The following is a 576,716-nucleotide window of genomic DNA, read 5'->3' as shown; positions in this document are numbered from 1 at the left end:
ATGTTGTTAACCTGGACTGGAGTTCTGGCCTCGGAGCTGAAGCCACCCTTGGCTTCACTAAAAGTATTGAACACTGTAACCTGCCCAGAAGGTGTTTATAATTTTGCATCATCCACATTCTCTGAATGGCCCAGGTCCATGTTACACCTAGAGGTGGTCATTATCGAGTTCCATCCCTTAGCAGTGGGGTAGCGGTTGAGTTGATGTTGGTGGGGAACTGACTTTAAATTGCATGATGCTGGGGGGATGAAGAAATCTCAGCGGTTGAATTTCTTCTTCCTCTGTACTTCCGTCCTTCGCTGTTTATTTTAAAGAAAGACTTTGGATGAAATGCAGTTCCCTGCTATTTGTCTATTTTAACGAATATTTTGTTACAGCATAGGAGGAAGCCTGTTGGCCCTTCAGGGTCATTCCAGATCCAAGCAGAGCAATCCTATCAATCTCATGTACACCGTAGCCCTGGGACTTGTTCTCTCTTCTTTTTGATGAACTCCCTCATTCGGAGACATTCATTTTAACATTGCAGCTCTGTTCAGAGTGCCAGCTCCTGGTATTTATGGTTCTACCAATGCTTGATGCTGAAACCCAGCCAAAGGGAGGGCAATGGTAGGTCATGATCTGTCTGGATTCACGGTAATCATTCTCTGAAACTGACTTCCACCTGCCCACGGTCACTAGTGATCTGCTGCTCCTCCCTAGGCTGTGCTGTCGGCAACCTACCTTCCTACAATCCAGCCAAAATCATAAACTGACAATCTTCGGGTATTTGTGAAATATCCTGTCGATTTCACACTTTGTTGTAAGGTCTAAGTGAGTATTTAGTGGCATACAAAGCCATAATTACTGATTAGCTATCTTATCCTAAAAGAACTAATTTTCCGTGCATTATTCCTTCATAAATAGTTCAATGTATGGGATTTTATATTTTGACAGCTTCTATCCTGCTGTTATCAGACTCTTGAACAGACCTCTCGTACAATAAAGAAGAACTTTTGATCTCCCAATCTACCTCGTCCTGGCCCTTGCACCTTATTGTCTGCCTGCACTTTTCCTGTAACTGGAACACTATATTCTGCACTCTGTTTTCTTCGTACTACCTCAATGTACTTGTGTATGGAATTATTGGTCTGGATGGCACACACAACAGTTTTTCCATGTGACAATGTACCAATATCAATTATTTATTTGTAATACTTCAGTTACTATTTTAGTCATGTGAAGGGTGCAGTATTTGCTTAGCACTATAAGATTTTGAAAAGGTTGCTGACTGAGAGTTTTTAATGTCTTGTTACCTAACTGGATAGGATCAGAGCTGCTGAGTGCCAGGGGTCCTGTGGAAGTGAACCGATGCCCAACTGCAACAAACATTAGAGAAGGGAAAGTTTCTGCTACTGCAATCACGGCGCCGGTTTGGAGAGGTTTCTTTTGAAGTCTGTGCCGAGCACATTGTGAACAGTTCTGGGCCTACGTCTCCTCAACCTCTTTGACTGTCTTTTTTTTTTATTTTGACCATTTCTGCTCTTTATTTATTCCATCCCATATCACTTGACAAGTCTCCCCCTTTCCCCTGCTACCCATTCCGACCCCAACTACAGGAGGAGAACGTATGACTACAGGGATTCTGTGCAGCGGAGGTGCATGTGAAGCAGCAGCACATGACTGTTCTTTTCGAGGTGTTAATGCATCTGAGATGTGATATGCCCACACCCAAAATTACAAGCCAAAAGATGGGCAGTCGTAGGAAGAAGGTGCAAACTCCACGCGCAGTACCCAAGGTCACTATCGAACCTGGGTCCTTGCAGCTGTAAGGCACTAACCACTGTGCCACCCTTTTGTAATGTCGGGCTCTCTGCAAACAATTCATGCACAGCAAGCTCCCACAAACAATAAGGTACTGATCAGCTAGTCATTTTGTTCTGTAATGTTGGTTAAGTGATGAAGGTTGGCCATGGATCCTTGGACTCATATATGTGGATGGTAAGGGTGTTGTGGGGGGGGGGGGGGGTGGAGGGTGGAAATCTGATTTGGAGGAGGTTTGCTCAGGATAGCTGTAGTGTGACCCCAGGTAGAAAGTGCAGGTGTGTTTAGTGCTGGGTACGGAGAGGATGGGGCTTGGTAGCCTCTATTCACTGATATTGACCAGCCTGTCAGTTCAACAGCTTGAGTTGAAAGTCCAGCCACTTGTACAGCCATAGGTTGTCTGTTGTTCACAGAACAATATGCCAGTGTAAATCAACACTTCAAAGGAAACGGAGAAAAAACAAAATGGGGAAACAAATAAAATGTCACAAAAAAACCTCAAAGCATACTTCGCAGCATTGTAATCTCACTAATTATTACTTTTATGATTGGAGGTAACAGAATGGATTTATGTAGTGGCAGCTGCAAAGGAAATGTACCAGAGTTGTCTGAGAACAATACAAACTTTGAGTGCTGAGTGTCCTGCTGGCTAATTTTAGTTTTAAGTAGATTAAGTTGCTTTGTCTTTCTCATTTAATTTTAGCAGAGGCGGGAAATCGAGAGTACATCTTTCTGTCAAGTCTGCTTCAATTATTTAGATTGGGTCATAACAAACTTATATTTTGCCTAATGAGCTGCTTCCGATTGGCCCATGCATGTGTTGATGTAGGTGGATGTTTTGGGCGCAATCCTTGGCTGAGGAAACTGTAAAATGTGAATTCAAAGGAGGGTTTGTATTCTCTCCGGAGACGTGTGGAGGAGTCAGACTGGTGAATTTTATGCCAGGTCGTACATCTATTAGCAGTGCTCAGGAATGAGATCATGCACACTACCCACTGATGGTTTAGCAATGAAATGGGGTGAAACTGACTCAAAATGGTCTTCCTCTCACCATTAAATGGCAAAAGGAATAAAAATGTATCCTGTTCTCCTTTTTTTTGTCATTAAGCTCCAATTAACTTGCTTGAAACTTATTTGCAACCCTAAATAACTGTTTTACTGTCTTTTTGACTTGATTTGAATTTGAGACAACTCGAACCATTTCCAAAGCTTTGAAGACTCCTCGCATCAATATCTAGCAATGGTAATGAGGTCCGATCTCTGTAGCTGGGAAATTTTGCATAAATCAAGGTATTGATGTTTGGAATGAAACACTTTCCGTTTTTGGCATCCAAAGTTAAATCGAGGTCTCACGATCAAATGTAAACCAAGTCAGCATCATGCAATGTTGATGGTAAAATAAAAACAGCAGATGCTGGAAATCTGAACTAAAACCCAGAAAATGCTGGAAATATTCAGCAGGTCAGGCAGCATCTGTGGAGAGAGAGAGAAACGGGTAATGTTTTAGGTCAGAGACTTTTTGTCAGAACTAGGAAAGGGAGAGCACAAGTTAAATTTGAGTCGCAGAGCAGGTTGTGGAGGGAGGGATAGGACAAAGGAAATATCTGTGATGATGAGACCAAGTCAAATGTGTTAATGGGGCAGTTGGAGGGTGGTTATGCTTTGTGTTGCTAATAGCAAAGTGTAATGCCGGTTTTTGATCTGCCTTGGAATGTTACTGTAGATCATGATATATCTTCCATTTCAGCCATCATGTGGTCTCTCTGGGACAGTGGCAAGTTGGAGAAGACTGTACACCTTGTCCCTGGGAATTGGACTGAGACTTCATCAGTTATATTTATTAAGACTTGAACAAACTATCAGCTCCATTGTGCTAAGCTTTGCACACCCAAGGAAAACATTTAATAACTGGTTATTCCATGGTTCCTACTGTCCTCTTGGTTGGATGTTGTGTGAGATATCAGCTTCCAGCTAACTTTCTCCTGTGCCAGGCTGGAGGCAGGAAAGGGATAAGCACCTGAAAGAGTTTGTAGGGCTACAAGAAGACTGTGGGGGAATAGGACTAGCCTGATTGTTCCTGCATAGAGCAATTATGTACTTAATGGGCCAAATGGCATCCTTCTGTGCTATAACTTTTTTCTATTTTAAACAGCTGGAAATGTGTGTGAGTAAACTACATATTTTTAAAAAATTGAATAGTGACAACACTTGATAATTCACTGTGGAAGCTTTCATACTTCACACCAGAGACCACACTTCAAAGGTACATCCCCAGACCTGATCTGAGGTTGTGAAATGCAAGTCCTCATTTGCTTTTGTCTCACTTTGCCAATTCAAATAGTGCTTTGAATTCTGGATTCAACACCTAATCGGATTCTTCCAGCCGCCGACGTATGCTCATTCTACTCAAGTGAGTGACTTGAAGAAATGAGCTTTGTTAGAACATTACTCTGGCCCAGAACCAAGGGCTATGTTAGAATGAGGTACATGTTATAGAGAGCTTCATTAGCAATCACCAAGGGTGCAACAACTTGGTCTGCACTGAACTTGCAGCAGTGAGGGCTGTGGCTGTTGTCCAGCTGGCTCCAAATGCGATGTCGCTGGCTCCTGTCACTTAACCCGCTCTATTCAGCAGTTGACCCAATTGTTTGTAGAGAACTGATGACTACTGCCTGATGCTGGCGCTTGGCCTGCGCGTGCACTCTGCAGTCGTTCCTTGGCCGCGACAGCCGGGGATGCAGTGCTGGTGATCTAAGCAGTTACGCAAAGTTTGCCTTTAAATTATCCAGCACTAAAACGACCACTGAATGGAAAGGGAAAGCCGAGGCTGTTTTATAAACCTGTGGCCTCCTTTCCCTGAACTACTAGTTTGAATTCCTCCAATCAACTTTTGCCTCCCTACAGAAAAGGGCTCCTGTCGATGTCACTTCTGGGATCCTGTGTGACTGTGACGAAGGTGATCTATCTCTCCTTGGGAGCACTGTCCCTTTACTTATCCATGCTAAACCACTCACGGTCTTGTCCGCCTCAATCGAACCTCCCCTCATCCCCCTTTGCTCCATGGAGAACAACCGCAGCTTCCCCAGTCTAAACCTGGAGCCGAAACCACTCATCCCTGGAACTGTTCCAGGAAATCTCCTCTCCACCCTCTCCGGGACAGTGACCAGAACTGGAAGCAAAATTCCCGTGGTAACCCAGCCAGTGTTGTGTACAGGTTCAACACAACATCCCTGCTTTTGTGCTCTTTACCTCCTCCTGCTGAAGCCCAGGGTCCCACATGCTTCACTGACCCCTTTCTCAACATACCCTGCCACTTTCAAACACTGATGCACATTTACATTCGGGTCCCTTTTGTTCCCTTTACGATATAAACCAAATAGTGCAGTTATCTCTTCTGTCAAAATGTACTACACCACACTCCTTTTTACACTAAAATTCATGAAGTCGTATTCTACAGGCCCTTCAGCCCACCATGTCTATGCTGACCAAGTAGCCATGCATACTAATCCTGTACTTGGTCTGTAGCATTCTATGCTTTAAAATGCATCACTTTGCACTCATCAGGATTAAGTTCCATCTGCAGTTGCTCTGCCCCATTTACCAGCCGACAGTATCTTTGTGTAGCCTGAGATGACCCTCCTCACTATCCTCAAAACCACCAATTTTTGTCACTGTTGCCACTTGTTCTCTCTGTTAATCCTGAAACGTTAACTTTGTTTCTCCTTCCCACGGATGCTGTCTGACCTGAGTGTTTCCAGCACATTCTTTTAATTTTAGATCTCCAGCATCTGCAGTTTTTGTTTTTGGTTTATTCAAACATTCCATCTTTTTATGTTAAACACTTGTTGTCAGATGGTTTCTTCCAGGGGAATAGTTGCTGCTGACACCACGCTGTTATCTTGCATGGCCAATTCTGGCTATTCGAACCAGAGTATGTTATTTGCCTACCCAGTCAGGGCTTCCTGAGCATCTAATTCCTGCAGTCTGTTTCCCAGAGTCTGAACTCTATCGATGCTTTGTTCTTTTTCTTCTTGCTCCTGACCACATCCAGTGACTCCTGAAAGATAACAAAATGATTAAGGTGAGTTGTGATGGCTCCCTTGGTCAAACGACCTGTCAACACTCATCCTGAAGAATAGTCGGGTGAGTAAAGTGACAGCTATCTGGGCACTGTGGTTTAATGAGCAGCTAGCACATGGGCAAGGTGATGAAGTGTCAGCATGTATACCTGGCAGGGCGAGTGCCCCCAGGAGGGCAGAAAACTTTATTTCAGGAGGAAACGGCTCTTTGTGGACGTATTTGCTGCAAAGGTCACAGTGCAGTTGAACTACTTCACCGTTGAATATGTGCAAGCTGTAGTTGTCTTGTTTTCAAACCCCTCTGGCCTTGCCCCTCCCTGACCTTGTGATCTCCTCGACCCCTTTGAGATATCAGTATTGTTCCAATTCTGGCCTCTTGCTCATCCCCAAATTTATTTGCTTCACCATTGGTGGCCGTGCCTTCGGCTGCCAAAGTCCTAAAGCTCTGGAGCTCCCTCATTAAACCTCTCCACGTCTCAACCCATCCTCCTTTTTAAGGTGGTCCTTTACAACCAACCTTTTGATCATCCGCCTTAATATATGCTTAATAAATGAAAATCAATAAACTGTAGATGCTGGAAGTCTGAAATAAAAACAAAGTTGGAAACACTCAGCAGGTCAGGCAGCATCTGTGGAGAAGAAGATTGAGTCAATGTTTCAGGTCCAAGAAGCCCTTTGTTCGATCTGAAATGTTAACTGTCTCTTTCCACAAATGCTGCCTGACCTGCTGAGTGTTCTAAGCATTTTCTGTTTTTATTTAATCTATTCTTCTGTGACCCTGATGAATATTTGATGATGTTTCCCTTGAAGTCCCTTGTGACCTTCCATTACATTAAAGTCATTACCTCAATACAAGTTGTAAATTTAAGGAATGTGAATTGGTTAGAATAAGGATGTTGGTATTCGATAGGCAGGTGAAGCAAATTTGTTTCTTTTCTTTTGTCTCTAAGATACGGATTAATGTAGCTGCCAGCTTTATGGGTGTAAGTTGTCCGGAGATCTAACTGTTGATAAGATCCATGCAAAGTAAGGTTGCAGTTTATTCTTTGAGCTGGTTTTGTGCCAGTACAGTGCAATATGTCTTTGGCCTCAAACAGGACACAGGTCTTTGATCTTACCTCTTGCTGCAAGCAACAATGAACTTGAATGAGGTGACCAAGTTGTCACTCTGGCACCTCCACTGCGTGCCAACAAAAAATGACTTTTAGTAGTCCGTAACAATACAAGTGCTATCAACCTTGGAGCAGGGTTAGTGGGATCATGCCAGATGCCAACAGAAACACGATAGTGTCTTGCTACAACGGTATTAAGAGGAATAGATAGTGGACAGCCAGCGCCTCTTTCCCAGGGCACCAATGCTCAATACAAGAGGGCATAGCTTTGAAATAATGGGTGGGAAGTTCAAGGGAGATATCAGAGGAAGGTTTTTTACCCAGAGTGGTTGAGGCATGGAATGCACTGCCCGGGGCGGTGGTGGAGGCAGGTACATCGGTCAAATTCAAGAGGTTGCTAGATAAGCATATGGAGGAATTTAAAATAGAGGGATATATGGGAGGAAGGGGTTAGATGGTCTGAGGCGAGGTTTAAAGGTCAGCACAACATTGTGGGCCAAAAGGCCTGTATTGTGCCGTACTGTTCTCTGACAGTGCTTTGACCCCATCCACCCATGTGAACATCGCGTTTTTAGTGCTATACCATTGTACCTCGTGCTTAAATTGGATTCTTTGCTAGCCCATAGAAAAGAGTAGCCATCTGAACCCTTAGTTGAACACTGCATGGTCAAGGGTTACTGAAAGCAGTGCCAAATCTCCAGATGTGTTGGTGTGAGATCCAGCAGGTACCAGCCAGGCCTGACCTCCCTGATTCAGAAGTGAATTTGGAGAGGTGAAGTCTCCAGCTGTGGGGTGTAAATGAAGCAGAAAGCCCCAGGGAGCCACGTGCGACGTAAACACACTAATGATCTCCTTTTGCTCGTGAGACTGCACCTTGTGACACCACTGGCCTTGAGGTTGGTGCGTTTGAGCGCAAGACGCACTGGTTTTATTGGACAAGAAGCAGTGGATCGCTCCTCCGGATAATGCCAAGCTGTAACCACGTTTGGTAGCAGAATGGTTAACGGTGTAAGATTTTGGGTCATCTTTGCTGCTGTGCCAGCTGAACTTTGACAGTGTTGGACCAGGAAATGAGCTGTCAGTAAGGACTTGATTCACTTGGTAACCTGGAAAATGATCCGGAGGAAGCGATTTAGCTGCTCATCTTATCACGGCGCAGGCAATTATCAGAGTAAAGTAGACTCCAGCATGAGGTAAGCAGAAGTGATTCAGATGAGTGGACAATGTGGCTGATGATTTTAAAATGTATAACATCCACTCCCAAATCCGGCCAAGGAGGATGTAGTCTGGTAACGAAGAGGTAATGTTGCTTATGTTGTAGTCGGAGGTTCGATGTGCCAGAGGCTGTGACGCTGTATCTGCTTGGTGTGTATGGTTAACTTTATCGGTTTGTGTGAGAAGAGGCTGTTTTGTTTCTGGAGTGTTTAGCAATGACCCTGAATGTTTGCGGGTGGAGAGTGACCTCCAGATTAAAGCGAGCACTGAGAGACAAGCCCACAGGATTGAATTCATTGTATTGTCTATCGAAAAATTGTAATCATTTTACCATATCAGATGCTAAAAGCAAGTCCTTTTTTTTTGGACCTTGTTACCAAGACAGAAAAAGAGAAATAAATGATCCCTTCAGCTTTTTAAGATGCTGGAGGATTCCTGAATCATTCTGGAAGACCAAGAACGCATTTTCATCCGGGGAAGAAATTACTTTAATATCTGTAATTGGAGGTGCCTGGAACAGTCTTCCTTTTTGTATTGGGCTTGTGCTCCTTCACTGTGAGGGATGTGATTCTTCACCCCTCTGGTAAATGTGCCTTTCTCAGCAAAGTGTCCCCTACTGCGCCCGTTTGCAATGTCCTTTCTAATCCAGCTGTCTTCCTCGCAGCCTCTGGAGCGAGTTTGCTAATTCAGTGTCAGTTAGCACTCCAACTGTCGATCCACACTCAAGAGGAGTTGGACTGTAAACTGCCTCAAGCTCTTTTCACATGAAGCTCTTGCAAGCACCAAAGATTGTAAATCCCTCTGTCTGGGCTGGATTTGAACTGAATTAAAAGGTCAATGTGCCAATCCTCTTTTTATTTTAATAAAATCAAAGCTCCCCAAGTACAACATATTTAAAATTCTTTCCCACTATTAACTGTATCGAGTCCACAGAATCTATAAAATGAGTAACAAGTGCAGGGCAGTGAGGAGTGTCATGGTGACATCGAGGTCTCATGGTGATGATGTATCAAAGTAGCATCACTTTCCCTCAGTAGCCCAACAAAAAGGTTGGTGGACCATCAGTCTCCTACCTCGCACCAGTCCGACATCCACGCCTGGCAGCAATGGCGGCTGCGCTCACAAGTCGAAACGCGGTCTGACTTCTCGCTCTTTCCCCCTCCTGCCCACCGTCCTTTCCGCCTGGTACCCAGAGACCAAGTGTCCAGTCGCCCTCTGCCACGAGCACCTATCCAGGGCTAATTCCTTATGGGTTCCAACCATCCCGCTGTTCAAGCAGTGTTTCCTGTTGGTAATGGATGGTGCTGGAGAGTTTGGAGCATTGCGTGGGTGTAAGGAGGTGTTGGGAGCAGGATAAAGCAGCAGGGAATTGGCTTTCCCAGTGCTGGGATCTCTCACAATGAGGGAAACGGAATTGATTTGAGAGTATCTATTGATGGTAATGTTTTGGAGGTGAGGGCATGGTGTAGGACTCAAGCACCTGGTATTTTATACAACAAGTAAAGTCAATTTACTCTGTTCAAAGAGCAGGGGAAAACAGAACCTGCAGCAGCTTCTCCCAATGAAGCTCGGTGCAGCCCAAGGGGCAAAGGCTCTGTGGGGAAGGACCGCAGTCTGGGCTCCTTCCGCTACCCCAACGGAGGCTCTGATCAGGTGGGGAAGCCCCTGAAAGGGTGCATCACCCCAGGGGGCCACATGAGCAGCAACAGTGCTGTGGGTTTAAAAAGATTAACACTACTGAATGTAATGACCATGAATGTAAAAAGGTTTGCTCTGTTTATTCTTTTGTGTGTGTGTGTGTATATGTATATGTGTATGTATATATGTATATATATAATATATTATATAATATATTTATTACTTTTGAAAATTAAAAAAGCAGCTTCTCCCAATAAAAACAGGGGAATTCCTCCAGAAAAGTGCAGTGAGTGGAGGATTATTACATAACTTATGTGCATTAAAATAAAATCGCACTTACAGCAGTATGCCCACCAGGTTGAATTGACTGGGGAGTGACCCAACCATTTCCATTCTGGCTGTGGTGTGGTCACTGCATGCAGCTGTTAATTGCAAATGTTAAATTAGTCAACGGTCTCTTCCAGTTACATGGCCAATAAGCTGCTCCTCTAGTGACCTAGTTGGCAAAGGCATCAAGTGCTGCAATGCTCATGGGTCTGAAGGGACTGTACAGAGTTAGCTGGGGTTTGGCAATAAGAATGCCACCACTGGCCTCGTGCACACACAAACCTACGGAGTGCCTGCTGTCAGCCACTCGCCATCCAATGTTCTCTGCTGCCAAAGGTGTACCCTGGGACGTGTGTTGAGAATAAGACCTTGAGAATGAGACTCTGCCACTCTTTAGTGTGGGGCAGCTGAACCACACCGTCCAAACACTGATGTAGGTTGATCCCTGGAACAAATAGCCAAGGTGTAGACGAGTTGGGCTGAAGGGCCTGTTTCTGCGCTGTGTGACTCTATAACTATGCCCCTGGAAAAAGGATCAGGTGTTACAAAAGAGGGCAGTGAAGTGGGTGTAGTTTGAGGAGAATTATTTTTTTTAAAAATAAGTGTTTGTTGGGGGGGGTGGGGGGGGTGTTGCATGTTGAAAGCCAGCAACTGGCCCACGCTCAGGCACAAGGCTGCCGGTGGAGCTCAGCCTTGTGGCTGCCGCTGTTGTAAGGCCTGAGCTGAAGCCGCCTCACCCACACAATGAGGTGTGAGCGCCTGTCTCTCATGCGAGTCTGTCAGCCGGTTGGAAACAGTCTTGGGAGCCAAGTTGTATTCACATCCTGCCATTTCCTGTCACAGCAGCTCATAACTGTGATTCAGAGCCTTTCTCTTGCTGTGCTGGGCCCCCACCCTTTTCCCCCTGTGCCCCCACCCCTCCCTCCCCACACGAGTTGGAATCAAACATGTTTGCATTACCGGGACAAGATGTTGTCATGAAGCATGCTGATTTATTGGATGTCGGCGGAAAGAAAATCGCCAATGATTTCTGTGTGGGGAAAGCAGCCACTACCTGCAAGAGATGGGGACAAAGCCACACCCTGCGGACCCCACAGCTGCCCCTGTCAGAAATCGGAGCAAAGACGATGCGGTAAGCAGGGGCCCAGTGCCCCTCTCCCTTGGAATGATCTTTAACATTTTTTTTTTGGAGAAGTAAATGTAAACTAGATACAGAGATTGCATTTCCTGCCTTCCTTTTCCTTCCTTAATGAACACGTACTTCAGAAAATAAATTGTACTGTTTTATTTGTCTTTTATTCTGCTGTATTTTAACCCCTTGTGGACAAGGCAACTGATTTAGTTTCCAAAAACGAGCAAATAAAATGCACCGTGGCAGCTCAAAGATGGGGGTTGGAGGGGGAAGTCACGTGACTCTCCAAGACATTGCCACGTTTTTAATATTCATTCAAAGGATGTGGGCTTCGCAGGCTGAGCCAACATTTAATTGCCTGTCCCTAGTTGCCCTCGAAGGTGGTGGTGGTGGTGGTGAGCTGCCGTCTTGAACCGCTGCAGTCTGTGAGGTGTGGGTATACCCACAGTGCTGTCAGAGAGGGAGTTCCAGGACTTTGACCCAGTGACGGCGAAGGATTTGCTCTACCTTTATTGGCGTTGGAACTCCTCTGCTACCTTGTTCAGGTGGTCAGGTCTGTATGGGAATATCAGTGCGGTTTTGGAGTGTTTGGTCGAACCTAGTCCTTGCTCTGTGTGTGTATGTTCATGGACAGTGGGAGCCATGCTATGGATCTGATCCCTGATGTTTCCCACTGGTAGCACACTTTCCTGGACTCCATCTAAGTGCGGATGGAACCCGGCACCAATGCCTCATGGACCATGGTACCACCCTATGCAATGTCATGCCTTTGCACATCAGTTCTTTGCTGTTATTTTTGTCTTTATGCTCTGTATAAGGGGAAACCAGACACGTTCAACCACTTTCGGTTCATTTAGAAAGTTGGCGCACCCCTGGGTACCACTGGCTCATTAAGCACATTTATTTTAATCTGTTCAAATATTCCACGCAGAGCATTTCCACCCTGACTCCAGTCCGACTGCAAGTGGAGCTTGGCAGTCAAAGCAAAGTTTTGCGTCACTTGGGTGCTTTGTATTTTTAGCACCAGTCTCCCAAAACACAAGTCGTCTCCTCCTGCATGATCCCTGTTTTGCCGTGCTCCGTTCTGCAGCATGCACAGTGAGGCTGCGTATCTCTAATCGTGAGATAACTATTGTTGTTCTGTAAATTTTCTCCACTAACAAAGGTCTCTCGAGATGAGAAAAAAGACCAAAGTCCATCCAGTTCTCCTCCTGTGGTCACACAGTCTAACATTGATAGAGTTGTTGACCAATCATTGCAATCTGTCTCTCTCAATTCACCTACAACCGAGGCAGACGTGACAAAGGGAAGCAAACCCCCAGAGATGGAGAGCTCTGGGAACCACAGATCCAAGTCACCTGCTCCTTTGGAGCTTTCTGCACTTTGCACTTGTGTCGCAAATTAAGCTAATCATAGAGTGTGTCCCAGAAAATTATTTCTGAAAGAGATCTACCTAGTCTGCAGTTGTATGAATCCCCAACACGTTCTGTGTCCACTGTCTCTCTGGGGTGGCCTGGTCCAGAGACTGACCACTTGTTCAATGGACTGGCAAAAGCAAAACATTGCAGATGCTGGAAGTCAACAGAAAAACGCTTACCAGGCCAGCCAGTGTCTTTGGAGAGAGAAAGTGGCTGTTTTTCCAGAATCTATTGTATGGGTGGATTAACTTCGAACTCTCCAAGCACTGACCCTGCCCTCCGTCTCCTACCCTGATAAAAGTGATCCAGAGTGTCACAGTCAATGTTCCCCACTCTTTGGGAGTCCAAACAGTGGCAATCGTGTCACGTCTTTCCTTATCCAGTTGGACTGTTCCCAGTTTGAGCAATCATTTTGCATGACCCAATCTTTCTGGTTGTCCTCTGTGTACAGTACTGCAGCCCTGTTGGCCTGCAGTAACGCTGAGAGGAGAGAAGGGAGGACATTGTGTAGGTTGGGTGGGGAAGGGGATCAGGTGGGTTGGAAGGAAATATAGAAAACCACAACTCACTTGGGGGAAGACAACTTCTAGGAGTATGTCAGATTAAAGTTGACGTTAAATACTTTTGAATGTTTAAGACAAATACTTTAATAAGTTCTTCTGGATTGCCTACAGCTAACAGTAGGTGGCAGCAAAAGTGATGTGTGTGTGTGTGTGGCTGCTGGGAAGTGTGTGCCTCGAGCAGGTCTCCAAGGTTCACCTCGCACTGGCCATTCCTGGTAGTTGTGGTGTGACCAGAACAGTTCAACGCATTTGGACGTCCCTGATTACAACTTTCAAAGGTTCACGGAGAGAGCGTCTCAATTTGTGTCATGGAGAGAGGTCCAAAAACCCAACTTGGTTTAGGGCCCCTTGTGGGATTCGTGAATAGACACAGTCTCTGCTATCTGACTTCAGCAATTCCCGTTGTGTTTTGACATTGCCTGAATACTTAAATCACTGCTCCATTTGTCGTCATCACTGGGATTTGGGATTCTTCCTACTGGGAACAATCAGCTGACCTCTGGCCTTTGACCCTAGGTCCTATTCCATGTATGTTTTCTGGTCTCACTTAAGATCTCTTTATTAGTCACATGTACGTCGAAACACAGTGAAATGCATCTTTTTGCGTAGAGTGTTCGGGGGCAGCCCGCAAGTGCCGGCGCCAACGTAGCGCACAGCTTCCTGACCCGTACATCTTTGGAATGTGGGAGGAAACCAGAGCACCCGGAGGAAACCCACGCAGACATTTACATTTACTGTACTGACATCTGTCTAATCCTTTGAGAACTGCATTGGCATTCCTCCTCGTTTTATTTGTTGGGCTGAGATTGCTTTGTGGACAATTAATTTGTTGGAGCAATATCCCAGCAGTGTGTTAATAGTGTCCCACTCTGCTGCTCAAAAGCATTAATTGTGGTTGGCTTTCTGACCTTCTCTGCCTCCATAATGCACCTAAATATATTCTCAGGCTCCAAAGCCAATAGGAGGCATGACTGGCAAACAATTTGTACTGAATGTGTGTTGCCCTATTTAAGATTTGTATCATGCCAATAGATACTTGGGGTTAAGCAGGTTATTGGAATAAATCATGCTTTCTAACACTTGAACTTGCAACATTTTATTTGATTCAGTGGTTGAATCCAGAGCTTGGCGTGGTACCAAGCACGGTAGACGGAGGAGCTCCCATCTTGTAGCTGAACACACCTTAAGCCGCAGCAATGGTCAAGTTGTTACAATTGACATTTGTCTCTGGACTCTGCTGGGTTGGTCTCCTTTTGGAGCCTTTTCATTCCGTGTGTGTTTGAGAGCATTGGATGAAGACAGAACTCTGCCTGCGATGCTCTGTGTTAGGCCAATAGTCACGGGCTATCCAATGGCTGGTTACCAAAACCTCCTGAATCACAACCCTGCTTAAAACCAGGAGAGAAAAATTAACTTGGTTCACCTGAATGGGGAATATTGACTACAGCAGCCTCCCCTCCTGTGTTTTAAAGGAGCAACATAGTGTCACCTTGAGCTTGCCCATATAAAATCCTTTCACACACACGAGTCTATGGGCTGAATGGTAAAGTTTTGTGGAGTTGCTGAAATGATTTTCTGCAAATTGCACGTCTCTATCGGATTTGATTACTGTCTGAAATTGATGATTGATTTTCCTGATTATAACTGAAGAACTTAATAAAAATCATGCAATAACCCCTAATGGCAGAGGAAACATTGCTTAAACTCCCATCCTGAAAAAGTCCAGTGTCTTTAGAATGGATTTTGGCAATGTAACTATATTCCGGAATGTGGGAGAGGTGCACTCCGTTAATTGTACATTTACCACCAAGCAGAACAATTTTATTTTGATTTTGAGCATTGCATATCCCAACCCAGAATGTGTCACACTCTCGGCTATTTTTAACCCCTCAGCCAGGAAGTGGAGGAAACCGTGTTGCATTGCAGGAAGTTACATGCAAGGGGTTGTAATTTAGTCAGGAATTCACAAGCCAAGAATGATATCCCGGCCAGCAAATCTCTCGACCAGCAGTTATGCCACCTTTTTTAAAAACATTCCTGAAATATGAGAGAGAGTGACAGAGATTTGTTCAACATTAGTTTTCTGCTACCAGGTACAGAACTATTCAATTCTCTGATTGGATTCAAACCTACTTTCAGAGTTTTGTGGAAGGGATTTATCAGCTTATTGAATTGTAATTGGAAGTGAGCAAAAATGGTCCAGATTTTCACTCCTGTGTTGGACTGGACATTCCATTTTTTTTTATTATTATGAGCAAGGTGTCGGGTAACTTCTAACATGTAAATTGTCGGAACAGGGACACTGGGGGGGGGGGATTTGGACACTCATATCTAAAAGGTTGAGAAGACTATTTGAAAAAGCACTTCAGATCCTTGGCTTTGAGTACAAAAGTAGACCTTTAGCTAAACCTTTAAGATGCTTGCTAGGCCTCAGCTGGGGTCCTGTGCTAATATATTGGGCACCAATTTTTTTATGAAGGATGCCAAGGGCTTGGGGAGGTTGCAGAAGAAATGGAGTCTGGAGTCACGAGCAATCTGCTGGAGGAACTCAGCGGGTCAGGCAGCATCTGTGGAGGGAAATGGACAGTCGATGTTTTGTTCCTCAGTGAAACGTTAAGTGGAGTGTGAAGTAGTGACAGCACTGTGTACATTTGCATTTGCCTGTGAACCAAATAAATTAAATCCAATGTGTTGGATCTAGCAATGACGTATGAAAAGCATTTCTTTTCTAAGCATTTCGTCGACTGTCCATTTCCCTCCACAGAGGCTGCCTGACCTGCTGAGTTCCTCCAGAGCTCTGTGTGTTGCTCCAGAAGAAATGTACTAGTTACGTGGAGAAGCTGATAGACCTGATGGCTCCTTCCAATCTCGATGGTTTCAAGAAGACTGAAAGTTAGCTTTGTACAATAAAAATCTGTTTCCACCTTCCATCTGGTGGTACGAAGTGTTATTAAGAATATCATCAAGAAACCTTGGTAATTAGTAGGGCAATTAGTGATTTGATTTGGAGGCCACTTGCTGTTTCTGATCTGTAAGGTGCTATGTGACATCTTCCTACTTGCAGTAGCAGCGGAGCCATTAAAAATGCGAGTTGTTCCTTTGGTGTCTGATGGATTTTCATCACTCCTGGTCCAGCCTCTCTTTGGATTTGTAAAGTGTCCCTTTGAGAAGGGGTAGGGTTAGTTGATGGTTTCCTCAGTAAGACAATAAGCAGAGTGTGAAATAGTAACCACTGTGTACATTTGCTTGCGAACCAAATAAACTAAATCTAATGTTGGATCTAGTGATGGCATGTGAGAAGCATTTCTTTTCTAACTGGAGCATGAGAGCAGGAGCAATGAGCAGGTGATGAGGCTCATGACATCAGATGCAAGTATGAAGGATCTACCTAGTAGAGGCACTGAAGTAAATTTTCCTCATTCTTCAAATCTTTTAAATAAAAGTTCCATTCGCAATACCAATGTTTCTAAAGCATGAGTCTTGTTGACAAAATCTCATTTTAAAAACAAAATCACTCATTTTATTCCCCCTCTTCCTTTCTCTCCCCCCCCCCCCCCCCCACCATCTTCTCCATGAATTCTTTGTAGCATTGACATTGTATGACTGATTTGCCCTTCCTGTACCTCAAAGGAGCAAGTAATCGGGTGTGAGATGAAATTGAGTGGTGGGGAGGGCTGCTTACAAGTCTGATCATCGGGATCAGGCTCATGGGACCATTCCAACATGGACACAGTGGTGCTCTGGATCAGATCTAGCACCCAGTTGGTGTAGATTTGCTTCAAACTGGCCAGTGAACTCTCTAAGGCATCAAGAGCTACAAGTGATACGAGTTTCGAAGTCAATCTTTTGTACTGATGTGGTCGAGAAGGAAAGTTCAGATCTTTTAATTTCTTCCACAATGAATCTTAATGGAAAGTTGTAATGCTTTCTTTGTTTAAGGAGGCAAGTACTGTCCCTATGATTCACTGCTCTCGAGTGTATTCCGGAGTTTTTTTCCACCACAGGCAGTCCCCTCTTCACCTCGATCTTAAACTCTGGAATTCTCCCTCTAATCATCTCTGCCTCCCTCCCTTCTTTTAAAGTGCTTCATAAAACCAGCTCCTTAATGCATTTGCTCACCTGTCTGAATACTCTCTTGCCTTTACAAAAGCAAAATACTGCAGACGCAAAGGTCTTTGATGTGAAAATTGTGATATTTACTGTTTCTCCCTCCACAGATGCTGCCTGACCTGCTAAGTGTTTCCAGCACCTTCTGTTTTTATTTTGTGGCTGATGGTGAAAATTTGTTTGAAATCGTCCCAATGACATGTCTTGGAATATTTTGCTTTGTTCAAGTGTTATATAAATGCAATTTGTCGTGAGCGATGTCTGCAGAACTGCACTTGTGTTCATGCATTTGTGACGACAGTTGTGGCAATGACACTGCAGATTCCTGGAGAAGGGAATGCACGTCAGAACATGGAAATAGGAGCAGAAGTAGGCCACTCGGCCCCTGGAGCCTATCCCATCATTCAACATGATCGTGGCTGATCTGCCACAGGTCTCATCTCCTCTTCTGTACCAGTTCCCCATCGCTCTCACTTCTCTGGTCTTTCAAAAATTTATCCACCTCTTTAAATACCCCTAATGATCCCTCTTGGGGTCATTCCCTCCAGGAATCCTCTACCCCAGAGGGTTGTGGAGGCTAGATCATTAGGGGTATTTAAAGAGATTTGCCACCCTTTACAAGAAATTCCTACACAGCTCAGTTTTAAACGACCGTTTGAGACTCTCCCACTAGTGGAAACATCTCAACATTGACCCTGTCAAAATCCTGAGGATTGACCCTCATCATTGCCACCTCAGGATCTTGTGTCTCAATGAGATTGCCCCTCATTCTTCTGAATTCCAAGGAATACAGATCTAACCTCTTTAGCCACACATGATGGGACAACCCTCTCAGCCCAGGAATAAGCCTGGTGAATTTCTTCTGGACTGCTTCCAATGCCAGAATATCCTTCACTAAATAAGGGGACCAAAACTCTGGGTGTACTGTCCCTGGAGAGTGTCCAGAGGAGGCTCACAAGAATGATCCCAGGAACAAAAGGGTTAACCTATGAGGAGCATTTGATGTCTCTGGGCCTGTACTCGATGGAGTTCAGAAGGACGAGGGAGGATCGAGTGGACGTGGAAAAGAAGTTTCCATCAGTGGGAGAGTCTGGGATCCGAGGGCACGGTCTCAGAATAAAGGGGCGTCTCTTTAGAACAGAGATGAGGAGGAATTTCTTCAGCCAGAGGGTGGTGAATCTGTGGAATTTATTGCCACAGATGGCTGTGGAGGACAAGTCATTGGGTGTATTTAAGGCAGAGATTGATGGGTTCTTGATTGGTAAGGGGGTTAAAGGTTACAGGGGGAAGGCAGGAGAGTGGGGTCATTTATATATTAAAAATCGGCCATGATTGAATGGCGGAGCAGATGCGATGGGCCGAATGGCCTAATTCTGGTCCTCTGTCTTATGGAGAGCTGAATGTCCTCCATTTGTAGTTATCCTGCGTCACTTAATGTGTTGGCACGGTTAACCCTGGTGGTCCCCTAGAATTGGCCCCCTCAGCAACATCATCGAAAGACAAAGGGTCACTTCCTGCCTATACACTGACAACACCCAGCTTTGCCTCGTTCCACCTCTTTTTCTTCCCACCCACCCCCACCTCTACTATCTCTAACTTGTCAGACTGCTTGTCTGACATCTAATGATGAATGAGCAGAAATTTCCTCCAATTAAATAACTCTGCTTCCTGGCATCCAACTCCTGTTGGTAATGCTCTGAAACGGAGCCAGAGTGTTAACGTGGGCTTTGGATTTGACTCTGAGTTGACGAGCAACATCTATGGAGCAGGGTTAGGGTGTGGGGTAACTTTAAGTATGAAAATAGTTTTGAAACTAATGGATATATGATGTAGATCTTGTGGATAACCCTGAGTGAAGTTCTACCAATGACTGAATGATGTTGTATCAATGATCTTTCTGAAGCATTACCAATGTAAGTGAGATCTAAAAGTGCCCCTTCGTGTGGAGATGAGGCAAGAGGGACCCTGTGAAATTCATCAATACTGTGTTAAGATTGCAGACCAAGGGATGCCCTGGAATCTAAGGTTGTGTGAAGTTGGAGGATTGTGTGCAGACCCTCAATGTCCTCAAATAAAAATCACTGTTGCTTATTCCCCCACCTTCAGTTTTAACCTGGCATTCATCTGTTAATGTCTTCATTAAAGCAGTTCACAGAATGCTACCTAAGTAGGTTGTGTTCAGATATTACTAAAGCGAGCACGATCTTTTTTTGTCCTTATTTTTTTTAAGATTCATCGATTTAATTTCATAGGGTCCCTCTTGCCTCACTCCCACACACAGTCTGTCCTGCCAATCGAATGAAATGAGCTGATGAAATGACTAAAATTTCCCTTTTAAGATGTGAAATAGAGAGCTCTCCAACTTTGCAATGTGAGACAGTTAACAGTACAGACTTGAACGTTCGGAAGCAAAAGGGGTCCTTCTCCTTGAAGGATCAGTCTAAAGCATGGCCTGATCGTGGCCTCAGTGTGGTGTGGGCAGACCGCAAGTGGTACAGTTTGTCCAGCCTCCTATCACTGTGACCCTCGTTACACAGGCTGATGTGTATCCACCTGAAGCCTGCCATTTAGAACCAACACTGAATTGGGGAGCTGTATCTGCTCAATCATTTAATGTATCCAAGGCTGAGATTGATAGATGGTTGGGCAGTAAAGAAATCAGAGGACTGGATGGACAAGGGATGTGATCTTTTTGAACAGTCAGTCGTACAGCACAGAAACAGGCCCTTCAGCCCACCATCTATACTGGGATTGGTTTATTATTGTCACTTGTACCGAGGTACAGTGATAAGCTTGTCTTACAAACCGATCGTACAGATCAATTCATTACACAGTGCAGTTACATTGGGTTAGTACAGAGTGCATTGATGTAGTACAGGTAAAAACAATAACAGTGCAGAGTAAAGTGTCACAGCTACAGAGAAAGTGCAGTGCAATAAGGTGCGAGGTCACAACAAGGTAGTTCGTGAGGTCAGAGTCCATCTCATTGTATAAGGGAACTGTTCAGTAGTGGGGTAGAAGCTGTTCTTCAGTCTGGTGGTACGTGCCCTCAGGCTCCTGTGTCTTCTACCTGATGGAAGAGGAGATAATGTCCAGGGTGGGTGGGGGTCTTTGATTATGCTGGCTGCTACATCAAGACAATGAGAGGTAAAGACAGAGTCCAAGGAGGGGAGGCTGGTGTCTGTGATGCGCTGGGCTGTGTCCACGACTCTCTGCAGCTTCTTGTGGTCTTGGGCAGAGCAGTTGCCGTACCAGGCCGTGATGCATCCAGATAGGATGTTTTCTATGGTGCATCGGTAAAAGTTGGTGAGACTTAAAAGGGACAAACCAAATTTCTTTTGCCTCCTGAGGAAGTAGAGGCACTGGCGAGCTTTCTTGGCTGTGGCGTCTATGTGATTTGACCAGGACAGGCTGTTGATGTTCACTCCCGGGAACTGGCCATCAGTACCCTCTACTAACCCCATTTACCAGCACTTGGTCCATAACCTACTTGGCCTTGGTGGTTTAAGTGTTCATCCAGATGTTTCTTAAATGTTGAGAGAGTCTCTGCCTCCACCACCCCCTTGGGCAGTGTGTTCCAGATTCCAATTTCCCTCTTGGGGGGGGGGGGGGGGAGATTCTTCCCCCTCAGAACCCCTCTAGACCTCTTGCTACTCAATTAAACCTCTGCCCTCTGGTCTTAGACACCTTGCCACAGGGAAAAGTTTCTTCCTATCTCTTCTCTCATAATTTTGTGCACCTCCATCAGGTCATCCACCAGCCTTCTGCACTCCAAGGGAAACAAACCCAGTCTCTCCTCATAACTGAGACACTCCATCCCAGGCAATGTCCTGGTGAATCTCCTCTGCCCCCTCTCCAGCGCAGTCAGGTCTTTCCTATAGCAGATGGAGCAGGTCTGAGAGGCCAAATCACCTACTTCTGTTCTTAAGTTCTGTTCTTAATGCTGCAGACCTCTGAACAGAATGTGACGAAGGGTGGGCTGGCCAGTGGTATGAACAACATGGGCGCCAGAGAGGTTTTGATTTTTGAATGATCTGTTTTTTTTTGTGTGTGTTAGGGAAGAGAGAGAAGGGTAACTGAATAGATGGGGAGAAACTCGGCACAGTGCTGATGCTCTGATGTCCTTTATTTCACATGTAAATTACTTGCCAAATATCACTGCAAAGTTCTCAAGTTATGCCCAAAGGTTGAAGCATTGTCTTAAAAACAGCATTTGTTCACATCCCTTAATTTCTGTTTTGTTTCCATTTTTACCCAAGTCAATGGATGATCTCCAGCATCCAACACCCTGCATGGACTGGACATGTACCAGAAATTGAGCCTTGGCTCCACCTGAGCTATTTTTAGTGTTTAGTGAAGGTAGGATTGAACGTGAGTGCAATTCCCTCATCTCTTGTGTGGCCGTAATGTGCCATCTTATTACTTCGCCATTTGCTCTGCAGGTAATCACTTTAGGAAAAGTTAATGAGATGCAGGCATCACCACTGTGGCCAGCATTTATTCTCCGTCCTTAAATCCCCCTGTGAAGGTGGCAATGAACCATTTGTAGTGGAACTGTTTCTTGAGCCATTGCAATCCACATGAAGGTACTCCCACGGTGCTATCAGGAGGTGAATTCCAGGATTTTGACCCAGGCTGATGAAGGAGTAACAGTGTATTTCTGTGGTGGGATAGTACGGGACTGGGGAAAACTTCGAAGTGGTGTCATTCCCATGTCCTTGCCGCCCTTGAAAAATTCAATAACTTAATTCAATAACTAGGCAAGTGAAGGAGCCATTTGTAAAGTCTTAGATTTCACTATGATCTTACCAACAAGTGGGTGACTGATCAGTTTAGCAGAGTGTAGAGCCATGGAGCATAGAAACAGGCCCTTCAGCCCACTGAGTCCGTGCCAACCATCTATCAGCCACGCCCACTAATTCTTGTTCTCCCCACATTCCCATCAACTCCCCAAAGATTCTACCCCTCACCCACATACTGGGGTAATTTACAGTGGCCAATTAACCCACCGACCCACATGTTGGGGTGTGGGAGAAAACCGGAGCATCCGGAGGGGGAAAACTACACGGTCGTAGGGAGAATGTGCAAACTACGGGCACAGACAGCGCCCAAGGTCAGGACTGAACCCAGGTCTCTGGAGCTGTGAGGCAGCGGCTCCACCCGCTGTGCCACTGTAGGTTGAAGGAATATTGTACAAGAAAAACTAGGAAAACTTCTTCAGTGATGTCAACAGTCACTGGCTCCGGCAGGCAGGGATTCACTGACCGACAGCAGCAACGATAACGCACTGGAGCATCGATGTGGGGCAGGAGAGTGCTGAAGTTGGTCTTCTGTTTTTGGCAGATTACGTTTCTAGCTGAACCAAGCTGCTACTTGCAGGCTGCGTTTGCTGTCTTGGGCTCAAATTTGGCTCCAGGGAATTGGCGAGGTTTCAGGAGGACAAACCAGATTATGCTCTTAGACCAGAAGATAAAGGAGCAGTAATGGACCACTCGGCCCATCGAGTCTGCTCTGCCATTCGATCATAGCCGAATTTTTTTTTCAACCCCATTCTCCAGCCTTCTCCCTGTAACCCTCAACCCCCTTACCAGAATCAGGCTTATTGTCACTGACTTGTATGTCATGAAATTTGTTGTTTTGCGGCAGCAGTACAGTGCAAAGACATAAAAATCTATAAATTAAAAAATAAATAGTACAAAAAAAAGGAATAATGAAGTAGTGTTCATGGGTTCATGGACCGTTCAGAAATCTGATGGCAGAGGGAAAGAAGCTGTTCCTGAATCATTGAGTGTGGGTCTTCAGGCTCCTGTACCTCCTCCCCGATGGTAATAACGAGAAGAGGGCATGTCCCAGATGTGAGGGTCCTTAGTGATGGATGCCGCCTTCTTGAGGCGCCGCCTCTTGAAGATGTCCTCGATGGTGGGGAGGGTTGTGCCTGTGATGGAGCTGGCTGAGTCTACAACCCTCTGCAGCCTCTTGTGATCCCGTGCTTTGGAGCCTCCATACCAGGCAGTGATGCGAACGGTCAGAATGTTCTCCACCATACATTTTGTAGAAATTTGCACGGGTCTTTGGTGACATACCAAATCTCCTCAAACTCCTAATGAAGTAGTGCCACTGGCGTGCCTCCTTCGTGATTGCAGCAATGTGTCGGGCCCAGGATAGATCCTCTGAGATGTTGATGCCCAGGAACTTGAAGCTGCTCACCCTTTCCACCACTGAACCCTCAATGAGGACTGGTGTGTGTTCTCCCAACTTCCCCTTCCTGAAGTTCACAATCAATTCCTTGGTCTTGCTGACGCTGAGTGCGAGGTTGTTGTTGTGACACCACTCAACCAGCCGATCTGTCTCACTCCTGTACGCCTCCTCATCGCCATCTGAGATTCTGCCAACAACAGCGGTGTCATTGGTGAATTTATAGATGGCGTTTGAGCTGTGCCTAGCCACACAGTCATGAGCGTAGAGCAGTGGGCTAAGCACGCATCCCTGAGGTGTGCCTGTGTTGATTGTCAGCGAGGAGGAGATGTTACTACCGATCCACACTGACTGTGGTCTCCTGATAAGGAAGCTGAGGATCCAGTTGCAGAGGGAGGTACAGAGGCCCAGGTTTTGAAGCTCGTTGGTTAGTACTGAGGGGATGATGGTGTTGAACGCCGAGCTGTAATCAATAAACAGCAGCCTGACGTACGTTTTGCTGTTGTCTAGGTGCTCCAAAGCCAAGTGAAGAGCCAGTGAGATTGCATCCGCTATAGAACTGTTGTGGTGGGAGGCAAATTGCAGCGGGTCCAGGTCCTTGCTCAGGCAGGAGTTAATTCTAGCCATGACCAACCTCTCGAAGCACTTCATCACAGCAGATGTGAGTGCTACCGGGTGACAGTCGTTGAGGCAGCTCACCCTGCTCTTCTTGATCGATGTCCTTTTCACGCTGGTGGGAATCTCTGACTGCAGCAGTGAGAGGTTGAAGATGTCCTTGAACACTCCAGCCAATTGGTCGGCACAGATTTTCAGTAACCTTCCAGGTACACCGTCGGGTCCTGATGCCTTGCGAGGGTTCAACCTCTTGAAGGATGTTCTGACGTCAGCCTCTGAGACAGATCACAGGGTCACCAGATGCTGTGGGGATTTGCACAGGTGTAGTGTTATTCTCCCTTTCAAAGTGTGAATAAAAGGCATTGAGCTCGGAATGAAGCATCACTGCCACTTATGCTGTTAGGTTTTGCCTTATAGTAAGTAATGGCACACAAACCCTACCACAGCTGCCATGCATCTGATTTGTATCTCCAGTTTAAATTGGAATTGCGTTTCCCTCTCACGATGGCCTTCCATTGGTTGTACCTGGACTTCTTGTAGGACTCTGGATCGCCAATCAAGAACCTATCAATCTCTTGGCCTCCACAGCCGTCTGTGGCAACGAATTCCACAGATTCGCCACCCTCTGGCTGAAGAAATTCCTCCTCATCTCTGCTCTAAAGGGACGTCCTTTTATTCCGAGGCTGTGCCCACTGATCCTGGAATCTCCCACGGCCACTCTATCCAGGCCTTTCAATATACAGGAGGTTATTGCATCTAAGTCTTGCATCCAAGCATGTGCACTTTTCAATGTATTCAACAGCACTCGGGAGTGGATACCCTGGCATGCGGCAGGAAATATTCTGCCCCTTCCCTTGTAATTAGTGAACTAACTACTTGCTTGTATTCATCAAACAAAGGGAATTTACAGCTAACTACTTTGCCAACTGGTTCACAAACCCACTGAGCCATCAGGTGAGCTCTGTGAGCTTTGTTTACCATTTGTATCCCACCATGCCTCAACCCTCCTCCCTCGCTGTGGAGAATGGTCTATTACTGTTTATCTCTCATGGATTTTTTTCCAAGCAAAAAAAAAATACATCAGTAGATCTTGCAACACAGGGCAAAAGCTTGTTTACGCAGCAAAAGTCTGTCCTACCCATTCTTGCAATGGAATTGGGTTGATGAATGACCAGAGTCCCATTTCTCCTGTTTTGGGAGTGCCGTGGGAGGGAGGACACAATTGCAGGGGAAAAGATATTTACTACATCACATTACATTGGTGTGAAGTCCTGCAGAAATGCAAGTTCACTCTTTTTGCATTTGCTACTGGAGGTGTTCCACTGGAAAATAGCTTGGGTCAGAGCATGGTAGCATTAGTTAAAAAATGATTCCCCACCTTCTACAAAATAACAGCAAACCAGCTTGAGAAAATTGCTTGCACGACTCTACTTGTTTTGTCCATTTATCTGTAGGCTGCTTGTCTGCCTTTCTTCCAGTGATAACTTTTCCCAGATCGTTTCTCATCCTCTGTGCCGTTGGCACTAACTTACTGCAGAGGTGCAGCTCCACTGTCTGAGTAGCTCTTGCACGTGTATGAACTTTGGTGAATTAGTGAACTATTTGACTGTGCTGGGCACCACAATTGAAGGCAGTCCTGTATTTATTTATGTTTACAACACAGAGACACAAGGTGACAAACAGAAACTGAAACCTGGACTTAATTTCTTTTTCACTCTACTACCTGAGGGATGCTGAGGCCAGCTCTGTGGACACTGTTGTCCTCTGTCCTCTGCTGAATTCTGCTAACTCAGCACCAGGGACTGAACTTAATGCATTCCTCAGCTGCTCACTGGATGAACTCGTTAACAAATAAGGTGAAGAATCACAGGATATTTCAACTAATAGTTATATGTCTGAGACAATCCATCCATAACAGTTATCATTCAGATTATTCCTGTGTTGTGATCTGGAATCTCCGAAGATATGGAAATGGCCAACGTTAGTAATGATGTGACTGTTTCAGGACACATAGTGTTAAATATTTCAGGCACTGATTTAAAAAAAAATTCATTATGAAAATTGACAGTACTGTAGGAAAAGTTTGGGTGGAAATATGTAGAAGGAACACATTACTCGGAAGGTGGGTAACTTTGGCACTTTACCCTTAAGGATCAGTTCTAGTTTTGCAAAACAATGGCATAGATTGTACTAAAACTTTGCTGCTCATTCCAGGAGAATGACATAATGGCTTTTCAATTTGAATTTTATATTACCATGGCGCTGTCACACAGTCACTTGTGCCCTAGTACTGCGGCTGACACTGAGCAGTGAGAGATGGTGGAATTGCAATGGTGTGACAGTGCAGGATCAGTAACACAATGAGGCTGCATTGCTGATGGAGTGGGGTGGCATTTTGTTCAGTCTTGGTCATCGTAGAATGCAAGCAAGTTCATTCTTTATGTATTTTTGTTTAAATGGGAATATTAACCATTTTAAAAACAATCCTTCAATTACGTGCTGCATAAACCTACAAAATACTTCTTTAACTCTGTGTGTGAGACAAGATTCAATGTCATTTTAGGAGGTCCTTTCCAATTTTCAACCCGTCTTGCCCTACTGAATGCTGGGGTACATTGTGCAGGGACGAGTAGCAGAACCTGATTGAACATGACAATATGTGTCGGGTTCTGGTTAGGTTGGGTTTGGGTCGGCCAGATTCAATGCTCAAATGCCAGACTTTAGCAACTTCTGTTACCCTGCCTGCATTGCTGGCGGGGGGATGCACACTATGTTCCTGGATCTAGATTCTCTTGACAATAGCACTTACAGCGTTAGGTTGGATATGGGGGGAGAAAAGAATTAAAAGTCCTTGGGCTCAGGTCAAGCTCAAATTGGATGTGGATAGAACAGGTATTAATTTTATACCCGACCTGGTCACAAGCAAGTAGGTTCCCAGTGATTCACCTATGTGGTGTGATTCACAAGAGAGCCTAGACAATGAATGTCAGCCATGTAGTTGTGGTGAGTTAGTGCTACCTTTTTAACGTAGGCAGGCACGGTAGTGTAGCGGTTAGCGTAACGCTTTACAACGCCAGTGACCCGGGTTCAATTCCCGCCGCTGTCTAAGTTCTCCCCGTGTCTGCGTGGGTTTCCTCCGGGTGCTCCAGTTTCCTCCCACATTCCAAAGACGTACAGGTTAGGAAGTTGTGGGCATGTTATGTTGGCGCCAGAAGCGTGGCAACACTTGCGGGCTGCCCCCAGAGCACTCTGCGCAAAACGATGCATTTCGCTGTACATGTGACTAATAAAGATACCTTATCCCAAGGCTTTTCACAGGAGCATCGACGTGGCATAGTGTTGCTGCCTCGTAACTCCAGCATCCCGGGTTCGATCCTGACCTCTTGGTGCTGTCCGGGCAGAGTTTGCATATTTCCCCTGGGGGCTCTGGTTTCCTCCCATATCCCCAAGACCTGCTGAGAGGTTAATTGGCTGCTGTAAAATTACACTTAGGCTCAGGTTAATGGCACAAAGAAAAACCCAGTCAAAGGGGAGTTGATGGGCACGTGTGAGAGAACAAGCTGCAGGGGTACGGGGAAACAAGGAGAGGGAGAACAGACCCAATGGGATTGCTTTCCTGGGAGCTGGTGTGGGGGGCGGAGGACGGACAGGGGTATTCCAGAGCCTAGGCCCACACGGCTGGAGGTGGTGGGGCAAAAGAAGCTGGGCATATCCAACATTCACACACGTGCACTTTCCACTGGGGTATTCCCGGGCACTGGGGAAGTCAAGGTGTCCTGGCCAAAAATCACTCAGCCTGGCACAGCACTGGGAATGAATGTGAAATATTCTGCCCTCTCCGGTACAGTGCTACACCAAGTGGTATATTTGTTGTATAAGTTACCAGGAACAATACCGTATATTTAAGCAACACATTACATAACACTGTCCAAGGATATGAATGCTCCCTTTTGGTTCTTGACTGTCCTGTGTCTTGAAGGAAGTTACAACATAGGACTGGGCAGAGGCTTGGTTAAGTGATGAATTGTTGGTAAAAGTAGTTTCTCCTGGAGATTGCTTGATTACCATGGAGAATTCAGGTAACAATTTTATACCATCTCCCCAAATTGGCAATGGGCAATTTTCTCCCCCAGTAGCTGGCAGTACTCGTGGCTGGGAGGAGTGCCCACTAATGACAAGGGCACTAACAGAGTACGGTGTACGGTTTTAGTCACCCTGGTAAAGGAAAGAAGTGGTTAAACTGGAAAGAGTGCAGAAAAGATTTATGAGGATGTTGCCAGGACTGAGATATGACCTTTATAAAAATGTTTAAAGTTATGAGAGGTATAGATAAGGTGGCCGGTAACAGTCTTTTCCCCAGGGTAGGGGAGTCCAAAACTAGGGGGCATAGATTAAGAGTGAGAGGGGAAAGATTTCAAAGGGATCTTGGGGGCAACTTTTTCACCCAGAGGGTTGTGAGTATATAGAACGAGCTGCCAGAGGAAGTGGGTGAGGCAGGTACAATAGTGTCATTTAAGAAGCACTTGGCTAGGCACGTGGAGGGGCGGGGTGGAGGGATATGGGCTGAATGCAGGAAATTGAGACTAGCTGGGTGGGCATCGTGGTTGGCATGGACTTGTTGGGCCGAAGGGCCTGTATCCGTGCTGCATTGCTCTATGACTCTACAACAGGGTAACTTTTTCTCTCTCTGTGAATTCCTTGTTGTTCCAACAGTGCATAACTTGAAATGTACTGAAAGAGCAGTCTGCATTAACACAGTTTAAAAAGAAGTTAGCGGTCAAAAAGCAGTTTGATCTGGCTTTGAAATGATTTGGAAGTGAGTTGGTATAAACGGTTTAACTTAAGTGGATATCAGTCATAATAACACTGGGCTAGAAATTCATCTGCTCTGGTTTCCTGGTGTTAACAAGGCTCAATTGCCTGCCCCCCTTCCAGGGTTACGTCTGTGCCCGTGTGTCCCTGGGGAAGGAGCACACGGTGTCCATGGGTACAGTGGGAGCTTTCCGGGACCGGTGGGCACCACAGGGGCTCGAGTGCATTCTGGATAGAGATGACTGTGTAGTAATTTGAACCTTTTGACTGTAAATATTGTGGAATACTGTAGTGTTGTAACAAAGTGATGCTGTCATCACTGAATAAACCTCCTTTGGAAAAAGGTGGGGGTGGGGGGGGGGGGCGCGAGAAAAAAGGCTCGACTAACTTCCCTGATGCCTTTTCGAAAAGTTCTTCGAAAAGTTCTTCAAAAAGTTGGCAAACTTGGGTGCCTTTTTGAAAACCACTATCGGGCTCCCTCATGTAAAATTACTGTTTCAGGAATAGTGGGCCCTTCTGGTTGAATTTCTCACGCTATTAATGTGTATCCTCACAGCTCTGGCCTTGGGAAGCAGCCCTGAAAGGGCCACATAGCACAAGCCGCACTCTTCCAGCTACTGGAGAGTGTGGACAAAAATGAATGCGTCTTCCATTGATTTTGGGGGGGGGGGGGGGGGGGGTGGTGGCAGTCTTCCATGGGCCAGGAGTGGGTGGGGGGGCAGCAAAGGAATCTGCACAGGCTGCTGAAGAATAGTGCACCCAGAAGGTAGCCTGGGCCCTCCTGGCAGGCCGTTGTTAGGAAGGTGTCTGTAAGGTCATTGCCCACTCTGAATGCTTGCATTTCGGGGACCCCTGAGATGAAGCCAAGTGCACCTGCAAGCTCTGAATACAAATCACATTAAGCAAAAATCTCAAAGGTTCCGCATCATGACAGATGAGCTTTCTTGTTGCACTGAAGGCAAAGAGTCATGTGGAAAACATCAGCAAAGGTAGCTGGAGGATCCTGAGGCTAGGTTTCTCAGAGTTGGGGTGGCCTTGACCTTTGAAAGCAGTGCAGGCACCTACGTAAGTTTGCGCTGGAGGAGTTCTGAGGTCACCGATGTAAGTGCAGACCACTTTGTGGAAGGGTAGCCTTTATAGGCGTTGTTTCTGCAAGAAATGTTGATCAGAGATTGACTCGCTGTGAAGCCTGGCTGCGGAAGGTGTTGGAAGCCCCCTCTTCTGTCAGATGTTCTTTTCTCTTGTTGATCACCCATTTCTCATCTGATGAACAGAGAACCAGTTCTTTAGTTACAGGGTTACTTGCCATTTCTGACTTCTACATCCTGAGGGGGGGGGGGGCGGTGTGGAATAAGCTGTTGAAACTACCTGAGGGTATGGTGACTGGGGTCTCAGTTTGGGGTGGTCTACTTGAGATTTGTTTGGCAGGAGAGATGTGTCTGACCTTTTAGATAACACGGTGTCAGTAGAAGCTTGTTCTCTTGTGAGTGAATGGCACCTGTCATGAGTCAGACCAAAGCGGCTGAAAGTATCACTGGAAACGAATTTTGGGTGTTGCTCCAATTGATGCTATTTGGGCAAGGTGGACCCCAGGAAAAACAATATTAGGGTATGAGAGAAAAAAACCTACAAGATATTAATAATTGGCATTAATTCTCCCAGAAATGTTTGCAAAATTGCTCAGCTCTGTGATGACTTGATTTCTGTATGCACAGTGCCATTTTACCAGCGTCACACAGATGAATTTTTAAGCCCACTGTCCATTTTCTATTCCTACAAAGATATGGACTAAAATACCATATGGGGTAGATCTAAACTAAATGCCAGTGAGTGCAAGTCTAAGGAAGAAAGCTGCCCGTAATGTCACATTAAGTTGTCAAGAGGTTTTTGAACAGCTGATGTGGGAAAATGGCACAGTTCACTGTGGATTGTAATGTTGTTGATGTTGGATTAAGGCACATTGTTCCAAAAAGGTAGGAGCTTCACTCTGCCTCATCTGTCAGTGCTTGATGATGGTTTTTGGCTCAAGAAATTGTTCAGTTCCTCAGCAGAACATTCATCAATGTTGATGACCTCAAGATGATCACTAATAATATAAATCAAATTCTTTTAAATTGCCAATAGGTCTCGGCCTACATCAGCAAGAACTTCCACTCAACTAAATGAAAAATCAACAGAACTGCAGATGCTGGAAGTCTGGTGGAAACACTCAGCAAGTCAGGCAGCGTCTGTGGAGAGAGAAACAATTAATGTTTTAGGTCTGAGATCCTTTGCTAGGCAAGTTGAAGGGTCTCTGACCTGAAACGTTAACTCTATTTCTCTCTCCACTGATGCTGCCTGACCTGCTGAGTGTTTCCAGCATTGTTTGCTTCCAGTTAACTACCTTTCCTTGTACTATTCCCAGCTCTCCTCCCTCAATACCATCCCCCACGCTCCCCCCACCTCCCCCCCACCAACCATACTGGATTGCAATATGTCTGTGCACGTGTATGAGCCCACATTGCAGCCCCACTAAATTCATGCCTTAAACATTTGTGGAGCTTTCTTTTTGTATCAGATTGCAAATATTTTGTGGCGTTGGCTACCATTATTAGCAGTACGAGTTCCATAATATCAGCTCGTTGGAAAATGATACCAGTTCATAGCCTAAAACTGTTATTTTGTCTCATTAATAAGACTTGCAATGAACTCTGAGACCGAGAAACCTCCTGTAAACGGTGATGAGGTTTATTTGATCATTGAATTGCACTTGTTTCTGTTGGTGCTTTCAATGTAACAATGTAGATCTGGTTTACTGATTTTTTTTATTTAAGGGCTCCCTGGGCCTGATGCCATATTTAAAGTCAGCTGCAGGTATAAATTGCTGATGTGAATCTCCTGGGATGTTGTGTGGTAAAGGAAAGCCAAGTGCATGTATCAGACAGGTAATTTAATGCTGCCCGATGCACAAATAGAATCGGGGCAGAGGAGTGAATAACTGCTGCAAGAATACATTGAACTCAGCTCATCCTGATTATAACTTGCTGTAATGTGATAATGTAAATGTAGCCAGGGACAATAAAAATGGGAGTGGTTGCAGAGAGAAAGTTGCATATTGGGAACTCTGTGGAAATGTAGAACAAGAGACATGCGGGATGGTGGGTTAATTGGCCGCTGTAAATTTCCCCTAGTGTGTAGGTGAGGGGTAGAATCTGGGGGGAGTTGATGGGAATGTGGGGAGAACTTTTTTTTAAGAAATGGAATTAATGAAGGATTGGTGTAAATAGGTGGTTAATGGTCAGTGCAGACTCGATGGGCTGAAGGGTCTCTCACTCTCAATAGAATCAACCTATCTGGGCCATTGCACATTGGGTCACTGCACTGAGTAATCTGGACTTCATTTCAATCATTTTTTAAAATGTATTTTACTTTGTTAATTTTAACTTTGTTTTTACTTAATATTCCTCATTCATGAAAAAGGCCATAAAGTGAAGCAATAAATTGCTGGAGAGACTCAGCAGGTTAAGCAGCATCTGTGGGGGGCGGGGGCACAGGAAGGAATTGTCGACGTTTTGGGTCAAACCATAATGTGACAAATATCCATTGCTATTAGTTTCTTTACCCTGTCTGGACCTGAGAACGTGGTCCATTCCCTGGTAATGCTCGTGAACCCACGTAGATGTTACAGAAGCACCAACAACTGTTTTGGCTGTGGCTCTCCTGCTGCAAACTTCAATCATGCTCGGGGTCTTTGGCTCCTCTGAAAAGGCAGAGTCTGGGGGCTTGGGGGAGAGAGAGAGAGAGAGCGGTGTCCATCAGCCAGAGATCGAGGTGGTGTACCTGGGGCTGGGTTGCCAAGGAACAGAAGAGGTTCCTGGGAGTGGGGGAGATCTTCGAAGGCAAACAGGGCTACGAGAAGGGTTATCAATAAGGAAAGGAGCTGAAAGGAAGGTTTTTAGTGAGGAATGGGATCAGCAAGAGGGTCTTCAGAGGGGAACAGGTCTGGGGCGATGATCAGTTAAGTGGCCGGTGAGAATTGGAGATCACTGGGAGGAGGATCTTCAATGACAAGTGGGGCAGGGTGGAGGGTCTCCAGTGAGAGGCAGGGCTGGGAGGAGAGTCGGGAGATTGCTTTGGTCCTCGAGCGACTGCAGGATCATGGACCTAGGCAGATTACAGTCATCGAGTTCTACAGCATGGAAACGGGCCCTTCGGCCCAACTTGTCCATGCCGACCAAGTTGCCAACTTGAGCAAGTTCTATTTGTCTGTGTTTGGCCCATATTTCTCTTAAACCTTTCCTGTGCGTGTACCTGTCCAAATGTCTTTTGACATTTTGTAACTGTACCCACCTCTACCACTTCCTCTGGCAGCTCGTTCCATATACCCACCACCCTCTGTGTGGAAAAACTTGCCCCTCAGAATGCCTTTCAATCTTTCCCCTCTCATCTTAAACCTGTGCCCTCTAGTTTTAGACTCCCCTACCTTGGGGAAGGGGGGGTGGGGGGGGGGGAGATTTTATGAATTTCTATAAAGTCACCCCTCGGCCTCCTTCGCTCCAGGGAAAAAGTCCCCAGCCTCTCCTTTGGATGACGGGGGGGGGCTGGGGGGGGGGGTTGCTGCAATAACCCAACATGGTTGCTCCCAGGACAATATAACTATGTACCCTTGGAATGCTTAAAATTGAAGGTACTGCACAGGGAATTATGTAACCCTCTGTGCATCTGATACATAAATTGTGTCAGGTGTGCAAGGGTGACTGACTCCAGGATGTGTCCACCTAAGTTTCTGAAGTGATGTGAAATGACCCTGAAATTGTCATTGACATGTTTCACTCAGGGTGAAGTCCATTGTCAATCACGTTATTCTTATTCAAAATTGCACAACATTTTTGTTTTTCTAGGCCTTTATCCTTTGTACCTCAAGTCCCCAACACTGATTTGCTTATTTTATTTCTTTTATCACTCTCTCAGATGTCCTTTCTCCTTCTCTTACTCCCCTCTCTGTTACTACCTGAATATTGAAAAGCCTGGATAGAGTGGACGTGGAGATGATGTTTCCTTCAGTGGGAGAGTCTAGGACCAGAGGGCACAGCCTCAGAATAAAAGGATGTCCCTTCAGAACTGAGATGAGGAGGAACTTTAGCCAGAGGGTGGTGAATCTGTGGAATTCACTGCCACAGATGGCTGTGGAGGCCAAGTCATCGGGCGTATTTAAAGCAGAGGTTGATAGGTTCTTGATTAGTGAGGGCATCAAAGGTTACGGGGAGAAGGCAGGAGAATGGGGTTGAGGGGAAAAAATAAATCAGCCATAATCGAATGGTGGAGCAGACTCGATGGGCTGAATGGCCTAATTCTGCTCTTATATCTTATGGTCTCTCTCACTGTTCTTGACCTTTCTCCATTTTGTCCTATCCATAAGCATTCCGACCCCTTTGCCAGCATGTCTATCCTCCCACTTCCTTGTGAAGATGCTGTGAAAGATCAGGGGTCAATGTCAAAAGCTCCTGTTCCTTTGCATTGTGAAAATGGAGTGTATTTTAATGGACAGAATTGCATTTATTAAACAGTCCTGTGAAACCAATCCTCTCAGACGTTATAAAGCGTTAAAGAGAAGCTTTAGAAATGTCTAAAGGTGTCTAAAGAAAATAAGATTTTCACCTCATTAGAATGAAGTAGCAATTTTTAGATGAGATTGCATCTGCAGTAATGATTCTCATGGAGTCATGGTGCACAAAACAGGCCATTTGGCCCGTCAAGTCCATGCTGGCTGTCAGGCACCCACCTGCACTAATCCCATTATTTTTTATTCTCCCTACATTCCAAGTAACTAGCCCCAGATTCTATCCTTCGCCAACACACTAGGGGCAATTTACAGCAGCCAACTAAGTCACCAACCCACACGTATTTGGGATGTGGGAGGAAACCAGAACACCTGGGGGAAACCCACATGGTCAGAGGGAGAATGTACAAACTCCACACAGACAAGATCGAGCCTGGGTCTGTGGAGCTCTGAGGCGGCAGCTCTACTAGCTGTACTACTGTGGCACCTCAACTTGGTGAGTGGGATGTGTTAAAAGAGCAGGTGATGTAGATCCAAATTCTCAAATGGGTATTTCCTCTCTGATAAACCTGTTCCTAAAGGCAAAATTGGTAACATCCCCCTTCCTCAGTACCTGACAGGAATCAAGAACTTTAGTGAAAGGGGGCAAGCTATTTCAAACAGCTTCATTGCTCACCAATTTTCCCCGAAGTGAATTGCTATGAGAGATTGTGGAGTGACCGAAAAGATTAATGTTCATATTGGATCTACGCTGTCATTCCTGAGTCTTGATTTCTAGATGACGGGTCGCTGAGTGTTCCACAGCTCCTGCCTCTTCTATCATTTTGCAATTGTTCCTTCCCACTACTGAGCCTTCCCCAAATGAAAAGTCTGTTTTGACCAAATGAATCAATAAATGACTGAACAAAATCAATGCGCTTCAAAAGCACTGACCTATTTAAATTTCTTCATTGTTTATTCTGGAATCAAAAGGAACGAGGCCTTAAATTAATATAACAAGGATATTACTTTGAGAGCAAGACCCAAAAATTTAGTTTGCAAATTAATTTTAACTTCATCAATTGGCTCTTTTAGCTTTTTCATTTTGCTTCATTGCTTTTTGTTTCAAAGTTTCGCAGAATCTCAGATATTCCCACCTGTGAGTGTCTCCGAAACTTGTTAGTTAATATTCTGACCGCATAATATAAACTGGTATGCATGATAATTACAAAAGCAGTAACTTTCTACTGTATTTTTTTGTCTACATCCATTGTATTCGCTGCTGTTTCTTGGGCGGTTCAGCTATCTGATTATCTGATACCAGCAACTGGGATTGTGTTAACTGTTAACACAACAGAAATGTTTCTATATTGTACCTACCGCCCTAATTCTACTTGCATGTATTAATGTCAAGCCTTTACTGTGTATGTAAATCAGGGTCAGGCTTTGTGTACTTCAGCAGGTATTAAAGAACCATTGAATAAAAGAGATCGAGAGATTTTTGTTCCAACTAATAAGTTCCCAACATTTTCCATGATATCACAATGGAGGGTGAAAGGTCAATTCTCACTTCCATTGAAAGACAATGGCAGCTTAGTTTACTGTTTCTCTTTCAAGTCTCTGATTCCATGTTTTCTTTCACTGATACACCAAAAGCATTCTGTAGAGCAGATTAGTACGTATAAAGTTTTAAAGGGCCAGAGTGTGTCACTTTAAACACTGACATCATAAAAAAATTATACAACCACAGTGGTTAAAAGATGGCTCATTTTTTAGTCTTGAAATACTGTGCAGATTTTCTTAATCTAGTTATTCATTTGGGTCTGTATTGGTTGCTTTTGGATACCTTGTCATTTGCAGTTGATCCTAATCCACTTGGCCTGCATCTCCTCCTCCTCCTCCCTCCCTCCTCCTCCTCCTCTTCCTCCTCCCTCCTCATCCCTCCTCATCTTAGGCAGTCCCTGGAGGTAGAGGATGTTTTGTTTGCAGTTCCCTGGGTTCTGCGATGGCTGAAGCGTCCTCTGCCACAGGTGGGGTAGGAGGTGCTTGATGTGGGGTAGGTGGTTCGGGGGGGATGTGCACTCCATTGGTTAGTTATACGTGGCCTTTGAGTGTTCCTGTTGACCCAAGGTCGTCAGTGCTATCCTGATTTCGGCATTTCCCAGGAGTGGGTGAAGATGTTACAATTTTTCAAGGAGACTTTCAGAATATCTTTGGAGCTTTTTTTGCTGCCTCTCCTCCTGGAAGTCACTGTCCAGTGGTGGAGCTCGGAGCAGAGTGCCTGCTTTGGATATCTGGTGGCAAGCTTGCAGATATAGCCCACTCACTGGAGTTGGTCGAGCATGTCCAGAGACTCGATGCTGGGGTGGTTGTGGTAGGGTGGGAGGGAGAGGTGGGGGGTGATTGGCCTGGGAGAGCTTGTGATAGCAATGTTAAGGGTGACCTCCTAATTTCCCTGCATTGATCACAGATGTAGAAGCCAATAGAAGCAGCCTTTGTGGCATTGATCCCATTTAATTTACTGCAGATCAAGCCTGGGGCCTGTATGTCTGAGGCATGGGAAGAGCCACTTTGGCTTGTATCATACCCTTCAGAGGAAAATTATGTTCCTATGATCTAAAACCTTCAGCTACCCCACCATTTAATATTTAATAAATGAGCTTCACTGTGATGCATTTCCTGCAATGTTCCTTTCATGCATTAAATCTCCTAATAAAGACAAAACAATTAGAATTTTGGAGCTCTGTTGCATTCAAGGGGTGTAATGTATTATCTGTGCCACAGATGTGAGTGTAAACACTTCGAAATATTTAAAACTATTGTATTTCATAAGAACCAATACGAATCCAGTGACCTGCCTCTATTAGATGGCTTCAAGATGATTTAAATTGTTGCTGTAAACTTTCTAACCATTACAGCAAATACATTAATTTTAAAGTCAAAATACATTGACTCCATAAAAATGCTAATAATATGGTTTTTCGCCATATTACTTTTTTAAAAAAAGTTAAATATTTCCTACTTGTCTTATAAGAATCTATACTGTGGGAGTTTCAGTGAAGGCTGTACATAAAACATGAAGAACACCACCTGGGTCTGAGGTGACATTCCTGGTTGATCTCAAGCAAGGCAGCAGATTGGGGTGCTGAATTTGACTTGAGAGCAGCTGGGCAAGAGAGAGGTGAAAACCCACCCATTTTCCCATTTCTGATTACTGCACTGTGACTCCTACTGCATGTGAACTTGGGACAAGGAAGTTCAATGCCGTGTCTCAAGGCTCACCAAAATGCACAACCCAAGTTCAAGTGCAGGATATAGCCATGTGCACGAGGTGGGCAAAAAGAAATGATTCTCCAGTGTGAGTCACTGCCATTGGGAGCGAAAGTCTATTTTCTTCCTGTAGATGGGCTGTTTTGGAATCGGAAAAGGCCTTTGTATGAATTTTCAGTCAAACCATCATTATATAAATAAATGTTCATTTTCTGACATACAGTGAAAGTTTCAATATTCCAGCCTTTGTTTAACACTGGAACTATCTTTAAAAACAGATGTCCAGATTTGATTTTAAGCAGTTCTATTTTCTCTCTTGTAGAAACTGTAAAGAGCAATAGAGAGAAACCGCTTCAGTAATGACCCCAGTCTGTGTCCCTTTTGATAAATGTCAACACTTTTTCATGAATTTAAGTTAAATTGTTAAGATCAAGTGAGTAATGCCAGAAATTCCATTCACTGCGTACACTGTGACAGGATTCTCTACATGCTCCAATACCAATCTTTACTCTTAAGTAATGAGGGAAGACAAACTTGATGTGAATCTCCTTCAGGCCATTTATCTGGGTTCGGCATTAGATGTGACTCTGTAAACAGGCTTCATTGTAAAAGTGGCTTTTGGCAAAGTGCATAACATTTTAACAAAAATGTAACAAAGGGACTTTCACAAACACTGTAGACTAGGACATACAGGTAGAATTGGGTTTTAAAAAAAGAAAGAAGGTTCAAAAAAGATACAGATTATGTCTAAGGAATATATATTGACAATACACAGACTGCAGAAATAGAGACATTACAAAGATACATTATGTTAAGTATAGGACCCAATACATTGGAAATACAGTATAGTTGTGGCATTACGTGGTATCTTTCACAACATCCCAAAGTACTTTGTTGTGTGATTGGCTGTCATATTTTCCTTTATTGAAACAGTAAGCATTGTTAAAAAACGTAACTTGCCGCAAGTTATGTTTATCAAAGGTCCTCACCATTGTAAAGAAGTGAACTATGACAGCCAATCACACAACAAGATGCTTTGAACAGCCCTTAGATATATGACCTACTTTTTAGGTTGGTCAGTACAGTTGGAGAACTCCCCTGGTCTTCACATAGTTTTATGTTTACCTGAAGGAGAGCTAGGGCCTTAGTTTAACATCTTATCTAAAAAATGATTCTGGTTCCATTGGTACTGGATTAAAGTATCAGCCTGGGTCATGTGCTAAGGTCTTAGAGTGTGCTTGAGCCATTGACCAATTGACAGGACGGCAGCTATTACCGCCAGTTCTGCAATCTATAAATGATACTTGAAGTTGTATGTTCGCCAATATTTTCATGTTGATGAAGTTACGTTAGATATTTATGCTGTACAACTGACTGACCTGCCTATCATTTCTGGTGGTCTAAAGGAACATACACAAAGTGCTGGAGGAACTCGGCAGGTCAGGCAGCATCTATGGAGGGAAATGGGCAGTCGACGTTTTGGGTCGAGACCCTTCATCAGGAGTGACCGGCGGGGCACTTGCATCTGCCTGTCTTGTTTATATGTTTACTTTTAGTTGTGGTTGAATTGACAATCTATTCACCACACCCTTATTTCGGATTTGGTTCAAACGGTCTTTGTAGACAGGTGTACGCCTTCGTGCTATTGCTGCAATTATTCTCTTCATACAGTAAGGCGATGCGTGTTAAGTAATAATACTGTTGCGTTGGACAGGCTTGAGATTCACAGAGGAACAACAAAAAAATAGCAAGTCGGTGCAGCTTGGTGGTCCCCACGTTTAGTGTCACGTTAGGCGGGAAGCCTTTTCAGAGTTTCAGACCCCCATAACGGCATATATGATCCATATAAACCTAAGTAACTATGGAAGTGTTGTAAACTTCAAACATGGGCAAGTGCAGGCCGCGTTAAATATGAAAAGCTTCCCGTGTTTAGACTGCTGATCCAGAGAGACAAACCAAACATTAACTGAAGCAATGTAAGAATAGACCAGGGCGTCCTTACCCCCATGTTTACTTGTGGGGCCGGTTCCACGTGAGGCAGGGAGCGAGAATAAAGAAGGGAGATAATAAAATGAAATTAAGAGGTCACGGCTTTTCGATGAATGCTTTCGAAAAGCCTTTATCCTCTCCCAGATGTTTTGATACATAAATGTTTCAATAATAATGAAGTAGGGATGTGGATGGTTTTGTCAATTTGTAAATATGAATACAGTCTGTTCAGTTGTATCAGTATCCTTCACAATGACTTTTGGGCTGTTTTTACATGGGGCAAAATCGCGCATTGTGTCTGAAAACAGTTCCATAGAAAAATGGTTTGAATTAGTACCAACTCTTACATGTTGATATGTTTAATTTTAACTATAGATTTACTTAGCCTAGCCTATAAATACCAATTATTTGTTTATCAACCACCTATAACTCGGGGAGAGGATCATTAAAGTCACTTTTGATTCCCACTCCCTGGGCAATACAAAAAAAAGATTGTCGTTCAGTGAACAGTGCGTATTGAGGGGTTTGTAGGGGCAAAGCTGATGATTGAGAGGGGTGACAATTTTGCTTGTACTTTCTTTCTGTCTGTCTGTCTGTCTCGCACAAGGAGGTGACCAGGCGGGAACGCGCCGGATGAGGGACTGCCTCTCTTGGTGGCGCGTCGCTGCTTTATTTTTGTTCCATGGCTGTACCAGAGAGGAGAGGGTGTCTGTCTCCGGCAGTGTGCGCTAGTCCTCCGGGAGCAGCCGATTTCAAAGAGATCTGCAGCCGGCTAGAGGCGGGGAGATGCAGCCGGGCTTGGAATTAGCTCGCTTCGGTCTACTTTGCTGCTGCTGCTGTCTCCTTGTCCCGGTCCAGAGCTGTGGACCCGGCCGGGGTTACGGTAGGAGGAGACCGTCCAGAAAGCTCACTCCTCTTCTCTACAAACAATTCATCCCCAATGTTGCCGAGAAAACCCTGGGGGCGAGCGGCAGATCCGAGGGCAAAATCAGCCGCAATTCCGAGAAATTCAAGGAGCTGACTCCCAACTACAACCCTGACATTATATTCAAAGACGAAGAGGACACCGGGGCTGACCGTCTCATGACACAGGTAAGGTGAATTCTGCCATTCAATCAGGGACCAGCGAACAAGAATTAAAGCAGATCGGTTTTAATAGATCCTCGTTCTTTTTTTTACATATATATAGATGATCTCTAAATCGCAATAAATAATTAAAGAGATTATCAAATGGGAGGCATATCCAGAGCACCTTGAGATGGGGTTTAGACGCCGCATCCTTATCTTTTTATTCAGCCAGCGCCATTTAGAACGATACCATCGTATGTTTGTTTGTTTATTTATTTATTTGTTTTAACCCCCCCTCATAATTTTAAAGCATTGCATTTCTTTAATGGAACGGGGCGGGGGGGGGGGGGGTGTCTCTCATTCTGCCTTTAAAAATGTTGCTCTATAAAAAGGTTGGCTGGATTCTAATAGAATGCTCTTATTTGTTCAGCACGGGCCATTTAGAACGCCTTCATTTGGCACTTAATTGAATGAATTATTCCGTAATTTGGAAACCCCACATTTTGAGCACGACAGGGAATTTCCAGCACCCCCCTTCCGTGCAAGGTGCAACACTTCGCATTCCATCAGCACTGACCCTGCGCCATTCAAGAGGACTTTGTACATCATTTATTTTTGGAATAATTTGGAGACAACGTATGTTTTGATTAAAGCTAGAGGATAGTATTGGAAATGTATTATTTAATGAGAGATGCTGCGGGCTTCATCTCTTTCTGAGCTGGTGGCTTCTATATATAGACAATGACCATCAAACATAGCTTCAGTGAAGGAACAAGCCGGAGTGTAGCTTTAGACAAAACAATCACCCTGAAATATTTGTGATGCAGAGTTTGAAGGGGGAAAAAAAAGCTGCTGATCTTTGCTACCGCCTTTCTTTTCCCTGCACACAACTGCAGACTCTCTCTCTCTCCCTCTCCCTTTGCCACCTTTTTTCTCTCTCTCTCTCTGTCTTTCTTTCCCTTGAGCTATTACTGGGGTGACCTCTAGCCAGCCAGGACTGGCTGGCTGGAAGATGTTCAGGACTCGATACCATGGTGACTAGAGCCTGCATCCCGATGTTATGAAGACTGTGTCGGGATCAGACAGTCCTGCATCCCGTTGCTATGGAGATGGGGGCCGGGATGAGGGCCGCCTCAGGCCCCCTGGAGTGATCATCACGTCCTCTCCATCTCTGTCTTGTCTCACCGTCGTGCTTACTGCTGCACCATCCTGTCTTCCCCCACCCCCTCGCTTTCTGTTTCTCTGACCATCGATCTTACGCTTAGTCTTTCGCACTGGATGGACATTTCCAAATGTCTCGGATTCACGCATTTTGTGAGGTGGGGGGTGGGGGTGGCGGTGCTGTGCAGGAGTTTTTACAGCTCGCTTGTTTTCTGATGACCTTTAGCCACTCCATTTTCGAGCTTCGGTAGTGATAAGAAGATGGCTAGAGCGGTCGTGAGGTGGGGTGAGGTGAGGTGAGGTGGGGTGAGGTGAGGTGAGGTGGGGTGAGGTGGGGTGGGGGGGTGAAGAGTGCCTGGATAGCACCTAAACTAGAGGTGGCACCAGCCTCTGACCCGGCTGACACCTCTATAATGGACATCGAGATTTGAGTTATCAGATATGAAACATTTTTTTTAAAAAGTAACTTATTTTGAATTTAGTCACTCATGCATTGTTTTTTGAAATACCTAGGTCTCTTTACACATGAAGCCCTTGCTGCTTTCAATGTTTTCTATTTTGCAGAACTGGTAAATATATTTTGCAAAGTCTGGCTGGTGAATATTCCCTGCCCACCCACACGGACGCAGAACGGTTTTCCCGTGTAATTGTCAAAGGGATTCTAAACAGTGTCACCATTGTTGTTACCGAGTATGAGCTGATTAAAGATAGAGATTAAAAGGTTTCATTGACTGTTTAGTTCGAGTTAATAGATTATTTTCATCAAAGACCATTGGGGGTGACGTATTCCACCGGGAATAAAACACATCCCCAAATTCTGAAAACCAAAACAAAAGGTCGGTTACCAAGTTTCTGGAACCAGTTGGGAACTGAACAGAAGACGACGGTGGATATTCAATTGACCTAATGGACCAGCTGGTTTCATTCCCTTGTCATACTGAATTAGTTAATCTGAGCTAGGATGCAAATTAGCCTCAGCATCCTTGGACCAAGAAAAGTAAAGGTTGGAGGTGAGGAGATAACAGGTAGTGTTTCTGAATCTTGTCATCTGTCAGAAGCCCCTTATTATAGTGGAGCATGGGATTTCAACAGAGGAACAGTGATGGCCAAGCTGTGGTGATCACACAGAGCAGTTCTGACACTCAACCTCTTATGCAAAGGATAGCCACTTGGGTGACTATCAAAAGCATTTGGGATTGTATCCCCATATATTGTTAAATTTGATATGGGTGAATTAATCAAATAGGAGGCAATGTGAATAAATATTCCTTTTTTCTATGCCATCCTAAGACATTTATAATCTTGGCTCCACATTCAGTTTAGATTCAATTCAAACTCAATTTGACATGACTTCTCTTTGTGGGGATGGTTCTCCCTTCCTCAGTCAACCCTGCACTTAGAACATAGAACATAGAACAATTACAGCACAATTCAGGCCCTTCGGCCCACAACACTTAGGAAATTAAATTGAACATCTATGAAGGACTGACATTTGACTTCTAGCTGATTTCAATGTGAGAATCTCATCTGGTATTTCTACAGCCTGCTGCAATCTTTTCTTCCCATCCTATCTCTAACTGAGGCTTGGCAGTGGGTGTTTAGCTTGTGAACTCTGGAATGATCCTCTCTATACCAATTGCAAAATCGATTGTTCCAACTCTGCAATAGATTTGAATTTGCAACACAAAATCCAAAACTTGATACCATAATTATGGATAGGAATTTTCTTACTCGCGTAACAAAAGGTAATAATGTTTCTAATTAAACATGCCAATAAAACAGTGAAATCAAATGATTTCTTTTTAGGATAATCTCTTCTCTGACAACCTAGTGCTACAAATCAATGCATTACACAAACATACAATCTTAATCCAATTTTGCCTTTACAAAAATTTCCTCCTGGCCATGAATTAAATATGTGTGGCTGTCTGGATCAATCTGCTTCAATACAACATGATCGTTGCCTTTTGAATATTACAGCTCTATTACTTAATGGTAAAATGTAAGTTCAAGCTATTTGTTTTAGGATGAACAATAACTTTTTTTTCTCATGTTCCCTAGTTTTTTCCCTGTTGTCTTATGCCTATTCCAAAGTATGGGACATAATTCTATGGGCTCCCTTCTACTTCACCTGGGTTATGTTACGTCAGAGCCCTGATGGTACACATTAATAGACTCTTTTGTGATTGTGAACCCAATCCTAGTTTCACCCAGTGCCCTCGTATGCCCATTAGACATGCAGAACAACCTCAGTGCCTTTGTTATTGGTGCATCTGAAACTGTCAAGTAGCACAACACACATTTTGTGCCAAAATTATGAAGGGTTTTAAGACTTCAAAATTATAACTGTTTTTGATAAGTAAAAATAAATTGCTTTCACTGCCATGTGTGCTGATAACTGGATGACACAGATGTGTTCAGCAAATAAAAACAGGCGAAATTAGTATTTTTATTTTTACCGGCAAGTTATTGTGATCCAGATGCAATGACTGAAGATGAGATGGAAGCTGATTCAACAATAACCTTTTAAGCAGGAATTTAGTATATGGTTGCATAGGAAGAACCTGGAGGACTATTGGGAAACAGCAATGGAGTGGAGCTAATTTGATGGCTATTTCAAAGGGCTGGTGCAAGTATGATGGGCCAATGGCCCTCCCTCTGTGCTGTACAATTCTATGAATGGAAAACACAGCAGTACTAGTAGAGTCTGGAGTTTCTGTTGCTTGCTAAAATATATAATATACAGGAAGAATGGAAACATTACTTGCAATGGAAAACGCATTTGAACAATCTGTTCAGATCAATAAAAGCATGATGGCGTGATTCATACACTGTCTCTGTAACTGTTGCAAATTAAATGTAACAGTTAAGAATGTGTGGAACTGCAATCTTTCCAAAATTCACCGGGTAATAAATAAGCTTTGTTCAATGTATAAAGATGAACAGAAAAAGATGTGGCCCTCCCAGACAGGATGTTATTTTACCTTTACTGTTTTAAGGGGCTAATGTTGGCTGAGAATTCCTTTTGTTAACTCCAATGTGACTTTAATAATCAAGGTATGATTTTAAGAAAATATACAATATAACTTTGCTATTCACTGACTGGCAGAAGCCTGTCCCTTTGCATTTTCAACTTCCTTGTAGTACTGATTTTTTGTTTTGAAATTGGCTGCAACTTTTCAGAATTATTTAAATATTGTGGGAATTGTTTAAATGTCTGCTTTTCACAATTGCTATTGTTCCATTTACTAACCAGGGAAAGCAAAAGTGGGCAGCAAATTGGGGATGTTATAGTTTGTCAACTAAAACAAAATCTGACGTGGAGTAGTCCCACAGAAAACAACGAAGGAGGCAATGGGGGTGGGGGGAGCTTTCACATTATTTTTAAGGCTGGAAGTTGTTGTCAAGAAAATATCACAAAGCAGAGAATGAGAAGGTCCATAGATCTTAACAGTTGCACCAATTTTTCTTGCATTGCACTTGCCTTGCTCTTTCTCCAGACCACCAGCATCAAAACCTTATAAACTCAACTTAAATGCATTGAGAGATGCACACCACTGTATTTTTTTTTAAATAGCTTTAAGTCTTAAACTTAATACCATGCCTTACATACATCTTTATGACAATATTCGTATTGTCTTAAATGCATAATATACATAATGATGTTCACACTCTATTAAGTACAGGGTTCACACATAACATTTACAAATATGTCTTAATGTTTTGATAGCGAATTTAGTGACGCATTTTATGATTTTAGTTTTGTACCTGGCTGTATCTACAAAAATGTGACAGACATCTACACTCAATTAATTTTCAAAAGAGGAAACATGTGAAATCTGAACATTGGAGGGCAATTTCCCAATTACCTGTAACTATATGTTCTCTACATACAGAATCTAATTCTCTGTACCATTTTACCTGTTAAATTGGGAAATGACACGTAAATTAGGCTGTCAAGATCCCAAAAAGCAATAAGCATTCTGAAGAGGGACACCCAGCAGTCCATTCGATTAAAGTTCCATGATATAGAAAATCAGGCAGGGTGTAGTTTTGGCCACTGATGGGCTAGTGCACAAGACACCTTTCATTCCTATTATACCTAATTAGTAAAATCCCTACATAGACATTATTCTGCCAAGATATTATGATCTGGTGTAGCCTGCCTCAGCCTCTTCACCTCCATACTCCTCCAAACCCATCCCTTTGACTTTTGGCCTCATTTTCTAACAGCCCTTTCTTTGACTTGATGTACAATTTCTTTTGCTGATTCTTACTGTGTTTTTCCATATTAAAAAGTGCGGGAAGAGTGCAAGTTGTTATTAATGATCACTCATCCATTTGTAGGAAGCCCCAAACTACACACCAGCTTTCAAATTGCTTGCCGTGGATAGAATGTGGAAGTTGCAACCACAGGTAAAGGTTGGAATAAATAGCTTCGAGGTTTTTAGAAGAAACCAGGTGAGCAGTAGGAGGAAATAGAAAGACAGATTGAAAGGCTGAGATGAGGCGGGTGGAATAGGAGGAGACTCGTGTGGAGTATGGAGACTAGCACAGATTAGTTGGATCGAATGTTTTGTCTGTGTTGCTTATGCTGTGTAATTATTGCCGAGACCACATTTTTCTTCCAATTGATTTTGGGTTTGATTTGGAAAACTTCAGAACCTCTTCACAGGGTTGAAGCATTTTGTTCACAACCAGTTAAAATAAATCTTAACTTTTAATTGTGCTCTGTACCTAAATGCAGAATTGTTGCTGTTTTAGTTTTAATAATTAGTCAATTACAAGTCGGATTAGAATTACTTCACCAGCATATCTGAGTGTACGGTCTAAGTAAGGCAGTTACTGGGAAAATTAATTGTGGGTAACCCTATTCAGCTCTATGATGTGACAGAGAAAACATTTTGTTTTTTGTCTTTTTTTTCTTTTGGTTTGTTTTAAACAGCTTTTATTGTGAAGGCAAAACATGATATCAGCCACGATGTTATCTTGAGTCAGACACAAAACATGAAATAACCAACTGACAATGGCTGTATGTGTACCAAACAGTGCAGCGTACTTTTAAAGACCTGAACAAATTGTTCCTATGCTATTTCCATTGTGACAAAATTAAAAACCATATCTTCTATAGGTGTTACAGATACATTTATGTAATTGATAAATATCTGTAAAAAAGCAACTCCCTTTATAGGAATGGGTGGAGGCAAACAACAAAGGTATCATTGGGCAAACAGCAAAGGCATCATTGGGAAAAGGAATATCCAAACACCAAGTGACACCTAAAACACCATTACATTTCCCTTACTAACATTGCTTCTTGGAATAAGACTTACAACTTAGTGAGATTTTTGCATTGTCACAGAAACTCCAAGAACTAGACTGAGGTTGCCTAAATCCATTTGACTTTAGGTCCTTAAGGTTAGACAGAGGAAATGTGCCTCTTCTCAGTTTGGAATGGATTTAAACTCATAAATAAATTTTATTATCCAGTACCTCTGATGTTGAGCTTTGCAGAGCAGGTGTGCGTATTGCAAACTGGGGATGGGACTACTTTCTGCTGGGAATGCTAAACTATTAACATTTGTCCCTTCATTCCCAGATTCTCAGTTTACGTGCCATCCAGGCTCTGTAAAACAATCCCTATTATCACCCCTCCCTACCTTCACTTCCATGCATGGATCATACAATATTCAATTGTTGTATAGTGTATTATGCTATATTGCTGCCAAATAGTGAAGTGTAATAATTACTTTACATTCTTTTAATCAGTTGAACTGCATTGTCAGGAGTTAGGAAAGTATTACAATGGGATTTAAGGTTTGGAACAGAAATAGTCTTGTGCTATTGGGAATGACTTCACTTTGGATTAGGAGATCTGAATTTAATGCAAAAATAGCAAACGGGATTTGTTTGAACTATAAAGGTTTTGTGTTGCACACACATATAGTGCAGGCAGGGCTTTGAGAAAAGCAAAAAGAAAATTTTGCTGCACTGTAGTTGCTAGGAAATCATTTATAATTCCCTGGGCAATGTCTATAATTTTGCTGAAACAGGAGGTAGAGAGCTCAAGCTTTGGCATTATAGCAGGAAACCATTCACAGTATCAGCATCCAGCCTCACACAGGGGACAGATCAGTATGCTACCACAGGGCAATGTTGCTGTTGTATTTTTCTTCATTACTTATTGTGAAACATGCATTTCCAATTGGTTGTGTATCACAATATTTGATCACTTTAGCAGAAAAGATTATGTTGACACCAGGAGTACCGCATTCAAAGTGAAAAATCCAATATGAAATGTATATTCTGTTAAATGAGATTGCCAAACAGAAACCAACTATTGGAGGTAGTCATTACAATGCATTGAAATAATGGTATGGATCAGTCATAAAGCCTCCAAAAAAGTCTCTGTGTGAATAAATCTATTCATAACCAGGCCTTCAGAATTTTTCAATTCAAGTGTTTGATGTTTCTTAACTGAAGGAGCATAAAAAGATGATTCATTTTCCTCTTTGTGCTGAATTTATGTTGGGGACAGTTCCATGGTGATTGACTGTACCTTTATCACATGGCTATTGTGCTTTATCACATGGCTAGTGAGTGTTAATACGTTTTTTAAACTGTGCATGATATTATAGCCAAGCTTGCTTTAGTTTTCTCTCAATGGCTGTACATATGCACTTTCCAGTACTAGGTACTGCAGTTAACAGAAGGGGGAATACTGATTTATTTTTTAATTTCCCTGATCCCAGTCTAGAAGCACTGTCAGAAGTAACACACCACTTGCCACTGTAGCTTGGATCAGTTAACTCAACCCACATTGGGTAGTGATCTGACAACTGTATGATCCATTTCCATGTAGGCCATTTATTGCAGCACTGGAATCTTTGGGGACTCCTTAAGCAACTAACGTTAAGCAAATTCTATTTCTAATACATCTCCTGAGGCATCACTATTGCAAAGAGAAGGCAAATGTTGCACCTTCATCCAAGCTATTTCCTGTAGATAAGGCCATTATATTGTGAATTATTTCTTTTTGAGGTAGCAAAATAGTGGCGCTTCACTAAAGACATAAAACAAAATTGCTGTGTGTGACTTGATAGTTGAAATGGTGGGTTGATTCTATTTCAGTTTCTTTACATTTTACATTATTAATTTCTTCAAATACTTTTAATGCTCTTGCTGAAAATTGTAGAACGGTGTGCTGTGCTAACTCCATTAAGTAGTAGTTGAATCACATCAGTGCACTCTTCACTAATTGACTGATCAACTCAAAGATGCTACTCACTCAACTCCAAAGACGACTTTTCCTGAAGACATTGGTCCACAGCAAGATACAGTTCCAGGGATGCCAGTTGTCCACTGATACCACTCCCAAGCAGCTTCCTTCAAGAGAGAGTATTGATTGGTGTCTTGATTAATTGAGGGGCACCACAAGCAAATCCAATCTTGCTTTCACTCAACATCAACAAATGGACTCTTCCCAACTGGGGGTCACTGGAGAGTGATCAGCCATGGAAAATCTGGCTGCCTCCCTGATTGCAACCCCACCCAGCTCCCCCTTGCCCAACCCAATGCAGCACTATGGTATCTCGGCAAAGACTGGGAACCGGAAGATTGAATTGACATGTGGTGTCTTTTTCCATCTACAATCTGCAAGCTTTTCAAACCCCAAGCTGGTGATTCCCTAAACCTTTGCTTTTTGATTTATCTTCTACATTGAGTGGTGCTTTGCATTATGGGCCTTGGCATACATCTTAATTTCTCAATACAAAGGGAACGCCTTCAATTATTTCGAAAGCTACACTTGGATTGTTGACGGAGGATCCCTCTACACACTTCTCCCCTACTCCTCTCCTCACCATCCTCCAATAAAACATTAGCTTACTGAGATTGCTTCAGCCTCAGATAAGGGTGGGGTTGAAGCAACCTCAGTAAATGGTCCCCTCTCCAATGTTGAATGTTTCGGCTGGTATTGACTGTAATTATTTACTGATTTGTTCACTCGCCCTGAGTGGGCATTCTTTGAATAATATAGGCTGTATGTGACCATCAAAAAATATGCCAGTCACCTTGGCTTCAGCCACAACTTAGTTTCCATACTTATTCAAGAATAAGTAGAAGGTCTGAGGAAGACACAGTTGATGGCTGTCTGCCAGGTAAGGTAAAACTTCTGTTTTATTTGCTTATTGCCATCCATTTACCACACAATGTCTCCAATTGGTTTAACCTACTCTCTTGACAAGCTGCCAACCATTATGCCCATTAGGAGTTAATTTTCCTCACCTTCTCATCTTGTTCATCCTACTTCTCCCTTAAGTTCTTGTCAGATGAACAATCTCTATTTCATGCGGCCACAAACAAGGGCCTTAACATTCATTTGAATGATGGCACTGACTTCATGCCTTTGACTGAAACTTGGCATGCTGGTGACCTTTTGTTTCCTACAGGCCACACTGCTTGGCCATACCTCCCATCTACCACTTCGCCCCAGCTTTTATGTGGTGGTGTGGCCCTCATCACTGAAACACACCTTGGTTTGCCCCCTTGCTGCTCTGATACCTTCATTCCTTTCTTCTCTCTTATAAAATTCACATCCTTCAATCCCTCCCTCATTTCTACTGCCCCTTATATATTGTAATGTTATATTATGGACATAAGATTAGCTTATATTAAGTCTGCTAATATCCAACTGTCTCCACAACTTTAATTAACTCCTCCACTGCTTCAGTGTTGTCAAATTGCTACCGTATATGAATCCCATCTTCCTCCACTCACACTCACCAAAGCTTTAGCCTCTGCCACAAACTCTGTACCTTTGCTGTTGATTCCATATCCATCTCTGGCTACCATCACAGGCAAGTTCAGACTATATTTGACCTCGACACCTTAAATGATGCTTAACTGAGGCTTTGACCACATCCTCTGTGTCATCGTGACTGCCTACTTCCACTTTGAATATCCTCTGCCTCTATCCTTTCCTCAGCCACCTGATGCTAAAGCCATCGTGCATGATACCTGGCTGATGGACTGACTTAGCACCAGTCTCCCAGTATGCCCATGTCCCCTGGCAACTTGCGTCAAATTCTTGGTGCCTCCTCATCTCCCAATGCATCTGATTTAAGATTCTCATCTCGTTTAAGTGCCATTATGGCCTTGCTAGTACTTATCATTGAAACGTATTCCAGCCCCACAACTCCACCCCACCACCCTCACCCTGCCTGCCAACTCTTTGTTCCTCAATCACTAATCCTTTGTGCATCCTCTCCTCCCTTTGCCCAACCATTTGTAATTGTGTCCTTCATAAAATACCCCCTTAGATGTTTTGCCCCTTCACCCAACTCCTTTAAGACCCTCCTTGAAATCCGATGAGCTTTTGATTAACCCTCGTAACATCCATTTCGGCTTAGTATCCATAGCTCCTGATGAACATTGGGGTGCTTTTCTATATTAAGTGGGCTACATAAATGCATATTGTATTTTTAGAGATAAAATGGGATATTCGTGCAGTTAACAATTTAAGGAATCTTGTATTTAACAGGGAGTTAAATTTAAAAAAACAGCCTTAAGAAGGATTGCAAATACTTGGTGCAGTCATCACAGCCATACAGCACAGTAATCCAATGTGACACTTGTCTTGTTGGAAGGTTTTAGATTCCAATGATGTGGGAAGTTGACGGATCAATGTGCTATATTATAGAGGGATGGGTTGGATATTGACACTGACTATTCCATCACACAGTGAATTCCCCATCTTATTTGGGTTGCAAGGGAATGGCACTAAATAGAATAGAAATACAAAGCTTCCAAGGAAGGAAAACAAATTTTAAAAGTCTTAATGCAATCTTATACCTTTCTGCAATATTCAGCATTTCACTAGTTCTCGTGTATCAATGTGTAACTTGTTCACATGAAATTCCTTTGTCTACTGTTTTAGTGGAGATGATTTTTAAATGGGTTAACTTGCCTGACAGAATTGTGAACAAAGGAATGTCACTTGAATGTGTTAAGCCTTTGTGTGCATTATTCACAGAGAGTAATTTCAAGGTCATTGTCTATAAGAGTGATAATCAAATAGATTTTAGGCACTTTTATCTCATGAATCAGATTTTGGGAGAGCAATATTCAAAGACACTTTTGAGCACTTCCTGGCTGATGGCCTGACTTAGCACCAGTCTCCCTGTATGTCCATTGGAGAAAAGCTCATAAAGAGGACACCACTCTTCATGGGTATGTCCGTGTGATCTCATCACATCACAGCATACCACACATTGTTAAAACTTAACATTTTAAAAACTTACTTAAAAATACCGTGATGAAAATAGAATTCTTTTTATGTTAAATTCTTTAGAACAAATGAAGTAATAATTAAATTTGTGCCTGCAGTGGAGAACAACTGGAAAAAAAATGCTGCTTCCTTGGATATCCTAGTTATGAATAGAACATAACTGGTCAAGAGAGCTTACTCTATAATTTAATTATAAAATGTAATCTGCTTTTGCAGAAAATAAAATGAAGCAAGTGGAGACTTAGTTCTATCATAATTTGAGGAGGAGATTGTTGGTATTTTCTGGTAAACCAGCATTTGCATCAGTTGAAGGCAGCCTCCAGTCTCTAAAATCATACAGAACTGCTTGAACTTGTATGCCTAAATTTGTTTCAGAGCAAAAATTTTATTCAGTGATTTGAATGAAGGCAGAAGTACAGTATGTAGTTTAAAAATGATATTTTGCATCAAATGTATTCAAAGCCATTTATCACTTCAACAATTTATCTATGATATTTACATTCACAACAGTGAGACAACCATGCCTGTTCTCCTTGCGTTGAGAAAGATATAGTCTGGTGAATATTTCATGCGACATTTAAATGAGGTAATTCAGCCAGTGACTAGGTTATAGAAAACAAAGAAGGGATTTATGGACTAGGTATCATTAATTACATTCTTGTTACCAATTTGCCTCAAACTGAAGGCTGGAGTCAAGTCCACAGATATTAATCAACAACAAACTTGCATTTATGTAGTGCCTTTTAACAACAAAAATGTCCCAAGACACAACACCTGAGCGTTACCAAACAAAAGTTGACGCCAACCATCATATGAGGGCAGATGACTAAAAACTTTGTTAAACAGTACGGTTTTAATGGATGACTTAAAGGAAGAAAGAGAGGGAGAAAGGTTTAGGGAGAAAATTATGGCCTTGGTAATTAGAGGCATGGTCAGCAATGTGGGGTGATTAAGTTCACAGATAGTCAAAGGGCCAGAATAGAGTGACAGAGTTATGCAGCCTTTGGCTCACCATGTCTATACCAACCAGCAAGTACCTATCTATACTAAATCCCATTTACCAGTACTTGATCCGTAGCCTTCTATACTTTGACGATTCAAGTGCTTCTTAAATGTTGTGAAAGTCTCTGCCTCCACCAACCCCTCAGGTAGTGCGTTCCAGATTCACCTCAAGGTGGAAAAAATTCCCCTGATCTCTTCTAAACCTTTTACTCCTCACCTTAAACCTATGTCCTCTGGTCTCAGACACCTCTGCCATGGGGAAATGTTTCTCACTACCTACCCTGTCTATGCCTCTTATAATTTTGTACATCTCCATCAGGTCGTCCATCAGCCTCCTCTGCTACAAGGAAAACAGACCCAGCCATTCCAGTCTCTCCTCCTAACTGAAACGCTCCATCCCAGACAACATCCTGGTGAATCTCCTCTGCACCCTCTCCCGTGTAATTGCATTCTTCCTATAGTGTGGTGACCAGAACTGCACATAGTATTCCAGATGTAGCTGAACCAATGTTTTATATTACCGTACCAAGACCTCCTTGCTCTTATACCCTGTGCCCCGGCTAATGAAGGCAAGCATTCCATATGCCGCCTTCACCACCCTATCTGTGTTGCCACCTTTGGGGATCTTTGGACTTATACCAAGGTATCTTTGTTCTTCAATACTCCCTAGAACCCTAACATTCATGGTAAATGGCTCACTTGTATTAGATCCCCAAAATGTATCCCCTCAAAGTTATCAGGATTAAATTCCTTCTGCCATTGCCCTGCCCAATTTACCAGCTGATCTATATAATTATGTAGCCCAAGACTACCCTCCTCACTATCAACAACACCATCAAGTAGCACAGGTATCAGATAGGGATCAAGTTGGCTTTAGAGATGGGGAGGGGTGAGGCTGAAGAGGGATTTGAAAAGGATGACAATTATAAAGTGGAGGTGGATTCTTAACTGGGAGACAGTGTAGCCCAGCAAGCACGTGACATGCAGTGAGATAAGAATGTGGGTAGCAGAGTAATGCATGAGCCCTTTATGGAGGGTGGAATGAGGGGGGTTAGCTAGGAGAACATTGGAATTATTGTTTGAGTAACTAATGAGTTGAGCCAGGGTCCCCTTCTGTTACCTTTTGCAAGTTGCCACTATTCTTAAGTGAGCAGACCCACAAATGAGCTCACTTCTGTCCAGAATTTTCAGTTTTAGTTGTGAGTACACCAGAGTGTGTGTCCAAATGTGCTTCATGTCAAGCAAGAGGAAAACATAAATGAAGTCATGGGGAGAACAGTCATGGGGACAACGAGAGTGATGGTCATTGATGGCCAAGCCAGGCTTTATATTACCAGCTAAACATTGCGACTGGATACTGGATTCCAGACTACACATTAGCAATGCTAAGAGAGATTAGCCAATAATAATGAATTTTATTAATTTTTTTCTATGTTTAATGACTCTAAAGTGTTTCACACAGTAACTTAATTTTGAAACATGAGTGACTGTTGTTATGTAGGCAACGAAAACCAATGTCTGCAAAGAAATTGGAACATCAGAGATTGTCTCTATATTTGTAAGTGTACTGGATGGTGAAAAAGGCACACACCTCAATGTCCCTTGAGATAAATATACATTTATTGTGGAATGAAATCCACGGATAAATATTCTTAGTTCTTCTTACTTCTCAATTTAATTACTATGGGCATGTCTCAGCTATTCCCTTCTCCTATAATCGGTGCTTTATATTTGGTTATTTTAAACATAATAGAGTACATGGCTAAATGAGTGAAACTGGAAGCAAAGCTTATGGGCAACGTGGATCAGTGATTGGGCTGCAATATTGTAGTCGTGTCTTCCAAATCAAGCTTCTCCGAGTGCTGCTCTTCCTATCTTTTCATCTTAGAAAGGAACATTAACTTTGCCTCTTTTTTTTGTTTCTGACTTTCACCCATTCATCAAATTGGTGCAAGTTCCCTCCAGTTTGATTTGCCCTTCAAGTTCACTACACATGCTTGATGAGAACCAACCGAATGACACAGTAGTGCACTGATGGTGTATATCTTCATACTTCTTGAGCAGCTAATAAGCCGTTTAATTTCTCGTGACCTGTCTGCGAACAAAGCTGTACAGTGAAGAAACCAGAACCAATGATGGCTATTCGCAAGCCAAGGCCTTTTTGCCTGCGGCTTTATCCCTCTCCTTAATCAGCTGAATGAAAAGCAGGATGATCTTTTTCGGGCTGGACGTGGATTGCTAAGCACTGACTCAAACCCAATGGTCTTGGAAGCAGATTAGGGAGAAGCACCAAGGTAATGCAAAGAAAAATTAAATCAATTTCCACTGGCTTTAGTGTGGACTTTCAGCACGTACTTAAAGATGACTGCTCATCGCATTTCAACTTATGTATTACCTGGTTAAGTCCTTTTCTGACCAATATAATGGTACAAAAATGACATTTTACATTTGGAGGTTTTACAAAAAGATGTCATTAAAGTTGCTTTGTGCAAGGCATGGCAATACAGCAAAATCAAGTGCAGCATTATGTAGTTTAGCTGAACTAATCATTATGCCTAATGTTATGACTTTTAGTGTTGATGTCCGCTTCTCTTCATAGGAACTGGAAGGGCTATTCAACCCCTCAAGCCTGCTTGGCCATTCAGATCATGGTTGATCTGTATCATAACTTTTCATCTCCCTCGATACTACTAACCAACAAAAATCTATTGGAGAGAGAAATGGAGTTAGATTTTCAGATGCTGCTTGACCTGCTGAATATTTCCTGCCTTGTTTGTCTTTACTTCAAATGTCCACCATCTGCAGAAATTGCTTTTCAAAAAAATATCGATCTCTGAATGAAAGCTTCAATTGTTCCAGCATTCACAGCTTTCTGGGAAGAGTGCCTACCTTTTCTGAGAAAGGTGTTTCCTGATTCCACTCCTCAATACTTAGCTCTAATTTTAAGATTGTGTCCTTGTTTCTGATTTTTCCTACCAAAGAAAATGCTTGCAACATTTTAAACACCTTGATTGGATTAGCCTTCACTGCTTGGGTGAATAGGAGCAAATATTTGTAACCTGTCCTCAGAAGTTAATCCTCTGAGCCACTGAATCATTCTGCTGCATTTGCTCCAAAGTCAATATATTCTTCCAGAACTGTAGTCAGTATCTCAGAAGCAGTTTGACCAAGCCTCTATAAAAATGAAGCATTATTCCAGCAGCCATGAGATAAAGGCCATTAGCCTTTCTTCGATTGTTTTTTTTTGTACATGCTTTTTTTATGTTTGATGATTTGTGTACATGGACTCCTAAGTGTTTCTATCCACTTATGGACCCTATTTCCTTACCATTTAGAAATATTTCCAGTTTATCTTTCTTGGGTCCAAAGTGTATAATCTCACACTTAAAACCAGAGGTTCAGGGTAAGAGGTTAAGAAGGGGTCTGAGGAAGAACTTTTTCACCCAGAAGATGGTGGGAATCTGGAACGCACTGCTCGAGGGGGTGGTGGAGGCAGAGACTCTCACAGCATTTAAGAAATAATTAGATGAACACTTGATTAGCCAACATATTGGAAGACTACGGACCAAGTGCTGGTAAATGGGATTAGTATAGAGGGGTACTTGATGGTCGGCATGGACATGGTGGGCTGAAGGGCCTGTTTCCGTGATGTATGACTCTATGACTAAACCATACTGAGATCAACTTTCTATGGGTTTGCCCATTCACTTAATCTGACCACATACTTTTGAAATCTCTTGCTCCCATCTGCATTACCTACTGTCCATCCTAACTTAGTTTCATATTCCAATAGGTAGAAGGGAGGCACAAATCAGTTGGTAACAAAATTCAAGCTACCTTCTTCTGAATTGTACATTCAGAATTCTTCTTTTACATTGGGCTTTCCAGCTTATTCCATTACAAGGAAGCAGTGATTTGAAGAAATGTACATAACGTGTACTCTCTGCTGTCTTCACAGACTACGGTGCAGAAACCAGTGGTCTTTAGTGGGAATACGAACAGCAATACACATCATAACACTGAGTGTCACAATTCATATGGGCACTAAGTGTCAGCCCACAATCCAGCATTCTGAGATTTACAGTGAGTAAGGGGCACACTGAAGGAGTAGCACAGAAAAGTGTCAGAAAAGGCCAAAGGAAGTACAGATTGATGAGAGACCAGCAAGTATAGGGTGAAGGCCCATTGCAGTAGCTGCTCCTTGAGGTCTTCAGGCCAGCAGGCTTAGTGCTGCTGCATTCCAGCAGAGGCTTATTCAACAATGGACAATGTAGAGTAAGATTAGATTTAGTAAAGTTTTTCTCCACATAGTTATGCTGGATCAACTGGACTCTTAAAAGTCGATAAGCCTTTCTCTGCTAGTTCAATGTCAGTGCTACTTCCCCTTTTCCCCTGCCTCCTGCTTGCACAAAGCCTCCTTGTGTTGGGATTGATGCTCCTTTATTTTCCTTTGTTGGTTCTCAGTCTCGTTGTACTTGGGCTATTCATTTTCAGTCTCCAGTCGAAGCACTTCTAATTAGTACGCATGGTCCTTATTCTTTTCCTTTGCTGCTGTCAGACAAATCAATTCTAAACCTCAATTCACATTTTTCTGAGTTCTAATCAATAACAAATACTTGCTGCTTCGGTTCGTTACACTCATTTTCACCTTTTGAGTACCTTGCTTGGTCTGCAGGTAACACTTATATCACTTTTGACACAAGTTTGGCTTCTCCAACACTCCTTACTTAGCTCATAGTAACAAAACAGTTTCCCCACTTTCTTTGAATTGTTCAAATGAACAATAACACTGCTCCATGCGCAATCTGAAAAGTTGTAGGGAAGGCCCACTCTATTTCTAAGAGTTGCAAGAGCCAGAAAAGAAACATGCTGATCGACCAGTTATTGAAGGCTAAACTGTGAATCAGGCCTATTGTAAATCAGAAATTTATGCAGAAGCAAAATAAATCATGTAATGTAATAATATAAAATTCAATAGATATAGTCAGCTTTCGCTGATAAACGTTTTCTGAAGCGAAAAATAACATTTTTTTGGAGTCCTTTTTCAAGATCCTTTAACTGGTTCAAAGATTAATGGAATGTGAACGTTTCAATTTTCTTTTCTGCTGCACTAACATGATGTGACTCCAGTTTGGTTATGTAAACACAATACAGCCAAACAATATGTAAAATATGTTTGTTTCGACCAGTTTCCAAGCTTCAGATTAATATAGACTTTAGGTAGGTTAATGTTTCTGAAGATATCCCAAAGCATTTCACAACATTCTAGTGTCAGTATTGAAATAATTTCTTTCACCCAGATAAGTTGAAAGCACTCTGACTAGATAGTTATTAGTTAAGACTTGAAACAAAGTGTTTTGGGATATGCCTTCCTTTAAAGACTACAGTAATCACAGTTACTCAGTTCTTGTCTGTCATTATTCAGCCTACTCTACCTGCTGTGTTCAATACAAAGTCAAAGGAAATCCATGACTACAGTTTATAAGTCTCAGTAAGCTAACCTACCTACCCATGAAAAAATAAGACAAAGCAATAACATTAGCATTAATGCTGACACCAGAGACTGCAGATTCGGGAACCTGGAGCAACAAACAATCTGCTGGAGGAACTCAGTGGGTCAAGCAGCATCTTTGGGGGAGAAAGGGATTGTTGACCTTTTGGGCGGGAAACCCTGCATCAGGACTGATTCCTTTCCCTCCACAGATGCTGCTCAACCCATTGAGTTGCTTATTAGCACTGATGCTCGTTTGCCCTATCAATGTTTGGTCACCATCTTCTATGGCTAATTGAAATCAATTCTGATTGTGCTTTGGCAAATTCTAATAGGACAGGTCTTTTGCCCGATCACTGATGCATTATGATGGTGCAGCCTGGAGTCTTGTCTGTGGAACCACATTCTTCCCTCCTCCCAGGAGATGGTTACTTGCTGCTAACACAGGAACAACAAAAACCGTTGGTGGTATTTTCCTCATCGGAACTGTATGGATTGATACTGACAGATCTCTCCAGTTAAAAGTACTTCAGGAGATGCATCCTGCTTCAGTGTGCATATGGAGACACAGGAGCAGCCATATGACAGATGTTAGAGTAACTATGTCTTGCATGAAGGCATCTTATCCTGGCGGGTGTGGTGCGTGTAATGCCTCTGTATTCCTGTCCTGAAATTATCTCCATTATCTATCATCGCCCACCCATTATCTAGCCGTAATATTTTTACAGGAAACCAAGGACATCCTAAAATTCACAGGTTATCCTGATAAATATACTTCCTTACAGTCAGAAAAACTGCACTAGACTGCGTAACATGCCAATTATGCTCAAATGAAAGTTTTTGTTTGAACTTTTGAGCGTCCACTGCGAGAATCTGTTATCCTTACATTTAATTTGCAAAATATTCAAGTCAAACTCTTCAGCTGGGTAGCAAAGCCAATTTAACACAGTTTTGAATTATTCTTGTATGAAAGGTAAAGACTTGCCTGAGAAGAATGAATGGCAAGAGTGCAATTTAGGTGTGTACAGCTATTTTAAATGATAATTTATTCATGGATTTACATATTTTTTGCTTGTTACCACTTGGTAAGCTTACACTTGAGAGATTCACTGAAGTGGAATGTATGGTAGTACATTTCCAGTTCATGTTTCAACAGTAAGATAAGTTTGATGGATGGATGGCTTTATACAATTAGTCATGTAAGTGAGTAATGACAACTTATTTACCCAACTGGGTGATTTATGTTTTCCCCAGAAGTTTACCTCATCTTTCTCTCTCTATGTTGAGAAGGTACATCTGGCCTACAAGGAAAACATTGTACATTCTTCTCTTGAACTACATATTCATCTGCATTTTAGTAGGGTTTGTCAAAAGGGGGAGTGGTTGTGTTTGTTAGTGTAGGTCAGACTTGACAGTATGGGTCATAACTGACACCAAGAATCCTGTGCGAGAAGGGCGGTCATGTGGAAAGTGACAGTAACATTATTAACTGTATCCTGCTGACAACAGTTATCCTTTCAGTAGTATGTGCCAGAAGATCTGGGCAGATCTGACTGGATGAGAGCATCACCCCCAATCTTTTCAATCCAGCTAACTTTATTAATGTTTATTTCAAACATTACCAGGCAATTAATAAGCTCTTAACAGTTTTTATCTGTTTTGAATATTTACATCTCAACAGAAGGAAATTAGTGAAAGAATTCAATAGCAGAAAATATTCAAAAGTTATCAGCGTTCCTCACAGATTTTATTCAGCTCAGTTTTTAAATAGCTTGCATCATGAGGAAAAATATTCCATCATGAAAAATGTTTTTATGACGTTAAGGTTTATAATCTATCTTTTTATTCAGTGACACTTTTCGTTGCACATATAATTTGCAGGTCAGTGTAATCTGGATGCAAACTAACTCGCCAACTGAGATGCAAAAAAGACCTGTCCAGTTAGAATTTGCCAAAGCACAATCAGAATTGACTTCTATTAGCCAGAGAAGATGGTGATCAAACACTGTATTTGTCTGTACATGGCAAACTGCAATTGTTCCTTCTGTTGCTTTTTCAATGACTCAGCTGGTTTTGGCAGCAAGGAGCTGAGCCAGACAGACATTTAGTCACAGATGCATGGATTCCACACCCATCCTCTCAATCTAATCCTTCCTTTGGCTGCCATTTAAATTATTGACACCTCCCATTTTTCTGGATTCAAACATAGCAGCAACTTCATGTATAAAAATGTAATCAACTTTGTATTGGGGAAAAATGAAAGCAATCTAAGTTTGATAAGCGTTTTTCATTTCCAGGAATTGAAAGGGACAGGTTCCAAGGGCAATGATCAAGGATGCAGAAAGACCTTTGGAAATAACTCATTATTTTCCACCAGGTGATATTCACTTTCCCAGATTATATTCAAAGAAATTACATTAAGGAACACACTGTACTGCACAGAAAGATTCAGCATATACTGTATTTTGGACAAAATAATATTATTTCTAAATACCTATGATGCAGGCCTTTAGTAATGTATTGGAAAGCACTGACAGAACTCTGTCTTGGATGGTCTGTATATAAAAGAATATTAAATTGTTACCAACTTCCTTTGAATATTCTTTACTTGTAAAAAAAAGGTAATGCGCAATGGGTGTAAAATTTGTTGTTTCCTAGGAAGAAGAAAGCTACTGCTAGTTTGAGATCTTGGGAGACTGGAGTTTCTTGCAAAGTATAAATCTATCTGGAACGATTTTGGTTCTTTCCACAGCAATTACTTTAACCTATGTACTGGCTAGTTTCATTTTGAAATAAAGGGTGGCATCTGTACTTACTGATTTCTTATTTTCCTCTCATCTTTAGTGACAAAAGTAGTGTTACCTAGAAGGCACATTAAGTAGTCAGTTAGTGGAGGGCCTGTTGTTGTGAAATCCAGTAACGTAGACTGTTTGTGCACTTTGGAATAGGCCTTGCACATGAGGCCTTTGTATGCTTCCCCAGTTTGGAAATTGGGCTGAGTCGACAAGGTGGGGGTGTGGAAGGAAATGAGGAGGGGTAGGGGTCAATTGATGGACAGAAGAGTTGGCTGATGGGGTGCAGGATTTGTAGTTGGGGGGGAGGGTCATTAATTGGGGGAGGGAGCTGGGTCAGGCTGGGTTTCAGATTTGTGGGACTATGGATGGGGATACCTTAGGTGTTGCTCTGGATGTCGGGGGAGGGAGGGGAGTGGTGAGGGACAGGGTGTGGTGGTGGCATGAGCCGAGGGGCCCAAAGGAGAGTCGGATAAGGATGTACCTTAAAGGGGACATACCTGAGTTAAGTTCCCAGTGTCATCCTCAGATTTGTACTGGCAAGTCCTTTGTAAGTCACGGTGAACCAATATTCATACAGGCTATGAAGGCCTGCTTCTGCGTGAATGGCATTAAAGACAGCAGAGTGGACAGCTGTGCTCCTCAGTGCAATGCCCCATCAATTGCACGGAGAGAAAATAACAGAGTTCATGCGAATCATCATTTTTTTACTGAAATTGGATCAGAGTATACAAAAGTATGGCACTATGCAATCCAATTGAACAAGTGAGGAAATTAACTTAATATTTAGTCTTGTTTAAGCTTGTTAAGGGCACATTGACACTTCCAGTAGGCTTATTGAAGAAAGATTCCATGCAAGTTGTATTAATTTCTTCATGGTCCAATGTTAACTGATTTTTCAGAATATCAGATGAGATGACAAATTACTAAGGGAAGAGACAGCTACCATTCAAACCTGCACGTCATCTCCCCACGACTTATCCTTGACCTCAACCCCTCTACCAGTTCTGAACTCCAAACAGCTCTGACCTCATTCCTGCTACAGGCTCCATATTTGAACTCATTATTGTCCTGTATTCAAACGCCTATGACCACCTTCATGAAAATCCTATGACAAATGTCAAAGGATGTGTCATCTGTCACCTCCCAAGCTTAAATGAATAATATTACCACTGCCTTGATAGCTGCTGCATTTCTGCATCTAGCTCATTCATTGATTCCTTTCATTGGTATTGGTATTGGTTTATTATTGTCACTTGTACTGAGGTACAGTGAAAAACTTGTCTTACAAACCGATCGTACAGATCAATTCATTACACAGTGCAGTTACATTGAGTTAGTACAAAGTGCATTGATGTAGTACAGGTAAAAGCAGTAACATTACAGAGTAAATTACATTACATTCATGTGCTTTTGAAATTAACTTTTTGCCACCCCCTGCCCCAGCCAAAGTTATTGCTGTCTCTCCAATTAAGGATCTGAACTCAGTTGTATGCTCTTCAGTCCATTAGCTATTTTTCATTATTATTTTATCAGTATTAGTTCTAGAAATATATGGTTTTATGATAAATGAAGATCTGCATACTGAAATTATATAGTTGATGAATCAACCATAACTTAATTCACTTTAATACTTGCACTTTCATTGGCAACTTGGTTGGTGTTTTCCTAAGAACTGTTATTGGGCTTGAGTTCAAAGGCAGTAAGCACAGTTGACCTGATGGATTGTAGCAGACATAGCAAATATCTCAAACCCGGGTGAAGGTGCAGATGAGAACTGCACGATGCAATGAAGAAAAATGTGCATGTCTCAAGATGTTTAACAATTCTAAACTGGCACTTTAGTTTTTTTTCCTTGCTTTGCTGGAAATATTCATCATAATAGGGTCTACCTGTTAAGGGGATCAAGTGTAAAGCAAGCATGATGACCAGAAGAGTCAGCTTAGCTGTTTGCTGCTGATTGTCTTTAAAGATCTGTTCAGAGCAACCTGGACAAAGAGTGGGCAAAAAGAAAACACTAATCACACCCACACTTTTAATGTGAAACACAAATTTTCTAAATATGTAAATATGCATTTAGGGGGAAGCTGGAAAGGGTCATGAAGTATATTTTTAAAAATATTATATACCTCCAGACATCATGAAGCACATTACAGTCAATAAGTTATGGTTGATTCATTAACTATATAATTTCATTATGCAGATCATTCATATTTTTGCAGTGTGGTTATTGTTATAAAGTAGGAAATGTAGCAGCCAACAGCAAGGTCCCACAAACAGCAAGGTGATAATGATTTTGACACACTTTTTTAAAAGACGTTGATTGAAGGAAACTTTTGATAACCTCCTCTGTTCTTCAAAATAGTACCATTGGATTTTTTAATAATCTATCTGAGAGGACAGTCTGAATATTTCATCCAAGAAATGCCATCTCCAAGACAGCAACACGACTTCCTCCCCCACACCCCCTGTACTGTACTGGAGCATCATCCTGGATTTTCATGCTCAAGCCTATGGAGTAGGGTGTGAGTATACAACTTTCCGACTTGGACGGCAAAAGAGCAACCCATTGAGCCGTAGCTCACTAGAATCGTGACAAACAGGAATAAAATAAGCTGATGGAAGAGTTAGGTAGAATTAGGCAGAGAGGAGACTTATGTGGAGTAGAAGCACCAGCATAGACCAGTTGAAGTGAATGACCTATGAGTCTTGGTATTGATTAGTGTAAATGGGTGGTTGTTGGTCAATGTGGACTCAGCGAGTGGAAGGGCTTGTTTCCGTACTGTGTCTTACTATGTTTATGTCTTTGTCTAATTTCTATGTCAAAGCATGGTTTTCTTACTTACATGCTGAATAACTACTGTTACAAGCCCTTTCCTAATCATCATTCATAGTACAAAGTTTCAAACCTGAGAAATGAGTAATTTCAATAAACTAATTACCGCAAGAAAAGTTGTACGGTGTTTACAATAAAAATGATTTGTCATTATATTTATAATAGACCCATATAGGAGGAAACTTAAAGAAATAAGGAGGGCAAAAAGGGACCATGAAATGACCTTGGCAAGTAGGATTAAGGAGACTCCTAAAACCTTTTTAGAAGTATATTAGAAGCAAGAGGGTAGCTAAGGAAGGAGTAGATCCACTCTGGGACCAGAGGAATAATTTATATCTGGAGCCAGGGGGTATGAACGAGATCCTGAATGAATACTTCTCATCGGGATTCACCAGGGAGAAGGACGTGGAGGGTGGAGAGTTAAGGGAGAGGCACGCTGATATTCTGGAACACATCTGTATCAGGGAGGAGGAAGTGCTAGAAATATTGAAGAATATTAGGGTAGATAAATCCCCAGGGTCTAACAGAATCCATCCCAGGATGATAAGGGAAGCAAGGGTTCCGGTGGAGGTTTTTGCATCTTCGTTAGCTATGGACGAGGTACCAGAAGACTGGAAGATAGCTAATCTTGTCCCCTTGTTTACAAAGGGTAGTAGGGATATGCTTGGAAACTACAGGCTAGTGAGCCCTGCATCAGTGGTGAGGAAGTTGTTGGAGAAAATTCTGAGGGACAGGAGTTATGATTACTTGGAAAGGTAGGGATTGATTAGGAGTCAGCATGGTTTTGTGCAGAGGAGATCATGTCTCACAAATCTGATTGTGTTTTTTAAGTAGGTAACCAAGGAGATTGTTGAAGGCAGGGTGGTAGATGTTGTCCAAATAGACTTTAGTAAGGCTTTTAACAAGGTCCTGCATGGTAGGCCGGGTCCAGAGGGTTAAGGAACAAGGGATCCAAGGAATATGGGAAAACTGAACCCAAAATGAAATGGGTGGTAGGAAGCAGAATGTAGTGGTGGATGGGTGTTTTTCTGACTGGAAATCTGTAATGTGTTGGACCACAGGGATTGTTGCTGGGACCTTATCAGCTGGAAAGTTGGGTGGAATGGTGGCAGATGGAATTTAATCCAGATAAGTGTGAGGTAATGCACTTTGGGGGGGTTAAATTTTGGTAGAATGGATAGAGTAAACAGCAGGGGCCTTAGGAGTAGACCTCAGGACCTTAGAAACCTTGGGGTGCAAGTCCAGAGCTCACTGAAAGTGGCGACACATGTGGATAGTGTAGTGAAGTAGGCATTTGGTATGCTTGCCTTCGTAGGCTGTGGCATTGAGTATAAGGGTTTCGATGTTATGTTACAGCTGTACAAAACCTAACTGAATGAAAAGGAAGGACTTATTTCCCTTAGCAGAGAGGTCAATAGCTAGGGGGCATCGATTGGAGGTAGGATTAGTGGAAAGAGGAGAAGAAATGTTTTTACCCAAAAAGTGGCACGTGTCTGGAATTCGCTGCATGAAAGGGCGGTGAAGGCAGAATCCCTCATCTTTTACAAAGTATCTGGACGAGTGGAATCTACAATGCTTTGGACTGAGCTGGGACTCGTCTGAATACCTCTTTATCAGCTGGCATGGAATAGTGGATCGTGTGGCCTGCATTCATGTTATAAATTTCTGATTCAATGACAACTCCACTGTTATCCAAAATAGTGCCATGGGATCTTTAATGTTACCCAAGAGAGTAGACAAAGCTTTGTTTTAAAAGACCAATACATTAGACCATCCATCACTTTCACCCTGCAAGATGTGCTTCATCTCCATGCAATCCAACACCTTCTAAGTGAATCCTCTGATTCTCCCATCTTTCTTCAGGGAGAGTGACTTGGCTTTGCTTAATACTTCCAAGGCTGCCAAGAACCTGAGTGACTTAATAGGGGAGATAGATAGTGAAAAATAGCATCTACAGCAGTGCAGTGGTCTCTTAGCACAGCACCAGAGTGCTTGCTGAGATTTTTGTGGTCAATTCTCTACAGAATGGGACTCGAATGCATAACCTTTTGATTCAAAGGCAACAGTAATGTTAATTGAGCCACAACTGGCTGAAGTTCTCATGGAGTCATCTTCTGAATATTGATCCATGAAAAGGTCCTGAATTTATGAGAGTCCTAATTTCAACATTTCCCAAAGAGCAGTTTAATTGAAGCTTTGAGTGTCAACCAATCAAGACTGATCTAATCAGTTGGTTCAAATCCCACATAAACCACTTTTAAAATCCCCAGTTTAACTTCTTCAAGTACTTTGAAATCAGTCCAAGTGTAACTTTGAAGGAATCTGTTGTAATCTAGCAGTTTTCTAAAGGCTTCCTGTTTCAGATACTTAGACAAAAACACTGGGCATTAACAAGCATTTGCTGCAGTCTTCACAAAGGCATATTATTAGGTTAAGAGTGTGGAAAGCTAGCAAACGCATGATGGAGCCTGAGGCCAATTTTTTCCTTTTTTATTCATTTCTCCTCCCCCCCCCCCCCCCCCCCACACTTGTAACAGATTTGCACCTGTTCCATCTTAGCATTTCTCAGCTGCTAGGGTGACCTATTCCTAAGCCTCAGCCAGTACTATATCTAGCTAATGCAATTTAGACTATCCCTTGCTTTCCCTCTGGAGGATTGATTCATCTCCCATCCTTCAGGGAGAGTGATACAACTTCCCTTAATGTTTTTACCTGTACTACATCAATGCACTCTGTACTAACCCAATGTAAATGCACTGTGTAATGAATTGACCTGTATGATCGGTATGCAAGACAAGTTTTTCACTGTACCTCAGTACAAGTGACAATAATAAACCAATACCAATACCAATAGCTCTCGGGTTAACAAGATTCAGAGGAGCTTGACAGGGTAGATGAGCCTGTTTACCCCATTGGGACAGCTAGAAGTAGGGAACATAGTCTTAGGATAAGGAATTGGTCACTGAGATGAGGAGGAATTTCTTCAGGAGTTGAGTCCTTGGAATTCTACAACACCGAGGGCTATGGATGTTGAGTGATTGGCCTAATGTATACAAACTGATGCTCTGGATTAGAATTGCAATGGGGTGGCAACAATTATTTTGGACTTAGTTCCCATCTGGAAATTTATATTTTGTATCCAAAAAATATGCCTCCCAGGAATCAGTACAAGTTTTGGCAAGGTTCAAGGTGGAGGGAGTGGAGAAGGGAGGGTCTGTGGCCATGGGTTAATTGAGGTCTATGGTGTGGCTGAGGTTGGGGGATGTGGGGTGAAGAATGATTAAACCCTGTGATGTGGTCAGGAGGGTGGTGAAAGAATGATTGGGGCTGAAGATCCTGCCTGAAATTTAGGTAAGGGGGTGGTGAGTGATTGAGGCTTAGGGGGATTGTGGGGTCAGTGGTCAGGAGGATCGGAGGGACTTTGTGGAGGTGTAAGGGAAATTGGAAGGTCAGGACCTGGACCTTGGGGATGGATGGGGTCCAGAGCAATACCAGGAATGGTGAGGTAGGTGGGGTTCCGTGTCATGTTGGGGTGAGGACAGAGGTAAAAGGTAAGTAAGGGATTAACCCTACAGATATCCCAATCCAGCATTGTGATGTGGAGGTTCAGCTGTCTCAGGAGTGCCCAACAATGGTCACTCCTGGTTCATCAGCCTGAGTTCACCCAGAATTCTCCAAGAAGAGTGTTGCATGAGGAATAACATGTTTAGTGTGTAACTGATGCAGAAATCACATTTGGTGTATAAGGACAGCCTGCACCAAGATTGCCCGGTCGAATTCCAGAATGACACAAAATGCCCCAGCAACAGTCATTATTGCAGTTCATTATGAAAAAAAAATATTTTTCAGTTAATGCTGGAAATACAACATTACTGAATTGAATTCTTGGCAATTGTTTAAGCAAGCCTGAAACAGAGTTTTGAACTATGGGGAATCAAGCATGTGTGACATTGTAATAAATAATAATGTATTGACATGAGAACAATCATTTCTTAAAAACAACTTACAAGTATTGTACATGTCCAACTAGAGTTCTGATTCCAAAGTGGCCATCAACAACAGCCTGCATTTACATTGTGATGTAAAGGTCTCAGAAATTTAATCTGAAAAATTTAACAGTACTACAAGAGATATTAGTACAGATAATCAAAAGCTTGTCCGAAGGTGTATGTTTTAAGAAACATTTTGAAGGAGAAGAAAGAGTAAAGATGCTGAGAGGTATAAGAAGGGAGCTCCAGACCTTTGGACACAGGCAGCTGAAGGCATAACTGTCTGTGGCTGAAAAGTTAAAACTGGGGACATCCAAGAGTCTAGAATAGGGGAAATGCAGAGTTCTGTGAGGTTAGTTGGGTTGGAGAGATGGGAAAGGGCAAAGATGTGAAGAGAATTCAAACCTAGTACACGAATTTTAAAATCTAAACATCACCGGAAAAGGAGTCAATGTAGGTCAGCGAGCATAGAGGTGATGGATGAATGGAACTTGGTGCAAGTTAAAATAATCATTTTATTCAAGAGAGCAAAGGTTAATAGGTGATTCATGCCATCACTGTAAAACATGATTAACAAAACAAGATCTAAGGATTAATTTAAGTTTTCGTCAGCTCTTAGATATTAATATACATTATTTTTTCAAGGGAGGGTGGTTTCATTTAATAAGGATACTGCATTAGTAATTATCGCCTAATGCTAGTGCCTTATAAAATCAGCAAGAGCTGGTTGAAACCATCCCTATCAAACTCAGCTCACGTCCTTGGCGTTACTGCGTTTCTGATTCATACAAGTTTGCTTTTGTAAAAGTTTGAAAAGGGTCTTTGTAGTAAATGATGACTGGTGCTGTTTTTGTACATATTGGGAAAAGATTCAGAAATTCAGCATTCTCATCTATGTTGTGAGCCAAGTTATTTGCTGGTGCTTTTGGGAAAGTCTCATTGTGTCTCTTTATTACCAAAGTTCAGCTTTTATGACAAAGGTATAAAACCGAACACAATAATCTGTAGAAAATGTATAAACAGCTATGAAGCTGAATAACACAGAGGCAGGGAAGTGGGATACTGTTCTTGTTGGAATGCCTCTCTGCGCTGGTGGCCTGGGTTTAATAAGCATTAAATTAGTGTGAAAGGAGGCGGCTAATGAGCAACATGATCTGCCAGATTCAGAGTTAATCACTGAATTAAACACAAAAACCAACAGCCCAAGCACACGAGGAGGGAATTAGACACAGTGAAGGGGGAGAAACTGAGAGGATTACTGAAAAGCAGACAAAGAGAAAAAGGGGGAGCAGCAAATGTAAAAGAATGGTACAGATCGCGTGTGTGAAGGAAAGGAGAAAGAGATGGAAGGAGTGCAAGGAATGAAACAGAAAATATATTAAAATAATTTAAGAGTGGTTAAGAGCAAAGGATGAGAAAAGTTGATGCATTGTAAGAAAAGACCTTTGTTTCCAACTCAAAATTCAGATTTGTTCTGAAAATTAGTCTGTTCTTTTTACTGTGGCTACAGTGATTTTTACTGCTTCTAAACACAAAAACAAAATTGTCTCTGAGGATGAGGAAATTTCCTTGCACAGAAGGTTGTTGGAGCATGGAATACTTTGCCACAGGGAGTGGTTGAGGCAGAGACCATTGTGTCTTTGAAGGAAAAATTGATAAATGTCTGAAACAGAGGGCTGTGGGGAAAGAATAAAGCAGTGGGATTAATTTTGAATTGCTCCAGCAAAGAATCTTCAAACAGACAATGGGCCAAATGGCAGTCTCCTGCATGGCAAAATGCTATGCTTTTAAAATTTGTTTCCCATTTTGAAAGCCAATCTGTCTTCGATTGTGAAAGTATGTTCATTAATCAAAGGAGAGCTGAAGTGCTTTGAGCCAGTGTTAATATTGGGGCAGTAGATCGCACCGCTGGGAAATCATAAAATATGACTAATTATATCCCACCCATTAGCTGCACTACAAATCTCAAGCAGGAGGTGAAAGTGCAGAATTGAGCAGCGGTTAGCACTCCTGGTTTAGGGAGTGTTGAATCAATTAGCATTCCTATTCATGACTGCTTTCACGCATTTCCGCTGAAGTGAATCTGCAAGCTACCTTGAGTATAGTTCAGAGATCCAATCTGGGGCTTCCTGATTTTATGGTCTTAGCCAACCGAACCATTGCAGGATGACTGGGGGTTTTAGGAGTATATTTTTGTCGGTGTTTAATTACTAACGACAATTTTACGTTTGATCATATTACCTTGTACAAATATGTTAATTCTGACTGGGAGCAACAGTTAGTTATGAAAAGCCATCACAACCATATGTCAAATATTATGCTATGTGTTAAGCCATAGAGAATGGTCAGTTCTTCAACATGACTGTATTGCCACATGATTGTAAGGGATACTGCTTTGGAAGGCCATTGGAATGGCATTTTAAAAAAAACTTCCACATTCCAATCTGCGTCACTTGTAGTGTTCTGGAATTGCCTTCACAAATCTTTTCTGAAAAGCATAAAGATTCACTGGGATGGTAAAAGGCAGCATTTGCTTGGGTGAGAATTGTAACTTCCTGTGGCTTAGAACAGCCGGCATTTTTAACACTGGAGCCTGTCTGCATTCTGTCCAAATTTAGGTTTTGAGAATCTCCTTGCTCCGAGTGGAATAAGAGGGATAATGAGTGAGTTACTTCCACTTCCCAGGCACTGGGCATGAAAGCAGCAAAAGAAGATCCCAAAGAACAAATTACTTGTCTACTGACACCATTGCTAGGAACAGGACATTCTGTCACTTTTGTACTTGGTATCAGCATCAAGCACATTCAAATATATGCTGATTAAGGGAAAAGCTCTTTATTTTGTACCCCGGCAAAGTCCAATATCAGAAGAGTGACCACTTATCAAGACTATATTCCAGTTTCTGCACAGCTGTCCTTATATTCTATATTGATTTGTTAAGCCACAACTTTAGTCTGTAATGCCATTCATTTGGTACACAGGTCAGTTTGATTCAGATGGCAAAACCTTTGTGTCCAAAGATTATTGGGTCAAGCCCCACTCCAGCTTGATTGTGCTTATTAAGTGTTAGACAAATGTGGAGTTTGGATGAGATGTGAAGATTCCATAGGACTGTTTGAAGAGGAGCAGGGAGCTCCGGACATTCTGGCCACCCTAGAGCCAACTAAAACAAATTCATTGTTTATTTGATTCACTGCTGTTTCTGAGACTTTACTAAATGAATCACGGCTGTTGTGTTTGCTTACATAACAGCAGTCACTGCATTTCAAAGCATTTCATTGTAAATGAAACACTGAGACATTTTTGGTGCTATATAAACTTAAGAATTTTTTTATATAAATGTCATAGAGCTAAACCTTTCTCCACCCATTGGCTTCTTCACAGCAGAGAGCCATTGTGACAGTTTGAATCTGTACCCTAGAATCCATTATGTAGTTGAGTGTAACCTAATCATGTTAGGTTAATTAAGTTAGACTAGATAGTCTAACTTTTTCCAAAGCTCAGATGATTGATGTAGCAACAAAAATAGAAACGACTTATTACATTCAGTTTTGTGTTGCAACACCTGCCTGAGCTTTGAAAGAAACTAAAATAACTACTATCTGTGGCCTGTATAATCTAGACAGCACAATGAAGAGACTCTGATTGAGTGATTGAGATTGTCAATGGAGTCCAATTTAACTGCAAGCAGTTTTGTGCTGTGGATTTTGACCCATGAGTAGCTTGGTTAAGACTGCTTCTAAGTAAGCCACTTGCATCAATCAGTGTGAGCTAGATCTGAACCCATCAATCAGTTGTGCTGTTGCTGACCTTTATACTTCTCCACAACAATTGAACGTGCACAGCGCATTTTATAATGTTAGTGTTTCCCAATATTTCCTGTAATTATCAGGGAGAAATAGGGCCCAGATGTCTACCGCAATCAATGAAGGGAAAGGAGTGAATGAAGTGTTAGCAATATTTATTGGATTTGCAATTTTCATTGCACTTCCCTATCTTCCAAATTTTCTTCCCCTCTCTCATGACAACATTGGTTTGCTCTGCAATATCGTTCTTATTCTTCATGTAATAACCATGAAAAATGATATCGGAGTCTGACAGTATGTTGGCATTAAAACCATGCCACATCCTTTCTTGCCTAATGCTCACTTCCATGAGGTTTCTTTGGATAGTGATTTACAGGAATATCTTTAATTCCTCCTGTGACGTTAGATTACATGACTGGAAGAAAGCAATTGTGAAAAATTCTATAATCAAATAAAAATGACCTTTGCACAATCAGTGCTCCATTCACCACTATCAAAAGTCAAGAGCTTTTTTTAATTCAAGAACAGAAATGGAAAAAGAAACTGTTGCCAAGTCTCACCTCGCACATATGTTGGGCTCAGATTCATGGTTAAAACAGTCAGAGGAATAAAAACTTAATGACATAATATAGCAAATGCTGCACGTATTATCAATAACAAGCTATGGACAGGACTGATTAGAAGGCTTTAATCTAATCTTGGAAGGGTCAGCTGTTGTTCATAAACCACTCAAGTTTTGTTCCCATGATTTCTGACGCTATCTGAACCCCTTCAATTAGATTACAAACTTGTAATCCACTTGCTCCTGGCTATCTATTATATCCTGTATTTAATACAGACTGATTCAGGTAAATCCCAGTAATCATAGCAGATTACAATCAGTGGTAGGTTTTTATCCATGTCACAAGCCATCAGTTATTTTCCCCCAATTCATTGTGTTATTGCACCATTAAGGATATATAATGGGTGCAGTTGGCTATGAGTGCAAATAATATGTCTTTAAATGTGGAATTTTTGAACATGCACAAGCCGTATATAATATGAAGTTTAAACAGCTCAATCCTCAATTTCTCAGAAGCATACTTTGTCGCATTTTGCACTAAGAATAGTTGCATGGTGATTCAGAGAGAGCTAAATTCAACAGGGATTGTAAAACACGATTAGCCTGTGTGCATCGAATGGAGTGCAGGCAATATGCCAGCTTCATGTTGCTTGCTCACTATAACAATTGTATTGTCCAGCCAACGGCAACAATGCCGTTCAACAGCTGGATGCTTCATCAGGGTGCCAATATTGTGAGTGGTGAGCAGCAGGTAAAACCAGCCTGGACTGCTTAAAGCTGGACGCACCTCCTGAAAGGTAAGGTACATTGTGGCTGGGGCAGGGGTTGGATCCGCAGTCCAGGGGAAGCATTGAGGAATGGTACAACATGGGAGAGAGCAGGCTGGACAGGAGGGGGAGAGATGTCCTGTGTCCACAGGGAGTCGGGAGGTCCTTCACAGACACCTGTTCGGAAGGCAGTGGGAGCAGAGCCCTGGAGGTCACTGCCAGAGTGGGACCCCAACAACCTGATGCAGTCCTGCAAGGGATTCAATGACCAAACGTGAGGGGTCAAGGTCAGTGGATCCATCTCCATATTCCACATCCACTTGTCCTGGGCACTGCTCAATACACCACACCCCCATCAGTCAACTGCCAACAATAGCTCTCAATCAGGACTGCTAACATTCACATGCTCCACCTGACCCTTACCCACTAAACACTTCTCCAAGCTTCATATTCTTCTGTTTGCTCACAGTGCCAGTTATTCAACCATGATAGCTGGATCACCCAACACACATTGCACAAGACTCACATGCACCCTTCCCTCTCTCCTCCAGGGCAGCAGGAGTTAACCGGACAGGCTCAGGCACGCTAATGTGCCACAATTTCCTTGGAAGACACCGTGCTGGCCCACTATTGGGAAGCTTGATGCCTGACAACCTTAGCTATATCCTTCCATTTCAGACACTAATAGCCCCGAACTGACTTCTCAATGTAGGCACAATGAGAAGGATGATGTAGATTCACAATCACTTGGTGTTACATTTTGAGGATAGCATAGCGGGATCTGCACTTGGTGAGATACTGGCATGAATGGCCTGGACAGCCAGGCCAAGGGGAAGGGATAGCACAGGTGCCAAAGCAATGGGGAGTGAAGTTGCAAACAGGTTCTGCTACAGTCCATCTAAAGAAGGTGCATTTCGAATGCTTCTCAAGGCCAGCTGCAGTCTGTTCCACTGAAAGTCAGCAGCTTTGTGCCAGCTTTGCTGGAGTCCAGTAGCAATGAAAAGGAGTGTTAGAAAAGGCAAAGGTCCACAGAAGACACGGAATGGATGAAGCTCATTAGCTTAGCTTTGCATGCAGCATGGCGTGAATTCAAGTTGGAATATTTGTTTTATGGTGCCTTTTATTTTTCAATCTGTGGCCAAATGGATGCTGTGTTAGATAGTCAGTGCCAGAATAAACTAATGCTCTTTAACTAGCACAGGTGATGGTAAGGGTCCTTAGAACATACAACAATACAGTACAGCAACAGGCCCTTCAGCCTATGATGTTGTACCAAACTAATTAAGCCAGTGACACCAAACTAAACTAATCCCTTCTGCCTGCACATGGTCCATATCCCTCCATTCCCTGCATATTCATGTGCCGATCTAAGAGCCTCTTAAACGCCTCTATCATATCTGCTTCCACCACCACCCCTGGCAGCTCATTCCAGGCACCCACCGCTCTCTGTGTGTAAAAACAAAAAAAAATTTTTGCCCCGCACATCTCCTTTGAATTTTTCCCATCTCACTTTAAATGCATGCCCTCTAGTATTAGACATTTTGACCCTGGGAAAAAGATACCGGCTGTCTACCCTATCGATGCCTCTCATAATTTTATAAACTTCTATCAGGTCTCCCTTCATCCTCCACCGCTCCAGAGAAAACAATCCAAGTTTGTCCGACCTCTCCTAATAGCACCCTCTAATCCAAGCAGCTTCCTGGTAAACCTCTTCTGTACCCTCTCCAAAGCCTCCACGTCATTCTTATTATGGTTCTTCTATCAGCTGTGTGAGGCTAAAAGAGGGCTTGAGCTGGAATGTTTAGCCTGAAAATGGCACCACTGATGTCAAAGCAGCTTTGCATACACCTGGTGAGTGTTCACCCTAACACCCTCACCAATTCTGGAATCTAGTCCAACAAATGTGTATACATGCAATGGATCAGATTTTATAGGTCTACTCCTAAGCATAGACACCCCGTCCACTTCTCCCCTGAGCATAAACATGATACGTTATGGACAGAAAGAGTTAAAATTATGTAATTCCCTCATTTGAAGTGATTATGGCCACCTTAGAGAGATTACAACTTTATCACTGTTATAATATTTGAAGGGCTGTTTGCGCAACCTCAAAGAAAATGCCATAAATTTGAAAATCGGGTTAACCCGGAAAAGAGAAACTTATACCCGTTAGGAAATTCTTTTCAATTTTAGGTTGGAGGTCACTTGGTAGCATTCAAGAAGCATCTTCCTGAGCACAAATTGGCCACGTTTCTTTACAGCAGTGACTACACTTTAAAAGTAGCTCATTGGCTGTAAAGGGCTTTGGGATTTCCTGAGATTGTGCAAGATGCTGTATACATCAAAGTCCTTTCTTCTGCCCTGGTGCTTGAAATTGGCATGAGCTACAGTTCAAAGCATCAGCAAAAGCATCTGTTCCTTATTTTTTTGCACTGCCTAAATTTTGCCTATTCCCCTTCATCATATGCTGCAGACAGTGCTAACACCCACATCGATCTCCTGAGAAAAAAACTGCAAAAATCAGCCAAAAAAATTTTTTAAATAGCAGTATGGAGTTGTATGCACAGATTTATGCTCTAAAACAAGACCTGTGTGATTTCAGCTCACAGCTTAAAGTTTAAAGAACCTTACCCATGTCAGTCTGTCAGTCACAATACTGCTGTAGAAGAAGCTGTCACGGATATGAGGGAAAACACGGGAGAGGGGAACACAGGGCTCTCCAGTGTGTCTGGGCACCCCCAAGCTGTGCACTGTCCTGAGCAACCACTGTGCCATGAGTGGCCCCAAGCCACAACAAGCTGCAGGGTGATTAAAGGCCCAGTGATCACAGCGTGCTACTGATAATTGATTTGAGAAAAAAGGGCTGCAGTCAGCGAAGGGAGCATTGCTGATTAATTTTCCATATTGCTGACTGTAGGATACTGAGGCTGGCAGATGCTGTGTGCAAGACATTTTTGTGACAATGTAGACTCTTTCATTGTCATCTCCTTTCCTGGCCCTGTGCAATATGCTCCTTGGTTTGTGTAAGTGCACAACAAAGGTTATAGGTTGCCACAAAGCTCTGATTTCTGCTAGCAGTGCAGAAAATATACACAATACGACCCATGACATCATTAGGTGTGTGGCTGACCCTGCGTAAATGTCCTCCACGCCAAGGTGAGTCAAGTATGGAAGTGCCCTGGCCAGCTTTGTGATGGACACCATTTGACGGGAAAATAATTACTGGCATGATCTAACCCAGGCAAAATACTTTTATGTGCAATTTATGCATAAGAAATGTGTAAATGTGTCCAATTTCTAGGCATACATGGGTAAATTGTAATTGAGGACATTGATGGACTTGGTTGTGATGCCTTCCACATTCAAACAGCTTCTTGCCACTTAATGTTTTTGGGATCTAGCATGAATGACCACATTGATGATGCACCAATGTTCCTGGCACCCATGGACTTGCCCCAAGCAAAAGTCACCACAGTCAGGAAAGATGGGGAAAAAATTGGAGCCTTTTTGAAATAATGAATCTATGTCCTTTATTTCTACTGTTAATAATTATAAGATTTGTCAATGAAAATGAAGGAATCAGGACTTATTTAAGAAGGAAAATGAGATGCATTTTGTTTTGAACTTTGTACAATGAACATTTGAAATATTGAGCTATGTTCTGTGTGGACCCTTGGCTCCATCTAGACCCCTGAACACACCCTGATACCCATAAAGGAATCATACCAGCTACCGCAAGCCAATGATTAAATGTCGTTTCACACACTTGTGAATTTTACACTAATATGAAGCAACATTCTTACGGAGAAACATGCACACAATGTTCTCCAAAAAAGCTAAGGGTCATTGCTTTGCAGCCCACTGTACTGAAGAGGATGCCACCTGTTTCTCCAGGAGATAAAACAAATATGTTCTGTTTGTGACCTAGATTTATTTGTAACATTGGGATGTGTAGCACATAGAAATAGTTTCTGTATATCACTGATAGATGTGTGGTAGTTTATTTATGTAAAGGAAAAACTAGTGAATTTGAATTATTTATTATTACAACTTTTTTTTCTTCCTTTTGAGTTATACTGACGTACTGTTTCACAGGCACTAAATTATCCTCTTGTAATTCAATCGAGTGACTAATGTGTATGAATCTCAGCAGTTGGTACTGGCTGGCCATTCAAAGTTGCCTTTCGGACAAGCTCAATTCTGTCCTTCCACATTGTTCACAGGTGTATGCTCCAGTAAGGGTCACTGGACAGTGAATTAAGAGTGGGCAATGAAGACTTCCAACAACTGTCCACCTAAGGTCAGCTAGCTCTGCACAGACTAACACCTGAACCTGGGACCTTCCTGGTTTAGTAACACACATTTGACTGAATGCACCTAGTGGTAATGTCCCTAGTATTGCCCAGGCTGAGATCAGTGCAGGCAAAGAACTGAACCTTCTGTGGCTCAATAACACAATGGAGCATTGCACCAATGAACCTGTAATGCAGTGCTGAAATATTCTGGTGAAGTATTTCCATAGCACCAGATTTTCACCCGTATGTTTCTTATCAGCTTTTCCTTCATCCTGTTTTGTGTACACACCACGAATTAAATTCCTGTGTTAACTAGCTTAACAAAGTAATTATCCAATTATCTTAAACAGGTTAATAATTTTCTAGAAGTAGCAAACACAGGAATTTCACTCAAAGACCCTCAAGCAATTCATTGAAAATAACAAAGGGGGGAATTTCTCTATGAACGAAAACCAAACATGCAATTAAAGATTCCTTACTTTTACAGCCATCACAAGTAAGAGTTTAAGCCAAAGTTCCACCTTATTTGGTTCAATCTTTCAGTTTCTTTTTTTCCTCTATACTGTTGTCTTCTGCTCTTTGCTATTTTGGTGACACTTTGCTTTCTTTTCTTGCAGTTTTTGGGTCCATTTATTGCTGTGCTTTCTTTGCTGTATTCCTGTCTGCTCTATTATTCCTTCTCTATGCTGTTCCTGTTATTCCACCACTGCAGTCTGTGAATTTATGCTATCTCTGTGATTGTCTCTACTGACTTTCTTTTTGTTCTGTTGTCTTCTGTGAGTTTCTCTTAATTGTTTAGGTTGAATATCCAAGGATATTCTCCTGGTGAATTTCCATAATTTAAGTTTTACTTTGGCTTATCTGTTTGTAATTCATTTTCTAGTGCTTGTCTCTCTGCATATATTTTTCTGCCTGTTTTTTGCTCCTTTTTGTTGGCATTTGTTTCTTTTTATAATGGCTTTTTATCTGTGAAAGATCTATGCTCATTCTGCTATTGTCATTTCTACAAGTTTATATCTCTGCTCTTTTCGTGATATATTTCAGTAAATCAGTTTCATAGTTTTGTTCACATCTTCTCAATTTTATTTTGACAATATTTCTTCTTTCTGTCACTTCTACAATTCCTTCTCCTTGAAGTTTGACATTTTTTTCTCTCATTCTGCCATTTTATGTGACTCGTCCATTTTCTGTTTTTCTGTGACTATTGTGTTTACTTTGATTGATTCATTGTTTGATGTTTCAACATCATGTAGTGGTATATGAATAAAAGGAAATGTATATTGACCATACAGCAGTGCTATAAAATCTTTTGCCAAAAATTGTGTGTGCATTTGTCATTGATTTAAATAGATGAACAAGTAACGTACCCACAATCTTGCCAGTTCTTGCCAGTGATGTGTTCCTGCATAATTTATAGGCTATAATATTTTATGAAAAAGAAGAATTGTGTAATTTTACTTCAGAGAATCTTTGAATATTTTGATGGCCATTTTGAAAAATTGTGGGGAGGTTGGGATAGGGAGTGGGTGGTGGTGGAGAAGGATGCCTGTAGAATCAGCTACTTGCATGAATTGCGCCATATCAATTTACAACTTCAAGTCCTTGAAGATGACATAAATCTTGTGGAAATCAAAGTGCAGTTTTGGAACTATTGTTAAATCTCCAATAAGCCAGATTAATTTTGAATTCAATAAATGTTGTTTAAGGTTTGTAGTGTGCACTAGGAATGTGGAGGAGAATTTTGAAAATAGGTGTGTGATTAACCAGCCTGTCAGTTGACCTCTGAACCACAAACAAAAAATAAATCTTAAAGTTATCTGAAGCCCTATAATGATTAGATGTGATGTCCACTGTCCCATCACAGGCCATATATCTTGGTGACAGCCTTGCCTCTGAGTCAGAGGGCTGGATTCAAGTCCCACCCCAGAGATTTGAGTGCTTGATTTAGAGGGACAGCTTGCTATGATACTGAAGGAGAACTTCATTGTTGGATTCACTGCCTTGGAATGAGATATTATCTCCCATTCTTTTGGTCTTTAGAGATCCCATTGTGTCTTTTGAAGAATAGGAAAGGAGTATTTGCCAGTTTTTTGCAATTTGCATACTGTAAAATGTGGGGAATTCATGTAAGTTGCTCCCCATTTTTGAGGACTTCGATTTTTGGGAAAACATCTTTCATGCAAAATTCCTAGCATATTTTCACTGACTATTTTCTGTCCATATCACCAAGAGCTGTTTACTATGTACACAACACATAGTATGGGAAAGCTTGCTTCTCAGATCTCAAGATTTGAAAAGTTTGCAAACCACAGCCTGAAACCTGCCCCCAAGGCCACAGTCCATAGACATCAGTGCAGTAGGCCTTCACTTTGAAGGTAGCAGGAGAGGAGAGGCTGTCCAGCAGTGTGGGAGAGGAAGTCTGACAGCAGGAGTGGAGAGGGCAATTGACACATGGGGGTGGAAAATGGAGAATTCAGTCCAATAGCGGAAGTAGAGAGACCAGACTAGTAATGGTGGGCAAGAGGTCTGATGTCTGATGGTGATGCGGTAATCCACAATTTGGGAACACTTACTGATATACAAACGAGTATATAAATCATACCTGTGTGTAAGTTGCCACGATCACCTTTTTAGCTTCTTCAAAAAAATTCCCAGAAAATCAAGATATAGTGAAGATTATGGTAATTAAAACAAGAGCATCTAGATGTTTATTTCATTTCCATCTGTAAGGTCTTGCTATGCACTAATTAGCTGCAATGCTGCTTTCATTAGAACAGTGACTACATTTAAAAAGTACTTTATTGCTTGTAAAAGGATTTGGATCAGTCTCCAGGCATGAAAGGTGTTAGTGAAAAGTATTTTTCTTCCTTCGCTAACCGATTCTGGTTGTCTTTGAGTATGTATTGTAAACATATAGTTGCATATATTGAAACATTACAAGCACTTAACAGGAGCATTACCAAAACACAAGTGTGATACTGAATAATAGAAAGAACTACTGGAGGAGAAAGCACAGCCACCACTAATAGAGTGATTAAAATCAGGAATGTATGAGTGATCAGAAATGGAAGAGCATTGCAGAAATATAGAATCTAGGAGACTCATCGAAGGTGCTTTTGAGACAGGGGTGTGAGGTAGGTACGATGCAGGTCGAGGTAACAGAGGGACCTGAAAACAAAAGTTAGGACTTTAAAACTGAGACGTTGTCAGTGTAGATCAACAAGTACAGGCTTATGCACAAATAAAAGACGGAGTGAGTAAACATAAGGGTAATAGAGTTTGGGTGAGCACAAATTACCATAGGTCATAACGATGGATAGGTAATCTATCCCCCAGCCAGTAACCCAATCTTTTAATCTTTAACTAAAACCTACACTCCCTGTAAGTTCTCTAATTTCTCTCTTCAGTTTTCTATCTTGTTCTCCTGGGGAAAAAAAATTTCATTGCTGTACAATTGCACAGAAGGCAGCAGGTACCTTCTGGTACCTGTGTGACTTTTGACAGTGCATGCAAAGAGACTGAAAATCGGAAAATAAGACTGCAGATGCTGGAAATCTAACATAAAAACAAAAGATGCTGGAAACATTCAGCAGGTCAGGCAGCATCTGTGGAAAGAGAAACAGAGTTAAGATTTTAGATCTGAGTTTTTTCATCAGAACTGAACATTAACTATGTTTCTCTTTCCCCAGATGCTGCATGACCTACTGAGTGTTTCCAGCATTTTCTGTTTTTATTTCATACTGAAAAGTCATCGGTGGTTTCAGTTCAGACTTTTTCCTAATACCATTGCTCTTACAAATAGCCTGACCACAGGTCCTATGAACAGATGAAGATCTCCAATGCAATGAAGTAATAAACTGAATCAGTGTAGTCCAGATCTAACAATTAACCTCAATTGCAGTGAATTGTTTATTAGACAAGACAAGGAGGTCTCATAGGAAGGAAAATAACATACCATTATGACAATTTTATAGGCTAAATTGATGATGCAAATTTACTTCCAAATACAAAAATATAGGCATGCAAACAAAAAAGTAAAATGCTGTCAAACACAACATAAAAAGAGAACTAAAGTCAGTTCATGATGGGTTAACAGACTTTTTAGAAAGCTACCTTTTTACAGTTCTTGGAACAGAATGGAACAGGTTGCTTCCTTGGCATAGTGTCCACAGTCTTAAAGTACAGTTTTCAGGATAAGCTATTATACATAGATTATGTGAACTTCCAGCTTCAAGGAATTTTAGAACACCTGCATGAGAACACAAGGCCAGCAGCCAAGAACTAGATATTTACCCCTTAAAACCTTTTGATATGAAGCCATTTCTTTTGAATAACCTAGCAAACATAACTTTTAGTTTTCAAACGTTGTTGGACAATGAAATATTGGTTTTTAACTGTAACCTTCTCCATCTTAATGACCTGCTTGAATCAAAACCTGACAACAATGAGCAATTACACTTTTGTTTGACAAAATATTTGTACTCCCTAATAAATAAACTGCTTCAGCCATCAAAGCAAATCCTTTATCAGCTTCCTGGTTTCTACATTTATTCTGTCTCTTGACTCACCATTTTGCGTTTAGTGAAAAAAGTAGCTTCCATGTTAATCCTTCATTCTTGAAATGATTTTTATAAGATGGAGATTTGCTGAACACCCATTTACATTGCTAGTAGGGGCTACTGTGTAACCAAAAGGATGATTTTTTTCTGACTTTGACAGGGCTGAGATTAGGAATAGTATGAGATCATCCTTTAGAAAGGCATATTAATTAAGGACAGTCAGCATGGATTTGTTGGTGCAAGGTCACATATAACAAATTTGATTATATTTTTGAGGAGGTAATGACAAGGATCAGTAAACAGTGCAAGGAACCCCTAGAAGTTGGATCCAAAATGGCACAGTGGCAGGAAGCAAAGGTTGATGGCCAATGGGTGTTTTAGTGACTAGAAAGGTGTTTCTGGTGACATTTTATACAGCTCAGCTCCGTGCTTTAGACTTAAAAGAAGCAGATATGATTTAAGAAGTTTACAGATGATGCATAAACTGGCTGTGATTCACGGTCAAGAAACAAACCTGATTGCGGAAGACTTGTAGCTTGGCCTCTGAATGTCAGGGTCATTTGTGCATTGCATTTTAATGATTCCACCATACCTAAAGGGTAAAGAAAAAGTCAACCAGCAACTGAAGGATGAAGTCCAACAAAGAGTGCAGGTGATCCAAATCTCACTGATAATCACAATGTGAGATTCTTCAGTGCTGTCACAATTGTCTATGGCCCAAACATCCAAAGGCCCAAGAAAGAGCCAAGAAAGAAGAAGAGCTTATCAAAGGCTGAGAGGCAATTACTGCCACTGGATGGAACACTTTTAAGAACTCCTGAACTGTGATTCTGTCCATGATGAAAGTGTCCTTGTGTCCTTCCCAAAGCAAACTATTCACTCTGGTTCCAGACCAACAAGAAGATGAAAATATATCAACTGCAAAACAAGAAGGTCTTGGGAACAGATGGTATCCTTGTTGAAGTGCTAAAGCTTAGCAAAGAAGAAACTTCAGATACAAATTCAATGTCTCATCTCCCACATTTGAAAAGAGGAGGACATGCCAGGGAACCTCAGAGGCACTGTAATTGTGACTGTCTTCAGAAGAGGAGACAAATCTGATTGCAGTAACTACAGAGAGGTCTTCTTGCTGTCTGCTATAGAGAAGTTCATCACTAGAGTCCTCTTCAATCACCTTGACCCTGTGGCTGAAGAGTTGCTCCCCAAATCACAGAGTGGATTCAGTCCGTCTAAAGGCACAATAGACATGATCTTTACTACGTGACAACTCCATGAAAAATGCAGGGAGCAGCATCAACCACAATACATAGCCTTTTTGAGCTCACAAAAGTCTTTGATTAAGAGGGACTGTGGAGTATCCTCCTCAAGTTTGGTTAGCTGAGTAAATTTGTCTCCATCCTACACCTGCTACATGACAGGATGCAAATCATGATTTTTACCAGTGGGTCCACAACAAAACAAATCTCAGTGCAGATTGTTATCAAGCAAAGCTCCCTTGTTGTCTGAATGCTTTTTCCCAACCTTTCTCATCGCAATATTGCACTTCTCCTGCAGCAAGCTTCCCACTGCAGTGGAGTTAATCTATGGTCAAGTGGGAAACTTCTTTGGTTTTGGACTGGAAGGGACGAGACCAAGGAAGTGTGAGTTAATGAAATACAGGAGGGCAAACAAGGCAAGGGAATGCACAATAACTGTACAATGTCAAACAGTGTAGCCAGCTGTGAGGACCTAGGAATGAATGTCCACAGATCCTTACAGGTCAATAAGATGGTGAAGAAGGCATCAGGAATTTTTTTATATACGGTATTGGCTGAAAAACAGTAAGTTAGAATAAGGAGGTCATACTCAAGTTCTATAAAATACTTATTTGGCCACAGCTTGAGTGGGATATGATAGTACTCTGAAAGAGATCTGAGGATATTTGGATGTGTTGGAAAATCTTAGCTATGAGGAAAAATTGGTTATGCTAAGGTAGGTTTCTTTGAAAAGGAGGCAAGGCAAAGTTATAAGTTAGGTGCATAAAACGGCAGTGCCCGTCAATAACTAAGCCGCAGTGAGAAAAATCATGGACAGATCAGAGGATAGTTGAGGGTAATATTTTTCACTCTGTGGGTCTGGAACTTGCTCCTTCTCTCCCTTTCTGATGTGATTCTTGTCACTCTGGGTGATGTGGAGGCCAAAGTTCTGGCCTCCTTTGGAATGGCTGCGACAGCTCTCTGCTCTTGATCCTTCTGTCGTCTCTTTCCTTAGGCATGGCTGCATTTGCAACTTGGACAGATTTTGTGGAGGTGACGCACTCCCCCACAAGAGTTGCAACATTTGGCCCCTTGGCTCTCCTTCCTGTAAATTCGGTAAATTATTGCTTTGCAGCAAGGTGTTTCCTGTCTGGGCATCCCTGGTATTTTTTTTCGAAGATATACTTTATTCATTAAAATTAACAATTTTACAACGTACAAGAAATCTGCCCTCATGCTCCACAATGCTCCCTGTACAGCCTTGTAAAAATGTAACTAATTAAACTTGGTCCTTAACCCACATGAAATAATTTGCTCTGTCACAAAAAGCTGCACTCAATTGATCTAATCCCCTGAATTAACCTACATGTGCTCTTATTCATCTTTGAAAAAGATTGAATCATCCTAAAGGACTATTTTAAGAGATATCAAGCATGATAGCTCTAAATAGTGTTTCGAGTTCCCTGTAAATATTTTGTAACAGAAGCGATTTTAATCTGTTCAAGATTTAACTAAATTCTACCAGTCATATTATACAGATCGAGTTAATGTGAAGTGGCTTCCTCTCATGATGAAAACCATGCTGTGTAATTTTGAACTGAAGTGAACTTGAGGTGTATAGACTTGACACAACTGCAAATGACACAGAGCAATGTTTAAGTTGCCTCCAGGCGGTATACTGGAGTTTTTAAACTTTGGTTTAAATCTCTTTATTGTTAATGGAAAGCTGAGGAGAGTCCACTGTTTGCTAACATTAATATTCAATGGACATTCAGAGACCGATAAGTATGAGTTTTGTTCTTTGTTACTAGTATTGATTTCAAGAAACCAGCTGCACTTGCTGTGCTACAGCGTTTTGCATGTTTTGTGGTGCTCAGCTATGTGATGTGCTGGGAGAGAAACAACATGTTGGCTGTGCCTTTTTGCTGTAGTCAGTTCTGCGCTTGTGTGTGCACCTTTGTTAACGTTGTTTGATATTAGGATCGGGTTGGCTAGGGTGCTGTCCAAAATTGAACAGCCTGCTGACATTCACTATCTAGGCCTCAACGTAAGAATAGCCTCTCAAATGAGGTATGTGCCAATGAAACTTTAATCCTACAAGAGATAGTATATTTAGGAGAACAGGAGAGACCTGGGCCTTTGTTGCAACAATATTGATAACATTTGCCACCATATCCATAGCTGGTTTCAGATAATCCAACTCAATTTGTTTCTGATTTTAAGTAGCTTAAAGTTTACATTGGCAATTCTATCCACAATTTAGGATTGATATTTATAAAATGGTCCCTCAGGATAATGTAGTTCCTTTAACGGGTGAATGAAATCACTTGCAGGTTCGTTCACACCAAGTTAAATCAATCAAGAACGTTTCATTTTTATGATAAGGAAGCTTGCTAGAGGTGGGTAGGTACCATGCCTAATTATTTGTATTTTTACAATGTTATATAAGGAGCATTGTGGAGGATAAGAGCATCTCCATGTATTTTTTTATATAAGTAAAGATTGACTCCCATTTCTTTTGCAAGGAGGAAGAATGTACAGCAAAAAGAGGTACTCTTTGTATTATTGAATTGTGCCATGGGATCTCAAACATCACCTCACAAGGCAAATAAAAATTTGGTTCAATGAGTCATTTGTAAAAAATAATATTATACTTCCTTTTGAAAATTAAACATGAAAGCAAATAACAAAAAAAATTGTTTTATGTGTAATAGGAGCTAACAATAAACATAAGCATTTTGCAGCGCCTGTTAAATATCAGTTCGATAGATTAGTCCTTTGGGCCTCGTTAGCGTTGTCTGATTCAGCTTCTTTGTTATTAATAGGACGATGAGAGTGGAGCACCTGCGATAACTCTGCCAGCGACTGATGTCTTTGCTTTGGCTTGGGACAAAATTATGAAACCGATAAGGGAAATTTAATTTTCTTGTCCTAAATTTATAGCAAGTTCAATTCTGCTATGAACCGATTTTGGTTTCGCACAATTCTAAGGGAAGCAGTGGCATAAATGGCATTGTTGCTATCAGGGTTTGTGACTGGAATGGTCATCCAGAGACCTGGATATAGGATGAGAATTCAAATCCCACAATGGCAGATGGGGAATTTAAAATCTGCCAATACTGGCCACAAAAATTTTGGATCGCTGTAAACATTTGGACTGTTGAAACATTAAAAAGGTAGTCACAGTACTGAAGGTGAGTTAATTACAGTTTAATTCAAACAATAGCAGAATATCAATATTTTTAAATGGTCCTGTGTAAAAAGTTTTATTATAATGTCTAATAAGTAATTTACCTGTTCAGTGGCCCTAATTATGATGCACCTATCTTGTGAAACAATGTACACTTCTCATCCCTAATCACAGGAAGAAAATTATTATCCATGAAGATCAAATGCACATAATGTAAGGTCATTCTAAAAGAAAATTAAGAACTGCTGTTAAAGGATATAGGCTTTTTAGGAAAGAGGATAGTTTTGAGTTGATCGAACTGCAAGTTTTCAATCAATATAGTCAATGATAGGGTTGGACTTAATGCTTAGTCTGGTGAAAAGTTCAAAGACTAGAGATACAGTACAAAAATTGAGAATTATGAAGGAAGCTAAGCTATGAAAGGTGTCAAGGAGCTGAGCAGTGGCCATGACCAGAAGTACTCATCCCAGAATGCCATCATTTTTGGATTTTGCAAGACAAAAGCCTCTACTCATTGGTACATTTCCTTTCTAGTTTTCTCTCCTTTCTTCTCTGTTTCTTGCTCTTGTTCCATACCATCATCATGTTATATTATCTTAGATGGCTTTCCATTCACAATGACTTAAGATTAGCTCTTTCTTCACCATGCCAATTTAATTCTTCTCTTATTCTAACTTGAGGGGGGTGGGGGTGGGGGGGAGGGTGGTGTATGAGGCATGGTGTTGTCTCGTTGTCTGCTTTTCCCTGGCTATAAGAATCATACCTTTGGGCTCTGCACAGAATCCAGGTTGCCATAACCATCCCACATCTGTCAGGAACTTCACACAACCCTGTGGTGGATCAGACTGCACAGCACATCAGTAGTCTGTTCCATCCAACCCCATTGCTGCTGGTGCTGGCTGCTGCTTACAAGTATGATCAGCACTGAATTGCTTAGTTAAAAATGCAACACACCAGTGGTATGCAGAGTATTTTTTTAAAAAGGTATCTTTTAAGCTTTTTTTGCTCTTAACATGCATGATTAATATTTTTTAATAAATTATATTAATATAAATTTGCATTAATTGCACATGTTAACACCAATTGATTGACAGTCCTGGTAAAAACCATCTGGTCTTCAGGGAAAGAAATCTGCTGTCCTTAATGTGGTTGACCCTTGAAAAAACATATTTGTATCAAAATGCAGCAGTTCAAGTAGGCGGCACAGTAGCATAGCGGTTAGCGCGACGCTATTACAGCGCCAGCGATCGGGGTTCGGTTCCCGTCGCTGTCTAAAAGGAGTTTGTACATTCTCCCGTGTCTGCGTGGGTTTCCTCCGGGTGCCCTGGTTTCCTCCCACATTGCAAAGACGTACGGGTAGGTTAATTTGGGTTTAGAATGGGCGGCACGGACTCGTTGGGCCGGAAGGGCCTGTTACCACGCTGTAAATAAAATCTAAAAAAAAATAAATCTAAACACCACCACCTCAAAGGCAATTGGGAATGGGGTATAAATGTTGACATCAGAGATGTCCAACTTCTTTACTAACCATGGCTTCCTCCCTACTGTGGTCGAGAGAGCTCGCACCCGTATCTCTGCCATTTCCCGCACCTCCGCTTTCACCCCCGCCCCTCCCAGACCCAACAGTGATAGAGTCCCCCTTGTCCTCACGTTTCATCCTACCAGCCTACGTATCCAACACATCATTCTCCACCACTTCCGCCATCTCCAAAGGAACCCCACCACCAAGCATATCTTCCCCTCCCCACCCCTTTATGCCTTTCGCAGGGACCACTCTTTCTGCAACTCCCTAGTTCATTCCTCCCTCCCCACCCATCCCGCTCCCACCCTGGGGACTTCCCACTGTCCCTGCCTAGGTGTAACACCTGCCCCTACACCACCTCCATCCAGGGACCCAAATAGTCCTTTCAGGTGAGACAGAGATTTACCTGCACCTCCCCTAATATCATCTACTGGATTCGGTACTCCGAGTGTGGCCTCCTCTCCACTGGTGAGACCAAATGCAGACTAGGTGACCGTTTTGTACAGCACCTGCGCTCCATCCATAACCACGATCTGCATCTCCCCTTTGCCAGTCACTTCAACTCCCCCTCCCACACTGTACTGATATGTCAGTCCTCAGCCTCCTCCACTGCTGGGAGAAGTCCAAATGCAAACTGGAGGAATAGCACCTCATTTTCCGTCTTGGGACCTTACAGCCTAATGGCATGAACATCAAATTCTCCCACTTTAAGAAAATCAACCTCCCCCCACCTTGCCTGTTCTTTTCTTCTTTCCTAGCCTCTCTTTTTCCTCCTCGCCATTTTATTCTCTCTCCTTTTCCTCCCCTCCCCTCCCCTCCCCTCCCCCCATGCTACCTGCCTCCTTACCTTTGACCCATCCCCCGGTGGATCTGCTCTCCCCTCCTCTCCCGCACCTGCCCATCACTGTCTCTTAGCTGCATCTACATGTCACCACCTTGTGCCCACCCCGCCTCTCCTCTTTTGTCCACCTATCACTGCTCTGTTTTTCCCTCCTCTATATCGGGCTTCCCCTTTTCCTGTCTTCAGTCCTGAAGAAGGAAGAAGGTTCCTGACCCGAAACATTGATTGCCTGCTTTTCTCCACGGATGTTGCTTGACCTCCAGCATCTTGTTGTTTTTTTCATCTAGATTCCAGCATCTGCAGTCCTTTGTTTCTCTAAATGTTGACCTTGCCTACCAATACACACAATCTGTTAATGAGGTTTTACAAAGTTGTGTAGTATTGAGACCCAACCTGACGTTGAAATGAGAGATCTTCATCCAGGAATTTTTAAACTCCAATTTTTAGACTCTGAGTGGGTTGAATTTGCACTATAACATCAATGTCAGTGTAAAGCCCCATCATACCAATGCTAGTACAGTACTAAAGCACTTTGAATCTCACACTTGTATCAGTGTTCCTCTTTTGCACAAATGGTGGATAAACAGAGAGTAACACTTCCAGATGACTTTTGGTTTGTGTTGCACATGAGGTGGAAAATGATAAATTCACATTGAGGTAAAACTCCCAGAAAAATGTGCATGATTGAACACATACACCTGAATGTTTTTTATATAGCTAACTGAACAGAAAGATAGAGTAGAGAAGGAAAACATTTGGCCCTTCTTTCTTGTGCCCGCTCTTGGGAAGAGATATCCAATTAGTGCCAGTCCATTGCTTAGTCCCCATTGTCCTGCAGCAGTTTTCCTATTCTAGTATATAACAAATTCTCTTTAGAAAGTTACTATTGTACCTGCTTCCATTCACCCTGTCAGGTCATCATATACTGCATTAAAGAAAACTTTTCCTTCCCCTGGCTCTTTTAACAATTACCTTAACTCAGTGGCCTCTGATTATTGACCTTCCCGCCAACGTGGAACAGTGGGGTAACAGTCTTGAAGTTTGCGCCTGCAATTTCCCTTAGCGCGGGTTCCGTATGCTATTACTGCAAGGTTTCAAGGGCAGGCAGGTATCTTCCTGGGGGAAGGGATGGAAATGAGCGGATGATCCTGTACAACGTCTGACACATATTAGCCATTATCAGGGTATGATTGGTGGGAATGGAAAATCGGAGGAAGCGAGGCGTGGGAGAAGTTGAGAAAGGCAAAAGTATTTCACCTCAAATATTTGCTTTATAATGTTCTTAACACATAGTTAGCGGAGTTTGACACTAGAGGCTGCAAGTGTGTAGCACCTTGGCGATAGTCATCCAGACACAAGTTCGTTCTCGACTGGAACAAAGAGCATACATCAATTTTATCAAAAGGAAGAACTTTTCCGGATATCCAAACAAGCAAAACATGAGATTCTGGCTTCTGGTACTGTACACGGTTATCTGAGTAAATAAAGCATCATCTCCCACCTCATGCCATTTTAGCAGCCTTGCGGGGGTTGTTGTTGTTTTGGATGGACAATCCATTATCTTCAGGGAGGGGCTCATTTTAATTGAAACACAACACGTTAAACTAGGTGGCAATAATCCTGTTGTCATCCGATTCAGCGCCCCTCAGCAACCCCCACCCCAATTCTTTGCCCTGATTCGTGGGCAAGTCGTCAATCAACACGTTGACCCAGCGATGCCCGTGCCCCTGCGCTTGGAACCGGTGACAGTTGATGAAAGGCTGCACGTGGCGCGTTGGGGATTGCGCGCGCGAAAGCTTCTCAGTAGCTGCTCCACATCCAGGCACCAAAACACGATGTGCACACTTTTAAAAGACGCTGCAAAATCGATTGGGCCCACGACTGAGGCGTTTTGTTTTTGGTGTATAAAAGACAGCCGTCCATGTTAGAAATGAAAGATTGCACTACATTCCGGTCAAGTTTTGTTTGAAAATCACTCCTTGAGACGTTTAAGGCGTTGAGTGCATTGTTCCTTCGAGCATAAAGCCTTCGGTAGCACCCATTTAAAAGTGGTGTGGGTAGCTATGACCTTGCCCCTCCTTTCCTATCCTGAACTTTAAAAAAAGGTGTACTCGGTTTGCGCTTCGGAGTCCTGGAAGAGAAAGGAGTGATAACGAGCCATTGCCCTGGAGTCACTCTGCTGTGGAAGCGGCAGCACCGCTTTGACGGCTAAATAACCCCAGGAAACGCTGGAGAATGTCAGCACACATCGGGCAAAACATGAGGTCTGTTGATTTGGGTATAAACCTTTTCTCAGTATGGAGATCTGGTTACTAACTGAATGACGTTAAAATTATACTTTGCTGTGCAACTTACTAACTAACCACCCTGGTTACCAAACCACCCCTTCTTCCACCCTTTGAGTTTTATAATTAATTTTATGAAACAATATTTGAAAATTCATAAGATAGAGCCCTGCTTGTCAATTAAATGAAGCCAATAGTTTGACGTCAGTGCTGTAGTGCACGTTGAATGAAACGGTCAATAAGGACACAACAGTTCCATGAGCAAAAGTTCCACCACCGGTGAAAATTACTAGCAAACTCTGCAGTTTCTTTCCTCCAGGCCCAGGTAACAGTTACCGCCAGTGAAAATTACCGGCTGAGCTACCTTTTGAACATCAAAGTGAGAAAAAGAATGTCAAACATAAAACAAAGTGTGAAATACTATGACTAGGATTGTTTTTCACATCAAAGAACAATGTCTGATTTGTATCACATAAAATGACCTGCTACTGTTATATTAACTTCTGAGTGCTGTGTGACCTATGAAACTATTAAAATAAACCGTTTTATCATCTGTAGCAGTTAATTCAATATTGATTATTATAAAGTAGTAAAATCAGAATCTTATATTACAGAGGCTTGCAATGCCTGTGCCAGCTCTCTGAAAGAACTAATTTAGTCTCACACCTCAAACCTGCAAATTCATCCTTTGTAAAGGACTCATTCAATTGCCCTTTGAAAACTACAGTGGAATCTGATTCCATCACACTCTCGGGTGGTGCATTCCAGACTTTCACAGCATTCTGTGTGAAAGAGTTTCCTCTTTTCTCTTCCATTCTTTAAGAACTAGTTTCTCCTCGTTGCTCTATCGAAACCCCTCATCATTTTTAATACCATCATTCTGTTTCCCCTTAATTGTCTCTGCTCAATACCAGTCAGCACTGAATTCCTCCTCCTGATCATTTCTGCTCAATACCAGTCAACACTGAATTTCTTCTTCCTAATATTATCCTGGTGAGTATCCAAAAAATTCTAAATCCGATTTAGAATCTGCAGGTTTATTTGTTTTCAAAATCTGAGTTGTCAGACACAATCTTGCTTTAACAGATCCATGCCATTGTTCAATGCTTCTGCTAGTGAATCCCTGACATAGTCTGAAGTAGATTCCTCACCACTGATGTTTGACTGATTAGCCAGTTGTTACTTGGTTTGTTCCTCTTTGTCTTTGAATGGGGTTTAATATTTGCAATTCTCCAATTAGTTCGCGTCTTTTATCTTTCAGTGGCCTAGAATGCGTCTATTCTGGACTGTGTGACCTATTAACTTCAAGTAGTGCCAACCTGTTTACTATTTTATTTCAGTCACCAAATTGTAATAAAATTTATTTGAGTGTCATCCATCCAATTTGCCTCATCTGTATCCATCGGATGTACTTCCAGCACAGAACATCAACATCTGACAGAATGAGAGCGTGGATAATTTAAATAGTTTCACAATACCTAACCCCACAAAAGATCAATCCTATTTTTTTGTGCATTCTCCCTACTAAGGGCAGTTTCATTCCTAAATGTCTTCAAAATCTAACTGTCCTCCATCACCTTATCCAATAGCCATGTTATCTATGAGGCAGGAAAGTAAGGTGCTGAGAGAGGGGATGGCATCCGATATGTCTTTGCCGAATATTCATGTGTACACACCACCAGGTTGAACAGTAGTTAGGGTACAATGAGGACAGTTGTATCGCCAGCATCACCACTATGGTTTATACAGCATACAACAGTGTTGGCCATGGAACCTTCAAGTTCTGTGTACCTTGGCACCACATCACCTAGTATCAAGTACCTCTGGTCCATACAGGGATGCCAATTAAATCCAAACAATTGATGGTAGTAGCGATACATTTGTATCTTAAATAATTCCTCATCCACCTTGTAATACCCTGGCCCATCTTCCATAGCCCAGCTTACCTTCCATCACTCTTGTACCATTTTCCTTCACTTCTGCCTCTTCCATCAACATGCCCCAACCTCTGTACCCTCATTCCACTCTCTTTTACCATGCCTTCCTTTATTTATCCTTGAAAGAATGTTGACATATTAGATAGATATAAATATTTTTGAGACAATAACACATGGGGTAAAGAATAACACTTATTAATTTGTCATTTTTTGTGCTGTATTACTTTATTGTGTTTTTTCTGTTCCAGTACAGGACTGGCAAACATCCTAGTTGATTTTAAGTTCATACATTAACATTCAATTCAGGACAGTTGAACATAAATGAGGATCTTGTTACAAGTGTTTTAATACCTTACAGAATCATAGAAGAGTTACATCATGGAATGAGGCTATTTCATTCATGGCTGTATGTAAGAACAATCCAGCTAATTCCACCCTCCCACCCTCTGCCCATAGCCCTGCAAATTCTTTCCTTTCAGCTCCCTTCTGAATGCAGCAGTTGAATCAGTCTCTTCTACTCCTGGGTGGATTGCTGTATAAAAGACTTCCTAATGTCACTTTAGGTTCTTTTGCCAATCACCTTCATTCTGTGCTCCTTGGTTCTTGGTACTTCCACCTCTATCTACTCTGCCTGACCCTTCTTGATCATCTGTCAGAGCACCTTGCAACCTTAATTAAAGTTAACTAAAGTCCCTCAACCCTGGAATCTCTGCACCCTCTCTAAAGCCTTTATGTCCTTCCTAAAGTGTGGCACCAGAACTGAACACAATACTCTAGTTGTGGCTGAACCATTGCTTTATAAAAGTTCATCATGACTTCCTTACTCTTGTATTCTATGTCTCTATTTATAAACTCCAGGATCCCAGATAGTTTTTAACCACTTTCTCAACCTGCCCTGCTACTTACAATGAACTATGCACATATACCCCCAGATCTCTCTGGTCTTACAGCCCTTTAAGAATTGTGCTCCAGTTATATTGCTGCTTCTCATTTTTCCTACCAAAATGTAACACTTAGTATGTCACTGCATTAAATTTCATCCGCCACCAATCCGCCCATTCCAACAGCCTGTCTATATCTCTTCGAAGTCTACTATTATCCTCCTCACAGTTCATTGTGCTTCGAGGTTTTGTTTCATCTGTAAATTTGAAAATTGTGCCCTCTACGCCCAAGTCAAAGTCAATAATTTATATTAAGAAAAGGCACAGCCCTGGTACTGACCCCTGGGGAACTTCATTGTACACTTCCCTCCAGTCCAAATAAACCTTTCACTACTACTCTCTGTATTCCATTAATTAGCCAGTTTTCTATCATGCTAATGCATCCCCTTTTACACCATGGGTTTCAATCTTAATGACAGTCTACTCTGTGGCACTTAATCAAATGCTTTTTGGAAGTCCAGGTATCACAGGTATCAACTGATCAATTATTCACACAGCAATGTGGAGTATTTGACTGGGGCAAAATGTGGGCAGTCATTTTAAAAAGCTGCAGACAGAGCAGTTGCTTAAACAGAATCTGATAGCACTGATGAATAATCATGAATTCTATTGTACTGTGGAACTGAGGACAGGAGCCTGATTGAAATGTAGCCTCATTCTTCTGATCATCTTGCCTATCTGCAATTTCCTGGTACAGTAGATTCCATTTATTAATTCTATAAGTCAATGAAATAGCAGTGGGTTAAATACACCCAGACAGGAATCCAGAACTTCTCACAAAAAAGCACAAAAAATGTGTTTGTTAGAATAATAATTGGTAATATAATTATCACACATGCGTAGGATGTTACAAAATGTCAATGCATGTCATGCATATTAAGGAAAACTTGTCACAGAGTCTGGCAGCAATTGAAGTGTAGAGGCCTGTTTCTGAGCATTTTGCTTTAGAATAAATAGCATATTGTGTTTTTTCAAAATGTCATTTTATTAATTTTCTCCAGACCAGCTCAGCATGGCAACCCAACATGGACAATTCTACTTTATATAAAATGTGTACGTACAGCCTGCATGTACACTGATATTGGCCTTCTATTCTCTTTCTTACCCACCCCTTCCTTGCTGCTGGAGATCAACACTTCTCTGCATGTCGTCTCCCATCTCCACTCTTGCAGCTATATAGTCCACCAATATTTTCATTCCAGGTGGACACCTGCTCATTGGCTGATTTTAATTAGTGTGATTGAATTAAATAATTAAAAATATTAAAATATTTAGACCCGAGTCCAAAGATTTGGGTTCAAGTCCACATCAAGGACTTGTGTTCATTAACCAGGCTGACGCTCTAATGTAATACTGAGACAGTACTGCTTTGTCTACCAGAGGATGTATTAACATAGCCCTTGATATCCTTGTAGCTCAAGTGGAAGTTATCTTGTGGCGCTATTTAAATGTGAACATTTGAGTAGGAAATGCTCTTGCTCCAGGCCGATGTTCTTTTTTTTAAACTAATGGCTCCAAACAGATTAATTACTAATTCATCTAATTTGCTATTATCGTAATCTTGCAGTGCGCAAAATGGCTCCTGTATGCTTCTGAGAATTGTACTAAGGCATTATGTCAATGCAAGTCTTTCTATTTTTGAGCAAGGTACTCAAAGCAACTGGTCTTCTGGAAGTTCTCATGCAAAATGGAGGAGGAAAAACAGTTAGAGAAAAATCAATTACAGTTGACTAGTGAAAAATGAATACATGTGGTATGGTGAAGACTGCCTAGCCCCTCAAGGGCAAAATTACTTAATTTCTAAGAATGCTTTTTGGAGAAAATCAGGGAGTTGGGCAGTCCCATTTTATTAAACACAGCGACTGGGAACCCAGTAGGCAGGTTCCAAAGAAATAGCAGTAATGGAAAAATATGTCAGATGACTTAAATCAGAATTTGTCACTGGCTTTAATCTGTAGTAGTTCCTCAGTATCAATCAATATTTGTGATGGTGGTGGTGGTGGAAGGAGAGAATGGGTTTCTTCAATATTCACCAACAAAAGTCTAGAAAGTTCTCTTTGTACACTGTAAGTAGTGTCTATTTATAGATGGGGATTTTTTTTCAAATTGAGGGAGTTCTAGTCATGATTTTAAAAAGTTCGTTATGTCAGGAAAAAAACCCTCCAAGAATGAGATTTTTAAAAATCTCTTCCATGAGGCATTACGTTCTTCAAAGTATCTGTTTTGATCTTTTCATGCTTTTTTGGAGGACAATAAATTGGTTTACTTGATGATGTGATTGCATCTGGTCTAGATGTGAAGTATTGATTTTTTTTTATTTAAAGCTGTTCCAGATTATTGTTGTTAAGAAAGATGGACCCATATAACACATACTTTCATTTCAGTTTAATGGCTTCTTCCCTGCACTACACTGCACCGACAGCTATTTTTCACTTGCCTTGTGCAGAAGTGTTTCGTGATCTCAGTCCTGAACATGCATTTTTGCAATGAAATGTTTATTCCAAAATGCACAAAGTGTCAGAAATCATAGTTTTTCCAGAGGTTCAATATACCACAGGTACTTGCTGCCAAACTTGTCATATAGACTTACCTAGGTCCTTTTAGGCAATGTGGTGCAGGCTTTATAAAACCAATGGATCTGAAGTTTTAAAACGGCAAGACTTATGAACCAGGGATTATGAAGGATATCTGGAGGACAACAGCCTCTCAGCTTTCTAGTCAGGTTAAATAACAACAGACAAGCCATTGTTTTCACATGCTTTGTTATCATTTTAACTTAAAACAGCATTCAGATTAACATTTTTATTCCACTAACGTTTTCCATTCCATTTAGAATTTTATTTCATATCCCATAAAATATTTATTCCAAAATGCACAAAATAAACTGTCAGATACCAAAGGTTATCCAGAGGTTCTGTATGCTCCAGGTGCTTGCTGACAGATTTGTTATGTAGACGTGTCTTGGCCTCTTCAGGCAATGTGGTGCAGGCTTTATAATTCCAGTGGATCTAAAGTCTAAGACAGTAAGGTTCACTGACCATGGGTTATGAAGGATATCTGGAGGGGCAGCAGCCTCTCAATTTTCTAGTCAGGTCGAGTAACCACAGACTGGTTATTGTGTCAGTGACATTAGTTTCTACTGGCAAAGCTCATTACGCAGTGTCTTGACCTTGTCTGGGCCTGAGATTTTATGTTCTTACTGATTTTCAGAGGTTAACAAGGAAGCAGCTTAACTCTGTTCATTTGAGTAATCTCCCTATTGATTTTTAGAATTCGTATAAAGACACAAAATTTTAATACAACATAATTTGAAAACAAGAATTACGGAATCAAGTTCATATTTTTTTAAAGTATCTAGCCAGCGTTTCTCAAAACCTCTCCTGTTTAACAGCAAGATGGTTGACAACTATCAGCCTTTTAATTTATAGGTGCAAGCAGTAGGTATCTTTATTCTAAAATCTTCCAGAAATGCACTATTCGCACAAAATCAGAGGTTTTTAATTGTCGTGTTGAAGGCATAAGAGTGCTGTTTCACCAACTCAAAATATCTATGTAAATATTCTTGTGACATTCCCAAAATGATTTCCATAGAACATTATCAGTACTGATCTGGATGTGATTACTCTGTTGTAGAGTGATCCTGAATACAGTTTTAAGCAGTTTTTTGTCCTCTACCAGGATTACACTCTTTTAAAGAAATAGTTGGTGGAACTCACTATTTTCTCATTCTCTTTCATACCCTTATTTTGATACTTGGCTTAGTGGTCAGCATTTGTCTACAAGTCAGAAGGTTATGGTTTTAATCACCACTCTTAGTACTTGCCTGAGCCTGTGTTGTTAAAGATGGCACCTTTCAGATGAAGTGGTGCACCAAGCCCCTATCTGTCTCCTGAGGCAGATATAAAGAGTCCCAATGGCACTTTTTAAAAAAGGAGACATTATTGTGGCTAACATTCTTCCTTCAAACAATGCACAAAGAAACGATTTTTAAAATCTTGTTTATGCTATGGAATATTTCTCTGCGCAAAATGGATTTAACTAATCATTACACTTCATTGTGATTCATTGCATAGAAAATGCTATGAGACATTTCTGAGAGATATGATGAGGCATTTTGATAAATGCAAGCTCTTTTTTTTTCTCAGATGCTGACAGACCTGCTATGCATTTCCAGTGTTTTCTCCTTTTCAGTTGGCTCAGTGGGTTGATGTGCAGTCAGAGTCACACAGCATGGAAACAGGCCACTTGGCCCACCATGTCCATGCCAACCAGTGAGCACCCATCCGTATTAATCTCATCTTCCAGCACTTAGCCTGTAGCCTTCTATGACAAGGTGATTCAGGTGTTTGTCTAGGCATTTCTTAAATGTTGTCAGCGACTCTGCTTCCACCACTCTCTCAGGCAGCGCATTCCAGGTACTCCCCACACTCTGGCTGTAAAAAGGTCCCCCTCTAAGATATACCTTTAAATGAATGACTTGGTACGTTACTGAATCATGGAGATCAGATACTAGTTATCTGTGCTAACTTTGCCATTTTTAAAATCAGTTTAGGTGATACATGCATAATAATCTATGTGTCCCTCTATGGGCAAATCTCCTATTTGATTGGCCTCTTCTTTGGGGCTCACACATGAACAATGGGTGCTTGGGACTGGTATGGGATAGTCATCAGTGACCATAGAATAGTATTCCAACCTGAGTCAGTGTCAACAGGGGAGAGAGGATAAAACTGGAAAAAGGTTCCAGGGAACTGTTCCAGGATTCTAACGCTGAAAAAGGAAGTTGGTTAGCATTCCCACTCCTGATCACTGTGTGGTGACAGATACTCAGAAGTATCTGCCTGTGAGGACAAGATTAGACTCATCTGTGACAGCTACTGTGATGGGATATTCTACCAGATCTCATCATGTAGAATGAAGCATACAAAATTGTCACTTGAGCAAGGTATTGGGTAGTGATCTAGCTCAGTGGAATTGTAGCTTCACTGACTCATCTGAGGACTGAAGTTGAAGGGAAGCAACTCAGGGGAAAAAATGGATAATGTTGAAAGATTAGCTACAGTGCACAGAACAGAAGTTGACAACACGGGGGGTGGGGGGGGGGGGGTGGTAATCAACAAATCATGTCTGTGCCAATTCTTCACTAGAGGATCATTAAAAAAAAATCCCAGTGCCCCTACAGCCCTGTAGTTTCCCTTTGATACAAATACTTTTAGAATATCTTCCCTTAGAAGATGCAATGGTATTTTCTCTAACCACCAGCCCTCTAAATAATTTTCTACCAGAGTCTTTCCTCGTTCTTGTAATAAATTTTAAATTAATGACTCCTTAGTGCTAACTTTGGGTCATATATTTTACATTTAGAGAGGTGGACAAATTAAATCAAATGTTTCAAATACAGCCAGAGCTGTGAATTAAAAAAAATAACAATTTATAACAATCCTAATTTGGAACAAAAAGATACTGATTTGGAAAAACAGGATCTTTAATTGAGTGAAGGATGCATTCCAAACATGGTACATTTATTTCAATGAATTAAAGGGCTAATAAGAAACTCCTATTATTAAAGAAAAGCTGTTAATTAGCAGAAGTGGACGGAATGGGCTCAACAACTTTGTATGGAAAAGTACAGGACGTCCCCGAGTAATGAATGGGTTCTGTTTTCATAGATGTCCATAGTTCGATTTTGTCCACACGTCAGAAAATACACAGAAGTCACTCGATATGGTAACCATACCTCCAAAATACTGCAATGAATGGCATCAAAAACACATAAGACTGATGAGAAAGAAATTGGAGAGAGAGGAAACTAGTTCTGCTGTTCGTAGGACTGAACGTGTGGACATCAGACTTTTGAATTTAATAACATAGCTTGTTCATATGTAGGGAATGTCCATAAGTCGGGCAATCGTAACCCAGGGATGGCCTGTATCAGCAATTAACATCTTATTTGTAACTGGTTGAGAATAATTGAGCAAACTGGACAGATAATTGAATTAATTGATTGCACAGCTTGAGGCTGAAAAAAGTAGAGTTTTCATCTTAAATCCATGTGCAGAAATAGGAAACAAGAAAAGGAGTTCAAGTAATGCAGCAACATGGTAAAACTACTATACTCCAAAGCAGGCTGGAAGGATGATTGTGTCCATGATCTTTCAATCCATGGTCAGAGTTCCCTGTGAAGGGATTGGGGATGAATCAAATAGATGGTGAAGTCATCTGGAACTGTACTCATGCATTTTCTTCTGATTGATTTGGGAGTAGGGTAACATGGGGTAGGATAGAAGCATCCATTCCATCCTATTCATTGGGAAGTTGATACGTGTTGTGGAAACACCTGAGAAAGAGGAGGTGACAGCTCAGTATAGGTCATGAAGGTCCCAGGTTTGAGTTAGGTGAAGCTGTAGGGTTTCAACTGATCACAGTGCCCCAGTTCAAACCAAGGTTCCTGCTTCTGATTGTTCTAGTTCCACTGGAAAGTACTTGTGATGCCAGCAGGAGTCTGATGTTTTTCCTTTCACTAAAATATCATGTCTTTTCCTCAAGTTACCAAGCTGCTCGAGTTTGGAAATATGCAACTTACGTGTGCTGTTTCTGAGAATGCATTTCCATTAGCCGCAATGAATAAATAGCTTTACAATGCGCAATTTTTGATGAAAATGTCTGAACGCCAACAGGGATAAAAGCCAATTTAACGACAAAACTCTGCAAGCGCTGGTAAACTCAGTCCTTGAAAGTTGCAAGCACATTTCTGATGAGGGAAACCAGCTCCTAAACACAAAGAAGGCGCCAAGTGTCGCAATATTATCACTGCCAAAGTGAACATTCTCTCAACAACTGAAGACCTAGCTGAAGGTCTGGAGAAGGTGTCCAATTTAAAAGAAAATCACAAAGGTAAGGCATCAATATTACTGTAAAATAGCAATGCAGCATATTTTTTGGAAGTAAAGGAAAGCATTAGTTAAACATATATGTGTAAACTATACAGGGACAGAGAAATATTACTAAAGGTGCAGCAAGTGAAGCTGTAAAAATGAATATTGGTAGGTTTATGCAAATTGCATTAAAAGTGCCATGTTGGGGGTGAGGATGAGTGAGCAAATGTACTGCAGGAAAGAAATTCATTTGGCCAAGTTATCCTGTCTCAATCCCCACTGCTCTTTTGTTTTAAAGGCAAAACTGGCATATAACCGAAGGGCATGAAATGGAACAAGTGATGGACCCCCCAGACATTGAAAAACTCACTCCATATAAGGAAGCTTTGGTTGATTTGTTCGGGAGGGAGAGTTGGGACTGTGGAGATTGGAGGGGAGCGCAGAACTGCTGGTATGTACCGTATTAATCGTATATTCTATGATTGCACAATGTGTTACATCAACGTGTCCATAAGCACTAATTCTGCACAAGCGCATAATAGTGCATGCAATGGCAACATAGTACGCAACTGGATGTACAATCGCTTCATAAGCAGAGTACAAGGATAACCAATTGCACTAGAAGAACACCTGTGCATAAGTGTCATTACCACCTCTACTTGAAATGGACATTTGCACAGTTATATCCATCACAGAAGAACTGATACTGACCAGCAACCAAAAGGCACTGGTGAAGAGTGGACAGCAGTGATTGGGGAATCAACTGGTACAGTGCGGAGGACTAACATACAAACAGTCCCCTTGGGAGTTTCATGGAATTTCATTGAGCCTGACTTCAAGCAACACAACACTACATTGTGGACTGTGGTGCCTCCTTGCACTCCAAATTGGAAGATGATTTGAGTGAAATCTCCAACACCCAGAAAGGCACTGTTGTGTTCCATATCACTGGCATCACAGAGTGCATGTTGTGTATTCTGCAGCTTGTTATTGAGTAATGTCAATATTAACGGTGTCTGCAGAGTTGACTTCTAGTTAAGAATTCTTCCACTTTTGCTGTGGGCATTTTGGCATCAAACTTCCAAGATCCAGTCATTGCGAGTTTCCACCCATGAAGTAAATAGATAGTGGTAACTGTGATGAAGGTTTCTAAAAATTCCATTGATGCTCAGTGTTCTATACTCTTACAGATCAATGGGCATCATAAGGAGATTCACTCCACCGGTGTCATTTATGAAGTAGCTCAGGAACAACTGGTGGCATTTGTATGCTATCATATAGGCCTGCCCATATAACCGTGGGTGCTACTTCTGACAAATTATCCAATAGTGACTATGGCAAGAGATACTTGCTGCTGATGCAAGTCCATCAGAGTTGGTCACAAATTTACTTAATGGGCTAACTATACTCCCTAAAGCCCACCAGCTGGAAATGAAGCCACTCATCAATAATGATCTCACTTTGGGAGCACATTGTCAACTTGCTAAGAGAAGCTTAAGATACATAAGTGGTGAATGTAACTTGGCAAACCTACTGAGTGCACACACTAGTATTGCATTACTTGAATAAAATTAATTCACATTCAGTGTTGCAGTCTAATTATTTTGTTATGCACAAAATAGCCTGAAAGTTATTGAGCAAAATTACTTGACAGGGCATGATGACTTCACTGCTGAGGGTAATGTTTTGCAAATAGCAATCTGTCCCTGCAAGATCTTCATGGGTTGTTACTGGTCCTTGGTCAATAGGACTAGGTAATGACTATTGTGTAAAAGATAATGACTGGAGTCACCTCTTGAATTGTGCACCTTTGCTGTACTCCTGACCTACGCTCTTCTCTTCTGGTATGATGGCTGCCACACATGATCTTGCAGAAAACTTTGCTCTCTTCCACTGTAATGATATTTCTAGCTGCTATGCTTCATTAAGCTGCCTGAGGCCACAAATAACATGTAGTAAGACATTACTTTTCACTTTCACCCTGCATCTAGAGAATGGTTTGTGTTCATCATTAATGTTTAACAAAGTTTTACAAAACAAAAAAGATATAATTTTTGCACATTTTCAACATTTTTAAACTTCTTTGAAAAAAGGAAAAACGCAGAGCAATGTTGCTTCCTCCTAGAATTTACATATATAACATTACCAACTTTATTGTTTAATATTAACAAGCACAGAAAAGTCTCTCCATGAGTGATAACAGAATCATTCTGCTCTGATGTCCCCTAAATTCAAAGCCTATTGTTACTCCCTGTCAAGGGATGTAGGAAGAATATCCACCTACGCCTGAAGTACTGGGACGGTACCTGTGGAATTACTTCCTTAAGGGAAAAAATAAACTTATAATATGCTACTCTACTGGTAAATGCACTATTCATTGTGGAGCTGAATTATGCAGACAAGGAAAGTCTCATGCTTGATGCTTGGATTGTGTTTGAGATATTTGAACCATTTTCAGAACTGCTATAATTGATTTCTGTATCCATGGGCTAGGGAATAGGGTGTGGGCAATCTTGGCTCCTGCTGTTCATCATTATCAGATAATTCCTGCAGGAAAGTGCATGTAAGTAGGTATTGGGCAAGGAGAGATTGGTCTTGGCACTCATACAAACCTGGTGACTCTCCATGTCTAGAATAACAGTAGCCAAGTGGATGCTGTGTGAGATCCCAAAACCCAACAAGAATTGTGCTTTCCAGAAAGTAAACAGAGAAAGAAAGCAAATGAATAAATAGATTGTGAATTTGTACCGATTAATGTGATTATAGTGTGGTACATGAATTTCATATCTGTCCTTTTTCCAAAAAAAACTATAAACTGCAGAACTGCATACTTGCAAGATAGAAGGCAAAAGACTTCATTTTCTTCAGCTTCAAAGGCTGAGAATCTCTGGCCCTTGAGACTTTCTTCCACTATTTCTTTTAAATTCAGGTATTTTTTAATTAACAATGTCAGGTGTACTTGGCATTCTGCCATTTTAGTCACATGAATTTCCAGTCCCAGGTTGTACCATTCTGAAACTTGCACATCTGCAGTGAGTATGACATCAAGCTCGGTTTTGTTGTGGCAAACTGAAGTGCTTCCAACTGAGGAATGATGACATTGGAGAGGTCTTATTATAAAATACAACTAGACTAAACAAAAAGTAATCAGTAGCGAATGGATTGGTATATGGAATATGATGACTTGCATAATATAATACAGTAATGTATCTTGTATATTAACTGGCAGTTATTGGCATCTGGTGAAGCACAATTCTTATTCGGATGGGAATACCCATTAATGAGATTGGCTTTGAAATATAAAAAAAATTACAAGGGAAGCATTCTAATTAGCCTTGGGCAAGCTATCATTTACTTTGCAGACTTTTTCTCAATTGCCATGGGTGGATTGTGTACTTGGTGTTGTAGTTAAGATGTTGGTTTGATTTTGGGCAATGCATCAGTTGTGGTCTTTTTTTCGATTGGTTTAACTGTTAGCTTGTGTGTTCAGGCATCACCCAGAACTTGAATGTGTAATCCATATTCAATGGATGACTTTACCTTCCTGATTTTTGTTAAACACCTGGAAAAATAAGTTATTCTCCTGATATCTTGTTTGGCATTCCTTTTTCAACTAAAAACAGACTAACTGATTACTTATCTCATTCCTTGTTTTTGGCATCTTGCTGTGCGCAAATTGGCTAGTTAATGCATTTGCTGTTATGATGGCACTTTTGAAGTACTCTGGATAGTTTGAGATAAGTTATTCTTTAAATGCAAATTCTAATTTCCTTGTGTGTTTAAAATATATATGATTTTCACACAGTAAATATGAATGGATATAGGGAAATAGGCTTAGAATAACTATTTCCTGTGGGAATGATGTACATTGTTCTGTGATAAAATTTACTCGATAAAATGCAGAAGGCTGACTTTCAGCCCATGCCAGCTCTCAGGAGAGCAATCCCTGGTTTATGATTCTGTATATGGTAGAATATAGTAGTGTAAACTCGTTGGATTTTCAGTGGTGCAGCCTTTCATGCTAGAAAAGTATGTCTTAATTTCACCTGGTAGTTTGATTAGTCTGGTGAGGTATTAAGCTACACAGATGGGGAAAAGTGTAGGTTTAATCATCAGTCCATGCTGCTTTAGCTCGCCTCTGCTCAGGAAGTTATTAATCTGTAAATAAAAATAACATCAGTACCTCCTGGTTAGGGAGGGCAGGGGAATGTTCTATCTTGCGTGCTGGTCGATCACTGTTGCTAGAAACTGTGCATTAGGTGAATATTAGTTGGACACAAAACCACACTTGGTTCTGATGCCCTCTTCCTGCTTCTTTGACTGTTGAAGAGTCTCCTAAGAATTGCTGCACTTGGACTAAATGTGGGTAAAGTATCAATGGGCTCCCAGTACTCGTGAATTCACAATCTGATGTGAGTCAGCATCTTTGGAGGCGAAAAGTGGGAGAGGAATAAAACAAAACCATGTTGAGAGAAATTGTGTGTTAGATTGCCAGTATTTTGTGCTTGCACAGTGTCCTCAATCACAATATTCTTGTTCAAAAAGTGTAGTCCTGACCTTTCATTGTCCATGTGAATATTGAAGGTCTTTCTGAGCACAGTGAGTGATGGAGGAGGTTTCTGCTTTGTACATACAGGTATCCGTTGATTTACAAATGCTTCATTTAAGAAGATTTGGTAAAACACAATTGACTTTATAAGGTATGTGTCCTTGATTTAGGAGCTTTTTCACTATAATGAGTAATGCTTAATAGCAATAAACAGTAATTTAAATGCCAAGCAATTGAAATCCCAGTGGAGTGGAGAGCAATCTTTGTTGACACAACTGCTCAGCTGTGTCAACAAAGATCCAATCCATTTGACTCTCAGCTGCCTAAATGAGTTAGGGGAGTAATGGGGTAGAGAGAATGAGGGACTGAGGGGAAAGGGAGACTGAGGATTGAGAGGAAGAGAGATAGATGGGAAGAGCTGGGAGAGAGGGGAGTAGTGAGAGATGTGTGTTTCACTTGGTGAGTATCCACAATGGGTACATTATGAATTAATACATTATGTATTTTTCTGCTTATTTTAAGATTTATTTGTTAATAATATTTTATTATTTCAGCTACTTCTATTGATGTGTTTTTTATGTGCTTATGTGTTTTTGACTGAAATTCTTGAGCTCTGGAACACAGCCAGAGTTTTTAGATTGAAAGTAATGGCAAATGCATTCTTGGTTTACAAATTTTCACTTAGCACAACATTTTCCTGGAACATAACCGCTTCAGAAATCAAGGGATATCTCTATTCCAAAATATGGGAATGTACTTGGCATGATATGCATGTTGTAGTCTACCACTAAAATTCTGATTTGCCACCCAAGCTGAGCAATTGAACTGCATGTCGTTCCCTATACTTCCCTACGTACTATAATTTTTTAAAACCTGCTCATGACATTTGTAAGCCTGTTGAGGGTTTCAATGGGCTCTTTCACAGAGGAAGAAAAATGGGACTTTTTTTAATTTATTACTGAGTGTTGCGGCTACCTTAGATCAGCTGATGATAAAATACTTTAGCCTATCTGAGATCAATTGCTAGAGCACACATCCCCGTATGAGACAGGTTAAATGACAATGCCACCTTTCAGTGATAAGCAGATATTTTACCAAGCAACCAGAAATAAAATGTTATTTTGAGGGCATTCAAATCTGAAGAATTCAACCTAATCAGATGCCTTAGCATAGATAGGCCTTTGACAATCAGGCAGATACCATTTTGTGTCTGGTATTAGCTGCTTTCAGATCATCTGAGGCTCGAAGCATTAATTAGGCCCACATGGTGGTCTTGCATCTTATATCTTTTTTTTTCCTCCTCTGAATTCTTTCTTCAAAGTTATGTGCTCATTCCACAAACACAGCTTCCATAGTAGCTGATAAAGCCCATTCAAATGCCAATACTTCACGTGAAGGCTTAGACAATGAGCGTTATAGGGCTATCCATTCTAGGACATCACAGCTGAGCCCAAAACTGACTTGAGCCATTGAACCCCAGCAGCAGTTGTAGGAGAGACCACATGTGTAGTGCCTATGTGAGCACAATGACTGAAATCAGCTAACCTCGCAGGCCATGTTTTGAATATGTGAATTTGCAAATCCGTACATTTCAAACTAGGAAAACAATTGGAGATCACCTGTTGCAAAGTGATATCTCAGTTAGAGACTCATTACTTTTTCTTTATTTGGATACTGTGAGCTTTGAAATAACTCATCCATCTGAGGTAGACAAGACCCAAACTATACCACTTTGTTCTGCAATGCCAAGCAGATAATAACGAGTATATTTATTTCTGTTGAATTTCAGCGCTGTAAGGATAAAGTGAATTCACTAGCAATCTCTGTGATGAACCAGTGGCCAGGGGTGAAGCTCCGAGTGACAGAGGGCTGGGACGAGGATGGACATCATTCAAAGGAATCCTTACATTATGAGGGTCGAGCAGTAGACATCACCACCTCTGACAGGGATCGCACAAAGTATGGTATGCTGGCCCGCTTGGCAGTGGAGGCAGGATTTGACTGGGTTTATTATGAGTCAAAAGCTCACATTCACTGTTCAGTGAAATCAGGTAAGAGTCAGAGTTTCATCTGGGCTTCAAAAGGATTCAGATGTGGAATACTTAAGAGTGCTTTTTACACAAATTTATCAGATGAAATCTCTATCAATAGACAAATCTCATCAAAGAATAATTGAGTTGTTGGACTCCCCTCTGCCAAATGCCATTTTACAACATGGAGAATTGGCAATTAAGTAAGGTTCGAGAGACTATTGGGATGTGTGAAACAACATACATGGAGGGGAAAAATCAGAAAACTCGGGCCTGCTCTTGCTCCCAAAGTTCCCCCTTGCCTGGCTATGTCTAATTCTGAAAGGGGGAAGGGAGCCATATCCTCCCATAGTCAAGGAGCCAGGAATGATAAATTAGTTACCCAGAACTTCCATGGCAATATCCTGGGCACTCAGCTCGGTCATTTTGTGAATTGACCAATAATTTATAAATAGTTATATTAGATGCATGCAATCAGCAATTTTTTTTTTGTGGAGTCTGTACTCTATTAGCTGTAGCTTAATTGGTAGAACTCTCACCTCAGAGTTAAGGTCATGATTTTACAGTCTACTTCAGAAACTCGAGCATTTAATCTAGGATGATACCTAACTAATGAGGGAGAGTTGTTCTGCCAATCGCTTTCAGATCAGACTTCAAACCAAAGCCCTGTCTGCACTTTCAGATCGACATAAAAGTTCTCATAGCACCATTTGAAAGAAGAGTACGAGAATTTTTCCCAGTTTCCTGGCCAATACTTATCCCTCAACCAACATCAATAAAATCAGTATCTGATCTATATCATTGGTCTAAGTGGGACTTTGCTGTGTGCAAATTGACTGGGCCATTTCTACAATCCAAAGAGGTATGACACTTGAAACCTAATTCAATGGTTATGTTTGCTTTGGGACATGCTGAGGCCCTGAACGGCATAAGTATGTGATTTTTTTACCTCATGGCCCAAGGATATGGAACACACAGTGACTGCAGCTTGAAGGGTGGATAGGCGTTTCGTTTTCCAGTCACTAGGTGGTACCCAAGGGCAGCTCAGCTTTGAACCATTTAGATTTTATTTTGATTTTATTTGATCCCTGACTTTAGCCTCCCACTCAGCACCTCCCCATAAGAGCATTGCTGAGATTGGCAATTCAATAGAGTGGAGAACTTGAACCAGTCAACCAACACTCCACTGCACAGTGTGTTGGTGCTCTGACAGGCTGCTACACAATGGCAAATGTTATTTGGCTGGCAGTTACAGGTTCTATGTATACAGACTTGATTGAAAAGCTGTGCATGGCGGCAATAATCTAAATGCGATACGCAGATCTGTTGCTTCTTGACAATGTTTCTGAACACACAGTTAAATTTAATGCTTGTACTTGGTTGGAATCATGACATTTGTCTGAAGTTTTGACATTTTAATTATCAAGTTTAGTGTGCATTCACTTATTTTGTGTATTTATCTTATTTATTTTTGCATTTTTTTAAAAAAGCTCTTATTCTTATCTTGCTCTAGATCACATTCAGTTGAATCTAGCGTCATTCCATTTCAGTACAATGGTGAATTGATAAACATCCAGCAGTTATATTCTCCCGGGGTCCAGCAGACACCAAATTAAGCTGTCAGCTCTCACCCAATGTGTAGTAAATTTGCCTCTCAGTCAGAAGGTTCAAGGTCCTACTCAGAGAAATGAGGACAAAAACTTAAGGCTGACACTCCAGTGGTGAGGGAGCCATGCACTATCAGTTGTACCCTTTCAGATGAGACATTAAGCAGAGTCCCCATCTACCCCATGGCAGTGGGAAGGAGGAGGGTGGAGAGCAGGGTGGCTGCAGGAAAGATCTCATTGCCCTATTTCAAAGAAAACCAAGGAAGTTCACCCCACAGTTCTGGTCAGTAGTTATCCCTTTAACAATGGCACGAAAACAGACTACCTGGTCTTTATGTTATTGCTGTTTATGAGAGCTTCCTGTGTGCAAATTGGTTACTGTGTTTGTTACATTATAATAGCAATTGCAAATCAAAAGTACTACCTTGGGCTTAAAACACTTTGGGATGACTGAGATCATGAAATGTGGGATATAAATGAAAGCTCTTGTTCAAGATGGTTGGAATGGGAAAAGGGGGAAAATTCATTCTGGTCCACAAGTGTGCTCCTCTGGGGTTAAGGAACCTTGTTGAGGAAATCATTAATTTGGATTTCATACATTCTGATAGGTTTGAGTTCATAAAGACTTTGGGAGATTATACATGGAGAAGGGGATCTTGTTCTTCTATTTGTTCTTAGCTATGTGGTATAATTGGTAGCTGAATTTCATTTGACATCTTCCCAAATTTTTAAACCCCACTCATATCAGGTTCCCTGATGCTGACATGATTGAAAATTAATTTTTGATTTTTATGTTCCAGAGAGTCAAATAAAAATCTTACTGTGATCAGCTTGCTTGGAAACACTAAATTTTTTCCAAAATCTTTTTTGTCTCATAGCCTTCTGTTTTTCTTGACACCCACTCTGTTTATCTTATAAATTAATGAATCAAAAGCATGCATTCTCAAAGTATTTCATTTGCATTCTAATCTGGTTACAGCAAGGTGAGACTACAAAAAGATACTTCGAGATTACCTCCACTGTGCTTGTAATTGCTGATTTGTGATGCATGTTGGCTCTGAGAAACTTCATGTTGAGTTTATGAATGCTATGTGGTGCTGGTGATTTAAGCTGTCTGACGTTCATGGTATATGAGAATGTGGTATTGATTTATCCTTGATGTAAATAGAGTCGTACAGTATGGAAACAACCCTTTCAGCTCAACAAGTCCATGTCGACTATCAACCACCTATTTACACCAATTCTACACAAATCCCATTTATTCTTCCCACGTCCCATCAACTCCCAGGTTCTACCCCTCACTTACACACTAGGGGCAATTTACAGTGGCCAATTAACCCTGCATTCTGCCTGCCTTTGGGATGTGGGAGGAAACCGGAGGAAAACCAAGCAGTCACAGAGAGAACGTCCAAACTCCACACGTCACCCGAGGTTAGGAATAAACCCAGGTTGCTGGCGCTGTGAGGCAGCAGCTCTGCTTGTGTCCCTGTGCAACCCTGTTTGCCCTGACACAGAAATCTAACTCTTTGAAACTTCCACTGGTATTTCTCTTTCCAAATAAAAGCCTATGCAGTCAATGCCTGTTATGATCCACTTGAGAGCTGCTTCCCCTGGGTTCATGAACTTATCCAGTGAATAGCCATTTATCTCAGAAATGTTCCATTTTGGTTTCTTTTCAGCTTCATCTGGAGCAGTAGTGGAATATTAGTGGAGACATAAGAGACTGCAGGTGCTGGAATTTGGAGCAACAAACAATCTTCTGGATGAATTCAGCGGGTCGAGCAGCATCTGTGGCGGGGAGGGGTGGGGTGGACGATTTGGATTGAAACCCTGACCCAAAATGTCATCAATTCCTTTCCCCCACAGGTGCTGCTCTACCCGCTGAGTTCTTCCAGCAGATTGTTTGTTGCTTGCGGTGGAATATTAGTGCTGTTCTCAGCACCTTGAAACAGAGAGGAAAAAAGCATGAGAAATAAAGGAGCCCATTCCTGCTAACATGTACTCTCTGCTGAAAGATGCACGCACTCCTTCGGATGTTGGGTAAGCAGAGAATTCCACTTTGAATCTCTGACTTGCACCTGCTGGTCAAGAATTGGACTTGGAATTGCTTTTTTATTGTCACCTGTACCGAGATACAGTGAAAAGCTTTTGTTTACATGCCATCCATACAGATCATTCCATACATCGAGGTAGTAAAAAGGAAAGCAGAATGCAGAAGATAGTGTTACAGTTACAGAGAGAGTGCAGGGCAGGCAGAGAAGTAAGGTGCAAGGGCCACAACGAGGTAGATTGTGAGGTCAAGAGTTAATCATTTAGTGTATTAGAGGTCTGTTCAAGAGTCTGATAACAGCAGGATAGAAGCTGTCCTTGAGCCTGGTGGTATGTGTTCTCGAGCTTTTGTATCTTCTGCTCGACGGGAGGGGCGGGGGAAGGAGAAGAGAGAATGACTGGGGTGGGAGGGGGGCTTGCTTATGTTGGCTACTTCCTCGAGGCAGTGGGAAGTGTAGACGGAGTCCATGAAGGGGAGGCTGGTTTATGTGATGGACTGGGCTGTGTTCACAATTCTCTGCAGTTTCTTGTGGTTTTGGGCAGAGCAGTTGCCATACCAAGCTGTGATGCAACCAGATAGGATGCTATCTATGGTGGGTCTGTAAAAATTGGTGAGGGTCATCGGGGGCATGCCTGATTTCCTTCGGTTTCTGAAGAAATAGGGGCTTTGGTGTGCTTTCTTGGCCATAGCGTCCACGTGGAAATATGTTAACAATGATTGTGCAGATGAGGTGCTGGATAACAGCTAGTGTTTATTATTTAACAATGATTTGCCAATCTTCCACTGAAGCTAGAGTGGAGGGATTGGGGAAAACCTCCTTATCTTTACCTAAACCTTGAGTATTTAACTCTGACAAAAAAAAACTGCTCCAATTGATACCACTTATCGCTGATAGCTTCAAAATGAAGCAAGTTAAGTCACAATGGGCCAGGAGAGTAGAAGACAATATCATGTCCATGTGTTCCATTTATTGAGTTTCTGAGAGCAGGGCCTAGAAATTCCTTTGCATAATTCCAAAAAAGGAAAAAAAAGTAGTGTTGTATAATTCAAAATCAGCTTAACGCAGAGCAGAGTAATATTGCACCCATTTCTGGGTTTCTTAAAGACTGATGCATTTTAAGATATTCAGGGAATCATGGACTATGGGTTTAACGCAGAAAAGTGATGCAGAGGTAGAATAGTGGCTATGATTTTATTGTATGGTGGAGCAAGCATGAGGGACTGAATAGCCTACTCCTGGTCCTATTTCTTTTCTTATGTTATTTTCTCATTCCACTTCACCCCCACTGTCGAACAAAATGGTTATTCAGGCCTTTACCTCTGTCACAACTTTATAATGTATTTTTCTCCATTTCAGTGCTCTCGCCAAATTCTGTCCTTGGCTGATGTGGGAGTTTAGAATTCTTGCTGACAACCACTGACCATACTGCTGGCAGTCTTATCAAATCCAAGGAACTGTTGAGTACTGTTGTCTCTCTTATTTTGGGATGGGCTGGGGAAAGAGAATAAATTAAAAATATAAACAAGGAGATAAAATTCCAACCCATCCCAAAATAAGCGAGACAACACACTTGACAACTCCTTGTGCTCCACTATCCTGTTGTGTACTCATGACGTGATAAGATTAGACAGGCTGGAAGAGACCCTCCTGCAGAGGCAAGAAACCATAAAAGGAGGTGTGACTCTTTCCATTTGGCCATGTTCTCAGCAGAAAATTAGAGGGCTTAGATGGAGTCACCTTTGAGGAATTATAAATAACAAGAGAGGGGGCTGGGAAAAGAGGGGGGAAAGGGGGAATTAAAAGCAAAAAATAGCTTAACTAAAAGTGGCAATGAAGGAAATATATTTATTAGATGTCATTTTTACAGCTCTTATATGATGCAAATTGTGAACAAGGAACGCCATACTCAACATCAAAATTCTTAATTTAGCAATTTGTGCAATAATATGGTAAGTTTAAGATGGGTCTCATATTCCCACAACTAATGCTTTCCTTGCTGAAATAAAAACCTCCCAGATATTTGTTGGTGGGAGAAGAAGTAGGTTTACACACCAATTCAGGAAAATGTACAAGGAGGAACATTTGTAACTTTCCTTCTGTATAGCAAGACAATTCCTGGATGCTTTCTTTGGCAGATCTGTTGCTGTTTTCATTAGATATATGCAAGCTTTAAAAGCCATGAATTCTGTGGTTCAACCCAGTTAAGAGACTAACTTGTCCTTTTTAGGCAAGTATGAGGTGTTTTAATATTAGTGGATTTGTAGTTGGACATATTGCAAATTATTTGTGATTCTTTAAAAGAATTTAGATGATGTGTTGTTTGAATTCAACTGAAAACTGCTGCTGTTGGAGACTGCACACGGCCCACCCAGGAATGAGAACTAAGGCAGGTTGGAGCTATTGTATGTTCCTTATGACTTTACGAAGAATGGGAAGTATTGTGACTGAAAGGGGAGTGGGCAACCTTTTTTATTCATATGCTAAGACTCCTCTAACTTCCTGGCCTCTGGGAAGTGCATGAGAACTGTGACCCTCCCTCCTTTTGTGAAAGCACCTTAACTCTGCTCTCTGCCTCATGCAATAGTATCACTGTGGCAAAGTACTTACTAACAGGCATTAACTAGCATCCTGCATTTCCCCAGTGCATGTGATGCTATCATTGAGAAATTCTTCCAAGGATACTTTCTTCCCACCTTTATTAAAGACTCATACACATGGTGAGCTTTCAGAACAGCTGTGGTTATTTCTTTAAATGTGATCAGGGTTAGTAAGTGTTTGTAGGTTATTCAGTGACTGTAGTCTGTTCAGTGAATCAAACCTGAAAACTTGTGCTTTTTGTGACTTGGTTGTACAGTGATATCTTGCCCATTGAACCATTACTACTTATATATATTATTATATATATGAGAGAGAGAGACACACACACACACATTTCGTTCATTTAAGTCGAGAGAATTTTGATGGTGATTGGCGAAGTCAATGCTTAGGAGGGAGATGCTGAGAAACTATTGATGTTTAACAACTAAACTGTGCCTCCTACTGGTACAATGCATGAGTTGTGTCTGCCACTTGTACAGGTAGACCCACTGTAACTAACTGGGGCATTCACTTGCAGGATTCTCCAAGGTCCATTGTCAGGTCTTGTTCTTTCCCGATGCTGTTAGTTAGGCAGGGTAGCTGGCCAGTCATCAATAATGAAATACCATGGACCTGTCTGGTTCAGCTAACTCATTGCCAAGTCCATCACAAGTTGAATAGGTTCTGAATTTCCATGTTTAGAGATATTACCTTGAAGCCACCTAAACCCCAAACCCAAATGGGAATAGACAATAGTTAGTTGTTGGACAACTTAGAAGCATGGCATCAGATACCAGGAATATCTTTGACAAAGGCATAGTCAGCAGCATAATAAAATGTGAAATGTGTGAGCACATTGTTGCCACTCATCTGATTGTAGCATGGACATATACCATACTCCACTGAATTGTAGTTCTACCAGACTGGAGGCTCTACAACTAAATAATGGTAATCACCAAGCCTGAGCAATATAAGCAGGCTGATTCCTACCTGGTCTTCCAAGTAGTGTTTTCTAGCAACTGTCCACTCAAATTTATAACAGTTTGCCTTCAGTATTATAGAAGAACTACACAGCCAGATATGTTGCAGTGCATATAACAGGTTTTCTCAGAGATGGCTTCCTAGGAAAATACTGACCCAAGTGCAGTAGTAGAAGTGAGTCCAAGAGGACAGACCTAAAATCAAAGCCAGTCCTGCAGAGGATGGAAATCTAAATCTAAAGTATCCAAAACAAAACGCAAGAAGCATCTGAGGAGCAAAACAGACTCAATGTTTCAGGTCCAGGAAGAGTGAGTAAACCAGTGTGTTTTAAATGGCCGAGAGGGGAAGAGTGAGGGAAACAACTTAATTTCAGCCAAATTTTTGTTGAATAGCAATTATAAGTTTAGTTTTTTCTAAACCCCCACATCTGTCATCATACCCAATGTAAAGGCATGGGTAACAGTTGTAGACTCTGACCATGACCCAGTTGAGGTCACGTACCCTGGAATGTCGGGAATCACAACTGGAAACTGCTTAATCTGTTGGGGTCATTGAACCTTTTGTGGGGATGGGTGGTGGGGTGGTGGAACAAAATATTTGTTGAAGGATCTTTAAAAGATAAAGCAGTTACCACAGTAAGGGTGTCACTCCTGCATTGCATTGATAATTTAGTTTTAAGCTATTAGTGATCTAAAATGTGATTAAAATGGAATGTTGATTTAAAAACAAGCCAGGTATTTCTGTAGATATCCAGTTAGTAGAAATGGTTGGTGGTTAACAATGAAATCTGCCTGAATATTTGATGCTCTTAGATCTTGATAAATGGGTAACTAATTAGCCAAGAATGTTATTTTGGAGCAGTCTTTTAATGGAGAGTTTATAAAGAGCCATTTGTAATACTTCTACCTTGACCTATTTAATTACTCATGTCTCATTTACATTCAGCTATAACATTTTATTATATAAAATATTAACTTTAAACTGTGCTGATGAATCGGTTAGTTAAAGTCAATGAGGAACTGAGCACAGAAGTTCCAAGTTTGATTTCTAATCTTATTTGTGTTAACTAATTTTGGTAGTGGCACAATTGATTTCAGAATTTTGGGATTGGGGAGGGGAAAATCAACCGTTGTCCAGTGACACCCAATTCCTAATCAATTTGCCCTTGATGCTCACGCAGATTTCTCAAATTACTTAGCTTTTAGAATTGAGTGGAGCTCAGAAAATATCTGCCTATTGTCCGCTATATCGACGATTGCATTGGTGCCACCTCTTGCATCCGCACAGAACTCGACAGTTTCAGAAATTTCACCACAAATTTTCACCCTGCTCTCCAATTCACTTGGACTGTCTCTGACACCTCTCTCTCCTTCCTCAATCTTTCCATCTCCATCTCAGGAGATTCCTTATCCACCGACATCTTCTACAAACCCACGGACACCCACAGCTACCTCGATTACAACTCCTCCCACTTGCAAGGATACTATCCCTTTTTCTCAATTTCTCTGCCTCCACTGCATCTGCTCCCACGATGAGGCTTTCCACTCCAGGACATCCGAGATATCCAACTTCTTTACTAACCATGGCTTCCCCCCGAGTGTGGTTGAGAGAGCTTGCGTCCGCATCTCTGCCATTTCCCGCACCTCTGCCCTCACCCCCACCCCTCCCAGACCCAACAGGGATAGGGTCCCCCTTGTCCTCACATTTCATCCTACCAGCCTACATATCCACACATCATTCTCTGCCACTTCCACCATCCCCAACAGGACCCCACCACCAAACATACCTTCCCCTCCCCACCCCTTTCTGCCTTTCGCAGGGACTGCTCTCTTCACGACTCCCTAGCTCACTCCTCCCCACCCCCCCCCCCCCACCCATCCCACTCCCACCCTGGGGACTTTCCACTGCCCCCGCCATAGGTGCACACCTGCCTCAACACCAACTTCATCACCTCCATCCAGGGACCCAAACAGTCCTTTCAGGTGAGACAGAGGTTTACCTGCACCTCCCTTAATATCATCTACTGCATTTGGTGCTCCAAGTGTGGCCTGCTCTACATTGGTGAGACCAAATGCAGACTAGGTGACCATTTTGCAGAACACCTGCGTTCTGTCAATAACTGTGATCTGCATCTCCCCGTTGCCAGTCACTTCAACTCCCCCTCCCACACTATCACTGATATGTCAGTCCTCGGCCTCCTCCACTGCCAAGAGAACTCCAAGCGCAAACTGGAGGAACAGCAGCTCATTTTCCCTCTTGGAACCTTGCAGCCTAACAGCATGAACATTGAATTCTCCCACTTTAAGTAATCTCCACAACCCCGCCCCCCCCCCCCCAACACACACACCCCAACCATGCCTCTTCTTTTCTTCCCTTCCCTAGCCTATCTCTCTTTTTTCTCCCCCCACCCTTTTTTCTTCCTTACCTTTGACCCATCCCCTGGTGGATCTGCTCTCCCCTCCTCCCCCGCACCTGCCTATCACTGTCTCTTATCTGCATCTACCTATCACCGCCCTGTACCCACACTGCCTACCCTCTTTTGTCCATCTATCACTGCTCTGCTTTTCCCTCCTATATATTGGACTTCCCCTTTTCCTATCTTCATAAGGGTCCTGACCTGGTTAGGCTGCATCTGGAGTACTGTATTCAATTCTGGTCATCCCATTACAGGAAGGATGTGGAGGCTTTGGAGAGGGCGCAGAAGAGGTTTACCAGGATGCTGCCTCGATTAGAGGGCATGTGTTATAAGGAGGGTTTGGACAAACCAGGGTTGTTCTCTCTGGAGCGGCAGAGGCTGAGGGGAGACCTGATAGAGGTTTATAAAATTATGAGAGGCATAGATAGAGTAGACAGTTAGAGTCTTTCTCCCAGGGTTGAAATGTCTAATACTAAAGGACATGCATTTAAGGTGAGGGGGTAAGTTCAAAGGAGATGTGTGGGGCAAGTTTTTTTACACAGAGAGTGGTGGGTGCCTGGAATGCGCTGCTAGGGGTGGTGGTGGAGGCATATAACAATAGTGCATGTGCAGGAAATGGAGGGATATGGACATTGAGTAAGCAGAAGGGATTAGTTTAGTTGGGCATTTGATCACTAATTTAATTAGTTTGGCACAACATCATGGGCCAAAGGACCTGTTCCTGTGCTGTACTGTTCTATGTCCTAAATGATCCAAAACATACATTTCTTCTACATTCATAGGCAAAGTTTAGCACACGAGACTTCAAGCAGATTGACCCAAAATGTTATTTCAGTCAGCCTACCTCAGGTGTTTCAACAGGTTTCCCTCAAAAGTCAATAGGCAAGAAATCCTGCAAAAATAAATGGCTCCATATTCATCAAATCAGAGGCAAATAAGAAACAGGAGAAAGACGTATGACAAAGGAAGTGGCATCAAAATCCTAGTCCACCTTTCCTCACAGCTCTGATATCAGGAACCCTAACCCTTAAACAGGGTCACAATAGAAAAGAACCCAACAATATTCTATCTACTGGGAACAGTTGCCAGTGAATGTTGCGAGTTGGCAAGGTTTTTCAGAGAACTTTGAGAACAGTGCAGGCACTTAGCTGAGCTGGTACTATGGTCTTCAGAAGTCAAATATATGAATGAAGACAACCATGGACTAGTAACCTGCATAGACATTGCTCGTGCAGTAAGTGTTGATTGGAGTGTGCCTCATTGTGAAGCCCATGTGAAGAAGGTGATTGGTGCTCTGTCTATTGTCAGATGTCTTTGTGCTCATTTTTGATCTATTGAACGCAAAACCACTTCTTTCCAGCGGAATTTCTTCTGGTGTTTCTAGCCACTGAGTTTTGAGGATAAACCTGCCATAACTATTTGGGGATGTGGTGTTTGGATCAATCTATGTTGGGCTTGGTTTGCTAATTTATGCTTATCTAAAAACCAAAAGTACCAGCTTGCACAAGTGCCTGCACTGTTCTCAAAGTTAAGGTTCGTTCCCCTCACCTCTCCCTTTCAGAAACCTTGCTTCAGTATCCTTACAGGCTGACTCTGCTGATATATGTCACATATGATACTTTACTACTTCACCTGCATATTTTTGGGCTGTGGGAGGAAACCGGAGCACCCAGAGGAAACTCACACAGTCACAGGGAGAATGCGCAAACTCCTTACAGACAGCACTGGAGGTCAAGATTGAACCCGGGTCTCTGGCACTGTGAGGCAGCGGTTCTACTCACTGTGCCACATACAACGGCTGCACTGTAGGGCTCAAGACTTTACAGTTACCTCCCTGTCAACTTTTTGCCAAGAATACCCTTTGCACAAGAGGCTTCTTCATGGATGCACTGTTCTTCAGAAGCCTGGGTAGGGTTCTCAGCTCCCCTGGATGGATTCTACCACTCCCCTCCATCACATACAGTATGCACGCAAACTTTTTCTGGCAACACTCCCCAGTAGTTAGAACAGTGCTAGTTATTTGTGGTGTGACTCTTAAAATCCACTTGTGATGAAATGTCCCGCCAAAGCTGTAAATTCATTTAGTAATTCCTGTTGGTCCTGAAAGCAAAGCAGTGGCTCTGGAAAGCAGGAAAGAGGTGAGAATTCAGGGTGGGGTTGACAGGGGAGATGTGGGGATGATGTTCCCCTGGCTGGAGTGTCACAGAAGGTGAGGTCAGCCTCAAAGTTGGGGATCAGCCATTCAGGAAAGAGATGGGAAGAAATGTTGTCACCCTGAGCATAGTGATTCTTTGGGATTTTCTACCCAAGAAGGCTGCAGAGGCTCAGAAATTGAATACACTTTAAGAAGGAGATTAATAGAGTTGTGGATAGTTAGGCATACATGATTAGTACTGGAACATGAAACTGAGGTAAAGGATTGGCCATGATCTCACTGATTGGCAGAGCAGGTATGAGGGGCTGAATGGGCAACTCCTGCTTCTGTCTGACGTTCTTATGAAATGGGAGGAAGCCGACAGCAGGATTTCCAAATGGACACTGAGAAAATTTTGCAATTTTGTTTTTTTTTTAAGAGCTTTTTGAAACAAGTTTAGGGAGGTTGCTCACAAAATCTTACTGCTAGAAATTTGGCACAAATGTGTTTCAAGGCACATGAGTCGTCCTCTAGGACCCTCAGTTAATGTACAGGCATTCATATCTAGTGTTCCAGGAGCCAATGATTTCAGCTGAATTTTCCCCATTGCTATTGGAATTAGTTTCATATACCATTTTTCATTTAATAAGCAAATCAAAATTATATTAAAGGTGATTTATTTTAAAGGGATACAGGGATATGATGTGGGGGAGTAGAATAAGAATCAATCAAGCATGCAGTTCCCCACATGTTGAGCCCTGACCTTTTGCTTTGAGCAACAAATGGAGGACGTGTCTCACCACAAGAGAGAGAAAATCAAAAGATCACTCTGGCTCTTGTTTGGCATCTGGTACAATGGCAGTTGAATGGAAGCAGCAATTGATGTCCTTCAGACCTTTTTAATTTTTGGATATAATAGTTACTAGAAAGTTCACAAAATATCATCTAGTTAATGTATGAATAAAGGGCTTATTTTCCTTTTGGAGGGTATGTGGGCAAAGGAATTCAGATTTGAGAGATTTTACTCCTATGAGGTGAGTTGAGAGCTGACACTGTAGGTTAGTTGCCCATTATAACGACTGCCCAATTTTCCTTCCATTATATTAAACAGACAGTTCAATCCACAATGTCTGTTCTGTCCCACAACGATGAAGATTCCATTTAAAAAGGTTAGGTTGTGTTTGAGCTCATGAATAGGAATGTATACCTTGCTCTTTCCTATATTTTACTCAACTTCTCTCATTCATATTTTGTTAAGACTAAAACTGAATATTATGACTTGCACCAATGAAATGTCATTGCATCCTTTTGGACACAAACAAAAGTGTTGTCTGTACAGAAAATAAGTCCTGACTTTAGAATTGGCACGTTGCCCTACCCAACAATTGGGGGTTGAGGCAATGAATAAGGGAGAGATGCTGATAATAGATTCTATGGTTTGTGGCCCGGTGATATTCCTGTTCACTTGCCATCCCTGTAGGCTCTGGTTCAATACTGAGCCATTTACCTTTCCACACGTGTGAGAGTTGTTCGTTCATAGTCTGGTCACTCAGTGCAATTTTCTACAGTTGTTTAATTTCATTTGCTAAAGTAAGTCAAGCATTTTAGGCTTGTGCAACCATTCTTCCAGCTACTTCCCTCTTCTATATTCTACAGTACAGTGTTTAAACCTATCCAGTATGATTGAGATCCTTCCTTACTTCAGTCTGCTGGTTGGATCATTTGTTTCCTAGGCAGCTAGACTCCTGTGCCTGGAATTTACAGGTGGTCTCCCACCCAAGTACTGGCTAGGTCTGAGTCTGCTTAGCTGGATACTCACAGAGAATGTGATGAGAACATTGCTCCATTACTCCTCCACACTGCATTTTTCAAAGCCTAAGGTAAAAATTGCTGTGTGTGTTATTTTTAATGAATTGGTTCATGTGTTCACCTGAATTTCTCTGCTATTTTTAACTAATCAAAGCAGACAGAAGAATTCCAACCCCAGAAATGTCACTGAGTCTAATTTTAAGTTGATTTTAAATTTGGTTTAAAGAAAACAATTGTTTTCACCTCAAAACTAGATGCCCATGATGTTTTTTGTCTCTTGGGCAGATCGTAGAATGTCATGGTTTTCAGCTGTTTGGTCTTATGTTTGCCCTTTTAGTTTGCTCTCTTTTGTGCATTTATTTGAAACTTACACCAGCTTCTCTGTGGATAAGAACATGCTTGCTGTGTTACTGGGCTGTACAGGTTGATTATTAGTCTCAGCTGGAACAGTGGCAGGTGGTTTATAACTGTCCTGTCCCTGGACAGGATAAAGGTTGACATCTTCCAGTGTTGTAGCACTTAATTCACTTTACAACAAGAGGGACAATGAACCGTATGGAGAGCATGGCGCGCGCGCATGCGCGTACCTGTCAGTCAATTGCTCAGCGGGTCAATTGCGACAACACGGCAAGTACACATGCGTGCACCTGTCAGTCGATCGCTTGGCAGATCGATGACGCCCTCCTACGTGCGACATTACTTTTGGCGTGGGACTTCGGGTACTCATGCAGTTTTGTCTCCATCGGCCTCCTCGTTGCTCTCGAACTGTAAGTTGCTTAGTTTCTTTTCTTTGGTTAACGTGACTCAGTAAAAACATTTATTCCATGGCACCGTTGTCGTTCTTGCTCCGTGCATACGTAACAATTGGCAACAAAACAAGAATGGCCTCTCTACTTTAAGCACCCAATCCGTTTTGGGCCACAACTGTGGCAAAACCAACACCAGAAACCCGGCTACAATGGAAGAAAACCTTCCAGGACGACATCGAACTTCTACCAATTTTAACACCGATGGCAGAGCTGGAGGAAGCAATGAAGCTCAAGCTGCTTCGCATGCACTTGGGAGAACTCGGGCAGAAATACTTTGACGCTCTGCACTTACAGAACAAAGCTGAATTGGCCAGTGCATTTGAGGCTTTAGACACCATTTGGGGGATGCAGAACAATGTCTTTACGGCATGCTTCAGGTTCTCGCAGCTGCGACAGACCCCCGATGAGAACGTAGATAATTTCATCACAAGATTAACTCTGGCTGTGCAGGAACGCAAGTAAAAAGATATCCATCTGAACAAATTCGAAGAAGCGATGCTTATCCAAGTGTTGATTATCAGAGTCTATGATGAGAAGACACATGAGAACCTCCTGTACAGAAAGCATGACTTGTCCTGGGACAAAGCATGCTCCACAGCTCGTCACAGGCAGGCAGTCAAGGGAAGCCTTACACAGATTCAACCGACCTTAGCACCACTTATTCAGGCAGTTCTGGAGCAAGAGCCCCCTCCCGGAAACGTCAATGTTTCCCAGCATTTGCAGACCCGCAGCTTCCAGTCAAGATCACATCAGCCTTCACAGAGGTGCCGTCGCTGTGGTGAATGCCATGTCCAGTGGTCCGACTGCAAGCACCGGAAGACCGTCTGCAGGTTCTGTCAGAAGGTAGGGCACCTGGAGATGGTGCTTCGCAAAGCAACGCGGTGCGGGAAAATGACAGAATTGGACTATCAACTCCATGCAAGGAGATGGCCGGTGCGAAGAAGTGGACACTATTTTCCAAACCCAGGAAATGGGCAACCAGAACCAGCCTCCGTACTTGGTTACACTTACAGTGGACAACCAGCCCGTGAAATTTGAGCTGGATACTGGGTCAGCTGTCACCTTGGTAAGCGAATCATCTTTACACCAGATTCCAAAACTACAACCTCCAAGCTCGGTGTTTCGCGGCTACACCGGAGACAGTGTCGACATGCAGGGCGTATTCACAGCAGAAGTGGTCCACCACGGAGACCTGTTCCACTTACCAGTGCTCGTTGTCGGGGAGGCCAACGGCCTAACTCGCTGGGCAGAAACTGGATTAAAAACATTCCATCAGTGCTATCCTACATCAATGGTATTGGGGGAAACCCCACATTGAATCCTCTACTACAAAAGCACCAGCATGTATTCCAAGCCGAGGCTTCAGGTCAATACCGTGGTCTGGTGGCTAAGTTCAACTTGAGGGGAACTGCCAGCCGAAGGTTTACAAGGCCCACTCGGTGCCATGTGCTGTGGCCCCAAAGGTAGAAGAACTAGACCGCTTACAGAGAGCAGATGTGACACAGCGGGCTGCTCTGATCGTGCCCGTCCTCAGGTCCGATGGATCAGTGCACATCTGCAGCGACTACAAACTGACTGCAAGCCCTGTGACAAGACTGAATGCGTATCCACTGCCACGGATCGAGGACTTGTATACATCCCTGTTGGGAGGCCAACAGTTCTCAACACTGGACCTGGAACATGCCAACAATCAGGTCATCCTGGACGAAGATTCTAGGGATGTTACAACAATCAATACACACAGAGGCCTGTTTCGGTACAAGTAGCTGCCACTTGGAGTGAATTCTGCACCTGAGATATTCCAATGCCTAATTGATAATTTAGTGAAGGATATTCCTCATGTCTGTGCATACCTCTATTTTAGTAACTGGTACATCAGAGTCCCATCATCTGGAGACACTAGACAGAGTACTTTCCCGTTTAGAGGAAGCTGGCTTTACCCTAAAGAAGGAGAAATGCACGTTGTTGGCCGGCTCAGTCAACTACCTGGGCTTCAGAGTTGACAAAACACGTCTCCATCCGCAGGAGCACATAATCAAAGCCTTCAAAGAGCCTCCACGCCCGCGAAACGCGGTGCAGTTACACTCATTCCTAGGACTAGTCAGGCATTACAATCGGTTCCTAAATCAATCAGCTACAGTGTTAGAGCCCTTATTACTGACTACTCCAGAAGGACCAACACTGGGAATGATCAAGAATTGAGCAACAGGCATTGGAACAAATAAAAACCACCCTCAGTTCTTCGCCCTTGTTGGTGCATTATGATCCCGAAAAATATAGCTACGAAAGTGTTATATAGTCATGAAATGTGACGCCTCACCATATGGGGTGGGGGCCGCACTCCTACATCGAATGCCTTGTGGAACAGAGATGCCTTTTGCTTTCGCTTCAAGGACAATGTCTCAGGCGGAGAGGAATTAATCACAGCTCGACCGAGAAGCCCCAGCTATTATGTTTGGCATCAGGCGCTTCCATTTATACATATTTGGGCAGCTTCTTGAAATCCACACCGATCGTAAGCCTCTGCTGGGCTTAATAGGGGAGACACGAGGTATCCAACAAATGTCCTCACTGAGAATGCAACAATGGGCATTGACCTTATCCTACACAATGAAGTCGACGCCCGGAAACAAATGCCATTGCCGATGCCTTAGGCAGATACCAATTGTTGAGGGCACAGCATTCGGCACCCCCTCTGTTCGAGGTTGTTCACCTGTTTCAAAGCCTAGATGAAACACCAATCAAAAGTCACCTCATCAGGCAGCGGGCAGTCCGTGATCCACTCCTATCACAGGTAAAAAGAGCACTACAGGTCGATTGGCCCGCCAGCCCTTCACCCGAATTTCAACCATTTACAAATGGCCAACATGAACTGAGCTTACAGGATGGCTGCATATTATGGGGCAGTCGAGTAGTGTCTCCCCCCAAGGCTGCAAGCGCAGACTCCGCGATCTGCATGATGCTCACCCTGGGGTGGTCAGAATGAAGGCATTTGTGAGAAGCTGTGTGTGGTGGCTGAAAATTGACACCGACATTGAGAATGTGGTGTGCATCTACCCTATTTGTCAGAAGACACAAAAAGCATCACTAAAGACCCCCCTCAAACCATGGGCCTGGCCCAATTTCCCCACACTAAAACAGACAAAACTATGATACTCACACTGGGCCGTGAACGTTTGGTGCCGATGACAAGGTCTACACTCGACTCGAGCACGAAGAAAATTGGCAACCAGCCGTCGTCTGACATTGTAACAGTCAAGTTGCAGAACTTAAACTGACAGATGGACGAATTGTCAGGCAACATTTGGATTATATACGCTGGCGAACCAATGGAGAAGCCACAGAAGTGTCCCCTGCCGACGAAGCAACCATTCAAGCAGAGGAACCAACAGACGCTTCAAGGGATGAGGAGCTTTACAGCCCACCGACCTCGACATCAGCTAATCAGGAAGACGCTGAGAGAGAAACTGCCCCCCCCCCCCCCCCGCGGCGGCCCACGAGAGTGTGTCAGCTGGTTGACTGATACCAGGCAGGATAGTAGCGGAAAAATAATTTCATTGTTTTTCTATGTTCACCTAACTTATTTTCTTCCCCTGCAGTTCCCTTCTATAGGGGGGAGGGATGAACCGTACGGAGAACGCAGCATGCGCGCGTGTGTGCATGCCTGCCAGTCGATTGCCCGGCATATCGATTGCAAGAATGCGGCAAGTGTGCATGCGCACGCCTGTACACATGCGCGCACCTGTCGGTCGATCACTCAGCAGATCAGTGACGTCCTCCTACGTGTGACGTTACTTATGGCGCAGGACCTCAGGTACTCATGCATTTTTGTCTCCGTCAGCCTTCTTGTTGTTCTCGAACTGTAAGTTGCTTAACTTCTTTACTTTGGTTAACATGACTCAGTAAAAAATGTTTATTCTACTGCACTGTTGTCATTCTTGCTCCGTGCATATGTAACAGACAAGATAGCTGAAATTTGAACATTTAATGAGGAAAGAATCCTGCTTGTCTGTATTGATCCCTACTGTTGAATAGTCCCTCTCTGCATCTAGCCTCTCAAGCCCTATAAGAATTCAGTATGTTTTGATGAGATCTCCACTCATTCTTCTGAACTCCAGGGAATCATTTATGCCCACCCCAACAAGTGAATGATTCAATGATTTGGTTAAAAAAAAGAGTAGGTGTTATCAGTGCCCTGACCAGCATTTATCTTAGTACCAACATTACCTGATTATAAATTATCTGGTCAGTTTGTTTAATTTACAAACTATGGGTTCTTGCTGTGTATACACTGGCTGCTGTGTTTGCCTACATGACAATGATGACTGACTTCATTGGTTATTTAGCACTTTAGGAAATGCTGAGAATGTGAAAGATGGTTAAAAAGAAATGTAAACCTGTGTGATCCATAATGAAAGTGTTGGTAGGAGAACCACAAATGGGCTGCAGCTAGAAGGAATCCCAAAAGCCTTTACGGGTCCAAGGGGGTCACAGTGAGACAGATTAAGAGGCCAGATCTGATTCAGTTGGATGCTTGGTGATTTTGCTTTAATGCACAGATCTCTAAGTACATATTGTGTGCGCCAAGCAGTACCTTCTGAGAATGGAGCTGGATTTCTGCCACTGTACTGATTTTCTAGTATGTTGACATGCTTTGAAATGTTAAAAATGATTCTACCTTTTAGGATCTGAACTCCAGCTGCTTTTGGAAAGCTAAAATTTGTTTCACAAATCTAGACACATACTTCTTCCTATATCATGCATAGGCACCCATGCACATTTACAGTATGGGAGGTTTTATTTATCCCTAGAAACTGGAACAAATTTTACTGTAGGGTATGTTGACTGTAAGGACAGGTGCAAGATCCTATGAGATTAAAGTAGGATTCATTGCAAAGATTGCTCAAGGTTTTAGTGGTTTGAATCTTATTACCTTCCCCAGGTCTTGGCCAGCAGTCAGCAGATAAATACTGACAATGTTTAATTAGCCTCCTGCTGGTATCCACTGGGGACACTAAACTACTCAGATAGCAGAGACAGAGCTAGCTCACTCAGACATGCTAAATTACACAAACCCTATACAGTGCTTGGTGGTTTTACACCTCTCTCAGCTGCAGGACTGCATTTGTGTAATGCAGCCTTTTTATTCTCTCTGCCAACCTTCTTCTCCTTAAGAAAAAGATTTGCATTACATAGTCCACTACTTTACTCCAGTGATCATTATTCATATATCATTCACTCAAGCTATTTGAACATTGGAAGCATCACAACCAAGCGTCGGTTTGCTTTCACGTAACTGGATTTCATCTGGAAGCAGAAACACTAGTTGTGCCCTGCCCCCCACCCTCCTCCACCCCCCCCCCCCCCACCAACCTGTTCCCACTACCCTAAACTAAGATTCGCCATCTCAGTGCAAACTGGAGGTCTGAACCTTAGCAGAGCTACTGAATGGGAATACTGAGCGATTGGAGAAGCTTGTGTCATCCTCAGTGTTTACAAATTTGATCTCTTGCCAAACTGCATGAAATTTGAAAAATGCAATAACCAAATGTAACAAATTAAAGGACCATTGTCAAGCAACAAAATGTAGGCTAGGTAGTAATGGAGAAAAAAATAGAAAATACTAGTTGATACTTGTCAGATTTGACTGAAAGACCCTTCGTTGACTCTTAGCTCAAGTATTTCGTACTCCACCATAACTTGTCTCGGGTGCAGCTTGCTTTTGTTAATGTATTGGATGCTTCCTAGATAGTCCAGTGAGTAAATACTCTATTCAGTATGATGCAGAGCAGGAAGGCTGTAGGCTCGATCCCTGTTTTCTGCTCAATTAGCTGATACTAGTTAGAATAATTGTGCCATTCTTTTCCTAAGCCCTTCAACCTTGCTGAAATTCTCTCCACCTTCAAAAAAAAACCTGTTTGTTTGACCACAACTATAACTTGCCTCTTTAAACTCCTGCTTGGTGCTTGTTTTTGCCCACACCACTCCTTGAAAAAGTCATAAATGTGTTTAATATTCAATCTTTGCCAGATGTTCCTGCTCCATTTTGTCTAAACTTTAATCTTTTCAGACAAGTGCTGCAATATGATAACTGACTTCAGGGAGTGATTACAAGGCTATAACCTAATTGGGGAGTTCAAATGACATTATACATAATGAGAGAGGATTTCAAACTTATTTTAATTCTGTAACTGTTTTTATTATATTTTCTGCTGTTACCCTATCTTTATCTTGAGCCATACCCAGCACTCTGACAGAGATTGTATCTTATCTGGGAGATGATCAGGCAGCCTGCTCTCAAGCTTGTCCTCATGATGCTACGCGATGTTTTGTGTTCACTGCTAGTGGTGGGATCATTTATTTGCCAAACAAGTGGCTCCATCTCAAAAATCTGTTTGATAAGAACTGGCAGACATTGTGCCACAATGCCAGCAAACTACAACCAGCTCATAAACATTAATTATACTGTTTACTGAACCTGCACCTCTTATTGGTCCTACCACTAATGTGACCATTGGCAGCCTCGTACATGCCAGTAATTCATCCCAATCTAATATAGGTTAATGTAACTTTTTCCAACACCACCCCACCACAAACCACCTCTCCCTCCCTATTTGGAAGGACAAAATCTATAATCATATTATTGTTCCACATTTAAACTAGACGTAGTATAACTATTTAAGTCATTGCAAAGTTTGAATGTAATTAAATTTCTTTGTCTCAAAGTTTTCTAAAGTTTACTATTAATGCAGTCTAGCTTACCAATGTGCTGTCCTCAAGTACGTTTGTAGATCGTATGTATATATTCTTAGATGATCCTTTGATATTAAGGATGACTTGCTTGTACTCTAATTCTGTAGGTATGAGGTGGTTGCTGAGGCCAATGTGGACCCCACCACAGATGAGGCAGGAGGTGCCTGACAGAATGGGCGAGTGGGTAGTTTGGGAGGTGGTGCACTTCCTTCACCATTTCCACTGAGCTTCCGAGGCATGCTTTTGAGGTTCTTAGTTCCATCCCGAATGCTCCTGCTCAACTTTGAGTGGTCGTGGGCTGGGGATTCCCAGGAACTGGTAGGGATGTTGCATTTTCTCAAGGAAGCTTTGAGAGTGTCTTTGAATCTGTCCACCTGGTAATCTCTTCCTTTGACAGAGCTCTGAACAGAGGGAGTCTGGTGTCTGGCATGCAAGCGATGTGGTCTGCCCAACGGAACTGACTGAGTGCAACTAGGGCCTCAATGTTGGGGACACTGGTCTGGAACAGAACATTGATGTTAATTTGCTGAGTGGATTTGGAGGATTTTGTGGAGCTAGAGTTGGTGGTATCGCACCAGTGGCTAGAGATGCCTGCTGTAGGTAGTCCATCTCAGAAGCCTATAAGAGGATGGGATCACTGCTGCCCGGTAGACCATGAACAGTAACTTCAAGCACCCTTTTTATCAGTCAGCCAAAGGCTTTGTTGGCACATTGAAGGCTGTGGTATATCTTATCATCAATGTCTGCCTTTGTAGAGAAGTAGTTTCAGTGAATAAGTGATGATGACTTGGAGCTCGGCCTCCAAATGTGTGCAAATGCAGCCGTTGTTTGTGTTTTCCAGCTACATTATGACTGAGGTTGTGCTATTGAGATTGCTACTAATCCTTGTTTTCCGTCTTAAGAACCCACACAATTATGAAGGCTGCAAATAGTTCCCTAACAATGACCCAGCAAAGAGAGATTGCTTTTTTTCTAATTCACTCACAGGATGTAGGTTGCTGGCAGTACAAACATTTATTGTTCATCCCTCATTGCCACTGAATTGAGTAGGGGTTAAGAATCAATTGCTTTGGTGAGCCTGGAGTCACATAGGCCAGACTGGGTAAAGATGGCAATTTCCTGATGCAGGTCTCAACCCGAAACAGCAACAATTCCTTTCCTCCCACAGATGCTGCTCGACCCACTGAGTTCCTCCAGCAGATTGTTTGTTACTCCAGATTTTAGCATCTGCAGTCTCTTGTATCTCCATTTTATCTATTACGATGTGCAGTATTTGAGTGGTTTGCATTTCTTGCCAGTGTGCATCTCATAGTGTCTGTCCATTGAAACACCTGAATATTGCAATTATTCTTAATGGCTCGATGTGCAAGTGAACGCAGTCACCTGATGATGGCTTGTACAGATCAAGCTGGTCCTGGCTTTAATCCCATTCTATACCAGGTTACTTGATTTTAGCCATAGTAATGATGAGGATTGTATATTTGGACCAGAACTCTAGCCTGAGGCAAGTAATAATTCCCTGGGGTTGGCAATCCTGACTATTCTCTGGTGACCCCAATTGGCAAATGCACAGTTGCCAGATTTAAAACAGCTCTGAATTGGTTACATTGTCCTCTGTGGTCAAATAGCTTGCCAATACTCATGGTTCACATGTGGGGAAGGCCATAGTCAAGGTGTTAAAGGGCTGTGGGCAGTTATGGAACTGGTCCTCAAGAGCAAAGGTTTGTTCTTTGAGGAGAGGAGGGTAGGGAAGAGAAAGGCAGAGAGTCAGAAGGAACAGTAATGCTCGAATATTGCCAGCAAATAAAATGTAATGAATTCAAATCACCTACTTTATTAAGAATGGGAAATAGGAGTTACGGAATTTTTTACCAGTGATAAAATCCACTATTTACCAATCAGAAACTCATTGTAGTTCTTTGTAGGTTTCTGTAGTACAATGATATGAGAGCAGTTGAGCGTGATGTACATGGAAGGATGTTAAAGCGATTTGTGATCTCATTGTTGCAGGTTCACTGAGTTCTTACCTTCTGTTGATTGCGGGAAATGTCTTTGTACCATAAATATTCAGCATTCAGTACCCAGGATTGGTTGCAAGGCAGTGATATCATTGAAGGCCAAACAATAGGACAAACCTGGAGAGTTAAAATAGAATACATTGTTGAAATTGCTTCCATTTATGGGTCAATAAGGTGCGGCTTACTCTGCTTTGTGTCCTTGTCATTCGCAATGATATGGCAGATTGAACTAGTACATGCTCTTCCGTGTATCTTAATTCACAAGGATGTCACAGTTGAGGATTGTGACAAAATCATTACGTTTTCCAAGTGAGACTCTGTACTGGCAGTGATTATTGTTTAGTAATAGGTGCAGACTGATTATAACCTGTACTGCAATTGTAGTTTGACATTACAGCATCAATGACCTGAAATGGGATGTCCTCATATATCATGCATATATCGAAAGGGTTGGGAAAAGATTGTATTATTTGAGTATCTTAAAAGGACCGCTCTCAGTACCGATGATTTATTGTTACTTTACAGTAGGCTGATCGGACCTTGTGTGGCATGTGGTTGCCAGGTTTTCACATTTTAGTCTTAACATCTGGGTCATCCAGTCAGCTGGCCCTATTCCAGAAGGCAGCTTTGAAGATAATATATAGGGACCAAAGTTGTTGTGATGCTATTAGGTTGGGCAACTTAATATTTGCATGAAGAATCTGTTCTGGGACTAAATCAGATGTGAAACAGTATTGTTTATTCGTGAGAGATGGGTAGACATTAGATAAAACATAAGCAATTGTCAGGCCTACTCCCATGGACACCTCCCAGCCTGCACATGCAGGCATCTCCCAGTCTCCACCCAGCTAATAGGATTCACCTGCTGCTCATCCCAGACTCATCACCTGCAGCCTATTTAACCCCAGTTCTCATCCACAGTCCTTGTTCACTCACTGAACCAGCTGGTCCTAACCAGTTGCTCCCAGCTTTACTCTCCCTGCCTAAGGTTACCTTGTTGCCTGCGGTGTTTAGTTTCTATTCTCTCCTGTTTTGGAGCCCCTTGTGGCTTGTTATTTTGCAGTCTATTATTAAAGTCATCATTCACTGCTAAATCGTCTCTGCTGCTGTGCTTTTGGGTCAAACCTCCTCGACAGTTGTGACAGTAATGGCTGAGAAAGCTGCAAAGCTGATGTCCTGAACCAGAAGGGTGAACACAAAGTTTATGTTTGTCAAAAACCCATGAATGTTTGGCCTTGCTTTCCCCTGTGAAGCTTCCAATTCTTGATTATCTGCACTATGGCCCCCAATTTAATCATGTGATTTCCCTATACTTCAATGCATTTAGAGAAGTAAATCATATTTGTAGGGCAGAATATTCCCTAATTGACAAGGAATTGGGTACAGGAGTGAAATTCCATGTTGGTTGATAATACTTGGACTTTCCAGCAGTTTTCCCACTTGATCTATTACAAGCTAAATCTCTTTTGAGTCTTGGGGTCCAAGCTATTTCCCCTTATACTAGCTTGAATAGTTCAGTAGGTAAAAATACAGCTGTTTGTTGTCAACCAGGTTAGTTCCTGGTGCCTGTATCATTGAAGTACTGTGTCACTGAGCTCTGGGAGAGAAAAATGCTCTGGTGAGGTACTAGGTAGCTCCAGCTAGCATGTTTAGGCAACTTGTTGGAGAGGAGTGCCTGCAGAAAATGGCAAATAGGCTACCTGATTGTCCTCCAGTCTAGCTGCTGGTTCCATGAAAACAAAAGTTTTTAAAAAATGTCATGGGAATCAAAAGATCGGGAACTAGTGGCTGTGAATCCTGATCGTGTTTCTGGAGTAAGGTTTTATTGGTGGGGGGGGTATAAAATTGATTTAACAAATAGCTTGTATTGAAACAAAATATTGCATTCAGATCTTAGAGGTACTTAATTCTGCTGCATATAAGCCAAAGATCCCTGATATAATTGTAATTATATAAATAGGACTCTGTTCCTTCTACAGTTTATAGATTTGAACTGGATTTTTCAACCTCAACAGCAGAAGGTCTCTTGTCTCCTTTTAAGTTCTCAATAAATCAATGCCCAAACAGCAGGAAAAGGCCCTCCTGTGTCTAATTTTAACTTTAATGACCTAATTCACAGTGGCCTAAAGTCAGTTCCTGTTCAGTGAATAACCTGTTTCCACAAAATTGACTTCATCGGGAGTATTCAAGTAGGTTCCTTCAGTTTGTGATGAAGATGTTCACAGTTTTGGTGCTGGCATCATGTTGTGACTGTGCTGATCTAAAAATCATGTTTTCAGTTCACTGGTTTCAAACACTTGGGAATGTCCTGCATCTCTGAACAACAGTTTTCCACCTAAATCTGTTAACAATTTGATATTTCTTACCATCTTACCTTGGTGAAAGCGAACCTGTGTTGGCAACCCTCCAAAACCTGTGTTATTTTAACTTAAGTCCAGACAGGTGATTATGAGTGTTGCTTTTTGGCTGTGATGGGAAGCACTCCATGATCAGGTTCACACATAAAACCTTTCCAGAAGGATCCACTAGAATACGTTTAGGAATAAAACCTTGACTGATACTTTTTCTTCTCCATGTGTCCCATTCCTGCGGCTCAACTGTGCTGAGGTTAAGTATTATAGTTTCACAAAGAGTCTGTTGAATTGTTTGGGTTTTCTTTTCAGTTTCACTAAGCTGTGGAACTTAGTTGCATGAATAAGTTCTAGTTGTCTAATTCTCGACTCTTTCTCCTGCAGATAATTCAATGGCCACCAAAACAGGTGGTTGTTTCCCTTCTGAAGCCACGGTAACACTGGAAGATGGGCAGACCCGAGCTATGTCAGATCTGAATCCTGGGGACCGAGTCCTAACCGTGGATGCGACTGGCAAGGTGGTCCCCAGTCAAGTGTTGCTTCTGCTGGACAAAGAAGAGGAGATGAGAATCTCTTTCACTGTGCTGGAGACCGAGGACCCTCAACACCATCTAGAACTCACAGCAGCGCATCTCATCTTTGTTTCCGATAATAACACAGACAGAATGGAGAACTTTCGGCCGATGTTTGCTAGCAAAGTGCAAATAGGTCACTTTGTCCTTATGAAAGAGGTTGGCTCAAGCCATCTCCACTCATCTAGGATTAAAGCTGTCTATGTGAAAGAGGACATTGGTGTGTATGCACCACTGACGTCTCATGGCACGTTGTTGGTGAATAATGTGCTCACATCTTGTTATGCTGTGATAGAGAAACATCACTGGGCACACCTGGCTTTTGCACCTCTTAGACTCTTTCACTCATTGACTAATTTGCTACCATCCTTCCATTTTAGGCATGGCAATGCCACACAAGAGAATGGCATCCATTGGTACTGCAGGTTTCTCTACAGCCTGGGAGAGAAAGTCCTGGACAAAGAAAAGTTTCACTCTTTATGAAGAGTTGTGGGAGCAGGCCATCTTAGTCGGAGGGAGGTTCTGGATAGCAAGACAACCTTTGTGTATCTGTGATACACCAGGTTCATCCACATAAGCACCTACATATTTTTTCAGCTTTAAGTGGTATTGCGGACCTCTTGTTCTGTACAAGGGAACTCTGCTCCCCAGGGATAGAATTTATTTTATGTGTCAGTAAATATGCATCCAGAATATATTTTTCTACGTCACATATATAACTTTTAATTGTCCCTCTGAATGTGTATACTTTAAATACATTGCGTCGTTAATGTAATCTTGGTTAAAAGCAAACCAGTTTGGGGAATTATTATAAAGTTTATTTTTGTACTTCTGAATTGTAATATAATTTTTTTGGGATAAAGTCAATATTAATAGAGTTGTTGCAGTATTTCTAATAATCATTGGAGTATCTTATGTTTTGTTAATTTAATTTTGTTTTAATAGAACTAATGTCTCTCTGACTCTTCTGAATTTCGCATCTCTGCAGATACCTTGGCAGGAATTGGGTCAGTTGGAATTGCTCTCACTTGCAGTCTTGTATCTTTATGATTGGTTTTCCTGTGTGCATCTTTACATTTCTGCCATCTGTTTAACTTTGTTCTCTCTCCCTTTTCCACCTTTCCCATCTTCTGTCTTGCTTCCTGTCCTTCATTCTTTCTTCCTTTTTTTTGCCTCTCTTTCCCTCTCCTTTTCCCTCTCCTTCCCCCCCCCCTTCCTTTTTATTCTCTCTCTTTCATTCTCTTTCTGTTTTGTCTTTATATCTACATCGAGTCATAGAATTGTACAGCATGGAAACAGGCCCTTCAGCGCACTGTGTCTATGCCGACCATCATGCCTACCCATACTAATCCCACTTGCCTGCATTAATTCCATATCCCTCTGTGCTCTGCTCATTCAAGTACCTGTCCAGATATCTCTTAAATGTTCCTGTTCCTGCCTCCACCATATCCTCTGGCAGCTCATTTCCAGATACCAACTACTGTGTGAAAAATGTACCCCTCAGATCTCCTTTATCGTGAAGTGACAACATAGGGTTTTGATGTCATTGTGGAATGTAACCTGTATGAGCAGCACTTTCAGCAGCATCAAAGATTCAAGAAGCAGCACAAATCAGAAAGTGTACTGTTGCAAAACCACCTATAGTTCAATTTAAGGGTTGATCTTTTCTGTAGTGATGCTTGTCAATTGTAAAATTTACTAATCTTAGCTTCCCCACCATTTTAACTTTGTTCTCCAGTCTTGGTTCAGTATGTTTTACGTAGCCCTAACCCTCTGTGATCTCACCGCAGAAATGGGGAGCTGTGACGGGTCTCGGCTTTGCATTCTCACTGCCTCTTCCTCCTTTGGTGAATATCCATATTATTTTTAATTTTTATAAATAATCTGTTTATCTCTTGATCTTTGCCAATATCCATTATTGCCTTTGTATTTATCTTGTTTCTTGCATTTGTTTGGCCACTTTTCTCTTTGTCTCAAGTATTTGCTCTCCTAACTCTTATTGTGTTTAGAATTTAATTAACATTCAATAATTTTAATCTGAATCAGATTTGATCAACCTGTAGATTGCACTGTAGCCTAGCTGGGAACATGTCCATGCATACATTAGATTACTTTTCCATGCATTGTGTAAACTTCATGACAATAGTAGAGCAGGGAATCTTTCTCTGCACAACCCAGGTCAGAATCTATTTCCATTGCAGAGAGTTTATAAATCAGTCTAAGGAGCTGAGTGTTTCTATTACGAACTCAAGCTGAAACAAATATGAATTTGCAGAGCAAATCTTTTCGTACTGTGTGTTGTCTTACTAATTTCTTTGTTTCTCTCTCCTCTCTCAGACACGCACACACACCTACTTTTTAACTGAGTTTGTGTGTATATAACTGCTTTTCTACACTTGTGAAATCAGACTGACCTCCAGGTGCACACCTGCACCTTGTTGTTCTGTTCAGATAGGGCACAGTTTTTTTCTTGGAAAACATTAACTTGCTGCTGGCAAACAGCTTGGTGTTTCTGTGTAGAGAGCCTCTCCCAATGTTGCCAGTCAGAAAGTTACCACTTATCAATAAAATGTAATCCGTCCAGTTAATGAATAACTCAAACTTCGGATTTCCTTTTGTTGGCTTCCTTGTATCTTTCCAGTGGGTTTGTTTGCACACTTCTGTCTGTGTTTGAGGCTGTCTCATCTCAACAGAGGCCCTTGTTACATTTTATTGCACCCACAAAACTATGATCTAAAGTCCTGCACCATTCTGTATTCCACTTCCACTCTTCAATTTAACCCTTTAACCACCATGCATGAATGCAAACAGTTACCTGGCACTGTGGAAGCACTATTTGAGGAAAGTTATTGGGTAAATTTAAAATAATGGAGATATAGAACTTGTTTGCCTATCCTTCAGGGAGTTTGGAAAAATTGCTGTTTCTAAAACAAAACTCTCCCCTTCAATGATCAAGTACATATAGTAGCAGATAGAGTCCATGAATGGTAAATTCCCTGCTTAATGGAAACAGCATTAATTTTGTTCCATATTTTCTTATATTTTTTTCACATTCCAAAGACATGACTACATGTCGAAGAAAATTCTTCAAGGTGCTTCCCACCCTCTGGTATCTTGTCTACTATCTATATGAGCTTGGACAATGAATATTGGCAGCCTTTTTAAACATGGGAACGTCATTGTCAAACCCAATCCTGTCCTCTGTCAATGTGCATGTAATCATGAGATGTTCAGAAAAACAGAAGGCCATTCAGTCCATCAAGCCTGTTCCACCACCCAATTTGATCATGACTTAATCTCTATCTTAACTCCAGCTACTTGCTATGTTTCCAACTTTATTTATCAGCTGACCTTTTGTTAAGATCAAATGTAGCAATGCAACTGCTGCACTGACAAAGATCAGCCAACTCAGATCAGGGTTTGAACCTGGCCCTTTTTGATCCTGTAAGGCTCCATTCCACTTAAGGAACAGAAGCCACAAAATTAAAAAAAAGATAATTTAAAGAGTAGGATAAAAGGGGAGCACTTACTATTTGACCCAACTTAAATCTTTTTCTATTTTGTACTTGAGCTATCCATTTGCTTCAGAATTGGTCTGTCGTTCACTTTTCGCTAAGTTAGTTTGTATCACTCGCTGTGCTTGTTCCTTTAGGACCAGGGTTCTGATTGAATAGCCTGTGATTACTAACGTTCTGATCTTGCACATAAATAATCACATGAATGAGGAATGAGAGGGCACCAGTAGCACCTGCCCCAGCTTGGAGTAATACCTACAGGAGAGAGAGTGAGAACATTGGGGAAAGCTAATGTTACTTCTGTTTTCAAAAGGCATATATAGGGGATACTGTATTTCAAGTTGTGGAATACCATGTTTAGTCCAAGAATAAAGGAGACTGGATGTTGCTTATTAATTGTATGCGTCTCTTCCATGAGTGGAATAAACATTGTATTCAACTACTTTGTGTGCAGAGTTCTTTATTTGATATATCTATACAATTATGTTCTGGCTTTATGAATACAATCTTGGCCCAGTATGGTAAACGTTCTGGAAAGCAAAGTGCAATAATAAAAGGCTGAGAGATATACCCATTGAAGAACACTTATTGACATCAAAGATGCTGCATTGTCGCTTTATGCTAAACAAGGGTTTAATCACATTATCCTTTACTCCATATCATGCACAGTTACTACAAGGAGTTCTAAAATGGTAAAATCAGATGTGATGTAGATATTTAAGTGAAATCGATTTCTTGAACTTGGGAAATGAAATAATTTGGGCTGAATACAGTGAGATCAGATTCTAATTCTGTTACTAAGTTGTGCAAATTTGAATTCTGACCACTTAATGATCTATTTCATTGGAAACTTTGTTTCTGATGCAAAATTTATCAATCCATTTTCCAGGAATAGTAGAGAAAATATCTAACTTGTCAGTTAATAAAATTTTAGTAACTTCAATAGACCCAAACACAACTTTTTCTTGTAGAAATTTGAATGTTTTATTAACTTATAGGGTTGCAGTTTGAAGGAATGGTGAAATGATTCAGAAGAACTATACTTTCCTTGAATGCTATCATTGTACTGTCAAATAATATATACACCAATTTCTTCAAGTGCAAAAAGTGTAAGTGTTCGCTGCTGGGGTCTCTTTGAATCACAAAGTTCAAACAAATGTCTATCTTTCTGAATCACTAAAGTATCTGTCTTCTGATTTCCCTCCAAACTATTCCACTTGTTACAAGCTCAAACAAGATTTTCCTTTCAAAAATCCATATTTGCTAAGTGCCCTGTTAGGACTTCCTTAATAATAGATTCTAGCATTTTCCTTACTAATGTCAGGCTTACTGGCCTGTTGGTTCCCTGTTTTCTCTCTCCCTCCTTTTACATTTGCTACCTCCTAAGTCTGGGGACTGTTCTTTAATTCCTTGAATGTTGGAAGTTGACTACCAGTGCATCCATGATCTCCATTGCCACTTCCTTCAAAACCCTGGGATGTAGGTCATCAGACCCTGGAGATTTATCACATTTTAGTCCTGTTAATTATTCTAATGTTGATTCTTTACTAATGTTAATTTCTTTCACTCTGGACCTATTGTTTTCCACAATTTCCAAGAGGTGTTTTGCACCACCTTCCATGAAGACGGACACAAAATATTTGTTAAATTTCTCTGCCATTTCCTATTCCCCCATATAAGTTCTCCCCTCTCAGTTATCCATATTAACTGTTGCCAATATTTTACTTTTTACGCAACTTATAGAAGCCTTCACAGTCTGTTTTTTTGTTTCTTGCTAAGTTACTCTCATATTCTGTTTTCCCTTATCAGTGTCATGACCGTCCTTTGTAGAATTCTGAAATGTTCCCAGTCCTCAGGCTCACTGCCCCTTTTGGCAACATTACAAGCCTTCTGCTTTGATCTAATAAACCTGATGCCAGATTCAAGTTCTCAGTTATCTGGTTTGCACCAATATAGTGGTTGGGGTACTTTAATTGGCTTTGGTATCCTTACACCAGGGAGGGCAAACAAGTCAGATTTAGATAACCTCATTTTCTTTTAAGACCACTCCCCAGAACCCACAAATCAACCTTTTACAGTGTACAAAGGCCCCACAGTAATGCCAAGCATAACATTTTTTTCACAATATTCATTCGAAATATTCTAGGATTTGAGGTTTGATTTGCCTGGAAATTCAAATACAAACAAATAGCTATCCTGGATGACTTTGCAACAGGGCACAGACACCCTGCTCAAGGTTGTTAGTAGCACTCAAAGGCTAAGACGTCAGCAGTGCAAGAGGAGAGTCACTCTGGGAAGTGCTTGATCATATTTTGGGAGTGACACAAAGCAAACTGATTATTGTATTTCACTCTGGATAAAATCCACTTTCAATCAGAAACCTGAAAAAGCAGCATCTTGTGATTAAGATTCTGCAAAATTCAAGTTTAAATTAAATTAAGCACACATTTGGCAAAATTTATGGGAACATAACATCATGCTGCTCTACAGAGAGAGAGAGAGAGAGAGAAAGAGACAGCATCTGTAAGAGGATCAAGTTCTTTCTTTCTCAAGTCAATCCTACAAGCCTAGCTTGTTCAGATTGTCATAAAAGTCTTTATTTTACAAAAATAGTTTGTTTCAGAGAAAAGATTTCCATTGAAAAATATGTGCATATACAGCTCACAAGCACGAGAAATGTTTTACATATTAATGGTCAATGCATCTTTACATTACATTGTGCAATCTCATCCTTATAACAAAAACACTACATCGGCTGCGTCCCCTGGCACATCTTGTGCAAAGGAAGTCTGACGGGAGAGGCATTACACGGCGGCTTCCGCCATAGATGATCTTCATGTAGGTTCCACCTTGCTTGAGTGCATCTGAGATGGATATCAAAGCATCTCTCTCCATACCTTCCATACAAAGGGGGTCTCCAGCAAAAGAGGGATGACTATCTTTTCCTTGCCATAACCTCAGAGACAGTTCGCAGTGGCTGGAAGGAATGTCAGGGAGGGCCTTTCTCACTGTCTTCCAAGCTGCATCCTATTGCCTGTCAATCAGTTCCTGGCAATGAGTCATTTTGCCAAATGGCACCTACTGTGTGGTGAGAGCAAAGTCCAATTGGGTCCACCCTCCCATCTCCTCTCCTCTCCTCCCATCTTTCCTGCCATCTTAGAACTCTAAGCACATTCCAGGCTGACTTGCCCAAAAGTTTTATTGTAAAATGGATCCCTTGTCTCTGTTCAGCGTCTATGGTCACACCCAAACTTCATAGAGCGGGGGACGGGTAGAACCAGGTAGAATTGCCTTGTGATTGCACACCGGGGCTCTATGAACCTTCAGAGGGAGCCACACACAAGGTAGCCATAGGATTAGCACAGTGTTGGGAAAGCTCTTCCACCATCTTTTTCCGGGACCTTAAGCATTGGTCTCCCTGGTGAATCCAAAATGTTGAAACAAAAGTTTTTTCCAGTCTGCTATTTGTATGAAACAAGTTTGGATAGCCTCATCTGCTAATTAAAATTAATAAATTAGAAAAACACAAACTGGGCATGCACTATTTCATTCTATGCACTCCTGGCGCATAAAGTGGAGATGGGATTTAAGCGATGGGATCAGCAATGAAAAATGTCAGACTGAAATCTAAGCCCCTTTGAAGCTGGGGCTGAGATGCAATAACAGCAGAGAATAGAGGAGGCTGATTGTATGTTTAACCTACATGTCACCTGACCTGGGAATAAAGGAGTTCTCCTTGGTACTGCTGCCTTTCACCTTGATGAGTGTAAAATTAAATTTATATTTTTAAAAATTTGATTTGTAGGAAATAATTGGCCTTTTGGGATGATGTATGGAGTCTTTAGTGCTGAAATGATGCAAAATTATGCCTGATAAACAGCTTGACAAGTGTTTACCCATCTGTTCTTTCTAATGAGCATGTTCTCAATCAATCCAATCCTTGTGGCTTTTTTCCCCCTTAGATTGGTCTGAAATTGAATTAATCACCATGGTCCAGTGCTCTGTTGCAAGGTGTGGAGGTCTGAGGATTGTGGTTACAATGTCGCAACCTACAATGACATTGTTCTCTGGAGTGCTATTTTATCACTGGATTAAATAGCACTCAATATCACTCATCAATGCTGAATTTACTCTTAAAACTCAAAGAATGCGCAGTGTATTTTTCACTTCTGGTTCTGTGTTTGTTCTGGGTGTATGTGGCGTGTGGCAGGTGCCTTACCTAATCTAGTCTTTCTTCTAAGTGCTCTCTCTGTAGGAGGAGAAAGTGCAGTGGCAGTTTCCTTCTCTTTGGTAGGTGGTCTTTGATCCACGTGGCACTTTGAGTTGGGTATTGAGATGGTCCTCCAGCTCCACCAGCCAGTCAGCCTCCTGTTGGCTGGCTGCTCTGTTTGCTACCTGCCACTTCTTTCACCTTCTGAGGGGCAACTGGGCTGTATGCATGCGAAAAGGAGTTCTCATCCGCACCTCCTTCTGCTATTCCTTGGATGCTTGGTGTCCTATGGATGAGCTGGGAGTTCATGCCTGGTTTAGTTTGAAAGCTACCATCCAGTTTCATTTAAGCTGAGCTCCTGGTTTCTCAGAGTGAGAGCCTCTGTAAGTTGGAGCCTTAAGTTTTAGTGGTATTCAAAATCTATGGCTATGTTTTGGACCACTATCTGCAGGGATCCCACTTTTAGAAGACAGACATAGAAACACCGATGGCTGTGTCGGAGTACACTTGACTACTTTCTTTTACAGTGCTGTACTGAGGCAGGAATAAAATGTGCAGGTAATTCTCAAAGGAATCCATGTGGCGTTGTTTTCAATTCATTAATGAACTCCCTTTCACAAGCAGCCCCGGTAAGGTAAGAAGTCATTAGCCCTGCAGCAGAGAGACTTCTAAACTTGGGCCTTAATTCAGGGTCTTCCTGCTCCTTTTCAGCCAATTCTACTTTCATCTCCTGGCATCTCCCCAGGATCTTCCTCCTGGCCCTCTCTGTCCGATCTCTCAAGATCTGCCCCATCCTGTTGGCTTTCTGCACTCAAAATGCTGTGGTGCTGTCCAGAATCTTCCTTTAACAGGAGAAACGTTTTCCAAAAAGTTCTATTGCTCGGAGGTAATCTAATGCCATGGGTGTACAGCGCCAAGTTAGTGGGGAGGGGAGCAGAGGGGCGAATGCTTGATGGGGCTGAGAAGCAGAGGTTAGAGGACCACTCCAAAGCCTTGGAACCAGAAAGGCAAAGGATGAATTACTTCAGGTAACCTTCTGAAAATGGGAACCAAACCTCACTGCGTTAATAGTCTGAGTAATCTTTATATAACATTGACACCACTTTTACATTGAAAAGCAAGAATCTGGAAATCCGTAACAAAAACAGAGCGTGCTAGAAGTCCTCAGCAGGCCAGGCAGCAGCTGCGGTGAGACAAACACAGTTAACGTTTCAGATCAATGAGCTTTCATGAGAGATTTTACATCAATGGCTAATATGCTCTGCAAACACACCGTGGATCAAAGTTCCAGGTGATCAAGGTAAGTGCACCCAAACACAGTTATTAAAGAACTTTTGCTCATTTTGCTACTTCTGTGAAATGCTTCCCTGAAGCTTTAACGGAGCTGGTGAATGGCTGGATGTAGATCATGTTTGGATCCTCCGAAGAGAGACCCCTGGGAGCCTGAGACCCTGAGGTCCTGACCCAGTTGTTGCGGGAGCAGTTTGATCCAACCAGGCAGTTTTCAGGCATGCCTGTCAATCATTCTCATGAGCTTCGACTATTAGAATTAGCTGCTGATGACATGGTTTAACCACGCCACACACCCTCCCCACTCTCTACCCCTGCCGTGGGAATCTCTTAAAATTCCCTCCAATATTTTAATTCCAAATCATGGTCATGAACCTTTTAGTGCCCTTGCGAATTCTAACCTTACTTCTGCATATGTGGCATCCATCTGCAAAAATATCAGATGATGATCAATATTTAAGTTAAATGAATTATATCCAAATATTTAGACAATGTTACTTAAGAGGCCACATTATCTTTTCTTGTCAGTAACTGAAGATACCTACAATTAGTACCAAGTACCACAGGCAGAACATGACAATGTGAACATCATTTGTAGGAAATAAGTAGCTTGTTGAATATACTACTTTATCTCTAACTTGGAGGTCTTCAGCCATTTAAAAAATAGGAGGGGCAATTGTTATTCTGAGCACTATTCAGATGGGTGGGTTGTACATGGTGGTTGCCAGAGGTACACAGTGTAGGAGGCAGCTCATCATTGTAATGTTCGTGCAAAATGTGCCCTCCAGTTAACAGCTCAGAGAGCACCAAAGCGTTAAACTCAAAGAAGGCTTGATCTCGCTGTGAGGTAAGATATGAGGCGTGTTGGCCAATGGGCTTGCAACCGCCTCTTTAGAATAAATATAGAGACGTGTGGAATGAAGAAAAGCAGCAATTGAGAGCAGGAAGAACGTTTGCAGAGACAATTTTTAATTAATTCTTGTTGCTAGCAAGGCTACGGGCCTATCTTGGGCTGCCAATTCTTAATTAGTGCAAAAGTTCCATCCATAAGTGCGTCAGGTCATAGAGTCATACAGCACAGAGACAGGCCCTTCGGCCCGCCAAATCCAGGCCGGCCATCAAGCACCATTTTTCACACTAATGCCATATCTTTTATTCTCCTCACATTCCCATCAACTCCCCCTGGATTCTACCCCTCACCCACACACCAGGGGCAATTCACAGCGGCCAATTAACCCACCAACCCACACGTTGTTGGGACGTGGGAGGAAACCGGAGCACTCAGGGGGGAACCCATGCAATCACAGGGAGAACATGCAAACTCCACACACAGACAGCGTTGGAGGTCGGGATTGAACCCGGGTCGCTGGAGCTGTGAGGCAGCGGCCCTACCCGCTGTGCCACTGTGCTGCCCTGTGGTGCTGGAGAGGCTTACACTTTGTCGGTAGGTTAATTGGGTGCTGTAAGTTACTCCTAGTGTAGGTGGGTGGCAGGAGAAGCTGGGTGGGGTGGATGGGAATGTGAGGGAGAACAGGTTACAGGGAAATGTGGGGGAAGGGGGACTGATGGGATTGCTCTGAGAGCCGGCATAGACTCAATGGGCTGAATGGTGTCCTTCAGCGTCATAAGAAAAAGATATATGATACGATGAAATACACAGCACAAATGAGCAGCTAGCAGTGGCAGCTGGGGTCCACTCTCCTAGTTCTATGTAATAGGAAAGAGATGTGGATCCCCACAGCAGTCATGAAAAGAAAGACCACATAAAGGGACTGCAGCGATTAAACGGGATGTCGGCCTTTCAAAGACTTTGAGCACCATTTCTGAGAAATGGAGGTGTTCGCTTTCATTGTGTGTTGATTTCCCTCAAATGGAATTTCTGTTCTGGGAGCTACATTGAACCAAGTGGCTATCCCTAGTTTTTGTTCCCAGTGGGCCCTCAGCTGCAAATACATTTAAAAAAAAAGAGCCTTTACGATTCAAAGGCCATAGTCAACTGTCATGACAAAATGTCTCCCAGCTTTCCTCAACTGCGTTTAAGGATTTGTTTTTGTAAAAATGTCATCCTTGAGTTATGGGCATCACTGGCAATGTTGATATTTATTCCTTTGAGGGGGTTTGGACGGTGGTGTTCCCATGCAGCTGGTGCTCTTAGGCGTGGAGGTCATGGCTTTGCGAGTGTTGTCTGAGAGCGTTGGGTGAGTAACCGCAGTGCATTTTGTTAGTGGCTGAGGTACTGAATGTTAAAGAGATGTTCTGAAGATCCCTTTAACTATTACCGGAAATGGCCTCCTCCTGATTTATACGACCTGTGGTTGGTGAAGTGCTTCCTCTGACCCCTGACGTACATGTGTTCGGTTGGAGCTCAGATCACCAGAGTGAAGATGTGCACGGAAAATGGAATGAATGGCAACTTGGTTTCCACCTTTCGTGCAGTCTTACTCCTGGTACATTGCTGGGTGGATATGTAGAATAGCAAGGACTCAACCAAATTTCCTCGTATTTTTTTGCTGAGTAACTTTTTAAAATGTTTCAATTCTGCCAGCCAAAATAATTTGCATCATATTTTTACCAAAGCAATTCAATTGACAACATTTGGCCTGTGCTGAATATGCCACACAATTTGAGTTTACTACTTGTCGGACAAATAGATCTGATAAGGGAAGGGTTAAAAAGATAATGTTTCTCGTTATTTGTTGAACCAGTAACTTGATATATTAAAAAATAAATTGAGGTTGCTACTTATATAACTTCATAATTCTCATTTGTTGGTCTCTACAGAATATTAAAGTAATATCAAGATGTAAATTAAATTTGTAAAGAATTGGTGCACTGCATCAGAGAAGCATTTGTTTTACCTAGAGGTATCAGATGTCTCGTTCTCTCTCCACACATCTCCGATTAAGTACTCCAACCCCACAACTGCCGCTCTGACATCTTGAATCAATGCAGAGGCTTCCCTCTGCTGGTAGAACTCTGAATTACCAATACTTGGTGGCCCGTCCTAATCTGATTCTGAAGTGCCAGTGTATAGGGCTCAATCTTTCCATTCTCCAGACAGCCTGTGATGTTGCTCTACCTTCCCCACTGCTGCCCTGATTCAGATAGCCTCCTGACTCAGACCAGTCTCATACAAAAGGAATAGCCACCTTGAGGAGGCCTGGACAAATGATTGTCCATCTGGAGTCAAGAGAGGAAGAGAGCAGAAGAATGTGAGGGGATTGAGGTGTGGGGTTATGAGGAGCGATTATTCAAAGTGGGAAGGTTCTAATTGGAAAAAGGGAAGGTTGGAAGCTGATATAATTGTTGCTTGGACTCCAAAAGGAATGAAGAATGTCAACTGTGACACACTTTGTCCAGGGCAGTGGAATTGGAGGGCTGTGTTCAAAGAGGATACATTCAAAACTAATCCACTAATACAGTATTTAATTGAACAAGTGGTCAGTCTCTGGACCAGGCCACCCCAGGGAGACAGTGGACACAGAATGTGTTGGGGATTCATACAACTGCAGACTAGGTAGATCTCTTTCAGGAGTAATTTTCTGGGACACACTCTATGATTAGCTTAATTTGTGATACAAGTGCAAAGTGCAGAAAGCTTGAAAGGAGCAGGTGACTTGGATCTGTGGTTCCCAGAGCTCTCCATCTCTGGGGGTTTCCCTTTGTCACGTCTGCCTCGGTTGTAGGTGAATTGAGAGAGACAGATTGCAATGATTGGTCAACAACTCTATCAATGTTAGACTGTGTGACCACAGGAGGAGAACTGAACGGACTTTGGTCTTTTTCTGTCTGGTGACCCGTATGTTCCTAGTTCTCTGACTGGACATTACCAAGAGCCTGATTTTGCTCTTATTCAATCCCAGACATCTCCACAGTTCACTTTTTGACATTAGGCCACTACCTCATGATCTTGAGCAACAAGCGTTTCCTTTCCTTCCTCACCAAGAGACACATAAATCACTTTGGCTGTGATCAACAAACTTGTGCAGACTGGAAATTGAACCTGCAGTCTCCCTGGTTTGTGTGCAAGGGCAGTGCTTGTCAACCGAATCATCGTATCTGCTTTTTAAAGGCTTCTTTTTTTGAAGGTAATGTGAAATCTATTTTAAAAGCTTTGCTGCATTTAAGAGCAGCAAGTTAAGCTGATGATTTGTACTATGACCACTGGCCTTAGCACACCCAGACTAGGAACCCCGCAGTTGTAAGTTATCTTGTCATCGTGTTGGACATTATTTGAGGACAGGAGGAGATATGGTGGATATGCAACTACTGCCTCTGGAGACAAAGACAGAACCCTCCATTTATGGCAGACTGAGTATTCTTCCCACCATTGTGCATCCTTCCCTGTTGCCAACAAAGGCTGGTAACCAGCAAACAAAGTTGAGAGCAGCAACTTTAACAATTGTTTGCCTGTTGTTCTGGAATTTGCCCTGTAACGTAAACAGGGCAGATTCCACAGTAGTGGGACCCTCGGGGTGTATTACAGTAATATAAAAGCAGCATTAGGAACCATGACCTTGTCCTGACCTCAACCTCATCCAATCATTTTTGACTGAGATATTTCTAAAGTTGCCACTTTCATGCTTTGAGAGTGATTTTCATGGTAAAATTGTTACATTTCACAGGAATAATGAATCATTTATAAATGTTTAAAGTGAATTTTGAGACTTTCATTGACTTTGTGAATTGATTTTCCCACAAACACAGAAAATGATTGTGACTTTCCTCTCTGCTTTAATGTCCTATGAAGTATTTTCTCTAAGTCTGTAAAATATCCTTGTTTTGATGGTGGTGGTGCTGAGAGCAATGTCAGGGGAACTACTTTAAGGGAGCTACTGTCCTTTAGAGTGTGATGGAACTCAATTCACAGATACAAATTCAATGATAAAACCATTCACATCCCTTGAGTGCCTCTTTGCTTTTCCCCCCTCATGACTTGCCCCATAACTGCCCTTTTTGAAGGCAATCACTTCTGCTCAGGGGTGCAGTCTCATTAGGAGCCAAAAGCCTTGCACCTGTCTACATCAATGGTGCTGAGGTCGAGAGGGTTGAGAGCTTCAAGTTCCTGGGAGTGAACATCACCAACGGCCTGTCCTGGTCAAATCACGTAGAAGCCACGGCCAAGAAAGCTCACCAGCGCCTCTACTTCCTCAGGAGGCTGAAGAAATTTGGTTTGTCCCCTTTGACTCTCACCAACTTTTACCGATGCACCATAGGAAGCATCCTATCTGGACGTATCACAGCTTGGTACGGCAACTGCTCTGCCCAGGACTGCAAGAAACTGCAGAGAGTTGTGGACACAGCCCAGCGCATCACGGACACCAGCCTCCCCTCCTTGGACAGAGTCTCGCTGTCTTGGTGAAGCAGCCAGCATAATCAAAGACCCCACGCACCCGGGTCATTCTCTCTTCTCTCCTCTTCCACCAGGTAGAAGATACAGGAGCCTGAGTGCACATACTACCAAGCTTAAGGACAGCTTCTACCCCACGGTGATAAGACTATTGAACAGTTCCCCTATACGATGAGATGGACTATGACCTCATGACCTCACGATCTACCTTGTTGTGACCTTGCACCTTATTGCACTGCACTTTCTCTGTAGCTGTGACACTCTACTCTGTACTGTTATTGTTTTTACCTGTACTACCTCAATGCACTCTGTACTAACTCAATGTAACTGCACTGTGTAATGAATTGACCTGTACCATCGGTATGCAAGACAAGTTTTTCACTGTACCTCGGTACAAGTGACAATAATAAACCAATACCAATACCAATCAGTTCCATACAAGTATAGACAGTCAGTGTCAATAGACCAGCCGGCATTAAAAGTTTTAAAAAATTGATGCTTCTAATGCAGACAATGTTGGCAAGGCCATCAAATATTGCCCATCCCTGATTGCCCTTGAGAACGTGGTGGTGAATTGCCTTCTTTTACGGCTGCAGTCCTTCTGGTGAAGTGTCGCTGGGGAGGGAGCTCTGGGAGTTAGACCCAGTGACAATGAAGGATTGGCAACGTATTTCCAATTCAGGGTGATATTAAAGTGATGGCTGCCCTTGTCCTTCTTGGTGTAGGCTTGGGAGGTGCTGCTGATGTAGCCATGATCTACTTGAATGGTGGAATCTGTTCAGGGACGTGATGTATGACTTCCTCCTCTTCCTATCTTCCTCAGCCTCGTTGAGTAATTGCATTGAATTTTGTGAATGGTGTACACTGCAGCCACTGCACCCATCCAGCTGTGGAGGGGATGAACGTTAAACGTGGTGAATGGGGTGCCATTTGAGTGGGTGCTTTGTCCTGGATGGTGTTTAGCCTCTTCCATGATGTTGGTGCTGCACTTATCCAGGTAAGTGGAGGGGTTTCCATCACACTCCCTACATCCCTTGTAGATGGCGGAAAGGCTTCATTTGTTGAGGAGTTGTGAATGGAATTGAACATTGTGCAGTCATCAACGAACATCCTCAGATCATAGATAAAGCAGCTGAAGATGGTTGGACCCAGGACATTACCCTGTGGAATTCCTGCAGTGATGTCTTGGGGCTGGGATGAGAAGTCCTCTCAATTTTCACACTCTTACTCTTCGCAGTGGTCAGTGGACACATTACCAAAAGAGAGAAATATTATGACTGAGGTTTGTGGCTGAAAAGAATGAGACGAGATCGGAAATGATTGCTTCAATAGCATTCCTTGATTATCATTAAAAGTATCAGGAAAGTGGAACTTAAGAGTAGCAGCACCTTCCTTCTAAGCAAGCTTCATTTGTAAACAGATTTAATAGCAGTTTGCATGGTACATGTAAATGTAACTTTCCAAAGCTGTCAGATCTCCAGAGGTTGAGTCATTTACTCAACGAGTGCTACTGACAGTATTCGTACGATGTAATTGGCATCAAAAGGACTTCAGTTTACAATGGTCTTCAGATGGCTGTGGATGAGGGAAGGCTCATTAAGGGGCAAGGAAATGGTTAGTGAGGGAAATGGAGGCTTCAGATGGCATGGAAACAAAGTGGTCCTGTTTTCAAAATATAATCACATTTCCACCTTTAATACTTAGCTAATGACTCATGGCTTGGCTAGATTTTTATCAGCTATTTATCCTTATTCACACCGTCTTGTTCCTTATTGTAGAATACAATGTTAGTGGAATCATAATGTTATTGAGTGTTAAACATAAGACATGGGGGCTTATCTTCCTCTGCCGATGTAGATCAAGTTTTATGGTGTTGAGAGACACTGACTTATCCCTTCCTGGTCCCTGCGAGGCCCCACTAACCCAATGCTAGAAATAATGAAACGAACCTGATCCTGAAACATCAGTAGGGTTATACATTCATCATTTCACCATCTCCATCTGTCCCGCAGAGAAGGTGGTCACTGTTGAACTGCAATATATTGGCAGATCTATACATGTTGAAGAGAGAGGTAGGAAATATTGTTCATCAGGTGGACACCAGACAGTTCGGAGACAGAAGTAGCAGCTGAGACAAAGGAAGGCAGCCGAGAATCCTCTAAGGCCACCTCAGCTGGCTGACTTACACCACCAGGCAGGAAGGGAGTGGTAGAGAGAATGTGCTTTGTTTCAGAGTCTCCTCAAAGACTCACTTGAGCCAATGGTTGGAAGGATCAAGCAGGAGAGTGGTAGATGCAGTGTGAGCTTTAGGATTGAACATAAAGTGCAATTAACTGGATGATGGCATGCAGATCAGTTATTTTTTTATTTCAAACATAAACTTTATTCATGAAAATATATACAGGAAGTACAATACAATCAGTACGTGTGTTTCTTTACATTCATTGTACAAAGCACCAATGCCACTCATGTGGCCTCTTTGAACAATGCACCCTTTAAATGCTTGCAGAGCTGTTACACCAGATATAGCCACTCAGTGTCCAATGGCAGCAGGACCGTAGACTGCAGTCCTTACCCGTGAAGCCTTTGCATTGGCTTCGTGAAGCTTCAGTGTGTCCTTTAGCACATACTCCTGCCTCTTGGAATGTGCCACTTGGACTTACAGACATCTCAATGGACTGGAAGACCAACAAGTTTTGAGCAGACCAAGGAGCGTCTTTCACTGAGTTGATGATGTGTGTGTGTGTGTGTGTGTGTGTGTGTGTGTGTGTGTGTGTGTGTGTGTGTGTGTGTGTGTGTCTGGGAACAGCCCGTAGATCAGAGAGTCCTCTGTTACACAGCTGCTCGGGACAAACCTTGATGAGGACCTTTGCTTCATTTTCCAGACTTTCTTGGCAAATGAACAGTCCACAAAGGGGTAGGGAATTGTTTCAGATTGGTTAATTCACAGGTTCATTGAGGTCATTCCACTCAGCAAGTAATATGGCTGAGTGGTCAGGAGCAGCTGCAGCACTTTGAGGTGAGCACAAGTAGGGAAATTAGAAGCAACGGATTTTGCTGACATGAAGTAGGAAGGTTTTGCAATGTATTTTCCATTACTCATTAATGTTGGTGTAAAAATTAACGTCAAATGGAAACTGGGCATTGCCAATTTATGCTCATTTTTTAAATTTCAATTAGCAAATGGAGAAAGCTGGCCGCTTGAGAGTTTTCAAAGGTATGAGTGTGATAGAATCACAAATGAACTTAGTTAGGTGAGCAAGAGACATTTAGCCACAAAAGATCAAAGCTGGTTGGTTCAAAGGTGGTAAGGTAAACAATAGCAACAGCAGAACATACACTTGGAAAGAAAGACTTGTACTTCTATAGCACTTTTCCAGTCAATGACATACTTTAGAGGTGCAGTCACCAATGTCATGCACCTTCAATGGATTGGAAAGCAAAACAGAAAAGATGAGGGAGAAATCAGAGGAGTCAGATGGAAGTTAAACTTGGTTTTCAGCGAGTGGGCAAAGTCAGGATTCATGGAGCTACAATACATGTCTGAAATGGAGAAGTTGGTGAATAGAATAACTACACAATTTCCAATTTTTGAAGATCACATTAAGTTGTGAACCTTTGGATTCTTCTTTTATATTCCTTGTGATACTGAGGGACAGGGGAATGGATAAGGCATTCGCACCATTTGACAGCAGATATTGTGACATGATAATAACAGCTGTACAATCACAATCTGGCAGTGCAGCCATGTTGGGATTTTCACATACAAATCATAAAGCACCGACGATAGATTAATTGACCCAATTATCTGGTGATTGTGTTTGAACATACATCATACCTTCCAATAGGAGCAACCTTCCTGATGTCTCACACATCGTGAGACGGACGAGAAGGGCCAAGAGAAAAAACTGTACAGCAATCCAAAAGGATTTACAGAGGGATCTTGATCAGTGGGCTGAAGAATGGCAGATGGAGTTTAATTCAGATAAGTGTGAGGTGTTGCATTTTGAGGATAGGACTTTCACAGTGAACGGTAGGGCCCTGGGGAGTGTTGTAGAACAGAGGGACCTGGGAGTACAGGTACATGGTTTCCTGAAAGTGGCATCGAGGTAGACAGGGTGGTGAAGAAGGCTTTTGGCACGCTGGCCTTCATCAGTCAGGGCATTGAGTGTAGGAGTTGGGGTGTTATGTTGCAGTTGTATAAGATGCTGGTGAGGCCGCATGTGGAATATTGTGTTCAGGTTTGGTCACCCTGCTATAGGAACAATGCCATTAAGCTGGAAAGAGTGCAGAGGAGATTTACAAGGATGTTGCCAGGACTCGAGGGACTGAATTATGGAGAGAGGTTGAGCAGGTTGTGATTTTATTCATTGGAGTGTAGGAGAATGAAGGGTGATCTTACAGAGGTGTATAAAATCATGAGGGGTATAGATAGAGTGAATGCACGCAGTCTTTTCCCCAGGGTTGGGGAATCAAGAACTAGAGGACGTAGGTTTAAGGTGAGAGGGGAGAGATTTAATAGGAACCTGAGGGCCAACTTTTTCACCCAGAGGGTGGTCTGTATATGGAATGAGCTGCCAGAGGAAGTGGTTGAGGCAGGTACATTAACACATTTAAAAGGTAATTGGACAGGTACATGGATAGGAAAGGTTTAGAGGGAATATGGGCCAAACACTGGCAAACAGGACTGGCTTAGATGGGAATCTTGGTTGGCATGGACCAGTTGGGCCGAAAGGCCTGTTTCTGTGCTGTATGACTTTATGACTCAATGATACTTCAATAATGAGAGGAAAATAGTGAGACAATGCTCTCCGATGGATTGATGAGTTAATTCAATGAGCCAAAGAGACTAGAAACTTTTCAAATTCAATACATAGACTGTTCTGATTTAGTTGATAGCAGCCAAAGAGACATTATATTTAGCCTGGGAACCACCAGATAGGGTGTGGAAAACTGGGCTGTGCTCCTGTTCTCAATTCAGCACTCCTGATGAGGAAAAAGGATTTGCATATATCTAACACCTTTTAAATCTCTTTCAGGATGTCTCAAAGCAGTTGCAGTTAATTAAGTATTTTTTGGAGTGTTGTTGTTGTAACGTAGGAAACACAATAGTAAACGCCAGGCAAGGACAGGTTTGGCTATCACACCATTGGGGTTAATTTTGCTCCTTACAATCACTGTCAAGGCTCATATGTGAAAAGTGGTCACTTAGTAATGTATAGGAGGAATAGCTCCCATGGCAACACTGATTAGATTTTATGATTTAGCAAGTGCAACTATTGTTAAAACACAAAGAAAGCGTAACTCTGAACCCAACTTCCACAATCCACAAAAACATGTCTAATATCCTCTTCAGATTCAATGCTTTTTCGCTCTATAACTGTATTCAACCAAATCCATGTCATGTTTGACCTCATTATGGCTGAGAGGGCTTTTGTTCAATTACCAGTTTTTCTCAAAATTTGCTAAGGCAATAATAAACTCTTTTCAACATAATGGATTGGAAATTCCCAAGACCTTGAACATTCAACATACATTTAACTCCAGGCACACCTCAAGGATGCATGCTTAGCCCACTGCTCTACTCTCTCTACACTCATGACTGTGTGGCTAAGCACAGCTCAAACACCATCTATAAATTCGCCGATGACGCCACTATTGTTGGCGGAATCTCAGATGGCGATGAGGTGGCGTACAGGAGTGAGATAGATCGGCTGATTGAGTGGTGTCGTAACAGCAACCTCGCACTCGACGTCAGCAAGGACAAGGAACTGATTGTGGACTTCAGGAAGGGGAAGTCGGGAGAACACACACCAGTCCTCATTGAGGGGTCAGCGGTGGAAAGGGTGAGCAGCTTCAAGTTCCTGGCGTCAACATCTCAGAGGATCTATCCTGGGCCCAACACATCGATGCAATCACAGAGAAGGCACGCCAGCAGCTCTACTTCATTAGGAGTTTGAGGAGATTTGGTATGTCACCAAAGACTCTTGCAAATTTCTACAGACGTACGGTGGAGAGCATTCTGACTGGTTGCATCACCACCTGGTACAGAGGCTCCAATGTGCAGGATCGAAAGAGGCTGCAGATGCTTAAAGACTCAGCAGGCTCCATCACGGGCACAACCCTCCCCACCATCGAGGACATCTTCAAGAGGTGGTGCGTCAAGAAGGCGGAATCCATCATTAAGGACCCTCACTATCCGGGACATGCCTTCTTCTCGTTACTACCGTCAAGGAGGAGGTACAGGCACCATCAGATTTCTTAACAATCCATGAACCCATGAACACTAACTCATTATTCCTTTCTTTTGCACAATTTACTTATTTTTGCAATTTATAGATTTTTATGTCTTTGCACTGTACTGCTGCCGCAAAACAACAAATTTCACGTCATATGTCAGTGATAATACATCTGATTCTGATATCAGTTGATTTACAGATTTAAGGAAGTGATATTTTTATGAGTTTATGAGATAGGTAGGAAAGTAAGGAGTGAAGAGGACAAAAGGACCCTACAAAGGTTACATGAGTGGGCAAAGATCTGGTAAATAGAGTGGGAAAATATGAAATTGTTCATTTTGTCAAGAAAAATTTTTAAAAAGCATATGATCTAAATGGTGAGAGACTTCTGAGTTCTTAGACACAGAGGGATCAGTTTGTACTCGTGCATGACTTGTACAAGGCTGGTGTGCAGGTAATTAGGAAAGCTAACAGAATGTTATTTTTTCTTGCAGAGGGAAATGAATACCAAGGTAACAAGGCGACCGCTGTCTAATCTGCTCTATTATCTCCATCACCAGGCCCCAAGACATTAGCGTCAGCAGAAACATTCCCACCAGATCAATACTGAAGCTGTTAAAGATCCTACAAAGTATCTTTTCTCAGACAGCATCTGATGGACAACCTATAAACTCTCAGCCTACAGGAGCTGCAGAGTGCCCATAGTGTATGGGTTGTCCTGAAGCCCGCCATAATTGACAGCCATGAAGAAACTCTTGGCTTCTCTATCAAGAAAAACCAGGACTGGATTGATGAGAATGACCAGGACACCAAGGAGCTAATTATTGGTATCAGCTTATTATTGTCCCATGTACCGAGATACAGTGAAAAGCTTTTGTTTTGCGCGCCATCCAGACAGATCACACCATACGTAAGTACATCGAGGTAGTAAAAAGAAAACAGAATGCAGAATATAGTGTTCCAGTTTCAGAGAAAGTGCAGTGCAGGTAAAACTGCAAACACAAGGTGTTTCCGAATTGGAAGCTTCACTGTTCCTCAAAGGAAAAGAAATAGATCTACAGGCACCTGAAGGGATCCAGCAGAAAACTAGGATGGACAGCACGCAGGATCGTGAGCAACTCACTGACAGCCTTGACATTCTCCAGTGCTGTCAAGGCTACCCAAAGTCCCATCCCACTGAGAGGCAAGAATGGAGATGGACTTCTGAAGGACAGAGAGGCAGTAATGCCCGGTGGAAGAAACACCTCAAAGACCTAGCCGACTGCAACTCCGCCCTTGACGTAGCGAACTTGGCTCCATCCCCCAATAGCCTGTTTGAGCCAGCCTTGGGGTCACTCATGACCAACGAGAAATCGAAAAGGCCATATCCCAATTCAAAAATAACAAAACCTCAAGAGCAGACAGTATCCCCATTGAAATCTTAAAAGTTAGTGCTGAAGAACTTCAGTCATAAATTCACAATCTCATCATTCACCCTGGGAAGGGAAGAATATTACCAGGGACCTCTGAGATGCTGTAGCCATGAGCATCCTCAAGAAAGAGGACAAGTTTGACTGTGGTAACTACAGAGGAGTTCCCCTGCTGTCTGCCACAGGGAAAGTCATCACCAGGATCCTCCTCAATTGCCTCCTTCCAGTGGCCAGAGAGTTTCATGCTGAATCACAGCTAGAGATACAGTGGACGTGATCTTCACTGCCCAACTCCTGGAGAAATACAAGGAGCTGCACCACACACGGACTTCTGCAACCCCACTAAAGCCTTTAACTCCATCAAGTGGGATGGACTGTAGAGCATCCTCCTCAAATTTTGCTCCCCACAGAAATTGGTTTCCATTTGATGTTTGCTCCATGCTCACCATGTCCTAACCAACAGGTCTACAACAGAGCCATTCTCAGTGAAGGCCAATGTCAACCAAGGCCGTATCATTGTCAGAACACTCTTCTCAATCTTTCTTGCCGCAATGCTGCACTCCACCCCCAGTTGATCTGAAGCAAATCTTCGTAGCTAATGGGAAACTGTTCAACCCACAGCGATTACATTCCAGAAGCAAGGTCACCCAAACCTTGGTTGTTGAGCTGCAGATTGCAGACAATGCTTGCAGTTGCGCATGGAGGACAAGCACCATACTATCGTTGACTTGTTCACTGAAGCATATGAGAGATCAGACCTTGCACTCAACAGCTGCCTCACTGAACAACACCGCTCTCTGACAATAAAGGTTCATGGCGAGACCTCGGAAAATGTAGACCACTTCTCGGGAGCCGCCTCTCAGCAAAGGCAGACATGGATGATGAAATTCACCACCACCTTCAATGCACCAGTACAGCCTTTGGTTGATCATCAGTGTCCTCTCTCAAGCCAACATCCCCAGCATTGAGGCCCTGGTTTACATACTATCAGCTCTGTTTGGCAGGCCACATTGCTCCCAAACCAGACAGTCTATTCCGACCTTTGTCATGGGAAGAGATCACCAGGTGGACAGAGGAAAAGATTCAAGATGTGCTCAAAGTTTCTGTTAAGAAATGAAATGTCCCTGCTGACTCTTAGTCTCCAAGTGGAGAAGGTGTATTTGGGACAGTATTGAGAATCTCACATCCATGCATTGGGAGGACACAGAAGCCCTGGATAAATGCTGGAAGGAGCGCACCGCCTCACAAAGTCCCTACCCACCTGTCCCAGACGGGCACCTCCAGCCCCACACTGTGGAAGAGTCTGCAGTTCCTACATTAGCCACCTCAGAACTCACCAAACCAGAGTAGAAGCAAGCCATCCTCAATCCCAAGGGGCAGCCTAAGAAGAGAAGATTATTTATTGCTAGGGGAAATTAATATAAAATGTTATGCTTCAGTTATATAAGGCATTGGTGAGATCACATCTGGAACACTGTGTACATTATTGGCCTCCTTATATAAGGATACAGTTCAGAGGATGTTTGCTAGACTAATACCTGAAATGGGCAGGTTGTCCCTTGAGGAAATGTTGGGCAGGCTAGGCTTGTATTTGCTGTAGTTTAGAAAAGTAAGGGGGGACTTGATTGAGACATATAAGATCCTGAGGGGTTTTGAAGGGGTGGATGTCTCCTCTTGTGAGAGAATCTAGGGAGTCACTATTTAAAATTTAAGGGGTTACCCATCTAAGACAGAAATGAGGTGAATTTTTTTTCTCCCAAAGGATCACAAGTCTTTGGAGCTTTCTTTCTTAAAGGGTGGTAGAAATAGAGTCTTTGAATATTTTTAAGGCAGATTTAGATATATGCTTGATAAGCAAGAAGCTGTAAAGCTACCACAGGGTGGATAGTCAGATCAGCCATGATATTATTAAATGGTTTGAGGGGCCGAGTGGCCAACTGCTGGTCCAAATTTGGATGTCCTATTACGATTGAGATTGACAGTTTTTGTTTCATTGGTTTCCAAACAAAGAACAAAGGAGATTACAGCATGACTTAAAAGGGATGTTTAACATTATGAAGGAGTGGGATGAAGTCTATAGAATGTATTGTTTTCACTGATATATGGGTCTAGAACAAGAGATTTAGGAATAGAAGGACAACATTTCTTTTGTGCAGAAATGAAACATGGAATAAAGTGATAGGGCGGTACATCAGATTAGGAATATTGCTTGTGTGCTGTGTGAACACCAATACGGATTTAGTTAGATACGGTGTGTATGTGTTTAAAAAGTACTCATGGGATTTCACTGAAGATTCTTTAAACTTGGCTTCAGACTGCATCAAGTTATCCCCCACATAGTTCCATATTGCCTTCTCTGGGGGATTTTACATCTATCTCCAAAACAACATTTAACTGTCAAACAGCAACTGGGCTCTAAAGGAGTTAATTGTAGATCAAATTCTTCAGGGTATTATGAAAGTGGAGAAGGGAAAGAATAGCTAGTTCTTTTTTATAGACACAAGAGACTGCAGATGCTCGAATCTGGAGCAACACACAAAACACTGGAGGAACTCAGCAGATCAGGCAGCATCTATGGAGGGAAATGGACAGTTGATGTTTCGGGTCGAGACCCTTCAGTCCAGATGAAGGGTCTCAACTCAAAATGTCCACTGTCCATTTCCCAAGTTCTTTTTTTGTGTTCATCCACCTATTCAATTGAAGTGACAGGCACCTTTCAACTCTCACAAAAATCAAAAAGAACTGCAGATGCTGAAAATCTGAAATAAAACCAGCAAGTGCCGGACCTGAACCATTAACTCTGTTTCTCTCTCCACAGATGCTGTCTGACCTGCTGGGTATTTGCAGCATTTTCCGCTTTTACTTCACATTTCCAGCATCTACAGTTTCTTTTTAAATTTTGATTTACTGGAGTATTTCCAACATCCTGTTTTTGCATCAACACTCACAGTATGGCCTTGACAATCTCATCATTCACATCCACATCATCCCACCTCCAAATGTCCAAGAGCAGTGGGTCGATCAATATGTGCCGGACGGCCCCGTTCTCACAACAGTCTTAAGTCTCGGGGTGAACACGCTGAACCGCTCTTGGCTCAATGGGATGCGAAGATGGGGGGGGGGGGGGGTCGAGTTAGAGCCTTCCATATGGTCCATTATCTCCAACGTCACACCTGCCACACCTCCCGGCAGGTGCGCGGTTTCGAAGCGGACGGTTACCAAGGCACCACGCGCTGCCGGCTCGCTCTGATCTGCCCAGGAGGTGGCGCGCAAGAGGGAGGCGGGACTTGATGTTGAGCGACGGACAGGTAGTTCTTACGTCATGCTCCGCCTCAATCACTTTGCCGTAAATGATGTGAAGGGTTTGTTGTGTATGGGGAGAGGGGAAAAAATAATATATTAATAAAAATGACGCCCTCGTGAGCGAATAAGGGTTTCATAGCGCCGTGTAGAAAAAGGGGTCCGCAGTAAGATCATCTCACTTGGTTCGCGCTCTCCCGGTTATAAACACGCGTTTCAAAGCACCGTGGTCACGTGGTTGGTGCAAGCCCGGGTTGTTCAAATTTATTTGAAGATAATAGACTTGTCCTCCGGCAGGCACTTCTGTAGATGGCTCCGTTAAAGTTTCGGAAAATTGCAGTTTTGGGATATAGATCAGTCGGTGAGTGGCTTTACTTTTTTTTTGTGTGTTTGTCTCCCTGGGCAACGCCACACGTTTGAGTCTCCCCTCACTCCCCTTTGCTGGTTTTCCCCCCGACGTTATTCCTGTTCTTTAAAATAATTGACGTGAAATGTTGTAAATCTTCACGTAGGGATGATTATAAGCGCAGTTCTCTGCTCTAATATTCAAACATTTCCCATGTGTTCATTTTCATATCTCGCTCTCTCTCCCTCAAGGGAGGGGAAGAGAAGACGGTGAATTTGTTTTAGTAGGGGAAGAAAATAAATGTCCTTCATTTTGTTTTATTAGGACATGTTAAAACACTTCAAAATCTCCATATGAGAAGTGAAACGTTTTGGGATGTCATGAAAGGGGAATGAAATGTATTACATAAGTGCAGATCATCTTGTTAAATGACTCCCCTTCCTCCATCACCCCCGCCCCACCCCTCTGGCCGTTGCTTCATTGTATATCCAGCCCCAATTAGTAGAGGTTTTTTTTAAAGATAGAATTTAAAGCAAAACTTCCCCTGCCCTTTTTGTTTTGCGGGGTTGGGGGAGAGTGGGAAGCAAATTCCTATCTCGCTGTATTTTTAAAATGATAGTGAGTTGTTTGAAAACATGGCCTTGTTTGTTTGTTTCTCAGCTACAATGTGACCTGATGATAGGTTTAACTGGTACCCTGTTTGTTTGGTAACTGCTGGTTCCCATTGCTTATTTCTTGCCAAAGTAACTTTTAAAGGGATTGTATTAGCAATGAACTAGAAGCTGATATTTAGCCAAATAAAGCTTGTCAACAGAAAGCTGAAGTTTCTCTGGTGATTTGAATGTAAAAGTGTTCTTTTGGGGTTTGTTTTTAAGGGTTTGGTTGGGGAAGAAGAGGTACATGTTTCAAAAAAAATATTGAACTTTTTAAAACTTTAGAACACTAGCAGAAGCCTATTTGCTTTCCTTTTCTGGAAAGCCTTGTATTATCTTATGTAAGAAAAGACTCATAGTTCATGTGTTACATTTGAATAGAATGGTTATTAGTGTACAAGCAACTACGACAGTCACTTTTGTGGAGAGCAAGAGCCCACAGCAATGATATTAGTTTATTACTTTTGGTCAGAATGCTGGGAGAACACCCTGCTCCTCTTCCAAGAATGATCTCAAATTCTTATGTAAGTCAGTGGTGCAGGAAGGCAAAACCTTGATTTAATATCACTTCCTCAGTACTGCACTGGAGTGTTGGTATAGATGATTTGCCTCCCTTCTGGATATGGTGACGAATCCACAACCTTCCCAAAGGTGAGAATGCTACCAACTTAGTTACAGCTGGAACTAAGTTTTTTTACCACAAGTATGCCATTTAAAAAAAAGTCATGGTTTGGTGGTCACATGGGAATTTCTTCGTGTGTTTTTAAAAAAAAAAATTGTTTAAAGTGAGAGAACAAAATTAGAGCCATTGTTTTGTTTAGTGGTTATCAATCTTTTCAGTTGAGGGGTGCTTTCTGTGAATATTGATATGCTCCTGATAACCTATTTGTTAATTTACAAAGACAGATTATCATTTCTTGGATTGGGAGTTCATATTAACCCCAATGTTCTGTGCATTCTAGATATAAAATCCTTTTGGGTAATGCGATAGCTAACATGGTTTTTTAAATCTGATGACCAAGTAAGTTCTGAATTTGTTTCTGTTTCTTGAATACTACACCACTGGTATGATAGTTTGGGTGACAATGAACACAATCCTTCTGTGCAGGGGGTTCTGAATGGTTCTGGGATCTCTTGTATTTGTATTTGAATTTTTTTTTTGTGTGGTGCTTTGTCCTCTAGATATGATGTTCTTCACTGAATCCCATCTACTGATTCTGGGAGGTCACCAGCATTCTGCCCCTATAGTCTTTGGCTATTCTGGCTTGGTCAAGATGAGAAATGCTACGTATAAATAATTAGTTTTGCTCAACTCTCACTTTAAATATAGAGCTAGGTCTCAATCCTTTTCTGTTAGCTCTTAAACACTCCTCGGGTTTCTTGCTTTGCTTTCTGCTGACTTTTGCAAGTTGCCATAATATATAGAATGTAAATATTACTTTTCTGCAACTGGGCTGCAAATTTTTGAGTTCATCCTGTAATTTGGGTAGATTAACAGCAGAAAATGTTGGAAATCCATGGGTCAGATAGCACCTGTTTAGGTAGACGCAAAGTTAATGTTTTGGGTCAATCTTTCGTCAGCACCAGGGAAAAGTCAGAAAACTGGCATGTTTTAAGTTGCAGGAAGAGTGGAGAGATGTTGTGATGGGATAGAAACCAAGAGAGTGATGCAAATAGAGGGTGGTGAAGGCTTATTAATTTCAGATCTGTCTTGAGGAGATGTAAAGAGAAGGGGATGAATGAGGATGTGGGGTGGGGGGGGGGTGGGTGGGGTGAAGTGCTGGAACTGTGAAACACAGAGCAGGGCAGTTGCTAGAAACCCAAAGTGAAACAGAAAATGTTTAAAGTGCTTTAGTGATAATGACTTCAATATTTTAGCAGAAATAATTTTACTTTTTAAGGTAAGTGATGCAAGTACAGTTTGTGCTTGATGGTTGCTGAAAAAGCAATATTAAAAAACTTTGTCATTGTTCTTGCTTTGAATTCACTTTTGTAGGAAAGTCATCACTGGCGGTCCAGTTTGTGGATGGACACTTCGTTGATTGCTATGACCCTACAATTGAGAATAGTGAGTATGGTCTTTGAGATGTAATTATCATCCGTGGTGTCACAACTGAGCAAATTTAGAGTCGATCCTGTGATTGGGAGTGTATCAGCAGATTTCTTTAAACATTCTTCACTCCTTAAGATCCTGATGTGCTGGGCACCTGTTTAATTCATATGGGTTAATAGATAACAGTTGAGGGTTTGTTTTTTTTTCCTCCTCTAAGGGAACTGATAGTCATGGAGTTGTACAGCACAGAAAAAAGGCTCTTTTGGCCCATGCATGTCCATGCTGACCAAGATGTATTTTCAAGCTAATCCCATTTCCCAGCACTTGGCCCATATCCCTCTAAACTCTTGTCATCCATATACCTGTCCATATCCTTAAATATATCTAATGTACCTCCTCAACCACTTCCTCTGGCAGCTGGTTCCATATATCGAACACCTGCTGTGTGCCCCTCAGGTTCTTATTAAACCTTTCACCTCTAACCTTAAAACTATGTCCTCAATTTCCCAACCCTGGAAAAAAGACCACTCACCTAGTTATGCCCCTCATGATTTTGTTTACCTTGAAGAGATCACCCATTGGTCTCCTATGTCCCAAGGAGTAAAGGCCCAGCCTGTCTAACCTCTCCCCATAACTCAGTCCCTTGAGTCGTGGCAACATCCTTATCAATCTTTTTTGCACACTTTCCAGTTTAGTCGCATCCTTCCTATAACAGGGTGACCAAAACTGAACACAGTACTCCAAGTGTGGCCTCACCAATGTCTTATACAGTGGTACCTCTCAGCTTCTATATTCAGTGCCCTGACTGATGAAGGCCAGCATGCCAAAAGCCACCTTCACTGCCATCTACCTGTGACTCTACTTTAAGGGAACTATGCACCTGTACTCCAAGGTCCCTCTGTTCTACAACAGTACCCAAGGCCCTTCCATTCAATGTAAAAGTCCTACCTTGATTTGTCCTTTCAAAATGTAACACTTCATACTTATCTGAATTAAATTCCGTTTGCCATTCCCCAGCCCACATACCCAGCTGATTAAGATCCTGCTACAACTCTTGATGCTCCTCCTCACTCTCTGCAACACCACCTATTTTGGTGTCATCTGCAAACTTGCTAACTATACCTCATGTATTCCTTGTGATCTAGTTATCAACTTTGTGGTCTTTGTGATTGCTGGGATATTTATGGGAATTACTGTGACTTTTTTTCAAAGTACACTTTTTATTATAAACTGAGCAAGAGGGTGCAGAACCAATGAAGTATTTGACCAGACTCGCTGTGTGTATGATTGAAAATAACTTGCCTACAGTGCCTCTCATAAGTGGGATGTCCCAAAGGTGTTCAAAGGCAATGAAGTCCTTCTGAAATTGAGTCACTGTTGTTGGACTTGTTGCTGGCACCCATTTTGTGTACAGCAAATTGATAATGACAAGGTGATTTGTTTTGCATTGTGATCTAAGGAATAAACATTAGCAGCAGTGTAATCGCAAAATTCCTTATTTTAGTTCTGTAGTCTTTCATATTTATATAAGAAGCACATGATCTGTGATTTTAATTTTTCTTCCAAAAGATGACATCTGACAGTGCAGCACTCTTGGTATTGCAATGGACATTCACCCTAGTTTGTGCTTGACTCCTGGAGTAAGACTGCCTTTGATTTAAGTGAGTGCTACCACTGAAGTACAGCTGATCACTTGGGATCATTGCCTACAAAATATGGGTTTCTAATTTACTCTGGTAAACAATTGTGGACATGGCAAAGGATGCCATCTTATATAAGACTGACATCCTGGCTGTCTTTTACAATTTTCAAATTGATCAGATAAATGTGTACTTCTAAGCTGCTTTCACTGTAAGTTGATATCTGCTGGTTTCCCTAGAAACAGAGCTGCTTCTGTTTTTGTTTGCGTGCATTTGATTGATTCTTGAGTCAGCTGAGCTGAAATACTACACATTGTAGGATTATTGAGATTTTTGAATCAATGTAGTTACTTGCTTGTAGGGCCATTGATGGAACAATATGTAGCTTAAATACTGGACCTTGTCTGTAGGAGTGTTTTCTTTTTGGGGGGGGAGGGGGTGGAATATGCAGATGAAGTACACCACCTTGTAGAATTATTGAGACTGAATCAGAGCTGAAATACTGCACCTTGTTTGTTGGATTATTGATTGGATAGTGCAGCTATCACCTGCAGTACTAAACCTACATTGGCAGACATTCTATTCATGTGATTTCTTTAAAATTTTTTTTCAGCATTTAATAAAACCATAAACTTCGATGGACAAGATTTCTACCTGCAGCTGGTGGATACTGCTGGGCAGGTAAGGACTTTTGGGTGTATCATCTTGTAGAAGGGAAGTTTACAGTCTGATGGGTGGCAAATGCAATGTGATTTACTGTGGATGTTGTTTTTAAAAATAAAACAAATTTGCTATCCAGCAAAAACTGACTTGTCAATTTGTTTTAGTATCTGATTTTTGTGCTGCTGAATATGATATTAACCACACTTTTCTACTTCTCATAACTTGTATTTCACTTTCTTGCATTTTTTTCTGTTCCACTTTTAGGACGAGTATTCAATTTTCAGTCTTTCCCACACAGTGAACATTCATGGATATATTTTGGTTTACTCTGTAACATCAATGAAGAGGTGAGTAATCAATGTTAACTGATTCAGAACTAGATATGAGTAACTTTAATATCAAATGTGACCAGCAGCAACTATAAGCTGAAATTGCATAAAGGTTGATCTTTATGGTGGGATCCTTGGGAGTATTGATGTACAGCGGGATCTTCGGGTGCAAATCCACAACTCCCTGAAAGTGGCAACACGAGCAGCTAGTGGTAAGGAAGAGTATCTCTCTTCCAAGGTTGAAATGTGTAATAGAGGGCATACATTTAAGGTGAGAGGTGTTAAGCTCAAAGGAGATATGCGGGCAAGTTTTTTTTTACATAGAGAATGGTGGGTTCTTGGAATGCGCTGCCAGGGGTGGTAGTGGAGGCAAATACAATTTAAGAGGCTCTTAGATAGGCGCATGAATATGCAGAGAATGTAGGGATATGGACGTGTAGGCAGAAGGGATTAGTTTAGTAGGCTTTTGATTAATTTAATTAGCTCAGCGCAACATCATGGGCTGAAGGGCCTGTTCCTGTGCTGTAATGTTCCATGTGCAGCATACCTCCCTTCATTGGTCAGTCAGGGTGTTGAGTATAAAACTCAGTCATGTTGCAGTTGTATGAATCTTCAACTAGGCCACATTGTGTGCAGTTCTGATTGCCACATAAAAGGGTGTGGCGGCTTTGGAGAGGGTGTAGAAGAGGTTCACCAGGATGTTGCCTGGATTAGAAAGTATTGGCTATAAGGAGAGAGTGGACAAAGTTGGATTGTTTTCTCTGGAGTGTTGGAGGCAGAGGGGTGACCAGATAAAAATCTATAAAAGTTATGAGAGGTAGAGATAGGGTAGATAGTCGTCAGGATGGAAATGTCAAATACTAGAGGGCATAGCTTTTAGGTGAGAAGGGGAAAGTTTAAAGCGCATTTATGAGGCAAGTTTCTTTTTAAGAGTGGTAGGTACCTGGAATATGCTGTGATAGAAGTGAATACAATAGCAACATTTAAGAGATATTTAGACCACACATGATCAGGCAGGGAATGGAGGGACATAGACCATGTTCAGGCAGTTGGGATTAGTTTGGATTGGCATTGTAGTTGGCATGACATTGTGGGGGCTGAAGGGCCTGTTTCTTTGCCCTATTATATACATTTCTATGTTTGGTGAGAGCTGAGAGCAAATAATCTTGGGTACATGTATCCAAAAGCAAAGATTTTCTTTTGATTGAGTTCTGATTTTAGTGTGCATGGCTATTTGGGTGCAAGATACTGCTTTTCTAATGTAAGGTTAGCTAGCCTACTTTGGAGCCTTGTCTTTAAAGTAAATGGACATGCGCTTATGACGTTTCATTAATTCAGCTCTCCAATGCATTGGGCTGCTTTCTTTGAAATTGATGGGAGACTTTATGGCTTGGGGTGGAACCACAAGTGGAAGAGTTGAATCACTGCATCTCTTCACCATCACCAAAATGTCTTTCCGTGGTCTGGTCTGCCATTGATAAATTTTGATGCAGGTTGGTAGCCAAACCAATTGTTAACTTGCAGTGGAGGATATTGAATAACAATGCTTTTGTTTTCAGTCAAGAGGGTTGCTTGTCTTCTCTATTGGAGGTGAGAAAGGACAGAAGTTTTTTTTGCACTACCTTGTAGATGAGAGTAACTGTTCCTTTTGACTTTATAATCTTGTATTGTTGATGTCTGCCCTCTTGGTGTTTCTGCAGTTTTGAAATGATTAAGACAATTCGCAGTAAACTCCTGGACATGGTGGGGAAAATCCAGTAAGTATTAGTTAATATTCTTTTGGGGTGGGGGAGAATATTGTTTATTCTCCTCACTGATTTGAATAGTTCTGCTTAATCTTGACACTGCCAAATGTATGTTGCAATGGACACTTGATCTGTTGCTACTAGTGATCGATGCCGATTCCACTCTCTGTGCAATGGATGTGGTTGCAAATTTTGAGTTGTACTCATTTTCCTTTCTTGCAAATGTCTTGCGCCTAGAGGCTTGAGCTCTCCCCTAATAAATCTAATACAAAGATTTAAAGTTTTGTATGTTCTTCACAAGAATATACTAGAATAACACTCAGTAAATGGTGGGGGAGAAAGCTGGGGTTGGGGGGGGGGGGGGCATGGAAACAAAGTTATAGCTACAGTTTACCAAAAATACCATTGTTTGAGCCAAGTTTACCTTAAACTGTAATTTAAAAAAAAGTTGCTGGACACTCTTGGGTCAGGCAGCAGTGGAAGGAGAAGCAGTTAATGTTTCAGGCTGAAAACCCTTCATCAGAACTGGGAAAGACTAAGCAAATTATCTCTAAATTGCAGAGAAGGTAAGGGAGGGATGGATAGGATAAAGGAAATGCCTCTGGGGCAAGGCAGGGTTGCTGAGATGATCACACTGTTTAGAGCCATCTATTTTGACAAATTAATGACAGTAGTTAGAGAGAACAAAAGGGACAAACTGTGACATTGCAGGTCAGAACCTTTGATATCTGAAACTCGTGACGCCCTAGTCCACCCTTCCATCTTCACCAACCACCTTTTTTTTTAAACAGTACTTTGTTGTGCAACTGCATGAGTTGTAACACCTACCTTTTTACCTCATCCCTTTGAAGGCAAGCATGCCGTATGCTACCTTTACCACCTTATCCACTTGTGTTGTCACCTTTCAGGGAGCTATGGTCTTGCACCCCAAGATCTCTGTACATCAAAGCTCCTTGGAGTTCTTCCACTTGCTGTATACTTTCCTCTTGCATTTGACCTCCCAAAATGCATCCCCTCGCACTTGTCCAGATTAAACTTTATTTGCCATTTCTCCACCCAAATTTCCAACTGATCAATATCCTGCCGAATCCTTTGACAACCTTCCTTGCTCTCCACAACTTCCCTCTTTTTATTTACAAACTTGCTGATCAGACCACCTACATTTTCATCCAAATTGGTAATGTATATGCTACAAACAACAAAGGTCGCACACTGATTCTGGCAGAATGCTACTAGTCACAGATCTCCAGTCAAAAAAAAATGCCCTTCTATCACTGCCCTCAATCTTCTATGACCAAGCCAATTTTAGATCCAATTTATCAACTTGCTGTGAATTAAGGTTTCAATTTTTCCCCACTTCCATGGGGAAAAGAGTTGATAAGGTTCTGGCCAAGTTGGAGGATTTCCTAATTTTTTTTATTTTAAAATTAGGAACTTAATGTGAAGATAGTGAGTTACGGTTTTGGGTAGTTGACCATGTGTGGTTACTACCTGACTTGAGTATTTGCAGGTTTTTCTGTTTACTTTTTAAGATTTCCAACAACTGCAACATCTTAATTGTTGGTCATAAAGTTGATCTTATTTCAATAATCACCAACGTGAGGAAACTGGTAACAGTAGCTTGTATTTGAAAAACAGTGCTACTTTGTGCAGTTTAAGATCTTTTGCATAAGATTTTCTTTATTAGTCACATGTACATTGAAACACAGTGAAATACATCTTTTTGCGTAGTGATTTGGGGGGTAGCCCGCAAGTGTCGCCATGCTTCTGGTGCCAACATAGCATGCCTGCAACTTCCTAACCTGTATGTCTTTTGGAATGTGGGAGGAAACCGGAGCACCTGGAGGAAACCCACACAGACACTGGGAGAATGTACAAACTCCTTACAGACAGCGGCCAGATTTGAACCCGGGTCGCTGGCGCTGTAATAGTGTCACGCTAACCGCTACACTACAGTGCCTGCCTACTATGCTACTGTAAGATCTTCATATTGACTGCATAAACCCAATTGTAAGAGGTTGTGTGATTTTAAGCAGCTGGTATTTGCAGTCCTCTGTGTACTTCTGAAACTCCGCACCCCCACCCCCCTCCCCCCATGGCTACCATTGTGTATCTCCTTTTTTTTATCCCACTATAGATCATCCAGTTGTAACGGTCAAAATCACATCATGGGGACAGGATAAGAACAACTAGAATATAGTAACATAGTGCTTCATTTCAAGAAGTTTCACTCAAGGAAATGAGTAGGGGTTGTCTTCAAGAGACAACAGAAGGTATGACTGAAGAGGTGTAGTTAGTGAAGGATTTTTTAAGGAGGAGATAGAGGGTTGAGTTATTGGGCTTATCCAAAGGTACAGCAGGAAGGAGACCAAGATGTTCTGTTTAAAATTTGGATGCAAGTCTACTTGCATTTTTCTGGTTCAAGACCTTCAGTGGTACACAGCATACACAATAGTTGCCTGAGATTGGGCTCTTTTAGTTCTGTGTGTAAATTTCATAGTAATATGCTGGAACTGCAGCCTAACGGCATAAACATTTGAATTCTCCCAATTTAAGTAATTCCCACAACCTTTCTTCACCCCCCCCCCATGCTTCTCGTCTTCCCTTTCCTAGCCTGTCTCTTTTTCTACCCTTTTCCTTTTTTTCTCTCCATAGCTTTAACCCACCCCCCAGTGGATTTGCTGTCCCCTCCTCCCCTGCACCTTCCTATCACTGTCTCTTACCTGTATCTACCTATCACCACCTTGTGCCCACCCCACCTTCCCCTCTTTTGTCCACCTATCACTGCTCTGCTTTTTTCCCCTCCTATACATTGGGCTTCCCCTTTTCCTATCTTCAGTCCTGAAGAAGGATCCTGACGTGAAACGTTGACCACCTGCTTTTCTCCATGGATGCTGCCTGGCCTGCTGAGTTCCTCCAGCATCGTGTTTTTCATCTAGATTCCAGCATCTGCAGTCCTTTGTTTCTCTAATATGCTGGAACAATTAGTATACCAGAACTTCAATCAAAATTATTTTCTTGGTATGAAACGTTTGTGTGTGTGTGTGTGTTGTAAAGTTTTTCAACAAATTGTATCTGCAAACTGAACAAATTGTTAAAACAGATTTGAAGCTATCTTAATTGGATACTGATTTTCCTATTTTGGGGATGTGTACTTGACCAAACTCCTTTTGACCTTAGAGAATCAGTTACTACAGTCTGTGACACCTCGTAGTTATCCAAGAGAAACATTTTTGTATGACAAAGGCCTTCTATGCAAATGGTGTACAGATGTAAATTTTGTTGTACTGGTATTTCCTTTCCCACCATTAAGTGTTACAGGAGCTAATTGGAACTGTAACCTTTTCAAACAAATCACAACAATTGCATACCCTTTTTGCCCCCACCTCCATGAAGAAAATGCCAATCACTAAATTCGCTCTGATCTAGTAGCTAGGTGTTATAAAGATGTTGCATTCACTCTGAAGGTGGATGCATGCATAGAATAGGAATGTCAACTGAAACAGATGACCTCTAGTATTGGCTGTTACTGCCCTGGGGGAAAAGATGCTGGCTATCCACCCTGTCTATGCCTCTCATAATCTTGTATATATCTATCAAGTCTCCTCTTGTCCTGTGTCTCTCCAGAGACCAGAACTAAACACCATATTCCAGATGTGGTCTAACCAGGGTTTTATGGAGCTGCAACAAATTGAACTCAATCCCCCGGCTAATGAAGGCCAACGCACCATATGCCTTTCTAACCACCCTTTCAACTTGCTCGGCAACTTTGATGGATCTATGTCCTGGAACCCCAAGATCTCTGTTCCTCCACACTGCTAAGAATCCTGTCATTAACTATGTACTCTGCCTTCAAGTTAGGTCTTCTAAAGTGTATCACTTCACACTTCTTGGGATTGAACTCCATCTGCCACTTTTCTGCCCAACTCTGCATCCTGTCTATATCCTGTTGCAACCTACAACAACCTTCTGCACTATCTACTACACCACCAACCTTGTGTCATCTGCAAATTTACCAACCCACCCTTTCACTTCATCCAAGTCATTTATAAAGGTATTCAGAGTTATTTTGTTTACCAGACCTTTGTATTTGCCAATTAATTAATGGTTACGTAATTGTTTAATTGAGTCAGATACCTCCAGTCTTGGGCAAGCTTGTTTCTGACCCAAGGTATACTTACCCTGTTGCCAAGATTTCCCTTTGGCAACTCCTGGGAAGTATACAGATGACATGAGTAGTAATGAGAATTTCAATCAAGTTGAAGTGGAGGTCAAAGTAAACCATTCATGTTGAATTTGTTTAAATTTAAACAAAAAAGGGATATTTGGTAATGAGGCATAATCTTTCTCTTGAACCTCCTGCTCTTGCCCTCTCCTAGCAAGAATAAGCAATTAAACAAATATTTAAGTTGTCTTCACTGAAAAGACAGCACCTATATTTCCATAATGTTAGGGAAGGAAGAACCTAATGAAGGTAAGGAACTAAAGGTCATTTGGTAAGAAAATGGTGCTAGAGAAATTAATGGCACTCAAACTGATAAATCCCTGTGGCCTTTTAATTTGCATCCAGAGTATGAAAGGAGTTAGTCATGGAAATAGTGGATGTGTTGGTTGTCACTTTCCAGAATTCTATAGATCATGGAATACCTCCCATTGATTGGAGGATGGCAAATCTAACCCTACTACATTTTTAAAAAAAATAAAAGCAGGGAGAAAGAAAATGAGGAAACCTGTGGACCAGTTTACATCAGTAGTAGGGAAAATACTCAAGGCTATTACAAAAGATGAAGTAACAGGACACTTGGAAAATGTCAATGTGGATTGCTAGAAGGAAAGTTTGTTTGACAAACTTTTTTTTGAGGATCTAACTGGTATAGATAAGTAGATATGGTTTACTTGGATTTTGAAGGTTTTCTGAAGTTCCCACAAAGTTAGTGTTATATCAAAATGCATGGCATTGGGGGTAATGGCATGGATTGAAAATTGGTTGGTAGATTTGGTGGGGGGTGGGGAAGAGTAGGAATAAATGGGTGGTAACTAGTGGGATAGGACATGTATTTGTACTTGGGTCTCCTCTGTTAATATCAATGATTTGGATGAGGGAACAATGTAACATTTTGAAGAATTGTGAGGAGGATGCTAAGAGTTCAGACAGCTAGTGGGCAAAAACATGACACATAACAATGTGTGTAAAAGTGAAGTTACCCACCTCAGAAGGGAAAAACAAAGGCAGTATATTATTTGGTGTTGGATTGGAAAGTGCTGATGTAGAAAAGAGATTTTGGTGTCTTTATGCACCAGTCATTTAAAGCTGTAGCAAGTGCCTATGAATACAAGAGCAAGGATGTCTTGCTGCAATTATACAGGGCCTTGGTGTGACCACGCCTGGAGTATTGCATAGAGTTTTGGTCTCCTTGCCTAAGAAAAGATTAACTTGCTATAGTGCAGCAAAGGTTCACCAGATGGATTCTTGGGATGATGGGACTGTTGTGTGAGAAAAGACTAGGTCCAGTAGAATTTAGAAAAATGAGACCTAATTGAAATTGAATAAATTCTGACCGGGCTAGACAGACTGGATGTGTGATTGACCAATAAGTCTGAAAGTTCCAGGTTAAATTCCTAATCTCTGCTGCAGGGGAAAATAATGGTTCACGTTCTTTGTGGTTATCCAGAATGTCCCTACCAGGTTAGATGAGAACAGGAACTGGCTTGATGACTACTTTAGCAGCTGACAAGTTTACCAGACAAGATGGAGGATGGCCCTTGCCCATGGAATGTATGATGTGTTTTTTTTTAAATTTATTATTATATACATACCTTGAGAGATGGGTGGGGAGCCAACTGTTAATAATTTAAATTGTCCCACTCTATGAACTACTTGCATAGATCCTCAGATCTTTTGTACATATGTATTTCAGTTGTGATGTTTAACAGATTGTATTGTAATCATAAAATCTTGCTGCATTTTCGTTCTTGTGCACCCTGTGCTTGCACTTGTACAGGTTATGATGACTTCCATCTGCATTAATAGAGATCAGGAACAATCTGATGCAAATATCAGCTTTAGTAGGCTTTCAAAGTAAGCAGTTCACTTGCATGCATGAATCTTACTCTGATAATTTGGCTCTTTTATTGTGAAATCACACTTTAGTGTAACCATTACAGAAGAGAAATCTGGACTGTAGTGTGGAAACTAGTTTACTCCTTTTATTGTGTGCCTTCAGCTTCAAATGATCATGTGAAATCAAAAACAACATTCTGAGTGTCTTTTTAAATGTTGACTTGAGATTTCTTAGACTCAAAATAAATGATTGAGAGGAGAAAATACAACTGTGACCACTACTGTTCCTGGTAATCATCTTCATTTTGGATCTAAATGCACCTCCAATAGGTTTTCGAGCACTAAAATAGTTATTTTGGTACAAAGACTTTTGATGCATGGTAAATAGCTTAAATGAGGAACTGAGCTTGAGGGAATGGATGCAGAATGTCTGTTCCTTCACACCATCTTATTATAGAGCAGCACATGAAAAATGTATGCAGTCCTTTTTTAAAGGTGGTAATGGAAGTATGCTGTAAATGCAGTTTACTAAAACTGGGGAAGATGCAATCCACGGTTCATCTGTTCGTGTGTTTTCCTACTGTTTGGCAAGAGTAGCGATTTTAGTTACAACTTGAACAAATCTTCTGACATACTTGTAGCACAAGCAACTGCTGGAAGACCCTTCTAATAGTTAGTAATAACTCTCTTCATTATATATTTAACCCTCAGCCGACCATCATCTCCACATTATGCACCACCTTTTGAACCTCCGTGTTTTTGCCAAATGTGCAGGTGAGTAGTGAAGGCATGCATGCAGGTACTTCCTCATGTTCATTGGCCTGTGCCTTCTGTGTATGGAAGTATGTGAGAAGATTTTGATTGGAAAGCATTATAGACTAATGTTCAGTTATCACTCTACTGCAAATCTAATCCTTCACTCCCATTAGATGATTTTGGGGTAGGGATGATGGGTTGGTTAGGTGGTGGTGAAGTGTAACTTTCAGTATGTAGTTAATGGTTTTCCATTGTGATCTAAAGTCAAGGTCTCCACTCTCCAACTTGAGATGTTGGTTGAACTATTTGCTCTGTTCTTTGAGACTATTATTGCTGGTGCAAGGACCCTGACTTGTTAACTCTTTCTCTTTCCACTGATGCTGCCTGACCTTTGAAGTGTTCCCAGCACTTATAGTTTTTGATTTCTTTTTTTCCTTGCTCTTGCTCTCGTGTTAGTGCATTCTGTTGTTTTTTTTTTGGGATGTTTGGTTGGCGTCTTGAACTCCATCAGAGACCTGGAAACTGAAGGTAGAAAAAACATTCTTGGATTTGTCAGTGGCTATTATAAAAGTGCATTTCCAGTATGCATTATAATATACAAAGATAAATGAGACGATAACAACACTCCAGTGACTCCTGGTGTCCTTGGGCTTGCAGGCAGAAGATGCCATCTTTTAAGCATCCTGCATAAGGTGATGATGGTGGTTCTTCTGTTTTATCTTCTGATCTGTGTGCATCTTGCCAGCAGTTTAAAAATACATTAACAATCAGTGCTGAAATAATAACTTAAAACATTTTGTAGTTTTTGTTTTGGACTGAGTTGTTCATAAATTTTAAAAGGGTTACTTTACTGGCATCAAGAGCCTGGGCAATGATGTGGAACCATTACTTAGTTTTAAATATAATTTGGGTATTACAACAGAGAATAGCCTCTAGTATTGTTGAAATGCCTGGCTGCTGCACACTGCAGTCTCTGATTGAAGGTGTGGCAAGAAAAGTGCAAATATCACAATGTTACAAATACACTGAAATGTTCATGTCCTTTTTGAACAAGGTTCTATGTTAGTTGGTACTGTGAGGCTTCTATCCAAATGTGGCAGATGGTTGTAAAGTTATGTTACTGATCCAGTAATCCAGAGGATTGGACTAATGATGTAGGAATGAATTCAAATCCCACCATGGCAGCTGGGAAAATATTAAGTTCGATTCATTGAATAAATCTGGAGTAAAAGGCATCCATCAGTAATGGTGATTGGGGAAAACTACCAGATTGGCATTAAAATGCTATCTCATTCACTTGAGGCCAGGAAGTAAACCTTTTGCTTTTAGCAAGTCGGGCAGCAGTTGTGGGGAGAGAAACAGTTAGTGTTTCAGGTTGAATTGACCTTCAATGTTAACTCCATTTCTCTTTTCTACAGATATTGCATACCTGGTGAGTATTTCCAGCACTTAATGTTTTTAAAAGAAAAATAAATTCCAGCATCTACAGCATTTGATTTGGAACTCTGAGCTTGCATAGTCTGGTTTAAATGTGACTGGACCTATAGCACTATGCTTGATTGTCAACTGCCTGCCAAAATGGCCAAGAGGCCACTCTGCTGGAACACACCACTGCAACCAACTTGCACCATCCTTGGCACAGGATCTAACACAACAGCAATATGCTCTGAGCTCTGTCAACCCATGCAAAGCCATCCTTGAAGCTGTCAATTGAACCAATTGAGCAATGGTGATACCCAGAGTCCTACCAATTTCCAAACCTCCTATTGTGATTTTTGGTATGCCATCCCTGGGGCAGACAAATTGTAAGTAGCAGCCCAGTGGTATACATTAAGGAGAAAGTGGCCCTGGGAGTTTGATTCTGCAGCACACGAAGACTTGTAGTATCAAGACAAGCGCACAAAAGGAAGCCTCTTGTTGCCATCTACCTGCCCTCAGTAGATGAATTGGCACTCCTCAATGCTGAACATCAATGTGGAAGAATCACTCGTGGGTTGAGGACACAGAATGTAACCTAGGTTGGGAACTTCCATGTTCATCATTAAACTTGGATCTATAGTACTGATAGATCTATGAAGTTCTGAAAAGCAACTGCCAGATGGTGAGAGAAAACAGAAAAAATCTACTTGACCCATTTACTTGCTGCATGTGCATTGTCCACAATTGTGTTGTTGAATGACAACTGCACAGCCCTTGGGAAAGCCAAATCCTATCAGTGTTGCCCACCACTGTGCTGTGTGGCCCTACCACTGTACTGAATAGGATAAATTTAAATCTAGACCATTATCTCCAAAATGGATAGTTCTGAAGTGCTGTGGACCATAAACAGTAGCAGAATTGTATTTACCCTTCCCCCACACATCTGTTAATTATAACCCAATGTGTCCCTTATCCAGAAGAACATGCCATAAGTAGAATAAGGCCTGTCTTTACCAATTCAAATCCTTGTGATACAAAAAAAAATGGCAGAGCATGCTTGATTCAGCAAAGGTCATGCATTCTGACCACTTTCTAACTGTAATATGAACTTGTGCACAAAAACTAGTCATGCCTCTAGCCAAGTACAGATCAAACCTGACAGCAACTTTCAACATTGTAGGCCCAGGTATGTCTTGTCCACATAACCAATACAGCTAAGTGCTGCCTCTTGAATCATAATGATTCGGGAGTTGTTCAGTGAAATAATGGCACTTGTTGGCACCCTGCTCACTGGTAGTGCTTTATTGGTTCCTTCAGGACCAATGGACTCCAAGCCCTAATTTAAAGCCATGGTCCAAATGTGAACAAGAGCCAAAATGCCTGAGGTGAGGTGACTGTTTTGGGACTTGACAGTTGAAAGTGATGTTTTTTTTTACTTCCTTTTCCCACCACCCCCCCCCCCCCCCCAAATCCTTTAGAATACCAACAGTGCTGGTTGCAAATAAGAGAGATCTTTCTAAACAAAGGTAGGTAGTTTTCTTTTAATAGCAAGGTTTAATGTATAAAGCAGGGCTATATCAAAGGGTGTTGTTTTTTTAACTAATTACTTGGTCATAGGTGAGGGTAAAGAAATAACAAAGCAGCAAGGAAGATAATTAGTTCCTACCCTGTCCAGATGTGATTTCTATTTGGGATGTTTTTAGTCTAGCAACAAAAACCATCTTTTCTGGATCTGGCTCAAATGAATTGAGAGTAATATGTGAAGAAATATCTAGGGAAATAGAACATTGGGAAACACCTTTTCCTCATTCTGGGATCTTCATGGGGAACAAAAAAAATCTACTTGAGTAGAGGAAGAAAATTAAATTGGAAAGGCTTGTGTTGGTATGAAAGCCTAGTATGGAATTGTGATTTTTGTAAGCATGAAGAGCCAAGGGCTACCATTATAGTGTCTCCTACATTAAGGAATTACTTTGGATCAGCCACACGTGGCTATGAGCAGATCAAAAATGGTGTGTTCTGTGGTGAACAGCTTGCATCTTAACTTGCCAGAGCATTTTCACCAGTGATAATGGGTGTGTGAAGTACTCTCCATTTTTCCTAGATGAGTGCAACTTGTACAGTCCTTGCAACTTGGCCACCACCCAGGGTGAAGTAGTTAGCTTGACTGTCTGTAGGGTCATCCAGAGCGTGGGAACAGGCATCAAACACCCATTTATGCCAATTCTGCTTTTAATGCTTTCCTTCCCTCCTTTCCCTTTTTCTCTCCTTCCCCTTCCCACCACCACATCCACCCCCCCCCCCCACCACAAAATTCTTCATCTACACACCAAGGGCAATTCATGGTGGTCAAATAACCTACCAATCAACATGTCTTTGGGGTGTGGGAGGAAAATGGAGCACCTGGAAGAAACCCACACTGTCACAGGGAAAACATGCAAACTCCACACAGACAACAACATCCAAGGTCAGGATTGAACCTGGGTCACTGGGGCTGTGAGGTAGCATTTTTACTACCTATGCCACTGTGCTGCCCCTTTTATTAAATCCAAATACACTGTCTATTGGTTCACGTTCCCATCCCCATTCAATGTTTGCAAAGTTTCTATGATGCCATCTCCCAAACCTGTAATGTCCATCATTGAAGAATGAGGGCAGCAAGTACACCAGCAGTTTCCAAGCTGTACACAGTCCTGAATTGAACATGTAATTCTTCCTGCATTGACGAAAGATCAAAATCCTGGAACACTCTACCTTGCAGCACTTTTTTAAAACACGCAATAAATTACCTCCACAGCATTGAATATAGTGGTTGAGGAAGAGAACTTGCCCACCACTGGCTTAAGTGTTTGATATTAATTGTTGTCCTTGCCTATAACATCCAGAGAATAAGAATTAGTAGACCTTTACCAATTTCTTTTTTTATTGTAGAACATCCAGGAATGATAAATGTTTGTAAAATCATGCCTTCAATTGTGTCATTTTGACATTTTTGCTCTGTTTCCACAGAGTTGTACAAACTGAAGAAGGGAAGAAACTTGCAGATTCTTGGGGGGCTGCATTCTTGGAATCCTCAGCAAAACAGAATGATGTAAGTGATTGGGAAGAAGTTAATTGCCTGAATATTTGTCTCTTAAAGGAGGCAATACAATACTTAATCAGTGAGGGTGTTTAAACCTTGTGCTGGTACTCAGAAATCTGGATTCCAGACTAATGTTCATGAGATTGAGATTGTTCTTCCCATATGTCATAGAAAATTTAAATCAAAACTTTCTGGAAGAGGAGGAGGCCATTTACCCCATTGTCCCTGCCAGTAGGGAGAAAAAAAACACCCAACCTAATCCCATCTTTTCGGGACTTGATCCCTAGCCCTGTAGCTTGTTGCTCTTTAAGTACTTCTCAACTGCAGTGAAGGTTTCTGTCTGTACCACCCTTTCAAGCAATGAGTTCCAGACCCCTGCCAAGCTCTTGGATTTGGTGGGAGGAGGGAGGAAAGAGCAAATCTTTGTTCATCATCCTTCCTTAATCCTTCTGTCAATTACTTTTAAAGCTATTTCTCCTCTTTTCTCCTTTCACCACCTCCCCCACCCCTCTCACCTGCTGGCCAACCTTGGCTTTTTGACTCCTCTGCTAAGGGAAATGGTCTTTCCTATTTACTCTATTTGGGGCCCTCAAATTTTTTTTGTACATCTCAATTAAGTTTTCCTTCAGTATCCTCTTCTAAAAACAAATCCAACCTATCCAATATTTCTTTCCTCATAACTAAAATCTTCCAGTCCTGGCAACATCCTCCCTAAATCTGCACACATTGAAGTGAAATTGCACCTTTCCCACAATGCAGACACAATGTGTAGGAGGCCCAAGATATGGCCTCAAATGTTTTATACACTTCTCGCAAAATGTTCTTGCTCTTGTATTCTGTGCCTTGCTTAAAGGAAAGCATCTAGTATGCCCTTTATTTGACTTTAAGGATCTGTGGATATGCAGTCCAAGGTCCCTCTGTTCCTCCACACCATCCAATATCCTTCCACTTATAATACATGCCTTGCATGCATCTGGATTAAGATCCATTTATCATTTTTCCGTCCATCAAATCAAACCATTTGTATCTCCCTGAAGTTGAAAGCTTTGTTCCTCACTGTCACCCAGATGGCCAATCTTTTGTCTCATCTGCAAACTTTCTCGTCGTCATCTCTGAAGACTAAATAGATGCAACAAAAAATAAGGGACTATGTACTGAGCCATTTTAATCATAAACACCTGTCACCCTTTACCCTTTGGATCCAATTTGTCACTTTTTTTGACCAGCCTGCTTTATGGAATCTGATCCAAGCCTTGCAGAAATTTGTGTAGGTTACGTCAAATGCTCTGCCCTCATCAACCCTCTGATACTTCCAGGAAAAAAAATCAATTCAGTTAGTCAGACATGACTATCCTTGATCTGCTTCTAAATGAAGGTTTATACTGTGCCTCAGAATTGAGTTCAATAATTTGCCTGCCACATTTGGCCCATAATTACTTGGTTTATCCTTTCCTTCCTTTTTAAATAATGGTACAACGTTAGTAGTCCTTTGATCTTCTGGCACCATTCCAGTAGCTAGGGATGAGTGGAAAAATGATGGTTAGAGTCTCTGCACTTTCTACAGCCTGGGATATATTTCATCCAGGCCCAGTGATCTAACACCTTTCAAAGATGCCAAACCCTTTTTTAAACTTCCTCCCAGTATTTCTTGCAATATCCCTAACTACAATTTTGACATTGTCCCCTTTTGTAATGGATTCTACTCTTGGGTATCTTTTGTGATTTATAAAACATCTTTTGGACTTTTTTTACCTACTGGTGTTTTTCTTTTATTCCCTCCATTCCCTCTTCCTAATTTCCTTTCTTAATTTTCTCTCTCCATTCTTCTAGGCTTTCCACAAGTTTAAGTGCATAAAGCTCTTGATCTCTGACATGAGCTTTTTTAAATTTGCCTTTTCCTACCCTGTATGGACCTCGTCATCCAGAGAGCACTAGATTTGGCAGCCCTTCTCCTTTCCTCCTTCGGGGAGCATGTTTGCCCAGAACCTCTTGAATGTGTTCCATTACTTGGACTGATCTGCTGTCAAATAGCAGATTCCAGTCCTCCTCTTGCAGCGTCACTTCTCAGCCCAGTAAAATTTACCTTGCTCCAGTTTGGAATTTTTTATTCCTGGTTTATCTCTTTCCTTTTCCATAGCAATGCTAAATCTAACTGAATTATGATCAATACTGAAGTACTTTTTCATATTGACTGTATATTTTGGTTACTGTCCTTTTTGGTCTGAAAAGAATTAACAGAAATGAGCTCTTCAATTTTCCACAACTTAGTTTATTATAAACTCAATGGTGTGAGTGCCCCTTTTTTCTTTTACAACTGTTATAACCTTGGGTTGATCCAATTAATGTATAATGCCATCTCTCGGCTGTGATTGTGCTCTATGCTTGAAATTCAACTGGTATCCTGGGATGGGTGCAAAATTGACTCAAATTGTCCCAGAATCCAACTTAAAACGTTGCCAGTTGTGGGTATAGTTTACTGTCTAAATCGAGTGCAACAGAACAATGGTACTTTTGTCAGGTTATTAAACTGACCCTGACTGTCTTCCCTCAAGTGTAACTGCTATCACGTGTTTATGGGGAGAGGGGAAAATACTTGCCTACCATCCTATGTTGGGCATCTCTGGCATAGCATTTACACATTGAGTAGGAAATATTAAAATTATGTATGTTACTGAATTCTTTTTCAGACCACAGTGCAAATATTCAAAATGATGATCCAAGAAATTGAAAAACCAGCTGGGTATGTCCAGAACAGGAAATGCGATATGATGTAGTGAGCTTTGTGGCCCTGGAACTCTTCTAGTTGCTGAAGAATGAAGGCGGTTACCAGGCCTAACTATTTGGTTACCTGTAGCTGAAGTAACAGCATAAAAGTCTACTACAACTGTTCTGCACTAGTTGGTTTGATTTACTAGATCACTGAGTCGTTACATAAATTTTGTATTGTCATTTCTGATGTGCAAGTCCTCACTCAAACTTTGCGAAATAAGATTCGCTGAAAGGTATTCAGTAATAAGTTGGAAACCTGCCTATTTTACTATGCCACTTCAAATCAGCGGCTTGTTTTATGTTAATGAGCTACCTACTAAAGTACACTTTGGTGCCTAATGGGACTGCCACTATGTCCTAGCTTTTTTTAGTTTGATGTGGATTTTGTTTCCATAGTGGGAATGAATGCAGTCTTAAAAATATATTCCTTATTGTGATGGACTTTTAAATATTTTTGTTTTCTAGGGTCTGTAGCAAACTGAGATTGTATAAAGTTTAGATTGTATTAATGGAGTCCTGAACTGCAGTAATTCTTGTCTAAACAAGAATATTGTTTGTAATGGGCTATTTGAGCTGAATAGCTGGGTTTATGAATACAGAAAGTACACTTTGTAACTCGTTGCCAACTTTGCTGGTTTAAGAGACCCAATTCCTCAATTTACTTTGGTTCGGTATGATGCCAAAGATGCTTTATGGAATGGATCTTTATCTGATTCTTTTAAGAAACAACCAATGCCTCAATCCCTTTCCTATCTTTCCAGCTGAAGTTTTTCTTTTGGTCTTTCTATTGAATTCAGATGTGATGCCAAGAAAATGTTGCTGATAGATAGGAAGCTGTTTTGGGCTGGGTTGTGCAGCAATGTGAATTTGTTTTTTGGTAAGGGACAGCTAATTTATTTTGAGATATAATATTTAGGTCAACTGAGGTGTTTTTGTTTTATTGTTAAGTAACTAAGCTTTTCAGTTATTTATTTGAATGAGCTAATTCAGTAAGCTCAGACATGCTGGATATTCATGCTAAATTCATGACCATGTACTTGTAACTTCTGACAACTTCGATTTATAATTTACCTGCTAACTTCTGAAGCAATCACTTAGGCTTTGATTTAGGCATATTCTGGATTTAATCAAGTTGTGTGTAATCTGTCTGTTATGTAACAACTGAATGTCGTGCTGCAGCCAGGCTTTGCTGTTATCAGAGAGACTTGCTGATTCTAAATTGACTTGTTAAGTGGCCCTTGTGTTAATGCAATATTCTTGTGCAATATTCTTTTGGGATAAGCATACTCCAACAAATTTAAGCCAAAATTGCCTTGTCAAATTTGGTCAGAAACTGCTGCTATTTGGTCAGAACTGGTCTGAACATTTTGTGCTTAACTGGAGTAATTAGCGCCACCTTCAAAAGTGACGTTTGAAGTGCACTTTCAGTCACAGAAATTTGTAGTGAGTGAGTTGAGATTTAATTTTAATGTTTTCTGACCATTTGAAGTATTTGTATTCTGATAAAGTTGGTCTTTTCTATATTATTCCCCCTACACAAACACCCCCCCCCCCCCCCCCCGGGAAATTCAGGTAAAAGTGGGTAAAAATGTTCCTCAGTTGGGGCCATCTGTGTTGAGATCAGTTGACCCACATTGCCATTTGAAACAGTGCCTTGAATTTTGTTTAATCTGATCTTTTTTCTTGTGTAATATAAAGATATAATTGGGTCTTGAAATGTTAAGCTACTAAATGGCCAACAATTATCTGTTATTGTAATCTATAATCTGTAATTATCTTGTCTGAGTAGTGCATTACCCATATCAGCACTGAGTTTTGACAAATTAAGGGATTTTTTTTTGTGCAAGGTATTATGTGGAGCTGATTTGTAGGACTTCTGTTTATTAAAACACTATAATCACTTGACTTTGATCTCAAGTTTTCTTGATCATTATGAACAAAACAATGAACTTATAGAAAACTTCTTTAGATCAAAATGCTTCATCAACTAAATTGTTATACTAGCCATTTCATTGAGAGAAATAGCACAGAAATGGGCCCTTCAGCCCACTGTCCATGCCAACTATAAACCACTCATTTACACTTATCCTACATTAATCCCTCTTTCTCCTCACATTCTCATGATCTCTCCCAGATTCTACCACTCATTGACATACTAGAAGCAATTTAGTGGCCAATTAACCCACCAGCCTGCACATGTTGGCAACATGGGAGGAAACCAGAGCATCCGTAGCAAACCCGCACAGTCACAGGGAGAATGTGTAAACTCCACACAGACAGCATTTGTACTGAAGCGTGCATGGAGCTGAATAAACATGATGTATCTCTCGCTACAGGTGCTTTACCACTTAAAGCTTAACTGAGCAGTAAATTTTGGGAAATGTTTGCTCTAATTCCAGTTCTACATCCCTTTCCCATGTGTAAAGATCTTCAAAATTCCTATGATGGTTTCAAATATCAATTTACAATATTAACATAAAGAGCTCAAACTTGATAATGTGGTATATTTAACCTGAGCAGAATGCAAATTAATTGATCTTTAAATGTGGTCTGCTTCTGAACTGGCATTGACCCAAATGGCCGCCTCCTGTACTGTAACAATTCAATGAATTGTAGTAATTCTGGAGAACTTTACAGGAAGAATGAATGAGAATGGATTTGTCCCTTCAGAGATTTGGTTCACTTTGTATGAGAAAATGGTTAGCTGTAATCTGTATGTGAAGAATTGTCAGTAGTTGTAGCCAAATCATTTGTTTTAGTATGTAATCCCTGGGATCTATGAATGCTTCCATCTGTGCACACTCTAATTTTGGAGGTTGCACAAAATTTCTGAGGAAATGTAACGAGCTCATAATACGCTTCTGCTCACTTTATTCTTTGTAGGTTTACACTGTTTTTCCACTCTCCAGTCCTCTTTTAAAAACAAAAACTATACTGGAAATGCTCATTAGATCAGACAACATCTCTGGAGAGAGTAACAGAATTTGAGCTTGATAGTTGAACTGTCCCTTTTCTGAGGGATTCGAATAACTTCCCAATATTTTGTATTGACCAGACTTTTCCTGCCCTTTTTAAGTAATATGGTGATATTTGTGATGTTTCAATCAAATTGCATAATTCCTGAACTTTTTTTATTTAGTGAAGGCACTAAATTCCTGAAATTGAGAGCTTTAGAATAGAATACTGACCAGTATGTCTGGAATATCTATCAATTTGGGGAAAAACCAAGCTTTTTTAAATCAATATTTTCATAACTACAGTGAACAAAGCCATAACACTCAAAGTTCAGTGTTCAAGGTAAGTTTGTGAGCACTATCTAAATTGTCTCCACATAACTGTCTTGATAAGCCATGTAGAAATAAAAGCAACCATAAAACAAGAAACCTTTTAAGCCACTTAAAAACTATAAGCCCAGAAACTGAAAATGCTGGGGGTATTAAGTAAAACCAAAAAATGCTGCAAGTCAGGCAGCAGCATTGGAGAGACATTAAATGTTTCAAGTCTGATTGGCCATCAGAACTGGAGAAGTGAGAAAACAAATGTATTTAAGTGTTAGAGAGGGGCTGGATTGAGAGAACAGAGGGGTTATCTGTGATTGGATGATCTTAGTTTCCACCCAATGTGATAGGTACGGTTGGTATCATCTCAGGGAAAGTGTTGAATGCTTGTTGATCTGGCTGGAGGAGTGCAAATGGAGCGAGGTGACTGCAGGCAGTGAAGTGGAAAGAAACTGTTGGAACTGAGAATTAGAACACAGCAGTTGCTACAAAACTCCAAAAGAATGCTGGAAATACCCAGCAGATCAGGTAATATCTGTAGAAGAAAAACTGACAATGTTACAGGTAGATGGCCATGCATTAGAACTGGTCAGTTCTAACACAGACTGTATCAGAAATTGTTGAATTCCACATTGAGTCCTGAGGGCTTCAACCCTCATGGAATGGCACCTCATCTTCCTCAAACTACTTGGGCTCTCTTGGAATAATGCGAGAGGTCAAAAACTGAAGGTGAAGTGGGATGGAGAATTAAAGTGACGTGTAACTGGAAGCTCGGGGCCACGTTAGCAGATTGGATGGGAGTGTCCTTCAGAGCAGTCACCGAATCTGTGTTAGTTTTGTCCAATGTAGAGACCCAATTCTGACCATCAAATGCGGTATGCTAAATTGGAAGAAGTGCAAGTATATTACTGCTTCATCTGGAAGGAGTGTTTGGGTCCCTGGATGTCAGGAAGGGGTAAATTGCAAAGAAACTGCTCTGAACTGGGGAGTGGTTAGTGCAGAGGGAAGAGTGAATCAGAGTTGTGAAAGGAACAGTTCCTTTGAATGCTGGGAGCAGAAGATGTGTCAAATTGTGGAATATCATGGAAGGTGGTGGAAAGTACCAAGAATGATCCCTTGAATTTTTGTGGATGGAAGGTGAAGGAACACCTCCTTGTTCTAGCTGGGATGGTGAGAGTAGAATTGCAGGGATTTGGTTGAAAACTCTCAACTATAGTAGACAGAGGCATAGTCACAGAAAAAGAAACTTCCCCAGCACTGGTGTGGAAAGTCTCGTCATCAGAACAGATACAACAGAGGCAGAGAGCGTGGGGCAATGGAAGGGAGTCCTTGCAGGAAGCACAGTGGGAGTAATTGTTGTCAAGATTGCTGTGGGAATCTGTGGACTTGTAATGGATACTAGTTGCTAACCTATTTCCCCTGGGGGAGGGAGAGAGAGGGGTGGAGGAAGGGATGAGCCAGATACAGACTGTGGGGTGGAAGAAAGAGGAGTGACTCCATTCTGTTTGTTTTTTTTCTGACTTCAGTATGTTTTACAACAAAACCAGCTCATTTTCCCAGTTTTCCTGTTATGATGGCAGGTCATTGACTTGAAACACTAACCCTGTGTGTGTCTCCACCATTGCTGCCTGACTTGAGTTTTTCAATGGCTTCTGGCTTTATTCCATGCCTTCAGAAGCCTATTTCACCATATAAACCATGTGACATAGTGTATGGGCAACCAATTACGAACAGGTATATAAACTAGTTTTCCAATTGTCCCACTATTATAGCATTTTGAAGCAGCATTTTCAATCTGCTGCTTCAACTGGAAGGAATGTTTGGGTCCTTGGAGATGGGAAGAGGCCAAAGAGCAGGAGTTGCATCTCCTGTGGTTGTAGGGAAAGTTGCCTTGTGGCTCAATTTATCCAGTGAGCTGTATGTTCCATAAAAGCACAATCCTTGTTCTGAATTAACTGATCTTGCATGTGGTGGTTATAGAGATAGATACGTGAATGTTGGTTGAATACTGTGTTTGCTTATGTTGTGATGTCCTGTGGTTTTTTTTGCAAAGTACCATAAGACATAAGAGCAGAATTAGGCCATTCGGCCCATCGAGTGTCTCTGCCATTTGATCGTGGCTGATTTATTTTTCCCTCTCAACTCCATTCTCCTGCCTTTTCCATGTAACCTTTGACACCCTTATTAATCAAGAATCTATAAACCTCCGCTTTAAATATATCCAATGACTTGGCCTCCACAGCTGTCTGTGGCAATGAATTCCACAGATTCACCACCCTCTGGCTGAAGAAATTCCTTCTCATCTCTGCTCTAAAGGGACATCCTTCTATTCTGAGGCTGTGCCCTCTGGTACTAAACTCTCCCACTACTGGAAACCATCCTCTCCACGTCCACTCTATCCAGGCCTTTCAATATTCGGTAGGTTTCAAATGAGATCTGCACCCCCCCCCCCCCCCCCCCCAATCCTTTTAGACTCCAGTGAGTACAGGTCCAGAGTCATCAAATGCTCCTCGTATGTTAACCCTTTTAATTCCCAGGATCATTCTTGTAAACCTCCTCTGGACCCTCTCCAACACCGGCACATCCTTCCTTAGATATGGGCCCAAAAACTGCTCACAGTACTCCAAATGTGGTCTGACCAATACCTTATAAAACATCAGCATTACATCCTTGCTTTTATATTCTAGTCCTCTCGATGAATGTTAACATTGCATTTGCCTTCCTTACTACTGACTCAACCTGCAAGTTAACCTTTAGGGAATCCTGCACCAGGACTCCCAAGTCCCTTTGCACCTCAGATCTGAATTCACTCCCTGTTTAGAAAGTAGTCTGTGCCTTTATTCCTACTACCAAAGTGCATGACCGTACACTTCCCTACGCTGTATTCCATCTGCCACTTCTTTGCCCATTCTCCCAACCTGTCCAAGTCCTTCTGCAGACTCCCTGCTTCCTCAACACTACCTGCCCCTCCACCTATCTTTGTATCATCTGCAAACCTGGCTACAAAGCCGTCAATTCCATCATCCAGATCATTAACACAACATGAAAAGTAGCAGACCCAACACTGACCCGTGCGGAACACCACTAGTCACCGGCAGCCAACCAGGAAAGGCTCCTTTATTCCCACTCTTTGCCTTCTGCCAGTCAGCCAATCTTCTATCCATGCTAGTACCTTTCCTGTAATACCATGGGCTCCTAACTTGTTTAGCAGCCTCGTGTGTGGCACCTTGTCAAAGACCTTCTGAAAATCCAAGTAACAACATCCACTGACTCTCTCTTGTCTGTCCTGCCTGTTATTTCCTCAAAGAATTCCAACAGATTTGTCAGGCAAGATCTCCCTTTAAGGAAACCATGCTGACCTTGGCCTATTTTATCATGTGCTTCCAAGTACCCTGAAACCTCATCCTTAATAATGGACTCTAACAACTTACCAACCACTGAAGTCAGGCTAACTGGCCTATAATTTCCTGTCTTTTGCCTCCCTCCCTTCTTAACGAGTGGAGTGACATTTGTGATTTTCCAGTCCTCTGGAACCATTCCTGAATCTACTGATTCTTGAAAGATCACTACTAATACCGCCACAATCACTTCAGCTCTTTCAGAACCCTGGGGTGTAGTCCATCTGGTCCAGGTGACTTATCTAACTTCAGACCTTTTGTTTCCCAACCACTTTCTTCTTAGTAATATCGACTACACTCACTTCTGCTCCCTGACTCCTTCGAATTTCTGGCATGTTGCTGGTGTCTTCCACAGTGAAGACTGATGCAAAGTACTTATTCAGTTCGCCTGCCATTGCTTTGTTCCCCATTACTACCTCTCCAGCGTCATTTTCCAATGATCTGATGTCCACTCTTGCCTCTCTTTTACTATATAGATATATATCTGAAACTCTTGGTATCCTCTTTTATTATTGGCTAGCTGACCTTCGTATTTCATCTTTTCTCCCCTTATTGCTTTTTGTTTAGTTGCCTTCTGTTGGTTTTTAAAAACTTCCCAATCCTCTAGTTTCCCACTAATTTTTGCAATATTGTCTGCCCTCTTGCTTTTATGCTGTCTTTGACTTCCCTTGTCAGCCACAGTTGCCTCATCCTCCCTTTAGAATGCTGCTGCTGCTGCTTTGGGATGAACTGATCCTGCGTCTTCTGAATTACTCCCAGAGACTCCTGCCATTGCTGCTCTACCATCATCCCTGCTAATGTCCCCTTCCAATCAGCTTTGGCCAGCTTTTCTCTCTCTGTACCTTTTACTCAACTGTAATACTGATACATCCAATTTTAGTTTCTCCTTCTCAAACTACAGGGTGAATTCTATCATATTATGATCACTGCCTCCTAAGGGTTCCTTTACCTTAAGCTCCCTAATCAAATCGGGTTCATTGCACAATACCAAATCAAGAATTGCCTTTTCCCTAGTGGGTTCAACCACAAGCTGCTGTTTTTTAAAAAAAAATCTCACTGACATTCTGCAAATTCCTTCTCCTGGTATCCAATGCCAACCTGATTTTTTTTTTCCCCCAATCTACCTGCATATTGAAATCCTCACAACCACCATAACATTGCCCTTTTTACATGCCTTTTCTATCTCTTGTTGTAATTTGTACCCCACATCCTGGCTACTATTTGGAGGCCTGTATATAATTCCCATCAGGGTCTTGTTAGCCTTGCAGTTTATTAACTCTACCCATAAGGATTCTACATCTGATCCTATGTCACTTGTAAGCTACTAAGACTCTAATTTAAAGATTTATATCAATAATTGGTGATTTGGGTCAGGTGCTAGAGGGTGGTGCCATAGAAACCCATTAAAGTTATTTTGCCTTGAAGAAAGAAACACTGCTGTTTGGTAAAGAAGGTGGCCTAGCAATTTTGAATATTTTAGATTTGCTGTAACTTTCATGTAGCAATGTTACCATAACTTTCATTTCTCTTATTAATGATTTCAAGAGATTGCTTAATGTGTGCAAGTTTCTTTTCAATACAAGGAAACAATATAAATATTCCTTTCTCCCTCAGGCATTTGCAGCTGTAATTATTTAATGGTTGAAATATAGTTGCTCACAGCCTTACTGGATCTTTTGTTGGAACCATTTATAAAATGCACTGCATTTGCTCACCAAAGCTTCTATGACAGCAGAAGACAGTGTCTTAAACCAGAAACCTCGACTTGCCACTTGGAAGGTTGAGAGCTGCAGGCGTGTGCATATGCCGCCACCTAAATGTTCCCCTCCAAGTCATAAACAATCCTGACTTAAATATATTTATATTCCCTCATCACTACTGGCTTTAAATTTTGGAACTCCCTACCCAATGGCTTACTGGATGTACCTTCACCAGAAGGACTGTGGTGGTTCAAGAAATGACAAAAGGTCATTCACCTGAAATGTTAACTTGTTTCTCACTCCACAGCCACATGGCTGCGTATTTATTCTGCCTTACCACCATTCAGCTCTGCAGTATCATTCCTATTAAAAGTGACATGGTTGAATAAACTACATAGAGATATGGGCTTGTTGGCATTGTAACTAAAAGGCTTGAAACATTGCTGAATTCTTATTGAAGCTTTATGGATTTTTAATCTTTTACCTTTTAAGAGGTTGTTCCTTCCATTAAGCAGATGGACAATTAACTTACAATGAATTAGGCACAAATTTAAACCTTGATGTGTTGATGTGCTACTATCCATTTAATAGTAGACCTTTTACCTAATTTAAGTGAACTTTTTCTCATGATAAATATATTTAAGTTTGCTACAGAACCATTAAGATGTTTATGCAATGCAGGGGCCTTTTGGAATCATTGCAAGCTGTACATTGATTGAACCCCAATGTAACTTTTTAACTAATTTAGAAATCTTTTGGAGTTGTGCTGAAGAAATGAAGAGGCATTTGGTGCTTGCTTTGAAGTAACACCAATGCAGTTTAAGCTATGTTAGATCTTTCCCAGCCACCAGCTTGAAGCCAAAATCCTCTTGCCAATGGCATATTATGGCAGCCGTAGGACAGCAGTGAAGGTCAGAGATTTGTCCAAATGTTTTCTTTGGGCTAGAACTCTTACATGTATAGCAGAAGGACTTCCTTCAGTTCATGTGCAGGATCTAGGGTAAGCTGCAAGATGTGTGTGTGGTCAAAAGGGCAAACAGTTGGACAGAGGAATCTCCATTTTGTACTAATCTGTTGCTGAGCAGCTTGGAGGGACAAAGTCTGCTTGGCACACCTCTACTGTAATCTATTATATTATGTGCTGTGTAATCCAAGTCCTTGCAATCAGCCCTGGCATGTGCCATTATACATTGATATGTAGGACATTTGGGACAAACCTAATACCTCAGTTAACTCCTTTCTTTCAAACGTGAGTTGGTATTGACTTGTTTTGGCAGTAGTGATTTTAAAGCATTGTTCACAACTAGCAAAGCTTAATACAGTTCTATAATGGAGTTCAGTTGAGAATTATATTTTCTCATTGTGCAAAGGCTATAAGTATCAGTTCCTGCCAGCATGTGTCCCAGCCTGGCCAACATTGTAACTTGTGTGGGTCTGTGGTTACCTATTGCCTCTGTACTTTGGATGATCCAAAGACGATTGTTTTTTAAGCTTTCTTGTTCAAAGAACTTTTATTGTATTGCTGCTATAATGCATGAGGTCATGGAACGGCTAGATCAATTGTTAATTTATGCCCTCTCCTTATTGTCCAACTTTATACTGGAACTATAGACCCCTGCCAATGCACGTGCAAACAAAGACACACTCCATGCTAAGAGATATGGTGTCCTTAATCTTTAATGATCCATGTAATAAGGACTTCATTCTGCAAGGGTTATCAGCCTGCTTACTGGAAATTTCACAGAGCAAGACTACCCTTGGTTCATATATGCAGCCATTTCTTCTGTTTCAGTGACTAGCTTTTAATTTAATTTTTTTTCGACCTCTCGTATTTCATGAAGTTGGGCTTTGGTGTGTAGCAACAGTTTCATCTTGGTTCACAGCAAAATCTTGAGAACTGCCCACCATTAAGAGGTGCTCATTTTAGTTTTTAAACACAAGTAACACAGACAGATATTTTAAAAAAAAAGATAGAACAAAGGTGTCACAGAATCCATCCCAGCAGCCTACTGATTAGTGGAAGTTTCAATTGCAATTCCACATGTACAGTGAGAAATGCTAGAAGACATTTTCTGGAGGCCAGCTATGCATCTGTAGTCAGGGTTTGATATCTATTCCAAGTGGATTGCAAGCAGCAGGTGCCACGTGTGAAGATGTTCACTTGCAAATGGCAAGATCACCACTCAATGGTGCTGTTATTTCTGTGGTTTGGAGGATGGTAGCACTAATCACAATAAATGGTGAGCTGCACGGACTGTGAGCTCGTGTATATGTGCTATCAACTTTTTAAGGGCCACCAGTTCTCCTTGGTGGATGTTGGTTAGTGATGACTGAGAGCATTGTATTAGGAGCTAGGAATCTTTGTATTTCGTTCAGAACAAACGTTGCAAGCGAACATCTTAACTCGGTAGGGTGATCCTGACAAGGTGAGCAGGAGCGAGGACTTAAATTGTAAATTCCCAGATGTGGGGAGAGCAGAAACGGGACTGGAGTAAAGAGACTTCGGGTGAGAAAATATGCAAGAAGTGGCCTTTTAGAAAAAAAATCGCAAAAGAGAAAGAGGAGCCTTTCCAGCTATGCTCAGAACGCTGAAAGGCACACAAGACATTTTCTGGTACATTAGTAACGAGAGGACATAAACTTGAGCGCACAGCACGAAATACATTTTATGGTGTAAGCTGTTGGTACGTAAAGGACTTTGAACGGTGGTGGTGGAAGCAGAATTGACGAAAGTCAACTTCCCTATGTAAAATATGTTGAGCTCAAGGGGAAGAGAGACTTTGCCTTTTTCAGCAAGCCAGGACAGGCTAATTGTACCAAATGGCTCTTTGTCCGCTGTAAAATTATTAACTACCTGGGCAATTCGCAGTTGAACTCGAATCTTTGCACCTAAAACTGACTTCAGGAGATGAAAAGGGAAAGAAACATTTTTTTTACACGACGAGGTGGGTTGTCATTTTGCATTCACTTTTGTAATCACGTGAAATTCCTCCCACTTTCCACCACGGTGGTGGGTCCGATATCCAAAGTAATAACCATCAAACAGTTTACAGTCTGATAAGAAAACATTCAGCACACAACACATTACACACTTCACTTTATTTTTTTAAAAAGGTCTTTCACTATGTTTTAAAAATAAAGCAAAGGAACAACTTTTCCCATTGCATCTCTTTCAGAAAGTACTTTTAAATTGTTGTAAGTAACACCGAACAACACGTTTTATATAAACACTTCGCCAAACGGATGCTCTGATATTCCGCTTTAAATGCGAGATTTTAAACTCTGCGGATGATTATACGTAAGAAAGCTGCTGCAAAGAGATTAGGCTGCTCTCCGCCCTAAAGTAATATCTTTCCGCAGAATCATATTTTTTTAAAAAAAGATTCAACCCAATCATTAAAAAAAAACAAAAAATTGACGAAGACAGTTCACGTTTACTTTTTCTGATTAAATCTAGCCTCATCTCGAAAGAGAAGTGAAATCGAGTCCGCGGGATTATTTTCCTTTCTCAGGGCTTCCAAGATGGCCGTTCGCTTCAAGTATTTCTGCTTCCCGACAGGGATTTTATAGATTAAAAATTAAAATTACATTAGAAATTTAACCCTCTGCCTCGGAAACAAAGCAAGAGAATTCACAACAAACTCACTGAATATTGACGCGGAGTGAGCGAGGATGGAGTGAAAGTGAGTGTATTGGCAGTTAATTGGAAGCTTGTTTTTAAAAATATTTTTATATGGTGCCCAGAAGGAAGTGATGTGAGCGAATCGAAATGTCTGGTCGAGGATGAAATAAAGTACGAGTATAAGAGCATTAGGTGAATTTTAGATGTGTAAAGTAAATCATTTTGTCTCCTTTCTGGGCTTTGCGAGCCTTGGGGCGCGCGGGGCGGGGAGGGGAGGGGGGTGGTGCTGTTGTGAGGCGTTTACGGAGAACCCGTTAATTTAAAATTTATAAACACATCCCGGGAGTCAGCTACCGAGCAGACATGTTTGAGGAAAGCTTTGGACGATTTTTCGGGTATAGTTTGTCTGTAGAAAAATTGGATTAATTTTGAGGTAAATGCCGTGTGAGCGAGTGCGCGCGCGCGCTGGTTTGAGAGTTTCTAATGGAAATGGGGGAGGGAAGTTTATCCGGTTTGAATGCACGTTCTTCATCCTTAGTATGAAAAACGCCTTAAACCATCGCATTAAGCTTGTCCGGGAGCATTTTACTCGACTAATTCCACCTCCACCCCTCTAATCCCCAAATTACGGGCAGTTTCGGTGGGACAGGGTTCTCTATATAAAAAATGAAAACTCAAACAAAATGCATTGTGGATTGTGAAGGTGGCTGAACATTTGGCTCTCGTCTTCAAGTCGCTTGGAAAAATTATCTGGGTCCGTATGATATATTTGAGGCATTTTTAACGCTATTTTGAAAACGTTTCTCGGAGGCGAATTTACTAGCTAGATTTTTGAAGTTCCGGCATAAATAAAAACAACCGAACTGTTTATTAATCGCCTTTTAAAATAACCGAATATTTCAATAATATGCCGAAACAGCCAATAGGCAGCTTTTGGTTTTTAATTCATTATTGTATTTGTCTTTTTTAAAAAAAAGTTACCTAATTTTAGAACATCGTGGTTAGATGTTAAAAGTGAAAAACTGACTTCTGAAGATGTTTGCCTGGTGTTCAATTTAAATAATGCCCTTGCTTGCAGATATGTTTGATCCTAAATTTGCGGCAGCATCCCGTCGAGGTAGAAAGCTAAATAACTGGTAGATGGATTGCAACGTTGTGATTTCCAAAAGTCTCGAAAGTTTCTAGTTGTATTTTGCTTCCAAGTCGGAAGTGGGTTTGGGGGTGTGTCGTCTTGGCCCAGGAGTTGGAGAGAGACGCTACGTGGTTCACAATTGGAGACGAACAAAAGGTTCACTTGAATACAGTAATTTAATCCATTCGGATTAAACATAAAATAAATCGTTTTAAATTGTTTATTTCAGTCATTTCGTTTCCCACTGCCCGGACGAGCGAGCAAATAACCCAGAACCGAATACATTTGTTTCTGACGAAAATCAGGAACTGTTTTTGAATAAAGGGGCTGGGTTTGTAAACCACTAACGGGCTCCATTTAATTAAAACCTATGCAGCCCCATTCCCTGACCGATTTAAATTGGGGGGACTATGGAGAAAATCAATTTAATTAGCAACCTTAAAACTAAAATCCGTGAGTTTTTTTTTGTTCCTTTACTATAGAAATGCTCCTAACCACTTTTAAGAAATTAATGTTAGGGACCATTTTAAGTTCAGAAATCCTATTTGTTGGGCCCATGAGACTTGAGAATAAAACGTCAATAACCTGAGTGCACTGTTTTTGAAATGTTCTTATTCTGTCGAAAAAAAGGGCTTTATATAGTGTCTGTGGCATCATTTATGTAAAATACTACTCTTCTAAATATTTACAGTAAAATGATTATCAAGAATGCAACATGTTTAAAAATAATGTTTTAGGTTTAGTGTTAATTAAATGGGTTATATATGAACTCAGTAGTTTAATAACTGCTAATTCATTGAACTTTTTTTTCTTTCCCAGCACCCCTCCCCCCTTCCTCATTCTTCCCTGTAATAAACAGTACCTGTCATGTGGTGGTGCCCTGTAAATTCAGATTGACATTCTTGGTAAGATTTGTTGTACTTTTATTGTGCTACCAGGACTGAATTTGGAGCGCCTGATGTGTAATGGTCAGAGCAATAGAAAACTTGTATACGTACAATTAAGCGACCATGGGGGGAAATGTATGCTTGATAAATGGTACCTAATTAAAAGCTGTTGTTCAATCTAGAGGGGAGAAGTTATTCTTTGTCCACAATCAATTTTGAGTTTTACTTTTGTGGATTATTAGCTTTTAATTGTAGTTTAATAATAAATTAGAATACATTTTTGTGGGATAAAATGCTTGTCGGTAGATGGAGTCAATGCATGGATATCAATCTCCTACGATCTACAAGTGCCAGTGTTAAAAGCATTTCATGATCTAATAAGCCAAAAGATTTTGTCCTAAGATCTAGCTGCCTTTGTATCACAAACATTTTGCAGATGGTAAGTCTGATTTAACTTCACGTTTTAAAAACCTGAGTCATACTCTTCTCTCCTTTCTTGCTTTCATGCCAAGGTGTGCCATGCTGGTTACCCTTTACCTTCTCTGCCTTATTATTTATGTAATCACCTTGACAGGCAGTTATATTGCTGACCTGGTTATCTGCCTAATGGAGTTCATTGGGAGGCAATTTTAAAGCTGAAGTGTTACTAATTTACATGCTTACCTGCTAACTATACACTTGAAGTCTTTTGTCGTTAATTGTGACATTATTTTCCATTTTTAAGATAGAGAAGGAGGCCATTTGGCCCATCAGGTATATGCTGTTTCTGGGCAAAACTATCAGTCTAGTTTTTCTCCATTTATTTCTCTGTAGTCTTCTCTCTCGTCCATGCCCATGAACTCCATCCTGATTTTCCTACCACCCACCTCGACTAAGGATAATTTACAGTAGCTGATTAACCTGACATCCAGCCTGTCTTTGGGATGCATTGGGGACACTGGACCACCTGTGGGACACCCACACAGTTACAAGGAGAACATGGAAGTCAGGATCCAATCTGGGTTCCTGGATCTGTGAGATGGCCAACTCTCTGCTGTGCTACAGTGCTGCTCCATTCTCCACGTGGAATGCAGTTTTTAAAAACTTGGAGGCATTATTACTTGCAATGTGGAACGGTTTATGTTGAAGTGAATAGCCAGAGGCTATTGCCAATGGCAATCCAATGGCTGGTGCAGTGAGCAGAGCTGCTGCCTTTCAGCTTCAGTGACCTGGGCTCGACCCTGACTTTATTTTCCCTGTCTCTGTGTGGGCTTTCTCTTGAGGCTCTGGTTTCCTCCCACGTTCTAAAGACCTGCTGGTTGTTGGGTTAAATGGCTAGTGTAAATTGCCCCAAGTGTGTATGTATGGCAGGAGAATCAGGGCATTTGAGAGAGAATAGGTTGTGGGGAATGGTATTGATGGGATTGTATTGCAAACTGGCATAGACTCAATGGGTCAAATGTGAAATATAAAAATAGTCCTGATGAGTTCCTTCGGCTTAGTTCCCAAACAAACTAATGTAGCTCTGTGCTCAACTGCTTCCCATCATGTTCATCTTTTTATGGCTTGGTCCCCCTTTTACTTTTGTAACTTATTCCAGCCCTATTACTCTGTTAAGAAGCTCTAGCCTCTTGCATTCCTCCATCTTACCAACACCCTCCACTACCCCCCTATTCATTACAGGACATCCCTGTTTTATGAACACCTGGCTTATGGATACCCCTACCTACAAACAAGCTCCCATAATATTAAATTCAAAAGTCCGATGTATGTACATGCATTCGTTCGTATGAACAGCAGAACTAGTTTACTCTCTCCACTTTTAGCAATTGTTCTTATCAGTCTTGTGTGCTTTTTGATGCCATTCATTACAGCACTGTGGAGCAATATTACCATATCGAGTGATTTTTGTGTATTTTCTTACTGACAAAATTAACTTGTACGAGTCCACAAAAACGGAACCCATTTGTTGCCTGGGGACAGCCTGTAGTAGCTGTGTCCTCAGGTTGTCCGTTTATAAATTATGGGAAATGGAGTTCAGTGCGGACAAGTGTGAGGTCGTCCATATTGGATCGATGGAAAATAAGTCAGAATATTTTCTAAATGATGAGAAACTAGGGAGGAATAAGAGGATTTAACACTAAGCTAGTGGACAGGTAGAAAAGAAAATAGTCAAAAAGCTGAATGGTAATTTGGACCTCGTAAGGAAGCTGGAATGCAAAGGGGAGAGGTTATGTTTTAGTTAGTCTTGGTTCGATCTTAAATGGAACATGAAACTTCAGGAAGGATTGACATTGAAAGAGTCTGGGCAGATTCGTAAGAATTTGGGACTTCAAAAGATATAGTTATTGAGGATGAGTTACATAAATTTGGCTTTTATTTGCTTGAATTTGGAAAGGAGCTGCTATAATCGTGGTGATAGACATAATTCAATAGGGTAGATAGTCTTTTTCCTTAGTTGGGACTGTAAAACAAGGAGGGCACAATCAAAATTAGGCCATTTTTAGGAGTGAAATGGAAATGAACTTTTTCTGAAATCAGGAACTTGGCCTTCAAAAGATTGTGGATGCTGGGTTAATTTGAAACTTAAGACTGAGGATGATAGAAATTTGGTAGGTCAGGGTATCAAGGGACATGTAGTTACTGCATAATAAATTCATGATACAGTGTATTTCCTATTGCCTTGAATTCCCTATTAAACCTATCTGTCTCACTACTTGAAAAATGACTTTTTTTGACCCTTAACTCTGCTTTTATGCGTCTCCACTCTGTCAGTTTTCTTTGGGAGATTACAATTCTATCTAGCGACTGTTGACATGTTTTCTATATTAAAGGCATTATATAAAGTCTATTGCAGTAGAATAACTGGTTAATTCCCATTTTATGCTGATTTGGATTGAAACTGAGGCAATAATTTGTGGTACCAAAAGTAAAAACTGGAAATGCTGACAAGGAGGTCAGGCATCGTCTGTGGAGAGAAAAATCAATTAACATTTCAGATCATTAATCTGTTTCTGTCTCTACAGAAGCTACTTGACTTGAGCATTTCCACCATTTTATGTTTTTATTTCAGGTTTCCAATATCTGCAGTTTTGTGCTTTTTGTTGAGATACCACAGTTGGCTGAAGTTAAAAACCAGCTGAGTTTTTGAATCTTGATGGTGTTGACTTGCTGGAAAGTTTGCAAATGTAGATTTTGGGTGAGAATGCAATAAAGCTCTGTTGTAATTGAATAATCTGCAAAAAGCTAGAATGTGAGTTTCCATGTAAAGTTTGCTATCCGTTAGCTGCTTCAAGTTGTTGATGCTGATTTTAGCAGGATTAGCAAAAGAAGTGCAACAGTAAGGCTGAATTTAGGCTGGGAAGTAGGAACAAAAATGAGCCAGAGTTCCTGGATATGGATGAAGTGGATGGAAAAGGATTCTGGACTACCTGTGATGCTCCTGTGGTAATTTAGACTACTGAAACATGGCGCCCATTTTCATATATGATGCCTGAACAATTTTACTCCAAGAAGAGTTAAATAGGGTAGAAATTCATCATAGGTGGTGCAGAAAATTTGCAGAATCTGGTTATCTACATTGTAGATAGTACTCAGAATTTTGTTTCGTTGCTGTTGAACTAAATATTGGACACTGGATATTGCCCATTTTGTATCACCACCCACAACAAATTCCAACCCAGTGGAGAGGAAAAGAATAATGCTATTTAATAGAAAAATTCTAGGTAGCTTGAATTAGGATGCCAGTTATTTCCATGCAGGACTGTTTATGAAGATTTTGCACTTTACACAAAGCATTTATCAGCAAATCTTTTATTCTTGTTGAATGGATTTTGTGCAATTTATCTCACAAAAGAAAACCATTTTTGGAGGGCCTTGGAGCCTGTATAAGTGGTAGGTCTGGTTATAGAAAATTCAAATTAGAAAAATAACTCCTGTTGGTTATGTGGTTTATTTTTTAAAAACCCATACAGCTGTTTTTGCAGACAAGAATGTACTATTTGGTTTATTTATGAGTAATAACAATTACTGAGCAATGGCGTGCCAAAAGGAATGAGCTTTCTGCTTCTCTCCTGCAACTAGTTTTAATGTAGTTCCAAATAATCGTTCATTTTGTATGTGTTGGTATGCTGTTGGACTGCAGGAGATATTAAGCCAAGTCAGGTTCTGAGCTTGCTGGTTTTACCAGCACTTGGAGATTATTCAGAAGTGTGGACCCAGGTTGAATTTTCTCCCTTATTACCTTGTTGGTACTTATTACACAGCAGAGGTTGGGTAACAGCAGACTCAGAATGATCTTGGGATCTTTTTGGTCTTTGAGAGTCAGAGTCAGAACAACTGCTGGAAGTGTATTTGCAGAAGTGCTTTTTGGGCTGTTAGTATGTAGGTTTAGTGCTAGCTTTAAGTGAGGCACAATTACAAAAAATCCTTAGTTTATAGAAGTAAGTGCAGCTGATTCATCTGTCAAAAATTCAAATTTGTTTACACCGTTAAATGTCCAATTTAATTTGAGGTCAATGTAATGCAGTGGACTATATGACTCGGTGACCCTATGAAGAGGTGGCCACAGAACTTGGACCATTCAGTGGGATGTCCACAAATGAGGAAGTTGACTCCATTTTTAATACTGTGACAATAATCACTTGTGCCCTGCAAATCTACAGGAAGATTTCCTTGATGATTATTTTAAAGCAAGGATTGCGTGGTTTGTATATAAATAGCTTCAGAATTAAGTACTACTCTTCCATCTTAGTCAAGTATTAAGTAAATATAAGTTCTGATCAAAGGTTTTCAACCTAAAATGTTGAAGGTCTTCAACCTGTTTCTCATTCCACAGATGCTGTCTGAACTCCTGAGTGCATCTAACATTTTCTGTTTTTAATGTCAGATTTCCAGCATCTGCAGTTGTTGGTTTTCAATTAATTAAACATCTGTTATGTTGCAGGCAATGTTTGTTATATTAATATACAGTTCCTTGTGCCTGTTGCACCATTCAATAAGATCATGGCTGTTCTCCCACTTTCCTTCCTGATCCCTATAATCCCTTGATTCCCATAGTGCCCCCCCCCCCCAAAAAAAAATATTGATGATTGCCTTTAATATATTCTGCAACAGAGTATCTGCAGGCTAGTATTCTTGATGAACATATAGGGCATTGGTATATTCTCAGTTTTGCAGGCTTTTTCTAGCACCACCCAGGCGAGTTTGAATTTCCTTTTTGATTGCTCTATGGCTCTTGCCTGATCCACTTGGGATTGTATGAAGAGGACTAAACCATTAAACCCTTAAAACCTTTAACTTGGATCATTTGCTATTTGTGTTTCAATTTCATTTACCTGCTTTTGTTCCTTAGTCCTTGATGTCCTTATCTAACATGATCTATAGATCTCAGTTCTGATTTTTTTTAAAGTTCATCTCGTGTCAACAGTTTTTCTCAGGTGTGTGTTCCAGATTTCCAGAACTCTGCGTGTGGAATAAGTGCTTACTGGCATCACTCCTGAATAGCCTTCCTTTTAACTAAAGTTATACCCCTTGCTTTGAACATCTCTGGGAGGATGTTGTTTTTCTGTATCTATCCTATCAATTTCTTAAACTTATCTTAATTAGATCTTCCCTTAATCTTCTCAACTCGAAGGAATGTAAATCATGTCTTTGAAACCAATCCTTATAAATTAACTCTTTCACCTAGTGGTTTTCGGGTGAATCCACACTCAGAGTCCTCGAGGCAAATGTATTTTTCGCAAGATGAGATGCCACAACTGTATGCAATACTCTCATTGCAATCTAGCCAGAGCTTCAGGCAAACCTAACGTAGCTTCCACCCCTTTGTATTCCAGTCTCCTTGAAATAAAGGCCAACATTCATTGCTTATCTTTTCTGATGATTTTTCTACGTGGGCCCCTTAACCTCTGCTTCAGTTTCTAGCTTTTATCAATTAGAAAGTACCCTCGTGATTCCCTATGGTGCTCTCTAAATCTGAAACAGATTTGTCTGCTTGTTTAATTTACCAACGTTTCTTTCCATATTTCTACTCTCAGTGACACCAATTACTTTGCCACCAAACATGGGATATATGTCTTTCTCTTCCTCCTTGTAATTTATTGATAACAATGCCAAAAAAACAGGCTACAATACAGATTCCAATTAAATTGGGTATTGGGGTAAGGGAGTAGAGGCAGTATCAGCTACATCCTGTTTATTGGAATAGGTACACATTATCCCTACTGTTTTTTTTTGTCTCCCAACCAATTCCCTATTTATGTCTGGAGGTTGTTTCCAATTCCAGCTCTTTCATTTTTGGTAATTGGCCCTTGTGTGAACCTTATCAAATGGTTTCTGAAAGTCCATATAGATAACATCATGGAGAATGAATTACTTTTGCAGCATGTTAGTAATCTCCACAAAGAAAGAACTAAGTTAGTTGGAGCTAACTTGTTCTTTACAAATCCATGCTGGGTTCTGATTAGTTCAGATTTATCCAAATACTTAGTCATTCTATTTCTATTAACAGATGCTAATAACCTGTAAACATTGTTCTTACCCTACACTCAGGATCATAATAAAAAATGTTGGTCTATATAGTGGGGAATTGCAATAATGAACATCGAGGAATATTTCTCTGGTTTTGATGTTCTGTTGGTAGTAAGAAACATTTTATGATGAACTTAAGTATCTTAGTAGATTTCAGTTGATAATAAAGGCTGTGTCTAATGTGTTTCCAATCTGAACCAAAAGTTCAATTCTTGATTTGGTCTGCGCCTAAGTTGTGAACCTGAGCTGGGCAAGCAGTTGAGGTGTTAAAATTTGTGTGTGAATTACAGGGTAGGGATAATCAGCTGTGGTTGATTTTCATCTAGAAAACTAATGCACAGATATATGCAGCAACACACACAAAATGCTGGAGGAACTTAGCAGGTCAGGCAGCATCTATGGAAATGAACAGTTGATGTTTTGGGCCTAGACCTTTCATTAGGAGTGGGGAGAAAGAGGGCAGAAGCCAGAATAAAAGGGTAGGGGGAGGAGTACAAGCTGGCAGGTGATAGGTGAATCCAGGTGAGGGGGGAAGGTAGGTGGGTGGAGGAGGGGGGGAAATGGGAATGATGTGAGAAGCTGGGGGGTGATGGGTGGAAGTGGCAAAGGGCTGAAGATGATGGAATCTGATAGGAGAGTACAGTAGACCATGGAGTGAAGGGAAGGCAGTGGGGAACCAGAGGGAGGGAGGTGTGGGTGATGGGGAGGGGAAAGAGAAGGGGTAAAGAGGCCAGAGGGATAAGGGGAATGGGGGGGGGGGGGGGGGTGGGGAACAGAGGGGAGTGGTTACCGGAAGTTAGAGAAATTGATGTTAATGCCGTCAGGTTGGAGACTCCCAAGACGGAATATGAGGTGTTGTTCCTCTAATCTGTGTCTAGCCTCAACTTGGCAGTAGAGGAGGCCGTGGACAGACATGTCAGTGTGGGAATGGGAAGTGGAATTGAAATGGCTGGCCACTGGGAGATCCCCCAATCTGCGTCGGATCTCACTGATGTATCCTCCAGGAATCTGTGATTGACACTGACCATATTCTGCCCCTTAGTAACATCAAAGAGGTGAGATTAAGTTCCGCTACCTTGTTGCCCATATTTCAGGAAATGAGGGGAGATGATTTGAGGTTGGGGGGCAAAGTGTATAAGTTTACTTGGGTCTTAAAAATGAAGGAAAATGCACATGTTTAATAAGTGGATAAATATTGAGACATTTATAACATTTTAGTTCAAAACGCAAAGTTTAAATTTAGAGTGACCAATTAACAAAGCAGTAGAGGGGTTAGAACAGTGGTGACTTTTTATTTTTAATTCCCTCCTGATTGTGAAACTGCTATCTAGTATAAATGACAGTTTGTTGAACTGGCACATGGGTAATCTAGATATCCAGATTAGGTTACAGCTACTCTTTAAGTAAATGAATAAATTGAACTTGTGTCATAGCAAGATTCACAAAAAAAACAAATTGGGCAAATGGCAGTGCTTAATGATACTCAAGTATCTGAACTCATTTGATTGCATTGAATACTATTTAAATTTAAACAGTCTAATCTATGTCAGTCTACGGCATGGATGACTGGCATTTTGTGAGCATGCACAGATCATAGTTTTATTCTTAGTGAGTTGTTGGAAGTTCTGGCAAGAGAGTTTGTATGATGGAATTCAGTTTGTTAAAGGCCACCCCATTGCTCATCAAGATCTATGTACCTTTACCTTAAAGTATTCAAAGACTGCTTCCATCACCCTTTGAGGAAGAGAGTTCCAAAGACTCATGACCCCTTATTTTTAAATGGTGATCTGTTTGTATATGTGTGACATCTCCCACAAAGAGATGTGACTACCTCTGATATTCATTTCACAATTGGGGATAGGGGAGAACAAGAAATTGAATTGGAAAAGAGATGGAAGATATGGGTGTGGCCATTTTTCCATCCCAGTTACTCCAAGAGCAAGATTTTATTACAACTTAATGCTTCCACAGATTGGCCATTGTTCATAATCTTACAATGCTGAAGTTAGGACATTTCACATGGAGGGTAATCTGGATTAATAACTGTTTAAAGGGAAGAATGCAAAGAGGTAAACATGAGGACTTAATTTCACAATTAGTGGAAGAATTTTCAAACAATGCCATAAAGAGAAATGGGTTCGGAACCCCAGCAATCTGGCCCTTGTAGCACAAGAAACTCAATCCTACTTGTCCTTGTATTTCTTTTATACTAGTGTGCTGTGTTTAATTCATTGAGCCTGGAGACTCTGAGAAGGATGTTATTAGCACTGTTGCCTCATTGATAAAATTTTGAATTGGAGCACCAAGCTCATTTGGTACCAGCCATTTGTTAAATGTGAAAATCAATGGGAAAATGTATTTAAACTTTATTTGTGGCCTGGCTTGAGCTTCCCAAGTGCACTGTTGTGGTTTGAAGGTTTCAGTTGTATGTAAATGTAGGTATATTTTACCAGATGGGACTTGGACATTTGGGGCAGCAAATTTTCTAGTCTTTAATCCTGAGATGGATCGGCATGTTTGTTATGTAGCTATTGGATAAAGTTGCATTGACCCAAGCATCTGGAATTGCATTGGGTCCTGAAATTTTATCTCATCGATATTTGATGATGCAAGAATTGAAGAAGCAAATTTGATTAAAAAGAAATAACTTATCACAGACTGTTACATATATGAGTGAGTGTATGTGGAGGGGGCATATTGGGAGTTGATTGTGTGATTGCATTGGATAACTGTATCAGGAGTAACTGGGATGCTCAAGTTCTATTTCTAAATTATATTTTGTAGTACAATTCTGTGGTGCTCTGAAAGTGGCTTCCCCTTTGAAAATGCATTCTAGAGTTTGGATTTAGAAACCACAGTAGGGTTTAATAGGGTAACGGTTGACAGATGTTTTGGTCATCGGAGCACTGTTTACAGCAGGTTTTTGCAGGGCTCGGTGTGGTCTCTTGATTTTTCATAATGATTTTAGATGTAAATATAGGAGCAGTTATGGGGGGGGGGGGGGAAGGGGGTGCTCCTGGGCTATGGAAGACCTGTTTTATGAAAATCTGACTCTGCAGATTCTTTTAGACTCTGCTAGAGTACTCAAACCTCATTCCACCTGGTCTGTATTCAGATAAACATTTGTCCCAGTTCACTTGCTGGTAACGACTCCTATCACCTATGCAAACCTTCCCCAGTCTACTCTTTGCAAATCAGTCCCCAAGGGCTGTTGAGGCCAAAGATTTCACATTACGATACTGGGGGAAATTGTTTGTTTCTGACTAACAGAAAATTCAGTTTACGGGCAGTTCTCAAATATGCATAGTAATGAATGGAATGCATTCAGAGAAGTGTAAAAGGAAAATCAAGGGACTATGCAAGTAGAGGAATTGGAGACTTTGGCATATCCACAGATTCCTGAAGGTAGCAGGGCAATCGGGTAAGGTGGTTAAGAGAAACTGGATACTTGCTATCATGCTTGAAATGTATAAGATACTAAGTTTACAAAGATAATGCTGGGGTGAAAAATTTTTCTTATGGGGAAAAATTGGCTGGGTTGAGGTTTTTTTTGGAATGGAGAAGACTGATGGGAAATTGAATTGAGGTGTATTAAATTCAGAGGACTAAATGGATTGCCTGGAAAGGATCTGCTCTCCTTATTGGAGAGATCAGTGATCAATAAACGCAGATTTGTGGCTGTCTGGAAGTTACTACTTGAAAGGACGGTGGAAACAGAAGCCTTCATTGCATAGGTTACAGCACAAAGCAAGCATCCAAGGATATAGATCAAAAGATGGAAAGTGGGATTACGTTGAATGGCTCTGTGATGACGTCCTGTGCTGTAAATTTTTATGATACTAACATTGAACTAATTGTAGGTTTTATAAACAAGTTCTGAGATTCCCAATTTCAATGTTCAGATGTACTTAAAGTGTAAGAAAGCGACTCTTTGACAATCAAATCTTTTGAGGCTGAACTATTCAAACTAAATTCAGAAACGCGTTGTCAACAAAGATTCCTGCAAGATCAAAAGCTGAAAAGTTGCATATTATGGCAAGCCAAATGGGTGATAGTGAACTGTATATTTAGTATTGTTTATTAGGTGGACTACATCTGTTATATTGGGCAACATATGTTCTCTGAAGAAACATGCATTTGTTCAATTTGTTGCTGTATTGCTGTAGAAGGCTTCATGACCTGTTTTATTTCCTTCTGTGCCTACCTCCTGGCCAGCTATTTACTCATGCTAAGGTACAAGTGTCCCTTGAGATGTTCTTCAAATTTGAGTGCGAGCCTAGATGGTCAATGTTGGTAAGTTGTTGTGGGGAGCATGATAGTGAAACCAAATCCTGCACTTAACCGATGTTTGAGAGGCTCTGATTGGATAGGGAGTCTTGAGTGAAGCCTGAAGGGTTGTAATTTTCTACTCTCCTCTCCTGAAGGCATTCTTTCCTAACTTGAGGTACGATTCCACAGATGTCAGTTCACAGAAAAATGGAAAGAATAACAGAATATGAGCCCAACACACTGGTAAAAATCCCAGAAATGCTTTAATACAATGTAATAAAAATGGGAATTTGATTTTTCAGTCATTGTAAGTTATTGCCCCAAAGGTCAATAGACAAAACTTGAACTGTAATCTCCAAAACATTTGCAAAAATCTTGGTATCCCATGTAATAAAACCAGAATTTAACTTAATTGCGACTAACTAATATCATTGCTCATTAATGTACAGACCCTGAAGTTAAGATTTGACATGTTATCGGATGAGCAGAGTTTTTCCTTTACTTGCTTAAGGTGACATTTGCACACTTGTAACAGGGACCATTGATGGCAATTGAGAATACAAATCCTGCCCCATGTTACTTCTGAGCCAAAGGCACTTGCTAAAATCTGAAATCTATTAACATAAATTGGGGATCGAATCTGGTATCTTTAAATGTCTATTGCTTAGGTACTCTTAACCTAAAATTGATGAGCCATCTGGCTTGGCCATAGCTGCATTAATATTTTTCTTTCCGGACGTTCTTGAACACTTTGGATGTTGAGTATTGGCACTAGGTACTCCCTCATTCGTGTATTGCATTGACAGATGTGAAATAAGTTTCTTGATCCTGACTTAGAGATGCTACAAACAGTAATGGAAAATTCACATTGGATGCTCTTCCAAGTGATGTTACCCTTTTAAGCTGAATATTGTGTCTACAAAGGATTAGTCTAAAATTTGCTGAATTGATTTTGCATAGGGCCTTAAAAACCAGCAGACTGTAGTCTGAGGTGGATCTGAACCAGTATATCAAGGTGAAAGCAGTGTGTTAACAAACGTACCACACACTACTAATTTGCTGTGAAGGTAGAAAATGCATTTCAAAAATACTTCAGTAGTGTACTTTTGTAATTTTAATTTTGTTCTTAAAACGTCAGTTTGGGTTATTCTCTTTATTGTTGGTTCAGATCAAATATTGTTTCTCGTATTGTAATAGGGTTGGAGTGAGGCTGGTGAGGGTGTTGGGAATGAATTACCAGTAGGTGAAATTATCCTAAATGCTGTGAAAGAACTGTTGCCCAAGTTTCTGAATGTTATTATTGATACAGTCTCTTTCTATTTTGCCAAAGTTGCTGTTTGCTCAAAAAGGTTTGAACCATTCAGCAATTTGATTTGAGGAATTTTAACAAAACAGCATCAATTTTTTTAAAATTGAAAATCAAAGAAACAACAAATAACTCAATTTTGAACTGGAGTAGGCTATTCAGCTGCTTTAGCCCCTTATGTTATTTCATTTAACCATGGCTAATATGCATTTTAATTCATCTATCCACATTTGGTAGCTACTTCCAATTAAATGACAAGACTACTTCCACAGACCAGTTTCATTGAGAGGAGTGCAAAGTTTCACAACAAATAGACTAACAGTGAAAGGTAAATGGGTCTGAGATGTAAATAGGTCTGAGATGAGGAGAAGTCCACCAACAGTACTCTCAACTTTGCAAGGTGGTTTTGTTTCTCATCTTGTCTATGCAGTAAACTGGTTCTGCTGCAACATGATCGGGTAACGTTCATGGGTGATGCAACAAGTAGTACAGTTGCCTCAGCTCCAGCAACTTGGGTTAGATTCTGACCTCTGGTGCTGTCTTTGTAGAATTTACACTTTCTTCCTGTGACCACACAGGTTTCCCTGGGTTCTCTGGTTTCCTCTCTCATTCCCTAGACGAACTGGTTTTTGGGTTAATTGGCTATTGGGTGAACCTGGGAGGTGCTAATAGACGTGTGAGAGAACAGGTCACGGAAATTGGACTGGTCTGAGAACCAGCATAGGCTCTATGGGCTGAACGACTTCCTGTATCGTAAGGAAAAATGAAATATAAGAATGACTATCTCCATGACTAAGGGGTGAGTGTTTTGCAAGTATTAAAGGAAGAAACACATTGGGAGAATACCATTCAGCCCCGTAAAGCTATTGTGCCAAAAATATTAGATCACAGCTGATCTTTATCTTAATTCCATTTCCCTGCCTTAGTTTCATATCCTTGCATACTCTTGTATAATAAAAAATCTGTCAATCTCAATTTTGAAATATGCAATTGAACCCTATCTCAGCAGTTGTTTGGGGCAGAGTATATCAGATTTCCACAACCCTTTTTGTGAAGAAATGCTTCTTAACATCACCACTGAAATGGCATAGCCCCCTTGTGAACTTCCCACCAGAGGTTATTGTTTCTCTACCACCCCTTTAATCATTGTAAACACTCCAGTTAGATAATTCTTTAGTCCTGAGGGAATATAGGCCATATCTGTGTAATGTGTCCTCATAACTTTAGTCTTTTAGTCCTGGTATCATTTGGGTGAATCTGAATTATAACCTCTCCAATCAATCTTTCCTGAGGTACAGTCTCAGAAAAAAGCATTCTAGTTGTCGTAAGTGCTTTTTATAACTGTAGTATAACTTCAACCCCTTTAGAGATATCAGTCAACATACCATTAGCCCTTACAATTAATTTTGTATCTATCCACAGTTTTTAGTAATTTCTGTACATCAGCTTCTTAACCTCATCCCACCTAAAAAAAATCTCATTTTGTAAGTTTTCTGCACCTAGTAAAGATTGTTTTAGGTATTGCTCTTTCCATGGATCTACCCAAGTTCCATCTTGCACAAATTTCACCAAAACCAGAACCCTGCAAACCCCGTAATCCTCCAATGATGCAGTATTAAGTAAGTTTCATGTGTTGTTGTTTTGAACATCAACTGATGAGCTGACTTTAATGATTCAAGATCCAGAAATAAAATTTGTACCTCCACCTAAAACAAATTAACTAGTCCATAGTGTTATCACATTTTCTTACGTGTGTCATTGCATTGCATTTCAAAATAATTCATTTCTGTGAAATACTAGGATATTTACATAATGCACACCTTTTAATAGTGGTGGTTATTACAGGAACACAAAAGTTACAGTACAGAGGAAGCCCATTTGGCTCATTGAGTCAGTCCTGGCTGTATGTAACAGCAATTCAGCTAGTTCCACTCTCCCATTGGCCTGGAAAATTCTTTCCTTTTCAGATTCTTATCCACTTCCCTTTTGAACCCACATCCATCTCTGTTTACTCCCGAGACCCACGCCATCACAGAAGCCAGTTGCCAGCCAACTTGATTCACTCCAAGTTGTAATGAGAAACATCTGAAAGCACTGCATACAGTAATGGCGATAGGACCAGACAACATACCAGCTGTGGTACTGAAGACTTGTGTTCCAGAACTGGCTGTGTGTCCAGTTAAGCTGTTCCAGTACATTTACAACATTTGGCATCTACCGGATGTGAAAATAATTCCTCAGGTATGTCCTATTCACAAGAAGCAGGATAAATCCAGTCTGGCTAATCATCATCCAAGCAGTTCACTTAATCATTAGCAAAGTGATGCAAGGTGTCATTAGCAGTCCTATCAAATATCACTTACCAATAACCTGCTCGTTGATGCCTGGTTTGGGTTTAGCCAGAGCCACCTGGCTCTAAACCTGATCACAGCCTTGGTCCAAAAATGGACCAAAGAGCTGAATTCTGTAGGTTAGGCCAGAGTGACTGCCCTTGAAGTTAAGGCAGTATTTGACCAAGTGTGGCCTCAAGGAGGCCTGGTAAAATTGAAGTCAATGGGCTTCAAAGGGAAGACGCTCCAGTAGTTGTTGTGACTGAGTTTCCGGCCACTGTCTGTAAGGAGTTTGTATGTTCTCCCTGTGTCTGCGTGGGTTTCCTCTGGGTGCTTCGGTTTCCTCCCACATTTCAAAGACGTACAGGTTAGGAAGTTGTGGGCATGCTCTATTGGCACCGGAAGCATGGCGACACTTGTGGGCTGCCCCCAGGACACTCAGTGCAAAAAGATGCATTTCGCTGTGTGTTTCGATGTACATGTGACTAATAAAGATGCCTTATCTTATCAATCACCTGAGCCTCGGGACATCGATGCAGGAGTTCTTCAGGGCAGTCTCTTAGGCTGAGCCACCTTCAGTTATTGCTTTACATCATAAAGTCAGAAGTGGGGATTTTTAAAAAAAAGTTGCATAATGTTCAATTCCATTTGAGAACATTCAGGCTCGAGCTGATAAGTGACAAACAAGTTTGAAACATAAAAGTGCCACTAATGACCATTTCCAACAAGAGAGAGTTGAACCCCATATCCTCAAAATTCAGTGGCATTTACCATTGCCAAGTCCCCCACCATCAACATCCTGAGGATCATATTGCAGAAACTGAATTATATTGGTCACATGAATATTGGGTCAGAGTATGCTGCAGCAAGCAACTCACCTCCTGCTCCCTAATGTCTTTCCACTATCTACGAGGTGCAAGTCAGGAGTGTGATGGAATACTCATGTGAATGAGTACAAAATCAAGGCCAAAGCAGCCTGCTTGATTGCTGACTGAGAATCGCAAAACTGCAGATGCTTGAAATCTGAAATAAAAACAGAAAATGCTGGCAGCACCACAAATACTGCCTGACCAGTTGAGTAAAAGAAACCCCATCTGCCACCCTAAATATTCATTCCCTCCATCACAGTCAAACTGTGACTGCAGTGTGCACCTGCAGCTACTCACCATGGCTACTCTGACAGCACCTCTGAAATGCGCAGTCTCTGCCACCAAGAATTGCAGGGCCTTCAAGAGCATGGGACCACTGCCACCTGCAAGTTTCTCTTCAAGTTGCCCATCATCCTGACTTGGGGAATTGTCACTGTTCCTTCTTTTTGGCAGAGTGGAACTCCTGGAGCTTATAATAGCAATAGGATTGGGCAGAGCTAAGGGTTTATGAAAGGGAAATCATTTACGATAAATCTGCTGGAAGTTTTTGAACTTGCAGGAAAAGGTAAACTAGTTGATGTGTATTTGGACTTTCAGAAAGACTTGCATAAGGGATTGCACAAGAGATTATTAAACAAAATTATTAAACAAAAAGCATGTGGTATTTAAGGTAGCATGGATTGCGGATTGATAAACATAGAAAACCAGAGTAGGAATAAATGGGTCAGTTCTGGGTTGGGAGGTTATGACCAGTTAAGTGCTGCGGAGATCTGTGCTGTGGCCTCCTCTGTTCAGTGTCTACATTAAAGACTTGGATGTACAATATATCCAACTTTGACAATACACGGTGAAACGGCATTATGGATTGTGATTAAAAATGCAGGGAGGTTCCGGGGAATACAGGTTAACTGAATGGGTAAGGACCATGGCAGATGGAATACAAGATGGAAAATGTTACACCATCCACTTTGGTAGCAAAAACAGATGGTGGAGTAAGTTTATAATGGGGAGCGATTAAAACACCTTTAATATTCAGAGGGACCTGAATCACTGGAAGTTAACAAGTACAGCAAGGGATTAAGAAGGCAATTGGTACACTGGCCTTTATTGCAAGAGGATTTGAGTATGAGAGTTGAGATGTCTTGCTCCAATTATGTAGGGCCTCGGTAACACTGCATCTGGAATATTGTGTGCAGGTCTGGTCTCCCTAGCTAAGGAAGGATATTACTCATGATAAGTAGAGTGCAACGAAGGCTTGCCAGATTGATCCCTCAAATCGATTAAGCAGACTGGGCCTATACCCCTGTGTTCAGAAGAATGAGATGTGGTCTCATTGCAAATTAGAAAATTCTTGTGGGTCTTGACAGGGTAGATGCAGAGTTGATGTTTTCCCTGGCTGGGAAGTTTAGATATTAAGGGAATTGGGATATGGAGTTAGTACAGGAAAGTGGCACCGAGGTAGAAGATCAGCTATTATCTCATTGAATGGCAGAGGAGGCATGAGGGGCCAATTGGCCACCACCTGCTTCTAATGCCTAAAAGAAAAGTTTACAATACTGGTCAGTATTGGTTCAAGAAGTACTGTTAACGGGGGATGGAGGAGCTAATGGTGGGGTTCAAAAAGGAATGAAGGTGAGAAAGTTGTGACTGTGTCCTGTTGTCAGGATTGAGAAATTGATAGGTTAAGGCCGACAAGTGTATCATCTTTGAGACTAAGGCATATGAACTCATCATTTTTGTCTTCCATTAGTGAGGGTGAACGGGTTCAAGGAAAGGATTTTGTTTGAACAAGAAGGTATGCCACTGTGCCCACTGGCCAGAATGATTCTAAAGTAGTAAAAGTTGGCAGCAGAGAAGGGGAGGTATTGGTTTTTGAGGTGGTTAAACCAGTTTGGATGATGGAGAACCAGCCTAATTGTGTTCCAAGTGTACTTGAGCCTTTGGTCCCAGTACTTGAAACAAAAAAGTGCAGATGCTTGAAGTCCGAAACAAAATCGGAGAATGCTAGAAGTGCTCAGCAGGTCAAGCAGCATCAGTAGAGAAATAAACAGAGAGCATTGACTCGGAGAGCTTTCAGCATTTTCTGTTTTTTGCCCCAAAATTTGTGTTCATGGTACTTAACTGGAGAAGTGGGGAAAATTGGAGGCTGAGAGATCTGACAGGAGTAAAGATTTCAAAAGTGCATACAAGATGGTATCTAATAATGAAATGGCAGAGGGCTGAGAGATGCATTTGACAGTGAATCATTTGAGATTAACTTTGAAAAAGAGACACAAGGGATGATGCGTTGTTCAGAGTATTGGAGGGCCAAAGGAATAAGTCCCAAATCCATTGTTACAAGATCCATCACTGCTGTGAAAGGGAGCTGAAGATATGTGAAGCTGGCTGGAGTAGTCTCACCGGATGTGGAAGAGAATTACCATTGGTTTCAACCAGGCTGAATTTACCATGTTAATTTGTGGATTAGGTGAGCCTTATTAACATGTAAAAGGGTATAATGTGGCACATGAGCCTTGAGCAGTGGTAGGAAAAGGGGTTATTAATGTGGAATTTACAGATGAAGAGGTGGTGGTGAAGTGGGAGAAGGGAAAGTCATGGTGAGATAAAATGGGAGAGAATTAGCAAGTGATCTGGTCGTTGGGGCTGCCAGAGATAAATGGTACACACCAAAAAAAAGAGTCAGCTGAGTCTGGAGCTAATCTCTGTATGCAGATGGGCATAAATTATGAGTTAACAAATGAGGTTTTAAAGAATGACCTGAAGTATTTACTGAGGGTGAACTGTGAGAGGAAATGGATTGTGGGAGGAAGGGCAAGGCTGTGGATAGACTTGATGACAAGGATGTTAATTTGGATGTTTTGGGGGAAATGGGGAACTATTGCATGTTGGTGGTTGAATAACACTTAATGCAAGACAAAATGTGCCTGGAGGGAGGAATATGGAAGACGGGTGCTTACAGTATTGGGTTAATCAATTCTGAAAGTGACCAGTTTATTTTGGTCATAGAGATTTCTATTCAACCCAGGCAAGTGACTTGGGCAGAGGCTTATAAAACCAATGAATTATCAGAATTCTTGCTTCAGTATGCATTGGTGGTCATCAAATACTGAACAGAGGGATCATGGAGTTGCATTCTGAGGATTAAGCACAACTAGCTTGCAGAAAATGGAATTTGTGTATTTTTGATACCACTTTCTGTTATTTGGTTGATCCTGTTCATTCAACTGCTAAAGTGGCAGGTCTCAAGTCTCCTGAACTCTAGGTTTTGGTTTTTGCAAGTGGGATAGGTTGCTGGAAAACCTTAAAATATTTTGACAGTCCTTTGTTAGGTCAAACAAGTGTAAAGGTTTGTTTTTAAAAGCTTTATTTTACTTCCAGTACTGCATTCTAGGATTACTGAGAAGAGGAAATGTCCAAATTCTTTTACATATCTTTTTTTAAAAAAGTATTTTGAGTGATTTCCATTTGGTTATTTTTGTTTGCTGATTTTGCCATTTTTAATTTGTGATTTTCATTCCCTTGTCTCTCAGCTTTGCTCAATGCATTCTCTAGCTGTTCAGTTGCAAAACCTGAATTGTGAAGTTTGCCTGAAGTGTGACTAGCAATCCACATTGTAAGTAAGACTTCAGAAACAAAATACTGGTGGATGTGGTAGCCTCACAAATATGCTTGATGGGAACATTGTAAATATAAAGACTTGAGTGCAGTTTTGCTCGTGAATTTGAAACATTAAAAGGTAGCATAGTCTCTTTATGCACAAAATGTGGCTACGCGGTGAGCGACCCTTCCGCCTTTCTTAGCTCATGAATGTGATCAATGTTTGGAGGGTTATGCTCTTGCCACCAAGTTTTTGTGGGCATTGAAATATCCACAGTATGGCAGTGTGCTTTGACAAAAATAAATCAAACTCTGCAGTCAAGTCTTCTAAATGTTTCAGCACCTCCTGTAGGTGGTTACAGCTGGCTGCAGACCCAATTAACTGATATTGCAAATACCAAAGGAATCAAGGGAATTGTTTGCAGCTAACATGACATACTGATTTTTAATAGTTTCTGGAATAATGCATGAATGTGCACTGTTGGTTAGAAAATACTGTCACTCTTGTATGTTTCTAATATCTTGTTTGCTTACTTTTTTTGTTCTTTTGTCTTTCTTGCAAAGAGTCACCAACAACTACATTCTGTATTTGAAAGAGAGATTGTGGGATTAAAAAGTATCCCTGAGACTTCCCTTTTCCCCTCCCATCTTCCTACACTGCCACCAAATCACCTATTCTTTCTCGCTTGCTCCCAATCTATGTGCTATTCTCTCACTTCACTTTCTACTAATCTTTCTAATCACCCACTTCCTTGCGCTGCTGCCTCAAACCCTTTGAATTGCTCATTTGAACCCTGGACTATTCCTTCCCCTTAGTCTATTATCTTTCACCAAGAAGAACTTGCACACACTTCACGTGCTCAGGAGGTCCTAAAATGTTTTGCCGCCAGTCAAGTAATTTGTGTTTACCAAGGTTCCACAAATGGCGGTGAGATAAATGAGGGATAGATGTTGGATAGGGAACCATGTGGAAAATTAGACATATCGTATCTGCTCCTATTTTATAATTCGAATTTAAATCATGATAAAAATGTTCAGTCATTGAGATCTTGGACTTCAAAATGCAATTCAATATGTAAAATTATTTACATTATTGTGATATGTGTATTTGTTTATTATGTTTAAACCCTTATTTTTGAAATTAGAAAAATTAGAGGGGAAATAGGCAAAAGAAATATTTTCAAAAAAAAAAATTAATTTGTAATCAGAATTACTATTTTACACTCTCAAACCCCATGATAAATGTGGACTTGGGCATTTATAAAGTTAGTTGACAAAAAGCGTATGCCAAAAATGTGACTAGAAGAACCCATGTCATGGAGGTGAGATGTGTACCATATTATAGATGTTACAAACTTTAAAATGTTAAATTTCTTGGCATTGTGGAAATGTTGTAAAGTGTTTTCAGAAATTTCTTTGCTTTCCTTTCATTATTGATGTTTTGTTGCTGATGGCTCACAGTAATTTTCATTGTATATAGTTGTATTTGCTTTTGGTAATTTTTTTCATGTTCAAGTATGCTCTTTTGAAAATGAATTATGAGACAGTCAAATATGTACACTGCTACAACATCTCAAATGTAATGTCCCGAATCTGCATGAAATGTGGCATACTTTTAAATGCAATAATTTGTGGTATTGCCTATGGATAGGTTTAAGGCCTGGAGCACTCTGAATCTTCTGGTGCAAAAGTTGCCTACCCATCTTAAGACTGCTGCTTAGGATATGCTGAAAACAATGTTCCTACCATAACCATAGGGCCAGTTGGAGGTGAATTATCACACTCATTCTGTTTTCACCCTTGGCTCAGCTCATCACTTCTGAGAACTTCACATCCATTATTTGGTTGCCTCTTAAATGTGACTGTTCTAATGAACTCATGGCTGGTCTCCAAACTTGCACCCCCTCTCTTCATTTGCTTGCAAGCATCCTCTCAAATTTAAAAGAAACCTTCAATCCAGCAGCCTGTATCTCATCCTTGCATTATCTTCCTTCCCCAGGGTGAAAATATCAAAGACTGGAGGACATGGCTTTAATTGAGAGGGGGAAAGCTTGAAGGAGATATATGAGAAATTTTCTTTTTACAGAGTGGTAGGGGTCTGGAACATGCTGCCAGGGGAGGTGTGGAAGCAGACATGATAGTAATGTTTAAGAGGCACATGAGCAGGAGGGATATCGATCACGTGCAGGCAGATGTGCAGTTTGAATTGGTATCACGGTTGGCATAGACATCATGGGCCAAAAGGCCTGTTCCTGTGCTGTACTTTTCTATGTTCTAACCTTGTCTGTGCTTTCCCTCTTCTCCGCTCCGCCCCCCCCCCCCCCCCCCCCCCACACACACACACACAGTCTGACGTCCCCCTACTCTCTTGCATTTGTTGCAATAGCAGGATAATTTTTGGGCTACAAATTGTTCACCAATATATCTAAGAGAATATATATCTTGAGAATATTTTTAAGAAGTAACTTGCAGTTGCTTCCCCTTTTGCCCTGATGTACTGATTATGGCACCACTGGCATTGGTGGTTTTTCAAAGCCTCACCCAAGGTAGTTAGAATTTGAATATCGACCTGATGATCCAACCCTTGTGCCATGTGTGCATACGCCATTAAATAATTATCTGGTGTAGGGCTCTCATTGATATTTGTGCTGCCCCAAATTTGGTTGGAAACTGACTTGCACCTAATCAAGGGACAGTATTAAATGATGCCTACTATGTCAATACAGGGCTCCAATGGCATAACATTTGTTAGTCCAGGAATGCAAGAATACTCTGGGAAGTTGGCTTGTTATTGGTGGCTTAGATTAAATTTTATTCATCTCCAAGGTATGTTCCAAGATGTGTTTTAAGCATTGCCTTGCATCTACTTTTACTCTTGATTGTATCTTCTGAACCATACCGAGGTTACGGGTACATATCAATTCATAGGAAGCTGCTTTAGTTCTCTGCTTAATAGTGTTGTCTTAAAAGGCAGTCAGTGACTACTAATTTGAAACATTTTTCATTGCTCCCTTCCAATTTGTGTTCTGGCCACTTGGCTGCGTTATTGAAATTCTGTCATGATTATCATGTCAGTTTTCTAAAAATCTCTGTTCATTTTCAGCTTGTGGTTGATAAAAGTTCCCACTTGTTCTTTGTTATTCTCATTTCTTGCCTCTACCCATATTACGTTGACTGTTTTCATCATCCTTTTCATGGCTGTTATCTTTTATTATTAATACAGATGTTTTGTTTATGCAATTTGCATTCCATTGTAAACTTGAACTTTTAGCTGTGGTTTTGTGGATGACTGTTTTGAAATCTATTTGGTGTTAGAGGGAGCGCTAAATTTAGTCTATTTAGTGTGCATATTTTAACTGAGATTTGTAAAATAACTATTGCAGGTGTTGTTCCAGTTTCTGAACGGGTATATTTTTATGTCTAGATCAGATCAAGGCTTGACCAGATCTGACCCAGTGAAGATCTTTTTGCTGGCAGTTGGAGGAATTTCCCTACAAAACCCACAATAATGAAGAAAAGGAAGCAGCTGAGAACAGTATTTAATACCACATTAAATCTTGAAGTGCAGCATTTTGAAAACTTACTTATGCTCCTGAGATTTTACAATCCGTGTTTGACAAAATGCAAAATTAAGTAGCAGTTTAGAGAATTTTCTCATTTTCAGTTCTCTTTTTGCATTCCTCCTCCCCATTGTCCCAATGGGGCAGGAATTGGGGTTTTCCCCCCTCTATTGTTCTTGCTGCCCTAAATGGAAAATCATTCCAGAAAAGTGAGAAGTTATGTGATAAAATTTAGTAATTAAAAATGTTAAAAACTGTTTGCAGTTCTATGATACCTTAGAAAATATGTCGCATTGCTTCACAGAGTGTAACTGAACAAAAAACAAAACTGAACCAGAGAGAAATATTTGGACAGATGACCAAAATTTGGTCAGAAAGGCATGTTTTGAGGAGGGTTTTCAAAGGATATGAGAGAGAGAGAGAGAAGAGGTAAAGAGGATCAGAGGAGGGAATTTGAGCTTGTATACTAGATGGCCGAAGACTTCGTCAACTTTGGTGGGGCAAAGGAAGTATGGGGAAATCAGAGTTCTCTGAAGTTGTCGAGCTGGAGGAGGTTATAGAAATGGAAAGCCATGAGACCATGGAGGAATTTGAAGATAAGGATGAGAATTTTATAATTATGTTACTGGTCTGGAAGTCGATGTATGTTGGTAAGCACTATGATGATGGATGAATGGTACCTGGTCCGGACATGGAATCCAGTCAGCAAAGCTTTGGATAAGCTTCTGTTTATGGAAATTGGAACACTGGAGATAAACTAGAAGAGCACGGAAAGAGTGGAGTCTGGAGGTGACAAAATTAATAGGCTGAGCTGGAGGCAAAGAAGAACAATCGGGTTAAATGGGAAACGGTTTATTGAAATCAGGTTGCATTTGGCATGTGCGTTGACTGAGCTGTGCTGGAATTCGTAGCAATTTCACATCAACACAAGTTATTTATGCTGTTGAAATAGCTTTAAACAGATATTTAATTTTAACTCAAGTGGGGGGGGGGGAGGGAGAACCGATAAGAACACTCCTTGTAATGTACCACCTTTTAGACTGATTTTCGTGGCAGGTAAGAAATAGAGAAAATATCTTTTAGTTAAAAGTACAGTGATAGTTCGATATTAAGTGAGGAGTTTGTTAACATTATCGCAAGTATGATTTAAGTATCATTGCTGCTGAACTCTACGTTTTCATTTGATTTTAGAAATGGATACTTTGTGTTTACGGTTGAGTTTCAGATTTGAGCCACCGTTTCCAATCCGTCCTTTTGTTCGCTGGTACGCGATGCTTTGTGTTGCTTGGATTTTAGTTCATTGACGTGTTCCGCTGTTTAGTTTCAATTTTTTAGTACAAGCAGTTTTGGGCTTGTGTGCCACTTACTGCCAAAATATTGTTCAAACAGCTCGTAGAATAGATTTTCGTCGGGTGTGTTTAAATAATTTTTGGGATCCGTCTTGGAAACTGAGAACCTTCTCAGTTTTACTTCGAAACGGATGGGATAGGGTTTTCTGTCGGAACTAGGCATTTTATTGCATTGGCCCGTTGCTGTTTGTGTCTGCAGATTTTGCTATTGAATTGGATATTTAAGACGCCTTTCAGATACGCCCTCATTTCTTTGGTAACATTTTACAATAATTATCTCCGTGTTTTTGTTCAAAAATTTGCCTAAACTGGAACGAGCGTTTAGGAGCTACTGTTTCTAACCGGAACGGAAGTGATGACGTTTCCGTCGCTCCTCTGGATGTTTTTGGTCCTGTTCACTTTTCATTTTTCTCGTATTTTTTTCCCCTCTGTAGGTTTAAGTCAAGTCGGATTTTTCTTTTAATTTTACATTTACTCTTGAGTTTTGTGGAATGTTTTTAATTACTTCGTGACAGGAAACAGTGAAGCCGAACCCGGAGAAAGTGAGGAGTGGCCGGGGCCCGAGCTGGAGCCTCCTGCCCGAGGCCAATGTCGATCATAAAGCTTTCTATACAAGGAATAGGATCAGCCATGCAGTGGGGAATTTCCACCAGGATTTATGGAGTGTGGGGGGTATAGGAATAGGGCAAGCAATAAGGTAAATAGATTTTCGTCGGTATCGATGACTGATTTGGCGGTTTGTAATTTGTTAAATGTAAAATGCTGCAAATTAAATTTCAAGAATCTCATTTTAAAGACGGTTGTTAATAAAGTTATATGTTCATATTTCATAATTATGCAAATAACAATATATTCCTGAAGGGAAATGCATTGGAAATGAAGTTTAATTCAGATTGGCCTTCACAAAGCCATATAAGGTCAGGTCACTTACTTAGTGTGACCTTTTGTTGTTGCTGTTTGAATTATGAACAGTTCTGAAATGCTTGTACTTGTGTATTCAAAAGTAGTTTCACGTGGAAGATTTTTCCATGGAAGTGTCGGAGTTTATTGTGTGAGTGGCCAACAGAATGGGCATCTTTTTTTTTGTGTGGCAGCACAAGCTGTGTATAAGAGCATTTTTTTTCTGTAGGGATAGTCCAACATTTTTTATCCCTGTTTTAATTTGATTTTAGAGGATAACTTTGACTTGATACTGGTGATTGGTATAAATGTGTTTTTAAGTAAGATTAAAGCTCTTGAAATGTTACTTTAAAAATCCTAGTTTTTTTTTTGCAAAACAATATGGAGTAAAATATTTTTGTGTTCCACAGAAAATACATGCACTTTAAAGGCAATTCTTAGTTTAATCAATTTAAAGCCCAGCAAAACTGATCTTTTGTTTTTGTCACCTCATTCAAAAGAGTTATTCTATCCTTGTCTTTATTGTGGTGTTCGGATTTCATTTCAGGAGCATAATGTGATCAGATGTTCTACAATGCTTTCACTTTCTATTTAACAGATTTTCAATTATTTCTGAAGCTGAATTAAGCATACAATTATATGCAAATACACAAGAATTGGGGGGGCTTTGTTTTGTAATTAGGCATATTATAGTTATTCAATATGTTGATTTTGCTTTGATATCCCTGATTTGTGAGTAGGTTTGATAATCATTTTGGCTGTACTTTTGTTGGTAAATAGTATTAACTATTTAATTGCTAATAGTTAATGGCAATTTTTTTTTAGATTTAGTATTAGATTTAAATTGCATCAGTTCCCATTACTTGCAGTACCATGTAAACTTAATAGTTATATCAAAGGCAGAACTTGGTAGAAACCCAAAGTGCATTGGCACTGTGCATTTTGCCTTTTTCAGAAGCTGAAACGTGTAGTGATGGGGGTTTACATTGCAGCAGTATGCTGTAGTTTCATGTTATTCAGTTCTAGTGTCCCACATGACATTATACTGCTAAATCTGTGTGTTATGAAATGAAACGTTATCTATTTTAAGATCAACGTGTCTGTTTGAACCTTGATTTAAGAGGAGCAAAGAAATGAAGTTTACAGTGTGTTTGATCTTGTGTGCGTCCATGTCTTTTGCAGTAAATGATGTAGGCAAAAGATGCGGAAAAAGAAATAATTAACAAATCTTTTTGTCCCCTCCTACAATAATTGTTCTTAAAAGGCTGAACATTTTGGTGTTGAAATTGTTATTACAGTTCAAAAATACTACTATTTCCTTAGTTTTAGTGGACTATTAATGCTGTTGAAGAGATTTATGCCACTGTTTATGCCCTGCACAAGTCTATTTTGTATAGTTCTATTGGCATAGTACCTAGCATCATCTTAAATTAAACAAGGATATTGAATTCATCTAGGCTATTTGCCTCAGTTACACCATGAACTAACATACTCCACATTTTAATCTTTTATTAGTGATGGTCTCATTTAAAACCTCTAGGAAACATCTGCTCTATGGCTACACATTTGTGTTCTCTCACGCTCTGTTTCAATGGAAGACTGTTATAAAATTAGTAAGGCGGCATTTATAGCCTATCCCCAGTTGTCTTGAGAAGGTGGCAGTGAGCCACATTGAAGCCTTGGACAATACTTGGACGGTATTGATGGGCAGAGTTTTAGGATTTGGACCCAATGGCACTGAAGGAATGGTGATTATGTTTAAGTTGGTTTGTGTTTTTGTTGGTCCCAGGTGCTCGCTGCCCTTGTCGTGTTTGGTAGCATTTCCCAATGGTTTACCATTGTCCTTTTTAAAGATTTGGGAAGTGATGTTGAAATGGTGTTCTTGGGGCTACTTGCATTGTTTGGTGAGCATTGTAAGTGCGTCTTTTGACTGTTATTTCCACCTTTGTGCATCTAGTGTTAGCTTCATGCAGTCCCACCTAAGCTGGTTTGCCTTAATTGTCCCAATCATTCTTGTGGCCTTTGCATGTGACTGCAAGTTGATGTTGGATTAAAGCAAATTTTGTTGTATGGGCTTGTGCATTGTTTAATTATGCCCAAGGAGAGTAATTTTTCATTCTGGGTTGAATTTAACCTGATATCTCAGTGGTGAAGCATTGCTCGAAACCTATGGGTATGGATACTAGGCTATGGGTAAGCCTAGTAATACCTAGGGTAGAGACATGTTCGGCACAGCTTTGTGGGCCAAAGGGCCTGAATTGAGCTGTAATTGTTCTATGTTCTGTACAACCCAGATCACAAGTGTAAGATTCTTGGTGTATAATGCACTTGTGCAAAATGGGTTTGTTGTAAATATTTTTCATATTTGCTAGTTATGAGATCAGAAAGGAGGAGATTTCATAAGCTTTGTAAATCTGCAACTTAGAAACAAGTATTTATTTGGCAAACAGTTTTTAGTAACGAGCAGAGAGCAGTGTACATTTTGAACATTCATGCTGATTTGTATCAGTTTTGGAGAAAGACTACTTTTTTTTTCTCCTCTCCAATTGCATGTGCTGTGCAGAGTAGCAATTGATCTGTTTTTATTTACTACAGCCAATTTTTTTTTGTAATATGACAAGACACTTCTATAAGTTTGTTTTATTGTGAAGCAGCTTGTGCATTTCAATATGATTTAAATGAGATATAAGCAGGTGCAATAGGAGGAACTTTCATCTGTTCAGTTTGTAGCTGCATTTTAAATAAGTGTACAATGTGTTTATAATCCTACTCCAAACAGTGAATAGAATCAGAATGTTTGTGAATTTGATGACCCGAGTTATTTGGATAATTTAATTTTAGCAATGAATGCGAACTTCGTTTCAACTTTCTAGGCCAGTGTATACCCATCAAAATTTTTGTTTACCAGATTCATTCTGATGGAAGAGGGCAATTTACTTAGTGACACAAATGAAGAACCTGCTTACTGAGCCTTGTGTATAACTTGGGCTTTTTATATTTATAATCTTGACACTTGAGGCAATGTGACGTGCACAAACAGCTTGTATTGTACAGAACCATTTCAGGCTTGTGCATCCTTTGAAGTAATCTTGATAAACTGAATAACTCTGGATCATCCTTGGTGGGAACGTTTGTACAGGTCAGCATTGTGAAAACAGCTGGGAAAAATAGAAGCCTGTGGAAACTGCTGCAATTTTTGAATTGGTGGGAAGTGACAATAAATTTGGTAAAAGTGTAATTATGGACCAGTCAACAGGACTAAATGAATTAATGATCTGAAATCAGTACTAAGATTTTGCACTGTGGCATTGGTGTCAGTAATTTTTCAGATTTTTTTTTAAATCACTAGTTTTATACAGTTATTACCAGAGCTTTTTTGATTTATTTAATTTGGAATCTAATAATGTATTTTTTAATGAGTTGTTCTTAACTGTAAATTTATCCATCTTGGAATTCCATGTTGAATCCCACCCCTCTCCCCCCATTATTTTTTTTGCCCTTGCTGCAGTCCTGAAACTACAGAGTTACATAGCATCCTGTGTTACTGTCACAAAAGTAAACCTCCACCCTTCTTCTTAACCTATATGCAGCTTTTGATGTGGTTGAACACAACATTCTCCTTCAACACATCTCCACTGTTGTGCAGCTGAGTGGATCTTCAGTTGCTTGGTTTCATTCTTACCTGCCTGATCGCAGCCAGTGAATTACCTACAGTGGCTTCTTTCACAGTGTTATCTCCAGTCCTCTGATCTATCCTCGGCCTCTCCTATTTGTCCCCTAACTGCCGCATCTCAGTGACTTTGTTCTAAAGAATCCAAGGGAGTTGATGGGCACATGAGTGAGAGAGTAAGCTGGAAAGGAAGAGAGGGGGAATGAAATTGATGGGATTGCTGCCCTGGGAGCTGGCATAGACCTGATGAGCCAAATGCTGGCCCTTGGTGCCCCTATTAGGTAATGTCACATATATGCTGGCAACACTGAGCTCTCAATTGTCAAACTGCTTGTCCAGCATACAGCACAAGATGAGCAGAAATTTCATCCCATCAGATTGTTTTTGGTCCTCACCACAAACTCTGTTGCCTAGCCACTGATTCCGTTCCCTCTTCAACCACTTGGTCGGGGGCGAGTTACATTACTACGCAAGCAAGGTGAAACAGCATCTTGAAAGCAAAGAAATCATGTGTGCAGTTAGTGGGCTTATTGCTTGAAATTCATTACTGTCATTTACTTTTAAATATTGTAGCATATTGTTAAATTTTACACCCCTCACCACAGCATCGACTAAGCCTATGGCACTAATTTTGTCCCTTTAATTATATGTAGCTAGATGGATAGATAAGATATTCCATGATCTAATTGAATGTTGTAAGAAGCTAGAAGGGCTGAATAGCCTACTCCCTGTTTCTGTGAGCTGATTGCAGAACTTAATGTAAAAAAATACTGAATTTTTGCTGGATAAAGTTATTGTATCATGGTATTTGGCAGCTTCCAAGTTTATTGTTAGAATTACTCAATGTTGAGTACTCAATTAGGAAAGCTTAATATGGCATTTATTCATCGAGACTATGAACCTTCAACTAATACAGAAATTGCACTGCTATTCATCACACCTTTTTATGTTTTTTTTTAAATTACCTTGGGTTTCCTTGTAAGAATACTGTTCCCAATATATTTTTCAGGTGTTTCGGTAAGGCGTGTTGGATCTGGGAAAAGAGTTCAGTATGGATGGAATGGAATCGAACAATGAGGACAATTGCTCAAGTGCCACAGGTATGCCTCTTTGTATATGTAGCTTGTTTACATGCATTTCTACTAAATCTGCATGTAATTTAGTGTGGCCTGAAACATTGGCCTATCGCTTTTTAAATGCTTGGCAACTTATCTATTGTCACCTTCCATGTAGATGCTTCCAGCTTCACAGTCATATCTGTTGTCAGTCGATTTGACATTCAGTCATGCAGTCATTGGTTATTTACACCATATTTTTGTCCCTTATTCTGAGATGCAGGTCATACCATTCCTTCTCATCTTTTCCCCCAACCATCCTGACTCTAAGAAAACTCTAACTCAGGTTGTGACTTGCCTGAAACCTAAAGATGGAGGATTAAACTGAGAATCATTGTTTCATTTTACTTTGCCAGTTGTATCTGCCACTTGGCTTCCTCAACTTCAAAAGGGTGGACGAATGAAAACTATCAAACTATGGATTAGGATACAAGCTGGTTAGATTGATTGAACAATAACCAGATAAATAAACAATTAAGTAGAAGTAAATTTATAGTAATTGCAGAATGTCTGACTAAAATAAGGTGAACGCATGACACAAAAATGCTCACGAATACAGCTTGTTACTACTATTGCAGCTGGTCAGTGGAGTTTCCAGCCTGCCTAATTACTGTTCAGGTCAGAATGATTCCTGACTGAGAACAAGTCAGATATGCAATTCAATCTGCAGATGCAGAAAAACAAAAGAAATTGAAACATCTTGGTCAATTGTTTATATGATTGTGTATAAAGATATTTAATGACTCCCATTCAACCATCACTTGCAATTGGCTTCACAGCTATTTCTTAGTCTGTTTGTGTCCTGCTGAACTGTCAAGCTCACTAAATTGAACTGATCAACTTCTGAGCAAACATAGATATAGCAAATATCACTTGGGGAAAAATCCTTTGAACTGATTGTTTGCACATACAGTCATAATGTGTTCTCTGTAGCCATTTAATTGGTCAGATTTTCACATTTGTGCATCTATAAACTATACAAACTAAATGTCTTTTAATGAAGTAATGGATTATTATTCTTATTGAAAAATGTACTGATGAAGTTTACTGCATTGCAACATAACCTACCGATGCCGATGATGAGCTTTCAATTCAAATGTAAGTACAACCTGTTTTCTAATGGAGCCCAAAAGTAATTTTTAAGCTTTCTCTTGGACCAAGTCTGAATTTATGTGCTCAAGCACATACCAATAACATCCTTTAATCTTATTCCTGAAATTCTTATTATGGTAAGAACGCAAGAAATAGAAGCAGGAGTAGACCATTCAGCTCCTCATACGTGGTCAGTCATTCAGTAAGATCATGACTGATCTATTACCTCAGCCCACCTTCCTGCACTAATTCCAAATCCCTTGATATCTAAAAATCAGTTTCTGTTTTGAATATACTGCACCTCCACAGCAATCTTTGGGTAGAGAATTCAAAGGTTCATGACCCTCTGAAGGAATTTCTTGTCTTAGTCCTGAATGGCCAAACCCTTGAGACTGACCCCTGGATCTACACACCCCACTCAGGGAAACATCAACTCCATGTCAACCCTGTCAAACACCAAAGAATTTTGTGCATTTCATTGAGGTCCCCTCGTCTTCTTCTAAACTGGAACATAGAAGCCCAGTCTGCTTCATTTCTTCTACAACAAACGTGCCATCCCTGTTAAACCTGATCTGCACTCATTCTATCACAAGTATGTCCTTGCTTTTGGATCTATACACCACCTCATCAGGGCCTTGTATAATTGGATCAAGATGGTTCTACTCTTGTACTCAAATCTTCTTGCAATGAAGGCCAGTGTCTGTTTGCCTGATTATTTGCTGTACCTGCATGTGCTTCAGTGATTTGTGTACAAGGCCTCCCAGGTTCCTCTGCACACCAACACCTTTCCATTTCTATTTAAAGAATACTTTACCTTTTCTATTTTTTCTACCATTTTTCCATATTACTTTCCATCTGCCGTATCCTTTACCATACACTTAAACTGTCAATGTTCCCTGATGTCCCTCTGCATCTTTCCTTCGCCCACACTGATACCTAGCTTTGTATCATCAGCAAACTTGGATAAGTTAACGTTACACTTGATGCCCTCATCCAAGTTCTGAATATAGATTGTAAGCTGCTGGGCCCAAGCACCGATCCTGTGGCACCCCACTTATCACAATCTACCAACCTAAAAGTGACCCATCTTATTTTTACTGTTTTCTGTCCATTAACCAAAACTCAGTCCAATTGTGGTTCACTATAAGATTGTTTATTATCTCTTATCTGTGGCCTTCCAAAAGTTCAAATTCATGATGTAAATTGGTTCTCCCTTATTCTGCTGGTTACAACTTTAAAACAAAACTTGTAACACATTATTCAAATGTAATTTCACTTAGGGCAGAATAAATGTGGATCTGCCAATCTTGTTATTTTCTAAATGCCTTTTACCACTTCCTTAATAATACATTCCAGCATTTTTCCAGTTTCTGATATCGGGCCGTCTGGTTTATAGTTCTTGTCATTCTTATCTTCAGTAGTGGGGTTATGTTTTCTACCTTCCAACCTGTAGGAACCATTTAAAAATCTATGGAATTTTGGATGGTGACAGTTAGTATATCCATAGCTACCTCCCTCAGAACCTTAGGATTCAAGTCATCAGGTCCTGGGCATTTATTGGCTTTCAAGCCCATTAATTTCTCAAATTAATTTTCTACTGATGCCAATTATAATCATTTATTATTTTTGAGATGCCCCTGAACTGCGAGTGACAGATGCCACTCTCAAATCTGTGCCTCAACATCACGAAGAGAATCTCTCATTGAGCCTTCAACCATCGAAGATGTGCTAGTAATCGGACTAAGATCAACAGAATTGGAAGATCAGATGGTATATTGGTTGTTGGCATGAAGGGAAGTGATTGAGGAACTTCTACTAAAGTTCTTTACTCCATATTCAGAGAATGGTATTAATGAGGAAACCATAAGGAACTTAAGGAATGCCAGCCTCGTTTTTTTGTCTTTTAAAGGGGGTCAAGGCAGTGTGTGAAAGTTATCAAGGTATTGTCTTCATTTCCACAGCAAGGAAATCTCATGTGTATTCTTCTAAGCTGTCTCCTTCTTGTTGCTGAAGAAGTCTTGCTGGAATCTCGGTGGACTTTGCTCATTTCGCTGGACAAGTGACATGATTTTCATTTCCCAGTAGAGCAAGGAAAAACCTTGGTTACCATATCAAAGCTATAAGGCTTTTGTCGACCTGATGAAGACTTGTGACTCGAAATCACGGAGCTTTATAGAAGGTGCTGGATAAATTTGCTGTATAAAAATGATCAAATTTGTTGGGCTTCTGCTTGTTCAGTTGGACACTACCATTCTCTGTAGTGGTTTGGAAATGAGGTCAGCAAGGGTGCATCTTTTCTGCAGCCTTGTTTGCCACCTTAGCAGTCCTCCTTGTCCTGACCACAATCTACCTTCCTGCTGGAATTAACATTGAGTGCAGGTGAAAGGAGGGCTTTTTTTTAATCTTTGACATTTCTGTTCAAAGACCAATCGGTGGTTCTCAGACATCTGTCATTGACCTCTGACATGTTGATGATTGTGATGCCTGTGCACACACTAGACCTCGAATTTGTGCTAGATCTCTTTGAAAGTTTATTGAAGTCTGGAACTTTCACTCAGGTTGAAGACCATGATGATTTTTTTTTGATTTGTTCAAGGAGCTGCCAACTGCAATTTGCCATCGAGGAGACACACTCTGGAGACAGTCAAGCAAATTCCTTTAGTCTAGTAACAAATATTTCTGTTGAGGTTCAACACAATATCCAGTGTATTTATGCTGTTTTTAGGAAACTGCTTTAGTATATTTTCATTGAACATGACCTATCTAGTGACACCAGGATCCAGATAGTTATTCCCAATCTGCTATGTATGTGAAACTTGGGTGGACTTAATAAGATCACTTAAAGAGCTTGGAGAGGGACCACCAATGATTCATCTCCAAAATTCTACATATTAACTGGGAAGACCAGTGCATTAATAACTATGTTCTCACCGGTGGTAACATCACCTGCATTTGAGGCAGCAATCCTTGCACACTAATTCCATTGAATTGGTCACTAGGTGGCCAAAACAAATTTTATGCTCTTGGCTCAGTTTCAGCTAGAGATCCTGTGGTGGTCAAAGGATGCATGGAAGGCACATCTCAAGGAAACAGGAATAAACATAATGAACTGGGAAGAGAAGGCCACCAATTGGTCTTAATGGCTGAAGCTTACTTTTATGAGAAATGTTGTGATTTCAAAGCTGAAAAAGGAGAACAGAAACAAAAGGGAAAGAAATCCTGACCAGCTCTTCCATGTAGAAGCATTTGCAGTTTCTGTGAATTGATCTGTGGGCCTACAGTTGCATTACTGAGTTATCTTTTCACCTTTTGGTGAATCATAGTAAATACTATTCTTGAAGTGAGGGATTACCAGTTTAAATTAGTTTATTCATTGCCACGTGGGCATCCCAACTCGTAGCCTCTCCACCATTGCTTGATTTGGAAGAAAGTGTCTCTGACTGTGATTTTTGTGTTCTTCGTCATTCACAATTCTTACTGTTCCTGGGGAATATTGACTTGTCTAGTCATTGCAACTTGTACTTACAAACTACCTTATATTTACCATGATGCTACTGCTACTATCGGTCTGCTCAACCACTCCCTCTCCATCCTTGTCCCTAGTTAATGTTTTGCTCTTATTCTGGTTGTTCCCCTGGTATTGCTTCTGTCTTTGCTCTGTCATGTCCCTGAGATGTAAACTTGTTTGTTATCTGCAGTTCAATGATGAATCTGGATGGACCATGTAATGCACTCTCTGGCTCACTACTAAAACTGCCAGCTTCTCTGTGATACTCCTGTAGAAGAATTATTATTAGCTCCTTTTCTTCCCTACCAACTGCATACTTAAATCTGTGTCTCTGCCATCTGTTTTCCACCAGAAAAAAGGAATCATTAACATCTTCCATTCTCTTGGTATCCCTTGCCCGCTAAGCCAAATCTTTCCCCTGTCTAGCCCTGAATCTGTGTCCAGCTCTGGTTTCCCTCATTTCTGCTAGTGTCTTCTCCAAACTCATCTTGTCCATGGGTTGTTGACTGTTTCTCTCCACAGACGTGTGTAACTTGCTGAGTGCTTCTGCCATTTTTTTGTTTTTGTTTTTCAGATTTTTGGTATCTTTTTGTTTCAGGATCTACATCTTGTTGTCATGACCCCATCTGAATAATCTACTAACCACCCGAGTTCATTGTTAGCTCATGTTGTATGTGGTGTCCTCTCCTTGCCGTGTGTTCCCTGTACTTTTCAGAACTGTGTCACCACCCTTATTAAAAATTACACTTGTGACTCTTGGATTCTTTTGTTTTTGCTACCAATTTTCTTTTCCCAACTTCCCTTCCCTCTCTTGCTGGCTCCCAAATCTGTACCATTTTTTTTTTGTAAATCCCTGTTTGACTTTTCAATCGATTTTTGCCTGACAGAAAGCTCCACTCATAGTCACAGATATTATCCTCTGAAAATGTGTTTTTGTTTTTCTTCTCTTCTCTTCTCTTCCCTGCCACCTCCCCACACCCCCACACCCCCGATTCATTACAATACCTCTGCAACCTTTGAGATGGTTGACCTTGCCCTCCATTTCCAAGGCTTTGCAGCAGTTGTCCTGTTCATAGCTAGGCATTGAATTTTCCAATTTTTACTTTTGGGTTCAGCAGAATTGGTTTGTTTTAAAAACAAGTTTAGTTAGCAAGGAGCATCAACTTTGCATGTCTTTTGGTTTCTATAAGCACAACCAAACCAAAATAAAAGTCTGAATAATGATTCTGCATGCTACATGAAGTCTTTCTGTTGTTTGAAATCTGCTTATCCTGTGGAATGCATGCGTTTGACCCCTGCCGTTTGTTAAACTCAGTGATAAATTTGGCCTTAACACTGTTTTAAAGGAGGCAGTGGATTTCATCATTTATATTGATGGCTTGTTCAGGTATGTAGGGAATTGAAGCAAGCCTACCTTGTAGTCTGCCAGGAAGTTGGGATCAGCAGTCAGTGGTTCTGCCAGTTAGTGTCTCACTGGTTTTTGTTTACTAAATCTGTCAATCGCTTGGTTGAATGTTGAGGATTGTTCATAATATTTTTATTAAGCTTCGCAGTCTCTGAAACAAAATTGGTCACATTGAACAACTTCGTAAAAAATCTTCAATTACCTTTGAGTAATCACATTTTTTGTCTCCATTTTCAGCTGTGTTTTTACTCTTGCATTTTTTTGTCGCCACTGTATGCCATTTTTAAAGTCTAGTGCAGCATTTTGAAAGTAACATTTAAATTCTGCATGTTTGCCATTTTTCGTTGGTGCACTTTATCAGTGGAATAACCTAAATCTTCCAAGTGGACCTTTGGCCCATTTCTTAAAATTATGAAATCCAACCTTAATTATATTATTGGTTCTCCAACCTTGTATAAGTCCACAGAGTCCGCTTTAATATCTTTCAAGGAAGATGTTTCCCCAGTGGTGGGGTCTTGAACCAAGGGTCACAACCTCCGAATAGATGGGAGGCTATTCGGGACTGAGATGAAGGGAAACTTCCTCACTCAGAGGGTGGTGAATCTTTGGCATTCTCTACTCCAGGAAGCTATAGAGGCTCAGTCACTAAGTTCATTTTTGTATGTTTCGCCACATTTGATTGCTGAATGCTGGGGGTCCAGAATTGCTGGCATTTGCTCATTCAAATGGAAGCAAGTCTGGGACTTCTGTGTGTGTGTAGTTAAATGTGCAAGTTCTGAACTTACTGACGGATTTGGAATGCTGTATCTGTCTGTTCTCTAGTTCTTGAAGGCTCATTCTGTGACCTTTATCTGTGGTTAGTTACTTTATCTTGATAATGTATGTTTATACAAACTATTTGTGTGCATTAACTCATAAATGATGCTTCAGCACTGTTGGGCTTCAAGTTGCTTCTGCTATGTCTGCCCATTCCTGTGTCAAATTGGCACATGATGAAGTTTCTCCCAGGGCTGGCACAGTGGTGTGGTGGTTAGCGTAATGCTTCACAGCGCCAGTGACCCGGGTTCAATTCCCGCGGCTGTCTGTAAGGAGTTTGTACGTTCTCCCTGTGTCTGCGTGGGTTTCCTCTGGGTGCTCTGGTTTCCTCCCACATTCCAAAGACATACAGGTTAGGAAGTTGTGGGCATGTTATGTTGGCGCCGGAAGTGTGGTGACACTTGCGGGCTGCCCCCCAGAACACTACGCAAAAAATGCATTTCACTGTGTGTTTCGATGTGCATGTGACTAATAAAGATCTTATCTTATTTCTCATCCTTGCCGAAGCAATGACTTGTTTGGTGAGGTTCAGTGGAAGACAATAGTCTTTATATACCCAAGTTGGCATTCTCCATTTGTAAATGTAGTTGATTGTTAGCAAGATATTTATCCAGTCATATAACTAACATCCCCACATACTTTCCAGCACATTGCACTGAGTAGCTAAGGGGAGCTGGAATCTTGGGTAACTTGCCTTCCTAATTTATTTCCTGTCCTGGGGTATTGAGGCAATTTGTGTTTCTTGTACTGCCATTGAGTCATAGGTTAGCCATTTGGGCCAGAGATTAAACTGTGCTCCTTTACATAATGAATTATCTGGGTTGCTTGTTCATATTGTTATGTAAAGTACAGCAGTGATAGGAATGCTGAATTGATTGCCTAGTTTATGTTCTTTTTCTCTGAATCTCACTCTCATCCACCTTCTCTTCCCAGCACTGCCACTGCACACAGACAAATGTGCACACAAGGGACGCACATCTTAATTGTTAATTTAACCGAGGGTATATTTTTGGTTCCCTGTTTGTGTCCATGCAGAAAGTTAGAGATTTGTTATGGTGATCAGGATGATTGGAATAAGTTTGCTGACGTGGGAGATGATTCCAGATTTGGGTTTGTATACGTAATCCTGTGATTGGGCAAATTATAAATAGCCCCAAGTTAAAGGAAAGGTGGTCCCATATTTTTTTCTCTCTCACTTGTGTGATTTGTTTTTTTCAGAGAAAGGGTGGGGGGGGGGTGGAAGTAATGAACACTAATTGGGCTGTAGTTTCACATTTCAGCAAAGCACATGAATAAGTAGGTGATTTTTCTGAATCGATTAAATACAAGATGTTCAGATTAAATGGTTGGAACAGTTTCATTTTTCTATTGCAGCTATGAATGTTGACTCTGCTGAAACGAGTTGTTTGGCAGAAGAAGATGAAGGTGATCCGTCTGAATCTCATGGCTGTTCAAAGCAAGAAGGAGCATTGGAACCTGTCTTGAAAGAGCAACATCAGGACAAGTGCAGGTAAGAGGAGAAATACACAGAAGGTGTTCAGAGATTGGAGATTTCTCACCACCTTGCTGTGGATGGCACAGCTGACGCACATACAGCTTGGGAAGCATGTATGCATCACAAACACTAGCCTCTGAAATACCTCAGACTGCAGCAGCCTCTGTGATGTTTCGAATTATCTGCTGTATCCTTTGACAACTTTCCTCACTATCCACAACTCCACCAATTTGCATATGTACCAATTTGTCATCTGAAAACTTACTAATCAGGCCACCTACACTTTCATCCAAATCATTTATATATGTGTGTGTATTACAAACAGGGGTCCCAGCACTGATCCTTGCGAAATATCGCTGGTCACAGACCTCCAGTCAGAAAAACACTCCTCTACCACTCCTGTCTGTCGTCTATGACCAAGCCAGTTTTGGATCCAATTTACGAACTCACCGTGGATCCCATGTGCCTTAATTTTCTGGACCAGCCAACCATGATGGACTTTGTCAAATGCTTTACTAAAATCCATGTAGACAACATCCACTGCCTTGCCCTTATCAATCACTTGTTCACTTCCCCAAATGAATTTAATGAGTTGTGTTTTTCAGATTTCTAATCAATGTTACGTTTACAAGTTTTTTACTCAAATGTTTTTGTTTGAGTTACCAACAGCTTTATACTTGTCAATTTAATTATGGGAAACAGTTGAAAAGTAATCAAATATTTTTCTGAATTTGTGGCAAGTCTAGGATCAGCTGTATTTAAATTCAAATCAGTCTTTGTAAATAAGTAAAGATGAAAGCTATTAATATTGATAATGTGATTTTTAAAAAAAAATCAGTTATGAGAACTAATGTGTTGAGTCTTCCTTTTGACCAGCCTGGAGCAGAAGCTGTGCGTATTTTGTAACTGTGGAGAGCAGAGTTTACATGGACAAAGAGAACTGAAACAATTTGATCCATCAGTTGTGTTGACTGAACTTGGAAACGGAGGGACTAACAGAACTGAGAAGGAATCGTTGAGGCATGCGAGTGTTTTGGGGGTGGAGGAGCTCTCGGATGAGCTCGCACGAGTTGGCTTTGAGCAAAGTGCAACAACAGTGGCTCTCTTTGAGTCAACAGGTGAAAAATTATAATTACTTTCTTGTTTAGAGTCCCAACATTTTCCTAAGTTGTTCTCAAAACATTTAAGTATTAATGTTGAATGTTGTATTTTCATAAAACTGTTTCTAATCCTCTTTTCCCCAATAAATTCATGTTGAAAGATTACAGTTTTGATTCATTAAGTAATTTAAATCTGATACCTCTTAATGACCTGAACAATAAGTGTCTTTCTGGACAGCTTGGTGATAGGATACGGAGGGTAGTAGAGGAAGGATGCTTTTCTGATTGAAAGTCTGTTTCCCTGTGGTATAACGCAGGGATCAGTGCTGGGGCCTTTGTTGTTTGTGATTAAATATTAACGACTTGGGTGTGAATGTAGGAGCTATGATTAATAAGTTTGCAGATGACACACAAGTTGGTGGCGTTGTGGATAGCAGGGAAAGTTGTCTAAGGCTACAGTAGGATACAAATCAGATGGAAAGTTGGGCAGAGTGTTGGCAGATAGAATTTAATCCTGCCAAGTGCAAGGTTATGCACTTTGGGAAGTCAAATAGGGAAAGGACATGTACAGTAAATGGTAGGGCACTAAAGAATGTTAGTGAACAGGGACCTTGGGGTTCATGTCTGGAGTTCCCTTAAAGTGGCAACACAGGTCGATAGTGTTGTTGTCATAGGTCAGGGCATAGAATATAAAATTTGGGATGTTGTGTTGCAGCTTTACAAAACACTGGTTAGACCGCACTTAGAGCAGTTCTGGTCCCCACACTATAGGAAGGATGTGGTTGCACTGGAGAGAGTGTAGTGGAGATCCACCAGGATGGTGCCTGGATTGGAGAACTTTAGTTATTGTGAGAGATTGGATCGAATGGATTTATTTTTCCCTGGACTGAAGGAGGCTGAAGGATGACCTGATTGAGGTATGTAAAATTATAAGACATAGAGTCAGTCGTCAGAATCTTTTTCCCATGGTAGGATTAGCAAAAACAAGAAGGCATGGATTAAAGCTGAGAGGAAGGAATTTTAAAGGGGATTTGATAGGAGCTTTTTTTTTACACAGAGTGTGGTTGATATATGGAACTCGCTACCAGTAAGCTATGTAGTTAAACATTATGTAGTCTTCATGAAATATGTTGCAACAGAACCATGAGTTGTCTGACCAGCTAAGCTAAGTTTATCCTCCCTTGCATTCAAAGGTACCGTTTCAAAGAGGACACAAAAATTGGGGGCATTGAGGACAATGAGGAGATAATAGGATTGGTGGAATGAGATGAATGGAATTGTTCCCCTGGGAGCTGTCATGGCCCCAAGGGGATGAATAGACCCCTCCTTTCTTCTTCTGTATAAGAGAAGTGTAAAGTAGTAGTGGACTTCAAGGAGGTGTAGACAGGCTAATTCAATGCTGATAATTGCAGTGATACAATTTAGTTGGAAGAATGAGAAGACTGGGGGGCATAAGCCCCAGAGAAAGGTGCAACAACACAGATCTGGGGAAATATGTATGGTCTGTTGAAAGTGGCAGAGCATATTGTCAAAGTGGTTAAAAAGCATGCAAGATCCTAGACGTTATAAATGGAGGCACAGAGTTAAAGAGCATGACAAACCTTTATAAAACATTAGGGTCAGCCACAACTGGAGTATGGTGTCCAATTCTGGGTACCACACTTCAGGAAAGATTTAGAGAGTGTGCAGAGGAGATTGATGAGTTACTTTAATCATGGTGATAGGTTGGAGAAGCTGGAACAATGGAGATTGTGAGGGGACCTGATTGAGGTATTTGAAGTTGAGAAGATTGTAGACAGAATAAATAGAATCTTTTCCATTGGCAGAAGAGTCATGAATTGGGGCACCTAGAATGAAGGTAATTGGCAAAAACAAAAGTAATATGAGGAGAAACCTCTTCATGGAGTGAGTGGTTAGGTTTGGAATGCACTGCTGGGGTAATAGTTGGAGGCAGGTCCAATTGTAGCAAGCCAAAGCAAACTCACTTGTATATTGGAAAGGAAAGAATTTGCAGAGGTTTGTGTGTGGGGTGGGGGGACAGCAGGGTAGTGAGACTGGCTGGATTGCTCTTGCATGGAGCCATTTTGGACTTGGCAGGCCAAATGGCTGCTTCCTGTGCTGTAACCATTCTGTGACTTCTATCTCAATTGCCCGTTGGTGATCAGGAACAGACAATCTGGCTGATTTTGATTTCCTTCTTGGTCTTTTCTCATTCTTCTGACTCCCCAATACCACAAGCATCTTACAAGGGGTTGAAGTACATAGTATTATTTCCTTCTGATCTCTTTTGTTGTTCCTGACTACTGCCACTTTGGCTGCATTTGCTTTTCTTTTTTGTGGACTAGGTATCAAGTCAGAGAGACTCTCTTAGTCTCCATGTGTTATGTTTACCCAATTTGGCATTGTGGCATCTTCTAGTGTGTGATGATTGAACGGGGCACTTCTGTGTAGCACGTGATATTACACTTATTTTGGCTCAGTTGATAATTCATTCTTTCCTGAGTCAGAAGCTTGTTGGCTCAAAGCTCACTTCAGAACTTGAAACTCTTAATGTAAGACTGATGGAGTAACACATTTGAAAAGAAATGCTGCATCGTCTTTTAGATCAGATCTCATTTGTAGGTCTTACCTGCCTGTCTGAATTGTTCAGTTTAAAGATTATAAGACACAGTTTGAAAAGCAGATTTTTGGCCACAATCTTCCCTCAGCAGCACGACCAAACAGTCACTTAATTGGCCAATTTTGAGAATTTCGCTGCGCGCAAAATGGCTGTCGCATTTGCTTACGTAATTTGCTGCACTTCAAATAATAAACATTAATTGAAGCACCAAGATGCTTGAGTTCAGGCGCTAAATGCATTTTTTTTTTACCCTTTTTATGTCGAGGGACACTGCTGTGCAGCTGCCAAAAATAGTAATCATGTAAACATTTATTCTTGCATACAGACATCTTCCTCTGGTACTCTTGACTACTGCTGGCTTAATTGGTTTTCTATTATTTAAGAGTAACTAGTGTTACTGTGTAGGATGTGATAGTTTATATTAGGCTAGACCATGGGAAGGCAAAATGTTTGCAAATAGTATTTACACAAATGCACTTTTAGGTATACAGCTTGGTGCTGCTTTTTCCCCACTCATTTGCTTACAAGGCCTGGGTTTCAAGTTGGCCTAGATGTGATAGGTCTTCTTTCTTGAGGCCTTCGTTCACTCGCCCAGAGTATTCTACTGCTCAGTTAAATGCATTGAAGGCCGATGTCAATTTTTGAGCTCTAAGTGAATTGAGAGATGTGGGGATTTGGCAGGGCACTGGAATTGTGGTCCAGGATCAGCAGGCTCAAGGGGTTGTAAGGCTTGCTCCTCCTATTTCTTCGGTACCTACTTTCTAAGTTATAACGGCCTGAAAATAATTCCAAGTGGACATTGGTTCATAAAATATTAGTGTTCGTCAGTCGGAGCCAGGTGGAAAAAATGAAAAGCCAACTTGAGCAGGTATCTGAGAATGAGCTCCTTGAGCCCAGACAGTTGTTTCTCCACTCTTGCTGAGTATTCCATACTGTCATCAACACTGAATCAAACTTGAAATCAATACCTGAAAATCGGCCTTCCATCACTGGTCAAGTCTCTCATCCCCACCCTCACCAAATGTCTAGATAACACAGCTGCTATTGCTAACATTGAACCAAACTGAAAACTGACTCAGATAAAGTACTGAGCCAGATTGGCATTTTACAGCCTGACCCAAATCTGAATGATCTAACAGAGTGTAGATCCAATCTGACACACATTTGAGTCCCAGTGGGCTTGGGTTGGGTTGCCAGGCACAAACTCGTAGCGTAGCCTATCCTTTGTAACCATCTAATATAAATGGCTGAACTAGCTTGCAATTTGATTATTCTCTCTAAACTGCAGTAGTACCTTCAGATTGGGAGATAATCCATCCAAAAGTGTTTTAATTCACTCAAATGCATTTGAATGTTAATTTAATAACTTGCCAACAGATAAATATTCTGGATATTTATTTCCTTTTTGAATAAAGGGAAACAGGTTTGCTCTCCACTGGGTGTTTATTCTGGACATTTCTTTCCACAGGGCATTTCTGGGCTCATCATTGGTGTGCAGCCTGGTCACATGATGTTGAGCAGGGTGAGGGGCAAAGACTGGTCAATGTGGATAAAGCTGTAATCTCAGGTATCTCGCAGGTAAGAGGTTAACTATTGAAGTTCTTCATGTGATGGATTCTAAACTGTTAGAGGTCTGAGTAATTGTCTTTTATTACTGGCCTTGTAGGCTGCAGTCTCAACTTGCAGTAATGCTAAATACAATAACACAGCAAGGTGTGAGACAAAACTGTTTCTGCTTTCCACTTTTGACCACCGTTGACTGGTGAAGACGGAAACTAGTGCCAGTAGTTCTACTTCAATAGATGTGTGAAAGCTAGAGTGACCCATTTCTTAAAAGGGAGGGATTGTATCCTTATGATGGAATGATTGAGGAGGGTGGAGGGAATTATGATGCAGCCAAGGCCAAGAAAATGGGTCCAAAGGCAAAAGGCATCCATCCATCATTTAAGGACCCTTGCCATCCAGGACATGACCTCTTCAGGTTACTACCATCAGGGAGTAGGTACAGGAGCCTGAAGACCCACACTCAATGTTTCTGGAACAGCTTCTTCCCCTTCCCCCATCAGATTTCTGAACGGTGCATGAACACTACCTCGTTATTCCTCTCTTGCACCATTTATTTATTTTTGTAACGTGTAATTTTTATGCCTTGCACTATACTGCTGCCGCAAAACAACAAATTTCACGACATTTGTCAGTGATAATAAATCTGATTCTGATTGAAGTAGTTAGGAGTATCTCCTTTTCTGTAAGATGCAATTATAGACTGGATCCTCTGACTTGTTGACCAGCAGTTACTGAAATAACTGTTGGTGCTTGCTTTTATTTCTCGTCAGAAAGTGGCGAGTATCTGAAGTAAAATATTCTTATTGTTTAGTGGTTTCAGCAAAAACTGCACTGGTTTGTTGATGTGCAGTAGTGTCTACTGCTTGGTTGTAGATTGCAGCAAGTCCACACGAAGTGTGCAGTTATTTGACTCAACTTGCAAACTGAGGAGGGTGGAATTTTTTTCCTCGTACTGCATCTGCAGTTGTGTCATAGAGATGCAGCCTTTGGCCCATTGAGTCCACACCGATCATCAACCACTTAATTTACAGCGGCCAATTAACCTACCAACTCACGTGTCTTTGGGATGTGGGAGGAAACCCATTCAGACACAAGGAGAACCGTGCAAATTCCACGTTCAGGATTGAACCCAGGTCACTGAAACTGTGAGGCAGTGACTCTACTAGCTGCATCACTGTCAGAGTGCACCATTTGTGCAAGTGTTCCCATCTTGATGCTCTATTTGTAATAGTTATCTGTTGCAGTGAGTATTTGCCTGATACTGTTTTTGGCTAAATGTTGTACGAGAGTAATAACCATATATAACATTTTAAAAATATTGTTTGTATTTGCTTTCATAGAAATGCGAATATTGTAAACGGTTGGGTGCTACCATCCGATGCCAGATGGAAGGATGTTTAAGATCGTACCACTTTCCCTGTGCAGCAGCATCTGGATCCTTTCAGTCAATGAAAACCTTGACTCTTCTCTGTCCAGACCATACTGATAAAGCAGTGCAAATAGGTAGCAGAATACGTTTTTATAGAAGCTTGCATGTTCATGGTGTTATTCATATTGTGTAGGGAGTTGAATATTGCTAAATCTGGTACAAGAAAAAAATCTTTTTCATGCGAATGTAACTTGTTTGTGTATTTAAAGTGAGCATGAACCAATTCAGTGTGATTTCACTTTTGGTACCAAAAGTCTTTGGTTTCTTCCCCTCATCTTCAATTATCCTGGTCATTAAGTATCATGATCAGGCTGATTTACCTATCATAATCTTCAATAATCTGACTTGCTCAAAGGACTAAAGCTTTCTTGTGAATTTTTTTAAAATTTTCATGATGATAGTTTCACCTTTTACCAATAATTTAAAAAAATCTGAGTAGCAATAGAGAACACAACTCAGTTGAAATTTTAAAGCTGAAAAATATTTTTTGCTGCAATATATCATGGGGTAACTTTGGTTTGAATTCCACAATTAGTTGAGTGTTACTATAGCATTACCTTTGGGTCTGCCTATAGTCTAGGTACAACCTTATTAGAATGATAAGACTTTTATATTATTTGCCTCCAGTATATTAGAGTAAATAGTGACATTCATTTTGAGCTGGGTAGGAGGGTGAAATGATAATTGAACTGAAAATGGGCATGGGAGAGTTGGAGGGAGTAGTGAGTTCTCTTCAGTGGACCTGGTGTCTGCCTTGGAAATACTCTTCCGTGCAAGGGTAGGAGGTTGCTGATTGGTATTGCATCCACTTCGCCATGTTATATTGCACTCAGTGTCACTTAATGGAATTGAGAGATCCATATTTTTTACGGGGGTAATCAATGGAACCATTGGTATTCAGCTACTCCTAAGTAAATAAGTCTTGGACTTGTACAGACTTGCTGTATGTATGGGATGTGCTAAGTGATAAATGCTAGCACTTCTGTTACTCTGCTCTGCTGAACTCCATGTGGAATTTAGCAGCAGAGCCCGGTCATGCTGGGATTACCCAGCACATTGCTGGGGATGCAGATCTCTGATCCTCAGCCAATCAGACCTATGATAGGATTGGAGTCCCATACATTTGAATGGTAATTCCAAGCCCAGTAGGTAGATAAGAGGTGATTTTAGTTTTACTATTATTTTACTTTCTTTTAGTGATTTTAATTTTTTTTATTTTTGAAAGCACTCTTTACAGTTCTTAAATGCCTCTGGATAATAGAAACAATTAAAAGTTGTATCAAACAAAGTCTTTGTCTTGACAAGGTGAGGTTTCTCTCCCAGCTTTGCCTGTCTTCAAAGTTTGTTACGGTGTTCTAGGAGCAAGGCCCTTCGTATTACACTACCTGAGGTCAATTTGTGGCTTAGGGCTAGCTAGTTTAAGTTTATTGTCATAGACACGCATACCCAGGGTATAAATGCCATGAAAATTAATTTTTTTGCAGCAGCTGTACAGTACATTACAAACATAAGTTAACCTGAACTTAAATTAACATAAATTACACAACTTGCGCAACAAATAAACATAATGACACTAGTGCAAGTTGAGAGAGAGCAAAAAGAAACATAGCCCGAGCCAGTGTTAGGGTTTATCGGGTTGGTTCGAGAACCAGATGGCAGTGGGGAAGAAGCTGTTGTTGAATCTTGAGGTGTGGGTCTTAAAGCTCCTGTACCTCCTGCCTGCTGGCAGCAATGGGAAGAGGGCACGGCCCAGATGGTGGGGGTCCTTGATGATTGTCACCTACCTGAGACATCACCTCTTGTAGATGTCCTCGATGGTGGGGAGAGCTGTACCCGTGATGGAACTGGTTGAGTCCACTACTCTCTGTAGCCTCGTGTTCCTGTGCGTTGGAGATTCCATCCCAGGCCGTGATGCAGCCAGTCAGAATGCTTTCCACTGTACATCTGTGGAAGTTTGTCAGAGTCTTTGACATGCTGAACCTCCTTAAACTTCAAAGAAAGTAGAAGTTCACCCACGCTTCTTGGGTCCGAAGGAGGTGGCTTAGCCTGGGTCTGGACTGTCAGCAAAGAGTCCTACAGATTTTGCCTCAGTTATATTATTGATATAGTCCCAGTATGCATTACTACTGTCTGTTAGTGTAATACACAATAGGGCAGATTTTGTGGTGGTCGACCTCGTTGCAGAAATATAAAATGGTGGTTCTCCCTGTGGGAACTTGTCAGAACTGCTACATTTTCCAACACTGAATTGCAGTACTGTATTGATTCAGATGAATGAAGAAAGAATTGCATTTATAAAGTGACTTTCGCGATCTTGGGACATTGCAAAGTGCTTTACAGCCAATGAAGTTCTTTTTGAAGTGTTACCACTATTGTAGGATGCATGATGGCCAACTTGCACACAAACTCCCACAAGCAATGTGATGTTGACTGGTGGATAAATGGCGCTCACAACCATGGTTAGTCTCTGTGATAGACTTGGGATTTTTTTTTTCCCTCAGCAGCCAGAAAGACCTCCTCAGGAGGGTAACATGGGACTAGCTTGGTTTACAGATTAAGAAGATCACAAGGTGAAATGTGTTGGAAGATGATCTGTTCCAGTTTTCAATTTCTGTAAATTGACATTGGTCACCGACAACAAATTGTTAAAACCCAAGTCGTAATGTATTCCTGTTTTGTTTTTTTTCCATTTTAGCGAAGGATGAGGCAAATTGTGGTGTGTGTGATGCTCCAGGGGATCTCCTGGACCTTCTCTTCTGTACCAGCTGTGGACTGCACTACCATGGTGCATGCCTGGAAATTGTAGTGACGCCAGTTAAGCGCGCTGGTTGGCAGTGTCCCGAGTGCAAAGTATGCCAGACTTGCAGGTACGTAACTGTTTCTGGTAGACACAATCGGCATCAGTGATATGCTCATGTTAAGGGAAACTGAATGAAAGTTTTAAAAAGATATATTACGCAATTAGAATATTAATAGTTGCAGGAAGAAAAATCTAAACATAGTGGGTAATCAGTGTTCCCTTTGTCAAATCATTTTATTGTATTTTGATTTATTTATATAGTTTTACTGTAGTACGTAGGCAATTTTCTATTGGACTGTTTTTATGTAATGATGCTCATTAAGTAATGTAATACATTCCTTGGAAAATTGGTGTTTACATTTATGATGTGTCAACAAAATACAGTAATATCATAGATTTGTGTAGATGTGGTTGTAACATCTATTGCATCCATGTAGGCAGCCTGGTGCGGACACAATGATGCTCGTGTGTGATGCGTGTGATAAGGGCTATCATACGTTTTGTTTGAAACCAGCAATGGAGTCGCTGCCTACTGATAGCTGGAAGTGCAAGGTGGGTCTGTATGTGTATTCTTTTAGAAGCAGATATAGATGACACTGCAATCATGTTCATAGAGTGGTGTGCATGACAACTTCAGTCTGTTGTGTTTGTATGATTTACAGCTAGGTAGGTATTCCTTTAAAGCTCCATTGTCTGAACTTTTTCATGTACAATGAATCCCACCATAGTGTTTGAGAAATTGCAAAACTCTTTGCTAAGCTCACTTGCTTTTGACTATCAGGAATTCCGGGATATATTGCTTTACTTTCTTGGATGATGATTACACATAAGAAACAGAATCAGAAGTAGGCCAATTGAACCCTTCTGTTTGCTGTACCATTCAGTAAGATCGTGGGTGATCTTTTAACCTAACCATCACGTTCGTGCACTAACCTCATTTACCTTAATTCCCTCAATATTCAAAAATTTATCAATCTTTGTCTCAAAAATGTCAGCGACTGAACCTCCTACAGCCTTTGTGGGTAGAGAATTTGAAAGATTCATCACCCTCTTGGTGAAGAAACTACCTCTCATGTCAGTTCTGAATATCTTTATTCTGAGACTTTGACCTCTCGTTTTGGATACCCCAGCCAGAGGAAATAGCATCCCTGAATGTGACTTTTCCACCTGGTAAGAATTTTGTACGTTTCATCGAGATCACCTCTCATTGAAGGCATGAAAATCCAAGTACATCACATCCACTGATTCACCCTTATTATTCTGCAAGTTACAATCTGAAAAAAAAACGCTTAATAGATATGTCAAACATAATTTCCTTTTAATAGAATTCATGTTGACTCTTTCCAATCACATTAATATTTTCTAAGCACCCTGTTACTATTTCCTTACTAATAGATTTGAGCACTTTCCCTACTACTGACAACAGGCTTGCTGGTCTGCAGTTCCCAGTTTTCTTTCCACCTCCTTTCATAAATGGTGAGTTTTTTTAAAACCAATCCCAGTATGTCAGAGCCCTTCTAGAACCTATGGAACTTCGCAAGATGATGACCAGTTCGTCTACCAACTCCACCACCACTTCTTTCAAAGCCTTGTTATGAAAGGCATTGATATGAATGTAAAAGAAAAATTTAAATTTCTACCTATTCAATTTCATTTGTTTTCTTTTCATCTGTTTTTCTTTAAAAGAAAAGGATCATCATTGATGGAGTCTGTCTACTAAACTGTATTCTTGTGCATTCTTACTGGAAAATGAGATTTGTACATCTAGGCACTTGATGGTTGGCACGGACGCAGGGGCCAAAGGGCTGGTTTATACTGTATGACTCTGGGAATCTTTGAAATTTGCACTACAGAAAGACCAATCAGATCAGTGTCCTTGCAGGCCAAAAGAGGGGAGATTTTATAAATCCTACTTCCTAACTCTTTGTCCAGAGCCTTGTAGGTTATGGCATTTCAAGTGTTTCTGCTTCCACCTTTATGGGCCCATGTGTTGCCATCATTTTCCTGCTCTTTCATTTATAAAACATTGCTCTGATCTGGCAGCTCAAGCTGAGAAATGACTCGGCTGACCTCAAGATTGTCATACAACATTGACTATGTTTTCTCTTGCCATTACATGATTCATTAATGTGCCTAGATTGAATGAATCACTGAAAAATTGGATTATCTACTGTAGTTGTAGTGACTGAAGCTCAGTACTTTTATATAAAAACCACTCTACCTCTTTACCTGAAATTTTGGTATATTTTAAATCTGGCAGCCACCTTCCATCAAAACAATTGACTAAATATGAGGGTAAAGTATTGTTTTTTAGGAACCTTGTCAATGGAAGTTTTTTTCCCATATTTTACTACATAGGGGAAGGCCATTCAGTCCATCGAGTCTATCAGGAACTTAGCAGTCCCATTTTCCCACTTATTTCCCTGTAACTATTTTCTCTCACACGCCCATCATGGTATTCTTACCGCCCATCAACACTGGGGGTCATTTACAACAGCCAGCTAACCGACCAGCAGATCATCTTTGAGATGTGGTGGGAAACCTATGCGGTCACGGGGCTAATCTGCAAACTCCACGTAGCACCAAAGATCAAGGGTTACTGGAGCTGTGAGGCAGCAGCGCCACCTGCTGTACCACTGTGCTGCCCTAGTTGCCATTAACAGGAGAACAAAATTGCTCTTTTATTTTCATCTGGTGTGCTCAAGTAATAATGCATCCTATGAGGTTGCTTGATGAGGGAAAGGACTTAAAGATGTTTATTTATTTTGAAACTTTGTGTTGGGAATCTACTCCTTTGCATTCTAAGATACTATGTGACTTGCTCCCATTCTGTGCATGTGGAAAGTGGGCAGGTGGTTTGGTGGTAGGGTAGTTTGGGTTGACATGATTTGTGTTTCCTTTTCAGTATGACAATAGTGAGAGACAAAGTCCTGCGTTGGGCTTAGTTTTCAATGCAACTTGTGAAGCTGTTCCAATTTTTATTTTTCCTCATTGAGAAACTGCACTGGTTACTGTTAAGTCAAATCGTTAAAAGACTTGTTCTTTTCTGCAGAACTGTCGTGTGTGCAGTGATTGTGGTTCAAGATCTGCAGGGAAACATGCCAATACACAGTGGCATCAGAACTACTCAGTTTGTGAGAAATGTTACTGGCAAAAGAACAGGGATAGTACCGTGTGTACGATATGTGGTAAAACAAATGGACAAACAGATGACACTTTAAACTGCCATATCTGCCAAAAGTAAGTGGCTTCTGACAGTGGTTATTAATTTGGTCTGGAAAAACTGTTCTGCTAGCAGCAGCCATCATTGTCAATTGCTTCCATAATAAGTCACATCATAGTGTACGTACTTTCTCTGCAACGATATGTTTTTTTTCTTCCCCCTCTTATTTAGTGAAAATGTATTTGGATTCCAAAAATTTGGATTGGTGAAATTTAATATTTTTCAACCAAGAATGTAGATGAAGTCTTGTATATAATTTTCATTGCAGTAACCATCCCATTTAACCCAACTGTTCTCTGGTAGTGGTCATACTCTGCATGAACCTACTTCCACTTTGTTGATTTTTTAAAAAATATATACTCGCTTTTTTTATATTCACATTAACTGCTCTTGTATTCAGTCTCTTTCAATTAGTTTTAAGGGACATCTTGTTTTCTTTCTTGCGTCTTAAGAGTCCCTCAGTCCTTGAGCTAGAATTCTTATTTGGAGTGTCAGATCTGTCAGTGGTGCTTGTCCACAACTCTTCCTCTGCAGTGGGGAAAAGTTTGATATTTTTGTTATTCCAATTTGCTATCAGGCATTCAAATAATAATAGTGACTCTGAATAAGATTGAGTTGTAATGATATTCCTTTGAGTATTTTATTCATACGACTATTTTGCCAGTTTAAAGTTCTATATTTTTCATTCTCAGGTGGATCCATGCAGACTGTAGCCCTTCATCTCTCAATTTGCCAGGGCAACAGTACACATGTCCAATGTGCAAAAGCCCACTGCAAAATACAGGGCTTTCATCTCCTGAGCCTGTTGATGAAAGGCAATTAAAACTTGAGTCAGCGGCATCGGGTATGAGTTAATAGATTTACTTGTTTGCTCTGAAAAATGTAATTGCACTGGCCTGGCAACAATGAAAATGTTTTTGCAAGCTAAGTCACAAAGAATGTAAATATTTATACTCTTCTGCTGGTACCAAAGAGTTATTCAATCATGTGAGGCCATAGCAGGTGAACACCATACTCAAGACAATACAGATTGGCTTGTTTAAAGCATAAATAAAATCAAGAAAAACTCTGCACCAACCATTCCAGCAATGAACTGCTATTATTCAAGTGGACCAGGGAGGAGAGTGGCTAAAGACCAGGAACTCTGTACGTTTTATTTGATCACTTGGATGCTGTTGCACTGCAGACTTTAGCTTTCAGTAATAGCACTGTAACTTTGAAGGAATTGGAGCTGTGACTTTCAATGTATTGTCATGTGTAATTTTGTTGGCAATGAATGTAGCATAGTCAAAGCAACTTTTAGTCCTTCAGTCATTTGGATGAAATTTGGACCTACAACATTCAGCAATGTTGTGTTGTTGCTTCAATGAAGATTTCATTAAGGAGTTGTACTATCCTTGTGATGTCCATTCATTGGGGATGAGAAATTTCTGACATTTGACAGAATTCCCACCTTCCGGTTATTAAATTCCAATATTGTAAATGGCTCTTTGGCCACCCAGTTTACCATTATAGATGCAGCAAATGATGTATGGCCCATGGGCCACATCTGGCCCATTGGATAGGACCATCCAGCCCATGAGCTCTTACCATCCTTTTTGCCCTGTGAAGTCTCCTGTCCCATCTGGCTGCTTACTATGCGAGCTGCCCTTACCAAAGACTTGCCAACAGTTATCGGAAATCTGCAAGACAAACCCAACTCCTTAAAAGGATCACTATTTGACATTATTTGGCAGAAGCATGAGTTGACGAGGAGGATGTTGGGATCAGGAACCTGATGCCAGGCCTGGGAAGCATGGATTTGAGGATCCAGTCACATCTTCTGGATCTGAACCAAGATGGGTCCCTAGTCAGCTATAGATGCAGCTATACTGCACTGGTGGACGCATGTCTGCCAGTGTAGAACATTGGAGTACAGTAGGGTGGGGACGGGTCTCTTGGAGGCACTAGTTTCAGTTTTAGTGAGCTCTTTTTAAAGAACTGGTAGATGTAACTGTCTGTAAGATCCTTTGAATTTACCATCCATGGCCATGGTCTCCCTGACAGATTTTTCTTTTATTCCAGATTGGCATGTATGCATCAACTTGAAGTACAATAATTAGGACAGGAGAACAGGGAGGAAATGTGTTTAGCTTTTTGACTTATGGGACCCAAGAAATCTTTACTCTCTACCCTGTAAGGAAGGTGTGAACAGCTAGCTAGTTGGGGGGGGGGGGGGGGGGGGTGGAGGAGGAAGAGGAGAAGAAGAAGAAAAAGTTTTTTCTTGTTAGTAGGCCTTGGAAGTGTTTTGGACTGTAAATCTTGTCAAAGGCTCCTAAAGTGAGCTGCCACTCTCCCAGCCGAGTTCTGGAATGAGCAGGCATTCCACAGCCTGTTTGTTTGCACAATTTCCAATTGCACGATATCTACAGAGTTCCTTATCTTTGGCCACTCTCATCCCTGGTCCACTTGAATAATTTGGTTGGTGCAGAGTTCTTCATTTATGTTTTAACAAGCCCATCCTTATAGTTTTGAGTATGGTGTTCACTTGCTATGACCTCTCATGTCAAGATTTCACATAGCTCTTTTGTACCAGCAGAAGAGTATAAATATCTACATTTTATAGTGGTAATTCAATCTGTAAATGGCTAATTTTATGATGTGGACCACTTGCCAGGAGATGGCACTCTGGCACAGAATGAGTTACCCAGCTGCCACTTTTTTCTTCTCCTTGCCTCCACTGCTCCTGATTATTCTGTGTTATTCAGACTGCTTGCTCTTTTCTTGCAGCTTTTTTTGGATTTAATTTTCAGTATCCAATACATGCATTCCACTTGGTTGGCTGGTATTTATGACACCAAAGTAGAAGATTTAAGTAGTAAAGCATTGTGATTCTTAGGTGGAAGGTACTGTTTTGCACTTTTATCTGTTAATTCATAAGGACCACTTGACGTTTACTAGTCTACATTCTTAAAAAAAAATTGCAACTTCATTGCACGGTGAAGTACTTGAAGGGTTCAGTCTATAATCTATTTTGCAGCAGAATGAATGGCAGGCTGCTTTGCGTGCCATTCTGAGCTAACAAGTGAATTATAACAGAAGTCATGAGATGACTTTTGCATATCCTCGCCAGTGGTATTGTTTAGATCAAGAAATGAGGATTGAACTTGTCATAGCTTGTGGTATTGCAAATTCATGCTTTAAAAAGCTGCACTATTGTTACAATAATTTCTAAATCGAAAGACTTCTCATGAAATCTCTGGGCATATTTAAAATCATTATTTTAAACAACCTGAAATGTATTATTTTCTGCTGAGCAGAGAAAATGAAAGAACAAACTGAGTGGACTGGAAGCCAGCAAAAGGACTTGAAACCAGAAGAACAATTGATGAGTGAATGTGTTGCTGAAGACTCTTTGCACGAACAGGAGGGTGAGAAGTCTGCTTTTAAACTGAGGTTGTTTAATTGGTTTTGATGTGTTCTGCTGGCTTATAACTGTCATTTTTCATGTCCCTTTGTACAAGTGAATTTATTTCCATCAGAAAAGATCAAATGGTTTCAATGTCTTATTGCCCAAAATATCCATTCTGTCTTAGTTTTTGACCTACAATCCTTTTGATTGCACTTTCATGTTTTTGAGTATGAAAGTCCAGAATAAAAGAATAGGATGGTGCGTCGGTTGCAGAGGATGTAGCTTGGTTGTGATTTTTCTCCCGACCCTGCCCTCGGTACCCTGCTGATTTTCACCATTCAGACCATCTGGGATGATGTTGGAATATGACTATTGCTAGGAAAAGCAGAGAACAGTAGGAATTAATGCTTTCAGGTATGCATTAACTTGAATTGGGAGAAAGCGAAAGGAATTTGGTGTGGGTGTGTGTGTATGTGGAAGGGGGATAGAATTATAATCCTGGGTTAAATTGGCAGGCATTCTACCACTGTTTTCTCAAGTACCTATGTTTCTAAATTTATCTGAAGTTTTAGCCAAATGTTCTTTTTGAAATGTGTTATTAGATTATGCCACCTCACACAAGTTGTGACAGAAATTTTGAGGACTTACTACTACATCAAACCAAATAACTACTGTACTATGTACTTAGACTCCATTGATTTCAAGAACTCCTCTGCTCTTCAAACTCAGTTTATGATAATTTGACTTTTGAAAGTTATCAATGGCACATTTTTCAAGAATGTTGCAAAAGGAACAGAAGATCAATAATATTGGTATTGGTGATAGAGAGCTAACCACTACTGTACTAATTTTTGTTTTGTTTTGTAGATTCTATCAATACAGTTAGTAATGTGGAACTGGAAAATCCAAAACAACAAATATCAGAAGTTAACACTGTGGAACAGGTGGAATCTCAGTCTCTTGGTTCTTTGGAGGAAAATGGAGTTGGGGTCTCAACTTTACAGAAAGAATTTGAACATGAAAAGCCCACTGAGAGATTGCATTCTTCTCATAACACAGAGATTCATAAGACTTCCGAAACTGGGACACATGGTGCACAATCTGAGAGCATTAGAAGTTCAGTGGAGTCTCCCTCTGCAGAAAAAGAGCTTGCAGAACACTTTAGTTCAGAAAAGACAGACCAACCAGAACCCTTCTTACAGACACAGGAAACAAAAGTGGAAAGCTCAGTTTCTCTTCTAGACCAGGCAGAGGTTTGCATTAATGCAGACATTGATGCTGGTCCCAATAGTTCCATTCCACAGGAGACAAAAGCCAATCACTTCACCACAGACCCTGACCTGATGGATTCTGTCAGTATTTCTGCTGAAACACAGTTAGATGGTGCCTCCTTTGTTTTAATCAAGCAGGAGACTGACAAAATCCACAAAGATAAAACTGAACTCTGTGATATTCCTGCTGATTCAACTTGTGACTCTGTGGATAGAGGTGAAGTTTCTGACATGGTGTCCGATGGAATGGAGACCAAGGGAGATCCTGTTGAGATGGACATAAATGATGATGTGACTCCTATGGAGGTTGTACCTGCAGGAAATAGGCTGAAGACTGAGCAAGACACTCAGATGGAAGTGCAGGATGTTGCAAGTGCAGACCCTGCCTGTAACATGCTAATTAAATCTGAGATTGTGGAGGAAACGTCAAATCAAAGTCAAACTGACTCAAATAGCACCTGCTTGGAACCAGATTTTTCAAATACTTTGGACCGTGATGCAGGCTTGGTTCCAATGGATGTTTGTATGACGTCAACAGATGATATTTCTCCAAGGGTGGAAGATGAGGCTGAAAAAGTAAATTCAGACCTGCGGCTAACAGAAACAGAAGATTCCTTGCCAGCTGATCCTGGTATGATGAAGGGTGAATCTGGCAAGCCTGCAGTTATGAAGAGACGTTTCTCACCAGGTCGGCCTCGAGTCAAACAGGTGAGGGTGGGGGGGAAGGGGTTGTTTTGAAGCCAATTGTAAGTCAGCTAACGAGGCATGCTTGGGCATCAAGCAAGTGGTTGCATGCTCTGTGAAGTTTACAGAGCAGAAGGAAATCTATTCAACCTGCTGGGTCACTGCTGGAGTGATCCAAAACTAATCCCCAACTGCTCTGCTTCAAGTAGTTATCTGATTTTTCTTTCAAAACACAAGCATTTTTTTGCCTCTCGTCAGTTTTTGTGACAGTTCTAAATTAGCTTCTCATTGCAGAATCACTGAACTAAGGGAAATGGTCTTTCCCTGTTCACCACATCAAAGCTCTTTATAATTTTTGTTAGCCTCTAAGCTGACTTTGAGCCTTTTCTGTTGTGGTACAAATAGTATTAGTATATCAAGTAGCATCTTGTATCTATTGTTTCCTGTCTTTGGTATTTTCTTGCTGTACATTCTCTTTGGCTTTTGTGTCCTTTTAGTACATTCTTGCTGACTGTGGTCTAGCCAATGTTTGTTTAATCCATCATTACTTTTGTCTCCTAAAACGCTGCTATTTTTAAAAAAAAAAGTACTGTTGTCCCTTTATGGCTAGATCTACCAGCATTTGAACCTTTAAGGAATCGTATTTGGGCCTAGATCTGCTGTCCCATATTTTCATTCAGTATACAGGCAACTCCTGTGTTGCAGCCATTTACGTTATGGAACTTCACAAAACGCTGCCCAAAAATTTGAGACATGGAATAAAATTCACTCTCACGGAATTTGCGTGGACAAAAAAGTGAATAAATCAACACAATTTATTTCTCTTCATATTGCATTTCTTGACGCATAAGCAGATGATGCAGCTTCACATTATGGGAATTTGCGATACAGACCGTTTTCTCGGAGCGAAACCCCTCCTCCCCACCCCCAAATGCTGGAGTCACCTGTATTACCTCATACTAAATGATTCTACCACCTGTCACCCATTTTGCTTATTTGTCTGTCATCCTGAAATGTTTTGCAGTCCTCGTCTAATAATTCTCCTCCATTTCTGTCAACAACCGCTGCGTCCCCTGCTTCCCTAAACCAGTATCTTTCACGTTTATCTTTTCGTCACACTCTCTCCAACTCGTGTTATTTACAAAGCTCGCGTCCTGCTTGCTTGATCCCATTTACGTGAAATTGCTGCCTTCTGGCTCGTTGCTGGCAGACTATAAATGGTTCCTTTTTTTTGATTGTTCCCCAAAGTGACTATCATCAGCCCTCCTCCAAAAGACCCATCCTTGACCTCTGCTTATAAACTACTACTCCATCTTCAACTTCCCTTTCTTCTGCTTGAAACAAATTGCCTTCCACTGAGTGCTCATACTTCTGAGAGCATCGATTTTGAATATTTTTAATCAGATTTTTTGCCTCTGCCATAACAGTCAAATGGCCTGAATCAAACACACAAGCAAAATATTTCAGATGTTAAAAATCTGAAATAATAGAAGTATACAAAAGGTCATGGGTACTTGAGAGCAGAAGTAGGTCATGTGGCCCGTTGAGCTTGCTCACTTAGCAAGGTCATGGTTGATCTGGTTTTAGCTTTATTTCCACTTTCTTTCTGCCTGATAACCTTTCACACCCTGCTTATCAAATATCTATCTACCTCTGCCTTATTGTTCAAAGATTTGGCTTCCCCCATCTCTTGAGGAAGAGTTCCAAAGAATCATAACCCACTAAGAAAATTTTACCTCATTTAATCTTGTAGTTATTCTTTGTTGTTTTATATGTTCTGTCCAATCTCACCTGCCAACTTTTAAAGAAATTGCACAATCATGTGCTATTTCTTTGAGCTTGATGGTATCTTTAAATTTATTTAATTAACCATGGATGATAGGTCCTCCCCTTGGAGTTTTTATTTCTTGTTAGAATGTATCTATTCTTTGCATTCTGAAAGATCGCCTTAAATATCTGCATCTCAATTGACCTAATTTGCCATTTTGCCTATTGCAGATGTGTTCATCCTGGATCGCATTGGTGTCCAGGAGCTCCCACATGCTGCATTCGCACACATTGCCACCTGTCCTGTCTTGCTTAATTTATGAATCAACTAAATTATTTTACAATTATTTGCAGGAAAGCAGCGTCTGTATGGGAAGAGGGTGAGTTACTTTCAGCCTGAGGCTTACCACCCGAATGCCTCAAATCAGTGACCGTAATCAAAGTCACAGATGTCAATCATGATGACTCTGGGTTATGGAAATAAAGACTTGCATTTGTATTGCACCTTTCATATTCTCAATGTCCCAAAGCACGTTTATAGTTTGTTTTTAGCTATTTTGTAATATAGAAAGCACAGGAGGTGCAAACAGCAATAGAATGATGACCAGATAGTTCTGGGGAAAAAGTCCTGATGAAGGGTCTTGACCCGAAACATCCAGATAATTGTTTTTTGTTGTGGTATTCGTTGAGGGATAGATGTTGGTTGAGATACCAGTGGGATCGTTTGCATGCCTTATCAATTTAATTACACCTCCTAAAGTGCAGCGCTCCTCAATACTGCACTGGAAGTGATTGTAACTAATTTTCTTTTTGCTGCTTGAGCACATTTAATGCTGGAGCCACCTTGCTCGCTGTCCCTTGACAGCAATATCCACAGGTATAGGCTTATTATTTATGTGTATGCTGACAAAACTCAATTCTACGTCTCAAGCATCATCGCTGTATCCACTTCACTACTGCACTTATTAGAATGCTTGTACAATATTCAGCACTGGATGAGCCACTGGTCATTTGGCACCACAAATAGGATTTGTCAGTTTTCAATAATTATGTCCTGCTTTCCTAACTAAGCCACTTAAATAGTTGTAAGTCCTTTGGTATGCACCTGTGAGACTTAACTATATTCTATATAAATGGAAGTCTATCATTAAATTATTTGACATTGTGTGCACTGTCCTGTACTCATCGATACATAATACTAAGTGAATGATAAACTTTCTGCTGTAGGTTTCTGAGATTCAAAGCCAGAATGGCAGTACGGGGGAGTGATCATTTTGCTCAAGGCTATTTTGTGGAAGAAGATTCTTGCAGGCACTGCCCTATAAATGTTTCAATTTGTCTTGCCTGATTTTGCACAAATAATCTTGTGTACATAATATCACTCTTAGATGATATCTATCTTTAAACTCATTGGAAATGGTCTTTTTTTAAAAAAAAAGGCATTTTGCAAATAATAAATTATTCTGCTTCAACAGGGTCGTTGTAACAGTTTTCCAGGTAAAAAGCGACCACGTGGTGGTCATGTTGGACGAGGGCGAGGACGATCACGCTTGAAGTCTGTATCTGGAATCTTGGAGTCTTTGGGGGTAAGAAATTAATGGTTTGGGTAACAGTAGAGCAATGCTTACTGTAGTACCTAAAGATGATGCACATTCACCTTTTTAGGTGTGTGTGTGTCTATACATCATTGTTTCCTGCTGAAAATTGAGCCCAGAATACTAATGCATCACTTCCATGCTATTGCAGCAGGCACTATGCAGACTGTGATGTACACGCACCCCTGAAATTGATCTTGTATGAGAGAACCATGATGACATTTTATCCTGACAAATTCAGAATGTTTTTCTCAGAGTAATTCATGACCTTAAAAGAAATTCAGGGATTTTAACTGTGGAAATCATTAAAATTATCATTTAATGCAGATTTTCTAGTGCTGAACTGTTTGTTTCCTGTCTTAGTCTACAGGTGTAGATACATCTCCAAGTAAAGATGATGATGATGACGATGATACGATGCACAACACGGTGGTCCTCTTCTCCACTGAGGACAAATTTATTCTCCTGCAGGTAGGATTTCTCAGGATGATGATTAAGTGGTAATAAGTTGTCTAATGTAATCCAAAGTGAATAGGCCTCTGAACATTGGCACTCCTATTAAATTCACACATGATAATGAACAAATATTTATTGGGAATTTGGATTTAATTTTGAAAATCCATTTTTTTTCCTAATTTAAATTTTTTGTAGAGTCTGGCATCTTGTTCAAGAAAGGCAATTTGTTACCTGGATGTTCAGTGCCTGGTGCAACTTTTCTATCCATGTACCTGATATTTGGTTTCAGCAAGGGAGTTGAGGCTTCAGGGGTTGTATTATTGATGAGCTTTCCCAGGGTTTTTGCGTGCACTTGTAATCTTGAGTTTTGGGCTGACTAGTAGTATATGGTAATGGATGTTCCTGAGATGAACTATGGCAATGGAGTGTTAGAAGAGATCTCTTGAGGTATTAATTCAACACTGTAAACAATGCATGTTCTAATTGTTGATTTGGATTCTTGAGGAATTTGCTGGATGCCACATCAACGAGTGCATGAATTTTTGTGTATTGTGCTGAGAAAGAACAAGGAATAAAGCTTCCCCCCCCCCCCCCCCCCCCCCCCCCCCACTCATGACTGTGTAAAGTTCTAGTACACAATAAGTGTGCATATAAGCTAGTGGCCCTTCACGACTTAGAGCTCTGGAGTTTTTTTTTGACATCAGCAAGTTTACTAATCATTCTTCATGCATTCAAATCCAAATCATTTAATGTATAGGATAAACAGTAAGGGCCCCAGCACAGATCTGGTCACAGCCTTTCAATCACAAAAGTAACACTCCTCCATCACCCTCCTCCATCAGTGAGCCAAATTTGGATCCAGTTTACCAATTCTTTTAATCTTTCAGATATTGTATTGGTTAACAGTGTTGTTGGAGGTGGGTGTTCTGCGCATGTCGAGTTTCTGTATGTTGAATGGATGCTTGCCAATCGTTTGCTGGGGACTGATCTACAGGACTATTAATGCACATACATCAACTTAAATGTAATATGCTTTGAAATCTTGGGCTGACTGAAAACTTTCTTTGTTGATCTCAAAGTTGCATTCAGCATTGAACCTTGGCATGTTTTACAGTGCTGTGTCCTTCCTGTGTGTATTAATGTAATGTGTGCAGTCATACTATAGCTGTTAATAGTTGATTATGCATAAATGTTTTGGAACATTACAATTCTGTTGTAAACATGAACAATAAATAGCAGAGATGACATGTCAAATATGTTTACAGAATTGTAATGTCTGTATGTGTTAAGAGGAAATTTGTGGAGAATGACTTGTAATGCTATATTTGTGTTATTTCTCAGGATATGTGTGTGGTATGTGGGAGCTTTGGACGAGGAATAGAAGGACAATTGTTGGCCTGTTCACAGTGTGGGCAGTGTTATCACCCGTATTGTGTCAATAGTAAGGTATGGAAGAAGAGAAAAGGAGATGATAGTCGTATTTTTATGCATAAGATCTGTGGCACTACATAGACTAGTGGTTCTCTACTGATGCCAGGTACTTCTCCACAGTAAAGGAGAAAAACGAGCAAATTGTATCAGGTTGTAACTGCAACATGTTGATTTATGGCACGAGCACCCTTTTGGCAAGAGAAATTTCATATTTTAAGAAGTTCTAAAAGACATGAGCAAAATTACAATCCTTGAACAACAGCAATGGAAGTAATTTGAGTATACCAAGAATCACACTTCACATTTTGATTCTAGGACTTTAGTGTGGAGAGCAAATACAGTACACTTCATTTTTTAAAAAAAGCTTGAATTTTTGCAACTATTGACATGAGGGAATGAAACGCTCTTTTTGCATCCAGAGGTAGCACACAAGAATAGGCTAAATGCAGTTCTGAGTGCACATTTGCCAAAAAAAAAGGAAATCCTTTGTGCATCATGTCACACAACAGCAAAATTGCCTCTGTAGATTTATATTTATCTTTTTGTTGAATATAAAGTGCAGGGTAATTTTTCCTCAGCATGTTTTAATAAAGTTTGAAGAGTAACGCAGTAAAACTCTAATCCACTGTCTGACTTTATCTGAAATTCCAGTGGTGCGGCATGTGGCTCACCGAGGCTCTGGTTCCCACACTCCCTTCTCAGTCATCAGGGCCCTAGTTCCCACGCTCCCTTTAAATTTATCAGATTTACTGGAAAATTTATCATTGCAAAATACAACATGTCACAAAAAATAGTGAATTAAAAGTGTGGTGGAGCATTAATATGAATAACATCCAACAGTCTAGAAAATCTGCTGGTCCGGCATCACCAAAGTCCCAAGCGTGCCAGATTAACAGAATTTTGCTATACCACCTGCATCATTAACTTGGCAGTCTCTGTCAAGAATGATGATTTGAAATTTATAGAGTTTAACAAACTTTTATCAGAATTCTGTATGAAATATTGTGTTCTGATCATGCTGTTTGTCTTGCAGATCACAAAAGTTATGTTGAGCAAAGGATGGCGTTGCTTAGAATGTATTGTGTGTGAAGCATGTGGCAAAGCTTCTGATCCTGCTCGTTTATTGTTGTGTGATGATTGCGATATAAGTTACCACACATACTGCCTGGATCCACCATTGCAGACTGTGCCAAAGGGTGGTTGGAAGTGCAAGTGGTGAGTGCAGAATTCAATTATATGTGACCAGATACAGGAAAAGGAAATTTTATTTGAAAGTATATCTTTTACTTAAATACAGTTAACTGAGCAGCATTTATGACCACAAATCTTGAATGTTTCCCTCCCTTCTATCCCCCAACATGCCCTTAAATTAGCTTTGTTTACAGCCATTTGAACATCCTTATCAGAATTGGGAAAAATATCAAAAAATGTTGACTGAAACCTGTCCAGAATCTAAATACTCACGGGTATACAGGTATATACAGAGAAAAATAAATAATTGGGTTTAATGTTTACATTTTCAGTTTTTCTACTTGTAACCCTGTATATTAAGGAAATACGAAAGTCCAACTTCATACTTTGTCTTACAGGTGTGTATGCTGTACACAATGTGGTGCCACAACACCTGGTTTTCACTGTGAATGGCAGAATAACTACACCCACTGTGCACCTTGTGGCAGCCTTGTTACTTGTCCAAGCTGTAATGAAGACTATGAAGAAGAGGACCTTCTCATACAGTGTCACCATTGCGATCGGTAGGCCAGAGATTTGTATCTGTGCCATTAGTTTTATAAACCAGGTTTTCCTGAAATAAAGTGCCCAGACGACATCAATTGGTGTATGTAATTTGCATTGGTATAAGAAATACTTTTGTTTACCCACATTAAAATAATTGTATTTTGTAATCTCCATTGGTTTTAATGTAGTGCAGAATTTATGCAGGTAGCTGAAGTTTTCAAGTCTTGTTTTTTGGGGAAAAAATGCACTGGTTTGAAGATGAGGAAGGAAATTGAGTTTTGAATGAGTATTCCCATGCAGTGCAGTGGCAGAATTTATTGAAACCTCTTCACTCTATTTAATGAAAAGCCAGTATGCTTATGTGAAAGACCAGAGTGCTGATACTAACCAAGCATGGTAGCTTCAATTTATCTGTAATTTGGCTGGTAAAGCTTGCTTATGCTCCAATTATTCCCAACACTGAACTCAAAGTGTAGAATTGTTATGGATTTTAGAATAAGCAAAATGGTTTATCAGCCTTCATTTTAAATGAAGAGGATAATGGGAAGATTTAAAGTGATTAACTCATACATTGGTTGCCTGAATTATGCTTTCATAAATATAATTGGACTTGTTGCTTACAGGTGGGTCCATGCAATTTGTGAAAATCTTTTCACAGAAGATGAAGTGGAGCAAGCGGCAGATGAGGGCTTTGATTGTACTGCATGTGAGCCATTTGTTGTTCGTCCAGTTGGTGAGTGACAGTGTTAGCCACAACCAGTACTTTGAGGAATATAGTGACAAGTTTTTACTTAATTTGGAGATGATAAATAGATTGCAGTTCTAAAAAGCTTTATGTATATGTGCAACTTTTATTTGCTTTCTTCAGCCTCGTGATAAAAATAGTTAGTTGCCTTGTTTTGCAGGTGATGAGAACCTGCATGGCAGTGTGACCTATACACTGGATACTGCACCACAAAATTCTTCATGACTAATGGGAAGGATTGGTTGTCCTCTCTCATTGTCTCTTAACTTGAAAGGCAGTTCAATGTAGTGTCAAAGTTCTAGTTGCTTTATTGGGCGAGCCTCCAAGCTAACTTGAATTACTGACATGTCTGTGCCATTTCAAGATTTCACCTTTTAGTTTTTGGCATTTTGGCAAAAAGGTTCCAAGTTTTATTTGTATTTACAGTTCGAAGTGAATCCCCTGTGGTTACACCTATCATCAAAGTGAAGGATCCAGGTGAGTGCGTAGTTGGTATGAAGGGTTCATGTTCACACTGTTTGTTTTTATAGTATGCTAAATTTATTTTAGATTTAATTTATTCGATTGTAGAACCGCGGTTTTATAATCAGGATGGAGTATGGCTGACAGAATCAGGGATGTCACAGTTCCGAAGTATGGTTCTTTCACCGTCACACAAAAAAGGACCAAAGCCAAAACTAAAGAACAAACCTTCAACTCCATGCAGCGAGCCAATGTTGGTCAGTATAGATGGCTCATCTATAGAAATAAAGAAAGAAGAAGGTGATGGGGAGGAGGAAAAAGGTGAGAGAGATTATACAATTATAGTGAAAAGCGTACTGTTTTCCATCATATTTAAACCTTTTTTGCAAATTTTATTTATAAAACTTGTCCTCTAGTACAATCTATATGAACTTGGAAACACAAATAAAAGGCTGGCCAATTAAATTGTAATGCACAGTATTTCTGTGCAGTTCGTTTTTCGCAAGTAATTGATTTTTCGTGATTGTATATGCCCTTGTGTAATTAGTGGGATGTATAAATGTAATAGTACTGTTGCATGAAACTTGTAAAGTTTTATATTCATTGCTCTCACATGGCATTGGACAAAGAGTCATGGAAAAGTAGTCTTGGGTGAAAAATCACGAGGGAGCTGGGAAGCATTGAAACCAAACATTTTAACTGTAATTCGGTCTCAATTTTAAAATCATTGTTACTGTCCTTTTTGTAATGGAGACTTGTCACCCTGTAATTACACCTGGTTCATGATGCTGCAGCACTCTAGTGGGAAGAGAAGCTGTGTTAATTCTGCAGATCTTAATAATATTGTTTTGTAAACACAATATGATAGATCTTCAGGATTAAGATGCCTAAGACTGCCTGTCTGTAATTTTAATGTATTTCTCTCTTTCTCTGGTATACGAATTTTAATTAATGTTTCTCTTTAGCCTTGAGCTTTTCTAATTTTCAACAAAACTCCATTGAAGTGCTAAGCCAACTTAAAAGTCTAACATTCTTAAACAGAAATATTGCATGAAGAAAGCAATGTTTTCCTTTTTTTTTCTCCTGTTGTTTATGGAACACAGAACAAAAGTCACAATAAATGTGTGGTTAAAGCACTTTTATTCTGTAACACAGATCCAGTGAAATGCTGAACTTTGCCTTAAAACTTCTGAACTTTAAAGTTGTTTTTCCAGTTTTTTTTGAGCATAGCCTGTCTGGAAGCTAATTGATAACCCATACATAGTACGTTTCAGTTGGGAAATTAGATTCATTGAAGATTTTCAGATGGCAGAATCCAAATTCATCTTGCAGCATCATACATCTCGACAAAAATAGCAACACCAAATTCTTCCTTTTGGGAGAAGCCGAGGCCAAACAAAAACTTAAAAAAACAATTTCTTGTTTAAGTGAATTTCTTGTTAATTCACTTAAACAAGAAATTAAGTGGATAAATGTAACCCAAATTATTGTGAAATACGTAGTTTTAAAAAGTTTATTTTAGTTAAGTTATTTTGAATATTACACATTTGAAGGCCTGAGTGGGGAGAAAAGTGTGAAACCCTGCGGTGGCATTTCGTGATTGCATTGTGTTTTCCATTATAAACGTGAGCATCAAAATTTATAATTGAATATTGGATTTACAGAAGTTTATAATGGAATAAATGTGACTTACCACAAAAAGAGATGTGGATGTAGATGTGAATATTGATAAATACTCAGATTGAGATATTTTGTGATGATTTTGTAAAGGAGAAGAAGTAAAGGGGATTTACTATTCACATTGTAAATTTTGATTTTTGAATTGCACGGAATGTAATTTGTTGTTGGGTTTTAATTCTTTTAAAGCTGCCATGGAACCAGGTGAATGTGACATAAAACCTGATGCACCTGTCTGCCAGGAACATGATGTCTGTGCAATAAACAATGCTGGAAAAACAAGTGAGGAAACTGAGGAAGGGAAAAAGAGAAAGAGGAAGCCATATCGACCTGGTAAGTGACATGTTAAGTTGCAAAGAGGTTTTTTTAAAAGCAGCTTGATTTTTTCTACAAGCAGGTTGAAAAGCCTATTCAAATGTCCATTTATGTCCATTTGATAGCTCACATTATTTTTGAGGCTTCTATTTCTTCTCCTGGAAGTCCCAATCTATCTTCAGTAGACTTTTGTTCCTCTCAAGTTAATTAAAATCTGCAAGCAGATTGCATAATCCGGCATCAATTTTGTTTTGTTTTCCTTGTAAGCTTAATTTAAAAGAAGCATGCAACGCTCGCCTTCAAATCAGATTGCTGCATTTGGTATGGTTTCTTGCTGTGGTGACGGAACAGGTGATAACTCGACAGGAGAAAACTGACAGTGCATATCATGACTGCAGGTTGAACAAAGTGATCCATGTACACATTCTGGTCGATGTTTATTGGAATGTCTTTAGCCTGCAGCACCATGTCTTGACTGATGGGGCTGAAGAATAGAGGTGAATTGTGAAAGGGGAAGTAATGTTATAAATGAGAATAAACACGCTTCTGATTTTTTTTAGGAATTGGTGGATTTATGGTCCGTCAGAGGCAGTCGCGGATGAAGAATTTGAATAAAATCTCTGTGGCACAGCCTGGCATGTCCATTGACTGTCCAAATATTGAGAGCAACAAAGAAGAAGGTGAGGTTACATTTCTGTAATAATGATAGGCATTAAGTTGGTGCATGTTTGTATTATGTTTTGGTTGTTTGCACATTGATTTTTGCAGATGAATAATCTTTCAGGTCAAAGACTTTGTTCTCTTTTTAAAATCACTTGTTCTATGTGCTTAGCCAATATGTCAAGATAGACCTTGGGCTACATTGTATACTGATTTATTTTGCTTCTAAGGGTGGAAGGTTTCCTTAGTTGTGATATATCGCAAATGGGCCTTCCATCACACTTCTTTTCTGTATCTAAAATTTGATGGAAAGATGACCTACAAGGGTGCAGTGGGGGCTGTATATATTTTGGGAAAACGTAGACTGGAGAGTACGGGGGTTATGCAAAGTTTCTGCAACTAGAACTGCCCTTTAATCTCAGAACCATTTCCAATCTCCAAGCATCTGAGATAACTGGAGGGAACTGATGATTTGGTATCCTTGCCCATGGGAAATTTAGAACAAGTCATGAAAAGAGACGCATTTTGACTCCACCTCAAGTTTGCACTGCGTTGTTAGTGCAGATTGTGCCCAAGCCTTGATCTGGGATGGAAGTGCTGCTAATTGCCAGAACAATTAATATTCCATGTTCTAATTAAAGCATGAAGAAGGAATCATACACCTAAAACTGCTGTTTAGAATTAGTATAACCAGTTTCTAATTTTATTTAAATGAGAGCATTGGTGACTTAAGATGTTATTCAATCCAAAACTGAGGGCACTGAACTATTAGTGTGAAGGGCTGCTGTTAATCTAGAATTAGTTAGTCTCCATAATAACTCACTCTTGAAGCGGCTCCTTTGCACCGATTAGAAGCAGTTTGGTGAGCTTTCCTAATCCTTGTAGCATAAGTTGTTTAAAAAGATTCCGTATAAGTTGAAATTTCTAACTTTTGATTCGTGTAGGTACTCTGATAGAACTTCCAACTGAGAGTGCCAGTGATATACCTGTGATAGGACCAGATGTAGGTGAGAAAGCAAAGAAACGGCAGCGCCGAAAGAAAAGCAAGTTGGAGGATTCCTTTCCAGCATATCTGCAGGTACTGGCATCTTGCTGAGCACATAGGTAATTGTGCAACTCTGATGGCATTTATCAAAGAGAAAGATCTTGAAGATTAATTTACCATAATGCCAAATTTGTAGCTAAGTGATTTGTTCCTGCAGAATTGTTAATGTGTTTGGCCACTAAATCATCTGTGGGCCACATTAGCATTTCTGTATAAAATAAATTATTTCTCCTTGATCAAAATGTTGTGAATGTGAATGTGATTTGTTTTCTCAGTCTTAATCAAATGTTTGCAGGTATTTGGATGACTTTGTATAAAATTCAAACACGGGAGATTAGGGTTAATTGCATTTCCAATTTTGTTTACTTCTATTGCTACTGATCTTTCTTCATAAATTGATTTATTTTCAAACCTACAAAGTAATTGACATAATCCAGGCAGCATAGTCGTATTCTTAGCCAGACCATCAGATAGAATTATTCTGCTAAAAGATAAGTCTTCCTCAACAATTTCATATTTGTGGTGGTACATCTGGTCTTTGTTAAACAGCTCCTTCGAATGTTCTAGTTCCAACCAAGTGTGCTTTATTTCAAGGGATGCTTGTATGATCTCTCTTAAAATAGGTGGCATTAGACTGCAATCTTAATATCTTTGAATGTTAGTATGTGTTTCCAACTGATGCAGGTTACCTGAAAATTATTTGGACTTTTGTATTCTGTGTTTGGACTTTGGTATTCTTTGGGACCAGAATCCTCCTTTAAATTATATTTTGTCATTTTTCACATGTTGGATACCATACACTGCACATACATACACACAAAATGTGGAGAACATTTGGTGACCTATTTTAGTAATAAATGAGAATAGCTAGAAAACAAAGTCATTAATGTGGTTTGGAGCAGTGATTTGATGCTAGAGTTTAGTTGTTCTAGCCTTCTACAATTGTTTAATTTTACGGAAGCTTTAATGTGTTGAGTATTTTTTAGATTGGCAAATTTCAAAATTAATTTCCTATATCATTATTACAGGTTAATGAGGAAAAAGCATGCAGTTGTTCCTGGTTCTGCTCATTTTTTTAGATTGTTAACTGAAATGATGATATCCCTGTCATTGGTCTTTATAACTGCTTAGATACAAGGTCAAGGTAGACATTTCCAGTTTCAGCTTTACCCCTGTGACTCATCAGTGTATTGTTCCTTCACACTTTAATCAGCCTAATAATGTAACAATGATAATGAGATCCAAATGTACTATCGTCTATTCTTGTGAAGTCTTTTCTAATGGGTAAGTAATGAAAGTAGAAAATACCTAATTGCATTTCATAAAACCTTTGAATCTTGTCAAAATTTCTGAAGGGATATTCCACAAATATCTAAGCATTTGCACTGTTGTAAAAGGAGCGTGACTGGTTATGTGTATGCTCGGGATATCTGGTTGGTTCTATTGGCGCAAAAGTGGGTCGAACCAGTTGCACTGGTGCAAAAGTGGGTCGGACCAGTTGCACTGGCGCAAAAGAAAAGTCTGATTGCTTGCATTGGTGTAGAGCAGTCGGACCAGTTGCATTGGCGCAAAAGTGGGTTGGACCGGTTGCATTTGCGCAAAAGAAAAGTCTGATTGCTCGCATTGGTGTAGAGCGGTCGGACCAGTTGCACTGGCGCAAAAGAAAAGTCTGATTGCTTGCATTGGTGTAGAGCGGTCGGACCAGTTGCATTGGCGCAAAAGCGGGTTGGACCGGTTGCACTGGCGCAAAAGAAAAGTCTGATTGCTCACATTGGTGTAGAGCGGTCGGACCAGTTGCACTGGTGCAAAAGAGAAGTCTGTTTGCTTGCACTGGCGCAGAAGTGGGTTGGACCTGTTGCACTGGCGCAAAAGAAAAGAAGTCTGATTGCTTGCATTGGTGTAGAGCGGTCGGACCAGTTGCACTGGCAAAAAAAGGGGGGGGGGTCGGACCAGTTGCACTGGCGCAAAAGAGAAGTCCAATTGCTTGCATTGGTGTAGAGCGGTCGGGCCAGTTGCACTGGCGCAAAAGAAGTCTGATTGCTTGCATTGGTGTAGAGCGGGTAAGAGCAAATTGCATTAGCGCAAAATCAGGCTGGATTAATTGAATTGGCACAGCATTGCGCTGGGCAGTTTGCATTGGCGTGAAATTGGGTTGGGCCAGCTTGCATGGGCGCATAAAAATAAGCTTTGTTTAGGCATTGAGTATGGAGATGAGGTCAGCTCCATTATGACAAAATAAAAATTGGGCTTGCCAGGACAAGTTGCTGCTCTGATTTCAGAAGCCTTTTTATCTAAATGCTAGTTTGAATGTTCTTAATTGAGGGGAATTACTTTCTGTTCTTAGAGTGAATCAGGAAATCATAGTAAAAGAGAGAATGCATAAATCTTTGCCACCCTTTAGTGAGAATGGTGGTGTTTGTTTTACTTTTTGGTGAAAGATTGCTTCATTTAAGAGTTTGAATACTATACTCCACCACTTGTAAAGCAGTTTAATTCCTTGCTGTAGCCCTGCAGGTTCCATGGAATGTACTCAGCTTCAAAAAAGGACACTGCTCTGATCCTTAGTTCCATCAATCTAGTCTTTGTAACCGCGAGTGTTCTAAATGTTTTATTCATATTGTGAATTGATTTAGCACTCTGGTTACTGTTGTCCAAAAAGGATAAAACTCAACAGTTACATGACTTGTACATTTTTGTTTAGTCTTGTGTGTAGTGTTTAATCTTTTGAAACTTTTTTCCTCCCTCGGTCACCATCCAAATTCAGAGGCTCTTCGTGCTAAAAGTGTTAACATAGTTGTTACTTTATCATGTGTCTCAAATGTCTCAAAGTACTTTACATACAACAAATAACTGAAATATTGTGACTTGTGTTGCCAAATGCATTATCATTTGTGCTAATTATTCTCGGTGCACCAAGATCCCACGGGCAGGTTTGAGACAACTTTGGTGGTTTACAAGGGTAATGATGTATAATGAACATTTGGATTACAATTGGTATTTAATTTAAAAGTTATTTGTGGTAGCTATAGTGACTTTTCTGTCATGTTGCTAATTAATTGCATCTCAACAACTTTAGTACAATTTTGTATTAATATTTGCATATCTCCTGGAAAATTTTCATTGTTTATGTGCAGAATTGTTTCCACCACTGAATGTAATGATTATGAGTGGAGTGTTCATCCATTTACCAAAAATAAGTGAGTTTCATCAAAGCATTTGTATAAAGCATTGTTTTCTTATTTTAAACTGGTTATATCACAAAAGCATTACACTAACTTGAGACTTAATGTTGCAGCAGCCGTGAGACTACAACTGGCTTGTGTTAGCTTGGCCAGGTTAAAACAGAGTTGGGTTCCATCTACTGCCCCTTTGTTTAGGGTCTGGGTCAGATGAGCCATTCATTAAAGCTGCTTATTAAGCTGCAATGTAAAATTAAATTCCTTTTTTCCCTTTTGTTTGTATTCTTCCTCCTCCTCGTTTAAACACATTAATAATCTTTTTGAGTTTCTCTCTACAGTATTTCTGGTCAAAATTTGATACATCTATTTATTTTCATTTCCAAGTTAAATTTGAAAATGGATGAGGAAATGGCAATTCTGCTGATTTTCAGAGTTTGTCACCCTCTTTTTGTTTAAAACGGCTGAGAATTGTATCAGTAAATTCCCCAGACATATTATTTGGAGGAATTCAAATAGAGGTGTTCATGTGAATGAAGAAGGTAAACACAGTGAATGAAGTGAGGGCAAAAAATAGGTAGGACCCATTTACAAGGTAGGTTAGAGAATGGTTCGTTCCACCTGGCAACTCTGTCCTAAACTTTTAATGAAAGTCTGCTCTCTACTGTTTAAGACTTCAGAATTTTAAAAAATTCATTCATGAGTTTGAGTGTTAGTGGCGAGGCTGCAATTCATTGCCCATCTAAAATTATCCTTGAGGTGCTGTTAAGCTGTTTTGAACTGCAGCAACCCTTGTGGTTAAAGGTACTTCCACTGTACTTTTAAGTAGGGAGTTCCATGATTTTTGACCCAGCAACGAAGGAGGAACAACTATATACTGTATTTCCAAATCAGAAAGATGTGGGATTTCGGAGATGTTCTCGTGCCCCTGTCCTTTTGGGTAATAGAAGTGGTGAATTTGGGAGGTTCTGTTGAAACCTTGGTTAGTTGATTTAGTACATCTTGTTGACAGTTGAAGCTCTATATTCCATTTGGTTAATTATTGTGATAACTATTAAAAAATGTATATGACAAAATTGTAGATTTCTCTAAATTGAAAGCTGTGTATAGTTTATCTTTCGGGTTTTGCATTTTGATGGCACTTAAATTGATGTATTGAAGATTATATTGTAAGAAAGTGGCGCGGAGTGATTTTTTTTCATGAATTCAGCCTCCACATACAGATGAGTAATTATTCGCCCAAATGGGAAAAATCACAAAGATGGAATATTTTGAATTTTGGTGCAACCATACCAATGAGACTGCCCTATTCTAGTGGGGAGAGGTCGTATAATGTACGTAAGCTTTGCTCTGGAAGTATTTCTCAGTTTTCACCTTTGCTGTTAGTCCCAGTACAACTGGAAAGAAGGCTATTTTTAAGTTAAAGCTCTTGGTATCATTGCATGTCTTGGCCATTTTCTTTTTAAGTCACTGTGCAACTTTATTGTATAATGCTTGTCGGAGAATGCATTTGTGTTGCTTTGTGTATGTGTTTAAGATTCCTCTCGCAAATTTTACTCTTGCTTTTAACTTAAGTAAAACTTTTTTCTGGTTGTTTTCATGTTTTGCAGAACCAGCATTTGTCTTTGGTCCTGGAATATGCTCCATTATTTTAGTTATTCCTGTTTTTCACTCAGGATCTCTGTCACTGAATTGATATCAGAATTGTCACTGTTATCCTCAAAATTGTTTCTATTGCCTGCTAACTCATGGTTCCCAGGGCTGCTTAATTTAAATAGTAAGGACTGTTATAAGAGAACATTTCATTGGTAGGATATTATACTAAGTCCATTTGTTGTTTTCTCTTGAAACATGGCAGAAACCATGTGTTCCAACCTGTCATACCACAGCTGTAGATCAGATGATTGAATTCTATGTATGGTCCAAGGTAACCATGCTCTCAAGTTATGATCCTTGTTGCCTTATACAGTAGATCTGGGCCAATATGCATTCACTTCATCTGAAGCTATAGAAGTATTAATTGTTGAGATTCTCCAGGTTCTCAAATATCTTAGTTGTGTACCCAGTAATGTAATTTGAGATAGAGAGCAACAAACCTACATGTATAGTAACCTACTGGAAGTAATCTGACTAATGTCACCTTCAGTACTGGCCAATATAATGTTCCCAGATAGACACAGCATTTAGTTTTCTGCAGGAGCCAGCAATGGCTGATAGCAACATGTTAGTATTCTGGCTTCAGAAATAGATCTGGCTCTCAAGTTTTCTTTCATGCATGGTTTTCCCATTGACCCACTAATAAAGCTAAGTCATTGTGATATGGAAATTTCCAGGTTTGATCTCTGGATCTTGGGTAGGATCTTGATCAAGGTAGTCTTTATAGCACTGCTACATTTGACCTTACCACCACTAGTTTATGGGGAAGAAAATCTCTCCTGCTTTTGACTACCATTCAGAATCCACATTGTCATTATGCTAAGGTAGTCTGGGGCTCACCTGATATCTGATGGTTAATTAGCATTCACTGTTTTGGTTTGTCAATGAAGAATGACAGCTTGGGCAAGCTGTAGGAGGCTGGTGGGTACCCATGGAACTCTGCCAGAGCAAGCAGAGACCATAAAAATGTTTGGATTCAGAGTGCTCTTAAATTTCATTTTTTGGTCTTGCATTATGCAAGAATTCTGCAGTGCTAGGCCGTAGAATTGGGTGTTTTGGTGACTGATCAGGTGTTGCCAGTGCAGGACCCATCAACCCCATCTTAGAAGAACTTCCAGGGTTTTGTTCTTTGAAGCAAGTTTATTTCACCAGGATTTGTGGGAGGAAGCCCCTGTGCTAAATTGCACACGAGTTGGATGGTTATTAACTCACAAAAGATCATTTCTGTTGCTTCTTTTCAGTGTTGTGCCAATAAACATGAAAAAGGAAGACAATTAAGCTATTCGGTCTTTCAAACCCGCTCTGCTATTCAGTATAATCATGACTGATCATCTCTACCATAATCCACTTTCTCTTTCCATACCCCGGGATGCTTTTTGTCTTGAGAAATTTATTTCCTCCTCTAAATATATTCAGTGACTTGGCCTCTGCAGCCTTCCATAGTAGTGGATTCCATAGATTTATTACTCTTTGCATTATAAAATTAACTCCTCATCTCAGTCTTAAATCTCTTACACTGTGACCCCCCCCCCCCATTCTAGATACCCTAGCCAGGGGAAACGTACTTTCTGCATCCAGTCTGTCTAGCCCTCAAAACATATTGCACTTTTCAATGAAATCCCTTCTCATTCTTCTAAACTCATGTAATACAAATCTAGTGGACCTATTCTCTCCCTGTATGGTAATCCCGCCATCCCATGAATCAGTGTGGTGAACCTTTGCTGCACTCCCTCTATAGCAGATATACCCTTTCTTGGGTAAGGATAGTAAGCGGGTAACAGAATGATGCATTTTGATTTGATCATCCTTAAAGATGCTTGCATTGTAGTGGTTGAGTTGGTACAAAAGACCTAAAACAGCTAGTGTCTGGGAGGGGCATGTCATTGAGCTATATGAACAAGTACCAAAATAATTTGTTATCCCAAGTTATAGATAACATACCATTTGTGGCGAATTATCAGTCTATTAGAGAAGGTGATTGCTTGTTTAATTCTGATAATCACTGTCATTGACTTTGGTTAGATTTCATAAGAACAATGAGCAGGGATGAGCTACCTCAGCGTCAGTTTCCAGCACCATCCCTGTGACCCTTGATTCTCCTTATGCCCAGAAACCTATGACTTGTGTTCTGAATGAACAGTATAGTTTCATTGGCATTTTCCAATGTCATTGCTGGAGTAGCACAATAAAACTTCGGTCTTCGAGTCCCAGTTCTATTCCACCATAGGTGCTGTTAAGGGTAATGTGATTTGTTGCAGCAAGTTTAGTTTGACATTTTACTGGTCATGTTGCAGTGATGGATCCAGATAAAAGTCAGATAGTGTTTGAAGTACTTTAATTTATGGCTTATGCTTGGGTATCTGACTTTTGATGGAAGTGAATTATATTTGTCTCAGACTAAATGATTCTTATTGCAAATTTAACACTTTCTTTGGATGGATATCTGTAAGTCTTTAAAATATTTTTTTGTTCCAAAATGCCATCAAAATTCTCTGCATTGAATTCTATTGAATTCTAAGCCATAAATGATCTTTGAAGTTTATCTGACTAAACATTAATAACAATTACTTTTACAACTATACTTGGGGCAATGGTTACTATACGACAATTAAAGCATCAAAAAACCTTTTGCAGAAGTACTTGTCAGTCAGGAAATTTGCTCTGTCTGCCAGATGTAGTTGATTTGCCACTTAGTGATTGAGTTTTTGGATTCTGATTGCAATTGTATGGGCTCATCCCATTTTCTGCTGCTGAACTGCTTGCATGATCCTGAGTGAATTTATTTGAATTCGCAGTTACTTGTTTTCAAGGAAAGTGAAGGTATTTAAGTTAATGGCAGTTGAGTTACTTGAATTGATATTTGGTTTAACATTAATATGTAGAAGGTGTTTAAAGAAGAGTTCTGGTTGGAAGGTATTGATCAGACTTCTAGTGGCAAGTAACACAAACATTGTAGCCTCTCTGAATTTTTGATGTCCCCTTGGATAATCAAACCTATTGCAGCAATTGCAATATGAATTGCTTGTCAGTGGTTTCTTGTCGTGATGGTAAAGGTCAATTTATTGGACATTATCCTCTAAGAAAAGAATTTGTATGTGACAGGTTGGTATTTTTTCAGTATTTAGAGGCAGTCCCTATTATGGCTGCATTCTGATATGTCCAGACTTCAGAGCTTCCACAACCCTTGATCCTACTACTTACCCCCAATAAGTACCTTTGTGTTCTGTTCAGATAGAAATATCAGACATGCTCCTGTAATTTCTCTTCAGCATAGGAATTCATGGGACCAAATCAGACATTCATACTAGAAATAGTATTTTTCTCAGGATCCACAGTGAATAACTGGGAATTGTTTGGGAACATTGCAGCTTATTGCCATCGGATTTTTGTTTTGAGCAGATGTGGGTTTCTTTCAATGTTTGATTTTCTGTTGCATTGAAAGGAAGTATCCTTTCATTTATTGTCTTAGTTGTAACACTCTATGTAAATAAAACCAAATACCACCATTGTTCCACTCAGCTTTATTCAGTGATAAAGCATTAGTTAAACCCATTAAACCTAATAAGACTCTAAATTAAATGGACATAGTTTTCCCTTATTGGATACTAACAAGAATTTTATGAACTGATTATACTTGTGATCACATAAGCCAGGAGACAGCTTTCTTGTGACATTGCAGTGCTTTTATGAATTCTTGATAAGGCAGCTTGTGATGAGTGCCCTAACACTGCTGTGTTCTAAGTTGGTGTCAATATTCAGTCTGTGACCTCTTGTTAACTGCAACTTTTGTGTGTGGAGTTTGAACAATGAGGAAGAATGTTACATTACCTTCTTTTTGGTATGGTGTTCCTCATGCTACATTGTAGTTCAGCCTCCATATGCAAAGCTTCCTCCATCTAATATGGTGCAAACAAACTTCCTTTAAATCTGTATTTAACTCTCTGATTATCAACTCTCTAAATCTGCTGCAGCCTTCTTTCAAGCGAACTGAGGTATGCTCCCAGAATGAGGCCTATATATGCAGTGGAGTGGGGGAAGGTCACGTGACTGTCATAGCCATGTGTGGTGCCAAACTTTTAAAAGGTACACTGTTCTGGTATTTTTACCACCTCATTTCAGCGAGGACTTATTTGTATGTGGATTTTGAACTACCTTCAAAAATAAATGAGGATGATAGTACCCTAAGGTAGGTAATTTACATTTGTTGTAAATTACATCCACTTTTAAAAATGTTTCTGATATTAGACTTAATGAAAAGTAATTTTATTTGTTCACACATGGAAATTTTACTTTCCGTAACGATTTGCAGGTTAGCCGAGATTTTTTTCTTAACCTTCCATATCTGACAGGAAGCGTTCTTTGGAAAGTCATTGCTGGACAGCAGTCGGAAAGTTTGCCTCAGCTCAGAGGGTTTCTCTGACAGTGAAAGCACTGAGTTTCCACAAGGCACCTCTCAGTCGGACCCAGCACCTCAGCAGAAGGACCCAACAGATGAAAAGCGTGATGGAGCCCAGGAGAGGGGTGAGGACTTGGCAACAGTAATTTTTAATTGTGAATATATTTCAATTTTGGATATTGACATTTGTTGTGAAACATCAAATCTGGCAACTATTATAAAATGTTATAATTCTGAGGTAATACTTTTCATTTGTTTTGGGCCTCCTCTTGAATGGAATGACACCAAGTTAACATTGAACTGTTAATCAGTTATTTTAGTGATAAAATTCAGTATAAATTAATAGTAGGCAGGTGGACTGCATTTCATAAATAGTGATAATCCATTGATACAGATTTATAAAAAGTGGCTTGCTCTTCTGATATATTGTTGCACCCTGCAGAAGATAAAATCAAAAATTAAATATTTCAAGGTGTGCTGAAGAATTTTTTAATGAAGAGTAATTAGTATTTATACTACATGTATAAAACATAAATGCAAAACCCCTATCTCATTGTCCCTTCATTATCATCATTCATGAAGGAAATTGTTGGTTAGAGTTTGCACATAAATGTATTCCTTTTATAGTGCTAAGTGGATGAAGTTGAGTTTCTTGAAGAATTTTGAAAACTCCAGCTTGCTTATCAAACATTTTTTTTCTTGTTCAAATTCTGTTAGTGCAAAAGTGTATGAGTTTGAAACCCAGGAGGAACTAAAAACTAAATGATTGCTTGCTGGGAGTATTCTATTGCCGGGAGAGTCCCAGATGCAGTGCCCAGCAAACTAGGTTCACTTAATACACTGGAAATAACATTGTCTATGGTCCCTGATAACAAGCTGGATGAAGACCTTTGGACTGGTCATTTCCCATGTCAAGCTATTCTTGTCCATTTTAGAACAAAAAATGATAAATCTAATCCTGGCAATTACTATCCTGTTCACTTTCTAGTTGCTAATAAACTGGAGTTAACAGTGATCTCATCAATTAATACTGTCTTGTCAATAATCTGTCTGTTGTTCAGTTGCTACAACCATGTGGCTCCAGATGCGAATGCAAGAGGTTGAGTCCTGAAGGAGAGTTCAGAGTAGTTGGTCTTGTGTAAAGGCAGTATTTGAGTCTCAACAAAACTGGGTTAAAGAGAAAATGATCTAGCACTTGGAATCTCATCTGATTTACAGGAAAATGTTATGGCTGTCAAAAGCCATTTACAGACCCCAGAACAGTATCTGCTGGTATTCCTTGGGAAAGCATCCTGGGCTCAATCATCATCAGCTGCTTGTCACTGATTTCCCCTTATTGTTAAATCATGAGTGGGGCTCTTCACTGATGAGAGCAGTTCGTCTGATAATGAAGTCCTTGTGCATCGACAGGTAACATTTGCACGACATCAATGTCTGGTGCAATGGCCATCGAAGAGATCCCAACTATTTCCCCTTAACCCTCAACGACACCACTGTTGTTGAGCACTTTTATTTTGGGTAGGGCAGGATGTGGCTAACAGCATGGATATCAGATCAGGGCAGAAGCATCATACGTTGATAAGAGTGGGGCACTTCTTGACTCCTCAAAGTGTTCCCATCATCTACAAGATTAAAGTCTGATGGAATAATCAATACTGACCATTCACTTGCATGTGTACAATAATGCATGAGAAGCTCAATGTCACCTAGTTTGGAATAGTTCACTTGATTGGTTCCATTATTATGGGACTTAATATATCGCCTCAAAAAGCAAAGAACTGCAGATGCTGGATATCTAAAATAAAAACACAATACTAGTAATATTCAGCAGGTCAGCTAACTTCCGTGGAGCGGGAAACAGTTAACGTTTCCGGTTGATAATCTTTCATCAGATTGAGCAATAAATGTAGCATTCTAAGTACCTTCCACAAGCTAAAAATAAATATCAAATCAATCCTAACAACTTATGCCATTTAACTCAAAGAAGTGATGCTAATGTGTCACCTGAGGATGCAAAGTGATGAAATTTGTGAAGTGCCTCTCCTTTGACAATCAACGAATAATAAAAAGAGCTAGCAAATTAGAAATGAACCCCATGTGATAGCTAGTTCTTTTTCAAAAAGAAAGGTGATAGAATAAATCCAGTAATTACAATCCGGTGAGTTTTTCATTAATAAATAGTAGAATATAGTCTTGTATAAAAGGCTAAACAAAATTGCAGGTCCCAGTTAGAGGAATAGTTATAAGATGTTGTATACCCTGGTGATTAGTGTTGAGATCACTGTTGTTTTATTCTGTATAATTCATCTGGATTCAGAAAAATAATATTAGTTGGTCAGGTTTGTATACTTTGACGAAGTCAATGAATTATCTTAAAAAATCTTTTATTTTCCCTATTGACGGCTATTAAAGATTAATATTCTTGTATCTGTTACTGCTTCCATTTAATTTTGGCAGTTCCTGATGCAAAGACAATCCAAGGCCCCCTCGAACGTAATGGAGACCCAATCCCAGATGACCCACCTAAAACTGAAGAAACTCAGCCAGATGGAATCGGTAAGTCAAAATGTGGAGAAAATATTTAATCTTGTGACTGTAATTAATTGGTTTTCTTTGTAAGCTCTTGCAGCTCTATTTTCCTCATTTGGGCTTTTGGGTTTAGATAGCACCTTGTATTAAATCCCGAAGCAGATTGTGTTCTAATGGGATTTCAAGATTATAAATACAAAGAATCAGTGTACAATACAGAAACTTATGAATTAAATTTAAAATTAAATGAATTACCCCCTGATTTGATTATTGTAATTATAATGTCCATTGATTGTCTGTTGCACTGTAGCAGAATGCAGCCAGAATGTAGGGTGCTTGCTGATATGGAAAGGGAAGTTGTAAGCACTTACTAGAAATACATTTCTGAAGGTCTCAGTCCATATGTGTCTTGTAGTTGGGGATTGAAAGGTTTTGGAAAAAGCTCTGAATGGGTCAGCTATTTTGCCTCTTTTGTTTAGGCATGACATGCAGCACAGAGAGATTTATAGGGCCCATGGCATTATTGTAACTAAAAACTGTTTATCTAGTGCTCGTTTCCTGTCAGTCACACTCCAAATGTCCTACCACAAATTGAGTCCAACTTAATTTAAAAAAAACAAAAGACCCAAAACTCTTATAAATTTCTCCAGCAAATGAAAACTGACCTTGCCAATTGCACGTAATCCAAGGTAATAACTTGTAATCTGAAGAACAATTAAACTTTAAGATGGACAAGTATTTACTTAATGCTATTTATCTTTTGGAACCTTAAAGGAATGCAACTTAAACTTGTTAGCAGAATAATATGTTGTGATTTTCTGGATGAATAAGCAATGAAAATTTAAGTGTTGTGCTGTGATCAGCTACACTTGTTTCTAGTTTATAACATAGTCATACTCTGTGCAGTTTATAATGTAATAATACTCTGCAAGCGTGCAGGTCACAATATCTTGGATCTGCCAGTCTGTCCTTACATTTTCTGAGCTTGGGTAAGTGGGATGTATCGCTTTTAGGAAGTGTATGTAATATACATTGGACAAACAGAAACCCTAAGATGGGTGTAGAGTTTCCGTGAATCAAGGCACCAGCAGACCAAGGAAACAAGTATGTATTTTCAGTCCTGTTCCTGGTGGTCTCGACTACAGCCTTGTGAAGTTGGGGGCAGAAGCACAATATTGGAGCAGTGTGAAGGGAGTTTTGTTGTACCTTCATTGTGCTGTGTTTTTTCATGGCGCTGCGTGATGTTGACAGTGGGGTGTCTGAAATAGAAGCCGATTAGTTCCATAGTACTACCATTAATTGCTGTGATCACAAGGAATCATTTTAATATTTTTCCATTGTAGCTATATTTCTGTTTGGTTTAGTTTCACATTTTGACTAAACTTTTACTGACTTCTCATTGGGTCTTCACTTTTGATTACCATACGAGAAGCTGTTAGTATGTGCTTAGCTCTGGCACTTCATGGATCAGTTTTCAAAATAGGTAGCCAAGTGCCACCTGTCTTGGAGTGGGTAATACTGGTCTTGTTGCTTGCTTTCTGTACCTCGAGCTGCTACAACTCCACTCTTTTTTAAGCTCTTGACTTGATGTTGCCACAAACTGGCCTAAAGATCCTCAGTATTTTCATCATTCTAAAATAGTAAAGCTGCTGAAAATGGGGTTGAGGAACTTCAGGGTTTTTTTGTTGTAGATGAGGTGTTTGGACTATGAGAGGGAGATTTCAAGTCCTGTTGTGACTCAGTTTGGGGAGGAGGAGGCACTGCCGGAGACTCTGGTAGTGGTGTCCGGATTGGTTTCCTCAACAATGTGCTTGTGTGTGTTCCACAACTATTTTCACTTACTGATTCCAGGTTCACCATCATGACGTTCGGTGTACGTGACTGCTTCCTACTGCTAAGTGTTTCCTATGATTTTCCATCTCACTAAATGGAACAGCTGACTTTTATTTTCAAGCACTGTGTCTGATTTGTCTCTTTCTCCCAACCCCCAACCCTGTTTCTCTCCCATACATCTCCGCCTTTCTCTTTATTCTGCAGCCCTGCACCCCTACCCCCACCAGCCGGCCCAGCCAGTGCAGTGAGCATGAAAGAGAAATACAGAGATAGTAGGAGGTGTTAAGAGTTATAAAGTGCAGAGAAATGAGGCAAGGGACTGAGGGAGGCAAGGTTCAAGGAGCTGAGGAATGTAACATTCCTTTAGCAAACTCCTACATTCCCAGTTTCAAAAACCAGTTTTGCATGTAGTCCTACATTAGCTTGCTATTTCCTGTTCTATTCCCCTGACACCAAGATGGGTGGAGATGCCCTTCCTCTTGCTGTACAGTTGTCTTGTGCCTCATCATGTCCCCTATAAGATTACCTTTTATCCAGTGCACTCTTGCATTCGCTCTTCCATTTAATATCCTCTTTTATTTTCTATCCTCACTCTTTCCCCCTATCCCTACCAACTATCTTCATCCCACTTCCTCTCTTTTTTCTCACTTTTGCAGAAGAAAAGTTCAAAGTACTGCATCCAAATAGATTTACAAATTCCTTTTTCATCTTGATAAGCTTTTTAATGTAAATTTATTTTAATTTCTATGTAATCCTTCATTTTAGTCTGTTCTTTGCAACCTCAATGACACATAATGCATTTAATGAGGTTTATGTAAGGAAAAAATAGACACAGGTGTTGAAAGTATGGTTAATAATATTCTACAGTGAAAACATGGAAACATGGTTTATTCAGACAGTGCCCATCATTGCCGCCACCATTCATATAGCATGCATCGAGTCTCACTGTGAAATCCATGTGGTGTGTTCATAGCTCTCTTCTTGAGTTATGATGAAGGCGACTTTTTTATAGCATGTAACACCTGTGAATGGTTGAAATAAAAACAAAATGCTGGAAAAAGTTAACAAGTGAGGTTGCATTCTGTGGGGAGAGAAGTAGTTAACGTTTCAGGTCAATAACCCTGTTTGCTTGAAAGATGGGGGTAGAGGGGTGCATGGTGGAGACTTTTTTTTAAAAGAGCTATTTATGAACTGGAATTGGCTACCTGAAGGGGTAGTAGAAGCAGATTCACCAACAATTTTCCAGAGGAAATCAGATGTATATTTTAAAAGGCTATTGGGAAGGGAAGTGAGACTAACTGAATATCTCTTTTGAAAAGTCAACACAGGCTCAGTAGCCCTTCTATGTTGCATCATTGGAGCCCTCAGAACTGGAAATGTACTAATCTGCATATTGTAAGTGGGACTGTAAAATCAGCTGTCATTATTTTTAAAGGGGTCAATTAAGTTGCTGAAAATTATAAATTCTTAAGGCTGGCATGTTTTTCACTCAGCCATTTGACATTTATAAATTATAACATGTTTTTGTATAAATTATAAAAACAATTTGAAATGTATAAACTTTAAAAATTGTATTAGAAAATTGGTAGCTGTGTTGGGGGGAAAAATGCACTTTCCTGAGGCCTAAAGCCCATTTTGTGGTCTGGGATTTGGATTTGTTTTTGAAGCCTATCTTCTGCCCTGGAAATTTGACTCCTGGGACATCTCTCTCCTTTCCACATTGACAGTGAGGACACACCACCTTGTGTCTATTTGCTGATCTCCTGTTTCTGGTACATTTGCTCTGATCTGTTTGCCCTTAATATCAAATTATTTCTTCCCATCCCATAAAATGAACCTATCATAATGATAAACTTTCATTCTGCAAAATTTGTAAATGCATCAAAATCACGCCTGTGGCCTTGCACAAATCCCAAAGATGTTTTGTCTTTTGCATATTTGATATTGATGTCAATGAAGGAATTAATGATTTGATCAGATCAGCAACAAAACACAAAAGGAATATTGAGGAAATTTATTTTATGCTATGATTAAAAACCTGCAATGTTTTGTGCTAATCTATAGAGTTGAGTTTTCTAAGAGTTTTTGGTGTTTCTTTGAAGATGTATCTTGTAACATTTGTTAATTGCCTTTCACCAGTCTTGCTTCTAGTATATTGAATGTGGAAATGGAGACAGTGCTTCCTCTTGTGGGGGAAAATCTAGAACTTGTCACTGTTTAAAAATGAGGGATTTAAAAATTATGAGGTATAAAATAATTTAATACAGAGATGGGGTGACATTTTTCTCTCTGAGGATTGTGAACCCTTAAAACGCTCTTCCTCAAGGGGTAGTGAAATGGTTTTTTTGAACATTATGAAGGCAGAGATAGATTCTTGGCAAGCAAGGGGGTGAGAGGTTACTGAGGGAAGGTGAAGTTTACAGTCAGTTCAGCTGTAATCTTATTAAATGGCATAGCAGGTTCAAGAGTTTTTATTTCTTGAAATAAAAGTCATTCATTTCATCTGATTTTCTGGCCAAGGTGCAGTAACTTTGAAGCAGCCATAACTGTCCCATGATTAACTGGTAGAGTCTACAAGCCACAAACTGGATGTTTTGCTGGCTTGGACCATTTTTTTGAAAGGAGTATATAAGGGAATTGGCTTTGAAGGAACAAGCCACTTTAAAATTGTTCCATCTAAGTAGCCAGCCATCAGAAATATCGAGTGTTTGAAGCTGACCATAGGAGACCACCAAATATATACTTTAAGTGATCAAAATTCTGTAACTATTATGCACTCCTACATATAACGTACTTTCTGGAACATTTCCAATTCATATAGTTATATATTTTGAGAATATAGAAATAGGGTTCTAATCTAATGTTATGCAATTCTCTATTTTTTGCAAAACAACTTAAAAATTACAATAAAAACAAAATATTGGAAACACTTAGCACATCAGGCAGCCTCTTGGAATGAGAAATATTTAATGTTTCGAGTCAAAGACAATTTGTCAGAACTGGGGGGAAAAGATGCAATTGCAGAGGATTAGTGGGGGGGGGGGGGTTGCAAATGGATAAGACAAAGGGGATCATCTCTGATATGGTGAGGCCTGGATTGTGGTGGGGATAAACTGAAGATGAAGTCATCCAGTTGACAGAGAGTGCACGTGAACAAAGGAACATAAAAGCTGTGAAATGAGGGCAGTTAGGGAGAGCACAATAAAAGAATGTAAAAAGCTGCAAAATGCAAAGCTGTATGAAATGCCTGGCAGGTTAATCGATGCTAATGGACAGAGAAAAACTGAGCCAATGTTACAGATGGATTTGCAACAGAACTGAGCAGTTCTGATGCAAACAGAGTAAGTGAGTTATCTGAAGTTCTAGAGTCTAGAAGGCTGCAACATGCCTAGATGGAAGATGAGGTGCAGTTCCTCAAGTTTTTGTGCCTTGTTATAACAGCGTAGGGGGTCAGAGTGGGAGTGGAAAATTGGCACGGGCTTGAAAAAAGCTTACTGCAATGACTGACTCTTGGTGAGCAGTTATTTCATTTTAAATAGATTCGTTTCGAGCAATTTTGAATTTATCAAGCTTCTGATTCTCCTTATGTCTTCTCGCACACTCCAGTGTTTTCTACATTGTTGAAATGGTGCATGTGCCTATGGGAAGACAGGACTCATGAAACATTCGAACTGCCTTTGAAAAAAAATTAACAATCCATTGCATGTTACTCCTGGGGAATTAGTTGAAGGCATTGAAGCAGTAAAGTTATGCTGCTTTTTAATATTGTGTATCAATATTTACCTTCTGCAGTCTTTAATTCTTGCTTTAAAGTCACATTGTTTAGAAACAATAAGCACTTTATTTCAGTTAGCTATTTTTCTATTTCCTTAAAACATAAAGTTGATTACTAATGACCCTTTTCCAGGATGAATGTTCCCTGAAGTGGGCTATGGCCACGGTTATTATCATCCACCTTTCTATCAATTTGATTATAGAGGTTGGATTACCTTCAGTTTGCACTAGTATTGCAGCAGCGTAGATATCCACTATGGGCTTTGTAAATGTACACTTAACCAATGACACGACTGTAAATGTCAGACTAGGACCCATTTGCGCACATCCATTTATTGTTTCATTTATGAGCATATTAGTCTGCTTGTAATTTGATTGGTTCACTACACTGACCATAGAGTTATTCCTAGAATGCAAGCTTTCTGGTTAACATGCGATATCGGTAGAGATTCTGGAATACTCCATGGCACTTTGATGTTTGTCATGAAACTCGTTTGGTTTAGGCCGTACACAGTGATTGGGCTGTGTCATCATACAGGGATGGTTGTGGACTCTTTTGGTTGGAAAGAGTAAATGGCTTTTTCTTGCTACTGTTCATTTTTACCTTTTTTGTTTTTATTGTACTTTTGGGTTTTTAGGTTTCGATCTCAGTCCTTTCCACGCAGACAGCTCCCTCTCTCCCTTTGGTAAGCAGTCAGACCCTCTCGCCACTATTTGCGTGTTCACGTGTTAACATCAGTAGTTTGTACCTGGGTGCTTGTATGTCTGCTTGCATCTTCATAGAGGATATTCACGTGACATCACCAGTCTATTCAGCGAGTTACTGGTCAAGTGCTAAAAAAAAATTTTTTTAGCAATTGTGAACGTAATTTTTTTTTTGCTTTCTTGCCTTTAAATCTTCTGAAATTTTGTCTGTAAAATGCATGTCAAAATCAGTTTGCATTCACAAAATATCTCAGAAGTAACAATTGTGATTGTAGATTGTCCTGCGTCATAGTTTATACTTAATCAAATATTTGCATTGTCGTAAAGGTGTAGTGAGTTGAATATAAAAACTGTTTTGAGGCATGGGAGTCTTTTGGCATTTATTGGCAGATTGAGCATGCACACGTCTTGTCACTGATCATTGGTGCAAATTTCATTCATTCAACTAAATGTCCAGGTTTACAAAAAATGAATTTTGTTTGCACCATAGTATTTATTTATAAGCTGATTTGCCAGTTTGTTCAAAGCTTTCCCAGTCTCCTGTATAAAATTATTATGGTGGTTTTTGGGCAAGTTGGTGATCATACCAAGTGGAGTGACCCTTAGTATTATGGACCAGAGGATCCCAGATTTGAAGCCTGGCCTGTGCTGGCTTAGCTGATTTTCAAATGGGTTGCAGTTGTGTCCCATTCTTTTCTCAGCTGATCACCACCAATAAACCCTACTACCAGTGGGAAGATTACCTTTGTGAATTTTGGCTGATTTCAGCATCTGACTTGGTTGTGATATGCTCTAATATTAATAGCCTGCAGAACTTGATTGGGTAACAACCAGTGAGAATGAATGAATGTAAAGTTGTCAGCACCCTTATGACTGTTTCCCAGGAAGCGTCAAGTACATTCAACAGACGAGAGTCAGGAGATTTTTTTATATATAGGGAGATGTAATTGTGATCAGTGTTATTTGCACAGAATGAAGTGTGTTGATAGATTTGGGAAGTTGATACTATTGTATCCAAACTAATCCATGCACAAGCAGTTGAGTTGACTGCTGCTAATTGAGATTGTTGGTAAATCCCGTTTTTATTTTGCTAATTGTCCTGCAGAGTTGAATAATAAGATGATGACAATATTGTAGGCGTACGTCTGAAACTGCTAATTGTGATTATTGATGCCTTCAATAGAATGTGTTGACTGTTGTCCTGTGCATGGCTTCTAAAGACACAGTGAGTGACACAATGCACATCTTCTATTCAGTGGAAGTTCACTTTTTGCTGGAATTCTTTTATGCATTGTTATACATCAGAATAGCCTGCAAAGCCTTTTGCAATTCATGTGAAGACAAGAAGACTCTGCCTGTACAAAGATGTACGCTCACCTGGGATACCAGTATAGAATTGGGGTCAATTTTTGGGAAATTAGAATTTTTCAGTAACCAAACTGAATTATTAAGAAGGTAGTACTTGCATAAGGAATTGGGCTTATTGATCCGTCGTTAATTTTAATACCGAAGGCAAATTTTTAAGCAAGTAATAGTTTGAAAGTATAGTGGGGTAATTGGTTTGTTTGATTATCAAGCAGGCTTGGGTTTATCAGGGCAACCCCTTGTCTTGGGTCTGACCAATTCAATTGGAAATAGCTCATGAACAAAGTGATTGGTTTGGTGTATTCTGTGAAACAATGTGAAAACAGCTAGCTCTAATCAAGAGACTGGCCTGAGGTTTGAGCCGAAGGGTGTGTGAAAATCAAATGGTTTAAGTAGGGGAAAAAAATTTGGGAGCTATTCCAAAGTTTTAAGGTAGTTATTTGCTTTCCTTGTTTTTGTTGTCTGGCTTCTTAACATGTGCCTCCAATGTACTACTTTAATTTATACACTTTTCCTTTGTGTGGCAGTTTGTTTACAGTTTCGAATCCAGGTTCATGTGTAGCTTTTTCCACTGCAATTAATTAAATTTAATCCTATGATGACAGTAGTAATGTCAGACTTGGATCTACTTTTTACACTGTAACCAAGGATAGTTCAGTCACAAAATTGACCTGACTTATTACCATCCCAGGAAGTTGCTGAGCAGCGAAGGTGATATTTCAGTTTTGTTCCTCTTTCAGAAATTGATCACTAATCCGCTATTTAAATTGAGCATAAAAAGCACAAGTTCCAAATAATGCCACAACCTGGGACTGACTTCCATATGCACATGACAGTGTACGTGTCTGTGGATGTTTGAATTTAATTCAGAATGTTGGTATAATTCAACATGTTGAGATGCACCTATGGTGGTGCTCGTCTTCCTGGCGAATACCACTCATAGCCTCTGTAAAAAATGCATTCTTCTTTATCTGTATGCATCTCTTGTTTTACTCTAGAAGAATTATAGAAATTCCAAGGTATCCATGTTGGCCAAAAAAAAAATAGCTATGCAGTTCAATTCCTCTTTCACCTCTTGTGCTGTAACCATTATAGGCTATATTTCTGCTGACATCACCTTTTCAGGGATTGTGTGTTCAGACCTCCACTGTCTGCTGCAATTTTTTCACCAACTATCTAAAATCTGTATCCCCAAGTTATTGAATTTTGTACTGAGGGATTTGGGTCCATCTTATCAAGTCTGTCTAGGTCCATCATAATTTCATACACAATTAAATCTCTCCTCAACCTCATTTGTTCCAAGAAAAGCAACCCCAGCCTAACCAATCTCTCCTCACACCTAAACTTGTCCAGCCCTAGCATGCTCTCCAAGGTCCTTTTTGTCTTCCACACTCTATTCATTTACCAGTTATTCTGTACTTGATTTGTTTGCCCTCGCCAAATGTGTTGCAGTTCTCTGGATTGAGCTCCACTTGGCGCTTTGCTTATGTTTGTTGCAGTCACCAGGCCAAATACTAGCCACTTATGATTACTTGCAGTTGATTTGTCTGGGCAGGTAATCATTGAGAAGTTGAATATGGTATCAATATTAGCTTTATCAGTTTGAGTATTTCATAAATTTAATTCATTTTTTGGGAGCCTGATAGCCTGTAGTTTTATAACCATTCAGGAAATGTAGATTTCTTTTTGAGATCTAAATTGTGCATCCTTTAATTACTGATATTGAAATCTCACTAAAATTAGGAAAGTTACCTCAAAGCAAGTCCTTGGCGCTTTTTTTGGAGACTTTTTAGGGTTTTTTATTACTTTTTGACGACGGTCACAGAGGTCAATTATTACACATCAACTATTAAGCCAGCAATAATGCATGAGATCACTGGTTTGTATAGCTGTTCGATAGTGACTTTACCAACTGAGCCACTGAGGGAGCTTTAGTTCGCTTCTTAGAATGACCTTCTAAATAACAAATGCTGATCATTTTTGAGTTTTGTGACCTTCATTCATGAGTTGAAGATGACATTCCATAAGTAACAAAGCCATTAAATTTCAGTGGTGTACCTAACAAGAAGCAATGTTTGTTGTAATATGTCGTGAGAATAGTCTGTTTCCACAACCATAAATAAAGTGTCTCGCTGTGTTGTGCTCCACCTTGTATTTTGAGTGGAAATAGGACTGCTAATGAATTTGATTGATAAGCAGGCCCTAGACTGAAACCTGCCATTACTTCGTTGTGAATTTTAACAGTATCAGTCATGTCATATTTTGGGTTTGTATTTGTTATTTGACTAATTTCCCGCAAATCAGTAGATGTTTATAATAATGTTTAAAACTTTTTTTGTCATTTCCTTTGGGAGGAAACATTATTCATATCAAACTTAATATTTGAGGAGGCAACCTACACTTTTTCCCTTTTAAATGATATTGAAATTTACTCCATTTTGTCTACATATCTGCCAAAAATTCTGTTCAGTAACTTATCATGGTGCTCCTTTCTTTAAGCTGGGATTGACGTCTCATCCATTACGGATGAACTTTCATCCAGTCACCCTGATGAAAGCTCAAAGCGAAACCAAGCTTTTAATGATGTTCCAGTGGAGGGTGCCCTCAGCTCAGATCTTGACAAGATTGTAACAGAGGGTAGGTATTAGAGCATTTTTTTAAAAAAAAAACGGATCCTGGGGGTGGGGGATGGAATTGCTTTTGGTTTTTTTTGAAGCTGCAGTTTACAAGTTAAGAATGTATAGAGTTACAGTTCAATGTTTTGTTTAAGTTTTTATCTTTGTCTATATAAGATTTAGAATACTGATATGCGGGATAAAGGATTAAAAGTGACAACAAGTCACCTGGAGTTGGACTTTCAAACTTACTGATGTGCTTGGTAGTTTCCCAAACTCTCATCTCTCCCTTTCTCTCCAGTAAAACTTTCACTTCACCCATCTTGTTTTCTCTAGTATGGGCCCAATCTTGTTCCCAATATCCAAGACATACCTGAACATTTCTAGCACAGAACTGATTTATTCATTCAGCAGCAAACCTGTTTGGACAACATCAGATGAAATTAAGCTTCACACATCTCAACCAAAACCACTCATTGTTTTAAGGTGAAGAGCAAGTTATAACCCTTGGCTTATTTTTTCCACCATAAAAGATTTTCTAAAACCTCTATTTCTCTTTATCCTCAGCTTCTATAAGTGTCAGGAGCCAAATAGATAGACTATTGTCTTCATTAAGGCTTCATCCTTCCCCTTTCCCACACATCCCTGAACCTGTGACTTTCTCCATGTTCTATTATGCCTACCCCTTTTGCTCTCTCCAGACCATTGTCCATGAAGTCCACATCCTGCTCCTTGAACTGCATTTTCACTAAATTTCTCATTATTCAATTCCTGTTCCAGAGTTGTATGCTAGCCAACGTAAATGGCTTGGTTTCCTCAGTTGGTCTTGCTTCCCTTCAAAAAGGCCAACGTCTTTTTTTAAATCCTGCTCTTGATTCCTCTGTCCTTGCAAACTACTGTTCCATATTCAATCTCCCTCTCTTTAAGTCTTTAAATGGGGCGTTACTTCCCAAATCTGTTTATCTTTCCCACATTTTTACATTTGAATCTCTCCAATCGACATTCTGGCCCTGGAATAGTGTAAAAATGGCCCTAACTGAAGTCGCTAATGGCTCTAATGCATTATCATTTCACTTTCTCCTGTCTTATTAAATGTCCAACATTTTAGATGAGCTCTTCTTTCTTCTAGTTAAGTGTAGGGAGAACTAAGTTGATGCCTTTGGCTCCAGGCACAGGCTACCATATCTTTCTGCTCCCCTCCCCAACCTTGGTTTCTGTCTTGACCAGACTGCATTTAGCTTCGCTACACGTTTTGGTCATAAGCCAAACAACTTTCCTGTGTTCTCCTCCACAAAGATGGTTTATTTCCATCTCCATCACCTCACTTGACTACATCTCTGCTTCAACCCATCTGCTGTTTGATTTCTCATTCATATCTTTAAGACATTGATAACTTGTTCGGTTTTACACATCCCTTTGCCACCCTCGCCTCCCAAAATTAACATTTCCTTTTGACTTTGCCTTTCGTTATTCTGAAATTCAGTCCCACCCCCCACAACCAGAAAGCACTTGTGTCTTTATATTTTCTTTTCTTAAGGCCTTGCTTTAAAACGACATCTTTTAGCAACCATCTTTATTTTTGTGGTATTTGATATCCATGTGATAATTATGTGAAGCGCCTTGGGATGTTTTTCTTTGATATAAACCAGTATTGTTCTTGGCAATGGAATTCTCGAGCATTTTTGGTCAGTTTCCCTCGCGTTCCCCTGCAACCCCCCCTCGCCCCACGTCTTCTTTCATAAAGGTACTGACTCTTGGTGCCATATTCTTAAGATATTTCCAAGCATTTGCGAGGGGACAGTGCAGCATTGTTTTGCCTTTGCTAATCATCCAAAGGCAGATTGTGAATGCCCATTTGAAAACTAGTTGATTTGTAAAGGAGGCATTGGACCCACAAGGAGTTGATGATAAAGGAATGCATTCTTTTTTTTAATTTGATTTAAGCTTCTAGCATGTTGATGTTTAGAATTTGTTTAATAATTTAATTGATACAATAGCTTCACTGTTACATCTCGAGAATAAATTCTTTCTTCATTCAGAACTGGCACAAATGGAGAGTAAAGACGTACAGCAGCTCTTCACTGATGTTCTGGGATCACAGGGAAATCATCCACTTCCAGAATCAACACTGAGTAGTGTCAAAACAGTATCTGAAAGCCATCTTCTCACTTCCCATGGGTTAGGAGAACTCATCAGACCTTCATTAAGCCAGCAATCTCTACTTCCTGGTAAAGGGAATACATATTTTTCATATAGTTAAGTTTTAGCTAGCACATGTCAGCTGTATTAGACCATTCAATAGATTACTTGGTTGGGGCTTGAACCTATTGGTTTGAGCTTCACTGTCCCTTTTTTAAAAATTCTCGTGCATGTTACTTGTTTCATTCCAGCTCATCTACAATTCATTTCAGCCATGGAAAGACCACACACTCTTTGTTATCTCACCCTTTCCCTTGTGATGCTCTGCAAGCACGAGTTTAACTGTCCTGCCCAGGGTTCTTGTAGTCTGTCTCACATCAGATTGTATTCACAATTAAAGATCAAGCTGATGTGTGAATGCTAAGTGTGGATATATTTGGGTAGAATACTCTAGTTTTGGAAGAACTTGGGTTGGTTAATGCAGAGAGAGACTTGGGAAAGCTTGATCAGGTTGCCAAGTTTTCCTGTTGTGTTCATTTAACTGTCTGTTCATTGCCCTGCTCTGTACCTGATGGTTGTTCTGTTTCCCTAAACACTTGCTGTTCACTCTGTTTGAATGTTTCCTAATCTGCTAAGATGTGAAAGAGGAGAGCAAGAGAACTGTTGGAGGTGGTGAAAGAGATCCTCAACAGTTATGGGGTTCTATGTAGCAAAGAGCTTGTGTTTGGCCTTAAGAATATAGGTTGCTTTAGCTAGGATAGTTCAGGAGGTTTTTATTTAATGTTTAAAGCTAGATATTTTGTCAAAAATACATTATTTGTATGAGATGGGAGCACCATTAAAAGTGTTCCTTTCTATCCAGGACTTTTGCTAGCACCCTTTGAAAATGTTTTCTGCAGCAAGTGAGGAGCAATGCCATTGGGTTACTCTGCCCTTTCTACCCCTGATTGTTCATTATTCTGGGACTGGGTTGTACTCTTGAGGCATGACGAATTCCAGGCATCTCAAGTATTCTTGCCGTTTGTATTTCTACACCCAGCTGCCCCTGTTAGAGCCACCACCAACTTTCTCATTGCACAAGTTCCAGTTTCAGTTTTCTTTAGATTCTCTCTCGTGGCTGCTTGCGACCTAAATATTTAAAAGCACCACCTCCATCCTTTTTGCTCACTTGTTACCTGGCAAGAACTGAAATAAGTATTTCCCTAACAAGTATTTCTGAAAGTTAAGCATGTCCTAAATGGTTCTTTATTGTACAATGTTATCTCTCCCTGGTGCTCCATGTGCCACACACTACTCTCTGGATATTGCCCTTCCTTGATGGTTATACATGAAAATTGAGGTATCTGATAATCTAAATGGAGAAAAAAACCACAGATAAATTAGCATTAAATATTTAGGGATTAATTTACATCAAGTATGTGGCGATATCAAAGAGACTTGGGGCACTGGGTTTAATCATAAAATATTAGTGCAGTTGCTAATGGGAATACAGTAGCATAGAGGTTAAGATTAGTGGTTCCTGGATTGATGATCCAGAGACGTTCAAACCCCACAATGTTCGGAGAGGCTTTTAAATTATATTAAATATGTTCTGGAATTGAAAGCGAATAATACTAATGATCCTGAAATTACTGCATTGGGGAAGGAGATGTGACATCATTAGCTGCTGTGGCCTGTGTGCGACTCCAAACCCAAAGTAATGGTTTGACTTTTAACTGCCCTTTGAAGCAACCACTCAAGCAAACCTCTCAGTTGTAGGGTTGGATATTAAATGCTGGGTTTGCCAGAGGCATTAACCCCATACCCCGTTCTGAAGATAAAATTGCAAAATAAAGTTTAAAGCATTGAAGGTGCAATCTTAAGGATATGCTGACCTTAGAGGAAACCAAGTGACAGGTCATTATGATACTGAGTCATTAAGAGCCCAGGGAAGCATGAGTAACATGTTTTGGAGATGAAGAGTTGATGGGATGATTTGATTGAACTGTTTAAAATAACTGAGTATAAATAGGGAAGAATTCCTGATAGTACAGAAATCTGGAGCAAGCTGACAGAATTTGGGGACAGACTGTGAAAATGTGAAATGTTCATTGAAGGAGATGATCATGGGCAGTCATGCCAAACAAAAGTTATTACTACGTTTGAGTTCACGTTTGTTTTTATTAGCTAAAGGAGTGGGTAATGCAAACTGCATTCTAATCAAGACGTTTGGTCAACTTCTGCCTCTTATTTTCTGTGTGTACCTTGTGCATCTTGGAACTGAGTAGGGATCTTATTTTCCTTTATGTTCCATAGGAGGGGCAATGGCCGTTGGGCAACTTGCTCTTGGTGGTTCTTTAGCACAGACTTCATGTGCAGCAGGAGAGTCTTTTCCCAATGTCTGTCAGTCACCATTTCTTGAAAGCAGGTAATCTTTTTAATTTTTTGGGTCTAATTAAAAATAATGCTGACTATTATTTACAGATTTGAAGCTGTTATGAAATCTCAATTTTGCTTCTCCAGTCTTGGTCCCAATGTGCTGCAGAAAGAGCCTCAGTAAAAGCAAAAAAAAGCTTGCAATTTGAATATTGTGTTATAAGATATGTCAAATGTGCAACACAGCTTCTTAGTGACAGTACCAAAGTTTTTTTTTCCCCAGAGTGACTGATCTGTCATCAAAATGGAAAAGTTGAGTTTCTGTTTGCCCAATTGTAGTGTGTCCACTCCCAATGAAGAGACTTTGTGTAAATTTATATAATAGTTGTCATCAAGAATGTGCAGGAGTACTGCTAGAAATTAACCACTAAAAGGTTGGCTTGTTAACCCAGCATGGTGATCATTTGTCAGTAGCTGACAAAACCCTGCTTCAAAGGTTGATTGAAGTTGAGTGGGGAAAATACCAATAATCTTCGCATTAGATTTCAAAAATGATGCAAACTCTCTGGCTTAGAATCCATCATTAGAGCATTAGCTTGACTTACAGGTGCAGAGCTACAGCAGTGACTGTTTGCGTATCATTGGCAGCTACTGAATCCAGGAAACAAAATGTGTTCTTCAATCTTCTAACACCTATCATTCCCAGGCCTATGTTCCTTTCAGACAATAGGTTTATTCTGGGCAGATTGTAAAGTACAAGACACATTGAGGATGTGTTGCATATAATAACATTTTTGATTGATGTACAGGGAAAGGAGTATCCCTTTCAGCCCAGATAGTGGAGAGCAACAGAGCCCGTGGACAACGCCAGCTACGCCAGCTACCCCAACCACTCCAACTACCCCCACCACTCCTACAGAGGGAGAAGGGGATGGACTTTCCTATAACCAGCGAAGTATATTGAGATGGGAAAAAGATGAGGCTTTGGGAGAATTATCAACCATATCACCTGTTCTCTACGCAAATATCAACTTCCCTAACTTGAGACAGGATTACCCAGGTATGCTCCTGTTACCAGTTTGTAAGATTAGTTGAAAGAAAAACTGTTAACATTTTAGATGGGAAAAACCCTGCATCATATGTTCTGACCATGGGTCAGCAACCGCAAACTTTATACCTGTTTCTCTTTCCACAGATGCTGCCTGACCCGAGCATTTTCAACATACTGTTTTTTTCCCCAATTTCAGATTTCCAGCATTTGCAGTTTTTAATTTTCATTGTTCGATTAGTTAATTAACAAGATTATCGCTGTAGTTTTAGTTGTAAAATACATGATGAAAATATTTAAATTCTTATTTTAATTGCTGATAATCTTAAGCAAGTAGAAGTTCCTTAATTTTTTTTAAAAATAATTTCTTCAGATTGGGCAAGTCGTTGTAAACAGATCACTAAGATTTGGAGGAAGGTCCCAGCAGTTGATAAAGCACCATTTCTGGTAAGTACTTATCTCCTTTTGTCACACAAACTTGTAGAAACTTGAGTAAAATTCTGCTTGTATTTCACTCTGCACGGTAATTGAACAAGGTAACAAGTTTTTTTTCCATTAAGTAGCTTTGTCGTTTCGTTCAGAACTATTAATATTTTTGGAACTCGAGTGGGATTTTGTGTTCACTTGCTGAAATGCATTTTGATCTGGCACTATCTGCAGTGACCCACGTTCAATTCCTGAACAAACTTGATTAGTGGTTTGACAAGTACAGGAGCATTATATTTCACTCAAAAGGAATTTGTGTTCTGTCAAATTCACACGTATTAGAGTCACACTGCTGACACCTGGTGAAAGTTGTACTTTATTCAGACTCTTAATCACAAAGTACCACTACTCTCACCTTGCACAGTATACTACCTGTCAAGGCAATCAGTGATCAGTCTCAGTCAGACTTGTGGCTTCCCTTCGTTCTCTGAGTCCCAGACTCAGCATCTCTCCTAGCAAGTGATCTCAGGGTCACTCTGTGATGCCAGTTTCTCGTGCTTTTTCAGGGTTCAATAAGGAGTTGAATCCTGTTTCCAAGACCCATCTTCGACCTAATTCTTTTCTTCGGCTCCATTGAGACAGTACCACATTGGGGCATAGAATACAAGTGCAGGGAGGTTTTGGTACAATGTTATAAAACGTTGGTTAGGCTACAGCTGGAATGTGGTGTGCAATTCTGGTTGCCACACAATAGGAAAGATGTGATTGCACTAGGATTCATTAGGATGTTGCTTGGGATGGAGTGTTTCAGTTATGAAGAGAGACTGGATAGGTTGGGTTTGTTTTCTTTGGAGCAGAGGAGGCTGATGGAGGTATACAAAGTTATGGGAGGCATAGATTGGATAGATAATAAGAAACTTTTCCCCATGGCAGACGTGTCTGAAGACCAGAGGGCAAAGGTTTAATTGAGGAGGAAGATAAGGGGGGATCTGAGAGATCTTTATCATCCAGATGCAATGTGAGCACTACCTGATGGGTAGTAGAGGTAGAGATACTCTCACAATATTTAAGGGATATCAGAACAAGCACTTGAATCACCAAGGCATCATGAGCTATGGACCAAGTACTGGTAAATGGGATTAGTGTACGTTATGGTCAGAATAGATGTGGTGGGCCGACAAGCTGCTTTCTGTGCTCTATGATAATTCATTTTGGGTCCGACCCATTTTGTCCATCTTTGTCCTGTTGCAGCTGGACAAACTACTGCAAAGTATTGCCTCCATTTTCTACTCCACCAGTTGTGGAGCGTTCTTGTTACTGGTTCTGAGCCAACCAGAGGAGTGTGGAATTGATTGCTTCCGACAGTTATATAAAGACCTCATTCCCCATGTAGATCTCATGAGCAAGTCTCAGCACTCGGGTATATCACTGTGTTAACATGGGCCTCATGGCCTTATTACCATAGTAACAAGCCAGCTCCCCTGCCTGTCATTGTGGGCTTGGATGGCATTGGAAGAGTCTTATCTCAAGATAACTTGACGCCTCACGATTAATTAGGCCTCTGAGGCCGTGGCCTTTGTAAAGCGAGCTACCGTTGCAATTCTTTACTTTTACTTAATGAAACTGAACAAATGTTCCATTGGAGTATTGCCCCTTGTACCAGTTTAGTTAATCCTGTGATTAATTAATCCTGGAGATTCACTCCTTCAGTTAAATTGTTATCAATTTCCATGCTTATATTGTCTTACCATTCCCACAAAACCTCAGACCATTAACCAACCAACCTTGCATGTGGCAACCTCCAAATTTGGTTCAAATTGAAAATGCTGTCTGTTGTTCTGTTCTGGGATGGTTGTTTTAACTCTGACCGCCACATTTAGCAAGACTAAAACCACGATTGCTGTGCATGTGCTGGTTCTTGATTGGTGCCAGTCATGAAAGTCTTTGTCCAATAAGTTACCAGTAAGAAATTTGTTTGAACTTTTACATTGAAGTCTGAAGATTATGTGATATTTAAAGTCACAGAATCAAATTCATTTGCCCTTAATTTCAGTACATGCATTTGAGCATCCTAAAACAACTTTTTGCAAAGACTTGTTGACTTCATGTAGGATGTGGTCCTTGTATCCTTTTGAATCAAAGAAATCAAGCTAGTGGCAGCTATAAAAATTGTATAGACTTGGTTTTGGTGCAAATGTCAAATTAACAGGTAGAATAAGGAGCATAGGTAACTGTAAAGAGATCTGTAAGTGCCTTCTGCATAGGAAAACAAAAGTGCAAGCCCTGAAGCAAGTTACTCAGTCCAAGCAATGTGTGTTGGCATTTACCCTCTTGACAAGCGATAGTTCTGTAGCAACAGTTTACATCTCTACAGCAGTTTTAACATAGTTGGAAGTCCCAAGCTGCTTCACAGGAACATAATCAAATAAAAGAAATTCATACTGGGCAAGAGAAGGAGATAAATGGGACAGGTGACTAAATCTTGGTGTAAGAGCTAGGTCTTGAGGAACATTTCAGAGGAGAGTAAAGTGAGGCACTTTAGGGCGTGAATTCCAAAGTTTGGGTTCTAAGTAACTGAAGGCACAGCTGCAGAGGATGTAATGAAGGAAGATCGAATTTATGAGCAGAGTTGATAGAAATGGTGTTTTTAAGTTTTCAGGCTGGAGGAGATGACAGAGATAAGGAGGAATAGGGTCATAAAGGGATTTCATCACTTAGGCAAGAATTTGAAGTTGAGCCCTTTGGTGTATGAGAGGTACAGTAGATTAGCAAACTATCCCCAGTACGTAGTGTGAGTTATGATCAGTAGACGATGAGAATATAGTCAGGAGGGAACCAGAGTCTGTGTTTGGGCAAACAAAGACAAAATTGTGAAGTTTTTTGCATTTGTAATCTGCTTTTGTCTGTGACTCTTAGAATACGAGGAAGACTGAGAAGTGCTGACTTAGTTTTTCTAACTCTTTGGATGGGGGCTTCACTGGCAAGGCTGGCATTTATAGGCCCTCCCCATCTCCCTCAAGGTGGAGGTAGACTGCTGCCTTGAACTGCTTGCAATGTTTGATGGAACTGATCAACTTGTAAGTCTCTTTCATAGAGTAGTTAAGAGTTAGTGGGATTGGAGTAAGAATGATAGCTTTCCTGCCCTCAATGGAAACACTTTTCCTCAACAATTTGACTCCTTCATGGTCACTTAATTGATGCCAGCTTTTTTATTTAATTTATACATTTTTTTTGGAGCTCAATTCAGTTGATGAATTTGATCTTTAATTCTCTTTTAAAACTTTAATTGGCTCAATACTCCTGTTTGGAATTCCATCAACATTAGAACGTACATTTCATAACCAGTTTCATCCATTAGCTGATGCCACTTTTATCAGAGCATTGATCTTTATATGAATTTCACCACACTGGCACTGAAGACTGCTTTGGTAATACAAAGTAATCGTTATTTCATAGAATTCAGTTCCCTTGCAGGCGATGTAGTTTAAAAGATCAGTATTGGAATAAAATGTGTTGTTACGTTGAATATCCAATGGACATTTAATTTATAGGGAAGGCTTGAAATGGTGGTGGTCGTCCTTGGTTTTTGTGGGCCATGGCCTTGATTGGTTAGATTGGAAATTTAGTTATTGCTGTACCTAGTTCTTGAGACTGTTGTCATTGGCATTTTCACTGCACAGATCAGAATCCCATGGCTGACATGAACTACAAGATATCTTTTCTATACAGATTTCATTTGATTAAATATTCTTTCTATCCTCAAAATATTATTTTGTGATTGATTCAGAATCTATCTTGCTTTTCAGCAAAAGGCCAAAGACAACAGGGCAGCTCAGCGCATCAACAAAGCACAGAAGGTAAATAAACTATGTTATTGAAATACTTGGCTTGCGGTCTTGGGCTTTTTTCATTTCACTGAAAATTCTTCTTTTATTTGCCAGTTTATGATACGCTAATGTGTGCTCTCCCTTTATCCTTGATTAACATAAAATATGATCTGTTCTTTGTTGCTTTCATAGCAGGTTGACATGCAAGGTAACAAGCAGCCAAAAATTGAGAGACAAGAGGTAAAGCAGGATCGTAAACCACCTCGTCATCCACATACCCTGACTCAGAGTCCTGCAATGACCAGTCTTGCTCCAGCAACATTAGTTGTGGGGAATTCTGGTTCCCCAGCAGAAATGAGGATTGACGGTTTAGGCCCGAATGCTTCATTACACGGTAATAAATCATTTACTACCTCGACTAATGAATTTGTAAAACTGCAAGCAACAAGCCCATCCCCAAAAGACTCCAGCAGTGACTTGTTCCCAAAACTGCATATGCAGTCTCCAACTGGAGTTGTAGCCCAAGATCCTTTTGGGCATTCGCTAACATCATATCCTCAGGAACCCAATGTTCAGTCTTCCAGTAATCCAAGTCAAGCATCGGCATGGAACAGCCCTCACCACCAGTCAAGTGTACCTCGCCCTGTTGTTCCAGGCCGACCACAGCTGCTTGCCTCTTCAGAGCTACATTCTGCCACACCAGGAATGTCACATCATCAGCATCCTTTAGTCCCAGACTCATTCCTCCGATCTAGAGTGCTTGGTGAATCACACGATACCCATACAGTTGATCAGCCATTAGGAAGTCCAGGGTTTCGATCATCACAGTCGACAGACTGTTACACAAAACCGCTTGAAGCTTTAACGCTGCCATCACCAACTGGAGACCAGTTAAGGCGACTTTCAGATACAGAAATTGGAGCACAGCATCCAAGAAATGAACAGTTTGCAGGAGTCATGAGACAAGATTTAAGTACAAATTCCTTGGCTTCCCTTTACAGAGCTGCAATGTTGGATCCAAATATGAGTGTACGGTCACTTTCAGATGGGAGGGATAGAGATATCTTCAAAGCCCCTTTAACTCCCAGATCATCATATGTGGACCAAACACCTACAGTACCTACTCAACGTTCTCAGGAACTACACCCTCAATCTCAGGGTGTCTCGCCACAGGCTCAGACCGATTTGTACCGCCAGTCTCCTTCCACACCATTTTCTGATCCATACCATCAATCTTCCTTGACACCACGACCATCTTCTAGTGAGAGCTGCTCCCCGTTACCTCCTAAATCACTTCCTGCTGACTCTCTCTCCAGGGTACCAATGAGTCCGCAATCTCAGTGTAGTTCACCGTTGACACCCAGGCCACATTCCAATGAGGCATTTCCTCAGTCTCCCATTGCCTCTAGATTCCAATCACCAGATCCTTATTCAAGGCCACCTTCAAGAGATCCTTACGCTCAGCTTCACAAACCACAGAGATCCCAAATGGTTGACACCGGATTTAAATCCTCTCCAGTGCCTCATGGGCAACCAAGTAGTACCGTTCAACATTCAGCAATGTTTTCTCAGCACAGTGACCCACATCCAAAAGCAGCTTATGTAATGCAGCCTCAGTCTCCAAGGCCTCTCAGTTTTGAGCCATGTGCCAAGACATTTGCCAGCAGTCAACCACAAAATCAATTTCCTTTCACTTCATCACCAGGAGATATGGTTAAAGAATCCCATTCTCAGCCGTCAGTATCTCAGATGCCTCGAACAAATAATTTTCCATCAAGTCATTTAATGGGGAATCAGCTCAATGTAACTGATGCTCATTGCTCTCAACTCAATGCTAGTAATCAGTCAGGGCCTCCAGATGCTGCATCTGTTACAAGAGATGAAGCTTTCACCAATATGCCTTTAAGGCCATCCTTGATCAAGCAAGATACACTACCTTTACAGCAAGATTGTCCATACCAGACTTCTTCTAACAATCGATCAGTAAGTGATTCATCTCCATCAGAGAGAAGCAGCGAGAGTTCCACACAAGTCCACACTCCAGCATCTCCCAGCAGAGACTTGCATGAGCTCCCATTCAACAGGGGAGCACAAACTGGAAATCTGAGTCAGACGGAACTTGAGAAACAGAGACAGGTAATGATAAGTATTACTGGAGTAACTTTTTGGGTGCATGTACGTTACTCTCATGGTATTTTAAGTTTTAACTGATGTTATCCCAGTGCGCTACTAGAAAGTATGAAATTTGAAGTATTGAAAGACCCATTAGCAGTGTCATTGTGGCATGCTGGGTCGCATATGCATTCCCAGTAGGAGAGAATTGCTGCACCATCTGAGCTTCTGTATTTTTGGATGAAACATTAAATTGAGCCCTTGCCTGCCACTTCTGGTGGATGTAAAAGGTCCCATGGCACTCTCTTGAAGCAGAGCAGGCAAGATCTTGTGTTCTGGCCAATAATCACCTGTAACCAATAAAACGCATTATCTAGTCATTATCACATTGCTGTTGGGAGCATGCTGTGCAAAAATTAGCTGCCTAATTTCTGACAATACAACGGGGACTACACTTAAGTAAAATTTAATTAGCTGTAAAGTGCTTTGAGAACTCCTAGGGCCACATAAAGCAGTACATGAATGAGGAGTCCTCCCCCAGTGAAAGAAAAGGGTAACTACATAATTATGTGAGTGATGTCAGATCCTTGTTTGCAAAATTCTCAATATGCTGTGAAGTAATGTGTAGCGTGAGGAGCTTCAACCAGCTGATTTGCGGCAATGACCAAACTTGGATCTGATTTCTGTAATCTCGAATTGATAAATGCTACTATTGCTGGAGTTTCAGCCCTTAGGTAATGAAACTCTTTACTGTTCAGGTGTGAGATAAGAAACTTTGTTGAAATTAAATTATTTTTCATGTTTTAGCGTCAGAGGTTGCGTCAGCTTTTGATACGTCAGCAAATTCAACGGAATAACTTGCGACAGGAGAAAGAACAGGCGGCTGCATGCGGTAGTGGCACTACCACAACCAGTTGGTCAAAAGAAAATCCAAGTCAGCCCCATGAGCTACAGACAAGAGCGCCACCTCCATACCCCCTCTCTCAGGTACCTACTGATACTGGGTATCTGATATTTTAACCAGCTTTCCAAATAAAAGTAGATCTCTTAATCGGCAGATATCTGATCAGGCTTTATATCTTCATTTGGAAAGGTTGAATCTTTCATTTGTAGAAATGGTTAGTGCAAGTTCTTGTGCATATATGTTTCGTCCCTAACTTTGTCGATCTGGATGTGCTTAGTGCCTTGCTCCCTGGAATGAATAAATGCACTATGCTTTTTGAATTTGAGGATTGGCATCCTCTGGTATTATATTTACTGGATGGCTCAAGCTTGAAGACAGTTTGTAAGCAAACATTGAGAGAAGAGTGAGCTTGATATTTATATGACAAATTACGATAACTCCAATGTCCCAAAGCACTTGGCATACAGGAAATTATTTGGAAGTGTCACGATGATCTTGTGGAGAGATTTTAAGGATATTGATTGAATGGCATATGTTAGCCAAGTCCTAATCTAACTTTTTAAATGATGTTTTTACAGATTATAGTAAGGAGTGAGGTTTTTAATATTTGCCACTTAAGGATTAAAAGTTCTTTTTGTTTTGCAGGATCGGTCTGGCCTTCGAGGGCTGATCCCTGCCTCTGGAAATGGAAGGTTAATAAATCCAGTGGTACTAGAAAAACAGCATTTGTTTCCTCAGGAAGAGAGTCTCTGTCGGCCTCCACAACCAGGCATTCCCCCTGCTGGTGAAGTGAATGCTCCCAGGTATGTGCAATTTAATAAGCATCTGTATGCATCAAAATGTACGCTGGTTGATTCAGTAATGTAGTTGGTCAAAGCATGTGATTATTTGGGGAAAAAAAACCGTGCTGTTCAGGATAATGCAGAAAATAGCTGGTCAAACAGCATTGCTCACAACTGTGAGTGTGTTCTTCTGTATGCTATTGTTTTAACTCACCCATTGATACATTTAATCTTTGAATGACGTGTGTATATATATACAAGCAGTGAACAACGGATCTCTGCACCAGTTTACAACAAGGAGTGCTTCTGCCATGTAGAGACGTGGGCTAAGAGGGAGGAGGGACCATCACAGCAACAAATTTAATTACTAGCAAGTACCAAATTCTTATTTATCACAGCATTCTGCAATTTTAAAATGGAACCTTGAGCGTTAAGCTCTCAAGCTATCCTATGAATATAAGTCAAGGGTATCCTGTTCCTTTACCTATGTATTTAACTTCAGTCTCAAATAGTTCTTAAAAGCGGAGAATGCAGAGGAAAAAAATGTGATATTTCCGGTCACTGCAGCTTGTGCTAGATCTGTCTAAGAAGGATGGCGGCAAAAGAAAGCAAGGAACTTGTGGGTGGTAGGAGAATTAGGGAGGAGATTGTAATGGGCACATGGAAGAAATTAGGTTGTAGGGAAATAAGTGGGAGAATGCGATTAATGGAAATGCCAGCATAGTCTTGATAAGGCTAAGTGACCACCTCCAATGTAAAGAAATATAAGAAGGGGCAAGGAGAGCAAAATGTGAGATCAGAAGAGTAGAAAAGTGGAATATTATTAAAGTGGTGTGAAGATATTAAATACTGTGTTCAGAGAGATCTGGGTCTGATACAAGAAACTTAGAATCTTAGCATGCGGTTAGAAAGTTAGATGGAACACAAAAGTAAGGAATTCTTACTGCAGCTGAGCAGGGGCTTGGTGAGACTACACTTGCAAAACTATACAGTTTTGGTTCCCTTGCCAAAGAAAAGGTGTACTTGGAAGACGTGCAAAGAAGGTCACTAATTGGATTCCTCGAGTGAAAGGGTTGTTTTAAGATGAAACATTAAGTAGGTTGGACCTGCACACTCTGGAGTTTAAAAGGATGTGAGGTAATCTTATTACTGTGAAGATGGACAGTGAGGGAGTAATGAACTAGAGGGTATAGTCTCAGGACAAAAAGTCGCTCATTTAAGACTGAGTTGGAGAAAAATTTCTTTTCTCGGAAGGTTGTGCATTGTGGATGCCTCGTCATAAAGTGTGTTCCAGGCTAAGAATTTTGAATTGAGGCCAACAGCTACTTTAGCCACAATCTCTCTGAATGGCAGAGCATACTTAAGGGTCCAAATGGCCTATTCTTATTCCTCTTGTGTTTTTTATGTTACATAATGTTCAGGAATCCCATATTTCTCCAGTTCTCACTTTCTTACAGGCATACAGCTCAAGTTTGACTCTCTTCCCTCATTTGCAAGCTGGTCTCAGGTGCCTTCAGGTCTTTGATTCCCTCTACACTGTATTTAAATTTCATTTGCAGTTGAATACTGCAAGCAAGGAATATTGTCCCTGTCCACTCACTGTCATAGAGGAAACACTTAGTTCAGTATCTGAAGATATCTCTTTCTACACCTTTTCAGTTGAAATGTGTGAATTTCCCTTTTCTTTCCCCATCCCATTTCCTAATGGCAATGACATAACTCATTGCACAAGCACAACATGAGATCTGTTGGAGCATTACAATAGCTCTTTTGCTGTTGTACAATTTCTATGCCTAAATATTAGTCATATAGCACAGAAACATGGCCCAACTGGTCCATGCCGACCAAAATTCCCATCTAAGCTAGTCCCATTTGTCTGTGTTTGGCCCAGATCCCTCTAAACCTTTCCTATCCATGTACCAGTCCAAGTACCTTTTAAATGCTGTTCATGTACCTGCCTCGACCACTTCCTCTTGAAGTTCATTCCATATACTGACCACTCTCTGGGTGAAAACGTTGACCCTTGGGTTCTTATTAAATCTCTCCCCTCACCTTAAACATATGCTCTCTAGTTCTTGATTCCCCAACCCTGGGAAAATGACTGCGCATTCCCCTATCTATGCCCTTTGTAATTTTATACATCTCTATATGACTGCACCTCATTCTCTGACACTCCAATGATTAAAGTCCCAACCTGCTCAACCTCTCTTCATAACTCAGTCCCTCAAGTCCTGGCAACATCCTCTTCGAAATCTCCTCTGCACTCTTTCCAGCATAATGGCATCTTTCCTATTGCAGGGTGACCAGAACTGAACACAATATTCCAAATGTGACCTCTCCAATGTCTTGTACAGCTGCACCATAACATCCCAACTTCTATACTCAATGCCCTGACTGATGAAGGCCAGCATGCCAAAAGCCACCTTAACCACCCTGTCTACCTGTGACGCCACTTTCAGGGAACCATGTACCTGTACTCCCAGGTCCCTCTGTTCAACAACACTCCCCAGGGCCCTACCATTCACTGTGAAAGTCCTATCCTCATTTGCCTTCCCAAAAGGCAACACCTCACACTTACCTGAATTAAAATCCATTTGCCATTCCTCGGCCCACTTACCCAGCTGATCAAGATCCCTCTGTAAATCCTGATAACCGCTGTCAATGACACCATCTATTTTAGTGTCATCTGCAAACTTATCATGCCTTGTACATTCTCATCCAAATCATTGATGTTGATGACAAATAGCAATGGGCCTAGCACCGACCATGGGAACACCACTCGTCGGGGGCCTCCAGTCTGAAAAACAACTTTCCACCATCACCCTCTGCTTCCTGCCATCAAGCCAATTCTGTCCCTAATTAGCTATCTCTCCCTGGATCCCATGTGATTTAACTTTTCACAGCCTACCATGTTATTTTTTTTTGTTGTTGTGTGGGTCCCATTATGAAATAATTTAATTGCAATATACATTGAGGTTCATTTTCCTGTGCACCTTGAAACTTGGCATTTGTGATTTTGTTTTATTCCAAAGAATTTGTGGTGTATGTTATGCAGCCAGCAAGCAGTAAGGTCTTGTCTTTGTTCTTGAAAGGAGTTGTGGAACATCTTCTGATTAAGATGATGTGATTACTGAGTATCAGTTCATCTGAGCTCTAGAGATTAATTTTTGCAGACATCCCATTTTTTTCATTGACTGGCAGAGCAGACTTGGAGCATAACATAGAGCAGTACAGTGCAGGAACATGCCATTTCGATGCACAATGTCTGTGCTGACCATGATGCCAATCTAATTAATCCCATCTGCTTGCACGTGGTCTCCATCCCTCCATTCCCTGCCTGTTCATGTCTGTTTAAATGCCTCTTTAAACGTTGCTATTGTGTCTGCTTCCACCACCTTCCCTAGCAGCATGTCCCAGCCATCTACCACTCTGTGTGTGTGTGTGTGTGTGTGTGTGTGTGTGCGCGTGCTGCGTTGTGTTTAAAAAAAAACAACTTTTTAAAGCTTTCCCCCTTTCACCTTAAACCTACGCCCTCCGGTGTTTGACGTTTCCACCCAGGAGGAAAAAGACTGACTATCTACTCTATCTATACCTCCTTACAATTTAATATACTTCTATCACGTTACCCCTCAGCCTCTGGTCCAGAGAAAACAATCCAAGTTTGTCCAACTTCTCCTTATGGCTAATACTCTCTAATCCAGGCAATGTCCTGATGATCCTCTTCTGTACCCTCACCAAAGCCTCCACATCCTTCCTGAACTGCTCACTATACTACAAATGTGGCCTAACCAAAGTTTTATGCAGCTGCAACATGCCTTCCCAACTTTTATACTTAAGATCCCGACCGATGAAGGCAAGTATTCTGTACGCCACCTTTACCACCCTATCCACTTGTGGCCACTTTCAGGACTTGCCCCCCAAGATCCCTCTTCATCACTGCTCTGAAGGGTACTGTCATTTATTGTTTACTTCTGCTTGCACTTAACCTCCTAAAGTGCAACACACACTTGTTCAAATTAAACTCTGTCTGCCATTTCTCTGCCCACACTTCCAACTGGTCTATATTCTGCTGAATCCTTTGATAGCCGTCCTCACTGTCCACACACCTGCCTATTTTTGTGTCAACTGCAAACTTGCAAATCAGTCCGTGTACATTTTTGTCTAAATTATTTATATAAATTACAAACGATGGAGGCCCCAGCACTGATCTCTGCAGAACGCTCCTTGACACGGACTGCCAGTCAGAAAAAATACTGTTCCACCACTACCTTTTGTCTTCTATGGCCAAACCAATTTTGAATCCAATCTACCAAGTCTCCATGGATCCCGTGTATCTTAATCTTCTGGATCAGCCTACCATGAGCGAACTTATCGATAGCTTTATCAAAGTTCATGTATCCAACATCTACTGCCCTACCCTAGTCAATCATCTTTGTCGCCTCCTCACTAAACTTGAACGTTAGGGGCAAAATGTATTGATGTTCTCGGGAACTGCAACAGTATTGAAGAGCAGGTAATTTTATCTGCAATATTAGATCATAGGGAAGCTCATTTTATGACGTCAAGCCAGTTGTGCAGAACATTTTGTGCTAGTGGTCACTTGCACTTTTTAAAGGCCTTACTTAAAGTGTATTTAAATTACCCTATTTGAAAAGAGGACACTAACTACTGCTGCTTGGCAATACTTATATCTCCACTTAATATTTTATTTTCTAGACAACCAGGGGTTGGTAACCCACAAGGATTCCACCCAAGAGGCAAACCAGCTAATCAACAGCAACAGTGGCAACAGCAGTTAATACAAAGGCTTCCTGGGCAGACCCGTTTCCAGCAACCAGAATCTTTGCACGTGAATAGGCCTGGAATGACAATGCAAATGAATAGCACAGCTGGGCTTAACCCTAGGATTGCCACTCAAATCACTTTTCAAAATGCACAACAACAAATTGTAGCTTCACCTATTCCTGTGAGTCCTCAGTATATAGAACTGAGGCACAATTCCCAACGACTGCCCATAGCTGCCCAGTTGGTACAACGTGCACCCCAGCCAAGGCCACGCCTTCCATTACCAAATCAAGAAATCAGTTCATTTGTGCACCAAATGCAGGGATGTAAGGTCATATCGAGAGGTCCAGGTACACCTTTGCCACAGTCACCAGTTGGAATTACACTCTTGCCCCAGCAGAATATTTCTACTCCATTACCATCTTCACCTCATTCAGTGGAAGTATCAAGTGCCCATCAGCATATCCAGACAAAAGATCCATTGGAATCTACAGTACAAGTTGAAGCACAGCAGCCATTTCAGACTAGTTCATCGACTACAGCATCCACTTCAAGTTGCAGTACTGATGGCTTGAAGGGCAACACAGTATCCTTTCCACTTAACTCTGTCCCATCCATCTCCAATGTAGTTAGAGAGCACACAGAGTTGGATCCAAGGAAGATCTCTTGTGATGATTCAGTTGAAAAAGCTTTAGATGAAGAACTAGGTTCACCTAAAGAGCTAGATGAAGAAGATGACCTTGCCAATTTGAGTCTTGACCCAGACAGCAAGACAGATGATGAACTTGGTAACCTTGATAACCTAGAAACCAATGATCCCCACCTTGATGATCTTCTGAAATGTGAGGAATTTGATCTACTAGCTTATACTGACCCTGAGCTAGACACTGGTGACAAAAAGGACATATTTACAGAGCAATTGCGTTTAGTGGAATCTGCAAATGAGAAGGCAGAAGAAAATCAGAGTATACTTGCTGATCAGGATGCTGTAGACCCAGCTGATAAATGTACAAATGATAATGTCAGCAGCTCTGATTTAGAAAAGACTGAGAAAGAAGAGGAGAGTGGAAAAGCAAAAACCAAATCGGTTATTATTGCAGATACTCTATCTTCTTCTGATAGGATTACTTGTGAGTCAGTGAATGATGTCAACACAGAAACGAGTGCTAACAGTCAAAGCAGTGATCCAGTCACTAGGGCCCCATCTACTGATAATTCTCCTAAGCCTACTCTTGATCACGCAATGAAGGTCGAAGAAAATGTTTCCCAAAGTTCAGCTTGTCAGTTTGTAGCAAATACTTCCACGGCTCAGACAGTTTTGATAAAATCAGAAAGCCCACCAAAGGGAGATGATGAGAGAGGAGCAGTGTCAATGCTACTCAATCTAGGTACTGGACTTAATGTCAACACAAGTATAGCACTGTGTCAGAGTTCTGCATGCACGACCAGTGGAACACTGACAACTACTCAAAGTGGTACAGTTGCTTCGGGTAGTCATGGATCTGCACGGATTCCCAACAATGAACATTCTAATGTGGACTTGGAAACTATGCCCTGCACATCTTCAGCACAGATAATATCCAAGTTGCCACTGGTTGTCCAGTCTAGGCCATCATTGGGTAAATTTGGACTTGATGAAATGTGCCAACATGTGCCCAGTATGGAGCCGAAACGTCGGTCTGTGGATGACCTTGTCAAAGTGGAGAGCTCTTTGGAGGCAAGTGAGCTTCCACTACTTCTCCATGATTTGCTTGAACAAGAGAAAATGGAACTGCAGCAGCAGCAGTTGGGAGGATCACAGTGTATATCTGCTCAACAGCAGCAGCATTCAGGACCAAAGACCCATCTTCCAGTTCTGCAACAGCTTGAGGTTTCACATCAACAGACTCATCCAGGGCTTCCCCAACACCTTCCAACAACACAGCAGTCTCAGCACCTTGAGGGGCCACAACAGAATTTAAACTTGCCACAGCCACGTATCTTGGGGGTGATACAACATCATCAGTTGGGGATCCCAAGATCTCTTCCATCTTCACAGCAGCAACAATTGGCAGCATCACAGCAACGGCTTGGAGCCTCACCACATGTAGTCATGTCCCAACAGCAGCAGCATGTGGCAACAGGGCAACATCCAACACAGCAGATAGTGGCCTCACAGCAGAGTCAACATTTGACCTCACCGCAGTTATTGCCAACTCAGCAGTTGGCTGTATCGCAAATGGGCATCATGCAGCAGACGCAGCAAGTTGTGATGCAACAGCAGCAACAGTTAGCCAATGCTTTCTTCCCAGATACAGGTACAGTAGGTAATGGGCAAGCTTACAGATAACGTAGGCTTCTTTCTCGTTGACTACTAATGGCCGCTGCACTGAATCAGTAGTAGAAATGTCATGCTCTGGTTTTCGTGATCTTTTGTTCAGGTGGTCAGTAAAAATCCCATGTCACTGTGAAAAAAGGAAGCTTTTGGTGTCTTGCCCAATATTCCCCCTGCCAACAGAACCAAAAGTAGAATGTAACTTGTAGATCTCATAGCTGTTTATGGGATCTTGTTGTGCGCAAAAGGCTGTTGCAATTACCATCACTGTGCTTCAAAGTAATGTACGTGAAGTGCTTTGAGACATTTCTGAGAGACATGATAACGCGCTATGTAAAAGCAAGTGACTTTGTTTACTTGTTTAATTTCAATTTCTGTTCTGTAGAAAGTGGGTTAGGATGGGGTTTTGTTGCTTTTTAAAACCTATTTTGTTAACCTAGCAGTTATTCAAAATTTGTGTTTTGCAATGCTATTTAATCTCATTTCACATTGTTTTGTGAATGAAAACGATAGCATTCAATAATTGGAAGAAATTACCATTAACAAATGGAGGCAACAGTCACAATAACCATTACTTTGTAGAATTAAAAAGAAAAACTGCAAATGCTAGAAAATACACAAGTTAGCATCTCATCAGAGCTTTGTTTCCTCTGGAATGACCAACTTTTGAAAGCCTACAGGTTAAGTGGTGTTTGTGTGTATTCTGGATTCACTGCAGATCAATCATAGTAATTCATTTTGTTAAACACAGTTTATTTTTCATTCTTCTTCCTCCTCCACACACCATAGGAGAATTGTCTATCTTCGTATGCTCTCAGGAAACCATGTGTCATGTTTGCTCACAGAAAACATTATCAAGATGTTGCAGAAAGGTGATGCTTCGAATGATTGCCCTTGCAACGTGAATTTCCAGAACTTTTTCATTGTGCCACTTTAGATTTTTTTTTCCAGCTGAAGATTCTGTGCTCTTCACATCACGTGCTTATCTGCCGAAATGTTAGTCTCTCCTCAGGTTTGGGTTTGTTGAAAGATTGTTAAACTTTGTCAGTCTAGTTCAGGTTCTTGTAGTTTCCTTTTTTATTGGGAAAACTCAATGGGGGGTATTGAGAAACAAAACACAATGTCGTCCCTCTCAGGTGCAGTGTGTAGAAGATGACATATTCTTTAGGTTTTCTTTGGCGTGAAAAAGTTAATAGTCTGATGTTTTCCCAAAAAAAAAGGTCCATCTATGGAATCTGAATACTGCCTCACGGCTTTGTCTGTTGATAGGGCAGCTGGTTCTATACATTGGGAGGCTATTTTGGATTCCTATAACTCATGATGAGGGACGAGTGTTTCCTTCTGATATTGGGTATCCTACAAGATGTCAACCTAAACTGGTACTGTCTGAACCCTGACCTCTGAGTTTCAGACAGGAATGCTGCCACTAAGTTTAAAAGCACTATTCTTTAGATTATATGGCATCACCAGTGACAAATCAAGTGCTTCCTAGACTGTTGATTGTGCACCAATAAAGCAGTCAGAAATCACAGCGATAAATGCACGAGGTAAATGTTAACTTCTAATCTTTATGCTCTGCATAGTGTGTTCAAAGTAACTCATAGTGGTTGCATCCTTGTCATTGCCCATGGAATATGTGCATCAAAGCAAATTAAACTAAACAGTTTCATAAATGTGGAAGGACATCTGCACCAATTCCTACAGCAGGCTAATCACATTTGCAATAGACCCTTTTCATTTGTGGACTTTTGTGATCATGGCATTAATGCTTGCTCCTTGAACATGCAGCAGTTACAATAAAGTGTTTGTGGATTTCAGAGACTGCTTAATGGCTATGCAGCCCTTTGTCCACTGTACTTGATTAGGGAGCACGTACCGGCTACTTCATTAAGGAAGAGGCAGTAATTAATCCTGGTGTTGATAGCAAATCCATGGTTTTCGATTTATTGGTCCACAGACTGAAGTAATTATATTTAATGCCATTTCCTTTCACTGTTATGACAGATATAGCTTCGCTTTGACAGGGCAAGTGTAGAACGTGAGGGAATTTTGAAACCAAAAGCTGACAACATGAATGTTTTTGCAGAGAGGGATATGAAAAGATAAGATCCTTTTTTAACCTCCCATCCCTCAATTGAGCAGCTATGAAAAAGCCATTTTAACTGCATTTTTTTTGTGTGGTGTCCAGGTTTGCTTACTGGCTTATAAATGACAATCTATTCCTAGACAGCTCTCAATGGTTATGGACTGCTGAGTATTGCATATCCGTTGGAACTACCTGCAGGAATTTGCAGCTGTATTGAGATTATTCACCATTTCTGAAATGCATCTCCAGGGTGCCATAAGATAATGCAGCATTCAGGGCACTATCGTGGTAGCAGGACTGTCAGACATGAGACAAAATGTAAGCATTGTGGACAAGAATGAGTATGCCCCAGTTGAGAGGGATGAGGCATCTACTTGCGTATATTTTGTTCAAAAACAAATGCACTGTACTAAACCTCGAGTGCAGGATGTGACAAATGACAATCAATGTAAGATGTATCTGATTTTACGTCTGTGATTGCAAAGGATCTCCAGTGCTTTGGGTTATTAGCTTATCAAGGCCATATTCCTGAGATCTCCCACACAGTCCACAGGCAGGATTCTTGGTTAAGTGTAAGTTAACCAAGCTACAGCCTAACCAAGAGGAAATATTTTGGGGGACTTTTTCTAAACAATTCAACCGATCTATAGTATGCAGAGGCCTAATGATCCTCTTCTTTAAAAGTGATGTGGCTGCTGATAAAATGCTATTTAATAAGTTTTGAGTATATTAGAAAAGCCATTATTGTAGTTTCCAAAGTGTAACTTCAGTTGCACGTTCAGAGAGCAACTGTCTTGCAGTTTTGCATAGGACGTTGGTCTTGCAGACTTGCATAGGGACTGGCACTTCAAAGCATTGGTTACAAGAGCAGGCAACTTGATATAATTAATCAATTGGTTGATTGAAATTTCGGCCAGTGTTTCCAGGTCATATTACAATGCAAACGGTGTGTGCGTATATCTGGGCATGATGATGATACTTCATGACATAACAAATAAAAGGGGGCTGGAGCTCATTTATACTTTGTCAAAATGTAAATATGTCTTTTGTTCTTGATGACTCAGTCGTACGATTTCACCAGGTATGGCATTTCACCAGTTTAGATAACATACAAATGTCTTCATTTCCATCCCAATAGTACTCAGAAGTGATGGATGGGTTATGGTAGTGTAATGGTTATCTTAACTGGCTCATGGTGTGGGCTGATTTTCCAGAGCACTAGTTTTCCAGATCTCATCATGGCAAATATAGATTTTAAGTTTAGTTAATTTAAATTAATTGAATGGAATGGGTAAGAAATTGTTACTCTGACTGATGCAATGAAAAACTATTGGATTGTCATATTAATCTTTTTTGATTTATTCATTTTTCAGGATCATGGCATTACTGGCAAGGCCAACATTTATTGCCAATTGTTAACTTCCCTTGAAATGAGTACTTTGCTAAGTGACTTAAGAGTCAACCACACTGGTGGGTCTGGAATCCTATATAGGCATGACCGGATGGCAGATTTCCACTGGTCTTTAATCTGAAGCGTTAACTCTGCTTTTCTTTCCACAGGTGCTGCCTGATTTGCTGAGTGTTTCCAGCATTTTCTGTTTTTATTTCAGCAGATTTCCTACCTTGAAGGATGTTAATGAACCAGATACTGTATGACAAACGAGTAGCTTCATGTTATTAAGACTAGCTTTTTTTTCTCCCTTTTTAAATTGCACATCATTAACTGAGTTTAAATTCCACGACTGCCATGGTAGGGTTTAAACTCTGGTCTCTGGATCATTAGACCAGGCCTCTGGGTTACTTGACATAACTTAACAGCCATGCTACTGCCTGCTTCACCAATGTCCTTAAGGAAAGGGATATCTGCTCTCTTTATCCTGTCTGGGCTCTGCGTAATTTTGGCTCCACAGCAATCTGCTTGACTCTTAACTAATCTTTGGTTGAGCAAACCACTGAAATGTCGGGAAATTAGAAATGGGCCACAGACAGTGGCCTTCAATAGTGTCCACTTCCCTATAATAAATTTGAAAGAAAACACTCAGAGGTAGTTTAGGATGCTTTCAGGAGTTGTTAGTCTTGATTAGATGGAGTCTCCTTTTCATGGGCACACATTTGTTTCTTTCTCATTCCCTGAGCTTGTGAACAATTGCAAAGGTCAAACCAGCCTTTCCAAAAAATGGCTTCCAGTATATCATTTGGACTGGGAATTTCCCTGTATTGTTCAATGTTCTTGTTTAAGATCTGTGTGGTGGGTTGTGGGAAATGATCAAATGCTGGTCTCTGGGAATCAGATGGTTCTGGAGTGACTTGCCTGCTGTTGAAGGTTCAGGATTAAATCACTCGTCCTTGGTATGTTTGAACTCAAAGTCAAAGTCGAGTTTATTGTCACCTGCACAAGTACACGTATGCATAGGTGCAATGAAAATCTTACTTGCAGCAGCATCACGGGCACATAGCATCAGATAAGCAGCATTCACAAGAAAAACATAAATTATATGCAATTTTTACAAGGGAAAAAAAATGATTGGAACAAAGGGAAAAAAAACAACTCCATTTTAGTGCAAAGTGATCAGAGTGATCATTATATTGCTGAACTGTAGTGGTGATTCGGGTTTTGCCAGTTGGTTCAAGAAGCAAATTGTTGAAGGGAGGTAACTGTTCCTGAACCTGGTGGTGTAGGACTTCAGGCTCCTGTACCTCCTGCCCGATGGTAGCTACGAGAAGATGGCATGGCCTGGATGGTGGGGATCTTTGAATGTTGCCTTCTTGAGGCATTGTCTCCTGTAGATATATTAAGACAAGGCAGGCCCATTTCCTTTGGGATACAGATGAATGAACAGCTAGCTTGGCTCAGAATCTGTAGTGATAAATGTGTGTCTGGCAACTGATTTTACCTACTCATTTCTAAATAATTCCCTTTACCTCTGTTAACTGATTAATTGACAGCCCTAATAAAAATACGATACAAAAGGAAATTTATAGCAGAAGACAGGCAAGCAGCTTGTGTTATCCCAGTGTTCAACAGGGGCAAAGAAAAAGAGACCACCAAGGGAGTTGTAACATGTAGGGACAGAAAATATAATAAACCAGAGTCAACATGGATTTCAGAAGGGGAAAGTATACTTTAACTAAACGTGGGACTCTTTAAAGAAGTAGGAGTAGATCGGCAGAATGCTATTAAGTGCAATTGAACATGGAGTTTTACAGACCATTACAGGTCAATGAGTTTTTTGCTCAGAACAGGCCAATTCTAATACAAACTGGAAGTGCTGGTTATCTGAAGTCATTGAACATGGGGTTGAGTGCCAAGGGCTGTAATGTGCTTAGTTTTTGAAGAGGTGCTGTGTCCAAGCTTAGGCTGGGGCATCATTGGAGCAGTTTCAAAGGTCAAAGGCAGAGGTCAGAGTGGGATGAAAAATTAAAATATCAGGCAACTGGAAGCTCAGGGTCACCCTTGCATACCAAGCGGTGATGTTCTCCAGGCAGCCATCCAATTTGCATTTGGTTTATCCAGTATGTAAGAGTTTGCATCAAGAGCACAAATGCAATATACTAAATTATACTAAAATACTGAAAAGTGAAAGTGAATTACTGCTTCACAGGAAAGGTGTTTGGGTTCCCGAATAATGGCAAGAGGTAGAAGGGCAAGTTTTGCATGGGAAGGTGTATGAGAAAGGCACTGGGTGTAGATGAACCAGAGTATCGCAGAGGCAGCATTCCTTTGGATTGCTGGGTGGAGAAGAAAGATGTTTCTGGTGGTGGCATCCTGTTGTCAATGGCAGAAATTACAGAGGACATGTATTATTGGATGTGGAGGTTGTTACAGTTGAAAGGTTGGAACAAAGGGAAAAGCTATCCTTGTTCTGGGTGGAAGGAGAGGCCGAGAGAGCAAAAGTGTGGCAGATGTAGCAGACACAGTTGAGAGTTGACATCACTGTGGAAGGTGTTATCAGACTAGAAATAGAGCTGGAGAAATTTGGAGAAAGGAACAGTCCTTGAGCTGTGGAAGGACACAGAGAAAAGATAGCTGTAAACATCTGTGAACTTGTAGTGGATATTGGTCACTAACCTGTACCCTGTAATGGAGAAGTCATCGAGAAAGGGAAAGAAAATGTGAGGATTGGAGAAGAATGAGAACAAAATAGAATGTGTTACTATGGGAACCTGCATGGGTCCAGATTATGCCCATTTTATTATGGGATACATGGAACTTTTCATGTTTCAGTGCTACTCGGGCACCCTCCCTTACCATTCTTTCCTCTTGCATTGAATACTATGTTGGTGCCGTTTCCTGCCCTCATAGAAAGCTCAAAAGTATTGTCACCTTTTCTACAAATTTCTACTCCGCTTTTACTTCCACTTGGTCACCTCTGATTCATCCTTGTTCTTTCTTGTCTATCTCCATCTCGGCAAATAGGTTAGTGACCATTGTCTATTCCAAGGCCAAAATAAATCCCACGGCTATCTTGACTGCCCCTCCTTGCACTCTGCTTCCTTGAAGGACTCTGTTCCATTTTTTCAATTCTGTTGAATCTTCCACACCAGTAATTTCAAAGTATCTTCATTTTTTCTGTTGACTGTAGTTTATGCTCCTCCAGAATTGACATGGGGCACCTCCTGTGCAATCTGCAGAAGAGTCTATGATTCCACATTGGCCTCATCATTCACCTTACAACCCACATAACCAGAGCAGAAGCAAATCATCTTCAACCCCAAATGACATCCTAAGAAGAATATTTGAAAGGGCTCTCAATTTGCATCTAGTCCATTTCCAGCACTTCTCTCGTCCCTGCTCCTCCCATCCAGAACAAGGGCAAGATTCCCCTTGCCTTGACCTAAATAAGGTGAAAGGGAGTTCGGAAATGGAAATAGATTATCAATATTGCCACTGATAAAGTCAATACCAAGGAGGACGGTGTCAAAATATGACAATGTTAACAAGCTTGTAGGATAGACTTGTAAATGAGAAATGAATTTCAGTAGAAATATGTTGAGGTATTTTTGAGCATAATAAGGCTATCCTTGGAAAATAATAGGGTTGTGGTGTACAGTGATCAGGTACAGGTTCACAAGTAATCAAAGATGTTAACAGATTATCAAAGCCATTCAAAACACAAAGCACTGTGGTTCATTTGTTAAAAAGAAAACAGAAGTCGTGTTATTACCTTAGTTAACATGCTATGCTGTACACTGCTCTGGGCTTCCTGATGCAAGAAGAATATACAAATATTGAAGAAAATGCAATTAACATTTTCAAGGGTGCTACTGGAACTGAAAGGGTACAAATATCAGAGAAGGGCTTGATAGACTGGGGCTCTCTTCTAAGCTGGGATGCTTTTAAAATTATGAAGGAATTCAATTGGTAGATATCGAGACAATGATTCCATTTGGAGATTCCAAACCTGAAGACCATGAACGTGATAGTTGCCAATAAATCCAGTAAGGAATTCTGGACCAGGTTCTTCACTAGGTAGTGTTAGAATCTGGAACTTGCTACCAAAGAGAGTAGTTGGTATTGGTTTATTATTGTCACTTTTACCGAGGTACAGTGGAAAAACTTGTCTTGCGTACCGTTCATACGGATCAATTCATTACGCAGTGCATTGAGGTAGTACAAGGTAAAAACAATAACAGAATACAGAGTAAAGTGTCACCGCTACAGGGAAGTGCTTGGCAGGTAGACAATAAGGTGCAGGGTCATAACAATGTAGATTGTGAGGTCAAGAGTCCATCTTGTCACATAAGGAAACCGTTCAATAGTCTTATCACAGTGGGATAGAAGCTGTCCTTGAGCCTGGTGATATGTGTCCTGAGGCACCTGTATCTTCTGCCTGATGAGAAGAGAGAATGACCTGAGTGGGTGGGGTCTTTGATTATGCTGGCTGCTTCACCAAGGCAGCGAGAGGTATAGACAGAGTCCATGGAGGGGAGGCTGGTTTCCGTGATGTGCTGGGCTGTGTCTGCAATTCTTTGCAGTTTCTTGAAGTCCCGGGCAGAGCAGTTGCCATACCAAGCCGTGATGCATCCGGGTAGGATCCTTTCTATGGTGCATTGATAAAAGTTGGTGAGTGTCAAAGGGGACATGCCAAATTTCTTCAGCCTTCTGAGGAAGTAGAGGTGCTGGTGAGCTTTCTTGGCTGCGGCTTATACCTGGTTGGACCAGGACAGGCTTTTGGTGATGTTCACTCCTTGGGACTTGAAGCTCTCGACCTCAGCACCATTGACATAGACGGGTGCATGTACACCGCCCCCTTTCCTGAAGTCAATGACCAGCTCTTTTGTTGACATTGAGGGAAAGGTTGTTGTTGTGATGCCATTGCACTAAACTCTATCTCCTTCCTGTACTCTGATCCATCATTGTTTGAGATATGGCCTACTACAGTGGTATCATCTGCAAACTTGTGGATGGAGTTAGAGCAGAATCTGGCCACACAGTTGAGAGTATATAGGGAGTAGAGGGCCGAGGACTCGGCCTTGTGGGGCACCAGTGTTGAGAATAATTGTGCTGGAGGTATTGCTGCCTATCCTCACTGATTGTGGTCTGTTGGTCAGGAAGTCAAGGAAGGATCCAGTTGCAGAGGGAGGTGTTGAATGCTATGTCTTGGAGTTTGGTGATGAGTTTGCTTGGAATTATAGTATTGAAGGCAGAGCTGTAGTCAATAAACAATAGTCTATAGGTGTCTTTACTGTCCAGATGCTCCAGCGATGAGAGTAGGGCCAGGGAAATGTCGTCCACTGTAGACCTGTTTTGGCGGTGGGCGAATTGCAGTGGGTCGAGGTTGTCTGTGAGGCTGGAGTTAATGTGTGCCATGATCAGCCTCTCTAAGCACTTCATGATGGTGGATGTCAAAGCCACCGGTCGGAAGTCATTAAGGCATGTTACCTTGTTTTTCTCAGGCATTGGGGTGATAGTGATCTTCTTAAAATAGGTGGGAACCTCAGATTGAAGCATCAATACAGTTAAGTGGCTTTGTTTAATAGTTTTAAAAAGAGTGAGAAAGAATAGAATGATGTGCAGAGGTTGTAACGTGATGTCGAGTGGGAGGAGGCGTGTGACATAAGTTCATTGGTGTAGACCTGTTGGATTGAATGGCTTGTTTCTGTGCTAATTAGTTCAATGTAACTGCAAGAATACAATGTTAATGTAACAGAGTAGACCGTTGTTTGAGTTCTGAATTGTTTCAGAAGACTTGATAATCTTGAAAAATTGTTATTGTCATTAAGTTGTCTGACAATTGAGACAACTTTGGACAACCAATTTTTCCATGGAGCACTCTTTCACTAAATTGTAAACCTTAGCAATATCATGAAATACCTTATATAGTTCACATTACAGCCCTTGGTACCACTTGCAGCTGGGGACTAGAAAATACTAAGCAACCAGTCTCCCTCCCTTAATCTACGGCTTCTGGAGGAATATTTGAGAGTGTAAGCCATTGTTAAAGCAGAATTCTAAATAGTTCAGCCTACTATTGAAAGCAGACTAATGCTACAATCTGATGTTTCACCTTTTTCAATAGTTGGCTAAGCGTTTTGTTGCTTTGTGAACTTGGGATTTCCTTCCAGCAAATCCTTCGCAGAAGTAGATGGGGATTGTTGGAATCATACTTCACTCTCACACTTAAATATCTCAGCTTCCATCTGATCCAGCTGCCTTATTACTTCGCCGCATAATTTTTACTTTGCGGAAAGGATAGATTGCCAATCTGAAATGCTTTTGAGGGCCATTCATCCAAATGCTGAAGTTTTGAACTTCCTGAGAGCTTCTACCCATTGCCATTCTGCTGTCTGAATGCCAACTTCCTGCATTTTTCCAGGAGTTAAACTGGGAAATCTTTCCACTAAATCTGCACCAGGTTAGACCTGATGCAGGGTCATTGATCCCATCCATGGACCTGAGGGTGTTTGGTAAGTTTGAAATAATTTGCTTTTAGTTGAATTAATTTGGTTAAATATATTTGATTTTCTTCAATGTATCTAATATTTCATTTTCTAGTTGAATTTTTCTGACATAGTTTTTTACAGCTAGTTATTATTTTTGAATGTCAGAAACATTGAAAGTTTTTGAGAATTGTCTGCAGGCCCAGGAAGGTGGCTTAACCACCTCTTGAAGCATTTCCTGATGCTGTCCTGCCATTTGTTGTCCTGGGCTTTGCCAATCTAATATTGGCTTTGGAGACCAAGTTGCCACTAGAACCAAGCGCAGGTACAAAAACCTGAGCACGGGAAAATAATAGCAGGAGTAGGCCATCAGGTGCTTCGAGCTTGCCTCACCATTTAATATGATCATGGCTGACCGGTGCTGGCCTCAACTCTTCTTCTTTGCCATTTTTCCATTCCTCGATCTATCCTCAATTTAGGTAAGAGGACCAAAACTATGCAGTATTCCATGTGAGGCCTCGCCAACTCCCTCTACAATTGCAACAAATCCTCCCTATTTTTAAAAGCCAGTCCCTTCGCAATGAAAGCCAAAATGCTGTTTGCCTTCTCAACTACTTGTACTGCCTGCTAACTTTGTGATTGATGCACTAGAACACCTGGACCCAACTGAACTTTACCCACTTTCAGTCTCTCCATTTAGATAATCTGCCTTTTGATTTCCCTTTACCAAAGTGCATGATCTCACTCTTCCCCACGATAAACTCCAATTGCCAATCCTCTTCCCACTCATGTCTATCTATCTATATCCCATTGCAGAATCACAGTATTATCATCACAACATGTCCTTCCTCCAGGTCAATAATGTAAATAATTAGCAATTGTGGGGCAAGAACTGAACCCTGTGGTACTCCACTAGTTGCTGCCTTCCAGTCTGAAAAGGGCCCATTTATTCCAACTCTGTGAGAGGTCCAGTTTTCAATCCATTCTGATGCACTTTCTCCAATACCATGGGCTTTTAATTTATGCACCTGGTAGTAGACTGTCAAATTCAGAAGACTTTTGCTTGATGAAAAGGGTCAGACAGATTCATTGTGTGTTAAGCTCCACAGGTTTATTATATCTCTGCTTGATTACTCTTTGAATGCGCTGAAAAATTGTTGTCTCATGATCAACTTAGTCTTGGCTTTCTTAATATTTTATCTGCCAATTATTTTTCTTTAAATGAAATTCGTGCTGGAATTGCTTTTGATAGAAGTATTCTGTCTTCGCCCACAGGTTGAGACTTTTCTGCCAATTAGCAAATGTTCAAAGCTCACAACTGATCAGGTATTTAAATATCTGTTCATTGTTGTGAACCAGACTCATTCAAAAATCGAGCAAGAGGTAGAATGAGTAATTATAGGCCAGTCAGCCTCACATCTGGTGGATGTGTTATTGAAGGAAATTTTGAGGAAGAATCTAAATCACTTGCAGTCAGCATAGATTTATTCAAGAAAGTCATGCCTGACTAATTTAATTTTTTTTTTGTGCAGTAATAGAAGTATTTGATGGAGTTGATATGGTCTGTATGGGTTATAGCAATCAGTTTGACAAAGTTCCACAGACTGATGGGGACAGTGGCATTGGATTAAAAAAAATTGGCTCAGTCGCAATTGAGATGTCTAGAAAGGATAAATAGGAAGGACCAATTTCCCTTGGTAGAGAACTTTTTAAAGAAAAAAATTATGACTAATAATTTCTTAATCATGATTCCTATAGTTAAGGTGACTGATAGCGGGTTTAGAAAGGATTTTAAAGTTTTCTTTCACCCCACACGGTGGTGGGGTGAGTTTCTGCTCTTCCAAACAAAAATGGTCATGGCAGAAACCTTCATTGCAATTATAAAATGCGGGGGGGGGGGCGGGGGGGGTACACTTAATGTGTCAGAGCTGACAGACTGGGTGCTGGGAAGTGGAGCACCACAATGGCGTGGCTAATAGAACCACTGACTCACAGCTTCAGTGACCCAGGTTTGATCCTGACCTTGGGCACTGTCAGTGTGGAATTTGCATTTTCTCCCTGTGACTGCATGGATTTCCTTTCGGTGCTCCAGTTTCCTCCCACATCCCAAAGACATGTAGGTTGGTAGGTTAATTGGCTGCTGTAAATTGCCCCCAATGTGTCGGTGAGGGGTAGAATCTGGGGGAAGTTGATGGGAATGTGGGGAAAATAAAATGGGATTAGCAGAGTTTTGGTGTAAGTGGGTGTTTGATGGTTGGTATGGACTCAGTGGCCCAAAGGGCCTGTTTCCATGCTGTATCACTCTATGAATCTATGGTCTAAAGAGTTCTTTTTGCCTGTCATCGATGTGAAGAACTAGTTGGTTTCCAGTAATCTTAAATTTTGATTCTGTGCTTTTTTCCCCTCTCTGGAAAAGTGGATAGTTTGCTGGCAAACTGACATGAAAATACCTTTCTGTATCTCTCATTTATCATCATGCTTTGTCCAGTTGTGTTTGATGAGAGGGGTTTTCCTTGGCATTCTTGGTATTCCCTTCTTGCAACCTCAGTCTCTCAAGGTTTTACACTTGATTTCTCCCTCTCTTATGGTATTTGCAATACTTAAATAAAAAGTAGCTTTGTCCCGATAGGTCTGGGTTTAGTCCAACAGTCGTCATCACCATGCAGGACCCTACCAATTAGAACATCCTGATGATCCCTTGATCGAACTAAATGGCAATCCATTAAATGCCAGTACTTTGATTTTGAATGCACCATTATGTTTATCTTTCTCCCCAAGTACATTGCTGATAACTAGTCCATATTTAGCTTATTTACTGAAGCAAAAAAAGCTGCTAGAGGTGACTGTCCCAACACAATGTGCACCTTGGCCAAAAATCTTGTGTCGAAATCCCCCATAAGGATAATTTTGATCATTGAGAGTGGAAGTTTCTCTTAACTTCATCTTTGTATTCATCGCAGGCATGACAAGATTTTGAGTGAAATATAGAGTCAAGCCACTTTTGTTTATACTGCCATGCTTTGTGCTGAATGAATAACCAACAAAGACTTGAGCAAAACTCTCACACCAAGCATTTGGTGATCATTGGCTGATTTGCCCTTCTAAGAGAAGATAATACGTAGTGTCATGTTTTTTCATCAGAGAGTCTTGACTTGTTGATTAGGCAATATTAGTGCTGTATCTGGATAGTTCTCTGAAAATAAGAGCAGTTCCTCTCAACTCCATAGGAGTTCTAATCTCCTGGATCATGACAGTCAAGGGTATGAACTTGTTTTGACTACTGGTATGAATAGTCTGGCTGGCTACAGTTTTTAGGCAAGCTGTTTATAGAGCATCTTTCTGAACCCACTGCCTATTTATGATGAGCAGAGAAGATCCTGAACAGGTCTACTAATTTACATGAGTTGTTAGGTTGCACTGTGGCCTTAGAATGTCAGCACAACCAGTGGCTCATTCTGTGCATATGTTGGCTTGTGACTGAAGACTCCAGCAATCACCTTTACTTCTCCATTGTCATTTACTTATCCACGCCACAGGGTATTGAGAAAGAGGAAAAAAGAGCAAAGGCAATAAAAAAAAGTTAGAAATGTCTTTATGCAGTATTTTCACAGAGAACCTGGTGGGCAACCACAATCTCACCTAGGATGGATTGGATCCACAGAGATCCCCACTCTCAAGAACATCCTCAAATCCGTGGACAGTTCCTTTGCCCACCGCGCCCTAAAAGAGCTTTCCTCTCGTGTCATGGAGCACAAAAGAAAGCGTTTTTCCCATGCAATCTCTGATGTCTCTTCGAAAGAAGTATCCAATTAATCGTGCTCCCCTACACTTTCCCCATATCCCTGCAAATGTTTCATTTTAAAATATGCATCCAGTGGATTTCAGTTGAATCTGTTTTCATCATATTTTCCAGTTGTGTTTTCAAGATCATGGGTATCAGTATTTAAAAGAATTTTTCTACAAAGCTCCATGGATGCTTTGTTTTTAATCCAATGAAAGTCTAACACGATTTACAGATGCAACTCAAAAGTAGAATATTATGACATAATAGACTGGTAATCAGAATAATTCACCTTAAAATTATGAGGAGAGACTTGTGCAAAATTAGGCTTTCACTGTGTCACATTAGATCAATTGATGTATCTTTGTATCTGCAACCAGGAATATTTTGGTGCAAGAGTTTCATCCTTGCATTTAAATTGGCACTGTTAGTAATTATTTCAGTTCACAGTAGATGAACTGTGAAAACAAATACAGACCTCCCCAGGTAACAAACACATCCATTATTCACAAAAATCACTCTGTTAACCATGCTTCCATGGTATTGTAATGAATCGCATCAAAAGTACATAAGACTGATAAGAAAGAATAAATACTAAAAGTGGAGAGAGAGGAAACTAATTCTGCTGTTCATAGGAACAAATGTATGTATGTCGGACTTTTGAATTTAATATTATGGGGGCTCATTTGTTTATGTAGGTGTCCATAAGTCGGGCGTTCATAACCCGGGAACTGCATGTAACAATGATGACTAAACAGAACAGCAAAATGGATATTTGAGTGCATTGTTACAAGTTCAATTGAATCTGATAACATTTCTTCCCTCAGTACCACCAAAGAGAGAATAACACATCATTTATTATGCTGCTTCTTGCTGTATGCAAAAGATTACTGTTGTGTTTTCATATGTAGGTGTTAATAGTCTGTGTGAAAATAACTGGTATGTTTGAGGAAAATGAAAAAGCATTGTATAAATGTTGTTTTAACTTTGTACGGAAGAATGCTAGATGGCAAGTCAAAGTGTTATTTATGGCTGCTTCATGGGCATTTCCCAATCAAATTTATATTATAGTAATATGCAGGAAACCTTGCTTACAAATTTACTAAATATGACTAAGTTGAGCTGGCAAGAGTGTTAACAACTTTTGCAAATTATTATCACAGCACGTGCTGTCGTTCTTTATGCCGAAGCTTTCCACACCCTAAATCACGAGAGTATGAACTTTATCCTTTTGGAGGAAGGTACATGAAGATGATAGTTGGCTTTGCCCAGTAGGCAATCTTCGTTATCGGTGTATGCTCCATTCATCCATGCAGGAAAATATTTGATGGTGGAAGGGGAGATAATTTTTTTGGTTATTGAAAAGCAAAAAATCTGAAGATGCTGGATTTCTGAAATTATATTAAAAAAATTTGCTGGGGATACACAACAGGTCAAGCAGCATCTGCAGAGAGAGCAAAATGGAGTTAATTTTTCAGATCAGTGACTCTTCATCAGAACTGGGGAAAGCCAGTTCAGATAAAGGGTCATTGACCTGAAGCATTGACTCTGTTTTTCTCTCCACAGATGCTGCTTGACCTGGGGAGTATCCCTTGCATTTTCTATTTTTACTAAACATTCTGGCTAACTAGCTTCAGATTTGAATGAATGGGTGCAGTTGTACAAGTTTTAAGGTTTTATACAATGTGGAAGTGAGATAACCTGCAGCATCACCTATCTGCAACACCTGGACAACAATTTCATGTGATTACCCAGCATGTGGTTTCCTCAAACTATCAAGTTAGGCTTTACTCCTACAGTATGTGAAGGATGAATACCAATGGAATAATGAAGATGATCCTACCGGGTAGGTAGTTTACTTTGACCACCTCCTTTCTCTCTTCTGTCCATCTGGTAGGCCTTTGTTCTTATCAGATGTATTTAGAATCTAATCATATAAGCAGCATTTTATCTCAGTTGTAGGGCAGTTACATGTGTTTTCACATATTGACAAACATCAATAGGAAATTAATGAGAACTGTCCACTATGTGATTGTGGACATGTTGATCCATATTTTAACTTGGTGTGTTGCACAGTTTGAAAAGATTTTGAATATCAGCCAACTTTGTATTTAAATTTGCTTGATGGCTCCAGGATTAATGCCTGGAGAGGGAAATATGATCTCTGATATGATTTGCCAAAGACACATCCAGTGGATACATAATTTGAGCAGGTTATACAAAGCCTTACAAATCTACTTTTCAACTGCACAAGTTGAAACTTGGGCTGAAGTCATCCTAACCCAGTTAAAATTGTATTCCCTTTTTAAAATCCAAATTATGCAAAACGCCAAGTTTCACAATGAAACAACTACAGTTCTGTCCTCTCTTCACCCCCATCATCTGTTTATTTGTTTGGAGAGCTTTTGACTTGATGATTTATTTAGTACTGTGTGTTTAAAACTGCTAGCTGCTTCTCATGAAGGATTCAATTCTAAAATTTTCCACAATATTAGCTATTGTTTGGAAAAGTTTACTGATGAATAAAAGGGATGGTGGTGTAAAAGGTGTACGAGTATTTTTGAAATTAAAATGCTTCTAAGAAAAGTTTTAAGGAACCTACATTTTGAACGGTTTTACCAGAATCTCTCTCTTTGTAGATTTGGATAAATTTGCAGCCGATGATATCATGGATCCCATTGCCAAAGCAAAAATGGTGGCATTGAAGGGAATTAAAAAGGTCATGGCACAAGGGAACATCACTGTAGCACCAGGGATGAATAGGTAGGTTTTTGCTGATTCTATACAAAATAATAAAGGGCAGGATTAATACAAATGAAAATATTTTATATCATCGAAAATTAAATTCGTTTCAGTGAAAAATGGGTTTCAGCTTGAAGAATTTTGAATTTTAAGAAGTCACTTGGCAGATGTTCATGATTAATCAATTTTTTATGGCTGTTCAGGCAGCAGGTTTCATTACTAGCGCAGAGGTTGGCTGGAGCTCCAGGAACAAATGAGGCGCAGACTAAATTGCCACCTGGAAACAGTCAGGTATGTCAGACTCTTTTAAAAATTCGCTCAAGTCGATCTTCTGATGTTTTTAGTAGTCATATATTAGGTACAGAGAAAGAGTAAGCAATAAAAAAACGAGACTAATAAAATAAGAAAATAGGTGGAATAGGCACAAGAACATATGGTGCCATCTATTTATGACTCTGAATTCACTTTTTTGTTGTTCACATTTTTTTCAACAATGCAGAGCAATGAGTCATCAAAGAATTGTCATCCTCATAAAGGTGTTTTGGGAAGTATTGGTAGGAGGTTGGTGGAGAGATGATGGGAGGATGAAGAATTAAAAAATGAATTGCATTTCCTTTTCATCCGAAACATGATATTTATGCTTATATTCCTTCGGGTTCCTTTATCCCCAGCAATCACATTACCTTCACCCACTGCCTTTCCCTCAGCCAAGGTACTATATTGAAAGAAGATTTCAGGGTGAATCATTCCAGGGCACCATAGGAATTGCCAGTGGCCACTTTACCAAATAAGTATTGCTAAAGCTCCAACATCTGAAAGCACATTGCTTCAGTGTTTTAACAAAACTTGATATCATTCCACATGCATACTGTAAAATAGCCGTGCGTTTGAATTGCATAACTTGATTTAGTCCTGAATATGTTTACATGTTAAAATGTATAAAGGGATTTAATGCTTCCTTTTCCATTCCTTATCTTTTGTGTTCAGGACTTTACTTGGTTTTTGTTTATTTCCCAATTCAAAAATTCAGTATTACTTTGAGGAGAACGTAAGATTTGTGGATAAATGAAACCATGCTTGCCCTAACTCTGGCCACCTAATGTACCTTTAGATTCTGTTTTTCACTGGAGATTAAACCAGCTTTGGTCATTTGCATGCTTATATATTAAATATTATTGCTTCCTCCTTGATCGAAAAATTGAATTTGGGGAATGCTGCCCTGAGCCATGTTTTATAAACTGTCAATTTGGAGCCAAAAAGTGGGATCTCTGAGATTCCACAGTTGGAAGCATTTGGAATGGAGAAACCAATGTATGTTGGTGAGGGGGGGAGGGGTGGGAAGCATGTTTATTAAAGGACCCAGTCAGAAAACCAAGAAGGAACTGGATAAAAATTCAGCAGCAGCAAGAGGGACTTTACCCAATTTTTTGCTTATAGCTCAGTATTAAGCTTTATATTCAGTTTGTGTGGTAGAAACAAAGAGCAAGAATTAGAAGTGAAAGAAGAAGGAAAGGTTGGAGGTGGAAATGTACGGATGGGTGGACTAAAGCTGTGAGTAAAAAATCTTCTCAAATAAATGAAATTCTAGGGTTCAGAAACTTGACACAAGACTGCAAGTATAAACTCCACTTTAATTGGAGTAAATTTTAGTACCAGATGTTAGCCTGGTTAGCAATTTCCATTTTTGTTCAAAGTAAATGTTACTGGTGAGGAATGGAATATTTTCCCACTTTTGGGTTGCAAATTTACCATTAAGCTCTCTACAGGGCAAATGTAGACAATACTTCCCTCCATCCTGTACCCAACAATGTCACTTAATAGCCATTCTTGTAGCCTTTAAATTATATTATTGATTTGCATTAAATCAGGGACACTGATCTTTTAGTAAGGTTGCCCAAATTAATTTATTAATCTTAGTTGAGAGGAAATTATTTCCCTTCAGTTTGGCTCAAACTCATTTCTCTGATGAAGCTGCTGTGTCTTTCAGGTGGTTCCCCTTTTCACTGAGAAAAGTAATGTAGCCATTTCCTTAAACCGAAGTGTATATTAAGACTGATAAACATGGAAGCAATAAAGAATTACCTGGAAATCTTTTTGACCCACTGACAGTATTACACAAAATAAACATTTTGAAGATTTCATCTATCTGAAGATTTATTAAGTGTCCACCTTTAAGTTAATCAAGTTCTGCCAAATTTGTAAGGCCCAAATCAGTAATGGCTGGAGTTGGATTGGTTTCATTTATCTAAAGCACCAGCCACTTTAAAGCTTGGACACCAGAGCTCTTATGTGTTGGTCACTTGCCTCCAGAGCTAGATGCTTATAGCCATTTCAAAAATTATGCTTACGACATCTTTAGCTGTGATTTGTCTGCAGAGCGTCTTGTTCACCACTTTGTACTGTTTTATTTATGTCTGAATTCTGACATATTTTCCCATTCCCAGATACATGGGACCCACTAGTGGGTACTTGGGCAGCTTCCAGCCTCCATTTTCTCTATATGTTCTCTAACTTCCAGTAAATTGTCCCACAATCCAGTCCTTAACTGGATTCCTTCCCCGCAGACTTCCACACTCCAGCCTATTGTACTGGTGCATACACAGTGTGTATTCGGTTCTTTAGTGTTTTGTGCTTTCTACTCTCTCAGAGACACTATTCTCGTTTGCTCTTTCTATCTTTGTTTGTCTTTTGGTGTTGCCAAAGCCACGGCAATCTTGAACTCTTTCTAGACTAGACTAAGTTCAGGATCTCACAAAGGATTCCCAGACTCCAATTCTCTTGAGCCATAAACCTTTGTTGTTCAAGTGTTCAGCCATTGTTTCATTACCTGTCAGTCCATTGCCCATCTATGCCTTTTCACAATCCAAACTCTGCACCTTGTCTGTTTCTAGCCATGGTGCATGCCTGTCCCAACTTCCCAATCCAAATTCCTACTGGCCTGATGTCCATCGCTCCACCTTTTCTCTCAGTAAACTTCTCTCACAAATTCTTCCCTTTCTCATTTTTGTCCTCCTCTGTTGCTTTCCACGGACCTCTATACCCTGGACCTCTTTATAAGAAAGACGGATATTGAATACATAATTCGAGGTATCATACAGAGCAGAGACTATACCCATAACTTCATTCTCATTCTTACTGCTAAGCGTTGTATAGTGATAAAGCAAAAGTATGTTGCAGCCATGGGGGGGTGGGGGTGGGAAACAAAGGGACAAAAGATAAAGATGGTGTTAAACAGAAATAATTAGATTGGAGATAAACCAAGCAGTGCATAAGAGCAATCCTTAATGTGGGGATATAATGACATATTATTTTTGAATCTACGTTTGAATGTGTGTAAACTGGTTTTGCACCAGTCCAAATCCACTAATGATTAGGTTTTCCATTTTCTCAGCAGGAAACTAATAGTGAACAGGTGCAGACTCGGCCAAATCCACCAACCTTTGTCCAAGGGTTTATAAGTAAGTTTTTGGCTTTATTATTGAACTGAGTGGTTTGAAATTTTGCTGTTTGGAGCTTTTTTAAAAAAATCTATGGAGTGTTAATATAACACTGTGAAACTAAGTGTGTTAATTTGAAAAACAGCAACTTAGAAGAATGAGAAGTTCATATTTAAGCAGCCGATTTGTCATATCTTTGCAGTCTTACGCAGTTTTTTGAATTCGCAGTAGGCCAATGGTGATGATAATTGTGGCACATTCCTTTGAAATCTTAAAATTAGTTTTCTCTGGTTTCAGGTTTATCATGTCAAAAACTTGTACCGTAATTTTAGCAGGATTCCAAAAGGTGTTACTTGCAAAGTGGCAGGAGATGCCTCACAGAATCTGTGTGAATTGCTGTACGTTCCATACAAAATGTTTTCATTCATGTGAATCTAAATCACCAGCCCCAAGCTTTCAAAAAAAAAACTACAGACTCCCACACTTTGTCCAGCATCCTGCAGAAGGAAAAGATGTTGCAGTCTCTACTGCTGTTAGATGAATATTTTACCTGCACAGAAATTCTTGTAATTATTACAACTGTGGAAGCAGAATCAACCTGACAATTTGTGTTCCAAGCAGTTTTTCATCTTTGTATCACCTAAGTGATAATTGTAGGAGACAAGAGGATTAGGCTTTGTTCAGACACATATATTTGCCCAACATTTCTTGATTTAAACTGACAATCAGATTCAAACTCAACAGGAAACATGCCTGTAGCTGCATACATCGTACACTACTTTTAGGTACACTGAACATTTTCTTAAACTGTTTTCATACGTATATTTTCAGGCTGGGGACAAAATATCCAACGACCAAAATTGTAACTAGCTTTTAAAACTGCCTGTGTGTTGTGATTGGATTTAATTGGGCAGCCACCAAGTGAAATTAGATAAATCTTAAATTTGTTGTCATGGATTCCTCCCCACATCTGTGTGAATTATATCTATTTTAATATAGGCAAGCCAGCAATGTTAAAACTTTTAGACTTCATTCCTAGAAGTGCACTGTAACAGCCCTAAGCTGGAATACTCTGCAGACTTGCAATGGGTTAATTGACCTAATCAATTAGAAAATGTTTGTTGATTTTTATGGCATGATTCTCTGTTTCTTATCCACTATTTCACTTTGGAGGGGGTTTAAGTTGGGTGTTGTTTTTAATGAGAAAATCCTGCAATTTCGTGCAAAGCTGTAATTTCTGCTTGCCAGAATTTACTATGATTTGTCAACTGTCATCTGTTCAGTGAATCATTCTCTTCTGGGGTGAATGTGGTCTCTCAGTTTAACTTGTTTGGATTGTCATTTTAGTGATAAAATTCAGTTTTGATTGCGGTGACATTTAAATCTCAGGGAAATTAGACTAGTAGGAATTGCAGTGAAATTCGCTTTAATCTAGAACAAAATTCCCAGTTATAAAGGTTCACGAATCTTAAATTTCCAAGTGTCAGTTGGCACACTGTGGTATATTGCCTTTGACTTGAACTGGGTTCATGTCTACTACCAGGGAGTGGAATGACAGCCTCCTCTCTGAGTCCTTTGTGGGGAGTCTCATCTCAGCTGTTGGGGGGTGGGGGCAGGGGGAACTCTGCCTTTGGGGTTCTGCTTGGAAAATGGAAAAACAACATGTTAGCACAGTTAGTGTTACTCTTCAAAGACTGAGGTTGGAGAAATGTGAACCATGAAAAATGCTGAAAATTCCTCCCACATGAATGATTGAGAAATGGAGGGCTATGTGGGAGGGAAGGGTTAGATAGGTAATAAAGTAGGATAAAATGTCGGCACAACATCATGGGCTGAAGGGCCCGTACTGTGCTGTAATATTCTATGTTGTTCTTGGAGAATAAAGCAGAATCAATGAAGAGAGAAACAGTTCTGATGAAGGGTCATTGTCCAGAAGTCTTACCTTTCTTTCTGTCCACATGCTGGGTGACCTACTTAAATGTTACCAGCATCTTCGATTTAAATTTCAGATTTGTAGGATTCAAATTTTTGTGAGCAACTGAGTTTGTGGGGCCTAGTAAAAGATTACCACTAGAAGTAATATGCACCTATACCATATGAAGATGGAAACAAAAATTGTAGACATGAGACCGCAGATCCTGGAATCTGGAGCAACAGACAATCTGCTGGAAGAACTCAGTGGGTCAAGCAACATCTGTGGGAGGAAAGGAATTGTCGAATCTCATCTGCTCTAGTCCTGATGCAGGGTTTCGACCCGAAGTATCCTGCATTCAGAATTATTTGCATGTGTTTTGTTTAGAAGGCTCCTTGTCACATGTTGCATTTTTGACACTCAGATTTATCAGCAGGGAAATGGCTGCATAAAGGGAATTGGAATATGCATTACTATATTTGCATAAAGGGAATGTTATTTTTGAGTCGTTAATAATATTTTTATTTTTAGGAGCCAATCGCAAAAAAAACCTAACAACCTATTTTTTCTATCCTTGTTAGGTGCTAAGTTTAACATCTTGTTCAACTGATTTCAGGCAACTGTAAGCAATGAAAATAGACACAGAGAGATTTTGTGCTTTGAGTGTTGTTTACAGTAGTTGCCTAATTATATATTTGGTTTTTGTGCTCTAGATGAGGCAGAACATCGCCAATATGAAGAATGGCTGCTTCACACTCAACAGCTGCTTCAGATGCAGCTAAAGTTTTTAGAAGAGCAGATTGGTGTCCACAGGAAGTCCAGAAAAGCATTGTGTGCCAAACAACGGACAGCCAAGAAAGCGGGACGCGAGTTCCCTGAGGCAGATGCAGAGAAACTTAAGCGAGTTACAGAGCAACAAAGTAAAATCCAGAAACAACTTGATCAGGTAGGGTTTAGAAGATGAGAGATCATTTTTGAACCAAGGTTGGCTTAGACTAATATCTTCCTTTGTTTCCTTGATTTATCTATAGTTTCTGTTTAGTAGTTATTGCATCCAGCATTGTAATGTGTTAACAGGCAAATGAAAGCGATTGGTTCCATCTGTCTTCCTATCCAATTTACTGCTACCTTTCTGACGAGACAACTACATGTGTGCAAGGGCATGTTTGGATGGTCTTGCTTTGCCTATTTAATTTTATTTGAAACCCCTCCGATTTATTTCCATGTATGGAACAAGCATTCATAGAAAAATGTACTTCACCCCTTTGTGAAATTTTCTCTCAAGTTCCTTTATTGTTCTCTGAAGCAATATGTGCGTGGCTGAAGTTCCATGCATGCAGAAATGTCTCCAAGCTATCATTGTATTAAAATGAAAGTCGTTCTTAATAGAACTGATTCCCTAATCAGGAAAAAATTTTGTTGAATGAGCTTTGTCAATGCTGAAGGTAAACTTGAATTTTTCCTTTCATATTCTAGAAATACAGGTAGTTCTGCTATGACGTGATCGTTACGTTTCTGAGAAACCTCATATTATAGAAAGTCAAGTTATAACAGAGCAGGCTATGGTTGCTTTCAAAGTACAGAGTTGAACACATTTTCCCAATCGCAATCCCGCGAAAATCAATGTGGCCCACAATGCAAATAGTGTTCCCTAATCCATCAATTGCATTATAACCAACGTGTTATAGCAGAAGTACCTGTATTTAAATTTGGTTGGAAAATTAATTGGTTCCCTGAAATTAGTGTGTGCCAATTAAGTGGTTTATTATAAAATTATCCTGATTTTATAACAACTCTTATTTCATTTTTTTTCTTCTAAAATTGTGTTTTAGGTCCGTAAACAGCAAAAGGAACATACAAATCTTATGACAGAATATCGGAATAAACAGCAGCAGAAATGTTCTCTATCTCCCTCAGGAGTGATGGGGACAGCCGCATCCCAGAATCCTCGTGTAATGCCCAAACTTTCAACACCCATGTTATCGGCAGCATTAGCCCAGCAAGGAGGATCAATCCTTGGATCCCAAGCATTAGCTCAGCAACAAAATACACTAATAGGACACACAGGAAATATAAGACTGCCACTTCAACAAGGACCAACTTTCTTGACGTCGGCTGTGACACAACAACAAGAATATCCATCTGCCTCAGCAACCGTATCTTCTTCTGCTCCAACTAGCTTTTTTCCTGGAAATTCTGCTGCTCAGACACTTACGAATGAAAACAGACTCCTGCAAGAGAGACAACTACAGCTACAAAGAATGCAGCTTATTCAACAACAAGGGCTGGTAGGACCAACTCAGCAACAAAGCATCATGGGAAAGTTACAGCAACAAAGTATCATTGGACAGCTTCAACCAACAACTCAGCAAAGTATTGTGGGTAACAAATCAACGCTGACACAGCAAGCTATCATGGGCCAACAGCAGCAAGGTTTCATTGGACAACAGCAGGGGATTGTTGTCCAGCCGCAACACCAACCAAGTCAGCAGCAACAAGCTCTTGCAGGTCAACAACTACCCCAGCAGCACACCAACATGGGTCAAGCTCAGCAACAGCCAGGAACACAGCACCAACAGAGTCTGGCACCTCAACAACAACACTTGAGGCTGATGAGTCAACAGCAAGGCCTCCTTGGACATCAGCAATCCCACCAACAGGGACTTGCAAATCAACCTAAACCTCCAAGGCCTCAGCAAGGTCTTATGGCACAGCAGCTGGCACACCAACAAGGTCTTGCAGGTCAACAGCAAGTCCTTGCTTCCCAACAGCAGCAACAGAATCTCGTTCTACAGCAACAGACATCCAATGCTGCTTTGCAACAGCAGGGACTCATAGGACCTCAACAAGGGATCGTTTCCCAGAGTCAGCAGTTGGCAACAATGACACCATTGCAACAACATCACCTTCAAGCAGTTTCAGGACAGTTGCACCCACAAAGTGTTATCAGGCAAAACAATATCCTTAGACTTTCCACACCTTTGCAAGGTCAGCAACAAAGCACAATGGGACATCATGCTCGAATGCAGGGTATAATGCGGCAGCAATCGCAAGATGTTTTGGGACAACACTTGGCAACGCAAGGCATAATGGGACAGCAGACTCCGCTGCAAGTCCTAAGGCAGCAGCTGCCAGGTATAACAGGGCAAGGGCAGCAGCAGCATCAATCCCAAGGAATGATCACACAGAACATGAGGCAACAGCATCAGCCCCTGATGTCAGTGGAACAAGGCCAGCAATCCCAGCCTCAGGGTACGATGGGCCAGGGTCAGCAGCATCAGACCCAAAGCACAATTGGACAGGGACAGGAGCACCAGCCTCTTGCTGTAATGGGAATGGGACAGCAGCCACATCCTTCACCAGCACCACCCCAGCCCCAGGGATCAATGGGACAAGGAATGGTACAGCAACCACCACAACCTACCCAACCCCAGAGCATGATGGGGCAACAGCCACAGCCGTCGTCCCAATCCCAAGGGACAGTAGGTCAGCAAACACCATCCCAGCCACAGAGTACAGTTGGCCATGGGATAGGACAACAAATGACGCAGGGAATTGGACAACAGCCCCAGCCCCCGGCCGCGGTGGGTCAGCAGCCCCAGCCCCCGGCCGCGGTGGGTCAGCAGCCCCAGCCCCCGGCCGCGGTGGGTCAGCAGCCCCAGCCCCCGGCCGCGGTGGGTCAGCAGCCCCAGCCCCCGGCCGCGGTGGGTCAGCAGCCCCAGCCCCCGGCCGCGGTGGGTCAGCAGCCCCAGCCCCCGGCCGCGGTGGGTCAGCAGCCCCAGCCCCCGGCCGCGGTGGGTCAGCAGCCCCAGCCCCCGGCCGCGGTGGGTCAGCAGCCCCAGCCCCCGGCCGCGGTGGGTCAGCAGCCCCAGCCCCAGCCCCCGGCCTCGGTGGGTCAGCAGCCCCAGCCCCAGCCCCCGGCCTCGGTGGGTCAGCAGCCCCAGCCCCAGCCCCCGGCCTCGGTGGGTCAGCAGCCCCAGCCCCAGCCCCCGGCCTCGGTGGGTCAGCAGCCCCAGCCCCAGCCCCCGGCCTCGGTGGGTCAGCAGCCCCAGCCCCAGCCCCCGGCCTCGGTGGGTCAGCAGCCCCAGCCCCAGCCCCCGGCCTCGGTGGGTCAGCAGCCCCAGCCCCAGCCCCCGGCCTCGGTGGGTCAGCAGCCCCAGCCCCAGCCCCCGGCCTCGGTGGGTCAGCAGCCCCAGCCCCAGCCCCCGGCCTCGGTGGGTCAGCAGCCCCAGCCCCCGGCCGCGGTGGGTCAGCAGCCCCAGCCCCCGGCCGCGGTGGGTCAGCAGCCCCAGCCCCCGGCCGCGGTGGGTCAGCAGCCCCAGCCCCCGGCCGCGGTGGGTCAGCAGCCCCAGCCCCAGCCCCCGGCCGCGGTGGGTCAGCAGCCCCAGCCCCCGGCCGCGGTGGGTCAGCAGCCCCAGCCCCAGCCCCCGGCCTCGGTGGGTCAGCAGCCCCAGCCCCAGCCCCCGGCCTCGGTGGGTCAGCAGCCCCAGCCCCAGCCCCCGGCCTCGGTGGGTCAGCAGCCCCAGGCTCAGCCCCAGCCCCCGGCCTCGGTGGGTCAGCAGCCCCAGGCTCAGCCCCAGCCCCCGGCCTCGGTGGGTCAGCAGCCCCAGCCCCAGCCCCTGGCCTCGGTGGGTCAGCAGCCCCAGGCTCAGCCCCAGCCCCCGGCCTCGGTGGGTCAGCAGCCCCAGGCTCAGCCCCAGTCCCCGGCCTCGGTGGGTCAGCAGCCCCAGGCTCAGCCCCAGCCCCCGGCCTCGGTGGGTCAGCAGCCCCAGGCTCAGCCCCAGCCCCCGGCCTCGGTGGGTCAGCAGCCCCAGGCTCAGCCCCAGCCCCCGGCCTCGGTGGGTCAGCAGCCCCAGGCTCAGCCCCAGCCCCCGGCCTCGGTGGGTCAGCAGCCCCAGGCTCAGCCCCAGCCCCCGGCCTCGGTGGGTCAGCAGCCCCAGGCTCAGCCCCAGCCCCCGGCCTCGGTGGGTCAGCAGCCCCAGGCTCAGCCCCAGCCCCCGGCCTCGGTGGGTCAGCAGCCCCAGGCTCAGCCCCAGCCCCCGGCCTCGGTGGGTCAGCAGCCCCAGGCTCAGCCCCAGCCCCCGGCCTCGGTGGGTCAGCAGCCCCAGGCTCAGCCCCAGCCCCCGGCCTCGGTGGGTCAGCAGCCCCAGGCTCAGCCCCAGCCCCAGCCCCCGGCCTCGGTGGGTCAGCAGCCCCAGGCTCAGCCCCAGCCCCCGGCCTCGGTGGGTCAGCAGCCTCAGCCCCAGCCCCCGGCCTCGGTGGGTCAGCAGCCTCAGCCCCAGCCCCCGGCCTCGGTGGGTCAGCAGCCCCAGCCCCAGCCCCCGGCCTCGGTGGGTCAGCAGCCCCAGCCCCAGCCCCCGGCCTCGGTGGGTCAGCAGCCCCAGCCCCCGGCCTCGGTGGGTCAGCAGCCCCAGCCCCAGCCCCCGGCCTCGGTGGGTCAGCAGCCCCAGCCCCAGCCCCAGCCCCCGGCCTCGGTGGGTCAGCAGCCCCAGCCCCAGCCCCAGCCCCCGGCCTCGGTGGGTCAGCAGCCCCAGCCCCCGGCCTCGGTGGGTCAGCAGCCCCAGCCCCAGCCCCCGGCCTCGGTGGGTCAGCAGCCCCAGCCCCAGCCCCCGGCCTCGGTGGGTCAGCAGCCCCAGCCCCAGCCCCCGGCCTCGGTGGGTCAGCAGCCCCAGCCCCAGCCCCCGGCCTCGGTGGGTCAGCAGCCCCAGCCCCAGCCCCCGGCCTCGGTGGGTCAGCAGCCCCAGCCCCAGCCCCCGGCCTCGGTGGGTCAGCAGCCCCAGCCCCAGCCCCAGACCACCGGGGGCCAGCAGCCCCAGCCCCAGCCCGCCGTGGGCCAGCAGCCCCAGCCCCAGCCCGCCGTGGGCCAGCAGCCCCAGCCCCAGCCCGCCGTGGGCCAGCAGCCCCAGCCCCAGCCCGCCGTGGGCCAGCAGCCCCAGCCCCAGCCCGCCGTGGGCCAGCAGCCCCAGCCCCAGCCCGCCGTGGGCCAGCAGCCCCAGCCCCAGCCCGCCGTGGACCAGCAGCCCCAGACCACTGTGGGTCAACAGATGCCATCCTCAGCCACAGTTGCTCAACCACCCCTTCAGGTTCCCTTGGTGTACGGAGTAGCGCAACAGCAGTCATCCCAGGGAGCAGTGGGAATGGGTCAGCAGCCTCAGGGGCAAGGCATGAAGGGTGTTGGACAGCAGCAAACACAACCTCTGAGCATGATGGGAGTTGCACAGCAGCAGCTCCAGCCTCCGAGCACAATAGGCTTTGGACAGCAGCAACCCCATGGCACAGTGGGGATGGGACAATCCCAATCTCAAAGCCCAATAGGGCAGGTAAAGCAACAGCAGCAGCCCCAAGGTTTGATTGGGGTGAGACAAGCGCAACAACACCAACTACTCCAGGGCCTGATGGGGCAATGGCAGCTGCAGACACAAGGTGTAGCCAGACACGGACTGCCACAGAACCTGTCAGGGCAAGGACAGCTGTCACAGACTTTGGTGAACCATGAGCAAGGACAGCAACAACAACGTTCACAGAGCATATTAGGGCAGGGCCAAGGACAGCAGCAACCGCAGAGCCTTATGATACAGAGGCAGTCTCCAGGTACAGTGGGGCAAGCACAGCGGTTGCAGAGTCTAGGTACAATTAGTGGACAGGGCCTTCAGGCATCTGGTATGGTGGGTCAGGAGAAGGAGCACGAACAGCAGCAAGAGCAGCCACCTCCAGGTACACTGAGACAAGGACAGCAACAAGCCCAAATTTTAATGGAGCAGGAATCTCTGCTGCCTCCCCAGTGCATAATGGGGCAGGACCGTAACCAGCTACCAACTCAGAACATGTTGAAGAGTGCAGTAGGATTGGGACAGCCTCAGGGTATAATGTATCAGAATCTACAAACCCGATCAGTGACTTCAGTGCAACAAACAATGCAACAAGGTGTTGCAGGGCAGCAGAGACCAATGACTCAGCAAAGTCAATTAATGAGACGTGTACAGCCATCTGTAGCAAATCTCCAACAGAATAACAGCCTCGGTTTTCAAGGAGTGGTGCGTGTAGCAACATCTCAGCAGCATGGAGCAGTAGGAGATCCAAGGCAAGGGATACCAAACATCATGACTTCACAGTCGTTTCAACAGCAGCATGCAGGCCTGCGTTCGGTTCAAGTGACTAGTCAACAGATAGGTTTAGGCCACCTTCGTCCAGGCATGGTTTATGTTCAGCAGATTAAAGCTGAGCATGGAGGTAAACCACAAGAGATGGCCCATCTAATTCAAAACAAACGAGCAAGGCAGAGCACAGGGTCAACAAATGAATTGGTGCCTGCCCAAGCTCATTGCAGTCGTTCCCAAATGCTCCATACAGAGGTAAATAAAAACAATTTGGGAGATGTGCCACTACAAAATGAAACCTTGGAAACAATAGTACAGCCACAGCCAGAATTACTCAAAAACCATGAATCTGAAGACAGTACTCCTTGCATGGCAGACCCTATTGGAATGATGCCTCAGAAGATGCCGGATTCCAAATCTGATGCATCCGCAATGAAACTACATGGCACTGCAGAAAAAACAAATTCTGCCACTGAGTCACAAACCAGAATTAATATGGAGATGCATGAACAAAGTGAGTTGACAAAAGCTTGCACATTTGACTTCCCAGTATCCCCTCCAAATCAAGTTACAAAGGAGGAATACCCTGGACTGCGAGCAGAATCATCACTGTTGAATCAAACCAATGGGCAAGAGGAATGTGCACAGAAAGTCATTGGAAGACAGGATAGCTGTTCTAACTTGCAGGAAGGTGCAGCTAAAGACACCAATGCAAGTGCAGGTCACTTAGTGAAACAGGAAAACATTGATGCAATTCGCTGTGGGTACTCTGAGGGAACTTTAAAACATGAGTTAAATACTGACTCCTTCAGTGCCTTGAATGTAGGGGACCAGTCTTTCCTTGCTCCCAGGTCTGAAGCTGGACAGCTGCTTCTCCAGAAACTATTACGCACCAAGAACTTGCAGCTTGTGGCACAGCGCTCTGGAGATGGAACACACTTGGCTCTAAAAGGACACATTGAAAGCAAGGCTGTGATGATAGATCGGAAACTCCAAGGTGCAACTGGAAATACAGAGGTTAGTTTACAAATTTCTTAGCAAGTTTGAAAGTCAATAAAACTGCAGAAACTGGAAATATAAAATAAAAACAGAAAATGCTGGAAACACTCAGCAGGTCAGGCTGCATCTGTGGGAAGAGAAACAGTTAATGTTTCAGGTGGAAGACCCTTTGTCAGAACTGAAGAGTGTTAATTCTGTTTCTCTTCCTACAGCTGCAGCCTGACCTGCTGAGTATTTCCAGCATTTTCTGTTTCTATAATTATATAGTGATCAAGTTTGATCTTTAATGTAGTTTTGCTGGTCCAGTGCTGCTTTTCCACTTCTGATATATATTGAACTTTTGAACTTCAAGCCATGAGTTGATTCTTTTTTAATATTAGTAGTTATGTTATTTTGTTAATGTCAAAATAAATTACTGTCTTTTCACTTCATACATTCTTAAATATTCCATACAATTATTTTAAATGTTGGGCTCATGGAAAGATATTTTTGTAACGATAAACAGAAAATGGTCAGAATGGAAAACGCAAGACAGCCAACGTCCAGGAGGACTAATAGGCAATTTATCAATTGAAATCATACATTGCAAGTCCAAGTGTTTGTGGTACAGGAGGTTTCTCATTGCAGTGGAAATCTGCCTTGTGGAGAAATTGTACTAATCTGTACATAAAGTATCTTCTATTGCTGGTGGGGGGAACGGGGGTGGCGGAAAATAGTCAGTAGAGTGGTTCTGAAGTGATCACAGGCCAGCCACAAGTTGGTCTGCTGTCCAGATATGTGGACATAGTGGAATTGTACCACAGTGTGCTTATTTGATTGATGTTACATCAGCACTAATAAGTCTGAGTGGAGTTGAATTTATAGTGCTAATGCAGAATGCAGTAAATTTGGTGTTGTTTTAATTTAGTCTGTCCACGTTTGCAACTTAAAGCCAATTCTGTAGTTACAAAGGGTGCATTGGCCAAAGTGCATTGGGAAGTTAGGTTAAAGTGTTTGTTCATAAATAAATAATGGAAGGCATTCAATGAAATACTTTTAAATTTAATAAATATACAATGAGAAATAAAGATTCAACAAGAAAAAGTAATCCATGACTAACTAAAGATGTTGTGGATAGCATTAGATTAAAAAAGGCTTTTAATGTTGCCAAGAAGAGTTTGGAATAGTTTGAAGAAACAGCGATGAATGAACAAATCATTTGTTAGGGAGAGAACAACATAAGAGTAAATCAGGAAGAACATTTTTTTAAAACAAAAGAGCTTCTGCAATGATGTGAAAGAGATGCGGCAAAAATAAACATAGTCCCACAGAAACTGGTGAAGTTACTGTAGTGAATTTAGAAAAAAAGGCCAAGACATAAAACAAATATTTTGTATCTGTCTTCATGGCAGAAGACACATTAGTACAATACCACAATGTAGCAAAAATGGAAGGGACCAAGGCTCTAACTCCTGTTAATTTTCATTTTGTATCCTTTTACCTCAAATTGAGTTTGTTTACCGATTGTACAATTACGTTGACCATACTGTCCCTTCCTTTCTCACTCTGGATTATCATTTTCCAAATTACTGCTTTGGTCACATACAAACACTCACACACACAGTCACCATTTGTTTTTAGTTTAAAGCTTTCTCTTCATTCAGTGATAGAGATTTTGTATAAACATTTAAAATGTGTATAGAAGTGACAAATTAGAGTAGTTGGCTTTTCTTTCTTCAGCTTTGGATCACATTTTAGGAGTCTAATATGGACATGTGCAAATAATTCACTTCTGCACACATCGCACCTGAGTGTGGATTTTATGATGTGCTTCAGAGTATTTGAGCAAAAATGTTAAGGTGTGAAAATATTTTTAATTTGCTTTTTTTATACACGCAAGATGAAGGAATTTCAAGAAATTAGCAAGAAAAACTTGGCCCCAAAATCAAAAAGAACACAGAAAACAACCGACAGAGGCACCAACTCACGAAAGAAGAGTAAAAAGGATGAGGGAATAAAAAGTACAGATGCCCTCATGAAGCAGTTGCAACAGGTAACAGCCCATGATTTGAAATAGCTTGATATCACTTAGAATCTTGGGACTGTAGAATCAGATTATTCAATTCCTGAGAATTCTCTAATATTTTTCATGTGAGCTTTACACATTCTAGTACCTCCCTGATGCCAAGGTAAAGGACAACTTGTGTACAACACATGGCAGAACCAAGCTAAATACAATAAATTCAAAGCAAAAGTGAAAAGGGGGGGGGGGGGGGGGGGGGGAAGAAAAGAGAATATGAGAATTGAATGTCATTTAACATAAGGGATTGAAAGAGTCCTTTGGAGGCATGTTAAAGAGTTATGTGGTTGTTTCTGAGTGAAGCTGTAGATTACTTACAGGGCTGTTGAAGTACGTTTCTGTATTGTAGGCATTAATTACTTTTTCATTTTATACCCCCAGCAATTATCCCTTCTTCCTTTGATGGAACCTACCGTTGAGGTGAATTTTGGCCTCTTTCCTCCATTTGGGAGCAGTCCTTTCAATAGCAAGAACCAACTGAAAGGATCATTTGGGAATGCAGTGCTAGACAGTGTTCCAGATTACTACTCTCAACTTCTCTACAAGGTATATTTGACTGAAATGACACACTTATGGCTATGTTTAGCATAGTTTGCTGCTTTGAGTTACGTAAAAGACCCATCTTTACTGACAGAAAACTGTGTCCAGTTAATTTTGATAAAAGGTTGCACAATATAATTGCTGTCTCATTCATATCTCCAGAGAAGAAGTAAAGCCATTCAATTCAAATGCAAGAATACTAAGCTGAATCTTACTGGCCTACACCCCCATAATCGCTGCCTACATTCTTCCCATGCTAAAACATAGCTGGTCTGGGTGCAGAACATCTATTTTACTGGCCTGAGGTGCTCCAGCAACATGGCCCAAGCACCAGCAAGGCACTCAGTATTAAGGAAACTCTGCCCCTGAAAGTTTTAAGAGCTTAGGAAAGCCTTGCTCCCAGCTGTAAAAGCTGAGGGATTTAAGTTTTTAAAGTGTCTCTGGCATTAAAATGCTCAAATAAAATTTAATGAATGCTTTTAAGTTTTTTATCTAAAAGGAGCATTTTCCCTTTTGTTTGAAACCTCATTTGGTGTCACAAATCATGCACCAGATCTAATATGGCACAGGATCTAAGAGGTTTTTTGTTCCCATCCTGCCCCCTTCCCCATTTTTCAGCTTAGATGCTGGAAAATATCAGCAAAGTGGAGCTCTATAGCCAGACTCCATGCAAAGTTCAATGGCAGAGCAAATTAACAGGTTCAGGATGTGTTGGTAGGTTTGGGGTTAGCATGTTTGACAACTTGTGCATAGAAGTCCTAGACTCTGTTCTATCTAAATGGGTACTTACCAGCAAGATCTGGGCCATTGCATGTTTTGTTCTAGTAACTATTTTTTATAAAAATCTCTGGAAATGTTGCATGTTGGGCCCAGGTGATTTTCTTAAAAAAAAAATAATTTTCTGCCTTGCTGCTTCAAACTTGGGTGTCTGTCTGAAGCTTAAATGAGTGATAGAACAGGCAGCTTCTTGCACGGTGAAAATAATAAAAATACCACCATGTAATACAAAGTTTAGTTCAGCATTTGCACTTGTTATTTTCTATTTGAGGTAATTATAGTTATTTATTGTAATATTTTTGTTGGGGTGGCACAGTGGTGCAGCAGTTAGAGCTACTACCTTGCAGCTTAGAGACCATGTTTCAATTCTGTCGTCTGGTGCTGTCTGTGTGGAGTTTACTCGTTCTCTCTGTGACCACATGGGTTTTCCCCTGAATGCTTTGATTTCCTCGAACATCCCAAAGTTGTGCTGGTAGGTTAATTGGTCATTATAAATTACCCCTTAGTGTAGCTGAGTGGCAAAAGGAATTAGAGGAGTTGATAGATATGTGAGAGAGAATAAGTTTCCTGTCTCCATGCAAATAAGATGATGGTGAATGGGATTGTTCCCCTGGGAGCCAACATGGGCTGATTGGACTCCTCCTGTTTTGTTATATGTATTGTGTCACTGCTATTGTTTACTTAATTTACTGCTTGTATTCTGTTGCCTTCCAAAACTAAATCTTGTATGTGGGCATCTGACTAAAAACAGTTAGTCGAAAAAGTAGTTAGGCTATGTCAAGGTAAATGAACAAACTAGTGGTAATGAAAATACTGTCTAGAATGTAGGTGAGTGGAGGCTTACAGATGGGAGTGGTGTGACATGCTGAACTCAAACATAATCCTATGAGTCTAATGGTAACCAAAGTTAAGGATATTTGGTAAAATATTTTGTATGCTGGTAGAGCTTCAGAAAATTTCAGTATTTCAAACCAAATTATTTCACAATGCAGTCTTGATTGTCTGCATTTGTTTTGTTGTGTTCTGTACATACTTGTGGAAGAACATCTTACAAATACTTACTGGTTTATAACTCTCAAAAGAAAGCTACGCTAGCTTGGTTCTTGAATACAAGGTTGCCTCTCAATATTCTAAAATCAAGTGAATTATTTTTTTCTGTCTGTCTTAGCAGAACAATCTGAGTAACCCACCAACACCACCTTCTTCGCTGCCTCCTACACCACCTCCCTCTGTCCAGCAGAAACTGGTAAATGGTTTGGCCACTTCTGAGGAGCTGACTGAAGGACAGAAAGAACATGAAGGACAAAAAGGTATGAGAACTCATTAGAGTAAAATTATTAGCACAATAAACAAGGATTTGATTGAACTCTTATCCAGAGGGGTTTATAAATCAGAATCAGGTTTATTATCACTGACATGATATTTCGTGATATTTGTTGTTTTGCAGCAGCAGTACACTGCAAGACATAAAGGCATAAAAATTATGATGTTACAAAAATAGTGCAAAAGAGGAATAATAAGGTAGTGTTCATAGGTTCATGGACCATTCAGAAATCTGATGGCGGAGGGGAAGAAGCTGTTCCTGAAACATTGAGTGTTTTAGATATTTTCTTGATTACTTGGCCTTGTACAACCTGTAAGAAGTTTTGCCATGGTATTCTGGTGAGACCAGAGTACTGCATTCAGTTCTGGGCCTTTAGGATATATTTCCTTTGGATAGGTTGCAGTTTTGATTCTGGAGTCCAAGGGCCTAAGTTGTACAGACAGGCTGCATTAGACTAGATTTGTATTTCCTGGGGTGAAGAAAATTAAGGTGTTTAATTGCAGTGTTTAAGGTGATTAAAGAAATTATGTGGTACAGAGAGAAAAAAAAGTTCCTCAAGTGGGGTAAATCCAGAATAAAGAGGCATAATTTGAAAATTAGGATTAGGCCATTTAAGGTGATGCTGGGAAACGGTACGTCACACAAAAGGCTGTGGGAATCTGCAACTTAACAATGAGCTTTGGAAACTAGGCAACAATGGCAAATTTTGAAACTGAGCTTTTTTTTTTGTTACGCAATGAACTTTTAGTAAGGCAATGAACTAAGTTGGGTAACTAGTGACAAAATACCAATCAGGTATAATCTAATTAAGTGACTCAAAGCTTGACTTGGACAGGTTACTTCTATTACACCTAGTCAGGATGTCCTTTTTGGCATTCACAACTACTGAGACCAATTTGTTGAGGTCTTTGTTGAAGTGTTATATTGGCAAGTATGACAGCAAGTAATGCAGAGAAGAATACTGGGGTGAAGACAAACTGGACAAAAGCTGATAATTTTTAAAATTGTAAAACTTGTTATTTTGTTAAGATATTTTAGGCACAACAATTAAGACCAAACTTAAATTTTGTATCTAAGCATTAGTGAAGGAAGGGTGGTTTGGATATTCCAATGTATCGTATTCTCACTTTTGTGGCTTATTCAAAGCACAAAATAAGGTTTATTAGAAGTGACAAGATGCCACTTTTACACTGTTCTGGCTGAAATCTGTTAGGTAACAGTTCATCGGATCACAAAACCAAACAATAAAGCAATTATGACTGCTACTCGTGCACACCAGTGAAGCAATGTCTCAAAGTCTGCCTTGACAGCCTAGTTAAATTGTGCTATTCCTACAGGACTGCAACAATCATGAAATAATGAATCACAGTCTGCCATTTGTTATGGGTGGCACAAAGGCGCAGCAGTTAACGCCGCTGCTTTGTTCCAGAGACCCAGGTTTGATCTTGAGCTCTGGTGCTGTCTGTGTGGTGTTTTCACATTTTCTCTGTGACTGTGGATTTCTGCTGGGTGCTTCAATTTCTTAACACATCCCAAAAACTTACTACTTGGTGAGTTAATTAGTTACTAATTTAGATGGGTGGCAGGAGAATAGGGAGGAGGGAAGGAAATAGTTAATGGGGGGTACAAGAGAAAAAAATGGTGCTTGTTAGTCAGTGCAAGCAGTCAGAGTCAGTCAGAGTTGAAAGGCCTGTTTCCATGCTGCTTGACTCTAAATCTCTCAATCCTTAAATATCTATGCTATAGTATTGTCCTTAAAACAAGCAGCTACTGCTGAGTACCCTATTCATCCATCCTGAATTAATTGTGGCTGCTAAATGGTTTAGAAATTCTTAATAGGAGATTTGTCAGTTTTGAAAACTTGCCCTGTGCTAGGTACTTACAATATATTTCTACAAGTGTTAAGAACATAGGAGCAGGAGGAGGCCATCTGGCCCATCGAGCCTGCTCCACCATTCAATAAGACCATGGCTGATCTGGCTCAGGACTCTGATTCACCTACCTGTCTTTTCCCCATAACCCTTAATTGCTCTACTATGCAAAAACCTATCTAACTGTGTCTTAAATATATTTAATGAGGTAGCCTCTACTGCTTCCCTGGGCAGAAAATTCCACAGATTCACTACTCTCTGGGAAAAGCAGTTTCTGCTCATCTGTCCTAAGTCTATTTCCCCGAATCTTGAGGCTATGTCCCCTAGTTCTAGTCTCACCTCCCAGTGGAAACAACCTTCCTGCCTCTATCTTATCTATCCCTTTCATGTTTCTATAAGATCCCCTCTCATTCTTCTGAATTCTAGCGAGTGTAGTTCTAGGCAACTCAATCGCTCCTCATAGGCTTAACCCCCTCATCTCTGGAATCAACCTGGTGAACCTCCTCTGCACACCGCCTCCAAAGCCAGTATATCCTTCCTCAAGTAAGGAGACCAGAACTGCACGCAGTACTCCAGGTGCAGCCTCACCAGTACCCTGTACAGGTTGCAGCATAACCTCCCTGCTCTTAAATTCAATCCCTCAAGCAACGTAGGCCAACATTCCATTTGCCTTCTTGATAACCTGTTGCACCTGCAAACCAACCTTTTGCGATTCATGCACAAGCACTTCCAAGTCCCTCTGCACAGCAGCATGCTGCAGTCTTTCACCATTTAAATGATAATCTGATCTTCTATTTTTCCTTCCAAAGTGGATGACCTCACATTTACCAACATTGTACTCCATCTGCCAGGCCCTTGCCCACTCACTTAACCTATCTATATCTCTCTGCAGACTCTCCGCATCCTCTGCACTATTTGCTTTTCCTCTCAATTTAGTGTCATCAGCAAACTAAGATACACTACACTCAGTCCCTTCTTCCAAATCGTTAATGTATATCGTGAACAGTTGTGGGCCCAGCACCGACCCCTGTGGCATCCCGCTTACCGCTGATGGCCAACCAGAGAAACACCCATTTATCCCAACTCTCTGCCTTGTATTAGTTAGCCGATCCTCTGTCCATACTAATACCTTACCCTCAACTCCATGCATCCTTATCTTATGGATAAGTCTTTTATGCGGCACCTAATCGAATGCCTTCTGGAAATCCAAGTATACAGCATCCACCTTTTCCCCTCTCCCCTCCATCCACTCTGTTCATTATATCCTAAAAGAACTCCAGTAAGTTCTTTCCTGAATCCATGCTGTGTCTGCCTGATGGAACCACTTCTATCCAGATGTCTTGCTATTTCTTTCTTAATGATAGCTTCAAGCATTTTCCTGACTACAGACGTTAAGCTAACTGGCCTATAGTTACATGCCTTTTGCCTACATCCTTTTTTAAACAGTGGCGTGACATTCGCTATCTTCCAATCCGCCGGGACCTGCCCAGAGTCCAGGAAATTTTGGTAAATTATCACAAACGCCTCGACTATAACTTCACCATTTCTTTCAGTACTCTGGGATGCATCCCATCGGGACCAGGGGACTTGTCTACCTTTTGGCCCACTAGTTTACTCATCACTACCCCTTTAGTGACAGTAATTGTATCGAGGTTCCTCACCTCCATCGCATCCATACATCTCTCTTTGGCGTGTTAGATGTGTCCTCCACCGTGAAGACTGACACAAAATAGTCGTTTGAGGCCTCGGCCATTTCCACATTACCCAATGTTAATTCACCCTTTTCATCTTCCAAGGGACCTACGTTCACTTTAGCCATTCTTATCCGCTTTATATAATTATATAACTTTTACTGTCTGTTTTTATATTTTGTGCTAGTTTACTTTCATAATCTATCTTCCCTTTCCTTATTGCTTGCTTCACAGTTCTTTGTTACTTTTCAAAGTTTTCCCAGTCTTTCAGTTTCCCACTGCTCTTGGTGACTTTGTATGCATAAGCTTTTAGCTTGACACCTTTTATTTCCTTAGTTATCCAAGGCTGGCTCTCCCCACCCTTGCTGTCCTTGCTTTTAACTGGAATATACTTTTGTTGAGCACCGTGAAAAATCTTTGAAAGTCTTCCACTTTTCCTCAACTCTCCCACCATATAGCCTGTGTTTCCAGTCTACGCTAGCCAACTCCCTCATCCTGTTGTAGTCTCCCTTGTTTAGGCATAATACACTGGTTTTAGATCAAACTATTGCACCCTCCATTTGTACGAGCAATTCAATCATACTATGATCACTCTTTCCAAGAGGATCCCCAACTACAAGATCGTTAATTTAAGATAGCATTTTCCCTTGTAGGTTCACTAACATGCTGCTCAAGAAAGCTATCACGGATGCATTCCATGAAGTCCTCCTCAGGACTGCTTTGACCAACTTGATTTTCCCAATCTACGTGGAAGTTGAAGTTCCGCATGACAACTGCCATTCCATTCTTGCATGTATCAAGTATTTCTTGGTTTGTTGCCTGTGCCACTGTAATGTTATGATTTGGTGGCCGATAAACAACTCCCACCGGTGATTTTTTTTTCCCCTTTTACTTTTCCTAATCTCTACCCAGATGTTCTCAACATTCTGCTCCTTGGATCTTGTACCGTCTCTCACTGTCGCCCTGATCTCCTCCTTAATTAATAGCACTACCCCACCCTCTCTTCCCTTGCTGCCTATCCTTCCATATTACCTGATACCCTTGGATATTTAATTCCCACTTATTGCCACCCTACAACCACGTTTCTGTACTGGCCACTTTAAGGTCCTGGAAATTCAGTGCAATGCTTCGAACAAACCAATCTTAGACTCATAGTCATACAGTGTGGAAACAGGCCCTTCAGCCCACTGAGTCCATACTGACCATCAAGCAAGTATTTTTACAGTGGTCTTACTGAACCAATTTTATTCTCCCCACACTCCCATCAACTTTCTCTGGATTCTGCCACTCACCCACAAACTGGGGGCAATTTACAGTGGGCAATTACATACCAATCTGCACGTCTTTGGGTTGTGGGAGGAAGTTGGAGCACCCAAAGAAAACCAATGGGATCCCAGGGAGAACGTGGAAACTCCATGCAGATGAGACTGGAGGTCAGGGTTAAACCCCAATCACAGGAGTTGTAAGGCAGAAACTCTACTAGCTGCACAACTGTGCTACCCAAATCTTGTACCGATTTTAAAAAGCTGATTGACTAATTTTGAGTGAAATTCCATTTCAAAAAATGTTTTATTAAAATAAGGATATATTATGTGTTGTAAATATGGTGCAATTAAATTAAAATGATTGTATTTGATCAGAGTTTTTTTTTGGTGTGATCCACTGTCATGTTGGTTTTAATTTCTGACATGTAAGTGGCATGATATGCAGCCCACAGTTGAATATTATGTAACTTGCCCTTGGTTTATTTATTACAATGCAGTGTAATTCTATTTTTATTCTACTTCGTTGCAGATCTCATGACAACAGAATTGAAAAATATGGACATGTTGGCTTCCTTGCCCACACCACCACACAATCAAAATGAAGATCTAAGGTTTTTTATTCACAGCTAACACTTCTATAAAATTCTACTTTTTTTTTCTTAAAAACTTTGACTTACTTTAGGTCTTTAGTTTCATAAAGTTAAAGCTTTGCTGCCTGAAACAGTAAGTCACTGTGTTATTTAAACAAAGTAACAGGTGGGAGTTGCAACTAATTGTCATGCAATCCCAGAGCATTGTGCAAAGGCATTGCACTTTCTTCCTCCTAACAAGTCACCAAATCAGTTTTTACTGGGTAAATGTGACTTCTGTCAATTGTCAGGGGAAGTTAATGTTGGAAATGCTTCCTTCCTATCATTTCAAGAAGTAATGTAGCACAAGTTGTTAGGTTAGTTTCCAGAGGCTTGGGCTTTTAAACAAGAGATTAGTTTGAATACCACCACAGCAATTGGAAGATTTACATTCAAGAAGTTCAATAAATCTGGAATTAAAAAGATAGTCTCAGTAATGGTAACTATGAAACTACCAGATTGTCATTTTAAAAATAACATCCGATTCTCTCATGCCTTTCAGGCAAGAAAATCTGCTTTTCATACCTAATTTTTTTTTCGTGACCCCAGGAAGACAATAATGTGATTGACTCTAAACAGCTGTCTGAAATGGCCTATCAAGCTACTCAGTTCAAGGGTAATTAGGGATAGGAAATAAATGGTGCGTAACTAATGAAGTCCAGATCCTATGAAAGAATTAAAAAAGGAGCTCCAATTACTCAACCCATAGTAACTGCTTGTTTAAGAATGAGAACAAAGTTTAGCGGTTGTGTAATTCACAAAAAAAACCTAAATTGACAAAAGATGCTCGTAGAAATGCATCACTGTCTCACAGGTTAATTGAATAGTGTAGTAACGTGCATTTTTCTGAATTTCCATCCCATGGACTTCAATAGCACAATGCATAGGCACTGCCATAATCACAGATTTCTCGTATACAACCCAGGATGAATATTTTCCAACTTTTTAAGCTTCAAGATTAGCTTTAAAGTAACCAAAGCACATAGTTCTAGAGTGAAAATGAAAAAGCTGATTGAAGGAAAACTCACAGATGAGGTCTGGTAGCCTTATAATGAAAATCTATGTTTCTACCCACAGTTCAGGATGTTGAGGTAGTTATAAATCCAAAAGGCATTGAGTTGTAATTTCTTCTCAACAGTAGAGCAGAGTTGGAAGATGATAGGCACACCCCTGACAGCATTGTGCCAGCATCCTCACCAGAAAGTGTCCTTGGGCAGGAAACATCCCGATTTCCCTTGTTGACTGAAGTGAAGGAAGAGTCAATGGACCGTGCCCTGTCTCCTGTAATTCCCATAATTCCAGGAGCTTGTATCCCAGGTTGGTATGAGAAATTAGTAATTGCTAGTTGAGCAATGGTTTTCTTTTTTAAAAGAACAATCTGGCACACTGTGGGAGCCTTTGGTCACAAAGATTTCTATGATTGATTTTTAATGTCACCCCTGCACTTTCTATACTGCTTTCTGCAGCATTGAGCTCTTGGTAATTATCTGAAACTTGCCCTTTTTTGCCTTTTCCTACCCTATATGTTCCTTGACTTCCTGATTCAGGAGTTTATCCTATTTTAGTGGGAAAATATTTGGTTTGAACCTTCATCTCCCTGAATGCCTTCAACAGGTCTGAGACTGATTTCCCTTCAAGGAACTTTTTCCAATCCATTTTTTACCAGCTTATATGTCACTCTGGTAGGGTAGGTCTGGCCTTCTCTGTCTGATCTACCTTCCTTTCTGTTGCTGTGGTAAATCTAACCAAATTTTGATTGCTGCCCCCAAAATACTCTCCCACTGCCCACACTTTCCCATTTGTCCAAGTCAATTCCTTAAAGAAAGTCCTGTACTGCCCCCTCTTGATTAGTTTTTGAAACACTTTTTTTGTGAAAACATTCTCTCGAATGCTCTTCAAGAATTCTACACCTATGTTATTTACTCAAAATAGTTGAAAGCTCCTACTGTTACTGCTTTATTATTTTTGCACCTCAGAAAATTGTTTATTTTCTCTTCTCTTTACCTCTGATTGTTTGGGGGGCTCTAGCATTCTCTCAGCAATGTGATTGGCCTTTGTTCATTTCAATCCATGATTGTGTCATTTGTTGATCTTGCTGCCATATTATCCCTCCCTACAGCTATATAAGTGGCAAATGTTTCCTTAACCCTCACTTTTTTAAACCACCTCTGATCTTGCTTGAAAGCACTATAAACCAGGAATGTTAAACTGCTGTTCCTGCGTATCTGTAAGCCATGTTTCTGTAATTTCCCATGTCTGTATGTGCCCTCAGTTCACTGCTTTTATTTACTAGAACTCCATTGCATTAAACTGAACACAATTAGTACTGCCATACCTCTTTGCTTGCTTTCATGTCACAAGCTTTGTTTCTTCTGCTTTCCAAACTTGCAGACTCAATTAATTTAGGCAGCACTGTGGCACAGCTAGTAAAGCTGTTGCCTCACAGCTAGAGCAACCTCTGGTGTGATCTGTGTGGAGTTTGTCCCTGGGTGCTCTGGTTTCCTCCCACATCCTAAAAAATGCATGGGTTGACGTGTTAATTAGACACTGTAAATTACCCATTGTGTATTTGTGGGTGGTAGAATCTGAGGGGAGTTGATGGGAATGTGGGGAATAAAATGAGATTAGTGCAAAATGGTGCTTGCTGGTCTGCATGGATTCGGTGGGTCAAAGGGCCTGTTTTCCTGTTGTAACTCTGTGACTAAACTCTTGTCATCCGTATTCAATTTTGACTCTGTTCTGTAGTTACTGTTGAGTTCCCATCCTCCTGCCAAGATGATAGAATTATATGGGTGTGGGAGATGGGAAGTGAGTAAGGCTGTGATTTTGCTCTTCCCAATGTTTAGTTGTCAGAACTCTTAAGTTGTCTATTGGTTTGCATGTGCATCCAAGCAGGCTGACAATGTAGAGCAGTGGACGGAACAGGAGAGGCAGAGCTGGGTGTTGGTGTATGTGTGGAATCTTATGCCATGCCTTCAAAAATGTTGGCATGGGATAGCACATAGAAGGGGAAAAAAAGGGCCAGAGAGTCAACTGCAGATGTGGAAAGAGAAGTTATTCCAGTGGATTTCCTGGCTGCAGCCTGATAAGGATGCCATAGTGATGATATGAAAAAGAGCTGGATTGCCTGTTGTGGATTTTGCAAAATTTTTGATTTTAGGCTTTCATCATATCAGGAATCACCAGACTAAACTCTCTTGTTGAAAAGTATTGTAATTAGTGCTGCACCTTTTTTGTTGTGCTTCATCTGGGATAAGAACCTTGCTGCTTGCCATGGGGATGTACCTCTGCACAACAGGAAAGCTATGCCATTTAGATCACATCGGAACATCATTGCATTATCATCAAAATGTATTTAAAGTTGGATTTGTTAATGCAATATGTGAAAGATACTTCCATTCAAATGTAAAAGCAGCCTTGCAAGTTAATTTTGTGATTTTAAGGAAGAAGAGCAAATGAGCATTGCAGTATTATTTAATGTCTTGCTTGGTAAGTCCACATTTAAATTCTGGATTACTAATTTGTCCTTTTGAAATGCTTGTTTTTTCTTTAGTATTTCCTGATACAAAGCCATTTGTAAATACAGAATCATTCGTTGAAAATACTGAGAAGGGCACACCTTTCTCTGGCCCATGGAAGAGTGGCAAAGGAAACCAGGTTGCAGTCACACTCACTGTCTCAGGAACTGTTGCCAAGGTAAATAAATAATTTAAAACTTATTTCTCGTCTCAACCTTTGAGTTTGGTTCATGGCAGCCAACGTCCATGCTTGACTCCTTAGAAAATTGTATGATGTGATTAAATATTCTGTTCACCACAAGGAGGCATAGTGCAATATGTAATGTAAATTCTGTGCACATTGACACTTAACAAGAGATAGGTACAAAGAAACGAGATTGGGAATGGTAGAAACTGGTCTCGTACATTTGTTCTCAATAACAACTATTTGTTATAGGATATAAATAGAATGATGACCGTTCTTGCTCAGTTGCTCCAAATGAAGATCCCAGGTTCCTACGAAGTTGCGTCTGTTCCAGATGGTTCACGTACTTTTCTGCCAGGTGGAAAAAAATCCATGTTGGAAGCCCCTGATCAAGGTATGCATAAATTCGACCTTTTCAAAAGTAAGTCATTTGTACCCATTACTGGGAATCAGATATTGCCCATGGATAAGAAGAAACTGTGCTCCATAAGTGGAAAAAGTAGCAGCCCATGATTAGTTGCAGTGTTCTGGTAACTTTTATTCAAATAAGCAAACCAAGTTTTTAAACTGACTTTGCAACTTTTCTATTGGAAATTGGCTCTTTACATCCTATGTTTCCACCAGATGGGGTTTTGGCATGTAGTTGATTCCCCTAATGGCTCAGCATTCAAAACAGATGGCTCTCTACATATTTGCTATTGATTTCTGTATGTTAACATTTAAAGAAATGAAAAAAGATTGTTGGACTCACCAAGCTATCATATCCTCCCTATTATGTTTGACCCTACTTGATTAAACCCTCAAAGCGAGGTTCTGCAGAATATTTCCCATCCCAAATGCTATTTAAATATTTATTTCAACATATATTGTTCATTGAATCATATAGAAATTACAACAATCAGGCCATTTGGCCCAACTCTTGTTGAAGCTTCCATATATATTTCCTTACGGTAGAGAAGGAGGCTATTTTAGCCTGTCGAGTGGGCTCACGGAGCAATCCAGTTAATCTACCAACCCATATGTCTATGGGATGTGCGAGGAAACCAGAGCATCCAGAGGAAACCCACACAGTCACAGGGAGAACATATCAACTCCACTCAGACAGCATCTAAGATCAGGATTGAACCTGGGTCACTTGAGCTATGAGGCAGCAGCTCTATTAGCTGCAACACTGTGCTGTCCAAAAACTTGCCCTCCATGTGAGCAGTACATATTAACTCTTGTATGCCCATATCACTTTTCTTTCCTTTTCATCCAGCCATTCTTTTCTTTCTTTCATTTGTATCTACGATTACTTGTTCTAGACCCCATGATCGCTGAAAAGTGCTTTGTCAATCCACTCTTGCGATCCTTCATAACTTCAAACATTTCTATTAAAGCAGACCTTGATCTCCTTCCTTGTAATTAAAAGTGGTCATCATTATCCATTCTCATTCCTAAGTAGTTAGTTATCTATTTCATTAACCAATAGTCATTTTTGTTTCAAGTGCATTTCAAATATCCATTACTCGAGGGAGTGAAGGGTAATATTGGTTTTACTTCTTAAACTAGTTTGGGACATGTTTGTTTTGTACTTAAGGGTTCTGGTTTGGCAACCAAATTACATAGCCTGCTTAGATTTGCTTGCCGTAGTATTTTGTGAAAGTCTTCACGTTTTTATAGTTTAAAAAAAAGGTTCAACTCTGTCTTTATAATGGGCAGCTGTACCTCAATGGGCAGACTACATTAAACAGAACTTGTACCATGCCATTTTCCTTTTTAGAGTACTGTCTATTTATTTGTATTGTGGGGGGGGGGTTAAATATAATAAAACAATAACAATCATACTTGCGGTTGAATTACCAAAACTAGCACCACTTTCCTTTGCCTGAAATGTTAATAACATCGACTGTTTTAATTTTTTTTCTAACTAGGCTCCAAAGAAGATCCAGTGGATTTGGAGAAATTGGTGTTGGAAAAACATAATTGGTTCAAGCAGTATGATGTCACATTACCAGGCTCTGCCCTTAAGAAACCAGGGGAAGAGATGGCAACAGCCACACTGGTAGGTGAATACTCCCAATCAAAGAACTTGTGGCTCTAGGGGTACCCCTTGATGGGGAAAGGGGTATTTAAGGACGACTAGTAATGGCTATAGGAATCTATGATTTCCTGGGGTTTGCTGAAGAAGTCAGTGAGGAGTTTTGCTATTTTCCTGAATTTAACCACTCTTGCTCTTTTTAGTTTATTTCTTCTAGGAGTTGACTTGACCGTTATATATGATTTGACAGATGGATTGATCATTGAGGCAAATGTTTCTCTCTGCTTTAATCTACTAACATGTCTCAGGTGGAAAGTCAGTACACCAAACTGCCAAATGAAATTTGGTTGGTAAACAAACAGATGACTTTCAAAAGCACTTTTGTGGGGGAGAAGAGAACAATAGAAGATTGAAAATAAATTTAAGGAGAGCATTCATATTTGCAGTGACACCTGTGGCTCAGTTAGTAGCACTCTTGGTAGTCAAAGTTTTGGTTCAACTCTGACTCCAGAGATGTGAATTGAAAAAAATACACATCACTTTAATGCATTATTAAACAGAAACCTCATTTGCTGTTTTGTGGATTTAGACAAATTAAGGGAGTTATCCCCAATGTCCTTAATTCAACATCACTAGTTACCTGGTCATAATCATGTTAATGTTTGTGGGAACTTAAGTGTACCCAGATTGGCTGGTGTGTTTCTTGTAGATGATGTTTACACTACTGACTGCACTTCAAAAAGTGCTTAATTGGTCTGGGGACATAAAAGGCAACCCAGTCCTGAAGGCAATTAACAATGTAAGCATGGCTAGAGTAGCAAGAGGCTGTAGAGGTAGGAAAGAGCAAAGCGTGGAAAGACCGACCAGTTAAGGTCAAGAAGTTTCAAATCAATGCTTTGGGGATGGAAATCGACTGACGCTAGTGTTACTGGGGAGTCGATGTGCAGACAGATTTGAATGACACTGTTTGTAATTTTTTTTAAAGCAGGAAACTGTCATTTTGAATAGGTTGGTAACGGATGTTATTTCAATACATAACGACTCTTTTTGCCTTTATCTTTTCAGGAAACTTCCTCAGACTGTCCAGTGAAGGAAAAAATCGTGGTGCATCATTACAGTAATAATATGTCCATACTCGATGTTCACCAGCTTCCCATAATACAGCCAGAGTGCTCTCCACCCTCGTCCCCAAGTATATCATCACCTGGAACTCCAGCAGAATCGAGTAAACCTGACCCATCAGTTGAATCGCCAAAGATCAAGCATCCTCTCCCACTGGATGAAAAGCAATTTGAAGAAGCTCAACCACAAATGAAGAGGTGGCGAGGAATCCGTTGGAAGCGTTTGGAATTTAAAGTCATATTTCATAAAGGGAAATTTAAACATGTCTCACAACATGAAATTGAAGAACTCATTCAGAAGCTGGGGACATCATTAAAACCAGACCCCATGCCCAAGGACACTAGGAGGTGCTGTTTCTGTCATGAAGATGGTGATGGAATAACAGATGGGCCAGCAAGACTTTTGAACCTGGATTTGGATTTGTGGGTCCATCTAAACTGCGCATTGTGGTCCTCTGAAGTGTATGAGACTCAGGCAGGGGCACTGATAAATGTGGAAGTGGCTTTCCACAGGGGACTCACCACAAAGTGTGCTTTTTGTCAAAAGACTGGTGCCACTACAGGTTGCCATCGGGTTCGGTGCCCAAACACCTACCATTTTGCTTGTGCTATCCGTGCCCGATGTATGTTTTTTAAGGACAAGACTATGCTTTGCAGTCAACATAAATTGAAAGGAGCAAATGAGCAGGAAATTCGGTGTTTTGCTGTTTACCGCCGTGTCTACATTCAAAGAGATGAGGTGAAGCAGATTGCCAGCATTGTGCAGCGTGGCAAACGCAGCCATATGTTCAGGGTTGGTGGACTGATTTTTCATGCCATTGGTCAGTTGCTCCCCCATCAGATGCAGGAATTCCACAGCGTGACAGCTCTTTATCCAATTGGATTTGAAGCAACTCGAATTTATTGGAGTATGAGATACACTAACAAGCGTTGCTGCTACCACTGCACCATCAATGATACTAATGGGAAACCAGAGTTTGATATCCAGGTTATTGAACAAGGACACGAGGATCTGATTGTTACTGATTGGACTCCACAAGGTATTGGTTTATAATTGTCACATGTATAAAGGGACAAGTTGTGTTCAGGATAAATAATCATTTATTGAGCTAAAATATTACAGTAGTTCCAGCAGTTTGGAAATACTTGATGGCCCCATCCAGCCTTTCTCATTTAAAAATGCCAACAGGAAGTTGCATCTCATTATATTTTTGCGTAACTTGCCATTTTACTTTGAATGCAATATTTTGTCTCCCACTTGTGAATCTTAGTTTCTCATCCTGTGTAGCTTTAGAGACCGTTTATGCTGTTGGCTTTCTCTCCTAAAGTTGTAGTATTGGAAGTATATGTTCCTAATTATGTAGACTATTATGGGCGGCACGGTAGTGTAGCGGTTAGCGCGACGCTATTACAGCGCCAGCGATTGGGGTTTGATTCCCGTCGCTGTCTGTAAGGAGTTTGTACGTTCTCCCGTGTCTTCGTGGGTCTCCTCCAGGTGCTCTGGTTTCCTCCCACATTGCAAAGACATATGGGTAGGTTAACCTGGGTTTAAAATGGGCGGCGCGGACTCGTTGGGCCAGAAGAGCCTGTTACCACGCTGTAAATAAAAAAAATAATTAATGTAAAAATTTAAACTTAAAAAAAAATTTAATTTGAAAAATTTTTAAAAATGTAAAATTGTACTGCTCTTTAAACACACTGGTGCAGACGCAATCGGTCAAATGGCAACCTTCTGTGCTGTTTGTTTGATTCTAATCTACATAACTACTTATTATTCTGTTAATGTCTTGTTAAAAATGCATTTTTCTGTTCCATTTTTCAAATGCTTCTCATAATTTCCATCATTGCCTTGTGTGGTCAGCTGACCTCTTCATAATGTGACAGGTATCTCTAATACTCTTAGCATAATGGAAAAGTACGTCTAATTTTTCAGTATAATATGCTGCCGATCTGTTGATATGCTTTAGTACAAATTGTCATGCTTTCTCTCCTTCTACATTACCTTGTTGCCAGCTTAGAACAACCATGGCAAGTATTAGGAAAAAGTTAATTATTTGTTCTCCAGATCAAGAATTTGTTTGCAAGCAACAGGAGAAAATAACTTGATTTTGAGGGAAAGGGCTTGTGTTGGGAAGGGTTATAAACTTTGGAACTTAGTATTTCTGACACTTAAGATGTCAAACCATAACTAAGAGATATTCAACATATGTTTTCTACTTATTTCCCTCTTTTCTCAGGTGTTTGGAACAGAATTCTTGAACCTATTGTGCAGCTGCGGAAAGAAGCAGACATGCTAAGACTTTTTCCTGACTACATTAAAGGAGAGGACATGTTTGGCCTGACTATCCATGCTGTCCTGAGGATTGCAGAGTCGGTAAGAAAAGATAACCTCCAAATAAAGAAATACTTGCAAATTTAAGTTGACAAATTCATGTTCTTGAAGTACTTGCACTATTATTAGTTCAGCATGTCACGTAAAAAATCATTTAAACTGAGTTGTACTTTGATGACCAGCTGTACAGATAATCCCCCTCCACTGTAGAGAGTAATAAATGTCATAAGAAAAGGCAGGTGATTGAATAGGGAGAATAAATTGTGTAATCTACAAGCAAAGATGGTCATAAATTGCAGCTCTGGGGAGAGAATATATGAAGGATGGCAATGTGCCATTGTAGTCATGAAACAGGATGTCCAAAATGGACCAGGTATACACTGTGAATATATCCAGGAGTCACTTGAGCCTGGAGAGATGGCAAGGAAAATTAGGTCAGTGTATGGTTTGCTGAGATGAGAGTTGAATGTAGAGAGGACTAGAAGCTGACCCATGGGTAGAGAGGTCAGGGTTTTTTTTCTGGTTAAAAATAGCCATTGAGATAGAAAAAGTACAAGTAGTTTTAAGTATGTAAAGATACAGGGGTGCGCAAGATCCCATAGATCTTGGCTCATCTGTCATTTGGTCAGATGGACAATTTTGGTTGTGGTGGAGTGGTAAAGCTGTTTTTGTTAAAATTTGCTATCTATGGCTAAGCAAAATCATTTAATGTTGGCAAAAATGGACATTTGCTTTGCTCAAGAGTGGTTTTATCCTTTTTATGTTAAAAACTTTTAAATTATTTTGTGAATTCATCTTGTGTTTACTTTTAGTTGCCAGGTGTAGAGAGTTGTCAGAACTACATATTCCGATATGGTCGGCACCCACTTATGGAGCTCCCACTAGCTGTTAATCCAACAGGTTGTGCCCGTTCTGAACCAAAGATTATGACTCATTACAAACGGTAAGTACAGGGAAAATAAGTTGCTGCTAATGAGGATGAGAACATGCTGCAGAAAAGAGAAATTATAAAAAGTGATGTGTTATGGGATTTAAACTACAATGGAGTTACAGTCCCAACAACACAGCAGTGTCATGTCTGCATATAATATGTTATATTTTGATTCCCTGCTGAAAAATTCTAGCCTATAATTAAAAAATAATGCAGTTTGTTTTTTCTCCAAATGCTAATTTTATTTACTGCCTCCAATCCCCATCAATGCATTTGTCTACTGAACTACTTGACCTAGTAGATTGGAATAGTTTGGGAGTATGATGTTCTGTGGCTTCCACTTGGGTTTGCCTAACAGGAGTACAAGTTGTAGTTCAGCACTAGTCTTCACTTGGTTTGTACACTTAAGTGTTCCACAGTGTGGCATATTATTGCAACTAGTGATGTGCTCCCGGAGAAACAGAGAGCTGGCAAGTTCAAGACTAATTTTTAACCACTCAGCATTGTAACTCTTATATTTGCCTCTTGGATAGAGCTGTTCCATCACAAGGACTTAAGTTTAAAATTATGAGTAAAAGAGATTTATCATTTACACCCTTGATTTCTTTTTGTTTTATTGGCCTATACAGAAGTATGATGTGTAGAGCACTGATACCCCAAAATGCAGGTTTAGTCTTCAGATATTGATGATCTCTTCACAGATCTCAAGGCTTTGCTTCTCAGAAGTCTATTTTTGTTGTTAAAAATAGCAGATGTAATGTTAGGACTTACAGGATTTAAATTGTCCAATTATAAATATTCTTTTTTTTAATCTACTGAAGGCCACACACCTTGAACAGTACCAGCACATCAAAAGCATTTCAGAGTACTGTAACTGGAGAAATTAACACTCCCTACAGCAAACAGTTCGTCCACTCCAAATCTTCTCAATACCGCAGACTGAAAACTGAATGGAAAAATAACGTTTACCTGGCTCGATCTCGAATACAGGTGAGTTTAATACCAGCGAGATGAAAAATACCAGTTAAACAAACTGCAAACTCTGGAATCAAAGTTCTATTTAATTTCTTTGTTGTCTGTGTTTGGCATCCTCCAGCCAAAAAGTGGTCAGTGAAAAGAAGATTTTAATTGAGAATCTAACTCCCTGAGGACAATCAGGTCCTCGGTTAACCATAATATTTACAGTGATCTTTTAATATGTTTGTACATAAGCTTTCATTCAAGATTCTTGGCTGATTTTTCTGCTGTCATGTGCTTTACAGTGTTTATGCACACAGGAAAAGGTTTACTTTTGGGAGTTTTCTGTATTTGCTGTAAAATAATAATGCTGTGTATCATACAGTACATTTAAATACTTCTCTGATTTGTTTTTAATCAAAGCTTTAGCTTTTGAATGTTGTTTCCCCCCTCAGCCAGTAAGAACCTCATTTTGGACGAATTGGTCTTAAGTGATCTTGGGTGAATTATTTTCGATTGAAATAGTCTGCTGGTTTCACCTCATCATTCTGCTCTGCAATCGATACCCATGACACCTGTTTACATGACCTTCTGATATTCTGTTACATTCAGAAGCTTAAAACTTTATTTCACAAGGCCATGAAACCAATATTGACCTTCAGATTTAGCTTCTACAGATGATAAGCTAATGCAAGTGAATATAAAGTATTTCTGATTTCTTGATCTTATTTTTTGAATTGTGATAGCATAACATAATGTATATTCTCGGCATTGAGCTTTTATGATACCTGTGCAGGTTAAACTTTGAGACAGTCAGCCACAAATAATGAAAACAGCAGAGTTCTTAGTACTACCTATTGATAGAATTCATGTAAGTATTAGTACTACCTGCTATTCATTTTTTCTGTTTCATAGGGTCTGGGTCTTTATGCAGCCAAAGACCTTGAGAAGCACACAATGGTGATTGAATATATAGGGACAATCATTCGCAATGAGGTTGCAAATCGCAGGGAGAAATTGTATGAGACTCAGGTATGGATTAACCACATCAGTGTGCATTTATGTCATATACTCAAACACAATTACGAAGCTAGCTTATTAATAAGGCTGATACATTTTAACACCACTTAATTTTTAGGCCATCGAGTCAAATTTAGTTTTAAGTCTAAAATAAAAAGATCATTATTGAGCATATTATTTTTCATTTTAATGCCATCAGTTTTTATATTACCCTGCTAAATTCTAGTATTCATCCAATTTGTATCTTGTGTATTTATTCCTGCAATGTGTTTCTCAGTCATAGCTTTGCTGATATGGACAGTACCAGAATGTTACGTCAACTGTCCATATCAGCAAAGCTATGACTGAGAGATACAGTTGATCAGCATTGGAAACTCTGGGAATAGACTGGCTATTTTTTGTTTGGAGGTTTGTATTTGCCACTGGAAAATACAAGTAAAGTGAGGAACTGGAGCCAAAGAGTATGCTTATATTCTGACTTTAAGAATTTATCCACTTCCCTTTCAAAAGAAACATTTAAGGAGTCTAGGCAAGGAAAATGGTATGTGCGTAGCTTTTTTCATGGAGTTGACATAAGCATCTAGGCTGAATGCAACCCTGCTGCTTACGTCACTTCTACAATAGTGCTCCACATTTACCCATTTTCCTGTAGAGTGATTCTATGATTCTAAATTGTAAATTTGAAGTAAGCTTAATAAGGCAGATATTAGTATTGATGTGATTGATTAGAATTGATATCTGTCTTGTCAGAATGGTCCATCATTTATTAAATCTTGTGGTGAATGGTTGAGTATCAGATTATGATAGAAGCATTGTGTTAAGTTCTGTCGGTATTTGTATTTTAATGCATGAAATTTGGTATAGATTAAATCATTCTTTAAAATAGCCTACATGAAATGATGTACATGGAATTGTATGTTATGCTGAAACGGTTCAAGTTTCTGCAACTGTTCTCACCTTGTATTCCATCTCATTACTGCATAATTGTCAGTCTTTTGTTGGGGGTCCCTCTCATCTGACTTTGGTCACCCTGCTTGAAATGTTCATTGCCCCTGGGCATTGAAACTGATGTTGATTTGAATTGATGTGAAGTTCTGAGCACAAAGAAACTAAAGTCATTGAGATACCATCATAAACCAAATGTTGAAAAGAAATAAAAAGTCAATCAGCATCTGTGGACAAGAAAAGCTGCTTTATTTTTTGGGTGTGAGAGCCTGCTTTAGGACCCTGATGGTGCCCAGGGACACTTGCTTTTTCTCTATACAGGTACTAACGGACCTCTGCTTTTCTTTTTGTGCTCCAGATTTTCATTGTTCAAAATTATTTTTTATTAAAGCTCCAACAGTTATTTTAAAACTTTATTTCTACAGCACAGTAACAGGCCCTTGCAGCCCAACTAGTCCGCAACGCCCACTTAAACCCATGTTAACCTACCCGTACACCTTTGGAACCATTACACAGTGGCGTCAGTTCTCAATTTCCATGTTGTGAGACCAGAATGTGCCATCACCGCAGTTGTGGTTTGGTGGTGTTACAAAATCACAAGGCTTATAGGAGTATTTTAAAAGAAGTTGTTATTTCTCATTGAGTTTTTGGGGCAAGTGAAAGGTCACATTACCGGCCTTTTTCTGCTACAGTACCTGCAGAACTTAAAAACAAAACTTTAAAAATAAAATAACCAAATTTTTTTTATAATATATTTGCTCCAGAATATATAGTTGTTCGGTTTGGTACCTGAGTGAGGAACCATGCACTTCAAATTGAACGTAACCATCTTGTAGGGTTTCTTGTATCTGTGATTTGAAAGTCTGAGCTCAAGGCATATATTTAAATTTCAGTTGACTCCATCACTTTGTTTTTGAAAAGTACTTTTATTAATACTTTTTGTAAAGTAGTTTGTTTAATGCCATTAGATACATGGGACAGAGAAATTTTAAACCAAAGCAAATCAACCACTGTGTGATGGTTAACATCCAGGTAGTGTTGAACCCTTTTTATGTTCCAGCATAGCAAAGCAGTTGCAACTGTTCAATTTTTGTCGCTAAATCAAGATGTGGCTTGTTGCTGCCAACTTTTAATGACCTTGAAGGTGGTGGTGAACCTCTGCATTCCTTCTGGTGAAGATCCTCCCACAGTGCTGTTGGGTAGGGAGTTCCATGATTTAAACCTGTTGAAGAAGCAGTATATGTTTTTAAATCGGGATAGTGTAGTCCAGTAGCTAAAAGCATTCACTGAAAATGTTATGTTAATTTCTGAGCCGCTTCCCTCGATCACCAGCAAAGATCTAGGACTTGATCCATAAAAATGACTTGAGATTTATGAGCAACTGAAATGATTGAAAGTAAAATTAGAAAAGATCTAAACTCAGAAGAAATAGAGTGGTCACAAAAACCAAGAAAATTATTTGGAGTAACAACCCCTAAACATAATATTCCTCGTCCAAAAATGTGCAAATGTCATTCGGAATAAAACATGCCTGTTACCACTAAAAGATGCATCAGTAGAATAGTGTAAAGGACACAAATTTCTCTGCTTTTTCCTTTACTGTTTGATGTAGTACCAGTTTCTCGCATTAAATTTTGTAACTGATGTAGCTACTTCAAATCTTAGAAACTCACACCTTTTTTCTAAAGTATGGAATTACATTAACAATGGGAAAACTGAGCATGCTATGGTTATAAAAAAGTTGGACGGGCTCAAGAGAAGTACAAGTTTAGAAGCTAAATTTGTTTTTGCTTTTCTTCAGAATCGAGGTGTTTATATGTTTCGGATTAATAATGAGCATGTGATTGATGCTACTTTAACTGGAGGCCCAGCCAGGTAGGTGACATTTCTGTCGGGATGACATGAGCAGGAATTATGAAATATGAAAGTTGGTGGTACTTCCAGTGATTGACAAGCAAGGACCCTAAATTTTTTGTGTGTATGGAAGTGAAACTTCTATTCTCTCGGGAGTTTCTACCACATTTCCTTGCTGTCCCGTCTATACAGCCTTAGCGTGCAAGAGAACAGAGTGGGAAATCTGCATCTAAGCCATCTCATCAGAAGGGTGATCCATAAAAAAGTCTGACATGGCGATTAGATAACTTAAACTTTAAGTAACATTGTGCCTTATTTCATTGCTGAGTGCAAAGGAAAAGAATATATCGTTTATAAATTGCATATTTTTGAATTAACTCTTTTAGAAAAGTTTTTCCAATTATTACAATAGCAGAATTGTTTTGTATTCTACTTGAGATGTATTCACATCCTGGCATTATGCATCAGTACTGGAAGTAACTTTACTAATTGTTGAATTTGTGGTACTTTTATTTTGCTGTTGGTTGTATTGTGAAATGTTCATAACTGTGACTGCATTATAATTGGGTTTCCCTCTGTACTTTTATGGCACTAACTGGCTGCTTTTCTTTTGTGGGGGAAAAAATTCTACTGTGCAGATATATCAATCATTCCTGTGCCCCCAACTGTGTGGCAGAGGTTGTGACCTTTGACAAGGAGGACAAAATAATCATTATCTCAAGCAGGCGAATTCCAAAAGGTGAAGAGGTAAGTGGTTTAAAACAAAAGAGGAAAAGGAAGATAAGAATTAATACAAGAAATGCAATGTCCACACCGATGTTAATCTGAGGTATAGCAAGTCCAAGAGTAAGTTTGCTTACTTCATTTCCTGTATATTGGTAGTTTAATCCAAAATTTTACTAAAATGGAAAACCAGATGGATATTGCCATTTTAAGAAAATTTATTGTCCTTGAGATGAATTCCTTTTTCGAATAGTGTTTATAGACCTGCATGTGGACTATTGTATAGCACGTAGAACTAATAGATTAATACTGGAACAGCTTGCCTAGTCCACTGGATATCTCTGACCATTGTCAGCCTCTCTTCTCCCTCCACCCACCAAGTACCTACATAACATTTCCTAGAGCTATATTTCAACAGTAAAAATATATGCTTGCATGATAAAAAATAGTCCATTCATTTCAAATAGAAAAATAGCACAAGAAGGATCTACATTTAAGCTAGTACTAGGTTTCAGTATATAAAAAAAATTTGCAGAGGTAACAAAAGTGAAAAGATTTATTGTTGTATATTGCAGTGCCTAAGATCCTTAAAAGTATATTTTCCTCCATGTAAAGGTATGGAGAATTTGTTAATAAATTGGGAGGGTGTATAATTTAATAACTACATAATCAAAGATGCATCAGCGGACCTCCAGTTCAGTTATCTCAAAAGAAGTAATGCATAGATAAAGGGAAACTGGTAGAAAGTGCCACATCAAAGGGAAGATAAAACCTCTTGGTGCAGGTGGTTTCATATTGGCATGGATAGAAGATTGGCTAACAGGAACAGGGAATAGGCATAAATGGGTCTTCTGGTTGATATGATTTGATGTGATGTGCCACAGCATCCAGTGCTGGCGCTTCAACTTTTTATGATTTGTATAAATGACTTGGATGAAGGCATTAAATTTGCTGATGACACAAAGATGAGTAGGAGAGTAAATGGAGACACGAGGCTGCAAATGCTGGAATCTGGAGCACAAAATAAACTGCTGGAGGAACTCAGTGGGTCAATCAGCATCTTATGGATGCACAGGGATGGTTGATATTTCAGGTCAGGACTCTGTATCAAGACAGTGTAGAGGGAAGATGGCAGATATAGAGGGGTAAGACGGGCTGGTAGGTGATAGGTAGAAACTAAGTGAGGTTTGAGGATGATGGGCAGGTGGGGGAGAGGGAAGGAGAAAGGAGGTGTTCAGAGATGGTAACTGGTGAGTGATAGGTGGAAACAGATAAGGAAAAGAAATTATGGATAGATGGAGCCGAGGGGGAAGGTAGAGACAAAGGCTGGAAGGTGATAAGTGGCACCAGACGAGGGAGAAATGGAGGGAAGATTGATCCAGATAGAGAGAACAGAACAGATGTGGCAAAGACAAATAGAGAAAGGGATGGCCTCCTTACAGGAGACAGGGTCAGAGGAGGTGTAGTCAAGGTAGTTGTGGGAGTTGTCTCAGTTTCTCCATCTCCACCTCATCTGTTCTCAAGATGAGACTTCTGAAATATCCTTTTTCAGGAAACTATGGCTTCCCCTTTACCATAGTTAATGGAGCCTACACTTGCGTTTCCTCCATTTCCCACATGTCAGCTCTCACCTCCCCTCACCCCAGACAGAACAGAGAGGGAGTTCCCTTGGCCAATTTCAGGTAACCCACTCCCCCTGTGTTCCTTTCCCTCTCCTACCCAGAATCTCTTGCCCTTTATTCACCTTTTCCAACCCCTGTTACCTAGATTTGTTACCCTCTTCGACCACAACCCCCCCCCCCCCCCCCCCCCACAAAAAAAAATCTGGCTCCATCTGCCCATCATCCCCCTCCCCTCATCTGGTTCCACTTAACACCTTCCAGCCTCTGTCTCTACCTTCCTCCTCTCCTACCTGGCTCCATCTGCCCATCAACCCCTGTTTCTCCTCTTTTCCCTTCCATCCCCCTCACCTGGTTCCACCTATTACTTACCTCTCCCCTCCCTCACACCTCTTTACACTGGCAATCTTCCCTCTACACTCTCAGCCCTGATGCAGGGCCACAATCCAAAACAAGGACAATTCCTTTCCCCCAATGGATGCTGCTTGACCCATTGGGTTCCTCCAGCAGTTTGTTTTTTGCTGCAGGTAGGAAAGCTAGCTCGTTTTTATCAACATATAAATCCTATATGTGACCGATGTAAATCGAATGTGGCTTCTTTGACACATATGTTTTGGTCCTGTCCTCTTTTGGAAAGATATTTTTAACATTATTTCAAATGTATTGAAGATTGATTTACAACCTCATCCTATCACTGCAATTTTTGGATTACCAAGGATAGAGTATGGCCATCTATCTGCCTCCGCTAACCGTATGATAGCCTTTGTTACATTAATGGCCAAACGATCCATTTTGCTTAAATGGAAGGATCCAATACCCCCTTCTACTTTTCAATGGTTCTCTCAAACTATATCATGTTTAAACTTGGAAAAAATTGGGAGTGGTACTGTTGATCCTTCGCTTAAATTTGAGGAAGTTTGGAGTCTATTTATTCAATATTTTCACATGATATAGATCCCCTTGTAATAACCTTTCAACTTAGAGGAATGGAGTTGACGACATAATATTGCTCTGTTTCTACTGAGAAATTTTAGTCCAGTTTTTTTTCTGTTTTTTTGAAATTTTTTTTGTTTAGCTTAGTTTGTTTTGATATATTATAATTTTATTGTTTTGGGGATTTTTTTTCTTTCTTTTATATTTATACAATAAATCTTTTTCTTTCCTTTTATATTATATTCATTCACTAAGAGATCATTGGATCTACAGATTTTTTTATACTTTATTGTTCTTTATGATTATCCATGTTATTATTCTCCTGATCTCTTTGTATTACATGTATAAACATTGATATATTAATCTGTACTAATTTGAAAACTAATAAAAAGATTGAAAAAGAAAGGAGAGCAAGTTGCGAAGGGGACATGAGCTTCAAACGGATATAAATAGGGTATGCGAGTCTGGCAGATGTGAGACAATGTGAAATTGTCTATTTTGGCAGTAAGAAAAAATAAAAAGAAATACCATCTAAATGGTGAGAGATTGCAGAGCTCTGAGATGCAGAGAGATCTGGTTGTCCTAGTGCTTAATTCACAAAAGGTTCATCTGTAGGTACTGTAAGTAATTAGGGTAACTAACAATGTTATCATTTATTGTACAGGGAATTGTACATTGCTTCTTTTACATAGAGCATTGGTGAGACCACATTTGGATTTCTGATTCCATTATGGCCTCCTTATTTAAGGAAGGATGTTAGTGCATAGGATGTAGTTAAGAAGATTTACTAGACTAATACTTGGAATGGGTGTGTTGTTTTTTGGGGTCAGGTTGGACAGATTAGTTCAGAAGAGTAATTGAAACATAAGATTGTGAAGTGTCTAGATGGGTGAATGTGGAGAGGATGTTTTCTCTTGTAGCAGAATCTAGAACTAGGAGTCACAGTTTACAAATAAGGGTTCACCCATTTAATGCATTGATAAGGTGAATTTTTTTTTTCTCTGAGGGTTATGAGTCTTCAGAACTCTTTTCCTCAAAGGGAAATGGAAACAGTCTTGGAATATTTTTAAGGCAGAAGGAGATAAATGATTGATAACCTTCCACCCACTTGTTTACCACAGGTGACAAGAATGCTGAGTTGATCAGCCATAATCTTATAGAATGATGGCTTGAGGGGTCATTTAGCCTGCTCCTAATGTGTATGCTCAGAATGCTAACTGTTCAACAAATATTTGCTGTATTAATAGCTTTTTTCTTTCTTCAGCTGACTTATGACTACAAGTTTGATTTTGAAGATGATCAGCACAAGATTCCTTGTCATTGCGGAGCTCTCAACTGCAGAAAATGGATGAACTAAAACATTCAGAGCAAATTCAGCTGACTCAAAATTCACAATAATTTCAGATGGTTCAGAACTCCAGACATCTGCTATACTCTGATAAATCAAACTGACAGATCATCCTACATGAAGATGGGAAGAATTCTCACTGGTTCACAAAGAAGTATTTACTGCGTTCCATGTTGGAGTATATCTGTGGTTGGGAGTTAGTGTAGTGCTAAGAAGTGCAGAACCTTTTAACAAAATTTAGCAAACAACGAGTTACTAAAACAAATGGACTAAGCAGGTGTACAAAGATACTAAGATACCCAGCCAGTGACTGCGTTTCCTGCCAGGTCTATGGGATGCTTCTGAATGTAATCTCTGGATTTTTTTTTGTCTGTAGTTCCTGCAAGAGAAAGAGAGAGAGAGAGAATGAGAATCTCTCACCTGTGCAGACCTTTTCTGATGGGACTTAATCTAAAGGATAGATTGTATTTCTAATGAAATTCATCCAAAGGAGGGAAGACTGGGATTGAAAAATCTATAGCTTTCCTAACTCTGCTGGAAGAGGTCTCTGATATTAGACAGAGGTGTGGTACATCTCAAGGTGAAAGGGAATGGCATTTTCATCTGATTTAGTTTTTTTTTTAGAAAAAAAAATTTGAATATTGCAGGGTTCATATAAAATAAACACTTTTTTGTGGGAGCGAATTGATTTTGAAACCAAGGCAGCGATGTAATAAACAGCACTCCTAAAAACACTAGAGTTTTAAAGAGATGGTGTCCCTTGGGTGTGACAAATTTAACTGCATTAATATGTTGGATTTCTCATACTATTTGCCCTAATTGTATCCGGGGGGATCAGTGTGGGACTTTTTTGTTTGCAAGATTTCTGATTACTTCGCCAAAACCTTTGTTGACTTTTTAAGCAACAGACCCTTTTTGTGTGTTATCATCAATCACAAATTCTTTATTTCAAAAGAAGTTAACTCCATATTTGACCAATATCTAGAAAAAGAAAAAAATGTAATGAAGTAGCTTGATAGAAACTGAGAAATGTAAGCATCCATCCACGTTGGTCACAGTGTGTAAGATCTGAGTGACCATGTAAGAAATGTTGATCTTTTGCACATCCTTATTCAAAAATAACTGTGCAAAAGATACTTTTTGAAAGACAATCCACATTAGTAAGGACTCACTAGGACCAGTTTTAATGGTTCTCTGTTGGGAATTTACTGGAAATGAATTAGGGACACTGGGGCTGGCACAATAATAATATTGTTAAGGTCTATCTGTAAATGTCCAGTTGAAAACCAAGGATCAAAATGATAAATTGACCAGCTTCCAATTCTGAATCTTGAAGATCCCTTTTAAGCTGTCGACCTGACAACACACATTTTCATGATTGATGAGAGTTTCTTCCATCACGCAATTCATATTATTTTAAAGCTAGAGAAATTCAGAGCTATTTAAGGAGGCCAGTGGGGACCTATAAACTCAATTATAAGTCCTCAGTTGCTGATCAATAATGCAAAATATAATGAAAAGGAAGGTGGCACTAAAGACTTGGTCTGAAGCCTCCTTGATCCTAATCAGTCAGTATCGACAGGCAAATCGTTAGGGCATTTGGTTCAACGCACAAACGGACTCTCTCTGAAATCTCTTGCAGAGGAGACTTGCACTGAAGGATTTCTCACCTACTTGATTCCACAAGTCATTTTACTGTAGTTTTGTTCCTGTAATATATATATAAAAGTGTGAATTTTATTCGGAACAGTAGGATAGGTCTGGATGGGGGAGATTTTTTTTATTGGCGCGATTCGTGAAAGCTGCTTCCCCCACTGCATCTTCTCCACGCTGCAACTGTAAAAATGTAAATACAAAACTTGTAGAAATCTCCAAAGCAGAAACCACTGGATCAGATTCTCATTCGTACAAATGAACGGTTGGTATTGGTGATATAAAATAGCTGCTGGTTGGATTGAAGCAGGGAAGACATTAGCATGCAATGAGAAGATTCTAGGTAATGTAGATCATGTTAGATAAATTTAAGCTTACAGTGTTTTACTGTTTTTATAATAAAAGCTGATTTCACCCCTCTTCAACTGGTAGGAGCCGGTGTGTCTTTTAATGGAAGATTCTAATTTAAAAATGGGGCTTTTTCATGTTAACTGAAGATGTCCACAGAGCCCTAATGCATTGTGAGATCCTACTTCCCCAAGCTGGGGAGGTTACAGTCACGTAATGTATTGTTGGAACGTGTTCAGTTAATAAATGAAGATGTCCTGTTTGCAGTAAAGCCTTGTTCATACTGTTTACACTCTGAGCTAGGTATTTTGTGGTGCATTTTATCCTTGCAATTGGGGCAAAAACAAAAGCAGAGATTTGAGTATTTTTTAATGACAAAATAAACTTCCAGAATATGAAAGGGTTTTTTTTGTTTGTGTTGTGTGCATTCTGTACAGCAAATGTTGTCACTGGTAATGAATTAAAATTATCCTTTTTTATTGTATGTGGCATGTTTTTTTTGTACTGAACATAAGTTGAATTGTATATAATTTATGTCAAAAGAGCCAAGATGTTTCTTGCTCTATGTATTAAATCTCCTGCAGGAATAAGCTTATTCTGTACATCCCTGGTACATGTAGAGACCGTTTATGATCATGTTGGCTAGATTGTACAAACCTTTTTTAAATACAAATGTAGCATCTTTGCATTACTGTATGATAAATAGGGACATTGTTCCTACAGAGGTGAATTTACTGCATTAAAACTGTTTGAAATAAAATCATCCTTGGATTATATTTATTGGTCTTGGCATGAGATGGTAGTCTGCCATGGTGAAGGATCCATATTGAAGAGCTTTGTCTTGGCTATGTTGTGCTTGTTTTTATACGTAGTTCATTCCACTTATATGTCTTAACCATTATAAGATGAGATATCTTTATTAATCATGTGTATGTCAAAACACACAGTGAAATACATCTTTTGCGTAGAATGTTCTTGGGGCAGCCCGCAAGTGTCGCCACGCTTCCGGCTTAACATAGCATGTCCACAACTTCCTAACCCGTACGTCTTTGGAATGTGGGAGGAAACCCACGCAGACACTGGGAGAAAATACAAACTCCTTACAGACAGCGGCCGGAATTGAACTCTGGTCACTGGCACTGTAATAGCGTTACGCTAACCGCTACACTACCGTGCCGACCCTATTCTGATCGCTGATCTATTGCTGATAACATCTTCATTAAACATCAACGCAGATATGTGATTGCAGGGAGTTAAAGAAGAACAGGTGAAATTATCAAGTATTTTATCAGGGTGTCTTCAGTTTCTTGGAGAACGGACTCCTGTAACTATCCAAGGTAGAATGTTTCTGTCTTGGAATAATGACCCAGCAGTGGCACCAAAGACTTTTCTCTCTACTCGAATTTTTTTTTCTGCAGAAGCAGTTTTAATTTTTGGATGCAGGTATCTGAACCTTATTCTGGCACAGTAGGATAATCTACAATCCGTGGTTTGTTAACCCAGCATACACTAAAGGAATTTCAAGACGGTCTCTCAAGTGGTGAATGATACTTTAGTATCTAAACTTAATCTTGAGCACGTCATTCACTGGCGACTAAGTCTCTAAAGCCGGCCTTCTAGCTGATTGGCGTATTCCAATTGTAAATCCCAAAGATGCTTCCATTCACAAATGTTCAAAAAAAAACTAAAATAGTCCATTTTATATATTGTTTAAACTTAATTACCTTAAATTTCTCTCTCTGGTCATCACTCATCTCTTTTGAAATGAATGGAGCCGCTTGGCTGCATCAGCTCTAAACTGGAACGCGTTCAGAGGGCAGAGCTCCCAATGCAACTGCTGGGACATTGCAGGATGTTAGCGTTCCATTGGACTCCAATGTTGGAGCACAGTCAGAATGACAACGGGTTAATCTTTGAGGAAGCCCAAGACTTCCATTGTTAGCACAAGTTTTTGCTTTACAAATGCTGTACCTTGTTGGACGAATTGTAACTGAGTTTTTAAACGTTACTCAGCCATAAAATGTTGTATAACTGAATTAATGTTCATGGACATTGTGTGTCTTTGGCAGCTATTAAATGTTAAGTTTTAGCAAATTTAAAAGGGTTTTCTTCAGGGTTTTAGTCTATTGTTGAACATCAATAAAGATTTAAACAATAACAGTATAGTTGACTAACTATACTGTTGTTGTTTAAACCTTTATTGATGTAAGACAACTTTGAATGTTTGCACATTGAGAATGTGATTTTGTCTCTAACATCTAGATCTTTTTCTATCCCAGCTTGTGCAAACTGCCCAAATTCTTCTCTTGCAATTTCATTAACAAATAGAGCCAAAAGGCATTTAGGAATATTGTAACAGAATGTTTTCCATTTTTTTTTATTAAATGGCAGATGAAATATTAATACTGTTGAGTTAAATAGGTCTAGTGAAGTGATGTCTAAGATGTTGCTTACAGTCACTACATAGCTTATAGTTGGTAATCGTAGTATTACAGTGTTACACTCAGAGACAGCTTTAGTATACCAGTACACACTAGATGCGGTTGTGTTCTGGCTGTGGGCAATCTGAACTTGCAGCCTGTCAGAGCTCATCAATGTGACTTTTGCATTGCACGCAATGCAGATATTCCCTTGAACATGAGGAATCCACAGGACTGGAAAAGAGCACTGGCACACAGCTGGCATATGTCCAGACAGAAGCAGAACTCTATCTTTCATCCTTGCTCTGAAACCTTTACCGCAAATGTCATGGGGTGAATTCCAAAGCTCCAAACTGCTTCAGAATGTTACATAAAGCAAAATCTTGATGGAAACTTCTGAATCATTACCTTTCTGAAGGAGGGATGTGAAATATAAATAATCAGAACCAACAGTGGCTGATAGTCTTGTGATTACAAAAATAACACGTCAGAGTTGTACAGCAAAGAAATGGGCCCTTCAGCCCACCATGTCCAGGCAGACTGTTTTGCCCATGTTAGGTCCATATCTTTCTATGCTTTGCCTAGTTAAGTATCTTCTAAATGCCTCCTAAATTGTCACTGCTGCCAAAATCTTCTATTTACTGAAATGTACATTAAACCAGCATCGGGAAAATTTTAAAGCGTATTTGTGTAAATGATTTGGGTGAAGATGCCATAAGCATTCATTCCCTTCAGCTCTAGCACACAATGGCTGCAGTGTGTACCATGTATGTAATGCAATGCAATTACTCCCTCAGGATACTCCAACAGAACATCCCAACCTCACAATCTCTACCACCAAGAAAGACCAGAGTAACAAGTACACAGAAACACCGCCAGCAGCCAGTTCTCCTCCAGATCACCCATCATCCTGACTTGGAAATGTATCACTGGATCCAAATTGTGGAACTCCCTCTCCCACACTGTGGGAGCACCTTCACCAGGACTGCTGCAGTGGTTCAAGAAGGCAGCTACCCGCTTCCTTATAAATTTAAATAAAGTCCTGTGGCAAATCTTAATGTTTTATTTGGAATATACAAGAAGAATCTCTAGGACCACAAAATATTGTAGCATTTCCACAGTATTTAATCAACTTTCTCAAAAAAGATGGCCTGAGTAGCATTTATTTGTCAAATTAAGCTACCTAGTATCAACTTGTCATTGGTGTTTGTAGCTTCAGAGATACAAACCTGCATAAGCAGCACTGTGACAATTCTACTATCCTGCACTTGAAGTGGAACAGTGTGATCCAAATTCTGGAGTAGGACTTGAATCTACTTGCTGATTCAGGAGAGAGTTACTAACTAATCCAAGCTGGCACTTTAGTCTTGGCAAAGCAACTCCCACTGCAAGCTACTCACAAAAATGTCAGAACATTCTAATAAAGTTTGATATTAAATTTCTGAATGAGCAGCCTCAAAATCATACTATTACTATCACAGAATGGTTACAGCGTGGAAGGAGCCAATTGGCCTGTTGAGTCTACTGGCTTCATGTAAGAGCAATCCAACTTGTCCCACTCCCCTGCCATCCCCCTATAGTCCTATAAATTCTTTAAAATTTTATTTGAAATGGACTGATGTGTGTTGCTCAGCAATGTGATGCATGTGCTGAGATGTCAGGTATGGTGTTCCCCTCCAGTAAAACAATTTTATTAACCCATCCTCAAGACTGATCTGAAATGTTAACAATTCCCTCCCACTGATGCTGCTTGACCTGCTGAGCTCCTCCAGCAATTTGCTTTTGCTCAAAGCTGTCCAATTAGAATTGGAGAGCATGTATTTCTATACAATTAAATCTAATGTCCTTTACCTCTGAATGTACTAAAAATTACAGACTTGATTGTGACTTGTAGCCAGATAAGCAATTAATTGCATATCTTAAGTATTTCTTTAACAGCAATTAAACTTTGGTCTTAAAAGGTACACGGCTTCACCTTAGTATTGTGAATTTCATATATTTCAAAGGAAATCCAACATCTGCCACACCTATATTTTCTGCAACTGATATCAAATTTACTCTCGGATCAAATTCTATACAAATCAGCAGTGAGGAATATCGGCAGTGTGATTTAAAACCCTAAGTTTGCAGTCATAATTGATTTTAAAACAGCAGCCTCTGAGTTACAGTAACACTGGGGAACAATTAATATATTAAGTTCACCCACTGTTGATTTTCTCCATCTGACAAGCATCTTTTCTGCCTTTAGGCAAATTTCATATTTCAGGAAACCACAACAAATCACAGTTGAAAAGGAGGAAAACACCATCTGCTAAGTAGAAAGAAAACTCCCAAATAAATCAAATCTGTTAGAAATGAGTAGATTAAATAATTACCATTGCCACTGCTCCAAACTTAAGGAGACATTGACGCAGAGGTGGTTGCGTTCAAAAGAGTTGCTGCATGTTCTTCAACGATGCGATGCATGTGCTTAGATGTGGGGCATGATGTTCCCCACCGGTTTATGACTGGCTGAATAGGAGTCAGTGGAGCAAATATTTTAACCCACCCTCAAAACAGCGCAATTATCAATGTAGTAAATGTAACAACCCCTCAGACTACTTCTAAACAGCACCAGGAACTATTCCACAAACCAATAAGTTGAGGGATTCAAGAAAGAGGCCTGGGAACAAGGGCTCTAATGAAATATCAAATTCTGCATATATGAAGGACAATTCCCTGTTTTCCTGCTGACCATGCTGAAAGTCTATTTGTTATCCTGAAACATTCCATTCATCATATAGTCAGAGTACATCAGTTCAGCGTAAGCAATATAGGAGGACGTGTCCATTTGCATAAATCTTGCGGATGTTTTGCATGTGGACTTGCTAAAATTTTGTATCGCACTTGCACCTTTTACGCCAGCTATGGCTTAGCTGGTAGCACTCTGGCCTTGAGTGTAAATGTAAGATAAGAAAAGATTTCTTTACTAGTTGTACGTACTGTATATCTCAACACAGTGAAATGCATCTTTTGCGTAGTGTTCTGGGGCAGCCTGCAAGTGTCGTCACGCTTCTGGCACCAACATAGCACGCCCACAACTTCCTAACCCGTACATCTTTGGAATGTGGGAGGAAACCGGAGCACCCAGAGGAGAACGTACAAACTCCTTACAGATAGCGGCGGGAATTGAACCCGGGTCGCTGGCACTGTAATAGTGTTACGCTAACTGCTACACTACCGTGTGTAGGTTCCGCCACGTGCACAAGTGCAACTTCAACAATCCAAACACAAAAATTCAGGCTGATGCTCCAGTGTGGTATTAAGAGAGCACAGCACTGTTGGAGATGCCGTCATTTGGAGAAGATGTTAACCCCTATTGCGCCCACTAAGGTGGAGTTAAAAGATCCCATGCATGAATTTGAAGCAGAGCAAGGGAATTCTTCCCTGTAGCCTGGGGCCGCAACCTCGCACCACTAAACCAGATCACGCTACAGTTTGTGGGATTTTGATGTGTATATATTCACTGCCATGATTCCTGCAATACACTGGCTTCAGTGGTTCCAAAGTGCTTTGGAACAAATGATTAGAGAGAATGCAGAAAAGATTCACGAGGATGTTGCCTGGATTGGAAGGCTTGAGTTAAAAGAAGAGACTGGATAGGCTGGGACTGTCTTCCCCGGAATAAAGGAAGCTGAGAGGTAGCCTTCGAGGTTTTATAAACTTATGAGAGGTGTAGATAGCCAAGGTCTGTTTCCCATGGTAGGGGTGTCTAAAACCAGAGGGCATAGGTTTAAGGTTAAGGGAGGAAGCTTAAAGGGGATCTGCGGGGTATATTTTTCACACAGAAAGTAGTTAGTATCTGCAATGATCACCCCTCCTCACCTGGGTCCACCTATTAGTTACCAGTTCTTGACTCACACCTCCCCCTCACCTCTCTATACTGGCCATCTCCCCTTTACACTCTTAGTCCTGATGCAGGGTTCTCGACCCGAAATGTCAACCATCCCTTTACCTCCACAGATGCTGAGTTCCTCCAGCAGCTGTTTTTTTGCTCCAGATCCCAGCATCTGCAGTCTCTTGTGTCTGCCAGAGAAGGTGGTGGAGGCAGGATCAGTAGCAACATTGAAGAGGCATCTGTATAGGTATTTGAATGAGCAAGGCATAGAGGGATATGGAATTAATGCAGGCAAATGGGATGAGTATAGGTAGGCATGATGGTTGGCATAGATTCAATGGGCCGAAGGGCCAATTTCTATGCTGTGCAACTCAGTGACTCTATTTGTGTGATTGAAATGCAAGTTGCAATGTGGTAGCGAAATGTTAACATCATAATTGAATGCAGAAAAAGTAAGCAGTTAAACTTTCAATGGAAAACTACCATGGATGTACAAAAGCAATTCATCCAGAGTGCAGATTCAACAAAAGATGCTGATAAACAATGAACTAATGAAATCCCTTAAAATATCTTTTTGGTCACCTTTTTAATCTCTCCCGAATCGAGGTGCTTAATCCTGGAAGTAGGGTTTCTAACAAAACTTAGTAGAAAATTATTAAACTTTGCTAAATTATTCATCCCCACTTAAAATACTTGTCAGCTGAAGTCTGCCTCCTGAGCAGCTTAGGATTTGACTCCACTACCACTATCAGCTGAATGGAAATCATAACAGGATAGCACTTTACAGCTCTCTGCACGTACCGATGTGCTCACAGAGGAAAAAAAACCTACACTGCCTTCCTCCTGGTCCTTAAAAACATGACTGCAAGGGTCAATTGTTTAACTGTTAGCTGCAGGACTGGCATCTAAAATGGACTGGATTTTGTTTTCATAAAAATAGCAGAGAAGATAAAACTATTCATTTTTTTTCCATTTTCCTTCCAATAGAGGAGGCCTTGCAGCCCATTGAGTTACAATTTCTCACTAATTTTCACTGTTACCTCTCTCACATTCTCATCAACTCCCCCTAGATTCTACTCCTCCTCTACACACTGGGGGCAATTTACAGCAGGCAATTAACCTACCAACCCACACATCTTTGGGATGTGGGAGGAAACCGGAGCACCCAGGGCAAACCCACACAGTCACAGGGAGAATGTGCAAACTCCACATGGACAGCACTGGAGGTCAGGATTGAACCCAGGTCTCTGGAGTTAGGAGGTAGCAGTATGCCACCCTTAAAGATTTCAATATTCTCACAAACCCAACACTGTGAATGCAAGAACTCAGCAAGCTAAGCAGCATATGTGGAGAGAATAATAATTAAAGTCAAACCAAAAACCTTTCATCAGATCTGGAAGTAATTGGATAAAAACATTTTTAAGATGCAGGAAAGGAGTAGGCAAAAAACAGGGTCTGTGGTAGGGTAGATTAGGGAAAAATAATTATTTCAAAATTTCCAACTGGTTACAGAGACTGCCCATGCTGGAATCTGGAGCAAAAACCAAATTGGTGGAGGAACTCTGCGTGTCGAGCAGCATCTGTGGAGGCAAAGGAATTGTCGATGTTTTTCGTACGATGCAAAGTTTGCATCAGGACCTTGTTTGTTGCTGGTTATTTATCTCATTGGTATTTATTGGGACTTTGTTCAAATTGCTGCAAACTTTGGGATACCTGGTGGATATAGTAGGTGTCATATAAAATGGGAACAGTTAAAAAAGAAACGTGTCTATATATATTTCCTTGCAACTCCCGCTCTCTTCTGAGAAATTCATGCATTTTCTCTGCGATAAATTCCACGAGAGGGAAATTACGTAAATGGTGAGAATTATTCCGGCCGTGTAAAACTTTTGTTGTTATACCGTGAAAGATCGGGTAGCCTTGAGAAAAGCGCTGGAACAATAAAGGAAATAATCTAATTTCAATATTTATAAAACAATTTCATACCACTTATTGTAGCGCCCGTTTAGCTCATTTCAATCCTTAGGTTAAATTATTGGCTTGCTCTATCTGCTGGAGTTTTCCTTTGTTATATTAGCCCGTTGTGTTTTTGTTTTGTTTCTCTTTTTTTAAATAGTTATCCTAGTTGCTGGTTTTCTACTTGTCTTTGAATGGGTGTAAGCCTCTTATAGTTTTCTAAAAAGTGTCTCATTCGCCCACTGGTTGCCTAAGCACGCAATTGTAGTATTTGTGTAGCAGTGTGCTAATATAATTGAATACTTGTACTGTTTGTGGATTTAACCGTCAACAATGGAGCTCAATTGCCGATGGATATTTTATGTCTCATTGGTTGCCTCTCAAATTTAACGTCAAATCGATCTTATTGTGGTTACTACTTGCAACTTATAACTGGTGCAAAACTCAGCACGAAATCTAATATTCCTTATCAATGTTGCAGAAATTTTTCCTGAATACATTCTCAAACCTCATTTCTGACTTCTGCTTCTCCCAATCTGTGAACATCATAATCTCTCACGTTGCTTTCATTGAACGCTGGTCTGATTTTGGTATTTAGTGCATCCCGTTAGCGCAGGAGGAAGGTCAGCAAACCCGCTGAACACCCGGGATCGCCAGTGTGAGTGGATACCGCAGCTGAGACTCTGGCCTGGACGTTTGAGCCTACAGGTGGCGCTGCCGGATACAGGGGCAGCCCAACGCCAGGCTGCGCCCATCTTTCCTCCTGGTCTGCCGGCTTGTTGTTTAGCGGGCGCGGACCGGAAGCACGGAGATGTGGATGGGATACAGAACTTGAGAGTCCGGAGAAGAGTTAATGATAATAATCGGAGGGAACGGTGATTCGAGTCGTCGGAGGCGCAGGGATGGAACCGGTAAGTTTGGAGGGGCTCTCCTCCCCCGAGCTGTCCTTGTGGACGGGCAGCCCGGCGCCGTGTGGTGGGCGCCACCTTGTTCTGTCACACACTGTTCTGGCATCAATCACCCAGCCCTGTTGCGACTAGGTGCAGGCGATGTATTGCGTCTAATTGGTGTCTTTAAACCTAATTCCGTTTTTCTCAGCCCTACTGTTTGGCGCTGATTGTATTTTGGCGTTATAGTTTTCATTCTGGGATTGTAGGATTGCAATGGGCGCAAATGGCGTTATATCGAATATGGTGGGGAAAGCCAGAGCCAGTAATACAGAAACACTCAGCAGGTCAGGCAGCATCTGCGGGGGGGGGGGAGAGAGAGAGAGAGAGAGAAACAGAGAAACAGTCAACGTTTCGGGTTGAACTCTGACAAAGTTCTCATGAAGGGTCTTTGACCTGAAACGTTAACTGTTTCTCATTCCGCTGATGCTGCCTGATCTGCTGAGTGTTTCTGGCACTTTCTGTTTCACATTTCCAGCGTTTGCAGGTTTTGTTTTTGAAATTTTCATTTACTGAGTAATGCAGGATCTAGGCCTGGATGTACCGTTTTCTGACAACACCACATTATTTTCTATATCAGTATGTCGGGAAACTGACTAAAGAGCAGAATATTTTAGACTTCCTATTGCGAAATAGGATAAGATCAGTGAATGAATCTTGCAGTAATGGCTCAAGGGAATCATAGGATTTTTGTTTTCAGTTTGTGACGTGATTGTCCAAAACCAGGGTCTTCAAAGTGAACAGAGCAAACTGTATGAGTATAGATGGTGAATGGCTGAGGTAAACTAGATTGAAATGCGAGTATAGACAAGCAATGGCAAGCATTTAAAGATCACTGGTAATTTGCAGCAAATGGACATGCCCTGATGGTGGGGTCATGAGAAAAGTTATTTTTTTCTTTCTTCTTTCCACCTCCATGACTAACAGGTTAAACATTGTGTTAGATTAAAGGAGGCTGCTGCTCAGGAAGCTGCCAAAAAGAGTAATAAACCCAAGAAGATATTTGAAATCAACAGAGAACAGCCAAGAAATTCAAAGAAGGGAAATAGAATAGTAAGAGTCATAAATTTTAGAGGAACTTCTCTATAGCGACAAAAGTAAACATTACAAATAAGCCCTTCCAATCAGGAGAAATTATAATGGAGACAAAGGGAACGGCAGCAACAAATACTTGGTATCTGTCTTCGCAGTGCAGAACACAAAACACTATTACTGATGGTCTGGACTCAAGGGTCCAGTGGGACTGAGGAACTTAAAGAAACTAGAATTAGCTTTTTTTTAAAAAATGCAAGTCCTGGAGAAATTCATAGGGCTAAAAGCCAACAAATTCCTGGATCCTCTTTTAAAGTTGATAATGGAAATCGTGGGTGTATTGGCTTTGATCTTCCAGAATTTCCTAGGTTGTGGAATAGTCTCCAAAGGGAAGAATTACACCCCTGCGATTCAAGAAAGGAGGGAGAGAGGAAAGTCAGAACTATTGACCAGTTAGCTACCCTGACATTGGGGAAAATACTAGAATCAATATTTAGGGATGTTTAATATGGGGCAGTTAGAAAATTACAATATGATGGGGGCAGAGTGGTATGGATTTTTGAAAAGGAACAATTGTGTTTGACCAGTTTTTGTTTTTTGTGGTTGTAAGTAGACAGAGGCAATCAGTGAACGTAGAATACCTGGATTTTCAAAAAGCATTTGACAAGGTGCTACACAAGTTTATCTTACAGTTAGGGCCCATGGGATTTGGTGTAATAGATTACTGGGGATTGGGTTTCCTAAATGGACGGGAACGATTGGCAACAAACAGGTCATTGGCAGGATGTAACAAGTGGAGTGCTACAAGGATGAGTGTGTGAGCTTGTAATCTATATAATGGCTCAAATGAAGGGACTGATTATTTGGGTAGTGTTGGTGACGGGGGAGACTGTGTGGCTAGTGCAAGGGATGGACCAGATGGACAAAACTAATGTCAATAATGTGAGCAATGTAACAGGTGGCTAATAGTTTGCAGATGTTGCAAAGTGGATGATGCACAGCTCCCATTTTAGATTTAAACCTCCCAGAGGTAGTGAAGAAAATGTTTAGATTCTTTGCACCGATTGGAGTTGCATAAACCCATTTTGTAATATTTATGTATATGCAATTGTTCCCTTCAAATTCAGTCCAAGTGAGTGAAATACTTGTAATATTTAGAATATATTACAGCATGAAAAGATTCCACTTGGAAATTTGTCATGGTTTAATGCTTCATTTGTCAGCCTGCAACCTGGTGTAAACAACAGCTTGAATAGAGTGCCACATGTTTTGTTTTCTTCCTCTTGGAAAGTTGGCTCAAAAGCCCAATGTTTTATGTTTTACTAATAGAAAACAGTTAAGTTAAGGAGTTAGTGAAATAAAGACCCTGTCGGAGAGATAGGGGTATGGACAAGGTCTTAGGTGCTCTGTGTGTGTGTGTGCATCTCCCTCTTTTCTCCTGTCTGACAGGCCCAGGCAACATTGCACACAAGAAGTTTAACATGGGTATATATGAATTCAGAGCAGGAGGAGGCCACTCAGCCCCTTGAGCCTGCTCTGCCACACTGATTGTAAGCTCAACTCCACGTTCTAATCTACCCCCGTCACTTTTCACTCCCTCGCTTATCAAGAATCTCTCTCCCTCTGCCTTGAAGTCCCTGTTGCCCTTTGAGGAAGAGAGTTCCAAAGACTCTCAACCCCCAACACCAACCACCCCACCCCGAGAGAAAAAAACTTTCCCTCCTCTGCATTAAATGGGCAGCCCCTGAATTTTACACAGTGACCACAAGAGGAAACAACCTCTCAGCATTCACCTTATCAGGACCCTTCAGGGTCTTAAATGCTTCAATCAAGTCCTCTCTCTCTTGTGAACTCCAGCGGATGCGAGCTTAGCCTGTCTATCCTGATCTTGTGAGGCAATCCAGGTATTCATCTGCAAAATCTTCTCTGGACTGCTTCCAACACACTCGTACCCTTCCATGAACAAGGAAACCAAGTACTTCAGGTGTGATCTCACTGGTGCCTTCTCTGTCATCAGCCTCCTGAATGGACCTCGCGTACACTAAAAGATGAACTCTTGACCTCGCAATCTACCTGGTTGTGGCCCTTGCATCTTATTGTCTACCTGCAATGCACTTTCTCTGTAACTGTAACGCTATATTCTGTTTTCTTTTTACCACCTCAGTGCACTCGTGTATTGGCATGATCTGTCTGAATGGCACGCAAAACAAAAGTTTTTTCATTGTATCTTAGTACATGTGATAATAATGACTCAATACCAATATAACAGGAGCATCATCTCCCTACTTCTGTATTTGGTTCCATTCACAATAAATAACGTTCTGTTAGTTTTCCTAATTATTTAAGACCCTTCCCACTCTGGACATTCTCCCTTCTTCCCTCTCCTTCCCCAGCCCTCAGCATCAGGCAGAAGATACAAAAGCCTGAAAGCATGTACCACCAGGCTCAAGGACAGCTTCTATCCTGCCGTTATAAGACTACTGAATGGTCCCCTAGTACGATACGATGGACTCTTGACCTCACAATCTACCTCGTTATGACCTTGCACCTTATTGTCTGTCTGCACTGCACTTTCTCTGTAACTATAACACTCTATTCTGTATTCTGTTATTGTTTTTCCCTTGTGCTACCTCTATGCACTGATCTGTATGGATTCCGCGTAAAACAGCTTTTTCGCTGTACCTCGGTACATGTGACAATAATAAACCAATTTACTAGTCTTTTGTAAATCGTGCACTGGGACATCCAGATCCCTCTACATATCGGAGCTCTGCAGTCTGTCATCATTTAAATAAAATGTTTTTAATTTATCCTGCCAGAATAGACAATTTCACATCTTCCCACATTATTCTCCATTCACCAGATCTTTTCCCACTGAAACCATCCAAGTCCCTTTGTGGCCTCATTGTGTCCTCCTTGCAATTTACTTTCCTACCTATCTTTGTCTCGTGAGCAAATTTAACAACTGTGCCTTCAGCCCCTTGATCCAAGTCCTTCATATAAATTATTTTCAAAAAAAAACATTGAGTCCCCAGCACTGATCTCTGTGGCACACCACTTGTCAGATCTTGTATTATTCACTTCACATCCTTGCATTGAATGTTGGCTCGAGGCCACAATTTTAATTTAATTTTTTTAACCAAGGGTAATGACTTTGAGGAAAATAAGAGCTTGAACTCAAACGTTTTGCCGAGACATCGCTAGGAACCTGTAACACAGAAAATGTTGGTACATTCAGCCAGTTCCTTTGTTTGCTCCTGTGCTGTATTGTTATCCTTTTTTTTTACTTGCTCAATTTTATTGCCTTTTATTTTCTGTTGGTTGTAATTGCTGACTTGCATTTTCTTTTAATTCCTGGCTATTCCAAACTCAATTGATTTTCATTTCCTGTTTGCTGAAGAAGTTTGGTTCTGATTTTTCTCTTGTTGGATGTGAAACTTAAGACGTACTGTTGGAATCACAACAGACTTGGATATTTAGCTCCCTTTCTAATGTATGCCTGCTATTCACCACAGCCACATCTTGTGGTAGCACGTTGCTCATTCTAACCACTCGTGGATAAACAAGGTTTTCTGAACAGTTTATTGGATTTATGAGTGACTATCCTGGATTTATGGCCCCCAAGCTTTAGACTCCTCTAACCACATGTTATTGCAGATACCAAACATTGTTTTCTGAAAAAGAGACTGAAGAACCTAGCATGAAACGTCTCTGCCAGATACTTAAAAGCCCTTCACGCCAAATTAAAGACCCTGGTAAAGTACTAACGGTCTTTAATTTGGAATGAAGTGACAGACATAAAGCTGTGGTCCTGTGTCATGCTAAGCATTAAAGAATAAAGTTTGCAGTTAGAAATACCAGATTTCATCATTGTAATGGAATAAATTTGGAAGGATTCCTATTTCATAGAGTTTGATAGTCTTAAAGATTGGTTTGCCTCTTCCCGCGTGACAATAACTATATGGTTCATGCAGTGAAATTCTCAATAGTTTTGAATAATTCAGTTATTTCCTGATTCAAATTTCCATGTCTAAGTAGACTTTTTAAAAAATTCTTGTGAATGCAGTGGCAGAGAATCTTAGCTGCTGTAATCAATTTGGTTGACAGGCTTTACCAGTTAGAAAGGTCCCCTTACTCCAAGCCTTTTTTGAGTTCCATGTGAGAAGGGCATCTCTGTCTGGCATTACACCATACCTTTGTGGAATATTGTTTCTGTTTCAACAATAAAGCAGCATTGTCAATCTGCTTCCTCTTCAGAATTATTCTTCATAGAAACTGTGATTGAAATTGATTCTTCTGTCAGTTGAGTTTGATTCTGCATTTAAAGGGTATTAAATAGTCTGGATTAGTCTAAGGGTGTTGTATTTAACAATGATGGAAACCATTCGCTAATTTAACTATGCATGGTTCTAAAACACATAATTGAATAATTAACTAATGCAAATGTGAAACAGTATGAACTGATACGGTTGGTACTAATTTTGAATTGGCTTATAAAATGTAATTGATTTTAATAAGCATTAGTGTCTTCAAAGATGATTTATAATTAGAATTTGGAAGGATTATGCGACTTCAAAAGTCCGTATTGTAAGCAATCCTAATTTAGGATTCATGGGAGTTATTCAGATCTCTTTATCCTGTCAACTTCACAACAAAATAAAATTGACATTCCCACACAAAGAAAACCATATGCACTGCCCATAACTAATTTCGCAAGGGAGGTGAAGAATCTTGAGTGAAACTCCCAAAAACAAAATGTGGAATTTTGCTCTCGACCTAACTTCCCCGATCCAAAAGTATGTTGAAAAAGGAAAATTATATAAAATACTCCTCCTTGGAGCTGTGTAAGGGGAGGCACTGGTTATATTTCATTCTCGTCTCTGAATGTATTTAACTACAGTTCCAGAATGCTGATTATAGATGTCCAGTGAGCATTCTGTCAGTTCAAAACTGACAGGAATTTATTTAGAAACTCGTTAGCAGTACAGCCAACCAAAGACTACACCACCATCTCTTCCATGTGGTCTCCTTCCTAAACCTGAAATGTTACTTGACCAACATTGACAACTTTGTGCTTTTTTTTTCCCTGTTGGTCATTGGTCCCGGGCAGAAAATCCTCGTGTGCTAAATGTGCAGAACAAGTGGAGCGGCACGTGCTAGAATTCTCCTGATTGTTTGTGTCTGGATGTCTCGTAGTGCATCAATATCGGTGGGTGAACTGCTGGCAACTGCATGCAGTTTAGTGTATCTGGGTGCACCTCTGGAGAAAGATAGTTGCTCTAAAACTAACTCGGATGCTTTGGCATATGGGCTAAACGTAGATGAGTGGAATTAGCTCAGACAGACATCTTGGTCAGCATGGATGAGTTCGGCTAAAGGGCCTGGGTCTGTGCTGCATGACTCTGACTCTACCAGCATTTTCTGTTTGATTTCTGGAAACCAGTGTTTTGATTTGTATTGTGCAGATCTGTTTTAACTAATATTCTGATATCTTTGAGCCAGCACAGGTCTCAATCAGCAGAATCACAGTGGCTTCAGACTGCTCTTTGAAGGTCAATGATCACATACAATTTGTGTTTCATGTTTTTGGTTCCAGTGTAGATTATTTTATTGCATCGTATTATCTTCCCACACTACCGTCTGGCCATACAATCCAAGAGTCACCTCCACTATCGATAATGAACATTGCAATCGGTTGGTCAACCAGGATAGATCCTTGTGGAACTCCACTGATCTCCAACGTCCGCACCACCGCCAGAGTCTGTTCCGCTCATTGCTGCTCTCTGATATCTCCTAGCACAGAAGCGGGCCCTTGGTCCCACCCTCTCCATGTCAACCATCAAGTACCTATCTGTACTAATTCCATTTACTAGCACTTGGTCTGCAGCCTTCTATGTCTTTGCAATTCAAGTGCTCATCCAGATACTTCTCAAATGTGGTGAGAGTACCTGCCTCCGCCAGCCGATGGGGCAGTGCATTCCAGTTCGTCATACAGCGCAGTAACAGCTCCTTTGGCCCAACTGGCCCATGCCGACCAGGGTGCCCATCCAAGCACATCCCATTTGGCCCATGTCCCTCTCAACCTTTCCCATCCACATACCCGTCCAAGTATCTTTTAAACATTGTTAATGTACCTGCCTCACCCACTTCCTCTGGCAGCTGGATCCACGTAAGTTTTAAAAAAAAAAGTAGCCTCTCTGGTCCCTATTAAATATTCTCTTTTCCCCCCCCCCCACCCACACACACCCACACACACCCATGCCCTCGTTCTTGATTCCACAAACCCTTGGGGTGGGGGTGGGGGGGAGGCTGTGTGCCCCTTCTGATTTTATGCACCCCTATAACATCACCCCTCAGTCTCCTGCACTCCAGTGAATAAATTCCTAGCCTGCCCAACCTCTCCCTATAACCCAGTCCCTTGAATCCTGACAACATCCCCGTTAGTCTTTTCTGCACTCTTTACGCATAATATCATCTTTCCTATAGTAGGGTGACCAAAATTGGACATAATATTCCAAGGTCAGCCTTGCCAACGGCTTCTACAACTGCAGCATGAGTTCTGTTGTTGTTTGCTAGTCTTCAGTATAGCTGGCTATTTTACACTAATGTTGTACTTACTTAAAGGGATTAAAGCTCAACAGACCTCTTTATGAGACTGGATGAAAATCCAGGTGGATTTTGACCACTGGCTTGTTTACACATGCTAATTTACTTACCCAGGAGAAGATTTTCCAGTAGATTTGAGAACTAGGCCCTGCTGCTCACTCTTTCAGGAATCTCCTGCAACAGTTAGTGGTATCACCCTCCCCATAAATATCAACATGCACAAAAACTTCCTGCAAAGATTCTTTCTCCATTTCCCTTCTCCACCTTCCCACCATCACCCCCCCCCTCCCCCATCCCCAAATATTCGCAGGGAGGAACTTCCTGGAAAATGTCACTGCATTCCCTGTCTTCCAAAAGCACTATCTGCCCAAGATTGGAGTACATTTACTGCAGAAGATACACAGAACTTTTTGAGCAATAGGCACAAAGTAAGCCAACAAATCCATGAAATCTTTAAATACAGAATTCCTGCAACACTAGTAACTCGGCCAACTGATGATTACACAGTCCCCATCTGTGCTTTCAGCCACACTGATAGCATCCGATGTGATGTGCATTTTCCTGACTATGAATTAATACTTTGTAATTTCTGAGGCCTTTTTTCTTTCTTTTTCAATCTTTTTATTAGTTTCCAAATTAATACAGATTAATATATAACATCGATGCTTGTACATGTAATACAAAGAGATCAAGAGAACAATCATGGCATAGATAATCGTAAAGAATAATAAAATATAAAAAAAATCTTTAGATCTCACGATCTCTTAGTAGATGAATATAATATAAAAGAAAGGAAAGAAAAAGATTTATTGTGTATATAAAAGAGAAAAAATCCCCAAATCAATAAAAATTTGTAAATAATATAACAAACCAAACTAAAAAGAAAATTTCAAAAAAAGACCGGACTGAAACTTCTCAGTAGAAACAGAGCAATATTATGTCGTCAACTCCGTTCCTCTAAATTGAAAAGGGATCTATATCATGTGGAAAATATTGAATAAATGGACTCCAAATATCTTCAAATTTAAGTGAAGGATCAACAGTACCACTCCTAAATTTTTTCCAAGTTTAAGCATGATATAGTTTGAGAGAACCATTGAAAAGTGGTAGGGGGTATTGGATCCTTCCATTTAAGCAAAATGGATCGTTTGGCCATTAATGTGACAAAAGCAATCATACGGTAAGTGGAAGCAGATAAATGGCCAGACTCCATCCTTGGTAATACCTTTTTTGACGACAGTTGCCACCTTTGTGTCCTAACCTGCAGTCCTCATCAACAGTGGCTTCATTCTACACTGGTCCTAATGATCTCTCATCATTAAAGGAAGCAGAATTACTTGCAGTGGAGAAATGGTTAACTGGTACCGTGTGGCCTGTTCCTATTTGCCTCCTGGAGTAACTTTCCATTCAGTGAGATCCTCGCTGATCTGTGATCTATCTCCATACACCGGCCATTGTCGCAGATCCCTTATTCTTTTGGTTCAATATAACAATTCACCTGGCTGTCTGCAGAAGAAGGCTTCAAATTGCTTCTACCCTGTGCGTGTGGTGGTTTCCTTACCTTGCTATTAAAAGGCCTTGCTCTGACTTTTCAACGATGACCTCCAAGTCCCCTGCCATTTGACATATTCTCCTTGCTTATCCAATTGTTTTCCCCCTCTCGAAGACTTAAGGTAAGTCATCCCATAATGTAGGTTGTAGGAGTGTAGGTTGGACAAACTTGGATTGTTTCTTCTGGAGTGTCGGAGACTGAGGGGAGACCTGATAGAAGTTTATAAAATTATGTGGGGCATAGATAGGGTAGACAGCCAGTATCTTTAGCCCAGGGTCAAAATGTCTAATACCTGAGGGCATAGCTTTAAAGTGAAAGTTTAAAGGAGATGTGCGGGGCAAGTTCTTTCTACACAGTGGTGGGTGCCTGGGATGGGCTGCCAGGGGTGGTGGTGGAGGCAGATACGATAGAGGCATTTAAGAGGCTTTTAGATAGACACATGAAAATGGAGGGATATGGACCATATGCAGGCAGAAGGGATTTGGTTAATTTGGCATCGTGTTCAGCACAGACATGGTGGGCCAAAGGGCCTTTTCCTGTGCTGTGCTGTTCGATGTTCCATACTAAGTTCCAGGAGCATCAAACCTAGTTTGTGAAATCTTAATTGTAATTTAACCCTTGGGAGTCTGGGTGGGATTCTGATAAATCCAATCTGCAATCCCTCCAACCCCAGTGTATCCTTGGTGCCCAGAGCTGTTTGCGGTCTAACCAGGGCTTTGGTGGTTTGCTTCAAGCCCATTGTGCTACTGGCCAGGTAGCTATTCTGCAATAATATTGAGCTGTTGTAAGAACAAAGGACGTAGGAAACTGGAAGTGGCCCTTTTTCGCACTCTGCTATTCAATAAGATCATGGCTGATCATGCCCTTGGTTCCACTTTGCTGCCTGATCTCCATTAACCTGGATTCCCCTGTAGCCCAAAGATCGGTCTGCCTCACCCTTAAATAATTTATTTACTCGGCCTCCACATTTCTGTGAAGTAGAGACTTCCAAAGATCCACAAACCTCTGAGAAGAAATTCTTCCTCGTGTTAAGTCTTAAATGGGTAACCCCATATCCTGAGACTAGCGGCCTTAGTTTGGACTCTCCTAACAGAGCAAGCATCTACGCTGATAAGCCCTCTTAAGATGGAGCATGTTTATGTAAAATAGCTTTAAGTGTAACTGATAGGTCCAGTCTCTGGAGTTATCTACAGAAGTTTGTAACCCATTCAAAGCAAAATCATTTATTGTGTTTGGTCCTAAAATGAATGCCAAGTTTAAACATGACAAATGCAACTGGTGACGTTTAACTTGCAGCCATGGCAATTGATTTTAATTATTCACGTAGAGAATTCCTTCTCGTGTGTTGTTGTTCAGCCCAAGAACAGTTGTGTGTCTCAATTACAGTTTGCAACGTGTAGTTCTGGTGGCTTCTTGTGTGGCCTGGCTGTCAACACTGCTTTTCTGCTGTCTGAGATCTGTGTCAACATTGCGAGTTCCCAGTAGTGGGGTGTATTATCTTTTTTAACCAAGTCTTCCTGCCAGCTGATTTGAGTAAGGGTGGCAAATTTGTATTTGTCACAACTAGCCATCGAAGGCCCAAGCAACAGAAACAACTGGTGTGACATCAGAGTTTGCCAATTGCAAAGTAACTTCAGTGTAACTTGACGAGTATGTGACTTGCTGTTGAATGAATCTTTTGGAGAGTTCTGGGGATGGGGCAGGAAATTGGACCTCAGGCACATGAATGGTCGTGAGTCTATTCCAAGGTTAAATGAGATCAAAGGGCTGTATGTACTTGCATTTACTTGACAAAATTCTCGGACCTGAAACATTAACTGTTTCTCTTTCCACAGATACTGCCTGACCTGCTGAGCGTTTCCAGCATTTTTCTGTTTTAAATTCCAAGAAAATCTTTATTGCTGAGTTATTTTGACTCTCAATTCTCATAAGGTTCAACAAATACTAGACGAGCAGTTGAAATCCATGGCATAGAGGGCTACAGGGCAAGTGCTGGGAAATGGAATGAGTGTAGATAGGTAGGTACTTGATGGCCGGCGTGGACGTGGTGGGCTGAAGGGCCTCTTGGTGTTCTCTGACTCCAAACCTCATGAAGAATACATATTAAATGCGGATTCAAATAACTAAAGAAAAGCAAAATACGACAAGTGCCAGAAATCGGGAATAAATCGAGGAAAAGGCTGGAAATACTCTGGTCAGGTAACGGCTGGGGAGTGTGAAACAGAAGGAATGTTTAAAGACCATGATTCTTAAGAGCTGGGAAGAATTGGAAATAAGTTTTGTTACAGAGAAAGGGGGAAGGGGATAATGAGAACAAAATGTAGGGGAAGGAAAGGACTAGGGTGATAGACTGGGAGGTGCTGATGTACAGAGATTTCTGGATATCCTTGTGCACCAGTCACTGAAACAGGTGTGGGTGCAGCAATCAGTTAAGGTAAGTGGTCTGTTGGCCTTTGTAGCAAGAGCATTTGAGTACAGAAGCAAGGTTGTCTGTGCCAGGTTGCAGATCAGGAGAGACTGAATGACACAACTGACAGTGGTGCAGGCTGAGAAAGCATTTTAAAAACACATTCAGCTGGAGGAGAATTTGGGTGGAGCGGAGGTGGAAAGCTAAATTCAGGACTGGAAAAGTTGTTGAATTCGGTGTTGAGTCCCGAGGGCTGGACAACAAGAAACTGCTCCTCCAACTTGCGTGGGCTTCTATTGTAACTGTGTAGGAAGCTGAAAGCAGGTCAGATGGGGATGGAGAATTAAAGTGACAGACAACTAGAAACTAGGGGAAGCTTTGCAGACTGAGCAGAGATGTTCTACAAACTGGTTGCCTGGCCCATGTTTGGCTTCCCTAATGCAGAGGAAACCACATCCTGAACACCAAATGCAGTATACCAAGTTTAAAATAACCACACCCAGTGACATTTGTTAATGGTTTAGATGGGGTGTGTTTGATGTCCAATTTCGTCTCTGTATCCATATGGCAGGCATCCAGTGTTATTTTGAAGTCTTCATTTGATTTGCTTGGAATTGTGCTTGCCACTAGATCTGAAGTTCTGTGGAGTCGAGATCCATTGCAGAGAATTAAGCTGTTTAATCCAGACTGATGCTCCGGTGTATCCCTGAGGGAATGCTGCACTGTCAGATGAGATGGTTTGAAAATGGTCCTGTTTGTTCAATGACTCGGGGTTCTATTACTTGTGAAGAAGGGCAAGGGCTTTCCCCTGACATCTTGTCCAACATTCTTCCCTCAAGCACCACCCCAAGCAGACTAATTGTTTGTTGCTTATTTGCTGTTTGTGGGGTCTTACCTAGTGCAACTTATCTGCCACATTTGCAAACTTAGCAGCAACTGCATTTCAAAAGTAATCCATTGACTGTATCCATTAAGGTGCAATGTATAAATGCTACTCCTATGGACAGATAGGAATGGCGTTCTTTCTCTTTTTCTGCAAACCACCGGCTGATGTGATGTGCAATAATAAGGATCTCGGGTTAAAGTTGTTGAGCATTTGTCCACTGACACAGGCTGTGATCCCGTTAATTGGAGGAAGTGGAACTGTGGTTGAACTCTTTGTATAAAAGTAACCCACTTTTAGGATATCACTGGAATAACTAAAACCCAGCATGGCCCTTTTCATTGTTTAACTCGTAGCAGTGAGACATGCAGATAGAAAACGAAGAACTGCAATCTATCAGCTACCACACCCAATTTCATTTCTTCTCACCCCACCCATGAGTATTAAGTTTCATGTGTATCAAAGAGTATATGTTTGTACAACAGCATCATTAAGCAGTGAAGTTTGCTCTGCCAATTTACTGCCACGGTCATGGTTTGATCTAGTTGGCAGTGTGACAGCTCGTTAATGATTTGCTTGCTTCAATACTGATACTATATTGTTGTCTGACTTTTGAAACCCCAGCTAACCTTTCTCAAATAAGTCGTGGCATTGGGATGCTTCACACTTGTGGGAAACATCCCGCCACCTTGCACCAATTGTTCAACAAAGCTTTTGTGGCATGCCACTCTGATCCCATGTTGTACCACCCATATGCAGCTTTGTGTCCACACCAGCCCTTACAATCTTCTCTGCAGTGTGACAGTTGTTTGGGGAAACTACATTGCATATTTTGTAAACATTCAATGTTCCCTGTGTTGTAGTTGTTACATATTTTATTTCACAGAAATATGGGACTTGACATGCCAATTGGAGTCTATTTGCTGAGCCCATTGTTGTGTGCACACTTGCCCTGTCTCGTGCTTTCTCTCACTCCCCTTTGTGTGAGTTCTTGCATTTCCACACAAAACACGTGGATTTTGTTGCAGTTTAAAATCCCTCCGAACATGAAGGACTGCTGTCAGCCTTTTGCGCGCCTGTGATTGACGATGCCAGACGTTTCAATCTCTGGTGGAAGGGGGATGCCCCCTTTCTCAGCAGAGGGTGGTCACTGTCTCATCCTCTCATTACACGTGAGTGCTCAGAATGTGTTGGAATACAGACTGGTCTCTTCACCTTCCTGCCGGTGCTATTCCTCTTGCCCAGAATCCATTCAGAGACTTTTTTTTTCTCTCTTGGGGGTAGTTCAGTGACCAAATACTAATGGAGTTGGCCTTTCATTAGTACTTGCTCTGCTGAAATAGTAACTGTTTTCAATGAAGCTACATCTATTTCATCTGAAATCACACTATTGCAATGAGAAGCATTAACACTTCTTAAAAATAAAATTGACTCCTACTGAGGGTTCCGTGAATCTTCTGTAATTAAACCGAGGAAGCTGGATTGGTTTACAGCTATTGATTCTTGCTACCATTTAGTTTGATTGGCTTAAAATTTGAACTTGAAAGTCCAGGCTTAAGTGATGCCTCGATTGGACGACTCCATTCAGGAAATTTCTATGCTGTAGTAACCACCAGCAGAACAGTGTCAGAATGTTACTGTTTTCTCCAGGAAAGAACTTGCAAATGTACGGGCCCCTCCTAGGTTGCATCTCTGGCGATCTGTATTGTATATTCAGTATTCCACATGAAAATTAGTTAACAGTACATCGTCCACCTTCCCTTTTCTGAGCTTGAGTCCCTATTCCTGTGCAGAGTACATTAAATCTTCCCACCCAGGGAACCAGCTGAGCCAGACTGTGTGCAGACGCAGGAATTCTGGCAGCAGATCACTAAGGTGCAGTTAAATGGCAATGTGCACATCTAGACCTGTATACAGTGGGATGCGTTTGAATCAATTGTGATGCCTATAACATTCCTGGTTCAAATGTCTTTCAGTACTCCCCTCTTTCTCCTGCCCCACCCCCCCAAATCAAGTAACAGCACTGCAGAATGTGGTGGAGCATGCCCACATGACTGCATCCCCTCCAGCGTTCATCCATTTGCTGAGCCAGTGCTTGATTGGTTCAATCCCCAGTTTCAGCTCTTGAATATGATGCAAATGGCTTGTGTTTAGTTTGTAGAAGTACATGCAGAATCCCAGCATTTGTTGCTTTTGAAAGAATACCACAAATTTCTGAAGGACCTTCTTTCATTTGTGGATAAGGAGAACTTCATTGCCGAAGATCCAGCGTGGTTGAAGTAGCTCCTTTGCCTGTGTCAAAGTAGAGTTTATTGTCATGTGCACAAGTGCATGTATGCATAGGTGCAATGAAAAACTTTTACTTGCAACAGCATCATGCAAGTAGTGTTCACAAGAAAAACAGATTATACAATTCTTTTACAAGAAAGAACACAATTAGAACAAAAAAATACAGAAGTCCATTTTAGTACAAAATGATTATCGTGTTGCAGTACTGAGGTAGTGATTAGGGTTGTGCAGGTTGGTTCAAGAACCAAATGGTTGAAGGGAAGTAGCTGTTCTTGAACCTGGTGGTGTGGGACTTCAGGCTTCTGTATCTCCTGCCCGATGGCAGCTGTGAGAAGATGGCATGACCTGGATGGTGGGGATCTTTGATAAATCTTTCACTTGGCATACCTCAGCAAAGCTGCCTCTCAAAAGGAGTTTCACTCATTACCAATTAGAAGAAAAACTAGTTACCCACAAATTACAAAATTAAACTACAAAACCCAATCAATTGTTTAAAATAGTACTTTTAGTGGGTATGCTGTATTTTTTTGGAACTGCTGACTAAAATGAATTTATAACTGTTCAGAAGTTAATAAACATTCTCCTCTAAGTAATTAAATTTAATTGCAACAACTGGAAGCAGTTTGCCCATTCTAAAGTCTCCACCAAAACAAGTCTGTTCTACTAAAATGAAGCAGCAGGAAACACTTTGTCAATCAGCAGGAAGTTTTTTTTTCATCTTCTCCCAAGAAATGTTTACCGAATAATATGAAGACTGCTTATCGGGTGCATTTTTGGAACAGTTGTGGAGAATGAATACTTTTGGGAATTGGTTGTGTACTTGCTCTAAAACTAAACAACTCTGCTGAGTTGCCTCAGTTTATGATAAAGTTACCAGATGTCTTTACAAAAAAAATTCCAAATGCTGCCTTCTGGCCACTTTCTCAACCTATCAGACTCCTGGCTTTATCCATGTACTACTTTCAGTTGCTTAGTACCCTGCTAACACAGGTACACCTCTGGCCCTGGACTTTGCACCTCCTAGGCAAAAATAGGAAGGTAAACCACAGCAATAACGGCAAGTAAATTTGTCCAATCATCAATATAATTATAAAACAAAACTGCTACAATAATAGATACTGGCAGTGCTGCTGCCCAATAACAGATGCTGTATACAGCTACATTATGAATATGACCAGAGCCCTCGCTCTCATTCCCCTGTTCCTATTCCTTTTTGACCCAGGCATGATTCCCACCTCTTCTGCACAGCAAGACCATATACGCACCAACTGTTCAGCAACCCCAGGGATGGACAAGCACAGTCACTTCTGTGGCTGGCAGACATTCAGGTCCACAATCTGACTCCCTATCGATGCAGAAACAGGGAATGCAAACCATGCAACAAAAAAAACACCTAGAAAGGAAAACTGTCCAAGGCCAAGAGTGACACAGTTATAGGAAGAAGGATGATCTCCCAATCTTTGTAAACAGAGCCACAGGAGACCAAGAATGTTTAATATATCGAACAGTGCATACTCTGATTTATCATCAGGAACTGTCAACGTCATTAATGCATGTAATTAAATGAAGAAACCACCTCCGTGAGGCAGACATCCACAATGATGGGAAGTGAATGCACAGATGGTGCACATGAGATTTTTATTTGTATTGCATTGTGTCCACTCATCCATCAGCCCTTCTCTGCCGAATCAACAAGGAGCGCAAAAACGTTTGACTGTTTCTCGTACTATTTTTTTTCCATGCGCTACTATTCTTTGCCAGCATCTCTAGCTGCTGTTGTGCCGAGTGTTCCTGAGTACCAGTTATGGAGTGAGACAGCACAACTGTTTGTTAATGAGAAGAATGTTGCACTGGTTGGAAATACTCTTGTGACAGAATTTGCACTTTCTCATTGTGACAAATGACATGACTATTCACGGTTACCAAAGGAGCCAGTTCCAACAGCATTGGTTATAACATGGTATTAGTCAGGCTGAGCAATCATGCCATCTTCTCACAGCTCCCATCGGGCAGGAGGTACAGAAGCCTGAAGTCCCACACCACCAGGTTCAGGAACAGCTACTTCCCTTCAACTATTCTGTTCTTGAACCAACCTGCACAACACCAATCACTGGAGTTTGGCAACATTATGACCACCTTGCACTAAAATGGACTTTGTTTTGCTCTGATTCCGTTCTTGCAAAAATTGTGTGTAATTTATGTTTGGTTTTTCTTGTGAATGCTGCTTATCTGATGCTATGTGCCTGTGATGCTGCTGCAAGTAAGTTTTTCATTGCACCTGTGCATACCTGGACTTGTTTGTATGACAATAAACTTCACTTTGTTTTTCACACTATATTTATCAGTTTAAAGTTTTTTGGGCAATGTCAATGCAAGTCAAAACTATAGATGGTGGAAATCTGAAATAAAACCAGAAAATGCTGGAAACACTCAGGTCAGGCAGCATTTGTGGCAAGAGCATTTTCTGTCTGTATTTGGGCAATGCCAAGTTTCATTCAGCTGTTTTTTTTTCCCTTCATTAGGGCGCAATTACTTCAGTGATATAACTCCCAACCATCAACTATTGCATTGGGAGAAGTCATTCTCAAGCGGTGATTTGTGGCTTTTTTTTTTGTAAACAAAATGTTTATTAGTTGCCCTGTTATTTTGCTTTGCCATCCATCCCACATAACAAGACTAACATGCCCTTAGAAGCAGAGGGGGCTTTTTTTTGTATCCATTTCCTCCCCCCCCCCCCCCCCTTAACTTTCTCTGCCTCTTTCTCAGTATCGCTCTGGATTTGAGGAAGCATGATCTATTGTGTGGGAATAGACTAGTTTGAGCTACTTGATTCTGGGAGCATCAAATTCTATTCTGGGATATTTGCATGCACATTTTCCAGCAGAAGTCATTTGTCAGCAATCAACACCCTGGTTTTTTTTTGTCTTCCTGGGCCCTGAATCAGGTTGAATTGCTGCTAAGGTAGCACAGCCTTGAAATTTAGCATTAAGTGAAAATCTAAACAAATGGCAGATAGGAATCAAACCAGAAAATGCTGGAAACACTCAGCAGGTCAGGCAGCATCTGTGGAGAGGGAAACAGTACTGTGTCAGGTCAGAAATGGAAAAGAAGGTTATTTTAAGTTGCAGAGAAGGTGGTGGCAGGGATGGATAGAGCAAGAGGAATATCTGTGATATGGTGAGACTGAGTTAATGGGGCAGTTGCAGAGTGCTAATGCTGCTTTGTCTTGTTACACGTTGCTGATAGGGCTGTGGGACATGCTCAGCAGATCATGTTGTACTAGTGGAGGAGTACAGTCTGACCTCTTGGGCATGTCCTGCAACTAGCACCACATACACAGGCAAAGTAGTATTATTACCCTGTAACTGCAACGTTAATCTGTTTGACCTAGTCTCACAGAATGTTACAGTACAGTACAGGCCCTTCGGCCCACGATGTTGTGCTGATTTTATCCTGCTCCAAGATCTATCTAACCCTTCCCTCCCACATAGCCCTTCATTTCTCTATCATTCATGTGTCTAAGAGTCTCTTAAATGTCCCTAATGTATCTGCCCCCACAACCTCTGCCGGCGGTGCGTTCCATGCACCCACCACTGTGATTTTTTTTTTAAAAAAACAACTGGCCCCGGCATCCTTCTCCTCCTCCCCCCCCCCCAATACTATCCTCCAATCACCTTAAAACTATGCCCCTTGTGTTAGCCATTGTTGCCCTGGGGGAAAAGGTCTCTGACTGTCCACTCGATCTATGCCTCTTATCTTGTACACCTCTATCAAGTCACCTCTCATCCTCCTTCTCTCCAAAGAGAAAGCCTCAGCTCACTCAACCTATCCTCGTAAGACATGCTCTCCAATCCAGGCAACATCCTGGTAAATCTCCTCTGCACCCTCTAAAGCTTCCACATCCTTCTATAATAGGCGACCAGAACTGAACACAATATTCTGTGTGGTCTGACCAGAGTTCTACAGAGCCGCAACATCACCTCACGGCTCTTGAACTCAATCCCCCAACTAATGAAGGCCAACACACCATATGCCACCTTAACAACCCTATCGACCTGTGCTGCAGCCTTGAGGGATCTATGGACATGGACCCCAAGGTCCCTCTGTTCCTCCACACTGCCAAGAGTCCTGCCATTAACCTTGTATTCTGCCTTCAAATTCGATCTTCCAAAGTGTATCACTTCACACTTTTCCAGGTTGAGCTCCATCTGCCACTTCTCAGCCCAGCTTGGCATCCTATCAATGTCCTGTTGTAACCTACAGCAACTTTCTACACTATCCACAACACCACCAGCCTCTGTGTCATCTGCAAACTTACTAACCCACCCTTCCACATCCTCATCCACGTCATTTATAAAAAAAATCACAAAGAGCAGGGGTCCCAGAACAGATCCTTGCGGAACACCACTGGTCACCGACCTCCAGGCACAATATGCTCCATCTACAACCACCCTCTCTTCTATGGGCGAGCGAATTCTGAATCCACACAGCCAAGTTTCCCTGGATCCCGTGCCTCCTGACTTTCTGAATGAGCCTTCCATGAGGAACCTTGTCAAATGCCTTACTAAGATCTATGTACACCACATCCACTGCTCTACCTTCATCAATGTGCTTTGTCACATCCTCGAAGAATTCAATCAGGCTCGTGAGGCACGACCTGCCCCTCTCAAAGCCATGCTGACTGTCCCTAATCAGCCTGTGCTTCTCCAAATGCCCATAAATCCTGTCTCTAAGAATCTTCTCCAGTAATTTGCCCACCACTGAAGTAAGACTCACTGGTCTGTAATTCCCAGGGTTATCCCTACTCCCTTTATTGAACAAAGGAAGAACATTTGCCACCATCCAATCATCTGGCACTACTCCTGTATCCAATGAGGACACAAAGATCATCACCAAAGGCACAGCAATCTCTTCCCTCGCTTCCTGTAATAACCTTGGATTTATCCTGTCCGGTCCTGGTGACTTATCTATCCTGATGTTTTTCAAAGGTTCCAGCACATCCTCTTTCCTCATGTTGATATGCTCTAGCGTATCAACCTGTCATATGCCATCCTCACAAATGTCAAGGTCTCTCACTGGTGAATACTGAAGCAAAGTATTCATTAAGGACCTCCCCTACCTCTTCTGACTCCAGGCACATGTTTCCTCTTTTATCCCTGATCGGTTCTACCCTCACTCTAGTCATCCTCTTATTCTTCACATACGTGTAGAACGCCTTGGAGTTTCCCTTAATCCTACTCGCCAAGGCCTTCTCATGCCCCCTTCTAGCTCTCCTAAGTCCATTCTTAAGCTCCCTCCTGGCTACCTTGTAACTCTCCAGAGCCTGTCTGATCCATGCTTTCTAAACCTTCGGCAAGCTTCTTTCTTCCTCTTGACAAAATATTCTATGTCTCTTATCAACCACTGTTCCTTCACTCTACCATCCTTACCCTGCCTCAGTGGGACAAACCTATCCAGAACACCATGCAAGTACTCCCTAAACAGCCTCCACATTTCTGTTGTGCACGTCCCCAAGGACGTCAGTTCCCAATTTATGCTCCCAAGTTCCTGCCTAATAGCATCATAATTCCCCCTCCCTCAGTTAAATACTTTCCCATATCGTCTGCTCCTATCTCTCTCCAAGGCTATGGTAAAGGTCAAGGAGTTATGGTCACTGTCTCCAAAATGCTCTCCCACCAGGATCTGAAACCTGATCAGGCTCATTGCTCAGTACCAGGTCCGGTATGGCCTCTCCTCTAGTTGGCCTGTCTACCTACTGTGTCAGGAATCCTTCCTGGGCACACCGAACAAACTCTGCCCCATCTATCCCCTTTACACTAAGGAGGTGCCAATCAATATTAGGGAAGTTCTGTTTTTTTTAAAACACCTTTCCAAAATCTGCCTCCCAATCTGTTCCTCAGTGTCTCTGCTGCTATTGGGTCTGCAGAATAGTCCCAATAGTGTGATCACCTCCTTCCTGTTTCTGACTTCCACCCACACTGACTCAGTAGATGATCCCTCCAGGATGTCCTCCCTTTCTACAACTGTGACACTGTCCCTGATCAGCAAAGCCACTCCCCCACCTCTTTTACCTCCATCCCTGTCCCTCTTGAAAAATCTAAATCCTGGAATATCCAGCAGCCATTCCTGTCCTTGTGAGAGTGATCAGGCGGCCCTCTTTAATGGCCACCACCTTGTAGTTCCATGTACTGACACATGCTCTAAGTTCATCACCCTTGTTCCTTATACTTCTTGCACTAAAGTAGATACACTTCAGCCCATCCAACTGACTGCAATTTTGCCCTTTCAACTGCCCGTCCTTCCTCAGTCTTTCTATGCACTGCATCTACTTGTACACTAAATGCACCAACTTCTGACCAATCACTCGGGTTCCCATCCCCCGCCAAACTGGTTTAAACCCTCCCCAATAGCTCCAGCAAACCTGCCCGCGAGAATATTGGTCCCCCTCCAGTTCAGGTGTAATCTGTCCCTTTTGTACAGGTCGTACCTTCCCCAGAAGAGATCCCAATGATCAACATATCTGAAACCCTGCCCCCTGCACCAATTCCTCAGCTATGCATTCATCTGCCAAAGCAACCTTTTCTTACCCTCACTGGCGCGTGGCACAGGCAGCAATCCAGTGATTTACTACCCTTGAGGTTCTGCTTTTCAGCTTCCCACCTAACTCCCTATATTCCCTCTTCAGGACCTCATCTCTTTTCCTACCTATGTCATTGGCACCAGTTTGTACCACGACCTCTGGCTGTTTGCGCCCCCACCACCCCCTTTCAGAATACTGTGGACCCGATCTGAGATGTCCCTGACCTTGGCACCCACAAGGCAACATACCAACTGGGAGTCTCTTTCACGTCCACAGAATCTCCTGTCTGCCCCCCTTACTATTGAATCCCCTATCACCACTCTCCTCTTTTTTTCCTCTTTCCCCCCCCCCCCCTTCCTTCTGCACCACACAACCAGGCTCGGTGCCAGAGACCTGGTCACTGCTGCTTTCCCCTGGTAGGTCGTCTCCTCAACAGTATCCAAAGTGGTATACCTGTTATTCAGATATTCACTTTTTGTCCTATCTATTTCTCCTGCTGCCTTGTCGACAACTTAAACTTGCCTTTTTCACTTCTTTCCCAGTTCTGGCAAAGGGTCTCAGACCTGAAACATTGACTCCGTTTCTCTTCCCACAGATGTTGCCTGACTGGCTGAGTGTTTCCAGCATTTTCTGCTTTCACTAAAAATTTATCACTTTGGGGGTTTCCTATAATGCTGGGTGCAAGTCCAATCAGCCCTTTCTTCCCCCAAATAAACACTCCTGTGTCCAAAAGTCAACATGTTCTCTGATTTCAATTTATTAAGATGTTTTGGGATAATAAATGTCTGAAAAGCACGTTCTAATTAGTTGGATGTTATCCAGGAAAACCACTATTATTCTTGGGGGAATTCTGGAAATGTCAACTGGGTGTCGAGACTGCGGTGCTTTGAGCTGTGACCTTGTGTTGGCTGTTAATTTATCAGATGAATTTGCCAAATGTTTGGAAATATGAGCTATTTTTATACCATTCGATACTGATTCCAAGCAGAAGGTCGTGAGCTTTTTGCTTGTTAGGGTTATTTTCATGGGCTTGTTGCAGGTTCAAAGAAACTAATGTTTTTGGGGGTCCACAGTCTTTTGGCAACTTACGAAAACCTGATTAATGGGAGCTGATGTCAAGACACCAGTTACCCAGGATCAGAGTACTTTTTTTCTTGAAGAAACAAGGTTTTATAAATACAATTCTGTAGTATGAATTCTGGCAGTGGAGGAGGCCAAGGACTGGCATATCTATGATAGTGTGGGAGGGGGAGATGCAGATTGCGGTTACGGACAGAGCGCAGGTGTTCTGCGAAATGGTCACCAAGTCTGCGTTTGATCTTGCCAATGTAGAGGAGGCCACACTTGGAGCATCGAATGCAGTAGATGATATTAAGGGTGGTGCAGGTGAAAATCTGTCTCACCTGAAAGGACTGTTTGGGTCCATTTCACAGAACACGTCCTCAGCCTCCTCCACTGCCAGGAGAATTCCAAGCACAAACTGGAGGAACAGCAGCTCATTTTCCCTCTTGGGACCTTGCAGCCTAACGGCATGAACATTGAATTCTCCCACTTTAAGTAATCACTGCACCCCTTCTGCACAACCCCCCCCCCCCCACCATGCTTTTTTTTTCTTCCCTATCTTACTTGTTTCCACCCTCTTCCTTCTCACCTTTGACCCATCCCCTGGTGGATCTGCTCTCCCCTCCTCCCCCGCACCTGCCTAGCACTATCTCTTGCCTGCATCTACCCATCACCACCTTGTGCCCACCCCGCCTCCCCTCTTTTGTCCACCTATCACTGCTCTGCTTTTCCCTCCTATATATTGGGCTTCCCTTTTCCTATCTTCAGTCCTGAAGAAGGGTCCTGACCTGAAACGTTGACCGCCTGCTTTTCTCCACGGATGCTGCCTGGCCTGCTGAGTCCCTCCAGCATCATCGTGTTTTTCATCTAGATTCCAGCATCTGCAGTCCTTTGTTTCTCTAGTGGAGTTACATTGATCTGATTCAGGAGCACAGTGCTCTGCCCTCTTGGTGTTCAAGTATTGGAATTGGTATATTATTGTCACTAGTTTTGCATACTGTCCATACAGATCAATTCATTACACAGTGCATTGAGGTCCTTGGCAGAGCAGTTGCCCTATCAAGCCGTGATGCATCCAGATAGGATGCATCTATAAAAATTGATGAGTGTCAAAGGGGACATGGCAAATTTCTTTAGCCTCCTGAGGAAGTAGAGGTGCTGGTGAGCTTTCTTAGCCGTGGCATCTATGTGGTTGGACCAGGGCAGGCTGTTGGTGATGTTCACTCCCAGGAACTTGAAGCTCTCAACCCTCTCAACCTCAGCACCATTGATGTAGAGGGGTGCATGTACACCGCCCCCTTTCCTGAAGTCAATGACCAGCTCTTTTGTTTTGCTGACATTGAGGGAAAGGTTGTCATGACACCATGTCACCTAAGCTCTCTGTCTCCTTCCTGTACTCCGACTCATTGTTACTTGAGATACGGCCTACAACAGTGGTATCATCTGCAAACTTGTAGATTGGAGTTAGTGCAGAATCTGGCCACGCAGTCATGAGTGCCTAGGGAGTAGAGTAGAGGGCTGAGGATGAGGCTTGTGGGGCACCAGTGTTGAGAATAATCGTGCTGGAGGTGTCACTGCCTATCCTCACTGCTGTCTGTTGATCAGGAAATCAAGGATCCAGTTGCAGAGTGAAGTGTTGAGTTCCAGGTCTGAGTTTGGTGATAAGTTTGCTTGGAATAATAGTATTGAAGGTGGAGCTGTAGTCCATAAACAATAGTCCAACATAGGTGTCTTGACTATCCAGATGCTCCAGAGATGAGTGTGGGGCCAGGGAGATGATGTCCATTGTTGACCTGTTTCGGCAGTAGGCGAATTGCAGTGGGTTGAGGTTGTCTGGGAGTTTGGAGTTAATGTGTGCCATGACCACCCTCTCGAATTACTTCATGATGGTGGTTGTCAGAGGCACCAGTCGGAAGTCATTAAGGCATGTTACTTGTTTTTCTTAGGTACTGGGATGATAGTGGTGGTCTTAAAACAGGTGGGAACCTCAGATTGGAAGGAGTGGGAGCCTCTGCTATAAACCAAGTGAGGCCAGGCTGGATTCTGTTCTGCAATGATGTGATGCATGCATCCTAGCAGGCAAGAGCCATCAAATAAGGTACAATTTAATGGGACAGCTAGAGACCACAAGAGACTGCAGATGCTGGAATCTGGAGAAATACCTGAGATGCTGGAGGAACTCAGCGGGTTAGGCATGAAGGGTGTCGACTGTCCATTTACCTCCATAGATGCTGCCTGATCTGCTGAGTTCCTCCAGCATCTCGGGAGGTGTTTTGGGAGAACTACCTCCCTGCTTCGTTTGCTATTGAACTTTGATCGATTACAGAGAACTGTACCCAGGTTTTTGCTTCCTACTGGTGCTCCTTGTGACATTTTGGATCTTATTTTCTCTACCTCTCATCTGTTGCAATCACTTTTTTTTTTGAGTTTGAGCAACTTCTGTTTCTAATGAAACAGAGTTCCCGTCGGAAATCTCCCTTTTGTTCTGGTGCATTTCTTGCACGTTTATTTATTGGTATTGGTTTATTATTGTCACTTGTACCGAGGTACAGTGAAAAGCTTGTCTTACAAACAGATCGTACAGGTCAATTCATTACACAGTGCAGTTACATTGAGTTAGTACAGAGTGCATTGAAGTAGTACAAGTAAAAACAATAACAGTACAGAGTAAAGTGTCACAGCTACAGAGAAAGTGCAGTGCAATAAGGTGCGAGGGCACAACAAGGTAGATCATGAGGTCAGAGTCCATCTCATTGTATAAAGGAACCGTTCAATAGTCTTATCACAGTGGGGTAGAAGCTGTCCTTAAGTCTGGTGGTATGTGCCTTCAGGCTCCTGTATCTTCTACCCAATGGAAGAGGAGAGAAGAGAGAATGTCCCGAGTGGGTGGGGTCTTTGATTATGCTGGCTGCTACACCAAGACAACAAGAGGTAAAGACAGAATCCAAGGAGGGGAGGCTGGTGTCCGTGATGCGCTGGGCTGTGTACACAACTCTCTGCAGCTTCTTGCAGTCCTGGGCGGAGCAGTTGCCGTACCAAGCCATGATACATCCAGATCGGATGCTTTCTGTGGTGCATCGATAAAAGCTGGTGAGAGTCAAAGGGGACATGCCACATTTCTTTAGCCTCCTGAGGAAGTAGGTGCTGGTGAGCTTTCTTGGCCGTGGCATCTACGTGATTTGACCAGGACAGGCTGTTGGTGATGTTCACTCCCAGGAACTGGAAGCTGTCAACCTTCTCGACCTCAGCACCATTGATGTAGACGGGTGCATGTACACCGCCCCCTTTCCTGAAGTCAATGACCAGCTCTTTTGTTTTGTTGTGTTACGGACTCAGTGAAGGTCGCTTTAAGATAGAGAGTGTGTGTGTATGTGTGTGTGGGGCGTGCTTACGTCAATAGAAGATAAAGGATGTAATGATGTTGTTGAAGAAGTCAGAAGAAGGAGAGAGAGAGAGAAGGGAGAGAGACACCAGCCTGCTTGTTTTCTCTATCGATGGATGAGAAACAATAACTGTGTTTGCCACTGAAATCCATGTATGGAAGTTGGAAGTAATCCGGTGGAGTTCACTTTGTTGCTGACCTGTAGAAGGAAACAGGTATTTGTGTGTGGACGACCACGATTCGGATGCTTTTCGGGGTGAGGAAGTCACTACCGAGTAAACACTGGAGTGTCGTTTGGGTTCCATCGTGGAACATTTGGATTTCGTATGTACTCTCTCTATGTTTTTCTACATCTACATCTTATCTTCAGACAACGGTGGTTGTTGAAGAAGCCCTTGCTCATGTTTCACCTTATGGCTTGTGGAACTGAACTTTAAGAACCATTCTGGAACTGGGAGTTTTGGACTTTGTCACACACACACACAAAGAGTTTAGTTTTGGGGTTAACGTTCGAGGTTTAACATTTTTGAATTCTAACATACATTTTTTTTTACTTTTATTTTACGTATTATCATAAGTAGTGATTAATAAAATAGTTTTAAACACTGAATCATGCTCAGTGTGTTTCTTTTGTTGCTGGTTTGTGACAGTTGACATTGAGGGAAAGGTTGTTGTCATGACACCATTCCACTAAACTCTATCTCCTTCCTGTACTCTGACTCATCACTGTTTGAGATATGGCCTACTACAGTGGTATCATCTGCAAACTTGTGGATGGAGTTAGAGCAGAATCTGGCCACACAGTCATGAGTGTATAGGGAGTAGGGTAGAGTAGAGCTGAGGACGCAGCCTTGTGGGGCACCAGTGTTGAGAATAATCGTGCCGGAGGTATTGCTGCCTATCCTCACTGATTGCAGTCTGTTTGTTAGAAAGTCAAGGATCCATTTACAGAGGGAGGTGTTGAGTCCTAGGTCTTGGGGTTTGGTGACAAGCTTGCTTGGAATTATTGTATCGAATGCAGAGCTGTAGTCAATAAACAATAGTCTAACGTACGTGTCTTTACATTTGCCTCTTTCAACCATCCCCTTGGCTTCCAGTTGTTAAGTTTCATTCAATTAGCCAAGAGCTTTTTGTCCATTTTGACGGTCTTTCAAATAATGACCCACATGACTTTACTGTTGGCAGGCATTCATGAATGGTAGGTTTGGGCTATTTCTGCAGAACCTTGCGATCTGCATGTTCTTCCCGGTAATTTCAGTGAAAGATCACAGTGGACCTGTAAGGCTCTTCTCTTATATACACTTGAACTGTGAAAGTAGTCAGGTTTGTGTTCAGTGGATATTTTAAGCTATCTCACACAGTGTGAAGTACTGGCAGTGGAAACAGCAAAACTCTTTTTCCTGAAAAGCTGAGATGAGATTGAGTGAAAGCTTCAAAACTCTGATAGATTTTTCTTAGGCAAGGGTTACAGAATCAATTTGGGTAGATGGAATTGAAATACAGACCAACCGAGATGAAATTGAATGGCAGAACAGGCTTGTGAGACCAAATGGCTGTCTCGGTTCCAAGTGTAATTAGAGGTCGCTGATTTGGTGGGGGGGGGGGGGGGGGGTGTAATTTAAAGTTGTGATTTAAGCAGTTCTCTAGAATTTAGAAGAAAATCATTGAAACCTGCAACATTTTTTAGGTGGCTCAGCAGGCTGGATACTGGGGTGATGCTCCCCGACCAAGGGGAGTCTACAACCAGGGGATGGAGTTTCTGAATAAAAAGTAGGCCGTTCAGGACTGTGACGAGGAGGTGGTGAATCCTTGGAATTCTCTACCCTGGAAGTTGTGGAGGCTCAGTCACTGAGTGAATTCAAAGTATAGGTCAATAGATTTCTGGATAATAAAGAGGATGGTGCTGGAAAATGGTGTTGAGTTAGAAGATAATCCGTGCTCTTGAATGGTGGAGCAGGCTCGAAGGACTGAATGGCTGACTGCTCATATTACTTGTGTTCTCGTGTAAGAATATTTGCACAATTAGTTTATTGTAATTTTTTTTGATTGGTTCTCACCAAATTAATGGCTTGGCAGCTAACCTGTATCAGTGACACTATTTTTAATATTGTAATAAATGTTCACTTTTATTTTGCTTTATCTGTTTGTCTAGTCTCCATGTTTAGTTTAATTTACTTTACTCTGAACCCTGAAGGTGTGAATTCCTCATTTGCTATCTGGCCTCTGTACAATACTTGCTACTGGATTTAACGTTCTTGCCATATAACACTGTAACCCTAACCCTGACTCACTGAGCCACAGCAGCACCCATGTACTGGCCCACTCAAGTTTTTGAAAGCCATGCTGCCTCTCCTTTTGATAGCTGTAGTTGGAACAGAGCAGGTGCCAAGAGCACAGACATCGATTCCAGGCCCTCAATCTATGAGATTTGCTTTCACCTGAACATTAAAGCAGTTTACTTAATCCTAGAGAGAAAACCGGTAGTGTTGTGATTCATTGTAATACTTCCATTGCTATATTTAGCTTGGTTAATGGTTGCAAGGATGTACTTCTGATGCGTTTCCTAGTAACTAACGTATCTGTTTATCTCTGCCATTTTTATTTGCGTTTCAGAAGTATCTCTCCTACAATGAATTGCTTAATGTTCAACGTGATCCTGGTGCCAAGAGGATCTCGTCTTTCTCTTGCATCTTGAAGTGTTGTGTTTCATCTCCCTTTTGAGTGAAAGCCAGCTTTGTGGAAGTGCTTGTTATCCTGGCTGTGCTGTCACTTGAATACTTGGATTGGTTTTCCATTCTATTTTCAGTTTCTTTTCTGTTGTTGCTGGCCAGAGATTTGAGTTTGTGGGATGTGATTCAAGTCTGTCCCTTAACAATAGCAATTTGAGGATTTAGAGCACAAAGCACCACTTCTTTTAACCTTTCTTCACTGTTACCTGCTTCGTCCCACCTGTGTACGTGTATTCATTTCGGGCTGGGCTGTCCAGCAGCATTGGTAAGTTTTAAAAAAAATTGCCCCTCAATTGGTCAAACTTGTGCAAAGTAGTCTGTGTACTACAGCCTCAATTTATAACAACTCTTGAGCCTACCCTGCTCGTAATTCTAGCATTGCAAACATTATTGGGTATGTCAACCTGTGAGCCCTGCATTCAGGGCTAGTACCTTTTCAAACAGCCTTCACACTGTTTGAAATGGATGAAGGAGTTTTGTCTCTGTAATTGGCATATGGTTGCTTGTGCTAAGATTCTTATTAATGTCTATGAATGCATAGTTATCGCTGTAATGCGTTCTCTTAACTTGCAGTTGATATGGCAACACAGTGCTGCCCCAGAGACCTGGGTTCAATCCTGACCTCGGGTGCTGTCTGTGTGGAGTTTGCACGTTCTCCCTGTGACTGCGTGGGTTTCCCCCAGGAGCTCTGGTTTCCTCCCATGTCCCAGGGGCGTGGGTCAGTAGGTTAATTGCCCCTGGTGTAGATGAGGGGTAGAATCTGGGGGGAATTGATGGGGATGCAGGGTAAAAAATGGGATTAACGCAGGATTTGTGTAAATGGGTGGTGGATGATCTGCATGGACTCAGTGGGCTGAAGGGCCTGTTTCTGTGCTGTATCTCTCTGTGACTCTATCATCATCTAAGTTTAAACTTCTGGCAGATTTTAATTGCATTGTTTCCTTTTCCACAGGCTACTGCTGTCATCGAAGACATGGAGAAATTGAGTTCGATTGGAGATGGTATATTTTTCATTCTAAATCATTTTATTTAAAGATTTCATGTGGAAAAGTGGTGTTTTGAGCACTGAATGTCAAACTAGCCTAGATATTTAAGGAAGTGTAAATGTGGCCAGCTTCTCTAATAGTTTAGAGCATCAAGTGGATATGAAATGGTGGCGGGGTGGGAAATAGCTAGTTTCTAAACAAGGAAGTTAGGGAGGTATACTGAGTGGAGTGCCCTAGGTATTGGTGCTGGGACCTCAACTGTTTCTGGTCTGGATCACAATCCTAATGGATAAGAAAGGCTATTGAACTAGTAGTTCCTAGACAGCTAATTGCCCCTTGAATGACTCCAGAGTTTCTGCATCTAAGCCCTGGGCCCACTCCAAGTATTAATCTCTTTTGTGAAGCAATGCCTCCTGACATCACTGTTGGACTCGCTGAGTTGTACCTACGTCCACCTGTCCTGTAGTTGTGGTTTAACTTGAGGGAGTGCTTGGGATAAAACATGAACTGTGATTTACCTTCTTTCAAGGCTAAGATTTTTTTCTGGTCTACCCTCATAATTCAGTATTCAGGTGCCAGAAATGAGTCTTTTGGTCGTCCTCTTCACTGTTTCCACATTTTGGACTTTGGTGACACTGTTCAAGCTGGGATCTGAGTTGAGCACTATGACCACAGGCTTTACAATTTGTCATTGTACCTTGGTTTGTGTTTGTTTTGTAGATTGCTGTTTTGCAATGACTGGATGCCCTAAGTCTTAAGACATCATTCTCCAATTTTTTTTTTCCCCTTGGTCCATGATCTTCGTCAGATTCATCTTGCAGGTGTTTTTTTTTACCTATTGTGCAAGAACTCAGCTATGGCTAATGAACTTCAACATCAGTGCAAGTGTATGTGTCTCCATTCCCCTCTGCAGCCACTTCATCAGACTTGATTTTTCCCTACCTTTTAATTGAGTAAAAGTACTCCATCCAAGTGGTTTTTGCAAATCAGAAGTCTCAGCACCAATCCCTGAGATGCAATGCCCAGTACATTTCCCAACCTAATCTTGTGCTCCTAAATAGGGCACCTACTACCTTTAGTAGCAGTTTTTCATGTTGAACTTTACCAAAGAATTTCTGGAAGCCTGGGTGTACTTTATTGGGTACCAATGTTTCTTGACCTTGTATGTGGGCTCTATTTTACATTCGTGTTTCTTGCCTGAACTAACCTCTGTTCTGGTTTCAATTTGATCCACCAACAAAACACTGTTGCCAAGAGCTCTGCTTTCTCGTCCTCCATACCCACAATATTCAAACAGGAAAAGGGAGCAAACAAGTAACAAGGGCAAATGTGGTTGAACTGTCAGGGCTTTGTGGACTAGGTTATCTCTGCTCTGGGATTATGTACCCTCAGGTTACCGATTTGGACTCCCCTGTTGCAGGTCACTTCACATTTCAGTGTCCATTTGGGGTATTACTTTTATTTACAAAAATGTTGGGCAGACTGAATCTGCCCATCTGAAAGTAATGATGACCAGATTTGCCAGATTAATCTTATAAAGGTAATACTCTGATTTATTCCCATCTCAGTTCCCCTACCTTGGTTATTATTAATATGACTATTGGACCTGTTGTTATCGCAGCTTGTTCTATCACTTTTCCTGAAAGTATTATCTTGGTTTATTTATAATGCTTGTTGTGCCTTTCATGAGTTTCATTTGTGGCTTGTTCCTGAGGATTTATTGCTGCTTCACCATTTTTAAACTTGGGCAATCATACAAATGACATTCAAGTCATCACACATTTGCCTTGAAATGATATAGTTTGTAGTTTTCCCCAGGTCATGTCAAATGTGATTATCCAGACTGCCACGACATCCACGCTTGTTAAACTTGCCATTGCTTGCTTGAAGTAAAGGTATTTTTTCATGTACTGAAATAGGACTTCATAAATTATGCTCAATAGTTCAAATTCTAGAATGTTAGATGTTGCCAATTTACATGAGGTTTGTTAAAATCCCTCATTAAAATGGCATTTCTGTTTCCAAAATGGTATTTTGTAAAGAGGTAGGAAGTTGTATTTATAGTCAATAGACAACTCCAAGAATCGTCCTTGATCCTTTCTCACTCTGTTTTAATTGCAAAACTTGGACCTTGAGTTTATTTCTCAGGTGTCCCTAGCATATGCAGTCCTCCATCTTGTGTCAAGTATTCGGAATTAACCAGATTTCTAAGAGTTTGCATCATGAATCTCAGATGGCATAACAACCAATGAGTTCAAACACCATTTTTGTGAATGCTCCTAACAGCCTAGGTGGTTGTGTCTGTTTTTAACTGCATTCCTTTTTATAAACCTTCTGCAATTAATTTCCTTTCCTCTATTTTTTTTCTGTGCTCTTTACCCTTTCTTAATTAGTTTAAATTCTTGCTCACTGCCTTAATTATCCAATTTGTAGAGGCGCTAATACCAGTCTGGTTTGGATGAGACCTGTCTCATCTGAGGAGCTTTTCCTGCACATGAATTTTCCTAAAGCCTAGGAATCTGAAGCACTCAAATCTATACTTGCGTTTGAGTTCCGTCACATTGATGCATCTAACCTGTTTCTGTTTTTACTAGTGCAGTGCATTGCACCAAAAATAATCCTGAAATTACTGAGAAGGGACTTGCATTTCACCTTGTCATTAGCTTTGGGATGCCCGGAAATGCTTTGCAATCAACTACTTGCTTTAAAAATGTTGTCACTGTCAAGTGCGCAAATGCAGCAATGAATTGTGTGCACGGCAATTCTCGCAAGCAGCAAATGAAATGAACATCCAGTTAACCTGTGCTTTTTTTTTTGGTGCTGAATGAGGGAGAAATATCGATCTGGGGTACACTGAGGAAAACTCCCCAATGTTCTTCATAATGCCATGGAATATTTTGAATCTGAATGAGGCCAATTGGACCTTGCCCAATACTGAGGGTCTGTCTAGATTACGTGCTCCAATTCAGGAATGGACTTATACTTTAGTCAGAAAGTTGTGGGTTCAAGTTAACTACGTCAGTCTGATGACCCTCAAAGTCTTGTACTTCAATTTCAAACATAACCTCTTTTACAAGACTCCCGTTCTGCTCTTTCTTCCCTTTTTTTTAAATCCCCTTCCTCGTGCCAGTCAGCCAATGAAGCATTCAGGATTGGGCTGGCTATACTACTAGTTGTGCAATAATCTACTCTTTTTCAAGGATAGTGTCACTCATTTGCCCCTGGGTAAGCCCTTGATCCACTGCTGTGGTGTTAACAGATGATCCCTTTTCTCGCACCTCTATTGTTGTTCTTCTCAGTGTCACAAAATGCAAGTCTACTAGAAAATTGCAATAGCTAGATTTTTTTTCCCCTGCTGCTATTTGGTCACCTTTCTCCTTGCCCTGTTTCAATTTCTCTCTGTGCGAGGTAACACATTCAGAAGCCTTTCCTCACAATGCAGGTTGTGGGACATAACCTGCTGTTCATTGAGCTCAGCGTTATGCAGCCCCCTCAAAAGAATTCTTTTGACATGAAGTACAGTCACCGTAAAGTATGCAAATGTGGCAGTCAGTTTTTTGCACAGCAATTCTCGCAAGCAGCAAATACATTGCAGGTACAGGATGCCCTGTGGCATGGTGCCACGTATGCCAGAGTTCACCAAAGTACCTTGGAAATGCAATGAAAGATGGTTTAATTCTCAAGCTAACTAAATTAGATGGGACAGCAGAGTCTTATCTGGCAAATGAGAAGCTTCAGGAGGATGTAGACAATACTCAAAAGTGGCCTGGAAAATTTGTGTTGCACTCTGAAAGTGAGGGCTGTTGATTACTGCTGGGTCACTTGTTCATTTTAAATTTGAGATTGATAGGTATGTTATCCAGGGGTATTGAGGCATACAGCAAAAAGGCACGTATATGGGGTTAGGTCGGAGACCAACTATAATCTCACTGAGTGGTTCAACAATCTTGAAGTAAATGCTCCTATTCTCGTGTTCCTGGGGGCAAGTTGCTTGAGGTCGAAACTGGAGCAGGATTTGAGTGACCATGGATGCAACATTATCTTGTTCAGTAACGGCAGAGCACCAGTCAACAGACCAAATGAAGCTGAGCTATTCTGGCAAATCAGTGAGAATGAGTCTGGAGCCCTCCTGCTGTAGTTGTAAGTGCTCTGGCCAAGCTTCACCTTGACTACCACAAATACCAAGGCTGTTTTGTGTTGCTAGAACTGAATTATGAGAAAAGAATATAAATCCTGCACTCGTTGACCCTAAAGGAAAATAAGAACAGACTCTACAAAAGTTAGAAATTAAGTGGACCAAAAAGGAGTTGATTGTGCAGGGTATTTAAAGTTAACTGATGACTATAGAATAGGTAAAAATTGGCAAAAGACAAATTTAGGACTGATGTCAGGGAAGGCACCGGCAAAGTGAAAATACCTGGATGAGTTTCACTTCAAGCTAATGAAGGTAAAATCTCTGGAGTCATTCTAGAGGCAGGTCAGTCTTTCGTAAGCTTCTACAGAATGATGAGGTAGACAGACCTGATCGCTTCCTTCGGTTGTCCTTATCTTTGTGACGTTTGGAATTGGAAATTGCTGAAAGGAATTTGGGAATGGTAGAACGTATTGAAGATGCACTCCTAGAGCCTAAATATTTCCACAGTAACCATGGTATAAATAGTTCAAAAGCACTTTCTTTCATTTATATCCCACTTTTCTGAAGCGACCAAGAGCTAAATTACACCCAGCGCAATTGTACTCTGTTTATCATCCATACATGTTCCAACAGTGATCAGGAGTACGAAGTATAACCCTGGAAGCAGATTATCTGTGTAACCTTTGACCAGGAATTAACTGGCCAGGGCAGAAAATCTAAAATGTCCAGAGAAAAATAGGAGAGAAATGAATTTAAAGCATAAGAATAAACCTGTCGCAGGTTGTTTGCGTTGTGCCAGCGGTTGCTGTTCTAGGCAGTCCTGTACATCTGGGGGGGAGGGAGGGGGAATAAATTATTGTATCCTTAAGAATCTGGACCTGTTAACTCTTTTTGTTGAATTGCAGTGAATGACTCCAACAATGAGGTCTACACCCGCTTTATGAAGTCACACAGATGCTATGATCTTGTCCCCACCAGCTCCAAACTTGTGGTATTTGACACTTCTCTGCAGGTAATGTAAGGGTGTGGAGTTAATGCTTTACTTGTCCAAATATTGCTGGTGCCTATACACTTAAGGGATATTTAAGTTTCTATTAATGCTTTCTCCATTCCTTGAAATACTCAAAGCAGTTTACATTTACAATTAATTACTTTGAATTAGGCAAACCTTTTAGCCAAGCAGCTGAATTGATTAGAACCATTAATGCACAAATTGTGCAAGCTTGGAGCATGGTAACGATCATTTCTTTGTGAAATTGCACCTCTTGCACAATGCACCAGGCACTTCCATATACATTTCACTTAGCAAGTCCAGTGTTTTACTGCTGACAGGTGTGTCCTTAATGACATCACTATTTGCGCAATGCTTATATCCACCTTTACTGACATAAATTGGAGCTCAAAACTGTAACCTACAATCTTTATGGATTGGTCACAGTGGAAGGAGGAGCACATTGTGCCAATTTGTTACTGATACTATTTAGAAGGACAAAGCTGACATTGTGAGACCTGACTGAGCAGCTTCAGGACTGACTGCAGGCTGCTCAAAGTCCACAGAGTTTGTTGCAACTGTTTTCTCCGGTATTTAGCTCTGAGATTCTCACTCCGTGTGTGCCTCATTAGTGACATTGCTGGCAGCACTCCACTCACTGGAGAAGACATTGTGGCAAGGAGGGAGGAAAGATGTGTCTATCAGAGAAGAGCCTGCTCTTTGTGAGTCTTCAGAGGCACCAGATCCTACCTGGACCTCTCTGAACAACATATCTGCAGGCTCTGGTTTTCCAAGACTGTCACTGAGATCTGTGACATTCTGCAGGAAAACCATGGAGCTTGGACTGCCCTCTCCTTGGGATTGTGGTCATATTGGCTCTCAATTTCCTCACCAAGTGACTGTATTATATCTCTGCCATTTCCCCCCAACCTGCTGCTCACCACCGCATCCGGGAGCTTTCCCAGGTACTGCAGTCATACAAAAATGATTTCATTTGCTTTAATTTCAGAATCAGATTTGTTATCACTGACTTGTATGACGTGAAATTTGTTGTTTTGCGGCGGCAGTACAGTGCAAAGACAAAATTACGTTAAATTACAAAAATAAATAGTGTGGGGGGGGGGGGGGGGGGGGAAGAAAAGGGATAATGAAGTAATGTTCATGGACCGTTCAGAAATCTGATGGCAGAGGGGAAGAAGCTCTTCCTGAATTGAGTGTGGGTCTTCAGGCTCCTGTACCACCTCCCTGATGGTAGTAATGAGATGAGGGCATGTCCCGGATGGTGAGGGACCGTAGTGATGGATGCCACCTTCCTGAGGCACCGCCTCTTGAAGATGTCCTCGATGGCGGGGAGGGTTGTGCCCGTGATGGAGCTGGCTGAGTCTACAACCCTCTGCAACCTCTTGCGATCCTGCACATTGGAGTCTCCACTACCAAGTGGTGACTTTTGGCAAGGTGAAAGTGGCATCTCGGTGACCAGGATCGCTGATTTCCCAAAAGTGTAAGCGGTCATCGATTGGACTCCTCTGGCCACAGGGGCTCCCCTCAATCACCTGGACATTTTCATCATCAGGAAAGGTTTCTGCTTGTGGATCAGCAGTAGCATTTCCTGATGGTCAATGCCACGTTTCTGGCTAGTATGTATAACGGCTTCATCCTCAGTGAGACCAAACTGCCAGATGTTTTCAGCAGGCCCCTAGGGGACAAAGCATCCCCACAAAATCCCTGGCTCCTTGCATCATCCACACTAACTGAGCATAGATACAGGAGGAGCCACACAAGTGCAAGATTTATTGTGGCAAGCGCCATTGTTCTTCTGAACTGCATCAGTCCAGGGGTGCCCTGCAGTTTATGCCAACCAATGTGGAGACTTAGTCATGGAGTGCGGCAAACAGAAGACATCAGCAGGTACTGCAGGAAGACCTGGAGCCTGGGGGCCACGAGGCAGACCTTGAAGAGGAGCAGGAGGAAGCAGGTGGCTAGTAAATACACGTCCCTACTCGGCATCCACTGTCTTCTCTCCCAGCTCGACAGAGGAGGCAAGCATTGGTTGTGTGGTATATAAGGGATGTCCTGATGGACACTCCGCATAATCAGTCTGTAAAATCATCGTCCCCAAGGCAAACCCAGAGAGTCTCCCCGTACTCCCATGGTTACCACCAACCTAGGACATCAATAATCAGGAAGGGAAGCCCAAGTGACACTTAATTCCTCACGTGCTGCTTTGCAGGTCCATCTGCACTGATTAGAAGATGTTGATCAATGAATTGCTGATCCAGTTACTGAAGGGGCTTGCTTGCTGTTCAGTGGTCTGCAGATCACCCTGATTTTCATTTTTGTATGTGAAATTTATTCTCGCATTGCCCCACTGAGTGGGGATTCTCACATCTGCAGGAGACGACTGTAGCCAGCTCCTGCCAACCACCTCTGGCAGGTCTGCTGGTTCCCCCCCTGGTGTGCATTCTGCTGACCCTTTGAATGTGGGAGGGATCTCCCTCTCCCCCTGCAGCCTGTCTCCTGTAGATGTGGGGCTGCCGTGCGAAGTGTGCCTTTTGAAAGCTGATGCCTTCTCTGATTGCTGCTCAGCAAAGTGTCTGCAGCTGCGCTAAAATGAGTGTGGTGTTGTCTGGAACGGTACAGGTCCCATATTGGCAAGCCACCCCAACGCTATTTCAAACATCTTTTTGGACAACTTCATGATTTTTTTTTTGCCAGGGCCCCCAACAAGTGTTAGTACTGCAAGCAGTGATGGTGTAGTACACCAAAAATAGGCAAAACCCAATTTCTAGGCTACTTTGTGTAAACGTGGTTCCTGGGATAGCAATGCAGTGTTTCTGATGATGGTGAGTAATAGCAGGGCATTTAGCAAGGTAGCAGGAAAATATCTTCTCTTTGAATAGTATCAAACAATTCCTAGCACCTACATGAACCAGAGCAGACAGGCCTTGGTCTTAACATATTATCCATTGCACAACACTCCAACAGTACAGCACTCTCTGCATTTTACTAAAGTGTCGGCCTAAATTTATGGTCCCAAAACTTTTAGCGTCATAGAATTATACAGCACAGAAACAGACCCTTCAGCCCAGCTCTTCCATGCCAACCATAATGTCTGTCTGGGCTAATACCACTTGCCTGCATTTGGCCCATAACCCTCAAGGCCTTTGCTCTTCATGTACCTGTGCAAATGTCTTTTAAATATTGTACTTGCACCAACAGCTTCCTCTGTCACTTGTTCCATATACCCACCACCCTCTGTGTGTGTGGGGGGGGGGGGGGATAAAGTTGCTCCTCGGGTCCCTTTTTAAATCTTGCGCCTCTCACCTTAAATCTATGCCCTCCCAGTTTTAGACTCCCCTACTCTGACAAAAAGGCTGTGACCATCCACCTTATCTACGCCCCTCATGATTTTATAAACCTCCTATAAGGTCACCCCTCAGCCTCTGTCGCTCCAGGGGAAAAGTCTCAGCTTATCCAGCCTCTCCTTGTAACTCACGCCCTCCAGTCCTGGTAACATCCTCGTGAATCTTTCCTGCACCCTTTCCAATTTAGTGACATCCTTCCTATAGCAGGGTGACCAGAGCTGTACACAGTGCTCTACGTGTGGTCTCCCCAATGACTTGTACAGTTGCAACATGACTCCCCAACTCTTGTACTCTGCCTTGACTGATGAAGGCAAACGCTGCCTTCACCACCCTGTCTATCCTTTCAAGCAGTATAAATGCACAGTGTGATGCTTCTGGACCACATCAATACTATTCAGAAGATTTACTTTATATGTTTGAAGCTGCTGCTATCAATCAAACTTGGCCAGATGTCCAGAGACTTTAGGTTCTACATGTGACCTTCTGGTTCCAGATTGAATGTTCTGTGCTCACGTCGTGCTTTGCAGGTCTGGGATTGAACCTGCAGCTTCTGACTGAAAGATGTCTTTATTAGTCACATGTACATCGAAACACAGTGAATTGCATCTTTTGCGTCAAATGTTCTGAGGGCAGAACACAAGTGTCGCCACGCTTCCGGTGCCAACATAGCATGCCCACAACTTCCTAACCTGTACGTCTTTGGAATGTGGGAGGAAACCCACACAGACACTGGGAGAACATACAAACTCCTTACAGACAACAGCGGGAATTGAACCCGGGTCACTGGCGCTGTAAAGCATTACGCTATCCGCTACACTACTGTGAAAGCTGAGAGCTACTGAGCCAAACTGGCACATGAGTGGACTCGTGTTACTTAACGTATTTAAAGCCCAGAGTCTTCCCTCCAAATATCCTTCAAAGTTCTCAAGTACATTCAAGGTATTACTAACTGCCCCACAGGTGAATAAGTTGGAGGATCATTTGCCCGGCGCAGTACCATAGTTATGTCAGTCTCTCAGTTGGCAAACATTGGGGACTGTGTAAATTGACTCAATCCACACAGCTGGTTCAGGAAGATCTGAAGGGAATAAAATCACCACCAATAAAATTAAGAAGTGTTTTACAATAAGTTTAGTGAAGGCAATTTCTATGTTACTTTGCTTCCATATCCTAATTTTCCCCCTCAAAATGTTAAATCCTTTTAAATTTGATGTTTGTGTTTGGTTTACACAGAGTAAGTAAAATTGGAGTTAAAGAGAGTTGAAGAGTTTGAGAATAATTGGTGTGTTGGCCTTTCATGGGTTCATTGTTAATATTCATCAAAGAGAAAATTATCTGATCACCCTCTTGATCTTAATTTCTATTCTTAAGAGTAGGTAGTGTTACTAGAAAATTCCTCCAACTGGTCAAAGGTCAAATTTGGTGGAATATTCATCTGGGCTTCTGAAGGAATGTGAAGGAAATGGCAGGATCTCATCCAAATGGATTAGTTGTTCTCATCGTGGTTCATACTAATGATTTAAATATATTTTCCCTTAGTTCCTTTTATGACTACATGTGTATTCCTAAATCCTGTTTATAGTATGCATATAACTTTTTAAGAAAAATGTACTCTGTTTGGCACGACTTCTGATACATTGTCATTACCAGCCACTGCTGGTAGTTGGATCTTATTTGATGGCACCATTAAAGAATGTTTGCCGAGAAGCTCAATCCTGTTTACTTGCCTTTTTAAAATGTCGATTATATAAGAAGCTGTAGATGCTATCTTCATGAGTTTTGTTTGGGTTTGACCAATGGATGTTACCAGTCCTATATGTCATGCAAATGGAATTTGCTGCCTTTGAACCTAGACAGTGAACGTTAGCATGCTTTTGACTGTGGGGCTTTGCACTTGAGCTCAATCCTGTTCTTGCTGAGCATCCATATAAATGTACTTTAGGCAAGGGTCACTGTTCAACAATCAGGGATGGGAACCTTGCATAGCTTTCCTCCATTTTCCCACTTCCCATGGCATCTTGGGGATGTTGTGTCTTATTGGTTGATGCACTGTTAACACTGCTGAATGCAGCTAAACTCTGTTCAGACAAGGTATCAAACGGGACGTCTGCTTGACTCAGAAACACTGAGGGGAGCCCACGTTGCATTTTAACCAAATGAAGTACGGCTGCATATCTTGATTTAACTGCTGGAATGTGAATTTCAGATTATGTATAATTGTAGGTTAGGTGTGTTTGCAGTGATTACTTTTCTAATTTGTGCAGGAGCTTCCTATCCATAGTATCTTATGGAGAAAAATGTGATGTGCATGCCTATCATTAAATAATGCTAAACTTGTTCACATCTGGCGTTCAATAAGGGACGCTTAAGAAAGTACCTTTGTAATTTGATCTATAAGGCTGTGGATTAAGTTTCTAATCTGTCCTATGAATAAAAGGTTTTTTAACTTTTGAATACCACGCTTGCATTAAACCATCCAAATTGGGGTTCAGATTGAATGCAGATAAGTGTGCATTATTTTAACCTGACAACAACATCTAGTTTTGGAGCTCCCTCTCAAACTGCATGAACTGAGCTCCTCTTTCTCCCCTAGCAGGCATGCTTGAGGCAGTCTTGAGTAAAAACTTAGTACAAAGCTACTTCATGCAAGTTGCACCTGTGTGTATTACAGCAGGTTCTGCCTGAGGAGTTTCCAGAAACTCCTTCTGCATCACAAGCCCAAAACACCATCCATTAAATTTCTATTCATAGAACTGTACAGCACAGAAACGGGCCCTTCGGCCCACCTCGTCCATGCTGACTGTGATGCCTGTCTACACTAATCCCATTTGCCCACATGGTGCCTGTATCCCTATACACCTGTCCTATCCAAGGGCCTGTCCAAATGCCTTCTAAGCATTGTAATAGTATTTGCCTCGACCACCTCCTCTGGCAGCTCGTTCCAGATATTCACCACCATCTGTGTGTGGGGGGGCGGTGGGAAACCTACCCTCAGATCTCCGTTGAATTTCTCCCCCCTCAGCTTAAACCTGCGTCCTCCAGAACTAGAGTCCCCTGCCCTGGGACAACGGTTCTGACTATCTATCCTGTCTATGGCCCTCATAATTTTATAAGCCTCTCTAAGGTCACCCCTCGGCCTCCAACGTTCCAGTGAGAGCAAACGCAGCCTGTCCAGTCTCTCCTTATAACGACAGCCCTCCATTCCAGGCAACGTCCTGGTGAATCTCTCCTGCACTCTAACACTACGACATCCTTCCTGGAGTGTGGTGACCAGAACTGTGTGTTTTACTCCAAATGTGGTCTAACCAGTGTGTTGTGTCACGAACCAGCAACAAAAGAAACACACTGAGCATGATTTAGTGTTAAAAACTATTTTATTAATCACTACTTATGATAATACGTAAAATAAAAGTAAAAATGTTAGTATGTTAGAATTCAAGAATGTTAAACCTCGAACGTTAACCCCAAAACTAAACTCGTCGTGTGTGTGTGTGACAAAGTCCAAAACTCCCAGTTCCTGAATGGTTCTTAAAGTTCAGTTCCGCAAGCCATAAGGTGAAACATGAGCAAGGGCTTCTTCAACAACCACCGTTGTCTGAAGATAAGATGTAGATGTAGAAAAACATAGAGAGAGTACATACGAAATCCAAATGTTCCACGATGGAACCCAAACGACACTCCAGTGTTTACTCGGTAGTGACTTCCTCACCCCGAAAGCATCCGAACCGTGGTCGTCCACACACAAATACCTGTTTCCTTCTACAGGTCAGCAACAAAGTGAACTCCACCGGATTACTTCCAACTTCCATACATGGATTTCAGTGGCAAACACAGTTATTGTTTCTCATCCATCGATAGAGAAAACAAGCAGGCTGGTGTCTCTCTCCCTTCTCTCTCTCTCTCTCTCCTTCTTCTTCTGCCTTCTTCAACAACGTCATTACGTCCTTTATCTTCTATTGACGTAAGCACGCCCCACACACACATACACACACACTCTCTATCTTAAAGGGACTTTCACTGAGTCCATAACACCTCCCACCTAAAAAAATTTTTCCCAAGAAAAATTCAACCGCGCATACAGTTAGTAATGTTAATAATTATCATGCTACACAACTACAGACTATCAGATTAGTACAGATACATGTTTCCCATTTAACATCGAGAAAGACAATCAGCAATCACATTATCTTTGCCTTTAATGTGAGTTATCATGAGATCAAACTCTTGCAAAATTAAACTCCAGTTTAACAGTTTTCTGTTCTTGTTTTTGACTCGGCTCAGAAACACCAATGGGTTATGATCTGTATATACAGTCAATGGTTTCTGAGCGGTGCAAACATATACACTGAAATGTTGCAAGGCTAAAACAAGCGACAGTAATTCTTTCTCTATGGTGGAATAATTCTTTTGATGCTCATTAAATTTCTTTGAAAAGTAAGCTACAGGATGGTCAATATCATCAAGGTCACGCTTCTGCAACAACACAGCTCCTGCAGCTTCATCACTGGCATCTACTGCTAATGAAAATGGCTTTTCAAAGTCAGGTGATTTGAGCACAGGATGGTAGCATAAAATGGCTTTCAGCTTCTCAAATGCTTCTTGACAAGAATCTGTCCAAACAAACTTTACTCCCTTCTTCAGAAGATTAGTTAGGGGAAGAGCAATATCAGCAAAATTTTTACAAAATTTTCGGTAATATCCAACCATTCCCAAAAATCTTCTAACAGTCCTCGTACCTGTGGGAATAGGGAACTCAGATATCGCTTGAACTTTTGCCTGAACAGGAGCTTGCTTGCCTTGACCTACAACATAACCAAGATACGTCACAGTGGCATGGCCAAATTCACTTTTAGCCAAGTTAACTGTAAGGTTAGCCTTGGAAAGTCTTTCAAACAACCTTTCTAACGCAGAGATGTGATCCTCCCATGTATCATTCCCAGTCACTAAGTCGTCAATGTAGGCATCTGTATGTTTTAACCCATGAATCACTGAATTAATCATTCTTTGAAATGTTGCCAGAGCATTTTTCATTCCAAATGGCAAAACATTGTATTCATACAATCCAGAAGGGGTTACAAAGGCTGAAATTTCCCTTCCTCTATCTGTTAATGGAACACACCAGTACCCTTTTAATAGGTCAATCTTTGTAAGAAATTTTGCCTTTCCCACTCTGTCTATGCAATCATCCACCCTAGGAATAGGGTAAGCATCTGACTTTGTTACAGCATTCACTTTCCTGTAATCTGTGCAAAATCTAACAGTTCCATCAGGTTTAGGTACAATAACACAGGGCGAACTCCAATTTGAAGTAGAATGTCTAATAATATCATTTTCCAACATGTATTTTATTTCCTGATCAACAAGTTTACTTTTTTCCACATTCATTCGATATGGGTGTTGTTTGATTGGTTTTGCATCCCCAACATCAACATCATGGGTAATTATCGATGTTCTGTTTGGAACATCTAGGAACAGATTTTTAAATTTTAAAATTAATTCTCTCATCTGTTGTTTTTGTGAAACTTGTAAATGGTCCAACTTCGTTTCAAGGTTCTCCAGGATATTTTGGTTTTTTAGTTTCGATGGAACAATATTTGGTCTAAATTGGCCTTCCTCAACATCAACATCAGGCATTCTAGAAACAACCTTTACACCATCCACCAAGGCCACAACTGAATCCCTCTCATAATAAGGTTTTAGCATGTTTACATGACAGAGTTGTGTTTTCTTTCAATTCTGTCAACTCAGGATCCTTTGTCTGTTCCACCATAAAATCCTTCCTCGACAAAGACAAATCTTTAAATTCAGGCTCACTATAAGGATGTTGATCCTCCAGTGAAGACAGAAAAGTCTCAGATAAGGCATCATAATTTTCTTCCTGTTTAGGACTGTCACAAGGAACTACATCAGACTGCACCGGACTGTCTGTCTTGGCTAATTCTCTAGCTCTAGCTCGAGTCACCGCACATGATGGGTAAACATCTGGATCATTCTCAGACTCATCAATCCTTGGTTTGGTCGTTAACCGTACCACAGGAACAAGTTCTCCATCTGCAAGGTCATTTCCCAATAACAAAGAAACTCCTTCCACTGGCAAACTAGGTCTTATCCCTATCTCGACTGGTCCTTCTACGAACTTTGACTTTAAAATCACCCTGTGAAAAGGGACAGACATGGTCTCACCTGTAACGCCTCGTACTAGATTTACTTCACCAGTGTCACTTTCTTCACCAAAATTTAAAACACTGTCCAGCAAGAGAGATTGACTAGCCCCAGTATCTCTAAGAATTTTCACTGGCACCTGGGGTGACTCATCATTCAGTGAAACAAAGCCCTCTGATACATACGAACGGAATTCCTTTCTCACCTCCTCCAACTTTTCCGCTTTTCCCTCTTGCAAGGACTGGTCTTTAACAGCATCTCCTAAACCTTTTTGATTTTTAATTGCCTGAAAGCAAGCATTGGGCCCAGCTTCCTTCTTTTTCTTCAAAAGGGCACAATTAGATATCACGTGGCCAGGTTTCCTACAGTAATAACAAGTACGCTCAACAGGTTTCTCCAGCCCTGGCTTTTTTTCATCTTTTCCTTTTTGATTACCTCCCAATTTAATCTCCGGTTTACCTGGATTGTCTTTGTAACTCTTTTGAAAGGTTTTAGGTTGTCCCCATTTGGATTTATGGGTTAAAGCATAATCATCTGCCAACCTAGCAGTTTCTTGTAAAGTTTCCACTGCCTTTTCATTTAAATATGTAGTTATCTCAGCTGGAACATATCTTTTAAAGTCTTCCACTAACATCAATTCTGTCAATTTATCATAATCCCCATCTACATTTTTAGCCAGGCACCATCGTTCAAAACATATTCTCTTTCCATTGGCAAATTCCATATAAGTCTGATCTGCAGATTTCCTCAAGTCTCTGAATTTTTGTCTATAAGCCTCAGGGACCAATTCATAGGCCTTCAAAATAGCTTGTTTTACCTTGGTATAATCAGCTGCATCCTCAGCAGACAAAGCAGAATAAGCTTTTTGAGCTTTACCTTTAATCACACTCTGTACCATAAGAGCCCATCCTTTCCTTGGCCAGTTTGAACTCACAGCAACCTTTTCAAAATGTTGGAAATACTGATCAACCTGATCTTCTTCAAAAGGAGGGACTAATCGAACCTCCCTGCTGGCTGAAAAACCATCATCAGAATCAGATTCCAAACTCCTACGCTTCATTTGTAACTCATGCTGCCTCTGTTTCTCCTTTTCCTCACTATCCAGCTCCATCCTCTTCAATTCCATCTGCTTCATTGCTAGATCAGCCTCTATCTTCATCTGAGTTAGCTTTTGTTCGGCCTCTATCTTTAATTGGGTTTGCTCTCGTTCAGCCTCTAATCTCTTTTGTTCGGCCTCTAATTTCTTTTGCTCTCATTCAGCTTCTAATCTCTTTTGTTCTCGTTCAGCCTCTATCTTTAACTGGGTTTGTTCTCGTTCAGCCTCTATCTTTGCCAGCTGCACCTGTGCCTCAGAAATTGCTATTTCACTGCCAGGAAACTGTTTTAACACTTCCTTCTCAAACACCTTCTTTTCCACATAATGGCCAGCTATCAGTCTCTGAATATCTGCCTTTCTCATAGACTGCTTTACTTCTGTAAGGTTTAGCCTTGTAGCAATCTTTATCAAATCATCCTTTTTCGCCACCTCCAATCCCTTTTGGGTTGGTGACTCCAAAAATGCCTTAATATCCATTGCTGCTGGTTTCCACACACACAAGCCAATTAAAAAGAATTTATCAGACCTCCCTCAAAAATCTTTGGATTGAATCCCGAACAAATCTCGTCAATCTGGGGAACGATCCCAGACGACACTCGTTAATCTTTGGATTGGATCCCGGACGAATCTCGTTAACCTTGGGAACTATCCCGGACGAGCCCCCAATTTTGTCACGAACCAGCAACAAAAGAAACACACTGAGCATGATTTAGTGTTAAAAACTATTTTATTAATCACTACTTATGATAATATGTAAAATAAAAGTAAAAATGTTAGTATGTTAGAATTCAAGAATGTTAAACCTCGAACGTTAACCCCAAAACTAAACTCGTCGTGTGTGTGTGTGTGTGACAAAGTCCAAAACTCCCAGTTCCTGAATGGTTCTTAAAGTTCAGTTCCGCAAGCCATAAGGTGAAACATGAGCAAGGGCTTCTTCAACAGCCACCGTTGTCTGAAGATAAGATGTAGATGTAGAAAAACATAGAGAGAGTACATACGAAATCCAAATGTTCCACGATGGAACCCAAACGACACTTCAGTGTTTACTCGGTAGTGACTTCCTCACCCCGAAAGCATCCGAACCGTGGTCGTCCACACACAAATACCTGTTTCCTTCTACAGGTCAGCAACAAAGTGAACTCCACCGGATTACTTCCAACTTCCATACATGGATTTCAGTGGCAAACACAGTTATTGTTTCTCATCCATCGATAGAGAAAACAAGCAGGCTGGTGTCTCTCTCCCTTCTCTCTCTCTCTCTCTCCTTCTTCTTCTGCCTTCTTCAACAACGTCATTACGTCCTTTATCTTCTATTGACGTAAGCACGCCCCACACACACATACACACACACTCTCTATCTTAAAGGGACTTTCACTGAGTCCATAACAGTTGTACAACTGCGATACGATGTCCCAACTCTTGTACTCAATGCCTCGACCTATGAAGGAAATCTTACTTAAAAACCCTCTCTCACTACCCCACCTGTGTCACCACTTTCAGGGAGCTCTGGCCTTGGACCCCAAGGTCTCTCTGTACATCAATGCTCCCAGCTCCCTGCCATTTACTCTTTGTCCCAACAGAATTTGACCTCCCAAAGTGCATTACCTCACACTTGTCTGGTCTAAAGTCCACCTGGCACTGCTCCACTCAACCTTCCAGCTGATCTCTGTCATAGCCCCCACATTCTCCTCCAAACAAGGGTCCCAGCACCAATCCCTGCAGTACACTACTTGTTATAGACTTCCAGTCAGAAAAACACCCACGGACCTCTACCTTCTGCCTCCAATCAACCAGCCAGTTCTAGATCCAGTTTGCCAACACGCCTCAGATCCCTTGTGGACCAGCCTACCATGCGGGACCCTAATCTGGCTCCTCACTGCCTTGTGTTAGGACAGTAAGACGCACAACTCTACCTATTTATGACCGAATTTAAGATTGTCTATTTATCTGTCACTTGTCTGTTGATTTAAATCCAGATCCTGTGAGAAAGGAGTGGATTTTCAAGGACTGATCTTTGTGGGAATCTGAATATGTGATCCTTGCCTCTTTTCTGTTCTCCCTCAGGTTAAGAAGGCTTTCTTTGCCCTGGTGTCAAATGGAGTCCGTGCTGCTCCCCTCTGGGATAGCAAAACGCAGAGCTTTGTGGGTGAGTCTCATTGATGTCATTGCATACCTTTCTGAAGCAATTCTGAAGAATCATTACTGTGGTAACGCTTAAAAGTAGAACTAATATCCCAAGAATAACCAATTGTTACAGATAATGGATCTTGTAGTAAGTGCGGTGCGACTTTGTAATTGATGGGCCTCACAGTAGCTATTGACCCTGGCCTGTATCTGCTGGGGAGGGCTACTGTTGAATGCCCCTCATCCAAGTAGCATTACCACCACTGTTACCTGCAAGAATTATTATTCTGTGGTTATGCACAACTCCCTTTCCACAGCAAACATGGCGATGCACCTATTGGAAAGATGCAAGCCAGAGGTGATGTCGATTAGCGCGAGGTAGTTTGTAACTCTTTCCTGGCATTCACCTGGGTTAGGAACCCACTGGACACACCCAGGCAATGACAAACTAACAGTGGTCCCTAGGTATTAAGGGGGTGTGTCGTTGAATGGGCGATAAATAAATTGGGGAGGGTAATGCTAAGCTTTTATTTTGCTTCCCAGACAGTTCAGTAAGTAGCTCAGAGATGACTGATCTGCATTCCAGCTTCAGAGTCAGTGGTTTGAATGGAACAATTTCACTGGTTCACAGCTTTGCCTGAACTATGATGGCTTGTTCTGCTGGAGTGAGAGGTGTGTGCCTAATAGTGGTAAAATGGGATGTGAAAGCAGGCTTGTAACACACACTCTCACACGGGTGGTACACACAAGGTCCATTTTCAAAGCAAGATGAGCAGGGAGCCATTATTCTCGGTGCCTATTTGATTGTTACAAACAATCTGCCAAGCATACAAAAACATATGTGAGGTGTGGATCCAATGATTGAAAAGAAATCAGGGTAGGCAAGCCTTTTCGATCATTAAAATATGACTTGTACCATTAGCAAACTAACTCTGTGTTTTGAGCATTAAAAACTTGGGTTTGGTTTTGGCAAAGTTTTACACTGGTTGGTGCTATCCTGAAAGATCATGTTTTTCCAGTGACTTTGGCACCAGTGTAATGATGTGCACCGGCCCTGTCAAATTTCCCCAGTGCAGACTGAATATTTTTTAAAAAATGAAGATCTCAAAAGTACAAATTAAGATGTGTTTTCAGTACGAGTCTGATTCCTTGCAGGTACTTAAGAGCTGATTATACCAACGCGATACAACGATGCAATATTAGGGACTGAAGACAGGGTTGAGCGCGTGTGCATGGCGACAGAGTCACCCGGATCGTGGATTGCTTCTGTCAATCAATTAAAAAGTGGAATTTGGTCGTTTGCGTTTATTCATCGTACACTCCAAGTTACCATATGCACATTTAGCCAGGAAGTCGTGCAAATGAAGGTTACTAATGTTAATAATATGCAAATAAAAGAGCTTCAGTCTGCTTTCCATTTTGACTGTTTTTTTGTTCTATTGCAGGCATGCTCACAATCACAGACTTCATTAATATTTTACACAGATACTACAAGTCACCACTGGTACGTAAGGACACATGCACTCGCATATGCAGGGGTTCCAATGAATCTTAAATACTGTGGTGTTAATGATTCTCAGCACGTCTCTGCATTAAGTAAATTGACACTGACCTTGAATCTCAAAGGACCTTTATCACTTAATCTCAGTGAAGATGTACTTTCAGCAGCAAATTGTCTTTGGCTGCTAACGCCATATACCTACAAAAAATAGCCCCTGGTTGTACTCAACTCTCAGTTCCATCAAGTTGCATTGAATTCCCCCAGCCTGCCCTGAAGAAACATGGATGCATGTGTGCTGATACCTTATCCATGTGGCCGTTCTTTAATTCTGTGTCAATTCTGTTCCCTCATGGAGAGCACCACAGCTAAGTCTGAACCTGCTTTCACTTAATAAAACGAGCTGTCTGAGGAAGCTGTAGACGTGGGTATAATTATAACATTTAAAAGACACCTTAGACAGATACATGGATAGGAAAGATTTAGAGGGATGTGGGCCAAACACAGGCAAACGGGACTAGCTCAGGTAGACAACTTGGTTGGCATGGATGACTTGGGCCGAATGGCCTGTTTCTGTGCTGTATGACTCTGACTGCCTCTTGTAACTACGTCCCCTCATTTAAGATTCTCCCACGAGTGGAAACATCTTGGCATCTACGTGTGCTTTCTACCAAGTGTCAGCCTTCCCAGATTAGAAGTGGAAACCTTGACCCATTTCTTTCCCTTTCTCTCTTGCCTCTCTCCTTCTCAGCTAAACTATGGAGTGAAGCCATGGGCTAATTGTAGCTGCTCTGTTAGCCATTGGTATTCAGTACAGATAGGCATCGTACTTGAAATTTGCTGGTCTGTTCCCTAAACCCACAGTTAAGGTTACTTGAAGATTGGGGAGGGAATGGAAGGAGAGGCAACCATTTGATTTCTGAGGATCGTGGCTAATTTCTTGTCTTTTTCCATCTGTACAGGTTCAGATCTATGAACTGGAGGAACACAAAATCGAAACATGGAGAGGTAAAGTCAGTACGGAGGGCTGTGGGTTGTGAGAATTTAGGAATTGTGGAGAGTAGGCAGGGATGTGTTTTGACATGGGCTAAGGGGAGAAGGTTGTATCCTTCAATTGGCTTGTCATGACAGGATTTGAGTAGTGTTTAATTGTTGCATTCTGTTGTTGGGCCTTTATATAATACTGATGAGTTATTTTCCAAATGCATTTTGGACTTTAATAATATGCATATCCAGCAAGTGATTTAAAGAACCTTTTGTGTCCTGTGGTTGTTTCTCATCCTTCAAAAATCAATCCTTTGCTTTATAATTTGCAGATCCTTGATGTAAATCTGCAGCTAATCAAGAATAAAAATCCTGAAAGCTTTTTAATCTGTTTTTAATGTACACAAATGTTGTAAAACTGAAAGGTGCACTGTTTACAAATTATCAATTTTTTTAAAGGAGGGATTCTGAAGGCAAGATTGTATTTAAACAACCATTATCAAACATTTTTAATCCACTTAAAAGCACAATAAGATTTTATTGAATTCTCTTCCCTTCCCCACCTCTCCACACCATTAACTTGGTAACAGGATTACTATTCCCTTGGACTATAGAATTGATTATGATAATATACATTTTGAGGAACATGAGAGTTTAAACAGATAGCTCCTGATTGACTGTAATATTGAATTAGCTGTGTCCTCTCCCCTACACTCCTGAGAAGGGAGAATATAACTTCCTGCTGAAATTGGTTTGCAATGGAAGCAATTGCTCTTCCAGTGGTTCAGTTGCTAAAATCACTTTGCAGGCTGGTGAGGTTCCAGATTCCAGCCCTGGCCTTTGTTGAGATTGAAGTTGTAATTGGTGTACTGTCTGCCCTGCTATGAAACAATTTTTGTGGTGTGTAACTAAGAATTTTTGTTCTTTGGTTTTAAAAATACTGTACACTTGAACAATTGATTTATTTTTGAGAGAAATAAAATTAATACTGCAGTTTGATGACCTTGTCAGAAAAGTCATCTATCTGAAACATTAATAAAAACAAAAAATGCTGGAAACACTCAGCAGGTCAGGCAGCATCTGTGGGAAGAGAAACAGAGCTGAGATTTTAGGTTGAAGACCCTTCGTTTATCAGAAGGGCTGTGCTGAGTATTTTCAACATCGCCTGTTTGCATTTCATGTTTCCAGCATCTGCAGTTCTCCCATTTTTCATTTACCTGAATCGTTAAATTGAGTTCTCTCTGCACCAATATGGTGCCTGACCTTCTAACAACTACCAGTATTTTCTGTTTTTATGTGTTGGGTTTCCAGCATAACAACAGTATTTTGCTTCTGATTTGTTTTGGACTCGGGTAGCTGGCATGAAAGTGAACTTATTTAAGGTGTGTTTTAACTTTTGTTTATTTGTCTGGAAATAATCATGCAAGGGTTTTGTTACTGCTCCTAATAAGTGGTTCAGTTGAAAATTTTATAAAAGCTCTCTTGTATAGTGGTCTTAACTCCTGTGATTTATTCAATATTGCCACATTGATTCTTTCCCTTCCCCTATCTTCTGTCTTATTAGAGGTTTACCTACAAGACTCTTTTAAACCATTGGTGAGCATCTCTCCAAATGCCAGGTAATGAAATATTCTAATCACAAGCAGTAATATGTACGTAATTTGATTTCTCAGAGCTAATTCTGCCCAATTACATGTTCTAGAGGATTTTGTATTGCACTGAATTGTAAAAGTCCTATGCCCTCTTGAAAAGAAAGTAAATGGCAGATTTTTCAAACACTATTTAGCAGAATGTTCATGAATAATGTTTTGAAGAGTGAAGAACTACGTGAATTTTATAGATTCTTTATTGATGAAACTGGGGAGTATGCAGAACTGAGGCAATTTTTCCCCATCCAAAAGTTATCATTAACTCTTCTCTTTGATCCTTTAAGTATCTGAAATTGTGTGTGGGTTAGAGGAGCTAAGTTGAAAATGAAGCTGGTGCTTAAGCCAATAGTAAGGCTGACACAGGTGGCCATCTTCAGCCATTATCTACGTGGGTGAAGGAAATCACCACAGGAGATGAATGGCAAGAGTGGAATAAGTTGAACATGAAGTGCTGATGACTGGGGGGGGGGGGGGGGGGGGGAAGAGTACACCAAAGGTGTGGAGATGAAGAAGTTTGGAAAGCTTTGGGGTGGCGGAATCTGGTTGGAGGATAGGAGGTGGTGGGGGTTTGGTCAGTTCTGTAGGAATGGGTGGAGAGGAAGAGAAACTATTTCTAAGTAGAGAGCAAAATAACTTTCTTTTTTATATATAACAAAAAATTAAGTGGATCTAAGATCCAGTACTGAGAGTTTGGATTTGTGTATTGGGATCTTGATGTATTTGGAATAATGAATATTGCTTTTTGTTTACTAGCCATGTATTCATCGAATTTTGTTCATAGTAGCAAACAACTGATGGGCTGAACAACTTTTCTTGGTAGTTTTAGCAGTTATTGTGAGAATAGTTCACTTCCTCAACGTTTAAGTTACAGAATAATTCTATAATGCATGCTAGCTTCCTTGCTGCTGAAGTTCCCTGTTTATACTGCAGGGCAGCTTTGGTGTTGCTGATTGCGGAAACTTGCACACTTGATCCAGAATTAACATTGTGCAGACCACAGCCTGATTAACTTGTGGTCAAAGGTGTTCTTCTGCAAAGGGTAGTTATATGGAGCATTCTTTTTCAACAGGGGCAGACCCATGCATTGCAACACTGGGAACAAATAGAACTTCAGCACGTAGTGACCCTTAGTGTTTACACACCCAGGGTCTATGCACAGCTTGATGGAGCCACACACAAAGGTAGCCATCAGGATGAGGGCCGTGTTGGGTACATTCTTCCCTCCCTGTTTCTCTGGCGATTTGTACATCATGTCTTTGCGGACATGATCTATTTTCGATCCCCAGATGAAATGAATTACGACACTGGTGACTGCTCCAGCCCAAGAGTTGGGGGTGAGCCAGACGCACAACACTGAGAACATCTTGTGCCAAGTTTAAGTGACTGCTTGTATCATTTAGTGTCAAGTTGTGCCTCTTGACCTTTTCCATCACTGCAGCTTGTATGATGCAGTTTCATCGCTGATCAAGAACAAAATTCATCGTCTTCCGGTCGTTGATCCATTAACGGGGAATACGCTCTACATCCTTACACACAAGCGCATTCTGAAGTTTCTCAAACTCTTTGTAAGTATCCTGAACCACAAAATGAACAAAGATAAAGTTAGTGAAAATCAAAAGAAACTGCAGATGCTGGAAATCTAAAATAAAACTGCAAACAGAAATCACTGGTCACTGCACAGCTGTGGGAAGAGAAACAGAGGTAATATTTCAGGTCAAAGATACGAGTTAGGCATAGATATTTCTGTAAGCACACTGTGCACAGAACTCTTTGGCTAGTCTCTGTTTTTACATAATCATTTCTCTAGAGTGTGAACAGCATTGATGTTTGGGTTGGAGATCTGATCCATTCACTCCTGGTGTTTTTTGAAATTCGGTGGCACAGAATTGAAATTAGAGTCACACAGCACCGAAACAGTCCCTTCGGCCCAACTGTTCCATGCCGACCAAGATTCCCATCTAAGCTAATCACATTTATCTGCGTTTGGCCCACATCTCTCTAAACCTTTCCCATCCATGTACCTGCCCAAGTACCTTTTTAAATACCTGCCTCAACCACTTCCTCTGGCAGCTCAGATTGTGTCTCTGTGTTGGTGTTCACTTTTTTTTTGTTGAGAAAGGTATCTGGAGATGAGCTGTAAGTGCTAGCCTTGTCCGTTAATGAATAAAAATAAAACCCATTGAACAGAATTTTCTTGTACTAAAGAGGTGGGATTCTGTATCAAGTGACTTCCCCAGTGCAGCATTTGTACTGCAGTGGAAGCAGAGCTCCTCACATGTCTTGTACAACGTGGAAATATTCCCGTTTAAATTTTGTGGTGGTTTTGGATAAAATAACATTTATAAATTAACTTCAGTTAGATTTGGGGGATTCTTGATTGTGGGGATGAGGACCAACTGACATATTCTTGAACAAAGAATAAAAATCTGACGTTGACTTCAGAAATGTACTCTTAGATGCCAAATTCTAAACCATAAACAATCTTATGGATTTTTGTGCATTTGATTTTATAATAATTGCTGTATTTCTGATTATTCTTTTATTGCAGATTTCAGAGATGCCCAAACCAGATTTTATGTCCAAAACATTGGGAGAGTTGAACATTGGAACATACAATAACATTGCAGTGGTGAACAAAAATACTCCTATTTATGTGGCCTTGGGGATCTTTGTGGAAAAAAGAGTATCTGCATTGCCTGTTGTGGATGAATCTGGTAAATAAAAGTTCTTATTTTTAACCCTCATTGCAAAATGTATTTCAACACACCATCAAAGTCACATCCTGCAAATGCAAATGGAACAGAGCATGTCATAACAATTAGCTGACCAACACCATAACTTCTCTAGTTGTCTGTTTGAACACTTCTGCTATTGTAAAGTAATTTAGTTTCAATGCTCTTTTGACACACTTTATTCAAGTACTGTACTTATTCTGGTGACAGTAAAGTTGATACCCATATAGAAGATTCGTCAAAGATGGAAACTTGAGGGGAAGGTTGGGAGGGGGAGAAACAAGGTGGGAGTTGGAGAGGTAGTAAACTAGGCAGTGGAAACCAAGACAAGCAGCAAATGGGGACAGAGTACAGAAAAACATTAAAAGGCTAAATTTAAAGACATTTTGTCTAACTGTTCACAAGTTGGATGAATTAATTGCATAAATAGTTGTAAATGGGTAGGATCTTATTGCCATTGCAAAAACATAGCTATAGGGTGACCAAAGATGGGAACTAAATATTTCAGGATATTTGACGTTTTGGAAGGATAAACAATATGGAAAAGGTGGTGAGGTAGTGCTGTTGATAGGAGATGGCATCAGTTCATTAGTTAGGAACAAGCTTGACTCGGCAGATTGTGGAATTGGCATGGATGGAGCTAAGGAGCAGCAGGGGGCAGAAAGCATTGGTGGGAGAGGTTTCCAGGCCTCTGAATGGAAGCGTTGATGTAGGACACGATATAATTAGAGGTACATGTAACAGGACTGATACAGTAATCATACAGGGCTTGAATAAAGATAGACTGGGCAAATCAAATTAATACTAACCATGTAGAGGATGAATTCCTGGAATGTATACGAGATAGACTTCTAGATCAGTACATTGAAGCATGGACAAGGGGACAGGCTATTTTAGATCTAGTGCTGTGCAGCAGGGAAGGGTTAATTAACAACCTTGGCATAAAGGTGCCCGAGAAAAAAGTGACCGTAAACTTGATGGATTCTTGCATTAAGTTGGAAAGTGCTGTTGTTCACTGTTTTCAATCTAACTGAAGGTATGAGGGGTAGATTGGGGGTATTATTGATTAGCATTTAAAGAAATAATGCACAATTTTCAACAAATGTATGTTCCTTTAAGCCACAATGAGAAAAGTGGGGAATTAAAAGTAGTGTAAAATCCAAGGAAAAGGCTTAAAGTCACAGGTAAGGTTGTCAGCCTGAGGATTGGGAGTGTTTTCGAGTTCAGCAAAAAGATGACCAGGAAATTGATAAAGACAGCAAAGACAGAATATGAGACTGACTGTTAGGAAATGCAAAAATGGACTGTAAGAGCATCTCTAGATATGTGAAAAGGAATAGACTGGCCAAGGCAAATGTGGGTTCTTCACTGGTAGACATGAGAATTTTATGATGGGGTATCAAGGAAGTGGCAGAACAAGTACTTTGTCTTCATGGAAGAAGCTGTATATTTAAAAAAAAGAAAACCTCCACTAGAGAAATTAATGAGGCTGAAAACTAATAAATCCCAAGGACGTGAAGGTCTTTGTCCCAGAGTTTTGAAAGTGATGGCTGTGGAGACAGTGGGTGCTCTTATTATCATCTTCCCAAGTTCCATAAATTCTGGAATAGCTCCCACAGACTGGAGGGTGGCAAATGTGATACCGCTATTTCGGGGGGCGGGGGGCGGGAGAAAAAACAGGGAACTGCCAACCTGTTAGCTTGACATGAGTAACTTCAAAAATGCTGGAATCTATAATAGTATATGTGGTATCAAGATGCTTAGAAAATGAAGCAGAGCCGGCATAGGTTTATGAAAAGGAAATTATGTTTGTCTAATCTATTGGTGTTCTTTGAGGATGTATCTAGTAAAGTATCTGAGAGGGAGCCCATGGGTGTGGTGTACTTGGATTTTCAGAAGGCTTCCGATTAGGTCCCACACAGGAAGATGGCAGACAAGGTTAGAACGCGTGGATTGGCAATTGGTTGACAGATAGAGAACATAAAGTAGATATAAACAGGTTCTTCTCAGATTGGCAGGCTGTGGTTACTTGGGCGCCACAGGGATTGGTGGTTGGATCCCAATTATTCCCCCTCTATGTCAATGATTTAGCTGAGGAGACCAGTTGTTGCACTTCCAAGTTTGTTAGTGACGTGAAACTAAGTGGGAACCTGAACAGTGATGAGAATGCAAAGAGGCTTCAAGGGGATATAAGCAAGCTGAGTAAGTGGGCAACAGCAGGGCAGATGGAGGAAGTGTGGGGGTAAAAATGTGAGGGTATCCACTTTGGTAGAGGAAAAAAAGGCAAGGTTTTTTTTAATGGTAAAAGATTGGGAAATGTTGATGTTGGAAGGGACCTGAGTATCCCTGTACATAATTCACTGAAAGCTAACGTGCAGATGCAGCAGGCAATAAGGAAGGCAAATACTCTGTTGTCCTTTATTCCACAGGTTTGGAGTTTAAGAGTAAAAATACCTTGCAGCTATTGCAGAGGACCTTTGAGACCACAGCTGGAGTATTGTGCACAATTTTGTTCTCTTCACCTAAAGAAGGGCATATTTACAAGAGGGGAGTGTGCTGGCAATTTGTCAGACTGGCAGGTCTGTTGTCGGAGAGATTGAGTAGGCTAGGCTGCTGCTCAGATGAATGAGAGGTGACCTCATTAAAACATACAAAGTTCTTAGGGGACTTCCCTGGTTGAGGAGTTTAGAGCTAGGGGGAACCACAGTTTCTGAACGAGGGGTAAGCCATTTGGGACTGAATTGAGGAGGCTGGTAAGTCTTTGGAACTCTCTACTCTGGAGGGCTGTGGAGGCTCAGTCATTGCATTCAAAAGAGAGAATATTCAAGGAATCGAGGGATGTGGAGATAGTCCAGGAAAATGATATTAAGGTAGATTAGCCATGATCTTGTTGACTGACAGAGAAAACTTGAGGTGTCAGTCGGCTTATTCCTACTTCTATTTCACTCATTGTGGAAATAGACCTGAGTAAACCTGATTCCTTTGACTGCGATTTCTTTTTTCCCCCACGTGACTTGTCCTGTATTGCTTTATTGTATCTAGCCTATGGACTAACACTGAGAGATTCACTTGTTTGAGTAGGAAAGTTCAGATAGATTCATTATTCAAATACTTCAGAGTCAAACAGTTGAATTATTAGTCCCAATGTCTTTTTTTGGCCTGCAGAGTACCTATTTAATGCTAATTGTTCCTGAATTTTTCCTCTGCAGGACGAGTGGGGGATATCTATTCTAAGTTTGATGTCATTGTAAGTACATTGCAGTAAGACATGTATTCACTCTTTTTGTGGCTCCCTGGCAATTCCCTGACCAACACTTTGTGCTTTAGAACCTGGCTGCAGAGAAGACCTATAACAACCTGGACATTACTGTGACCAAAGCATTGCTGCATCGCTCACAGTACTTTGAGGGTGTGCTGAAGTGTTACAAACATGAAACTCTTGAGACAATTATCAACCGACTTGTGGAAGCAGAGGTATGGAACAACTAATAAAACCATGGTTCATGTTATGAATCATTGGGATTTTACACACTTTGTAATTTTTTTTTGTTGTTCTCCCCCTTTTCCTGGGAAATGCTGACCAAATTGAGGTACGGTTCCATGAGCACTTGGCACCCTCTGGTTCATCGGCCAAGAATATATTCTTTATGTCCATCCCTGTCCTTGTGCATATTCCAGGATTGCTTCACACTGGGGCAAGCACTCGGCAACTGAGCCATGAAAGATCCTCGTCTTTTGAGTGTTGTCGGAATCTTAATCGGCACAAACTGTATTCTTTGTGGCCTTACTACCTGAAACGTTTTGCCACTAACTGGTCTGAATTGCACTTGTTTTGGAGAAACTGAATACACATGAGTTGGCTGTGCACTTGCTGCTGTATATTTAATCATCTGCCAGGTTTTACCAGGGAAATTGTCTCCAATATGATTTTAAAATGGAGACACTAGGTAGGTAGAGAGGGATAGAGATTTCTTGCCTGCTTGTACAAAAACAAAATAAACAGCAAAATTTGTGTATTTCTTAATTGCCAATTGGAGTGTTGCACGTAAAGGATGTTAGTGTTCTATTGAGTGGGGGAAATATTGACGGGATATTTAAAAATAAGCTAATGATGAAAATGCACAGATCCTTCGGTATCTATCAAGATATAACACAGACTGTTGTTCCAACTGTTTGCTTTTAATCCGAACTAATTTGATGGATTTACACCCAAACGTGCTAAACCTACCTTTTATTTTTCAATTGCTGATTGACCTGTGCATTTCTGGCATTTATTTTGTCTTTTTTCTTTCTGGCATTTGCAATTCTGCCTTGCTTTTCTCGATTTTCTTTATTTAAAAGAAAGTACAAAATAAGTGGCTTTACTTCTTGCATTCTCAGCAATGCATAAAATTGGATTTCTGCAAAATTCCAATATTTTATCTTTTTCCAGTGTAACATTTTGCTCTATTTCATTTTTATGTAAGCAACAGATTGTATATTTTTAACTGGGGCAAGTATCTCATTCATCCTCCCTCATCCCTGATCAAAGAAATTGCACATCAGACTAGGTCTCATTGATAGCTGACGATGGAGGGAATACCATAGCACCAGATGTAGACTGGGCAGATTGACTTTACTCATTTAAAACAACTGATTTAAGAGCAAAGTACTCCATGTACCCTGATGTTTGGCATAAACACTTTAATCTCTTTTCCAGACTGTGTTGTGATAGAAATGAATTTTTTTCCTTGTTTCTATTTGTTCTACTTTCTTTTCAGCAAAATTTAGAGTGAAACTAATCGAGTTTCTCAGTGTTTAATATATCAACAGACGTTGTTGATATTACTGGAGACATGAATGGAACACACACACATTCCAGCAAATCCCATGGGGCATGACATAACACGTGCTACATTATTAACTTTACTTAAAACCTCCTGTATTATTGAACAGTAACTAGTAAAACCTCACACTGCAAGATTTCAGTATAGCAGTAATGTTTTCTACATTTTGTGAAATTGCCTTTTATAAAAGTATCCATCAACATTTTGTGCCAAAATAGATCACAGGAAGCACTTCCTTTCTTAAACAGGTTAGCTGAAATTTTAAAAAAAGACTCCACGGTTCTTGAATGTTGTCATTTTTGACCCTCCCATTTCCAACCCTGTTACTTTTTCACCTTCAAACTGCCAAGAGGAGAAAACCTCGCAGAGCACTGGAATTAGTGATTGTCTTGTTAAAAAGGAAGGGCAAAGAGCTGGGACATATCAAGATGTGTTAAAGCAGTAAATTCAGCGAAAAATGGATTGCTTTTGGTCTCATACCCAGGACTAGTAAACCTTTAATTTTCACAACATCAACCATTACCCTGCCTGCTTCATTGATCTCCTGCAATAACGATGTGTTACTGACCAAGTGTTTCCCTCTCTGTAGGTTCACCGGTTAGTTGTGGTAGACGACAATGATGTAGTGAAGGGGATTGTCTCGCTCTCTGATATTCTGCAGGCACTGGTGCTGACTGGAGGAGGCAAGTGTACAAAATCCACCATTTTAGCTCTTAATCTCTATTTCCACTTTCAACCCTACCCTGTGCACATAGTGTAGTATCATCCCCAACCAGTATGAGTTCAGAGAACTCGATCCCAGTGCAGGTAGACTGGCCCATAAACTACAACCATTGTAAGAGAACTCTCTTGCTGAGGAGTGTGAGCCAGCTCAGTTTATCCTGCTACTGATTGCTTTGAACAACTTTTTAAAACTAAACTTTATTTGCCTTGGGCTTCAATTATCTATTTTTTTCTCCTTACTACTTTGCTGCTTAATTTCCTTTACGCTCGTTGCTTTCAAAATATACTTTGAGTTTGTCATGCTAGAGCACACACACCGTTAGTGTATGAAATAAAAGTTCTTATTTTATCCTTAGGTGATGTATCATCAGACCTTGAACATTAGGAGATGTCTGGACAAAGTATACCAGTGACATTTTCCCCATGTAGAGACCTCACCAGCCTGGAAATCTTGTATCCACGGACATGCACCCACGATGGCACAAAGTCTTTCACCAGCAGTGTGCTGACCCATTATGTAGAGAAGGATGCTTGCTACTGCTCACAATTCCCATTTTTGATTTCACTTTGAAATGTTTCTACACCTCCCTGCATTAAGCCATTGATTTTCTTTGTCCACTGAAATGATACTGCAGGTCAGGTCAAAGGAACTGAGTCTTTTGTTATTTTAATAATCCCATCCTACAAAGGTAGGGAGCTTTCAGGAGTGCTTTTGCTGACTGATTATTTCGTTATCTGAAGGTTACTTTGTTTTATACTTGGTTTTATGCTTTATCTGTGCTGTACAGAATATGATAATACAATTTCTGTAACCTCGTTTGATACAGTGACATCACTCCTTTGCTCTTCTTGACTAATGGGCATGCTAGAGTCTGACCAATGCAAACAGTTTATTAATGACTGAACATATGAATACTATTTAATAAAATTTGTCCTTTTTGATTAAATATTGAGCAGGTCCACTCCATTTTCCAAAAGAATATATTTTTTGACGTATCATTTCCCACATAACTATATGTGGTGTTACGAGTACCAAAAAATTGCAAGTAAGCTTGCATTATTTTTGCGCTCTTGGCTGGAACATGGTACAAATGACGTGACTGTATCTGCCTGTTTCTGTAACCTCCAACTCCAGTCAAAAAAATTGCATTTTAACATGAAGCAGTCCTTCCCTTTGTTTGAATGTTATTAAATAACATGGAGCTCCTGAATTTGTGTAAGCATTTCACTTGTTAAACTCACTTTGTATTTGGTATGGTCATCTAGTTTTGGATGGTCATGTCCCTAAATATTCCTAATTGGAAAGTTGACTGAGGTTGATTTTAACTTGAGAAAAGCTGCAAACAACAATGAAATATATTCAATCCAGCAACATAAAGAAGTCTGAAGGAAAAAGATATCTAATTGATTCTCACGTATTTAAACACCAAATTGTATTTTTTATTCAATGAAAGGGTGATTACAGGCAATTGAATTCTGTGCTTGACTTGTTATTTTTGTTGTAAATAATTTTTACAATATCATTTTGTAGTTCATGAATTTGAGTGTCAGAAATGTTTTTAATTTCTACCAACAAGACCAAGTCTGAAGGGAGATTGTGTTAATGACTTAACTCCTGGAACGGTAAAGTCCAAGTTGGAAGTGTTGCTTGTCAATAGATATGCAATTGGGCAAAGTTTTGACTTTGAATTTTGCATTGACAAAAGTTCAAATCCAGAGTGCAACATGTAGGGACCTTACACTACACCATTTTAGATTCAGTTGTGTGCAATGTGCATGGTAGTGTTCTATGCTGATTTATCTTTCTTCTAATTAACTGGTTGTTTGCAAACTGGTGGTTAATAGCTGGGACGTGAATGTTCTGGCATGGTAATTCCAGTGTTTCAGCACAGTTGGATAGGATATAACATTCTAGTGATATAATTTGGCAGGTTCCTGATGTCGAAGCAGATCGGTGAGAGTACAGCTGCTGTTATGGAAATGAAACAGTAAAAGATGTGCCCAAGATTTAACACTTGCAGAGAAAATGAGCTGTGTTGTGTCTTGAGCCCCAGTTCCTAGCAACTGGTTTAGTTTCTGCTGCACAGTGTGGTTGTCAGGCAAAGAGTTTGGAAGTGGAGTCGGATGAAGGTAACTTCAGGGCTCCAAGCTGATTGTAAGCTAAAAGTGGTTATGTGGTGAATTACTGTAAACTTTGGATCAAACTTTTAGTTGAGATTATTGGCTAAACAAAAAGTTAAAAGTGAAGTAGAATGAAAATCAAAAGAATGCAGATGCTGGAAATCTGAAATAAAAACAGAAAATGCTGAAAACACTCAGCAGGTCAGGCAGCATCTGTGGAAGGAGAATCGGGTTTAATGTTTTACATCCATGGCCATTCGCCAGAACCGGAAAAGAGCAAAGAACAGTAGAACAAACTCGATCTTTGAGGGCTTCAGCCTTTTTTTAAAAAAAAACCCACTCAGTTCCTTAGAGGAGTTGTCTTCCCAACTTTCCTGTTCTCCTGCCCCCTCTCTGTGCTGGTGCACACTGCTCGAAGTCCTTCAGAACTTCACCCAGGTGGCCTTCTCTCTGCCTAAGATGTCAAGTTGAGGCTGATTCTGTACCTGATTAACATTCACATATGAACACTCCCATCAGTGGGCCCTGGATAGTGATCGGCATTGAAAGCCTTGGGCTTTTGCCACATTCCCCAACCCAATGATAGGTTTAACTAAGTGGGAGAGGTCTTGATTAATGAGGTTTTAAAAATTAATCATGCCACATTTGTAAAGTTGCCATTGAAAAGTTTTTGAGAAAGATTCCGTTCCCTTGCTTGTAAACCCCATGCAGATGGTGTATAATCCACACCACTATTGTGACTGTTTGGGTGCACGTGACAAGGTTTCTTCCTGCTGAAACCACACTGGGCATTCACCAGCAGCGTTTCTCTGGACACTGCTGTGATAATGTTTGTATTTTCAGTTGTTCAGTTGAAGAATGAAATATTGTGCAAATCTTGGTGCAAAACTGAAAAGAATTTTTTAAAAAAGGGTGGTAATAGTCAGCTAGTCAGGCAGCATCTGTGGAGAGAGGAAATACAGGGTCATTGTTTTGGGTTGATGACCTTTTATGAAGAGCTTTCAGTGTCTTATTGGTGACATTTAAGATTACATTTCACCTAGAGATCTCTGTGGCACATGACCAAATCATTGTGTTGATTTGTTGCTGGGCATTTTATTCCTTGAAAATTGAAGGATTGAAGTTTTTCCAGAACATTGGCAAGAGATTGCAGTTCAGAAGTGAAGAGGAAAATGACTGGAGGGGGGTAATCAGTAATTCCAGACTGAGAGAGTTTCTGTGCACTTCATAAATCCGTGTTCCCTCATTCACTTCCATCTAGTGTTTGGGTCTCTACAGCAACTGCCTCAGAGAAAGTTGTTTTGGCCTACAAGTGGGATGAGATTGATGCACTTAGTCGAGTGGAGTAGGGACAGGTGGGGGAGAGGGTGTTGGGTGATGGATCAATGACAGCTGAATTGTGAGTGAATGTCTTGACAGCCTCAAGCATTCAAGGGCAACGTTGGGCACTGAAATGTGACTCCAAAGTTTGGAGAAAAAGAAAATGTAATACTTTGTCTTTGCCCCTGGAATAAAATCTCTTTTCATAAACATAAGAATCAACCTCCCCGTATCCTTGTGAAAGGCAAAAAACTGCAGGTGCCGAAAATGCTGTAAATACTTCGCAGGCCAGGCAGCATCCATAGAGAAACACTTCAGGTTGATGACTGTTCATCATGAAACATTAACTATTTATTTTTCCATAGATGCTGCCTGCCTTGCTGAGTGTTCCCGGCATTTTCTGTTTGTAATTCTGCCTCTGTTCTTGTAGAATTGTCATGAACCACCTTGCCAACCATGTGCCGTTTATGCATTACGTGGTAGACTGTCTGATTTTCTGTTTTTCTTTTTAAAAAAAAAATTTGTTTTGCTGAATGGTTTTATATGAAGTTGAATGTGTTTTGCTCATTAATGTAATACTGAGTTTTGTTTTGGTTTTAAAATTACAGTAAAATCAATGTGAACTTAAAGTGCAGTGGTTATTTCCTCACAGAATCAAAATCATATTTATTCCATTTGTAGTCCAAACCTTTCTCCAGTAGAAGTGTTTATACTCCTTTTGGTGTTTGTGTGAAGATTTGAAATCTCATTTGAAAGAGGTATTAATTGTAATATCTTCAAAACCATAAATAAAATCCTTTGAACCGTGTGTCTCTTATTTTCAAAGTTTCTGATTTAACTGGTACATGTTCAGTTAATAATGTGATTCATTTTTGCTTGAGGTTCTTGTAATAGAGACCAATATAAGTGAGGAACTTTGGGAAAAATTAGTTCCTTTCATGTACTATCAATTGTGAGGGACCCATTTCTGGTGTGTGTATCTGTCTGTCCGTCTTCCATCCGCTATCTCCCCCGTCCATGAGTGCCTGATAGATACTGTAGGTATTGATCCCTAAGAATGTTACAGTGGGTTGAATGTTCAGATGGCACCTCACATTGCTAAACTGGCAGAATGTCTTGTCTTGGCAAAAGCAAGCAAGTTGAGCTGGAGTGCGACTTAACACTATCCTGCCACACATCTTAATTTGTAATTAAGAAGTGAATAAGCATCGGTCAAGAGCCATGGACATTTGATGCTTATTGATAGTGATTTTTCTGTAATCTCAGTTGTCATGCACTATAGTAGGTGTCTTGTTTAAAGTATATGCTTCCTTCAAATGTCACGCTTCCAACTGTGAATGATATCCTGCTCGCATTATATTTACCCAGTGAGTGTGTCACCTTGACCTTGTTACAGTTCCAGTATCACTTGTACGTAACTAAGAAAGGATGCAGGAACTGACAGATCGAATGCAGCATGGCAGATCGCTGAATGTGGTTAAGCGAGCATTTCAGTCAGGAGAAGAACTTGTAATTCTCCAGACCCTTTCAGGAATGTTTTGAAAAATAGTCACTGCTGGAACGTAGAAAGCATGGCAGTTAACTTAGCAATTGCCACAACCTGTAAGGAACAAATGATCTTTCTTGTGACTTTAGTTGACCAAGCAGTTGTACCTCAAACAGATGATCTCCCCTGCACTTGTTTAACTAGAATCAAGGATGCTTTTGTTAAAAATGCATTATGGGATGTGGTTGTCACTGGCAGAGCCAGCATTTACTGTCCATCCCTAATTGCCCTGGGGGAGGTGGTGATGAGCGGCTGCCTTTGAACCAATACAGTCCTTCTGGTGAAGGAGCTCCCATGGTGCTGTTGGGGAGGGAGTTCCAGGATTTGGACCCAGCAATGATGAAGAAACACTGATTATATATCCAAGTTAGGCCAGTTTGCGACTCGAGTGGGGACACTGCAACTTGTACTTAAGGTACAAGTACATGGTGGAGGTTGTGATCTTAGGAATTGCTGCTGAAGGAACCTTGGTGTGTTGCAGCAATCCATCTTGTGGATGTGCACGCTGCAGCCACAGTGTGGTGTTGATGGAATGTGTGAATGTTCAGGGAGGCGGATGGGGTGTCAATCAAGTGGGCAGCTTTGTCCAGGATGGTGTTGAGCTCCTCGGGAGTTGGAGCTGCATCATCCAGGGAAGTGAGGAGTGTTCCGTCGCACTCCTGACTTGTGCTGTGTAGATTGTGGAAAGGTGTCGTCAATTTGGGATCAGGACGTGGCCCGATTTCTACAGCAATGTCCTGGGGCAGAGTTGATTTATCTCCAATAACGAGAACTCTTTTCGTCTTAGGCTGTCTTCAGTCAGTGACTTCAAATTTACTAGGTGCTTTTTGGTGCAGGTTCTTGGAAGGAATTACTGAAAACTCTGGATTAAACAATAGATGAAAGTTGACCTTAAAAGCTCAGCCAGAATGTATTGCATGTATATGCTCACTCTTGTGATGTGGTCTTTCGGAGTTGAGCAGTTTGAGATGTTCTGAAAATGCTGTCTTCCTCAACTCATGGACCTAGTTAGAGGGAATTTAAAGGAAAACGCAAAGGGAGAAAGAAAGTAGATGCCTGTAGTGATTGGGTTGGATGAAATAAGGCAGGAAAAGGTTCATGTCGCAAAACACCAATGTAGATCATTTGAACTGAATGAGCAGTTTCAAGGCTGCAAATTCTATGTAATACAGCAGAAAACGTAAGGTAGTAAAAGTGGAGAACAAAGCCAGTTGTGGTATGTCAAACGCACTCAAATTCCATTTTTGCATCGTGCTTTCTTCTTCTCAGGCAGTCCCTTGGGATTGAGGATGACTTATTTCCACTCTGGTTTTGTGGGTTACAAGGTGGCCAATGTGGAACCGCAGACTTCACAGATGCGGGATAGTATTGAGAACACTGAAGCCATGCATCGGGAGCATCCAGAGGTACATCGCAAGGAGCCAACTATCTCACAAGTTACAAACCTGCCCACCCCATTTACCATTGCCCTACCCCAGCTGTGCACTGGGTACTGCTTTAAATACAACAGCCCTTGAAAGTGTGAAGTAGAGAGGTCATAGTGTCCTTAGTTGCAGATTGAGTGTTCGCTACAGATGTGGCATGACCTACCATAAAGCCTTTTTACATCTTGTTTCGGTGACTCCCCACTTGCACGCAAGAGGTTTCTGTAAATTTTTACTAGTGTCAGGTGGAAATTCCAAATTGTGTGTCCTGTTCATTGAAGAGAGGATTTTGTACGTCTCTAATAAAGAATAATCGTGTGTAAAGCTAAGATGGAGCAATTTTACATTTCAATTACAGTCAGATTTGACAAGTCCCCCTTTATTGGTCACTCATCTGTGTTCCTCAGCAACTTCATTCCAACGTGTGTCCATTTCACGTGCAACATTCAATGAGGTCACAGCTGATCGTCTACCACTTCCTCCCTGATCCCCACGCCTTTATCATCCAAATATCCATCTGATCTCAGCCTTCTAAAGATTCACATTCTCTGAGTGAAGGAATTTGTCTTCCCTGATCTGAAATAACCAACCCCTTAGCCTCTCAGCATCTACCTGTCAATCTTGTCCGTTTGCAATGCCAAACAACACCCAACTCTACCTCACCACCACATTTCATGACTCCTCCACTATATTCCGAGTGAGTAGAAATGTCCTCTAATAAAGTGCTGGGAAGATTATGCCTTCACTCCTTGCCCAATCTATGCTTCCTCCCCATCAGCTCCTGCCTTGCCCATCTCCCTGACAACCCTGAAACTAAGCCAGGCTGTTAGTAACTTTGGTATCTCATTTGACCCTGATATTAGCCTCAGACCAAATCTCCATGCCACCATTAAGACTAGTATTTCCATTACGTTCCTCTCCCTCAGCTAATGAAACCCACATCTATGCCTTTTGCTACTCTATAAATGGGACTGTTTCAACACTCTCCTGGCCAGCCTACCTTGTCCAAACCCCCCTTAAACTTGTGGTCATCCAGAATTCTGCTGCCCATGACCTAACTGGCCAAGTGTAGTTCACCCATCACACCGCTGCTTGCTGTGATGTATAGTGTCTCCCAATTAACCTGTGTTTTCAAATCCGTCAATGACTTCATCATTCCCTATCTCTGTAATCTCCAGTGCTATAGACCTTCAGAGACACCTGTACTCCAACTCTGGCCTCTTGATTACTCCCGATTTGCACTGTTCCACCAGCTACTAAGGCCTTGGCCTCTGGAATTCCCTCTCTAAACCCCTCTACTTCTCTAAGCCGCTCCTTAAAACCTACCTCTTTGGCCAAGCCGTTGGACATCTACCTGAATACATCCTTGTGTGGCTTGGCGTTAGGTTTTTATTAATATTCCTGTGAGCCACCTTGGGCTATTCTGCTACATTACAGTCAGTAAAGGAAGTTGTTCTTGCTTATGAACTGGAATTTCTAGCTTGCAGGCTGGACATTCCTGATGACAATGCCAATTTAATGCATTGCCTCGGCTGGGATTAAGTTGTTCCATTTAAGCTTCAGTAGGTCTTTGAAGTGCATAAATGAAAATTCACAGCAAGTCTGCAACTTGTTGCACCTGATGCATCTGCAGTGATTGAATATAGCTTATGGGGGTTTAGAAAAAAACTCTACTTCCACTACACTGTAGGTGTTTGCACTATTTTGGGAGGTTCTAGAATAGTGCTGAGTAGGCACATGATGTTTCAAATGCTCTATGTACGATATCCCAAAACAGAAAGTGACCATTCCCCACACAAACCTCCTGCCATTCATATTTATGTCACCTTATCAATATGATTTTCTGTTCCTTTCTGCCTCATTAGTTGATTTCCCTTTAAGTGTATCTAAGGTCCGGATTAACCTGCTCCTTATGATCACAGACAGCTTCAGTCGATGCCAAGGGCTTGCAAGTATGGCTGGTTTTTAGCCTTTTTATGGGTCGGCAATGTTGTGCCTCAGTTTATGCCCAGGTTCAGTGAGATAAAATGCTGGGGAATGAGTGTACCTTCAGTCCTTGCCACAATCTATGTTCCCTCTCCATTGGCTCCCACCCCCAATCATGCCTTGATTCTGTCAGCCATCACACATCAGACCGGAAACATTATTCACACTGTGTAAATGCTGTACAGAGCTGTAGATTAAGTGCTTTGCACAGAGCAGTTCAGGCTAGCCTGACATTTATTTGTTTCTTATAGTGTCAGAATCCAGGGCAAACTAAATGTACCGTTCCATCAGGAAAGAAGTGTAGCAGGAAGGAAGGGATTATGCTCTCCATTCTGTGGCTGTTTTGTAGAACACATCACAAATTAAACATTACTGGTTAAATGTAACTATAGAACACAAGTATGCTTTAGACCAATTCAACTCTGCTTATCGATGTCAAAGCACCTTACAACTCCACCTTGAATCACTACTATGTTGATACGTTCCTACATTTTGTTACACTACCTATTATGCACTGGTGAGATTTTTATAAATATATAATGGGACCTCCCAAAAACAATTGCTATAAGGATGTTTGTACGGTGCAATCCATTGAAAGACAAAAGGTGACACCAGCAAGTGGATCATCCATTTTTCTTTAGTATCACAAATTCTACTGTTAGTTTAGTGTCATTCTGCTACTGTGGTTACAGAGTGAGCTATTGATTGTGGGAATAATCCCTGACCCATGCTGATGGAGTGTCTACTCAGTTTGTGCTGAGCTGGTGTCTGCTAATCTCTGCAAAACCCATTCACTTTCGGTGGAGATTTTGCCCAGCCAGTCAGTCTGTCTCTCGTATCATTAATGCTTCTTTCAGGAATTCCATTTTGCCTCTGGCTCGGATCAGTATTTTTGGTAACTAGAGCTGACGTCCAGTTTGATGTTTTATTTTCTTTCCCAGGCAGGACGTTGCTTTACAACTAAGTATTCCTTTTTGAACAGAGGATCAAAGTTGAAACGGAGACTCACCCTACAGCTGCTGGTTACGATCTAGGGCACTGATTGCATTGTGTTGTAACATTTATGGACAGGCACACACCCACAATTATAGTATGGAATGAAATTCCAGGTCAGACAAACAGGCATCGGAGGGTGAAGCGATGCAGTATTTCTGACCAGGGAAGGACACGTGATTTGCAAAAGGCTCGAATGCAAATATTGCAAGTAATTGGGAAAGCTGACAGAATGATGTTGTTTATTGCGAGGGAAATTAAATATGAAAGTAGGGAGGTTATGCTTCAGTTATGTAGGACATTGGTGAGACCACATCTGGAGTACTGTTTACAGTGCCGGTCTCCTTATTTATTGTGTTGGAAGCAGTTCAGAGAACATTTACTGGACTAATACCTGGAATGAGAGCGTTGTCTTATTGGAGTCGGTGGTTAAAAATATGGGGTCACCCATTTAAGAAAGAGATGAGGTGGTTATTTCCCCAGGAGGGTTGTGGGTCTTTGGAACTCTCTCCCTCAAAGGGCAGTGGAAACAGTCTTTGAAAACTCTTAAGGCAGAGGTGGGTGGATACTTGAGAAGCAAGAGGGTGACAGTTTACTGTAGGTGAACAGGAATGTGGAGTTGAGATTAAAATCAGATCAGCCACGATCTTACTAAATAGGTTATAGGGGCCAAGTGGTGTAACAAAACGTAGGGACATATCAAAATGGTGATGATTCAATGTGAAGTCGTAGGGTGCTTTGACATTCATAAGCAGAGTTGAGTTGGTCTAAAGCATACTTGTGTTCTATAGTTACATTTTACTTTAATTTTTTAAATTTTATTTACAGCGTGGTAACAGGCCCTTCCGGCCCAATGAGTCCGCGCCACCCATTTTAAACCCAAATTAACCTACCCGTACGTCTTTGCAATGTGGGAGGAAACCGGAGCACCCGGAGGAAACCCACGCAGACACGGGAGAACGTACAAACTCCTTACAGACAGCGACGGGAATCGAACCCCGATCGCTGGCGCTGTAATAGCGTTTCGCTAACCGCTACGCTACCGTGCCGCCAGTAATTTAGCCAGTAATGTTGAATTTGTGATGTGTTCTACAAAACAGCCACAGAATGGAGAGCATAATCCCTTCCTTCCTGCTGCACTTCTTTTCCGATGGAACAACGCATTTAACTTGCCTTGGACTCTGACACCATAAGCAGCAAATGAATGTCGGGCTGGCCTGCTCCTAGTTGGTGTGCACATGGGATTAAAAAACTCACCAATGAGCTGAGGGTGATAGAAAAGACAATGCATTTCTATAGCGCCATTCACAACCCCAGGATGGCCCAGAGTGCTTTATGTCCAATCGAGTTATCATTGGAGTGCAGGAGAATGAGGGGTGATATTATAGAGGTGTATAAAATCATGAGGGGCATACATAGGGAGAATGCACACAGTCGGTTTCCCAGGGATGGGGAATCAAGAATTTGAGAACCTAGATTTAGGGAGAGAGGGGAGAGATTTAATAGGAACATAAGGGGCAACTTTTTCACCCAGAGAGTGGCCAATATATGGAATGAACAGCCTGAGACAGTGGGTGAGGCGGGTACAATAATGACATTTAAAAGGCACTTGGACAGGTACATGGATAGGAAAGGTTTAGAGGGATGTGGGCCAAATGCGGGCAAGTGGGACTAGCTTAGATGGAAATCTTGGTCAGCATGGACCAGTTGGGCCGAAGGGCCTGTTTCTGTGCTGTATGACTCGAAGTACTTCTGATCTGTAGTCACTGTTGTAAGGCAGCAGACAATTTGTGCACAGCAAGATCACAAAAACATCAATGAAATAAATGTCCTGATTATCTTCTGTCAAAGCTGGCAAAGGAGAAGATGCAGGAGTTTGTTACCTCTTGGGTTGTTGCCGGTTTTATTGAGGCAAGTTGGTGCTAACTGTTACCGGCCCAGGTCCCTGTCCACTTTGAGCAAATACTCTGGCCCTAGCAATTCCAGCAGATCAGGGGTGCTAGCACCAGCAAATGCCAAAGATGTTTCAGGGCTCCGGACTTACCTTCCCCTCTTCCCATCCTTGCATCCCAGTGGAAGCCCACTCTCCGAGCTCTATTTCTTCCCTACATCGAGTCCCTGTCGCTCCTGAAATTTATCTTGCTTTTTGAAAGAGTTTATTTTAAATTCAGATATCTTAGTCCAACTTTTCCAGGTTGACCTGTTTTTTGAAATACTTTCCCTGCACGAGGAACTATCCACATGGGTGTCAAATACAGTGCACTAAATTGAAAAAAGTACGTCACTCCTTTACCTGGAAGGTGTGGTCTGAGATCCTGTATAGTGAGAAGGAAGGAGGTAAAGGGGCAGGTGTTGCAGGGGAACACGTAATAAAATAGGACACTGAGCAGTGGGAGTCCTCCCCCCTTTTACACTGGGGAACTAAGGTAGAGACTATTGCACAGGGCAGTCCCGTGCACAGGCTCCCAGGCTGCCTGTTGTTTCTGCATCCTGGATGAGTCCGTGGTCCAGAATGCGCGAGGTTGTAGCCCGTCTTTGAATATTTGAAGAGGCTGCTCTTCAAGTTCTGGTTGCAATTCAGCCCCGTGCTCCTGACCTTTCGCCCCCTTGCGAAAGGAGGGCAGGTTGGCCAAGGGACCTCCTACTCCTGAGCCTGGCCAAAGTGGTCTAGGCAGCAGGCAGTCAGGTGGGGGTCTACCTGCCCCTCTTCTGAAGTTATGTTGGCACCTAGGTATCCATGGAGGAGGAGGACCTGGCAATTATACACATACTCCCACTGTATGTTGTTGGTGATGCAAAATCTTTATGGTTTTATTTCCATTTCACTATTGTTGGTGCAAGAGTTAACATCATTGTATAACTTGCTACATTAACCACTGCCTGTTTTTATACCAATTTCCAACACTTGCAAAGCAGTGTCCTTGCTGCTTAGAAGTCTCTGGGAGAGTGGGTCGGAGCATCTGTAGAAATTTAAATATTTGGGAATGAAACAAAGCTACAGTCTCAACAAATGTGTTGCAGATAAACGAAGGCCAAGGTTCCCTAAAGGAGGAAAATAGAAGGACAATTTTAAAGGGGGGTTCAGTGACTTTGCCAAAATCTCATTTGATTATTTGACTGATTGCAACTTGATCAGCTGTCATTTTCTTGCCCCCCCCCCAGTCTAAACTGGTGCACAGCAGAAGAGAATGGATACCCATGAGTATCTCAATTTGTGTGTTCAGACTTCAGCAGATGTTCCCAAATATGTTCAGCTTTCATTATCTTAATCCCTTTAATCAAATCTGGCAGGAGTTGATGGGAACTTCAGAATTAAGGTGGTGAAAATTGTCTGTTGATGGATTTACACAATATTTGGGATGGGGTCTTAAGCAAGATGAATTCACGTTCCACCTGGCTTGGAATGAGCAGCCAAAGTTGGGTTACCCATCATTCTGAACAGTGATCCAAGGACGTTAGTATTTGAGAGAGGGAGGGAGAAAGAAAGAGAGAGACGGTGGTCATCACTGATCTGTTGCCAGCACAGCCCAAATAATGTGCTGATATCAGCGCTGTTAGCAACCTGCTTTCAGATCATTATTTCCACATGAGGAGGAATATGTGCAGAATTTGGTGGGAGTAAAGGCACTGGAGTGTCCTTTGACACTAATCTGTGTCGGTTTGTAATTATTGTGGTTTAGCAGTAAATTACAATATTGTCAGTCTCGCTCGGGGAGTTAAACAGAGGACAAAGAACAAACACGGGACTTTATTAGAGTATACCTTCCAAAATAATCACTGTTTTTGCAGAGGCCGGCAACACTGAGAACCGAGCAGTACCTGGGAGAGACTGAGGGACTGCGACTCGGCAAGAGAGACAGAGAAATCTGCACTGTGCATTGAACAATTGGTGAGTTGCACAATATTACATTTGGTTTCAGAATGTTCCGGTAAATCTCCCATTGCCACGTAGCTGAATGCAAACTTTGTAGAGTAACTCCAGGGACATTTGTTTGGATTTGTGCTCCCTGGGTTGCAATGGAGTAATTGCAGACTTTATAACAACTGCTTAAACTGGCATTGAAACCTATCACCATACAGACACAGCATTGTGATGGCTTGATTTTTAATTAAGTGTTTTGGTACCTTCCTTTTTTTTATCATTTATTTTCACCCAGAAGCCTGTGAGGTTCACACCTCATCCTTGTAGAGGAAGGTTAGACCCAACTAAAGAAAAGGGGGGAAAAAGACTTGTGTTTCCTTTCACTACTTTTCAAAATGCTATTCAGCTATTAGAGTTGTAATGTAGTAATTGGGGTGGCTCAGCAGACAGAGCTGCTGCGTCACAGATTCAGAGACCCGGGTTCGATCCTGACCTCTGGCGCTGTCTGTGTGTGGAGTTTGCATGTTCTCCCTGTGACCGGGTGGGTTTCCCCCCAGGTGCTCCAGTTTCCTCCCACACCTCAAAGACATGCGGGTCGGTGGGTTAATTGGCCGCTGTAAATGTTAATGGGAACATGGGGAGAATAAAATGGGATTAATGTAGGATTATTGTAAATTAGTTGTTGATGGTCGGGGCAGACTGAATGGGTTGAGGGACCGTTTCCATGCTGTACCTCTCTGACTCTATGGTATCCAATTTGCATGCAGCAAGATCCCATAAATAGCATTATGATAATGACCAAATAACCCATTCATGGGCTGTGGTTTTGGTTGACTGGAGCCTGGGGAGAACTTGCCTACCTTTCTTTCAAAGAGTGGCCAAAGGAAAGGAGCCTCCGTTTAATGTTTGACACAAGAGAGACTGCAGATGCTGGAAATCTGGATCAATACACACAAAATGCTGGATGAACTCGGCAGGTCAGGCAGCATCTATGGAGGGAAATGAACAATCGACGTTTCGGGTCGAGACCCTTCATCGGTACTGGAAAGAAAGAGGGCAGAAACCAGAATAAAAGGATGGGGATATGTTTTATGTTTAGTTTAATGCTTTATCTGCAGGATAACACCCCCTGATGGTGTGGCACTGCGACCAGTGTTGTACTGGGAGTGTCAGCCTAGATTACATGCTCAAGCCTCAAGGGTGTGGCTTGGACCCACGGCCTTCTGTCTGCAGTGACAGCTGCCCAGTGAACCACAGTTGCCGGGTTTGTGGTGCAGATCTTGAGCCACAATCCTGCTTCCTGCTTCCACCTCTCTGCTTGGAGGGTTCTCTGCTCTTAAATGAAGCTTGCAAGGATGGGATTCATAGGCAGGCATGACAATGCCCAAATGTCTCTTCCTTGTTCTTATTGATGCATTTTTCTTTTGAAGGTGATAATTCAAAGAAAGAAGGAAATGAACTCTGGGGTGAGAAACTGTGGCAACCATAACCTTTTGGATAAATATGGCACCTATCCTGGGAGATCCATGTAAGTATTTGTTAACAGTTTGGTAACGTGCAGCACGGTGGCACAGTGAGTAGAGCCGCTGCCTCACAGCTCCAGAGACCCGGGTTCAATCCCGACCTCGGGCGCTGTCTGTGTGTGGAGTTTGCACGTTCTCCCTGTGACCGCGTGGGTTTTCCTCGGGTGCTCTGGTTTCCTCATATCCCAAGGACGTGCGGGGTTGGGAGGGGGGTGTTAGCTTAATCGGCTGCTGCAAGTTGCCCCTACTGTGCAGGCGAGAGATGAGGGAATCAGAGATGGGGGGAGTTGATGGGCCTGTGAGAGAGAACAGGTCACAGGGAAATCAGTGAGGGAGTGGGACTGAAGGAAATGCTCTGACAATCGGCTTCGATTCAATGAGCCGCCTCCTTCTCTGAAATGCAAAATCTGAATTGTCCATCTTCTAAAGGATGACATTCAGGATTATTTGTGAATATATATTACTGCTTTAGACCGTAGGGCATACTTGCCATTTGCTTTATATTGCTGTTAAATTGCACTCCTGCAACTTGGATATTGTGACTAGAAATTGCCTTCAAAAGTAATTTCAATCAATCAAGTGCTCGAGTCAGCTCCATATATAATGCATGTGATGTATTTTTCGCTGCGACTGAATCCCAACCTGCATCATTTGCCCCACTTTAATTGTTTAACCCTGAAGCCAGTTTCCTGCAACTTGTGGAGGGCACACACTCGTCGTTTACTTGACAGGCCAAGTTGATACCAATGGTGTTGAACCTGGTCACTGTATAAATATCATGCCCATGGAAATGAGCAACTGCATCAATTTCTGTTTACCTTTTAACTTTGCCCCAAGGAGCTTTACAGAAAGTTCATTGAAACGTAGAATAGTTACAACACAGGGGAGGCCATTCAGCCCCTTGTGTCCAGTTCTGCCCATTGGCCCTTTCTCTGTTGTCGTGCAAATTATTCTTCACCATCTATTTATCCAGTTCCCTGTTGAGGGTCACAGTGGACCCTGTCTCCACCACACCTGCAGGCAGTGTGCTCCAGATTCCAACCACACATTGTGTAAAAATCATTCTTCGTTATGTCACTTTTATCCTCCTCCACTTTATTTTATACCCATGACCTCTTGTCCTCGACCCTCCACCAATGGGAACGCTCTCCCACTGTCCACTCTGTGCAGACCCCTCATCATTTTACTTCCATCAGATTTCCCCTCAGCCACCTTTTCTCCAGAGGAAACCGTCCCACCCTCTCTAATCCACCCTTGTATCCGTAGTCCTTCGTTCTCATATGTCTTCACTGGGCTCTCTCCAATGCCTTCACATCCTTCCTGTAATGTGTGACAAGAAATGAACACAATACCCCAGATGGGGCCAGACTGGTGTTTTGCGAACATTCTGCATGACTCCCCTGTTTTAATACCTATGCCTCCATTGATGAAGCCCAGAATTGCACGTGCTTCATTAACTGCTTTCTCAACCCGCCCTGCCACTTTCAATGACTTGTGCAGCCATCCCCCAGGTCCCTCTCATCCGGCAGCCCTTTTAGAACAGTATCTTTGTTCTATTTTGCCTTTCGCCTTCACTTTGTGTTTCTTCACATTCCATCTGCCAAGTTGTTCCCCTTTCTGCCAGCCTGTTTCTATCCTGCTGAAATCTAACACAATCAAGTTTGCTCCCTTCTTCCACAGGTGAGGTTGGAAGGTAAAGGGTTGCTGTCGGCGTGGAGTCCTGCTGGACTTGAGCACAAGATGAAGCTAGAGTCAGCTCTGCAGCTCCTCTTGGTGCTTACATCCAGCAAGGCCCACACCAACAGCAATGCCTCGCTGGCCTTGTGGTGGCAGTCAGGACCAACGCCATCCTCAGCGAACAAGTCCAGCACACCTCACTGGTGGGCACTTTCTTCCCCTCCATCTGCGGGGTCACAGAAGCAGGTGGAGGGGCTGTAATAGGCAAAACGCAGGGATCAAACCCGGACGCTCGATGGTTCGCTAACCCTTGGCCAGCGGGGACATTTTATTCCACTCATTCTTGGCCCGGTTAAGTCATGTGTAAGTCACATGCTTAAGTTTATTTGTACGGAAAACTGGATGTGTGTTTTTTTTTCTGTTTTGAAGCTCGGTTACCTAATGCCAAGTTTGCATTTCTTTAACCAGAGGAAAAATACTGATTTCCTCTGTAGGGTTTCGACCATTTCCCCCCACAGATGCTGCTCGACCCACTGAGTTCCTCCCGCAGATTGTGTGTTGCTCCAGATTCCAGCGTCTGCAGTCCCTTGTATCGACGTTAAGAGGTACTTGGACAGGTACTTAGATGGGAAAGGAGTTCAGGGATACGGATCTAATGTAGGCAAGTGGGATTAGTGTAGATAGGCATGATGGTCAGCATAGATGCGGTGGGCCGAAGGCTCTGTTTCTATGCTGTACAACTCTATGAAATGTCGACAATTCCTTCCCCCTCCACAGATGCTGCCTGACCCGCTGAGTTCCTCCAGTAGTTTGTGTGTTGCTCCAGGTTCCAGCGTCTGCAGTCTCCTGTGTCTCCAAAGATTTGTTCTGTCTTGCAGCTGTTGGGAGAAACCTTTCTCATCACATCTGGCCTCGAGGGCTGAAAGAGTTGTCATCTCCAGGAGACAAATGGGAGAAATTCCGTACGCTGCGCAGGATTCCTTCAACCGCTGGCAAGCCCAGCCCAGATGTGGACGGACTGAGCCAAGCACGTCAACGGTTGCCAAAGGGCTGAAGGTGCCACATCGGCAGGACCACAGCCACTGGGACAGGGCCGGACTGGAAGACTTGGGGACGTGGGAGTCAAGTGATGGAATGGGGAGGTTTCATGTAGAAAAGGTGAAGCAGAAAACAGTGCAAGACGATGCAAACTTCAGCGGCTGGAATTCCCCACAGCAACTAAAACGACCACTGACAAGGCAGCCCAGGATGCTCCATCAATTGCTGCGTGAACCCACCTACCAGCAATGGGCACCCCTGTCTATAAGGGATTTGCCTCCCGCTAACCAGGCTGTTGATTGCAGACCCTACAGAGAGCAGTGGCCCGGCGCTCACCGCTCTCACAGAGGCGCCTCCTTTCCATCAGAACACAGTCGGTTTGTTCCCCTGAAAATCCAACCAAGTAGTTCCGAAGGCAAAGCTTCCAGCCCGCGACCGGCCAAGCCCCCAAGTTACGAGATGTATCTGCAGATGAAAAAGAGAGCGGAACGGGCACAGAGACCCGAAGCAAGCCCACGGCTAAGTCAGCCCATCGTTCAAAGCAAGTCAGCCCCTTCACAGCAAGCGGCGGTGCGTGAGAGAGGCCCGCAGCCAAGCTACGAGCTCTCAGCACCGAACGTCAAGGCAGCAAGTCGCGCCCGAAGTGTCCGGGCGCACAGCGGCAGAGATGACCCAACAAGTTCGGGAGTAGAGTTTCACGGGCGCCTGGACCACCTTTTGTACCTGAAGGGTGGGAACAGCGACAGGGTGACCCAAGTCCACCCGGGCAGCAAGTATACAGAGCCTGGCCGCCCGGGGGAACTGCCAGCTCGCCCCAGTTATGGTACCTGGCATGCTTTGGATAAGTATCTGTATCCTGCAGGCTCCGAGCACCTCAATGACGCCAACCTCCCGGCGTGTCACACATCTGGGAGAGGCGCCAAGAGATTCTATCAAGGCTCCCACCTGAAACATGAAGCTCTGAGAGTGCGAAGCGCGGCTGTGGAGATGGGTGGCCTGGCTGGCGGAGGCGAGCCGAGGAACACTATGAAGGGCGAAGTTCTTCGGAGTAAAAAAGGCGAGGTGGTCTTCTGTTTAATCTCCAGGCCTGACCCGGGACGGAGCGCCGTGGAGTCGGGGGAAGGACGAGCGCCATCGGCACACACGCTCCCTGAAACGGACAGGGATCCACCCGTCCCCAGCAAGTCACCCGATCCCCGGCAAACCCTCTTGGCCGGAGATGAGAGGAGGTTCCAGGAAGGATGGGGTGAAATTGAAGGTTCTAAACCTTCCAATGCGGAGGCCATGTGTTGTGTGGACGGCACGGCCTTCTCAATCAACCAGTTTCATTCAGCTGGGACAACATATAGAAATATCTACGGCGATATTAAGAACTATGGGGCCAGCGGTCGACTTGACTTTTCAAACTTAGACCACTACTTCCGTCCTGGGAAGAGGAAAGAGTTTGGAGACAGAGTAAGGCAGCAGCCGTCCTGCAGCGACGGGGAAGAGATGACAGGATGCAGGGTGAAGGGGTTCGATCCCCACAAGGGTGACAACTCGAGTCAAGTGCAGCGAGGGAAGCGAGAGGCGCGCTGCCACGTTTGGGGCAGTGGTCCTGTGCAATATGAAATGGGGGAGGCTGCTTCCGCTGCCCGTGATCGTTTGTTAGGACACGCCAGTGATAAAGATGGGGAACTCTCCGACGCGGCGTGGTACGGACGATGCTGGGGTGTTCCTCTGCAATGTGGGGGCAGTAATCGTACCACAGAGGACGGGAATAACTCACAGACACGGCACCGAGGTCGGAAATTGCCGGAATGGAAGCAGCCCCTTCAGTCCTCTGCGGCGACAGGCCACTGGGCTGAAAGTGAATGTGCAAACCGGACCCCCGTAAACGACGGGGTCTTCATCATCGATGCTACTTGTGCGATAGTCAGAGCGGAGTACATTTCTCCGCCGAAGAAAGAACGGGTGAGATTTTCACACCCGGTAGAAGTTGTGGATTCCAGAGGCGCGACTGAAGCGAGCGCTCGCCCCGACAGCCGGAGCCAAGGCCTGTGTGAGGCGATGCAGGAGAGAGCTGAGTGTCCGCCTCTGGACAGAAAGCCCTGGTACACCAGGGCGCAACGTTATTGCGGAGACCGGGCTGCAGAATGCAGAGGTACCGGGAATGGCATCAACCCCGGGAAAGAGCAGAGCCCATTTTCACATGCCAGGGTGAAGGAGAGCATGAGCGAGAGGGCAACCCGAATCCTCGGCCTTCTTCTCACGGACACCGACTCCGCTGACGTGCGGCTGCCGGCAACTGGAGCGACAGACGCAGTAGACAAGGACGGTGGAGTGGCCGAGGCGATTCGCGAGGGCAGCGGTTGTCCTCAGACGGACTCGACAGCGGAGAAGCGATGGGGACCGTGGATTGGGAACACGGTGGCCAGTTCGGGCAAGTCTGAGGAAATAACACAAGGTGTTGGCCGGGGAAGTGTCGAGCCAACAACTGTTCCCACGTTGCAGCCTTTTTACGCTGCCCGCGACCCGCTGCACAATGGAGACGCCGCTTCAGCGGCCGGTGATACCCGGGAAGAAAGTGCAAGGCGCCAAGAAATCTCGGAGGAATCTTCCTTCCTCCCTGTTGATCACTATCCCAACACAGAGGAGGGAGGCAATTCCGACTGTGACGGCCTTCGGAGGCTGTACGAGCGCCCATCTGAGGCGTCGTCCCAGAACCTGCAGGACATGGTGTTCGAGTCCGTTTCACGCCTCCGCCGCCACACGGCCCCTGATTCGGAATCTGACGACGAAGAGGTGGCGAAGGAAGTGTTAACCCCAGAAGGAGATGGGGGAGCGAATGAAAGCATGTCCCGGGTCAGCACAGACAGCAGTACCTCGGCGGACACGGTGATCTCATGCGGCGTGGGGCAGAACCTGGCGACGGGGAGTGAGGGATATCTGGACCCAACCCATGGAGAGGACGTCTCCTTCAGCCCCTGTTCCCCCGCAGAACACGAAGCAGGAAGCGAACGGTGTGTGGAGGGGAGCCCCCGAGGGGACACTGGGGGCCAGAATGGGGGCAGCCCAGAGAAATGGGAGGATGGTCTTCGGGAAGTGGAACGTGATGCGTTCTCCACCGTGGAGAAACTGCCAAATGAGCTATCGGAGAACCGACCAAGGGGCGGCGACACCACAAATGCCGCCGGCCCGCAGCCTTCTGATGAGGCGGAACGTCTGGACCACGTCGGGAGAGCGGCCGGCAGGGGGAGCCCGAGCCGCTGGGACAGTGAAACTAACAAGTGAAATTACAAGAACAGAAGCGCCTGCGCCCTTTGGCTGCCCGCTCCCGCCTCCAGCCCGGCCGCTGCCGTCAGCTCACTGACGGTGTATCAGAGCTTGCGGGCGGTTCCATGGTCTCCAGCTCAAGCGTTGATGAATCCTTACTACTTCCCCGAACATAGGAGTAGGCCACTCTGTCCCTCAATCCTGCCCCACCATTCAATATAATCGGACTCGGGCCTCAACTGCTCTTCTGTGCCAGTTCTCCATAACCCTCAATTCCACAATCTTTCAAAAAACAATTATCTTTAAATACCCCTATGATCTCGCCCCACAGCCCCTCGGAGTAGAGAATTCTAAAGTTTCACCAGTCGCTGCAGGAAGAAATTCCTTCTCACCTCGGTTTTAAATGACTGTCTCCTAATCTTCAGGGAGTAGAACGTCGGGTTACTTGAAAGCTTAAAGCTGTGAGGCCACTAATGGGATCTTATATCACACACACACACACACACACACACACACACACACACACTTTCATGGATCCCGCCTTTTCCTTTATACCTGTGCCTGTTCTAAAAGTAGATGGGAATCTGGGTGCTGAGAGAGGTGCCGTATTTTCCTCCTTGCTCCCAGTAATCATTAGCACTGTGTATTTGTCACGCAGATCCAGCATGTGCGAGGGAGCCATGGGGGAAAGTTAATCAAGTGCAGCATCACAACCAGAGATGCAGAAGTGGTTTATTGGGACAACAAAGAAATAAAACACTGAGAGTGTAAGTGTCATCTTGCTTCATGAAAAGACACATTCATTTGACTCGGATGCCTTAAAATTAGACAGGGATACACGTCGGGGTTTGTGCGGCGTGGCCCGTTGTGTATCAAAATTCTATATGAGGCGTTGTTGGGGAAGGCATTGAAAGGTATTGAGTGGGCAGATATATGTTTGAATTTCATCTATCGGAATAATTACAATGTGTATTGAACATGCAGACTTGGATGCGTTTGAAAACCCCACTGTGTAATGAAGGTCATGTCGCACATATACAGGGTAAGAAACGCAGCAGGGTGCATATATTGCGCAGTGACACACGCGCTAACATGCTCTATAGTGCTGGCGCATGAGCAGATATTTTCAGGTTATCGCATGTTATTTTATTAATACTCCAACATAGTAAAGTTTCAAGTGAATCCGATGGGTTTCAAGGGAGCGCGGGGAACAGATGGAGGTGAGTTTCAAGGGAATGCGGGAACCGGGGCCCCGCTGAGCTTCGATACCGAAGCAACGGGAATCCCGGATAGCGGATAATCGGAGTTATGTTTAGTCTAATATTTTAAGAATTTTCTGTTTGCTGACGCCACGGTAGGTATGGTAGGTGTCGGTACAGAGAACTTCTTACTGGAAACAAAGTTTGTAAAAAAATAAGACGTTAACATAATTTTTCCAAGAATGTGATGAACCATTTACACAGCGCCGTGCAGGTGGGCCTTGAACCTACACGAGGTTTTCCATCGCCACGTGATATCCGAACGTGCGGGCACCTCAACCTCCACCTCCGAGTGAAACGTTCAGGTCTGCGTGTTTTCAATGGCCTCACCCTCCCCATCTCTGTAATCCCCTCCAGCACGGCAACCGTTCAAGGTAGGCGCGCTCTTCCTGCTCGGTCCCGGGTTGCGCCGGCCCACCACTGGCGGCCGCGCCCACAGCTGCCTGGGCCCGAACTCTGGAACCCCCACCCCCACCCAACGCTTCTGCTTTCCTTTCTTCTTTAAGATGTTCCTTAAAACTCACCCACTTGTCCCAAGATCTAGCGCGACCCGGTGTCGGATTTTCTTTGATAATCGCTCCTGGAGAGGCTTTGTTAGTCGCCTCAAAGGTGCTGTATAGAAGTTGTTTTAGATAATTGACAGTAGCCTGACTGGAATTCCTTGCGCAAAACAGCAACAATAATGTGTAAACTCTTCAATTTTTTTTTGTTTTTTCCTGAAAAAAATCCTCTATTATATAAAAAAATATTGTTTACAACATGTGGGGATAGGAATTGGTCTTATCAACTCTGCTAAACAGGCGCTATGTATCAGCAGGTCGTTATATTCCACGCCTAATGTTTGTTTGATACCGACTGTGGGCATGGAAGCACATGAGACGGTCGGTTCTGTTGTCACATTACCGTTTGGTAATCACAATGAAAAACACATTTCCTTTCCCATTTGTCGGTGAGCAAGTTCGTTCGTTCGTGCTAAGCAATCCCACGTTTCCAGTTGGAATCTCCATATTTTGTATTGTTTTTTTTAAAAAATTCGGGCTTATTTTATTTCCGTGCACAAAAGTAGGGCGGCGGTTCCGAACACGTGGGACCGGTTGCAGAGATATCGATAAAGAATGAAACATGCAAAAATAAAAGTGAAGCACAAATCTTGCACTGAACGGATAGATGGTAAGAATAATGTGCGGCTTGTGTGAGGGAGAAGAATTTAATTCATTTATTGAATCGCCATTGGTAAGGGAACGGCCATTGCTCCTTCCCCCAGCAACTAATCAAAGTACAAACCGACTTCACTTGCCTCCGGTGGGATTGTCTCTTCCATTTTGTTATAGTCGAAGTCAACCGGATAACTTGTGGTCTGTGAGGGACCGCAAGTAGTCTGCACCAGTTAAAATCTCGTTCCCTTTGAAGGATTTTTTAAAAAGATATAAATTGAAAGATTACATTTTATGCTTTTATCAACAGCTCATAATGTTAGGTATTGAATGTTTGAAATCGACTTGTGTAACCAGTTTGCTTGATGTTTGAGATCACGATTAGACGCTCTTTGCTGAACTGTATCGGATTCACATGGGCTTCTGGGCCGCCTTTTTCAGATGAGCACACTGGCGTGATAAGTTATTGATATGTTCAGAGCAGAGCAAACTAAACTGTCACGCAGGACTTAAGTGGGCTGGAAACATGTAGGTGTTGGCATTGACAAAAGGGTTAATGTGTGCGTGGAAAAGAGCAAGTTAAAGAGATAATTGGAACACTCCCTACGAATCAGTGGGCACAGAGGTCAGAAAGGTCACAGATTTCATCTCTTGTTGCTGCTGCGTCATCCATAACTCAGGGTTGAAGAGATTAGTAACACATTCTCCGGACTGGGCAAGCGATGGATCATTTGGAGGTCCCATTTAAACTGTATTTAAGATAAGATCCAATTGATTTGTAAAGATGACCCCCATCCTCGCAAGGAAAGAGCTCACTTATTCATTACTTTGCTGTGTTTATGGATCGGTCAGGAAAGGCCTTATTTACTCTGTATTTAGATGTGCCAGTTATATTATATCGGCTATATTTATGCAGATATACATTTTCCCTCCCCTAAATAGAGTATCTCTATCAGGGTGGATGTGGAGATAATGTACGTCACATTTACTGCCGGAGAAAAAGAAAGCCGATCATTTCATACTGTTTGATTTGGACTAAGAACTGGAAATATGAGAACACTTCAATCTGAAAACTTCCCTTCCTGGACAGCTGTCACACTCTGACCTCAGGACCCTGGGGTGCACCGAATGATATGAACGAGGGAGATTTCAGTTCCACTCCGGCTTGTGCCGGTGGTCGATCTCGCCCACACAGCAGTCAGTGTTACATGCCTGCTGGCCATAAAGAGCCAATTATCTACTGCTGTCCTTCTGCAAAGGGAGAAAGAATGTCATTGTGTCTGAGGCTGATATCAAAGTTTCAGGACTGGCACCTTTAAGGAGCCATTCCAGAAGGCAGCTCAGACCAATGGACCAGTAGCCCAGCGGGGGTGGTGTCTGTGGACACATTCTACATCACAACATCCTGCTGCATTGTTTAAAAAAAAATCTGCCCATCTTCTGCCAGTTGAAAGAATTTGGGTTTATTTATTAAAACTCAAATTATTTTGAACACTTGTATCCAATCTCCTCTCACCTTTCTTTGCTCTGAAGAGGGCAGCATCAGTGTTGCATGTGGAAAGTGTAGTTGTTTTTGGAGGAGGAGTTGATAAAAACAGCTGAACTCCGCGATCCTTGACAAGAAAGTCAATTGATCTGGAAAGTTGCAAAGCAGGGGAATTTTAATTGTACACTGGGGCAAACATTTATCGTGTAGAGCCTGGAGGAGCCTCTTCAGTGATGAAGAAAACAATACTTTGAAACTTGAGTTTTGCCCTGGATTAAAGTTGTACTGCTGTTCAAACCCAACAGATGGCGATGTTGCACCGTTTAGACACGGGCGCCAACAGAAGTGGCATCTACTGCCGCCTGGTGGTAAAAGGAGAACTACAGAAAAGTGTTGCAAGTAAATGTTTCTAATCGTAAAAAGCAAAGGGATTTATTTTGGGCTGAAATAAAACTACAGAAGGAAATAAAATAAATCATTGTGTAGGCCTCGTAATGTTTCAACGGGTGTGATTTGTTGTTCTGAAGCCACTGAAACTTGATAGTGAAGATCCACATCAGTCAGAATCTAATCGAATGGGAGAAAAAGCTCAAGGAGCGGAATGAGCTTCTTCTGTTCCAAGCTTCTTTCACGGGATCTGATTCTGCAGCTCTCTTACGCTCCATGCAATTGACCACTTTGTGCACCGGGGTTTAAACACTGCAGTTGCAGCTTCAATCACAGGGACCAGATTCCAGAAGTTTGGGATTGGGCTGTGTGTCTGAGCTTCCAGCAGGAAGTTTTCAGGCAGTGTGTACCCAAACTTCCCATCATCCTCTGTGACCCCTTCAGTAGTGTCTGATAGTGGGAGGATGATCGCGATTGAAACCCAGTCCTCTCAAGCCACATTCACCACCTGCACAGGCAGAATTTGGATTGGCATTATTTTCCAAAGCTTTCATCTCTTTCTTCTTCACAGTTGGCCTGTAGATCTTTGTTTGCAAATTCAAACCAATCTTTTTTTTTCAGGCAATTGTGCTGACCGTTGAGCAATCCTCTCCGTCAGTGTTACACCTTGATGATATGTAAAAGGCCAGCGCCAAACGGGAGTACCGGCGATAACTGCAGAGTCACACAACCGTTGTCTGTCTGGTTTAAGGATATTAGATGATTAAACTGTGCTAAATTATTCTCCGATTTGTGTCCAGGGCTCGGATCAGTTCTCAGAGAATCTCCTCCACAGCAGTGAATAGATTTACTGAGGGGCAATGCGATACAGTGGGGTGGTCACTGCTATACATGGGTGGGTTACTCAGTAACTTTAGCTCCACTATTAATGAGCTTCTATTCATAGGATTCTCTTCACCATCCCTGCTGTTAGGGTCACTTCACTTGACTGATCTAATGAAAGTAAATTAGAGCCAGGGAGAAGGGTTGGGCTCGCAAAGCAAATGTTGGGAGAAAATGACTCTTAACATTCCCGTCAGGTGACATTTTTTTTTAAAGAGCGGTGTCCGAGGCGACAGACGCAAAGGAGTGAACGTCGGTTTAGGGATCCGATAGTTTTTGTCTATGTTTGAGTGTGTGCATTTTTTTTTGTCCTTTAAATGTTCCTTGAGCATTCAGAGAGGTTTGCATGACTGAGAATTTCAGAATTATCCAGGCCACAGTAGCCACAATCATCTTTCGACCTTAAATGACGGCCTAGCGGTCCGCACAGCCGATTCGTGTGGGCTTGCTGATGTTTGTGTTTAGAATTCAATTCCACCAATTCATGCATCAAAAAACATGGTCCAAGTGGCAATTTTCAGCTCCGTCTTCTGGCGAACAGGACATTCTTGTGGTTTTCCCATTGTCTGTTGCTTCACTGGAGAGAGCTGGAACAGTAGATTTCCAGTTTCAAGCCACTCATTTCCTCATCAGCACCAGTGTGGTTGAGAGGCAGGGGCTGGCGAACGTTTACTCATATGTCAAGGTTTGGTCCGGTTGCCAAACCCTCCACTTGGAACCGATGTGCCTCCTGCGCCACGTAATCAGTATGGTTTCAGTATGTGAAGGATGGCGCGAATTGTCAGGGAGCTGACCTTTTGTTAGACTCTTCAATCTCCTTCCATGTGAAGTTTTACCTCCTACGCTGAGGGCAATGATGTCTTGGAGCGACTCCCATCAAACACCCTATTTTTGATTCTCCCCACATTCTCACCTCTGCCCCTCCCCCCTAGATCCTACCCCTCAGCTACACACTAGGGGCAATTAACCCACCGACCCGCAGTGGGAGAGAACAGGAGCACCCGGCGGGGAAACCCACACAAATCACGGGGAGAACGTGCAAACTCCACTCAGACAGCAGCCGAGGTCGGGATCGAACCCGGGTGTCCGGGGCTGTGATCCTGCTGCGTCACTGTGACGCTCATGTGTTGAGACGTAACTCCGTGTGAGCTCAGACCGTGCGCTGGGGGCCGTTGGAGAAGGAAGAGGTCAGGATGCCGCCTGGGCTGAGGACAGTCACGGTCGGGGGCGGGAGGGGGAGCCCTCTCGGACATTGACTGCAACATCGACGGTAAGAAAGGCCCCTTGTCAGCCTGCACTGCCTGGTTCGAGCTGACAATTGGGAGGTAACATTTGCAGGACCGCCCCCCCCCCCCCCCACACACACACACACACACCTGTCCCAAGTAATGAACATCCAGCCATTCTCCACCATTCAACAGCACTCCTGAAGTCTTGTGGATCACCTTTTATCCAAGCTTCTTTATCAGTGTAACCCACACCAACACTGTTACTACCAGAACAGGGCAGAAGCTACTGCAACTGGCTCACTTTCTGATTCCCCCCAAACTACCTACCATCCAACCCCAGAGGGGACAGGTTAACACTCGCTGGGGCCAGCGCAGCCACAACAACGCTCAAAAGATGATGCCATTCATTGTACTCTTAACTCTCCCTCTCTCAGCTATTCCGTTATTGTCACTTCAGCATTTCTTTCTGCACCACTTCAGAGTGCACTACAATCTTTGCACCATTCTGCTGTTTTTGGGCTTGTCGCTGTATTTATTGCTGTATTTACTATCACCATGTATACTGTTTACTCTGTGAGCTTCACACCAGCAAGGAATTTCATTGCACCCTGGTGTATATGACAATAGCCTTATCTGTATCTGACAGAGAAGGCCGCTTGATCAATACCATTGTGAATCAATCGATATAAGTAGCCAGCCACATGAGCCACTGCCTCACGGCTCCAGAGACCCGGGTTCGATCCCGACCTCCGGCGCTGTGTGTGTGTGTGTGTGTGTGTGTGTGTGTGTGTGTGTGTGTGTGTGTGTGTGTGTGGAGTTTGCACGTTCTCCCTGTGACCGCGTGGGTTTCCCCCCCGGGTGCTCCGGTTTCCTCCCACGTCCCAACGACGTGCGGTCGGTGGGTTCATTGGCTGCTGTAAGCTTCCCCCAGTGCGGTAGAGGATGTTGACGGGCATGGGAGAGAAAATAGTTTGCAGAGAGATAAGTGGTCGGAAGAGCTCGGACATTTCCCACAGATGCTGCCTGACCTGCTGAGTGTTTCCAGCATTTTCTGTTTTTATTGTCAATGTAACAATTCTTTAGAAAATAGGAGTTGGAATAAAATTTATATTTTGTTATATTTATATTTTATTTACAGCGTGGTAACAGGCCCTTCCGGCCCAACGAGTCCGCGCCGCCCATTTTAAACTCAAATTAACCTACCTGTACGTCTTTGGAATGTGGGTGGAGACCGGAGCACCCGGAGGAAACCCACGCAGACACGGGGAGGACGGACAAACTCCTCACAGACAGCGACCGGAATCGAACCCCGATCGCTGGCGCTGTAATAGCGTCGCGCTAACCGCTACGCTACCGTGCCGATATAGGGGCAAATTGAAACAAAAGTTTTGAGGCAAAATGGAAATAGAACAAGAACATAGAACAGTACAGCACAGAACAGGCCCTTCAGCCCACAATGTTGTGTTGACATAGCTAATCCCTCCTACCTACAGAATGCCCATATCCCTACATTTTCCTCTCATTCATGTGCCCATCCAAGCCCCTCTTAAAAGCCCCCAATGAATTTGCCTCCACCACCCTATCAGGCAATGCATCCCAGGCATCCACCACTCCCTCAGTAAAAAACGTACCCCTCACATCCATTCTGAACCTACCCCCTCTCACCTTAAATGCATGCCCTCTGGTATTGGATCGCTCAATAATGGAAAGAAGATATTGCTTGTCCACTCTATCTATGCCCCTCATAATGTTATTCACTTCCAACAGATCACCCCTCAGCCTCTGCCACTCCAGAGAAAAAAGCCCAAGTTTGCCCAGCCTCTCCTGATAGCACATGCCCTCTAATCCAGGCAGCATCCTAGTAAACCTCCTCTGCACCCTCTCTAAGGCCTTGACATTCTTCCTATAGTGAGGTACCAGAACTGTACGCAATACTCTAAACGTGGCCTAACCAGATTTCTATAGAGATGCATCATAACTTCTTGACTCCTGTACTCAATACGCCGATTAATAAATGCAAGCATTCCGTAAGCCTTCTTAACCACCCTGTCTACCTGTGTGGCCACTTTCAATGAGTCATGGACTTGCACCCCAAGGTCTCTGTGCTCTTCAACACTGTTAAGGGTCTTCCTTAAGAGTGTACTGCCTCTTGATATTAGTCCTACCAAGGTGCAACACCTCACATTTACCCGGTGACGACTTTGGTCTGCATCCTATCACAGACATTCCCTCTGATATCTCCACCGCCTCCCCTTCTCTGCAACATAACATGCTCGTCTTCTCACCTCTCCAGGTCCTTAACCTGTAACACAAATCTGTTTCTCTCTCCACGAATGCTGCCTGACTTGCTGAACACTTCCATCACTTTCTGTTTTTGTTTTGGATTTCCATCAGCTGTGGTCCTTTTGATTTCAAAGAATATTCTGTGTTGTTCATGCCCTGGAAACAGAAATATTTAAAAGAAAATTAGTCTCAGTAAGAAAGTGTTGCAAGAGTAATTTCTATTCCATTGATGTGGGATTCCTTGCGTTCACTCACCCCTTGTGTGTTGAGGGATTGCTGTGAATGGGATCATTCAGATCTCCCACACACTGGGTCCAGATGAACAGCTTGCAGCCCCCTTTATGGCTCGCCACAGGAGAGGGGCCAGGTATGAAAGAAAAAGGTATTGAAACGGAAAGAACAGATGCTGAGGCTTTTAACATCTTTAGAAGTCTGCTCTCCTCTGCAAAAATCCTTTGCACTCTTAGAACTGGCAACATTATTTAAAAGCAAATTTGTTCCCCTCCTGTAACTTGCCTCCTCTCCCGCGGGCACTAATTCTCACTGGAGCATGGAGACTCAAAGAGCCTGCCTTTGCCCTCCTGTAGCTTTGCCAGGTCAGTGCCAAGAGGTGAGCTGCCTGGGGTCAGCTGTGCCTCAGTGGGTTGCACTCTTTCCTCTCAGTCAGCAGGTTGTGGGTTCAAGACCCACTCCAGAGGCTTGAGATTGGTTGTGGTTTGTGGGATCTCACTGTGCATAAATCAGCTGCTGTGTTCCCTATATTGTAAGACTTCACAGCTACTTTATTGGCCGTAAAGTGCTCTGGGACGTCCTGAGGTTGTGGAAAGCACAATAGAAGTGCACAACTGTTCTTCTTCGTTGCCGAGTCCGATTTTCCCCACAAGACGCACTTGCCTACAGTGGGGTTGGAGACGGTGGGCACAGGGTAATCATCAGGAGCTGGCGCTTTCCCTTCCTCCCTTAGCCCAGTGGCAGTGAGGCAGTCTGGCACGCAGCAGTTGCAGGCTTGGCTGAGGAACAGGTCGGAGCAAGCGCCTTATCGCTGAGAAGTTTGCAGCTAATTGACAAGGCATTGCATTCATAATGGGGCCAGAGGGAGACCGCACCCTTCCATTGGACCCCTGTGGACTGATCCTTTAGAGTGCACACACATTCCTGCAGAAAGTGAGAACAGAAACAGCACCATGGAGTTAGGAAGAGTTCTGGTAATAACACTTGACTTGCCACAGAATTACTAACACAGGCAGAACCATTTGATAAATACGAGTCTCTTATGATATTTATCTCTCACATTAGCATTTTTAATCAATTGTAAAAGTAGAGACTTCCCACTGGTTTATAAAGTCATGGCTTGGATTTTTTGGTCAGTTCCCACTCAGCTTTCTCTTATTCCTGTCGAGAAATTACTAGACAAATCTTGCTGACCTTAGTAGCATAGGCCTTCCCATGGTGTGGCGGTGCTGGAGGTGTGTGAAGAGGAAAAGGGAGTGGGGAAAAGCAGGATAAAGCCCGTCCACAAAACTGTTGAAAACTTTGACAGCTGCTTTAGCCACACCCCCAGCTTTGCCTGTTGTCAAAACACAATGAAACCACAGCCATTGAGGTACTGACATTGATGCATGTGGAAGGGTTCAGGCAGTGGAGGAAGGACCCTTCTCTGGATTATATTGGGGCCAGGCCCCAAGGAGAACAATGGAAGGAGATAGCAAGTAAAATTGGTGTTAATTCTACTGTCCAACATATGGTAATGTGGTGCAGAAACAAGTTTAATGACGTTACCATATTGGGCAAAGTAAGAGGAGACAGCCATGGCTTCCAATTGTACATCACTGTACTTTTTTTCGCTGAAACTCCAGTAACATTGCTGAAGGAACGTGAAAGGTCAATTGAGAGGAGTCTAGCAAAAGTTACAGTTTTCAAATGACAAAGAAGTTTTCAAATGCTTTCCCCGTAGGGATGTACCCTAAAGGGTTAAATTAAAGGGGATCTCCAGATTGCAAAAGAGAATGTATTTTATATACAGTGTTCCTCGATCTGATCCGAGCACAAATGAATGTTTATCTATTCATCTATAAATTAATAACAAGTTTCAAACTGGATGCTGTCCAGTTGCTGAGAGTGGCCAATATTTGCTGTGGAAATCTGTGTCTTATTTTGATTTCTCCCTTCGTCCAAGAGCAGAGTTGCCTGTAATGAGCACACAAGGTCTCCATGCTGCTTAATCATAAAAAGGAACTGTTTTTCAGAATTCTGATATAAACTGTGCTGTCTTTCTGTCATTTCCCTGTCTATTCTTGCCAGAAGTGGGAGTAGAACATCATCATTAAATGACAGAAGGTTGTAAATCAGCACCTAAGCTGGGCAGTGGTCATTCACAGGAAGTGACTCAGGCTTGCTTTAAATGTTATGTTGAACAAGTTATTTAAAGGCAGGGATTAAATATCAATTAATGTTTGGTTTGGAACCTATAAATGGACATCTTTTTAATGTGATGCAGCATATGTACAAAAATGAATAATAATGATTTCCCAAAGGGCAAGTGTACTGTGTGATACTGTGCTGAGTTGTGATGCCTTTGACTGTACTGAGTTAGCTCATTTCAGCTGATGAGGTGGTTGAAATACTACAGTGTGTCTGGCTAGAGAGGGCATGAATTCACCAGGGTGTATGCACCTGGTTGCTGTCTGCAGTGGAAACACACCATTTTCAGTGAGGGATGGAGTTTATGTCACCCCTGCCACCCCTGCCACCCCTGCTCGTTCACGGTCGTTGGCCACTTTCAATGAAGTATTGGAGCTTCGTAGGTCCCTGACTTCGGCACGTAGCTCTTCTTCTTAGCTGGTGCCTTGGCATCGAGGGTGACTTCCTTCCACTCCGGTTCCATGGGTTCTGAGGTGACTGATGTGGACCCACAGACTCTTCCACCGATGGGGCAGGAGGTGGGTCATGGGGTGGGGGGGTGGTGGGTAGTTTGTGCTGGTCCACTCCTTCCACTGTTTATGCAGGGGCTACTGTCTGCTCCTGATGCATGGACTCGAGGTTCTCAACACCATCCTGAATGCTCCCCCACTTTGAGTGGCCGTGGGCCGGGGTCCCCAGGAGTCAGTGGCGATGTTGTATTTCTTCAACGAGGATTTGAGCAGATCCTTGAATCTTTTCCTCTGTCCACCTGGTGATCTTGTCCTGGAACAGGGTGTCTGTTTTGGGAGTCTGGTGTTGGGCATGTGAGTGACATGGCCCACCCAATGGAGCCAAGTGTACACAGGGCCTTAATGCTGGGGATGCTGGCCTGGCAGAGGACACTGGCCTTGGTTTACTTATCCTTTCAGTGAATCTGGAGGATTTAGCAGTGGTATTTTACCAGTGACTTGAGAAGCCTTCTCAGCTATGAGTGACATCATAAAAGGCTGCGTTACTGCACCAAAACTTTTCTCAATCTTTCTCGCTGCTATGTTGCACATCACCTCCAATGACCCTCTGTTGGGAGGAGAGCAAATCTTCAGAACTAACGGGAAACCGTGCTACCTAAGATAATTACAATGCACACTTTTGGCACGATATTCAGCTTAGCCTAAACTCAGGGCGTGAGTCCCTCCTCCTACATGTTATTCCATAGACATTTTAGAGCATCCTTTATTCCAAGAACCTATGCTTTCAGCTAATTTTGAGTTGTGCAACAATAGCCACTCAGAGCTGATTTGAATCTTTGTATTTTATTATTCATTCAGGCAATGTAGGTGTCACTGGCGAGGACGGCAGTTATTATTGAAGTAATAAAATAGGACATGGATAGGAAGGTTGACAGCGGGGTTGTTGGACAATTTCAGCTGGGAGTCACACACAGGCCAGACCAGATAAAGACAGCCCACTATCTTTCCTGAAGGGCATCAGTGAACCAGATGGGTTTTGGAAACAATACAGTCGTTTCATAGTTAGTGCCACTGATACTGTTTTTTTTAAAATTCAGATTTGCTTAATTAACTAAATTTACATTTCACAGTTGCTGTGGTGGGATTTAAAACCTATAAACTGCGACTGTACCCTGCACCTGTACAAGTTTAAGATCTTTTAAAACGCAGCCTCAAGGAGATTTTGATGCTGTTTGCGTGGGTCAAATTCAAAGCCAGGGCAGCGGGAATGACCAGGCGATGTGACCAACCAAGTGCACTCCTTAGTCCTTCTGGTCAACTGGCACTTCAGACCTTAGGATGGAGTAGGTTGAATTAGATAATGGAAGGGTGCCTTTTTTGATCTCAAAGTCCTTTCAATGTTTGGTCATTATTGTAATGTAGGAAACACAGCAGCCAGGTTATGTAACGCAAGATCCCACAGTGTGGTTGAAGACCAGATGATGCACTTTTTCTATGAGTAGGGTTGGTTCAGATTTGTCAGGATCCTGGGGATAGTTCCCCTGCTCTTCTTCTGGAACGCACTGCCTGTGAAGGTGGTGAAGCCAGGCACTCTCACCAAATTTTTAGAAGTACCTCACAAAAAATATGGATGAACACTTAAGTTGCCAACAGGAGGTTACAGACCAAGTGCTGGTAAACGATGGGAACTTGATGGTCAGCATGTATGTGATGGGCCGAAGGGCCTGTTTCTGTGCCGTGTGACTCTGTGACAAGTACTGCTGGGGGACCTCTTATGTCGCACCTGATCTCCACGATGGCACCCCCAACAGTTCAGCACTCCCTCAGAACTGCACTGGAGGGTCAGCTGCGACATTTGTCTCCAGCCTCCAGGGTGGGACTTGAACTTATGACCTTCCTACCCAGAGGTGTGACTACTACCTACTGAAGTTTGGCTGACATTTTGAAGGGTAGGTTTTATGTTAAGTGAAGTAAATGGGAACATTTAATGTCAATAATTAAAAAAGGCCATTGTCATGGTGCTTGGAGACTGTATAGGTACCTCTGCACAGTGAAAGATCACAGTGGGTAAAATGACTTGGCCAACATTCCATCCAAAACTTTTGTGCACGTTCACTTCGATGTGGATTGAGTCTGCACAAAGTCAAATGCAAAATCAGTCCAATATAGGAAATGGGTTTCTGTGCTTAGTATCTGTCTCCACCCCAATTTCTACTCTCTGATGCATACCACTTAATTAATCGCACAATTATCACTCACATTCTAGACAGAGGAGGATCTCTGAACAAGGAAATGTCTGAGCAACCCTTTGAATTTTTAACACCAAAAATATGTGTCCTACATGTAAGAATGAGAAGGCCCATGAAACTCAGAAGCTTATCGCTGCCAAATCATTTTGGACTGTCTCATGGGGTTAAGGTGGCAGGCACCAAAAATGCCCCTTAAATATTTAGACAAATGAAAGGTTAGAACAATAGCCCTTCTAACGTAGCAAGAACATCACAAAGAGCTTCACAGCAGTGTTACCAAAACAAACTGGACACTGAGGTGCTTAAGATTTTGAGACAGATGATCAAAAACTGGTTGCAGAGGGAGGCTTTAAGGAGCTTTTGTAAAGGAGGGAAGAGAACCAGAGAGGTTTAGTTCAAGGAGGGGAAATTCCAGAGCTCAGGGCTTTGACCTGGCCTTCACTACTGACGGTGGGGCAATAACATTTGGGGGTCACTGGAGGCTGGAATTGGAGGAGCACCGAGACCTTGGAGGACTAGATGAGGTTAAAGAGAGAGGGGTGAGACTTTGGAAAAGATTGGAAAACAGGGGCTAGATTTTTAAACTTGAGCAGTTGGTTAATCAGAAGCCAATCTCCACTGGAAAAGGTTTATTAGTAAAGGAATGAATTGTTGGTCAGAATTAGTTTTGTAAATTGGCGATCTTTATCTGTGTGCCACTGGGTGAGTTCATGTGCCTCAGCCAACTGCAAAACCACAGCAGAAAACCTATGAGATTTGGCAACGTGTCTGTGCCCTGGCTTGTAGCGTGTGCTGGAATGAAACCACCCTGTTAGACCTCAATAACTGGTTTTAATTTGTATCCCTGCATTTTGTTCAGTAATATAAATTATTACTTTTGCTTGTTTTCATTTCTGACCAGATTTTGGCAAACAAAAAAGAAATATTTTAAAATGTGTCAGAGTTTAACAAAGTGCCATTAAATATAGAAAGTCTTCAAGAACCTTCACACAGCAGAGACCCCTTTCAATGGGACCTAGTCTTTCAGACTGTGCAGCGACAGTTCCCAGCAAGATTTGAGGCGACGTCATGTGTCAGATTCAGGGAGTCGCTTCAACACTCATGTTTTCAGTGCACTTTTGTCCCTGTGTCCCTGTGCAACTTAATTGGGACTCTGCAGAAGTAGCCACAAAAGTACTGGTTAATTCAAAGGTACCAGATATGCCCAGAAGGTTAGTTTCTAAAAGAAGACCACATAGAAGAACAAGGGCTCCTGCAGGTTTCCCTCCAAATCACACACCATCCTGACTTGGGAATACATGGTTGTTCCTTCATCATCACTGTGTACTGGAACTCCCTCCCCAACACACTGTGGGAGCACCTTCACCAGAAGGGCTGCAGGGGTTCAAGAAGGCAGTTCACCCCACCTTCTCAAGGGGCAATTAGGGATGGGCAATAAATGCTGGTCTTGCCCACGTGCCCATGAGTGACTAATGAAAACAAATATTGGATTTGGGATCCTCTGTGAAAGAAGATTTAATGGATTTTTTTTTTCTGATGAAGGGTCTTAATTGAAGTGTTAATGTAGCTCTCTCTTCCTGAGTGACCTGTTGTGCATTTTCGTTTTCAAGAGAGATTCCAAGTAGACACCAGTCTTTGTTTTGATATCATGATCTGGATTTCCTTGTGATGAAGTGACTTCCAACTAGAGTCTAGACTTTTACTGGGAGAAGCTGAGGGAACTCTGGTCGTTGGGTGAGCGGACGGGTCTAAATGATGACAAGTAACAAGTCTGAGGGCGCAAGCAGCCATTGTAGAACCCTTAAGCTCTAAAAGTTGCTTCTGTTTATGGGAACGTGTAAATAGAAGGAAACCATTCAGTCCTTGAACCGGTTGCATCTGTGACCTAACTCCAGATATTTTACTTTTCCCCATGCTTTTGCGTAACAAAAGTCATACAGCAGGGAAACAGGCCCTTCAGCCCACCAAATCCGCACCAACCACCCATTCACACAGATCCTACAATAATCCCATTTTATTCTCCCCACGTTCCCATCAACTCGCCCCAGACTGTACCACTCACCTACAGAGTAGGGGCAATTTACAGCAGTCAGTTAACCCACCGGCCCGCACATGATCGGCACGGTAATGTAGTGATTAGCGTGACGCTATTACAGCACCGGCGACCCGGGTTCAATTCCGGCCGCTGTCTGTAAGGAGTTTGTACGTTCTCCCCGTGTCTGCGTGGGTTTCCTCCGGGTGCTCCGACTTCCGCCCACATTCCAAAGACGTACAGGTTAGAAAGTCGTGGGTGTGCTATGTTGGCGCCGGAAGCGTGGCGACACTTGCGGGCTGCCCCTAGAACACTCTACACAAAAGATGTATTTCACTGCGTGTTTCGATGTACACGTGTCTGACAAAGATGTCTCATCTTATCTTACCTTTGTGATGTGGGAGGAAACAGGAGCCTGCAAGGGACACCCACACGGTCACAGGGAGAACATGCAAACTCCACATAGACAGCACCTGAGGTCACGATTGAACCCGGGTCTCTGTCAGTTTGAGGCAGCGGCTCTAGCAGCTGTCTTGGTTTTATCTGCAAGTAAGTTGGTTGTTAGCTTTAATCTTCCTATTCTTATGTTACACTTCAACTATATTGTTCAACTAGTTTGAGATTAGCCAATAACAGAAAGCCTACAGATTCAAACTGCTGCTCTCAAATTGCTGTGGCAGTCATTTATTTCTCTTTGTATTCATTCCTTCCAGAATATACACCTGACCCTGACCCTATAGCTGCAGCTAAAAACAAGTTGCTCTTATCACCATCCTGTCCTGCTTAGAAAGAAGAACTGTCATGGAGATGATTTGAACAGGAGGAATTTTACCCTGAGGACAACAGGCTTTATTCTTTTGGGAGCCATTTCAGTTCCTGTGGGGAATTTTCCTCATGGGTAATCTTTTGAATCAAAAGATCAAGGAATTCATTTCTACCTTGGGGTAAAGTTTGATCTTTTTGTTTTGAAGTTGGAGCCAAAATTGGCTACTTTGCTTCAACACGAACACTTGAAATCTTGCGCTGACTTTATTGTTTGCTAAGTGAGGTCTGAGCTTGCCTGACTTTGTGGAGGTCTGTGGAGTTCCAAGTGTGCCATGCTCTGCCCATGCTGGCTTCAGTGGGCAGATGTGGGCATTGGTGGGCAAAGGCGCAGAGAGAATCTGCCAGGGGTTTCAATTCTGATTGGTTCCTGTCAGGGGTGAAATTAATTTAATTTTTTCACCAGTACGATCAAATCACTAACATATCTCAATTACCTGTCTGCTGGAAATCCGTTATGAATGACCGTGCAAAGAGAGGACAAGACTCTCTCCCCACTTTTCTGTTGTTGAATGTCCCATTTCATCCAATCACTGTCTAGTCTTCTGCATGTTGGGTGTGGCCTCCTGAGGCTGGAGAACTCCCATGGAACCAATACCTCAGCATCAGTAAGTGCCTGCAGGGAAGGAACAAGAAGGAGGTGGCCAGGAAAAGGAGCTTTTGGTGTCGCACCAGTAAATTCCCCCTGCTTTGCTAAATACAGAAAAGTAATTTGTAGCGTTTTGGGAATCGTTGGGTGTAAGCCTTTAGGTAAGATTCATCAAGTTATACAGTGATAGAGTACAAAAGGCGATTCAGCCCATTGTGCTGATGCCAGCTCTTCCAATGACCGCTCCATTCAGTCCTATTCCCCTGCCCCAGAGCCGTGCAAGATCCCCCCAATTGAGTTTTGTCCAATTTTTCCACAATGGTCCCTCTGAATCTCTTCCAACATCCTTCCAGGCAGTGTATTCGGATCACTAGTCACCACATAAACGAAGAATCTCCTTATCTCCTCTCTGGTTCCTCTGGACCTTAAGACCATGTCCTCATCCTACCGACCCTCCTGCCAATAGGAACGGTATCTCTTTATTTAGTCATTGAAAACCCTTCACGATCTTGGATGCCTCTATTACAATTCCCCTTTGCCAAGAACAATGCCTCTCTAGTCCCTCTGCTTCCTTCCCCAAAACAAAAAGGCAGACATCACAGAGAGAAGGCACTCATCTTGAGGTCTCTTCATATCCCCGGTTTTCAGAAGACCATGACGTTTTGAGTCTCCGAGCCAATTTCTTGAATTTCATTTTTGAGGTTCTGGCGGCGGTTCCCAGATTTGGTGCTGCAAAATGAGCTTTATACCATAAAATGACATAATCTCTTTCTTTAATCATATTTCTTCAAATTTGTGGGATCCACAAAAAGCTGTGGTTGTAATTCAAACCATGCATTTGTTTCATAACGTGAGGAATCGCTCTCTGTCATGGATAGACCTCCTGCCAAGGCAGGCAGACAAAGAGGTTCTGGCCCTATGGGAGACAGATGGACAGATTTTTGAATATTAAAAGATCAAGGGATAAGGGGTTAGTGCAGGAAAGTGGTGTAGAGGTAGAAGATCTTACTGAAGCCAGAGCAGACTCAAGGGGCTGAATGGCCTACTCCTGCTTCTATTTCTTATGCTCCAAAGAAAGTTGGACCAATGGGATTGTGTCAACTACACATGGTTCATTCTTTGTCCTCTTGGAGGGGGAATAGTGATACAGTAATCCAAACCAGGATAGCCACACACACTGAAGGAGCACCAAAGGTTTTTAAAAGAGTTAGCACAGCCTCCATGGACTGAATGGCCTACTTTCATGCTGTACCATTTGATAATTCCATCACAATCGCTGCATGGTGCCACAACAGCCATATCACCGCCACAGCAGGTCTGCAGCAGACGCAATATCACTGGCTCTCCCCTTGGCTTTGGAGCACCTAGACAACAGCAAAACGTACGTCAGGCTGCTGTTTATCGATTACAGCTCGACGTTCAACACCATCATCCCCTCAGTACTAACCAACAAGCTTCAAAACCTGGGCCTCTGTACCTCTCTCTGCAACTGGATCCTCCACTTCCTTATTGGGAGACCACAGTCAGTGCGGATCGGTAGTAACATCTCCTCCTCGCTGACAATCAACACAGGCGCACCTCAAGGATGCGTGCTTAGCCCACTGCCCTACTCTCTCTACACTCATGACTGTGTGGCTAGGCACAGCTCAAATGCCATCTATAAATTTGCCGATGACACCACTGTTGTTGGCAGAATCTCAGATGGCGACGAGGAGGCGTACAGGAGCGAGATAGATCGGCTGGTTGAGTGGTGTCACAACAATAACCTCGCACTCAGCGTCAGTGAGACCAAGGAACTGACTGTGAACTTCAGGAAAGGGAAGTTGGGAGAACACACACCAGTCCTCGTTGAGGGGTCAGTGGTGGAAAGGGTGAGCAGCTTCAAGTTCCTGGGCGTCAACATCTCAGAGGATCTGTCCTGGGCCCAACACATTGCTGCAATGATGTAGAAGGCACGCCAATGGCTCTACTTCATTAGGAGTTTGAGGAGATTTGGTACGTCACCAAGGACTCTTGCAAATTTCTACAGATGTACGGTGGAGAGCATTCTGACTGGTTGCATCACCGCCTGGTATGAAGGCTCCAATGGGCAGCATCGAAAGAGGCTGCAAAGTGTTGTGGATTCAGCCAGCTCCATCATGGACACAACCCTCCCCGCCATCGAGGACATCTTCACAAGGCGGTGCCTCAAGAAGGAGGCATCCATCATTAAGGACCCTCACCACCCGGGACGTGCCCTTTTCACATTAGTACCATCGGGGAGGAGGTACAGGAGCCTGAAGACACACACTCAACATTTCAGGAACAGCTTCTTCCCCTCCACCGTCAGACTTCTGAACGGTCTAGGAACCCATGAACACTACCTCGTTACTCCTCTCTTGCACTATTTATTTATTTTTGTAACCTATGGTAATTTTTATTTCTTTATGTCTTGCACTGTACTGCTGCCACAAAACAACAAATTTCACGACATATGTCAGTGATAATAGACCTGATTCTGATTCTAGTGAGAGAGATCTTTCCTGTACGCAAAGAAATAAAAATCTGCAGATGCTGAAAATCTGAAATAAAAATAGAGAATGCTGGAAATCCTCAGCAAGTCAGACGGCACCTGTGGAGAGAGAAGCCGGAGGCAAGTTTTCAATGACCTTTCACCAGAATGAGAAAAATCTAGAAAACAGGTGCTTGGAAACCTAAAATTAAAAAAAACCCCAGAAAATGCTGGAAACACTCAGCAAGTCAGGCTGCATCTGTGGGAAGAGAAACCAAGTCAACGTTTCAGGTCGAAGATGGGCGACATAGGTTGGTGCTGGCTCAGAGAGGGTGGTAAAGGCAATTGGTCCATCTGGACGAGACGTAAAGCAGATGAGAGAAGAGGACGAGTCTGGAACTGCGAGATACAGAACACAGTAGTTTCAGAAAGCTGTGATAGAGAACGCTGGCGATAACCAGCAGAGCAAGTCGCCTCTGTAGAGAGAGGAAAATGGAGTTTACACCTGCATCAGAACTGGCCAGAGATCAAAAAGCAAAAACTGTGGATGCTGGAATAAAAACATAATGTGCTTGAAACACTCAGCAGGCCAGGCAGCATCAACAGAGAGAGAAATGGAGATACCACCCCAGTGGATTGACCCCTCTCCATCCTAAAATGTCACCAACTTCAAACGCCAACCCTGTCCCTCCACCCAGACACTGCCTGACTACCAAGCACCCCGGCAATCCCTGCTCTTGTACCAACTCTGCCCAGTCTCAGTACAAACTGGAGAGGCTAGTTATCCAAAATTGTTGAACTCAATGTTGAGCCCCAAGGGCTAACAAGAGTCGAGATGGAAGATTGTTGTTCCAATGCATTGGGCTTCATCAGAATAGCACTGGAACTCAAAGTGGGAGTGGGATAGAGAACGAAGGAGACAGGCAACTGAGAAAGGATAATAAAGGCTTATTAATTGCAGCTACCTGTCTGAAAATAGAAGGAGAGGAATAGGAACAGAGGAGAAAAAATAAAAACAAAGGCGGAACTGTGTGATACAAAATATTGCTGGAGGAACGAAATAGAGAATGCATGAAATACTTGGCAGGTCAGGCAGCATCTGTGGAGAGTCTGGTCGGTTCTGATACAAAATGGAAAGGCTGGTTTATCTGGAATTACTGAAATCCTGAGGGCTGTAAGATGTCTCGACAGAAGATGAGGTGCTGTTCCTCAAGCTTATGTTGGGCTTTACTGGAAGAGTCTGAGAGGCCACAGTGGGACTGAAAGGGAGAGTTAAAGTGACAGGCAAATAGATGCTCAGGGTCACCCTTGTGGTCTGAATGGTGGTGATGACATCTTCTGCACCAGTGCTTCCAGGATGCCTTCCTTTCTCCTTAACCATCCCTCCACCATAGTAGACTAGGGTCTCAACTGAGTATTTCCATTTCCTGCACTTCTGCTTACCCCCCCCTCCTCCCAACCAGAGCAAGGATTCCCCTCGTTCTCACCTCCTGCCCCACCATACTCCACATTCAATGGATCATCCTCTGTAAGTTATGGCACATTCAATGTGATTCTACCACCAGAAACGTCTGCCCTTCACCTGTCAGCGTTTCGTGGCTCCATGACTGGCTGCTTCGCTCTTCCATCCCCACCATGGGACTGCAGGAGATGCAACAACTCTTCCCTCCCCATCATCCACGGACACAGACACTCCTTACAGGTGAAGCAGTGATTCACTTTTACTTCCAATCTCATGTACTGCGCTCACTGTTCACAATGTGGTCTCCTCTATGTTGGAGAAACCAACAACAGATTGGGTGTCCGCCTCTGCAGAGCACCTCCGTTCAGTTCACAGGGGTGACGCTGAACTTCCAGCTGCCTGTCTCTTTAATTCTCCATCCCACTCTTTGGCCTCTTACAGTGTTCCAACGAAGTCCAACTTGAGGAACAGAAAGTGCTCTGCTGGTTGGAGAAACTCAGCGGGTCGAGCAGCATCTGTAGGAGCAAAGGAATTGTCGCCGTTTCAGGTCTCGATCCGAAACATCAGCAATTCCTTTCCCCCCACGGATGCTCCTCGACCCGCTGAGTTCCTCCAGCAGATTGTTTGTTGCTCCAGATTCCAGCCTCAGAATCAGAATTATTATCACTCACTTAGATGACGTGAATCTGCAGTCTTCTGTGTCTCCTTACTCTGTTGGCTACTATCAGGAGGTGGTGGGAGTGGATAAATATAATTTAGAGGATACCTAATAATCTAAAAACACCTGAAACATATTATCTTCTTCACTTAGCACTCTGAATGTATTGCAACGTCCTGTTTGTGGAGCCGGAATGTTCAGATAAATTAAAATCTTCTGTGCTTTGTGGGGTTTCTTAACTTGCTCCCCAGTCACTGCTCTGCCTGTTTTTTTTAAGCACCATCTTAACAGTGAACGCCTTGCCGTCTGGTCTAGGGATGGTCCGACTAGTAACATCTGCTATGAGTTTTCCAACTCCATAAAACTCATCAGAATTGTGCAGTAAAAGAATGGATTGTTTTCTTACCACTTCCTGTTTACAGCTGGGAATTACTTGCCTGCTCAGCACTGTGATGCTATAAGAGCTTTAAGACACATGGGATGTGTTGGCATTGGAAGTCCTTTCCAAATGGCTGCCTGAATGGCTGGCGGTGAATCATCATCGGGTCTCTGGGGGTACTGACACACTGCACAGGGACACCATCCTGCCTGCACCATGAGCATGAGATTACAGTTACAGCATATGTTACAACCAAAATATCTGTGCAATCAATAGCCAGACAATTTTTCAGAATATTGGGGGAAGCTGTGTAAATCTAGGCTTCTGTAATTAGATCCTAATACTAAAGCAACTAAAAGGAGAAAATATTGATGCAGTTGTGAAAGTAAATACTTGGATATTCTTTGCATTGGTAATGTCACTGTGTGGTGTCTTTATTTTTCTTGCATATAGCCGGAGCAACATTGATAAATTGAGTATGAGGTTCATAAGGCACTGGCTGGCTTTGTCAGAATGGATGTTTGTCTCAAAGACATCTCCACTGAATTTGTGTTGAGGACAGGATGTGACGATGCAGTCCATTGTTTGATCGTGGGCAGTAGATTCACCACTTACCCATGAAGTGGACACATCTCATACGTCACCCTGTTGAGGACCATCCAGCCTCGTGGTTGACTCCTGGATCAGTCCCCTGTTTTGGTCCAGGCTGTATCCCATTTTGTATCACTGCTGAAACTGACCAAGTGAGGTGACGAGACCAGAAAAGGTTGTTGAAACTGAATGGCCAGAGAGGTCCCGATGGATTGGTCAGTGTGAGTTGCTGACGGTTTACATGATCTCTGTGTTTACCATGTGAAAAGGGGCAATGTTCAATATCATCAGGAGTAGGGATCAACTTTAAGATTCCAATGACTGGGCAGCACAGTGGTGCAATGGGCAGAGCTGCTGCCTCCCAGCTCCAGTGACCTGGGTTTGATCCCGACCTCCAGCGCTGTCTGTGTGGAGTTTGCACGTTCTCCCTGTGACCGTGTGGATTTCCCCTCAGGTGCTCCTGTTTCCTCCATTATCCCAAAGAGGTGCAGGTCAGTGGGTTAATTGGCCATTGTAAATTGTGCCCAGTGTGTGGGTGAGGGGTAGAATCTGGGGGGAGTTAATAAGAATGTGGGGAGAATAAAATGGGATGAGTAAATGAGTGCTTGATGGTCAGCATAGACTCATTGGGCTGAAGGAGCTGTTTCTGTGCTGTACAACTCTGTGACTGCCACATAGCTCAGTTCAGCTGAGTATCAATGAGTCCTGTACAGTGGCTGGCTAGTCAAACCGAAGTAACTGGCAGAACAGGGGGCAGAAGACTCACTGGCTGAAGATAACATGTGAGAACTCGAGCTAAGTTTCTCCTCCTTATCTTTTTGAAGCCAGCTGCAATAAAGCCATCACCACCCTGCTTGTGAATTTGAACCTATCTCTGTCTGGTGGCCTCCACATGCAATGGGCTGGGCACTTCATCATCAGGCCACCAGGGAAGATGGCCCGTCAGTAAACAGCAAGGAATCTGTTGAGTCCCCAGCTGCTTGCTTAAAGACTTCTCACAAGAATATGAAGAATTGATGTAAACATTAACAGAGCCAGTTCCAAACATCTGTTAAGGGGGCTTTCAAATGGTCCCACAGGAGATTCACTTGGCTTTTGCCATTCAGTCATGACTTATCAAATCTCTTAGTCCACTGGTATAGAGTTAATGAAGTCTGTATACCTGTTGTACTGCAGACTACTCTAATCTAGTGAAGTTGTCAAGAAGTAAGCTTCACACCAGTTTATTCTTTTACTCAACAATATTAATTAAGATCCTCAATTTAGAAAGCTGATGGATATAAAATATTAAAAATAACAAACACAGTCATTTTCCTGAAGTGTTTTTCATTTCTCCAATAAAGTTACTGACTTTACCATAAACTTTGTTTTTCTAAGTGATAGAGATCAGGACAGCTTGCTCCTCCGTACTGGTTCAGACATCCGCTCGCATGTAGTCAGTATTCATTAATCTGTGAAGCTGCCTGATTCTTTGAGCTACTGCGTGGGTGACTCCCTGACATGTGAACTCATGTGCCTTTGGATGCCTGTATTTGTATGTGCAGGATCTATCTGTACACAGATCTGCTTGTATCAGCTCTGCACCTTCTGAGACCAGAGCGGAAGGTTTTAAAACATTGTTCTTTTCTTCTGCAGTAAGCCTCCTACAGTCACTACTTACTGTTGTGGCCTGCTGTTCTACAGCCAGTTTCCCAGTCCTTGTAAGACCTTCTGGTCTGCACTGTATTATTACTAATCAGAACCAGTCACATCCATCCATAAATCAGGGATTTCCAAGCCTAGATGTTGTTTGAGACAGTTGATCTAGTTTAATGATCTTATCTATGTTATGTTATTTCTTTCCTAATTTTTAAGGACTCAAGGCAAGAGCCACCTCAATTCTCAAAGGCACCTACTGGCCCACAGAAGCTTCATTGAGGTACAGAACACATTCACCCATCACCCCCCACTGACCTACATTGACTCCCAGTTAAGAAACCCCCCAATTTTAAAAATGGCATCCCTGTTTTCAAATCACTTCATGTTTTCACTCCTCCCCAATGTTCTCTAGTCCCACGTCCCTCTGAGACTTCTGTGTTCCTCCAATCCAAGCTCCAGCTCCATATCTCCACCAGTGGCAGCTGTACCATCAGCTGCCTTGTTTGTAGCCTCTTGAAATTCCCTCCCAAAACCTCTCTTCCCCCCTTTAAGACAATCCTTAAAACATTTCTGTCCAAGTTTTGTCCACCTTCCCAAATATGTGAAATTTTATCCAATAACATTCCCGGAAAATTGCCTTGGGACATTTTACTACCTGAAGGTGCTAGACCAATTGCAGTTGTTGTTATACCAACAAGATAAAGCCCCAGATTAGAGGCTGGAGGAAGTATTTTACGTTTTCACAGACAGCAGTATGAGTAAATGTGTATCACAAGATCACAAGACAAGGGAGCAGAAGCAGGCCATTCGGCCCATCGAGTCTGCTCCAAGGAAAAGGGAAAAAAAGAAATGGGGAATGGGGGGGGGGGGAGCAAAACCAAACAAAAAAAAACTCTTCTAATCCCAATTTCTGGCCTTATCCCCATATCCCTTGATACCCTCACTATTTAGATATCTATCTATCTCCTCCTTGAACGCCCCCACTGATCTGGCCTCCACTGCTGTACGTGGCAAGGAGTTCCACAAATAGCACATGGACACTACAAGAGGTAATGTCACCTATCCTACCTGGCGGCAAATTAGTGGGCAGTAAAATCAGGCAGGGTGTAAAACAGGCGAATAATCAGACTCCTTCAGTTTCCCACCAATCCAGTCATTTAAAAAACTCCTGCTGGGTTTGGAGGCGAGAAGCACCCATTGTGTTCTGAGCAAGGGCCGGAAGCAGGCTTAAGAACACAAGAAAACAGGAGCAGGAGGAGGCCACTCGGCCCCTCGATCTTGCCCCACCATTCAATATGATCATGGCTGATCTGCCCCAGGCCTCAACTCCTCTTCTGTGCCAGTTCCCCATCGCCCTCAATTCCCTGATCTTTCTAAAGGGCTTCATCAGCTAACCTGAATGGCAGCTATGAAAAATGGTGCTGAAAAGAGAAAAGACTGTAACTGTGACTCTTGTCCTCTGCACATGAAAAGGCATGTAGAGGACAGGAAGGCTTGGACAGGGTTAAAGTGGGATGTGGGTTCATAAAGTTAGCTAAAGGTCTCCTATTTCACTGATACATGAACGTTGCAATCTGCCAATCTTTGGTGTTTTCTCCCCCCATGACGAGGCAATGTGCATCAAACAGCAGCAAACCGGTAAGCTACATCTGAACGAGGTACAATCCAGGCTGAGGTAGATTTCTGGACTACAGGGGGATCACAGGCTGTGGGGAACAGGCAGGAAGGTGAAGTTGAAGCTATCTGATCAGCCACGATTTTACTGAATAACTTGAGGGGGCAGATGGCCTACTCCTATTCATTATTTCCTCTGAATGACCAATGAAGGCATCTGAAACCCATCTTCGGCATGCCAATAGTTGTGAAGTTGCAAGAGGTGCAGATATTATTGCTGCACCCAGCTGGGGTCCTGCAGAGGAATTAGTCTCACAGCACAACTTGCTGAGTTCCAAGGAAGCCTGTCTGGTGATCATAACTCTGTGACCTCACCCCTTGACGCTTTGTTGGACACTAGGAAGACGATGCATGGCAAGACCTGCACAAGTGTGGCTTGGTCCATGCAAGAATGAACTGCAGATTGCCTTACCTAGGAAGAATCCTGCAATGTCCTGAGGAAGCTCCACTTGCTTGGTATCTTAATGCTTTTGTGACCCTTGCATTTCAGGGAAAATCTTCTTCAGTTCTTATTGGTAACTTGGTGTGGGGCAAGAAAGCTCAGTTATGAAGAGGAGATGACAATAAGACAGATGTCTTGCAATGCCATGAAGCTGACTGGGATATGTTCCCTGTTGTGCATATGTTTTCTACAGGTGAAGCATCCACTGGGGAGCAGATTTCTATCTCCAGGGGAGTCGGAGCTAGAAACAAAGCTGTCTGATACTCCCACCAGAGCTGGACTCCCAGGTGCCCAGTATGGCAAGGGAATTGGCTCTAATTGCCCATTTGAGCCACAAAACCAGCTGAACATTGTGCCAGATCCCAGTTGACGCCATGCCAGCCCAGCAAATGTCAGCCACACCTCAGATGGTAGCACTCACCGCTGAATCAGAAGGTCTTGGGTTCAAATCCCGCTCCAGAATTTAGAGTACATACGTCTGATTACACTCCTAAGGGAGTGTCACATAGTCAGGGGTGAACTGCTAAACCAATGTGCCATCTGCTTTTAAAGAGGACTTAAAAGATCTCAGGGCACTAATTTGAAGAAGGGCAAGGGCATATATCCCTCAATCAGCATTACCTGGTCATTATCACTTTGCTGTTTGTGGCATCCTCCTGTGCATAAATTGGCAGCCATGGTTCCTACATTACAACAGTGGGCATACTTCAAATTACTTCACTAATTGTAACATTCCTTGGGATGAACTGAAGCCATGAAAGCCCAAATATAAAAGGTAGGTTTTTTTTCCCTTTTAATTATCACCCCTTTGAGAGTGTTCAGATTATGCACCTTCATCATGCAGCACAGTAAAGAAATATGACACTGTGGTGTTGTAATTCTTTCTCAGGTGGAAAGAATATTTGCAGTTATTTTACAACACTTGCTTCCCTTGTGATTGGTCACTGATGGATTGCTTGTGATAGAAAACTATTGGATAAAGGCAATTTTAGCTGTTGTCATCCAATGATAAAGAAGCACTGGTGATCTCATAAGTGTGTATGTGGTGATCTCAAAACTGCACATGGCAGCCAATTGCGATTGGGCCCTGGTGACCTTGTCAATCTACAGCCAATTGTAAAGCAGTGCTGGTGATCATCTAGTCCAGCACAGAATTTTAGGTAGCTATGCAATCATCGAGCCCAGCAGCCAATCGTATATGGTCTCCGATGATCTAATTGTGCAGCAAAATGTAAGGCAAACCTGGTCATTCTCTAGCTCAGCAGCTAATTGTACACCGGCATTGGTGGTCCTGTCAGTCTGTAGCTAAATGCAAGGCAGCCTGGGTGATTTTCAAGGTCAATGTTGTAACAATTTGGATTATACAGAAATCTGAGTCCTGCTCATTTGCTGACTCACTGACTGAAGTATATCCTTGCTGGCATTCAAAGTAAATGCTTGAAGAATAAGTCCAAGTGACGTATGTTCATTTGTGATCCAGATCCACAAATCTGAGGAACCAGGAATGTTTTTGAAGGTCGTGACCTTCCTCTAAAGAAAAATGTGTTTTAACCCAATCAGCAGAGAAATCCTACATGAAGATCAAAAAAAAAACTACAGATGCTGGAAATCTGAAACAAAAACAGCTAATGCTGTAAACACTCAGCAAGTCAGGCAGCGTCTGTGGAGAGAGAACAGTCAACATGTTGGGTCTGTAATCCTTTGTCAGCAGCCAATTGTATGGCAGCCCTGGCAATCATCTAACTCAGCAGCCAATCATATGGGGCCCCTGATGATGTAATGTGATTCATTGAGAAACCTTACATGATGCCCCTCTCTCTTCCCAAATATCAGGTATATCCAGCATGAAAATGACACTGTGTTGGTTTCAAGCCACTCAGAGTAATGTCTTGCTCTGCAGGCAAGTTTTTCAACCATCATATACATTCAAGAGATGCTCTGTACGTTTCATATCATTCTATTTCGCCAAGGCAAAGTTGTGAGAGACAAATGATCCAGGGGCAGGAGATGAAAGTGATTTCTGTGATGCAAAGGGATACTGCACTGGGTTCAAGCAGGGTCCAATCTATTCCCTGAATTGTTGTATTTACACCATAATGCTACATGTAAATAATAGTTGTGCCTCAAACAGGAAATGCAGGGAACTATTCTGAGACATTTGGCTATAATTGAAAGTATATTCTCTTAATTTTGGATCATTAGTGAGACCGTATTAAACAAAACCCTACTGAAGCGCCCCATCCATGATGCAAACCAAGAGTTTCCCTTCAGATTTCTATCACCATAAGAGAAGGAGGCCATTCGGCCCCTCGGACTTTTTCCAGCACTTGTGGGATTAGGGCTGATCTGTGAACTACCTGCATTGGCTAAGAATTAAATGGGATTGCGCCGTGTTTCTATGAGCTACACCATCCAATTTCTTTGGAAATAATTAACTTAGGAACAAAACTTGAAGCGTAGGTGGCAAAATTTGCCATTTGCATCACGTCTTCATGCGAGCAACAGATGAAGAACCCGAGTTTGCGCAGTGGCGTCCGACGGCGTGCAGTGCACGTCCAGCCGCTGCTCCTGGGAGTTTTGTTCCCACAGCGGGAGCAGGCTGCACCAGCAGCTGACAGGCCGCCTGGTGTCGCACTTAAAAGGATCCCCTCCCTCCCCTGAGCCGATTCAAAATGGCGGCTGGTCACACCCCTTCTCAAGCTGTGAGGGCTGGACAACAGGTGGCGGCCTTACAAGTGATGCCCACACCGCACCCAAAACAATGCACAAAGCAAACAGTTTCCAGGACAGCTCTGGGACCCCTTCTGCAGTGGCCCTCCATTTGTGGCTCCAGCAGCTGCAGTCTCTTGTGTCTCCACTGAGGGTCCATTTGTGGTCAAAGTCAAAGTCGAGTTTATTGTCACGTGCACAAGTCCATGTGTGCACAGGTGCAATGAAAACCTTGCAGCAGCATCACAGGCACACAGCATCAGATAAGCAGCATTCACAAGAAAAACATAAATTATACACAATTTTTACAAGAAAGAACACAATTAGAACAAAACAAAGTTCATTACAGTGCAAAGTGGTCCCAGTGTTGCTGTACTGAGGTAGTGATTGGGGTTGTTCAGGTTGGTTCAAGAACCGAATGGTTGAAGGGAAGTAGCTGTTCCTGAACCTGGTGGTGCGGGACTTCAGGCCTCTGTACCTCCTGCCCGACGGTAGCTGCGAGAAGATGGTATGGCCCGGATGGTGGGGATCCTTGACGATAGATTTTGCCTTCTTGAGGCAGCACCTCATGTAGATACTCCCGATGGTGGGGAGGGATGTGCCCGTGATGTATTGGGCAGAGTCCACTCCTCTCTGCAGCTTCTTACATTCCTGCGCATTCGAATTGCCGTTCCAGACCGTGATGCAACCGGTCAGGATACTTTCAACAGTACATCTGTGGAGGTTTGGTAGGTTCCGGCATCTGTAGTTTCTTGTGTCTGCAGTGGATCTCCATTTGTGTGATTTACTTTTCCAGTTCGATGGAGATGGTGACACATCTGCAGCCACCGAGGAAATGCTCAGTCCACAAACCATCACCTCATATCCCTTTAGTTCGCAAAAATGTATCTATATCAGACTTAGTCATTAACAATTGTCCTCGCATCAATTACAGTTTGCAGGAAAGAAATCTGAATTTTTTCCCCACCTCTGTGTGAAGAAGTGTTTTCAAATTTCAGTCTTGCTTCAGTTCTTGACTCTGGCTCCAGGACTCGACACCCAGTGGAAATACTTTTTATCGAGCCTATCATTTTGACCTTAATATCTCAAAATGTTTGATCAAGCTTTCGCCATTTTATGCTCCCACCTCTTAACTAAAGCACTGTGCTTCAGAAGTTGATCATTTAAAGACTGCCTGTAGCACCACATAAAATGAGGGCACTTGGAAATGGTCTGGAAGTTGAGAGGTAACAGTATTGGATGAACATCACTGAGTCTCTGAAACCACATTTGTGACCCATCTGTACGATTTGGTTCCTCACAACCAATCTATCTCTCACTGCCAAACGATAACAATTACCAGAAAAATAAAACAGAATTTAAAAAAAACCCTGTGCTTTGGCTTGTCACCAGCTCAGCGATATTCTGTGGTTTACTTTACACCAGTTTTCACTCACACTGTTGCAAGGAAACCATTAACTCTTTTGGAACCAATGGGGACCATTTTAAAGACAACATAAATTGTCGTAAACTGACTGAAGTATGCCTAAGGACTGCAACATCCCACTTTAACAGGACAATGCATGATCTACCTTGTAGATTCCATCAAGGTGAATTAAGGTGGTGCATTTAGTCCACTGTGTTTTACTCTTAATGTTGACCTGTTTTCATAGTATTTTTTATTTGTATCAGTTGACATATACAGAAGATGCTTTGTTACATTTATATATTTTTTCTGCATCTGTGGCGATGGGTTGGAAGTTCAGTAAATGGTATAGTAAAGCATATATGGAGGTGAGGATCCTGGGAATCTGGTTAGTGTATGACGTTGCGAGCACATTTTTTTCAGTTTTATGATGCTGCTACACAGAGCGATTCTTTCCTCATGTTATCAGAGCTAATGGAGCTTAAGTAAATGCTCTGTGTTTTACACGTGGTTAGGGCATTCCTCTAATTGTGCCCTAACTTTGTTGTCATCGTCTTTCTGAATAACATGTTACCCTTACTTGAGTTGAGGTCTGGGGCAGATCAGCCATGATCAGGCTGAATGGTGGGGCAGGTTTGATGGGCCGAGTGGCCTACTCCTGCTCCTACTTCTTTGTGTTCTTGTGTTTCCAATTGGTGCCACAGTTTGGGCAATATTGCATTATGGCTCCTGTCTCTTGGGAAGTAAGATTTTAAAAGTCGTCTTAATAAATGAATTAGACAACTTAAATTCAGCAAAGTAACAATGACGCAGAACAAATTTTACACCACACTGCTATCATCAAAATACAAGTCCAAGTGCAAAAAATTATGAGGCTTGAATCAGGTGAATGGAGGGACCTTACCAGAGAGTTCAGTAACTCGAGGGCACTGATTTGAGGTGACTGGTAGAAAGATTAAAGGGGAAAAAAAAGAACCCAAAGGGTTCTTTGGGTGTCTGGAACTCACTGCTTGAGAGAGTGGTGAAGACAGAAAACACTCATCACATTTTTAAAAAATACCAGGATGGGCACACAAACAGAACATAAACTGGGAAGTGGGATCAGACTGGATAGCTCATTATCAGCTGGCAAGAACGGGATGGGCCAAATGGTCTCTGAGCCTGAGACTTCTGTCATTCTTAGATCCAAAAGAATTTAAGTGGCAAATGTGATTTTTATGTTAATTTTAAAATAAATATTGTGACAAGTACGATAAGGATGTGTACTGAACAGAAAGCTTGATGTTGATAATTGCAGCCAATCAGCTGGTTCAAGCAAGGTCTGACTTTGAGCACGGATGTCCAGCCCAGAGGGCACATGTCCAGGGACTGAACCAGTCCAGAGGGCACACGCCCAGGGAGTGAACCAGCCCAGAGGGCACACGCCCAGGGAGTGAACCAGCCCAGAGGGCACACGCCCAGGGAGTGAACCAGCCCAGAGGGCACACGCCCAGGGACTGAACCAGCCCAGAGGGCACACGCCCAGGGAGTGAACCAGCCCAGAGGGCACACGCCCAGGGACTGAACCAGCCCAGAGGGCACACGTCCAGGGACTGAACCAGCCCAGAGGGCACACGCCCAGGGAGTGAACCAGCCCAGAGGGCACATGTCTAGGGAATGAACCAGCCCAGAGGGCACATGCCCAGGAATTAAAACAAACAGGCTGAAGAAATCGAGGTGTTCGGATCTTCGCTGGTGCAGATGTCTGGTTGCACCTGGGGGGGCGATGATATCTCCCCATCGCCTGGACTGCGATGTGGTGTCGGGACGGAGCAGATGCTGCATCTTGAGTACCAGAGAGGGCGAAGACCCTCACTGCTAACAGGGCCCGAAACCACAGCACAAACCCAGAGCCCAATTCAGGCTGAAGACGTGGTGGGGAACCCCACCCCACCCCTCACTTAACCTCGGCTGCTGAATGGAGATCTCTCATTTCAGTTCTGTCACCTGACCTCTGACGTCAGAGAGGATGACATCATGTGATGAAAGATCTTGAAATCGATCCGAAAGGAATTGGCAACCTTCTCGAGATGGTTGTGTTTGCTGTCTTCCTTTGGCTCTTCCTCAACATTTCCAGTCCCTGGTCTCTGAGGTAACTCAGGCTGATGTCTCGGTGTAGAACAGAGCAGGGCGTACATAGTGAAGGAGTGTCCACTGTCCAAACTCATTGCCAGACTCTGGTCACCAGGAACACTACTGCTTGGCCCAGAATATAGGCAAATACTAAATGATTTAAATGGAAGATCCTAAAATCCACTGGAGGTCGATCAATGCCAGAGGTGAGACAATCTCTTTTCTGCTAGAGCCTGGACTAGACAAGGAATCAAGCTGTCAGCGTCAGTGCTTTCGACCACAATGTAGTAAACCTCTGCCTCCACCCCACCGCACACACCTCACGACCTTGCATGTGTGAAGACCAAGCCTGGGTGCCTGAGAGTTCATTCACGAACCAATGCTACTGAAGAGAGGTTGATGCCCATTACAGTGTATCTCACTAATAGCTGCAGGAGAGGAACGAATTATAGAAAACCAAAGAAACTTGGAACGGAGACACAAGAGACGGCAGACCCTGGAACCTGGAGCAACACAAAATCTGCTGGAGGAACTCAGCGGGTCGGGCAGCATCTGTGGGAGGAAATGGACAGTTGACGTTTTGGGTCGAGACCCTTCATCTGGACTTGAAACGTTGACTGTCCATTTCCCTCCACAGATGCTGCCCGACCCGTTGAGTTCCTGCAGCAGATTGTTCATGACCTTCTACTTTAAATATTGTGTCTTATAAAACGTATTCATATCTTTGCTTGAGCTTTAGTTTCACTATATTGGGAGTTGCATTCAGCAGGGGTAAGGCATCATCTAACAGAATTTGACAGGGTTCACGGTCACTTGTTCTGGCTTGCTCCTGTGGTGGGGGTATGTGATGTAATTTTGATTAGTTTGACACACCAATATCTGATAGATTGATTGCGGAATGTCGTCTGAGGCAGGCTTCACCAGCAGTGAATCAGGCCTTGATTGATATAATATACAGATTCCACCATCTCTCTTTCAGTTGCAGTAACAACCCACCAACACCATCAACCCTCCCCACTCCTCCCCCCGACCTCTCAGGCATCCTGTGGTCACCTCATGTCACAGGGAAGGATATGGGACTGTGGGAAAAATCGACATTCCCTCTTTCCAAAACCTAGACCTCATTTTCACCGCAGAGTGTCTTTTACAAACAATTTGGAATAATCCACAGAAGTAATTTAGCTGCATTCTAGGCAAAATGTCAACCGCAAGGTGGTTATTGTTTCTGTACAAGGTCCTTCAGCCGGTTGTAATTAACTCTCTCTGCCTGTTTTAATGTTCGATAAAACAGCTTACCTTGTATGTCCCAGCCCCACTGCTTCCCTGCACATCACTTTGCATTCTAATGCTCCTGAGATTCCCAGCCATGGCAACGGTGGCAGAGCCATTGCTAATCCCCAGGCACCACACATTTCTGAACCAGTGCGCACCTACTTTCTGTTAAAAGACTTGCAGCTTAAATGCACGACAAATAGCCAGTGGAAACAATCAGGACAATTCTGCACAGCCACGGGTGTCTAATGCAAATCTTCATGGGTAGGATGTGTGGCATTTCAGGCTTAATGAATTGTCCATCACTGCTTTCAGCCCCATCTCAGAGCCTGAATTAATCTAGGGGGCTCAGCAGGAAGTCAGACACTAAGTCGCTATTTATTACACATCCATTGTAACTAATTGATGTAATTAACACTGATTCCAATCCTTACAAACAATAGCGTATTCAGGGAGAAGCTGCCACAAGGTTCTAGCCCATCCACCGAAATGACTTCACTAGAATAGACTCCTCTGTGTGGACAAATTTATCCCACTGCCCGATGGGATTGGCAGGAATTTCCCAAAATCCTTTCTGACATGTCATCTTTCTCTGCTGAATTAGATTAACCCTTCGTGCCCTCTGCCACCTTACACCCTTTTATTTTTCTGAAAAGTTATTTTTGAAGGTAAAGGCACCTTGAATCCCAATAGCCCAGTGTTTTTATTATTATTGTTCACAGTGGCTCGAAACGGATGGCAGCATGTTGAAATTAGAACTGGCTCTGAATGCAGTGAATTTATTTTCTGTGCTTGGTGAACAGAATTCATCGTGTGTAAACTGCTTCAGATACCGCTTGCCCATTTGAAAACGTCCCCTTGAATTTAACGTAAGAAAACGAACCTTGGCCAGGATAGAATTGCTGCAGGTTTGCTCCCGATATTCCACCTTAGTTTTGGCATTTTCCTGGAGTTTCCATGATCCGTTGGGAGAATACCAAGGAAATTAATCATGGTGCAATGAATTTGGTAAATTGATAAATTGGTTTATTATTGTCACGTGTACTGAGGTACAGTGAAAAACTTAGTTTTGCATGCCATCCATACAGATCATTTCATCACATCAGTGCATTGAGGTAGTACAAGGGAAAACAATAACAGAATGCAGAATAAAGTGTTACAGTTACAGAGAAAGTGCAGCGCAGGCAGACAATAAGGTGCAAGGCCATGATGAGGTAGATTGTGAGGTCAAGAGTCCATCTTATCGTACAAGATGTTCGTTCAATAGTCTTATAACAGAAGAAATGGAGCTCTGAAGCATCTTTCGCAGCACCTCCCAAACTTGTGCTCTGAGATAGAAGAAGTCACAAGGGCAGTGAGCACGAGATGTCACTCCGTGCAGGTTCCCCTCCAGGTCACACACTTGGAATAAAACTGCCGTTCCTTCCTCATCACTGGGTCTAAATCCTGGAACTCCCTCCCTGACAGAACTGTGGGGGCACCTTCACCAATGGTTCCAGATGGCTACTCACCACCACCTTCCCAAAGGCAATTAGGCACGGGCAAGAAATGCTGCCCTTGCCGGTGACACCCACATTGTGTGAGTGAATTAACAAGGTGAGGCAGAAGATAAACCAGCCGAGGGCGCATATGATGAGATGGAAGGGTGGATTTGTCAGCATAAAGTGTTGATTTACGGAGTCCACAAACATTGGTGCTGCACTTACCTCGTGTGCAGTGGACTGCTCTGGCGTGCACCTTATGGACTGCTACAGAGTAAAAGTCCTGGGCAACTGGCAGTTGCCGCATCTTGGTATCGGCTGTGACTCACCACAGTCTTACCTCCGAGCCCCTGGGTCATGAGTTCATGCAGTCTTGAGCACAAAAATCTAGTCGGGTTCTCCACTGCAGTCCTGGGGGAGTCCTGCGCCGTCAAAGATACTGGTGCTTTTGGAATGAGGTGTAGAACTCCCATGGGTGGACTTTAAAAAATCCATGGCACTATTTAAAAAAAGAATAAAAAGGTTATATTCAGTTTTCTAGATAAAATTTAATCTTCATTTAGTACTTACGTATAAAAAAAATTGCAGTATCCAGTCATTATCATGTTGCTGATTGTGGGAGTTTGCTGTACACAGGTTAACTGCTGCATTTGCAATATTGCAAAGCAACAATTTGCCTGTAAAGTATTTTAAGATATTCTGAGAGGAATGAAAAAGGTGCTACATGAATGCATGTCTATTCTTTATTACGTTTTCCAGCCATCTTGAATCAAAATCCCAGTGACTCACATGCGGTAGAAGTTGCAGCTCCCCCCCATGTCTGATGATGTCAAACGGCTCTCCTTTGAGGAGTGGAGACTCTCCCAGAGACTTCAAGCATCCTTTGGGAAGGGCAGCTGGTGTGCCGAGTATATTATCATTTAGGGTTTGCTTTCTTATGAACTTCCTAACTAAATTACTTCAATATTATTATCATGGGCTTCCTGTAACCTTTGGTTTCTCCCTGGATGGGAACCACGGTGCCAGAGGCCTTCCCAGTGAAAAGCTGCAGTATTTCGAGAAGACACATCAACCGTCCCTGCCACCAGGGTTCCAAAGTGCACGGCTTTGTTGGTGGAGCTCAGCTGACCATTAGGTATTCCAGTTTAACATGTAGGACCGTATTTATGTGGTTACTACTGACTTGCACAGACCTCTCCCTGCCCAGCAAAACGTCAGGGCATTCAGCATTTCCCCGTCGGTTTTCCTGTGGTTCCCTCCCAGCCCCATGGTTGCTGTAATCTGTACCATGCCCTGCTCGACTCCCCCTCTCTCTCCCTCTCTCTTTCTCTCCTTATTTTCTCTCTCCCTTTTTCCTTCTCCCTCTCTCCATCTTTTCTCCTTCCCCCCACTCTCTCTCTCTAGTATTTAAGCAGAGCAATGCATAATAGTTAAAAACTTATTCCCTCCTCTGTGTTGAGGGAATAAAAAGAGAATCTCAAGGGCAACTATCCTTTCACTGGGAAATTGTGTGCACAACAATTTCTTGGACAATAACATCTCCCTGAAGCTGGGACTACTCATTACTTAGTCCGGTTATAAATTACAAGTGGGTCAGAGGCCAGGCACAGCTTGTGAGGAATGGCCAAACCGTTCAGCACCCATCTGCTGTCTTGTGACTGTTTGTAGCTGGATGATGGGAGCCTGGGTTGAGATTTCCCGTCCACCTTTTCGAACAGGGAGACCTCAAGGGAAAAAACTGAGACATTGTACAAGCATAGTAAAGCCTCAGAGAGCCGCCAACTGTGGTAAGTTGTCACAAGCTGTTTCAGTCACTCATGTCATGCACAGTGTTTAGCGTAACGCTATTACAGCGCCAGCGACCCGGGTTCAATTCTGGCCGCTGTCTGTAATGAGTTTGTACGTTCTCCCCATGTCTGTGTGGGTTTCCTCCGGATGCTCCGGTTTCCTCCCACATTCCAAAGACGTACGGGTTAGTAGGCTAACATGAGTGTAATTGGGCGGCACGGGCTCATTGGGTCAGAAGGGCCTGTTACCATGCTGTATAAATAAAGTTTAAAGTTTAAATCAGATGGTGCGATTAACCCGTGCCAGATTCACCTTGTTGAGGTCGCACATAGAGTCTGTTCTCGTTCGGAGTTTGAGGAGATTTGCAAAGACTCTTACAAATTTCCACAGATGTAGAGATGTGGAGAGCATCCTGACTGGTGGCATCACCTCCTGGTATGGAGCCTCCAATGCACAGGATCGCAAGAGGCTGCAGAGGGTTGTAGACTCGGCCAGCTCCATCACGGGCACAACCCTCCCCGCCATTGAGGACATCCTCAAGAGGCGGTGCCTCAAGAAGGCGGCATCCGTCACTAAGGACCCTCACCACCTGGGACATGCCCTCTTCTCGTTACTAGCACAATAATAGCCTCCATTCTGTGCCAAGCAAGCTGTTTATTGCATCGGGACCAGTCGGCAGAAGCCTTTAGGGAGGTGGCCATTGCCTTCTGCTACTGTGGGAAGTCAGTTCAAAGCTTTGGAAAGGCTATTAGAAGCCCTGATGGAACAGGTCAGATTACAGCCATGATTGTAGATGGCTTGGTTGGTCGGTGAGGATGGAAGGAGGAGAGAGATCCTCAGCACACAAGGGCCTGTGAAGCCAGCAAGGCCCATCATGAATGGTCAACATCCGGAGTGAAGCAGCCAGGACACGGATGCAGAGTCAGGGAAAGTTCACTGAACTTTCACCCTTCCTCAAGATCAGCCACGACATCATCAAATCGCAGCCCCATCACTACCACCTTGATCCATGACAACTCCTGCCCAACGTTTAAACCACCCTGCATTACTCTGAGGCTCACGCTCACATCTGCTAGTGAGTTGTGAGGAGAGGTTGGTGAATTCTTCCTACATCTATCGCTGTGGTTGACTGAATCGTCACAGGCAGGCTTGGGAGGTCGAGGGTCAAAGGGGCATTGACATCACGAGCTGCCTCTCCTACACACTTTCAGAGATGTGGGTGACCTACCTGCTACCACACTAGTTAACTTACCGGCCAGTGCAAAGTGTGCTGGCTCTGGGCACTCACAATTCACTATCAAAAATGGGCCCATAATGCCAACAAGGACACTTGTACATGGCCCAATTTCACAGCTGATGTTCATTGAAGGGATGTTGTACTGTTTATGGCTTCAAGGACACTAATGAAGAGGCTTTGTGTGTATCAATATATTAACAAAGGCACACTGTATGTGCACCTGAAAGATCTCTGGTAATTGTGTGACCGATTATGCATCAATTAGTTACATAGTCACACGGATTATTCCCCACTGCCCTGTCCATTTCTGTCACCAACAATTCCCACTTCTCGTCCAAACCTTCTTCAACCACACCTAATTACTCACACTAACCTTGAATCAGCCTCTGCCATCACAATACACCCAGCCCAGCCTGCTCAATGTGTATCTGTGAGCTATCGGTTTATGACGCATCATGTAAGACCAATGTAAACTGACTAAACCTGCTTAAATTTGTCCAAGTTGATAAATTATTATTTTGTTTAGACATTTCAATTTTACAAATAAACTTGTTTGTTTAAAATATTTTGACAGCATGTTCAAATGAAGTGCCACGTTTGATTCATAGCTCAACCCTGGGCTGCCATAAGGTCACTGCAAAGAACACAAAGGATTGGAATGCATTTAGAACAGTCCTTGCTTCAGGAATCTTTACTGTAAATAGAAACAGAGCGAAACATTTAAAGAATGTTTATGTTGTTTTGAACATTTTCAAACGAACAAGATAATGAAAGATTGAAGAAACAGGATGCCACCCGTCATTGTGAGCTGAGAACAGCTTTCCCCAGGCTTGTAGCATACATCCACGCTATAATGGAGGTGATGGTAAAGGAATCTTGTTTCAATATTAGATATTGACCGAAACCAAGAGAAATCAGAGCCAGGTCTTTACCACACAAATCAGTATGGCAGTCAATGGAACACGACAAAGCTTGGCTTCGGAATTACTATTTAGCCGGACTTTACTTTGGAGCTCCTGTCAAGGGAAATACTGGTGTTTGTCAAGAAATTTGAACGTCCACCAACAAAAACAACTAAATAGGATTAGCCTGAATTTCTGCTCATCCTCAGGAGCTGGGTCAGTATTTTGGAACTGGAAATGAATTGTGAGATAAGATTCTTTGCAAAGATTAATATCCAAGGTCAGAATTGCGTAAATAGAGATTGGACCCAATTTACTCATCCTTGCTTTCTCAGTTAGACCCAAATGGAATTTTACTTAGTTAATGTTGTGCAAAAGTGCTGCTACTCCTGGGGATGTTTGCGGGAATAAATATAGTGATAGCTACCAAATTTGGATGGTTATGAAAGCATACGGTAACAAGTTTATTTTCTATAAAAGAAAGCCACTGTGATGCAATCTTTTCCTCTACACAGACTCGAGATTACTTCTCTGTAGGATGAGGATCCTCAGGCAGCCATCTCACAAGAATGTGATTTGTGCATAGATGGGAAACATATGCCACACATATGACACATCATTGGATTCCTGAGTGCGGTTTCTGGTAACTTGGAGGGATGTTCACTGCTTTGGGAAATTTGTGGACACATTATGCATTGAAGCAAACCAAGAAAGCACTCAAGAATAAAGTAGATCTTGCAAGCTCTCATTTTATCAAATCATTATTGTTATACTCTACTGTAGGTATCAGTAATTCAGCAGCTGGTATTGTGAGCTGTTATATTGTTGTTCTTTATATGGAAACAGCCCTATTCTTTAAGTTACAACTTTTATTCAGCTGAACGACCCTGTAGCACATGTGGTTGGATTGTTGAGTCATGGTTGCATTTGTAGGATGCTAAACCTATCATTAAGATAGCGCCCGCATTTTCCATCCGAATCATAATGCACATCTGGCATGACTTAGTGGCGAAGATGGGGAATGGTTAATGCCCCAGAACTGGTGCATGTTCTCCAGGAGATGGGAGTTAATGGCATGGTCTCAACAACAACATGTGGGCTAGTGGGGCTGGTAGGCAGTTAGAATCAGCTTGAGGACGTACCATGAGGGTTCCCCGAACCAATTTGGACCCAAAGGATTCTCGCAAGACCCACCAATGATCAGACACTACCTTTAATGTTTGTGTCTCAGATTTTGATGGGATATCTCAGCAAAGAACAAACGGAGATTAGTTTGTGCACATTGGGCTTGTTTTAACCACAGTGTTCTCCCAGGGAAATGATGAAACCAGCACCCTCCCAAAGTGGGCACTATCATTGACCCAGTTGTTTGAGTCTTTCTATGCCGAGTTAACACCTACTGATCAAATTCAGCCTGCTGTGGACCGGGCAGGACAAGGTGCAGAGATGGGTAAAAGGAACAAAAAACACACTGCTGGAGGAACTCAGCAGGTCGAGCAGCCTCTTGTGGGGGTGGGGGGGGGGGTGGTGGTGGAGGGGGGAGGAATTGTCGACGTTTCAGGTCAAGACCCTGCATCAGGACAGAGTGGAGAGGGGAGATGGCCAGTATAAAGAGGAGGGGGAGGGGGTGAGACAGGGGGCTGGTAGGTGATAGGTTGATCAAGCAGGCGTGAGGGATGATGGGCAGAAGAAACCAGGATGGCAGGAGGGGAGGGGAGGGGTGGGGATGGGAGACAGAGGCAGGTGGGTGGTAGGTGGAAGCAGATAAGGAAAACAAAGGGCAGATGGAGGGGAAGGTGAAGGTGGGGACAGCTAGGAGGGTGATAAGCAGGAGCACAAGTGCTGGTATCTGACGTAAGGAAGGTAACGACGGGAACCACTAGGGGAGAGGTGTATGGCAGGTGGAACCTGATAGAGGAGGGGATATTGTGGGTAGTAGGTAGATGTAGCCAGCAGGGGGAGGGGGATGAAAATGGGTGATGGGGGACTGGAGGGGGTGCATGATGAAGGGAGCAAAAAGATGTGGATCGGAAGGAGAGAGAGAGGGGGGAACACAGGAGGTGAGGGTTACCTGTAATTGGAAAACTCAATGTTCGTACCATTGGACTGTTGACTACCCAGGCGGAATATGAGATGCTGCTCCTCTCGTTAGAGTTGGGCCTCACTCTGGCAGTGGAGGAGGCTGAGGACAGACAGGTCGGTGTGGGAGCGGGGAGGGGGCGGCAATGCCATGCAACTAGGAGCTCAGACAGAATTTGAGCACATGACAACATTGGGTAAAGTCATCGCTGTTCCCATGTTGCAAACTGATTCCGGATCCTTGACATTTGTAAACAGTTACTATTACTGGAATAAAGAACTGAAAATGATGACAGGACATGTTGAGAGAGGGGCTCATAAAGCAGGTGAGATCCTGGGATTTGTAACAAGGGGTATAGAGCACAAAAGCAGGGATGTTGCGTTGAACCTGTGCACAACACTGGCTGGGTTACCACTGGAATTTTGCTTCCAGTTCTGGTCACTGCACTTTAGGAGGGTTGCAGAGAAGGTGGAGAGGAGATATCCTGGAACAGTTCCAGAGATGAGGGGTTTTGGCTCCAGGTTTAGACTGGGGAAGCTGGGGTTGTTCTCCATGGAGCAAAGGGGGATGAGGGGAGGTTCAATCGAGGTGGACAGGATCACCACCAGTTTAGATTGGTTAAATAGAAGGAGGTTGTTCCTGTTAGTGGAAGAATCAAAGGACCAGGGCACAGATTTGGAGCAAAGGACAAAAACTACAGAGGGGATGTGGGGGATTTTTTCATGCAGAACATGGTGAAGATCTGGAGTTGACTACCTGTAACAATGGTAGAAGTAGCTTCAAAGGAGTATTGCACAGGACCTTGAGAGAAAATAGTTAGCAGCTTACAAGTAAAGAGCAGGAGAATAGAACTGCATAGATTGCTCATTAAGTAGCCAGCATTGGACTCGATGGGCCAAATAACCTCCTTCTGTGCCTTAATGCTTCTACTGAAGAGAATGTCATACATACAGGCAGTCAGGTCAACTCCTGCCAACTCAATGGACCAACTCCTTCCAAGGTGACTTCTCAGCAACTACTTCCCGAAGCTGCTTCAGAGAGGTGCTCACGCCTAGATTGCAGTCTTCCTCCTCCTCTGTTTCTTTCCACCCTGCCAAGCGCTCTCACCTTCTCCGTTCCATCGTTTTCCCATATCCAAAGTACGTCTGAGTACCTCGGCCTCAAGGGATCAAGTCAGCTCCGCCTGGCCCAGGACTAACTGGTTGGTGCTCTTTGCTGTCCATGAGATGTTGAAAAAACTCCAACACCACATTTCAAATAAGTCAGTCCACTCCCTCTCAGTTTTTTGCAAAGTTCAGCTTTTGCATCTCGACAACGTCACTGGAAAAACCTGCGTTCTTATTTGATCACAGTGACATCTTTATCTTCTGTTACTTTCATCAGTCCTGACAACACACGTCTTCCCACATTAGCCACCTTTGCACTTCGTCAGCACCTCCCCCATTCCGATCTATTGCGGCAAGGAATCTACCCAGGAGGATAACATTTCCCACGGTTTCCATTCGATCATTACCCACTTTGGTACTTTGGATGGTGTAACCTTTGATTTTCGATGTTCTTCAGCAACAAGCTCACTCACTCCCTTTGGATTTTCTGCCAAGTTTTCTCAGGGCTTTGTTTTTTAACTAATAGTGTAAAGTCTCAGAGTCATTGAGTCTCACAGCACAGAAACAGGCCCTTCAGCCCACCATGTCCATGCCAACCATCAAGTACCCATCCATACTAATCCCATTTACCAGCACTTGGTCCATAACCTTCTCTGCCTTAATGAGTCAAGTGCTTGTCTAGGTACTTCCTATGTGTTATGAGCGTCTCTGTCTCCAGCACCCCATCGGGCAGTGCGTTCCAGATTCCAACCCCCCCACCCCCGGGTGAAAAAATTCTCCCTCAGATCCCCTCCAAACCTCTTACCCTAAACCTATGCCCTCTAGTTTCAGATACCTCTGCTGTGGTAACAGTTCCCTACTGTCTACCCTGTATTTGCCCTTCATAATTTTGCTTACCTCCATCAGGTCCCCCTTCAGCCTCCAAGGAAGACAAACCCAGCCTCTCCATTCTCTCCTCGTAACCTGAACATGGCATCATATGTATTTGGGGTGCTGTTGGTTAAGTGACTGGACTAACGTTCAGCGGCATGGAGATTTGATCTGGGTATTGGATTGTCTGAGTGGATTTACCCAGTCTGGCCTGTGTGTCCAGACCCACCAATCTGATTGACGTTAAGCTGTCCTTTTGGAATGGCTCAAGTCTTTTCCCGGGGTTGGGGAATCAAGAACTTGAGGGCACAGGTTTAAGGTGAGGGGGGAGAGATTTAACAGGAATGTGAGGGGCAACTTTTTCACCCAGAGGGTGGTCTGTATATGGAATGAGCTGCCAGAGGAATTTGTTGAGGCAGGTACATTTAAAAGGTACCTGGACAGGTACACGGGTAGGTAAGGTTTAGAGGGATGTGGGCCAAACGCAGGCAAATGGGACTGGCTTAGATGGGAATCTTGGTTGGCATGGAGCGGTTGGGCCGAAGGGCCTGTTTCCGTGCCGTGTGACTCTATGACTCTATAATGAGACAAAGGGGCAGTTAGGAATGAGCCTTGTCAGCGAAGTCTGTGAAATAAATTCTTCTCTCTTAGCTTATTGATGTTTGGTCCTCCCATTTTGTTTCCTGCCTCAGCCCATTCCAGTCCAGCCTTCCTCATGATGAATTCTCCAGGTTATACAACTGAGGTGCAGAGTCCCACTTCTTTTCTAATCTGTACAATCGCCCACTAATCTCAGCAAAAGTGATTTCTAGACTTTATAACACAGAGTAGAATGTCTAACATAAAAATAACCAGATGCGTCAGGAGAAGACGCCTTAAACAACATTTCAAAGCTAGAAGGGTTTCTCTTACTCCTGAAAAATGTGGTGGTTTTATTACCAAACCCAGAAGCATAACTTCAATACTGGTGGGCTCAAACTAATAGTGAATAAATACACTAACTAACCATAGAGGAACAACACCTCATATTCCGCCTTGGGAGTCTCCAACCCGACAGCATCAACATCCATTTCTCTAACTTCCGGTAACCACTCCCCTATCCCTTTTTTCCCCTTATCCCACCAGCCCCACCACCCCATCTCTTTCCCCTCCCCTGCCCGCTCGATCCGCCCATCACCCACACATTCCTCCCTCCTGTTTCCCTCCCCACCTCCTTCCCTTTATTTCATGGTCCACTGTCCTCTCCTATCAGATTCCATCTTCAGAGGGGAGTGTTATTTCCACCTCTCAGCTTCTCACTTCATTCCCTCTCTCCTCCCTCCCCCATCTGCCTCTCACCCCCTCCTCACCTGGATCCACCCACCAACCGCCAGCTCTTGCTCCACCCCTTCCCCCCCCGCCCCCACCCTTTTACACCAACTGCCTCCCTTTTTCCTTTCCAGTCCTGATGAAGGGTCCCGACCCGAAATGTCAACTGTCCATTTCCCTCCATAGATGCTGCCCGACCCGCTGAGTTCCTCCAGCTCCTTTGTGCGTCACTAACTAACCGTTGTTATTTTCCAGTGAGCCAGCACCCGAACCACTCACTATCGTCAGTGTTTGAGCACAGAAGCCTGGCTCCGGGCACAGAGTCGGCATTAGGGTGCCTCAGCAATCCAGCCCACTGTCTTTAAAGGGGTTCTGGTTCTGCTAGTGCAGAATTACTTTAACATTTAGTCTTCTCCACAGACGTTGTGCGGATGTCTATACAATATGAAGGTTGTGATGCCAAATCCCACCTCGGTAAAGAGTGAATTAGTTTTAATTAAATCTACTCATTTGCAGATTGGTACCAGACTTAAAAAAAAATCAGTAGGAAAGCTGTCAATTTGTATTAAACTGGCAACTGGTTAATGAATGTTCTTCCAGGAAGGTAATGCTGCCAGCTCTGGTCCTCATGTGATTTTGTCCTCTCCTGCAGTACTGGATTGATTCTTAATGCTTTCAGGATAACTCAGGACGGGCTATAGATGTGGACTTGCCCAGATCCTGTCCCTGAAATGAGTCCTATAGTTTCCAGCTGCGAAATGCAACTTGGAAAAAGAAAACTATGATTCCTTCTGGTTTCTATATATTCATGCTCTGTGGAGTTGAGAACGAGGTTCCACCCAGTCCAATCAGGGGAACGTGTTTTTTACCCCCTTAGTTCCCTGTGTAGTGCTGTGATAAAGGCACTTTTGGAAAACATTAATGTCCAGGGTTATGTTGGAGAACCTCTGGAGTGGCTGGCAGTTACTGGCGACCCACGCCAATTACTGTCAGTGTCATTCTCAGCAGAAAATGGAGGCACAAGAGAGACTGCAGATGCTGGGAATCTGGAGCAACGCACAAAATGCTGGACGAACTCAGTGGGTCAGGCAGCATGTATGGAGGGAAATGGACAGTCGTCGTTTCTGATCGAGATGTTGACTGTCCATTTTGCTCCACAGGTGCTGCCTGACCTACTGAGTTCCTCCAGCATTTTGTGCCTTGTTGTCAGCAGAAAATAGGCAAGTGACAATTGCGAAGGAATTAGCCCAATCCAGAGTGTCCCTCTCACCCCTCCCCTTGTGCTGATGCACATGGAATCCCTGCTGCCTGGCGCCACAACAGCCAAGATGCTGATTTTTTTATTGCTACAGATGAGGTTTGTGCCACCTTGTCATGCCAGTGTTTGTAATACATTTCATCCGGTCATTTAATTAAACCATTTCACCAAGTTAGTATTTTGGACTTGTGGCTTAACAAGCAAGTGTTTCTAATTTGAATCATGTTTGTCTCATAAGACAACATTCTCTTCTGTAATCGATTATGCATGATATAAATTGGCCCTTCGTAGGATTCCAACAATCCCTCCATCTGTCAAATGGAAGAATTTCTGTGCACTGGGTCAATGTATTTTTTCTCTCTCTGCAAACATTAATCATTGCCAGAAACTAAAGTAGATGAACCATTAATATAGCTCATGCATGATGCATGGAACATGAGTCTGGTACCAATTAAATCTAGCAGGTCCAACCATTAATTCCAAAGAGATGAGCTTCATTTGCCATTTAGTATCATGCTAATTATTTTCATACAAATTGAATGATAATATGAGAAATACAGTGTTTAATCTGTTGTAATCCATGCCTCTCAATGTGTTCTGGAGTCTTCTGAAGTATATGTCACACTGATGCTAAGGTAAGTTATACTAAGCCATGTATCACATTGAATCTCACATCCTATAGAACATCAATATTTACCTGTGTTATGGAAATCTTGGTGAACCCTTGCAATCTGATGATAAACTGTTCTCAGCCTTACACTTTGGTTTGTGTAGATTGTGTCTGTTTCTTCTGTTGGTAGGGGGTTGTCAAAATATATATTCATTCATTCTTTGAGGGGACTTGCGGATGTGTTGGTATTTAAACTTTGCAGTGCCAGAACAGTGGGCTGGGTTCTGACTTTTTTTGTTTGCTGCATGTGAAAAATCCTCCTAAAAGTTAATGGTGCACGCTTTCACACAATGTTAGCCGTGGTGTAGTTAGAGGTTTGTAGATTCAGCTTCAACTCCAGGGCCTTAAGCACAGAATGCAGGTGCACTGTCAGAGAGGTCATCTTTAAGGTGGGGCATTAATTCAAAGGCCCATGTAAACAAAACAAATCCATGGCACTTTTTCATAGAAAAGAGGATTCCTTCCCCACGTCATGGCCGATCTGTATTCATCAGATGATACCTGAGAATTCAATATCTTGCCATTGTCTACATTGCTGTTTGTGGGATCTTGCTGTGTATTACACAACAGTAACCCACTTCGACGAAGGTATTCCCTTGTCTGCAAAGTGCTTTGGGACTAGTTCTGTGCCCATAGAAGTAACTGTGGAAGTGCAGGGCTTTCTTCTTCGTCTTTATCATAAGAGATAAAAAGGACAACTATGTTTTGGATATTTCTGGGAAGAAACTTGTTGCCCCTTCACTCCTTCTCAGGGTGAGGTCACACCTCCCCCCTCAACTGACCCAGCTGTTTGACCTCTTCAGGCCCCTCCCTGATGACCTATCACCTTTCCTGCACGTCATCCAGTAACTGTGCTACCCAATGCCTGTGGGCCCAGTGCAGGCTCCCCGCACATCCCCTCGAAAACCACTGGAAAATCTGCAGCCACTCACCCGATGTTGCCTGATGTGTGCACATCATGGTCAACTGATCTTCTGTGGGCAGATGGTGGCTCCCATCTCGTGATGGAGGGAAAGGAGCCAGGGTTCACCTCGATTGATTCCTGAAACGGTGGGTTTGTCCTTATGAGGAGAGATTATGTAAACTGGGGCAATACTCTCTCAAGTTTCAAAGAACGAGAGACGATATTATTACAACATTCTTATGGGGTTGAAGGGGGTATTGGTTCCTCCGGCTGGACTCTGTAGAATGAGTGGTCACTGTCACCAAACCAGAACAGAGATGAGGGGAAATTTCTTCACCCAGAGGGTAGTGAATCTTTGGAATTCTCTCCCCAAGAGGGCTGAGGATCCTTGGCCGTTGAACATACTCAAGAGACAGACCGGTAGGTTTTTAGACATTTAATGAATCAAAGGATCTGTGGTTAGTGCAGGAAAGTGGCACTGAGGTCAAAGACCAACCACGATCTTATTGAATGGCAGAACAGGTATGAGGAGCTGGATGGCCTATTCCTGGTTTTATTTCTTATATCCTTGTGTTGCTAGGCTCAGGAGGTGGATTCACTCTGCGGAAGGAGGAGCATCTTACTCAGCTGCTATCACCATCAGCAGCCTATTAACTTACACCCAACTACCATTTCATTGCTAATTACTGATAGTGTGGAAATTTCATTTAGTTTTCCAAATACATTGAAACCACTGACCCCAATCACACAATGAATCATCAAGAACTCCCTCGGAGAATGGGACTGCTGGAAAACTTAAGGAGATCCTCAAGGAAAACCATAGTAATCCCTTCAGTATTTCACTGTATTTCCAGGCCATGCCATCTTCTCACAGCTACCGTCGGGCAGGAGGTACAGAAGCCTGAAGTCCCACACCACCAGGTTCAGGAACAGCTACTTCCCTTCAACCAATCGGTTCTTGAACCAACCTGCACAACGCTAATCACTACCTCAGTACAGCAACACTGGGACCACTTTGCACGACAATGGACTGTTTTTTTTCCTTCTCTTGGTCTAATTGTGTTCTTCCTTGTAAAAATTGTGTATAATTTTTTTAGTTTATGTTTTTCTCGTGAATGCTGTTTATCTGATGCTATGTGCCTGTGATGCTGCTGCAAGTAAGTTTTTCATTGCACCTGTGCGTAGATCTGTGCGTAGATCTGTGCATAGATCTGTGTGTACATCTGTGCATAGGTCTGTGCGTACATCTGTGCATAGGTCTGTGCGTACATCTGTGCATAGATCTGTGCGTGCATCTGTGCATAGATCTGTGTGTACATCTGTGCATAGATCTGTGCGTACATCTGTGCGTACATCTGTGTGTAGCTCTGTGCGTACATCTGTGCATACATCTGTGTGTAGCTCTGTGCGTACATCTGTGCGTACATCTGCAGCTCACTAATGCTGGTTGAGTATTCAGTAGCCCCCAAAGCCCAGGGCATTGGGCACGGTTGCATTGGCTTTGGACAAGGGGAAGGCCTTGTCTATGAGTTATGTGCCAGTGCAGCAAAGGAAAATAATAAACTCCAAGGTCCAAGGGATTGTTGAGGAGAAAGACCCAGGGTGGGTAGGGAGGGAGAGGCTGGCATTAAAGTGGGTGGTCTGGGACAGTGGCTGCCTGCCAGTGATCAGTGATGGCCTGTGGTCATTTGGCAGGTGGTAGTCATTGACTCTGAAGAGGTCAGTGCATTCGTTGGTGAGGGGGGAGTAGCTGAGTCGGGGGGGGGGGCTTGCAGATGGGGTTCAGGCCATGAGAACAGGCCTGGGACCCTGGGCGTTGGAAGGGTGTGTGGGTAATGTGGGAGAGGAGAGGGAAGTGGGGAGTGTGCTTTGTGGGTTTGGGGGGAGTTGGGGTCAATATCAAGGATGGGTAGCCCAAAACAGAGCAAGTAAGTAAATGAATTGAAGGAAACAGTGCCAGTCCAATATTTGCCCAGGGAGGTCCCCTTTAAATCGTGCTGGTGTTGTGTAATGCAAACCTAGTTGAGCTGAAAGTGTATGACAACAGGTGCACTTCACAATCATGTGGATTAGTTTCACCCAGCATCTTTCTACATGAGTATTGCATGGGAAATGACATCCAACACGGAACATATGACATTGGCATGTGTGCATTTCATGACAGGGGAGAGCGCAGTCAAACTCCCAGCGTGGTGCAATACAATCCAGAACCTATCAGCAGTGTGTTCCACTCTACAAGAAGGAAAAATTGACATGCAATCATGTTGAAGAAAGGCAGGGCATATTTGAATTTCTGGGCAAGTTTGATATAAAGCTTGTTATGTGGCATTGTTCTGGGAGATGGTGCTGGATTGTGAACTTGCATTTTGTTTTTGGTGTTCTGACACAAAGCCACCTGTACGCAGTGGTACGGAAGCAGAGGTCTAAATACAGCACACACACAGATGGTTGAGGAAACAGGTACAGATGCACACACGGCTACACAGCCTCTTATACAGGCATGGGGACTGAACAAAGAGCAGCTGTATACACCAGAAACTCTGGTTAACACACATAGACAGCTGGAACTCTTAAGGCAAATAAAGTATTACAAGCACAGTTACCATGGGAAAATAAATGTTTAATACAATTTAAGTCACTATAAAAAAGTTCTTAAACAAATAAATCAATGAAGCAACCAAAGAAATAAATTTGAACATAACTTGTGCTAAATAACTGTTCCTATTAAATTCATTAATAAATATTTTATTTACACAAAAAATGTTCCAGAAATATTTCAGTGCACAATATTTACAAAGAGAGGGCACAATTCACAAGATAAAGATCACCACAAAACATTTTGACTTTCACTACACATTCTTTGTACATTTGGTAACTAGTTTGCTTTGCGATAGTTATTTTTAAACAACCCTGCTTAAAGAAAATCATGAACACCAGCTATTTAAGGGAGAGAATAGAACTGATATCTTTCTTTTACCGAGCTTGGTTAACTGCAGTTTATTCTCAAAGAGTTTATCAAAAAGATCAGGATTTTAATTGATGGTGAATAAAGTATCTGAGACCCCTTTGAACAAATCTCAGGTGATTTTTTTTTCAATTAGCCAGAGTCGGACAAAAGAGGAAGGCTTTCTTGTGCTATTTTATATAAAAACTAGAGTAACAAGTGATATCAATTCCCTCCACAACTGTATTCCTTCTTTTTCTTAGTTGCCTCTGCATAGTCCCTGCAGCATCTAAAGACCTTGGGAGTGAGGGAGAAAGTCCACAAATACTCTTTCGTCCCCTTATCCCTACATTGCAATTACCTTGGGAAGAAATTGACCCCTCTCTCCGATCCAGCCAGTTTCCAGGACTAAAAATAACATAAGGGAAATTCGACTTCTCCAGTGGTTAAGATCGCTTTGTAGTGCTGCCAATTTATTTTGGTCAAAGATCCCGAGGAGCACCTTTAATTTCCCTTCCTTAAATCACAAGGAAATGGTTCTCGAGACTAATAGTTACTATGTCAAGCCGCCTATTATTATGTTACTTGGATGTATTTGAATCATCTGAATTTGAGTCAAGTTCAGCTGTCATAAGGTTACACTTTAAATGTAGAAAAGTCAAATCTGGCCAACGTGACTTTGTGCTTCTGCAAAATTAAGTTAGAACCCTCCCCAAGTTAAAGCAAATCACTTTTCATGATATTTTCCTATTCAGTATACCATATGTTAAGAGAAATCAGGTCATTTGGCGGTTGTAATGCTTATTAAGATCTCAACTCCTTTTTTACTGTGCTTATTCCAAATGCAGATATACTTGCTCTTGCACTCATGACTAGATATTGCCTCTGTATACAGCGCTATTTACTATACAGTACGTTTGTGGCTGCACGCGTGTTATAACATCTACTCTATGTTGCGTCTCTATGCCGCTCTCATTATTATCCAATTTTCTTCTGACTGTTAAACACTGTATTGTCTAGTTGTAGACTGCTCCTGTTGCCAAGCAGTGCTTGTGTCTGTGCTAAACTCCCCGGGATGGTTTCCACGTAGTCCCGTAATTTGCCCGAAATGGCGAAATATACGTTTGGCGCACATCTAATATTTGCGCTTTTGCGCTAGTTTAAACAAGAGGCAAGAGAGCGGGTTCCACCCACAGAACTGGCCACGATCCTGCAAGAATGAGCAAGCATTGAACAGTTCTAAATGTTGGCATTAAGGGTTTTTATTTAATTAAGTTGATATTGTCAGTAAAGTTTTAAAAGCTTTTGAATGTTTCTGTTTAATGCGCGAGGAAACTGATTATTGTTCCGCAGTTTCACTGTCCTGTCCTGTATCGTTTGTAACGTAATTAAAAGTCAGGTTGTTCACAGGTAGAAGAATGAGGCTGATTAAAATGCCTTGTGTTTAACCCACTTTCAGTGATATTACTCACACTGCTACTCTCAGTACACCAAAGAATAGTTTTTTTTTAAAAAAGCAACAGTTTTAAACATTAACATGACTATTTAAAACGCTGCCTGGTTCGTGGTAGATTTTGCGTTCAGCGGTATGCGCCTACGTTTTCACGAAAACGCAAGGAAAAGGCAGACGTCTGGACGCGGGCATAATTTGCGCCGGAATCAGTAACGGCGGCCGAAGCAACGTCAACAACTTTCGGTCAGTCCAAGACCAGTTCAGGCACATGGTAGAGGTGGAGCAGGGTGAAGATAAGCTTCTGTTCTGATGCTTACTCTGCTAATCGCGAAAAGTTCATCAAAAGCTCCAATAAAGAATTCTACAAACTACGAGGCAATGCATTAAGTAGAAAACATGCCTTTCCATTTTAAAAGGCAGAATTCTGGTGGCTAATGTTTAAGTTTGGAAGTTTCTAGATGGCCCACTCAGTAACTCGACCCACAAGCCCAAAACCGCCAGGCTGACGGTGCCCGCAGGAGGAGGCTGTTCAATGCCCGCGCTGGCATTCGCTTGTGGTGGACGTTGCACCTGTGCGAGCCTCCCACAGTATTCACCATTCCCCAGGACATCGCCGAGAGATAAAGAACATGCTCCGGCTTTGAACTTCCCCATTCTGCGCTCCTTTGTTTCAGACAGGCGAAGCACTCCACTAAAACCGCACAGACAGCGGTGGCAGGTTTATTTTGAGGGGTTGGGGGGAACTTCGGTCCTATTGAAATGCTAAATCAGTATTTTACTCTGTAGAAAATGTATAAGAACCCCAGCAATAAATTATAAGTTTAATATAGATATCTTTGCACAATGTTTGTTTGAAAGGAGAGGTTTGAGTGGCTATGGCATGTCCTCGATAGGTTCGCGTCCTGAAGAGTTTTTTTGGGGGGGGGGGGGGAAATCTCATACCCTACTGATCCGCATAGCCTGATACAATGTTTGTGTTTACCTTGGACGCACTGAGTGAATGTTTACAAACAAGGGTCTCCTTGAGGTACCTATCTACCACAAACGGTTTCTTTGTAGAGTCTTTTACTGTGGAGACAGGCCCCATTTTGGGAAACCCGTTTATTTTCACGTAGTCCGCCCCACTACCACCAGATATCCCCATGACTGAGTTGACCTTTGTCCCCCGTTGCCACCCCAAGCGATGAAGCCAGAAGAAGACGCCCTCAAAGGCACTCGTGCAGAGTTTGTGTGGTCGTACAGTTCAGGCAGCTAACATGGCAGCACCAATGAAAAGTGCAGTGACACCTCTCGGTGACCCTTTGGGTCAGAGTACGGAATCCCCTCCCACAGCACAGCAGGTCGCAGCCGTCCAAGCCCAGCGAGGTGTTATTGCAGGCTCGGCCCGTCGTACCTGTGGTGCCCATTTTGCTGTTTGCTGTGCAGAAGTTGGGCGACTTCTCGAAGTAGACCAGGTCCTGGGGAGAGTGTGGCTTGTGAGCAGGGTTCTCGGGCTCCAGGTGTCGCATGTCTGCCCGGGAGGCGCGGTTACTGCCTTTGTTGCTGTAGATCACTCGGGAGGCTCCGTCAAACCGGTCTTTGAGCAAGTTACCCACTGTCCGAAAGGTGGGGAGCCGCATCCAACAGGTTTTAACGGTGCAAGAGCCAGACATTCCATGGCACTTACATTCCTGTCTCATCTCGGCATGGACTGTCTGTGAAATTGATAAATACCGATCAGTATATGTAAACATGTGGAAAGATATGAACTCACTATTAATGGTCCCTAGGCAGGATATCGGAGGACATTGTCTCAACTGTTGTGGATGCAACCTATCTGAGACAGAGGAGGGATTGCTTCTGGACCAATGTCTACGTCTTAGAAATACGAATACCCACTGCAGGCGAAGTGCTCCGATGGTGGCATCTGAGTGAACAAGGGCCGTGGAAAATGAGACGTGTTCTGGAACTCTACAGGCGCAGTCTAGGAGGTTCAATAAAGAGGTGTGATGCACTCTGCTGTGCACCCGACTGGTCTACAGCTCTTGCTCCCGGACGAGTAAAGAAAGAGTTATTTGCAACAGAGAAGATTAAAACGCAAATAAAAGTTTTTCACTGTATCTCGGCACACGTGACAATAATAAACCAATTCCATTTCCAAGAACTCGACCCTCCTGATCTTGAACAGATGGACAACACTGGGGGGCAGGAACAACTTTTGGGAAGTTATTTCTAACATTAAACGTTAAATTTGGTGGATTGTTTTCTGCAACAGTTTTGTGTGTTTATTAATCATGGTGTGTGTGTGTGTGGTGTCTGTGTGTGTCTGTGTGCATGCGTCTGTGTGTGTGTGTACGTATATGTGTATCTGTGTGTGTGCGTACATGTGTGTTTGTGCTTGTGTGTGTGCATATGTACATGTGCGTGTGTACGTGTGTGTACATGTGCGCGCGCGCGCGCGTGTGTGTGTTGTGCGTGTGTGTATATGCTTAACCTGAGTGGAGATGGATAATGGTGACTTTAACAGTACAAAGAAGTTATTGTGTGTGATTTTATGGGTTGTGGATGGTGGCTTTGATAAGGGGGGGAAATCAAAAGATTGCATTCTGGTTATTACTCGTTTAACATTGACCAGAAGTGAGTGATTAAGAATAACCAAAAATGCTAATCAAATATTTGAAGCAACACACAATCTGCTGCAGGAACTCAGCGGGTCGGGCAGCATCTGTGGGGCGAAATGGACAGTCAACGTTTCCGGTCGAGACCCTTCACCAGTGTCCAGATGAAAGGTCGACTGCTCATTAAAAATCTCCAGACCTCCACTTTCCTCTGTTTGAAATAGATTTTTGACAATCTCTTCGAATCCTTAAATCTATGTCCACTGGCTAATAACCTCTCTGCTGAGGGAGACACATCTATGGGTTGAATTTCAAACTGCAAGACGTATAAATGTCAATTTAAAAAAATCCTGGCGCCTCATGCACCATCAGAGGGATGCAGAGCCTTAGGCACAGTTCTATTGCACGGGTGTATTCAAAAATTGTCTAGGGTGTGGAGAAAATGAATAAAGAGGAACTGCTTCAGGAAAGGCATCAAGGACAAGAGATACTTGGTGAAAGGCTCGGGGTGATGAGAAAAAAGAAGCAAGTAGTCACTGCTTGAAGGGCCAGTAAAAGCAGATTCAATCGTTATGTTCAGGGGGCTCCTGGATGGAAAGAAAAGTACAGGGGTGTTGGCAAAGAACTGGAGGGTAGGACTGACTGGGTGGCTATTGCAGAGAGCCAGCAGGGCTTGATGGGCTGAATGCCCTCGCTCTGTGCAGTGATGATTCGAACACCCTGGAAATTCTGTCACACTTTCAAGGAAACTTGGATCTGTGGCTAAGGCAATTGCATGTGTAACTTCAATGATTCTGCTGAATTTTGATTTTACTCTTTCAAGGGAAGTGAGGATGGCTGGGTCAGCCAGAATTTAAACAATGTGATTCGGCCAGGCCCCGAAGATATTCTGTGTTCAAAATACACCCCCCCCCTCCCCACCCCCCCAACAGCAACAGAGAATAGTTTATGTCAAAAGCTATTGGGGTTAACAGAATCACTGCTGTGCCATTTTAGAAAGTCTGGGGGTCACAGATAGGCCAGACCAAGTAATCATGGCAGGTTTCCTTCTCTGAAAGACATCATTGCACCAAATAGATTTTTATGACAATCCAGTGGTTTCATAGTCATGCTTTCTGATACTAGCTTTTTATTCCAGATGTATCTCATTACTTGAACTTAAGTTCCCCAGAACTTGTGTCACAAGATCAATAGTTCAGGTCTCTGGATACTGGTCCAGTAATTTAACCACTCTGCTACCATATCCCTATCTTTGCAACCTTACTTCATACTACATGTATTCTTCAGATTACTGAACAAACAAGCTGCCAGCCAGAACAAGATACAGAATAAGGGATTGCCCATTTAACATGCGGACAAGGAAGCATTTCTTCTCTCAAAGGGTTGTGGAGGTGGAGTCATTTAGAGAGCTTGGGCTACAGTGGAGTCAACAGTTATGGGGAACAGGCTGGATATGGAGCTGAGACCAGCAATCAGATCAGCTATGATCTTTTTGACTAGGAATGCAGGCTTAAGGGACCATATGGCCTACTCCAGCTCTTACGTCCTGTGTTCTTATCCGTATTTCCATGATGGCTGAGTGTCCTTCTGAAAACAAGTGAATTTCTCTTCAATCTAAAGTGGTGATTTTGTTAACCTGATAGTTTATGAGTGATTCTCTGTTCTATTATGGGGGGGGAGGGGGCACGATTTTGAACACTGAATATCTTAGGTGCAAGATTCAAATCACATAGTTTCTAATTTGTGTGTTTTGATTTGCACCTTTATTGTCTTACAGACTTGGGGTGTGATTTTCCACAGAGATGGCCTGATCTCCCATTGTAACATCAGTGAAAGACCAGCACAGCTCCCAGACTGGGACACAAAATGACCCATTGTGCTTTTACCTCCAGGGTATTTCTCTAACCTCCCAGTGAAATTGCAGTAGAAGAATAGAATAACTCAACAGAGCTAATAATACGTCCTCCAGAGTGGAGAAAGGCATGGTGGCAACAAAGATAATTGTCAACGCAATTATTTGGAGCAATTTCATTGCATGCTGTCCTTTGGCTGACCCCAATGTCTGCTTTGTTGTTTTCATATGTCTTTAAACGTTCTCCATTACCACTTTTATTCCATGTGGTTCATTTCTGAAATGCTCCCCTCCTCTAACCAAGGTTACAGGGAGGATGGGGTTGAGAGAAAAATATCAGCCGTTCGAATGGCAGGGCAGATTCGATGGGCCGAATGGCCTAATTCTGCTCCTATGTCTTATGGTGTTGTTGTTATGTTATCAGTCTGAAGATTGAGCCAACCTGCTGGACAAACACACACTCACCAGAGCAATATGATAAACAAGAGGCGTCCAAGGTGCAAGATCAATGAATGGGAAGGAGCAGATAGGAATGTATCGTTTGTCTTCAAGAAAACGACGTCGATGTTCTGTTTACTCTGGAAGTTTAATTTGCCAATAAAGAAACATCATTTTTCCTTAAGGTTCAATCAAAGAACTGATCAATTCTCTGGATATGTGAGGTTGAAATACCAAATCAGACAATCAGGAACTTACAGAACCATTGTGAGGTGAGCATGATACTAAGCATATGCCTGTAATGGTGCAACAAATTAGTCTGCTGGGAGACCAATTCATTTTATCCCTGGTACCAACAACCCCCACGTAAGGGGGCAGTTCTGCAGTCCCACTCATACATATCTGGCAGAAGCCAAGCTTGCAGGGAATGAGGGTTACTGTGTCAAAGCCCTATCACCAACAAGTGCTCCTAATGTCCTTGAAATAAGAATGGATGTATGGTAGAGAGGTTACGGCGTGAGCCTCAGCAGAGTTACTGGTGTTAAATAAAAATAGAGAATGCTGGAAATACTCAGTAGGTCAGGCAGGGTCTGTGGAGAGAGAAGTAAAGTTGGTCCTTCAGCTCAATGGTGGAGAAACGTTACAAATCAAACATGTTTGAAGTTGCAGAGGAGGGGAGGGCAGAGGGAGAACAGAGGGAATGACTGGGGTAGACCAAAGGAGACTGAATGGCACAAATGGGGGTGGTGCCTGCTGAGAGAGGGTGGGGAAGGCTTGTTAATCACAGCTGATCTGTCTGGAGGAGGTGTAAGTAGAAGAGGATGCATGAAATGAAAGGAGAGAGTAAACAAATTGATGATGGAACCGTAAGATACAAAACACCACAGATCCTGGGAACCTGAAGTAAGGAAATGCTGGAAATACCCTGCAGGTCAGGCAGCCTCTGTGGAGAGAAACACAGAACTAATATTACAGGTTGATGAACTTTCACCAGAACTGGCCAGGCTGGTTATCTGACATTGTTGAAGTCATTGTTGAGTCCTGAGGGATGTAATGTGCCTTGTCTGGAAATGAGGTGCTGCTCCTGGACTTGCGTTGGCTTTACCGGAACAGTGTGAGAGACCATAGACGGGAAGGTCAGAGTGGAAGTGGATGAAAAAATTTAAGTGACAAACAACTGGAAGCTTAGGGTCCACCTTACAGACTGAAGGGGGGGGGGGGGGGGTCACCCAATCTGTGTTGATTGCTCCAATGTAGAGAACACATTGTGAGCACCAAATGCAGCACACTAAATTAGAACAAGCACCAACTGAATGGCTGCTTGGGTCCCTGGATGGTGGGAAGGAAAGAAGCAAAACAGCAAGTGTTTCAAGAAAAGGTGATGTGAGAAGAGGAGTGTGTGTTACTGGAGATGGGACGAGTGGCCAGGGAGTCATGGAGGGAATGGTTCCTTAGGAATGTTGAAAGGTGAAGTGAGGTGGTAGCATTGTGTTGAAGGAGGCGGAGATCACAGAGGATGATGCATTGAATTTGGAGGCTGGTGGGGTGGAGGAACCCTATCTTTGCTCTGGGTGGGGGTCAGGGCAGAAGTTTAGGAAATGGAATAGACACGGTTGAGAGCCTTGGAGGGGAAACCAGTTAAGGAAAAAAGGAGACGTCTTGGAGGGAATGGTGTGGAAGGTGTCATCGTCAGAGTGCCCCTTCAGTCTGCAAGGACAACCCTGAGTTTCCAGCTGCCTCAGGACTCAACGCTGAATGCAGCAATTTCAGGTAACCAGCATTTCCAGTTCAAGTCAGAACTGGTCAATTCTGATGAAAGCTCATCAACCTGTAATATCAGCTACATTTCTTTCTCCATGGATGCTGCCCGACCTGCTGAGTACTTCCAGCATCCTCTTTTCAGATTTCAAGCTACTGCAGTGCTTTGTATCTCTTCCAACTTTAGTTTTCATTCTCTCCCCTCTATTCTCATTCACCCTCTCCTCCAACCAGACCATCTGCCATTAACGGCTCTCTCTCAGCAGGCACCACCAGCAGTTACATCATTCAGTATCTTTCAGTCTCTACCCTATCACAGCTATTTTTAGTTATCTCCACCCTTCTCTGTAGTGTTTAAAACCTTGTTTAGTTTCTGTATTCTCTTAATTCTGATGGTCTTCAACCTGAAACATGCACTCTGTTCTTCTCTCCACAGACGCTGCCTGACCTGTTGAGCATTTCCCAGCATTTTCTGTTTTATTTCAGATTTCCAGTATCTGAAGATTTTGGGTTTTGACTACTGGTGTTAAATGCTACGTATTTCATCACTTTACCAACTAACACTGCAAACTTTTTGCCGAACCTGAACTCCAGCCAGTCTTCACTGAGCCATTTGCCAAGTGTTGACCTTGCTGCTGCTCCACACCCGAGGTCAAGTGGCAAGGCTGAGCGAATCCTCAAGCAGCTTTGTGCTGAGGCCCCGTCCCTGAAAGCTTCGACAGGAGGCGGAGCCTCGCCTCCCGCCAAAGCTGGGCGCGCTTTCTTTTGCAGACTTTGAATATCTCTGACATTCAGAGTCTTTCCCAGACTGTTAAAAGTGAGGTGAATAGCTAAAATAAAAGAAATGCAAAGTTAATTAAAATACCAGACAATTACAAATCAATAAACTACAAGCAAAAGTATTTTAAAAAATACTTATCTTTCCCATCCTCACAACCGAGAATCCCCATTGAAATGATCAGGGTCTGCAATGCTACACCAGGTGTGATGACGTGGGATCGAAGCGGTGGAATCCTCAGTGTAACGCTGGAGCATCCAACCAAGGTCGGGCTCCACGTTTGATCTCCACAGCAACAAAGCGGAGTGGCAGCAACGGCCACAACGCAGCTCCTGCTGGAATCAGAGCGGCTCCACGCAAGTCTGGGACTGACTTGCTGCGGTTTCTCTTCAGAAACACAGCCAGCACGATCCGGCCCAATTCTCTACAGTATAGTGATCCTTTGATCCCGTGCATATAATGATTAAATTGATTTATTTTATAATATTAGTGCCTGTAAAATGTATCTCGAGCTAAAGTGGAACTGATTGCTAAAGCTGGGTTGTTGAGTAAAACCAACCATTTCTATCAAAGTTCAGAGCCTTACCAATGACAGAGACAACGGTGCGGGCGCTAGTGCCTTGCGAGACACGCTGACCTGCTAATGTGTTCAGATAGTTCATATACCAGAAGTCTTGCTTATGCATAGAATTCGTATAAAGGTACACTTACATCTTGTGATTTTCTTTCTTGTCACGCCCTTTACTAGACTACAACCAAGTGTTTTCTGTGTAGTCCTTGAACTTCTAATCGAAGTTTCTTGTTACACGCTGAACTACGATCAAATCCTCAAGTTTTTTTTCTCCAGGATAGGTAACGCTCCATTACAATCTCCCCCCTTGGGAATTTACTCCAACCCCCGCTTTTCCAATACTCAGGTTCTACCGTTGGAGCTGTGAGTTCCAGTAAACAGAACACACGGCTCCAACGACCCGGGTTCGATCCTGACCTCGGGTGCTGTCTGTGTCACCATCTCCCTGTGACTCTCCCGCGGGGGTTGGTTTCCTTCCTACGATACGCTGGTAGGTTAAATGGCCGCTGTAAATTACGCCTCAGTGCAGATTAATGGCAAAAAGGATCAAGGCGAACTTGGTGGACACGTGTGAGAGAACAAGCTGCATTGGTCCAGGACAATAAAAAGGAAAATGGGACTGATGGAATTGGAGCCAGCATGCAAAGAGTGGGCCGAATGGCCTCCTTCTGTGTCGCTAAACGATTATTCGATTTTGCGCTCCGTTTATGTGCTGAATGCGTCTGTTCTCTCGGACTACGTGCAAGAGACCGCCAAATGATGAACGGACGGAGCTCACCCACTCAGCCTGCTGGTTACCGTGCACTCTCAGTGATGCCTTCGCTCTCTTGTGACCTGTGCACTTTCTCCTCTTAAACTGCAATGTGACTCGTTTACTTTCTCTGGCTTTAACCTCCATTTGTGAGCGGGTTTCTTCCTCCTCTTTAAACTCTACTGTGCCCCATTTATCTTCCTAGAACATCTATTGCGTCCTGTTAGAAGTCTTCCTTTTTCACTTTTATTGTGACTCCTTTGTTTTCTTCTCTTTAACCTCTCTTGTGATCGCGTTGTTTTCTTTCCTTTAAACTCGACTGTATTGGTTGAATGTCCAGGTTTAAACTCTGGCTTTAAACTAGCTTCTGGTTGAAACTCTATTAACTTTCTCCCTGTGTTAATCTCATTTCTAAACTACTTGGCTTCTCCTTAATCGCTGTTGTCATCTCTTTACTTTATCTCCTATGTCTTACTTTCTCCTCTTTTAACCAGCTCAACCTGATTTTCTTTTCCTCTCTTTAACCTCTAGTGCCACCTCTTGACTTTCTCCTCCTGAATCTCTGTTGTGACCTATTTGCTAGCTCATCTTTAACCTCTCCTATGACTTGGTTTCTCCTCCCTTAACTTCTCTTATGGTCTGTTTACTTTGTCCTCCTTAAATTCAATTGTGCGCTTTATCTTGCTCTTCATTTAACCTCATTTGTATCTTGTTTTCCCTCTTCTTTACCCACGTTTGTGACCTGGTATTTTGCCTCTATGTTCACGTCTTTACTTTCTCCACTTTTAGCCACAATTGTGAGCTGCTTTCCTTCTCATTAAATTCCATTTTGACTTATTTGCTTTCCCCTCATTAACCATTACTGTGATCCGTTTACCTCTTCCTCTTCAATGATATTATGGCCTGCTTATTTTCTGTTTGCTCCGATTTGTGATTTGTTAATTTACCACTCCTTCAGCCTCTAATGTGGCCAGTTTAGTTTTTTTTAAACCTCCATTGTGACTTGTTTATTTGCCCTCTTTAACCTGTTATGACCTGTTTACTTTTTTTTGTTTTTTACTTGGATTGTGACCTGTTTACTTTCTCCTCTTTTATCATCTCCTGCAACCTCTTTATTGACACTCATATTGTATTTACTTTCCCTCAGTTGTGACACATTCCTTTTCCTCTTTTTTTGAGTGGTATTGCAACCTATTTTGTTATCCTCGAGTGTGATCTTTCTCCTCTTGAACCCTCAATTGTGACCACTTTAGTTTCTCTGCTTTTTTTCCTCCTCTTCATTTTGCGCTTCTTATTGGCAGCTCAGCTCAGTTTTTGAAGATGAGTTGTGTCTTTTTGGGAATTGTTTGCTTTGAGCCCCATCTTGCGCGGTTTTTACACACGTTTGCCGCCTGTTTCCTTTTGCAAGCCAGCTTACTGCTTTTACATTTCATTGCTTTTTTTTCAGGCCCCTTTGCTTCTTCTTTTCCTCTACCTGTGTTTCCCTCAAGTTGCATTTTGCACTTTGCTTTCCTTCTCTCAGTGTGTATATTTAAAGTCCAGCGTTTTTAAAAACTGTTTTGCAAATTCCTCACATGCTTTAATCAACTGATTGCCCAGTCATCATTTTTTCTTCAGTCTCATATCTTCTGTTCTACATTTCCCTCTCACTATCTCCCCTTTCTTTCCCTATCTACACATTGATTCAGATCTCACTATTGATCAAGATGCCATTAATTCTTCTGCCCCTCAGTACTCACCTCTTCACTACTGTACTCTAACCACTCATGTCCAGTTCTATGTCACTTTCAAGTATTTGGGTCACATTTTACAGACAGAAAAAAAATAAAGAACATCAAGGTATAGTGAAACCCCTTAGCAGCAAAAATAATCAGTCAGAATATGTGCAGTTTGGCACTTTTCTCTAAATAAATGTCCAATAGGCTCGTGACTACAATGTCTAGCAACTGAATTCTTAATGATATCACCTATCGCCACTTAAAATTTTCTAGCCTTAAAGGGCAGAGCTTCATTTTACGTGCACTCTTCATGTTTAAATGGACACAGGTATTTTGTAAAGTCGTTTTGGCTTCTTTTGACCTGAAGCTAGAAATTTCAAGCACCTTGCTGCCAGCGTCTGAACTTTCCCGACCAATTCACCAGGTTCTGGCCTCAGTTTGGGCCTTGTGTTTGAACGATATGGCTTTAAAGAGGCAGTGAAACACCTCAGGAGCAGAATGAAATATGACACATTACATCACAGAACACCACCCCAACTCCTGCCAGCAAGTGACCTGACTGACATCAACTTTTCTAATAGCTGATTTTGTGCTATTCCTGTCAAGGTTAAAGATGCTACTGACGAAAATTGAACACTTTTTTGCCTTGTCAGGAACTTGGTCTTAACATCAAAAAGCTACAGAGTAGACCTCTCTTTACTCAATCCCTGCAATGTATCCCCATCCAATAAGCTTCTAATGCACCAGGGTGATATTTTTATCCCATTTCTTGCACCAGATTTTAACCAGGATTGCAGATGTCAGTGCAAATTGGTGCCAAATCATGGGTTGGGGTTTAATGCTCTGACTGTACCAATTAAAAAGTTAATTTGAGAAAACTCTGGCAAGGGATACCGGCAGAAGAAGATGACAAATTTAAAGCCCAGACTGTAGAGATTGTATGGCTAACCTAATTCCCCAGAAGGTAACAAGACAGAGCTGACTGCATGAGAAGAGAAGTGAGCAATGTTTCCTGGGGAAGAGGTTGAAATTCGGCGCTCTTGGGATTCCCCAAGACCTGGAAAGATTTGGGGTGGGGGAGCAGGCCTGGTGATTTGGTGAAGTTGCTCTTATCTGTAACTTGAGATAGTTTCAAATTACCGAGAGAGCACACTGACCTTTCTAGGTCTGTATGATTATCCACGGTGTGCACGAGTGCAGCCCACAGGCAAATGATTGAGCTCCTTTCAGTTAATGAAGGTAGCTGGGATGTTCTCCCCTCTAATCAAAGCCATTTCTCTGTTATTCTGGATATTCCAAATATGGGGGACAGAGTACCTCAGCTACTTATCTATCTCCTTATGGCATTGCTGTCTGATCCTGGTCTGAACACGATGCCTCATTGGCATCTGAATTCTCCTGAAGCATTTCATTAGCAAAGAGCTGGGGATCCTGTTGGCTCTGACAGAATTTAAAAACATTCCAAGTAGTAGATCATTTGGGAATTTTTCCAGGTTCGTTTCTGCTACATAAATTGTGAAACTGGAGTAGTGTGAAAGGGAATCCAGGTGTGTCAAACACAACTCTGCAACTCTAATGAAGTATTGTTTGAGGTGTGACCTTAAAGGCACCATCTGCCTGTTCCCATTCGTGTAAAAGATGATCTGATGCTATTCAAAAAAGGCAGGGGTTTCTCCCTATCTGAAAATCAAAACAAAATTGCAGGTATTGAAATCTGAATACAAACAGAAAATGCTGGAAACACTCAGCAGGTCAGGCAGCATCTGTGGAGAGAGAAACAGTCGGAAAGAGAGGAGTGAGTCAGTGTTGTAGAGTTCTCTTTCCTCAGATGCTGCCTGACCTGCTGAGTGTTTTTAGCATTTTCTGGTTTTATTTCAGATTGTCCCGACCTGCCAGCTAACATTTACCCTTCAACTAACATCACCAAAGACACGATGTACCTATTTACCTTGATGCTGTTTGTGGGAGCTTGCTGTGTCCAAATTGCTACTCGTTTCCCACATTACAACAGAGAGGCAGCAAAACCCCTTGAGACATTCTAGGAACAAGTGGGAAACATTTCTTTCCTTTGCAGAGCTCAGTTTAAGTCAGTCAACTTTGTACATAAGTTGAAAATAATGACTGGAACATTCACAGTTTCCCTCTACAGTTGACTGACCTGTGGAATATTTTGAGCAATGTCTATTTGTTGTTTTATATACAACTTTCATCACAGTAGGTGCTTATTTGAAATGGAATGTTCTTGGCATCAATGATCAACTCACGGTGCAGCTGGCCAAGGGGGAGCCTGGAGCTGGCGGACAGAGTGCCGTGCTCCATTTTAACCCACGTCTGATTTTGCAGACATATTTCATTCGAGGAAGAGCACCAACAAACAATAATGCTGATCTTAGTTAAGAAGCTTTGCCATTGCCTCTGGGCCAAGAGGAAAGGCAAATGTTACCAGTGGAGAGCAGTCACTATTACGGGCTGGCTTATCCGATGCGCCATTCGCTACGGCCACTCGGTGGAATTCAGCAGCAGCACATGGGGGGGGGGGGGGGTCCCGCGAGCAGCCCCTCACCCCTACCCTCACCCGTGTGCTAATGATGCCAGCGCGAAAGGCATGCCCCCTCCCAACTTCTTTCACCCTCACAGGCAAGACGTGACAGCTCGTGTTAGCATTATTATTTGGTGACGATGTTACTTGAATGGAATATGTACATAAAACCTGACAGAATAAAAATATACCATCTGCTGCTCTGACTGTAGGGCTGGAGAAAACTCCACCCACCCTCCACTTCCATTTCCCACACTTTTGTTCTCACCCAGAGCAAGGGGCAGGGTTCCCCTTGTCCTCACCTTCCACCCCACCAGCCTCCACATTCCATAGATCATGTTCTGTGATTTATGCCACATTCAACCACCACCTCCCCGCTCAGTATTCTGAGGGGACCATCCCTCCATGACTTCCTGGTCCACCCTTCCATCTCCACCAATATCCATTCCCCTTCTCACCTCACCTTCCCAAGGAAACACAGCCGATGCAACAGCTGCCCTTTTATCTCTTCACTTTCCACCATCCAAGGACGCAAGCTGTCCTTCCGGATGGTCACTCTTACTTCTAATCTAATGTATTGCACGTGGGGCTCATGATGTGGTTCTCCTCTGCGTTGGAGGAACCACACACAGATTCCGTGTGGAACACCGCCACCTGGGAAGTTGCCCTCCCAGCCACACACCGTCCCGACTCAGAAATATATCACCGTTCCTTCACCGTCACTGGGTCAAAACCCTGGAACTCCCTCCCCCAACACCTGCAGCGGTCCAAGAAGGCAGCTCATCACCACCTTCTCCAAGGCACCTAGGGATGGGCAGTCTTTCGAAAAGTCATGTTGCAGCTGTCAGGACTCAACACTGAACTCAGCGATTTCACATCACCAGCCTTTTCCAGTTTGTATCAGAACTGGCCAATTCTGACGAAACGTCATCAGCCTGTAACATTAGCTCCGTGTTTCAATCTCCACAGATGCTGCCTGTCCTGTTGGATATTTCCAATATTCTCTTTATTTTCAGATTTCCAGCAAAGGTCGTGTTTTGTGTCCCACAGCTCCTGCTTCATTCTGTTCTCCCTCCCCTGTCCTCACGCGTCTTCTATTTACACCTTCCTCAGACAGACGAGCTGCAATAACACGCCTTCACCGCCCTCTCTCAACAGGCACCCCCACCACTTGTGTCATTCAGTCCCGCCTGGTCTCCGCCCCGCCAAAGACATTCCCCGGCGTTCTCTCCGCCCTCGCCTTTCTCTGCCACCTAAAACTTTCCAATATCTTGATGAAAACTCGTTGACCTGAATCAGTAACTCTACTTCTCTCTCCACAGATGCTGCTCGACCCCTGAGTATTACAGCATGTCTGTTTTTATTTCACATTTCCAGAATCTGCAGCATTTTGCTTTTGCACCGCACATTTTTTTGTCTGCGATGAAAATTACAACTGAAGACCTACGTCGTGTTTCGACTGCAGTGTCTTGCACTTAACGAACGTCTGACTGCTAATGTCCAGTTAGAGAATTCTGGAGAATCCCTGTTATGTGAATATAACTGGGGTGTTGGAAGAGAGAATAATTCCTAAAGTTATCTGTTTTTAGTTTTTCGGACAGATTGTTAAATGCATTTCACTCCGTTCATTTTGTTATTGGCGTATTCTGTTGCGTATTTCATGCACTGAAATCATGTAATCGTTACCAGTCTGCCAGCCTCGTTGTTGTGCAGGTTGGTCAGATAGCGCAGGTCTCTTCCCCTTTCGCTCGAATCCACGAACTCGCGGCCGAAGACGCGGCCGAAATCAATGTTGTCACTGCACCCACCCCAGTGCCAGTCCGCTCCGCCGGGTCCCCGCCGTCGGTAATCGCACGTACACGACTCGATGGAGCCCTCAGAACACGAGCGGGACACCGAGTGAGTTACTGCCGCACTGGTCAGAGCGAAAATGAAGGCCGTCTCACGGCAGCCTGCAGGGGAGGAGAGGGGTCCAAGGCGTTAGAGGAACACCAAGAATTAGAAAGAGACGACCAGAGAATGGAGGGGGCAATAACTTGAAGATGGGACGGGGGAGAAGGAGACGCAGAATTGAAGGACGGAGCGGAGGTCAGCAGCTAGGCAAAGGAAGAGGGTGCGTGGATTTGGAAAGAGAGAGAAAGGTGAAACCGAGAGCCTCCGAGTGGGAACGGGGCAGTGAGTGAGGCGTGAGCAGACAACGATGAGGCGCCCGCAGATAAGCAGGGAGGCGCACGGCCGCTGGGCTTTGGAAGAGCGAAGATGGGGTTGGAGGTGCGAGAGGCGGACAGAAATGTAAGGGAAACCTGACAGGCGCCACATGGAATGAATGGTTGGAGTCTGAGAACCAGGCATAAATCTGGAGAAATGGGGAGCAAAAATTCACCAGGAAATCAGAGAGGCAAAGCGAAACGGCGGAAACCATGCAAGCACATAGGAGAAAGAGGGGAGAAAGGGCGATGCAGAAACAGGAACAGCGTGCACTGAGATATCAAGCAAGCATCAAAGAAAGCGGGAATTTGGAACCCTGCCTGGAGCATTAAACTCAAAGTGAGTCAAATTGTGTGTAAAACTGTAGAACGGTGTGGGTTGGAAAGAAGCCGAGCACTGATCCCGAGCGGTGTTCCGAATCCTGGCATCGGCGCTCCCAATAAGCACAGGGTAGTTATTCGAGACTCTGGTTGAGGAATGCGCCTCTGCTCCCCAAACTTTGTGACGACCAAAACTAACCTTCACTCGAATCAACCTGTTGGCCAAGGAGGAAGGAACGCAGATCCAGAGCGGCCGACTCACCCTTTCAGCCTGAGTGTCGGGTGTTGACTCCTACCCAACAGGGATGCGAGTTTGGAAATTCCAAACTCTGAATGTTCAGCTGCTGTGCACACAGTCCGTGTGCTGCCAGTGCTCCCTGCTCCCTGCTTTCTGCTTTCAATGGCAGACCCGTTTCCTACACCAGGATCAGGCTGGGAACTTCCTGAGACCAACTCTGAGAGCATTGCCTGGTTGAAGAGGGAATATTAACTGGCTTTTAATTTAATTTTGATTGTTTAAATGGCAGCTCCTGGCATTTCAAAGTTTCTCCATCTTATTTCAGGATATCCCATAAGACCAGACTTGTCTCTGGAATGCGAATCTGCTTCGTTTCAAATCTAGACCAGGCCAGGTAGCAATTGGATTTCTGCCTTAAAAGAAACCTTAACTTGGGCATGTACTTAAATCAGGGACCAGTTACCTGCTCTGGGTCATTATGCGAAATCGGACCTCCTTCTAATCAGCCTCGAATGAACCGAGTATACTGGCTCGGTGTTCCCTGAACTCCTAGTCCAATCCGGGTTGGACAGACACATCTCAGATTGGGCGCTGATGTGGTTCAGGCCGAGGTGAGGTAGAACCATCCCTTCCTCTGACTGGGATTTCGCTATGGAGCCCGTTGTCCGGATCCAGATCTGCATCCACACCTGGTCTGGACAGGGCAACCCTTGTTATTGCGATCCGAGTTTCGACATGGAACCGGACTAGATTAGACTGGCTTGGATTGAGTGGAGTCCCATTATCCGAAGCAGTTAAATACTGAACATCTGACATAAAAGCAAAACATACTGGAAATGCTCAGCAGCTCTGATGAAAGGTCGTCGAGCTGAAACGTAGCGTCCGTTTCTCTCTCCCCAGATGCTGCCTGACCTGCTGAGCATTTCTAGTACTTTCTTTTTATTCAATTACCCTGATCAGGGTCTTCCTATCGACCAAGGCTAGACTGCAGTCGGCAAGACGACCCGGTGATACTGACTAAGCGTTGGGGTGACTTGGGGTGGCCCGGAATAGTATTCCGGATGAAACTGGCCTATTGGAGTCTAATGCTGGAGGATCGCTGGTGAAGAGCTGTCTGGGGTAAATATATACTCGTCAAAGAGAGCCTACCTCGGTTGACGATCTTGCCGAAGATGTTGGGAGTTTGAGATGTTGGACAGTTCCAGCGTCGACTGCGGAACTGCCATTTGCACTCTCTGATGGCGTTCTGCAGCCCTCCTGTGATGCTATGCAATATGCCCGGGTTCTGGCGGATCAGTTTCCTCTGCTTTCTGCTCAGCAGCTGCAAGCTTGGATCCAAAACCAGTTGGACATATTTCGAGTCGGTCAATAGATTCGAGGAAGACGCAATATTTACAATTCCCCTGAAATAAAAGCAAACAATCAGAACAGAATGAACTGGCTCCATGACCCATGCAGATAAACAACCTCAATATTTTCGATTCTCATTACTTAAACAATAACTTCGCACCTGTTTTTTTCCCCCTGCTTAAAAAGATGCTAAATTGTTTTCACTGACGACTAATATTGGTCAAAACTTACCACCATCTCCCACTGTTATTTACTGCCAGTGTGTGGGAAAGTGAGGAGAACGCCAGAAACCACAGAGTCTTCAATCCCAGAACTAATGTCATGATGCTGCTGGTTAGGAATGATCATAAAGTAAATATCATATATAAATATAGATTAAATTAGTTGCCGTTCCCCTCCCCCCCTCCCCAAAATAATGAAATTTTCGGACGTAAATATAAGGGTAACAGGTAGCTTTTGGCGCGCCCTCTCCAACCTGGTCACAGACGCCTCATAACTGGGACTTCCTGGCGCTTATAAGTTTGTATGAAGAGCTTTTAAAAAAAAAGTGTCGGCAAGCCTCCGAGTTTAGAGGAACAATGGTAGAAACGCGACACATTCTTTCCCTTATTGCCTGCGAGATGGGACGCAAGAGCTTTCCATCAATCTGTCCATCATCCACTAGTTGAAAGACAGCAGATTAAAACGGTTAATGTCCATGTAAGGCTACTTCACTCCTATTGTTCAATAACTTTCGGGCAACGGCAATAGCTATTGCTGTGTAACTGAAACAATTCTGCAGCAATCAGCCTCATTTATTCCCACAGCGAGACAAACGTTTCTTCAAAATATGTATATATTTAAATCTGATCTTCAGATAACCAGGGCAGAGTGAGAAGGTGCGCGTCCAAAGGAATCATTTCTGGTGTTGCTTCCTACACTGTTTACCAAGAGCATTTTCAAACTGCGTCTGTCATTCGTTGGGAATCGCCGCCAGATCTCGAGATTTAAATGATTCCTGACGCCTCTGCCGCAGCTTCGCGTTTTCCTTTGGCTGAAAAGTGAAGATTGCTGAAGGTCGCCCTCAGTGTTGTCCGAGCCGTCGTGGGCAGGGCCGGCACGCTCGCGTTACTTTCAGGCGTATCTTCGGATGAATTTGTTCATATTTAAAACAAAACAAATAAGGAAGCCATTCCCGCCTCCTACCACCCCTCAGTTAAACCTAAAATATCATCAAGTAGGAAACGCTTTTACTGTGACTACTGCGACATATATATGAGATATTGAAGTTCAATTTATCTGCACCCAAGTTGATTAATTTCTGCTTCTCAAATGCATTTAAAAAGCATTTCAGATATATTTGATAAAATAGTAGTCATTTTATGATGTCTCTCTTGGCTTGTCTCAGTTCAGGTCGATGATTTGACTTTGAACTAAAGTTGTAGATTGCTATGATAGGTTCAGCGAAAGTGCAGAGATTCTTTAAACGGTAGATATCAAATTCCTTCATCTTTTACTGTTATCATTCCGCTTAACTCTCTTCCCTCAACTCCACAGCCAGAAAGGGTTTTGATTTGTACAGAGACAACCAACTGAGTATTTACTTAACTTTCAGCTGTCAGATTGTGAAGACGGTCCTGCTAGGGTCCCCAAATATAATAATACATTAAAGTGTGTTCAACACTGAATCAATGCACTAAAGTATGTTGGAATTGACCACATTGGTGGGCAGTTCACTTTACAAACAGAAGTTGTGATTTATCGTTCTATTTAATACAAATTGCACCATCAATATTTGCCAAACCTTCGACTTTCCCTCAGTTTAGCGGGACCCAATTATTGATTGCCTCCAGGGAGTTCGAAAGAAGCATGAAATATCAGTTTGGCTCTGCGTTAACCTGGTTTCGGATTGTATTTGACCTCGAGGTGGCGCACTCGGCCCGTTAGAGCAATGGTGAAGATAGACAGCGTATTTAACAAAGAAGCAAAATTCGGAAAGCAGATGCTAGAAAATGGAAATAAACACTAAAAAATGCTGGAAATGCTGCGAGGTCATTGACCTGAAACATTAACTCTGTTCTCTCTTCACAGATGCTGCCTGCGTTGCTAAGTATTTCCACATTTTCTGTTCTTATTTCCACGTAATAAAGTCTTGCACCAGATTTGAGGTTAACTATTTCCATAAAGAAAATTACCTTAGAGTGCCAAATGGCAAATAACATTCTCGCCATATGTATCATGATTGATCACCTCTAACAAGAGTGAGTTCACCCACCCACCCTTGATACCATCGCCGAGTCCCTCACCATCAGCGTCCTGGGGATCGCAATTGACTAGAAACTCATCTGGACCCGAGAGTAGGTCAGAGGCTGGGTATCCTGCGGTGAGTGACTCATCTCCTGACACCCCAAAACTTTTCTGCCCTACACAGTGGCGCAGCAAGTAGAGCCGCTGCCTCACAGCTCCAGAGACTCGGGTTCGATCCCGACCTCCGGTGCTGTCTGCGTGGAGTTTGCACGTTCTCCCTGTGACCGCGTGGGTTTCCACCGGGTGCTCCGGTTTCCTCCCACATCCCAACGATGTGCCGGTTGGTGGGTTAATTGGTCGCTGTAAATTGCCTCTCGTGTATGGGGGAGTTGATGAGGATGTGATCTGTGTAGGCGGGCGTATGATGGTCAGCGCGGACGCAGTGGGCTTCAGGACCTGTTTCGGCGCCGTATGACCATGAGAACTGTTATGGAATACATTGCACTTGCGTAGATGAGTGCTTGACGGACCCAGGACAAAACAGCGCGCTTAATTGGTACCCGTCCACAACCACGCACGGTGGCTGCAGTGCACGCCATCCACACCGGCAGTCCCGCGACTTCCATTGCCAAGAAAGCCAAGGGGCGCCAGGCGCAAGTGAACACTTTCCTTCTAAGTCACACGCCGTCCTGACTTGGAAGTATATCACCCTCCCCAACAGCACTGTGGGAGCAACTTCTCCACAAGGAATTAATACCCATAACCCCAATAGCAGATAAATATGAAAAAGAGACTTACAATTCCCTAGTGCATCAAAAGAGGGACTGTCAAACATTTACTTCTCTGCGCATAAGAGATAGGAATGTGCACATCAAGCCTTTTACCAGCCCACAGCGATGGAGATAAACAGACCACAACGCAGACAAGTATAGGAGTTAGTTAATACCACGCCAGATCCAAGAACACGGTGACATAAATAGACTTAACATGAGAATTGCAAGCAATTAATTCGAAGTCTGTTAATCGTTTTTTTATTTAATTTAGCACTAATTGAAACCCACGTGCTATCAAATGGCCGGATCAGCCTCTTGTACAAGTGGGGACAGGAATGATTGTGCTTAGAACCCCGTCGGTTGACATTGTTCATTGGCTATCGCGGTGATTTGTATGGAGTTTTATGAGGTAGAACGTTCCCAGGCAAAGGTTGGAATATCATGTCTTAAATTCAGAGTTCCAGCGTTATACTCCTAAAGATTTATATCCTAAGAATCTTCTGTATTCAAAGTCCATGCGCTAACAGCACGATATTTATTGCCAGCCTTGCTTGTTTTCACAGTAAATTCCCTGCTCGTTCTGAAGTGATGTTGCCACAGGTAAGGAAGACAGAGTTTACATCCATTCTACGAGATCCCATTGTCTACCCATACTCTGTGTACAAGACGTAATCCAAACCCCGAATCAGCCCAAGAAAAAAATAAGTTCGCGTTCTTAGATCTGACAATGGGATTAACTCCTGCGCTTATTTAAGGCGTTATAGTTGTTGGATAGCCTTTTCGATTATTTCCGTTTCAAAATGGGTAGATTCACCATAGAAACACTTTGATTGGTTTTAGCAAACGTGAATGCCGCCAAGCGATAGGTGAACGAATTGGATTCTAATTCTAATTTTTCCTGATCCCTTGATCAAGCTCCCGAAGGCGAGATATAAGTTTCCGCCTCAGGACATAAAGATGTAGTATATAAAGAATGATAATGCCGAAACATTTCCTCACATAAGGATCCTGACCATCTGGGACATGCCCTCTTCTCGTTATTACCATCGGGGAGGAGGTACAGGAGCCTGAAGACCCACACTCAATGATTCAGGAACAGCTTCTTCCCCTCCGCCATCAGATTTCTGAACAGTCCACAAAGCCATGAACACCACCTCGTCATTCCTTTTTTTTGCACTATTTATTTATTTTTGTAATTTATAGATGTTTATGCCTTGCACTGTACTGCTGCCACAAAACAACACATTTCACGCCATATATCAGTGATAATACACCCGATTCTGGTTCTGATGACCATAGTCAACAGGACTTCCAGCCATTTCTCTTCCATTTCCCACACTTACCCTCCTCTCACCCAATCACCTCCCAGCCAGAAGAAGGATATGGTTCCCCGTGTTCTTACCTTCCACCCCACCAGCCTCCACGTTCAATGGACGTTCAATCCTCTAAATCCTGCCACCTTCAACGGAATTCCAATCTTGCCCTTCCCTTTCAGCATTCCGAAGACTGTTACGTCTGTGACTCCCTGCTCCATTCATCCATCTTCACCCACCATTCTCCTTCTCATGGCACCCTCCCATCTAACTGGAGGAGTTGCAACACCAGCCATTTCACCCCTTCCCTGTCCACTATCCAGTGACCCAATCATTCCTTCCAGGTGGAACAGTGACTCATTTGCACTTTTTCAGTTTAGTGCATTCCGTGCGCACGATCTGGTCTCCTCTGTCTTGGGTGTCGCTGAGATTCCAGGTGCCTGTCACTTTAATTTTCCATCCAGTTCCCACTCGGACCTCTCTGTCTTCAAACTCCTACATTGCTCCACCGATACCCAACATGCCCTCCAGGGACAACAGCTCATCTACTGCATGGGTTGGTTGAAGTCCTTGGGGCTTAATATTGAACTCAACACCTGCAGGTAACCACTCCTCCCCCCCCCCCGCCCCCCCCCCCAACCATTTCACAGATGTGGCTGCTCTGTTGTTGCAATTTATTTCCTTTCCTGTCTACAAGAGCCATTTTAAAAAGTAATTGTTACCTTGACAACTTTGGTCTGCAGCCTATCTCTGTTCTCTCCATCCCTTCCCCTCTCTGAAACTTAACTTGTTTTCTCACTTTCAGTTCTGACAAAGGGTCTTTGACCGAAAACATCAATTCTTGTTCTTTCTCCACTGATGCTGCTGAACCCACTGAATGCATCTAGAATTTTCTGTTTTTGTTTAGAAATGAAATCCAGGGCCACCTGAATACAGTACAGCTAATCAGTGAAATCTAGTTACTACCAGTACATGGTACTGTTTATATATGCATAAACAATGGTTTCCTCCTGCATACAGGTGTTTCCAGATGAAATCCAGTGCTTTCTTCTGTATACAGTACTGTTTATGGTTCAACCAAGACCTTATCCTGGTACATAGTACTGCATTTAGATGTAACTCAGTGTTATTTCCTACATACTCTTAGATAGGACACAATGAATGATAGAGGAAATGGAGGGCTATATGGGAGGGAAGGGTTAGCTAGATCTTGGAGCAGGATAAAATATCGGCACAACATTGTGGGCCAAAGAGCCTGTACTGTGCTTAATGTTCTATGTTCTACTTTCTACATTACTGTTTATAGATGATAACTAAGGTTTGATCCAGTGTGTGGTACTGATTATAGACAAAATCCAGTGCTGCCTTCTTCATGCTGCTCTAATTCTAAATAAAATCCTTGTGCATCCTTCTGTAAACAGCCCTGCTTATACACAAAACCCAGAACAACCAGTGTGTGCATTGTTTGTGGGTGAAATCCCGTGCTTCCTCCTTACACAGAAATCCTTGTAGATGAAATCCAGTGCTATTCCCAGACATGGATTGTTCCTGGGAATGGTGGGGTTGTGAAGGGAGATTAAGCAGCAATAAGAAGCTGCTCACTATTCAATATGATCATGGCCATATTTTTATCAGCAGCACTTTCTTATAATAGCTGGTATATATTATATCCAAGAATATATTGAATAGCATTGAATATATTCAAAGACTACTGAACCTCCACAGCCCCCTTGGGTAGAGAATTCCAAAGATTCCCCACCCTCAGGTGAAGAAATTCCTCCTCAATTTCAGTCCTGATTAGCTGAAGCCTTGTTTCTGAGCCTGTGACCTTGGTTCCAGATACCTAAACATCATTCTTGCATACCATGTTAAGGCCCTTAAAAATTGAACATGTCATCCTCTATCTCTACTAAACTCTGGGAGAGTTTTGGTCCAGTCTGTTTAATCTCTCTTCATTCAACAATCCCACCCCCACTCCCCAACCCCATTCCAGGAATGCACCTGGTGAACCTTTGTTGCACTCCTTCTATCCAAGTATATCTTCAAAACCTTGGAATACAGATCAGGTCATGGGGCTTTATTAGCCATCAGTTCTGCTAACTTCTCCAGTACCTTTTTAATGAAAGCTATTGACTTTCAGCCCTTCCTCTCTCCATACATTGTTCTCTACGATTTCTGGGAGTGTTTTTGTGTTTCTTCCCTTAAGGCAGGCACAAGATGTTTGTTCAATTTCCCTAACCATTTCTTTATTTCTACAACATGATTTCTCCTGTGTCAGACTGTAAGGGATTCACAGTACTTTTTGCTAACTACTTTTATAACATGTCTCGATGTTTGTTTTTTGCTAGATTACTCTCATATTCTGCTTTCCCTTTCCTTATTAATTTCTTGGCCATCGTTTGCTGAATTCCGAAGTGTTCGCAATCCTCATGTTTATTGTTCTTTTTGACAACATTGTAAGGTTTTTCCTTTGATCTAAAACTACCTTTAACTCCTCTTGTTAACTATAATTGGACTGCTTTTCCTGTTTTGTTCTGTGTGACTTAAGGGGAGATATATTTGTTGTGGACCTTGTATTAATTTTTAAATGTCAATTGATTGTCTGCTGTCACACCTTTTAATGTAGTTTCCCAATTTACCATAGCTACCTCTGGTCTCATAGCTTCACATTGAACCAAATCACTTTCAATCTTAATTTATAATTTTCTCATATTATGATTGCTCTTCCCTGAAGCCCCCTAAACCAACATTAACCAAATTAACCCCTTCTCATTGCACAATACAGGATCTAAACTATCCTGTTCCCTAGTTGTTCCTTAACATGATGGTCTAGAAAACAATCTTGTATTCAGTCCCTGAACCCATCGCCCGTGCTATAACTTGTGATCTGGTTTGCCCAGTTGATGATTATTGTATTACCCTGGTTATATGTGCCTCTAAGTTTCTGATTCATACTATGCCTTACATTTATGCCTTACATTCCCACTATTGTTTGGGGGTCCCTAGATGACTCCCACCAATGTTTCCTGTCCCTTGGTCTTAGCTCCAGCCAAACTGATTTTACTTTAGTTTCCGAACTAAGATCCTTGCTCTTTACCGCCTTTATCCCACCCTTGTTCTTCTCCTTTCCCACACTGCCTGTCTCTTCTAAAAGTTAAGTATTCCTGGAATATTCCATTCCAAACCTATGTTAGATCATACCTGTTTATTTCTATTTGTGCCAGTAATTCACCTATCTTGTCTCAAAGGCTGCATTCATTCAGATAAAGAGCCTTCAGTTTGTCTTTTAGTCATTTTTCCTACTCTATGACTCTGATAAACTCCTATGTTTGCATGCTCTATCCCTTCCTGACAGACTGGTTATCATTACCCATTTCACTACCCTGTGTTATCACCTTGAAATTTCTCTTTCATTTTCCAAACTTACCCCTACCCCTGAAACAGCCCCACCCACTGCCCAACACACACACACACACACACACACACACACACACACACAACACACCACACACACACACACAACACACACACACACAATTTTCTTTTAAAGCCTTATCTACATCTCCAGTTATTTGATTCACTAGGACATTGGTCCCAGCCCAGTCCAAGTGAATGCCTTCCCAACAGAACAGTTCCTTTTCCCAGGAATGATGCAAGTGTCTCATGTCCTCCCGCACCAATCTTTGGAGTCCTGCATTCAGTTCTCTGATTTTGTTGAATCAGTGCCAATTTGCTTGTGTTCCCAGGTAGTAGTCCAAAAATGAACACTTCTGTGGTTCTGCTTTATTTACTTGGCCCCTACTTGTTCATATCCCTTCAGCGGAACCACCTTCTTAATCCTATCACATGTTATTGGTTCCCATGTAGATCAAGGCCATCAGATCTTTCCCCTTCCCCGGTTCCTCTCCAGCCCCAAGAAGATGTCCTTGGCCCGGCACTGGGCAGTCAATACAACCTTTGGATCTCACACTCATGATGCAGAGAATGGTACCTAACTGTACTGCCTGCAACCTCTCCTAAGTTCCTTTGCACTCCCCAACTTGAATGCATCCCAAACCACAGTACTGTGTTCAGTATCCTCATCCTTCCTGTAGTCTCTGTCATCCACAGAGCCAAGCAGGATCTCATACCTGTTGGGCAACATGAGGGCTAAATCTCCTCCAGCACTACCTTCTGGATCCTCATGCTTGCCTCACTCTTAGTCACACACTCTTGTTCCTCCTGACTGAACAAAGCAAATTGTGAAGGTTTGAGGCACGAGTTGGCTATGCTCACTGCCTCATGGACAAAAGTGTCCAGGTAACTTTCCCCTCCCTGGTGCATCACAGCGTCCGAATCTATAATTGGCACTCAGTTCTAGAGGTATAGTGTATAAAAGTAAGGAAATGTTGATGAGGCTGTACGGGGCACTAGTGAGGCCTCATTTGGAATACTGTGCACAGTTTTGGGCCCCATGTCTTAAGAAAGATGTGCTGATGTTGGAGAGGGTTCAGAGGAGATTTACGAGGATGATTCCCGGAATGAAAGGGCTTATGTATGATGAGCGTTTGTCGGCTCTTGGACTGTACTCATAGAGACATTTTGAATGTTGAAAGGACTGGACAGAGTAGATGTGGCCAAGCTGTTTCCCTTGGTGGGTGAGTCCAGGACCAGAGGGCACAATCTTAGAATTAGAGGGTACAGGTTTAAAACAGAGATGAGGAGAAATTTCTTTAGCCAGAGGGTGGTGAATTTGTGGAATTCATTGCCACGTACAGCAGTGGAGGCCGGATCATTGGAGGCGCTTAAGGAAGAGATAGATAGATATCTAAATAGTCAGGTTATCAAGGGATATGGGGATAAGGCCGGAAATTGGGGTTAGGTTCCCCCCCCCCCCCACACACACACACCAATTTCTCATTTCTTTTTCTTTTTTCCTTTTCTTTGGAGCAGACTCGATGGGCCGAATGGCCTACTTCTGCTCCCTTGTCTTGTGATCTTGTGAATCTTGGACTCCAGCTCATCAACACTGAGCCAAAGTTCCTCAAGCTGCAAACACTGATTGCAGTTGTGGTCACCATGAATCTCTTTTTGATTTCCATCAGTTCCCACAAACATCATCTGTCCGACCACACCAGTCTCATTTAATTTATTTATATAATTAGTGATTACATCATCAACCAGTTATTTATAGTTTGTCTGATTAAAAATCCAGTTTCAACATACCAGTTTTAGTTAAACGTCTGCAATAAGTTATAATTCATAGCAAACCCCTTTTTAAATGGAGAAAGAACATAATATCACCAGCCAGATTATTTCAGACTCCCATCAGATTAACACACTAAATAAAAAATAAACACTTTTTTAATGACTAGTGTCCTTTAAATAAAAGCTTAACCTTTCTACTACCTCACCAAAGTCTCTTATTCACCAAAGTCCATACCCTTTTGGCACTGCACTCAGCGGGCACTGCTCCCTGTGTTAAAACACGCCAGGCCCGAGCAGAATCCACATATTTATATTCGCAGGCTCCAAAAATTCCGAGTCAGCTGACGGTAACTTCAGTTAACCCGTTCTCACTGGCTGCCTAATTAACTGGGAGCCCGGCAGGCAACCGGCTATTGCTTATTTACCACTGCAAATGAAAACTACAAGGGTAACAAATTCAAGATCAAGCAAATGAATATTTTATAAGTGATTTTATATTTATACAATGCTTTCTTCTTGTAAGGCAAAATATAGTATTGTCGACTGCTCAGAATCAAATTGTTTGGAGGTAACACTCACAATGAAACATTGAGGACAATATTTTATCTGACAGCGAATTAACAATGTTCCTTCGCAAGAGGAGTTGATCATTTATAGACGAGCATTTTAACAAAGCCTTTCAAGTTATATTAGCGAATTATTGCTTTCTCGGCAGCAATGAATAGAGTAAGCTACTTTCTCAATAACACACTTGACCCCAGAGCAGCGATCCCTTCATGTACCTTGGTTTGGTCGCACCGTTAGTTGACCCCGCTGTATGACGTGATTTCCACTACAGTAAATAAAGAAAATTCCCATCTCCCAGCTGATCGCCGGCATTTCCTAGGACAGGCGTTGACTCTAAGATGCTTTACCAAAATATTTCCATTCTTGGGACAGAATGTGCATAAAATTAAGGGAAGTTTTATGTGACTTTATATTCAAAACGTCTCTAGCTCTCTACATTGTTTTATAGAGGTTAAATACTGAAGCATCAGGACCTTTAAATGTTGTTTTAAGTAAAAAAATAACTGATAAATAGCAAAACAGTGGTACCAATATGGAAAGCATTTTCACGATGGTGACGAGATTGGAGGGTTGTGCTTCACAGACGCATTGTAACACTGTCCCTAGATCGGAGATTAATGCTATTAGTAAAGGTGCCGTCGTCATGTTTAGGTGCCTGATACGATATTGAAAAGATATTTTGGTAATGTATTGAGTATTCCCATCTTCAGTGTCACGGGCAGACTATTCTGTTGAAATTTCAACGGAAATTCATCTCGTGTGTGCGCATATGCAGCTTGGGACATGAAATACAATTGCCGATGGCTCGCCTTCAATTACCGTTTGACTGGTTAGTTCTGGTTTCATTACACATTGAGACCTGTGATGCACAATGGATTGTTACTTTCTTGAAAATCACTTCACAAGCTGACAAAGAGTTCTCTGTCCTCGCCTCATGAAGACTTAGATAGGCGATGATTCCAAGTTTCATTTGCTATCATACCTACTGTTAAGCAGCCGTTCTTACCGTCAGTGTCCCCACAAAATATCCCTGATTCTGTCCTCCCGACCTCCCCGAGAGCAACTGATGGATAGGTTTGTTTACGGTAAAAACAAGCGAGAGTGTTTGGGGAGATAATGTTACAGCTAGCAACGAACAAGTAGGACCTTTTCCTTGTTAAAGGATTGTGCTTTGTACGATGTGCGTGGTTGCATGGATTGAATTGAACTGGAATAAGGAATTTCAGATTATTGCTTGGGAAGGGAGCGCCGCCAAACCGGACTTTGCAATCGTTCATTGCTTTCGGTTTGTCTCTGAATCTCTTTCTCAGCTCTTTTTTTTAATCAACAGCAACCTGAAAGGGCTCGAACGTTTCCCTCGGCTCAATCATGCAAATAAACGGATTACCATGCAATCCATTTAGGGACCCCTTTGTAATGCCTTGGCCTTTAAAGATCCGGGGCTCAAATTTGTTTTAAAACTGTCCAAATATGAGTGGCATTAAATTCAGATGTGAAAATGCATAACTCATGCAATTAAACTTGATTTTACAATTTTGGGGTTGAATTTGTCGCTTTCACTTTATAAAACGAGTATATCCATGCTAGAAAAGTAGCCTGCCTTCAACTTAACTATCTTTCACTTATCCCATGGTTAAATGCAATCAAACGGCAAGGGAAAATATGTCTGCATAGGATGTAAACACGTGTGGATGTTAAGTACAAGTTATACGTAAACGAAATATTATGTACATATGTATGTGTCTGTATGTGTTGGGATATAAAGGCTGTGCCTTTTACTGATCGTCTGGTCTGTTGATCTTTATCTACGCGTGTCAGTCTATCTTTGCCCCATTGTGTAGATGTATTATATATCTATCTTTGACATGGCTTGTGTCCCACTAATATAACGTAGGGTGAAGAGGTGGGGGCTGGTGTCTAATTTCAATCCTTGCTGCCCTCACTATTTTATCTATGCATTCTCTCACTCTCAATCGACAGAGTTTACTTTAACTCGGGGTGCTAGGTGGCGAGATGTAGATTACCCTTGGATCAAAGCCCAGGCTGGTTCTCCTTATCTATGTATTTTCTTAACGCGAGTTATTCTGTGATGCCTACTCCGCACCCCTCCTCCAACACACCCACCCCCTCTCCTCACTCAATCTCATCCCTGTATTTTATCGTCAATGCAATTTTCGTAACTCTGGTCGTCCTCCTATTACATGGAACATACCGTGTAGAACATACCATTCGGCCCAAACAGTACACTTAAACTCAATTGGAACCTCCTCCACTCTTTCGACAGGTAACTCTATCGGCACCACCTTCCATTCCCTTCAACTTCTCGCTTACTTCCTCTTAAACGTGTCTCTACCATTCACCACAACCATCCTCTGTGCTAACAAGGTCTGTATACTCATTATTCTCTGGGCAGAGTCCTCGGTATCACCCAGTGGATTTCCTGGTAGCCATCTTACAGAGATGGCCTCCAGTTGGGATCACCTTCAGAGTGAATTCTCTCGATCTCTCTCCACTCTAAACTTCCATCATTTTAGAGACTTCTCCTCAGCTTCTATTTTCAAGAGGAAAGCGACCCAGCCTGGGTCCTGTTAGATTTTAATGAAGAAATATTTTAGTTTTGTTAAGTACGTGTGTGTGTGTGTGAGATATGTATATGTGCTTTAAAGTGTGTGTACAACATGTATATAGTGTATGTGTGAATAATGTGCGTGTACAACGTTTGTAGTGTGTATGTGTGTAGCGTGTTTGTATATAATCTATATGTATGTAATTCGTGTATAATGTATATAAAATGTGTGCATAGTGAACGTATGTGATTGAATATGTGTAGTGTGCAATGCGTGCGCAGTGTGTGTGGTTAATGCGTGTTAACAGTGTGTGTGATCTTTACGTGTATATATAATGCACGTATAATGCGTGCATATATATCTGTGTACGATGTATGTGTGTGCAGATAGTATATGTGATGGGGAGGAAGGTTAGAGGTACCAGGTCCTGGCATTTCTAGCTCCCAATCCTGATCCTCTCCCCCGGCAACGAAACCCTTGTCCCGTGTCAGACTTTGCCAGTAAATGTCTCACTTCCAGCTCTCTGGGATCCAAGCCTTGACGCTGTTGCCTCTAATCTTCATTGTCTCCGTTTCATTGCTCCTTCACTCTCAGTCCCAAGCAGAACAACCGGAGACTGGACCCGTAAGAGTCCGAGAGGATGGGGCTGGACGAGTGCCGGGCAGGTTCTGTGACACGGACCTGACCTTCGCCTGTCCTGTACACAGAACGGGAGGGGGGAGGGGAGGGAGGTAGAGAGAGACAGACAGCGAGAGAGAGAGATAATTAGAGAGAGGAAAGAGAGAGAGTGCGAGCAAGAAAGACAGAGAGACTGAGAAAGAGAGAAACAGGAGAGACAGCGAGCGAAAGGGAGAGAGAAACGGAGAAAGGAGAGAGAGAGCGCGACAGAGACAGACAGAGAAAGAGAGAAACATAGGCGAAAGAGAGGGGAGAGAGGGGGGGAGAGAGAGGAGAGAGGGAGAGGGGGAGAGAGGGGGAAAGAGAGAGGGAGACAAGAGAGGGAGGGAGAGAGAGGAAGGAGGGGGAGAGGGGGGAGAGAGGGAGAGAGAGAGGGAGAGAGAGAATAACGCCCAGCTCTCACTGCCGGAGTCGGGGCCCACGAGTGATCAGAGCGGAACCAGAGAGCTCTGTGTGTGTGTGTGTGTGTGTGTGTGTGTGTGTGTGTGTGTGTGTGTGTGTGTGTGTGTGTGTGTGTGTGTGTGTGTGTGTGCGTGTATGTGTGAGAAAAAGAGAGAGAGAGAGAGAGAGTTGGGAAATAGGGAGAGACGAGGGAGGGAGAGGGTTGGAAGCCCTAGTTTCTGGATTCAGTGTGAGCCGGAGAGAGCGTGGAGATGGTGCCTTTTTCGGGAGCTCAGCTGGGATTTTTCTTCTTTCTTTTATGCCCCGCGAATATCATCAGTCTTTGGTGGTAAGTCAGTTAGTGGCACCTTGTGATATCTCGGTTGCCTTCTCACTGGATGAAGAGGGAGGTTTGGGTGGTGGTGGGGGATGGGGGAGCGGGTGGGGGGGGGGTGGTTTGACATCTGATCTCGATGGAAGATTTGTGAGAAAGAATTTTTGAGAGAGTGAGACGGGGATACGCCGGGGAGAGGGAGACGGGGATACGCCGGGGAATGGGAGACGGTGCGTGAGGCAGGGAGCGATCATTGCGCTGACAATCTTTCCGCAGTGTCTCTGTATAAGAGGCACCTGCAACTGGGATTATCCCAGAGTTACCTTGACTCTCTCTCAGAGTTATCAAAACTCGCTCAAAGCTACCACTCACGAAACTGCCCCGCTCACCCTTCTTAATGGGATTTAGAACTCTTGCCCGTTTGTCCATTCGCCGCGGCATCACGTCTGCGCGTATCTCCCCTTTCAAATAGGACTTTAATGTCATTTCAGTTCAACAGGACTGGGTCCAATCGCCGTTCAGTCTGACTGCGCCAAAAGCGGAGCTAAACTGGTCTTGGGGATAGTGACTGAACGCAGGAGGGGGCAAGGTGCTGTTGGGAGTTTACTGGAATGGAGTGACATTTCTTTTTGCCCGGTGTGTTTTTGCTTTTAATTTGGTGTGGCAGGGCCGTGGGGACCCCACTGGTAATGGACCCCAACAGCATCTGCAGGAAAACAAGGCGCTTGGCCGGCAAGCAGGCCGAACTCTGTCAGACCGAACCGGAGATCGTGAGCGAGGTGGCGAAGGGAGTCCGGCACGGGATCAGGGAGTGTCAGTACCAGTTCCGATTTCGCAGATGGAACTGCACTGTCCACAAGTACTTCGGGAAACTCCTCCAACAAGGTAGACACCCTGGGCAGCGTGTGTGTGTGTTGGGATGGTAGTGGTGGTGGTGGCGATTCCATTCTCCTGCTCCAAGCGTTGTTCGAACGAGTGTATTTTAAGACGATTTAAAGTATTTCAAGTTCACCGTGGGCTGGAGATTCGACGGGAGATACTGACAGTTTGTATGAGCCGAGACAAGGGCCGCAGGAAGAAAGCGATCGGAATGTCAAGCCGCAAGAAAGGAGGTAGGGGTCACCCCTGTCTGTGTGTGAGTGTTACCCGGAGGCGCCGAAACAAGTGTGCGGACATGCAACAACAGTGAGAGAGGGAAATTCCGAGGCGAACGAGATAAGGGAGTGCCGAAACAGCCAGGAGTGAAAGAGACAGCAGACAGAGCGAAAGAGAGAGAGAGAGAGAGAGAGAGAGCGCAAGCGAGACTGACTGCTGGACAGGTAGATCAGCAGGCACAACTAAATGAGAAATGAGCCCAGAGTGGCCGACAGATCGAGCGACAGGCGGAACAGTAAACAAACGGACCGAGACGGACAGGCAGACAGGTCGAGGAAGGGTTAGGAAACAGCTGTATGGGCGAGAGGAGCAAGAGCAGACGTGGGAAGATGTGGAACGTGGACAATGGAACAAGAGTTGAAAATGAGGAACAGTGTAGGTCACTCTGAAAGCCTTTTTTAATATTTGCTTCCAAGTTACCAGGTTCTTAACTTACGCAATTGAGTAAAACATTCCTTCAGAATGTAGGGTTTGGCATCTGTTGTTGCAAGGAATGTGACAACTTTTTTTCGTGACCCAACAATACTTGGACTGTTGGATTTTTATCTTTCCGCAGCTCCTTCTCCCGGGTGCTGATCAATAGCCTCGTGGATCATTCAGGAGCGTGTCTTTCCACTCTGAGTTATATTACAGGCCCCATCACACCACACCGTTTCACTGGCTTCTCAATCAGGAGTTCATTTTTAGCTCTGCTATATTTTGCGTGAACTCGCACACGCTCGTTACTTTATAAATAAGAAACTATCAGCGTTTCAATTTCCAGGTGTTATTTACAAAATAAGAGGAAAGGGTCTGTATTTTATGGCATATTTCAAGTCACCCCCAGGCGCTTTACGGCCAATGAAAAACGATGACCACTGTTGTAATGGAGGAGAGTGGGACCGGTTTATGCGCAGGAAAGTTTCACACGCACCAATGAAAAATGAGTGGACTTAATGGGGACTAGTCCCTGGGGATCTTTTATGTCCACGTGAGATAGACATGCCGCAGCTTAACGTCTCGTCCAAAACACGGCACTCCGACAGTGGAGTACCCTCAGTGTCAGTCTGGAACCTGGAGCGGGACATTAACCCACAGACTATGTGACCCACGATTGAAGTCAGGCCGACACACAATCCACGTTTGTGCTTCACTAATGACTTACCAACATCAAACTTGCTTTTTTATATAGAGAAATGTATCACATCTATTGGTGATCGGATCCTAGTCTCTCATACTGCAAGAGGACAGAAAGTTGCAGAGAATTAAACCGAAGTTATGATTTCCATCAACTTATCTACATTAAAAAAGCGGGAATATTTTAGTAAAAAAAACATAGCGAATGTTTAGGAAAAATCTTTAGCACTCTCTGAAAGTAAAATTGCAATGGGGATAAATAGGAGGTGCGCACTCAGAAACGCATGTGGATATATCTAAAGGCCGTGGCAAGAATTAGGAGGTTTCTTCACAGGTATTAACATGCATTCACACCGTTTCGCAATACTGACCTATTATCCCCGTTCCTTCTCATTTTCGCAGACATTAGGGAGACGGCCTTCGTTTACTCCATCACCTCTGCCGGGGTTGCGTATGCTGTGACTCAGGCCTGCAGCATGGGAGAGCTGCTGCAGTGCGGTTGTGAGAACGACCTGAGCCGGGCTGCAACGCCTCCAGCTCCCGGAGCGGCCAGGGATGCGAACCCCTGGCAATGGGGCGGTTGTGGAGACGACGTAGAGTTCGGTTACGCAAAGTCCAAGCAGTTCATGGACGCTAGAAAGAGAAAAGGTCAAAGTGACATCAAGTCCTTGATAGACCTGCACAACAACGAGGCAGGCCGGCTGGTAGGTTTAGGTCCAGAATTACCTGTAATCTTATGCATATGTATTGAATTAGATTCTTGTCGCCTCAGTCAGTGGGGCTGGCGGATAACTCGCGGGGCCCTTCGCCGGTTGGGATATCTAATGCAAACACCTCCAGTTCTGAAGGCAGGTCATCACACCTGAAATGTTTGAACCCTCTCTCTCTCTCTCATTCTATTCTCCTCTTGGTTAGGTGTTTAAACTATTGATTTGGTTAAACAGTATTTGCACCCTCTTCATATTCAGATTTAGCTTCTGGCACTGAGTGGTAAAATGCTGAAGTTTATTGTGACAGAGGTACAGTTCTATAACTATGGGGTACAGTGGCGGAGTGGGTAAGTTACTGCACGAGCAACTCAGAGGTAAAAACAGAAAATGTTGAAGTGAGTCAACCCAACCCAATCCAAGAGCTGGGTTGATGACCTTTCAGCTGAACGAGGTAAAGGTGGAAATCAAACATTTTATGTTGCAGAGAGGAGAGGAACAAAGGAAATGTCTGTGGTAGCAGGGAGACCAAGAGGGACTGAATGACACAAGTGGTGCTGGTGCTGGCTGGGAGAGAGTGGTGAAGGCTTGTTAATGGCAGCTTGTCTGGCTGGGGGAGGGGTGGTGTAAATAGGAGACAGTAAAAAATGCTGGGGCTGATGAGGCACAACCCACGGCAAATGCTGCAAATCTGAAATAAAAGGGAAAGCTGGAAATACTCAGCGGGTCAGGCAGCATCTGTGGAGAGAGAGAAACATAGTTAGCAGATGACTGGCTATTTCCAGCATTTTCCATGTTTATTTCAGAATTCTAGCATCTGCAGTTTTGTTTTTACTTTTCGCAATTCTGAAGCCTGACATAACGACTTAAAGGCATCAGTTCAAACATCATAGCATCTGAGGGATTCAGCGAACTCAATAATCTGGATTTTTAAAATGGAGCAAAACACATCTGTAATGGTGACCAGGAAACGATGAGAATGCTGCTCATTGAAGGAAATCTAACAGAGCTTGCCCGGTTTGGCCTACCCCAGACTCACATCAATGTGGCGTACGTGAGAGGCAAACAAGAATGAGCGATACACGTTGGCCTTGCCAATTACACCCACATCATGTGAAAGAATACATGAACAAAAAACAGGGCTTCTCTCAAGTGTTTAGATTCTAGATAACTCCCTTTGCCAGAGTGAAGTGCATATTATTAAGTGGATGGCAACATGCCTTGTTTTTTGTACTCATTGGACCATAGAACCTTGAATGACACAAGGAGACTCCCCTGCCTGTCATGTCTGGGTATCTCCAAGCTTAACTAAAATCCAAACCAAATCCTAACATTGTTCTCTCTCCCATAGCTTTGTACATTTTCAGTACGGATCTAATTTCCCCTCAAAGATATAATGATTTCTGCCTCAGATAGTCTCTCTGGCAAAACATTTCATGCTGTGACTCTGTGTAAGCTTCTCCTAACCCCATCATTAATAACCTTAAATTAATTGGTCGCTGACTCTCCAAACATATGACCTGTCTCCCATTGTTTACTCTATCAAAAACTCTCTCAATCTTGAAAATATCTATTAAATGATCTCTGTTTTGAGCAAAATAGTCCCAGTAATTTTACAAAATAGTTTCTCATCTGACAGCGTGACCTGTTTAATTCCCAAAGGTTTGTGAGAATTGCAACATGTTTATCTAAAAGTACACTACAATATATACAGTGGGCTGCACTTATACATAATTTTATATTACTAGCCAGAGTTCGAAATACATGTAAACTGAATTTGCTAGTTGTGTGAAAAATATTGAGTGTACAATTTGAACTCTGGATGTATCAATGAGTATTATCAATCTAAACCACAATTTGTAACTTGCATGGTGCAAGATAATCATATTAAGCACAACAGTGAGAGGGAATTGATAGCATTGAAGTAATCTGTCATTACGTACAAAATAATAGTGCAGAGATTAGGGACTGGGAGAGATTCCAGTGGATTGTTATGGTCCAAAACCAATTTAGATGTGAGATAACCAGTTCCTTCCCACAGATGTTACTTCCCTATATGAAAACCATATCTTTTGATAAATGTACTTGTCAAGATGAAGGATTTTATTGTTATGGATTCCACATCTCCTCTTCCGCACCCCTGACCAGGTCAGTACTGTGCATGGGTAACATTGCTATTCCTTTCAGAAGCCACTATTATATTCTTTTTGTTTGTAGCTGTCATCTTAATGGTGGTTGGAGACCAGTTGAGGCTCTCTAAATTAATTCCACTTAGAAACCCAAGCAGCTGCCACACAAAAGAGTTTTTAATCCCCAGGCTGCACTGTACTGGAACACATTTTCCATTAGCAGAAGGGGAATGTTGTAATACAGTCCAGTTCCATGTCTCTGGTCAATTTTGATCTCCTTTCAAACTTAAATAATTCATACAATCTCATTTTGTCCAAAAAAATCCTTGTGTCATTGAAACAAATATTCACATGTCAAACCTAAATGTTTTTTTTAACATGGTATGACAATAATTCTGTTCAATGAATTGATATGAACCTCAGTAGGAAATAATGAATCACAAACTGATTGTAAATCGTTGAAATACTTAGCAATCCCAGTTTGTTCCAAAGTGGAAGGGTCCTTAACCAGAAGGTTAAGTGCAAGCTATTTGAATGTATACAGGATTTATTTTAATGGGAAAATGAGTAACACATTACAACTTTCCAACAAAAGATGAACAAAAGCTGGAGACTTTACAGGTCTGCTTAATTGTAACACATATTATGGCAGCCAGCAATGGACAAACAGTCAAAGTGTGCATTGATCAGTAGCAACCTCCCAAGCAAAATGATCTTGTGCTGATTATCCCTAATGCTCCACTTCCACTAAATCACAGGTCTTCTTTTCAACATAGCATGTATGATTAAAAAAAACAAGGTTTTAGAATTGGATAAAATATATAGAAATGTTTAGTTGCTGTAGATGACACTTTACCTCCATAATCAAGAGCATCAGAACGGTTTAATGGATAATCTTTGATTACTTGGTCTGTTTACTTCTCTTCTGCTAATACCTGAGTCAATGTCAAACATGCTTAGGGGAAAGTGACCTCCAGCATTTTAATACCTATCCATGATAAGTCTTTAGGAATAGCCACTCTATTCATATTCAATATAGTAGTGATTTAAATCAAGTTTTGCACTTTTATTAAATAGTCATTAAAATATTGTTCCAGATGTAAACACCACTTTCCAAAATTATCATTCAATATCCAGGGTAGAACTCACTAAAGTTAAAATAATAAACTACACAATACTGTGGTGGAATTGGGGCAAATAGGGACCTGCCAGAAACTAATTTCATCTTCGAGATCAAGAACAATGTTATAATTGCATAGTCTGAGAGAGAAAGAGAAGGCTATAATACCTTAAATGTCTCCTTATTAGGTAGATTCCCCAGAGGTGAAAGGACAGTGATCCCAGTAACTGTACAAGTCAATTCCTTCTTAGAAGTGAGATTGTCATAATCTGTTTTAGCTCATGTCCATTCCAAAGGATGGGGGTGAATGGTGCTTTTAATTGTACAATGTAAATGCTCCACAATGGAAACATATCAGGGAATTAATGTGTTTATTATTTGTTTTAAGACAGAGAATGTGAGATTATTGTTTTCAAATGACATTTGTTTTTTGACCTTTCAATGGGTTAACTCTTAATTAGAAATTAGTTAGCTTCTCTCAGTAAATGCCAATAGAAGGAACTCTGTTGGTGCAACTTTCCCCATTAATTATCCCTTTCTTTGCTCTGGCCAGGAAACATTTAACATCCAGCATGAAAAACTACAATAATGTGGCCACTGTGTACCATCTCTTCCTTCTTATACTAGTAGAAAGTCCGTCTTCTTTCCCAACCAATTTTCAACATGGATCTGTGGCACCAATGCTTTTATAATCTTACTTTCTGCCTTCTTATCTGTACAATGATGTTGACCACTCATGACACTTCTTACTTCTACTTATTATTTCCAATTTGATTTCAGGGCTACCTGGAAAGATTTCATGTTGTCAAAAGTACTCTAAACAAAGAGAACAAAGAAGGAAAAGATGAACTAAGCAAAATAAAAAGCTACCAGTTAGCCTCAGGAGTATTCATCTTCCTGTGTTCATAGCTATTCTCTTATTTTAGTGGAACTGTCACCTATTTGTAATAAACTGAGTTAAGGTGTTACAATGTACAAAGGCAGAGGATGTCCCACCAGTGTTAGTCTCAGGGTAATATCATTTTATTTTCTGCATTTGGGACTCATTAGAAATATTGCTATTGAACGGCGGGGAGGTGGTGTTGCTATATTCCATTTTATGAATGCTGATGACAGATAAACAAAAGAAGGCATGACAATAGTTTTTATATCGTTTATTAGAATCCCCAATTGTGATAATTAAGTAGGGGCCTGTGGGACAGTTAATGTTGTGTTGCTAAATTTATAGTAAAAAGAGACTCTTAATAAGTAGCTTAAATTTGTGTCTTTCAAAGTCCAACTTGCAATTCAACTTGTACTTTTGCAGAACTGCACAGTATACAGAATTCTGATAAATATATGTTCCCAAATGATGTCTGGAATATCTACAGCATGCTTAACAGTTAAGCTGTTTACCCATTCAAATCCTGTTGAAATGTTTTAATTAAGTAAATATTTAATGAAGCAAAATCCAATTACAGCAATAGCAGATGTAAGTAATCTCATTGCAAAATGCATAACTGAGCTGAATAGGAACAATTGAGGGATAGATTGAAGTTACTGATGGACCTGGTATGTAGATTGGGACACAGAAACTTCATTGTCTCAGGTCAGTGCCCATGTCTACAGAAAGAGCCAACAGAGAGAATTTATGATTCCCTAGATTACTAAATACAGGTAAAGTAACTCGATATAAATATTTGCAGTGTTGGACTTTAAAAAGAGCCGATTCCCTGCACTGTGCTGATTATCCAGAGCAATCTTTTGCTGTCAACTGTGAGTGTGTGGTTGTTAAGGTAGTCAGCTCATGTGGGGGTAAGAATTCCTGTGGGCGCAATGTGTAACAACATTCTAACCATGGTCGTGAAGATTTCCTTTGTTTGGAACTTTGAGTGAAAATTTAGATATATTTTTGGAGCCCATTATTTTAGAATGCAAACACATTTTTAGAACAAGAAGGTATTCATTATATGAATGTGTTCTTTAAGGTCACAATTTTTAAATGCATAACAAATACATTCTTCCAAATGTATTTTTATACAAGTAAATAGTTTCTTAAAACCTTAGCACTATATTTTAAAACATGCTTTCTAGAACAGTAAATATATTCTTTTCCAATATACAATCATATTCACTTCAGAACAGCCAGATGCAATTTTTGACTGCATTAATGCGGGCAAATGGGATTCGTGTAGACAGGCATCAAGGTCGGCATGGATGAGATGGGCTGAAGAGGTTTGTTTATGTGCTGTAATATGCTATGATTCTAAAAAAAAAGGGGAGGGGAGGGAGTTACATTTGAGACAGAGGAAAATGATTCAGATTCCATTTCAAAGTCATAGGTATATTTTTCTATTCTCATTAATGAACAATGACGAGGACTAGCTTACCAAAGCTTGTAAGTATTGGCATAGATACTTAAAGTGAAGTTGGAAGTGTACAAACTCAGAATATTTAATATAGCTTGGCATATACAGTATATTTATGCGCGTTTGCACTTATGAGAACTTTTGTCTCTCGCCCCGTGCCTGAACTAGTTTCCACATCTGCAAGTGTTTCGGGGAACATTTGGGGCCCTTAAGTGCAGATTTTTCATTCCTGAAAGGAAGATGCCACGGGGCCAACTCTTTCCGCAGCCGAGCGAGAACATTCACAAATGCACGTTCAATTCCTGATGCCCCAACGAAACAAATTCCAACGTTGACCAACAGGAAGGTGATACTGCCTTCATCAACCGATATCGGGCCGGAAGATTCATTGTGATGATGTTGCTGTCCATTGGGGAAAAAAAAGTTCGGTGTGAGCCAGGAGACACACAGAACATAAGTTTAGTAAACAGGATACTCTCTTTATGAGACTTATTCCACCCCCATTACAAGATCGTCTTTCTCAAGTTATTTTTTTAACGTAAAATGGATCGATTTACAACGTAGAATTGGGTAGCAAGGTGGTTACAGTGGAGCAGAGCCGCTGAGTCCAAGAACGTCCCTCTGTTCCAGATGTAATCCAACCCAATGGATTGTGAACATTGAAACCTCTCCCTCTGTAAATCCTCCATCGTCTCTGCTCTCCGTCTGCGATTCTCTATGAAAGGGCTGATATTGTTGTAAGCACAACTCTGCATTGCAGCCTATCAGTAACCTTTCGCCTCTGCCTTATCAAGAATCGATTTCTGTCTTAAAGCATTCAAAGACTCTGCTTCCACCGCCCTTTGAGGAAGAGAGTTCCAAAGTCTCACGAACCTCAGAAACAAAAATCACCATTTCTTTGACTTAAGTGAGTGACCTCTTATTTTTAAAAAGGGACCTCCAGTCCTAGATTCTCCCACAAGAAACATCCTATCTACATTTGCCAAAACCCTTCAGGATCTTATACGTTTCAATCAAGTCTCCTCTCAATCTTCCAGCAGTTTACTCATTGATCATTATTGACTATCACCACAGTCACAGTTTCCGATCTAGTTACTGATTCACAAAATCAAGATCATTGTTTTTTTCGACTCAATCGGTTAAGTGCTGTGTTTTCATCAGTCTTAGTGAAAGTAAATAAAAGGCTTGCATTTATGGAGCGCCCTTCACGTCCCTTTCGGAACACCTGGAAATGACTTACAGGCAATGACACGCGTTGGAATAAATGAACTCCCACTCCAGAGAGCTGAGCACAAGCATTAAGGCGGCACTTTGGTGCAGGACTGAGCAAGCGCCGCACTGTCGGAGGTGCATCGTTCGGATGTGGTGTTAAACCGAGTTCCCATTTGCCCTTTCAGGCGGATATAAAGGTTCCCATGGCACTATTTAAAAAAGAGCAGAGGAGTTTCCCACGATTTCCTGTCCAATGTTTAAACCTATTGATTCAAATGCATTAAGTGGTTATTGTCACATTGTCATATTTGACATTGTATGTCAAACAGCATCCGTGGAGAAAGAGACAGCTTAACGTTTCAGGTCAATGACCTTTCATCGGACTTTCCTCTCTCCACAGATACTGCCTTCTCTGCTGTGTATTTCCACCAGTCTCTTGGTTCAGATGTCCAGTATCTGCGGTACCTTACGGATTGTCACATGGCTGTTCCTGGGAGCGTGCTCTGCACACATTGGTTGCTGAGTTTCCTAATCTCAGCAGCGAGTGAACATCAAAAGCGGCTTCATTGTTGGCAAAGCGCTTTGGAACGCCCTGAAGGGGGTGTAAAAAACGCTACGGAGATCTAGACTGCCCTTTTAAAGTATTGCATTAATGCCAAGTATTCCTGCGTTGAGGAATGTAGTTTCATGTTTAATTTATCTCAGTTTCTGCACTTTCCTGTTTAATTTCAGATGATTAAGAACTACATGCGGACTGAGTGTAAATGCCACGGTTTGTCCGGCTCCTGTGCAGTCAAAACCTGCTGGAAGAAAATGCCCCATTTCCGCGAGGTCGGTGACCGCCTCTTGGAGCGTTTCAACGGGGCCTTCAAGGTGATGGGCGGTAACGACGGCAAGACACTGATTCCGGTCGGCCACAACATCAAACAGCCGGACAAACAAGACCTGGTTTACTCCGCAGAGTCTCCCGATTTCTGTCTGCCTAACAGGCGCACCGGCACGCCAGGGACAAGGGGCAGGGTGTGTAATGGCACGGCGATGGACGTCAGCGGCTGTGACTTGCTCTGTTGCGGCCGGGGACACCGGAAAGAGACAGTGAGCTTCCAGGAGAACTGCAAGTGTCGTTTCCACTGGTGTTGTGTGGTTCAGTGCAAACAATGTACTGTCAGAAAGGAACTCAGTGTCTGCGTCTAGCCAGACTGCAAACCCAACGACATGGTGATATATTACCTAACGACTGAAGAAATATTAACCAAAGATAGCAGTTCGGATATGAAGAGCATATTACAACTTTACAGGAATTTCTAGCTTCAATGCAGAAACTCCTCCACCCCGTCCCACCTCAACAACAGAGAGATGCCCGTCGCTTTCCTCTGAGCTTGGAGTATCACGAAGAACCTGGAAAAGAACATTTTTTATAAAGGCGGAGTTCCCTCAATAAACAGAGCGTTCATCAAGTTACAGACCTGCTGTGGGAAAGGACGGACAGGGTGGGGGAGGGAGGTGTTTATTACGCATAGCTTGGAACTATAAACGTCTAAAGGGGGAATGTCCGATATAATTTCTGCCTGAGCACATATAGAACTATTTTTGTATCGGTATAAAATGTCGGAAAGTTTTGTCCCCCGCGGGTTATTAGCTGCACAGTTCAGTGGAGAGCAAGATGAGCTTTGTTAAACAACTTCATAATGTTCGTAGAGTTCGAACTAAATAGCGATAGGTGAGAGCCTGGGTTATTCAAAATAAAGGTTTACTTTTTAGATTGACAGGTTTATTTTTCAATCATCAAGTATTTCTTGAAAGACTATAGAAAATACTTCATAATAAATGGAATGGAAAAGATACATGTTTGCCGTGTTTTTGGGAAGAGTCTGTGTCCATATCTGTCCACCCGCCTTGTGTGAGGACGAAAGATGGTGCCTGCACCAGTGAATGTGTAGTTCTGTGTGTGTGTGAATTTAAAAATACATGCGTGCCCACGTGTGTACATGTGCGTATTTATGCATGTGTACATATGAATATATGCACGTGTGCACGCGAGTATATGCACGTGTGCGTGTGCATGTGTGTTTAAGCATTTTTTTGCATGTGTACATGTTTGCCTGTGTGTATGGACGCGGGTTTGTGTGTGTATGCACGTGTAGAATTGTATGTAAATTTATGTGCATGTGTGTATGTTGCGTCCGTGTATGCGTACCCCTGTGTGTAACTGCAGGTATGTGTATATGTATACTTATATTGCATTAGAAAATGTAGGAATCCAACTTTGTTCAAAGCAGAAAATAGTTCAAATTAGGCGATGGGCAACCAGGTTGATTCAGGGCTGGTCTTCAGCGTTCAAGATCAAGGCTGTCTGACAGAAGACGTTAGGCGTGCTGGCAGTATTAGGGTTAGATATCGGTTTTCCATGATGATGGATAGCTCATTACCTTGGTATGGTGGTCCTCGGCGGGTATTTCAGACTTAACAAGTACATACAGCTCTTTAGGATTAAGTATGAGAGCCTTTCAGAGTGTTGACATTGTGCGCGCGCTATCGTCCTCGAATCTACAGCTCTCTTGGTTTCAGTATCCCTGTAAAGTTGGAGGGTTGTGTGTACATGTAATGAACGTCTACGCCCGGACACGCCCAATTATCTGAGATAGAGTTGATATATCTGGGTACACAGGCTTTTCCGCTTTGTGATAACAAATACTCTTACTGGGGGTTGGGGTGGTTTCATACATGTGAGTGCACAGTGCTCTTTAATCGTACATGTCTGCAACGATCAGTAAGTCTCGACGTTTTGTCGGCAGACTGGAAGATGGGCAGGATGGGCGTTTGAAATGGAAGGTCATCTGCTTAAAGGACATTACCCCGTGTTGACATTTGGTCGTAAAGTTGACACGTCATGGCCTAAATGAAGGCAGGCCGGTGAAAATAAATCATTTGGTTATGTTTTATTTGCGTGGGGCTTTTGGATAGACTTCACTCGTTGACCCTCGCCTCCTGCTCTTGTGTGAAGGCAAAGGAATCTGATGCCCAGTCCATGATCTTCGATAGATTGCGCCGTGACTCCGATTATGATGCAAATTGTTAAGAGCGTCATTCAATTTTTATCTGATTTTAGTGGGTGCACAAATCTGTTTAAATAATATGGTTCTCATAAAACAGTGAGGAAAATAAACTAATGGAAGTTAAGTGCTTGTATTTTATTGTGAATGGAGGTCTTCTAACCTCTTGACTTGTTCGCATGTCTGGTAAATGACACCGATAGGTCAATAAGCCGTAATGTGCTACTAGTTGAAACCATAAACACAGCATATTACATCACTTAAACGAATTTAAAATGTGTCACTGCAATAACTCTTTGAACTTCGCTTTGAGCTCATCCAGCTGAGGGCGGATGGTGCTGGGGAATTTCCACTATCTGCACCCGGGGGCAACAGGGAGCGTGCTGTGAATAAGCACACTCCCTGTCAGCTTTTGCAGTGGAAGGTGGAAGTTTTGACCTTTTAGGCGCCAGGGCTTAAAGTTTGTGTGTGTGTGTGTGTGTGTGTGTGCGTGTGTGTGTGTGTGTGTGTTGGGAGCGAGGCGAAGTAATGGTCGTTGCATATACTGTATAGCTTTATGTGCGTGAAGAGCTGGTGCTGCTATATGGGAAGTGTGAACATGTATGGCTTAGTGTACAGGAAATGCGTATTGTTATACATACATAGTATGTGCATAGTCGAGCAAGTACATGAGATGTGGGCATCTGTCTATCGTAGAGTAGATGGAGAGTAGATGGACTTGGATTGTGCGTTTGTGTACTAGAGATGTGTGTAAGGGGTGCATGGGGTTGTGTAGGTGTATGCGGGGCTGTGTATGTGTAGGGTTGCACTGTTATGTATCTATCTGCGGCTATTATTTCCATACGAAGCAATAGATGACTCATAGAGCAACCCCATTTCCCACCAATTTCCACTTGTAACCCCTTCTTCCCACATTTCTGTCAACTTCCCCCCAGATTCCACCATTGCCCAAACACACCAGGAACAATCTTTGGGACACATGGGAGCACCTGGGGAAACCCACACGGGCACAGGAGAAAGGTGCAGACATTGAGCACCGCAGGTCAGGATTGAACCCGAGTCTCTGGAGCTGTGATGCGGCGGCAATGCCGGCTGCATCGCGGTCTGTGCATGCACATAGGAGTGTATACGAAGGAGGCTCCACACGCGTGTATGGATGTGTGCCTCCAGGACTTTTGTATATGTGTATTGGGTGGGTGTGCGCGTTTGGATAACAGTTGTATTCCCAGTTTAAAAGGCAGTGGGGCCGTCGTATCTTTTGGAGAGAGATGGCCGTATGTCTTTTTTTAAAGAGGAATTTGGGAAGGTGTTTAATTGGGGCCCTGATCCGACATCGATAGTTTAACACCCTCGCCAAACATTCGAACTGGTCCCCTTTGGATAGTGCAGGAATTAGGGGCGTTTTCTGGCCGGAGGTAGGAAGCGCCGGCGCAGCAAGCCGCTTCAGGAGGTTATTGTACATTCTGAATGCAACCAAGTCTCTCATTCGGTTCCGTGGACTCCTTGGCCTTCAGCACTTTCTAATCAGTTTCAATGCCCCGTCTATTGAGCTTCCAACAGACGTGGCAACCTTTTTTTTAGAGTCCTAAAAAGAGTAAAGAAAAACCTGGCCAGAAACACTCTACCATGTGTCGAAATGAACCAGGCACACTTATTGAGAATGACATTTATCACTTTGTTGCTGATTCATTATCAACTGTTTGGGGCTTCCTGTCGCCTATGTAAATTGTTGGTACTTCGCTGGGTTTGTGCCTCAATCGATCTGACTAATATATCTAAGAACTGGCAGCGATTTGCGGAATCTGCAAGTTTGCGTTTTCTCATTTTACTTTAAGGTTTAGAACCGTTGGAGGGTTGACCTAAGTTAGTTCCGTGGAGGTCCTTGCAATCTACAATCCATTTAAGTGAACACTATTCGGTGGTGGGGGAGCAAGAGATTAGCCCTTTCACAATGCTTGAGAATTCTTGCAAAGATTTTGAGGTACAATGCGTTGAAACCGCTCACTTTCTCAAAACGTGCGCTGTTACCGAACGTGTCGAGAGTGCTCCAATTCTGTCTAATTCACTCATATTTCCAAATTGTAATTTCAAATGATGCGGTGAAGCGACCAAAACAGAACAGGAACAACATGAACTTGCTGTGACCAATATTAGGGCGTCATTTGGAATTCCCCAACTATTTTCAGTGGCAAGAATTCCAAGACAGCTGGAACCCTGGTGCGCCCAGGTGTCTCTGACACCGCACAGAAATTGACTCCACTTTGTCTCGTCAATCGAAAAGTGTTGCTGTGTTATGTAATTGAGCGCAATGGCAAATCTCAAATCTATCACCACCTACCCTGAAGGTCATTCGCCAACACTTCCTGTCCACTTGGCACATGGACGAATCGACTAGTCTCTCTCTCTCCCTTCTCAACACCTTTAGAACATCTATTAATAATGCGTAATTAATAACACTTCCATGACAGACAATAACAGGATTCGCGCTCTCCTATGCTGTTCGTAAATTATTCCATTGTTAGATCTGAAAGTTGTTCGGTGGTGTTAAATGTCGAAATCAGTGGGAGTAGGAAACAGATGGATTCTGTTTACCTTGTGGGGTGTCAGTGGCCAGCAGTTGAATATTGTTCTAATAGGGTATGGAAGTCTTCATTTCAAACACGCAAGTGTAACATAGGTAGACACGGAATGAACCCCTCGTACTCCATCCCAGCCACGCGTTTTAACCCAACCCTCGGAAGGGCCGGATTAGTGTGCATTTCCCAATCCCCCGTGGTCTCCATGGATACAGCCTGTCTCCTCACGCTGAGGACCCACACTCAACTCTTAGACAATAATTTTACAAATCGGCAGGAGGAGAAGGTGGGGTGGGGGGACGTTAATCTCATCCATTGTGCGGACCTCCGGTCATATCACTGAAATTAACGTGCGGAGGAAAACACGGAACCGCTCCAAGTCAGGGCTTGCCTTTTCCATAAGTGTTTGATTCTGTACAGATTGGAACAGACAAGTTTTACAAATCAACTGTAGCTTCAAGATGAACGGCCGTTAATAAAACAGGCCCCATGGTTCTTTTGGCTGCTATTATTGACCAATCAGATGCTTGAGAATAAACTAAAATTTCCAAATGCAGATATTTACTGAAGAAAGTTTCGGTCACAACAATTGCCATTCGCGCGAAGGCGGTGTTTGAACCTCCCGAATATTTGCAATGTTTGGGACAAAGATTGTGAAATTCCCACACACCGGAATATTAGTGAGGCTGCTCACAGATTAATGAGATCAGTGTATTGTGAATTAATTCGCTAACCAACGTGGATTTATAAAACAAAAAAAACTTTGTGAAGATAGATCCATGCACACTTACACAGTCAAACTAACACATCTATTGATTATTACTGTACTAAAGAGTGTGTTCTATTGTCTCTACACCGTGTTATCGTTACTGTATGCAAGCAATATTTAGCATCGCTGTATATCTTCATTGATACAATTTCAAAATCACACGTTTCTGGGGCCGCTGATACAATCACAGCCACATCAGCCCCGCCTCTCTGCCTCGGCGTCTGCAGGGGGTCCCGCTACTTTCTTTTGTCCACTTTGGTCGGCGATAGTTGCTTTGTTCTGATGCGGGTCGCAAATATCAGCCAGCGTTAAACAGGAAGGTGAAAGAGCCATTGGAGGGAAACACACCCTGCACTGAAAAACCGTGCACTTATTTCTTCGCTGACGGGGTGTAGACGTCACTGGCAATGTCAGCATTTATTGTCCGTCCTTAATTACCCCTCAACCAAGGACTCATTGGTGGGGTTGGACAATTTCATCCTCGGCTTTGAACCATAGATACGACTTGGGTGGGGGTATCAGCTGGGGGCAAGGCTGGTGCATGTTCTGTTCTCACTGATTGCCCCGATATTTATAAATATAAACGAATAGTTCTATCAAGAGACTTTACAAAAAGGCCAGTTAATCGTATAACACTTCCAGAAGCCAAACATCTCATTCACCCGAGAATAAAGCGCGTGCCCAGTGATATTTTAACATTGTCAGTGTTCCCTGCTGTACCTCTCCTATGAGAGTCATACAACAGGGAAACAGGCCCTTCGGCTCACTGAATCCCTGCCGACCACTCATCCCCCATTTGCACGAATCCTACATTAATCCCACTTTTAAAATTCTCCTCACAAGTGATGATCTGAATGACCGCCCGGCAAGGGGTCGAGTCTTCAGGAAGTGTTACATTCTGTCGACAGAGTACTGCACTCATTTTCGGGACAGAGAAATAATAATCCTTCAGATCCCACTTAATTCCCAGTTTGAGCGGGAGCGCTGGTTGGGGAGAGTCCTCCTGTTTACCAGTTTGGTGTCAGATTGCGCTAAAGTGCGAACTCCCTTCCCACCCACCCGGAATCAACTTCACATATACTCCTCATGGCTAGCAGAAGTGATTATAGTCTTGTTTCACACCCAGGTTGTCGGGACGAGAGAGCAGCGGCAGAGTTCCCTGCGATGCGGCCTACCACTTCAATGCAGTCCTGATATGATTGAGTAGCAGGGCGGCCTTTCAATGCTGTCTTTATCACATCTGTCGGGCAGCACTCAAATCCCCGAAGGACTCTTGATCATTTTAGCTTCTGTGTGAGATAAGCCAAGTGCAGTTTCGACCCGTCCGATAGATAGTACCAGACTGCCTCAAAATATGAAGGCAATAATAGAACTGCCCTATCAGTCTTGAGGGGGAAGAGAACTGGGCCTCCTTGACCTTTGCACAATGCACAGGCATATATCATCCGTCTTACCGGAGTCAGCAGCAGTCTCAGTACCTGCACTGCATGCAGACAATTTAGCGAAAGAAGAGAAGAATGCTTGCAATAACTGTTTATGAGCGAGCAGAGATGTAGGTCGGGAGCAAAGCGGCGGAGTCTGTTCCACTTGAGTGGCTCCGCCGTTCAAAGTCAACCCCCGTCCCCAGCAGCAAGTGCTGGGAGAACGTCGTTACGTCTCGCTGCGGAGCCCCGACTATTTGAACCACCTCCACCTTCCCATTCTTGAGCCGACTGACCTTAGCGAGCTCTGCGATTGTTCCTCCCCAGCTCCTCTGGGTTGACATAAAAAGACTTGCATGGGTGCGGCGCCTCTCTCAGAAAGGTCTCCAAGGGCTTCACGTGTAATGAATTGCTTTGATTTGCAGTGGCTGTCAAGAAAGCAATAGGTGTCCTGTGTGTGTGTTTTTATGTGTTTTGAAACATGCTGCATCTTAAATAACGTAAATAATGGAATCTATACAAAGGGAACGAAATGGGGGTAAACCTAAGTCCAAAGCACACCATATCTGGGACCCTTGGATTTGTTTGCGGATAGGATATATTTAGCTTTCCAATGAATGGTTTACATTAATTACTCTAGTGGCTGGTTTGAAAGTCAAAGACTATTTTTCAAGATATATTTTAATGGACTTTGGTTCCACTTGAATTCGCCCAATGTCTGTAATTGTCCTCGTTTGTTAAAGGAGCCACCAGGAACAGAAACTGGTGAATGGCGAGAGAGAGAGAGAGAGAAATGGAGAGAGATGAGAGAATGAGAGAGAGGAAGAGACACAGAAAGACAGAGAATGAGTGAGAGAGAATAAGAGAGAAAGACTGAGAGGGAGAGAGACAGAGAGTGAGTGAGAGATGGAGAGACAGTGACAGAGAGGGAGAGGATAGAGAGAGAGACAGAGAGAGAGTGAGAGTGAGTAGAGACAGAGAGAGTGAGTGAGAGAGATGGAAAGAGAGAGAGTGACAGGGACGGGGGGGGGGGAAGAGAGAGAGACAGAGAGAGAGAGAGGACAGAGAGTACGATGCATGGAGAGGTTGAGAGACAGAGATCATCACACACGACCAGCATCACTTGGCGAACCTGTTCGCTTCCCCCCATCGGCCGCACTTCAATTAACTTTTATTTTCAAAGATTGCCTGAACATTCATGATTCGCCAATAAAGATCAAAGTATTCATTTTAATGGTGCGATTTGTTTAATCCTCTTGCATTAGACGTGGGAGAGATGATGGGAGGTGACGGGAGATGAGAGGAGGAGGAGGGGAGAGGGAGGGTGGGAGAGAGATTGAGGGAGTGATGGAGAGCACAGGAGGAATTGAAGGGAGGGGGAGACAGGAAGGAAGTGTGTGGGTGGGAGAGAGAGAGGCAGAGGAGGAGAGAGGAAAGAGGGTGAGGGGGGAACGATTGAAGTACAGTATAAAGATAGAGGGAGATAGAGAGTGACAGAGATAGCGTCAGTGATCTGGCAAAATAAGACTGACTGATCTATCTACGTTCAATCTGCCTTTGAACTGAGTGGGGATTTTTTTTTCTTCCTGTGACTTTTTAAATCCTGACTGACTCAATCTAGCGGCAATACGGAGCAGCTGAGCGAGGAAATGAAACATGACACTGAGGAGGAGATTGTAATTATCCTGATACTGTCGCTGCCAGACCTGGGTTGGGAAAGTATATTCCCGTGTGGTTCCCAATAGTCCCCTGCACCGATCTATTTGCACCGATTTAAATCCCTGCCATGGCAATTTTCCCAACCTCCGGACACCTATCTCTGCTTCTCACCATCTCACTCACCGTCTATCGGTAAGAAACGATTAGTGTGGCTGCTTATCATTACGCCTGGTTTAAAATAGTCCTTTGAAATATTAAAGAAGTAAAAGTTATAAAACGCGTTTACCCTTTCTTTTGGCTAACATGTATATCAGTAAACATGCTTCTTTGGTCATTTCTCTCCGCTTCAGTGTGGCCGGGAATGAGATCTTGGGGCTGAAGATACCTGCAGACCCGATCCTGACAGCCAACACGGTCTGCCTGACGCTGCCGGGATTGAGCAGACGCCAGATGGGTTTGTGTGTGCGGAGCCCTGATGTCACGGCGGCTGCGGTTCAGGGTATTCAGATCGCTATTCACGAATGCCAGCACCAGCTCTGGGATCAGAGATGGAACTGTTCGACCCTGGAGAACGGTGGAAAAATCCTCCAAGACACAGTCATCCTGAACAGAGGTAGAGGACGGAAGGGTTCCTTGCCTCACGGGGCAACACCGCTATGGGGTTGGAAGGGTTAACACAGGGAGGCGCATATCTGATCCAGGGGGATTTTCCCTGAAACGTGTCGGGGCAGTGGGTACTCAGGTGCAAGGGGAAGGTGGGAGACGAATTTAGTGAGAGAACGAACAGAAAGCTGTAAACCCCAAACATCCTACGCAAGCAGCAAAACGGGGAGACAGTGGAGCAGGATGGAATTTGGGATTAGGAATGGGAAAATGAGTTTGGGGATTAGAAGTGGGAAACGGACAATCACGATATAAGTACGAGAGATGTAAAGACATGAGGGAGACGGGGGTGTAATTTCCTTTGCAAGTCCCCCCATCCCCACCCCCTTCTACTTTTTTCGGAGTAAACGTGGTGGCACTGTGCTACAATGCTGGAGGGTATCGGTTCACCGTCGATAGTGTGCAAGGCTCACTCGCCAGGGATTTGTGCTGACAATCCCAGGTGAGAGATTGAAACAGCCTGAACTGGCCCATAGCTCCGGGAGCTTTAGGTGACCTACTTTAGTGAGTTTTGAAGCAAACCCGCCCTATATGTGTGTATAGGAGAGAGAGAGAGAGAGAGAGAGAGAGAGAGAGAGAGAGAGAGAGAGAGAGAGAGAGAGTGCGCAATGAGCATGAAAGTGTGTATCTGTGTGAGTGTGCGTATTAAAAAAAACTGGTGACATTTCAAATCCTACTTGAGGTGAGTTTGTGGCTGAGGGGGGGGGGAGTTGTTCTCTGACCGTCGCTCTTCCAACACGAAATACAAATCCCATACCCATTATAGCCAAGTTAGCCTCACACTTCATGGTTTCATGTTGTAGTGTTTGTCCGTGGCTTTGTGGGTAGAACCGTCCTCTTTCAGACCCCACTCCAGAGACTTCAGGCCCCAAATCTCGGCGGGCGCTCCGGCGTGGTACTGAGGGAGCGCTGCACACTCAGAGGTGACTTCTTCCGGATGACACGTTTGACCAAGGCACCGGCTGCTCTCTCGGGCGGGTACGAAGGTTTTCTTGGCAATATTTTGAAGAAGAGCCTGAGGAACTATGGCTGGTGCTCTGGCCCATATTGATGATGTGGTCATACACACCTTGTTGCTTGTGGGATCTTGCTGTGTGCATATTGGCTGCCACGTTTCCCGCGTTACGACACAGCACTTGCGTCCTTATGTGGGACACATGGCAGCCAATTTTTCTCACATTAAAACTGGCTGTAAGGCGCGTTGGGACCTCCTGAAAGGGACGTGAGAGGCGCTATAGAAATGCAGCCCTTTCTATTAGAGTTGATAACCTGACATGGTTACGTTCTTCGGACGGCGGGGTCCCAGGAATTACGGTTGGCGCCTCTTCTCCGCTCCAAACCCCAGCTCCCGAGTATCTACGGAATCTTTGCCACGGCGAGGACAGTGGATGAGGACTGACTCACTCATCCTTCAACAAATTCCTCTCTCAACACACACACACACACACACACACACACACACACACACACACACACACACACACACACACACACACACACACACACAGAGCAACTGTGTCCCAGTAATACTATCCCAATCTCGTCTTCCAGTCACTTACTAACAACAGTCAGTCGCAGGCTGAGTGATCCCCTCATTAAATACAAAACACCACGTGTCAGTATAAAAATCAGCCCTAGATCGAATTTAGACTGCGCCTCTCGCTCTTGGCTATAAAGGGTGTTGATTTCCTCTGGGGTCCTCGATCTCATTAATTGAATACATAGCGTTCTATTTAACACCAAGGAAATGGTCAAGCGTGGGCAGTGGTTGGAAGTGGTCCTGGACAGAGAGCTATGACGGGGTTACTAGCAGTGCGCGGGGCTGTTTCTCACCGTGTTCCATCCTTCCATTGAAGTGCACTGCGGCGAATGATGATGGTGAGAGGGGCGGGCGAGGGAAGGGGGCGTGCGTGTGTTGGGGGGGGGGGACCTACATTTTGACAGTTAGCTACAGACACGATGATGGCGCCGGGGTGCTTCACCTTGTGATAATCTAAGTGGGGCGGTAAACCAGGTGGATAGGAAAGATCTCACGGCACTATTCTGAACAGGGGTGAGGGGAGTGTGGCCAATATTTATCCCTCAGTCGAAATACTAAATAAAATATAATGTAGTTTTTTTCACATTGTTGTTCGTGGGATCTTGCAATGCCCAAATTGGCTGCTTTCCCCCACAGTGTATTTGATTGACCGCAAATATCTTGGGGGGGGGGGGGGAGTCCAGAAAGGCACCATCCAGATTTTTTCCATTGCTTTCCTTATCAACAAAGCGGCGTCACACCAGAGACTTCACCTATTAACAGCATTGCCATTTGTCAATAACATTTATACCAGCGTATTTTCAAATTATTGGTACTTTTGTCCCATAAACATTTAAGCAGTTGCTTTGATGCCTCCGGAGAAGAAATGATTCAAATAAACGTGCGGTGCATTTCAGAAGTTGTGTTTCGATATAGATAGTATCAACTGTTTAATGGCAACCGGCTCGTCAAAGCGGTCCCTTTGAAGGGGCTGTGCTGTTTCCACGCACGTTATTCTTTTCTCCTTGTACTTTCGGACAACAGCAGTGCTTCAAAATCTAGATTATATTCCTGTAACTGCGCGCCCCGAACTCAACCCGTGTCCCTCTCGATTCTACGCTGGACATTTAGAAAAGAAAACAGGGGTTGGAGAGGGGAAGGCCCTTTGCATAATCAAAATACCCAAAATAACAGATGTCCGGGATGAACTGCAGATGTGCGTGGGGCTCCTGGTTCGGTTGGGGCTTGAATGCACACTGTGGCTGATTCTCTGCAGCACGTAATGACCCCAAACTCGGCATCACATAAACATCTGCAATTAACTCAGACCAAATGCACGATACAATCTCCTGTATGTTAGTCAAGGATGGGATGAATCGCTGTTGCCAATTCAGGCAATGTTTTCTAATTGGATTTATCTGTGTTGCCATTCCACGCGGTTCTTCGCCGCTCCCCATCTCCTAGCATGCTTTTCGTGGGAAGTGGCATGGGGAGTGGGCGAAACTCTGGTAACTGGCGGTTTACTTTGCGCTGCTCTCCCCACGGAGAGATCTGAGCATATTCTGAATGGTAAAAGCTCGGAACTATGGCGAGAGCGAGGAGCCCGTCATAAAAATCTAACGAACTGAAACAAAGTAGTTTAATGGTCTCATGGAACTATTATCTCAGGAGACTGGAGTACCAAGTGGTGAAGTTATGCTACAGTTATATTAAGTTATAGCTGGATACCAACTGGACTACCGCCTTCATGAAGCCATGAGCAATATATTTAAGGAGATACTGGCCTTCAGCAGTTTGATCAGTGGGATGAATTATATGGGCAGCTTCCAGAGATTTTGAGAGTTAGTTACAGGCACGATGATGGTAATGGAGTGTTCTAATCTAAATGGGGTGGTAAACCAACGGTTAACCAGATGGATGGGAAAGATCCCATGGCCTTTAACTGCAGATCAAGGGTTGATCTAATTAAGGGGCTAATTAGGTAGGCAGGAACCTTGTCCTCTGGTGGGGGTGTCCAGGACAAGGGGGCGTCAATCAGAGGCAGGTCGTTCAGGAGTGACCTCAGGAAGCATTCCTGGCACACAGGGCTATGGAAGTGTGCAATACTTCTCCATTTCAAGTTGCTGCTGGAAGACAGCTGGAAGTTTCAGAACTGAGATTGATAAAATTGAGGGTTAATGAATATAGAACCCAAGGCAGGAAAATGAAGTTAGGATGCAATTCAGACAATATTTGATATTTGTGGTAAGTGTTATGCTACTGTGCTACTGGTTGAGATTTTGAAGTAACAGTTTTTCCACAAAAATATGCTTTGTTCTTAAAATTTGCTAATATATAGTTCTGTAAACGCATGTGTCATCATCCATGGTACAAGGCATATCATTCCATGTGCTTATGAGATTCACTCATTTTTCTTTCAAGTAGATTCCATGTGGTAGGTCCAAGGGGTTGTGACACAGTTTACAGCCTCTCAGTGTGGAATGGCGGGAAGGCCATTCCCCATGCAATCATTGCGGTGGCTGCACCGAGCTCCAGCGTCTCTCAGCACATAGCCCTGGACTCTGCCAGTGCTGCAACATCTGGTTGTGGGCAAATGGAAGTGGCTCAGAAGTCAGCGGCAGTGCAGGAGGGGGGATGGGCCACACCCGAGCCACCGAGAACACCTCACACCCGACCACCGGCTTCTTTCGCCACTTCCATGACCCCGGTTTCTGCTTCACCCTGGCTATTTGCTCCACTCAGTTCTCAGTGCGTGCCCTGGCTATTCCAAACCACACTCTCGCAAAGCCCAGCCTATCCAGTCTCTCCTCATAACTGCAACACTCCATCCCAGGCAACATCCTGGTCAATCTCCTCTGCACCCTCTCCAGTGCAACCATGTCCTTCCTATAAAATATAGAAAATGTTGGAAAGAAAGGGACCTTGAGCTGAAATGTTACCTCTGCTTCTCTCCCCAGGTGCTGCCTGGCCTGTTGAGTATTTCCAGCATTTTCTTGTTTTTGCATCCGTCATTGCATCAAAGGCCATCTCCTAAGCCCAAGCTGACCATGCAAGTGTCTTCTCTGCACCCCCATCCTGTGCATGGGTGATGGTATCCCTGAGCAGAGGTCTTCCTGCTGGGTGTGGCACAGGCTGGTCTGGGTAGATCACCTGCCCCAGAGCAGAATTGACTATTGGTGATGACCTTGGACAGGATCTTGTAATCCACATTCAAGGGTGAGGTGGGTCGCCAATTTCAGATCTCCTCTCTCTCCCTCTTCTGCTTGTAGATGAGGATGATCTATTGATTCTGACAGTTCTGTACACCTCCGGCAGGTCAGGGCCCACCCAGTCCTCAAAATGCCAAGTCCAACTCAGCTGGCAACCTTCCAGGAGACGCCCTAAATTCTGAAGTACCACTTTAAAAAGGTACCAATAAAGCATGAATTGAATGAATGAGATGATGAGGGTGTCTGTCTTTAAAAGACATTTAAGGCAATCAGGTCCCAATGGGAACTGTCTGTGCCAAGCAGGCTGACAGCCAAATTCTCCATTATTGGAATTTGCGAAGCGTTTACTGTCTGTAAGATGAGTTGCTGTGTACGTTTCTCAGTAGCTCTCTTTCAACTGCCTGCTGGTAACTCCCATCTCATTGTTGTCCATGCAGGGTTCCGTGAAAGCGCTTTCATGTTCTCCCTGCTGGCTGCTGGGGTCACCCACTCGGTGGCTACCGCCTGCAGCTTGGGGAAGCTGAATGGCTGCGGATGCGACCAGAAGCGGAGAGGAGGGGACGACCAGAATCTGCGGTTCAAACTCTACCAACTCCGGGTACAAGCCTTGACCCAGGGGCTCCCTGTCTCTGTTCCTAAGCCTGAGGAACGTTTCTCTGGGATCCAGGACTCCTGGGAATGGGGCGACTGCAACCACGACATCGAATTTGCGGAGAAGTTTTCCAGGGACTTTCTGGACTCACGAGAGACATCGAGGGACATCCACGGGAGAATGAGACTCCACAATAACAAGCTGGGAAGGCAGGTAAGCCACCCGTGGGTGAGCGCGTGCACTGGCCACTCAACTGGCATAACGCTCAAAGGTTTCACCCAGAAAAAAGATGAATGTCTACAAAATGGATCCTCAGTGTTTTGAGCTGTGACAGGAAGGTATGTGTGTTACAGCCATATCCTGGTGGAAGTCAAGAATCCACCAGAACCTCCATCTCCATTTTCACTCTTCATGACCCTCTCAAGTGTAAAATGAATGACTCCCCTCTCGACTAAATGGGGGTATGGTGGCAAAGTGGTGGCTACTCGATTAGTATCCAGCTGTATGGGCAATTTTCCTGTAGGCATTGAGTTCAGGTCCCACCATTGCCTGCTGAGGAACACGAATTCAATTACTTAGGTAAATGTGGAATAACAAAGCTAGTTAATGGAGGCCATGAAATGACTGGATTGTCATAGAACCCTGTCTGGCTCAGGAATGTCCTTTAAGGAAGGATGCCTGCTGTCCTTCCCTGCTCCTGCCTAGGTGTGGCTCCAGATGCTTTAACTCTTAACTGCCCCCTGAAGTGGTCAAACAAGCCTTTCTGTTCATGGGGGACGCAGCATCCCATCAAAAAGGAAAGAAGCATAGACAGGGGCTTGTGTATACCACAGCTTAACTGCGCTGAAGTGTATGTTCCTGGCGCTAAAACGAGCATTAGCAGCGCTAAGAGGCTCATCAATTCTTCTTATTCTTGCTGGACTTATGCTGGGGAACTTACTTTTCTCAAAAAATAAGGTCGTAAAATTATAGCTATTGTGTTTAGTTAACTTCTATTTCAGTGCAGTCATTTGGTGCTGGGATTTCTCTCGGGCAGTCCCTCAGGATCTTGCTTGCTTGCTGTATGGGCTCTCAGGCGACTGATGAGGCCAATGCGGGACCTACAGACTCTTCCACGGGTGGGGCAGAAGGCGGGTGATGGGAGTAGTGGGGGGGGGGTGTCAATAGTTTGTGAGACAGTGTGCTCCTTCTACTGTTTATGCTGGGCTTCTGTGTGCTCCTGGCAAATGGATGAAGTTCTCAGCACCAATCTGAGTGCTCCTTCTCCATTTTGAGCAGTCATGGGCCAGGGATTCCCACAAGTTGGTAGGGAATTTTACACTTTTTCAAGGAGGCTTTGGGAATATCCTTGAATCGTTTCCTCTGTCCACTTGGCAATCTCTTTCCATGGCAGAGCTTGGAGGAGAGTGTGTCTTGGGAGTCAGGTGTTGGGCATGCAAATGATGTGGCCCACTGAGTGTATTTAGGGCTTTGTTGCTGGAGATATTGACCTCAGAAAGGACACAGATGTTGGTTCACTTATTCTGCTAATGGATTTGGAGGATTTGCAGAGACAGAGTTCATGGTAGCTCCAGTTCATTGAGGTGCCTACTGTAGATAATCCATGACTCAAAAGTGTACCAGAGGGTAGAGGTGACAGCTGCCTGGTAGACCATGAGTTACGGTGCCAGGTTCGAGGCCTTGATCTGCAAATACTCTTTTCCTCAGACGGCCAAAGGCTGTGCTGGTGCACTGAATGCAATGGTGAATTCTATCATCGATGCCTGCCTTCTTTGGCATTGCTTCACTGGCCAGGCACTGAACACCTGGTGGGAGGTGAGTCTTGACTTGTTCCAGATGTATGTGCCATCTTGTTGGCATCTTCATGGAGCCAATATGTCTGCAGTTAATGTGCTGTGATTGAGGTAGCAAAGCTAACCCATTCACAAGTATAAACCGAAAACACGTCAAGAATGAGTATAAGTTAAAAATTGCTTTGGGACTGAGATTTCTAGTCAGTTAACACATTCCAATCTAACCAGTTGGCCACAATACATGTTCTGATCCTTGCAGAGTTCATGCTAATCAGAAGAATTATGATCAGCGTTTCAAGATAATGCAGATGGATAGAGGTTTGGATGCCAGCTCTACCTTATCTGGTTCTAATATAACAAAGTGTTCAGTATTAATCTCTGCAATCTACATATTCACATTACCACAGAAACCCATCAAAGTAGTTACTAGTTTATATTAAGCCAATGAGATTAAAAAAACACATGGCTATACTGTACCAAATCAGTGAAGAAGTGGAATATTTGCATATGGACACATGGCTGGTTCTGCCCAGATCAGCACTTGCTTTGGTCACCTGGTGTCAATTGGTTTGCACAGTCTTTTTCAGCCAGTGTGGACTGCAGGATACTGGTTGCTTCGTCGATTATTGGTAACATTTACTGCCATACATTTGATGAGCTTGTCTATTTTTTTATGAGCTGCACCTTTGTGGGTTGTTGAAAGAGGGCACAGGGTGTATATCTTTACCATGCACCTGGGTGCCCTTTGACAATGACCACATAGTGCCCTCTGATTCACTTGAAGACTTCTACGGACTGTTGGGCACTGCCAATGGGACAATGTTTGGCTGGAATCCATACTTAGTTGTTTCAAAGCTTCCTTTATTGTTTCTATGTAGCATACAATCACTTAGTTCTGAAACAACCTCCTTACACATTCACACTGTTCAGGGTGTTGATCTGTAAAATGCAAAAGAACCACAAACTCCTTCTAATGTTGTTTTCCTTGTCTCTTGTGACATTACTTTCTCAACTGTGCAGAATGCAATTTCACGATACAATAGAAGAACTGAAATAATGGCCCTCATTGCTGGTAAAACTCACTTAAATGAGTACGAATGGAGTATGATTTGAGTCTTTTTCAATGGTGCCTAATTGCATGCACATATTCCCATATAACATAGGAGGCCATTCTGTCTATTGAATTTCTGCTGGTTCTCAGAGAAACCCCATTCCCTAACTTATTTCTCTGTAATCCATTCTCTCACACATGCCACTGAACACCCTGCTGAATCTCCCACCAGCCATCCACACTACGGGTAATTTACAGCAGCCAATTAACCTAACAACCTGCACATCCTTGGCAATACACAAAAAGTGCTGGAGGAAATCAGCAGGTCAGGCAGCATCTATAGAGGCAAATAAACAGTCGATGTTTTGGCTGTTTATTTCCCTCCATAGATGCTGCCTGACCTGCTGAGTTCCTCCAGCACTTTTCATGTACTGCTCCAGATTCCAGCATCTGCAGAATTTCTTGTGTCGCTGCACGTCCTTGGGATATGGGAGGAAACCGGAGCACCCGGAGGAAACCCACGCGGTCACAGGAAGAACGTGCAAACTCCACACAGACCGTACTGGAGGTCAGAATCGAACTTGTGTAACTGGAGCTGTGAGGCAGCACCACAGTGCCACAATACAAATACTATAACTATCACAAAGAAATGACAATCACATCCAGCTTCCTTCTCCTGAAGAAAAGACTTTAACATGTGGATTCTCCAGTTTAGTCTTTCAAAAGAAAAAATAAATAGCATTTGTACATCTGGTAGCAGGTTTCACTTCACTTAATTCATGTTTCGTATCATTTACATATTATTTAAAGTGCAGTATCAACTGATGGTCCATGTCTCTATTCTCAGTACATAATAATCAGTAACATAGATTCATCAAGCTGTTTAGCTTACCACATCTGAGAATTCTCCCTACCATTCATTGTAATTAATTAGTCATTCAAAGTATGTCAAAATCATTGCACGAATTGCATCGTAGAAACATAGAGAAATGATCACACAGAGAAGGAGGCCATTTGACCCATTGAGTCTGTGCTGGTTGAAAAACAGTCACCAAGCTTAATCCCACCATCCAGCATTGGGTCCACAGGTCCGCTGCACACGGCTCTTCAGGTACACACTCAACTACTGTTTTAAATGTGCCGATGGATTCTGCCTCTATCACTTTGTTTGATAATGAGTCCCACACACCCAGCACCCTCTGGGTGTAAAAGAATTTTCCTCACCTCCCCACTAATTCTACCCAGTTACTTTAAATCTATACCCCTCTCCTTATGGAAATGTCCTTCCTATTTATTCTATCTAGATCCTTCCACAAAACTTTTATTAATTTTGAGTGTGTTGATTGATGTTTTGTTAAAAAAAAGATAATTCTCGGGGTGGTGTTAAAAGGACTAGCTGAATTGTGATCTGAAAGTCTTCAACTAGTGTTGAGTTCGGACGGCTGTTATGTGCCTGGTCATCGCTTTGCTGATGTTTGTGCCCTTTGACACCATTCCTCTCCAGCTCATAGGCACAGAACCAGGCCATTCTGCCCAACCGGTCCGTGCTGGTGTTTATGCTCTCCTGCAGGCTCTTTCCCTTTGCCAACATCCAAACCTACGAGCATCAACCTTTGTACTTTCCCCTCCTATGCTTGTCCAGTCTCCCCCTAAATGCATTGATACCTCCACCACCAACCTGGCCTCAACCTCTTTCTCCATTACGGTTCCAGTGCCCCTCCCACATCCCAAAGATATGTGGGTTGGTAGGTTAATTGGCTACTGTAACTTGCCCCTAGTGTGTCAGTGGGTCGTAGAATCTGGGGGGATTTGATTGGGAATGTGGGGAGAACAAAACGGGATTGTTGTAAATGGGTGCTTGATGGTCAGCACAGACTCAGTGGGCCGAAGGTCCTGTTTCCATGATGTATGACTTTGTGAAGGAGAGGTTTTGGAAGGGAACGTCAGAACTTGGAGCCTGGGCAGCTGAAGGCACAGCCACCAATGGTGGACAATTACATTTGGGGATGTGCGAGAGGCCAGATTAGAGGAATACGAGGGCCATGAGGGTGAAAGCGGTCACAGGAGAGGGAAATGGAGGGATTTTAAAAATGAAGCTTGCAAGAATGGGGAACAGTGTAGATCAGTGAACGCACCAGTTCGGGGCAGCTGAGCAGAACTTGCTGTGTGACAGGAAACGGGCAACATAGTTTGGGATGAACTCAGGTTAAAAGAGAGTGAAGGATGTTGTGCTGGTCCTGGAGAACATTGAAATTGTCGACCCTGAAGGTCACACAAGTCCGTGGATGAGCAGCAGATGAGCTGGGGGTTGTATGATTTTACAGAGGTGGAAACAGATTGTACATAATGATCAGTCAGCAACACATCCCACTCGAAGAACCAAATCAAAGTAAGCCTTCAGACTGTTGCAGTGCACATCAGAAATGAAATAAACCACACTGCACATACAGACAGAAAAGCAACTGCAGAAATGCAAAATACTCACTAAACCAGGAGCACAGCTGTAGTCAAACATCAATAACAACGGATGTCAGTCAACAAATGCCAAATAGGTGATGCAGCAAGCCCACACAAATGACTACAGATAGATGCACAGACAGAAAGAAGCTATGACAAGATATACATATCATTACAAAAGCACAACGTAGAGTGATGCAAGGCAAGGGCCAAGAGTGAGATCACACTCATAGAATGACAAAATGTCAAAAATCACAAAGCAACCCACGGGGAGCAACACAACAGATATGCGGATGATATATTGAAACATTTGTGATGCTAAAACTCTCATGCCCCTGACCACTGAATTAATGGATTGGCCTGACAGTACAATGTATGGTACTACCATAGCCTGAAGACCCACACTCAGCGTTTCAGGAACAGCTTCTTCCCCTCCGCCATCAGATTTCTGAACGGTTCATGAACCTGTAAACACTACCTCGTTATTCCTCTTTTGCACTATTTATTTATTTTGTAATTTATAGTAATTTTATGCCTTTGTACTGCACTGCTGCCGCAAAACAACCAATTTCACGTCATATAAGTCAGTGATAATAAACCTGATTCTGATTCTGATGTTGTTCCTAGCTGGTCCACAGATGGTACTGTAACTGACAACAATCAGAGGCAAAAGCCAAAACAACAAAGCAGATACAGATAAGGTTATTGTCATATACACCAGGGTGCAATGAAATTGCTTGCTCGTGTGAAGCTCACAGAGTAAACAGTATACATGGTAATAACGAACACAACAATAAATACAGCAACGAGCGCAAAGTGGCAGAACGGTGCAAAGATTGTAGTGCACTCTGTAGTAGTGCGAGAAGAAATGCTGAAGTGACAATAACGGAATAACTGAGCGAGATAGATTTAAGAGTCCAAGAAGGTGATAGCGCCTCCGGGAAGGGGATGTGAAAGAGGTGACTGGTTCAGAAGTCTGACGGCAGTGGGGAAGAAGCTGTTCTTGAGTCTGGAGGTCCGGGCTTTCAAGCTCCTGTATCTTCACATCCTAGACATTCTCCCTTTCTCATTACAGAGGTGGACATACCTGTCTCATATTGCCTGCACTTGGGCTTTTTTGTTGCTTTGGACTCTGTCTCTAGACTTGACCATTCCAATGCTCTGCTGGCTGATCTCCCTCACGTGTTCTCCATGAATTTGAGATCATCCAAAACTCTGTTGCCTGCATTCTAACTTGCACCAAGTCCCATTCCCCATCACTCCGGCGCTCACTGACCTATACTGCATCCTGTAACTTCCTCTAGCCCCGTAACCCTCTGAGATATTATGCACCTCTAATTCTGGCCTTTGACTATCCTTGAATCGCTCCACGACTGGTGGCTGTTTCTTCAGCTTCTGATGCCCAGAGCTCTTGAATTCCCTCCTGAAACCTCTCTGCTTCTCTCTCATCTTTTAAATGCTCCTTGAAACCTAACTCTCTGATCAAACTTTGTTCATCTGCTCTCATATCCCCTTAAGTGCCTTGGCAGCAAAAATTTTGTTTCACAACACTCCTGTGAATCATCTTGAGAAGTTTTTAACTTCATTACAAGTGCTATAAAAATACAAGTTATTGTTGTTCCATATTTCCAGACAGTTCCAAGTGATGTTTTGTATTCAAAGGGAGTGATCTTAACCTGATAACTGAGGTCTTATCAGCCCATTAGTATGGTTTTGTCTGTTGTGTTCAGAGGGTGCTGGAGAGGGGTTAGCACTCTGTTCATTGCTCCAGTGCTTCCTATGGTATTTCTGTTTGATTGCTTTTCTTCTAAATTTCAGGCAGTCATTGACAACATGAAACGCAAGTGTAAATGTCACGGCACTTCCGGCAGTTGCCAGTTTAAAACCTGCTGGCAAGTGACCCCTGATTTCCGACGGGTCGGGGCTGTGCTCAAGGAGCGGTTCCAGAACGCAGTTCTCATCAAAACTCACAATAGAAATACAGGCCAATTCAGCCTGAAGCAAAACAGGAGGCGGATTTACAAGGACATGGTGTACTTCGAGAAGTCTCCCGATTTCTGCGAGAAGGACCTCGGCACGGACTCACCAGGGACACGGGGAAGGGTGTGCAATAAAACGAGCCAAGGGATGGATAACTGTGACAGTCTGTGCTGCGGGAGAGGGCATAACATCCTCAAACAGAGCCGGAGTGAGCGGTGCAACTGCCGTTTCCACTGGTGTTGCTACGTGTTGTGTGACGAGTGCAGGGTCAGTGAGTGGGTCAATGTATGCAAGTAATCAGTGAGAAACTGCAACTGAGACACATTTCCTTCTTATGCCGTATGGAATCTTTGTGTCAATTTTTTTCTCTTTTTACTACCTATTTTGATGGACAGGTTGGATACTTAAGGATAACATGACATGTCTGTTCTAACATCGATTCTCATCTGATTGATTTACCGGAATCAGTGTAAACCTGTAGCAAAAAAATGCAACTGCCCATTTTGATAACAATCCTTTCCACTTGAAATAACTACTCAATCCTTGCAAGAACTGGCTGAGAATAGGAAACTATCAGATGCTATAGGTTTACCTTTACTGGCTTAGCTTGGAGAAGGGAACATAGATAGACAATACAATGCTTTGAAATCCTTTTGAGAGGTGCCTTGTGGCACTTCTTAACTGCCAGTCTTTGGATGGATTGTCCAACTGCACCTGATGCTATCACTGAGGTGGGACTCAACAACGACCCTCCCAACTGCTGGAGGTGTTGCCTAGCAACACGCTGGCGATTCAGACTCCTCTCCACGTTCTGATGATCAAGTGCCTGCTCTGGGTGGCACTGCCATTCTGCACATTGTTTCATTAGCAGTAGCTCCAGGCCAAGTCCCCTGGCCTTGAAGGTAGCTTGAAGGGCAACATCAATTCACCTCCTGCGGGCGTCCTGGCCAGCTGAGCCCAGGAGTGTCAGTCTGAGAGCAAATGAGATCCCACGTCAAGGATGAAGTCAGTCGGAAATCTCAGCTGCCCTCGTGATCAGAAACTGCCATTAGCAGGCCTGAGGCAACCACTTATACCCATGCAGTGGCCCTTCACGTAAGAGACCATTTTTGGAGCTTAAACAGTGGAGACAGTTGGACACCCAGAAGGAGAGCAAAGTGGATTCTAGGCAGAGGTGTAAAGGAGAGAAGGGAACCCAAGGCACCATGTAAGAGAGTTATTTTTGAAATAAAGAGGCAAGATGGAGTGGAGAGTTGAAAAGGGCAAAGGTTAGATCAGCCTCTGGTCTAGGGGGGAAGGGGGCCAGTCGGTTGGGGGTGGTAAGCAGCAATCCAGAATAAAAAGAGGACAGGAAGGGTCTAAGTATGACATTTGCTGGAGAATATTACTCCTGATCAGAGACATTGGAGAAAGATTAGAAAACTGAGGTGCCAAGAGCTGGGTGTAGCCAAGGTCAATGGCTCAGTGGGACATTGTGCAGGAGGGAATTTGGGCATTAAACGTTGGATTATCTGTGGGTTGTGGAGGGAAAGATGAGAGGAAATCAATTCTCATGGGCTCTGAAGCTGTGGCTAGGTGGGGAAGGAAGTGAGGTAGGCTGACAATTATGATGATTAGAAGGTGTTAGTTCTGGCAGCACAGAGCCAGGGCATCAAAGTTTCATCTTGGGATTTTGCTGGTCAGGGTACATCACTAGTCACAGCCTGAATGAGCAGCCAGGAAGCCAAAGACACATAGTTACTGGTGACAGCCAGACAGACCGGCTTCAGTTTTATATAAAAATTAAAGCAGTGCAATGGTTGAGATGTGTAGCTGCCCAGACATTTATAACATGAAAAGAGAAATGAAAGATCGTTGAGCCGGATTTTTACTTTAGCCAAAACCATCCCAAGTTCCATGTTATCAGTGGGAGGGAATCAAATACCAGTTAAGGTCTCATGGGGACTGTTTGAAACATACTGTTAGCATGAAAGCAGCCCAAAGACTATCTGTTTCACTTGGACTTTTAATTTTAAATCCACTTTGATACAAACAGTACAAAGGATTTCCTGCTAAATTATATATCATTTATGATTTTGCCAATGTTATTCCCCACTAATAACCCACATTCCGGCCGAGGAGACTCAGATGTTAAATTCTTCTTTGCAAAGTCCTCACCATAAAGGGAAGTGGTGGGTTGGCAGTCTTTTGCAAATGCATTTCCTCATTAGCCGTCAAAGGAGAAGAGAAAGCGGCACTTGAACTATTAAGGAAAAAAGCTGTTTAAAGAAATGTCTTGCTCTGTGAAGCCCAGTACCAGCACCTGTGAACACTTCCTAACTGGCCTTCAAATATTCCCCGACCAGAGAAGATCCCTTTGAAATGGAAATTGACTGGGACAGCTGAAAAAAGATGTTCTGACTTCAAAGCCAGGTGTTCAAATTGTTTGGCGGACCACCTTAATTAACTTATTTAATATCCTGGGGCATTACTCTTAAAAACCACATGGCAAGGCTTAGTCATTGGCATTTCTCAGCACATGCCAAGTACATGTAAATGATTTGTCTAAGAATTAGAAGGTATTTCAAAACATTCCCTGCCTTTGGCGGTAACACTGAAAGTTATATTGGCAATAATTAATTGCCAACATACTTCTCCTGAACTGTTCTATTGTATCTTTAATCTGGATTATACATCCACACTTAGAGGGCACAGTCTTAGAATTAGAGGGTACCCATTTAGAAGAGAGATGAGGAGAAATTTCTTTAGCCAGAAGGTCGTGGATTTATGGAATTCGTTGCCGCATACAGCTGTGGAGGCCCGATCGTTGGGGGTGTTTAAGGAGGAGTTTGATAGGTATCTAATTAGTCAGGGTATCAAGGGATATGGGGAAAAGGCTGGGAATTGGGGCTAGATGGGAGAATAGTTTAGCTCATGGTGAAGTGGCGGAGCAGACTCGATGGGCCGAATGGCCTACTTCTGCTCCTTTGTCTTGTGATCTTTGATACATTTATATTTGATACATGGCTACTTAGCTGCTTACATCTGTATGTGGGCGTTGTTGGACATATCAGTAGTGCCATGCGTGGGCATCTCAACAGGCAGAATACCAAGAGAAAACAACATCTGGACTGAGGTCAAGCACAAGAATAGAACGCTTGTTTGCAATTTACTTGCCTTTTAGCTGCAATGCCTCTTGTTGCCACATTTGCGAACTCGAGATGTGTGGACGCCAGAGCTTCTGGAATTTCTGGGCACAGCAAGTCCCCAAAGATTGCAGGGGCAAGCATGCTGTACTGTTAGAGCGGCCTTCTGTGTTCCTCTAACTCAGACTTCTGCCACTGCCCTGCCACTGGTTGCTGTTCTTTCACTCGCCCAGGCCTAAGCCACACATCCCTCGTCCCTCTCTTCCTCTGTGCAGGCTTTTGGACACATGTCCTAATGTCTTTTTATGTGACTCAATGTCAAATTTTTATTTGATAATGCTCCAGTGAAGCACCTTAGGACATTTTACTGCATTAAAGGTGCTAAATAAATCCAAGTTGTTGTTGTTGTCTGCAGACTGACAGAGCTTTTGAGACTTGTTGGTGTCAGGGCCAACAAGATCTTTGGTGTAGTTAATTAGACACAGCACTAATTGCATTTATTCCATACTAAACCTATATTTAATGCTAGGCCAAAAATTTTGAGGCATAGTCTTCAGTCCTGCTTATATTTACAGAAGTGTAGGTGAAATATGATGTGAGAATCTGATTTTAATATATCATGCTGAAACTAACAGATGTAATCCTCCTATGTATTGAATATCTTTCTAAGTTTTTAAATATTATTGTTTTCTATCCTTTAATTTCCTATAAATAAAAAAACTGTTGCATATTATGATGTATAAATAAAGGAATGCCCTTCATTCCCATCTCATCCAGTTTGACTTTGGTTTTACCAAGAGAATGGTGTGTGCCATATGGCTAGCTTCCAGTAAAAGAGGATGTTTGCCGCCATTTCAATGTGTGCATGCGTGTGTGGTTGAGTTCCAATAATCTTCAATGTGTTCATTATCAGGTTTAAGGAGGTATCTAATTTAAATGCAGATAATGGGTCCATTACTGAAGTGTTGGGTGGCGTGGGGTATGATTTTGTTTCTGGTCACATTTTGAGAGCACAATTAAGATTCTGGAATCAATGTGGCTTTACTTTTATGAGGGTCATTTGTATTTCTACTACAGAAATGGACAATTTCTAATTGAAGAAATTGAAGCAGGAATAGCCCCTTGTGTCTGCTCTGCTGTTCAGTAAGGTCATGACTGATCTTTTACCTCAGCACCACTTTCCTGCACTATCTTAATCCACTTTCCTGCACTAGTTCTGCTCCTATGTCATATGGTCTTATCCCCATATCCCTTGATATTCTTAAT

The 576,716-nt window shown here is 42.1% G+C and overlaps 7 protein-coding genes across 11 annotated transcripts; 6 read left to right on the top strand and 1 right to left on the bottom strand.

The window, feature by feature from the left end:
- Positions 1-40,547: 40,547 nt before the first annotated feature.
- dhh (desert hedgehog signaling molecule) lies at positions 40,548-134,372 on the top strand. Its single transcript, XM_052009428.1, has 3 exons — positions 40,548-40,882; positions 107,571-107,832; positions 133,702-134,372. The coding sequence occupies exons 1-3, from the start codon at positions 40,577-40,579 to the stop codon at positions 134,370-134,372; spliced, it is 1,239 nt and encodes a 412-aa protein (XP_051865388.1). The 5' UTR covers positions 40,548-40,576.
- A 24,896-nt stretch (positions 134,373-159,268) lies between these two features.
- Positions 159,269-182,622, top strand: LOC127567017 (GTP-binding protein Rheb-like). Of its 3 annotated transcripts, XM_052009634.1 has the most exons (10): positions 159,269-159,369; positions 159,500-159,563; positions 162,198-162,269; positions 164,508-164,575; positions 164,822-164,904; positions 166,587-166,643; positions 173,404-173,466; positions 176,346-176,393; positions 177,877-177,958; positions 180,637-182,622. In XM_052009634.1, exons 2-10 carry the CDS (start codon positions 159,512-159,514, stop codon positions 180,721-180,723), a joined length of 612 nt encoding a protein of 203 aa, XP_051865594.1. In that variant the 5' UTR covers positions 159,269-159,369; positions 159,500-159,511; the 3' UTR covers positions 180,724-182,622. The 3 variants fall into 3 exon arrangements, with proteins under 3 accessions (XP_051865594.1, XP_051865595.1, XP_051865596.1); XM_052009635.1 differs by lacking the exons at positions 159,269-159,369; positions 176,346-176,393 and having other exon boundaries at positions 159,381-159,563; XM_052009636.1 differs by lacking the exons at positions 159,269-159,369; positions 173,404-173,466 and having other exon boundaries at positions 159,443-159,563; positions 180,637-182,573.
- Positions 182,623-218,912: 36,290 nt separating this feature from the next.
- kmt2d (lysine (K)-specific methyltransferase 2D) lies at positions 218,913-367,567 on the top strand. Its single transcript, XM_052009427.1, has 58 exons — positions 218,913-219,222; positions 224,105-224,195; positions 232,406-232,541; positions 233,403-233,644; positions 237,715-237,824; positions 239,153-239,315; positions 241,937-242,108; positions 242,479-242,593; positions 245,094-245,281; positions 245,957-246,108; positions 248,564-248,674; positions 249,523-250,634; positions 253,853-253,963; positions 254,336-254,443; positions 255,770-255,874; positions 256,893-257,074; positions 257,449-257,613; positions 258,220-258,329; positions 258,768-258,818; positions 258,891-259,124; positions 260,670-260,813; positions 261,356-261,475; positions 262,400-262,533; positions 271,682-271,853; positions 274,186-274,284; positions 284,434-284,571; positions 286,589-286,777; positions 288,984-289,095; positions 289,853-290,103; positions 290,465-290,538; positions 294,324-294,374; positions 294,537-296,480; positions 297,264-297,443; positions 298,006-298,163; positions 302,859-305,224; positions 321,629-321,752; positions 321,935-322,022; positions 325,123-325,189; positions 327,794-328,026; positions 328,913-330,964; positions 331,682-332,212; positions 332,840-335,194; positions 337,056-337,208; positions 337,617-337,781; positions 339,721-339,862; positions 345,233-345,314; positions 346,471-346,649; positions 348,886-349,028; positions 349,287-349,428; positions 350,948-351,078; positions 352,120-353,215; positions 354,413-354,549; positions 355,320-355,450; positions 356,260-356,428; positions 357,311-357,427; positions 360,162-360,235; positions 360,853-360,961; positions 364,754-367,567. Exons 2-58 carry the CDS (start codon positions 224,147-224,149, stop codon positions 364,844-364,846), a joined length of 18,261 nt encoding a protein of 6,086 aa, XP_051865387.1. The 5' UTR covers positions 218,913-219,222; positions 224,105-224,146; the 3' UTR covers positions 364,847-367,567.
- An 8,275-nt stretch (positions 367,568-375,842) lies between these two features.
- On the top strand, positions 375,843-440,074 carry LOC127566989 (5'-AMP-activated protein kinase subunit gamma-1-like). Of its 3 annotated transcripts, XM_052009576.1 has the most exons (13): positions 375,844-376,002; positions 405,513-405,561; positions 410,587-410,693; positions 423,360-423,441; positions 424,865-424,923; positions 425,880-425,925; positions 427,466-427,520; positions 428,989-429,115; positions 430,099-430,264; positions 433,492-433,529; positions 433,610-433,756; positions 435,698-435,791; positions 436,188-440,074. In XM_052009576.1, exons 1-13 carry the CDS (start codon positions 375,994-375,996, stop codon positions 436,214-436,216), a joined length of 1,008 nt encoding a protein of 335 aa, XP_051865536.1. In that variant the 5' UTR covers positions 375,844-375,993; the 3' UTR covers positions 436,217-440,074. The 3 variants fall into 3 exon arrangements, with proteins under 3 accessions (XP_051865537.1, XP_051865536.1, XP_051865538.1); XM_052009578.1 differs by lacking the exon at positions 410,587-410,693 and having other exon boundaries at positions 375,845-376,002; XM_052009577.1 differs by lacking the exons at positions 405,513-405,561; positions 410,587-410,693 and having other exon boundaries at positions 375,843-376,002.
- A 69,783-nt stretch (positions 440,075-509,857) lies between these two features.
- wnt1 (wingless-type MMTV integration site family, member 1) lies at positions 509,858-526,093 on the bottom strand. Its single transcript, XM_052009625.1, has 4 exons — positions 526,002-526,093; positions 525,570-525,823; positions 523,341-523,606; positions 509,858-510,346 (listed from the first exon to the last, which is right to left on the bottom strand). Exons 1-4 carry the CDS (start codon positions 526,091-526,093, stop codon positions 509,858-509,860), a joined length of 1,101 nt encoding a protein of 366 aa, XP_051865585.1.
- A 13,601-nt stretch (positions 526,094-539,694) lies between these two features.
- LOC127567003 (protein Wnt-6-like) lies at positions 539,695-550,969 on the top strand. Its single transcript, XM_052009609.1, has 4 exons — positions 539,695-539,811; positions 540,464-540,681; positions 542,470-542,771; positions 550,316-550,969. The coding sequence occupies exons 1-4, from the start codon at positions 539,735-539,737 to the stop codon at positions 550,775-550,777; spliced, it is 1,059 nt and encodes a 352-aa protein (XP_051865569.1). The 5' UTR covers positions 539,695-539,734; the 3' UTR covers positions 550,778-550,969.
- An 8,395-nt stretch (positions 550,970-559,364) lies between these two features.
- On the top strand, positions 559,365-572,622 carry wnt10b (wingless-type MMTV integration site family, member 10b). Its single transcript, XM_052009426.1, has 3 exons — positions 559,365-559,674; positions 564,890-565,257; positions 572,164-572,622. Exons 1-3 carry the CDS (start codon positions 559,365-559,367, stop codon positions 572,620-572,622), a joined length of 1,137 nt encoding a protein of 378 aa, XP_051865386.1.
- The last annotated feature ends 4,094 nt before the right edge of the window (positions 572,623-576,716 follow it).

This window comes from Pristis pectinata, chromosome X (genome assembly GCF_009764475.1).
Source record: "Pristis pectinata isolate sPriPec2 chromosome X, sPriPec2.1.pri, whole genome shotgun sequence".
NCBI classification, from domain to species: domain Eukaryota; kingdom Metazoa; phylum Chordata; class Chondrichthyes; order Rhinopristiformes; family Pristidae; genus Pristis; species Pristis pectinata.
This window is presented reverse-complemented; position numbering and strand designations above follow the sequence as displayed.

Excerpts from the sequence above, each read along its gene's own strand:
- dhh (XM_052009428.1), top strand. The coding sequence starts at position 40,577 with ATGCAGCCGGGCTTGGAATTAGCTCGCTTCGGTCTACTTTGCTGCTGC. Across the intron at positions 40,883-107,570 it reads CTGACCGTCTCATGACACAG|CGCTGTAAGGATAAAGTGAA; the intron begins GTAAGGTGAATT and ends GTTGAATTTCAG. Across the intron at positions 107,833-133,701 it reads TCACTGTTCAGTGAAATCAG|ATAATTCAATGGCCACCAAA; the intron begins GTAAGAGTCAGA and ends TTTCTCCTGCAG.
- LOC127567017 (XM_052009634.1), top strand. The coding sequence starts at position 159,512 with ATGGCTCCGTTAAAGTTTCGGAAAATTGCAGTTTTGGGATATAGATCA. Across the intron at positions 173,467-176,345 it reads TGTTTTTGCCAAATGTGCAG|AATACCAACAGTGCTGGTTG; the intron begins GTGAGTAGTGAA and ends CAAATCCTTTAG. Across the intron at positions 177,959-180,636 it reads CCTCAGCAAAACAGAATGAT|ACCACAGTGCAAATATTCAA; the intron begins GTAAGTGATTGG and ends ATTCTTTTTCAG.
- kmt2d (XM_052009427.1), top strand. The coding sequence starts at position 224,147 with ATGGATGGAATGGAATCGAACAATGAGGACAATTGCTCAAGTGCCACA. Across the intron at positions 237,825-239,152 it reads TAATCTCAGGTATCTCGCAG|AAATGCGAATATTGTAAACG; the intron begins GTAAGAGGTTAA and ends TTGCTTTCATAG. Across the intron at positions 357,428-360,161 it reads AGAAATTGTATGAGACTCAG|AATCGAGGTGTTTATATGTT; the intron begins GTATGGATTAAC and ends GCTTTTCTTCAG.
- LOC127566989 (XM_052009576.1), top strand. Across the intron at positions 427,521-428,988 it reads AGCATCTCTCCAAATGCCAG|CTTGTATGATGCAGTTTCAT; the intron begins GTAATGAAATAT and ends CCATCACTGCAG. Across the intron at positions 435,792-436,187 it reads ACTGGTGCTGACTGGAGGAG|GTGATGTATCATCAGACCTT; the intron begins GCAAGTGTACAA and ends TTTTATCCTTAG.
- wnt1 (XM_052009625.1), bottom strand. The coding sequence starts at position 526,093 with ATGACATTAGTTCTGGGATTGAAGACTCTGTGGTTTCTGGCGTTCTCC. Across the intron at positions 525,824-526,001 it reads AATAACAGTGGGAGATGGTG|GGGAATTGTAAATATTGCGT; the intron begins GTAAGTTTTGAC and ends CTTTTATTTCAG. Across the intron at positions 523,607-525,569 it reads CGGCAAGATCGTCAACCGAG|GCTGCCGTGAGACGGCCTTC; the intron begins GTAGGCTCTCTT and ends CCTCCCCTGCAG.
- LOC127567003 (XM_052009609.1), top strand. The coding sequence starts at position 539,735 with ATGGTGCCTTTTTCGGGAGCTCAGCTGGGATTTTTCTTCTTTCTTTTA. Across the intron at positions 540,682-542,469 it reads CGGGAAACTCCTCCAACAAG|ACATTAGGGAGACGGCCTTC; the intron begins GTAGACACCCTG and ends TCATTTTCGCAG. Across the intron at positions 542,772-550,315 it reads ACAACGAGGCAGGCCGGCTG|ATGATTAAGAACTACATGCG; the intron begins GTAGGTTTAGGT and ends GTTTAATTTCAG.
- wnt10b (XM_052009426.1), top strand. The coding sequence starts at position 559,365 with ATGTATATCAGTAAACATGCTTCTTTGGTCATTTCTCTCCGCTTCAGT. Across the intron at positions 559,675-564,889 it reads CACAGTCATCCTGAACAGAG|GGTTCCGTGAAAGCGCTTTC; the intron begins GTAGAGGACGGA and ends TTGTCCATGCAG. Across the intron at positions 565,258-572,163 it reads ATAACAAGCTGGGAAGGCAG|GCAGTCATTGACAACATGAA; the intron begins GTAAGCCACCCG and ends TCTAAATTTCAG.